The sequence below is a fragment of the Lepisma saccharinum genome, chromosome 6, assembly GCF_977018435.1.
Source record: "Lepisma saccharinum chromosome 6, izLepSacc3.1, whole genome shotgun sequence".
NCBI classification, from domain to species: domain Eukaryota; kingdom Metazoa; phylum Arthropoda; class Insecta; order Zygentoma; family Lepismatidae; genus Lepisma; species Lepisma saccharinum.
In genome coordinates, this window is record NC_139234.1 from 471,347 (window position 1) to 1,031,471 (window position 560,125).

Here is a 560,125-nt window from a genome sequence, read left to right on the forward strand (position 1 = left end):
GACTGTATTTGCCACTTCACGCCTTTCTAATATTTCCGTTACATACTCAACAAATTGACCTATAGTCGTATTTACTGATTTATTCTTTTGGAATCCATGTTGAGAATTGTTTATTATGTCATATTTATTACAGAATTTTATTATATTATTTGAGACAATTTTCTCTATAATTTTTTAAAATGTCGATGTCAAGGTTATAGGTCTATAATTTTTTCATCTGTTTTTGAGTCTTCTTTATGTATGGGTATTATCAAACTATTTTTAAGTACATTTGGAAATATTCCAGTTCTAATAAATGTATTTACTGCGTGCAATAACGGTTCAACTATGTATGGGGCACAGTATTTTACTAACTGTGGTGACCATTCACCAGGCCCAGCAGATTTTTTGCTCTTTATGCTTTTTATGACATACTGTAGTTCACTTATGTATACTTCTGGTAAATATGTACTGTTTGCAATATATTTACACAATGTTTTTGAAACATTATTTGAGAATTGATTTATATTAGGCTCTGTTTTAGTTGAGTTTATGAAGTAGTTATTGAATATATTACAGATATCCACTGGATTTGATACTTCCACTCCTTCTTTTTCTAGTATTATATTTACATTATTATTTTTTGTGTTTGCATTCCTCTGTTGGTTCACAATATTCCATATTGTTTTCTGTTTGTTTTCTGCATTTACAATCTGCTTACAAGGAATATTTGTTTTGTTTTGTACATTTTTGTACTTTTTATTTAATTCTTTATATTTCTGTGAATGAATTTTGTTTTCTTAAATTTATCATGGTTTTGTTTCATTTTTACTATTGGGCAAGTTATATAAAGGTAGTGTGTCAGGGTACTAATGAAAGAATTCCAGATGCTATCCGGATCATTATATTGATATAATTCCACCCACTCTTCTCTCTGTAATAAAAACATTAAATGCTGTAGATTTTGTTCCGTCATTTGTCTTTTTTCGCTTACAATGCTATAATTGTCCTTCATTACGTTTGCATTAATTTGGACTATCTGGCCAGCATGATCTGAGATTAATAAGGTGTGTAATACTTCAGCTTTAATACTATTACATGAGACATTTGTAACTACATGGTCCAAGGATGTTTCTGATGCTGAACGTGTTGCTATTATATGAAATTACAAGTTTAATTTCATCTTTACCTCAGAAATTATGTCGGAACATGATAGATAAATAATCAGTGCTGCGAAACTAAGCATTTAAATAAGACGATCGTCAACAACAGAAAAGATATCGGAACTCAAAAAAGCCTTAAAATTTGCACAGCACTTGTTTACGTCACTTGCAATTTTCACGATTAGGTGCTTTTATTTTACTTTTGGCTAATTTGCGAAGATGGGGATGAGTGATGATATGATGAAATTGATGAATGGACATTCACGTACATCCATGTCCAGATTCGAACACTTGACGCCTGGCGTCGTAGCGCGATGTGCTGCTAACTAGGGGTGTGCGGGACAGAATTTTTCGGGTCGGGACGGAAAATTTATTAAATCCCGATATTCAAGACAGGAAAATTCTTACTTTCCCGACAAAGTCGGTAAATGTTCGAAGTTTTCCGAAGCTCTTGTAATCTCGAATTCTACACATCATTTTCACCTTAAGTAGTTGTTTTTGCATTTTTGGTACAAAAACAAACTATTTCCGATACGTTTCGAGACATTTACAATGCAGAAAACGTCGAGAATTAACAACTTTTTAAAATGATCATTCGGTATTTCCCGACTGCTCGGGATCCCGAAAGTCATTTCCCGAAGTCGGGATCGGGACGGGAATTTCTTTTCCCGATCCCGGTTCCGACTTTTCGGGATCCCTCACACCCCATCCACTCCGCCACGGGGAGTTGATATGTCAACGAATTATTTTAGGCCGAGTCTGCTGCCACGCACGTTTCAGCAGTAAAAATAAGCTTCAAATTTGCTCCTGCCACGTAATTTGTCTGCTAAGAGGATGTTACAAATATTAAGAACAGATTGAGACGAGAGAAATGTAAGTTTATGATTAATGGGAATGAATGTGCAGGTAATTTAGACCCTTTTTCTTTAGAAAGCATTTAGCGATATTATTTTAATGCTAACAGAACCTAACCTAACTACGAGAGCATTTATGTTTATATTAGAAGAATGCTAAGGGATATAATCTTAATTTTTTTTTTGTGAAAGTATTCGCTACAACTTCACAGTGGGCCCGTTCCGTAAGTCGCACGAGTTTAACGCGTTAAACGAGTTATGATAACTGGCTGTCCCATAAGTGCTTCCGTGCGTTTCGTGAGTTTCATTATGCTGTCCCAAAAGTCGCATTCCGTGCGTATCATGCAAGAACTAGATTCACGAAACGCACGTGCCAGGAGGCTGGTTTGTTCCGTGAGAATCGTCTGCTCCTTGCAGACAAAGCGCGTGCTGATGGATTCAAACTGTACTGTTCGGAAAATGTATTATGATTTTAAAAGAGACCGATATGAAGCAACATGCACAAGATGAGTATTCCTTGACCGTTCTTAGAATGTGATTAAAATTAGTAACAGTGTCCACAGTAGAGTTTATTTTTGCCATAAGGACATTCCTTCCGCTGACGCCATGCGGAAATATTTCTCTAAACAAAACGCTGCGCTTTCGCCTTTCGCCTTTCGCCTAGAGTGTCCCATAAGTCTGTAAAATAACTGGTTTCACCAGATTCACGAGCCCAGTTACTTTCGTTGAATGCGTTCGTTTCGTTAAGACTTTCGGAACGCACCCATTATGTGTTACATACGTAATTGCATACATAGCATGATGAAATCACGATAAGACAAAGACCGAATCTGCTGCCACGCGCATCTTTTTTGAGGTTCCAGCAGAAAAAGAACGTGGCAGCAGACACTGCCATTATTTTTTAGGTTTTCCAGGTTGGCAACACTTATGAGTGTGAAGTTTTTTGTGCACGTCGTGTTTGGTTTGTTTGGCCCTTCCCCTTCTATACTCTAAGGTTTGTCACTGGGTGTGTATACGTAATTTAAGCATAATATTAATATTTAGTCTTCTAATTTATCTGGAGACCAAGATTCTCCAAAATCTTACCATAATCTTACAGACCATTTTCTGTCTCCTGTGTATCAATATGTTCATTCATCATAAACCATTACAGTAATGCAATGGATATCGTCATCAGTACAAATATAAAACATAATACAAGAATAGTATAAACATACAAATATAAAACATAATGCAAAAATAGTATAAACATACAAATATAAAACATAATACAAGAATAGCATAAACATATAAATAGGTATATGGGGTGGTGTGTATCAGTGGCATAGCATGGACATTTCGGGTGGGAACGCCAAGTCCGAAGAAAGGGTCGGCTCTTTCTTGCTTAATAATTTACTTATGGTATTCGTCGTGGTAAAAATCTGATAGTCCCCGGACACCTATAACTTTTTTTCGTTTTGTGAATTTTTGACATTCATACTTACCCATCTGCTTCGCGGAACATTCTTGAAGGTGCATTAGTTTTTTTGATGAAAGTAATTGCATTTTTTTTTTGGTACTAGTTTACTATCCTTCGGACAGATTTCTTCATTTCTACAGAAGAAACTACTTACCGTAATACGTTCCTGTAGTATTGTCTAACATCTGGAAGGTGTGATGTGGGAATGTTTCATAGCGGAAATTCAACCACTGACGCATAGCCCCACGAACCATTCATACATAGCCCCACGAACCATTTCCGGTAAGGTTAGGTTAGGTAGGGTCACAATAGGTTACAATATTTAAAAATTGGTTTCGAAAATATATGCGTAGCCCCACACACCATTCTCGCATAGCCCCACGAACCATTGACACATAGCCCCACAAACCATTTGCGGTACGTTCTTCAGTTACAGAAACACTTTTTTTTTTAAAAAAAATGATAAAAAAAACGTGAATACACGTTAAAAAATGATCCGCGAAGCAGATAGGTAAGTAGAAATGTCAAAAATTGACGAAACTCAGAAGTTATAGGTGTCCGAAGGATAGGAAACATTTACCGGAATTGAACTAATGGAACCTAAGCTAACAGGCCTAACCTAACCTCGTAGGCATACCTCGTCCCCGTGATGGTTCTTGGGGCTATCGTGAATTTTTGGGCTAACGTCAATGGTTTTTGGAGCTACCTGTGGATGGTTTGTGGGAAATAACGAACAACAGTAAGTACTCGTTAATGTAAGAATTAGACATTATTTTCGTTAGAAATTCATTATTTCACCTAAAGAAATGTTCCGCAATGCAGAATAGTACGTTAGCAATGTAAAAAATTGCGAAATAAATCATTGATAGGTGTCTCTGGTATAGTAAAGTAGTACCCATTATTTTTAACATTATAATTATTTATTGGTCGTTGCTAATTTAGGCGGGCAAATCTTCACTCACGTTGTCTATCGTCAGCTGATATGCAGTATCGTCAGCTGATGTGCAGTGTTTCCAAAATTATGAACCAATAAATGCCGCACAAACTATTCACAAAAGGTTTTTAAGCGAAAATTGATCCACAAACCATTCATGGAAGGTTAGGTTAGGTTCAGAAAGATTAGGCAAACATAGAAAATTGAATTGAAAAAAAAAAAACGCTCACACGTCATCTTGTAAAGCTACCGTGTGGTTGTTACACTAACACTTATGAACCGAAAAATGATTGTTTTTAATCCACAAACCATTCACGGAAGGTTAGGTTAGGTTCAGTTAGGTTAGGCAAACAGAAAATTAAATTGGGAAAAAAAATCCCGCTCACACGTCATCTTGTAAAACTACCGCATGGTTGCTACACTGACAGGGGGTTACGTAATCGAATGCACGGAACATTTGATTCACGTAGTCGACGGTAATGGTGGCACGAGCTATCGTGCAACGGAGATACATGAATGTCGGAAAATACCTTATTTACAGGCCGAATAAGTTGCACGATTCGAGAAAACACTTTCCCCAGCTTCAGAAAGTCCAGAAGAACTAAATTCCGTAAGTACTTTCTCATCTTTTCTCCTGTAAATTTCAAGAAATGTGTTTCCGGTTTATTTAATCGTTACCGACAATGCTACAGGAACTTATTACCGTAAGTAGTTTCTTCTGTAAAAATGAAGAAATCTGTCCGGGGAATATCAGATTAGTACCTTAGTGGCCACAGGTATTGTTTATTTGCCTGAAATCAACTGGATTTTCAATAAAACATCATTGATGCATGTTTTAGCTAGAAAATTAGATGGTGGGGCTATAGTGAAGTTTAGATGCCCCAAAGCACTACAGTTTGCACTATTTCCTTTAGATGCACTGGGCCACAGGTATCGCTTTTCCTTAGCGATTTTGAGCTTTTCCCATTTTTGTTTGGCATAGGAGGTGGCGCTATATCCATATTTGTCGCCCCTGAATCCATTGGAGCTTTGGTTCAGTCCTCGATGCCGAAGAAAAGAGGGAAGTGAGTACCGAGTTCGCGAGTATGTGATGGAACATAGGCGATGAGAGGGAGGAGAAACTATACAACCGCCCGTAGTTAGCAATGACCCTCCGGGATTGAAACACGATATTTCTCGAATAGAGAAAGATTTCAGACCAATTCCAATCGACATACCAGATCAGAAGAAGGAAAAATATGCTGAGATTCAAGGGAGTAATGAGGACGATCCAAGAGGAAAGGGAAAGAAGTAGTTGATCCATTTCTTCAAAGATAGAAGAATGATGTAAATAAAAGAAAGATATGATTGATGTAGATAGAAGAAATATATGATCGATGTAAATAGGAGAAATAGATGATCCATGTTTGCCCATGTGGGAAAGAAGAAATCCAAATAAGATGTATATAGAGGAAAGAAGAAGAAGCCTATCCTTTTCCCACAGAAGAAATTCATATTAGGAGAAGAAAGAAGAAGAAGGCCAGGGTCATAGAAGAAAAGGAAGAAGCAGCTAAATTTATTCCATTCCAAAAGAAGATAATTTATGTACATATATATATATGTGTGTATATATATTACTTTGAACATATAATCTCTGTAAACTGTGAAGTTTCTTAGAATATAGACTCACATTTTTCTCATATCCTTCTATTTCTGCTTTCTGATTGGCATTCTTAAAATAAGAACCTATTACCCTGAAGAATTGTAGCCGTGGTATAATAATATAAATAGTGCACCTAAGGGGCTTTATTTTACCCACGAAAGGGCGTAGCAACTTTCAAACTTTGGATATGTATGCATTTTTATACATACGAGATTGTGTTAAAGTATAAAATTATGTAAGTGCAATTTTTTAATATCTTTGGCAACCATGTTGCAATGTTAAACCCAATGCATCTGTTTTGACCATCCTTACCCAGACTTAATTTTTCATTGTGTGTAGGATTCACAATGGCTGAAGCAAGCGAAGAATGTGAGCTGCAACAGCTAGTGACTCAGGATGATTCAAAGGAAGATAAATCAGACGAAACTCCGCCAGCTGCGACATCTGGAATAAGCAAAATCACACAGACATCTCCACCAACCCCAATGAGTAATAAACTGTCGGGCTCCAGTGTCAGGGCCAGCCAGAGTTCTAGCGTAAAGATGAATAAAGCAGGGACGCAGCCAAGTTCTACCAAATTACTTTACGTGAACGAGAAGCTAAACCAAGGCCAGTCGGTCAGATCGGACAGCAGTAGCAGATTGGGCCGGGAGAGACCGTCAGCATCAAGGGTTCATCATCCAAAGCGAGGTACTAATTCTTCATGTCTCCTTCCCCAGCAAGCAAATAGTAAGAATTCTAATTCAGAGTTTCAGAAATAAGCCATGAGCTTTTGGTGCTAGGAGAGTGGTTAGCACAACCTCCGATAAAGCAAGGGGGGTCTTGATTGGAATCCTGGGCATGTGTAATTTAGTTTGTCATTTGTTTTCCTCCTCATGATCCCAGCATGCAGTAACCCAATAGATTTGGATTGTAGGTTTCTAAAGGAACAAATGTTCACATTTATAATAATAATTACATTATTATTAAAGTATAATAATTAATTTAGTACTTACTATCTTACACTTAATATAAAGTGAACAACAATTGCTTCTATTAACAACTCACATCAGAAGTGGGTAAGGTAATGATCATTTTGTGCTGGTTTACAGCATAAAAATAAATACATCAGAAAAGGTCTTGTGTACAATAGATCTTCGAAAAATGTTTAAAATAGAAAAGGTTATTAAATGTTTATCTTTTTCTGTCTGTTGTGGAACTACTGTATAGAAACTTCAAATGTTGCATGGAGTACACTGGGACAAAATAGAGGCAAGGTTTAGGTAAATGAAATCTACATTTTCATGGAAGTATTCAGTATCAAAATGTTCTTTACTTCATAATGTTAATTGTCTACTTTCACACATATCATAATTTACTTTGAGAATTATAGTTTTAAGTTCATGGACTGAAGTTCCTTTTTTCTTTAGTAACCACATGTTTTTGTGTATATTTTCTTTGAATTTTATTGCACTTTTCTTGCATTTTATTTTAATAACTTTCCAATTTTTTTGAGTTTTTACATGCACTTTTTTAGTTTTTAATTTAATTTCCTTTTCTGCCTTTTTTGTTGAGTTTTATTTTTTTGCCATAGCATTCTTCCACTTTGAAAGAGCAGATCGTCCAGGTACACATCATTCTTTTCTCTCAGATGTGACAGACGTGCGACGCATGGAACAGGCTTTGCTGCAGCTGCTAGAAGACTTCCACTCGGGAAAGCTACGGGCGTTTGGTATGTACTTGCCTTAAGGGTGTAATAAGTGTTTCAACTGCATGCCATGCAAGGACTGTGCAAGGCTTTCAAAGCAGGAATCGCTAGAATTTCTAGTATGCATGGACCACACTAATTTTGAGTTAAAAAGTAAGGATGCCTGCTATAATTTGCATATACCATTTAACTATACTCTGTCCCAACTATCTCTGGAGCAAGGCTGCACATAGTGTCAGAGAAGGGGAGGAAATTGAATGGGCAGGGTGAAGCTATACATGCTGCTGTGCAGGCTGGTAACTGCAGCCACTCTACCTCCTGCACATAATTCCGTTCCCTCTCACCTGTTCATTGGTGGAGCCTTCTGACGTCATTACTTGTGCAGAGACTTGTTTTCTTTGGCTTGCTCCAGATACACAAGGAACAGCGTATAACTAACTTTTGGCATTCCTAAACCCAAAGGTTTAATGGTTCAGCAACATAAATATTCCATGTGTCTCTCCCCTGGGCAAGATCTGTCCACTCTAGGCCATCCTTACCAATTTCCTTCAGGCCCAGCTTTGGTCTTGCTTTCAGGGTTTACAAAAAAGAATCCTGTAGACTTTTCCACCCACTCCCGTGCATGAACCAAAGTCATCTTGATTAACTCTTCTGATATGTGGAGATTAATATAAATTATGCAGTTAAGTAGTACGTAACCTTCTTCTTTCACCTGGTGTTGCATCTCTTTTAGATCTGTATTTCTAAAGATTTCATTTTAAAATGAACATGTCTTCCCGATGTGGTAGCATCGTCGCTTTGCAATCAAGGGATCTCAGGTTCGATTCCCAGAGGAGGCACATAGTGGTTCGGATCCCACTTTAAACTGTAGGTCCAGTCCCAATTAGCCTTGCTGTGCATAAATTGGACACCAAATCAATCAATCAATGTTTTTTTTTTTTATAATCTAAAAGTTATAACTAGTTGGGACAAATTTAAGTGGTTACAGTGTTCAAGTGTCGCCAGGAGTTAGTAAGCAGTAGAGTGCTGGCATATGCAAATTTGCTAATAAAGAGTGACTTTTACGAACACATTATTTTAAAATTACATGAATTATATCTTTATATTGATAGAACTATGCATGCAATTACAAAATTATTAGTTTTTTATTGGTGTTACCAGAGCCACATATTTATGTTGAATAAAAGATCGAGATTTCGGTACAAAAACTTTGCATACTTTGGGATAGAAAGTGGTATATAAAATGGCACTTCGGTGTTAAAATGGTGAATAAAAACCTCAGTTTGATTTTAAAGCTATAGTTATTACACAAAATTAACATTTCACTTCTAATAGTACATTTATGTAGTTATCAGAGTATTAAGTTTATTCCTGCGTAAAGGAATCCATTTTTGCAGCAGAATTTATCAATTTTTTGTGATTTGCTTAACTTGCAGGATAATTCAGACCTCACAAGGTGTTATGTCAGTAAATAAACCCTACATTTTGTGTTCACAGGTTTATTTCGCATTATTTTGTGACAAAACATGGCAGCAAAATGACCTCGCACTTTTCAAAAACATTGAAAAAAATAACACTACGATGTATTATTTCACATTTTGTTTTCGTCAAAAATGAAATATGCATGCCCCTGTGTTTACCGATAAGAGTGGCAATGGATCAATAAGTATATTCTGGTTATACATCGTACAGTTTTAGAAGCGATATCCGGTAGGGCGATGCAGAGCGTGTCCATGGCAACCAGACAATGGCAGGAGTGCAACGTTGTACAGTTAGGAAACTTTGGCGTGCAAGTTAAATGCCATGTTCTGTAAATTTTTTTTGCACGCAAGAAGTTTTCATAAAATTCGTCACTAAGTTTCATCATAAGATTAGGCAAGACATTTTGAACCTGACTGTCCAAGTTCAATAAATTTCCATCGCCTACAGCCGGAGTATAATTTCTCAAAGAAATACTGGGAAGCAACATGTCTCAACACACACATAATGACCCTTTCATTTTCCTTCCATCTGTTTTTTTAGTTGCCACCGTGTTGACAGCTGAGTTGTTGTGTCTTGGGAAAACAATGTGTGTTAAACTCATCTCAATATACACAATAACCCTTCATTGTTGTGGGCGTTCTTTCTGCAGTGATAGGATATTGTTATCCTATGCAGAAATATTCACTATATTATTTTACTGTACTCATATATACTATGTATCTATTATATACAGTCTGCGTGGAAAGTATTGACGTCAATTATTTTTGCGTTTTTACATAGGACCACCTATCTCCTAAAGGACACCGTGAAAAGAGTTGTCGTTCATGGGCAGTAAACTACCACCTGCGATCTTACTTTGTTCGTAGCTGCAAGTTTCAACTCGCTCAGTTTCGAGTGGGAGACGTTGTTGTACATGCGCACGTGCGTGTGGTATTTCCTGTGAATTTTGGGCTGTTGTGTTGGTGTTCTGAGTTGATTTTGTGTGTGAAACGATACCTTACAACATATTGAAGCCTGGTGATACTGAGCAGGTGATTGCCTTGTTTAGAGCAGGCATAAAAAGCACAGAAATCGCGACACAAACAGGCGTGAACCTGAGAACAGTGCAACGTTTGGTGAAACGCTTCAAGGGCGAAGGTGGGGTCAAAATGCCTTGCCCAAAACCCAAGTCTGGTCAGCCTAGGAAAGTGTCTGAAAAAACACTGCACATCATGAAAAGGCAGCTAAGGAACCAACCTTCGTTAACAGCTCGGGAACTGAAAGAAAAAAAATCCTCTGTTGCTTGATAATGTGTCCCTCCAGACAATTCAGGAGAAGATCCATGATGACTTAGGGCTACGCAGTTACAGAGCTCGCCCAAAACCTCACCTTACAGAGAAGCATCATAAGAAAAGATGGGATTTCTGTAAGAAATACAGTACCTGGACTGTTCATGACTGGAAAGAAGTGTTGTGGAGTGATGAAGCCACTTTCTTTGTTACTGGTAGTGGTTCCAAGCGAGTGTACCGTTCTCCCGGTGATGATCCCACCCTTCCTCAGTACACACATCCAACTATAAAACACCCTCCCAGTATTATGGTCTGGGGTTCCTTTAGTTATGGTGGTGTAGGAGAGTTAGTTATTCTTCCTAAAAACCAGACCATGAATCAGTACTCCTATTTTGAGCTCTTAACTCTTTCGCTGCGGAATTCTCTGGCACACAATATCCCTAAGCTGCGTAATTAAATTTGAAAATTTATTTTTTTATATAAAAAAATAGTTTTCACAAATACATTGCATTATATATGAGAGAGAACTTACAAAAGTCATTCCTTGCACTGGAAAACCATTCTGTAGTCCCTGGTGGTATGATATTTTGAAAAATTTTGAAATTTTGAAAAAAAAAAAAAAACACATTTTTTTAGAAACAATAATTTTACACAATTACATTGCAAGATATGTTATAGAGAACTTACAAAAGTCATTCCTTGTACTCGAAAACCATTCTGTAGTCCCTGGTGGTATAATATTTTAAAAAATTTTGAAATTTTGAAAAAAAACAAATTTTTTTAGAAAGAATAATTTTACAAAATAAAAGGTAAAGTGCTCCCCTGTGTATAGCACCATGCCATGAAGGCGTATAGGGGGTGTGGGGGTAACGCCCCACACTTTCTTGATCCGGTCGTGACTAGGGGTGATGTGATCAGCATCACGCCCCTGACCGCCTTTACCCCCCAGGGTTTCCCCCAGGTACCCAAGTTATTCGATGCTGGGTGGGCGCCGGGGCCGCTTTCCATCGTTAGAAAAGTTCCCGGATGTGAACCGGCCGGGGATCGAACCTGGAACCTTGAGCATGGTAGTCAGACGCGTTACCGACTGAGCCACCGTGGCCAAATTTTACAAAATTACATTGCAAAATATGTTATAGACAACTTACAAAAGTCATTCCTTGCACTGGCAAGCCATTCTGTAGTCCCTGGTGGTATGATATTTTGAAAAATTTTGAAATTCCCGCACCTAGATCAATGCTGTTTTGCACTCTGCTCCATGATGTTACAGACGGCGGTACAAATTCTTCATCAGACACTACACAATCACTGTCACCACTTGAAGTCTCATAAAAACTGTCGCTATTATCGTCACAACTTAATTCACCTTCTAATTCTGAGTCGGCAAATAACAGTTGAGTAACATCATTATCAGACAAGTGTTGACGACTTGACGAAGCCATGTTGTTTACATTCGAACATGCATTTGAAAGTGACATGTCAGAGCACTCAACATTCGTACGTCAAAGAATTCTAAACGGAGGCGTAATTAGCGACATCATATGGATAAAAACAAAACTATAAGTTCAAATAGTTCAAAATACTATCAACAGATGTCAGAAGGCTACTAAAAGCGACGTACTTCGGAAATGCGACACCCGCAGCGAGTGGAAGTATGAACTCGCAATAATGCGACTTCCACGGGGCAAGGCACCTGGCGTGCTGTGCATAAAAGCGACGACCGCAGCGAAAGAGTTAAATGATGTTTTGGAAGTGTCCTTTGAAAAAAAGTGGAGCATCTTTTTTTATGCAGGATGGGGCTCCTTGTCACACAGCCAAAAGTGTGGTTTCATGGCTCAAAGATGCTTGTGTCCCTTATTTTGATGATTGGCCAGGACAAAGCCCAGACCTCAACCTGATTGAAAACCTGTGGTCTATCATGAAGCGACGTTTAAGGAACAGGGACACATCTACACTCCTTAAGCTAGAAGCTGCCATAAGGGACATTTGGGTCAATCTTCCAGTTAATCTCCTCCAAAACCTGGCTTCGAGAGTTCCAAAACGACTGACAGAATGCCGGAAGCATAAAGGAGGGTCGACAAAATACTGACTACAAGGTGAGTAGTACAACATTGATTTTGTTGTTTGTTTGGTGTATACATCTGTTGTGGTTCTTGCTTTCACTGGTGTGGCATCAATACTTTCCACGCAGACTGTATATAAAAAAGTTGGGCATTGGACACTGTGAATTCCCTGTCTTTGCCTTCTGCTAGCAATTAGTTTGGCAACAGCGCAATAGCAATGGCTGCGTATTTGCTGAACTCATGTTCCTTCTAAAAGCGTACACCGTATAGTTATTAAAAAAGAAACTGTGTGTTTGTGATGACATTTGAATTCCTTGCCAATCACTGTGCATACTTTGCAGGAAAAGACTGCAGCATGGAGCAGATGGAAGCCATCCGAGAGCAGCAGGAGAGGTTGGCCAAACTCCACTTTGACCTCGGAGCGCAGCAGGAACTCTACCCACCCCTTAGCGACGAGGGTCTCCGTGCAGGCCAGGATAATATGCAGAGTCTGATGGAATGCCTGGAGCAGCTCAGCCTCTCCATCGAGCGGCTGCACTCATTCTCCAGCGACAGCAGAGAGAGCAGCATTCTCGGTCTCATTGGAGACTCGTGAAACTTCATTCTTCTTGACCAAAAAATGTCAAAATGGTTTTTAGATTTCAGAGGGCCTCGTGATAAAACTTCTAATTGTATAGGTGATATGTTATTGAATACAAGTTAATTTATTTTATGTTGTACATATTTTTATTAATGTATGCTGATGTTTTAATATAAAGTTGCCTAATTTAATACTGGCATTGTGATAAATATGACATTTTTTGACAGTTTTTAATAGAATGATAAAGTCAAACTTGTTTTTGTTCATTTGCTTCCTGCCTCAAAAAAATACATACATTTTTTTTTTTTTTTAAAAAAAGCAAAAGTAAACACACAACCTCTGGGTGGCCGCGGTGGCTCAGTCGGTAACACGTCTGACTACCATGCTCAAGGTCCCGGGTTCGATCCCCGGCCGGTTCAAATCCGGGAACTTTTCTAACGGTGAAAGCAGCCCCGGCGCCCACCCAGCGTCGAATAACATGGGTACCTGGGGGAAACCCTGGGGGGGTAAAGGTGGTCAGGGGCATGATGCTGATCACATCACACCCACTCACGACCGGATCAAGGAAGTGTGGGGCGTTACCCCCACACCCCCTATACACCTTCATGGCATGGTGCTATGCACAGGGGAACACTTTACTTTTTTTTTACAACCTCTGTCTAATGGTAATGATGCAATTCTCATTGATGGAGTGTTTTTCAATCATTCTAATGGCAATGAGCATTTTTCGCTCTAGCAGCAAATAGTTTGCATGGGTAAAGCTAAATGGCATACAGAATTGATAGGTCTTACACTCGAGTGAAAAATGCTCGAACGAGGAATTCACCCAAAGTCTCGAACCCTATCAGTACACGTATTTGTCATTTGTTTACAGTAGTGGGTCCTCAAATATGGATCGTGAAGAAAAAAAAGTGAAATTGAAAATTAAGTGACCATACTCATCATCATCATGTTAAAGTGCAGTTTTGTTTATCTTAGAGATATATGAAAGTGAAATAGGCTGACATTTTACATTTCTGTGATCATTGTCACATTAAAATGATGTTCGATTGAATGTTATAACTGCATTTTATTATTTCGCAGAATATGATTATCCCAAGGATTATCTATTATCCTTTTCGGTAAGTGAACAATGATGCACAGGTAAAGTGGGTTCCATGAGAATTACCATGCAAATTGTCCAAGACTTATTTTTATTAATTTTTCTCTTACATCCTGTGTTTTAAGCTATTGATTTTTATGGATTCTGGTGCAGAAGTTGTCAACAGCTTGTTTTGAGTTTTCTTTTAATTCTTGAAGCTCTTTCTTATTGGGTCAAATAAAGTGCACGTACATGGTGATGGACAATTGGCACGGTAATTCTCATGGATCTCACTGTACTTGTAATAAGATATTTGTAATTGCTTAGGCAGGTCTGTCAGCATGTGTATCCATTTAATGTTTTGGTTTGTAGATATTGCATACTTTCAAATATATTGTATTTGAGTCTTGCATAACAATATATGAAATTATGATTTAGAATTATAATTGCATAGAGTGGTTTTCTGCCATATATGGGTTTTAGGTTGACAATACTGCTTATTAGGCTCTGAAATACAGACGTCAATTATTCCACTACGAGTGCATTAAGCTTGAGCATGCGAGACTTGAACGGGTTTGAGTGAGTGATAGTGGTCTCATGCAGTACAGAAATATTTTTACTAAATATCGTGGCACCACAGTGTCTTGAGGTAAAAGCTCTGATGAGAAGCATTTCATTGGGAGGCCTGTTGTCAGTCTATCGGACCCAAATCCTGCTGGTATTTTGTTTTTTTAGATTGGATTCGACTCGTACTATTCACATAGCTTCCCAAGTATCCTCATGCTGCTGAGCCAACACAAACATTTTTGAAGCTCTCATTTAAAGGCAAAGGTCACAATAAAAAAAAACCTCCATGCAAGAAGATTAAGTTCATTTTGTCACACTATAACTTTTGAAAGTATTGTATTATTGGACGTGTGATTATTCTGTTTTGATTTCTATTCTCATGGGTTGTTAGTCCAGGGCAAATTGTAGTTTCGATAAGATTTCACATTAATTTTGATCGTGGTAGGGTATTAGTGGTGGCAGGAAGAAAGAAAATCAACTTGTTGCAATTTTTTCATACACCTATTATAGCTGCCATCTTGGACAAAAGGAAGCCAAAAATGGCTTTAACACTCTTACCTTTTAATTGGTCAATTTTATATACAGAAAAAGTTTCAAACAAATTTTAAAGAAATTTCAGGGAAAAATGCAGGTTCAACCAGGACTCGAACACAGGTCTGTGGCATATCATGCCAATGCTCTACCGAGCCGGCCTGGCTTTGCCTGATTTTTCGCTGTTGCTGTTTTACCTCTTCTAGTGCTACCAGAACTGGATCATCTACGTAGTACATCTCCTGTGTGTGCCTAATATAATGAATTGACATCTCTACGCTGGGGGGACCAGGCAACGTCTACAGTGTTTCAAATGCAAGAGATCCCATTACAGTAGCATTAGCAAAGATGATTCCACACAGGTAAAACAGCAACAGTGAAAAACAGGTGAAGCCAAACAGTCTCAGTAGCTCAGTGGTAGAGCAATGGCACGGAATGCCAGAAACCCAGGTTTGAGTCCTGAATGAGCCTGCATTTTTTGCTGAAAATTATACGTAGTACATCTCCTGTGTGTGCCTAATCATGAAATGTTAGAGTATGAAAATTCTGAACAAAAAGATTTCTTATCAATGTCATGATAACGGACTGTGTAGCTGAAAAGAACATTTTTTAATCAATTTTTTTTAAACTTTTTCTGATACAATTTGACATGTCTGTGTTCTTGTGTCTATTTACTGCAAATCTTAATGTTTTCCCGTGCCCTGGGAGGTATCACGCATATACCAATATATAGTCTCATGTTGCTCATTCTCAATTTGTATTGAGATAAATATATTCTTATGACTATTAATAATATCATATGGTTCACTCTGGCACGACCGTGTCAATAATTTGGCGCACAGAACGTGGGGCCACGAACACATTGTGCATTAGCTACGTTAATCTTTGGTAACGTGTTTTAGATTTGCAGTTGACTCAGAACTTTTGATGCGCAACAATGGAAAAGAAAATATTAAGAAGTGGAAGCAAAGCTTCATATGTTGATGAAAGCACAGTTCATGTGTATTGCTGTGAGACTACATCAAGGCTTGATGATACGTTTGTTTGCACTGAGTGTTGCAATACTTTTCATTTGAATTGTGTAAAGTTAAAGTCACCAAAGGAAAGTAATTCTCCTGGTGAATTAACATGTCTAGCATACAAAGAAAAACTTTCAGTTCCTGTTGTTCCTCTTACTGCTGATTTGCTCGCGTCATTGCAGCGAATGCTGGAGGCAAATTCCAGCAACCTGGAAACTAGAATCCAGAAAAAAATGACAGAAAATGCTAGCAGTCTGGAAGCTAAAATGGCAGAAAATTCTAGTAATCTAGAACTTAAAATCCAGGAAAATTCTAGTAATCTAGAACTTAAAATCCAGGAAAAGATTACTGAAAATGCTAATAACCTAGAATCTAGAAAGCGGGAACATTCTGATAGCTTGGAGGCTAAGTTACATGAGAACTCTAGGAGGTTAGAGGATAAACTCCAGGAAAATATGAATATCTTGGACCACAGTTTACAACTAAAATTGGAAGAAAGTAGTAGAACTCTTGAGTACCGGCTAGAAGCAAGGATGGAGGAGAAACTGTCCCAGAGTTGTTCACAACTCGCTGCGTCCAATTCAGAGATGGGACGGAGGATCGAACAACTGACTCTGCAAATGTCTGAGGGACAGCAGAAATTGAACGAAAGCCTTGAAATTGAGATGATGAGCTTACGTCAAGCGTGTCAGTCAAATTCTCAGCAGCTGGAATCTAAACTCCATGAAACAGTTGTTCTGTTGAGGGAAGAAGCTGAGCAGACCAAGGAGGACTTCGGAAAGGAAATCACTGAAACGCAGAGCGGCTTCAGGGAAGAAATGTCCAGAGAGTTGGACAACCAGGTGACCAGTATGGCATATCAGCTGAGAGAAAACCTGAATTTGCGAGTTGTAGAGATGGTGGCGGAAAACCTTAAAAGCAGCACGGAGGGTCCTAGAGAGAATGCTGAAGAGTGGAAAAATGATATGGAATCCAAACAAGGGAAGCTTTCTTCAGACATGCGTAATCTTTGTGACGAAGTGGCTCAAATTTCAACCACTTTAAGCAAGTTACCACTCTTCAGTGAATCAGACTTACCGCGGGTGGACCAGCTGGGCATGCCTTTTCGACGGTTACTTTCTCCTAGTCGTTCTGAGGTCTCTTCGGGCCAACGAAACCGTACAGATGTAAAAAAAAAGATGCCAGAGAGAGGTCGTTTCCAGTTCTTCAGGCAGCGAGTCGACTTTCTCGGAAAAGAGAAAAGAAAGAAAATCTCGAACCAATGCTACGCATGGTGGGATGACTCCCCGGATGGCTGACCTGAATTCCATGCGGAAATTCGACGGAAATATTATAGCCACTTCGGCTGAGATTTATCTGAATTAGATACCAACCTTGAGATCCTTCAGATCCCGCATAGATACAGGCTGGAGATTATTCCTCATTTGCTAATGGGCATGGCTTATCATTAGTTCTACTCCCATAAGAATGATTTCCACACATATTCAGATTTCCGTAGGATGTTTGAGGCGTTTTGCATCTTCAGAGGCAAAAGAAAGGGAGTTGGCATCTGTTAGGGCCAAACTGTACAACAAAAACAATGACAATAGTTTGGAAGAATATGTTTGGTCTGTATACTCTGCTTACAGAAACCTGAGTAGCCACTACACAGAGCAGGAGGTGGTAAACCTCATAATCGGCCAATTGCCTTATAGAGTGAAGCAATTGTGTATGGCCCATGCTCCCGTAACTGTTGTGATTTGCTTGCAGATTTTGTTAAGAGATACGAGCAAGCGGAAGAGCAGGATGCTTGGCGAACTGCGTGGAAGAAGGAGAATCCTACTCACCAGAACAACCGAGATATTCCAGGCAACTCGGTAAACAGAAACCCGAGGGTTTGTATGGTCCAGAGGCAGAATAATTACCGTGAACATCGCTCTGCAGGTCCATATAGAAATGGCAATCGTTATTGTCAACAAAGCCAAAATAGGCAGAGACATGAGTATGCTGCTGCCAGATACGAACCTTGTGAGAGACCACGAACTGAGAACAGTTTATCTTCACCGGAGCACAGTGAACCTTTGAGGGAAGGTCGTAGCTCTCCAGGATTGCAAGTGGCGAGCAGTGGCTTACAAACAGATGCTGCAGTGTCGTACCCTAGTAACGAGCAGCAACAGAGCATCGAGCTGACCAGAAATTTTTGCTGGGAGAATGGAGCAAATCTCGACCAGGTGCGGGATTTTACCCCACGCCTGGCATAGAAACGTCCCCTTTTGATGTCGGGTGGTCTCGGATAGAATTGGGGCCTGCTGAAAATATTTCCCAGTTTGTAAATAATGATCTGAAGCTGGTGTTTCTTATCAATCATGAAGAGAGCGAGTTTCTTTACAATTTGTGTCAGGCTAGTCAGTCTAAAAACTTTGGAAGAGTGCCTGAGTTCAGGGCACGTGTAGCAAATGTTGATATAGCTTGTACAGTGGACACTGCAGCTGAAATATCTGTTCTGAGTCTAGACATTTGGAAGAAAATAAAGCAAAATTTGCCAGGGGTCATGTTACAAGCTACTCCAGAGGTTTGACTTATTGATTTTGCTGGAAAAAGTCGAACTCGAGTTGTGGGAAAGCGCAGAATCGTGCTGGAAATTGCTGAGAGCACCATACCTTTAGAAATTTTTGTTGTGAAGGATTTGCTTTCAGACTTATTGGGTTATTCGTTCCTGCAGAAATATGAAGCAAAGATCAATCTCAAGCATAAAAAGTTGTATCTAATGGTGGATGGAGAGCCAATTGAGCAAAAGCTAGATGATGATTCCGTTGATAAGCAAATGAGCGTCCGGAGGATTGAAGCTAGATATTTATTGCACATAGTAAGGTGTTTTCAGAGAGGCCTGGCACTGCCAAGAACTTAGTTTGTGATATTCACTTGTCCAGTGACGTTCCAGTGAGTCAAAGACTTTATCCAGTTGAGTTGCAGAAATTCTTAAGTTTTCTTCACGTGTATTGCCAATGTGTCTATCTGATTTGTTCAAAAGGCTCTTCAACATTGCCTCATTGGTTGATAACAATAAAATTGTTTTGTACGTGCAGTTCTATCCAAGATTGTTCAAGTGCAGTTAAGGGAACGATATGCTGTGCAGAGGCGGAAACTGAAGCAGAAGTGCCATGCTTTGCAGTTGAAGGAGGATGACCTGGTGGTGCTAAGAAGTCATCGTCCAAGTTCAGCTGTTAACCGAACCATTTCCAAGTTGTTTTATTTGTGGATAGGACCGTTCATAGCTACCCAAGTGAAATTCAACACGGCAGTGTTATTGGATACAAAAACTCGCAAGGTGAATTTCGACAATCTGAAGATTTTTAATTGTTCTCCAGACATGAGGAAGATACTTTTAGAAGGTTGAATCCAAAATCTCCTAGACTGTGAGTGCTTCCACGAGTCGTCGATTTTGTTTCTCAATGGAGGGGGCGATTGACATGTCCTTCCCGGACGTATGAACAGACTGTTGAAGTACACCATCCCGCCTGGTATATATGAATCTTGTAGCTGGAGGTTACGAGATTAATGGAAGTGCATGACAGAGAGATTGTGCTGTTACTGTGATTTCTTTTTGTGAGTTTCATTATGATGTACAACTTTGGTTCTTTTTAAATTGTATAATCAAGATAAATAGATTCTGAATTCATATGTTAAAACGTAAGTTCTGTGTTTTTGTGTCTATTTACTGCAAATCTTAATGTTTTCCCGTGCCCTGGGAGGTATCACGCATATACCAATATATAGTCTCATGTTGCTCATTCTCAATTTGTATTGAGATAAATATATTCTTATGACTATTAATAATATCATATGGTTCACTCTGGCACGACCGTGTCAAATTACCTGTTTAAAATACAGAGCGTTGAAACTGATTTTGGCAATTTGATTTTCTTTTCTTCTTCCTATCACCAACAGATCAAAATTAACATCAAATTTTAGCAAAAGATATTTTTTGAACAATTCCAACTGTACTATGTAATGATATATATATGAATTGGACATGGGAATACACACTCTTCATCATTCGAATTAAGGTGTAATAAAGATTTGCCAACAAGCCAAAACACTGCACAATGTTTCGGATAATGATTTAAAGAACCTGGAAAAATCATGGAATTCCTGATAATGTTGCTTTTATTATTTTTATAATCTCCATAACGTTCTGAGCCTTGAGTTTAATAAGAAAAACACACTGTTACTATTGAATTTGAAACAATATATATTTATACATAAATCAACAACAAATTGTTTAGTACAAATGAAGAAACGAACAAATGGTTTGAGTAAATACAAAAATATATCAGAAATATGTTCACCAATAAATCAGTTTCCTCATAAGGTCAGCATATCATTCATAAAAATTTGCAGCCAAAAGTACTTGCAAACTACCTTACAAAACATAATACTGGTGCATCTGCTCATTCAAGAAAGAAAATCATGATTATGTAGGGTCTTCAGTGTTTTTAGGGCATAACTGTGCTTGCGTAACACGCATTCTAGAGATCTACGGAGGAAGCTTTTTTCCTTGTACTACAGATTGTCTTGCATTTGTGAGGAGCGTCGGAGCAAAGCCTTTTTTTAATGAAGATAGGAAAGGAGGCATGTCGGTTGTAACGAAAATCTGTTGATAAAAACAAAAAACTTTCCTTGGTGCAGACATGCCTTCCTTTGGTGCACTGGCCAATTATATCCACATTCATTGCTTTTAATGGTGATATTTCTCATCACTTTTAGGTCTACTGCTACTGGGCTCCTTATATGTAATAGCAGTTCACATATTTAATATCACTATTCATCTATTACCAGTAACATATTAAGAATTTAATCCAGCATATTAGTAAAGTGTGCCTAACAATTTATTTCCTTCATTCTGGAAGAAATAGACAAAGTAAGTCCTTGAGAAGCTCCTGACAAAAGTCTTGTCATTTGAGATGCACAGCCTATTCAAGACCATTTGGACTTGCACAATTTCAACAAAATGTGTATAGTGCTATTAGAACATTTCTCTTAGTGTCATATTTCTAGGTGGAATAATAAATATATATTTATCTACTATTTTTCCTACCTGCTGATACACAATATTAAACAATGCAACAATTAATGTTGTGCTTACAATGACATTATCAAGCTTACATTCTTCTTAATGCATACAATTGTTACAGTAAGCACTGGGTATTTTCCGTAATTAGTACACATACACTTCACAAACAGATAATACTACTTTCCTTGCTTAAGGGGCGTAATTCAAATAATCAGGCTGCAGGTTTAAAAATAATTAGCCCAAGTTTCTGTATCAAATCTGATCAAAAAGCATCTGACTAGGAGGGGAGAAAAGAGCCTAGGTTGCAGTCAAACAGTCTGTGTTTAATAGGGATGGACGATATCAGAAATTGATATTGCGATATATCATCACAGACAATAACGATATTTTTTCCATATCATGAAATTGGTAATATATCATCTCCATGATATATATCACCAACTATTGTGACTATATCACTGACCAACACAATATATATCACCAAAATATCTCGATGATATATCATCCAGTTGATATCACCTGGATGATATTTTTTCAATATCACGATATATCGCTCAACACTAGTGTTTACTGCTGTATGTCAAGTACCTGTCCCATTTCCATCTCCTGACACAATGACTGAACATGTTGAGCAATTCTACTTCATCAGCTTAATCGGAAACTCCTTTAAGCAATCATGATTTATTAGAGATTTTTCATGGTTCCTCTGTTGTGTAAATTCCTCATAAGAAACTGATACTTGTGAAGATGCAATCACCATTTTAAGGATGTTATTTTGGCATTGTGGAACTCTTCATACACTAGCGTTGGAGGGAATCCATGTGGATTTGAATATTGTAGTGAAAGAATATGTTTCCGATAGGAATTCGGTTAATCTTCAAGACATACACATAATTTCTTATGAAGGGTTGAGGTCAGATATACATGAGCCAGCAGTGAAGTTGTGTGGTATGTTCAAAGCTGTATCAGATTTATGAAAATTAATTATTCCATCTGTTACTTATACAAATGATTCTGACCTTGAGCTACAGCCGATAATTACCTTGTCGCGAAGTTAAATGGATGTCACTTGACAGGTACATTCTTCAGTAAACTAAATATTTGTCAGAAATTAGAAACCATCAAATTTAGAGATTACCAAAAAGTAACAGATCCGAAGGTCCCTACTGCAGGAACTTGACCTTTCAAGTCATTATCTCTTGGCAATTTGAACATTGCACCATCATGGATGTGTACTCTATTGATGAAAAGCATTTAGCAAAACTGCAAATGTATGTCACTAAATGACTCTGTTGCAGTGAGAATTTCTAAATTAACTATGTCCAGCTGCAGAAACTCTCATTGAGTAATTGCCAAAATGTTACTGGTTGCCAAGGTTTAAAATGTCTTCGTTATATGGAAATGGAATCACTGACGAACAACTTTCTGTGTGCCACGCATATTGTAGAATTGGACCTTTTCTCATGCCCTTCAGTAAATGGTCACGTTGCCAAAAGCACTTCCATTAATTGCAATTCTCTTGAGCAACTTTCTCTCCATTGGTGTGGTGTGAAAACAATCATGAAGAGTTGCCAACATTTAAAAAAATTGAGCCTTGCCAATGTGAGATCCTTGATTGGTGAGTTTTTAATATTTATCCCTGAATATGCAAAATCTCTGGAATACTTGTGTGCAGACAGTTGCCTGGATAATGTGCAATCAGTTGACAAAGGATGGCAGGAAAAACTGCAGGTAATATGGACTCCAAACATGTACTGAAATTGTTCATGAACATGCACAAAATATCACTTTTGTATATGATTGTATAACAAGTGAATTTGGAAAACTTCATACGTATCCCAATGTTTAATAATCATACGTACAGCATGTACGCAGAAATTTACCTCTCCAAACAATTGTACTATTGTGTAATTCCGTCTCAAATCACCCAATTCATAAACCTTTCATGTCATGGATTTGATTAATGTTTTATTTGTTCTTTATCTGGGATATCGAGGATTTTTTAAATATTTTTCCTGGTGCTGAATTTTGAAAAATTTATAAAGTTGCTCCCCCAAAATTGAAATGCAATTTGCAAAAGACCTGTTCCAAATTAAGGGCTTGTTTTGAAGGTTATGAAAAGGGCTTTCATGTGATACATTACTCATAAAACCAAGCATAACAACATTTTTTCGAAGTTTTATTATACAATATCCCAAAAATTAAATTTTCAAAAAATGTTCAAAACTTTACACATATTGGTATACATCTTGTCCACTGAGAATGTAAATGTTCTAAGTCCATATTGCATATCTGAGTGTGAGTGTGCGCATCTTATTATTTGTTAGTTTCATTTCCTGCATTAATATCCTGACGTAAAATGGATTTTTATGTATTCAGGATCTTTCACATATTAAATAAATACGTCCAAAGTTCCTTACCCCAGGCAACTTCTTTCTGCTCCTCAATGCAAAAGAGATGGTATAAAAAGTCACAAAGAGTAACTGTTAGTAAAAAAAAAAAGTGGATACTGAAAAGTGTGAAGAAAGAACCGTTGGCCTTAGTGCATATGCAGTCTCACGGATACTAGTCTTACTAAGTAACTACCTTTTCTCCCAGTCTTCTGTCAAGATACTTTTTGATTAGACCTCGTACACATAAGAGCTGACAGGTACATACATGAAGCAAGTGAAACGGGAATGTAACAAAGCAAAAGTCCCGAGATAATACTATAGATAATAGCTTTAGTAACAAAAACAATAACCTATCAGTACTTTTAAACTACAACAAATTATTTCCAGAGATGGTCCAAAGCATTTCCTCAACACTAAACTACTGAACGCTTAACAGCACCACCCAATGCAATATGAAATAAATATAACATATAGTTTGTTCTTGTCAAATGGCAGGTTACCTAATGTAACCTTTTAATACTTATGAACAAAGTGTAGGAACTATCTAATTTACTTGTTTCGGTCTTTTTTTTCCATGAAATGATGACATGAGAGATAAATAAATGATGTAGACACGTCTATTTTAATGCGTTGAGTATGGAGACTGCCATTACTTTTGTAAGCTACACCTAAAATTACCTGCAACGAATTCTCTTGGGATCTACTGAACAATGCAACAAAATGAATTAACAACAGGCAGATTGCAATCTATCGTAACATTGGTAAACTAGCCTGCTAACAAAATACATCACATAATCAGGTACATAATTCTCATGTCGAATCAAACAACTGAAAGTCAAGTTTAATCAGCACTTCCCCCGATTCCACCTCGTGGAGGGGGAGTTTCTTCAGCACAGGCCCAGGGTGCTTGTGGGCAATCCGCAGGATGTCTGACACTCGGACTTCTGTTCTTCCCAGGAACCCTGGGAACAAGATACAAGCGACATTTGGTCATACAACTTTGTTCAAACAATTAGTACTTAAAAACGTGCTTCCCTTTCGTTGAATGATATTTGAGCAGCTTGGGAGTAAAACTTTATTATAACCCACAAAAATATGAAACTGAGAAAAACACAGGTGAAAGTTCGTCCATTACATTGTGGCATCGCTTGTTATCAATGGGTCCCGAGGGGGATTTTGGTGGGTTGCAAAATCAGGCTCGAAAATGTATTTACTGTGTCTTAGAAACCTATTACATCTTTGAGCTCCTACATAAATGGGATTAGTTTGGCAATGGACGCAAAATAAAATCCAATTGGATTTGAGACCCATTCTCGTATTTTGAAAGTTAAAACATGTTGTCAGTAAAACTAAGAGAACAACTGTGTGATATCAGTTGTGATTCTGGCATTAAAACTAAATTTTTAGATTCACAGTTAACAAAGTTTTGGATATCTTTAAGAGGCGAGTATCGTGAGATTTTGGATAAGGCATAAAAGTTGCTCATGCCGTTATCCACCTCATATTTGTGTGAGAAGGGATTTGCATCTGTAATTCAAATGAAAAGCAAGTACAGACATAGACTTGTGCACTCAGATACCAACATACCCCGGCATATGAGGAAATGGCAGCCCCAACCTCACATTAGTTGGGTGACTATTTTTTTTTTTTTTTTTCAATTTCAGGATGTGTGTTTAGTTAGATGTTAGATTTGAGTAAACTAGTCTTTTTAATTACATTTCTAGAAGGAAGTATGAGTAATTTGTTTAAGTAAGCGTAAAAAAGAGGGCTTCTCAAATTACTAGACATTAGCAAAAATATGATTATAAACTTGGTGCATATCCTTACAAGTAATTCTGCCGGCGCCCATGCTTATGAGTTTTGTGAAGCAGGTTGAGAACCACTGCATTGTGGGAACCCAGATGTTCCTGTCTGTTTCTGATCATCACCAGCTACTGAAGGAACTTCATTTCACTATTATACAGCAAATGCAACTAATGTTAACTCAATTTTGAACAGACTGTTGGTTATCGAGTTTTACTCATGAGCTGCTCATTTGAAATGCTTTGAATTCCAGACAAGACATACGTGGGCGTACCCAAAAGAAACCAAACTAATTTTTTTGTGAACTTATTTATTCACAATTTAAGTCCAAACCTTCAATTCCCTTCAAAGTACTCTCCACTTGCATTAAGACACTCGTCCAATCTTTGATTCCATTTTTCAAACATTTTTTTTAAAGTCATCTTTTGTGATGTGTGACAGCGCCTCCGTCTTTTTTCTTCACTTCAGCAACATCAGCAAAATGCTTTCCTTTCATGTCTCCTTTCATTCTAGGAAACAAAAAAAAGGTCGAACGAGGCAAGGTCGGGTGAGTATGGGGGGTGAGGAACAGGGGTCATACCATTTTTGGTCAAGAATTGTCGTACAGACAGGGCTGTGCGAGCCGGGGCATTGTCATGATGGAAAAACCAGTCACCCGACTGCCACAAATCGGGCCGCTTCCGCCGCACACTGTTGCGCTTTCGTTGCGCAATCTGTCAAAATTCGCTTCACTGAACTCCAAGTCACTCCCGACAGCTCCACAATTTGTTCAATGGTCCGTCGTCGATCTTCGTTGACGATTTCACAATTTTTTCCAACATTGTCATGTTTTCGGGCCGTGGAAGGACAACCAGAACGAGGTTTGTCATCAATTGACATTTCACCATTTTTGAAACGAGAAAAGCACTCAAACACTCGAGTTTTCCCCATAGCATCATCCTTGCATGACGTTTTTAACATTTCAAGTTTCTGTTCCACTCTTTCCAAGCAAAAAGCAGAATTTCACCGCCGCACGCTGTTCCCGAAAATCAGCCATTGCAAAAACAACGATCACACAAAACAGCTGTCACTCTAAACTCCACCGAAACGTGTCCTGACCTGCTTCAGCGATGGCACTCTGCTTACGGACTCCTAGCGGCAAAACACGGTACTACAAAAGCTCTGCCCACCACAAAATTAGTTCGGTTTCTCTTGGGTCCGCCCATGTATTTCTCTCCGATTAATTTCACATGAATAGAAACTAGTCAAAGGGTCCAAATTACTCATTTAAAAAAGAAAAAAATCCTTCCCTAATCTGGACCAATTTAATTACAGTATCTTCAAGTTAGCATTTTAAAAGTGAAACAGATTCTATTTACAAAAATTATTACCTTGTATCCAACATTGCCATAGCTAATCGTGTCACACCTTTTTATTGAACACCAAGATACATTTTTATGAATACAATGTTTTCATTATTGTACAGTACATTTCATTTTGAACTAAGAAAACTTATGAACTGTAAACAAATGTAACTTGGTAACATAAAGTGGTGAATAAGGTACAAAGCAGAGAAGAAAACCTAGCTTTCAAACTATATACGTATACATTTTTCAGCAATTATGGAGTTGATGTTCCAGGGAAGTTTTCATAACTGCGCTACTTTGTCTTCAATAATGTTATTACTAGGTTAGGAAAAATTATGTAAAGAACGCATTTTTAAAGGAACTGAAAACAAGCGCCAATGTAGTCACCAGTGCAAAATACTGACTTCAGTGACCAATAAAAAAAAAAAAACTGACAAATTACACAACGAAGACTTTTACGGACCATTTTACACCCCTCATTTCATGATTCACTGTTGAAGTTGACAGTAAAGAAGAGGAAAATTTGTATTTTACCCACCGCTCTTTTGTCCCTTCGATCTCTTTTCCCGATCAGCCGACAATTGGTGGCTGTTAAAACAATAACTTTTCTAGCTTTTCTGTAGACTACTTCAACATGCATGCATCACAACTTCCATGCTTTGTTAGCCACGGATTCCATGACAAGTATTTTGAATACTTTACTGCTTAATTAGTGCTACAACACTGAAAACATTATATTCCTACCTTCACAGGATTCCAATTACCATTACAACATTAGTGGAGTGTTTCTTCAAAATGAAGACATTTGAACAAGTCACTGATGGGAACTAAACAGATAATGTTGTGCTTATGCCAAGTAAAGTAGCATCTATTATGTCCTTCACATTAATTGTTCAATGTAAGTAACAGATTGAATTTTCTATATGCAATCCATGTTATGCTACAAATTTAATATTTAATGGATTGCCATGCCATGCAACCTGCCAATATACAGTGTGTTTTAAAAGTCCTGCAGAATTCTAAAAACCTATACCTTTTAAAGTAATAGCTTTATTACAATGAAATATTGTTTGTGACACAGAGCGAACTGTAACATTAATGCTTGATGTGGTTTGGTCCACCGCCAGATCTCCAGCCAGGCACCATTCACATCCAAATACTCTTGCAATCTTCCGTTTGAATCCGAGAATTGCATTCTGACTGTGCTCATCCAGAATGTTGTGATTCACATCACGCATCTTGAACTTTACGTTGTCAAGGTCTGCTGGTTTCTGTGCATACAGCTGGGTCTTGACATGTCTCCACAGCCAGAAATTGCAAGGTGTAAGGTCGGGAGTGTGGGTCCTCTGCAGCCAATCTATCTCTTCCCAAATTGACCATCAAGAAACTTACGAACTTCAAGGGCAAAGTGTCGGGGGGCACCATCTTGCTGGAAGTGGACCTCATTGATGATGCCTAACCTTTGAAGTTCCAGGACAAGTAATGTCTGTAACATGTTCAGGTAACACCATTCACCGTGTCCCCCTAGCAGAAGAATGGACCAATGAGGTGATCCATGGAAACTGACCTTAGGGCTGGGCTATCCCTCTTATGTGTCTCAAACTCATGTAAATTCTCAATCCCCGAAATTTGGCAATTGTGTCTATTCACTTTTCCCAAAACATGGAGCGTGGCCTCATCAGAGAAAAGAATGAGGGACTAAAGTGCATCACCACCATCACCATTTAATTGGGTTAACGTTAAATTCACAAAATTCCTTCCTCTTCTATCAGATCGTGCACAAATCTCAACCTGTAGAGCCTTGCTTTTACTTTCTTACATACAATACTGTGTAACGTAGACCTTGCCACTCTCAGTTTGTGACATTTTTCTACGCAGATTAGTAATAAAAGTATTACGTAGAAAAGTCTCACAGTTTTCCTCATCACTTCGGTACGCCTTGTTGTGTCAGTCTTTTGTTAAGGCTAGTTAGTTGAAATCCCGCTAGAGGCCCTCAGTTGTATCACTTGGTTTCCGCAATTATGCATAGACGGAAGTTGGCAGTGTTTGGTGGAACAGTCTCGACTCGAAGGAACGTTGGACACGTGGCCAAGATATACCTCCTCCTCCTCCGGTTCAACCTTCGAGAGCAGCGCCTGCCTTTAATTCTCGGAACACGGCAAGAAGTTCTTTCCAGACTGTATGGTGAACAATACCCAAAAGAGTCGTTGCTGGAGAGAGGGAAGCACGTAGTGGTGGCACTATATGAAGTGTTTTTGCCTGTTGCCCATTTGATTCCTGTTTTTTCTTGGTCGAAGTTGGGTATGCGCGAGGAGAACATAACTGAGAATGTTCGAGGAAAAGATACAAGCCGCCGTCCAGGAAGCTTGGACGTGTTTGGATAACGGCGTTTAGGAAGACAACATTTGACTTTGGATGTTACCATAATCAAGAAAAAAGGCAGCCGAATCAATTCGTCGCTGAGGTATGTACTTTTGTGCCAGTTAATAGTGAATAACGAAGTGTCATCGGGGAATGTACATAGTTATGGTGGATTATATTGCAAGGGCGAATTATCAAGAAATATTGTAAAGAGTGCAAACGAAAGGGCTACTTTTCCCTCGCAACTGTCCAGACGAACGTCACGATTGACCCAGAGCAACGTAGCGTGACGTTTTGTTCCCTTTCTTGTTTACGTACGGCTAATTTGGAGAAGTACGCGTATACAGCATTATTGCAGTGTTGCGCTTTATGATTATCAAGGAACTTGTTCGTTACGAGTTTGTAAAAAAAGGATTTAAAAATGGACTTACGTAATTTCACGTTGACATAGTGGGGATAAATTGATACGCTACGTACCTTAGAAAAAAAACATGTAAGAGCACCAAGGAATTGAGGTTTCTGTAATGTCATGTGTAGGCCAAAGATCCATGATTAGGTATTTCGAGCTTATAAGAAGAAACACTTTTATAGCAATTGTCGATAATCTAATTTGTCAAAAATAGCATTGGTTTAATGGGGAATACTTTGATGTTATTTCATTTGGGTGTAGCTTTAAGAGGTTGATTTAATCATTTGTGATAGTTCAGTGAAGAGTTGGACTATTTGAATTGACGCTGGTTCGCCAAATTGTTATGTTGATGTATTTGACTTTAAAAAAAAAAAAAAATAGTCATTTCTACGCTGCGGGGACTATTATAATAAATTTGACCACGTGTCGCAAATTATAAATTGCATTACCTATTTATCCTAAGAAAAAATATACTTTAGATCAACTTGAGTAAACAAGATTGTAATTATTTGGACACGGATCGCACTCTCAACTTCCATTCTAGATTAAGGTGCCTTTTGGTGTAAAAATAGCTTCTCTTGACATTAATACAAGTGGTATCCCATTTCGTTTAATCGATCGGGTTATCCCTATTAGTGGTTCTCTCACGAGACTGAGGCGACGGTACAAAAATACACGTCATTAGCCTCAAACAAAACGACTTTTGTAATTTGTTGGGTTTGGGTACATTTAACTTGATTCCACGGCCTCAGTTCACGTCTTCCCTTTTTACTCATTATTTAACAACCCACCTAATCAGTTCCAAGTTCCAAGGATCTTCGTTTAAGAAACTTCAATGGACTCCACTACACACACTCCTGCAGTGCATCCACCACATCGTCAGTCATTCTTGGCCTCCCACTACATGGCAATTCTGCTATGCTTCTCCTAGCCTTCAACTTTTTGTACCATCTCTGGATACTTGTCTCCGCTGGAGGTGTTTTTCAAACCTTCTCCACAACAAAACACAAGATTTTAACTCGGCAAGACACAACACGCCCTGAGCTTTTTCCTGCATCGACACCATCTTGGAATCACCTGATCACCTGCACGCACATCATCAGCAGCGTGGGCACATCAAAATCTTAAATTTTCCTCTGTGTAAGAAAACAATATTTGATTGTAATAAACCTATTACTTTGAAGTTGTAGCTTTTAAGAATCCTGCAGGACTTTTAAAACACACTGTATAATATCGTAAGATTAGAAAGATTTATGCAAACACGCCATGTTCAATAAGAGCATGAGCATTTTAAAATGCCACATTCCCACTAACAAAAAAAGTTGAGTGATACACACGTGCATGAAAATTGCAGAGTATACTATGGCAATGAGTCGAACTTACACAAATCACTTGTGCCCCATCAGATATGACTTCACATGCTTTATTTGCAATTGTCATCACCTGCAAAATCTATGCTGTAAATGCATCCGCAGTATTTGCAACATGCTATCTGTTATTCATGCTGCTCTTGCAATAGTGTCATTTTCACATACTTTAAATTGGATTTTAAAATGTATGCTAGAAGTCTTTCTGTCCATTTAGCTTTGGTGGTTGCTAAGATACAAAAACTAAATGGGTTCAGTAAAGACACATGCAACAAAAAATATTTACAGCCACAAGCTGAGCATCTGTTGCATTTGAGCCTTTCTCACCTTTAATAACCTTGGAATTTTAGCAGAATGCCTTTTCTAATTTTAGATCGATTTTTTTTACTCTTATGGCAATGAGGATGCTTGGTGATTTAAATAAATTAACAAAAGAACACCCATGTCAGGACTCGAACCTGGGACCATCATCAGCGGGATTGTGAGTCCTGCACTCAACAGATTCACTTAACAAAACATGCTATCTTCATCAATGCTTACCATTTGGACAAAAGTATCCTTTGTCATAGACAGTGATGCAGAGAACGTCTTCCTTCAAATTCTTGACAACAAACTGCATGGAAGAGTTCCACTGAGGGCTCCCCGACCCTTGCACCACGGGCGTCTGTTCCTCCTGAGGACCCATGCTGATCTCGCAGAAGGGATCACACTTCCCTGCAAAAATTAAAGCTTCATAAGTGCTGATGTTTTAAATTTTAGTGGCGATACCTTAAATACAGAAATAGCAGCAGTAGCTCAGTTGGTGAAGCATCTGGCTACCATACGGAACACCTGGATTCGAATCCCGGGGCAGATGATCTGGACCAGGAATTTTTCCAGCCATCTCCCCGTTTCTGCATGGCTCCGAGGCCCACCCAGCCTCGTACCTGGGGGGAGGGGGGGGGTAAAGGCAGCCAGGCATGATGCTGATCACATCATCCCAACTATGGCCGAGATCAAGAATATGTGAGTTTTGCAAATTAATAATGTTTTCAAATTTATTCTATTCGCTCATACCAGAACCATTGGACAGCCACGAAGGATCGTAGCAGGCTTTGGTTAACCCAGAGAAAAAATTAATAAAGAGAGAGAGAGAGAGAGAGACATTTTCACCTGGTGATTGGGTACTGAAACTGGGGACAATTCACTTTCTCTTAGTAGACAAGTTTGAGTTTGAGTTTTTGTTTTTGGTCCACTTTTATGCACAGATAGAGTAATTGGGACTGGACCTACAGTTTAATGTGGGATCCGAATCACTATGTGCCTCCACCGGGTCTGGGTAGACAAGGCTTAGCATTAAGGGGCTTATTTTCCTGTAGTTTACGGTTATTACAAGCATAAGAAAACAGTTTTTCATTGTGACGTTTCAGGAGAACACACGCTCCCTTCATCAGACATTTATTTTCATTGTGACTAAAGATACAACGGAAAACTGTTTTCTTATGCTTGTAATAACCGTAAACTACAGGAAAATAATGCTACAATGCAAGCAATGCGTACATACAAGAAAAACTATTAAGGGGCTATAGTGCAGGAGCAAAAGTGGAAATAGTGAAGGGTAACCCCCCCTCCCCAAATCATTTTCCAATCGCCGCCACTGCTGGTACCCTTGCATCAATGGTTATAAACCTAAAAGTACCCAATATCACAGACTGCAGACTTCTGGAGACTGCCTCTCTACACAACAAACACATTCATTTATGCAAGAACAAAATTGAAATTTTTACAAGATTAAAAAATCGTCTATGATATTTTCGTAGCTTCTTATAGGTTCACACTAAAAAAATTCATGGTTCGAGGGGTGGGGGGGGCATGGCCCACATGGCCCCTCCCTTGGGTACGGGCCTGTCAAGTATAGTACACAGATGCTAAGGTAAAAGTGACCAGTACATAGAAATGTAAATGCTAAATAATACATCTCTATATTGGCATGTTTCATTTTTTTAATGCAAATATTACTAATAATTTAATTTTCTCTATCTAAAAGAAATGCAAGAAGTATTGAACAAAATTTATTAATACTAAATATTTTTCTTCACCATGGATGCCAAAGATACCCATTTATTACTGTTGGCACTTGGCTTTCTCTTACTGTGGTTTCTGGTGGTAAAGTATATTTTTTTTATTTACTGCTATTGTGCACTTAATAAATAGCAGTAGAAGCATTTTGCAGTTTCCACTCACCTGTTGCATTGCAGGACTTAAGGTTGTATCCCTCCATCACTACAACAAGAATCCGTCCTTTGGCACCATACTGGGATTTTTCTGAAATAGACAAGAGAGAAAAACAAGTAAGTTTGTGATACAAGGCAATAATAATAATTTTGAACTTTTATTTATAAGACAAATCGACACATTCTCCTTTACCTTATAGGTCCGATCAACAAGTAGGGTAAGTGATTTATTTTTTACCGAACTAACTGCATAACATTTTCTTCCCAGCAAGTGTGTGTTCCTAATGATATTATAACATTTTAAGGTACCTTTACAGTGAATATTTCTCAGGAAAGATAGCATGTGTTTAGCATCTTACTTTGACTACTTTGCACTAATATGCTTTCCTGTATGAAGGACCAGGAATAAAATAGAAAACACTAAAATAACACTTCCTTGGAAATGGAGGTGAGAAACCCATGAAACTTTGGATTTTTTAAAGCTCAAAATTCTATTGTGTACAATTTCCCCTTATTCTAGGAAAATATTTCTTAAAAATACCAATCCGTATTCAATCACTAACAAAGAAAATCCTTATTCTTAACAAAATACTGCTACATTTCTAGTCTTTACATTACATTTAAAATTCATAGTACACTGCATGGATGTGATCACATTATGCCTTGCTTGAAAACAGCATGATGTAATTATAGTCTCTTTAGAAACTTAGTAATTCCTGAACATGAGCCAATTGCTCCCAGAGCACAAAAGACTAGTTTCATTTGCTAAGTTCACTCATAAACATGCCGTTGGATTTAATATTTCCACACTGGCATTGAAACATGTATTAAACAACTATGATAAAGATACCTTACAAGTATAATTACATATGCTATTTTGGGGATAATTTTTTTTAATTGGCAAATTCTGGTGTTTTATGTAACGTAAAATTGGTTCCAGCACACGGAAAACACAAATATTTGATCCCAAAGGAAAACCCTCGTAATTAAAAACCTGCCATTTTGGAGCACTTTCACTGCTTTTTATTAGTAAAGATCGTTTGTATGCACACAAAAATAGTGAAACAACATGTCGAAAATTGCTATCAGCTCCAAACCTAACGACGTAAAATTATAACTGGTGTTGTGGAATGTCATGTTGGGTGCTATATTCAAGTCCGTGAAGCCTTCGAGCACACTAAGGTAAGAAACGTACTTTACTTCACAATAACACATCTCCACAAGCTAAAAACAACTGAAAACATTCATGAACAACATAATCTTCATAAACCATGCAAAATATTTCACTTTCTCAAGGGCTTACAGAAGGTCAAGGGCACCCTATTTTGTACCATTGCTTGCTAAAAGTAATTTCTTGCATTTTGTGAAAATTAATGTACATTTTATTCCTGGCATGGACACTCTCTTCCTAAACACATTAGTTATAAAACAAATGCTGAGGAAATGTTTACAATAAAACAAGGGCATCTCTGGCAGTGCAAAAATTAAGCACTTGAGAGAGTACTTACTAATTGACTTCTGTTTCTGGAGGAACTTGACGTACAACTTCTCCTTTGCGTCTTCCAAATTCTTCAACCAAAGGTTTCTTTCTGTAGTTGTTGATGCAATGAAGACGTACGTGTGCTTTGCATCTTGAATTTTCAAGTGGTTGTCTCCTTCCTCGTTCTGGCCCCCTTCTTTTGACACAGTAATTTCATTCAAGAAAAATGGCTAAAAAAAAATATCTTGGTTATTGAGATTTGTGAACACAAGCAGAAGCTTTCACTAGAAAGAAGCAAAAGAAGCAGATGACATGCAGTGGTCAGTAACCTGAGAGAACTGCTTCATTCCAGGCATTGGCTACACAAGATATATATATCCCTGCTCCGAACAAAATAGATTAATTTGTAGTGTTATAGTTTAAGCACAATATGGAGGCTGCACTCCCTGCCTCAACACACACACATACACAGGGGGAGGCGAGAGAGAGATAGTTAGTTAGTTTTTCATAAAATATGCATAAATTATATTAAATTTATATCTCAGAAGTACTGTTCTGACATAAAAAATTTAAAATACACAAGAAAATGCAACATGCTGAATGATATACTTACTTCCAGTATCAATTTATTTAATCACAAATAAAAAAAATCTGAAAGGGCTTTAACTTTAAGAAAGATAGTACTGTATGTATTCGAAATATTATATACCTAACAATATAAAACATTAAATTGCTGACCAAGGCAAAATTTATTGTATAAAATATTATACACTAAAACGTAATTTTGCCACCCTCTAACAGGCTCTTCTTCAGACTAAGATTCACAATAAAAATAAAAATATATAAAAAATTTCATTCATTCATTCAAAATACTTTTTTTATTATAATTTTAATCTTCGTCTGAAGAAGACCCTGTTATAGGGTGGAAACATTACGTTTTAGTGTATAATATTTTATACAATAAATTTTGCCTTAGTCAGCATTTTAATGCTTTATTAACATGGAAACAAGGCTCAACAGTGTTACCTAACAATATACAGGGTGGCACATACTGTATCTACCAACTTCAAGTGACAACGGAAAGACGGCAAGTGCTTGTAGCAACTTTATATGGTTATGAAATAAGAATATACACACAGGTATTTAATAGTGTATAATATGAACAATACAGACATCAGTGGTCCTTGAAAATAGTGTCCTCTAAATGCCCTCCTCCTGCTTGGATGCACTGTTCGAGGCGATGCGGTAAGCTTTCATGACACGCATCTCAACCTGTCCTGTGGAATAGCATGTCTTTCATGGTGACTGACGGTTCACAACATTACCCGTGGCACTCCACTGTCTAACCCACCTCAGAATGCTGTGTCTCTCTGTAACAGGTGCACAGTGATCTTCATTGTTCCGCCACAGTGCCCGTTTGGATAAAGGCTTCCACCACCGCAATCTGCGTCTGCACTGGCTAACGCTCCATGGTATACAAATTGCCCGACTCCCAACTCTTCATGAATGTTGATATGTCACACATGCACATGTGCATTCAAATTGGTAGATACACCCTGTATAACCACCAATTCCACCTTCAAACCAATATGAGCCTCTGGAATCTAAATCAAAATCTCTTAACTAGTGGAGACATGAGAGAGTCATCTTCTTATTGCCTTGTACGATACACTTCTATGCAAACAAGATATTATTTTGCAGTACTGTGGATTCTATTTCATGCTGTACTACTAAAGTGTACTATCAAAACTAACCTTTTTGTACATCCGAAATTTTATGTTTTTGCTTCGTTCAAAGGAGAACTGGTTGAGGTTCCCTAATGGTTTACTTGGTTGAGCCAAAAGCAGGAAGTCACTCAGCAGAAAGCCAATCAATTCTTTATTGCTCTTTGTCTGGAATGGAAAGACATATTTACATATAAGAGTGGCTCTCGAGGCTCAAACACACCCACTCTAGTAAAGACAATTTTATTATTATCATATAGTCTACTGCAGTTTGGCAACACTCTTAACCATGGCCAGTCCAGGGACTCTGTTCATTCAGCTGTTATTTCAAATTTATACATTGTTGACTTGCTTATGTTTCAGTGGAGCACAACAGTGATCCACACGACCATTGACGGGAGTGTTTTAGGAAACGTGGTATTTCTACACATATATAAGTACATGTGTTTCTAAAAGAAAGATTCTAAAATATGTTTTTTTGTTTGTAGTTTTTTCCACATGATCACTGCAGTGTTAACATAAAATAAGAAGAAGACAACAATGCAGAAGAAGACAAAGATGATGAAGAAGAAGAACACAAAGATGATGACGACGAACAACACAACGATGATGATGAACACAATGATGAAGAAGAAGGCAGAGATGACAAAGATGATGAAGAAGAAGACAAAGATGAAAAAAGTTGAAGACAAAGAAGAAGAACAAGAAGACAAAGATGATGAAGAAGAAAATGTCAAAGATGGCAACAAGGAGGAGGAGGATTAAGTGGTTTATTTGGATCTTTTTGTTGTAATTTCATGTCATTTTTCTGCTAAGCTCTGGATGAAGGGACATTCACAATCAACATTCATGGCCAGGCTGAGTCTTTAAACTACGAACTTCAGTGGAGATCAAAAGTCAACTACTTAATACGCTCAGCCACCAAACCAGCAATAAATTTTATGTTTCTATTACATACTATTACAAATTAAGTCTTATTCTATAATCAAATTAAACAAAGTACATCTTCTAGTTAAGAGAACAAAATATACGTTCTTACCTTTGATTAGAATAACAGAAACAAATAAAGAAGTGGTAGCTTTTTGCACAATTTGACATAGAAAAATTTCTGTGCACCACCAAAGCATATCGACACAAATGTCATGAACATGATCATCACCTTCACCTGCGTCAAGTAGATTCTTTGGCGTTCTTTTAGACTGCACAAGCTAAGGATGAAAATCTTTGAAAGTGCAAACCTTGTGGAGAAGTCCATGATGGAGGAACTTGCGAGGGCCCAGGCAATTGGTCAGAGAATTGAACACCAACGGCTCTTCCAGACCTTCACAGTCAATGTGGTTCTGCAGCCACTCCAAGCGGTCAGAGTTCTCCTTCTCCCGAACTCCCTCATTCACCTACAACAAAACATCTTCCTTCAACTAAATGGAACCAGTGCATGGGAAAGAATTCAAACAGATACATTACACTACTGTTTTTGCTATTCCATTATGTGAACACCAATATTCATATTCAATTTGAAAGATGAAAAGTACAAAACAACAAAATAAAGTCACCAGATAAAGATGATTTACATATTTAAGACTGTTTTACATCACTTTCTATATCAAATAATATAATCCTGTGTGAAAAGTTCACATATGTTTCAGACATAGTAATGGGTTTACTCTCATAGAAAGGGTCCTCATATCATGGAGTAAGTGAAATATAGTATGAAAAATCACAAGAAACAATGCTAAGATATATATTTTCATGAAATATCAATTCAGAACAAATTCCTGGATGTGGAGGCTGGTTGTCATGCACAGTGTACTTGATTGCCATATTTGCCATGTCAACATGCAAAAGTACGAATCCCTTAATTATTATTATATGCTACACAGAGGAAGAGTGTAAAAATTGAAGCCGGAGACTACAATGACAAATACGATGTGGTATTAAAAAGTTTCAAGACTAGTTATGTAACACGACAACAGTTGGCAGCAGAAAGCTGCACACACAGTAGCACCTACCTTCGTAAGTCAGTGTTCCAAGAGACATTGTCCGGTGTACATCGGGAGCTCTGCAACTGATGCTATTCTGACCTGCATTACCACGTCTGCGATTTCATAATGGACAGCAAGTTAGAACATAGAGTGTAAAGTTCTGTGTGAAACTGGGCAAATCTGCCACAGAGACACTTCACATGATTTGGCAAGTTTACGGTGATGCTGCAATGAGTCATTTGAGGTGTTTTGAGTGGCAAGTGTGCTTCAAGAGCAGAAGAACATCACTGGAAGAGGACGAAAGATCAGGAAGACCCTCAATGAGCACAACTCCCAAAAATTTGTCTCCAGGGGCCAGACCATCAATAGCGAATTCTACTGCCAGGTTTTAAGGTGTCTGAGGGAGGATATTTGGTGAAAACGATTGGATCTATGGCAGGCGAAAAACTGGATGCTCCATGATAACAATGCACCCTGTCACCGAGCTCTCCTCACATGCGAGTTTCTCGCCACGGAAACATTATCTCACATTCTGCACCCAACTTTATTCACCAGATTTGACTCCTGCAGACTTTGCCCTCTTCCCGAAGATGAAGGCTGCCGTTTTGACTCCAGGGCAAAGATCCAGCGTGAATCGCAGAAGGAGCGACATGCTTTGCAAAGAAGACTTCCAGGACACATTCCAGAAGTGGCAGGAGCGCGGTATTGCTATGCAAGAGGACTATTTTGAAGGTGAAGTGTGTAAATGTAGATAAATAAAGTACTTTCTTGTAAACAGAGCTAGTCTCAAAATGTTTCGATACCACCTTGTACACTGTTTTTAAGCAAGAAAAGCTGGGATTTTGAGGGATAATTGAGGATTACAACTAACTGCAATAAAAAAATAAGATCCCAGCAAATGCAGCTTACCTGGTTACAGAATAATTCAGCAACATGCAGGGCATCTTGAAGGTTCTGGTGATCAGGGTGATCTTCAGGCGTGTACTCCAGCATCTGAAATTATGGCAGCTTATTTTTTCTTCTGTTCCAAAATATATTGCACAATATATCATAAGGCTGGAGAGGCAAAAGCACACGTCAGTGAACTGAGAAAACATTGACATAAAAACATTGGAAGATCTTGTCTTGGCATCATCAAATCTTTGCAGGTGCATTTTGGGGTTTAAAAAAAGATTGAATTATATGGAAACATGGTAGTGTTGATGTGTTGCTGTAGTACGTGCAAGCATGCAATTGTAATGTGTGATGTGTGAAATATCATCAAAAGAAATGACAGCCTCCGTCAAACCCCAATCTGATGTGATCATTCCACGTAACTTGTATTTTTGTTACATCACTTTTCTGCCACTTTTGGCTAATCACGATGAGGATGAGCGATGATTAGATGAAACTGATGAAAGGACACTCACAAATAACACCAATGTCCAGGCTGGGATTTGAACCTGGAAACTTCAGTCGTGAAATCAAAAGTCAACCACTGCCCACAGAGCTGGCCCATATAACTTTTGTTAAGATGAGATCTTTCACTGTCTTATATCATATATGGGAATCTCGTGTTAATACCAGTGCATTTAGAGAATATTGCCATGCAGTGCAATCAGAAATGTAACATTACATAAATATTTGACAAACCATACAATAAAAACAATAACAGCATTGCTCTCTTGCTCATCTGATCTACCACACAGTGTTGAATACAAAGAAATTCCAAAATGGAATTACATCTTGAATCAGATTTAAAATTGTCACCCAAAAACAATAATATAATTTGGGGATTGATTAATATGAAATTGTAATGTTCCTAACCTCTTCAATCAATGGGTTGTGCTTTGAAAAAGGCTGCATATTGAGACATTTACTTTACGTAACTAGGGTATATGATTTACATGTTTATGTTAATAACAATTGCAGCAAAACAGCATAATTTTGCACCACAACAGGCTATTTATAGATATATCTGATGGGTAAAAATATCTGTAATTTTACCAATCAACCAATATGCTTGTTATCGACCAATACATATCCCTACTAGAATTACTGTTCATGTGTGTTCACTGATCAGAACTCTGCTACAATGGGTTTGTAGAACATTAAATTGGACAGGAAATTAAGAAGCAACCAAAGTTGTTGCCCAACACTCACTTTCTTGACGATCAGGGGATACTTGGTAATCCTCTGCATGGGCTTCACCAGGAAGCTGCTGAGCGGCATCCCTTGCGTCCGAGGATCCCCCTGGCACTCCCTCACCATCTGACGGAACACCATGGACTCCTCCGTGAACTTCTGCAACAGAGCGGCAGCATTCAGCTGGCAACTGCAGAAGCGAATGTACGCCGTCATGCGGGGAAGCTGGAAGGAAGAGAGTTCGTCCATTACGCAAGTCAAAAGCTTCAACTCTGAATAACCTCTATTTAATTTACTAGCAATTTGATACTCATTTTTTACTACTTAAGGACAAAAGGTGGACATTTATTTCAATTGTGTCAAAATGCTCTGAACAAATTGAACGGTCTCTCCGATGTATCCTGGATTAATTATTTCCCTTTGAATGGCAGTTGAAAGTGATTTGTTAAGTCAAATTTTAGCTTAAATAAACTTTAATAAAAATATGATCTTATGAACAATGAAAACACACCCCCTTAACATTTTTATTAATTAAAAGTTACTTTCTACAATTTTAGTCTGAACCCTTCCTCTATCTGCTCATATCAAGTAACACAAGCCTAATTCTTATACTGTAAAATGAATACTTTCGTAAATGCTTGTGTAAAATTATCAACTGACACCACTCATGTAGATCTATCCCCCTTCTGAATTGGTTCTTTGATCTCTGTGAAGGAAATTGTACCCCCTGTACTTACAGTTGAGTTTTTGGTTGCCAAGAAATTAGTAAACTTTTTAACATGTACATACTAAAACTTACATTCTCACACAGAATGTCTCCTATAATCCGTATCACTCCATTTTCACTCATTTCTCTTCGTACACGGAGTGCTCTGTAATGGAAGAAATTTACATGTTCAGAAGAAATCCCCATGTACAACTAAAGCTAATAGACTTAAATAAATAATAAAATATTTTATTCTATAATACACATATGCATACACAACAGACACTGTCTAGAATTAATTCATCATGAAAATAATAAAACAGAAACCAAAATATTGTATATTATCAACAAAGGTATTGGTTGGTATCGGTAAATAAATTCCATCCGATGCTTTCAATACCAATTCTACTGACATCGGCCGATACCAATGTATTGAAACCTATGCACAAATTACTGTAAAACTGATTACAAAAATCCTGATATAATTTGTACACGCTAAACTGTGAATCACACCTCCCAATTAAAAACTGTGGATGTTAATGGTTTCCACGTTATTCTCATCTCAAAAGTCCAGACAAGCTCTTTACCTTTACAGCACTTAACTTACCTAAGAAACATAGTATTGCAATTGATAATTTCTTCCATGTTCACAAATATCTTTTGTACATCATCATATCCTATTACTCCACTACTCTTCAGAGGTTTTTGGAATGCCTGCAAAGAAGAACATTGTCGTGAGAGGAAGAATCTTACCTACCAACCAAAACCTTTTTTTTTTCGGGGGGGGGGGGGGGAGACACCTCCATTTTTTCAAACTTAATTGCACAATAAGCAAAGAAACAATCCTCTTTGATCACTAGCATTTGGCTTTACCACATGCAGCTAGGGCCATTATTCTTCCCACTAGATATAAAGCTGGCAAGCAATGACAAATAGTTCTATTTCTGTGTTCATGTCGACATGCTGACCCCAACGTGGGAAAAAATCTATCATCATCTAAACATTCTCCGTGTGACAAAAGCTGCATATAGAAGTGTACTGATACAGGACATAAAACCTTTTTTGATTTATTTTTATCTTCATTAGTTCCTGATTTATTAAGAATTGAAATGTGTCAGACACTGTGTGTACACCCTGTACTTCATAATGACTTCAGATAAGGTCACGTGAAACTTCCAAAAAGACAAGTTGAGTGAAAGTGGCAATGACCTACTGTTTCACAATGGCAATAGTGTTGAAATGACCTTGCTACATGTCTGCAGGGTCTGTAGTGAACATAAGTTCCTGTGGAAAGCAAGTTGCAGTGGTTTGAACATAGATCTGCACTGAAATGAATGCTCCAACAGAAGCATTATGGACTTAATTTTGATAATGAAAGGTGTATTGCAACCTAATACTCAAGTTCAAAAGTGTGACAGTCTTGCACACCCTCCCGGCAGTCTGAACCTTTTACCCTGCAAGTTTCACATTTGTAAGAAGATAAAGCAGCAGCGTAAGGTTACAGATTTGCACAAGATACTGATGTGCAGGAGGTCACACAAACTAAATCAGCAACCCGGGAATTTTATGATTTTAGAATTGCCAAATGAACCAATTACCTTGAATGCAGTGTTTTGTTTATTTTAAGATAATACTAAATGGTGGTCCATATTGATGACGCACATTTTATTTTGTATTTTCAGACAGTAGGAATATTCTAACATTTTTCAACTGCATGGTATTTGGAAGCCCAAGCATGGGAGTTTATATTAATTCCATTTTCATTTTATTGTTCTAATGAATTATGGTGCTGTGGACTCCAGTTGAAATTGCTTATGTTGTGGAAGCGTTCCTCACTAGTGGAAGCTTCATCATTACATGACAAAGGCAATTCAGAAAACATTTCACGAAATACCATCTCTGAAGGTAATCCTGCATGCTGTGAAAAACATCCGCGAGGCAACTAGTGCTGACAAGAAATCTTCACCTGGGCAACCTCGAACGTCTCCTAGTGTAGAGAACATTAAATGCCTGGCGAATACAGTCGAGAAATATCCCTACCGTAACAGTCACTGCGGAGTGCTATAATGTCATGTTAATCACATTTTTAGTTTCGTAAATGAGGCGGCTTGGTTTTACATAAATGTGGAAGAAACACGATGGTGCCACTCATCATACAGGATTAATGCCAATGGGAACCCTTCAAGACCATTTCCCTGGTTGTCTTATTTCCAGATTAGGTGATGTCAATTGGCCATCCAGATCACCCGACGTAGACCCACAGGACTACTTCCTGTAGGGTTACCTGAAGAAAGGGTGTGCACCACAAGACCCCAAACAAATGCGGAACTCGATGAAATAATCCATAGGGAGACAGATGCCATTCCGGCCGATTTGCTGCATCCGTATGACTATGAACAGTGCTGTAAACTCCTGTATCTTGGTTATGTATTACACATAATGCAGAATAAATGTGCTTGTTCCATGTCTAGAAATGTGTCCCATCAATATGGACCACCCTGTACTTCCCAACATAATTACCTATGAAGACCCTCACAATATGAACACACTCGTATTTCATTAGAAAACACTAAAATACACTTTATGGAAGATAATCAAAATAATTTGTGAAAGAAGAATCAACGTAAAATCTGACTGCACAAAACACATTAACAACTTCCACTGTTTCCTTCCTCTCTCAATCTTGTCCTCCCTGATGACGACCCCAAGAGAGGGTTGAAAGTTAGGACCAAAGTTTTTAATGTCCTGCACCATGGCCATGCAATATAAGGCATCATGCATTGAGCTCCGATTACCGGACACATGCAGGTTCGGGTCTCCTGCGGGAAGTGTAACAACTTTTCTCCCGAGATTTCAGCGTGTGTATGGGACCGGTGGCCACCCACCATCGTGAGGAAATTGGGGAGCTACGAATGAGTAGCGTAGCCCAGTCATGGAAACCTACAACTACTGAGAGTTCGTCGTGCTGACTACACGTCACCCAGCAACTGGTTGGATGGTCTCTCAATTCGGCAGGTGAGGCCGGCAGTCGTATGTTTTCAATGTGTTTTGTGCCTTTTATTTTACTACTCCCGTTACAAGGTTGGTCACATTTTGCTATGGTTGTTCCAGCTCATGGTGCAAGAAGGTTTTTTTAATAAAATGGAAGACTATTCAGAGCAGTAAAGGTGATGTGTGAGAAAGTAGAAGGAGTCTTTCGACTGAATGGGAAAACATCGCAAGCCTTTATGATGATAGAGGAGCAAAACAAGGGAACAATTTGAGCGCATTACTCTTTACGACAGTAATGGATGAAGCGATAAAAATAGGCAAACAAAGAACAGAAAAAAACAAGGTAGGAATGTGGGGAATGAGGCCAGTTCATTGTCAAACTTTGGTGTACACGGACAATATGGTGCACATCGCAAATACAGAGGGTATGCTGCAATAATGGACAGAAACATTCAGGGAAAAAGGGATGGTGGTAAATGAAAGTAACAGCAAAGTAATGAAGATGAGCACAACAGAAGCTAAAGTACGAAAATTAAACATAAACTGTAATGGAAAACAACTTGAGCAGGTCCCAAGCTATGAATACCTTGTAACAACACTTCCATCAAAATGGAAAAATAGAGCCAGAAGTTTCAAATCCTGCCCAAAAAGCAAATATGCATACTATCAATTGAACCAGACAATATTTGGAAAATTAGAATATGAACAAGGGTCAAACTATAAATATGTAAAGCAGTGATAGAACCACTACTACAATAGGGAATTGAAAGCTGGCCAAGGTAACGAAGTTAGCAAGATAACAACAGCAGATATCAACTGATACCGAAAAATACTAGAAAAAACAAGAAGAGACAGAGTAAGAAATGAAAGGATAAGGCAAGAACTGGAGCAAGTATCAACTGAAAACAGTGTCGTGAAAAGACAAATCAAATGGTTTGGCCATGTAACCAGAAGGAAGAAGGCTCAGGGGCAGACCAAAGAAGTCATACGAGAACACGGTAGAAGAAATAGGAAAAAAAAAAAAGAGGGAAGGCATTCCAAGAAATGAAGAAGATGGCCAATAATAGAGAAGAATGGAAAAAATGGTTGAGGCATCCCTGATGCCTTAAAGGCACAAGGGGCAGAGAAAGAAGAGAAATCTGCATGCAAAATTAAGGATAATAAATAATAAAGATAATTTTTTAAAAAAAATAGACAAAAAATTCTTACTGTCATAAAAATGTTGCTTGACTGTTTTCACGCACAATCAAGTATGATCCAGTTACTGATCACACACTCAATTAATCACTCCACCTTAAACTATCTTGTGGGACTATATATTCCCCTATATTCTACAGGGTGTTTCACCTGCTCTCGGCCACTGATTTTTGCTTATAAAAAATCAAACTATTGGTCATAAGGTAATGATGTTTGCTACAGACATACCTTGGTGCATGAGAATCATGGTGACATCATTGGAGATGGCGCCACAGTCTCTCTAGTCCTTGCGTGGACATGCACGTGCATCTGAGCGATTCTGCCATTAAATGCCAATCGTACTGATGTGTGCTTTAAGCCTGAGTTCTTGGTCCACTTGTATGACGAGGAACTCCATAATGGCTGTCATTTCCAAAAGACTTTGGCCACCTAGATCGCCTGACCTTACCCAACAAGATTTCATCCTATGGGGTATGCTGAAAGGAAAGGTCTATCACTTGAATTGGTGTTTTAAGTCCACTTTATGCACAGAAAGGCTAATTGGGACTGGACCTACAGTTTAAAGTGGGATCCAAACCACTATGTCCCTCCACTCGGTATCGAACACAGGACCTCTTGATTACAGGGCAACAACGATACCACTGTGCCATCAGGGAGGCCAAAAGGTCTATCACAACAAGCCACAGACTATCATGTAACTGCAAGACAGCATTCGGTGAGAAATTGATGCTGTGACTCCTGATGTGTTGGTGTATTTCTTCCGTAACATGGAAGCAGGTGCAGGCATCCATTGATGCTAATGGCAACCACTTCCAACACTCTTGCTGTGATGTCACCATGCTTCTCATGCACCAAGGTATGTGCGCAGCAAATTTCATTACATTATGACCAATAGTTTGATTTTTATAAGCAAAAATCAGTGCACAAAAGCGAGTGAAACATCCTGTATTTCAAAGTTTAAAAATAATGCAGCAAGGCATAGAACTTAATCCATGGGTACTCAAAGAAAAGGGCTAACATAATTGTATTCTCTAACATCAATACTTACATCATTCACAATGGACATGTCCTCTATGTATTTCTGTTCCGTTGAGATAAGTTCCTGAATGTAATCTTGTCTTTTCCTCTCCGTAGCTGACAACGCTTCAGAGGAAGGAAGAATTAATTATTCAAACTCAAAATTTATGACAAGCAAATTCTATAAATTACGTAAATTTGAACAGAAAAAAATTAGTACAAAACATGACATGCACAACATGCTGATAAATTCACTTGTTCGAGATACTAAATGTTTCTGCGCACTTTAAAAAGCACAATGCACACTTTCAGGCATTTCACCACCTCCAGGAAGAAGAGTGCTACGGAACTGTGAGATGATGTTAACAATGCTGATATTGTAGTGTTCCTTTTCATAATCCCATGCTGTTTAAAGTACGGAGAAATGTTTAGTGCCTGCTGGATAAGAACATAGAAAAGCACTTTTAAAAAAAGTATTGAAAGAGAAACAGACAATTCACAGTGCTTGATTTGGAGAATCTACAGGTTGATGTGAATTTTGTAACACACATTAATAGTACAAACTATAGTGCAAGTCATCAACATCATAAGGGAAGCAGTCTGCTATAAAAAGTCAATACTAATGACATGCACTAAGCAAATACCCTAGAAAACATGGAAATTACTTCTATTAACTTGTGAAGGAAACAGGTATTGGGCAAGGACACACAATCACTTCTGCATAGGTGGTTGAAAAGCATCATTCCACCTTCAACATACAAACCAGTGACCAGTGGAAATTCCCTACGTGACTTGACCAATAAGTTTGATTTCTCTTGCATTCACCTATTCCTTACTTACGTTTAATGCCAATTCCAAAAACAAGTGTGTATCTCAATCATCATAACCGCAATGATTGAGTATTCAAGGAGAAATTTGACAATTAGGCTATTTGTGTGGCCACGATGGTCTAGTCGGTAGGGGATCTGACTGCCATGTGGGAGACCCGGGTTCGATTCCTGGAGTGGGTGATCTAAAGTCTGAATGTTACCAGCCTTGTTCGCCTAAAGCAGCTCTGGGGCTCATTCAGCTTCAAATCAATGGGTACCTGGGGGGAGGGGGGGTTAAACGTGGTCTGAGCATGGTGCTGATCACATCACCTCCAAAATGGCAAAGCTCGAGAATGTTTGCAGCCCACCACCACATACCCTAAGTGTGCCTTCATGGCACAGTGTTACATGCATGGGAAACTTTACTTTTACCTTAAAAATGAATATGGTATCTAATAAAATGAACCACGTATGCAACCTTCAGCAATGGCATCCTAAAAGGAACTACCAGGTGCAATACATCTCATCCCTAATTGTTGCTCAATGATGTACAGTCAACGGCAAAGATGATGGTAAGCAAATTGTCCACCGCTATTTTCATTACCTTTTTATTCTACATGCGGTGTTGTTTTAAGGAATGAAACTATGTTGGTTAGAAGCAGGCATTGTTCTCTGCTTATTGACGTCTTCATTTCAATTCACTGTCATTACATTGTGTAATTCAGACCGAATGAAAATGGTGGTAGACAATTCGCCTACTGTTTCTTTCGCCGTTGTGTGTACCACTCTGCAATCTCATGTTCATGGGGACACATTGGAAGATTCAGAGGGTACACAAGTACACAGCATGGTAGAAATTAACTAATCTACAGCCTACATGTGGTTTGTACCTCAAGTGTGTGAGGTAATTGCTTTAGTTTCACCATGTCATTACTTCACATACAAATAATGCATGATAGCCCAAAGGGAGGCATAAAAGGCACACACAAATCTAGGGGGACATTATGATGAAAACTAACAATCTACTACTGTTAATATTCGAATTCGCTTCTTACCTGTGAATCCTTTAGTTGCGCAAAGATCAATTAACATTTTCTTCTTTTAGCACTTATATGTACTACATGTTGGCAATTTAGACTAGCACTTTCCACGCTACAAATCAGTGTGTTCGACCAATGTTAAATATGCAATTAGAGGTTGATACTGAACTTAATCTGGTGAAGAACACCCATTACATTTGCCAAGGAAATACAATAAAGACACAGTCCTAAGGTACAAATCATTAAATCACATGAATTGGTCTCCATGTAGAAACAATGAGGAATAACAAAAACTACAGTGGAAAACATTAAATAAATATCTTTTATTGTAGTTGTAAGTTGAAAGAAAACAGTTTTCTGTTCTAGCTAATGTAAATTATACAACACATCTCATAAGATTTTCATCACATACAGGTCTTGATAACAACAGAGTAATGGTTTGAGTAAGTACAACTATGCCTTCAAGCAAGCAAGCATTTTCTATAATGAGCTATTCCTCTCTTGTGTCCTATACACGATTACGACTAATATCTCCCACGTGACTTCTTTAATATCACGATGTACCACAAATAGTGACAGATCAAACATTTGAGCAACGATAAAACAAAGTATACATGAATATTGATAACCTAGTTGTAAAACCAGTTGCTTTCATTTCATCTTGAAAAACATGACAAGTCAATTGATAATGGGAAAAAATTATTTGTCTTTAATAGCATACAGTATGCAATTTAGAAAAAATAGTGGTGCCAGGAGGAATGGTACTGAAAATGCACAACCAGGGTTTCATTTCTATTCTTAGCATGCATAGTGTCTATTTTTGAATATAATTTCCATTCATATGGACTTGTACAGTCATGGACACTGCTGGGTTGTAACAAATCCATCGACTTTCAATGGAATCATTACAACCCAGAAGTGTCCATGACCGTACACTCAACGGCAAAAGAAACACTAGGCAAATTGTCCATCACCATGTTTGTTTTCCACACTGTGATTCAAATTAAAATTTTCTTTATTGAAGAGCGAGGTTCAGCCTGTGACTGTACTTCCACCTAACCTGCGATAATGAATTGAAATAAAAACGTCAGTAAGGGGAGGCCAATACCTGCTTTGAATCAACCAAATTCCATTCCTTCAAACAATGCAGGTTGTGGAATAAAAAATAATGAAAATAGCGATGGACAATTTGCTTACTATTATCTTCACTGTTCAAAACACGTTTCAGATGAATATTGTGATGGGTTTCACAAGTTGCTTACAATTTTCAGTGTGCAAGAAGCATTCTCTGACACAAAGTACTGTCTTATGGCTTGTGCTGGAAAGTACACTATTATTATATAGCAACAGGCAATGTTTTACAAACTTCTCCTTTCCATCACCAAATCTAATGGATTTGAAGCTTCTCAGGAAACTACACACACTACAGGTTTCTTCTTTCAATTTCATTGAGTCTGGCAATGCACGTAAGTGTGAGAAAGCTACCTGTTTTACAGAAGCAAGGAATTTGCTTTCAATATTCAATAGTAAAAGTAAAGTCAAAGTTTGTGTTAAGTTCACTTAGTGCTCAGATAGGCTTAATCAAGACTGGATCTACATCTTAAAGTGCAATCTGAACAATTGCACAATGTGCCTCCACCAGCGATTGACTCTAGGACCCATTGATTCCAAGGCGGCAGTGTTACATCAGCACTATCAGAGAGGCACAATAGCGAAAACATGTACGTGAATGCAATGAATGGAATTCGAGAAACAACAAAGCATTTCGAACAATTTTTTTTTAGCAAATATCTATGAACAAACATGTGTGTTTGTTTTTCTTTACATTCATTGAAGCTTATAAACCACTTTCAGTACAGTTTATTTTGGAGCATACTGTAGTCACAAAATGGTGAAATTGGAGAATATTACCATAAATGTAATCTATCCAAGATTTGTTTTATAATATCCATATTCATTGCTAAGAATATTCAAGTAATTGTCATTTAAGCATGCAATGTACTTTTGATGTAAAATTAATGCGAGTGCACCAATTAAATTGGCATAATTCTTTGGGGAGGGGGAGGGTATTTTGGCAATAGGAAAAGCATCAGCTGGTTTGGTTGACTAAAGACTAAGCAATATTTTCTAAAACTGACATAAGGATCAGCTGAGCACTTGCCTGTTTCTCCTCTGACTTTGGAATGAGAATGAGGCAGAAGCAAAATAGAACTGGTTGACAAGTTCTTCCTTTCCCACCAAAAATCAAGCAAACACTGGTGCACACACACCAGATAATGGAATGATAATAGCACAGCAAACGGATGAATGAGAGGAAAGGTCTAACTTCATTTCCGCAAGTTCTTTAGATACAATTAGGAGTAATGTCTAGTGGCATACCTTAATTTATCAAAACGCACATTTTTACGAAAGAAGTAACATGCTTTTACAGAATTCATTTTCTTTTAAAAAGAAGTTTCCATTGCTTCATTTCACACTAATGAACAGTCCAAATCCTCTCCAACCATAGCTCTTGCTTGACACTAAAGCCTAAGAACGTGGTTCTATCACTTTGCACGTGTACCTCAAAATACGCAAAACAATACGTTTGTTTTGAAGCAGACAATGAGAGTCAGCCATGATAGCCAACACTTATGGTTTACTACTTGGCAACCAGCATCAGAGCTCCTTGTCCTTGGTAAGGACATTTTACATTTAACCCTAGTTTACCCAAGGGGATAAGGCCCACCACCTTAATTTATTCCAATTTTCAACTGCAAACATTTTTATAAAAAAAGGAAAAATTGTTCTTCAATATTCCGCTATTACTTTTATTCAAATGTAAATATGAGTCAAAACGCACTTGGTGGGCCTATCAGGCACTCTCTTTGAATGCATGTTGAGGCACTCATACCAGTGACAGTGTGTAATTGACTGGTAACGATGGTAATTTTTGTAATTCTTATAATTAACAAACAACTGCACTAGTATAAAAAAAGCATTAATGAAAAATTATCATTCTTGTGAATTTTAGTGAATGGTAAAATATGTGTGCAACACTCACGCAATAATGGTTTATTATTTTTTATGATTGTAATTTTTTTTAATTATTACAATTAATAAATAACTGCACATATATAACCAACAAAAGCAGCAATGATTCAATAACAAAGTGGTTTCTTGAATCTTAGTGATAAATGTAAGTGTAGGTCTGTGAGCTCTCCCCTCATGTAAGTTAAGTTTCTCTGCACGGGGTTAACATGGATGCCAAACTTATTCCCTACCTAGAACATAACACAAATTTTGAGGTGTTAGCTTAGCATCTATATCCAACCACAAGATAAAGAATGTGGTGCAATGAAATCCTCTGTACTGTTATAAAAACACCCTACTCTGACTAGTCCCGGTCATAATGTTCTTGTGTTTAGTGAATTTTATGTCTTGATCCATGAAGATGGAACAAGATCTTAGTGATCATTTTGTAAGCACCAGTCCCTCATGGGAAGAAATGCTACACTCCTTGTTTATAGAAAATATGAATATACTTCAAATGTCAATAGATAATGGTTATAAAAGTAGCGAACACATTATTAAAAAATAAGGAAGACATAACAATAATGTTACTCTTCAATTCCGAGACAAAATAGAACATTCTAATGTAATCAAAATTCAATAAGATGTAAACAATAAATTGGTAAGAGAAAAGTTTCTAAAATCAGATCTCTAAATCATTATAAATTTTAGTTCTGCTAGTTATTTAGATCTAATGTAACATACAAAGCTTCTTTCTTTATCACTGGCCACTCGGGCCTCTCGTCTGCTTTGTTCATTTATTTGGACACATCAAGCATTTTGCAGTTTGGTGTTCTTAGAACTCTGGAAGGGAGGAATCCAGGCAAACTGGTGGTACACATATTATTAAAAAATTATTCTATTTTGTTACAATACTTTTTCATTGTGGGACACACGCTAGTATATAATATTTGATCATTAGTATGTATTTTTTTTTCATGGGGAAAATGTTCATACATTTCTTGACTTCCAGTAAGAGATGCCCTAGGTTAGGTGTGGTATCTTTATACCCAAACACTTTAAGCTCCAACAATGCTTTCAGACTAATGCATGGCTAGGAGCCTTGACCATTCTACATTATTTTCATTTCTGAAACTTATATTTTCTTGAACATAAAAAATAATGTAAATATAAATTATACTCTAGTTGCATTCTAGAAACAATCAATTCTTCTTAAATTAACAAAATCATCTGACAATCTTCAAAGAGAACAAAATCTGGGATCAAATATAATGACATATTGCACTCTTAATCTGGAACATCAATGATAATGCCTGCATACAGGAAAGGTACAGCCACATTACAGGGATAATAATGACCAAGAGTGACTTGGGAAATGAACTTCTGTATGAATGATGGAAAAAAGTAACAATAGAAGCACTTGCAAAGTAATAATGGCCAACTGGGCTCCAGTCTGAAATGTGTGAGTTATTGGCAGGCCATGGAGTTCAAGGGGAAAAATTAAAGGAAACAGCAATTTGTGAAATATCAAACAGATACGCAGCTGGCCAAATAATGCACATGAAAACTATGGAAGTTTTTTACATTCTTGGATGCAAATATTGCTAACCTAAAATTGCACACAGGCTTCAGCCTAGGTGGACTCGTGTAACTCCTTACATATGTCAAAATGTACAACCTTTGTCATAAAAGTTGCAGGACAGACAAACGCTTACGTTACAGTTCTTCTGGTGACTTATATTCAGTCATGGGTTGTGTGTTCTGCACATAATGTGGCCATGAAAGTTGTTACACAAAGTTCCACTAGCTGCCAGGCCAGTGCATAGCAGCAGAGGCATTTGTTATGGGGATCAATGTGAGCACCGAACACTGAGTTTTGTGTGAAGTTGGGGAAGACAGACATAGAAATATGGAAATACTTCTATAAAGGGACCACAAACAAAAGAGGCTTGTTATTCTTTCCCTCCATCTGCTCAGCTCGGGCACTCACTAACCCTATCAAGAGGCTGTGTGTTTGAGTGGCATGCGAGGATTTTAATGGTAGGATGCCTGTCTGGGTGTCACCAGAGGCATTGTCCTCCATGACACACTTTACGTCCGTGGTCTAAAGCATTTGTGGCATGCAATTAGAACCCATTTCTGAGCACCTGGACAGTGGTTCTTACTGCATGACAATGCAAGACCACACACTGCTCTGTCGGTCCAGGAATTTCTTCATAACACTAAATGACAGGTATTCTACATCCTCTATATTCTGCTATGTCAGCATGCAATTTCCTCTTGTTTCCCTGGCTGGAAAAAAAATATGGAGAAAAATACGACATAAAACTGCTGTAGTGATACAGAAGACAGCAACGGATGAGGTAAACATATTGCTTCCAAAACCTTCAGAAACGTTGGTAGCGGTGTATCAATCGCATACGAGACTACTTTAAAGGACTATTAGTTGGTAAGTTGGATATTTTATTTCTTGCAGTGCCACTCCTGGAACTTTTTATGACAAAGGTTGTATGTACATTGGATTCTCTCCTCCCCTCCCTCAACTTCTTTGTTAGAGCTCTGTCCACCTCCATATTTCCTTACCATTCACAATTTCCACCTGAAATTATTGCTCACTGAGGAGGAAATTGAAACAGTACCAAATAACTTGTGTTCACATCATAAGACATGTGGATGGACATTGTCACCACTGGCTCGTGCACATGTATTGGTCTGCCAGCATTTCTTATATAACTGCACAAGAACGTAAAGATAAGTTTCATTGTGACAGTACCTTGCTTTGAAAACAGTCCTCTACTGAAACGAGGAACTTGTATATAAAAGATAACATAATATGCATACATAATGATGACAATGCAACTTTAAGCAATGCCAATTTATTGCTAACTGATTCACAATTAATATAAGAAAAAAAATACAAAAATAAAAACACTCCAAAGCAAGTGTCTCCATACTTAATATTTTAGCACCTCTCCAATGACTAAAGTTGCTTCCCCAATACACAATTCTTGATGACGGGGAGTCACATTTGAAACTGACTCAAGAGATATCTCATTGGGTTTAGCCTTCCATTAGGAATACCTCACAAACTTTCATTTTAATTTTCTTCTGGATATTCTGATTGAAGTTCATGGTATGATTTTTCAACAATGAAAACTGTGCAACAAATCAACAAATACAGAATTAAAATATCAAACCTTGATAGTTTACCTAGCGACATACTCTGAAATAATAAATTGATTGAGAAAACAAATAAATTGATTGAGAAAACAAAGCTATCTAGCATTATCACTCTTCAACAAATACAAGGAATTTACACCACTGGGTACTGTAATGTTTCATTTCAGCAAATGATTCAACATGCATTAAATTAATGTTTAATGTATACTTGAGTGTAGCATCCGCCACAGATCTATCTTAAAATATATTCTACATGTTCATAAATTCAGATCTACAAAGTTAACATGAACTATATATGTATACATATACATAAATAAATATACAAGGATAACAACACATAACCCTGTTATAAACTCTGTAGCCTTCAGCCGTAAGGGGGAATACAAGGTTAATGGTAAATAGGAACATACATAAAAAACAGGGCAAGAGTAAAACAAAAATCTGCAAAGAAATTGAGCTGTTAGTTGGTACTGAGAAAAATTAATTCATAAATTATTAAATTATATTGCAAATTATTAAGCACTATATTATCAGACAATGTTTTCGTATCACATTTGATTCCAACCTTCCTCAGTCCTGGAAGGTACTTACATTCATCACCAGCATTGGGGAGGGATGGGGGCATTCTTCTTATATTAACTTTACTTTAAGTGTGTAATGTATTTGCAGTATTAATAATAATTGAAACACTACAATGCCACAACATTATATGATAATTACCAAGCAACATAAGGAGCTGCACGTATCTTTTTACTCAGAACAAATATTATTTAAAATGGAACATTTAGAAGCACAAACACTGAATAATGTTCTTCAACTTGACTGTCCCATTTCTTTCTGGATTTTATAACTCATTGGTTTCTGTGAACACTAAAAAAAGCACTAAATACGATTACAGGAGAAAAGTTCACAAAGAAACAGCATTATGCAATCTATATAAATATGTATGTGCACTGAATTTTAGCATATCTGTAATTTACTCCAAATATTTTTTTTCTGAGGGGGGTGGTACGTAGCTTTATACAAATCCCATTTGATCTTTCTTTTTAAAAAATAAAATCAACCACCGACTTTCCTTGAGGACAATGCAAAAAGCCTGTAACTGAGAGCGGGAGTGGATAACGGAGTCCATTTTCCAACAACTTATTGCAAGCAGTCACTCGAGTTCATCAACTACATATATACTATATATATATATATATCCATATACGATCTTATCTGGCCTAAGTTTCAGATCTTGCAGACAGACCTCACTCATACAACTCTACAACATGACTACATAAATAACAACAAATTCACAAAAAAAAAGTCATGGATTTCAATGTTAAAGCTATTTCACTGAATTACTCTAGCACATGTTTACAGTTAACTTCTACTGCAATATTTTAACATTTATCCTTCAAGTAATTTTACATCCATTGCCGTCTCGATGTTGGGGGAATTGTGCTAGCACACCAACAAAAGAAAAATATAAAACTCTCACGACACTACCATAACTACTTGTTAATTCACATATACTTCTTACACAAGTTACCATTTATACTTTTTGAAACAATGCAAACAACATGGTAGTGGTATTGATGCTATAGATCACAACAAATACATCACCAACCTCTGAAAGAAACTCGTGTAAATGCAAGAGAAGATTTTATCAATTATGCTCATGAAGTGCATCAGCACAGAGACCCTCTACCATGATGCTTTAGATTTCACAGACTGTTTTTTGTCATTAAATTAACAGAGGAGCAAATACACATACATACATACACACATTTGTTATTGTGTCACGTACGATGCAAAGGTGGGAGCCTTTCAACTATTTCAGGTAATACAAAATATTTCAAGTGCTAGGATCATACAATATTTAAAGTTTTAACATTGCATGCATGTTCAAGTTTTACTGAAATATTTGGTAGTTTTTCCACTACAACACATGACAAAAAGCACAATTCTGATTCTTCTTATTGCAAAGTTGGTGCTCTGTTACTTGAGTCCAAACATAAATATGTGCAATACCAACTGAACTATAAAGAAGTTGACTGAACACCATCCGAGAAAATACAACTAATTCTGCTGTTCCAAGTGCTAAGGCTTGGTTCAGTGCACCATGACGTGACGGGAGCAGCAGCATTCATGAATAGTGGGTCTCTGGTGTTGGCACCATGAACGATGTATTGCATCCTACAATTAAAGAAATCCACTTGTCAGATTGGTTTCCTTTCAGTCATTGTAAACTATCAACTACGAGGGTCATCCAGAAAAAAAGGGAACGTTTTGGTGTAAAACAAAAAGGACAAATGTTGTATGCAACAAATTTATGGTACAGAAACAACATACCTTACTCTACTTTCCACATATTCGCCGTACCCATTCAAGCACTTAACATAGCGTGATACCAGCTTGTTGATACCATCATTGTACTCGGTTCTCACCAATGTATTCAACCGTGTAGTGACAGCATATTTTAGTTCATCAGCCGTGGCCAAGTGCTTTCCGGAAAGAAGAAACATTCGACTGTAGCATGCTCCACCTACGCCCCCTCAGTTTGAGCCAAGCAGTGAGATGGTGCAGAAGTGACCCACGCTTATGCCAGAGGCCTTGAAAACAAAGATCGATGAAGCAATTCAGGCTGACTGACGTTTCACGTTAGACATTCTGCATGAACCTTTTCCTGCAATTTCAATCTCTCTTTTTCACAAAATCGTTACAGTACACCTTCTCAAAAATCCTGTCACTACATGGTTGAATACATTGGGGGCAACCAAGTACAATGATGGTATCAACAAGCTTGTATCACGCTATGTTAAGTGCTTGAATGGGTGTGGTGAATATGTGGGAAAGTAGAGCAAGGTATGTAGTTTCTGTACCATAAATGTTCTCCACACATCATTTGTCGTTTGGATTTTACACCAAAAAATTCATTTTTTTCTGGATGACCCTTGTACAAATACTAAAAATGACACTCATACATCTAACACATACTAAGTATGGGCTGTTACAAGAATTTTGCAGGAGTGCCAATATAAAAGTGTGCACCAATCTGAATCCCATTGTTAAGTATTATAACGATTAACAAAAGTCTCAGCATGCATGACATTTTCTTCTCTCCTTATTCAATGCTTTAGTCACGAACACAGGAACTTCACAAAGTGCAAGTTCAAAAAATGGGGGTGTGAGATATAAAAATGGGTTAAAATTTTAAATCCAGACCTGCATGGTTCAGAGTATATCCAGCCAGCAGCATGGAATGGTTGATGCGAGACGCGAGTCAGGGTTTTCAATTTTAATCTATTTCTATCTTCCACTTTTTAACCTTAATGTTTTAAAAATCACACTTGTATGATGTTATTCAGGTTGATGACCTAAATATTGAAGAAGGAAAGAAGAAAATACTTCACATAAGTACTTTTATTTTTATTAATCTTATTACAGAAGTAATCTGATATAAATGAAACATGTTTCATGAAAAGAACTTGCCTGCAACATTTGGTAAACTGAGTTTTGTCTTTCTCTGTAGGTTACCTTATGTGGCTATTCTACCTCTTGAATTAAACACATCAGTGGGATTTGTCTTAGGAAAGTCACAAATAAACATGTATTTTACTACAACAGAATACAAACCATAACTGTGCACTCACTTATGGGTTATTATGGAAATCTGAAACTGGAAGATGTTACCGACAATTTGATTATTTTCTTCCACAATTTTTATTAATAATTTCTGATAAAGCAAACTATTACGTGTCTCCAATTTGAAGAATCCCCCGACACACACACTTTTCCTCTGGCAAAGCCAAAGATGAAATCCACATTTATTTACGTGCAACTGCTTTTATTGTAAAGGCATGTTTTAAAAGGTGCACTAGTTAATTTATTGAGGCCAAATTTGTGTATGACTAATGAAGCTATCTGGTATAGCAATAAGGATATTATGTACTATTGTTAGTTCTTATTCGTTATACAGTATACTCTCTTCAGCATTTGCTATCAGCTATCACTGTCTCTCTAACAAACAAATATGTTTTATATAACTGCCACCAGGAGCCAGTTTATAAACTCTGCCCCTCTAATAGATCTGAAGTTTGAACACAGCTCATGATGAGACTCGCAGTTTATCCCATCTTACCATCTCCAAAGAACTTGTTGGTATCCAGATGGTATAGCCTGTAGAGGTGCAGGATCCATGCTAACTCCAGCAGTACTTGGAATTGCTACTTCATCATGCAAACATCTGAGAATGTATTCGTTAACATTTGTAACAACTACAAAGATGATTTCTTCATATGACAGTAAAAAACTTATGTCACATGCCGGCACCATGATTGTTAAAAAAACACAAAACACATAAACAAAACGATAAAAAACACTTTAAGCTTTTGTCCAAGCTTTCGATTTGATCTCTGAATCATCATCAGGACTGCTCGAGAGATGGCGAAGGGGACGTGTTGAGATTCTGCTGCGCTACTCGCTGTGCCAGATGTCATTGCGGTCTTGCAGTGTTGGTAAGTTCTTGTTTGCCGAGTTTGATGGCTGAAGGAGATTGTTTTTTAAGTTTAACGATGTTATACCATGATAAATAAAGATTTCCATATAAATTGTCGAGATTATCTTCTTTTTAATCATGTGCACACCTTTCTTAACATCCCATTCTATTTTTCCTTTAGCATACACCAAAAAGGAGATGCAATCCTGTGGTAACTGGCGATTGATTTATATTACATGTTTGGCCAACCCAGAAGAACTTTCTTTCCTGCTTACGTATCCTACGTGGTCCGTGAATCTGTCTTTGATAGGTCTTTTGCCTTGGCCTACATATTTCCTGTTGCATTTGCATTCAACACCGTAGATGCCGGAGTTTGTTTAAAAATCCTTGTCGCAAGTTTTGAAGCCTGCTAAGCTTTGCACTATGGATCTTCCAGGTTTGTATGCTGCTTTGTACTTCCGTTTATGTAGGATGCATCGGAGCTTGGTGGATAGACCTGGTACAAGTGGCCATAAGCCTATAGACTATTTTAAACTGTCGCTTACACTACGGAACTGGCTGTTTGATTACCAGCTACAAAGGACTAGTTGGAGCCTGCCTAATTCGACAAGTACGAAGCGGTAATATGGGACAAAGCCCTGGTGTTCCAAAATCTGGTTGTGGGATAACAAAAGCTGCCACTCATCTCTATTCATCATCCATGGTGTGCTCTGAATAGTTTTCATGTGTGGCACATTACAAAACATTTTTGGAGACACTTTAGGTTGCTGTTCCATCAAAGGTAAAGTGTTTTAATCTGTTTGTAACAAAACATTCTGCATCAAAGAGACAAATTGTTTGGACCACAAAGTTGATATTTTGAACATGCAACCATTAACTTTTTTTTGTTTGGTCTAGATATCATCTTTATACTATACTCGGTAACATAAAAATTGGCTAAGAACAATGAGTACAGGGTGAAAGCAGTTGGTGTCCACATCCTCACAAAAGCTGTATTTTTCTCGCATAGCAGGCATCACATCTTAGTGCAAGCAGCTCAGTGTGGACTTTACTATCATGCTGAAGTAAACTCAGCAGAACAACAGAGCTTTGAGCGACATTTGGTCAGCACATTGCTGCTGATTTGACTTTATGGACTGCATCACCACCACCCTGATGGATGTATTTCCGTCAATGAAACACATAAATCATTTGCATAAATTGTTCCTTTCTACAGAGCTTTTCACGGTCAAGCTGTTCGTGCAGCAGCAGCTAGCGCAGTGAGAGCACATCTGCCAGCAAACTGGATGCATCATCCACGTAACTGGAACTGCTAGCAATGTAACGAAATAACCTCGTACAATTACATTGACGAAATGACGCCAGGATAATGTCTTTCTTGTGCAAGGCGCCAGAGGGATTTTGAGGAGTATGTTCCAATCGTGCTCCAATGTCGTCTACTTTCTCCTCTGTAAGCACCATTCGCTTCTTATCAAGAACAGACCCAGTTTCCCTAAATTTGTTGACAAGTTTTCGAACACTATCTGTGTGTGGAACAGGAACATCTGGGAATTCTGTTGAAAAACACATTCTAACTTCCCTACAAGAATTCGTAATGACGTAAGAGTCGTACATAAAAATTTGTTGTTTTAAATTGTATGGATAGCGTGGCATTATTTATTAGACTGCAGAAAAACACCAGTAATATGGAAACTAAAATAAAACAATCTAAAACACTTGTTAACACCTTAACACTTCCCAACCACGTTCAAACCAGACACCAGCTACCTGGATACTGAAGCAATGATGCGTCCGGTTCCAAGATCGATATACAGAAGTGGGTCTAAATGCCGGTAGATGCACTCTCACTGCCCAGCTTGCTAGCCACCGCTCCATGGACAACTCGACCATTGCTGCTCAATTCACCTAGTTGGATATGCATAATACTCACCCAATTCAACATGTAACAAAATCAGTTAGGTATAATAGTTGACTTATGCTAGTATGTGACATGCACTTAGTACTTACATTGCGCAGCTGAAACAGGCTCCACATAATTGCTTGGGAAGAGCCCCATCTTCCCATTCAGCTCCCCTCTCCACCACGAAGGCTCTTCGTGGGCTACAATGGTGATAACATCGTCTTTCTCAAAACTCAGTTCATCTTCGTTCTGAGCTACGTATGAGTATAATGCAATAACTTTCTCCTCTGCAAAAGGAACACAATCAATTACTAATAGTTAAGTACCTTGCAAACGCGATAACATCGAAAAATACTAATTGTTGTGTAAAAGTGTTTATGTATGGAGTGCCATATTCTAAACACGTTTTTCATGCATTCGAAATTATATCCATATCATACAATGATATCGATATGAAAGACACAGTTTTGCCATATTTCAATAAAAGACAGTCACATATATTTTTCTCTATAGCAATTAGAAAACTAACTTTATTATCTTCTTACAAGTGCCTGCCTTCTCAGTTTCAGTGAAAAATCCTGACTTCTGTAAAAAAGATAAAGATACTGACACTTCCACAATAGCAAAACATTCAGGAAAAATCAAGCAATCTGACAGGAAAATACTAATAAGTCCAGTGCCATCTATTGTTGATCACAGCAAACCATGGCTTTACGTAGTAGCAACTTTTTATTTTAATCTATTTTGCTTTCAAATTATTGAAGAATGAGACAAATCCATTCAATATTGTCAAAAAAACTATTTAATTGTTGTAACAAAATGTGTTAGCTTGTGTTTTGGTTCTGAAAGGGGAAAAAATCCATAAAGAAGGAAGTGAAATCTATATCACTCTCACTACTAAAAACATATGGTGGTGGATGATAGCAAGAAATGCTATCACAAGGCAAAAAGTCCAAAACGTGCTATTTTTGGCCTCTGTGCTGTAATATAATGAAGAAAAATAATGCTGAAAGATTCCAAGAACCTGGGAGAATGGAACATCAGGATTCAACCAGATAAGTGTGAAACTGACTTTTTTGTTGCGAATGTTTGGTCACATGTTTTGTGTTAAAAGTAGAGTACTTAGGTCTTAAAATAAGGTAGAATCTTCAACATCTGTGCGTTTAACTCAGAACGGATAAACAGTACGTGTTATTAAAGGTTCAATTGTCAAATGGAAAAGGGTATTTTGTGAAAAAACTTGTAAGAAAGAATTACGAAATTCAGTAGCAGTGCAAAGCATATGTAATCCACTATCAATTCTCATGTAACTAGGTGCTAAGAACAAATTAAAATACAGTTTCTATTTGAAAAATTACTGCTATTAATATTTTGACATTTGTGTAAGTTCAATTAGTGGATTTTCTCAACCTCTTCTTCCCAAAGGAACAAGGCCAATTTGAAAATTACTAGGAGGAAAAGGTAAAGCATAGCTGGTATCTTGTGTCAACATTATTAAGAATAAATAAATATTTTAAAATACAAATATGCAAGAACCCATAATACAATTAGTGGAAACTAATCACAAATATTAGAGTATTTTCAAAGTTAAGAATAGAGAAACATAGATGTAGATTCAAACCATACCTGATTCCGAAGTTGGCTGAGTTGGTTCAGGAGTAACAGAATACGAAGGGATGGGGCTGGGACTGGGACTCTCGTTGCGCTTCAGGCTTCCCCGTGAGCCAGAGGGCCCCAGAAGCTTCACGTAAGAGGCAGGGAACCAACCCAGTTGACGCTTCTTGCCCTTCGCCTGAGGAAAGAAAGAATGGGGCCTTTAAAAGCACTTTTCAGCTTAAAATCAAGGATGTTGTCCGAGATGATCTTGTGTTGTTTAACTCACTTTAACATAAGAAGCATTTCCCTATCACTTGGCTGATATCCTGAGAAAACTTCCTCATCATCAAACATATTTCCACACTATATTTTGCTTTATTTTATTTTATATTACAACGTATTGTTCACATCCATACCTATTGCTGTATTGCAAGACTAATCAGATGCGACCAACCTGCTGATCACTGTTTTGATATGGATTGATTACAAGCAATGGCCATAACCATGGTCTTTTCAGTACAGCACCACGTAATTATTTTTTAAAAAAAACAATTAAAAACTTGAAAACTACAGTATAATTTTTATTAAGCTTCATTGTTAAGTAAACATCAATTCCATTTTTCTTCCATCCCCATAGGTTGAGAATCTGGCTACCACATGGAAGACCTGGGTTCAAATCCCGGGGCAGGTGAACTGCACCAGGAATTTCTCGTTTCTGTGTGGCTCTGAGACCCACCCAGCCTCGTATAGTGAGTACGTGGGGGCAACCCTGGGGGGGGGGGCAAAGGCAGCCGGGCATGATGCTGATCACAACTATGGCTGGAATCAAGAATATGTGGAGCTCTATACCTCCACATCACCCCATATGCCTTCATGGGATGTGTGCACATGCACAGGGGTAGCTTTACCATTGTTAAACACAACTCACTAATTTATAAAGCTGGAAAATATCTGGGGCTCAGGAAATTTTTCAAATTCAAATTCGGGTTATATTTCGTAAATGAGAGATGTGGTAGTAGACTAATACTGGTAATCACTTTTTCTGCGAAAATGCTTTTGTCATAGTTCTATTAATTTCAATGGCCACTGCCACCATCCTCGTTGAAATTTGTTGCACCAAAGCAACAGTTAATCATTATTTTATCACATGGCCTCCCGATGGCGCAGTGGAGGCACATAGTAGTTCGGATCCCGATTAGCCTTACTGTGCACAAACTATTTCAACATTGATAGAGGCATATCACTGTATAGGTTTATCTATAAACAACCTATAATTTCTGCAAAACTCTGCCATCGTTATTATTTTTATGTTCATAAACTTACAATTCAAATTTCCTAGTTTTGTAAAATAAATGCTTAATATGCAAACACAAAAAGCAAACCCAATGCTGTCTGTATATGTATTTTTGGTATTTAGCATTGCTTTTCTGCCACATTTGACTGATCAAAATGATGAGGATGTGTGATAATTACATAAAATTGATGAAGGGACACTCACAAAGAATAACATACCCAGGCTGAGACTCAAGCCTGGGAACTCCAATGGCGAGATCAAAATTCAGCCACTTAGCATGCTGAATCATTGAACTGACTCTCCAATGCAATCACCTGGTTACATACATTAATTAAGAAGTTTAATCATTCATACATGTTCTTCAAGGAAACTTTGTAATTTTATATCAGATAAGAAAAATATGGGTATTAGTAAATTTTATACATGTACACATGTGTTCACATAAACTAGCATTTTATGCTGTTGGACAGTTGAAATACATACCACTTCATCTGAACAGGAGAGTACTTTATCAGTATTGGCCCAATTTTGTATCTCTTTATTAGTACTTAGGATAACCAGATTACTATAAAGGAAAAATAGGACTTCCTATTCCAAAATGTAGGACTTTAAGTCAAAATGTATGACACAAATAATTCGCAGTAAAAAATACAGTCCTAGAACATGTTAGCAAAAAGTAAAATAAAGTGCTCCCCTGTGCTTTGCACCATGACATGAAGATGTATAGGGGGGTGTGGAGTTAGAGCCCCACACTTTCTTGAGCACAGGTAGGGGTGATGTGATCAGCACCATCCCACTGGCCGCCTTTATCCCCCAGAGTTTCCTCCAGGTACCCACTTTATACAACGCTGGGTGGGCACTGGAGCTGCTTGAACAGGTGGAAAAAATCCCAGTTTTCCCCCGCCGGGGATCGAACCTGGGTCTCCTGCATGGTAGCTCTAATGACTGAGCTACTGAGGAACATGTTAGCAAATAATGTAAAAATTGACACATTTTCAAATTTTCTCAGATACAAAATTCCTGAACTTGTAATCAATAATAAACAATACATTTCTTACCACACATGTTTTCAGTCATACGAGGGCTAGTCAAAAAAGATTGAGAATGATTTTTTTACTTACGAAATACATTACGCAGGGTCCAGGTTGATATGGTCCTTTTCGAAGTAGTCCCCATCAAGTTGTATACACTTTGCCCAACATGTCTGCCAGTGCTGGAAGACGTGCTGGAACTCGTCTTTTGACATCGTCTTCAGAACCACCTTCAAAACACAGCTCCGATTTTAGACGAGGGAACAAAAAAAGTCACACGGAGCAAGATCCAGGCTGTATGGAGGGTGCAGGGAACATTCAATGTTTTGTCGAGCTAGATATTGGGCAACAACGTTGGAAACGTGAGGGCGTGCATTATCCTGGTGTAGGCGCCAACCAGATGGATGCAGATCAGGGCATTTTCGACGGATGTGTTCAGCCAGGGTCTTCAAAACTGTCACGTAATACTGCCCAGTAACCGTGGAAAGCGGGGCGAGGCCACTTCATGTTGGTAGAACATTCGACGGTAGTCGAAGACGGAAATCACCATTAACTCATTCGCCGAAGGAACAGCTTTGGCTTTCATTGGTGTCGGAGAACTGGGTGATTTCAAGACTGTGCTCGCCTGTTTGCTTTCGGGATCATAGTGGTTAAGCCAACTCTCGTCAAAAGTTATGATGGAATTCGGTAGGGCTCGCCATGCTCCGCTACCAGATGCTGAAGCTCCCGACACACCTCCACTCTCACCTGCTTCTGTTCAGGCATTAGCAATCTCGGCACCCATCTTGCACATGCACGTCTCATGTGCAAGCGATCATGCAGAATGGTGAACGCACTACCATGGAAAATATGTAACATGACCGCCAGTTAATCTTTATGTATTTCATAATATATAAAAAACAGTTTACTTACGTTATGTTACGTTTGTAAAAGCAACATTTCGGGGGTTTATTGCTCCCTTCTTCAGGCTTCTTCTTTGACACGTATTATTGCTACATGCCGCATCAATTTACGTTGAACAAGGAATAAGGTACAAGGTTTCAATTGGTAATAGAATTGTTAAAAAGTTGCCTATGCCTCAATAAAACTTTCCATACCCATTTTATCCTTCATAAAAGCCTCCGTAAACGTATAAAGGTTGAAACTTAAAACTGTAAAAATGCACTCTCCTCAGTCACCTGTGTTGGTACCCGATTGTCTTTCTTGTGGAATGCAGGAAGTTCTTCGAGGCTATTCCCCTCCTACGTAGCTCCCCTCCCCTCTGCTGTATCCTTACATCATTTCCAATTCGAAATCCCGTGTTTCCTGGACTGCGCGGATTACTTCCGGCATGACATGAAATCCTATTTTGTTTTTCTTACCTACCTCTCACCTTTTAAACATCTTAATCCATATTTCATCTATGTTCCCGTTATCCCTGTTTAGTTTAATATTCCTTTCCTTGCATATATTAGTGGCCTCATATACGTTTCTATTTATTTGTTTATTTTCTCTTCTAATGACCTCCCCTTTCTTAATTTTATGTTGTTTTTCTATAATGTGTTCGGATAAACCTGTTCTGGGTATTTCCTCTCTGATGTCTTTATAGTGTTCCTTCCACCTTACCTCCATGCTTCTTCCCGTTTGCCCAATGTATTCTTTATCACAATCACATCTAATCCTATATACACCCTTCACTCCCTCATTTTTCTTTACCATTACTAAAGTGAGTAATTCACATCTGTACAAATATGAATACAGCTCATCTATGTTATTCGGCAAACTTCCCAAACAATGATGGCAGCTGCGTTACCCATGATCTCATTCACTGAGGTGGCCAGAGTGGCCGGACCACCCTGCTTTGTGGTCGAAACACGGCCCTCCTTAAACTGTTTGAACCACCAAAATGCGGTTGATTGTGGAAGGACATCTTCGTGGTATGCCTACTGCAACAGTTCGTATGCTTTTTAATGCATATCCCAGTTCGTATGCGGATTTCTGCACACGACGCAAAATATCAAAGCCGCGTACTGCTCCTCACAAACTGACTCCATTTTGCGTATGCGACTTCTAACCATTCGTATTTTGTTTGTGCAGTGTTGCCAGATGCATGTGCATACATGCTTGCAATTTTATCTGCTGATTCCACAAGACACGTTCTTCTCACCTAAATTTGTTTCACCGCTGCATATTCACTGTGTGATATAAAAAAAATAATTCTTACTCTTTTTTGACTAGCCTTTATATTTCTCGTAGGAGCAAATTTTTCTTAAAATTTCAGATTTAGTCAAAGTATACTTACGGAAGTCTGAATTTATTGAAATTATACTGAACCAATAACAAAATCTTTTACAGAAATTTCTCTTTCATCATTACATTGTGCTGACATTGCATTACTAGCTGGAATGATAAATATTCAGCAATTAACATAACCTGAAATAATATGAAACATAATGTCCTTAAAATTACCCATTAGAGTCGTTAATGATTTAATAACTTTGTTCTGGCAGGTTTTTTTTTTCTCTCCAGTGTCTGAATCAAAATTATTTTCCCTATTGGATGTGCGAGTACAGTCGATAGATGTTTCTATTGACTACTCTTTTTTTGACCAAAGTACATATTTTCTTAATTCAAATTATGTGATGCTCAGAATGTACAACATTTGTGATTTTTTTTTTCAAATTCCTCCTGGATGCTGGATATTAGGCTAAAATGTAGGACACGTCTGGGGAAAAAGAGGACGTCTGGTAACACTTCAGTACTATAAATCATGTTTATGGACAAATAAACAGGCATATCTTCTAATATCTCAAGTGAATCCAACTCCTCTTACAATGAAGGTCTACATTACCTGCAATTCTCCTTCCCACCAGCCTGTGGTGGTCTTCTTCCTGATCATTATAAGCTGTCCACGCTGCAAGTTCAGTTGCTCAGGACTCGTGGCTTGGTAAGGAGCAATGACCGTGGCTATCTCTGGCTTCTTCCCCTTCGGCTGGAACACAAAGAAACAGTCTTCTAAGCATTCTCTATTTGCTGTCTATATTCACTGGGAAAGAGGTGGGTGAAAGCCAGTACTACATGATTATATGACTTTTTACAATTTCTTCATCACAAAAATTAGTCAAATGAAAACCTTAATTTCTTTTTGTTTATTATCTAGTAGATTTCTCTATGTAGGGCTGCATGAGTCTGTTGCATTTTAACACAGACCTTGGCTGATCTTAATATATTTTGAACTTTGAGTTAGTGCTTATATACCTTAAGAAGAATAAGTCTTTGGGGCTCAAGTGCAGTCACTTATCGAAGACCTTTCCACCCATCTGCCTGTGAACTGAGGCCATTGTCAAACTTTCTCCTCCATTAGAAAACTTGCTGATGTGGTAAGCATGCACAGATATTGAATTTTCATTTGCCGAGAAATTTCTGTAATTTGTAGGCTGACAGAGGGCAACAATCCACTCCTCTTCACTGGTGCGAGAGTGTATATAAAATAACAAAAATGGAATTTTGAAGCTCACTTGATTGGTGCTGCAGCCTTGAGGTTGTTTTGTAAATAACAGTTGATACCACCTCGTGTAACTTTCAGCTGGATACAGTATGTCCTACAATTGTTATTGTACTGTTAAGGTTTTCATTTGACTCTTGTAATATTTTCTTCCTAATTCCCTCGCATTCAGAAAAGTACGATTTGCATTTCTGTTGCATTACATTAGGAATTTACTACTAACAGCTAGAGAATAGATTAGAAATTATGCTTCTGTTTCAAGTTTTTCTGGATTAATTGTGAAGATTCAAGATGAATGATGATGCACCTAACTCTGCATTATATTAACCTAACCATTTTGCCACAACGGCTGGCCAATATCTTAAACAGAACACAGCGGAAGTAGTACTGACTGTCAGTTATGGGATGCATGCATCAGTGTGATTAAATAAAAACAAGTAATATTTACAATCATCATATTTTGATCTGTCCCAAATTGGAAGAGCATCCAATCCTGCAAATGAGATTGAAATTATGTCTACAAAGGCAGATACTATTGAGGCAAAATGTTCTACAGAATGATGCCATGTGGTAGTCTTCATACAGAGATTAGAAAAATTAATAAAATGCATTGAATACATCCGAACAGAAAAAATTCAAAATAACCAATTTTCATAAACAATGAAAAACAAAACACAGATCTAACTGTAAGCAAGGAAAGTATTAACTAATGAGGATCATAGAAAATTGAATTATTGGCCCATTACATACTACATGACCTCTACACTGCAAGGTGGAAGAGGATTAAGTAAGTACATACTACATAACATACATGAAATTTCTAATACAAAACCTGCAACTTGTTTAGCTGATTGAGATATTCTGGTATCTTCATGTTAAATGTGTGCATCACAGGGCAATAAGATCTTGATATGAAACAACATGGTTACAAAATAAAGAATTTGCAAGTAAGAGGAAAACTACTGCAAACAGAAGGGGCTTCAACAGGATGAGTCGCACGATACAGCAGAAGTAGAGTTACTTGTTCAATGCTAAATTGAAGACCGAGGTCTTCAACTTTATATTCACTAACATGTGTTGATTCCGATGCAAGACAATGCACACCACAGCGAGTTTCAAATTGTGTAGCAGAATATACATTTTTTGTTGTCTAACCGGAATTTCAGCTATCCCTGTTGCAGGAAATTTACACAAGTTTGCAATTGCTATTCCTGTACACACAAGGAACAAATGTGAAGAACATCATGCAAGAAACATGAAGACGAAACAGCCACAAAGATTCGGCAAGTACTTTTGCGACATGCACATAAATTTACAGCCCCAACATGGCAAAGAATCACAATTTGGTTCATATTTTTCACAAATTTGACAAAATGTCATTCCACTCTGTAAAAATGATCATGCCAAGCAATAGACAAAAAAGTACAATAACTTTTGTGTACTCAAATTTCATTCCATTTCTATACAAATACATTGAATTTCTAGCACACAAATGTATTTTTATGGAAAATACAATAGAAGTTAAGTTTTATTAGCCAAATGGTAAATTCAAGGAACACACCAAATGAACAAAAAGGGTACTGAATTCAACATGAAAAATGAACTGGGCAATATAATACATAGCAGCAATGTAAAAAAACAGCCAGAATTCAAATGAGCATGCGTTTGTTTATTTCTCATGCTTCTTCAGAAATAGATCCACAAATACCTTGGGTGACTTAGACTTTTCGGCTTTGTCCATCTAAACACATCCCAGGAAGCACAGAGAGTGGATAACAACATTAGTATCACACACGCGCACACACACACAACATTCACGTACACATTTTGGGTTCAATACGTCATCTGTAAATCACACTTCTGCAAAAGATTTATAATTTACCTAACACACGAGTTTAATGAATTAATTGAACCATTAATGTGAATTAAAACTAAACTTAATACCTTTATTTGTAATTTGAATCAATTAGGACAAAGTTCTTTTCAGTATCCCAATTTAGTTTTTTAATACTGTTTCCTGTAATATATTGATTTAATTAAATGCTTTTCATTATATATCGTTCATTAGTAAGCTCAGTGAACAAAAATATTAGGAAGCACTTATATTGAATTCTATTTTTAAACACAAATCATATTTAGAATGAAAGGTAAAATATTTTAGGTGTCATTATTAATATGTAGATTCCACTTTAATTACAAACACACATTACAAGTACCTGAAATATGTTGACACATGAAAATTTTGCAAAATCATGTTCACATACATACATGCACCAAATACTTTCTGCAAAGCAAAGTCAACATTTTATTTACACGTATCACAGACGAAATTCTGAAGACAAATAAAATTACGATACATACTCCTGTGGACCACCCACTCACTGTATTTGAATCTGTACGCTTCTACAAAACAGGCATGAACCGATATGAACAGAGTATCAACATGAAACCTTTGAACATGTGTGGTACCTATGATGGGTTCTGCTGCCCCCCCCCCCACCCACCCCACCTGCCCAAATCAACAATGTTTAGAAATGTATTTACAAAAACAATGTAGGAGAATTATATGGAATAGCTTATGAGAAAATTGTGTCACAACAAAGGACTGAACCTGGGTCTCTTGCATTCTACGCCAATCTCTGCATTTCAAAAACCTTCACATCCTGTGTAAATGTCTATTCCGAGGGAACATAGGATGGCTTGGTAGAACAGTGGCTGAGCACTGTAGTGGGATGCAAAAAGGCCCAGGTTCAATCCCTGGTTGAGACAAGTAATAGCGTACAAGAATATCGCTTTTTATAGTCTGATGAACATTACATATTAAACAATAAGTGTTACATAAAATATAAAAAATGTAAAACCCTTTACTTACGTTATGTGAGTATGTTCCGTTTGTAAAAGCAACGTTTCGAGGGTCTACTGCTCCCTTCTTCAGGCTCCTTCTTTGGCACGTATCATTGCAACATGCCGTGTCAATTTAAGTTGAACAAGGAATAAGGTAAAAGGTTTTAATTGGTAAAAAGACTTGTTAAAAAACTTGGCCATGCCTCAATGAAACTTTCCATATCCATTTCATCCTTCATAAAAACTTCTGAAAAATGTATAAAGGTTGAATCTTAAAACTGTGAGAACACACTCTCCTCAGTCACCTGTGTTGGTAGAATGCAGGAAGTTCTTCGAGGCTCTTTCCCCTCCCCTCTGCCGTATCCTTACGTCATTTCCAACTCGAAATCTTGTGTTTCCTGGGCTGCGCGGATTACCCCCGGTGAGACATGAAATCCTATTTCGTTTTTCTTCCCTACCCCCCACCTTTTAAACATCTATATCCATATTTCATTTAGCTTCCAGTCATCTCTATTTAGTTTATTATTCCTTTCCTTGCATATATTAGTAGCCTCATATACGTTTCTATTTATTTGTTTATTTTCCCTTCTAATGACCTCCCTTTTCTTAATATTATGTTGCTTTTCTGTGACGTGTTCGGATAAACCTGTTCTGGGTATCTCCTCTCCAATGTCTTTATCAGGTTCCTTCCACCTTACCTCCATGCTTCTTCCCGTTTGACCAGTGTATTCTTTATCACATCACATCTAATCCTATATACACCCTTCACTCTCTCCTCATTTTTCTTTACCAATTCTTCCTTCTTGTATTCTGTGAAACGTTTTTCAATGTTGCGTGGAGCCCTCATTCCGCATTTTATGCCATATTCCTTTACTGTTTTCTTCAATCTTTTCAGAATCCCCTTTAAAATACGGAATCCCCGTAAACGTATATTTCCTTTTCTCTTCTCCTATATCCTCCCCATTCTTTTCTTCCCCCTCTATATATCTCCCTGTCCTCTTTCTCGCAAATTTTGCATGCTCAACTTTGTATCCTCCTCATTTCGTTCTCCTTACACCCATTCTTTTTTCCTAGCCCCCATGATCCATTTTTCCTCTTATCAATTCCTCCTTTTTCACCCTAATATAGAAGTTTAAAAATACATTGATTTTTGTTCTCCTCGCATGCTCCGATTCTTTACTAACGTATAGATCCCCTGCCAATGCCTTATGATAAACTCCTGTTCAAATTTCCTTTTTTGTACTTATAATCTTAAGGTAAAAAAAAATTAATTTCACCATTTTTAATTTTCTCCTTTGTACACTTAATGCGGAGAGTGTGTTCTCACAGTTTTAAGGTTCAACCTTTATATGTTTTCAGAGGTTTTTATGAAGGATTAAATGGGTATGGAAAGTTTCATTGAGGCATGATCAAGTTTTTTTTTAACAATTCTTCTACTAATTGAAACCTTTTACCTTATTCCTTGTTCAATTTAAATTGACACGGCATGTTGCAAAGATACGTGCCAAAGGAGCCAGAAGAAAGGAGCAGTAGACCCTCGAAATGTTGCTTTTACAAACGGAACATACTCACATAACGTAAGTAAACGGTTTTATATTTTATGAAACACTTATTGTTTTCTAAAGTGAGTAATTCGCACATATGCAAGCATGAATATTACATATAACATTTACAGAATTACCACAAAAGATACTAATATACCATTATCAGATTCAGTTCCATTTCTACTAGGAAAGCTTCATCGTTCTTGTTTCATGGTCCTTTGTACTGAATTACACTTTCCATGAGCCACGAACACTTAATTGGTTTGAGACCCCACAGATTTTTAATTGATGTAAAATAGTATAGGTGTAGCACCACGTGAGAAAAAAACAATTTAGAAGAAATAAACACGAATTTTATTAACAATCTTGACTTCATCTTTCTTATGACATTACTGCAGATTACTATTCGTAAGATTTCTAACCACCTCTGAGTTTCCAAAGTGATTTTATTAAGCAAATAACATAGCTTGTTGGCAGATGAGGATCTCATTCAAAATCTTTCTTTATGTGATGCAAAGTTCCCTTGGTGGGACTAGATGTGTGGATTTACTGCAAACTGAATGTTTGGGACGATTTCTAATGGAAACATTCATTATCAAAAATAGGAAAAAACTTCTAACTTCTTCTAAGTTTAAGCTTTATAGTTTTTAATTGAATTGGTGTATGCACAATAAGGTTAATTGGGACTGGACCTACAGTTTTTAAACTGGGATCTGAACCACTATGTGCCTCCACCGGGTATCGAACTTGGGGTCCCTTGATTACAAGGTGGCAACGCTACCACCTCGCCATCGGGGAGGCCTCTTTAAGCTTTATGGAAATGTGAGGAAATTTTGCATGGAGATAAGTGAATTTATAATTCAAGAAATGCTAAAAATCTGCATCACTTATTTGAGAGCCAATTAAAAGAGTAACTATTTTTCTTAATCTTTCTTCTTCTATTTGATACAGTAAAATATGTTTCTATGACTGTAGGGTTATAACCTCATCTGCACTGCACAAAATGAGGCATTCACAGTTTTCAAGATGTGAATTTTGAACTTCCCGTTGCACCTCCGAGAATTGATGGAAAATAGCATGGGCATCTGAGGGTTTCTGAAATGTCCAAATCCAATAACAAAACTTCAATGAGCCTAGCAGGTGGCAGGAACAAAAGATCATCTGCCCCCACAACATAATGTTGTTCATCCGCAACTGATTAGCATTGCAATCACTTCAAATTAGCAGTGAGTCAGTGTTAACTGTAGATATCAACAGAGCACCGTCTAAAACATTGGGTCTTGATTTTTAATTTCAAAACTTTTAAAGATCTGACAAAGGAGATCAACAAAATAAACACTACCAAGTAAGTGTTTATGAACCTTCTTGTACAGAGAAGTTATTTAACGCAAGCAACACGTACATACAACAGAACTGCACCATGTCAACCCAAATCATAGTTCCAAACATTCATGCAAACCTGCGGAAGCGTTACACCTATGCTAAACGTAACAATGCAACTATGACATCCACACATGATGCACAAGAAACTCCACCTTACCTTGCACCCAGGCAAGTACAGAGGGGGAAAAGAATGAATTACATAATCATGACATTCTATGGCACTGTTAATGATTACCTGCGCAGGTTCTGCTAGGTTTTCCTCACTAGGTTTCTCCTCTGGCTGCGTGTGGTGTGAGAAAAGAAGGAATAAATCTTCACACACGAAGTAAAAGTTGATGAAAACAACAAGCATTACAGTTAATTAAAAAAAAAAAAAACATGCCAGTTTTTCAATAGGCAATGTTGATAGAAGTAGATTTACAAGTGTTTCAGATCAAAAGCAAGTTCCTTTAGCATTTATGCAAGCACAAATGGTACATAACGGTTTCTGAAAATATTTAATAATCTCTAAAGGACTATACACAAGGTAACCTTTGTCATGTGGAACAGAAAAAAATAATATGGTACATAATATTTTGTGGACTACAAATATCCTAGAAATCATGTAAAATATACAGTTGACATAAATTGTGTGTCAAATGTTTGGCACATGACAGGTGTTTCCTGATTAACGATACTATGGTATTATGATTAGTAAAAAGGGGCACTAGCAAAGTTTTGCAATGCACCTTTAATTTTCACAATCTTTCAAAATACTTTTATAACCGATGTACCAATTACCAATTAATATTACCATCGGTCTTCCTACGCATTCCCCCCAAGATTTCATTTTTCTGCTCTCTGAGAAAAGACAGCCGTCTCAAGTAACCAGCAGTTCTTTCCCATGAAGCCTCGCATATATCACCGCACCTACTTCGAGATAAAGAAACCAGAATGTTCCCACAATAAACTCTCATATCCATCCAGTCCACATTCAGCTCACGTCAACATAAATTCAAGCTCAGCATGATGGTTGAAATTTAGAGAAGCAGCTAATCACGGAACTTCAGGCATTTTAAAATTTAAAACCCCGACAAATACCCTCGCCCTCGTCCCAAACAAGGAACCTCTGTTTTCAAGGGAGTTCGTGGCTGGCCAGGCTCAGAATCGAGACAATTGCTCTACACATGGCAGGCTCGAAGAGACGTCATAACTTCTACGATCGCGCCCGCCAGTCTGGCTCCGTGACAAGGGTAAATAGTATGGAATCTTGAACTACAACCCTGCCCGAAAATATCTCTTCTTATCTCTTCGCCTCAGTGAAGTTTAGACAGCCACGGAACGCATAACTTTAACAAAGTGTCGGAGTTGTGAGCTATAAAAATTAATTAGAACGAGATACTTTTCGTTCTCGAGATCAGCTCTCAAACAAGGTGTTATTGTGTTTTGTGCTACGCGATTATCACCCTTCACGCCCTTCAGTGTATGCGATTCTCACCCCTTCAGTGTAAACATGACCACATGTGGGAGGAGTTAAAAGTTCGACGACCAATAGAGAAAAAGGACAATTGCTCTCAGAGCGAGGGAAGGAACTCTGGGGAAATAGAAAAAGTAGGAACTTGAGTGCAAGATCCCCAGTGCAAACCAGACAGTTTAGAACATTCACAGTTGAGAGACACACAGTGCAACATTCACAGTTCAACATTGAGATTCAGACTCTCGTTTCAGCATCTTTGCAGGTCAGAGAGGAAATTGTTTTTCTCCAATCTTGAAAAGTCTAGATTCTTAGCTTTGAGATTTCAACCTTAACTTTTAACTTGATAGACAATGGTGCTCAAGTAAAGTTTTTACGTGCAACGTCGACCATCAGCGGTCTGCGCTGCTAACTTGTTCCGACCCAGAGACTTATGGGTCGGCGATAGTGTTTTGTCTATAATGGTGCTTGTGTAGGCGAGCGACAAGGTGTTGTAAGTATGTCAACAGCAGTGCATTAAATACTATGTCATAACATGTTTCAGTGTTCAGCGTCTTGATTTCTGATTTCTGATTCCTTCTTGTAGTATTCATTTTGACTCGTAAATGAGGACCAATGTACAAGGAACCTGTGCGTCCTTATCCATCGGCCGAACTCTCGGACTGTCTACACAATGTATAATACAGTGTCTAATTCTAATCATTGTGGTACATTTATTTTTATTTACATAACTGAACATCCATGCCTAATAATTAACGTAAGACCGGATTCGAACCGTTAAATGCCCCATTATTTTTACATTCTAATATACTTTAAACCACACAATATACACTTCTTCATCCTTTGAAACCAGTCGTCGAACCAACTAATCCCACGCCCTAGAAGGTCCTCTTCGTTGGAAAACCGTATGGCCTTTAGCGTGTTCTTGACATGAAGGCACAGTGCAATTTTGCATGGAGTGAGGTCTGGACTTCACTACCTTCAGCCGGTACATGCCAAATACTCGGTGTAAACTTTGGAATGGTGGACAGGAGCTTTGTCATGGTGGAAAAACCAAGTGTCTGGTCTTGAGCATGGACTAATATTTTTGAGAGGTTGAACAGCTCTGGGCAGGCACTCCTCAGTGTACCACTTCGTGGTGACTGTCTTCTGTTTCCTGCACCACACTCTCCACAACTCCCCTTGCAGTAAAGAAGATTGCCACCATTCTCTTCTTCACGGATCAGGATTTTCGCACAGACACAGGCATGTTTTTATCTTCGTAGACTCAGACTTTGTTCCAGGCTTTAGTGGGCATGTCATATTATTAAAGCCTGGTTTCCTCACTTGTTAAGATGCTGTTGACGTAGCGACATGTTTCATTTGCAAACTTTCAAACTTCTTGCGCATCTTGCGGTACCATGGAATTCATCGTACCATCTGCTTGTTGGTTAAGGCTTGGGGTATCCAAAGGGAACAAACCTTTGTCATTTTAAGGTGGTTGTGCAGAATGGTATGAATTGATGGTGCAGGAACTCCAAATTATCCTCTATTTGGTGATAGGTCACATGCCTATCACACTCTAGAATCTTCCTGACAGCAGCAATGTTCTCCTCTGTGACAGACGAGGCTGGGCATCCTAACCTCGGAGGACCTTCTAGGCTCTCTGAAACCCTCATTACCACCTGAATGTGGTCGTACGATGGGGACAATCTCCTCCCAGCACAGGAGCCATTTCCTCCAAACACTGCTCAATACTCGAATCGCATGCAAAGTTGAAGCGCAAATTGCCCAGTATTCAGTTTTTGACCAACATGATACGGCAAGTTCTTTTCACTGCCCCAGTTCATGAGCAACTAGATCGTCCTGCTGGATACAATGCAGGTTTCAACATGTCTCAACAAGATTCAACTTGTCACAAAGTTCGACCTTCGGTTGCACCATATTGCAAAACTTTCCTACTACCCTTTGTAGATGTGGAAATAGTTTAAGCAAAACCCCGGTAGATTGATACGTAGTAGTTGGGAAATGTAGAAATTATAGTCTAACTATTGAGAACAATTTGTAAATGCTATAAGATCACAATCTTTTTAAGAGAAATAGAGAACTCTCCAGTTTGTTGCCAATGTGGTTACTTGCTCTATACACACCAGAATCAATACAAAATGAGAAAGGCCTCATCTACGAGGGCCATTTTTCTTGTAGTGGCAACACTGTTGGTATACGCTTGTCAGTTGTCGCTGGGACAAAAGATGATCAGGTCTTGTTTAGTCTTGTACTACGGATCGTGTGTAGGTGTTTGGTGCTGAACATTAATGTTGTGTGGTAGTTAGAAGATGTTTAAGTGAAGTGTGTGCATAATACGGCCCTGAACAATGTTCACACGTGAAGAACAGTGAATGTTCATCAAATCTCAGGTTGCACGTGGAAGGAATGCACGGCAAATTCACAAGGGCTTACGCGAGGCATGTGGGGACCATGCTTTACCGTATCGTACCATTGCCAGATGGGCCAAGGCATTTGAAAGTGGTCGTGAATCAGCTGCAAAAGAACATGGTTGTGGGCATCCTCGCACGGCAACAGATCCACACCACCTTGATGCACTTCACAGATTGCTGCAGAACGACTGGCGTATTTTTGTATGTATGTACAAGGTATTGGAGCACCCACCTTATTCTCTTTGATATGTTTCGCAAGATGAACGAACTGCTGCGGGGGAAACGCTTTCCAGACGACTCAAGATTCATTTCGGCCACAGGGCAGTCTGCGCACACTGGCACGAACGGGAGCTATCAATGGCATCCAACGACTGCCAGATGTTTGGAAAAGTGTTCACGCAGCAGCAGGAGATTACATTGAAGGATTGTAAATGATTCCAGGTGTGTGTGTTCTTTCACATCTCTTTCTCATACATGTTGCCACTACAAGAAAAATGGCTTTCGTACATTGCTACTTTCACAACCCTTCCTGAACAGAACCAAGAAAAAGTGAAGGTAAAAAGAGAAGAAACGACATACCTGTGCTTCGGTGACGGCTGCCACCACCTCCTGCTCAACAACCGGCTGAACTATAGTTTCCAGAGGTGCTGGCTACAACACACAAAGGAGAAAACAGTCAAGTATGCAGCAAAAGAAAACCCCATTCAAGAGAAAATTAGTATTAGTTGCTGAACAGAGGAAGGAATGTTAGTGTGGCAGAATTCTTCCAGTGTGCATGCAAATACACAAAGGGCCTGTATGCACTAGTTACATTCTTACTCTAAAAATGCATGCATTCACACTGATGCCAGTTTGCACCAACGTCGATTTACTTGCGAGTAAGAGTAAACTCACAGTTAACCCACGAATCGGCTGAATATCTGTTGCACCAACAGAAACGCAGGGTAAGCTGGGAGTAAAAGGAGGGTCAACTTTATCCTTGGAGATCGGCGAGTAAAAGTGGAGTTAATGTACGCACATCGCAGTAATGGCTGCCATCTGCAACCGGTAATGTATTACTTCAGAATTTCAAAACTAAATAAATGTAAAATGGGAAGTAATAGACTCAAACTATATATATATAGCCCGTGTGGCCCTCCTTCCTTTTATCCTACATATATATAAATAAATAATGTATAAAAACAAGGAGGGCCAAAAGGGCTAAATAAAAATCAAAGAAGGAGGGAGGAAACACTCACTGGACAGTGAAAAAATTCTAAATATTCGCTAACTTAGTAGCATCCTCGGTGTGAGAAGAAAGAGACAGAACCGGTATATAAAGTGAGAAATATATAGTATGTTATTGAATATATACTTTGGTAGATGTTTACTGTGCACATTCTGCGGTACTAATACATGCAATACAAACATAAACATACACCCAGTAACCAGATTGATTTGCCTTATTTTACTTCACTTTTTGTGCCACTTTTGGCTAATTTGCGAAGATGGGGATGAGGGATGGTATGATGAAATTGATGAATGGACACTCACAAACATCCATGCACAGGTTGGGATTCGAACCCGGGACCCCTGGCGTCATAGCATGATGTGCTAACCGCTCTGCCACAGGGGCAGGCTCCAGTAACCAGAGAAAGTGGAACAGTCCTAGCCATAAAACAATCATCAATACTACGTAGAGATAAGATTTATGTTTAGAAATCTACTACAAACATCACTGTAAAACTATTACTATGATTGCAAGCTTCAATAACGCAGGTCTACAAAGAAATATTTTTTTTTAGTTGCGAAAGATTTTAGAACGAATTTATGGTATTTTGGTTATGCTGAATCTAAAATGAAAAACAGTTTTGCCAAGTTGGCTCTAGTTCTTGAGATACTCGATATCCTTCCATTTTAAGTTTATCTCAATAAGAGCTGTTAGGTGTTGACATGAAATGGGACATGGCTTTTATTTTAGAATATAAAAATATTTTTGTAGTTCATCCATTGCACAGAATATATTTATTAAAAGTTACTTTTTCTTTATTTGTTTTATTTTTGAGTTTTATTTCTATTGTTGAGGGGAATAATCAAACATGAGTCCTTCACGAGCAGGCCGTGTAAATTATTCTGATGGATTGTGCTGCAATTCTGTGCAGAAACAAAGAAAAACATCACTGACTTTGTAAAGGAAGTAGTTTGTTAAGTCTTGGATAAAGGTAGAGAGTGTTTAATTACATCCATAGATCCTTTCATGGACTGAGTATTGAGAAACTAAAAACGGGGAACTTTGATGAGCTTCAAACTCATTATTGATTCAAATATCTCCAATTTTAAGAATGATATTGAAGCTTCAACATGATTCAGTTATGTCTCAGTTGTCAAGAACTATTTTGGCAACACGAACACGAAACTATGAAGAACTGGTGTAAAACTTGCTCACAAACTTCATACATTTTCATTCACACTATGGGAATGAGGGACACGGTAATAGATAATACAGGTACTCACGTTTTCCGTGAAGCTGGTTTAAGTAAAATTTCTATTAATTTCGGTAGCCACTGCCACCATCCTCCTCAGAATTCGTTGTGACGCACACAACAAGGATAGTGGCAGTGGCTACCAAAATTAATAGAAATTTTACTTAAAACGGCTTCGCGGAAAACGTGAGTACCTGTATTATTCATATATTTTGTAATTAATATGAGCATAAAGATAAATTTCCTCCAAATCAACAACGTTCTAGATAATCTTGGTGATTTTAATGGAAAACAAGGAAAGAGGCCCAACCAAGATATAAAGGAGATGATGGAGGAAATATTTCAAAGCAGATGGGACAGATACAAGATGGCAGTGGTGGCGATTAGGAGGGGTGTGGAGGAGTTTCACACCCACTTTTTGCATCTGCACTATGGTCTCTTAATGATAAGCCGTGTCTACTAAGGGAAACTAAACTGTCCTTGCACCTGGTCCCTCTCCCTTCCCCATTTTGGTACCCAATCTTCGCCAGTGTTACAGATTAATGATGCAATCTTCAACGTGATTGTGCAGACACCCTACACACAAGAAAATACTAGAAACAACGTTTGTCTGATCATTAAGAGTGATTAACAATGAGATTCATGCTGTTTTATGTTTTTAAAGGACAGCCATTACTCAAAAACTAGAGCCAATGTAGAAAAACTGTTATCATATTCAAAATCATATGGCAAAGATACCATAAAATTATTAATTTCGTTGGCAATAAAATGTGTGTTTACCAGTGCAATATATCAATATTTATTCACGTAAATATTTTTCATCTTTATCACGTGCTTCAAATTTTCTCGTGGCAGTCGCTCATCACTGTTTACAGAAGATAGCAATGTCCCGTTACCTCCATCCTCTCTCTTTTTTTCTGTCATTTAGCCACACTACGAGTAGTACCAAACCTTCTCGAAATAGGTAACCAATCACGTGCTTCCACCTGTATGGCATTTAGGCACTTGCTTCGAGGCTAGCTACCATCCTAGAGTATTCGTGATTTACGTGGCCTGCCATGCATTTAAGATTGGTGCAATTTAAAAATGATCCTGATCCAAGGGTTACCCTAACCCATGGATTCTCAAACTACCGAGTTTGTGCAACGTTGGTGCAAACGGGCATGAATGCCTTCGCTCTCATCACACTTGCTCTAAATATTAGCATTCAAAATTTGTCACTGTCATTTCATGACAAGAGACATTTAATGTCATGAAGACGATTAGAAGATTCAGTGCTTGTGAGACTGGAGCTGTGCACATTCCACACCAGCAAATGAAACCTTTGCATCACATTACCTAATATGTACATCAAAATCACTTATCTACCTTTCTCCTTTACATTTGTAGATGTTGCTATTTTGACAGATGTGCAGGCAGCAACATATAACTATCTCTTACCAGAATAGGACAGGAAGAAATTGTTATAAAATTACACAGAACAGAAATAACAAATCCATAACAAATCAGAATCTACCAAAAAAAAAAGTTTTTCTGGCAGTATTTTTTCAAAGTAATGCAAAAAGTCAGATAAAGTTATTCTGAAAGCTTACTTTGGTGCTTCAAGTTATTTTATACTTCTAATGTCCTGTGATAACATGCAATATCTCAGACTTTGATTAATTACAGAACAAAATTGTGTGGCAATAGTGAACATTTAGATAAAATAGTTGAAAATATGTTATTTTCCCTCTCTTTTGTGATGATGATGAAAAGTTGAATGCAACACACATGCTCTGATCAGGACTTTCAACAAACACTTCAGTAACAAGATTGTAAGTTGGCTGGCCTCTTGAACGAGCTTGGAGAGGAGGAGGCTATTTACACTCTCACATGAGTAACTATTTACAGCAGTTTCCAGCTGGTGAATTATCCAAGTGTCACCAAGTATGTGATCATCACTACCGACTGGTATAAACAATGCATTGTGGCAATGTGATAGAAATCTACCATTCACTGATATCCTAATTTTCTCTTGGATTCACTCGCTATAGGAACTGTGTACAGTGTATGAGCATACGACATGCTGTAATAGACGATCAGAGGGGGGTGGGGGTGTATATTCCACGTGGGCCTCCGTAATGCAGATAAAATATCCCTTACCTCAGTTTCAGCTTTCTGAACGTAATTGGATGGAAAGATCCCGCTGCGCTCCCCGATGACCCCTGTCCACCAGTCGCCATCCTTCTTCACAATCAGGACCACCTCACCCTGCTGGAAGCTCAGATCACCAGCTTCCATTGACTGATATGGATACAAGGCCACGTAGTACTCTGGAAAAAAGAATATTTCATTTTTGTGAAGGAATAGTTAGGGATAAACTGGGACAAAATTTACCTAATGACATGCATATATTGCTTTTGAAAAAACACGAAATTGAAATTTCATACTATTGGTCACATTTTGAGTTTTTGAGCTGAGGTACATTTTCTACCATATTTTGTAGTTAAATAATGCAAAATCAACTCTCATAAATATGAAAGTAATGTTTAATTACCTACACAACACTTCCAGCAGTTTGAATTATCCTGTAAGTTATGTGAAATTGCAGAACGTGTGTTCATTCTGCCACAAAATTTGGAACAAAAAAAATCGACTTTTTGCAAGAATAAACTTAATAAAACTTCAATAACTATGTAAATGACTTTTTAAAAATTTATACAAAAAAAAAGTTCTGTATTGACACAATGAGTACCATTTTCTAACATATTCAGCTTGATCGTTGTTGAGGCATATACGAGAGAGATAGATAGATTCAGTTTGATCATTGCTGAGGCATGTACATAAAAGAGAGAAAGAGAGAGTGTGTGAGTGTGTGGGTGGGTGAGTGAGTGTGTGGGTGAGTGAGTGTGTGGGTAAGTGAGTGAGTGAGTGAGTGAGCGAGTGAGTGAGTGATTTGCTTTATCTTACTTAGCTTTTTGTGCCACTTTTGGCTAATTAGCGAAGATGGGTATGAGTGATGATTAGAGGCATGCACATTTCCTTTTTGACGAAAACACGAAATGTGAAATAACACATTGCAATGTTAATTTTTTATGTTACTGAAAGGTGTGAGGTGCATTTTCCTGCCCTGTTTCTTCACGAAATGATGCTAAATGAACTACAAAATTTGAAATAGACGAAATAAACACGACATTTGGAGTCTACTTACCAATGCGACACTGTCAGAGTTATGCAATTCACGGAAAATTGATTAATTCTGCTACAAATATTTTCTAAGCAAAAATGGACTGCTTTATATAGGAATAAACTTAATATTCTGGTAACTACATAAATGTGCTACTTGAAGGGATATGTTTATTTTGTGTAATAAGTGCAGTTCTTAAATCAAATTAAGTCAATTTTAAAACCAAAATGTCATATTATATGCCGCTTTTTAATCCAATTTTTCACCGCTTTAACAACGATATTTTATTTTATTTACTGCTTTTGAACCTCAAATTGACTCTGCTTTGTACCGAAAATTTGATTTCTTACTTACCAAAAATATATGCCTGAAGTGATGATATGATGAAATTGATGAATGGACACTCATAAACATCCATGCCCTTGTCAGGATTATGAACCAAGGATCCCTGGCATTAAAGCACTATGTGTTAACCACTCCACCATGGGGGCCAGCGAGAGTGAGTGATAGTGGGCGAGTGAGAGTGTGAGTCAGTGAGAGAGAGAGGGGGAGATGCTCTTTTTCAGTTTAGCTCCAGAAAAGTAATTTTCATTAAAAAGAGCGTTTCTCCTTTGGTCATCACTGTACTTGCAGAGAATTACATTATCAGAGCTCTCTGCATCCCTATACCCAAACATTTACTTTAAAAATAAAGTTTGTAGTATAAATCTCTGTAGTCACACCAAAAAATCTGAGTATTTTCATGTTTTAATTATCTACATTTCATATTAGTAAAGTTAGGAACAGAAAGTTTTCTGAAATGAACACTGTCTTTACAACAAACCTGAGATTTGTTCACCATTTTAACATCAAAATTTAGTCTTAGTTGGCCCTTTTGGACCTGAAAGGCATTTGGTTTTTGTGCCAAAATTTTGATATTTTTTCATCGCAAATGTGTCCCTACTGATTCAACATAACGTAACAAATATTCCAACGACGCTTCGTATGTAAATGAACTGTATAGTTTATAAGACCTTTGGAATTGTCAATATGTTTGTAAGAACAGATTGTGTTTTGTCTTTTAGACATGGAGTTCGTTATAAATTGTTAAGTGGCACTTTAAAAATGCTAAATAAAAAAATGTTGGATTATGCAGTGCATATATTTTAAAATCAACTCTACACCTTGAGTGCAATCTGCGTGTGTTTGAATACACAACATCTTTATATTCAATAAAAAATATGAGAAGAGGCAGAATTTGACAGGCTACTTATATATATATAATGGTACTTTGACTGAAACCAATATGTCTACATTAACAGATAGCAACAAGAAACTGATTAACCTGTCCCATCCCTATACACAATCTGAATAATCACAATGACAATAGTAACATAGCCCCAGAATATTTTGTTACATATTAACACCTTTAATTGAAATAGAAATAGTCTGTGTTGAAACAGATAGTGCAGCTTTCGTTGGCGATCGATCTTGCCACCTGTCTTGCCGCAGATGGCATGTATCCTTTTTCTCCCATTCGCATTTGTGGCAGTGCTAGTTGACGTGGGCCTTTCCCGTGACCACTCCCAGTAATACCTGGCTTCCTGCCATCAGAAATATGCAATCCCGGCCAAACCCATTCTCCCCGCACACCAACTGCAAAAAAACCAAACATGCACCATAAGCGCCTGTGAAAAAGCCTGCCTGGACATCCGAGTGAAAACGAGTGCCTTCTCACCGATGCAGATGACGAGACCAGGAACCGGCAGCGACAACATCCCGATGCATAGCAAAAGAAGGAAGTACCACGGCCACGCTGAAGGAGCAGAAATTAAAAGGTCTGCGTCAACTGGCGCCACCACGAATGTGAGCGGGAGAAAAAGGTACCATGTCACCCGTGGCAAGACAGTATATGCCTGACGAAGCTAACAGACAGGTGGCAAAATCAATCGCGAACCGAAACTGCATGGAAAAATGAAACGAACTTATTAGCCTGAATTACATCTCTCTACATAACTGCCAAACGGATATCTTTAAATACAATACAGATAGTTTTGTTCATAAAACAGAGATGTGTGTAGAAATGTAGGTAATATTAATTTTTGTTCAAATATTACTATTGTGGCATGTGAAGGCTTCACATGGAAGCTAAAGAGATGAATGTAATGATGTCACTCGGCAACATGCAATTACCTTGTGCTGTCACTTCCACAACTTCCTGCTTCTTAGCCACTCCAATCAACTTCACGTACGACTTGGGGAACCAGCCTTCGTTGCTGTCCACGCTGCCAAACCACCACATTTCCTGGGAAGCAGAAAAATTACTCTTCTAAGGCACAAATACATTGGATGTTCTATATTCTTGTCCATGGTTTAGTGCACAAATAGCTGACACATGGCAGTTACACCTTTTTTACATCTGCTAGCACCGGAAACACAGATTCTCTAAATGAAGGTGCATTGCAGTATGTCCCAAAAATCAATAAAAATCAAGCTTCCTGACTCTTCATGGTTTTACAGGCAATTTCAAATTACAGGATGATTCAAAAGTCCAAGGACACCATTTTTTCTCTGAAAAGGATGCGGTAATGACAGATCCAACTTCACCTGGGTACATCGGGGTAAGGGGGGCATGTGTGAGGGTGCTTCCAGGATGTGGCTGCCATCTTGGAAGTCTGCCATATTGGGTCGAGGTCAATTTTTTACAAATGGCAAGGGTATCAAAACACATTAGAATTTTCCAAGAAATGCAGTGCGACGCACACCACCTTCGCTACCACATCATGCAGGCCCGTGATCAAATACCCCAAAAGATGCTAATGCGGGTCTATGCAGAGTGAATCTCACGCCTCGAAGAGTGTGTTCGGTGCGATGGAAACCACACTGAGCACATTCTCTAGAACATACCAGTAGGTACTGCAGCATGTGGTTGCCGTCCTTCAGTATCAATAACTTTTGTACAACTATCTCAAAACTAATTACAGTATCGCATTTCTTGGAAAATTCTAATGTGATTTGATACCCCACACAAGCCCCTTGCCACTTGAAAAATTTGACCTCGATCCAAAATGCCAGACTTTAAAATGGCGGTCATGTCCAGGAAACACCCTCACACATGGAACCCTTAACCCAATGTAAAAAAAAAAGGGTGTCCTGGGACTTTTGAATCACTCTGTATATTTCCAACCAACACCACCTAAATTTATATAATAATAATTTAGACAAAACTATGGTAAATTTTGTGTATAGTTACAATAGTATTTTTTTAAAAAATTTGTTAATTATATCAGCATCAGTATCACAAAGAATTTGTAAATATGGAATCCAAATCTAGAACCCTAGAATTCATTTCTTCCAAATATGTCAACTATTTGTGTACTACCTAAATATAAAAACTGTATATCTGAAACCGAATACAACACAACGTTTTTGTTATTCTCATTAAATCCCTTTTCCATCAAATAAATAACACAAATAAGAGTTTTGTCCAAATTGTTACATTGCAATTTGTGGTATAAAACAATAACTTAGAACTGAATCATTTGTGTTCATGTCCAGATAATATTAGATTAATTAAATCAAGTAGACTTAGATGGGCAGGCCATGTAGGACAAATGGGAGGGGAAAGAAGAGTTTACAGGATTCTTGTTGGGTAACCTGATGGTAAGAGACCTGTAGGATGGTCAAGACAAAGATGGAGCAATAATGTTGAGATGGACATAACAGAAAACGCTAAGGATGGAAGCCATAAACCTTTGGGTTTAAGAAGGCTAGAAAGTTAGTTAGTCTATGGGTTTAAGAAGGCTAGAGAGTTAGTTAGTTAGTTTATGAGTTTAAGAAGGCTAGACAGTTAGTTAGTAATTTTATATCATATCATACATATATATGTGTGATTATGGATATATTAATGGATTATGCCTCATTTAGCGGACACTATTCCACAGACTATCCTGCTCACACAATAATCTAACAAATCAAACACACATTTGTGAAAAGTCAGGAACAGCAGAGAAGGCTGTTGTGTAAAAATGAGTAAGTTACTTAACCATGTGTAATTTTACATTATGTTATTTTCTCTTGTTAGTACATTGGAAAATGACTAATAATGACTAATGTTGTATTTGGAATCATTTGTTAAATAAATAATTAAAATAGCTCTTTTTCATGAGCTTCTCATGAATATTTAAGCAACTGTTTCCATTCATGTTATACGAGGGTCACTATTTATATTTTGAGCCTAACAATGAAAAGACAGGAATTTGTCATTGAAAACTGCTTTATTGTTTTTCGAAGTATTCTCCTTTATGGTCAATACACTTTTGCATTCGTTCGAACCATTTGTCAAAGCAGTTTTTCCAATCTTCTTGAGACACCTCCATAATAAGGTTTTTGAACGCATCAACAGTGTGTTCCGCCGACGAAAATCGTTGTCCACGCAATTTATTCTTGACATTCGGGAACAAGAAGAAGTCATTGTGTGCCAAATCAGGACTGTACGGCAGATGACCCATCGATTCGATTTTTTGACTGTTCATAAAGTCGGTTGTTAGACGAGATGTGTGACAGTTGGCATTGTCTTGATGAAGAATGATGCGACGGCGTTTGTTTGTTTTCCGTAATCGACCGAAGACCTCTGGCAAACAAATTGTTGTGTACCATTCAAAGCTGACCGTTCTACGTTCCTCTAAAGGCACAGTTGCCACATCACCAGTTTTCCCAAAAAAACAGGCGACCATTTGTTTCGATGTGCTTCGAGCGCCAACAACTTTTGTTGGATTGGGTTCATTGAAACACCCATACAGTCGACTGCTGTTTACCTTCCGGCTCATATGCATATATCCATGATTCGTCACCTGTTACAATCTTATATGCGTCTTTTGAAGCACCACGATTGTATTTATTGAGCATTTGTTTGCACCAATTGATCCGAGCGTCTTTTTGAGTTTTTGTCAAATTGTGTGGGATCCAACGAGAACATACCTTTCTCACAGCTAAATGATCATGTAATATTTTATATATGCTGGTGGAACTAATGCCTATGGTTGCCTCAATCTCACAGAATGTCACATGACGATCTTGCAGTATTAGGTTTCGCACAGCATCAATGTTTCCTTGAACAACAACTGATTTTGGACGACCATCGTGAATCTCGTTGGTGAGCGAATGGCGGCCACGATTAAATTCGTTATACCAGCGTTTCACAGTGGCAAAGGATGGGGCTTCATCGCCAAATGTGGAAGTAAGTTGATTGATGCACTCTTGTCTTGATAATCCACGTCGAAAATCGTAAAAAATCATCGCACGAAAATGTTCACGAGTTAATTCCATTTTATTGTTGTCGCGCAATCTCCAAGGCAACATAAACAACACAAATGAAGCTATTGACAAAACATTTGAAGTACGTTATGGTCAATAATGCCAGACGATTCCGTGCAAACGTCAAATTGCACCTAACTTCAATCAGTGTTGCCAAGGCTCAAAATATAAATAGTGACCCTCGTAGGACTTTAGACGTAGTGAGATATTTACATATGAATTTGGTTAAATATGGTGAAAACCCACATTAATAACCAGGGAACGCATTTACCGGGTGATCCGTTTGAGATGTTAGAAAAGTAAACCTTTATACACAAGAGGTTAATGTACATATCTGTGAGCAGTTTGTTGTAATATAAGTACAGAGGATGCAAGTTTTCGAGTGAGTGGAGGTTTACAGTCTTCAGCTGTGTGGCGGCAGTAGCATGCATGTAATACTCGAAAATTTTGCGTACCATATACGACATACTGTGCGTGTTGTTGTGACGTGATCACCACCCTTGTTACCATGCACGTTAGTGCCGCCATGTGGCTGAAGTCTGTATAAACCTCCACTCATTTGAAACTCACATCCTTCTGCTTATATTACAACAAACTGCTCACAGATATGTACATTAATCTCTTGTGTATAAAGGTTTACTTTTCTGACATCTCAAACAGATCACCCGGTATAATAAACACACATCTTCATATTATGCTAAAATAAAGGTTATTTTGAATTATCTTTACGAGAAATGCTATTTTCATTTTCCATATCTTTACATATATTAGATTTAAGCACATATATTACACATTTTGTTTATTTTTACATATAATTTCAATTCTTTCAAACATTTTCAGACATATACTCCATATTCATGTTACTCAAATGTCTCCCTCCTTGTATTAAATACCCAAGATTTTCCATTCATTTGTCTTCCATTCATTTTGTACTCTGTTTATTTTAAATCTTGATAATAGGCAAAGAGACTGCAAGCTGAAGCTTTAGTGGTCAAATACATTCCATACTTTAAATATACTTCACATGATAAAGAATGCACTTTCAGAGAATATAAATCTGTCTTTATAGACAACAGGAGGAAATTCACGTTTCAGCACTTAAGAGAAAGTTTGGAAATCCATTATTTAGGCAACAAAAAATAAAGCACATTTTGTATTTTAATTTTGCATTACAATTAATGTCATGTAAGTGTAATGCATTTAATTTAACTAAGTGAGGCGCTTGCTTAATGAAAATTAACATTTCTCACAATTGTATGTCCATATTTAATTCCATATTTCAATTAAAATAACTAAATATATATTTACATATCTAACCCATTTTTGGTACAGTGGGATCCATGAGTATTACCGTGAAAAATTGTCCATGACTATTTTCATTAATTTCTCTATGACTATTTTCATTAATTTCTCTCTTACATCTTTTGTGTTTTTAGGCGATGAATTTTTATGTATGCAGGTGCAGAAGTTGTCAACAGCTTGTTTTGAGTTCTCTCTTTATTCTTGAAGCTCTTATTGGTCAAATGAAGTGCACAAACATGGCGATGGACAATTTGCAAGGTAATACTCATGGATTCCCACTGTATATATAAATCCATTCCTGTTAATAACTATTTGAAGTTAAAACCAACTTCCAGATCTTATCTTTTAGCTACAGAAGAAAAGTAAGATTAATATTAAAATGTTACCTGCTGTTCCTTAACAGTGATGATGTCTCCTTTGTTGAACGACAAGTGATTGTCCTTCTTTGCCCTCCAGGGATACAAAGCCTGGGCCTGCAGATTCTCCACTGTTTCTCCCTAGAAAACACAAGTGTCTTGTTAATGCAGTTTGTTGCTTCTATTTCTCTTAATGACGATAATAAATACTAATGATATGAAATAAGTGCAATGAAACACCAAGATTTGAAACCATAATTCAGTTACCATGTGCTTAGCAATCAAGGCAATAGGAGATAAATTATTGAATAGCACATTATGATGCTCACACATCCCAAATTACTTAACATTTCTGTAGAGAAAGAAGTAGTAACATGCCAAAGATAATTATTAGAAAAGTAATTTTAAAATATCAGGTATTTCAGAAATAATTCAGGGGTTACAAAATGTATTACAAGTGAACTATTGAACTAACGTTAATGAAATCAGTCCAGAACGAATGAGGAAAGCAAACAGTTTGTGCGTGTATGTATTGTTAAGCTGAGAGTTCACATTCTACCTAAGGGAACGTGCGTATCATTGCAGTGATAGACACTATCAACAGGCTCATGTTGATGCGAATGTGTCAAGAACTAGACTATCGGGTCAATTTGTGCTGTGTTACCGTGGTGCACACATTGAATATCTGAAGGTGTCAAAAATAAAATGCGTTCCTCGATTGTTCTGGACTGGTTTCATTAATGTAACTTCAATACTTTCCTTGCAATAAATTTTTGTAATCCCTCAATTATTTCTGAAACACCCGGCACATATTTTAAAACAGAAGTAGTACACTCCTAAGGGCACAAGTTTTTAGAGTGAAAACATTTAGCATTCCACTCTCTTGCTGCATATTTCCACATGCCAGCAATATGTTGCAGATAATATATTGATTCCCTTATTAATAATAAATTCTCACTTGCTCAATTTTTAAGTTGTGGAAGACTAGAAGGGATAAAATGAGGAATCAGGAGATATGACAGACAGTGGGGGTGGTGAAGCTTCGGGACAGATGAGATGGTTTGGGCGCATAAAGAGGATGGGTGCAGAAAGACTGCCAGTAAGAGCTTACAATGTACAAGGATTGGGAGTAACCCCAAAGGGAAGACGAAGATGTCGGTGGAAAGAGCAGATAGTGGAGAATGTTAGGAGAAGAGAACAAGATTGGAACAGAGTGGAAAGGAGTGGTAGAAGACCAGAAGAAAATGGCGAGGCTTGACTTCTATCAACGGTGAAGGATGATGATGTCACTTGCTGAGTGATACAATACTCACCTCACCCAAAACTGGGCTTTCCAATTCATTCACCTGTGGAGCAACTCCATTTTCTACAGCTGCTTCCACAATTGAACCATTGTCACTCACGTTTTCTGGAACCTCCTGGATTTCTCTGAAAACAGTAGATAATTAACATCAAGTGCTACAACGAATTTAATTTTATATGAACTGGAGTATGAATAACACTTTGGACCCTTTGTTTACAAGGCGATAGCATTACCATTACACCATTGGGGAAGCCCTGTATCAAATCATCATAAAAGTGATTTAACACATTGAATCCCATGCTTGTGCTATGCACGAGCATCCTGAATTACAATGCTGGGCTATGCACATGCAGAATGTTCCTGGGAGTTCTTTTGGTATGCCTCTGCATTGTGCTGTACCCTGGTGGTGAAATTTTGAACCATCTTCTCATTACTTATGTGAAATATTGAACCATCTTCTCATTACTTACGTGAAATTTTGAACCAACCATCTTCTCATTACTTACATGAAATTTTGAAAATTTCGCACTTCCGCAATGCACAATTTAATGGTTAAATCCTATTAAATTGTGCAAAGCGTAAGTGCAAAATTTTCAAAATTTCACTAAGTAATTTTAAAGTACGCTCCCCTTCCTGGCAAATGGAATTTAGTATGCTAACATTACTTTTTATGTTGATGACAGGATCCATTTCAGTACACCTTACATATGGAATCTTGAAGAGCCCCCCCCCCCCCCCCGAGAAAACTCCTATGGGTGCCCATGCACTTGACCAATGTGTTTACTTGAAATATCGAAAGAAATGGAACACTTATTTATTTACTTGTAATGAGATATTTACTTGCACACTGCCTGTGTTTCATACTAAGGGTAGATATGTTTAGTATTAGAAGTACGGACTTTTTCATTATATGAAAAACAAGGACTATGTTGAACATCTCTAGAACACACAAGAATACACAGATTCTAATTGTTTCTTTTTTATTGTATAGGCATATAAATTGCTTTATTTTGATGTATAATACATGTATAGTAAGACCAAAAAATAAATTGTTTCAGATTGTTGAAAATTACATAAAATGCACAGGTTTCTGAGTTATTGCCAATTTAAATACCCTGGGATTCAATGTGTTAAAGGAGAATAAGCTACAATTATAAATACAGCATGTATCATAATAGAGTAAACAACTTATTAGGTGTATTGTTAAAAATATGAGGTTTGTTGTATAACAATGAGAAAATCTTCAAGTTTTGTTTCCATACACAAGACTTTTGTAAACACAGTCATTGTGGTGCTGGTGTAGTGTAAAAGAAAATGTTGACTTTCGCAGGTGCAGAAAAAGCAGGCTGTTTCTAAAAGTTCCCAGACCTTACACCCCTAGACTTAGGCATTTGGGGCTTTGTTAAAGACAAAGTCTATATGCCATCTATGCCACATAATGTGCAACAGCTATAGGAGAGAATACAAAACACCCTTGCTGTGGTGGACGACGAGTTATTGGGTAAACTGTGGCAAGAACTAGAATTTCGATGGGATGTAGGTCACATTACTGGTTGAAGCCACGTTGAACATTGTAGCCATTTGCAGAAATTCATAGAAACTGGAAGTGTTACTGATTGATACATAACAAATATCATTGTTGTATTCCACATAGTTTAGTCTAAATAAATTCTTAAAGTTGTTTACTCTATTATGATACACCCTATATTATAGATGGACTTACATAACATATTTAATGATCTTTATCAAGAATCTATAGAAATTTACTGAAAAAAGGAGGTTCAACAGAAACTGGAGAATATATGACAAGCATTCCTTAATCATTGTGAGGCTGATGAGTTTTGCCTTACACAAAGAAACTGTGTACTTAAAACCTATATTTGAAAAAAAGGAGAGGAATATGATTTATGGCTTTACATTCATAACAACATTAACAAAATGTATGGATTGTCCCCTCAGCTACATACTACTTTCAGAATTGATCGATTTGTATATTATGGGTACTTCAGCACAGAGGCTACTTTGATCCGTGATGTTAAATGGGAATACACCCCTTAACTAAAACTTCACTTGTGATGGATGCAGTAAACTCAGTTTAAGTTTTACGTACGTGAAGTTTCGTGTTTTCATGTTGCACAATTGGATGTTTTTTGATTGCTTCTTTCAGATTAATTTTGAAGGCTCACTATCTTTATTCACTAAGGGTACGGCATCTGGAGTGGAGATAGTACTGTGTCACTTCTTTGTTCACTACTTCACTACCACCACCCAGGAATGAACAAAGAAATGATACACTACCATATCCGCTCCAGATGCCGTACCCTTAGTGAATGAAGGTAGTGAACCTTCAAAATTAATCTTCAAAAGAGCATCCAATTGTGCAACGTGGAAACACGAAACTTCATGTAAGTAAAACTTTGCTGTCTGCGAGGATTAAATATCCTTACCTACGTTAATAGCTGAGGCTGTAAAGGGGCACTCAGCACACACAAGGACAACGCAAAGTCCTACAGAGGATTATACTGGCCGTAGGTCCAGACTCCCGAGCCTCGTTGGCCTGCAAGAAGCAGTTGCTGGGATGTACTACGTGCAAGTGAGGTTGACATCTGGGTGCCTTACCAGAAGGCCACCCCTTACATGCCCGCACTACTTTCAGAAATATCAGGGGTAACATTATTAGCAATCTTTCCCTCAAATGAACATTATCTGCCAATACCAATAGAGTTCTGTTCCACCCTACAGTAATAGAGAGCAATTGTTACTTACTCCAACTGACGCTTGACCTGCAGAGTATCACATATGACTTCGTCAGGTTCTACCTCCACGACGGGGATACTTTCCACTGGGCTCTCCACTTTCTCCACGTAAGACTCTGGGAACCAGCCGGTGTGGCCCTGCAGCTCACCAGCCAACCAGCCAGGTTCTGCGTTGTGGTCCACTGGCACCTGCGGTTCAAGGGTCACAATTCAGTTGCGGTACTCCAGTTGAGACGAACCAGAAACTTGCATTCCTTCACACATTTTTAAAAGACAGCATGTGCTGTGAGGAATGTACGCAATTGTTTTTTTTTCAAGTATACAGGCCCAAAAGCTCTGTGAACATTTTTTAATATCATATTTGCATTTTCAGAGACTACAAGGATTCAAATGAAATTGAACAGAAGTTTACATTACTCGAATATTACTTGAAAAACAACTATGTTACAAGTCATCTTTTCCTGACATAATTTTCCACCTAAATTCCCTTATGAGATAGAAATGAAAGATTGGAGGCAGTGAAATTATATTTGATTGTGCTGCTTTCAAAATAGGAATATCACAGCAAAGTAAAACACTTATTGCCTATCTCCTTGCAATATTAGATATACTCATGTGTCCAAATACTTCAACTAATGACATAGCTTGTAACAGAACTACAATTTTATGGTGACTAAAATTTCAAGCATGAATATCTCAACATTAATTCAAAAGATCACACTTTAGGAGTATTGGAACTGACATAGACTGGTACATTCATTTAGATAACACAAAAAGTGAGTATGTAGTTTCTTTTTAAATGCTAACTAATGCCATTCTACAGGGAGTACCAAAAGAAGTAAACCCTTTTGAAACACGAAATATTACTAGTGTACAAATTATGTCCCTTCTTTCTGCTGCAGGTTAGAGAAACATGTAGACTACCGCAGAACGTGCTTCCATCGAGGAACTTTACTTTTCGAATGGATGAAGCATTGTTCAAGCTTAGTAAGCATAGAGACGAAAATTTAATGTTCGCAATACCTTCTGAAAACATGTCATACGGTGGTGTTGATCAGTTCCGTGCAACAGGTAATATTGCTGACAAGCCCCGATTCAGACTTCCGAAATAATCTCGCACTACAGAGAAGATCGAGACTGTCCATATGTCAGCGTTAAACAGCCCCTGGAAATCACAGGAGCTGAGTATACCCAAAACGTACTTGTGCAGAATCTTACATGCTGACTTACACACTTATCCCTATAAACTTCAAATTATTCAGAAAGTAATGCCTAGACACATGCAACAAAGGTTACAGTTTGCACATAAGTTCCTTGTGCTGGCAGAACAAATAAATGGAAACATTAGCTGGCCTCCAAGATCACCAAATCTCACAGTTCTTAATTTTTTCCTCTGGGGGTTCCTCAAGGATAATGTTTACCAGAATAAACCAGCAACGATTGCTACGATTGCTGCTCTCAAGGACAACATTCATGGTCTCTCCTAAGAAACTTTGGTGAAGGTTATGAAAAATGTGGTGCCTCGAATAATTCAATGTCAGGATGTGAATGGTGGTCATATGTCCAATGTTATTTTTCGCACATGATCTCCAAACTGTACGCTTCCCATAGATATATCTATTTTTGTTGTACCTCATTAGGTTGTTTCGTAATACATACAACAAATGGGTTTACTTCTTTTTGTACACCCTGTACTAACTGAGTTTTTGTAGTAGGTCCACTTTATGCAGAGGTAGGCTAATTGATATTGGGCCTACAGTTAAGTGGGATGTGTGTCACTTTGTGCCTCCACCGGGTATCGAATCTGAACATCTTGATTACAAGGTGAAGACGTTACCACTATGCCATTGAGGAGGCAGTTACACTCTATTACCTCACTCACATAATTGTAATAATGAGGATGGATGATGAATTAACAAGAAAAGAGCAGCAACACAGACCTTAATATCCCTTTGCTATGAAGTAAACAATCAAAAAAGCTGCCACAAAGCATTTATTAAATTGGATTTAGTTTTCCTACTCTTTTCAATATTCTCAAAGAGTAAAACAATGATGCAAAAGAAATACTAGTCTCTCTAGCAACCTCACTTACCAAAATAATATCACCTGGTTGAAATGATAATTCATCAGCATTCCTGGCAACAAATTCATACAAGGCCCGGTACTTCATGAAATTTCCAGCTGCTGAAATTAAATATTATTTGTCTCAGTCTCGACAATTTTCTCAGATATCAATACAGCAATTGAAATATTAAAATGACATCAAAAAGTATTGTGAACCATCTACCAAGATTTCATTCAAGCCAACTTTAGTCAGAGACAGCAACTAGCCCTTCGACTGCCCATGAAGCAAAAGGCATTGTACAGGGTGACTATGAAGTATTGGCCAAATTGGAAACAAACATGAAATATTGGATGTAAAAGTTTACATTATGTAAATTGTCATTAATGGTATCCACACTGCAATTTATAATTCAACGTGACTTAGTTTCTACTTCGAAGTATTGTTGCCATCATTTTCTAGTAGTTTCAAAAACATTTTCCACATACACTACGTTGCCATTCGTCACCAGACACCCCACACCAGTACGTTAATCCGATCGCAGCACCACATCAGTATCATGTAGGGCCACCTTTCGCCGCAATGACGTACGCAACCCTTCAAGGAAGACTTTCCACCAATTTGCGATACGTGTCGACGGGAATCTTGTCCCACTCCTCCGGCAAAGCGGCAAACAGCTCAGTGGTGTTTTTTCGGCAGCATGGCCTGGCTATCAAGCGGCGCTCCAACTCATCCCAAAGGTGTTCAATGGGGTTGATATCTGGACTTTGGGCTGGCCAATCAAGTTTTTGCACACCCATGTCCTCAAACCACGTGTTGATAATGGATGCCGTATGACATGGAGCATTGTCGTGCTGAAACAGATGTGGGCCAATACCGAATTGTTCCCACAATGTCGGTAGCGAAAAATTGTCCAGAACTTTTTGGTACGCATCGGCATTCATATTTCCTCGAACTAAAACAAGAGGACCAAGATCATAACACGAAAAACAGGACCACACCATGATGCCACCTCCACCGAATTTCACTGTGGGTACGATACAGTCCTGTAAACAGCATTCACTGGGCATACGCCATACCCACACATGTCCATCAGACCGCCACATCTGGTAGCACGATTCATCACTCCATAGGATGGATTTCCATTGTTCGAGAGTCCAATGGCGGCGTTCCTTGCACCACTGTAACCGACGGATCACATTGCGGGCTGTGATATGCAGCTTGTGAACTGCTGCGCGACCATGAAAACCAAGTGTGACGATCTCCCGGCGGACAGTACGATCACTTGCAGCACTACTGGAAACCGATCGAAACTCCTGTGCCACCAACTGTAACGATGCCTTCCAGTTTGACTTCACCTCACGTTTCACGCATCGAAGGTCACAATCTGTTAATATTTTCGGTTTACTGGGTCCGAGTCGGAATGTCATGACCCCCTCTCGCTTCCACTTTACGATAACATCACTCACTGTCGACCGAGGTATCTGATATTTGTTGGAAATCTCACGGGTCGAATGTGTGGGCTCCAATGATCGATCATCCCTCTTTCCGCCTCACTCAGTTTGCGTCGTCTGTCCATATTGACTGCTGTAGCTGGTATGAGTGTATTCTCAACCGGCAACGCCTTTTATAGGTTGTATGACATGTATAGACGATCCCGAGCACTTTTTGAGGGTTGTCCGGTGACGAATGGCAACATAGTGTATATCTGCCATAATACTACCAACACTAGTATGACTTGTTTTTTTTCTTCTTTAAGAATCAAATATAAGATGTGAAAAAATTGCAATTCAGAATTCAGTTGAACGCATGACAGTAGATATGCTGTGAAATAATTTTCAAGTTACGCCAGAAACTTAAAAATAATTCTTCAAATAGTCATGTTGGAATGCAATAAATTGCAATGTAAACTTCAAGACAATGCACACTAACATTTTTTAATTAAAAAATTCACGTTTTTCACCATAATGGATTGACTTAAAAATCAACACTGTAAAATAAGAAAGATTGATTGACTATTGGTCTTGCAGATAAAGTACTTCGTTCCAATATATTAACAGTAATGTAATTTCTAATAACTAGACATTTATTTCTACAATATAGCAAAACATTCAGATGCCACTTTTCGAGAGAAAGCACAAATGATTCATGATCTGTATGTTGCTTGAGGGGAAAAATACACAATTCTAATCATAACTTTAGGGACGACTACCTTCAAACAAGATTGTTACACAAACTCACATATAGTTGATTAGAATAATTATAAATATATCTTAGGGTATACTAAAATTGCATGACATAAAGTTTGAGAACTTCCCCAATGATTACCTGGAGCTGCACCCGTGTCCACCGGCCAACTTTCAGCCGTGCCCCAAGAGTCCTGCACGGCCGTGTTATCCCAGGCAGCATTGAAATCTCCAGCCACTCTCCCACCTCTCATGTCAAGAATCTGCAGGGAATAAATAATTATAAATATTCCACTGTCATGTTTTATCACAAAAACATGATGGGAACATTCACATGTTTGTCCCCACCTCAGACAAGGTGGATTGATTTAAATCAGGTTGATTTAAATCACTTTAAATAAATAATTTATAGAAGAATGTACATAAGGAATTTGTAGATATCAGAATCACTTTTGGTGAAAGTACATTAATCTCGTAATTATTTAATGGTGTTCATTAGGCTCTAAGATAGGAAAATAAAGGAAATAACATATATGTACTGATGAGGTGAAGCTCATTCGAAAGAAAATGTAAACACACATCTCTCTTGATTTTAAATTCAATATTTTTTTATAAGCAAAAATAGCAAACATTTTGTGTAAAAAAATATACAAAATACTAATCATGTTAACCATAAATAGTGCCATTATCATTAAACTGTAAATAAACATGGTAGCTGATATTTTTCACACTATCATCAAAAGAATCTCCAAAATTCAGCTACAAAGACTATAAAAAAAATTAAGTTAATATTTTAAGTTACAATTATGGAGTACATCCACAATGTTTTATTTTCACTGGAAGAAAAAGTTATTGAAATTATTATAGTTTCGGTTAGCACATTCAAAAAACATTTCCACAATAGGTACATTATCAGTAACAGAAAAAAGTATATTTACGTATATTTATTATTTGCTTTAATCAAACTGTTCAAATATTTTACAGGGCCGTTTACTAGAAAAAGCCTTTCTATATTTTTTTTTAAAAAAAAACTATTTAAATAAAAAATTAACAAAAATAATATTTTTAAATAAAAATCATGATCTTTATCCACCCTGACCTTACATAATGTATATCCGTTTATCTTTCACCTCTTTGAATTTTTCCTAGGTTATTACATAATGTCAGACTTTTTTTTTGTACTTTAAGATTGTCTCAGTTCTGTCCACCTTGAATTATTGGCACTCTACTTAGGTGTTTCACATATGTCAAAAACTGTTGCATTGTGGCTTTGAGCAGCCATGATTGAGGGCAGTTCTTGTAAGCATATGGAATTCAGGCGGGCAGGTGGGAGATACTAACACAGACATTCATGATTTAAAACAAACATGCAGTTGGTGCAGATGTAACAAATGCTACATGGCGGATATTTCTGTGCAAATTGCAAATAAAATTGGTGGCAAACATGGCAGCTCTGCGCATCCTGACATCACTTGAAACCCACCTACATAGAATAATTATACAACTTGCACATGTACTTTATGTGGAAATCTACATCTGAAGTATGTTAAAAATTGCACCCATCTTGGGCTGCTGATGTTAGCTCTAATTTTAAAATGGCACAGAAAAGTGAGAAAGCTACCTTCTCCCTCTTCTCCTCGTAAACCGAGAATATCTTCTCACACTCCTGCACCAGGTCGCCCAACTGCTGCTTCAGGTCGTTCAACTGACTGTTGTTGTTCTCAATGTCCTGCATCTTCTGCTCGATCTGCAAGGTACAAAGCTCCAGTCAGATATTTTTAGAGCAAATAAAAAAATATGAACGGAGACAAATATCACAAATAGAGCCATATATTTATGGTGCAAAAACTGGACACATTTTGGTATCAAAAATGGTACAAAAATGGAACATCGGTGCAAAATTGGTGAATAAGACCATAAATTTGATTTAAAAACTACACTTATTACACAAAAGAAACATTTCCCTTCTAAACATTTTACAATGGTGCGTTTTACTCACTATCAATACAGATAAAAATATATAAATGACTTACGTGAGTGAGTAGAAATGGTTCAAAACGACGTTTCGGAAGTCTGTACTACTTCCATCATCAGGTAAATAAAATAAAAAACTTTAGGTGCCAAACATGGTACCGCGTTGTCAAATCGTAAGTTGTGGATAAAAAAGGTAAAAAACTTACTGTGATGGCATAAAAACTTAAATGAAAACCTTCACTGGTTAAAAAAGTTAAAAACAAAAACCACACAACTAAAACAAAAAAAAATCGACGACCTATGTGTTCTACCCAACACTGACAGGAGTTTTGCAGTTCATTTCACATCATTTTGTGGCAAAACATGGTAAGAAAATGCAACACACATCTTTCAAAAAACATGAAAAATGTTCTCGGGGAAAAACGAAATTTGCACGGCTCTAATCATAAAGCTCATAAAACACACACATGATCATTTATAACATTTAAAGAAATTAGTGAAAACCGGATTTGATCAGCAACTTTAATCTGAGACCCTGAGCAGTGTTGACAAGCATTAACGTCTCATGGAGTTCTCTTGTATGTACAGTTTTATTTACACTTCTACCCTTCACCGTATATACATCTTTTCATTACAGATCCAATTGCAAATGCTCTAAGTTCCCTCTTGCCCAATCACAGAGAGAAATGCACTTCACAGGGCTTCACTCTACGAGCATGCTATTTAGCATAGCGCTAATCCGCTCTCGCAGTTTATCACGCAAGAGTCCCTACGCCGTCCTCTCATCAGTGCAGTACATTGTATTTGCGCTACGAGCGCACTATCTAGCATAGCGCTAACCTGCCGCTGTTGTTTATCATGCAGAGGTCCCTAAACATACGGCGCTCCCTCTCTGTCTCTCTCTATGCATCCATAAAAACTGGCTCAATCCATCGGACCTTGTATCGGAGTATCTGAGAGCCGGCAACTTCCTGCGTATATCTGAGAGCTCGTAACAAGTCGGAACCCAGTATTTATACCTCCGACAAATGCTCCACCCCCAACCACCTATTGTTACCTTTCAAACAGGGAAGCTGTCGAGGGAAAGCAACCGTTGGCTTCCCAGGCTACAGGCCAAAAGGCAATCTAGGCAAGAGCATTTACAAAAATCCAAACTTTTACACATATACTTTCCATTTTGCAGCTGTGTGCATAAAAACCACACAGCAGCAGCGTGTAGGTAGTTCATGAAGGAAGATCTTGCCCTCTCCCCAAAAACTGGGGTGCAATTCATAAAACTTATTCTACATGTTATTAAATAGTACGTGACAATTCTCAGTCTCCAAAATGAAGTGTGCATCTTTAAAACTACTGGTATTTGAATTTAGTAAAAAATAAAAACATATGTGCTCACATATCAAGTGCATTGATGACAAATATTTCTGATGGACAAGGGAAATAATATTCCAATGCCATTCCTGAATTTTACAATTTGCATACTGACTTTCTGGTCCCAATAAGGTGGCGCAAGTAACATTTGAAGTCTCTTGGCCACACCACACACACAAATAGCGTAATTGAGAATCCACTGTGTCCAATTTTGATGTTCTGCTTTAAGTGAGGGTACAGTAAAATGTCCTCTCTGCATAAAGAAATGAAATGTTCAAAGCTTCTACAAGCCACAACTTTTAACAAGATCAGTTTACATTAATAGTTAATCCTGTTATTTTGCCTCGTTCTTCTACCACTTGTGACTAATTGCAATAACACAGTTGAACTACGATTGGATGCAACTGATGAAACAACACTGTCAAAAGAAAGAACAATGCAAAGGCCTGGAATATGAACCTGAAACATTTGTTTAATTGCTGAACGTGATCTGTGACCAAAACAAATGCTGGTTCCAAGTGTAACAATAAAGTAATTCTCAATTCCTTTTGTATTGTTTGTGAATACCTAGAGTCGTTTTCACGTTCAGAAGACACAATGGGCTCTTATGGGCAATGCTTTTCTCATGGGAAATACGAGCACGCTGTTGCCAAATTTCTGGATTTACAAATTTAGCTTAAGTAAAATCGGTACCTGCAGTTTTGCAGGAAATTTTGTAGAGAATACGATGGTGAACACAAAAAACTGGTAACTTGCTTACATAATTTTAGATAAATTAAAAACGCAAATTTTCTGTGAAAACAGAATTTTTACATTGTTTTCATTCCTAACGTTGAAACATGCCGTAAAATTGAAGCTTTCATTATGAAAAAAATTGACACTGTTTTTTAATTGTCATAGGTGACGGTGGTACTCAGAATTTATCAATACTTTAAAGCATATTTGCATTAAAAAATATTCAAATAAAGTATGTGGAGATTTTTTATATTCGTGCAGTAGAAAATGTCGTCGCTGGCCATTTTTTGTTCTGTAATTCCAAGTAAAAACTTCCAGCGACAAAGTTGTGGAGAAAATAATGAAATTATTTTTTATAACCACTCAAAGGTTCCCAGAAATATTACTTCCATGCATTTGGAGTTTCTTTTTAACCCGAACCGCGCGCGAAGTAAGGAGACGTTGCCTGGCCATCTTGAGCTGACTCACCGCAGCATTCCGGCTAATCACCACCAAGTTTTCGAGTTATTTTATTTCCATTCAGTAAAAATATGAACTTCATGCTGTTTGTTATAATAGAATTGAAATTACTTAAATTTAATAATTGACAATTATTTCCAATGCTGTTGTTGTAATCAACATTAGTGCTGTCGCAAATACAGGTTGTTTTCGTTTACATTACTGTCGACATTAATACTGAAATGAAGATCACCTTTCAGTTTCCAACGTACACAAAAATTCATAGACACCATATTAACCCTTGAAAGGCTTTCCAACACGTGACAAAATATGGGGCTTCAAGATAGAAATATGACATGCCTTGCTTGAGTCATTCACGTCTTATCAGTTCACGTGGGCCATAACTCATTTGTTTGTTTGGGTTGCAACTTAATCTAACCCATGTGCCAGGTTCCCCTTACTTGAGTGAGAGATCTGCTTTGGTCTGTTTAGACTTTTTCCCTCTCCCGAAAAAGTGTTTTCAGTTGTGTGAGCTCTCGGTGATTTTTACTTTTTTAAGTGATTTCTGAAGTGTCATATTTGTGCATTACACTCGCATGTGTAGTGATCGCAATGGATCATAGTAAAAAGGGTAACTGTAATGTTCACAGTATAATATTAATATTAATAATTACATATAATTATCATTATATATACAAAATATGTAACACCTTCATTGTGAAGGAAGGTCATCATTTCCCGGCGACATGAGCTAGCGCTGTATTGGCAACACTGTGCGGTTTCTCCATAAGCGCCGTTGTCTCTTCTGAACGTGAAAACGACTCTAATAATAAGTATTTGGAAGTTGATGACCTAAAAAATCTCAAACAATGACCTATAGAATGGTAAAAAATGACCTAAAAATAATTTTCGCTCTTAAAATGAAAGCTTGTTTCTTTCATAATTACAAGAGAGTAATTGAATAACTACACAAAAACCTGCTGCTTGGTGGTTTAAACTACTGAAGCAAAAGGAAAAAAGCAGTTAAGTGCTAATGTGGTTTTCTTTATTTTTACTTCAAGGATTTTCTGTACAAGTCATTCGCCTCCTTTCAGAGTGGCCTTGCATGATACTCAGTCAGCATTTGAAAATACAGTTGTGTTTTGTGAACATCACTTTGTAATTTTTTAATATTGTGACAAACCACAGATTAAAGTGATTATAGTGCCAGCAAGAGAACTTCAAAGTAGGCTTCACACAAAGTATTTTAAGTGCTGGAGGAAAAATAAATGTACCACAATTAATTATTTATCCATTGCCGAACACTTCAGTTAAAAATAATACTGTGCATTTCCATTGACCGTATATTTTATTAATGGCGAACTTGCTAAAAAGAGCATGTCAGGAAATTTAAATACATAAATTATGCTAGCAAATGCATTTGAAATTCATGAAACAACAGGGGAGAAAAATAAACCTCATAAATGAAGAAAAATGCAATAAAAACAGCAAAAACTACTGAAAAATGACCTAAAAAAAAAGGGCCGAAAAATGCAAAATAAAACCACTGTTTTCTGGTTCTGAAGGGAAACGGACTGATATCAGGTTTAACATTGTTTTCAAAGCTCAGAAAAAAACAAAATATGACTTCTCATCAACTTCCGAAGCCTACTAATAATGTAACAAACAATCACCTCTTTCTGCAAGTCGTCCAATCTGTCTTTCAGTTGTTTCAGGGTGATCTGCTTGTTCGTGAAAGTCTGCATGACAACATCTGCTGCACCCTGCTTGTTTGCCAGATTCATCTTGTTCTTAGCCTCCAACTTGGCCTTCTCCTGCGTGAGACTCAGCAGCCGCTGATTCTGCTCCTTCAGTTGGTTCTTCAGGGAATTCATCTCAGTCAGCTTCGTGTCGCGGGTCGCTCTCATCCCGTCGATCGTAGACTTCACGGTCGAGACACCCGTTCGGGTTTCGCTGATCTTCTGAGATAGTTCCTTCACTTTGTCATTCTGCAACAGACAACATAATACTTCAGAATAGAAGCATTCATCTTCTTCTTACGCACGTGATTGACTGAATTGTTGTTTTAAGTTTATGCACAGAAAGGCTAATCGGGACTGGATCTACATTTTACAATGGGATTCAAACCACTGTGCCATGTGTCTCCACCAGGTATCGAACCCAAGACCCCTTGACTACAAGGTGACGACGTTACCATATGGGAGGCCCTGACTTCTTGCACATGTTAGAAAAAACAACAAATTTCTGCTCCAGTATTGTGTTTCTTATGATCAGTAAATATTCCGGTTTACTTTAGCATGTACACTTATCTTCAGATAAAGTGGCACACTTGATAAAATGAGCAGGGTAGCTACTCTAAGAGAGATAACATTTACGTATAATTCCCAGTTCTAAAGCAAAATTTCCAAAAATCGAAAGATAAAAATGACTTCTTTCTAACAATATAATTAATTCATAATTGGGAAAAGAGACATGCGGTACAGAGAAACTAGTACTCACTTATCCGCGAAACTGTTTTTTCTTTGTTCTATCAGTGGCCACTGCCGCCATACTCATTGGAACTTGCTGCACTGTTGCTTGGTGTGCACAAACAAAAGACACACACCAAGCAACAGTACAGCAAGTTCAAACGAGGATGTTTTCAGTGGCCACTGAAATTGATAGAACAAAGAGAAAAAAGTTTCACGGATAAGTGAGTACTAGTTTCTCTGTATTTAATATAATTTAGTTTGTGGACATGAAAACACTGCATCAACGAATTTAATGGGGAGATCAATATTATTCACGATAACAAAGTAGAAACTTGAAAATGTTAATGCTCATGCAAATATATTTAAGAAAATCAGAACACTTTTCAATAACCTTCTGACCATAACAAGACCTACATCTAGAGCAATGTAACACCCAGTTGAATTTCAGTTAAAAAGCACTTCGTAGCTTATAAGATCGAAATGTTTGATTTGGTGACATCACAGGTTTTTCTCTGTCTGCTAGTTTGTACGCTAACTGCTCTGCAAGTGACACTGAAAATAAAGTTTAGCCAAGAGTTCTGCTACATTTTTCATGACAAAAAGCATGAATCTGACTTTTTTGGAGTAAAAATCACTAATAAATACACATAAGAATCTTTCTCAATGTCTAGATTTCATAAGACTTGGATAAGTAGTTGCTGCATTTTTTTAACATTTGTTAAGGAAATTTACAAGGAATTAACAAAGATATCCCATTATCATTAATTGCTAAATAATGAAGACACTTCAGACCAGATAAATAAATAGCAACAGTGCTCCAAGAATTAATATATAAAATCATAGGGAAATGGAAAAGAAGTGGCTTACCAGCTGAGAGAGCTCGATGGACAAGTTCTGGTTCTTGGCTTTCAGCTGCAGAACTTTCTCCTGTTCCCGCTGTCGCTGCTGCTGCAGTTCCTGGCTCCTCTGCGTCTCCCACTCCAACTGGCGCTGCCTCTCCATTTCCCTGCAGGGAGGAATCTCGGTAGAAACTACACCCGTTAGCATGGCCAACTCATCTCAAATTCAATTACAGTAACTTAAAGGAATGTGACTGAAAAAATATGGTCCGATTAACTAGGGTTAAGACTTTTCCGCAATGTGTAACTACTTGAATGTTCTGTTGAGGTAGTTTGCACAACATGTTCAAATCTGGGGTCTTCCATACCAATTGTGAGGTGTTTCATTATCATGATGGAGGACTGTCAAGTCAACCATCATGGTCAAATTAATCTCAAATTACAAAAGACACTCTACTTTCAGACTGTCTCCTATCAGGTGGCTCTGTTCCATGGCAATTTGCATCCATGTTTTACTTCTCAGTTATGCTACCCTACAATGCCTAAACACTAAAAGCAACCTGCATGCCAGAACATGTGTTGTCAACATAGTAACATCAGAAACCGTGTTTAGTCTACTGTGTTGATGACACATTGTGTGAAATATGAACTTATTTTTATGTCTTACTTTCATACTTGGTCCATTTTCTGCTTATAAAGAATACACTGTTAAAAGTGAATAAAAATGTCTTCATTCAAAAGAATAATAAACATATATCCCAAGTTGTTTATAAAACATGAAGAGAGGATACATTTTGTCCGTTGAGAATGTAAATGTTCTATCTCCAAATTGTAACAAAATCAAGATATTTGGGCTGTGGCTATTTAGAATGCAATTGTTTCGTTTCTGCCATCTGATGCATACATAGAACCAATCTTGATACAATGAAGTGTTTTTGGTTCATCTACAAAATTTGGAAGCAGCCACGACCTTATGGCGATTTCCCTCAACCAATTACAAATGCCATCTGAGTACGAGATAAACCACTTGCATTCTAACCTCAGTCACTTGTGGGAGCTGCTTAGAAGTAGTAGTGGAATTTGGTGCTTACCTTTGTTGTACCCTGTGCTTTGCACCATGTCATGAAGGGATATAGGGGGTGCGGAGTTAGGGCCACACACTTTCTTGATCATGGCCAAAGGTGGAGAGTGATGTGATCAGCAGTATTCCCTTGCCACCTTTACCTCCTAGTTTCCTCCAAATACCCACTTAATATGATGCTGGGTGGGCAGCGCAGCAGCTTGAACACGTGGAAAAAAAATCCCCGTTCTATCCCCTTGGATCTCTCGTATGGTAGTCAGCCCCCCTAACGACTGAGCTAGCGTGGCTCTTACTTTTGTCGTTAACAGGCAAAAAAAATTAATATTAATGGGATCAAAGTAGCTGATTGATTGAACTTATTTATTTTACTTTACTACCGAATGGCAAATCTGCAATGAATTTGTTTTCATCTCCATTACAGAACAATTACCTAATATCATTTCTAAAATTCAGTGTTCTATCCGAAATTTCAATAATTAATTACAGCATAAACACGTAACCAAACAACTAATAGTTTTTAAAGAAGCTTCAATATATCAGCATTTGCAATGATGCAAACTTTCAGTGCAATGGTGACAAAGATTTAATTATATCACATTAAAATTTAAGTCTCTTTTGGGAAAAAAAAAAATTGGGACATAAAACATTCACTCTCTCAGTGGACGATTTGACACAAACTTGATTGAACTTCTGGGCATACCCATTTTCTTCACGCCTGGGGAGTGTTCAGACCAAAGAAACCTTTTGTATCAAACTGACATAAGCTGCACATGTCACTTGGACCGATCAATTTTCTCACTACGACGCACCATGCAACCTCAGTTGGTAGTGCATGTACAGTGAATCTTTTTCTACACACTGTTGCTTTTCTCTTGGGTGTGAAGCTCCTCGTTGCTTTGGTCGGAAAGCTCCCCTCGGCTTGCACTCGTCTCACCTTCTGGCAGACTCCCTCTGCTCCTGCACCCTCCTCCGCTGCTCCTCCCTCTCCTGCTCCACTTCCCTCTGCCTCTGCAGCTGCCTCTCCAGCTCCATCTGCCGCCTCCGCTCCTGCTCTTGTCTGTGCACAAAGAACATCCAGATGCAGAAATTCTCTCACAGAGAATGGTACAAGCAAAATCGTCGAGGTCATTATGTATGATTTAACAGTACTTCACTTACGAGTATGATTTGTGTATTTTGCCAACATCATTTATTCTAAAATAAAATATAATTTTATTCCTGTTTGACACACATTTTAGACAATATTTTGACTGTTTCAGTCATCATAAAGTTAGTACAAAATGCATGCCAAGTTAAGCATTAGGCTGCTCACAGATCAGTTTTTCCAATATTCTTTAATTCTCTTTCTTATGTTGCTTCTGTTGCATTGTAATATATTGAGCATTCTAGATGAAATGATTCTACATGTTTGTTTTGATTGTGTGTTGTTACTGAAATACTGAAAGACACTTTATATCTTTAATTTAACACTTCCTTTTGTATTTATTATTTTTCATTTGTCTAATTTGAGAGGTTACATTTCTTCTTTCAATTTAGCATTCATTTGCAAAGTCCACAATATAACAACATGAATCATATGCAACACATGTTTACATTAAGTTCTATGACTGGTTGATTTGGTTAATTTTACTTTGCTTCTCGGCCACTTTTGGCTAATTGCGAAGAAGATGAGGATCAGTGATGGTACGCTGAAATTGCTGAAGGGACCCTCACAAAGAACACCCATGCTCAGGCTGGGATTCGAACCCGAGACTCCTGGCATCGTAGCGTGATGTCACATTACGTTCTAGATTGATTGGAATTGATTAAGTTCAGGGAAGCATTAGTATTACACATGCCTATAATATGGTTTCAAGAGTAGTTAAAATGTTCCTCTCAATTTAAACTTATCAAGCCAAAAAAAAAAAACATTCTGAAAACAGTCTGAGGAGAGTTTCACAACTTTCCATTTGACAATCAATACAGATATTTAATGAGAAATTGTGAACAGAAAACAAAAACATTTTGAATTAATTACCTTATCTTCTCTCTCTTTTCTTGTTCTTCCCTCTCCTTCCGCTCCCTCTCTTCCTGCTCTTTCCTCTGAATCTCCAAGAGAGCCTTCCTCCGCCTCTCCAGCTCTGCCTGGCCCTTCTCAAAGTTCTCTTTCCGTTTGTCTTCAAATGTCACTAGATAAAGAAACAAAAGGTCACAGTTATACTTACCCAATGAAACCCACGTCATGAAGCACCATGCTTTTCTAGGGATGGGACAGATTAATCGGTACTTTATCGGTATCATATCGGTGTATCACTAAAATTACCGATCCGATATATCTAAAAATATACTATAATTTAGTGTAAAATTTTGCAATTTTGTTATACATTTTATGGACAATCTCAATGCCATACTTTTTAAAAAAGTAAATGTCTAAATATGCAACTTCTTTTGTACTGCAGTCACCTGGAAAGAAATATTTATTAAGGAGGTCAATGAACCATTCAAGGTTCTTCAAGTACCATTTGGGATTTTATATCGGATCGGTAGAATATCGGTTATTGGTATCGGTAAATTTCATATTGGTACTTTATCGGCCAAAATTTCATATCAGTCCATCCCTACTTCTTTGTAAGTTTCTGAGGAATACTCCAACTGCACATGATGCAGTTATTGCAATGACCTTCACCATTTTGCATGCTTGGCAGTTGAAAATCACACATTTTAAACACAAGATGGGAGTTTAGATTTGCAAAGGAGAACCTCCATGCGACAAAAAGTTAGTTTAATTTAAGCCAATTTGGATGCATCATGAATGTTCATGTTTGTGACAAATATTCAAACATTTCACTACCGATGCTAATTGTGAAATTACATTATGACTACATAGACAATTCAGCAAAAAAATGCATGCTCGACCAGGACTTGAACACAGGTCGTTTGCATACAGCACCATTGCTCTACAAACTGAGCTACCGAGCCAGTCCTGGTTTTGCCTGATTTTTTACTCTTGCTGTTATACCTGTGTGGGACTGTCAGTGTTACTGCAACAGAATATTTTGCCTAAGGTAGGGTCCATATTGATTTTAAATCTACATTCTTGTGTTGTACAGATTAAGAGCTCCCATGCAGCAGAATTGTTAGTGCTCTCACCTTTGGTGAAAGCAGTCCTCTGTTCAACCTGGGTCAGAGTTCCATTTCAGTGTTAGCAAAGAATCATGAGGACAATTGGGGAGCTACTTGAATGCAACATTAGCAGATTCCAGTCTTGAAAGCCAGGAAACTGTTATTCCAAGAGACACTCCTTTATGAAAAGCTTACCCTGGAAATTAAATGCATCCTTCATTTCGCCTGGTTCCACAAAGCTGGCAGACCCTGGAGTGCCGGGTTTCAAACTCCCTGTCCGCTGGCGACGGAATGTCGGAGGCATGAGCTCGGGTGTCAACGTGGCTGGCAGCTTCTCCCCGTTCTTTGCCATGTCACACAGATGCATGGCCAAGACAAATTCTTCACATGTCAAGCGACCATCTGAATCAACATCTGACAAGGCCCTGTGTGTATGGAAATAAATCTCGGTAATTACTCTATTGCTGTGTGATTTGTATATAGTACCTTATAGTTGCCATGTGCTTAACATTAACACAATAAACACAAACATTAAAGCATGTGGCAACCAACACCTTCCAACTTTGAATATTCTATGAATTATGTAAAATAATGGAAAATACATTAACTATAATTCAATGGTTCAAACAATTTTCCAGTGCTCATTTTTAAAATTTTTATTAATCGGAAATCAATCTACGAGAAAAATTATTGTAAAATGGCAAGAAGCCAAATGCCCAAGAATTAGAATAAATCTTTTTCTTTTAACTATGCAGTACAATAATTTTGCTCACTTTGGTTATTTTTGCAAGTCTGAATCTTTTTCAAAACTAAAACAATAGGCAAGATAACATTTGCAAGATGCTGATTGATTGAGTCCACTTTATGGACAGATAGTCTAATTGGGATTTGACCTGCCCAAACATCTCTGTTCTTCCACATCCTCCATATTCACCTGATCTCCGTAATAGATGAATAATAGTTTTTCTTGTGTATGCATTGCTTGCATTGTAGAATTATTTTCCTGGCTTGTAATAAAACAGTTTTTCTTTGTGACTTTTCAGGATGACTAAAGATACAGTTATAACAATGGTTAGTAATTTTTTAAACAAAAAGAATCCATTATATAATGGATGTTGTCAATGTTACATTGTTGTAATATAGCAACTTAACTGTGAAAAGAAGCAGTCTGTTTTATTTTTATTTAAAATTATGAATTCCAAATATCATCAGGTAATTCAAATTCATCATTGCTTTCACAAAGTCTCTTGATGTTTTCTGTTACATTAAATTTTACAGATGGTGGCTTACTCCATTTGTGAAAAAGAAAACTCCATATTGGATCTATGTTACCATTTTCATTATTTAATTTATTCCAGTGTTCTTCTGCAATGAACGAAGCTTCCCAGACATTCAACTCTGTGTTTCCCGTTAATCTTTTTAATCAAATGCTTCTCTTCGATGATATGAGTTGACAAACCTGTTCTTGGGTTTAGATTTATAATGTCCAAATCGTGTTCATGCCATCTTATTGCCATTTTCCTTGCTGTTTGTCCCACATAATCCTTTGAACATGAACAACGTATATTATATATTCCTGTGGTTTCCACATCTGGTAGAGAGTTTCTCATTTTGAATTCATTAAATGTACATTCCAAACTTCTTGGTGATTTAAAAACAATTTTGAAATTAAAACTTCTACAAATTTTTGCAATTTTATGTGAGAATCCCTTGTGGAATGAAATGCATACAAATTTCTTTTGAACAGATTTTTCATTTCTTTAGTTTTTTTGCGACTTGTTTTTTGATTTGGTTTATTCTGTTAGTGTGAAAGCCATTTTCTTTTGCTATATTAAAAAGCCTTTCTTTTTCATTTTTGATATCCTTATTATTAGAACATAGTCTTTGTGCTCTCAGGAAAAAAAATAAAAATTTGTTATCCATTGTTGTACGCGAATGTTCTGAATTGGCATGGATGTATTTTTCCCCTGCTAATTTTTTTTTCTATGGTCTGATGTTTGAATTGTCGAGTCAGTTGTCTTACAATGAAAGAAATTACATTGTTATTCATGGGTTCGCAAGTGAATTTTATGTGACGATGTGATTCATTTAACAATTTAAATACATCCATGATGGTGCTCTCATTTTTAGCAATAATTAGCACATCATCTACATATCTGATGTAGAGTTTGAAATCCACACCTATCTCATTAACAATTGGAGATTCTATGTAATGAAGGAAAATGCTGGAGATGATTCCAGATACTGGGTTTCCCATCGATAGACCATTACTTTGCTGATAGATTTTGCCATCTAATATAAAGTAATTGTAATTTGCACATACAGTAAACCATCAAACCATTTCCCATGATTCTACTGGGTTAACCTTCATCTCAATAACCCATCTGTGTAATGCATCTGTGGCACCTTCTATTGGGACACTAGGATATAAATTTTCAACATCAAAACTTGCAATACGATACTCATTATTCCAAACAATTTTTTTTTTTTATTTCTGTTTCACTTCATATGCATTTTTAACACTGAATGGTGTTTGTTGTTTAATTATAGCAAGCCTTTCAACTAAATATTTGGATAGTTTGTATGCAGTATGTGTGAAAGTTGCAATGATGGGTCGTATTGGAGTTCCCGGTTTGTGAGTTTTTGGTAGTCCAAAGGCAATCGGCAGGGTTGAATGATAACAATGATGAATTTGAATTACCTGATGATATTTGGGATTCATAATTTTAAATAAAAATAAAACAGACTGCTTCTTTTCACAGTTAAGTTGCTATATTACAACAATGTAACATTAACAACATCCATTATATAATGGATTCTTTTTGTTTAAAAAATTACTAACCATTGTTATAACTGTATCTTTAGTCACAATGAAAATAAATGTCTGATGAAGGGAGCGTGTGTTCTCCTGAAACATCACAAAGAAATTTGTTTTCTTATGCTTGTAATAACCGTAAACTACAGGAAAATAATTCACCTGATCTGTCATTGCGTAGTTTCTTTCTGTTTACCCATCTGAAAATGCTGCTGAAAGGGAACCAACATCAATATATTCTATCAATCCAAAAGGCTGTGGCAGATAAGCTGAGAAGCATCTCAGAAAAGGCTTTCTCTGCAACTACTTTGACAGGACCAAAGACCATTAGTTGTTCAGTTAAATATATTATTATTCACAACATGAGATCTGGAACTTTTCTGACAAAGGTTACATATATAATGTGTGTAATACAAATTGTGTCCAAGCTCTTGAGGAAGTCGCATAAACTTGACGTAAAGGTACATTTTTAAAAGAAGTGAACATCACCTTTCTGAAAATTCGCAAACAATTGGCAGGAAATTCCTGGAATCTTTCCATACAACTTATCTTCTAGGGAAATGATTCAAATTGTAGAACAGAATGACAACACAGATCTGTGTTACAGATTAAACTAACGATTAGTAAAGATTTAGGACTCAAAATGCACAACTGCACTCTATACTTACCACACCTGGGCTAATATCTTCTGAGGCAGTTGAGTTTGTACCATAATATTGCGTGCCTGTGGACCGGAAAGGTAACTGGTTCGGGCTCTGTCATTTGTATTGAACAGTTGGGTATACTTCAACTTCGACTGGTGAGGCACAGCCCATTCCTGCAGTGGAGAGCTCATAGACCCACTGGAATTCACAGAAATACTACATTCATTACAAATATTTATGATGGTGGAATTTTACATTGCCACATTATAATTTTCTAGTATAATCAGGGTGGCTACTCTAGAACCATGATAAAATTCAAGTACAATTCCCGGTTTTCAAGGTGAACTTTCCAAAAATTCAAGCAGATGTATTCTCTATTTCAACTTTACGTATTACAGCCTCTCAACATCCACACACAAATATCTTCATAATATAAAGGGTCTATGTGATTCCAACATCCAAAAATTATAATTTAATTAAATGGTATACGTAATGTAATTAAAATATTTAATTTAAGGTGCTGGGTTTCTTTTACACTCAGAGGCGCAACCACGAATTTTTGTCTGAGCGGGCGGAGAGAAAGTGCCAGGATAAACGTACTAATACTAATAATAATAATAGTCTTAATAATAATATTACTCTAACATTATTATTATTATTATTATTGATTTGTTTTATTTTACTTCGCTTCTTGTGCCACGTTTGGCTAATTTGCAAAGATGGGGATGAGTGATATGATGAAATTCATTTTTCATTTAGATAGTTCGGCACCCAGGGCTGACTCCCGCCTCCTCCTAGCTATGTTTATAAACTTGATAAGACTAAGAAAAGCAGGAATTGCGAGTGAAGCGATGAAGAAAATTTTACAAAAATAATTTTTATTTGCATTCTCTTTTTCTCTTCTTCTTCCTTCTTTTCCTTTGTCTCTCTCTCTCTCTCTCCCTCTCTTCCTTCTTTCTCTCCTTACTTCCCAGAGAGAGAGAGAGAGAGAAAGAGAGAGCTATTTTCACGTCTACGGAGAAAAATTCAAGTAGAATTCACGCATAATTCCCGGAATTCCCAGTAAGTAGCCACCCTGATAATATGCAATCATTGCGACACTAATAAAGCACTGATGTAAAATTCCTTACACCTACAGTTGTTCCAGCCAAAGAATGGACTTGGAAATTCTATTTTTATCTTTTGTCGAAAGCCAAGGAGGGTCTTATGAGTCGCTGAACCAATTGGCTTTGTCCAGTTGCCGTGGTGAGGTTTTGCCAAATTTTTCGTTTCAAGCCATTTTCAAAACAGGTGGCATCTCAACAAGGCAAAGCACGGCAAAGTCTAATGGTTGCTGCAGCACATCAGGCGAATGGGTCTCAGATTCCTCTCCCTGAAATGCGAGCGATGGAAGCAACACCGCTTTTGCCCCCTTGAACTGGAGTCGGAAAGTCTGGGTTTCCTGAAGTCCATTCTTTGGCCGGGTGGACTTTACATTCATTCTACTGTAGCATGTCATGAAGGCACATAAGGAGTGTGGAGGTATCTTGGATATAGAGAATGTGATATGATCAGTACTCTGTTTCAGGTGCTTTTTGTCTCCAGATTGCCTTCAAATACTCACTGATTGGAGGCTGGGTGAGCTCCAGAGCAAGGATATTTTCAGAAATTTCCTCACCCGAGATGTGGCATGGTAGCCAGACACCCCAATCTCTTTGCCACAATATTGTGTCCTTCGTTTTCCCAATCGGGAGAAAACCACACTCATAAATCTAGGGGTGTAGTGAACATAGGCACAGGAAGGCTAGTTCGGAAGCATCTTGCCACTATGCCTCTCTCTAAAACAGGATAGAGAGAGGGTGGCTCAGGTGGAGGTTCTTCCCTTGCTCCCTTGAGCGTTTCTCAAGAGTAGCGAAACATTTGGTTCAGTTCCTTTCTTTTTTCAACCTTCCTGTCTTCATCCTTCCCTCATATACGTGCCGCTGGGCGATGCAGTGATCATACCCAGAGGAGGGCTGGTTGCCGATAAGACGAAAAGAGGGAAAAGATATGGTAACGCTTTGGACTGTCAACTTTGACACACGTTGTGGTTTCGGCAAGATGAGGGATGGGGTAAGGGCACTATTCTGTGGCAAACACAATACAAACTGGGCCATCACAATTATGATACTCGACTGATACAGAAACAAATTGCAAAAGTTTCCTAACAACTTAGATGATTAGTTCCAATAGTTCATTCATCCTTAATCAAAGTGAATTGATTTAAATCAAGATTTAAATCAGGTGATTTTTTTAAAAAAAATCATTCATTTAACCCTTAATACACCGCACGGTCTGACGAAAGTAAGCCCAGTGTCGCCAAGGCTTTGAGCGGGAAATTTGAATTCGTATACATAATGGAGAAAAATCGTAATAACTCTGGCACTATGGGACCAATCTACTTCGGATAACTTTTGTTTTGCAGGCAGAACATCAGTGCATGCAACCATGTAAAATTTGGATGCCCCAACCGCGGGAGGCTTACGGGCGGGGGCTGCATCCCAATGAAAAAATCATAAAAATATGAAGTTTGCCCCCTCTTCTCCAGCTATTTTGGGGAGAAAACCGGAACTTTTGCTTTTTTTTTTTTTTTCAAACAATGGACCTTCCGCAACAGAATGAAACTTGATTCATGTTCGTGGGTGCAATACAATTTGAATAATAAGGCAAAACGTAAAACTCTAGCGAATTTTAGCCAATTTGCATATTATTCATAAAATTGTTATAACTGACACTATGGGACCAATCTACTTCGGATAACTTTTGTTTTGCAGGCAGAACATCAGTGCATGCAACCATGTAAAATTTGGATGCCCCAACCGTGGGGAGCTTACGGGCCGGGGCTGCATCCCCCCAATTTCAATGAAAAAATCATAAAAATTTGGAGTTTGCCCCCTCTTCTCCAGCTACTTTGGGGAGAAAACCCGAACTTTTGTTTTTTTCATTCGCACTTGCATCTTGTGTAGCTACTGTGAATCTATTTCTCCCTTTTGACTCGGCTCTTTGTGGAAATATGTCCGGAAGGAAACGTTTGTGCGTTAGGGAAATCGATGAGCTGTTATATGATACGAAGTGTTTATGGTGAGGCCATTGTTAGTCCTAACAGAGGAGGGAGGGAGTCTTTGCAATCCTTTCTTTTGTCTATACTTCTGGATAGACGCATGCTTTAGACTCATGCTTTTGGCCTCTGGCTATCGTCAAGCTTCATTGCATTTCTAACATAGAGGCGACAGAAAGCTGACACTGCCAAACCTCATCCAATCCCCTCTCTCCTTGCCCTACCCCCCACCCCTGCCACTACTTCAGCTCGATCACCAGGTCTAAACAAAAAGAAGAATGTGTGCCTTATCAGTACTAAATCACAGCGTTGGAAGCTTGGAGGAAAACAGCATCGTAAATACCAAGCATTTATTGTGTCTGTCAACTGAAGAGCGAACACGTGTTTGGGTGAGCCCAAACACGTGACATATTCCGAGAAAGGAGGGGGTGGGGGGATTTGGAATTTTCGAAACACAATTGCAAAACATGTTCCCGAACGAACTGTCAGTGCTTCAACCTCAATATACAAATATAAGTGTGGCAAACCCTCGATAATTGTACCTAAAGCTGTTTGTAACATATGTGTTACAGCGGCTACAAGGGACATACTTTTTTTGTAACATATGTGTTACGGCAGCGAACTAAGGGTTAAATCACATTAAATAAATAATTTACATAATAATGTACATATGAATTTTGTAGATATCAGAATCACTTTGGGTGAAAGCACATTAACCTCGTAATCACTGAATGGCATCTACTACGCTCAAAGGGAAAAAAAGGAAACAGAATAAATGCACTGTTGGAGTGAAGCTCATGGGAAAGGAAATGTAATATGTAAACTGTAAACACAGTTAAATCTCTCTTGATTTAAAATTCAATGATTTTTATAGGCAAAAAATAGCAAACATTTTGTGTAGAAAAATATGCAACGTACTAATCATGGTAAACCGTAAATAATGTCATTATCATTAAACTGTAAATATACATGGCATCTGATATTTTGCACATTATCATTAAAAAATTGCTAAAATTCAGCTACAAAGACTGTAAACGTATTCTAAGTTACAATTATAGAGTACATCCAGAATGTTTCATTTTCACTGGAAGAAACGCTCCTGAAAATATTATAGTTTTAATAATATACTCAACAAACATTTCCATGGTAGTTACAGTATCAGAAATAGAAAAATGTATATTTACACGTAATTTTAATTTACTTTAATCAAACTGTTAAAATATTTTACAGGACCGTTTACTAGAAAAAGCCCTTCTATAGAAAACATATATCTATACATATGGTGCCAAAAACATGCAAGCAATATTAAGCATTTTTTTTAAATAAAAGAATCTGATTTAAATAAAAAAATAATAATCAAAAATGATCTTTACCCACCCTGTCCCTAATGGATGTTTGAAATTTTTCAGTTGAAGATTATGCACACACAAGTTCATTGGGACTGAGACAACACTCCGAACCACTAAGTACCTATACTGGGTACTGAACCTGGGACCATTTGATTTCAAGACAATGATGTTAGCACTAGCACACACATTAGGCCCCTTAATGTGTGTAACCAGGTGACTCCAAAAGGTTCTGCCTTAGAAAAATAAACTATGTATTTAGACATTTACGTCACCTACACAGATATATGAATTACACTTTCATATCCACAAGAATAGAAAAATTGCCAGAATTTTGCACCAAATTACATGCCACGTACATAAATATTTCTGCAAAATTATTGGTATTGTGACAACATTTCTGACTATCATGGATTTGTGCAGGAAACACAGTATATATTGGCCTGCATTAATGAGACTGTCAATTAACCTATTGGAGCCCAAGGCCATTTTCACAGGTAAATCTCCTTGCTGCCCTAGCTGATTTTAAGCAAAATGCAGAGTTTCAATTAAATGAGTGTAGATCAGAGGCTAATTACCCTAGAGAAATGAATGATATAACATTGTAGGCGGAATGAACCAGAGATTCAGACTATATAAAATTTATGCAAATTCGGCGTATATGTGGTGGGGGAAGGGGAGAACCCCCAAAATTCCAAAATTTCAGGAAAAAATGGGGATTTCCCCCCTCCCCCAAAGAAAAAAATTCCATGACAGTGTCGACATGCACATGGAAATTATCGCTGGCATGTAAGGAACACAAAAATATTTGCATTATTATCGTATGACCAATGTAACGCGAGTTGTACCCCAAAAGGAATGGTCAGCACGCCACTGATTCAAGCTTCAAAATGCAGCTTTACCCTGAAATGACTGTAGCTCACAGGCTAATTGCCCTACAGAGATGAATGATACACTGTTGTACGCGGAATGAATCACAGACTCAGACGATATAAAATTTATGCACATTCGGCATATATATGAAGGGGGGAGGAGAAACCTGCCAATTTTTTTTTAAAAAATGGGGTTTCCCCCTCCCCCACCAAAAAAAATGACATGAAAAGGTCAACATGCACATAGAAATAATCCCTGGCATGTAAGAAACAGAAAAATATTTGCATCATTATCATATGACCAATGTAATGCGAGTTGTACCCCCAAAACGAAAGGCCTGCGTGCCACTGTCTCAAGTTTCAGATTTCAGCGAAATGAAGGGTTACATTGAAATGACTATGGCTTAGAGGTTAATTGCCCTAGAGAGATGAATGATATACTGTTGTATGCGGAATGAATCACAGATTCAGACGATATAAAATTTATGCACATTCGGCGTATATTTGGAGGGGGAGGGGGCAATCCCCACAAAAATATTTTTTTTAAAAAAATTAGGATTTTTGTTATGAATTCTCAGTGATGAATTTCGTGAAGGTCGTCCATCCACGTCTGTTGTTGCCAGTAATGTTGATGCTGTGCTTGAAATGATTGAGAGAGATCAGCATGTGACATACCATGAGATTCAGGCATTCTTGAACATTGACATGAAAGCAATACATACGATTTTGCATGGTCATCTGAATTTACGGAAACATTCAAGCTGTTGGATCCCACACAACTTGACCGAGGCTCAAAAACAGGCTCGTGTAAATTGGTGTAAAGAATTGCTCAAAAATTCAACCGAGGCATGTCAAATTTGGTGTACTACATTGTTACAGGGGACGAAACTTGGGTCTATTCATATGAACCTGAAACTAAACAGCAATCCACTGTTTGGGTGTTTCAAAGTGAGTCGAAACAAAAAAAAAGTAGTTTGTTCGAGGAGTGCTGCCAACCAAATGATTGCTTGTTTCTTCGGTTATACCAGACATGTGGCAACAATAGATTTAGAAGATCGAAGGACTGTAAATGCTGAGTGGTTTACAACAATTTGTTTGCCAGAGGTCATCAATGAATTGCATAAAACAAACTCAAATCGTCGCATTATTCTTCACCACGATGCCAGTTCCCACTCAGGACACCAAACTTTTGATTTTTGTCCAATAAAAATGTCGAATTAATGACTCATTGTCTGTACTCACCTGATTTATCACCTAATGACTCCTTTTTGTTCCAACACATGAAAAATAAGATGTGTGGTGAGCGATTTGTGTCACCTGAATCAGCTGTTGACGTATTCCGAACAGCGGTTTCTGAGGTATCAGCTTCAGAGTGGAAAAAATGCTTTCAAAATTGGTTTGAGTGTATGCAAAAGTGTATCAATCTTAAGGGTGAATACTTTGAAAAACAATAAAGCCATTCCCAGAATATCACATGTCTTTTTTCATATTCATTGCAGAAACTTTTCCAGCAGCCCTCGTACAATAGCCAGCTTGAGTACGTTGCCATGGACATCGCAGAAATTTCCCTCAGCTGGTGACTGATGTATGTTCGTCAACACGTACACCTCTCTCTCGTCTTTCCAACATATCACATCCATCTCCTCCAGCTCATCTCGGATTTCATCAGAACAGAGATCACTCAGGGCAGCCAACATCGACTATAAGCCTTTTGGGGACACAGCAGGCACAGACGACACTATCACACTTCACACATAACACGAAGGAAGCAAAGATGATAAGAAAGTCTTGGAAAGTGTCACACTTCACTCAAAAAATCTTTGACACTTGGGCACAAAACGAGTCTCACAAATGCACAACCTTCCTGGAGGAAAAGCTAGAATGTAGTGAAAAAAGTGCATCAATTCTTGCAGTTACTTCCAAATTCTATATTTAGACAATGCAGGGTAACCTTTGTAGCCACTTGTGAAACACTTGTGCTCAAGAACAAAGGCTTTTCCTCAGCGTGCCTCGAACTTCCATTCAAACGACGCAGTTTCAACAACCTCTCTTCCCCCTCCATCAAGCCCCAACCCCCTCTTGCATCCGCATGGAAAACATTCCTCTTGACCTCGGGCACCGATAAACAAACTTCCTTCGAATGCAGTTTCCAGGGGTGAGGGAAAGGCATTGCTTTAGAACAACAAAGCCGGCCTTCCTTTGTCGGCAAAAATTTTCCCTTGAAAAAAGATGCAAAAAAGAAGTCGCCTTTTCCTGCCATTTTCATGAAAAAAAACGTGTAACAATCATTTCTGTTAAATACATGTGTTAACAATATGAAGAAAAAAATCAGATTGTAACAAAAAATAGCGAAGTTATAACGTAAAAACTACGACCTTGACAAAGCAGCTCAACCGACATGATTGAGCACTCGAGGGTTACCTAAGAGCATCTCGATCGAGATGATCGGGCACCAAAAGGTTAATCTCTCCCATCTCTGACATACAATTTACTCAGAGAAAGGCTTTGAATTGCCAAAGGGAAGTTGAACATACGTTAATTGAAGGACTCGAGAGTAAACATGGTCAGTGACATTTTGGTCATTATTGAGTTTCTTAAGCAGAAAGGTCTTTAGAAACTATATTGTAGATATATTGTTTTCGTGTTGTGTTTACCAATTTCAGAAGGGTTCAATGAATGCAATGCAAATTGCACATGACATTACATGCAAAAATTGCATGCTTTACTTTGTAAATCAATAATGAGCAAAATGTCACTTACCCTGTTTTACTCCCGAGCCCTTTAATTAACAACATGCTACTTACGGGGATTCCAAGCTTGTGATCGAGGCTGATCTCTGTGACTTGGCATCAACTGCTGGTGGCACAGGAGGAACAGTTCCTGGCACTGAAGTTGCCATTGGCCCCATCGCACCCGAAACAGGGGCCGCAGAACCAGGTATGCTGGCACCTGTATTGAAAAACATAAATCTTAGATGGAATAAACCGTAAGCCATTTGAAACAGTTTTCTCTACGATAACTTTTCCAAGTCTTAAAATACATATATATTATTTTTGGTATTGAGAAAATTTGTTTTGAAAAATCATAAAGAACAGCTGGTCTAAGCAGGTTCTTACTCTTCAAACATAGAAATTTAAATTCAGTGTTGCCACTGTTTCATGTTTGAGCCTAAATAGTATTATTTCAAAATTAAAATACAGTGTTATATTTCTTGAAAAGAGTGCTTAGAAGGCTTCAAATCTATTTTTTTTAAAAAAAATCAAGATATGCAAAAGACAATTTAATAAGAAATATCACAAATATATAATAATCACTCAATATCAGTAATTAAATTTTAGCCACGGATTGTAAATTCTAAATTTGTATAGTGGAACCACGCCACGTTAGCTTCACTTGTGAACAAAACTTTCTACGATTTCATGTAATAATTTTTTTTTCGCGAAAATACAGGCATTGCAAATGACTGCCCCTTGTGTCAGTGCTGAGAAAGTGCAAAATTGAGGGTGTTTCGCTCCCACCCTCTTACATTTTACCACAAGATGATGTGGAAGAGATGAAAGACATAGGTCGGGTCCCTCGGATGGTTTACTTTCTCTTGTTTGAAATATGTCTACTCCTGAAATTGAGATGTTCTGTTTCCTTTCAACAAAATCAGGGTGCTGTGCTGGGTTTAGTACTATTGTTAGCATCGGTGATGTTTACACCGTGATGTTTACTTTTTAAGTCTGACCTGGCAACACTGCCCCGAGCCCCGACAACGGGTGGGAAGATGCGCATGCGCAAATGCTTTTCGCCGAAGGATCTTTTCCTTGTGGTCGATCTATACACAAAACAATGTTTGATATTTAGTTATGAAGCGTTTGTTTTATTTTGTAACATACAACAGGGTTTATGTGAACTGCCTTCATTTAAAATGGAACATTTCTACATAAAATATTTTCTCCTTGCCTTGCATATATTGACTCTCATACTACCAAAATAGCAATTCATCCCACCTTTCCCCCCCACCAATTTTTCCTTAATTTCTTTGTCTTCCACTTGCCTGGCATCATTGGCAGTTGCGGAGCAGGAGCCACTTGGCCGATCACGCCTCCATTGGTCAACGAAGGAGCACTCTCAAACATGCTGTTCAGGGGCAGCATACCGGCTGTAGCTACCGGAACGGTAGGTGGTGGCCCGGTGCTCATGGGGAATCCGACGGGAGGTGGGGGCACCATGGGAGGCCCCGTGCTCACGGGGAATCCAACGGGAGGTGGAGGCACCATGGGAGGCACCACGTTCGGCATCATGCCCCCTGCAGATGACACCGGCATGCGGGGTTGAGTGACGGTCATCGGGGGGACCATGCTCATGGGTCGCATGGGCATCGGTGGAATGACGTTTGTCGGGGCCACGGTGGGGATGACGGCGCTGGACATCATGCTCCCTGCGGCCATGGAGGAGGCAGCCATGTTGACCGGAGCCACCACCCTGGTTGGAATGCCAGGGGGCGGCTGAATGATGCCACCTGCAGGGAACTGCTGCGGAGGCACTGAAAGAAACAATGCAGATATTAGAGAATGATCGGAAATTACATGTCTTCAAAATTTGAAAAAGAAGGTAATAATAGGTTACATCTGAAGCAGTTTTCTTTGTTGTACACCTCAATGATGAAGCTGGTTTCGGCATGAAGTTTCAAAACTGTGGAAAGGTCGGGGCCATCTCCCACAACATGATAGCAATCAAATTACTTGTGATAAACTTTATTGCATCAATATAAGCATTAATCTCTAAATTCACTGACCAAAAAAAAGTACTGCCCATCTGTGCTTTGCACCATACCATGAAGGCGTATAAAGGGTGTAGTATTAGGGCCCCCACGCATTTTAAAAACAAAATGCAAAGAGCTTAAAAACAAGACCAAGATTGTACTTGTAGGACTACCAAATATCAAGAAAAAGTTGTTTGGCAAAATTGAAAATAACGTTTTTTTGAGAAATTTCGAAAACCTGAAAATTAATAATTGTGCTTAAAACCTTACTGCCTGCACCCTACTAAAATTTCATGACGATCGGACAACCAGTTTTTGATTTACAGAATTTCAAAGATAGCGATCTTTGCAAAACTAAAAAAAAGGCCCCTTTCTTGTTCTCACGATGATAAAAAAATAGAAGGCATACTCGAAAAAAAAAAATTGGCTAGCATAGATTAACACAGAATTGTATAAGATAAATTTTGATGTAAATCATTTGTATGTAGGTCTACTGGTTAATTTTCAATTGGGAGTCCAAACTCTAGTATCCATAATTTTTAATTCAATAGTAGTCTGAAGAAGGCCCTGATACAGGGTCAAAATGTTATGTGTATAGTGTTTTTTTGTTACGTAAATAAAACTGCTTTGGTCAGCGGATTTAGCAATTTTGTAACATGGAAGCAAGGCTTAATTGTGTTAAGTATTAATCTATGCAACATTAACTGAGCCACAGTATGTTACCAAAATTGCATATTACACTACATCACCTACTGACACAAAGTGTCCCAGCTAGAAGTTTAAGGGTTAAACTTGTGTTGATCTTCCATGCAGTTACGTGGGTTGTTCAATATATAAGTTTCCGTATGCTGTAAAAAAAATTATTTTTGAGATACATTAGAAAACTATACATACATGTATAGGAGAATCCTTCCTCACTTCTCCACATAATCCCCATAGAGATTCAGGCATTCGTCCCACCGTTGCACCAATTTGTCCATACCACTTGCAAGAAAATCAAGGCTCTGGCTATTGAGCACTATTGTCACATTCCGCTTCACTTCTTCATCTGTTTCTAAACGGACTTTGTTCAGACTTTAACACCGGAAAAAGATGGAAATCACTCTGTGCTAAATCGAGGCTGTATGGAGGGTGGGGCAGCCGTTCCCACCTCAATTCTTCAATTTTGTGTTGTGTTTGCACTAGTGAGTTGGGGCGAGCGTTATCGTCAAGAAGAATGACACCAGCTGACAGGAGACCCGGTCGCTTATGTCGAATTGCGTTTTTCAGTTTATCCAATGTTTGACAATAACGGTCAGCATTAATTGTTCTTCCTCGCTCCAAAAAGTCCATCAGCAGAACACCCTTAGCACCCATGCTTCTGAACTCCTTATGACGCGAGCCCATGTTTTCCGAACAAGCATTTACTTTTAGCCCTTGAGCGCATGCGCCTTCACGTCTGATGATAAATCGATTGTTGTTCCTTGTAGATGAAGAATGGCGCTTGTCAACCATGTGCTTCTTTTTAATGGCATTGCTTTATACAATATTTTATAGCACAGGGAAACTTATATATTGAACGTCCCTAGTATATTACAGCAAATTTGCATATAACTCAAATATAATTAACAACTAATTAGTCAACTCTTTCGCCTAACCAAAACATTGTTATATTTTCCCTGATCCTGTAGTAGTGGACCCCACTTTAAATTGTAGGCTCAGTACAAATTATCCTAATAGGACTTTCACCAAAACTCTAAAGATAGTTCTCTGAATCCACATATATTTTTTATCAGACACATATTTAGCAATTCACACAAACTAGTGTCTTGTATTTTGTATGTTTATTATTTGGTGTTGCTCTACTTGCACTTTTTGATTAAGTGCAATGATGAGGATGAGAGACGATTACGACTGAGCAAATACCACTTTGATAAATTAAGGATACCAGTGCCAATAGTCTGATTCTCACCAATACCGATGCTGATACTTTGAAAATGAAGCAAATTTAAAGTACTGAAGAATATTTATAAATGTAAATATACTGTTTTTCATTAAAACTATAGTTCGCTTTACAATATTCATAATATCACATGACATAATTATTTATTGAGAATGCCATCTCTCTACAACAATATAATGAAAATTCCAGAAAAATCTTAAAAAATACTTTCCAATATCAATATATCGGCATAGGTGACAACTAGATAAAAACAGAAGAATGCACTCTGACAAAAACACCCATGCCAAGCCTAGGGCTCCAACCCAGGAACTTTGGTGGTGAAAACAAATAATCAACCGCTAAATGCATCACTGACCCATATGAAACTAGCATCTTTTTACTAATTCTTGCAATCAATATCAAGGTTCAACATCCTTCGGTTCCAAAACTTCAACAATATTTGACAATTTTGTCTTACTTAAAGAACTTTTGATTGTAGGTAAAATTCTACCTTTTTATTTAAGAAAAAACATCACACAATTTAATAATTTATTTTACATCTCAATTCTCAAAATCTACATCACATGCCAAATGGTTGCTTGTGCGTAACTACGACTCCCGACACATACGTACCAGAGGCAATAGCTGGAGGTCGCAGGAGGCTTGGGGGAAGAGTTTTTGGAATTTCAAATCCTCTTAATTTGAGGTTGATTAATTTGCACGCAATGCTGAATTCATATATGTCCATCTTCCCGTCAGCATCCGTGTCGGCAAGGCCCCTGCAGAAATACACCATTGTCAAAGGAACATTAGCACAGTATTTCGCACAGTAAAGCCTGGTGTGACAATACTCATTACAATAAAATAAAAAGCATCACCTTCTGTATATGGTGGACGTTACATTATATGTAACTAGCACCATGCCAACATTTTTACATAATTAATGATGGTAACTTTTGTCATGTACTTATTACTGCTTCTCCCAAGTTTTACCATACCAAGTGACTTCAGCATATTTTATGTCAAAAGATAAAAAAGGTGTAACAATGAACATCATGATAGGGAAACTTCTATCATGTCTTGCCTTGTCTCAACTCCTGAAGAAGTCATGTGATGTCATGGAAGCTGGAGAGAAAAAGCAATAGGTATGTTCCAATGTTGAACTTCATGACATGGAAGTTTAATATATTACGAATATTTAGCCAGAATTTTCACGACAGGTGCTGCCATCTGGTCAGCAGTTGTAGTAGCTCTAAGCAACTGTAGATGGTAGTACTACCGTATCTCGGGAGTTTATGTTCAAAAATTTCATGCAAGATTTGAAAAAGTAACAGCAAGTGTGAATCAAATTTTGTGCAAATTTCTGGAAAATTGCACCAAAGACCCCGGCAATGATTCCACAAGTGCTTAGGGAAGGAAGTAAGGTGTTTGAATGATATACTCAGTTCAGGGGCAGTTTGACATCCATTGGGGACAACTAACTCTCAGTGAGGTGGCTGAGCTGCTTAATGCCTGACAAGTTGCCAAAATTCAACAGCTCATCTGTGAGGATCGCCATCGAGCCATTCATTACTTTGCTGATGACGTGGGAATTGGTTAGGGACATGCCAACAGATTCTTATTGCTGAATTGGGAATGCATCGTGTCGGCACCAAATTTGTGTGGAGGATCCCAACAGCTTATCACAAGCAGCATCGTGTTGACGTCTGTGCCTTCGATGATGCAACCTTCTGTCCAGGGTTATCACTGGTAATGAGAGCTTGGTTTATGGTTGGACCCTGATTCAAAGCAACAATCCTCCCAATGGAAAGGTTCAAAGTCATGACATGCTCATCATTTTCTGTGACATCAAAGGAATTCAGTCATCCCAGCATGGCAAGTGGACAATTCCACTTACTACTGTGACCTCTTGCGGTGGCTGCGTGAAAATGTGCAAAGATGTTGATCCCAACTTTGGCAACAAAAGAACTGGCTTTTGCATCACAACAATGCACCATCTCACGCATCCTTGATCACCAGAAACTTCGTTACAAAAATAACAATACTTGCCTGAATTGGGCTCATGCGACTGAAGATCAAGTTGAATGGCTCCTGGTTTCAAACTTTTGAGATGATACAAGCAGAAATGCAGACAGTGATACACTCCCTAACAGAACATGGCTTCCAGGATGCATTTTTAAAATGGCAGTCACTGGAATCAGTGTGTACATGCAGAAGGGGATTAGTTTGAGGATGATGGCGGCTAATAGGACCAAGGTGAGCTTTTGACCAGACGGTAGCACCAGTCTTGAAAATTTTGGATACCACCTCGTAAAAATAGAATAACATGGTTTTCTGATATCAAATACAACAATGACATTTAACCTTTAATCTTGCAAAACTACTAGAAATTTGACAAAATGAAAAACTTTCTGTACATGAAGATATAATCCTGCTTCTGTAATATTAAATAATCAACGTGACTACACTATATGAAGGTAAAATACAAATTTAATTCAAGAAGTATTTTCAAAAGCTGAAGACTTCTTTCCTTTATTCTCATAAACTTATTACAGTAATTTGAAAACTATTGTATTTCTGGTTCTAACAAATTGATGCATTATTTTCTTAATGTTTTTCTATCACTAACACTTTTACTTTAATAAAAGTGAACAAGCATAAGTTTCTTGTTATGCCATTTCTGCTCTACAAAGCTTGCATCAGGATACATGATTTTACAGAGTAACAATAATGTTAGACTGTGTTACATGTTGAATTGAGAAGAAATCTAAAGTATTAGTGGATACACAGTAGAAAGAATTAAGAATTTAGGTAATTCTCCATCACTGAATAGTATTCTCATTGTGAAGATGCGTTATAGATTCTCTCTCTCTCTCTCTCTCTCTCTCTCTCTCTCTCTTGAATTATTGATTGATTTGATTATTTTTACCTTGCTTTTCTGCCACTTTTGGCTAATCATGAAGATCTCTCTCTAATATTATTGACAAGCAGTAGTGATATGAAATCCCCAAATTGTTACATTTACAGGTGTTTCTATTCCAAAAACAATTCTAATTATATAGTATCATGATGTTATGCACAGTGGTCACAGACTGAGTACATATTACATTAAGATTTGGTGCACACACAGGAAATTTACTACTACAATTTTCAGCGAAAAATGCAGGTTCGACCAGGACTCAAGCCTGGGTTTATGGCATACCATGACATTGCTCTACTGCTGAGCCAGCCTGGCTTCAATTGACTTTTCGCTGTTGCTGTTTTACCTGTGTGGAATCATGTGGGTACATATTAGTGATGATTAGAGATTTTGTTTTTTATGACAACACGAAATATGGAATAACACTGTAATGTTAATTTTTCATGTTTCTGAAAGGTGTGAGGTTCATTTTTCTACCCAGTTTTGTCACAAAATGATGCGAATGAACTGCAAAATGTGAAATTGACTCTTAAACACGAAATTTAGAGTTTAATTACCGACGTGACACTTTCTGAAGTTTGAATTATCCTGAGAGTTATGCAATTCACGGAAAATTGATTAATTCTGCTGTAAATATTTGAGAAGCAAAAATGGACCCCTTTACACAGGACTAAACTTAATATTCTGGTAACGACATAAATGTGCTATGAGAAGGAATGTGTTTATTTTGTGTAGTAACTGGTTTTAAAATCAAATTTTGGATTATATTCACATTTCTAAAACCAAAATGTCATTTTATATACAACTTTTTCACTGCTATAACAGCAAAATTTTATTTCATTTACCGCTTTTGAACCCGAAATTGACTCTGTCTTTATACTGAAATTTTGCTTTTTTATTTACAAAAAATATGTCTCTAAGGATGATAGTTGAGTCAGTTCTTTCATTCTTTTATTATTCATGACTGAAATATGGAAAATAATCTGTGGCCACTGTATTTTAACACAATTGAAGAAATCTCTTTGTATCTCTTGTAAACTTATGCGTACTCACCATATTTGCCCCAGCACAGGTGGCGGCAGCTGGGACTGGAGGAAGAAGCCCTTCGCCTGATCCCCAGTGACGATGCCATTCACAGGCTTCAGGCTCCTGAACTGTTCCTCGTAGCGAGCTCTCTCCCTGGGTGCTATTGCCCACATGTCACCTCCTGCCAGGAAAGAGGCAACAGAATAATCACACATACACACACATCAGAACCAGGGCAGAGACAATACCGACCGATACTTTTCGGGCATTTTGACCTTTTACGGACTCCTCAAAAATGCAGCAGGATACTTTCGCGGAGTCTATTATCCTGAAAATTATGCAAAATTCAAAGATTCTTTTAATTTTGCAGCAGTTTTGTGTGAAACAATAAATTTTTAGGTAACATAACATGTAATTTAATATTCTGGTGTAATTATTGAATGTTTTCAAGCAAAACTCTTGGTAAATTGATTCAAATAATTCGAGTGGAAAACTTACACGCAAATGTTCATCAATAATTTAAACAACTTTTAATTATTACAATTTCCAAGTATCTGTATCAGCGGGAATCAGTGAGAATATCGTTATCGGTTCAGCCCTAATTAGAACTCATTGGTCAAAACCCAAAACGATCGCATCTTCATTTTCCACAAGAAAAGCTTCACAACACTTAAAATTATCTGCGACAATTTTTTTCAAATTGCATGCTTTTCAGAATTACTTTGTTAAAACCGGGAACATTTAATATTGTCATGTGCCAATAATATTTTAATCCATGTGTGATTTATCATGAATTTGTATTCCTGCTCAGATATTATTAGAATGATTAAAACAAGAAGACTTACGTGGGCAGGCCATGTGGCACAAATGGGAGAGGAAAGAAGAGTTTACAGGACTGTTGTTGGGAAACTTGATGGTAAGAGACCTGTAGGAAAGCCAAGACCCAGGGATAATGTTGAGATGGACCTAAAGGAAATCTGTAAGGGTGGAAAAGATTGGATTGATCTCGCCCAGGATAGGGACAGATAAAAGGCTTGAACCCTCGAGTTTAGACGGCTGGAGAGTTGGTTAGTTAAACCAACAAGAATCATAAACATCAACAGCATTTTTGGCACCTCATAAATGAATGGACCTTCCGTTAATACCACAGGGTTGGGCATGAAAAACCTCTACTCACTTAATCTGAAACTAAACTTTGTCTTAAATTAATGTGTTTCAAAAACAAGAACAGGTGCAGATAAGAGGAGAAGTGACATCACATGGCCAGATGGGGAGAAGAAATAATATTTTTAAACTTAAGACTGAGAATGACAAGATGAGGGTGAGTGTTTTACATGCACAAGCATGTATACAGGGTGAGTAAAAATTGAGCGACTGTACCAGGACACCAAGGCTTCTGTGCATTGATTTGAGTAGCCCCTGATGTTGATCAGAACAAGGAGAATAGTGGAAAAGAAATAAAATAACAGCCAGAAGACCAATGAAGCAAATGTGCTGACCATGACTGAAGTGATGAAAAGTCACTTTCAAGGCCCTGGCCCTCAGTGGGAGGGAGATACTATGTCACACAGCTCAGTTGTCTTCGGTTTACTGACTTAAACAATCTTAAGGTGGGCATCCACTATCTATTATTGTTCCTTTGTTTTTAAAAAAGGTGATAAACCGAACTGCAATAATTACTGTGGAATTTCTCTACTTTCAACATGATATAAAATATTATCTAACATTCTTTTAACAAGACTTACTCCATATGCTAATGAAATTATAGGTGATTATAAGTGTAGATTTAAACATAAAAAATATGAACTGTAGATCATTTTTTTTCATATCAGACAGACACTTGAGAAAAAGTGGGAATTTAATCAAAATGTCCATCAGTTATTCATTGATTTTAGAAAAGTGTATGATCCAGTTAAAAGACATAAATTATATAATATACAGCATGTCTGAAAAGTCATGCAACCTGGTGCTTACGACCGTATGACGGAATAGCGAAACGCTTTCTGCCAAGAGAATGCCCTGTATATTGGGAAAATTTAGAGACACAAACATATGTAAAAACATGCATGTTTTAATAACAAATAAGCAAAGTGTTGCCAAAGGCGGAAATTTTTTTTTGCAAATCGTGTGTATTGATGCACAGAACTCACAGGTAAATTATTGCAACATTTCACAATAACAACAAACAATTTGGATGGCTATCTATTGAATTTGACAGAAAAAGCACTTTGACGTAGTTTCAAAAACATTGCACAAGGGAATAAATGGGCTGTTCCAAAAATCTATGTTTTCACAATATTACGAGGGACACTGGCAACACTGTTGCTGTCACGTATCACAACAGATGTGTTTCACCTCAGGCTATCACACTAAGGCACATTTAACGACAAAGGAGAAAGTTGGTTATTCTCGAACATATGCAATAAATTACACACACCTTGCAACCCTGAAATGTGGGTACAGAAGAACTTGTATCAATTGTTATGTTTTCTGTGTCTTAGGTGGTTGCTGTCTGCCGCGAAAGGCATTCCAAATTGTGTCTACTTATGCTGACGTCGTGTGTGTGTTTTCAAAATGCCATATTCTACACAGGAAAGAGTGTTTATTGTTGAAGAATATATCCGAACATCGTCAATTTTTCGTATTGTGCAAAGGTTTCGCCAAACTGGGTCTGTACATGACAGGCAACGTTCAGGGTGCCCTTCTGAGTTAGGAGCTGATGTTCTGCAGCGTGCTGAACAAAGAATGGTGACGTCGCCACAAAAGTCTGTTTGGAAGCTCGCCTCAGAATTGGACTTACGCAAGTCAACTGCTCACAAGGCTATATGGAAATTGAAATTCTACCCATACAGAGTTCGTGTTGTTCATGAATTGAAAGCGGTGGATGTCCCGGCACGATTACGTTACTTTAATTGGTTTCAATCATTTGTTCGACAAAATGGTCAGAAAAGCGTCAAGATTTACTTCAGTGAAGACTACGTTGCATTAAGATTTTGGTTGCAAAATCAATGACAGGAATCCCATGTACTTCATAGTAATGAAAATCTTTAACAATTAAGTGTTCAAACACCATAACACTCAATCAGCAGATGTTCCCATCTGCTGCATCCATCTTTGCTACGTATTTTTCCAGCATAGCAGGGAGACAAAATTTCTTACCTTCCATACACCTCTGCCACTACGTACGGCATACCAATGGTTTGCCATTGATTACAACCATCTAGAGCGGAACTGCCATTTACATTACAACAAGCCTTCGAAAATGTGCAAATGCTATTTTCAATGATTTTTTTCAATTTTATGGAACTTGTATGAAATAATGTGTTGCAAAGGAAAACTTACCTAGCCCAGGTGCAGCCATGGTCAAATGATTACGGTGTGACAACCTGTAAAAAAGAAAGAAGCAGAGTAATTAATCATCCAGACCTTTCCGGAGGCAAGGTAAGGTAAAGTTCCCCTGCATATTGCACCGTATCATGAAGGCCCACACATTCTCCTTCCCGGCCATTTTGAAGGTGATGTGATCCCCCGGTACCTATTGATTTCAGGCTACGTGAGCCACTTTATGCAGGGACAAAGCTGGAAAAATTCTGTCCTTAGACAACCCAACCTGGAAATCGAATGCCTAACCCAATTAACTCCCAGCAGTGCATGACCAGGATTTTTCTAAAGGGGTGTATGACCTCCACCAACCTCGGAATGCCAATGGGCATCGACAGTTCCTTCGCCACATCCATACAATGTCCTCATAGAAAGAATTACATATAAACTAAAATCTATATCCAATACATATTTGAAATTCCTGAAGTAAGAATTTAATCCAAGAGTACATACAAAGTCTCTAACCAAGAATAAACTCTATGAGTCAGAAGAATCATGTAATGACTGACAGTATTATTAGTAATAACAGATTGCAGTTTTGGGCAGAGAGGAAGATACACCTGGGGATCAAGTTAGTGAACCAAGGCTCACTAAGAAAATTAGAATAAGTAAAGTGCAACCTAACCTACAAAGAAATAAGAATAAAAAAATGGGTAGGATCCAGATACACTCTGATAGTCATGGGCGTGGTTTAACTTCAATGCTAAGAACTTCTTCAAAATGTGCTGATAACCTAAAAATTGAAAGAGTTATATTCAGAATTATCATCTGATGACTTTGCCGTATTCATTGGTGGTGCAAATGACGTAAGAAAAGATCAAACATTTGATGCTGTAGCTACACTGTGAAAGACCTTGGTGAGGCTGACTCACACAAATGTGATTGTGGTAAATGTTCCACACCACCATGATCTCAGAAGCTGATCTATTGTCAATAAAGAAGTACATGCAATGGATGTAAAATTTTGAAAATGTAACGGTTATTGATTGTTCTATACCTGCTACACAAATGAATACCAGGCATGGCCAACATTTGAATTCAACTGGAAAATTGGTTATCCTAGTACAGGAGAAGGCTTGGAGAATAAGTTCCTCATATACTTTGGCAAACAGAATCGCAAAGTTGGTACTGAATATGCGATGGGAAAAAAAATAGAAATCCTAAAGGAAGAAGAGTTTACATCACAACCGGGGGGGGGGGGGGGGGCACATGAAAGGAGGTACCCTCCCCCCACATTGGTCATCCAGGCTATTAAAAATAAGTCAATGGTTGTCCTCTCATTTAACCTTAAGAATAAATGGAATTTTTGTAAAATAAAAATCGTCGGGCTTCACTTTTTTTTTACACGTGCACATTGGTTTCGTAATGGAGAACAAAAATAGCATTGTGACTCTCGTAAAATTCTTACCAAATGAATGAATGTCTCCGTAGATTCCAGAATAATGACTCATTTTGAAAAAAATAGTTTAAAATAATACATTATGTAGCACCCATTTGGTACGAAAAAATATTTTGGAGACACTGGGATTCGAACCTAGGATTTCAGCTTACAAATAATAACCCACAGCGCGACAGCCATTGAGAGCCTTGGCTTACCTACCGACTGCTGGTCTCCCTCCCACACTGTTCCTCCATCACCTGTTATTTGAGCTTACAAAGCTGGCCTTTAACTGACATGGCCACAAGCCACGACCAAGCTATTCAAGTAATTTATCCATAAGATTGCATCTTTTCCTGTCCAGCTCGAAACTTTTGATGTCGCTTCTCGCTAATTACATTCATTTGAAAGCAATATGCTTCATCAGATAGGGTTCATATGTTGTACACATTGCTGACAAGATACAAGAGACGCTTGTGCATGAAAATTAATGAAGACGTTGGGAAGTCATGCTTTTGTGGAAGCATAGCGATTCAAACCCTAAATGATTGCCGTTCTCTAGTTCCAGTCAATATAGCGGATTCTGCTATGTGACGACGAATCTCATTAACCAACAGCACATAAATTATATTATTTTAAACTATTTATTTCAAAATGAGTCATTCATTCATTCGGTTAGAATTTTACAAGAGTCACAATTCTATTTTTGTGCTCCATTACGAAACCAATGTGCACGTGTCAAAAAGTAAAGCCTGACAATTTTTATTTTACAAAAATTCAATTTATTCTTAAGGTTAAATGAGAGGACAACCATTGACTTATTTTTAATAGCCTGGATGACCAATGTGGGGGGAGGGTACCTCCTTTCATGTGCCCCCCTGGCTGTGACATAAACTCTTCTTCCTTTAGGATTTCTATTTTTTCCCCAACGCATATTCAGTACCAACTTTGCGATTCTGTTTGCCAAAGTGTATGGGTAAGATTTTTTTTGCATCATTTTCAGGAACTGCAACAGCACTATTTCAGTCACGCTTATTGGTATTGAGTTTTTTTTCCTATCGTTATTTAGTGTTGCTTGTCTTCCATTTTCGGCTACTTGCGATGATGAAGAGAGACTCAAAAAGAACACCCATGCTCTGGCCAAATTCAAACCCAGGGTCCTCGCATTCTAAAGAATTGTGATAACTACTTCATCACAAACGTCAAAAACGAGTTTCTTTTTAAAATAAATTTCAGGAAATTAATATTTACGCTGCAATCTTTCCGTTAGTCCTTTTCTTTGAGTCTGAGAGACACAACATTCCCTGCACATGGTTAAATTGATTGATAGTAAGCAACACTGCTGCTTTCCGAACACTTACTTCGGCTGTACTTCCGGCCACGAAGCTGGATGCCTGGTTAGTAGCTACACCATTGTACTCAACTCAAGAATTTCTTGAAATTGAAAATATTGTATTTTAGTGCAACTTAAAAGGGGTTATAATTTTATATTATTTTACAATATATTTCACATGTACTTTTTTCTTGACGTTGTCTATTGCTGTACAAGCTTAATGACAATAAAATATTATTATTATTATTATATGAATCCTAAGTCATATTGCACAACAGAATTTTTCAAAAGATAGGGAATTAATTACTTCAGCCACCTTCTGATACTTTGTCGAGTAATATACTGCAGCAGATATCCAAGTACCCCATTTAGCTAGTATTGGCTGTGGAGGCAAAGCAAGTTCAGGAGATGTTTCTTTAAACAAAAAAAAAACCAGGATGGTGCTTTGAGGAATATTTTCTTAGCATTGGAAATTAAAGAGTCAACTTTGGGAAATGAAAAACGAATTTCCTCTGCCACTCGATGGAGAGCATGTGCGATACATGTTATGTGCAGCATAGCAGGGAAAATAACTTTAAGGGAAGTTGCTGCTTTTTTCATACATGGCGCTGCATCTGTTACAAACAAAAGCACATCTTCATGCTTAACACCATCCAGCGAAAGCAAATTTAGTGCGGAAGTGAACAACTGAGCAATTGCTGTACTACTAGTTTCTTCCAGTTGCTCACATGCAAGAAGAAATATTTTGGGCTCTACATTGTGTTCCATTGTACCAATTACAACATTAGCAAGAAACCTTCCCATAGCATCGGTTGTTTCATCAATAGACACCCAAATTTCTTCCTCCCTAATTCTTTCAATGACACCCGTGTAACACCCTTCGACGTAATTTTTACGCAGTGTTGACTCACTCGGTACATGTTCACATGTGTACTTCGATAGGAATCCCCTAAAAGAGGCAGTCTGCAATTTCCTCAAAGGAATGTCAGCCTCTATGAATGCCTTCCACAAATCTGCAGAAAACTAAGACTGCCTAGGAGAAATAGCGTATGATGTAATTAGTGACGGTTTTAGCTCACATGACTTTTGCTTCTCAATAGAAACCGATTTGTGTTTAGCAGTTTCTAAGTGTTGGTTAACGTAATATTTTTTCGTGCAATTCACAGACTCTTCACATAACTTACAATATAACACCGACCCAACAGTTGTAAACACACTGGACCGGAATTCTTTCACATAGTTGCTCAATTTGGTTCTCAGAGAAGATGCTTCCTTGAGCATTTCTAAGAGTACAATGGACAAATACACACAAAATTTCCACCACAAACCACAAGAGAGAAAACTACAATGATCCTTTGAAGAGTTTTGCAACTCAGATAGCCATCCCAGGGAAGTGCGAGGGAGAGAGGCCAATCACCCCCTTGGCGACATTCTTCCGATGAATCGGGGTGAAGGTTGACCTTGAGCAATTTCTTGGAAGCATCGGAATCTAATCCTCGGAACAGGAAATTGTAAGCACCAAGTTCAGTCATGTCCCAATTTTAAAGAAAATGCCTAAAATAGGCAATATCTGGCATTTATGAAATAATATAGGCAATATCGTATGAAATAGAAAAAAATAAATTGCCTTTAAATAAATCTAATCCCTCCCCCCTGGCCTTCCCAACATTTGTTTTCATCATATCTCTAAAAGGAAAGAATAGGCATTTTGCCTAACATCCAGTCTCTACTTATTAGTTTCTCCACGATTTGAAATAACTTCTACATAGCTCCAGTTCCCCAATTCATTAAATGTTAAGTATCCCCTAAATTCCTTTATTTTCTTCTTTTTCACATTGGAACTTACGTATTCTGCATTCCTAAGGATTCTTGAAGGTGCCATTTCGTTTTTTTTATGGAAATAATCTATATTTTTGACGTATGAAGTAAGATTTGTTACTTCCCCCGCCCCCCTTCAGTAACACGCTAAATGGCAGTCACAGTTCCACTACCGTAGTCGGTATGCAGAGTTTCCACCCCACTCCACCAAAAAATACCTATGTAGTCCCACAAACCATTGACGCATAGCCCCATGAACATTTCATACATAGCCCCACGAACCATTTCCGGTAAGGTTAGGTTAGGTAGGGTCATATATAGGTTACAATAGTTAAAAAATTGTTTTCGAAAAAAATATGCGTAGCCCCACATAGCCCCACGAACCATTGACACATAGCCCCCACAAACCATTTGCGGAAACGTACCTTCTTCAGTTACAAAAACACGTGTTTGGAAACACTGACCAGCATTACGTCATCACACACAGGCTACATCCACCTGGAAGTAAATGGATGCAAGAGCTTTCGTGCATTGGCTAAACATTAATATCGACAAATAGATTATTTACCGGCAAAATTGAATGAACGATGCAAGAAAACACTTCCTCGAACTTCCACAATTCTAAAGAAACTGCATTCAGTAAGTAATTTCTCCTGTAAATTTGAAGAAATGGATTTCGGGGATACTTAAATTTTACCCCCAATTCTACAGCACTTGCTAATATTCCTATAAAACTCATAAAAATCATTAGACATTCTGAATCGTTACCCCAAATCTATAGTTATTTGCAAGAACAATAACTTATAATCAATAGACAATCCATTACAAAAATTCATACGGTAACAGTTTGTTATATCGGAGACACATTTCCTCTTTTTAACAGAAGAAACTACTTACGGAAATGAGTTTCTATAAGGTTTCCAATGTTTGACGAGGTATTTTCTCTCATCGTTGAATCTATTTGACCAGAAAATCATGTATTTTTCAAGAGAAATAACTCACCAACGCACAAGTGCCATTGCTTTCGCTATGTGAACCGGATGCATTTGATGATGTAACCCCCCTTTTTTTAACTATGCTTGCCTAACCTAACATTACCGGAAATTGTTTGTGCGGCTATCCATCAGCAACCCGTGCATAATGTACAATTTGCACACGTGATTAACACGATAGAAGGTACTTTTAGGTGAAGAAGGTTGGAAATACTGCATACCTACAACCCTAGTCAAGCTCAGCCCGTCTAGGTGAAGGAGGTTGGAAATACTGCATATCTACAACGCTAGTCAACCTATGCCCGTCATATTGTGTGTTAGGGAAGCAAAAAAAGGAATAACAAAAACTAATCTCTATGTGAAAAATTGTGTTTTCGTGTAAAAAGCATAATGGCACCTTCTACTATGTTCCACAATTTCACAATTGGTAAGTACGAACCATACAAAACGCAAAATATCCTATTTTAATGTGTACCCGATATAACGAACTGTTACCATTCATACATTTTGTAGTTCCTTCTTTAAAATGTAAATTTCTTTGTTGCATGCTGATGGTAACCCAATGTGTGTAAAATATTAATGCTTTTTTCGAAATATTTGTTAAATTCTGAATCAGACCATGATGCAAATATATAAAGAGGGTTACCAAGTAAAAACCTTTGACCCAATTTTGTCCGACAACTGGGAAACTATGAAACTCTGTAAAGAATTGCACCATTAATAAATACGGGCCAATGCCCTGCATGTTGTTCAGGAGGTGCAATATTTTCTTAAAAAAATATATTCACTCACTTCCTACTAGGAAGTTGTTACTTCGATGCATTACCATACTACCCCACAATCAATATCAATTTAATTAACACGTTAAAGTATTATAAATGGGCTTATATTTATTTTCAAAAATGTTATATTATCGAACTACTTTCATACATACCCAATTGGCTTTTATTCGGTCATATTATCAAAAAAATAATCATACATCACTAGATTTCACCGTCACGTCAAACTCGACCACTTTGACTACAACACCCCTTTTTGGAGAGTAATCTGTGGCACCACCAGTCCAGCAAGAAATCAATTGGGTGTAATCTAGATACACACACATGGAACTCAAGTCAGCTTTTCGGTGTCCAACCTCAAATTCCAAATTTGACCAACTTCTCCTTCCGTTGGAAGTAACTTATCACATGGATAATAAAAATGTAATTGTGAATAATTTTTGCACTTCAACGTTTGTTGTTACAGTTTGATTGCGAGCGAGCTTGTTGAGATATTTCCCGAAAATAACCCTGCCCGATCCCGAACCACGGTCTGGTTTAAGAAATGAACTTCCGGTTCCTCTTCTTCTTCCTCTTTTCCCATCAGTATCACCACGCACATTCTTTTCTGTATGCTGTGCAATTGCAAGAGGAAGCTGAGGCAAATTAACCAAGATGAAGTAAGTTTTATGTTAACGTAAGATTTTCGAATCTAATTAAATCGACGGAATCTTGCTTGATATTTGCCTGATAATTAAATATATTTTGTTATTCATTGTCTTTTTATTTTTATTTTAGGATTGGGTTATGTACGTTCAGCGGGTACAAGATATATCCAGGACATGGAAAAACTATGGTTAAGGCTGATGGCAAGGTATGGCTAAAGCATGTAATTTACTCTGTTAGAATATAAATTGCATTAATATACGACTTGATAACTATACCGTACTTTGAAATTTATTATGGTATGACTAAACTTCAGAAGAAATTGTTGCCCCCTGTATCGTATATATTTTATATGCAACCATGTAATGATCAATATGCTTCACGTATGCAATGCTATAGCCCGTCTAGTTGGCTGCACTTTTTGACACTCTGTGCAGTGTCATAGTTCTGCAAGATAATTACGTTCAACCAACTAGACTGAAAGCGGTGTTCAAGTTCAGAATATTCAACAAATTCCTGTCTGCTGCTTTATACGGTCATTTGATTAGTTATCACACACAACGTGAGCCCACCGGGGTACTAGTTTACTATCCTTCGGGCACATTTATTTATTTGTACAGAAGAGACTACTTACCGTAATAAGTTCCTGTAGCATTGTCGAACATCGGGAAGGTGTTTTGTGTGATGTTGCACTGTTTCATAGCTGAAATTCATGTTGTTCGTTGAAAATTAATTCTCCGACGGAGATAGCGTTTGGTGCGTACATCTGCGTATACCATGAAGTTCGTACACCTTCATACACCGTCGTGACTATCATGACGTGTCGTGATTGTGTTTTGTTGGTATCCAGTGTTTCGAACTCCCTGCGTTTGCGATGAGAGTTAGAACTGTGGATCGAGGGTTTGGAGAATGACGTGTGGTGGGTGTGTTGTAAAGTTTGTGCCGGGTGTGGACAAACCATTGGCGCTAGCCCCACGAACCATTGGCGCGTGGATAGGTTAGTAGGGCCACGCAAAGGTTTCAATAGTTAAAAAGATAGCCCCACGAACCATTGGCGCGTGGATAGGTTAGTAGGCCACGCAAAGGTTTCAATAGTGAAAAAGATAGCCCCACAAACCATTGGCGCGTGGATAGGTTAGTAGGCCACGCAAAGGTTTCAATAGTGAAAAAGATAGCCCCACAAACCGTTGGCGCGTGGATAGGTTAGTAGGCCACGCAAAGGTTTCAATAGTTAAAAAGATAGCCCCACAAACCATTGGCGCGTGGATAGGTTAGTAGGCCACGCAAAGGTTTCAATAGTTAAAAAGATAGCCCCACGAACCATTGGCGCTAGCCCCACGAACCATTGACGCGTGGATAGGTTAGTAGGCCACGCAAAGGTTTCAATAGTGAAAAAGATAGCCCCACGAACCATTGGCGCTAGCCCCACAAACCATTGACACGTGGATAGGTTAGTAGGCCTCGCAAAGGTTTCAATAGTTAAAAAGATAGCCCCACGAACCATTGGCGCTAGCCCCACAAACCATTGACGCGTGGATAGGTTAGTAGGCCATGCTAAGGTTTCAATAGTTAAAAAGATAGCCCCACGAACCATTGGCGCGTGTATAGGTTAGTAGGCCACGCAAAGGTTTCAATAGTTAAAAAGATAGCCCCACGAACCATTGGCGCTAGCCCCACAAACCATTGGCACGTGGATAGGTTAGTAGGCCACGCAAAGGTTTCAATAGTGAAAAAGATAGCCCCACGAACCATTTGGCGCGTGGATAGGTTAGTAGGCCACGCAAAGGTTTCAATAGTGAAAAAGATAGCCCCACGAACCATTGGCGCGTGGATAGGTTAGTAGGCCACGCAAAGGTTTCAATAGTTAAAAAGATAGCCCACGAACCATTGGCGTTAGCCCCACAAACCATTGGCGCGTGGATAGGTTAGTAGGCCACGCAAAGGTTTCAATAGTGAAAAAGATAGCCCCACGAACCATTGGCACGTGGATAGGTTAGTAGGCCACGCAAAGGTTTCAATAGTGAAAAAGATAGCCCCACGAACCATTGGTGCGTGGATAGGTTAGTTGATTAGGTTGAGATACATAGTTAAAATTTTGTGTCAGAACGCGAAAAATAAAGTTAAAAAGAAATAGATCTGATTAAGTTTGTCGACGGGCTTTTCTTGGTTCCGAAGGTTGAAACACTGTATAACAGTTGAAAATCGACAAGAACAACGCCGATGCGTCATTCCTGCGCGTTATTATTTACGAAGGTGTGCGCGCCATGTTGTGTGTGAGGCAAACGGAAAGGTAGGAGGAAGAAGAAGTCGTAAGGTGAAAAATTGCTCTTACTTTCATCAAACCAACGTCAATACACGTTCAGGAATGTTCCGCGAAGCAGATACGTAAGTTTGAATGTCAAAAATTTGCAAAAGAGAAGCCGGACGTGCAATTATGTAGGAAGGTGTACTCGCGATATTGTGTCTCGGGCAAGGGAAAACACCTACCAGAAAGACATTCTGGTAATGTGAAAAATTGCAATTAATTTCATCAAAACAACGTTAATACACCTTCAGGAATGTTCCGCGAAGCAGATACGTAAGTATCAATGTCAAAAATTGACGAAACCAAAAAAATAGAGGTGTCCGAAGGATAGTAAATTTTTACCATCCTGATACTAACACGACACCAAATTTTAACTATGTTTCCTAACCTAACAGAACTAACCTAACCATGTGCCAATGGTTTGTGGAGCTAGCGCCAATGGTTCGCAATTATTTCCAATTTCTAGATCTTGATACTAACACGACACCAAATTTTAACCATGTTTCCTAACCTATCCACGTGCCAATGGTTCATGGGGCTAGCTATTCTCCGTCGGAGAATTAATTTTCAACAAACAACATGAATTTCAGCTATGAAACATTCCCACATCACACAAAACACCTTCCCGATGTTCGACAATGCTACAGGAACTTATTACGGTAAGTAGTTTCTTCTGTAAAAATAAATAAATGTGTCGGAAGGATAGTAAACAAGTACCTTCTCTTTTTCTCCAGAAAAGGGGATAAGAGGCAGGAAGAATGAGAGAGAGAGAGAGAGCGAGAGAGGAATTCTCTCTTCCAGAGAGATGCGAGAGGGATTGAGAGAGAGAGACAGCTTTCCTTCCTTTTTCTTTCTTTCTTCCTTTTCTTTTTTCTTCCTCATTGTCAACCCCTCCTCCCCCTCCCAGGAGAAAGAGAGAGAAAATATCTCTCACAGGGAGAGAGAAGAAGAAAGATGAGAAAGAATTCTTTCCTATCTCTCTCTTTCTTTCTTTCACCTCTCTTTCTCGAGAGAGAGAGAGGCCCTCCCCCTTTCACCAACCCCCACTCAAAGAAAGAAGGAAGGTAAGAAAAAGAGAGCTCTCTCTCTTTCTTTCTCTTGCCCTCTCCCTCTGAGAGAGAGAGAGAGCGAGCTCTGTTTCTTCCCCCGTCCCTCACTCCTCTGGAAGAGAGAGGAAAGAGGATTTCCTTCTTTCTTTCGTCACTCTTTCTCATCTCTCTAACCTTTCTTCTGGATATAATTGTGGATATAGGTTTGAAGAAATTACTTTGTTCTTATGATCCAGAAAGACTTGTGTAATTCATTGCTGTTGCATTCTGTGTATGTGCTTGTCCAGATGATACACATTTTAAACTGTGCAGGAGATGAAGGAAAGTGTTTAATACTAAGGTGATGAAACCTGCCAATCGTAACATACATAAAATGTACAAATACAGAGCATTCCCTAACATTCGCTACGAGACTTGGTGGCAAGCTGCCCGGCATCATCGCTTGTCTTTCCTGGTGAACGGGTCAGCGACAGTCGCTAGAGTCGGCTATTAAAATTAGTTTTCATATTGTGTACTAACCTTAACTACAGAAGGTGTTGAAAATTATGTCCGTCTGCTGCAACACATTCCTGGCATCTCCGAAGGAAATTGGCATTTACACATGCAAGTTGTTACTAGTCTGACCCCCCACACTTTACCTCCGCACTCGAGGTTTGGTGCACTTCGTACTCGGCTGAGATTTGTCTAGGGGTATCTTTCTTTGTACGACAATGCACGTGGGTTGCTACAAGTCAACATATTTATATAATTAACTACAAGAGACAATGGATAACCTTTGCGAAACCTTATTGCTATAGGGGGATAAATTACCCTGTCTAGCATCTGTGAAATTAGAAACAGAAATTTAGGATATTTTCTATAGTTTAATTAAAGTAAAATTTGAAGTATATACATTTCGTATCTGAACGTTCATTTCTCTAATAATGGGGACAAAACTCTAATTTTGATGTTGGAAATCTCTATTGTTTGTACCTGGATGCTTTACATTTCATGAATTACATCAGGAGTATGCTTGTCACAAGGTAGACTCTCGTTACTCCAAGAAACGTCTTAACAGGCACGAGGTTGCCCGACGTGTACATTTCTCAACCTCCACAGTGACAAGGCACTAGGCTGCCCAGCGCACCGTAATTACTTCAATATAACATCCAGTACAAACTACCTTTTTACCTGTAAACTGGATATCAAGGCACTAGCTTGTCCAGCAATCCAATCTCTTACAGCATCCGTTTCGGGAGACCTGTCCTCCGATCCTTGCTGACCGAAGCAAAAGCAGCCTCTCCCCTCCAAGTCTCAGTTCCAAGAGCCGACCTCCCCCACTCTCATCTGGGGGTTTATATACGTTTTGGTGGCGTCTGTTGCCAATGGCCCTTCTTTCAAGATTTTTAAGCCCGCCTTTCTTTTGAACGTTCGGAACTCGAAGCAAGAACAGAGAGCTACATGGAATAATACGAACCTAAAAATACATAATATATTGATTTACACTAATCACACATATATATATATTAATAAAATATTTAAATAAGGAAAAAAAAACACTGTTGCCCTGACACGGGGGCAGGGTAACAAAGTTCATCTACTGTAATTCTCCCGATTTTTCGTACAATACTCTCTTTTTAACTCATGGATGGTGTGTGGATTGTTTTGTATACTTTATTTCCCCATTTTTCTTTCCACTTTTATTCAGAACCGACCCTGTTACTCGAAACTTTTTTACGAGGTTTAATATAAACGACTGTTGTGGACCCGTTCACTGGGAAAGACAAGCTTTGATGGCGGGCCGCTTGCTTCTGAGTCTCATAGGGAATGCTCTGTAGTAACACTGTAAACATGTATGATCATAATTATAATGTAAAAGCACTCATTCTGACCTGCCTAACCTACTCACGGAACCATATATAAGCAGAATTGGAAGATATCGTTCTGCACAAGAATTGGTATTATAATATCTGAATTATATATTCAGAACATGACCCATTTATGAGAGTGATATGTGACATGTGGATCACACTTTAAACTAGTTGCATGGTTGCTGCAAGTGTGATGCAAAATGCATTTCGATGAGCTTTGTCGACACCCTGCACAATTTTCCAAGTTTGCATGTGCTATATATGCACATGTATGGAGTGATTGTTTTGCGACGTGAACCCACAACGTATCGATCTCCCACCTGGCATGCTTGTTGAACCCTCCAGCACTCAATCTGCCCACTGCTGTTCACCCCTCCAGATGCCACAATATTACCGTTAGGTTATCCTTACACCGACATTCTTAACCTTTTTTCCTTGCAGGATAAAATAAGGGTTTCAGTGGCTCAGTGATTAGCTATTCAGGTTAACTAAACAAGCTTCTGCGACGTGGCTTCTCTTCCTGCAAGAATTGAAGGTTAAGAACTTCGAAGCAAGGATAACCTGATAGTAGCAATGTAGCTTCCGTAGGGGCTACAAAATTTGGTTATATCTGTAGGATGTACAGTGGAATCCATGAGTATTACCGTGCAAATTTTCCATCACCATGTTCATGCACTTTATTTGACCTTGTAAGAGCTTCAAGAATTAAAAGAAAACTCGAAACAAGTTTTTGACAACTTCTGCACCACCACACAAAAAATCCATCGCTTAAAAGCGCACAGGGTGTAAGAGAAAAAATAATGAAAATAGTCATGGACAATTTGCTGAGCAATACTAGTGGATCTGACTGTACGCTTGATGCTTGTCCATATGCAAATATGTTGTTGGCCATATATTCCACTTTTTATACTCTAAGTTTGGAGAAAAATTATAAATGTAACATAGTGTGTAGGCTACCTAAGTTAAAAGGGGCTAATTTTAAATTGTTTCAGCTGATTTGTGTGAAAGTATTACCACTCTTTCAATTTAATTTTATTGTTTTCCAGGTTTTCACCTTTTTAAGTGGCAGATGTGAAGCTGCATTTCGGTTGAAAAAGAATCCTAGGAAAGTGAGATGGACAATTTTGTATAGGTGAGTACCTCGCGGAAAAATGTGGAAGGAAGCGTGTTCTGTGATTTGCCTATTGAATATAATCACCTCATGTAATTTTACAGACTGGCTACTCACTGGGAATTCCTTGAATCCCAGGAATTCTGTGTGAAATGTTTGTTCCGTGTAATTTGCATGAATTTTTCTCTAGACGTGAAAAATTGCAACTTTGCTTATTCAAATTCCATTGAATTTTACATATTTATAAATGCCCGGAGGCAAGTTTTTCACGGTTCAGCTCTTATTTTTATCGAGGAAGGAAAAGTGCAAAATATAACAGAATTAGTGTCCTTTGCAGAACAGTCTATCTGACAGATGAAAGTGTTGCAAAAAGTTGATTAGGTACATTGTTTGAGTTTGAAGGTCTTACTAGGTAAATTTTTTGAGTTTGAAAGTCTTATGCAATTAACAAGTTTTTGTAGATTATTATTTCCCATATCGTTTGTATATGTATTTTGAGTCTGAGTATGTGAAATAGCAAATTACTTTATATGGTTAATATATTTGTGTCTGTGGCTGGTGAGAGGTGAAATGTACAAAGTTGAAATAGAGAAAACATCTGCTTGTACTTTTGAATTTTTGGCAAGTTTGCCTTGAAAACTGGGAATTATAGTTGAATTTTATCATGGTCCTTAAGTGGCTACCCTGTTTTGGGGTATACATCATTGCGCCTCGCATCATTTGAAAGAAGGAAAGAGAGAATTACCTTCTCCTTTCTTTTTTCTTTCTTTCCTTCTTTCGCTGTCTCTCTCTCACTCACTCATATATATATATGGCAACTTGACTGTTGAGGAAGATGTCATAGTAATTTCTATTTTCAACCTCCATAGCATATTGTAACAGAATATTCTAGGTTTGAGCCTCTTGGGCATGACTGTTCTCATGTGAGTGCCTCCATATCAGTTCCATCGATTCACTCTTATATTCAGTGTCGAAATTGGCAGAAAAGTGATGTAAATGTTTTTAAATTAAATTACAGGTGTGTAACTGTATTTTCATTTTATATCTGCAATTGGGTGCACACTTACACCAGTGGTTCCCTGATGGAGTTTGTCACCCAGACATGATCATCCTTGGCTGTTTCCTGCCTCTGGCTGGGTCGGCATAGAAATCAAGCTTCTCCATTTTTCCTGGTCTACCACCACTCCTCTCTTTCCTGTTCCAATCGTGTCATCTTCTCCTAACACTCTCCACTATCTGCTCTTTACACCGACATCTTGGTCTCTCCCTTAGCCTTATTCCCACTCCTTGTGCATGGTAAGCTCTTACTGGTAGTGATATAATAAATTATTTATGATGTATTAAATGCCTAAGAAACATATTTAAATCCCATTCTTTCTCCATTTTGGAAATTTAAAAATCTATAAATCATTTATAACTACATGCATCATATGGCTCTCCTATAAACTTCCACATTCTTTAAATATGTTGAGGAAAGTTGAGTCTCCTGCAGCGAGCAATGGACACAAGACAGCCGACGTTTGAACGTCTTCCGTGTTTTACATTCATGTCAATTGTAAGTCCACTTTTTGCATAGTAAGCCTAATCAGGACTGGAGCTACAGTTTAAAGTGGGGTCTGAACTACTGTGTGCCTCCACCGGATATCGAACCTGTGATCCCTCGATTACAAGGCAACGACGCTACCACTCTGCCATCAGAGAGACCTCACACAATCATGCCAAAGTGGAAGAAAGGAATGCTTGTAGTAGTGGTAAGCCGTACCTCACTCAGCCATGCTGAGGTCACTTGCCCAGAAGGGGAAGGCTGCATTGTTTGTTGAGAGAGGAATGAAGTGTTGGCCTGGCCGCTGTGGCAAGGGAGCCCAGGTTCGAATCCTGGCCTGTGCTTTGGTGTTTGTGCGTGTCCATTCATCACAGCCAAAAGTGGCACAAAAAGAGAAGTAAAGTAAAGCAAATCAATCAATCAATCATTCCAGCTTCAACTTGTGCAGCGACCTGTTGTGTGACAGTGTTCATTGCTCAGTGGTAGACTTTGCAAATTTTTTCCACTGTAATGGAAAACATATCAGGCAATATGCAGTTAGTTTTGTACCATCAAGTACTGGCATTGCCTGCGTGGGGGTCCAATGAATTTTTTCTTTCTTCTAACCAATTATGGGAAAATTTGTTTTCTCTACTTCGAATGTGTACTGAACAGAAAGAAATATAATTTGTAACTGTAGGTGTACTTAGTACTAGAGATATAACATTTTATTTTAAAGCATGCGGAAGCTTAAATATCCCATGAAAACTCGTCCATAGTCCGTGAGTTCACTGGCAAACGTGCTTTGTTGTTTAAGGATTAAAAGCATTAGTACACTTTGAACTATGCATATAGCTGTTCACAGTGTATATTGTCTTGTAGGTTATGTAATGTGTCAGCCAATATCCATGATAATGTTCAGTGAACCGAAGTGATGTTTTTGTGTTATTAGGCGGAAGCACAAGAAGGGTCAGGAGGAGGAGCAGGCAAGGAAGAGGACGCGGAGGACTCAAAAATTCCAGAGGGCAATCGTGGGAGCCACTCTCTCGGACATCATGGCTAAGAGGAACATGAAGCCTGAGGTCAGGAAAGCTCAGAGGGAGCAGGCAATCAGGTGAGTTCCTCTCCGGATATTATTGGAAGTGTCTTCTTTGCGTGCGTTTAATCTCATTTGAATGCTGTTGCTCAGCAAGTATGTTCGGGAAATGTTTTTCTTAGAGACAGGGTGCGGTTGTGAATGAGGTGGTTTTTGCAACACTGGATATAGCTAATTATTAGGTCAGAGGTATACTGATCACATTCCCAACTGGTAGCTAGGAAACAACAAATCAGCGATCAGTTGAATTCTGTTCGACTGACATCGGGCATTTTCAAGTCACAAAACACCAAAAGTTACTGGCAGGACGAGCAAATGAGCGTCCGATGCACAGCTTGTGGCCAAGCATACTGTAAAACGGGAGAGAGAGTTGATCAGCACCTTTACTGGATAAAAGTTGTACAATAGTACACAAAGGCTGCAAAATTAGTACAACTGACAAAAACTGGGCAATACTGCTTGGGGAGAGAGGTAACCCCAACAGCTTTTGCTTTGCAACTGAGTTCGTTGAAACTCGTGGAGCCGCACTCCCCCGAAAGGATTGGTGAGCAGATAGAGATATGTAGCAAAAAGTAGATCAGCTGCCAGTTGGGTCTGCAATCAGTATAACACATCACTACCTCTACCTTGCAGCCCCTGCTTTGCCATTCAGTTATGATGGTGTTGTGAAAAGGGCACAGTGTGCTTTCAATGTAAAACCATATTACAAAAAAAATTATAGTTATGTGTCCACTAGGAATACATTTTAATATACCATGTCATAATTTGGTGCTTTCTGCCCATGTCGTCAAAACTTCAAGGAAACTGGTTCTAATGATTGGATTTGGAAAAAGGTGGCTCAAATTCCTGTGGCCATGTTTTGCAATGTTGTGTGTAACCGGCCTAAGAGACTGCGCAGACATTTGACTATTGTTTTTGTAATACACTTTTACAGCGAATGGGAGCTGTGCCCCATTCCACAACTCCATAACTGAATGCTAAAGCAGGGGCTTAAAGATAGCATAGTCACCTGTTACCTCTTACATAGCAATTCAATGCTGCATAATCGCCCAATTCTTTGCTGCACCCTGTATATATTGTGCATGTGCATTTTATGCTTTGTTTTAGATTAAGTGACGTGAAATGATCAAATGTTTTGGGTGGACAGTGGTCAACAAGACAAACAGTGCACATAATTATTTTAGCATTGGAAACAACTAGTATAACAGCATGGACCATGCAAACATGCTTGGCGACCTCTGTGGTGAAGTTCCTATCAGTGTGCTTCGATGCCAATGTCCCAGGTTGAAATTCCAGCCCGGTCATTGGCGTTTTTTGTCTCTCTTCATCAATTTCATCAAACCATCACTAAACCGCATCTTCGCAATTAACCAAAAGTGGCAGAAAGAGTGTGAAGTAAAGTAAAGCAAAGCAATCGATCCAATCAAGCCATATATTTTGAATTGAAGGGAACTTGTCACAAAAACTGCTGCTGTGCACAATGGCTGGGAGAGAGAGAATGAGTCTTCATCTGTTTTCCCTGTAGAAGAGCTTTACTATTGTTGTTTCTATTTTTTTGTTACGCAAGTTGAAATAGTGTTCCTGACTTATTATGGAACTTAAGAACAGTATACAGTATGTACTATGAGAATACCCCATAGGAAGTAAAAGTGATAAGCAGATACCATTTTTGTGTGAAAAAAATTAATGTGTATTTATACATAAAAACTCCCCAGGAGGAAAATAGTATTTTCACAGCCGAGATTTACTTATTGAGTGGTTATCCTTCCTATCCTGCTATGAAGTATGTATAGTAGAACTACAGGCAAAAGAGCTTGCACAGACACGTGAGTACGAGGGCTGCTGGAGGAGTTTCTGCAGTCAATATGAAAAAAGACATGAAATTCTGGGAATGGTTTTATTGTTTTTCAAAGTATTCACCCTTAAGGTCAATACACTTTTGCATATGCTCAAACCAATTTTGAAAGCATTTTTTTCCACTGAAACTCTGTTCGGAATGCGTCAACAGCTGTTTCAGGCGACACAAATCGCTCACCATGCATCTTATTTTTCATGTGTGGGAACAAAAAGAAGTCATTAGGTGATAAATCAGGTGAGTATGGTAAATGAGTCATTAATTCGACATTTTTACTGGACAAAAATCAACAGTTTAGTGTGCTGAGTGGGAACTGGCATTGTCGTGAAGAATAATGCTGCAATTTGAGTTTGTTTTATGCCATTCATTGATGACCTCTGGCAAACAAATTGTTGTATACCACTCAGCATTTACAGTCCTTTGATCTTCTAAAGCTATTGTTGCCACATATCCGGTATAACTGAAGAAACAAGCAATCATTTACTTGGCAGCACTCCTCGAACGAACAACTTTTGTTGGTTTCGGCTCACTTTGAACACCCAAACAGTGGATTGCTGTTTAGTTTCGGGTTCGTATGAATAGATCCACATTTCGTCCCCTGTAACAATGTAGTACACCAAATTTGACTTGCCTTGGTTGAATTTTTTGAGCATTTCTTTACACCAATTTACACGAGCCTGTTTTTGAGCTTCGGTCAAGTTGTGTAGGATCCAACGGCTTGAAAGTTTCCATACGTTCAAATGACCATGCAAAATCGTATGTGTTTCTTTCATGTCAATGTTCAAGGATGCCTGGATCTCACGGTATGTCACATGTTGATCTCTCTCAATCATTTCACACACAGCATCAACATTACTGGCAACAACAGACGTGGATGGATGACCTTCACGAAATTCATCACTGAGAAATGTGCGACCACACTGGAATTCGGAAAACCAATTGTACACAGTCCTATTGGAAGGTGCTTCATCCCCAAAAGCCAAATGAAGTTGCTCGATGCATTGTTTCGGTGTTAAACTACATTTGAAATCATAAAATATCATTGCCCGAAAGTGTTCACGAGAAATTTCCATTTAACTACTTCTTCAAACTGCTGTGAAAAATAAACGAATAGGCTTAAACAAAGAAAGATAATTTAGACAGAAAAAAGGTCTATTCTTCAGATTTTTATAATAGCTGAACACTAGCGCTGCTGTTGGAGGTAGTTTGCAGAAACTTTTCCATCAACCCTCGTACTTCAAACTCCTGCATGGAGGGGAAGGTGCATGAAGGATTTTGACCAAAGGTTCTTTTCCTTTTGGCCGCTCTATACGAGATGTATGTATATGGTTTTCAATTTCTAATTTCTATTCTTGCAAATGGATGTAAGAGCAGTGGATTTAGAATGTAACGTTCGTCCTTTGCATCCATTGCAGGGCTGCTAAAGAACAGAAGAAGGCTCAGAAGGCAACCAAGAAGGCTCAGGCTCCTCCTCCAAAGGTAAGTAGTTCAGAAAACCAGAATAATGTTCAGTACATTGTAGGTTAAAATCCCAGTATCCTAACACTTGTCTCTCATTCCTTTTGTCTGATTTTTTCTTTGATCATTGTCTCAACTTCCCTCTTGAGTAGATAACATAGGATATTCAGCGGAACCCAACATTGAGTTCCTGCATTTCATGTTTTCCTAATTAAGGGAAAGAGTGACAGTTGATTATTAACCTAGATGCAGTGTTTGAAAAATATGATTTACAGAATCCTATGTATTGTATGACTTTTCCTTCTGGATAGTCCTGTTTCAGAAATGCACAACTCATGAACACAATTGTTTTTGTAATATGTTTTTACAGGAGTGTGCACTGTACCCTATTCCATGAGTCCATCACAACTGAATGGTAAAGCAGGTGCTGCAAGATGGCACTAGTCACATGTTACCTCTGATGAAAGAACTTATAATACGGAAAGTGTAAAATTGAGGAAAATTTTATAGTATTTTGCTTGATTGGGACCATCAAGATTGAATGTAAAATGGCGGGAAAATATAAAATTGGGGTTCCTCTGTAACTATATCCAAAATTGCCCAATTCATTGCTGCACCCTGTATATGGGACAGTGGTCAGTGCAACAGACCTATCAAGGACAGATTTTTAGACCACTGAAGTTATGTGAATTTGGAGAAAAGAACGTACAGTCCGGCCAAGGGAAACGAAACTAGTTGGAAAGTACGATTCCAAACGCGAGAGGGGAAGCAGGTAGAACACTCACCAAACCACCATGTGGCATTTTGCTTGCATGTGTTCGTTTGTTATGTTTATTACTGCTTGCTGTGTTGTGTTTGTGATGTCTCTTACAATTCGTAACAAACTGTTTCGAAGGGAACAAAGAAAACTGTGTCGTTTTGGTCCCTGTTGCAGATTCTACAAAACACCCTCGATATAATACACAATCTCGCAAACCATTCAGTTACTACATTTTCTTTATTATATTTATAAAACTATATAAAATAATACCATTAATAGTGAATACTATCCTGATTGCTGCTGGGTACATTTGTGCTAATTCCTATAATATTTACTAAGGAGATCAATTTAATTGAATGATCCAGAATAAAATTACTGGTTTACAAACAAATTTGTCTACTAATGTGACGTGATGAAAACTTTCCTGATATATTCTGTTTGCTTATATAGTATATGGATGGCTATTCTTTTTATTCTGTACCATTACATAATTCGTAAACATCTGTAGGTCTTTTGGCGACGATGTTACTACGTTTGAAACTTCATTGGTGTTTCCACAGCAGACCATTTTCACGGAACCCGCTTCCTGACTAAAGTGCCGTCACCCCTATTTTGCCAGTGAACACGTCCAGATGACGCATGTGCATTTCCATCCATGGTCTCAGCCAAGGCAGCCACACAGTAGTTCTGGGTTGTCCCAACACATCATTAAAAACAATCAACACTAGCCATCATATTTTGTTTCCTTTTTAGCACATACCAAAAGAGTAAGGCAGGTGTACACATTTTTAAAGGCCGAATCACATGGAACTGGATTTCCATTCCAGTAGGAATGCCCGAGTTGGTGCTGGACTGACTACCCATCTGCTAGTTTTCACCTCACACTATACCCGTTACTGTGCTTATCGTAGGAGACTTAATGCTATTATTAAAAATTAAAAGAGATAAGTATGGACTAGAAATTGGCTTGAAAGAAAATACGGTAATCAATGCATGCTGAACAAGCTTTTTAATGAACTCTGGTATGCATATTTATTCATGAGATTCGCAGGATTCATTCATAAGAAGAAACATTTAATACACTTGTAATAATAAGAGTTTTTATTATCCGCTAATCATAGTTGTTATGTACAAATCTCATCACTTTGCATAAATACCTAAATATTAATGAACTGAACACGAATGCATATCATCTCTGTTACTTTTTCTTTTATCAAGAAGCTAACAAAAACCAGACAAATCTATTATAAATTTGACTGTGCAAAAACAACCAACACTCAGAAACCACAGACATAAACTTTAGTTTGGCAAACTCAGATTATCTTCACATGACCAAATTTCGCTCTGTGTGGCTGTTCCACAGAATCCAGTCGAGGATAGCTAGTTGCAATTAGAACATAGTCTGTTCCTCAAAAGCTAACAAAAACCAGACAAATCTATTATAAATTTGACTGTGCAAAAACAACCAACACTCAGAAACCACAGACATAAACTTTAGTTTGGCAAACTCAGATTATCTTCACATGACCAAATTTCGCTCTGTGTGGCTGTTCCACAGAATCCAGTCGAGGATAGCTAGTTGCAATTAGAACATAGTCTGTTCCTCAAAACCAATCAAGGCCATGATTCCGACCCAGGTAGTCAGTTCAGCACCAACTAGGGCATTCGTACTGGAAACAAAGTTCTTTGTGATTCGGTCTTAAGAGCCTAATATCCTCTTTGATATTTTATGTGGTAATCTTTACAACACAATCAAATTGAAAATCCTATCCTCTTCTGACATGAACCGGTACATTAAAACTTCTACTGCTTCTCTTAAGCAGGAATAGATCGATGACTCATGTAGGCATTTTGCTGCAAGACACTTCAAATTCCATTTTGGGTATCTTATTCTTACATACCGTATATTTCTGAATCCAAGATGAGCTTTTTTGCTGCAATTTCATGCCCTGAAGTACGGGTTCGTCTTGCTTTCTCGGCATATGGAGTTTTTCTGTTCTTTACTGAACAGAACCAAGAGCTTCCATTAAACTTTAACTCTACCCTCTGCCACGCCTACTGCTTTAGCCTTGAACGTTCGCATGCTTAGTATCTAAGGGATGTCTGTATCTGATTTTATTTTGTGTATACTGGTACTTTTATCGTCTCCTTCAGTTACTTGTAATAAGGTGTTACTCACCTGGCCCCCCAACACTTTACCTCCGCACTCGAGGTTCTGTGCACTTCGTACTCGGCTCAGATTTGTCTAGGGGTATCTTTCTTTGTACGACAATGCACAACAAAGGTAACCATTTGCAAGTTTTGAAAATAGTTCTTCTTTTTTTTTCTTTAAATCCCTTGTTGAAAAATGGGGTGGTCGTCTTGGATTCGGAGATGTATTGCATACAGAGATATACAGTATATATATTATTCTCTTATTGTGAACAAACTTTTTACTTGGAAATACATCCAGTCTTTATGGCAGTGACCCTCTGTTGCCACGTTTTCCTATGAAGAAACTTGCTGTCAAACAACCAATTAGGCCTAGTGCTTAGGCAAGATCAGACAACGTTAAATATCCCCCCTTACATGATGTGGATGTCATTGGTCTGTGCAATTTGTATCTAAATAAAGAAGAAGTTAAATGAACATAGTGGAACCTCGTTTAATTCCTTTTTCAGGGACTTCTAAGAAATGTAAATCTGGGAAATATTTAATATTTTGCTGAAAAAGTAAATATATAATGCGGTAAAATGTGTAATCCAGTAATCTAAAATTAAAATTGGGTCTGCTGTATCATCGCATGATGCTATTTAGTGGGTGTTAAAAATCTACAGTTGACTTGCTATTCATCCTGCTGAACAAATGTGCATTCTGAAAAAAAGAAAGAAAAACTACCAGGCCAATCTTGGTTCAGCCTCAAAATTTTCACTAACTTTTCAATAAGTTGGAATTCTAAATCAAGGTTCAACAAATGACCAAATGGAATATATCAATATATGGATGTACTACAGATGGTTCTTCGCTTTATATCCGACCATCCATGGAGCACGGCCGACGATGTTGAAGACGTCATTTCAACAGTCCAAATGTGCAAAAATCCATTGGACTGGCATCTGGGCTTTTCACAGGAATGTCTTAAAACGGAATTACGCGAATTCCTAATTCCTCTGCCATTTCCTGATAAAAACATAGTGATGTTCTGGCGGTATGACTCGAAGCCTTGTCCATATGGATCATCACCTGTTTCTTGTCCATTCCATACAATTTTGGGATATGTCTCTGATAGATAGGTGTCAGAATGGATTCTTGGAAGTATCTGGCATTCACCTTCACGTTTTTTCCACCTTGCATATCAACTTACCCTCATATCCGAATCCCGACACAACCATAAAGCCAGGAGGGAAACTTTCCCTGCACTGATGAACAAAGTTGCTGCACCCCTTGCCTTCAATGTCACGGTATGTGATCGTCCGAATGTGACCACCAGCAGTGAGATGGACATACGATTCTCCATTGTGACAACTTTCTTCCATTTGGAATATGCCAGGTACTTTTCATACAATTTCCTTCAGTTCGGCAATGTGACGCAGTAGAAGGTGGTGTACACGGGCCTTCCGCACACACTTCAACCTGAGGTGCTTGCGAATTGTTTTGTTCACAGTTGACGGTGCGAGGTGAAATATGTGGGCCATATCACGTTGAGTTGGGGGGATTTTCTTGGTGGCATGCCAAGCACTACGGGTGACACTTTGCTTGCAACCCTTATCCTGCTGGTTTTCGTGGGTGAATGTTATGCAAGAAGAGCCTGTTGTGTGTAACGGGCCACAATCGCTTTCGCAGTAGTCACCCCGAGTGTTAACCCATTATCTCGACACTGTTTCACAATGCGTATGTATGAAAACTTAGCATGGAAAAGGGCCATTACGTAACCCTCCCAATACCGGTTGATTTTCGGCGCCATTTGATAACATTCACTACCAACACTCACGCACCTACAAGGTCAGACAAAACACTGCTTCTGCCAGCAGACCCATAGTTCCAGCTTGATACGCCAGGTGGCAGCACCGAATCGACAATGGTCGGATATAAAGCGAACAACCTCTGTAATAGCAGCCAATAGTTTAATACACTAATTAATTATGATGTCCGTAGTTTTTGCTTTTCCTCTCTCAACAACTCCTTTTACTTTCAGGCAAAACCTGCATCGAAGCAGAAGGCAACAAAGGTTACCCAGAAGAGTGCCCCTCGCGTTGGAGGCAAACGATAAGTGAGCTTGTACATGGTTGGTAATAAATATTTGTGATCAAGTATTTGTATTATTATTATTCATGTTCAGTGATGTATGGGGAGAGTGTTTTGTGTTATAATTGGAGGCACATATTTTTGGTAAAAGCAAGATTTCGGTATATAAACAGAGTCAATTTCAGGTTAGAAAGCGATATATAAAGTGACATTTTGGTTTTAAAATTGACTAAATTTGATTTAAAAACTGCACTTATTATACAAAATAAACATATCCCTTAAAGTAGCACATTTAAGTATTTACCATAGTATTAAGTTTATTTCTGTATAAAGGTCAATTTTTGCTTCTCAAATATTTATAGCAGAATTCATCAATTTTCCGTGGATTGCATAACTTTCAGGATAATTCAATCTCCAGAAAGTGTCGTGTGTGTAACTAAACTTTAAATTTCGTGTTTAAGAGTCTATTACACATTTTGCAGTTCATTTCACATCATTTTGTGGCAAAACTCACCTCACATCTTTCATTACAATGAGTTATTTCATATTTCGTGTTTTTGTCAAAAACTAAATATGCATGCCTCTAGTTATAATTCTTAGAAACGTGCCACTTCTTCGGGTACAGGCATCCATTCTTTTGGTGGTTTTATTTAATTTCACAGAACTTCAAGACAACCCTACCAAGATATGTATATATACATAACCTTCTGGGAAACCAGACCAGAATGTTGCCTGTAATCGAGGGATCCCATGTTCGATATCCAATGGAGGCACATTAAACTGTAGGTCCAGTCATGATTAGTCTTTCTGTGCATAAAAAAATCTCAAACCTCAGAATATTGCCAATAGAATTAAAGCCAATTGAAAATAAGAATTATTTTATTTTTTACCACTTTCTCGTTTCAACCATCTTTTCTCCAAGACTGATTGAAATTTTTTCTTATTTGAACCGTAATATCTGATATGGAGTTACCATAAATAATATCAGAATGCTACATTTTAAAAGTAGCTTTTCTACAACTAGTCCAGTGCGCTACTTTTACATTAAAATTAAACAACCATATGGATATACGAGGGCCCTTAGCACTTGTACTTGGTATTGGGTAAGATCAAGTTCCCAGTGCACATAGCACCGTTCCATGAAGGCACATTTAGGGAATGTGGGGTGTAGGCCACCACATTCTTGATCTCTGCCATTTTTGTGGTGCTGTTATAAGCACGACCCTCTGGTCGCCTTTAATCCTCAAGGACCCATTGATTTGAGGCTGGCTGAGCCCCAGAACTGCTTTATGTGTGGACAGGGCCAGAAAAAACTGATGACAGATCACCCACCCTAGTTTCCCACCAGCAGTTAGACACCCCACCGACTAGACCACCACAACTTCTTAACATAAAACATCAAAATGCTGACCAAGGCAAACTTTTATAGTATAAAAATATACGTAACGTTTCCACCCTCTAACGGGGTCTTCTTCAGACGAATATTCACAATAAAAAAAGAATTTTAGAGCACCTATTAGATGCTTGAGCAAAAAGCCCTCGATGCAGCACACTTATATTTATGTAATTATCAGATCATTAAGTGTATTCCTGTGTAAAGAGATCCATTTTTGTTTCTCAAATATTTACAGCAGAGTTTATCTTTTGTCCCAGATTTGCATAAGACTCGGGAAGTATTGCGACTAAATAAACTGCAATGTTTGTTTTTAAGGTTTTATTTTTCATTTTGTGACAAAATATGGTAGGAAAATGTACCTCACACCTGAAAAAACCTGAAAAATAAACATTTCATGTTTCCGTCAAAAACTAAATATGCATGCTTCTATTGTGTGCAGCTGGATTTGAACAGGAGATACAATATAGAAAATGGTAGATATTGTGTGTTTGTAAAGAAGGTGACACAAATTGTGAATAAAACATGCATGGAAGTATTTTGATTTTGTTGTTGAATACATGGGAAGGATTTTTAGGTCTTCCCTGGCTTTTGCTTTGACACTTTTTTCTTTAGTTGTGACAGAGCTATCAGACAGCTGTCCCTCCATGACCTCGTGTCCTGCAGTTTTTCCAGAGGAGTCATTTCACAGAGGTCTTTCGCAATTCTGTCAACCTGCGTTCCTTCAAATTTTACAGATGGCCCAGAAATCTTTGTTACATTTTGAATGGCCTCAGAATAACGTTGACAATAACTGCTCCAACCTGAAAAAAGATTTTGCATAATTAACGACTAACAAATTGCAGAAGATATTGGAGATTCAAAGCCTCTTCATATTTCTATTTCTTCCATTTTTCTCACTCTTTTTACAAGTTATTCCCAGTAGTCTGACATGGAGCAGGAAGAAAGAACCTGCACACCTTTTTTGAAATTTTGAATTATTTTCCTTACCAGCACAATAATGGTCTGGACAGCACTAGGTCACTTATGTACACTACACCCACGAAAACATAGAGGTGTTCGCGCCTTTTGTACAGCGTTCCTTCAGTTGTATACATGTCTTTGAAGTGACAGGGTCCCCCTTTGGCAGCACTCACAACTGCGTGCAGGAACGTTTCCTATCTTAAATCATAGCATGCCAGCCAAGAATGTGCCGGAAATAAGAAGAATGAAACGATAGTACGTGATTCAGAATGAAAATTATTAGTATGCAAAAATCATTGCAGTACCCACACGAAAGGTTGGTTGTCAAAATAACGATATTGAAAAGTGGCAACATTCGGTTCCTTTTATTTGAGTCAGTATGGCTTTTTTATATCTCGTAAGAGTAAAAGAAACGTATTGAGATTTAAAAATTATATAAACATTTCTTCGAGTTGTATGTTACACATTTGATTGATTTTTCTGCATGTCATTAAGATTTTGACTTGAGAATTTTGGAACAAATAGTTCCATTCTAAGTCCTCATAAGTTGTACGATTTCAGTTCGTTTTGAAAAATAAGTTTATTTTTTTAAAAAAATACATTGAAAATATTGTGAATGGTGAGTTTTATTTTTTAGTTCCTGCATTATATGGCAAATTTTTATTTTCAGAATAATGTTTTAGTGTATTGGCTTCAAGATTCTAAGCTTTGTAATTCTATCAAACACTTTCATTTTTTTATTTTATTTCTTTTAATTGCTAATAAAAATGTCCGAAATGGACATGTTTGCATTTATGTATATTTGGCTTGATTTCCAGTAAGTGCTAGCGTAATTCAACATCGATTATCATCAATAATTCATGAAAATAACCTTGGTTTTGCTAGGGCGGCACTGAGTACCGCGCACAGGACATTCGTGCTGATATGAGGTCGCAGATGACGGAGGGTTAATGAGTGTGAATCTTGGATTTTTAAGGTGATGGATGTATTGTGCATGTACTGAATTTATAGCCACCTTGTTTTTCTGCTCTCGCCCTTAAGAACTTTATTTTCTCTTTCCCGGGTTTGCCGCTTCCGGGTTTGCCGCTTCATTTTGTGATCTTCCTTCATTGTCTCCATTTCTAACGTATGAGATAGTGTTGTGATTTAATTTTTACTCCATATTACAGTCTTCCTTTTTTAATTTGAAACTTTGAGCCTACAATGGAACCCTGATTTTATGTTCTCAGATTTTTCATTTCCTGTATTATACAGGGTGAGTCATAAACATGGCTACACGTTTTAAGTAAATGCGTTACTGTTCAATGCAGATGGAAATGTTAAACTTGAAACCTCATTTCAGATAAGAGTCACACGGCCGAGCTTACGTCATTAGCCAAGATGACAATAAATATGCTGCAACAAGTTATAGTTGCAGCATGGTTGAGTCCATACCAGATTAATCGTGAGATGTGATTTTAACGAATAATCATAAAGGCTGGTTGAGACAGCAAAGGTGGCATGGCTGAGGTTCTGCTGGCGCTACTCGCTGTGTATGCCAGATGTCATTGCTGTTGTTAAGTTCTTATCAACACTGCAAGACCGCAACTACATCTTCCAGCAGTTACAGTGAGTAGCACATGCGGAACCTCGACCACGTGCCCATCGCCATATCTTGACCAGCCCTGATGATGATTCGGGCATGGAATCGAAAGCTTGGACAAACTCTTAGTGTCTTTTACATTGCTGCTTGTGTGTTTTGTGTTGTTTTTAACAAGTAGTAATGAGAATAATTGATTAAAATTGCTAGTCCATTTAATTAAAACAGCCATCATTACCTTCAGCATTTAAATGAGCCGTTTCAAATGGTCCCAGAAAGGCATACCTCATGCCCAAGCCTTCAGACATCACAGCATCTATACCTTTGACAGATACTACACCATCAGCTACCAGATGCCAGGCTTCAGTCATCATGGAGTATCTGAAACAGTATATCAATTATGGTTTATAATGAAATATCCAGTAGTTTTGTGTATTGCTACCCGATTGTAAATATTTTTTTTCCAGGAAATTTCATTCTTAGACCTTACGTGTTGCCTGAATAAAGTAAGCTTATAAAACGTATAATTTTACTAATGAAGGGAACATATCTGGCCAAATACAATCAATCAACATACTGTAACGTAATGGAAGTTACTTTCCATTAGCTTGAATAAAATTGACAAAAAAGATGTTTTTCTTGGAGCAAATTATTTAAAAGTGCCTTATTGGGCAAATCACTATCTTGTTAAAAGAAATGGGCAACAAAAGCTGCTGTAGCTCAGTCATAGGGCATCTAACTACCATCCAAGAGACCTGGGTTCGATCACTGGTGAGGGAGAACAGGAATTATTTCCCATCTGTTCAAGCAGCGACGCCACCCACCCAGCAGCGTATAAAGTAGGTACCTGGAGGAAACTTGGGGGTGATGAAGAAAGGGTGTGGCCCTAACTCTACACCCCCTATACATCTTTATGGTGTGGTGCAAAGCACAGGGGATCACTTTTTTTTTTTTTTACATGGCTTTTCTTTTTTACTGAATGATCAACAGTGTTTCTATGCAAATCTTTTCATGAAACCATCTTTAATCACCAGTCTTGTAATTAGCCCAAAGAGAGGAAATAAGTGCAAAATGGTAGAAAGCAACTTGTACATACTGCAGGCGATTCAAAATGAATCCTTCAATTTCCTTGTTGAGCGTTACTGGTGTCTGGCCAATTTCCTCCATCAGCTTTGTTGTGGCCTGCACAACTGACGGATCTGTCCAGGGGGCAGGAATGATTTCCACAAGTGGCACATAGTAGGGTGGATTCACCTGTTTTGAGAATAGAGAAGTATCAACCATGATAAAACATATGTTTGTTCAAGTTTGTACATTGCTCTTCAAAAGTCTAGCAACCTTAACTTGGATCTCTTCTAACACGAGAGTCTGGGACTCTACCTCCATGGCATATAAGTTGGCTTTAACTTTTTAATATATACTTTTCCAATTGTATCTATTAATCGGGATATGTTTCATAACTAGAAGTGAAATTTGAAACAGTTCGTCCATTGAAAATGTAAATGTTCTGTCTCCAAATTGTAAACAAATAAAGATATTTTAACTGTGGTCTCTTTAGGATGCAATTGTTTCACCTCTGCTATCGTGTGATGGCTACGTGCAACCAATATTGATATATTGGGAGACTTTTTGGTCCATGTACAGAATTTGAAAGCAGCCACGAGAATGCAAACTCCAACAACCAATGAAACAGGACAATTTCCTCAACCAACCACAAGTGCCATCCGAGTATGAGATGAACCATTTCCATCCTAACCTCAGTCACTTGTGGGAGCTGCTTAGCAATAGTAGTGGTCTTTGGTTCATACTTTTGTTGTTAACAGACAACAATTTTGAATAATTGTGGAATTGATTTCCCAGTGACAAATTGTAATGAAATTGTTTCATCTCTATCTCGTTTCCGGAATGCGGTGTTCTATCTGGTATATAGAACACTGGCACTCTTAAATCGAAGCTAGTTTTGCATGCAATTGTTCTATCTGAAATTTCAATAATTAATTACAGCATAATTACCTAACCAAAAAACTTCTTTTTATAGAGGCTTCAATATATCAGCCTTTGCAATGATACAAACTTTATAGGATGCTCATGAAAAATTGGACATAGAATACTTACATTCTCAGTGGACGAGTTGTTCATATTAATGCTTACTATGCTATTAAACAAGGACTCAAGTGTTTCAAAATATGGCTGTCAATTGGCACGTCTTCTAGAGTTCATATATAGCTGATTGGAATGAAGATGTAACTTTAGTATAAAATATTGTATTGTTCCTTGGAGTTCATTTTCAAGCTAAATCCGACTTAAGTATGAAATTAATTGACCCTGTAGGTTCACTTGCATTTGCAAACATTTAGTTAAAATCCTGTATACGTTTGATGCTTCAACACTATTGGTTTGTTTTTCAACAAAATATGGCTCGAATATCAATGGAATTAAACACCGAACTACAAGAGCCCTTGCAGTGTAAGAATGTGACACTAAATAATTCGAATTAATGGAAAACATAGTTGTAGTCCTTGGTGGTGCCTTACTTACAGGATGTCCCACTATGATCTGTTTTCTGTGTTTCAAGTTCTCCGTGAATTTAGATGGAACGAAAGTGCTCGTGGAGCTGCATAAAATGACAGATGCATCTGCAACTTTGTCCATTTGCTGGAAAATTTTTCTTTTGAGGTCCAGGTCCTCGGGAACACATTCCTGCACATGTTTTGATCCCTTAACAACATCATCTAAGGTAGAACAACCTGTGAAAAAAGCATTGATCCTATTTTGTACGTTCTTAAAAATGTTACATAAAGTCTTGATTGTAAATAGCAATTGAACAAATATGTGTTATGGTTTACATTTGAAACATATTTCAAAGTGACAGACAGCACTGAGATGCGTATTTGAGATAATATGGCATGGATGGATCGTATTTTCTGTTAAAAACATTATTAAATGTTTGCCTTATTTTGTGTTTGAACAAAACATCATATGCAATCTTGGTAAAAAAAAAAAAAAGGATTAACGTTTAATGTACAGTGTGTCCCAAAATAATGTTTACACTCTTTGAATGTTAATGACAGCGAAACTATTAAAGTTAACTTGACTGGGATTGTTTAATTTTAATCTGCAATATCTATGTTGAGTGTGTGTGACAGCATGTAGGCATTCTGTTCCTTTTCGTTGTCACAGCCTGCCATGCAATAGACATTAGTGTAGACAAAATGACAGAACATCAATTTTTCATTTTAAAAATTGTCTGTTTTTTCTGCCCCACCCTGGATTACAAGTTAGTGTTACATGCGTTTAAAAATTTTTAATGTTTGTTATGCTATTTTTCTAAAATATAATTGCCTGTTTGACATTTTAGTGTTAGAAATCCATGCTCTAGTTATTATCAAAGGAATCAATAGAATTTTTTGATGGAAAAAATCTAAATGTTTGATTAAATAAAGAGCATTCCAGATGTAATCTTGGTCAAAAGTGCTTTAACCTTTAATGAGTTTAAATTGATCTTCTGCACTAAGATCTCCTCGTAACATCCCAGTGTCTTGCAAGACTCCCAGCTGTTTAGCCACATCTTCCAATGCTCTCTTCACCTGTTCCTTGTCCACATCATACATGTGCACATTATATCCAGCAGCAGCAAATAGCATGGCCCAGCTCCTGCCAATGAGCCCACTGAAAGTAAAAATTGTTCATTCAGAGAGCAACAGGAGAAGACATTCATCCATACTAAACTAAACACATGGCCATGATATTAGGCAGGTAGCAGAAGTTTGCGCTGTTTCCACTTCGGAGCACAACCACGTGTGTTCGGAGGTTTAAGAGAATGGAAGATCTCCTTTTAGAGTTGGACTTTGTAATCCATGTGATACAAACTGACGGTATTTGCTCGAAAGGACAGGGATGACACAAAAGTGTCCTGGAGAGAGGTCATTCTGATGCTTGAACTAGGCAACACAGCCCAGTCGACGTTGCTACACAGTGCATGAAACCAGCAACTTTTGTCCCTCTCACGCTTTGCTTTTTCCATATGTGGCACCAGCGCAATTCTTCCCAGCTGCCTATTTTCATGGCCATATGTAGCCTTGGTGCTGACTGCCATGTAGGAGATCTAGGTTTCATTCTCAGCATAGTTGATCTCTGGTGGAATTTTTCTTTAGACCATATTCCAGCATGAGGTAGGTGCCTGTGGAGTTTGCCCAGCCTCTCATATAATGCATACTTTGTGGTAAAGGTATTTGTAGCATGGTGCTAATCACATCACATCCAGAATAACTGATGAGCAATTTCTGCAAAATATTTTTCTAAAGACCCCCCCCCCCATTTTAATTTCAAACCTACAGTTGCTGGTAATTCAGTTTATATTATACTATCAAATGTATATATAGGGTGAGGCAAATAACAGGTAACAGAAGAAAACAAATATGTGGATTGACACACACACACACAATTGATATGTAATAGTTGCAGTCAGTGATTTATCCACACACCCCTAACACCCCTCCAACACCCTCCCAAATTTTGAGGAACACCCCCCCAAGCAGAAAAGTGGAACACCCCCCTGCAGGGGGGTGTAAATATGGATTTTTATAGGAACAATAGAATGACAATACTTCAACATAAAGGAACCATTTATAGAGCTACAAGAAGCAAAGTCCAATTCAAAGAAGGAGGGTGGAATGTTCAGCATGGTCATTTCCTGGAAACACCAGGCTCCCTTGACAAGGCTTCGGTCAGCTCTGGGGAAGGAACACTGCCATCTGGAAAATGTTAACCTGACCTCTCGCCCTCCTTCCAGGGAGACATACCGCACACAGTGTTGACAGTTCAGCGTTTGAATACCTAAATAAATATTTGTTAAATACGTTACAGATTTGTAAATTCAACCCCCGAGTAAATGAAATTTAGATTTCGTTGCATTTTCCTTTTGATTCCATCATGTGAAAATTGTACGCTAAAAGTAAGGGAAGAAATTCAAAGATACAGGTTTGACGCCGTGTAGTGAATTGTGTTACTATGGTTAGCAACACTATTTTCTGTAACTTGGGCGAGATGAATGATTTTGGAGTGGTAAGGAAGAGAACAGTCAAATGCCTTAGAAGTGTAAGTTCGTGTGTTGTCGTTCTGCTTAGTGTAACAATATCTGAAACTTTACTACAAAACTGGCTGAAGAAGATAGAGAAAAAGAAACCGAAAGTGGTGAGTATAAAACCAGTTACACTATATGTAGGTACAGTATCTTTCAACGGATATTCATAAAGTACCAATATAAAATTTACTGACCGAGTATTCGGTATAAAACGGCAAGTATTTCATGAAGAACCTAAGTGATTCATTCACGTCTACAGTTGATGTATGTAACCATTTTTGTGGCTCTTACCTTTGGAAAAGAAATTATATATTAGAAAGAGAGTTGTAAAGGGGGGGGGGGGGTCGCACAAGGTTTGCCTGGTCGCAAAGGACAAATGGGCTGCCGAACAAGCAAAACAGATATAAATAGAAAAGCGTAGTGCCCTGTGAAATTACTGGCACCCTATAGAATTAAAGTTATTGTCAGTTTGCAAAGATATTGTAAAAATTGTCTTCCTCTTTTTATCTGGTCTGTTCCCTGACATAATGACATATTTAATTTTTTTCAACTTTGCAGAAGAACAAAGGAAGTATAAGTAATTAAATATAAAAATAAATTTTATTTACATTAAGTCCCAAATTTGTATTAGACCACAGGCGCACGAGTGGGAGCACGACGGTGCTTCCCACTGCCTGCTGGAAAACGTGGAGAGATAAAATTTGCTTGTTTCATTGTGCTCTTTGTGTTGCAAAGTGAAATAAATGCTATTCAGTTTTTAAATAATTGAAAATACAAGCATTACATCAAATTAGAAGTGAAAATTCCTTGTCTTCCCTTTGCAGCTAACATGCAACATGCCATGCGTTTATTTGCACATGTTATTTCGTTTTCTTTTAAGGCAAAGAGGGCACAATTCCCTACAGTCTCTCGTTCAGTAGTTTGAAAGATAAACTCTCAACAGCGCCAAACGTAGTTTCCAAAGTTTTGTTAGGTATATAAGACTTCAATATCAATTTCCTTGACCGATTCCATTCAAAAGCTATACTAGGTATCTATCAAACGTGCATCCAAACTTCCCACTATATTTTAAAGTCTTCATGGCCATGCTAGAGTTTCATTACTTTATTTTAGTTTTGTGAATCATTGTTTAAACAGAGATTTGAAAACACGAACAGAATCTGGAACACACTCGCAACATAGAATTATTATTATTTTTATTTTCTAACTGAAGCTGGCCTTGTAATCAAGGGGTCCCGGGTTTGATACCCGGTAGAGGCACATAGTGGTTCGAATCCCACTTTAAACTGTAAGTCCAGTCTCGATTAGCCTTATTGTGCATAAAGTGGACTTAAAACACCAACTCAATCCCTCAATCAATCTAACTGAAGCTAGAACAAGAGGGGGCAGGGGCATGTGCTGAGGTAAAGAGGACACCGAACGAGCAAAGCAAGATTCTAAAGAGTAAACATACTGTGAAATGAAAGTATTGTCGCTATGCTTAATTAATAATATGCATTATCAGTTTACAAATAAATAGTTCTAAAAATTTTCTTGCTTGCTTCGCTCGCAGTATGGTCATATATTTAAGAGTCATATTATATGACCGCGGTGGCTCAGTCTGTAACGCATCTGACTACCATGTTAAAGGGGCCGGGTTCAATCCGGGAACTTTTCTAACGTTGGAAACGGCCCCGGCGCCCACCCAGCGTCGAATGACATAGGTACCTGGGGAAGCCCTGGGGGGTAAAGGTGGTCAGGGGGGCATAATGCTGATCACATCACCCCCACTCTCGACCGGATCAAGAAAGTATGGGGCGTTACTCCCACACCCCCTTCATGGCATGGTGTTAAGCACAGGGGAGCACTTTACCTTTTTCATATTATATCTGCAGAAACATGCACTTATTACTACTACTTCAGACAGGCAAGAGCGCACGCACCCATGCAATGCTTGATTGATTGATTGATTTAGTTTATTTTACTTCGCGTTTTGTGCCTCTTGGCTAATTTGCGAAGATGGGGATGAGTGATGAAATGATGAAATTGATGAATGGACATTCACAAACAACCAAGCCAGAGCGGGATTAGAACCCGGGACCCTTGGCGTCGCAGCGCGATGTGCTAACTACTCGGCCACAGGGTCCGACACCATGCAATGCATTCTCACCGATATTTCATCAATGAATTGGGCACCCCAAAGATAATATCTGAGTTACACCTACGATAAGAACCATACAAATAGGCTACAGTAAAAAAATATTGCGCAAGTGTTCCTAATTTCGTTATAACCAGCTTAAGAATTGCATGAAATAATCCCTGGTAATAATATGTTTAAATGTTGTATTTGTCAATGTCGTGACTTGTATTTGTCTAACGATTGATTAAATCAAGTGCATTATTGAACATTCTTGGAAAGCAATACTGGAAAAGTTAGACTGAAATGTTAACATTACCACAAAAATCTATTTTCCATCTTTTCCAGCACTTGGCATATTTTTTTCTTCTGAAATGTTACGTGAAGGGAAGGGGGGGTTAATCTCTGGAAACATCTATGAACAAATTGAATTAGGGCGAACATTTTAATAACAGTCCAAAATATGCATTTAACATCCCCAAACTTACACCCCCCCCAAGGGAAAAATCCTGGATAAACTCCTGGTTGCAGTTACAGTTCATGTTCTATATCTGCACCATCTGCTTAATTGATTTGGTTTTATCTTACTGCAATAATTATTGTGGAATTTCTCTACTCTCAACAACATATAAAATATTATCTAACATTCTTTTAACAAGACTAACCCCATATGCTAATGAAATTATAGGTGATTATCAATGTGGATTTAAACGTAACAAATCAACTACAGATCAAATTTTTCACATCAGACAGACACTTGAAAAAAAGTGGGAATATAATCAAAATGTCCATCAGCTATTCATTGATTTCAAAAAAGCATATGATTCGGTCAAAAGGGATAAATTATATAATATATTAGTAGAGTTTGGAATACCTAAGAAGCTTGTCAGTATGATAAAAATATGCACCAGTGAAACAGAAAGTAAAATTCGTGTGGGTATTAATATGTCTGACAAATTTACAATTCATGATGGGTTAAAACAAGGAGATGCATTATCTCCATTGCTCTTTAATTTTGCCTTAGAATATGCTGTAAGGAAGGTAAAAGAAACTAAAGAAGGACTAAAATTAAATGGTGTGACTCAGTTGTTAGCATATGCAGATGATGTAGACTTACTGGGGGATGATGTGAATACAATTAAGAATAATGCTAAAATATTTTTCAAAACTTCTAAAGAGATAGGTTTGGAAGTTAACGAAGAGAAAACTAAATATATGCTTACAGGCCGAAACCAAGTGTTAGGTAATAATCAACATCTAATTATTGATAACAACTCGTTTGAACCAGTTTCCAAATTCAAATACTTAGGAGTAATATTAACAAATGAAAATTATATTAAAGAGGAAATAAAAAGTAGGCTTAATTCAGGAAATGCATGTTACTTCTCTCTTCATAAACTTTTGTCTTCTCGTTTAATATCTAAGAAACTAAAAGTTAAAATATACAAAACAGTAATTTTGCCTGTAGTATTATATGGATGTGAAACTTGGTCCCTTACATTGAAAGAGGAACATAAATTGAGAGTATTTGAAAATAAGATCCTTAGGAAAATCTTTGGACCTAAAACGGATGAGGAGACAGGTGAGTGGAGAAGGTTACATAATTTGTACTCATGTCCAGATATTCTTAGAATAATTAAATCAAGAAGACTTAGGTGGGCAGGCCATGTGGCACGAATGGGAGAGGAAAGAGGAGTTTACAGGATTCTTGTTGGGAAACCTGATGGTAAGAGACCTGTTGGAAGGCCAAGACGAAGGTGGAGGGATAACGTTGAGATGGACCTAAGGGAAATCGGTAGGGATGGAAAAGAGTATATAGAACTTGCTCAAGATAGGGAAAGATGGAAGACCTGTGTTGCTGCAGCCATGAACCTTCGGGTTTAAGAAGGCTAGGGAGTTAGTTAGTTAGTTTATCTTACTTCACTTTTCTGCCACTTTGGCTAGTTGTGAAGATGAGGATGAGTGATGATATGATGAAATTGATGAAGCGACACACACAGAACGCCCATGCCCAGGCCAGGATTCAAACCCGGGACCTCTGGCATCGTAGTATGGTGTGCTAACCACCACTCCACCACAGAGGCTGGCACCATCTGCTTGAATGCACACTTCAGTTCGACACTCCCAGTTGCATAAGACATCCACCAGGTGGATTAAAATCATGATTTTTATTTTATCTTTTTTTTTTTAATGCTTAAAATTGCTTTTTTTATATATATATGTAGAAAGGCTTATAAAATATTTAAACACACTGATTAAAGCAAATAAAAAAAATATATGTAAATATACATTTTTCTGTTTCTGATACTGTATATCTACACGAATCTACTACTATGGAAATGTTTGTTGAATGTGTTCATAACTATAATACTTTCAGTAACTTTTTTTCAAGTGAAAATAAAACATTCTGAATGTATTATATAATTGTAACTTAATTTTTTTTTAAAGTATTTACAGCTGAATTTTAGAATTTTTTTTAATGATAGTTTTCAAAATATGAGCTGCCATGTTTGTTTACAGTTTAATGATAATGATACTGTTTTACAGTTTAACATCATTAGTGTTTTGTATATATGTCTACACAAAATGTTTCCTATTTTACCTGTATAAAGTATTGAATTTTTAATCAAGAGAAATTTTAGTATATTTACAGTTTACATATTACATTTTCTTTTGTATGAGCTTCACCCCATCAGTACATATATTTTGTTTCCTTTCTTTTCCCTTCTTAGAGCCTAATAAACACCATTAAATGATTACGAGATTAATGTACTTTCACCAAAAGTGATTCTGATATCTACAAAATCCTTATGTACATTATTCTATAAATTATTTATTTAAAGTGATTTAAATAAAAAGATCACATGATTTAAGTCAATCCACCTTGACGTCCACTAGTACCGTGGGAGTGTTATGACTATGTAATCCGACTTGCCTTACCCTGTACTTTTTTTTAATTATTATTTCTCGAGTAACTAAATCCTGAATTAAACAAACCTCCCTATGACTCCTATCTTCTCATTCTTCATCTTGCTCTCAACACTTCACAAGAGATATAATGTACCAAGCTAAGGAAAGTTGAACGAAATGAGAAAGATCTTGTATGTGTCTTATGTAGTGTTGACTTTTGGCACTTGTGTTGCAAAGCAAAGGTTAAGCAGATTACACTACAAGTGTACAGTCAATCATTGCAGATATGTGCAGGTTGAAAGCATTTGAAAATTGTGTGGTTATGTAATTGGCTGACACTTGACCTTGTGTGTGATATGAGCATGTTTACTTTTTCAAGATAAAGTTCAAAGAATCTGTGCTCTGACCTTGAGAAAATTACTTCTTGAATAAGTTCTTATCATTGAAAAAGAATGTTCAACTTCTCAGCCATAAATTTAACTTTTTTTATCTGATTTGAAGTAGATGCTGCAATAAAAAAAGGTTATTACACCTTTACAGTCCTTCCAACCTTATCTGACATGTCACATTAAGAAAAGTGGTTTGTTGACTTCTTAAATTTTACAAGTTTCAAAATTTTGATTTCCACATGAGACAGATATCTCAAAAGAGTTTTCATCCATACTGAGTAGTGGAGGAAACTGAGAGCAACATATTTAGTTCATTTTAGGGCATATTTTTTTGGAGAGGCCCTTGTGGGGCCCAACTTGATTCCAGAATAACCAATAATGCATCTTCATCGTGACAATGTTCTTCAGAGCGAAGGGTTATAATGCTTTACTTTTTCTAGAAGTTCCATGAAACCACTATTGTACAGTTAACTGAAGTTGAAAGCTACAAAAAATAACATAACTTGCTCTTTTGTGGAAGTAAGTGACAGAGGTTATCTTGGGATATCGACCAAGTCAGTTCCGTATAGGCTTCCAAGCTTTCAAGAGCTATTATCACTCTAATCTAAAGGGATTGAAGTCACTGTGAGGAGGTTTGCGAGTGGACATCTGGCCTTTGTTTCCATAAGCGCATAGGAGGGAGGTTGTGTGTGAAGAAATGTTAATAATTGTCATGTCATCAAAGAAGAGACTGTCGTCCACTGTAGCATGAGCTGCGGTCTCTTCAGAAAAGGAGATGGGTCAGAGTCGAGGGGTTTGTCAAGAATTTTCCATCCAGGAGTATAAGGATACATCATCTTCTTCTATGCACTCTGGTCTGTATTCGGTCCATGGCCGCCTCAATCTTCCTCTTCCATCCCATCCTATCCAAGGCTGCTCTCTTCCAGTTCCTAGTTCTCAGCAGTTGTACTGCATCTGCTCCAACAGCTTCTTCCCATCTGTTTCTGGGTCTCCCCACTGATCGTTTCCTTCCAAAACTTCCTTGCATCACCTTCTTGGGGATTCGGCTTTCATCCATCCTGATTCCACTTCCTGCCAACTCTAGCCTTTTAGCTCTTATATAAGTTGAGATGGGGACATATTCGTAAAATTCAAATAAATCCTGATTGGTTCTTATTCTCTAAATATCTTGCATTTTTATTGGTCCAAATATTTTCCTCAATATTTTCCGCTGAAACAAGTCCACCATTTCATCTGCACTTTGATTATAGGTCCATGTTTCACTCCTGCATATCATTATGCTACAAATAAGGGTTTTATACAAAGTAACTTTGGCTGTATGGTTTACTCCACGATATTTAATCAATGGCAGCAATGAGAAGTATGCTCTATTGGCTCTATTATCTCATCATTTTGTCTGTGTTGAATATTCCTAGATAAGGAAACTTGATACCACTTCCAATTTATGTTCTCCAATCTATATATGATTTTCCTTTGACTTTGCTTTCTTCGTTTGGACTAATATTTTTGTTTTATTTGTGTTAATTTGTAATCCAATTTCCCTCCCTTTCTCGTCTAGTGTTTCAACCACTCCTTTATAATTGATCTTATTGATCTTCGTATGATATTTATGTCATCTGCATACCCAACTATTTGCATCCACTTATATTCTAATGTTTTTCTGGTTTCTATCATTAGTTTCCTTAACACATATTCAAGAGATGGATTGAACAAGAGTGGTGCCAAGCCATCTCCTTGTTTGAGACTTTGTTTAACTTGAAAGCACATTTGCCTGTATCTTCACACATGCTTTGGTGATCTGCATCGTCATTTCTACCAATCAAATTAATTTTGCGGGTATTCTCAATATGTTTCCAATTTTAGTTCTATCAATGAAGTCATATGCTTGTTTAAAATCGACAAAGGCTTGTGTTATTTCTATGCTCCCTTCCCAATACTTCTCCAGTATCTATCTGACTGTGTGTACTTGATCTCTTGTAGACCTGCCTTTTCTGAAGCTGGCTTGGTACTCTCCTAATGCTTCTTCTGCATATGGTATATCCCTGCTGAAAATTTTGTCTACTGTTTCCAGTAGATCTATAGGTGTTTTGAAACATCTACTGTGTTCAGATTTTCCAACAGATATAAATAATAATTGTTAATAAGAATGAATGAAATGTAATACTTACAGCCACCCAGTGCCGGATCTACAAGTCTTGGGTCCCCCCGCAAAATATTATTAAAGGCCCCCTCTACCCCCACCGAACTCAAAATTTTTTAACTGGGAAGGGGGTTATGTGATATATATAGTATACTGTTTTCTTACACCTGGAAAATGATACATTTGTTACAATCATGCAGTCGTAACCTTTTCCTGATGAAAGATAGGTTGAAGAAACCTTCACCACTGCATTTCTCGTGAAATTATAGCCTGATTTGATTCTAGTCGGACTGCCATGCGGGAAATCTGGGGTGTGTGACTAAGATCGGAATTTTTCCAGCTTTGTCTCCACATAAAGTGGAGGGCTCACCCAGCCTCAAATCAAATGGAATCTGGTGGGGGGAAAGGTGGCTGCAGCATGGTGCTGATCACATCACATCCAAGATGACCTACATTGAAAATATGTGGAGCCGTACCCCAACATTCCCTAAATGTGCCTTCATGGCACCGGGGACGGTGCTATGTGCACATGGAATTTAACTTTTCATTTACCTGTATATATTGTATTCGTTCCTGTACCCCGAGTAACTAAGTTTGTTTCTACTACTACTATGTCAATGGCGTAGGGCCCCCTAAAGGTTTACTTATCTCTGCCCCCCTCCCCTGCACTGCGGGGTTTTGCGGCTCTCCAGCCACCATATTAAGCTAAAGACACTACATAAATATTAAATATACTAAAGAAGTTATTTTCACTTGTAGTTTCTCTACTGTCCTGTTTTCAGTAGATCTATAGGTGTTTTGAAACATCTACTGTGTTTAGATTTTCAAGTAGATTAAACAAATTGTAAATCAGGAGGAATCAGAAGTTATATGTACAGGGAACATCTTGAATTACATACACTGTATACAATATTACATGTAATACTGAAGAGAATATTTCACTTGTATTTCTGCTACTGTACATGTACAGTATGCCTACTAAACTTGACAAAATTTCCATAAATTAATCATACTTTGTGAAACATTTTAGGGGTTTCCAGAGGTGTTACAAAATGCTGCGTCCAAACTTTTATTTGCATCATGAGTGGCCCGAACAGTGTGGAGTGTGGAGGAGATGCCATATTGTCATGTCAAAACTTCATTTGAATACAATCATAATTGTCTAAGAGTATCTTTCACCAAAATATAAAATAAATTATATGTGCACAGACTTCGTCATCTTTGACGGGTGACAGGGGAATGCTTCATAACATCAATTTCTTACATAAAAATATTTTTCTGGATTATTGTGGGTACATCCTCCCTGCTAATGACAATCACGGATATGGGTTGTATGGACGTTTCAGCAGCCATCACTTTCTCTGATGTTTCCCTCTCATTGAATGAAGGAAAAGTGTGTGCTCTCAACTGGATGTGACAAACATGATATTTCCCTTCCAGTCTCACTTACAATAATCTCTACCAGCTTGACTGTCAAAATTTAAGTTCACTTTATTCACAGGTAGACTAGCTGTGAATTGAGCTAAATTTTATATGGGGTCCGAATAACAAAGATCCATGCCTCCAAACGTGGGTGCCCCTGATTATGAGAAGAGAAGGATAGCACCATGCCATTGGTGGTATGTACAGTGTTTCTTGTAATTGATTCAATTTGTTGTGATTAAAATGAAGTTACATGTGTGAAATACATAAATTTTGAATAATATTCCTTTTTCAAGGGTCAAGACACGCTTCGCCCCTCTCCAAATGTCCATGCCATAGATTTATTTCATGCAAATGTCAAAGGAACAAAAAAAAAAGTAAATGCTATTGACAAAGAAATATCCCATTAAAAAAAAATCTCGCGTCGATCAAGATACATTGGTCGCGTTGCTTAGAGAGAGTAGACTAGTGGCACGCGTGCGGGATCCGAAAAGTCGGCATTGTGAAAAAAATCCAAAAAAGTGGAAGTGGTTATTTTTATAATTTGTTAATTAAACGAAATGCCACCTTCAAGAATCCTTAAGTATCAATGTGAAAAATAAGAAAATTAAGAGAATTAGAGACGTTTGGTAGTCATGGACGTCCGCAGGATTTTTTCCAGGGAGGGTCAAGGAAGATATTTTTTTCCAGGGGGGCCAACATGGCATTTTTCCCCAATAATGGTGTTCATCCCTCAAAAAACATTGCTTAAATATCATGTTCGTGCAACAATTAACACACATTATTGTGGCTGAAATTAAATTATATGTGTGAAATATGTAATGTTTGGTTGACTTTCGTTTTCCAGGGGGGCACGGCCCCCCTTCCGGACGCCCATGTTGGTAGTTACTGAAAAATACCGTCCCGCACACCCCTTGTAGTAATTTTGGAGAAGAAATATCTGAAAGGAGTAAAGATTACATTTATTTACTTCACAGTCAGTTTTGCAATTTTATCTGTTCCTTCAATTAGACCACAAGTTCACGCAACTTTAATTAATAGTGAGGTAACAACTTCAATTTTTCGTTATTGTGGCATTATATATTTTGCAATTTATATTAGACGGTAAAATAAATTATATTCAATCTTTATTTAAGATTAGTATTTTTTACATTGCTCCTACGGTTTGTTTTGGGCGCTATTGGATAATTTGTAAAACCTCAAATATGAAACAGGTCTGTAATCTGTGCGGCTTCACTTTATAAACGTGCTGCAAGAAGAAGAAGCAAAGCATGATTTTTCTCGTGTTTTATGTTGTGACATCACATATTTAAGAGGATACATTTTATTCGTAATTGTTATATTTGTACCGTTGACGGTAATTTTCACATTGTGAGTAATAACATGAAGATTTATTATTGGCCGTTTAAATGAAATGTATCGTACGATTCTCAACATTACAATGAAATACTTTTCTTTACTTGTTTATTAATGTGTTTTTGTAGGCTTGCACTTTACATTTAAAAAAATCGTTTTCTATACTAGTTATATGTATAAGTAAGGAGTAACCATAATTTATTTGACGCGCCTGTTCCCTGTTCTATACAGTGCGTGGAGGTTTTATCTTTACATAAAGATTACCTCATAAGAAATTTTGGTAACATTATCGCATAGGGTAGACGGATTTCTTCAAATTTACAGGAGAAAATACGTACGGAAATAATTTCCTGTAGCGTTGTGGAAGTTCGTGAATGTAGTTTTGATCCATTTTAATGCGAATGTATGTTGTTTTCTGCGAAAATCTATCCGACACGCTGTTTCTGCTGCCGCCATTTGCTTTCTGCACGACATCACAATGTTCAGTGTGTTAAGATGACGTAACCCCATAGTCAGTGTTTCAAACTCTCCGTGTTTTCACTAGAACGTGACGTGTGGAGTATTTTTAAATTATTTTTTTTAACTATGCTTGCCTAACTTAACCTAACCTTACGGAAAATGGTTTTTGGGTCTAACGTGAATGGTTTTTGGTGCTAACGTCAATGTGTTTTTGGGTTAATGTCAACGGTTTGTGGGGTACTACTTTACAGTACCGGAGACACCTATCAATGATTTATTTCACAATTTTTTACATTGCTAACGTACTATTCTGCATTGCGAAAAATTTCTTTAGGTGAAATAATGAATTTCTAATGAAAATAATGTCTTTTTTTTTTACATTAATGAACTACTGTAGTTACTTATTTCCCAAAAACCATTGATGTTAGCCCAAAAATTCACGACAGCCCCACGAACCATCACGGGGACGAGGTGTGCCTACTATGTTATGTTAGGTTCCATTAGCACTCCTTTCGTTCAATTTAGCATATACGAACAACATTGGTTTTTCTCGATGAAAGAAAATACACTGAATTCTTTTAATTTTAACCTTCCACTTCTTTCTTGAAGATTCCATGTTGAATTACAAATTCCACAGCATCTTCCACACCCGGCAACAACTTCATGGCGCATCCTCAACACATCATCTTGTAAAAGCAGCAATAGCACGTATTGGGCTCTCGTGCAGAAAGCAAATGGCGGCAGCAGCAATAGCACGTCGGAAATAGATTTTCTTAGAAAACCACATGCATTCGCATTAAAATGGATCAAAACTACATTCCCAAACATCAACAACGCTGCAGAAAATGATTTGCGTAAGTACTTTCTCCTGTAAATTTGAAGAAATCAGTCTCCGGTATAGTAAAGTGTTACCGTTTGTGGGGCTAACGTCAATGATTTGCTAGGTATGAGCATAATTTCAAATCCTGGCACGAAAGTGGGCATTTTCAGATGAATGAGGTTGCAACACTACATAAATCGACTAAACACTCGCACAACGTGCCCTGAAACAGTACGCTATGGCCCGCCATAATGTGTTACAGAATCGAAATAACAAGTAACAGTAAGTACTCGTAAATGTAAGAAATAGACATTATCTTAGTTAGAAAGGCATTATTTCACCTTAGGAAATGTTCCACATTCCAAAATAGTACATTAGCAATGTAAAAAAGTGTGAAATATATGATTTATAGGTGTCTCCCCATACTATAATAGTACCATAATTTTTATTGTAGAAACATATGAGTACATCATATGTATTACAATAGTCAGAAATATAACCTAGCCTTATACTATTAAAGTATATATAATTCTTACAAATGAAACATCCCAACAGCATTTTAGAAACGTAACACCACTTACATAAATTTAGTAGTTAACATTATTATTTTACACAAGCATAACTATTTTACCTAACAAAATTAATTTCAAAGAATTCTTCTACCTTATATATACAATTATTTGACCATGTTTTTTGGAGTTGTCTTTTGAATTTTAAAAAGGGCAGTTGCCTTAAAGACAGAGGGAGAGCATTGTGAAACAACTGACATGTAGTAAAAGGTTTTTTGTGTCTTGTTGTAATTACATCTAAACAATCCGGGACCTCCCCGATGGCGCAGTGGTAGCGTTGTTGCCTTGTAATCAAGGGGTCCTGGGTTCGATACCCGGTGGAGGCACATAGTGTTCGGATTCCACTTTAAATTGTAGGTCCAGTCCCGATTAGCCTTACTGTGCACAAAGTGGACTTAAAACATCAACTCAAACCAATCCTAAACAATCCCTATTTCTGGTATCTGTGCATAATAAACAGTTTTTAGAATATTCAGAAACCACACGTTTTAAGTGAAAAGAGCACGGTAAATATTTACTATCCTTCGGACACCTCTAATGTTTTTGTTTCGTCAATTTTTATCATTCGTACTTACATATCTGCTTCGCGGAACATTCCTGAAGGTGTATCACCGTTGTTTTGATGAAATTTGAACTATGTTTCCTAACCTAACAGAACTAACCTAACCACGTGCCAATGGTTCGTGTAGCTAGCGCCAATAGTTCGCAATTATTTCCAATATCTAGATCCTGATACTAACACGACACCAAATTTTAACTATGTTTCCTAACCTAACAGAACTAATCTATCCATGTGCCAATGGTTCGTGGGGCTAGCTATTCTCCGTCGGAGAATTAATTTTCAACGAACAACATGAATTTCAGCTATGAAACATTCCCACATCACACAAAACACCTTCCCGATGTTCGACAATGCTACAGGAACTTATTACGGTAAGTAGTTTCTTCTGTAAAAATAAATAAATGTGTGCGAAGGATAGTAAACAAGTACCAAGAGCACAAATGAGGGAGTAGGCCAGGAAGACTGCATCAATTGCTGCTGCAACACTACAATGCAAGCTCATACTCCGCTAACATGAAAAAAATCTGCTATCCAGGAGCTTGGTTGGAGGTTCATCCTTCTCACTTCCCCGATCTTGCACCCTCAGATTTCCACCTTTTTAGCTCCCAATCCACAGATCTTCAAGGGAAGTCCTTAGGTAATGAAAGTCCTCCTCAAACTTGGCTTGAAGATGTCTTTAACCCCAAATCAGCTTATTTCTTCTGGGATGGAATCGAAAAACTGCCCAGGATTGGTAGACAGTCATAGACAATGAAGGAGTGCACTGTTTGTCGTGAGAAAAGCTTGAAACTATTGTTCCGGTGAACGTGGTCCATGCACGAGGGCAGCGGATGCTATTATTAAGAAAAATTGATTTTTCTTGTAATATGAATGTAAAACAAGTTGAAATCATAATATGGAAAGGTAGAATTTGGGAATAGTTGTGAACGGATGTTATTCATATCCCAGATTTGTATTGTGGGAAGGTATATTTAGTATATTTTAAATCTCGTCAAGGTCATATGTCCAATGCTCAAAAAAATTTCTTCAAAGCTAGGCGCCATCTCTGAAAATCATGCGCCAGGAAACCACCTACTAGCAATTGTGCATACTACAGTATGTTTCAATAGTCGTGCAACTCAAACTTTGAAAATGTATATCATGAAAACTGTAAGAGAAATTTACACCTAGTTTTCTGCACTAAACTGATCATGTAGGCTATCACTGGGTTAATAAATTTATGTTAGCATTTATCCAAATAAAAGCAATTACGTTATTTGAAAAAAAAAAACATTGTTAATTTGCTGAGAACATCTGAGAATTTATTTTTAACAATAAATACCAACTCTTAACAATTTGTTAGGTCATTTGTTGGTGTTTTTAACACAGTTGCTTTGTGAGGTACAGCAGAAGCAGGGTATTTTTGTTTGAAAACATCTTGCACATGACTGTAAGAAGGAGTAGTAAAATACTCTTCAGCAAAGCACACGCGATGCTCCAATGTATACGCCATGCTGATTCAATAATAATAATATAAAAAAACAGGCATAGTAGCGGCAAAGAGAATTCAGGATAACCAGGGGCAGTCTAGGATTCTCTCAAGAGTTCAATTTCGGCACAAAATCTTGATTTATGATTTTTCATGTAAATGAAAAATGCCAATACTTAGGCCCATGTTGTGTGCGTGTGTTGATAATATTTCGACCTGCTTGTGTCACTTGTTCACTCAAACCATAAAATCGTCAGTCAAAAATCCATCAAATGTTGCACATGACCAATATTGGTCGTAAATGGCAGATTGACATGTCATCAGTCATCAGGCATCTAATTATGACCCTTTGATAATTTCTTAGATATATTTCTCACTCAAAAGTGCATTTGTGGAAAAAATTTAACGCAGTTATTAATTTATCTAATTTTTTGTATGGCGTAAACTGATAATTTTATGCAGTGAAAAATATCTCAATGGATGAGGCTTTATAATGCAGAAAAAACGGTGGAAATATCTCTTACGGTTTTCATGATATACATTTTCAAAATTTGGGTTGTGCGACTTTTGAAACATTCTGTATAAGAAGCTGAGCATCACGGTATTCAAAAGATCGCTAAATCATTTGAGAAAGCAGGGAATGGGGGGACAAAGAGTAAGAAATTGTTACTGATTCTATGGAATGTTCACAACGTTGATATAAAAAAAAAAATTCGCAACTTACGATGTACTGCAATTTGAACTTAGAATCTTCAAAATTTCATACATATTACAGCAAAAGATCACAGTCGCCAGGCTGAAATTTTTAGTCGCCCAGGCGACCGGAATTTTTCGAGTCCTGCATATGTCCATATATGGAAGTGTTCATGATTGGCATAGACATTTTGTACTGGAAGGATTTGCGGGGTGCATACATATTCATCAAAAGACCTTGACCTTTGCATTTGGTTAATTTGTAATACTGTCATAATTAGACATGTATAATAAGCTGATAAGATAATTTTGATGTGTGTCCTGCTTTTATCATAGGAATATGGCAGTTTGAAAGATCACCTGCATTTATTGTATAACACATTTGAGCATATTGTGATTGTGATACATCTCCAGGCACAAATAGTGAGATAAACTTTCGAAACCAAAATAACAGCTGTTCTAACAAGATAGGACAAGCTTTACATCTTTTGTATTGACATAAATATAAGTAAACATACGTTGCACGTTGGTGGCAAATATGTAACTTTTACAGCATAATAGATGTGTTCATTAGTTCACAGAGTACCTTTTAGTTCTATGAACATACTCAAAAGTACGTATTATTGTTGCATGTATCAGTGTAGTAATGATTGTCTTTCCTTCCACAAAAGGGTGAATTTTGGGGTGTTCAGGTCATATGAAATAATGTCCTTAAACTCATGGAACCAACTATCCCAACAGCTGAAGTAACCAGACAATATTGATAACATTTGTGACCTACTTTTGACCTAAAATAAAATCAGCATTATAAAGTGTAATTATATTTAACACAGATTAGTAAATAAAATCAGATCACCTTGTTAAGGTACATGCATGAAGGGTATGTTCTTGAAAAATTAAGAACAAGTCGTAGTTTTAAAAGTTTGAGTCGTGTGTCTATATACGAGGGTGGCACAAGAAGTGTACCATAGTACTACTGGATGACCATAATAGACTCTTAATGTGTATTCTTCTACACTTGGAATTCTAGTTAAAGTTGGGTGGGAATATAAATAAGTACATATCCTAAGTCTAAACATATTTCACTTTATTTCGTATTTTGTTTTGTACATATAATATAATCTCTTTTTCTGGGGTCAATAAATTCCTCTTCTGTATCCCCATTTTGAAAGTAAAGTTTGAAGTTGTTGAATTTTTGGGGGAAATTTGGTGCTAGGGCTGGGACTTTAGTGACGTCATTGAGTAAGGGTCATCCTCACCTCTGATGTACCGTCTCAAAACCATCTAGACTATGGAAATCAAACCACTTAAATATTTAATCCTGATGTCTGTATCTAAATAAATTATTTTTAGAAATGCACAAGTTTTAATCGTAGCATGGTATGTTGTGACCGATTACTTTGGGTCACGTAAAATAACGCACACGTAGGACGAAAGGGTGATTTGAAGGAACAGGAATAGTGCGTAGGAAGAGTGTTGGATTACAGTGAACGTGTTTAGCATAGTGGCGCAATAGAAGCTGTCGCTAGGCAGTTAAGAGCTTGAATGCTATTGGCATAACATTGCATGGTGTGATTATGCAAAGACCAATCACAGACTTAGAGTTGCAATGGGGTGAGTGGTGCAAAATGAAGGAGAACAGTGCGGTGGGTAACAGAAAAGGAGTAACATTAACTTTCTCGGCGCGAAAAGATTTCCTCGGTTTGGAGTAGTGCCGTCGGACTTCGCGTTGCGAGTTTCCCGCGATTGTTAAAACTTGATACGAGCGTCGCTAAAATATTTTTTTTAATCCCTCATCACATTCTCTGGCACAAGAACAGCATTAGAAGAAAAGTTGATATCACGGTTTTGTAAAATGTAGTGACTATTGGATTTTAAGGTGTATTTTTCCAATACAAGGTAAAATTAGATATCAGTGGTTTATTTCTTGTTTCACAAATTAGCTAACTTAAGACTTACGAGTGACTGGTCGGTCTGGTACCATAAACCCAGAGCTCGCAAGCCGAAGCAGGGTACTATATTCAAAGCAGAAGTAAAATCAGAAAACAAGTAAGTAACAAAAAAAAGAAAACGGTTGAAATGTGAACCCAGGATATTTGTTTTGGGAGCATATGTGTCATGGAGATGTGCTATTTCTGCATCTGACTCATTGAAACTTGTCACAAATGTGATGTAGCAACACTGTTTCATTTGAACATGTTCTGTGTTCCGCATGAGAGTGAGTGAAATAACGAACAAATACATGAAGAAAATATAATTTGATGTTTAAAATAGCTTTTTCTGCTTTTCTCACCATGTGGTGGAAGTAGTCATGTCCCGTGTTTAAATTAGAGCATAGATAACAAAAATACTTCACATGAAATCAGACCTGTACTTTCTGTAACAATTCTTTTTTGAGTATAATTTTATTGATGAAAAGGTTTTCTCTGGATATCAACCGGGCCTTCCCGATGGCGCAGTGGTAGCATCGTCGCCTTGTAATCAAGGGGTCCCGGTTTCGATACCCAGTGGAGGCACAAGTGGTTCGGATCCCACTTTAAACTGTGGGTCCAGTCCCGATTAGCCTTGCTGTGCATAAAGTGGACTTAAAACACCAACTCAACTCAACTCTGGATATCAACCAGGTGATTTCCTGAGCTTTCGGGAGCTAACGCCACTCTCATCTTCAGGGATTGATTCACTTCAAATATGAAATGAGAGATGTTAACGCTTGGAAGCCTAACTGGGAATCACCTGGTTGATATCCTGAGAAAACCTCTTCATCATTCACAACTAGGTAAGCTTCAAGAATTATTTTATAATTTTATTGTTTTTTACTGCTTGTAGGTCCAACACAATGAGGCCTAAGATGCAGAATCGAAACAACAAAAAACAGCCCAAGAAAAATAAACATAGGAACATTAAATCCAAATCAGGCATACCCCAACAATCGGAGAGCGATGATCAGGAGGAGGATGTTAGCGAGGAGGGTGACCTGGATGCAGAGGACGATGAATTGGAGAGTGAAGATAATGAACATAGTTCAGAGGATGACGAAACAAGTGTTTCAGGTAAAACACTCATTTGTGGGATGCTCTTAACTCTAGCTTACCCGAGCTGTACGAGAAACTGACCTGAGGGGCTGCCTCACAGGACCACAATGTCTTTTATCACTAAAATTCAAGAAACCATTTTGTTATTGCATCACTGCTTCCTTTGTTGATTACATATGTGCAGTTACTTATTAATTATAATAATTACAAAAAATACAATCATTAATAATAAATAATAACCAATTATTGCATGAATGTCAACACACATATTTTACGATTCACTAGAACTGGCAGAAACCATAATAATTTTTCATTAGTGCCTTTTTGGTTATACATGTGCAATTGTTTACAAAAGTAATACAGAAATACTGGGAACCCCTTAGGAAATAATGTAATTTATTTTCAATTTCTTATAAGAATTTTCAGCTGAAAAAATTGAGATTGTGACAGCCCCTGCCACCTCCTCCCGGTAAACAAGGGTTATCTATCTATGTAGGTGCAGCCTTTAGGTAACGGTGTCACTTATCTTGTTGTACGTATATATCATGCATTCTGTTAGTTTGACAGTAAACCAAGCCTTGAGCAGACCTTCTGGCTCAATGTGTTTTAACTCCCAACAATCAGGCATCATCCAGAGGTGTTCGGATGAAATTTTCCGAATGATGGCTCTGATTGGACTCCATCCCCATATTTTGGAAGCAGGCCAGTTTTGGTGCCATCCCGATGCCAGGTAAAGATCACACCACAGTTTTGTTTGTTTTAATGAGCTATATGTGAAAAATGATGTAACACATGTCAACAAGCCCCTCTCATGGTTCTTGGAGGAGCAAACTCCTTGGTAATTAATTTTGAACGTTGGATTTTCCCCAACTGTTTCATGCTTGATCATATTTCTTGAACAAGAAACACTTATTGTAGTCTTCTTTAATCTCCAAAAGGCCCATGACACAAAACGTAGTTCGTAGCCACCTAATATGTTTAATTTATAATTTTGTGTGTGACAGATACTTCTGCGTACACGTTGGGAAATCCCATGACATTGCGTGGTCATCATACATGAAATAACTCAGTACAGCATAGTTAAGCATACTAGAAACTAAAGAAACAGCCAATCATGTAGGTTTGAATGAATAATGAATACATGTAATTTTTTTTAAAATGTTTATGGGGTATGCTTTTGTGACAAGCTGCTGAGAACAGCACTAATTATAGCATTTCCTTATGGATTTTTTTATTATTTTTTGCCATATCAAAAAATTGCTCCATCAACATTACTTAGATATGTAATTGACAATTTAAATATAATTTTAATTGTCACCACAGTAGCACTGATCTTTTATTACCAATATAGTTGGTCTAATTAGAAAATAGCTGAGGATTCCTGATAGCCGAATGGTGTAGCTTCCTTGATGTAGGAATGGACAAAGTTTTACCAGCATCTTCTGCTATGGCACAGTATTTGTTGTGCAGGGTGTTCCGCTTGCTCTCGGCCCCTGATTTTCACTTATAAAAGTCAAACTATTGGTCATAATATGATGAAATTTGTTGGGCATACCTTTGGTGTATGAGAAGCATGGTGATGTCACGGCGACTGTCAACACATCAGGAGTCACAGCATCAATTTCCCGTGAGTGCTGTGTTGCAGTTCCTTGATAGTCTGTGTGTGGCTTGTTGCAATAGATCTTTCCTTTCAGCATGCCCCATAGGAAGAAATCACACGCTGTTCCACGGAGTACCGACTCATTCTGTACTGTAATAACGAACCACTGAGTGTAAGCCCGAACTTTCAACCGAACCCAAACAGAACGAACCACTATTAGGCGCATCACAACAGTAGGGCCAAGAACTCAGACTGAAAGCACACGTTCGTACGATTGGCATTTAACGTCCGAAACAGCCAGACACACACACACACACACATGCCCACGCAAATATTGGAGACACCAGAGCCAGCTGCAATGACGTCACCATACTTCTTACACACCTAGGTATGTCTGTCCCAAATTTGATTATATTATGACCAATAGTTTGATTTTTATAAGCGAAAATCAGGGGCTGATAGTGTGTGAAACGCACTGTATTTGCTCAGTGCTTCTCTCTCCAGACAGTATGCTTCAATCAAATTTCAAAACCCTTCAGTTCTACCCCCTGAAGAGAGGTAGTCAGCCTTAGGTAATGTAAATATTTATGCACAGAAAATCTTTAAATTCTGACCACCACTCATATATTGCCAACTAATGCATCGGAAATATCCAAGTGCTGCTGTTGTAATGTTTGCTTTGTCTTTCCAGAATTTGATGATGAAGTTGAAAACAATGAGAAATCAAAGAAGATAAAGAAATCAGGCAAATTTTCTGAGGAGGCACAACACAAACAATCTCTGTTAAAGTTGAAGGAAACCGACCCTGATTTCTACAAGTTTCTGCAGAAAAATGACAAAAATTTGCTTCGATTTGAAGCCTCGGATAGTGAATCTGAAGGGGAGGAAGATGATGATGAGAAGGTTCACAAACCACCAGACCGCTTAGAAGTAAGTATTCCTGAGTATAGTGGAATTCATGCATAAGTTGATGGTTGTTTCTCAGTAGACTGCCAAAATACAGGGTGGTGCATATTGTATCTACCAATTTGAGTTGGCAACCCTGCCTGAAAGTGCATGCGCAGCATACCTACATGCGTGCAGAGTTGGGAGTCAGGCAATTAGTGTACCATGGAGCGTTGGCGGATGCACAAGTATCTTCCGGCGGTGGAAGCTTTCATCCAAACAGGCCCCGGGCACTGCCACGGAACAATGAAGATCGCCATGCACTTGTTCCAGAGACAACAGCATGCTGAGTTGGGTTGGACAGTGGAAAGCACGGGTAATGTTGTGTATTGTCAGTCGCCATGAAGTATGCGCTATTCCACAGGACATGTCTAGGCATGCATCATGAAAGCCATCCCCCCTCGCATCCAAACAGAAGGAGGATGTTTAGGGACGTCATTTTCAAGGTGCACTGATGTCTGTATTGTCCATATCATACCCTACTAAATACCTGTGTGTATATTCTTATTTCATAACCATATAAAGTTACTACAAGCACTTGCCGTCTTTCCGTTGTCACTTGAAGTTGGTAGATACAGTATGTGCCACCCTGTACTTTAAAGTATGCAAAATGGAAATTTTCTTGGAAACTTGTAAACACAATGCAATCTCTTATCCTACAAAATTGCAATGTTTGTAAATCTAACTTACTTATTCTGATCCTCTTCTACCAATTGGTGTCGAGGTTTTACAGAGAGCTCGCCATCTGTCACGATCTGCCAACTTCCTTCCTTCACTCCACAAGATGTTCCTCCTGCTCAGGATATCCTTCATTCCCTCATTCCGTGTCCTAAGTGGTTTTCTTTCGGTCTCTTCACATCCAATCCTCCCCTATCTGTTTGGGAATTCTGGTGAGGTGTCCAAGCCATCTGAGTTGTGCTTGCTCAACATCCTGATATATTGGTTTTGTGTTTAATGTTATTGTGATCCTTTGATTTCTGATATTGTCCCTTCTGGTCTTTCCCACAGTTCTCCTCAAATATTTCATTTCTACTGTTTGTAAGGTTTTGTTTTGTTTTGTTTTTCATTAATTATTCATGATTCACTTCCATATATCAGTGTTGGTACATCATTTTTTTTGTTTTTTGGCTTATTTCCTTTTCCCCTAAAAATCCTTTGTTTATGGCATAATATAATCTGTTTGTATTCTTTATTCAAGTGTTTAATTCTTCATCTATTTTTCCATTACTACTGATTGTAAGACCTAGATACTTGAAACTTTGTACTTGTTTTAGCTCTGAATCTTCAACGCTTATTATGCAGAGTTTTTCTATTCTCCCTATCCGTATCATAGTTGTTTTATCTTTGTTTATTTTCATACATACATTTCTTTGACATATTACCATTTATTATTTCTAAATTTCTTTGTAGGTTGCTTGTGAATTTGCAAACACTACAATATCATCATCATATAAAAGTTCAGATACAGTTGAATTTTCTCATCTTTGGTTTTATTTCTTTCAGAACGTCATCCATCAGAATGATAAACAAGTATGGAAGTGAAATATCACCTTGTCGTACTCCTGTTGTTATTATGAATTCCTCTGATCTGTTATTGCCAGTTCTGACATAGCATCTGTTTGTTTTGTAGAAACATTGTGTTGCTTCTATTAATTCTTTGTTTACCTTGTTTTTCTTTAGTGTTTTCCATAGCTCTTGCCATGACACCGTATCGAAAGCCTTTTCCAAGTCTATAAAGCATAGGTACAATTCTCTATTGTATTCTGTAACTTTCTCTATTGTTTGCTTTATTGTAAATATGTGATCTTGGACACCTCTTCCTGGTCTGAATCCTCTCTGTCTCTCCTCTAATTTATCCTCTATTTCTTGTCTTAGTCTGCCAGGCACACTTAGTAGTGAAATACCTCTGTGATTTTCACATTCCCTGTTGTCTCCTTTCTTATATATGGTATTAGTATTGATACTTCCCGATCCTTCACTATCTTCTTTTACTTCCATGCCACAAATACTACTCTGAGCAACAGATCTCCTTCTTCCTTTCCCATATACTTGATCATTTCTGGTGCAATGACATCATGACCAGCTGCCTTTCCTAGTTTCATTCTACCAATAGCTTTCTTTAACTCTTCCTGTGTAATTGCTTCTTGTTCTACATCTGGGATATCTTGTTCTTCAGGCCTTCTATCTTCCGCCTCCTCTTCATTTGGTATGTTTCTTCTTTCATTTTCAAATATTTGGAAGTATTTTATCCATCTTTTCATTATTTCTTCAGAATTTGTTAATATTTTCTTATTTTCATCATATATAGATTTTAAAGTGCAATCTTTTTGTTTCCTCATGTTCTTCGGAACTTTGTAGAAAAGTTTCTGATTTTCTTTACGATTTTGCTCCACATTTCTTCCAAATTGCTCCCACATTTTTTCTTTGCCTCTTGAACCACTTTCTTCACTTTATATCTCTGCGTTCTATATTCTTCAAATGCCTCCAGAGTACCCAATGACAGATATTTCTTCAATTTTTCTTTCTATTCTTTTACCTCTCCTATTTCTGGATTCCACCAATTCGTTATCTTCTTCTTGCTTGTTACAGTTTCCTAACTGTACAACGTTGCACTCTTGACATTGGTTGTTCACCACGGACAAGCTCTGCCTGGCCGTGCCTGATATCGCTTCTAAACCAAACGCCGTATAGTAACAGTTGACACGAATGACTGACTGACTATCTTAAGGTGGGAAAGTGCTTGCAGCACGATGCATTCCTCTCTCCTGTGGGGGTCACTTATTGATGTCAACATTCGGGTGGTGGTGGCTGGAGGTTAATGTGGGATAAGTAACCTTGGAAAATATTGAGAACAAGTTTGCAATCTGGAAAATCTTACATTTGGCTGAAAAGACATAACATTCCTGACAAATGCTGTAAAATATGAAAATAAAATAAACTATGCATTTCTGACCATAATATGAAACATAAACATGCCTCCATTTCCTTACATTTTTGTCAAAAAATCAATTATTTTTGAAATATGGCCTTCCAATAACTTGCTTGTTTGATTGATTTGCTTTATTTTACTTCGCTCTTTGTGCCACTTTCGGCTAATTTGCGAAGATAGGGACGAGTGGTGACATGATGAAATTGATGTATGGACACTCGCAAACATCCATTCCCAGGCCGGGAATCAAACCCAAAACCACTGCCATCGTAGCACGATGTACTAACCACTCCGCCAGAAGGGCCGGCAAATAATAGAAACATGCATTTCCATAGAAATCCCCAGTCTAGGTATCAGTTAATTCCTGGTGAGACAGCTTGCCAACGTGATAGAACTTACAGAACAGAATCTCTCAGATGGGCCAATCCACATCAGATAGTTCAAAAATAAATTGGTTGCCTGACCATTGTTTTATTTGACTTAGTTTTAAAATGGTGAACATCTTTATTTCATGGGTTCCTGCATTTTTGACCTTAGCAAACACTTGCTACATTTATAACAGGCAAGAAAAATTATAGAAGGCTGGTGTAAAAAATATTGTTTTCAGTACATTTCAAGCTACATTTTATGTTATGTACCTTTTTTTTACCAACTCTAATGCAAATGGCTGGAATTTAGGGCCAAACCTGATTTTCGCTTTTGAACAAAAATGAAAGATGGTGTTTTTACCACTGCTTTCGATCATTTTTCTTAGCTGAATTATCAAATTTATCGCAACAGCCTGCAAAGGCCAAAAATGCCAGAAACCATGAAATAAAACAGGTGTTATTTTTAAACAAACTCAAATTTAAAAAGTATTTCCTGTTTCGAACTACCCTTGCAGAGGGGTTACAAGAATAAAAATCTGAAAATATTAAAAATATTTTCAATATTTCACCAGTGCTGGACTATTTGGTATGGATTGATGCAGATTCTGTGTGACAAGAGGTTGTAATCATTAGAGGCACATATTTTTGGTAAATAAAGAAGCAAAATTTTGGTACAAAAACAGTCAATTTTGGGTTCAAAAGCAGTGAATACAATAAAATTCCATTGTTCCAGTGGAAGATCGGATCAAAATTGGTATGTAAAATTACATTTTGATTTTAAAATTGCAAATATAATCCTAAATTTGATTTAGAAACTGCACTTATCAGTAGGGAACGGAAGTTTAGGTAAATAAATGTTTTTTCTGCGATAAGATAGAGATCCTCATTTTTGCCAAAATTCTGATCATAGCCTTATATGTCAACACTGCAAATTTTATTTTACATAAAAACACATATTTTCCAGTTTTCCGTATGTAAATACATATTTTGCGAATTTTCATTTTAAGTACATAAAATCGCTCATTGTCTTCAGCTACCTCGAAATCCTCGAAGGAAAAAAGGTTTATTCTCCGCACCTGTTTCAAATCGAGAGTGTTAGGTTTATTTTGTCTTTAAACACGCTCGCTGGCAGACTTCTAGGGCCTCGGCTACGATCCTATTGGGGGAAAATATTACCCCCACTGGATCAAACGCACAAGTGCTAATGTCTAAATGTACAGATATTTTTGGGAAAAAAACAAGGTTTTCAAACATTGTGCCAAGTTGCATGTGTTTTGGAAGGAGGTGAAGTAGAGGAAGAGGAAGCTTTGGAAAACTTCAGCGTTAGTGACATTTCGTGCTTCAAATATGCAAGAATTGTTTCTTGATACGTGGAGCGATCTTTCTCACAATATAAGATCCTTTTTAGAGATAATCGTCACAGATTTACAATGGAGAATTTGGAAAAAACTATGGTAATCCACTCCAACTCTTCCAAAAAATAGCTCACTACGAGGTAAGCATTTAGAAACTGATTTCAGGTGTTTAAAATGCATGTAATACTTTGTTTTTGTTACCAAATGTTTTTTTTTATTTTTGTCACATATTTTCCTGTTTTTATAACATATTTTCAACATTTATGAGACATAAAAAAATAAATATTTCTGATTTTTTTAGCACATAAAGTTCCGTTCCCTACTTATCAGTGTCACACAAAATAAACATATCCCTTCTAATAGTACATTTATGTGGTTACCAGATTATTAAGTTTATTCCTGCATAAAGGGGTTAATTTTTGCTTCTCAAAGATTTACAGCAGAATTAATCAATTTTCTACGAAGTGCATAACTCAGGATAATTCTGACTTCAGAAAGTGTTGCATCTGTAAATAAACTCTAAATTTCGGGTTTAAGGGCATATTTGTCATTATTTAGTGACAACAGGGTAGGAAAATGCACCTCACACTTTTCAGAAACTTAAAAAATGAACATTACAGCATGTTATTTCAAGTTTCGTGTTTCTGTCAAAAACGAAATATGCATGCCTCTAGTAATCATCGTCATCACAACCTGGAAAGACAGAGATGTGATGTTGAACAACCAAGTAAGATTATATGCAGTGTGTTCATTATGAGATATTTCAAGTTTATTTTCACACTCCATTTCTTTATTGCATATACCCTAAGGTTCATATTTTCTTATTTGCATTGTTCTGACTAAAACGTTTTGTTGACCAAATCGCAATAAATATATTTTTTTTGCAGGTGGCAAGTGATGAGAGCGATGTTGAGACTGAAGGAACTGTTAATCAAATCCGTGAAGGTTCCGTGGGCAATGTGGTCACAGCAAAAATGGTGGAGTCTTGGCGAGAAGGTCTCAAGGCACAGAAGTAAGTTTTACACGGGGAATCATAATATCTTGTCTATCTAGAAGAATCAATGGGGCAAATGATCTTTTAATATCAGTATCTGCAAATTATAGCCCACAAGAATGCGTTGCTAACATTGCATAACATCAAGCCTGAAGCTGATTGGCTGACTTCCGTGGAGCCTCGAGGAGGAAATGAGCATGATTTTTGTCTTGAGGCAACATTCAAGGGGGAAAGAGCAGTCTAGCTAAGCTCTGACTAACAATGAGTGTGGTATGTGTTGTGATATCACGTCTAATTTGCATAGATTGGTGTTCCTTTAAATTCTTTTTTTCTTCTTCTTCTTAATTTTATATTCGTTTAGGGATTGATGTACCCTTTCTTAGAATTCTTGGTCATATGGCCGCACTCACTATGCACATTGCCCATAGTAATTTATCAATTTAATATACTTGGAATTCAATTGTGTGATGAATGATTTATACGGAACAAGTTTTTACATGAGTAAAATGGAAAAGGAATTTAGAAAATTATTTGCATGTTGGTTGTTAATTTCTATGAAAGTACAATTAAAATAAAATGAAAAGATCAGATTTTCTGATTTTGAATTTGAAATTAATTTCGTGCAATAATGGACTCGGACAACAGCCTGCTTTCACTGTCCCTTTGTATGGTAGATCCTGCTTTAAGCAGTTGAGGTAGAACGTCTCAACGTCTGAGATATGCTCCCTTTTTACAGCTAAGTTACAAGATATACAATTGTATTTCTTATATTCTGTCACATAAGCATGTTGCCTACCTCTTTTCTTGACTGCAACTTTGTCCTTCCAATTTCTCAGCCTTATGCCTCGTAATTCCATTGGATCCACTACTCAATTTATTATCATCTTTCACCATGTTAAGGACAGGAGGAACAGTTTGTGTCCAGCCAGATGCATGGACCCTAAACTGCTCCTCTCCCACTGACCTTTCCCCGTGGCGATCTGGGGAAAGAGAGGTCGGTCGTAGAAGGGGGAGAAAACTTATCATTACTCGTATGAGAGTATTATTTCACTTGTTCTCTTCGGAATGCAAAACTTCCAATGGTGAAGAAAAACATATGGACGGAAAGAGAACAGGCTGAAGATTTCATTTGGTGTTGGAAAAGTTGAAATGTCCATTTGATTAGACGGAACTGGAGTTGCCTCTCCATAAGATGTATATGGGATCCTGTAAATAGTTATTCATTATATTTTTCACAGATCGTATCTGGCTTAGTAATCAACTAAAGAACTGCTTCCACTTCCAACATGGGGATAAATACCTTTTTGAGCACAAGGACTATTCAAAGATAGGGAATGTATACAGAATGTATGTGGGTGAAGCTGGAGTTTCCAAACTCTAAATAGCTCTATTTCTTGCTTGTTTTCAGACCAATTAGTGTAATTGCTGAAGTTGTTAAGGCATTCCATGCGGCAGTGCAGCAGGCAGCAAATGAAGAAGATCCTGAACCTTGCAAATACAGAGTGAAGGGAACAACCAGTAAGTGCCACGATTCAGAGTATCTTTAAGCTTAAGCAGATGGCCTCCATGGCATGTTACGATGCCAGAGGTTCCGGGTTTGAATCTCAGTGAGTGTCCCTTCATCAGTTTCATTGTATCATAACTAGGTCTGAACTGATGCTGATGTATCAGTATCAGCCAGTACCAGTGATATTGGTATCGGAAAGTATCGGTTGGAATGTATTTACCAATACCGGCCAAAACTTTTCCGGCATTTTGGTATTTTGATGGACTCCACAAAAATGCTCCACGCGACACTTTTGTGGAGTCTAATTATCCTGGAAAATTCGAAGTTTCTCTTCATTTTGCACCAGTTTTATGTTAAAAAAAAACAAAAAAAAACTGAATTTTGTAATAACGTAACATTTCATTTCATTCATACTTCAGGTTTGTGCAACTTACTCACTTTTATACATATTCTTTCGTATTTCTAAAAATTAAAAATACAAAATTATTTATTACTGTACTTGTAAAATTAGTATCTATTTTGTACACCGACGTTAATAGAATTTAACCTAATCCTGGACTTCTGAAACTCTCGCACTTTTCTTCCCGTTCTTAATTTTTAGAAATATGAAAGAATCGCGGTGGCTCAGTCGGTAACGCGTCTGACTACCATGCTCAAGGTCCCGGGTTCGATCCCCGGCCGGTTCAAATCCGGGAACTTTTCTAACGGTGGAAGCGGCCCCGGCGCCTACCCAGCGTCGAATAACATGGGTACCTGGGGGAAACCCTGGGGGGTAAAGGCGGTCAGGGGCGTGATGCTGATCACATCACCCACACTCACGACCGGATCAAGAAAGTGTGGGGCGTTACCCCCACACCCCCTATACGCCTTCATGGCGTGGTGCTATGCACAGGGGAACACTTTACCTTTTTTTACTCACTTTACCTTTATATGTAAAAGTGAGTAAGTCGCACAAACCTGAAGTATGAATTCAATAGGTTAAATTCTACTATTAACGTTTGGTGTACAAAATAGATACAGTCAACTCTCGATTTAACGACCTTTCACAGTTCCCGGGAAAGGGGTCGTTATTGGAATTTGCACCAATTTTCAGCTTAAAGGGAGCTCAAACGGACACAAAGATGCCTAGGAGATGGTAACACCATTTATCCTGGTAGTTATACAACCTGTTATGCACAGGATACGTGTTGTGAGAAGGAAAATAGAACATGAAAAAGTTTTCACAAAAGAGAATTTAAAATAATGTTACTTTGTTTCAATTGTGCACAGTCGTTGCTTTTCCAGGAAATTCTTACAATTCTAGTTCATGAGAAACCCGTTTGCACTGAGACCTATGGAAAGGAAAACAATCTCTCGCTTATTGCAAGCGAAACTCGAAGAATCTTGACACCAGTCAGACTGGTGCCAGCAAAAGTCGGGAGATAATCGGGCAGAATGAATGTTGGGATTTTATACGGGTTTACTGGAGCATTGTCTGTTACAAGATTAACTGGTAAGATTAGATCTCTCGGGAGAGACAACACAACCTCTCTAGATACCAGACAAAACAAATAAAGGCAGGGCTGTAATTTTCGTTCTGGTTTGGCTGTGTAAAATACATCGTAAAAAAAAGTCACTTTTCTTTGCTTCAACCAACTTCATTCACCCTCCTTCCCCATTTAAGGGAGCAGTCCAAACACCTTCCTTGACTTGCATTGTAATCCAGCGTGAAAAAGGAAATGCGCAACTTGCGATCTATTTTCACCCAGTGTGTATTGTAGGACAGGTCATTAAACAACGTGGCAGTTGATAATCATTCGGGTTTGGAATTGAATTTCACTTTAAACTGTATATTTAGTCCCGATTAGCCCATCAGCATAAAATGAACTGAAAACAAGCTTTATGAAACTGTGCATTTTCACATACCAAAATGGTAGATCGTTATTTACTCTCACGTTAATCGACAATTTAATGTTGGATTTAGGAGTATTCTCGATGTCAAACACCCACCCCTCCAAACGCTTTCCGCTTGAATAATGTCTTTTTAATCGGTCTCAGCGACCATTCCTACATTGAACACACTTTTTTTTTCCTCCACATGAATGGTTCTGAAGAAAAGTAAATTAAATTTACGTTTTGCTTATGAAGTTATTTTAACTCTTGTTTTGCTTTCTGGAGATCGAATTTCGTTATCGTCAAATCAAAACAGCTTTGCGAGATTCAAAACAATAACTTTTTCTTCGTCATCGCTGTTATCGGCAAGCAAGAGCTTTGCAGACGCTAGACAAAACACTGGCGCCAGCTGCATCGTAAAAACAAGGAGACCGGCTGGAAGTTCGAGCAACAGGTGGCGGAAGAGAAAAGTCCCAGCATTTTAAAGATAACGCAACTGTCGAAGACGGAACTTTTAACAGCAGTGTAAAGAAGAAAGAAATGACCCTTGCTTTACGTTTTACCACGCAACAGACAATAATACGGGCAATATTACCTATGCAGACAACAGCATTAAAAAAAAATATAATAAATAAATTTTAAAAAACAACTGAATTCTGCAATTATCAACATTGCCGTGCACACCAGTGGCGGAGAATGAGCTGGGGAAAGGGTAGAGGGTCACCTTTTTTTTTTACTTGTTCTATGGTTCTTGTTCGTTTTCAAGAATATATCCAGAACTGGTTACCCCATTTTAGACGTCAAAGGAAAGGAAGAGGGTGGGTCCTTTTCCACCCTCACCTGTAATCAGCCCGCATCAGCAAGAAAATCGTGGCTGAAACAATCTGCCTCCCCCCCCCTCCCCCCTACGTTTGCTGAAGGGAGAAGTCAGTCAGCCAACGGAACACTTTTTTGGCAGATATTACGACATCGACACAATTAGGAAAACGTATGAAGTGGGAAACGGGAGTTATGATGCACGTAAGAGCGAAGTAAACTTTTGTGGAAACCTGGATGACAACGCATTAAGCGGGTTGACGATCTTTAGTTCACCTATGTGGTTTTGATTATCTCTAACAGTTTGGTTTTTTTATGAAGTGTTGCAGGGAACAAAGAACACGTTTTGAATGAAAGCGGTTTACCGGAAGTTGTCGGCTACAAGGCCGAGAGTTGCTCACTCAGGGGAACCTGCTGAACTCTAGGTCAGAGCTGGACAGATGGGCCAGACTTCCAGGCGCCACACATCTGTATTTTCGAACATTCCTGCGATCTTCTCTCAAGGTGGTGTATTTATCGATGAAAGAGCTTGGCCTGCCATACACATTGGCAAAGACTGCAAGTCCAGCAGTCATATCAGGCTGCTCCCACCCTTCCCCGTGAGTTTTCAGCAGCTCTTAGGACAAGGAAACAAGTCAAGTCGATTTAAAATAACATCCAAGCACATTCGATATTCTCTTCTCACGTATCCAAGAGCAAGCATGGCAAAACAAGCCTGGCACGTTGGGTAGCGGCAGTCGGGTGCGGGGTAACATTGGTGCACTTGAGGGAGGGGAGGGCAGAGGTAAAGTGCTATTGGATATCACTCAAGCATGGTGTGGTGGTGTCTATTTTTAGTTTCGACCTAATTGTGAGCGGTAGAGCGTTCGTAAAGGGAATGAGTGGAGGAAAAAACAACGCATTTTTCGGCCGATTTCCTTCAATTTTTCAACTTTTTTTTAAAAAATTTTCTATCTTTTTCTAAATTTGTCACTGTTCCCGGGTAAAGGGTCGTTACTTCGAGAGGGTCGTTATACCCCGGGTCGTAGAATCGAGAGTTGACTGTACTCATTTTACGTAAGTAATAAATAATTTTGTATTTTTAATTTTTAGAAATACGAAAGAATATATTTTATTTAATAATCTGATGTAATTCCTTAATATTTTAAGCAAAAGTGTTGGTAAATCTATGCAAATATTTATAGTGGAATACTTGCACACAAATACCAGGTGTTCCGGTTAATAATTCTTAATTGATCCGAAAGGAAACAAGTTATCTGAGGAGAAAGGTAACAAATGCTTTATTCAAAGTATGCGCCATCGCTAGCTATACATTGTGCCCATCTGTCCATCAAATTGTGGATGCCCTACCAGAAAAATCGTTCACATTTTGAGGTGATCGACATCTTTGTAATTGTCCCCTTATCCATAACCTACCTGTGAAGACAATCCACGGATTTATCTGGAGGGATGATAGGATACAAATTAATTACATCAAAACTACGAATTTTATCCTCCTCGTTTATATTTATCCCCTCTAATCCTTTCTTCACTTCCCAAGAGTTCTCAACGCTGTATTCAGTCTTCCCCCAACCTCTCTTAACCTCTTTACTAATGTTTTCGCTAGTTTATATCCCGGGTCAGAATACATGGGTATAATCGGTCTCATCGGGATCACTTCCTTATGCGTTTTCGGAATACCGAAAGCGATAGAAATTTCACCCCTCTTACAGTCTTCAATAAGAACGGATTAAAATACAATATAAACGAGGAGGATGAAATTCGTAGTTTTGATATCATTAATTTGTATCCTAGCGTCCCTCGAGATAAAGCCGCGTATTGTCTTCAGAGGTGGGTTATGGATAAGGGAACTGATGTTGTGACAGCCTGGGAGTTCGTTCGGTGGTTCCATTTAGTATCAGGATATAATTATTAATGTTTTAATGGGAAAATTTATAGACAGAACGAAGGACTTGCTATGGGCAACCCTGTGTCGGGAATAGTTTCCAACATTTTCCTACATTTCATTGAGAAGGATTCGTTGAGTTAGGTTAACAATGATATTAAATATTTTTGTAGATATGTAGATGACATCCTGGTTATCGGGAAAAAAGAAATATTAGATTGTATTTTCGAAATCCTGGGAGAACAAGATGATAGATAGAATAAAATTCACTTGTGAGATAGTAAAGGAAGGAGTAATTAACTATTTGTACATGAGGATTGAACGGGTTAATGGCAGGTTTCGGACAGGGGTTTACCAAAAGAAGTTTTCAGGGGACATATATATCCACCAAATATTCTGAACACTCAAACAGAATTAAGAATAATCTATACATGAACTTCTACATTCGGGCCGGGATGCTCTGTAATTGTAGGGAGGAAATAGAGAGAAAGAAGAAAATTGGATAATGAAGGTGGAGTTAAGAAATGGTTATATAGTAGAGGAAATGAGGTAAAAAAAAAAAAAGGTAAAGTGCTCCCCTGTGCTTAGCACAATGCCATGAAGGTGTATAGGAGGTGGGGGGGGGGGGGAAATGCCCCACACTTTCTTGATCCGGTCGTGAGTGGGGATGATGTGATCAGCATCATGCCCCTGACTGCCTTTACCCCCCAGGGTTTCCCCCAGGTACCCATGTTATTCGATGCTGGGTGGGCGCCGGAGCCGCTTCCATCGTTAGAAAAGTTCCCGGATTTGAACTGGCCGGGGATCGAACCTGGGACATTTAGCATGGTAGTCAGACGCGTTACCGCCTGAGCCACCGTGGCCACCTTAGAGGAAATGAGGGGACACTTAAAGTTAAGGAAGGTGGAAGGAATGAGATAAGTAAGAATAACGAGGTAGGGGAAATAGAATACAAATACGACAGCATCCCATATGTAAAAGGAGTGTTCGAAAAATTTGATAAGATTCTAAAAGACTTCAGGTTAAAAGGGGGAATGAGAGCTCCCGGAAATATAGAGAGGTAGTTTACTGAATACAAAAAGGATGGAAAGGGGCGAGAAGAGGTCAGAGATGAGAAGGGCGTGTATAAGATAACTTGTTGTTGTAGTAAAGCATATATTGGACAAACCAGAAGAAGCATGGGAACTCGCTGGGGCGAGAATGACAATGATATAAAATGAACAATCACCGAAGACCGGGCTTTTCGAGCATGTTCTAGAATTAAAACATAAGGTTAGAAAAAGGGAAGTGGTAAGAAGAGTTCATAAACAACCTGATAGGAACGTTCACGAGGCAACAAATATTTTTGTTGATGGGGGAAAAAACTAAATAGGGATGACGGTAACTTGGGTGAGGCATGGATCAAAATGTCTAAACGATGGGAAAAAACAGTGAAGAGTCTGTGAAATTCCTTGTCATGCCGGAAGTGATTCGCGCTGCTTCGGAATCTGTGGAGTTCACATTGGAAGGGATGTAGCACTCGTACGCTACAGTAGTCATTCATTCTGTATGGTAGTATGGGTACACCGTTCTTTTAGAATTATCTTTTAGCCTACATGGCACTTTTAACGTCATGTAATTTTAAATTCTATATCCCAATACCCTTTTTTACCTAATCCTGGATTTATTTTTACATATATGACGAACTATTTTATATTCTGAAAAGAAATACCTGAAGAAGCGAAGTGTAGCTTCACGAAACATCGTCTGCAAGGAGTTTTACGACTATTATACTCACTCACGTATAGTGAGTAAACGCACAAATTTCCAAAATGTACAATGTATTAATTTTATTGTCATAGTTCACAGTGAGTTGATTTCAGATTGAAATGGCATTCTGCATACAACAAGCATCTCTTAGAAATAAATGACATCAAGACTTCTGCTGTTATGGATTTGTTAAAACACATCCTGAAATTAGTGTATTGTAGATTCCTCTTTTGCAGACAAACCAGGTAATAGTGAAAATCAGAGACGCTGCAAGGCTGCTCTTCAGGATAGTACAGGGGTCCCCAAACCTTTTCATATCACGGCACCCTTAGTGTTTCAAGATTTTTCCCTGCACCCAAGTCAGCATGTAGGCTTCAGTTAGTATCATTGTTACGTTGCTTGCCTTAAGTTAAATGAAAGCATATTTCAAATTCATAAACATTTTATGTGTAATAAGTACTAAATAAGCACATATTTGGAGTAAGTGTAATTTCAGTGAATATATTGGGACATTTCTCGGCACCCCTGTTAAGCCAATCACGGTGCCCCAAGGTGCTGCGGCACACACTTGGAGAAACACTGGACTAGGGTATATGAATTCCAACATGTTTTTTCAAGAAATCTGTAACCACAGCAGTTTTACCCTGATGACCAAGGCAGGCTGCATTTGCCTGGTTCATTCCCAATACATGCATTGGGTGCAACATGCCGCTTCAGTGTGAAATCTCCATGCAATAATCTTTTCTCTATTGTTGTTTATTTCAAATTGATCTCTCTCCTTAGTGTTCAACTCAGTCGTGAGGCTGTGCATTGTGGACCTCCAAGAAGCTATGAGGAAGCTTCTCAAGATCCCACAGAAAGCAAGAGAGTTTGACCCAACCAAGAGCAAGAAATGGGTGAAAGTGCAGTCATTTATCAAATGTTACCTCACCGACCTATTAAAGGTAAAAAAAAAAACAAAAAAACAATCACTTTGGTCAAGTTCTGTGTTTGTATGGTTTTTTTGATTATGTATCGTAAAACTGACTTATAGCATAATCATTTTCCAGTTGCATCTCTGTCAATATAGACTTCCTTGGTGACTGCACACTTGAGTACTGCATGGGACCGATTTCGCTCGCTCATAGCCGATCGAATCTCCCACGCTTGAGCGTGCTATGGTCGAGTGTATAGAATCAAATATCATTTCAATGTGACAATAATCTTAGAAATATGTAATATGTTAGTTTCAGCCCATAATCATCTATTTCATTATCATATATTGCTATTCATGATGGTTGCGGTAAACGCGGTTTAAAATTACTTACGCCATACCCTTTTGTGAATGAAGACAGTGGATCTTCGAAATTAATAGGATTTAACCATTAAATTGTGCAATGCGGAAGTGCGAAATTTTCTAAATTTCAGGTAAGTAATATATTGCTATGTATTGGTAATATAGACTAAACTAGATTTTAACATGGAGATGACGACTATGTTCACTTAAGTTTCAATTTCACTGTGTTTTCACTCCATCTTTGAGAGCCCACTACTACAGACAAATTACGGTTATACGTGTACTACTGGCCTTCGAGCGTATACTGATTGTTTTGCATGTTTATGCAAAGAAGCTGTCAATTCTGTGTTGTATCTAGCATCGTTAGGGTCATGCATATTTTGTTTTTAACGAAAGAAACGAAATGTCAAAAAAAACATTGTAGTGTTAATTTTTCATATTTTTGAAAGGTGTGAGATGCATTTTGTTACCATGTTTTGTCACAAAGTAATGTGAAATAAACTTTTAAGCACGAAATTCAGTTTTTTTACCAACGCAAATTATCTTGAGTTATGCAATTCATGGAAAATTGATTAAATCTGCTGTTAATATTGGAAAATCAAAAATGGACCAAGAAATAAACTTAATGCTCTGATAACTACATAAATGTGCTATTAGAAGTGAAATGTTAATTTTGTGTAATAAGTGTAGTTTTTAAATCAAATTTAGGATTACACTCAAAATTTTAAAACCAAAATGTCTTTTTATATACCACTTTTCAGCCGATTTTTCACTGCTATAACACCAAAATTTAGTTTTAGTTAACGCTTTTGAACTTCGAAATTGACTCCATTCCGAAATTTTACTTTTTTATTTACCAAAATTATGTGCCTCTAAGCATCTTCCATGCAAACTATTAGACGCTCGAGTGAAAAACCCTTTCTGCAGCAATCTACTACACACCTGGGTGATCTTCAGTCTCTGTCCATGTGATTTGTCAGATACATTTATAACTGCAGCCACAGTGTCTGGTTTACTCAGCTTAAGATGAACTTCACTTCTTGTACCCAATAAGTTTCACCAAACCCTAAAGGGGTAAGAATCTGCAGGAGATAAACCTGGGAAAACCTGAGTTAGAGTGATTTTCTACTGAATAGTCCTCTAATCCTCACGGTCAGTGTTTGCAGTGATAATGCAGTAAAGTGCTAGATTTTCCTTTGAATAATTTTCAAGACACAAATTCTCATATGATTTTTTTTTATATGTGGTTGGTTCACTGTTCCAAAGTATTTTTGAGACAATTTTAGAAGAAGTAAAGGGTGACTTGTGTGATTTGTGAAAAATTTGAGGAAGGAAGAATGTTAATTGTTGCTGTTCCAACAATGATAAATAATTTTTACGGTAAAAAGCTTCTTACGTCATGTGCTGGCAACATACTAGTTAAAAACAACACAAAGTACATGAGCAGCATGATAAAGGACACTAAAAGTTTGTCGAAGCTTTTGATTCCATCTCGGAATCATCATCAGGGCTGGCCAAGAGACTCCTAGGAAGACATGGTTGTAGCTTGACTGACGCTACTTGCTGTGTCTGCCAGAAGATGTCCTTGCAGTCTTGCAGTGTTTGTAAGTTCTTGTTTGGTGAGTCTGAAGGCTAGGGGAGATGGGTCTTAAGTTGGACTCCGTTATACAACAATTTCCACATAAATTGTCATTGACATTATTTGTGTTTTTAATCATGTGTACACCTTTCTTAACATCCCGTTCTATTTTTCCTGTACCCTGCTCCAAAAAGGAAATGCAATCCTGTGCTAATTGGTTTGTTTCTATTACATGTTTGTGTCCAACCCGGAAGAACTTTCTATCCTGCGTATGTATCCTATGTGGTCTGTGAATCTGTCTTTGATAGGTATTTTACATTGGCCTATATGTTTCCTGTTGCATTCACATTTAATACTGTAGATCCTAAGCTTAGCTGGCTTCAAAACTACGACAAAGATCCTTTAATGAACTCCGGCATCTCAGCTTGGACAAACTTTTAAAGTGTCTTTTTATGTGCTTTTTGAGTGTTTCGTGTAGTATAAATATTTTTCTTACAACTCATTTACTTTTTATAATGTGCAGTGCTTTGTGTGAAAATAGATTGTGAACATTGATTATTGTAATTGTTCTTGCAGCTGATGTCAGTTGTGGCTTCTTCAGACATATTGTCTGTCCTCCTGAAGCATCTTCATCAAATGGTCTCCTTCTGCGGGTCGTTCCTCAGGCTCCGAAGGCATCTCATAAACAAGCTTGTGGAGCTGTGGAGCACAGACGAGGAGACCGTCAGGATCCTCTCCTTTCTCTGCCTTGTGCGCCTGACATGTGCCAGAAAGGAATTGCTGGATTTGGTGCTAAAGGTGAGAGCGTAAATAACTACTACTACTTTGTATATTCGATTGATTTTGCAGTATTCATATCAATACATAATTATTATACGAGGGAGGGTGAAATGAAAACCTTAGAAGTCCAACAAAAATTGTACAAGACGTAAGCAAGTTACTAAAGATATATCTGCAAAACTTACTTGTAAATGTTCTATTAATTTCGGTGGCCTCTGCCACCATCCACTTGGGGATCAATGCTTTACTGTTAGGTTGACTTCCGGTTCCTGTTGTTGTTTCCTCGACTACCGCTAGGGGTGCTGGTGTAGCCATTTCGTCTGCTGCACGTGATGGGTTTGAGCTGTTGTAATAGTGGGAGCCAAACATGATGAGCCTGGCCGCTGTCGATATTCAGCTTGTGCGAAAAGTGCATAATAGCATGCGTCTCTTTGATTTTGGTGTCGATTAGGGTGTGTGATGTGTGCCTAACTGAAACTTTTTGGATCCTGTGTTTGTTGAACTTGAGGTGTCTTGCTAGTCCGGTAGTGGGTTGGGATTTTTTTGCGTCCGCTAAGTGCTGTTGTATATGCTTGTTGACAGTTCTGATGGATCTGCCAATGTAGTGTGAGTGCATCATATACACCTGGGTTGCCTAGTGGGGAAAGAAATGATCTCTTGTGGCAGAAAACATCCAAATCCCACCCGACCCACCAAAAAATCAGGTCAGTGCTAACCGAATTCAAATCTCGGCTGGAACTGTTGGTGCATGGAATCAGATAAAACAAACCAGTATGTGATCATGTATAAAGGTGACTACTCCAGTAAAATGCATGAAAAACTAAAATAGTGATTCATACAAGAGCATCGACGGACCCAACGGAAAAGTGCAAACGCATAATCAAGCGTGCAGTTGAAAGTTGTGTAATGCTGAACCAAGAAGACTGCAAACGTCTCCTCAACACACACCCATCTCCCGCCATAGCTTATGGCATTTCAAAAATGCACAAACAGGGGATTCCGATGCTCCTCATCGTCGCAGGGTTCAACCAACCAATGGTCCACCTCACAAAGTGTCTAAAAAAGAAAATCTCTGAGCACAATCACAAACTGACCTACATTTTCCGGAACAGCACAGATGCCAAAGAACTAATAACATCAACAGTACAAGCCAACCATGCCAAAATTGCCAGCATAGATAAAGTTGACATGTATAATTCCATCCCAATCGACCTAGCCCTCACCTCTGTGGAAAGATGGCTTTCTGCCAATAAAGTCTCACGAGTGAAAGTGTCTGAGGTATCCAAGTTATTGGATATCTGCCTCGGGCACAACTATTTTCAATTTCAAGACAAGTATTTCATAGAAGCAGAAGGTTTGGCCTTGGACCCCCTGTCCTCTCCCATAGCAGACATTGTTATGCACCTAGCTGAAAAAGATATTCTTCGCTCACCAGAACTCCGATACATACGATATGCAGATGACACCTTGGTCGTTTACAAAACGGAAGAGGAAATAGATCTACTCATGGAAAAACTCAGCAACATTCACCCCAGGTTGAAATTTACAATAGAACGGGAAAACCAAGGTATCATTAACTTCCTAGATCTAACCATCAAAAGGAGGGCAACAAATTCACCACCACGGTCTATAGATAACCAGGGGCGGCAGGGAACCAGTATATCCACTCCCTTTCCAACCACCCACCCCAACATAAAGCCAATGTGTGGCTTAACTTCTACAGAAGAGCTTTCTCACACTGTTCAAGTGAAGAAGATTTGAAGGAGGAAGTTACCATAGTGACGGACATAGGACTTCAAAATGGATTCACAGTACATCAACTCTCTACATGGTGCAGCAAAGCAGAAATGCAAGTACGACAACCTAACCTACTCCGTCCAGCCAGCAGTGATAAAGCTAAATGAATCGCCTTCCCTTAACACCAGACTACATCCAACCGCCTAGCCAAGTCCTTGAAATAATATGACATAGAAAGTTGGACACAAACCAGTGAACAAAATAGCCAGTGCCCTAAGCAAACACAAGAGATCATTCCTTTCTCCACTAGACAACCCAGGTGTACATCACACCCAGTGTGAGTGCAATTATGCACTTTCCGCACGAGCTGAATATCGACAGCGGTCAGGCTCATCATGTTTGGCTCCTGCTATTACAACAGCTCAAACCAATCGTGCGCAGCAGACGCAATGGCTACACCAGCACCCCTAGCTGTAGTCGAGGAAACAACAACAGGAACCGGAAGTCAACCTAACAGTAAAGCATCGAGTTCCCAAGTGGATGGTTGCAGAGGCCACCGAAATTAATAGAACATTTCCAAGTATGTTTTGCGGATATATCTTTAGTAACTCGCTTACATCTTATATTATCAACCGCATTGTTTATTCCCCTCAACATGAAAAATTGTATGATAGAATGTCATCATCATCATCCTTCTCCGTTTTCCTGCCTCTGGCTGGGTCGACATTGAAGCCAATCCTGTCCATTTTTTCCTGGTCTCCCACCACTACTGTCTTACATGTATATCGTTCAAATTTATACAACGCATCAACTATTATATACAAAACAACCTGATGGCTGCAACACTAATCACATGAACTTCAAAATGCCATTTTTGTTATTTTAAAGATTACGCCATCTATACACACTTGCACCAGTCAAGAGGAGTGGTTTCTTGCTCTCTGGAAGTCTAAAACTTACGGAAATTCTCCCATTAATGAAAATTCAATATCTCTGTGCATGCTTACCACCAGCAAGTTCACAAAAGGGGCCTCCCAAATGGTGCAGTGGCTGCATCATTGCCTTGTAATCAAAGTGTCCTGGGTTCGATACCTGCTGGAGGCTCACAGTGGTTTGGATCCCACTTTAAACTGAAGGTCCAGTCCCGATTAGCCTTACTGTGCATAAAGTGAACTTAAAATACCAACTCAATCAATCAATCAAAAGTTCACAAATGAAGAAGGAAGTTCGACAATGTCCTCAGTTCGCAGGCAGATGGGTGGAAACTCCTTTGCAGTGGTTCAAAAGTGACTGCACTTGCATCCCAAAGATTATTGTTCTGAAGTACAAAGGAACTAACTCAAACTTGAAATTATGTGTAGATTAGCTGTGGGTCTCTGCTAAAATGCAACCCTACTAGATGAAAAAGTGAAGACAAATTAAGGTTTTAATTTGACTCTCCCTTGTATTAATTTGTGTAGTAATTCACTTGCCACATCACATTTTCACCGAGTGTAATTATCCTGCAAAGTTTGAAGTTTCCACCAAAATTGTGTACAGAAAACTCTATTTTGTGATTATGTAACTGGTATTTTAATATTCTGATGTACTTCTTGAATATATCGAAGCAAGGCTGGTAAATTGAACTTATAATTGGAGTGGAGTACTCACCCACTAATATTAATCCATATTTGAATGACCCTTAATAGTTCCAATTTTCAAGCTTTGGTATTGGTGGAAATCAATAAGAGTATCAGCGTCAGTCTAAGTATTGGTTCAAAATTATATCGGCTTGTCTCTACTTTTGACTTTTGTACGTACTAGACTTGACTTCATGAACAAGTTTACATGTGGTAAGTATTTGAGTAGCAAATGTGACTGTAATATTGTTATGGTGTCATAAAATCATCTCTGGCAGGAATGAAAACACCCCTGGTGCCAAGGTCCTTATCAACTGATTTTAGTAGAATACTGAGTGCAAAGCCTGTTCAAAAATAAACTAAACTCTTTTTGACAAGTTTGTGTACAAATTCGTTGAAGAGAAACAACAGTGGTGGTGACTATTGTTATTAACTGGGCCCAGTTTCAAAGCTGTTCCTAACCACGTTGAACACAGGTGTGTTGAGTGCTGCATCAATTTTCAGTCATGAAGAAACTGGAAGAGCCGCAAGCATGTGTGAAAATGCAGAAAACTTTCAGGGACGTACGACATGTCAAATGAAGCCTATGCCAAGGAATATTTCAGTTGAACACAAAAAAATGAATGGTACAGATGTTTCAGATCAGATTGAACCTCCATCGAGGATGACACAAAATCTAGATGCAGATCCACCTCTACTAACATCAATCATGTGGAAAGGATGGGGGAAGTATACGTGCAAACCGTAGTCTCACTGTATGTGAAGTTGGAGCATTCTACGTTAACGTCAAGCAACAATTAGGAGAAAAGGTGCGGTGTAATAGGCCACAGATGTGGCAGAAGGAGTCCTGGATGGTTCGTCACGATAATGAACGTGCCCATTCCTCACTTGTTGTCCGGGAGATTGTGGCAAAGCAACAGCCACCTGTTGGCCTGCAACTGGCCTACTCCCCTGACTTGGCACCAGCAAACATTTTCCTCTTCCCCAAGTTGAAATCAACCCTCAAAGGTCACAGATTCCAGACAATAGAAGAGAGAAAGGAGAATTCTGTATGGGACTTAAAGGGCATTCCGCAACTGCAGACATTTCAGGACTTGAAGGCAACTGCTGGGAGTGGTGTGTGCACAATTGAGGGTAGTACTTTGAAGGAGATAGGTCCATACAGTCCTTGTAATTAGTCCCGTTCCTAACATTAAAATGTCCTTTACAGTAAATTTTAAATAATGTTCTTCAGAGTACAGTGGAACCATAATTTTACGTTTTCCTGCATTTCAAGTATTTTCACATCATTCAAAATCAAAGTTCCACTGTAATTATATATACAACTATACAGTATCGGTATGATCTTACCTCTCATCAATCTGTCGCTATTTCCTCAATGCAGAAAATGTACATGGGTTATGTAAAGAACTCAAAATTCGTGTCTCCAAACGTGCTGCCATCGATCAACTTCATGAGGCGGTCGTTGGTGGAAATCTACTCTCTGGATGCAGCCGTGTCCTACAAGCTGGTGTTCCTCTACATTCGGCAGCTGGCAATCCACTTGCGGAATGCGATAGTAGTGCAGAAAAAGGTAAGATTGCATATTCCCTCAAAGACTTTTCTTTTTCTCAATGAACAGTAACAGGGTGGCTACTCACTGGGAATTCCTTGAACTCTGGAAATTATGCTTAATAATTTGCCGAACTCTACCGACAAGCCTTCACAGGTTGGTCAGGAATGTTGGCCGAGTTTTGATGTAAGGAATCTATGGTGTTTACAGAGTAATATGATGTTGATGGGTTCTGATAAGATTACAAAGGAAAATTAATGAACTACTCATCACCATCTGTAATATGATGAATAACATTAAAGTGATACAAAAAAATATGTAACAAATCTAGGACAAAACTCATGCTTGTTTGTACAGTACACTGTGTACTCTTCAATATGTACAGTTTCTTGAAAGCAGCTGTTCGAAATGTTGACAAACTGGACAGCGATGCAGCATGGACTGTCGCGCACGTCTCGCATCCCAGCAGATGGATGCACATATTCAGTGGCTGCAATAATCATAGCAACCAGTCCATGGGAGTGTCGACTGGAATCTCGTGCACTAAGCGAATACCGTGACAATCAGTCAAATGGTACTGTGCCAAGTAAACAAACACAAAGGTAGTAAGAGTTTGAACAAACTAAGGAAACTCAAATACTCTGTAATAAGTAGAGGCACATATTTTTGGTAAATAAAAAAGCAAAATTTTGGTACAATAACAGAGTCAATTTTGGGTTGAAAAGTGGTAAAGAAAATGAAATTTCGCTCTTTTAGCTGTGAAAAAGCGGTATATAAAATGATATTTTGGTTTTAAATATCCTAAATTTGATTTAAGAACTGCACTATTACACAAAATAAACATATCCCTTGTAATAGCACATTAAATCATTACCAGAATATTAAGTTTATTCCTGTATAATGGAGTCTATTTTTGCTTCTCAAATGTTTGTAGCAAAATTAATTAATTTTCTGTGAATTGCATAACTCTCAGGATAATTCAGACTTCAGAAAGTGTCGCATGGCTTATTAGCTTTGGCGTTTTGATTTCTGTATGGGTGCATGCCCTGATGTTTTAGCTGCAATACAAAAGTTACCCAAAGTACCCTTTTTTTTTTTACACGCATCTTGCCTTGTAAGTGTACGAATTTAAAATTCGCGCAAAAGGCCTTGGCGAAAATGAAAAAATGTTATAACTCGTATACTATTTGACCAACCTACTTCAGGTAACTTTTGTTTTGCAGCTAGAACATCAGGGCATTCAACCGTGCATAAATCAAAATGCCAAAGCCAATAAGAGGAGTTGGTTTGGCCGCAGCCCCCAACTTTCAATAAAAAATTATAAAAATTGGAAGTTTGCCCCCTCTTCCCCCATTATTTTGGGAAGGGGAGGCAAACTTTAGCCTTATTTTCAAAGAATGGTCCTTTCTCAACCGAATGAAAGTCATTTCATGTTCCTGGGTGCATTACATTATCGAATATGTGAAAGAACTCCCCATTTTTATGATTTTTTCATTGAAATTTGGGAGCCGCTGCCCACCCAACCCCTCTTATTAGCTTTGGCATTTTGATTTCTGCACAGTTGCGACCCTTTGACTAGTTTGCATCCATGGGAACCCTAATTTAATACTATTTTGAATGATGATATCCAGTCATATTTTCAAGGGTAATGAAAGCCATGGAAATTAATAAGAAAATGACAATCATTGTTGATTAAGATAAGACACACTCCATTTTGGATCATGAGAATGCATGAAATATTGATTTTATTGTATAACAGTATTTTGTATATTTTCAGGGCTCAATTGAAGCAGTATTCAATTGGCAGTACACGCTCTCCATGCAATTCTGGAGTGATTTGTTGGGAGCAATGTACAATAAGCCACAAATGAAATCTCTTCTTTACCCCCTTGTACAGGTTAGTATGCAATAATCTCCACAGAGTTTCTTTTACCAGAGGCACTAATACTGAGGGTAGTGTGCATGCATGTTGCTCATTTATAAATAATGAATTTTGGAATGGAATAACGTCAACATTTACAATGACAACATTTTGTATTGCATGGTATTGAGAGAATGTACAAGTTCCTGCATATTTTCTAAAAAGTCTTTCACAGTTCTTCTTTCATCCAATGTAACATTTGTTCTCCTACCCGTCGCTGCAAGAAAAAATGTTGAAACTGGTATATTATTTTATGTACACCCTGTATATATTCTTTGTTTTGGACTTTTAACCACTGTTATTTTTAAAAAAAATTACCAACGTTTCGGAGGCTGAATCTGCCTCCGTCTTCAGGGTAGTGTGTAGTCTGTTAAATCATATGGTGTCTATAAATGGTTGCCTAGGCCACCAAGAATAATCCTCCAAGGCAACCATTTATAGACACCATATGATTTAACAGACTACATGCTACCCTGAAAACGGAAACAGATTCAGCCTCCGAAACGTTGGTAATTTTTTTAAAAATAACAGTGGTTAAAAGTCCAAAACCAAGAATGAATAAATCACCACAGATTAGCTACAAGGAACTTGTGTATATATATATTTTTCTAAAGTTATAATTCTGGCCAGAATAGTAGTAGATAATGTGGTTCATGCACTGCATTGTGACGAGGTATTTTGATTTTTTGTCCTTTCTCTTTCAGATTATCATTGGTGTCATGCAATTGCGTTCAGCAGCTCAGTATTTCCCTATGAGGTTTCACTGTGTGAAAATGCTGATCGACCTTTCAGTGAAGACAGGAGTGTTCATACCAGTGATGCCTTTTCTCTTAGAGGTACGTATTCTGGTCAAGCATGAGTGTGCGTTTTGATCAATGTGCTTCACTCCTGAAGGTAGATGGAGGACTAAAGCATGTACATATTAAGGTACCAATATTAATCAATTGATTGTAATTGTTGGTAATTTACGGGTCATTCCACATGAAATGAGAGCAAAAAACGAAGATTTTACCACCCAACATCTCAGATTTCAATGAAATTTGGTGTACATCCTTCCCTTATGGTTGAAAGAACCCCCTAGAATTATTTCACTCTTATCTCAAACAAAACAAATGGCACTTTGAAATGCCATTAAATTTGTGTTATCTGTCACCTCTTGAGAACCTTGACACAAGATATCCTTGCTTACATTTTATTTTATTCTTCTTAACCAATTAATATGATAACTGCCAGTGAAATTATTGAAGACTGAGAGTAAATAGAGAGAAGACAGCGTGATCAACCAATTCTGTTAATCTGTCTCACTAATCACCTTGGAAAATGCCCCGGTTAAATTTGATGTCCTGACCAGCACCTCATTTTACATATATACCTGTCTGGTGTGTAATAGTAACGAATCAGAATTCAAAATTAATGTGTTAACACAGTAGGAAGCTACGGATATATGAAGAAAAGGAAATCCAAGCTTACATTTGCTAAGGGTAAGCATTTATGCTGATACAGTTATAAGTATTTGTATGCAAAATATGTTGATAAAACAAGAAAAACAAAAGTTACATCATCATCAAATTATGCATTGGTTATCAAGACCATTTATAACATATATATGTAATTTAAATAAAGAAAATGTTTCTTTGAAATTCCTTCTTCAAGAAGAGTAAGTCTTTTTCTTATATTTTAGCATGCTTCAGTTCTAATTTGAGTATACAGGAAAACCTCGTTAATACGAAGTTCAAGGGACCAAAAAATGTCAACTTCGTATTAAACGACTTCGAGTTATCTCTTGGGAGAGAACACAATCTTTCCCTGGCACAAAACAAAACAATACAAAAAAATCGGGGCTGTAAATTTCGTTCTGGTTCGGCTGTCTAAAACACATCGTAAAAAAAAAGTCACGTATTCTTTGCTTCAGTTAACTTCATATTTGCCCCTCCCCCTTTACAGGGATCAGTTCAAACTCTTCCTCAACTTGCATTGTAATCCATTCTGAAAAAGTAAACACACAACTTGCGATCTGTTTGCACCAAATGTGTATCCTAGGACACATGAAACAGTGCCGCACTGTTCTGGAGGTGAAACACTCGCTCCGCCAAAACTTTTCCTCTCGTATTCCTACATTGAGCATTGCGGGTTTTTTTTGTTTTTTTTTAACAGCAGCACGCTTGGTTCTGAAGAAAAGTGGGGATTATATGGCTTTGCAAGATTCAAAACAATGTCGCACTGGATGAGTCATTGCAGTTATCGGCAAGCGAGAGCTTTCCAAACGCTAGACTAAACACTGGTGCCAGCTGCAGCATAAACACAACAAGACTGGCTGGAAGTTGGAGCAGCAGGTGGCAGAAGGGAAATAATTGGCATTTTAAAGATAAGACAGTTGTCGAAGACCGAACTTTTGTCAGCAGTGTGAAAAAAAAAAAAATGATCCTTGCATTACCTTTTACCATGCAACAGACAATAATACGGGCAATATTTCCTATCCAGACAGCTGCATTCAAACATGAAAAAGGGACCTGAATTCTGCAATTATCACATTACCATGCACACCAGTGGCGGATAATGAGCTGTTGTAGGAGAAGGAAGGGTGTCGCTTTTCTTTTACTTATCGTGCGGTTTTTGTTCGTTTTGAAGAAAGTATTCACAACTGTTTGCTTTTTTTAGACTCCAAAGGAAAGGAACCCGTGTGCGCACACGAGCAAGAAAATCCTGGCCGAACAATTAGCAACCGACCCCCCCCCCCTCCTCCTCCTCCTTTGCTGATAGATAAAGGGGAGAAATCACTCAGACAACAAAACACTGTTTTGGCAAATTTTATAACCGGCACAGTTGGGAAACGTATGAAGCTGGAAACTGAAGTTGCAACATATGTAAGATCGACGTCAACTTTTGCGGGAAACCTAGATGACAACGCATTAAGTGGGTTGACGATCTTTAGTTGGCCTATGCGGCTTTGATTATCTGTAACAGTTTCCTTTTTTTTTTTTTTTATGAAATTCTACAGGGCACAAAGAACACGCTTTTAATGAAAGTGGTTACCGGAAGTTGTCGGCTACCAGGCCAAAAGTTGCTCGCTCACGGGAAATTGCTGTATCTCGAGCTCAGAGCTAGACAGATGGGCGAGACTTCCAGATGCCACGCGTCTTGTATTTTGGAACATTCGTGGGATCTTATCTCGCATTTCTCATCTAGCACTGGTGAATATTTCCAAGGTGGCGCATTCAGCGGGGAAAGAGCTTGACCTCCCATGCACATTGACAAAGAATGTCAATGTCCAGCGGGCATTTCGGGCTGCTTCCCTCGAGTTGTCAGCAGCTCTTAGGACAAGGAAACATGTCAAGGTCAAGTTAAAATAATGTCCAAGCTCTCTCCACATTCGATCTTCTGTTGTTGACTTATGCAGGTGTCTACTTCGAATTAAGCGAAACCAGTTTTGCGGAAGGGTCTTGTAAACAACTTTGTATTAAAAATTATTCGTATTTCAATTTATCCGTACTGAAATACATTATAAATCCTATCTTATCGGCTGGGGAATGGGAAGAACTTTGGATTAAAGGGTACTTCGTATTAACCAATATCGTATTAACGAGGTTTTCCTGTACTCAATATCTCAATTTGTTCATACGTTTTCTACAAGATGGCTTCCATTCTTCAATTTTTAAAACTCCATATTTGGTTAAATCAATTTTTAAAACTCCACATTTGGTTAAATCACATCCAAAATGTAGAAGATATTTGTGTCACTTTAAGTTTTATTTCTCAAATCATCCATTTGAGGCATTCCATTATTCATTATACTTGCTTGATAATGCAGATGAAAGCAGATAACAATTTCCTGCTTCAAATTAAACTTTTCTCTTTTCACACATTTTTGGTATATTTCACAAGTTGCAAATCTTTTTTAAAGATTATGCCATTATCAAAGTACTTTCAAGATTCAGAAATATGAAAAAACTGCCTCTATATAGTTTAAACAAACTATTTAAGATTAACTTGTAAAGTATAATCTTTTAAAATTATCAATAATTATACAAATATGAATGCATCACAAATTGCTAGATTTGTACTTATCCTTGTTCCATCATAGAGATATTTCAATGTCACAGACAACTAGTATCAGAGAAACTAGTTTCAGAAGTTTTTAGCATGTGTCATCTTCAATTGTTTTGTTTTTTTATATTTTTGTCACTAAGTGCTTAACAGTCTGAATGTTTGTGAAGTAAATGTACATATTTGCTCTGTTACAGCTATTTAGCAATGTATATAAGAATATACTTATCTAGTGATTACAATTACCTTTTTTTGAATGTTGATACAAAATACCAAGAATGACCATATTATACACTGAACAATTTTAAAGAGTTGACCTATGTATTTAAACCTTGATGCTAATGCAAATGTACAGAATTTCAATAAATTTAATTATAGATCTGAATGTTTCTTATCTTGCTTCTTTGAAAGAATACATAAGATTGAAGATATTGTTTTTTCATATTATCAGTCAAAAATAACTGTTATAAATATGAATTCAAAATATTGCACAATTTGATAATTTTGCCATGATATACAAATTGGCTTTTATAAACATCATATTTAATAAAATTAGTTCAATAAAATAATGGAGATTTCTGAAAAAAAATACATCAGCACAAAAAAAATTATAAAAGCCTGAAAAATAATAATAATAATGGACTTGAAGCCTAATTTTTGTGGTGGAATGTTTTCAGTAGTATCTGTGTTTCCAGTAAGAGCTCTGTGTATCCAAAATATCTTTCAGATACTGACTGCCTTCAACTTCAACAAGAAAAGCCCAAAGCTGTCGCTGAAGCCACTGAACATAAACTGCGTCCTGAGGCTGTCCCGTGCACAACTCGAGGAGAAGGCTTTCAAGGATGCCGTCATAGATAAGATCCATGAACTTCTCATTGAGGCGGCCACTGCACAGGCCCATTTCGTCAGCTTTCCTGATTCTGTTGTACCTGCTCTCATTCAGGTTTGTATTCAAGCCTTTCACTTAGTAGCATTTACTATTAATTATTATTATTTGGGATTTATTGATCTTGTTCGGCTACGAACACCAATGAAACTGGTCCCAGGAACTTTGTGTGGTGATTTTTGGTTAAGCAAGGTGTCCACCAGTCAAGAAAAAGTCTAGAAATTATACTTGTGGTGAAGAATTTTTGCTATGACAATGGTCGGTTGATTGAGGGGATGGACGATATCGGAAATTTGATATCGTGATATATATCGTCTCCTCAATATATATCACCAAATTTCATGATGATACATTGCTGCCATGATATAAATTGCTAAAATGTCATGATATATCACCAACATGATTTATACCGCCAAATATCGTGATGATATTTTGCCAACACGATATAAATCAACAATATGATATGTGTCACCAAATATTTTGATGATGTATCACCAACATGATATATATAACCAAAATATCTTAACGATATATCACCAATGTGATATATATTGCCAAAATATCATGATGGTATGTCGTCTAGTTATCGTCTGAATGACATTTTTCAATATCGTGATATATCGTCTGGATGATATATCGCCCAACACTAATATTTAACTTTGCTGTTCTGCCACTTTTGGCTAATCGCCAAGATGGTAAGACAAGATGGATTTGGTGTGGTTTGAGTTACTGTTTTAGTCCACTTTATGCACAGTAAGTATGCACGGGACTGGACCTACGGTTTGAAGTGGGATCCGAACCACTTGTGCCTACACCAGGTATCGAACCCGGGACCCCTTGATTACAAGGCAATGACGCTACCACTGCACCATGCGGGAGGCCAAGAGGAGATGGATGAACATATTTGGGTGCCACAACACGAGCCCCACAGAGGATTGAGATGAGCCCAGATGCGAGAGCCTTGCTAGTCTGCAAAATGAAAATGAAGATAATCTGATCAGTCAACTGAGTGATAGCTGCTTTGCTTTATTATTTTTCAGGTCTACACCTATCGTATTAAATGCAAGCTTTCCCTGGCAGTTGTTTATGAATACAGGGGAATCTCGATTTTACGTTTTTGACGGTCAAAACCTTGTATAGCATTTTTCTTTATTGGGACAATGAAGAATCAATGTATAATGTGGAAAAATGGGGATTCCACTGTATTTGGAAATCTGTAATTGTATTGAGTTGCTGTTAAGATGTGTTCAACTTTGCTTCTTAAGAATTACATTCTTGTGTGTTTCAAGTTTGTAAAAATATTAAATAAAGCAGTGGCCATTCCCCATCCAGGATGAAGTCTGAAGCATTAATAGATATAGCCAGTATAATTCTCTTGTTAAAGCACAGCTTCAGTTTTCATCTTATTATTATTCATTTCATTAAATAAAAAAATATTTTCTTAGTTGCTAATTTATAACTTTATCCAACTAGGAGTGATTAAATAAAGGTTTAGAAAAACTAGAAAAAGTTGAAGAAAGGTAAAAAAATATGGATTTGTTATCTTCAGAGTGGTGACAGACCTGGAAAACCGGGAAAATTCAGGAAATTTCAGATGTCAAAAAAGTCTGGGAAATGTCAGGGAATTTTGCCTTTATCGACAAATGTTACATTGAACTGTAGATGCGATGCAGTGAACCTGCCAGGCAGGACTGGCACATTTAATGAATCTCTAATTATCACATTTAAAAATGTACTGAATTATCATTTTCTCTTGTTTGTATGGGAGTAATGAGGGAGTGTACTTGTCAACCAGAGAAGTTCCAGAGGTGGAGGTGCACCCACTAAGGCCCCATCCGACAACAGATGTCCAACACCAAAGTATGGCATTTTGTCAAAACATTCTGAAGGAACATGGAAACCAATGAGGGCTTGTAATGCAACCTATTTTTTTCAGATTTCGTGGTACAACATTTTGTCGGATGAACATTATTAGGCTCCATTGATGTACGCGATTTTTGTCGGATATTGCCATCCAACTAATGTCGAATTGCAACAAAATGTCTCGCTATGACATCCAACAGAAAATGAATGCATGGCACTCTCCTGCCTCTGATTTTTTGTTTCATGTGATATGACATTTCATCGGAGAATCTTTAGGCTCCGTTTATGTGTGCGAATTTTGTTGGACGTACCTGTCAACATAAAATATTGACAAATTTCTGTTTTCTGCTACACTCACTTTGCAAATCACCCTCCTCTTCCCCATTCTGTTAACCTCACGATAGATGTTTTAATCTACTACTGGGGTAGTTTATGTCCAATGTTATGGAATAAAGTAATAATGAATAGCTAAACAATTTTAATATACTAATAATCACTTTAATCATTCAATCACTTTCCTCAATAGTCGATGTTCCTCTGCAGCTCTACTGAAGTTTCACTTTTTATCTATTTTGATTGAATTTACTAGGCTGGAACTTTATATGAGGGACATCCAGAGAGTAAGTTCCGATCAGCCATAAATTAAAACAAGAACATTGGTAGTAATTGACATTTATTGTATTACTTGTAGCGACCCATAACTTACTTTTTGACTTATTCATAATCGTTGTTCAGGCATTTCTTGTAGCGTGGCACTAAATTTTGTATGCCCATGTCATGTTTCTGCCTCCAAAAAGTGGAACCTTCTGTACAACAGTGTCACTATCATAAGTCATAACATATCTCCTGCCAGAAATCGCTTTAGCTGAAGGAAGAGATTGATGTCGGCATGGTACGTGTGAGGTTGGACCTCCCACTTGAAATAATGCAAAAGAGTGCAAGTGTGCTCAGCTGTAGTCATGCACGGTGTGTCAGCCTTTCCACATACTCTCTCTTATGAAGTCCAGTCCTTACACCTCACAGGACTGTCGGTGGAGCTCTGCCGGCATCCGCTTCGGAGTGTGCAGACATCTGATTCCGGCACTTAGTTCAGTAGGCAGAAGACAGTACGAGAGCTGCCATCTTTCTTCTAGCGCTGTTATAAGTCTATTCCATTTATAGCACTGTAACTGCACCCAATTACAGCCACATACCACCTCTTCATATCTGTATACATGTGTTGTTCACCAACCACCAAGGCAAGCAGAACTTACTTTCTGGATACCCCTCGTATATAAACTGTGATCAACCGCAAGTTTCTATTTTAATAAGCTAAATCAGATGCCTGTACGGTGCGTTTTTTTGGGCCAGCAATAATGCTAACTGCATGTTGTTAGTTACACGGTACTCGGATATTGTGAAGGTTTGTACTGAAGAAGTTCCATTGATAATGTAAGGAAATATGGCTTTGTTTTGCATGGTCCCATTGCTTCACTTTCAGAAAATATACATAGTTCCAAGAAGCAGTTTTATGCAGGTTAGCATGTTTAAAACAACCTGTTTTAAACATTTAAAACACATGACTTTGTTCTTTTTTACAGATGTTCAAAGCATTTAAAGCACAGTGTTTTAACGTTTTTAAAACTTGTTAAAACTTGATATTTGACAGTCTGTGATTATTTGCGTGTTTTCTGACTTGGTTTTTTCATTCAGCCCGTAAGCCTATAGGCCTATACATATCAACATATGTATAATAAAGTGAAAGGCTAAGAAGAATTCGAAATAACTTCCGTAAAAATAACTAATTCACTCTTGTCTCATTTAGTCGTAACTCAAAAAATAATCAAATATATTATTTAAACCTGTTTCCATATGATAAAATCTCTCCTCAGATTATGAATTGCAATATTTTTCCAAATTCATTATTTGCCAGTTTGAATATAAATCATACAGAAATTAAGTAAATTTTTGTAAGCTAATATGAGAACAAACCATCCATGGAAGCTGTACATCCATGTACAAATACATGGATTTCGGTTAAAATTGTCAGGTATAAAATGCTAAATTTGTCCTGGAAAACCTGGAAATGTCGGGGAATTTCATTTCTACTTGTCTGTAGCCACCCTGTATTTTGCAAGACACCCTGTTAAGTCCGAAGAGTTCAATGTAGTCTGTGTTTGGAACCCCGGGATCATTCATGATACAAGAAGAGAGAGTTGTGTGCAAAAAATCAGGAAGCTACTGCACTTTCCTCATCCCCAGAAGAAGCAATTCCCTATTGAGTCGTCCCAAGGCAAAAGATTCTGTATGTTCAGGAGGAGAGGTTCAGTGGTCCGAGAGGGTTACACTGTGGCCCGAAGATGGCAGTGAGAGGCACTCTGCATAGAACAATGAATGAACATGTTAGTTAGAGCTGAGCCGATACCGACGCTTGAATATTGTAGTAATTAAAAATTGTTCAAAATATTGATTAATATCAGTGTGTAAGGAGAATTCTACCCTATCCATATGCATCAGTTTACCAAGATTTTTGCTTTAAAACATTTAGTCATGATATCAGAATATTAAAGTCCATGTTATTCATAATTGGGAAAAGAGTGATGCGGTAGTATATAAATACGGAGAAACTAGTACTCACTTTTATCTGCAAAGCTGTTTTTTGGAACAGCAAGTTCCAACGAGGATGGCGGCAGTGGCCACTGAAATTAATAGAAAAGGAAAAAACAGCTTCGTGGATAAAAGTGAGTACTAGTTTCTCATTATTTGTCCATGTTATGTTATACGAAATTCAGTTTTCCACCCAAAACTGGTGCAGAATAAGAAAAACTTGGAGTTTTGCATAAACAGGATAATTACACTCCCCTAAAGTGTCACGTGGTGTTTTTGCCAGATCTGTGAAATACCAAAATTACAGAAACGTATCGGCTTGTAACAGAAAATAAATCCCAACCAATGCATCGGTATCAGCTCAGCCCGAATGTTAACTTATAACAAATAAAAATAATATGAAGTTGAGATTTATTTTAAAGATTTCTTACTATTCATGTGACAATGTTTCCAGTGAAATGTATGTTCTAACACAATTTAAAGTTGCTCTTAAACAGTTACCTCAAAACAAGTTCTGTATGTTACTGTATGAAAACTGATGCAAAATTGCAACACGTTAATGGTGAGATGTGATCAAAATATATGTTTATAAAGAGAAAATTACACAGCACAGCTTCCCACGGTCATAGTTTTAAACACGGAGATTCAGAAGCAACCTTCGATCACACATTTCAGTGTGGTGGAGTTGTCGCAACAGGTAATTCCAGCTTGAAGGAAAGATGCCACTTGGCTTGGAAAAGTGCTACAGTGCTGACAGGGTTTGACGATTACCAAAATTAGCAAAGTAACTGCCAAACAATAGATGCTAGTTGCAACCGATTCATTCTGTTCCTGGGGTATAAGGAGTGACCTTTTCTCAAATACCCAAATTCCAAACTCACTTCCGCACAGTACACCTTGGACTGCACTTTGCAGAGTCACGAGGCTCTGGCATCTGGACCCATGATCAGCATAATCCTCCATGGGACTTGTGTTGCATGCTGTTCATTTGTGTTTGTCCTTTCATCCATTTCACAGGGTGTCTACCAGTGTGGGAAACCTGGAAATCCTGAAAAAGTCAGTAAATTTACTTTTTTCTGGAGAGGTAATGGAAGTTTCGGGAAAATCCGAACTTTTCTTGTGCACTAATTTATTTATTTATTTTAGTCAATACTTGGTTCCCTCCCCCTATCCAACAGCCATTTAGTGTAGAGTTTACCTTCTCGTTACCTTCGTATGTGAAGTTAATATTTTAAAACATGCTTAAGTGGGATTCTAAGTGTTAGTGTTTGGCTTCTTCCAGACATGTCCATCACGTACTTTAATTGCTGTAATGATTTGGTGTGGAAAAGTCAGGGATTTAGTTTTTGAGAAATTGTAGACAACACCCTGATCCTCATCTTTGCAATTAGCTAAAAGTGGCAGAAAGCTAAGCAAAATAAATCAAACATTCTCTTCCTTTTGCAGTTAAAGACTTTTTTGAAGATCTGTAAAGTTCCCAATTATTCCAAGAAGATGAAGCAGGTGGTGGATAAGATAGAGGAAAACGGCAAGTTCATTGAAAGTGAGCGGAAGAAGGCCACTTTCCAGCTGCACGACACTGGTGCCATTGAGGCATGGGAAACCAACATGAAGGTGAAAGGAACACCTCTCGAAATATTCTACAAGAAGTGGAGCAAGCTTCATAGGGAACAGGTCGAGAAGAAAATGATAGATAGTTTGAAGGTATGTGTGTCTCTATCTTCCTTATTGAAGGCAGTCACCTTTGTGCATCTAGATAAGTTATGGAATCAGCCTGCAGGCATAGTTGAACCGCAAGGAAAAGATCTTGTGCAGAACTGTATGTAGGGAAGGGCAGAGGGGAGGAGGTTTCAGCATGGTCCGAGCCAGTGTTGCCTATTGATTTCTCAGGAGTTTTCGTTAATATACTGTTGCCATGGAACTATAAGCAAGTGAGAGTGTTAATAACAAGAAATTTGCTGAGAACGAAACAGGATAGTTCAATTACAAATGAAATAGTGCACCCTCCTTCCCCATAGTTGCTTGGTATTTTCATCGGCTTGAAAATACTTGATTTTCTTTAAAAATATGTAGGGGCATGGACATCCAGAAGGGTGTGCAAGGATGAATGCCACACCTCCCCCCCTGTAAAATGACTATCAACCTGAAAGCATATATTATTTCAGACATAATTCGATTTCAGTCACAGTGATTTACATTAATTATTATAATGTGGATGCAGAAATGTGATAAATTTCAAACTCAAGTAGTGTTTTTATGGGGTAATATGCCTCATTTAGCGCCTTGAAAAAAATCTCTGGACGTCCATGATTAGACCCCCCCCCCCCCGGTGTGCATGCCTATCCCACCCCCAGAGAACATCCTTCATCCGCTACTATAAGATCATCTGATATTTTAGCAGATCTTTTGGTTTCCCAAGGATCAATCTCCCTAATTTTTCAAGTCTGACCTGGCAACACTGCCCCAAGCCCCAAGAATGGTGGGGAAGAAGATATGCGAACGCTTTTGGCCGAAGGTTCTTTTCCTTGTCGTTGCTCCATAGCAACTGTTTGAAAGGGGCAGGGGGGGGGGGTAAAAATTCCCACAATTTTACAAACTTTTCATGGTGGAAAATGAATAAAAAAGGTCATTTGATTTAACTAGCCGGAGTGGAAACCATGCTTTCCGTCAATATAATTGAAATGTTCAGAAACAGATGGTGTCAATACTACCATGTCTTCAGCTATTGTACGGCTGTGATAGGCACAAAATGCACACAGAGCACGGTGGTGGCATTTTAATGTAAAGTTGCGTATTATTTTTAAGCTTCACTACTACTTTTCTTTCCCTGCACACAATATGGTGTTACAAATTATCTCTACTTTTTCTTTCATATTTTGCTGTATTTTATGATTGGGGTAGAAATAATAAAGTCTATCATTGGCAATTGAAGGTCCAGTCTGTGCTCCAGACTGGAATGCTTCCCTCCCCCTATTTCCCTCCTTGTGAGGTGCAAAGTAGCGTTGCCAGAATTTATCATCTTCTTGGTTGGATTTATGCAATACTGAATGGAGCAGTGTAGCTCTGATGATTTTATAAACAAACCCGATTTATTGCTGCAGCAACACAAGCCCTATTCTGGGCAAGATCAATCCATTCTTTTCCATCCCTACCAATTTCCTTTAGGTCCATCTCAACATTATCCCTCCATCTTCGTCTTGGCCTTCCAACAGATCTCTTACCATCAGGTTTCCCAAACAAGAATCCTGTAAACTCTTCTTTCCTCACCCATCCGTGCTACATGGCCTGCCCACCTAAGTCTTCTTGATTTAATTATTGTAATAATATCTGGATTATAGAAGTTACGAGATTAATGGAAGTTCATGTGATAATTTTTGTGCTGCTGTTACTATGATTTTTAGTGCATTTCGTTATGATGTAAAATGTTGCATAATTATTGATTAATTGCATAATCAAGATAAATATATTCTGAACCTAGATGTTAACACGTAAATCCTGAGTTTGTTAATTTACTGCAAATCTTAATGTTTTCCCGTGCCCTGGGAGGTATCACGTGTACAGTCTCATGTTACTCATGCTCAATTTGTATTGAGATAAATTTATTCTTATGGATATTAATATGCTATAGTTGAACCTGGCACGACCGTGTCACAATCAGGGCTATCATGAACGAAAGACAATCTCTTGAGATGTCAGAAGGCCCCTCCACATCATTCCACACTCCCGGGAAATAACGACAAAGACAAGCGATCAAATCGTCAGTGGACGCTTTCGATGAAAACGTTATCCGTAGGCGCATATAAGACTACGCTCTGCGTGAAAATGAAGTGCCGACATTGAAAAAATTGCATGTCAAATTACAGGCGGACATAATTTTTTTTTCTTGTAGAAATTGCATAGAGGAGGCTGTCATTTTTGCTGCTTAATGCGATGCATATTGTTTTCTGTGTTAAAATTTCCATGCTTTGATGAGTGACCAAGTTCATACCAGGGCCAGCGGAAGGGGAGGGCGAACCGTGCCACCGCCCAGAGCGGCAAAATTTGAAGAGAAGAAAAAAATAAGACTATTGAAAACTGTGGTCGGGCGAGATATTCTTTTGCGCTTAATAGTATTGAAATAAGAAGTCTCATTATTTATTTTATATTTTGATGTTTTACTTAAAAATATATTGGTTTTCAATTTCCCGTTCCTGCGTAATGACGGGGGGTGGGGTGGGGTTCAAAATGGAGCGGCGTTTGCCGCCACCGCCCAAGGAGGCAAGATGACTAGCGCCGGCCCTGGTTCATAGCAAATGTAAAAGCTGCGCAGCTTATCGTCTAGTGGCAGTATATGTACTTGTTATTGTTGTGGAAGCCGGCATCGTTTGTAAATGTACAACAAAGGCATCCAACTGTCGCCGATCACAAGAGAGGAAATAATAATACTGCTTGAGGAGGACAGTTGTGTTGTAGTTGTGCTGTCTAGTATGTTTGTTTTGTCTTGCGTAGTAGTTGTTCTGTCTAATTTGTTTGTGTTTGTCTTGTGTAGTAGTTGTGGTGTGTAGTTTGTTTATACTGTGTAGTAGTTGTGGTGTCTTTGTGTTTATATTGTGTTATAGTTGTGATGTGTTTGTGTGTGTCTTGTGTAGTAGTTGTGCTGTCTAATGTGTTTGTGTTAGTCTTGTGTAGTAATTGTGCTGTCTAATGTGTTTGTGTTTGTCTTGTGTAGTAGTTCCTCCATTCATATTGGGGGTTAGGCGTAGAGCTGACAACTCTGCACTGTAAAAAAAAATGTCAAGAAACAGCAATATAAGGCCATGGATGTTCCCAAGGTAAAATATTCCGGAGGTAAAATAGTCCCCCGTTCGGATCTCCGGGTGGGGACTACTTTGGGAGGTCCCTGGACTAAGGATATTAAATTAGGCTCCTGGAATGTTCTGAGCCTTTACCGGCCTGGGGCATTTCAGTGTACAGTTAATGAGATAGTTAAGTATAAATTAGATGTAGTAGCTGTCCAGGAAGTTAGGTGGCCAGGAGAAGGGAATTGTAAAACTAAAAATTATACTTTTTTCTATGGTGGTACTGAAAATCATAATTTTGGAACAGGCTTTTTCATAAATAATAGAATTATCTCGGCTCTTAAAACGGTAGAATTTATTAATGATAGGATATCATATGCAGTTTTACAGGGTAGGTGGTGTAAAATTATTTTAATAAACATACATGCACCAACGGAAGATAAAGATGATAATACTAAAGATGATTTTTATACAGAGTTAGAACAGGTCTTTGATAAATTTTCTCAGTATGATATGAAAATTCTGTTAGGTGACTGTAATGCACAGATTGGCAAAGAAGAGACATTTAAACCCACAATTGGTAAAGAAAGTCTTCATGAATTAAGTAATAATAATGGTATAAGATTGATTACTTTTGCAACCTCAAAGAATTTAATTGTGAAAAGTACCACTTTTAAACATAAAGATATCCATAAATATACCTGGTCTTCTCCAGATGGTAAAACTCATAATCAGATAGATCATATTCTCATTGACAAGAGAAGGCATACTAGTATAATTGACGTTCGTACACATAGAGGTGCTGACTGTGCCAGTGACCATTATTTAGTAATTGCTAAATTAAGAGAAAGACTCTCAGTGATAAATCATAAGCAACAAAATCTAAAAGTTCTAAAATTTGATACAGGAAAGTTTACTGATGAAAGAATTAAGAAAGATTACCAAATTAAACTGTCAAATAGATTTGATGTTTTGCAGGATTTAAATGATGATGAAAATATAAATGAAACAGACATAAATAAAAATTGGGAGCACATACGTAATGCAATAGAATCAGCAACTAAAGAAAGTATAGGATACCATAAACCGAGAAAAAGTAAGCCATGGTTTGATAATGAATGTCATAATCTAATAGAAATAAGAAATCATGCTAGACTTAGGTGGTTAAATAACTCTGATGATACAAATCTAAACAATTATAATAGAATAAAGCGAGAAGTTAACCGCACATTTAGAAGTAAAAAAAGAGATTACTTGAAAAGCAAAATTAACGAAATTGAAACAAACAGCAAAAATAAAAATATCAGAGATTTATATAAAGGTGTAAATGAGTTTAGAAAGGGGTGGCAACCTAAAGTAAACTTGATAAAAGATAAAGACGGTGATTTTCTAGCTGACCCAAGCGATATTCTAAATAGATGGAAGAACTACTTTAATGACCTTTTAAATGTTCATGTAAGAGATAAATCAGAAGTAAATGAAGTCCACACAGCAGAACCTTTAGTTCCAGAACCTAACTTGACTGAAGTTAAAGATGCTATTAAAAGGCTAAAGAATAACAAAGCACCTGTCATTGATTTAATACCAGCTGAGTTAATTAAATATGGTGGAAATTCATTAATATGTCAAATTCATAAATTAATTTGTTTAATATGGAATAAAGAAGAAATCCCTCAACAGTGGAAAGAATCCATAATTGTTCCTGTGTTTAAGAAAGGTGATAAAATGAACTGCAATAATTACCGTGGAATTTCTCTACTCTCAATAACATATAAAATATTATCTAACATTCTTTTAACAAGACTAACCCCATATGCTAATGAAATTATAGGTGATTATCAATGTGGATTTAAACGTAACAGATCAACTACAGATCAAATTTTTCACATCAGACAGACACTTGAAAAAAAGTGGGAATATAATCAAAATGTCCATCAGCTATTCATTGATTTCAAAAAAGCATATGATTCTGTCAAAAGAGATAAATTATATAATATATTAGTAGAGTTTGGAATACCTAAGAAGCTTGTTAGTATGATAAAAATATGCACCAGTGAAACAGAAAGTAAAATTCGTGTGGGTATTAATATGTCTGACAAATTTACAATTCATGATGGGTTAAAACAAGGAGATGCATTATCTCCATTGCTCTTTAATTTTGCCTTAGAATATGCTGTTAGGAAGGTAAAAGAAACTAAAGAAGGACTAAAATTAAATGGTGTGACTCAGTTGTTAGCATATGCAGATGATGTAGACTTACTGGGGGATGATGTGAATACAATTAAGAATAATGCTAAAATATTTTTCAAAACTGCTAAAGAGATAGGTTTGGAAGTTAACAAAGAGAAAACTCAATATATGCTTACAGGCCGAAACCAAGTGTTAGGTAATAATCAAAATCTAATTATTGATAACAACTCATTTGAACCAGTTTCCAAATTCAAATATTTAGGAGTAATATTAACAAATGAAAATTATATTAAAGAGGAAATAAAAAGTAGGCTTAATTCAGGAAATGCATGTTACTTCTCTCTTCATAAACTTTTGTCTTCTCGTTTAATATCTAAGAAACTAAAAGTTAAAATATACAAAACCGTAATTTTGCCTGTAGTATTATATGGATGTGAAACTTGGTCTCTTACATTGAAAGAGGAACATAAATTGAGAGTATTTGAAAATAAGATCCTTAGGAAAATCTTTGGACCTAAAAGGGATGAGGAGACAGGTGAGTGGAGAAGGTTACATAATTTAGAACTACATAATTTGTACCCATGTCCAGATATTCTTAGAATAATTAAATCAAGAAGACTTAGGTGGGCAGGCCATGTGGCACAAATGGGAGAGGAAAGAGGAGTTTACAGGATTCTTGTTGGGAAACCTGATGGTAAGAGACCTGTGGGAAGGCCAAGACGAAGATGGAGGGACAACGTTGAGATGGACCTAAGGGAAATCGGTAGGGATGGAAAAGAGTATATAGATCTTGCTCAAGATAGGGAAAGATGGAAGGCCTGTGTTGCTGCAGCCATGAACCTTCGGGTTTAAGAAGGCTAGAGAGTTAGTTAGTTAGTTAGTAATAATATCTGGACAGGAATACAAATTGTGCAGTACTCTGTTGTATGCATGTATTAATTCCAGCAACTTCCACTAGTGAATTACATGTGTCTGTTTTATTTGTGAGAAATCATGTGATTGGCAACATTAAGACATGGGGGGGGGGGGGTTATAATGAAATAGATTAATTAATTTAATACTCTATCGGTATCAGCCTATGTAGGCATAAATGTATGATATTTGCCCGTAAAATTACTGATTATTTTACCAATCTCTAATTATCATATATTTTTATGTAATATTCTTCCATTTTGTTATAATTTTTATGGATATAATCATATCTCCACTCCAAAAGTGAATGTCCAAACATGCAGCTCCTTTTTCATTGCAGTCAGCTGGTAACATACATTTATTAAAGAGATCAATGAACCATTTACAATTTTATATCAGATCAGTAGAATATCAGTTATCGGTGGAGCCCCATATTTATGATGAATAAAGATCAATATTTTGGTACATAAACTGGGCATATCCCTGCGTTGGGCCAATCCCCCACGCAAGGGTATTAACGGATTCAGAGAAAAAACAGGAGCCTCGGAATGGACAGATCAACACAGCAACGACCTGACTGGAAAAGGAAAACGAGAATGGGAACATGGAACATTAAAACTATATTAGGAAAAGAAGTTGAATTAGTACAGGAAATGAAGATACGTAAGATAGACGTAATGGGAATTAGTGAAGTAAGAAAGAAAGGAAATGGCATACAAAGGCTTGAGGAGGGATATACCTTGAGATATTCAGGTGTTGGACAGGGAAGAAGAGCAAAAGAAGGGGTAGGAATTGTAACAAGTCAGGAATATGAAACAAAGGTCAGTGGCTGGGAACCAGTTAACTCAAGAATAATTGTAGTTAAATTTGATATAGAATATAAAATATCATATATCCAAGTATATGCACCAACAGAAGATGCCTCTGTGCTTGATAAGGAAGAATTTTATGTACAACTCCAGAGGACAGTAGATAAAGAAGTAATGGAGGGACGGTATGTAATGATAGTGGGAGACTTAAATGCAAGAACAGGTAGAGATAAGAAGGTAGCCCATGGTAGTATGGGAAGCTACGGGGGAGAAAAGACATTGAATGAGAATGGCAAAAGATTACTGGAGTTTTGTGTAGAAAATCAGTTGCTTCTTGGAAACTCCTTCTTCCCACATAAGGAAGTACATAAAATAACCTTCCAGGCTGAAGGAAGAAATGCTAAAAGCATAATAGACTACATAATATATACCAGTAGTATTAGGAGAAACATAATGGATGTTAAAGTTATAAGAGGTGCTGAACTGGGTACAGACCATAGATTATTAATAGTGGACACACGCTTCACGAGACCACCAAAGCCCAGAATGAAAAAATACCAAACAATTAAGATAAATGAGTTACAGAAAAAAGAGAAGAAGGAAGAGTATAAAGAACAGGTAACAGCCAGACTGACAGAAGGACCAGATGTAGAACAACTAGAGATAGAAGAAATATGGAAGAGAATTAAAAAGGCACTCATAAAATCTGCAGAAGAAGTATGCGGAAAGAAAATAGTAGATACAAGAAAAAAGAAAACATCTTGGTGGAATGAAGAAGTGAAACAAAAAGTAAAAAACAAAAAGGAAGCATGGAAAAAATATATTATGTCTCAGACAGAAGAACATAGAAGGAAATACATTGAAAAAAGAAATGAAGTCAAGGAAATAGTGAAGGAAGCTAAAATAACATCCTGGGAAAAATTTGGAAATATGGTTGAAGAAAAAGCTAGAGAAAAGAATACAAGGCAATTTTGGAAAGTTGTAAAGAACTTGAGAGGAAAATATGGAAAAACAATAAGAACCATTAAAAATGGAGATAAATTGATCACAGAAAAAAAGGATGTGTTGGATGTATGGCGGAAACACTATGGTGAAAAATTCCAGAAAGAAAATAATAACCCAGAGGAGGTAGGGGTGACATATGGACCATACATGGAGGTACAAGACTCAGATATAGAAGGGGAAATAAAGGAAGATGAAGTACAAATAGCAATAGAACTGATGAATACAGGAAAAGCAGCAGGATCAGATGGAATAAATCCAGAATTAATAAAATATGGAGGTATGGAAGTAGTTAAGAATTTAACCAAGATGTTTCAAAGAATATGGAAGGAAAACAAAATACCAAATGAATGGAGGAAAAATATCATTATCCCACTACATAAGAAGGGCAGTAGCTATGACTGTAATAACTACAGAGCAATATGCCTCTCATCAGTCGCTTATAAATTATACACAAGGATACTAGAAAGACGTCTCAGAAAAGTGGTGGAGGAAGATATGGAGGAGGAGCAGGCAGCATTCCGCCCTAAAAGGCAAACACAAGATCATATATATACTATAAGAACGATTATGGAAAAAAGAATTGCCAAGAACAAGGACACATATCTAGCTTTTATAGACCTAAAAGCTGCTTTTGATTCAGTCCCTAGGCAATATGTATGGGAAGCATTGGAGGCAAAGAAAGTACCAGTAAGATTATTGAATGCAATAAAAATTGTATATAATAATCCTGTAGGAATAATTAGAGTAGATGGCGAATACTCAGGTGAATTTGACATTGAGAAAGGCATAAAACAAGGAGATAGCCTCAGTCCAATCCTATTTAACGTCTTTTTAGACGAAATTGCTAAAATATGCAAACGACGAACACACAGAACGAAGATAGGTATGTGGAGATTAAGGCCAGTATATATCCAAGCACTATTATATGCCGATGATATCGTACTGATATCAGATACACCTGAGAGACTTCAGCAAGCAGTGGAAGAATGGTATGAAGAACTTAAAAGGAAAGGCATGAAGATTAATATAGAAAAGAGTAAGATCATGCGGGTGACTAAAGAGGACAAGGAAAATGAAGCCCTGAATATAATATGCGAAGGGAAACAACTAGAGAAAGTAGAAACATATGAATACTTAGGAACTATCATAAGTAACAGTGGGAAAATTGATCAAGAGATAATGAATAGGACAAAGAAGGCAGCATCAGCATATTATCAAATGAGTAATACTTTGGTGGGAAAAAGAGAGATCAGTATAAAAACAAAAATGCAACTCTACAACTCAATTGTAGTTCCCATCATGGGCTATGGCACAGAAAGCTTAGCACTCCAAGACAAACATCTAAGTAAATTTCAAGCAATAGAGATGAAATATCTTAGAAGAACAGTGGGGAAAACTCGAAGAGACAGAATAAGAAATGAAAGAATAAGAGAAGAGGTAAAACAAAAGAAGACAATGACTGACGTAGTAGAGGAACGCCAGCTGAAGTGGTATGGACATGTAAATAGAATGAATGAAGATAGGAAAGCCAAGCAAGTGATGGAGATGAGGGTTGAGGGTAGAGTAGGAAGAGGCAGGCCAAGAAATACATGGGAAGATAGAATAGAAAAGATAGGATTAAAATATGGAAAAACTAAGAACGAAATGAGAAGAATGAGTCGAGACCGGACGGAGTGGATGAGATGGACAGAACGAGGTACCTGACGCTTAACGGCATAAGGGAATGGAAGAGAAGAAGAAACTGGGCATATTTCGGGATCAAAAGTGTTACATAAAATGGCATATCGGTGTTAAAATGGTGAACAAAAACCTAAATTTGATTTAAAAACTATACTTATTACACAAAATTAACATTCCACTTCTAATAGTACATTTATACAGGGTTAGTCAAAAGTATCGGGACAGGCCAGTAATAACGAGATGCGTGGACGGAGCAAAATCACATGTTGCAAGTGGGTATTGGTGCGGAAACTGCATTGAATAGGGGTGTGGCCATCATGGCAGCCATCTTGGATTCCGCCATATTGGATAGCACACAATATTTTCAAATGGAAAGGGGTATGTATGACACATCAATTTAGGCTAGAATTGTCCCACAAACGACAATCCGAACTCATTTTTGACCTATCGCCATTCCTGGAAGAGACAGGGTGTGCTACGTTTGACTGCAAAAAATTAGATTTGTCTGAGAGAGACGTTTGGACGGAGGAAAATCACATGTTGCAAATTAATATTGGTGTGGAAACTGCAATGAATGGGGGTGTGGTCATCATGGCAGCCATCTTGGATTCCGCCATATTGGATATCACACAATATTTTCAAATGGAAAGGGGTATGTATGACACATCAATTTAGGCTAGAATTGTCCCACAAACGACAATCCAAACTCATTTTTGACCTATCGCCATTCCTGGAAGAGACAGGGTGTGCTACGTTTGACTGCAAAAAATTAGATTTGTCAGAGAGAGACGTTTGGACGAAATCGTGTAGCAACGAGGCAGTTTCTTTAGATGTGTTACAATCTTTTGTGGAAAATCCGCATACATCGACAATCAGCGTTGCCAACAAGCTGAACATTTCCCAGAGTTCAGTGCAACGAATTTTAGTGCGCAGTAAGTTTAAACCCTACAAAGTGAGTTTAGTGCACGAACTGACGGAAGATGATTTTGATCACCGTATTGAATTTTGCGAAGTAATGATGCGAAATGTAGATAACGATAGTATTCACGTCAATGACATTGTATTCTCTGATGAAGCGACATTATGTTAAACGGGCAGGTGAACCGACATAACTGTCACTATTGGAGCGATGAAAACCCTCATTGGATGATGGAACATCATACGCAGTATCCACATAAACTGAATGTTTGGGTAGGAATGATGGGAGGCATCATTCTTGGCCCTTTCTTCATTGACGGCAATCTGATAGGTGAGAAGTATTTGACAATGCTTCGTGAACAGATTGTCCCTGCCATCCAAGTGTCCACACAGGACTTTAATCGTGTTTGGTTCCAACAGGACGGAGCGCCGCCACACTATGGACGGGATGTTCGACAATACTTACATGAAACCTTTCCACAACGATGGATTGGAAGACGAGGTATGATCGAATGGCCTGCAAGATCTCCCGATCTATCACCCCTGGATTACTTTCTATGGGGGCACACGAAGGACAAAATGTATCGCACCAAACCACACTCCCTGAATGATCTACGGAATCGCATTGTGGACGAAACAAGAGGACTTTCTCGTGATATGCTGCAACGTGCACTTTGCAGTTTTTACAATCGGTTGGCATATTGTCAGACGGTCGACGGGAAGCAGTTTGAGCCCTTGCATTGATGCATTCTGTAACTCAATGTCATGTTTTCTTGTTCATGCTCTCTGTAACTTCCAGTGTACAGTTACCCACAGGAATACAGTAAACAATAATTTCAGACCAATCTCATTTTTTTGGTAGTCAGACGCGTTACCGACTGAGCCACCGCGGCTCAGGTCCCGGGTTCGATCCCCGGCCGGTTCAAATCCGGGAACTTTTCTAACGGTGGAAGCGGCCCCGGTGCCCACCCAGCGTCGAATAACATGGGTACCTGGGGGAAACCCTGGGGGGTAAAGGCGGTCAGGGGCGTGATGCTGATCACATCACCCCCACTCACGACCGGATAAAGAAAGTGTGGGGCGTTACCCCCACACCCCCTATATGCCTTCATGGCATGGTGCTATGCACAGGGGAACACTTTACCTTTACCTTTTTATCTCATTTTTTTGCAGTCAAACGTAGCACACCATCCCTATCTCTTCCATGTATGGCGATAGGTCCAAACTGAGTTCGGATTGTCGTTTGTGGGACAATTCTAGCCTAAATTGATGTGTCATACATACCCCTTTCCATTTGAAAATATTGTGTGATATCCAATATGGCGGAATCCAAGATGGCTGCCATGATGACCACACCCCCATTCATTGCAGTTTCCACACCAATATTAATTTGCAACATGTGATTTTCCTCCGTCCAAACGTCTCTCTCAGACAAATCTAATTTTTTGCAGTCAAACGTAGCACACCCTGTCTCTTCCAGGAATGGCGATAGGTCAAAAATGAGTTCGGATTGTCGTTTGTGGGACAATTCTAGCCTAAATTGATGTGTCATACATACCCCTTTCCATTTGAAAATATTGTGTGCTATCCAATATGGCGGAATCCAAGATGGCTGCCATGATGACCACACCCCCATTCATTGCAGTTTCCACACCAATATTAATTTGCAACATGTGATTTTCCTCCGTCCAAACGTCTCTCTCAGACAAATCTAATTTTTTGCAGTCAAACGTAGCACACCCTGTCTCTTCCAGGAATGGCGATAGGTCAAAAATGAGTTCGGATTGTCGTTTGTGGGACAATTCTAGCCTAAATTGATGTCATACATACCCCTTTCCATTTGAAAATATTGTGTGCTATCCAATATGGCGGAATCCAAGATGGCTGCCATGATGACCAAACCCCCATTCATTGCAGTTTCCACACCAATATTAATTTGCAACATGTGATTTTCCTCCGTCCAAACGTCTCTCTCAGACAAATCTAATTTTTTGCAGTCAAACGTAGCACACCCTGTCTCTTCCAGGAATGGTGATAGGTCAAAAATGAGTTCGGATTGTCGTTTGTGGGACAATTCTAGCCTAAATTGATGTTTCATACATACCCCTTTCCATTTGAAAATATTGTGTGCTATCCAATATGGCGGAATCCAAGATGGCTGCCATGATGGCCACACCCCTATTCAATGCAGTTTCCGCACCAATACCCACTTGCAACATGTGATTTTGCTCCGTCCACGCATCTCGTTATTACTGGCCTGTCCCGATACTTTTGACTAACCCTGTATAGTTATCAGAGTATTAAGATTATTCCTGTGGAAATATGTCTATTTTTGCTTCTAAAATATATACAGCAGAATTAATTGTTTTTCTGTGTTTGCATAATTCTCAGAATAATTCAGACCTCGGAAGGTGTCGCGTCTGTAAATAAACTCTAAATTTTGTGTTTAAAGAGTTTTATTTTGCATTTTGCAGTTCATTTCGCATCATTTTGTGACAAAATATGGTAGCAAAATGAACCTCACACCTTTAAAAAACATGAAAAATTAACATTACAATGTGTTATTTCACATTCTGTGTTTTCGTCAAAAACTAAATATGCATGTCTCTAGTTATCGGTAAATTTTATGCCTGCACTTTATCGGTATTTGCCAAAATTTCATATCAGTCCATCTCTGGCAGAGGAAGAGGGGGAATTCTGATTCATGACTGTCAGTTGCTGATTGAAAAGCTTACAGTTTCAAATTGTTTGCGTGTGCATCATTCCATTTCATATGTATTGTAAGTAATTGAAATCCTTGGACATTCCAGCTTGATGATTACAACTTCCCCAGTGTGAAGAGGGTGATGAGGAATCTTGATTCTAGTGAACCAGGAGAAGTGGAATTGTTCCCATCTGACGATGAAAATGACAATGACTTTTTCAAGTAAGTACAGTATTTCCGTTACTCAATTTACAATAATTTTCTGAGCTGGTAGAATTCTTGCCAAGGAAAATGGTATACCGTATTTAGTAGCATATAAGATGCAGCCCTTTTTTTATTTGAGGAAAAAGCTTTATCACTTCTATGACCAATCAGCATTGGGCATACATGCCCACACCCAAATAACCACAGGCCAACCTAAGTACAAGGGCCATTAGGTTGGCATCAGGGAAAGCTTGTGAGAGCTATTTTCCCAGAAACTTATACCCCCCACCCCCAATTAGAATCATGGGTCATGTTTACCAACCAGTTGTCACTCATGGGAGGGGTAGAAATGCTTTATTTATAAAGAACCAACCATTGTTAGGCTAACAGTAGCCATTTTGGAGAACAAAAACCATGTGCTCCAAATCACATGTTTACTAAATCTTTTATTCTTTACTGAAAATCAGAGATAACACTCACCCATAGGTAAAATAATGCCTAATTTATTAAAAGTAAACTCATTTGCAATTATCTGGCATAATTAAGCCAGAAAAGCTGAAAAAACACTTTTGTTTATACTTTTTAAGCAATTGATAACTCTGCCATCTGGTGGGAGAAAGTGGCAATTCTCCCAAAGACAAGGAAAGATCTGAAAGGACTCCAGCTGGCCAATGAGAAGCCGTCAAGGCTGTGACGTCACAGAGGAGACTTTCAGATGGCCTATTGTGTTCTGAGCTTGCTGGTCAAGCTCACTTGTATTACAGACCCACCTGAGAGCAGGTCAGCTTGGAAGTTGCTGGTAAAATCCAGTGTGAGAATGGCCACCTGTGCCAGCAACAAAGGATACATAAAGGGAAAAGGAATCTAAGGTCCTGTTACAGTAAACACAGGCCTAAGTGTGTGTGACCAAGTGGGATATTGTGTCCACAAGTGCATTTAAAGATCCCAGTGAAAATTCAGCAAAATAGCGAGTTTTGTGTCCCTCATCCCATGTGGAAATCCAGACCACATGGTCGGCAGAACTGACGCCATAGAAGCATCCATAGGATATCAAAGAATATCCAAGTTGTTCTTAGCCATCCATCCAAGAAAAGCCAGGAAAACTCATTTATCACCCCCCCCAAAGCCTTTGTTACACCAAGGAAGCACATAATATTAATTTTTTAGTGTGGTGTACCACAAATTTGTCCATGTGTCGGGATGTGGCGATAAAGAGTGAAATAGCATGTGTAAGGCCCCAGGTATGAGTGATATAGTGTGAAAACGGCTGATATGTAAGTACAAAATCTTTTGTATATCTTTTTTGTGTCTTGTACAGTGAAGTGCTCATGTTTGGTGGCAGCTATGCCACAAGCAATGTTCTTTTCAATGAATAAATATGTCGTTTAAAGGTGTCTGACCTTCTATCATTTTAGTGAATCATAAGCCTATTAAGCCCTCCTCTAGTTACCGATTATTAAAGTTAGGCTAAAGTTCGTCTGTTGCTTAACAGATGTTAAGGGGATATCTGTTACTATACGGAACACCACACGTGGAATAGGGTAAAGCGTGGTTCTCTTTTGTTTTTGCTGTTTTTGATATATTATATATTTAAAGTTAACCTTTTGTAAAACCAACTTTAAAGCAACGTAATATAGACAAAGCAAGCCCCCATAAAAACCAACCCCCTTATACTTCATATTAAAATTAACATACCGTATTTCAAATATAAAGTAATGTATACGTGTACTTTCAAAAAATAACTTACCTAATCTAACTAGGAAAGAATACAATTTAATCTTCTTCTTCACACACTGCAAGTAAATTGTTTAACTTAGAACAGAGAACATTTTCAGAAATGGAGGTAATTAAAAACTTAATATCGGCATATAAGATGCACTCTGTTTTTCAGACCTATTTTTAAGGAAAAAAGTGTCTCTTTTACGCTGGCAAATACGGTATGTCTCATATACAGCGTGTTTATAAATGAATGGTGCTGTTATAAAAATTAATAATAAATCTATTTATTACCTTACACGGGTAAAACCTACACCGTAAGCAGTGGCAACTGTCCAAGTTTTTGATGCGGGGCCGCATCGTCAATTCCGAGTCAGTCAGTTTCCGCAGCAAGCGTTAGTTCCGAGATGGCGTCGCAACAGGAAAAGGCTTTCTGTGTGCTCCGTTTTGAGGTGTCCAGATCTGTGGTAACAGTGCAACGTGAGTTTCGTGCACGGTTTAGGAAAGACCCACCACACAAGAATAACATAAATTGGTGGTACCGACAGTTCGTGGAAACTGGATGCTTGTGTAAAGGGAAGAGTTCTGGTCGACCTCGTGTGTCCGATGAAAACGTTGAAAGAGTGCACCAGGCGTTTCAGCGAAGTCCTCGGAAGTCACTTAATAAAGCAAGCAGGGAATTGGACTTGCCAAAGAATACAGTGTGGAAGGTGTTGCATAAGCGTCTATGTTTTAAACCGTACAAACTGTGAATAGTGCAGGCCCTTAAACCAACAGACAAAGTTAAAAGGCGTGAATTCTGTGAAGAGATGCAGTTGAAAATGGAAGAAGAAGATGGTTTTGTAGAAAGACTCATCTTCAGTGATGAGGCCACTTTCCATGTAAGTGGCAAGGTGAACAAACACAATGTCCGTATCTGGGGAAGCGAGAAACCACATACGCAGATAGAGCATCAGCGTGACTCTCCAAAAGTGGACGTTTTCTGTGCGGTTTCCCGGGAGCAAGTGCACGGCCCATTTTTCTTCGAAGAAGCAACAGTCACCGGTGAATCATTTCTAGACATGTTAGAAACCTGGTTGTTACCCCAGCTTAACACCAATTATGATGATTACATTTTGCAACTTGACGGTGCTCCGTCCCATTTTCACAGGAATGTGAGAGAGGTTCTTAATCGTATTCTTCACCATCGCTGGATTGGACGTGCTGCAAAAAGAAGACCAACCTTCTACCCTGGCCACCCCGTTCGCCGGATTTAACACCATGCGATTTCTTTCTTTGGGGGTTTGTTAAAGACGAAGTTTCTGTACCGCCAATGCCTTTGTCCCTGGAGGAAGTTTGTGAACGGATAACTAATGCACTGCAAACCATCACGGTGGACGATCTACAGTGAGTATGGAATGAATTTGATTACCGCGTCGATGTGTGTCGTTTTGACCAATGGTGCGCATATTGAAGGATTGTGAATAATGAATCAGAAACTTGGACAGTTGCCACTGCTTACGGTGTAGGTTTTACCCGTGTAAGGTAATAGATTTATTATTAATTTTTATAACAGCACCATTCATTTATAAACATGCTGTATAATGCACAGTACAAATCAAGTTCAAGAAATGGCTTTCTTAGTTATAGGTAGGTCTTAAACCTGTTGGTATGCTGATCAAGAGTGAATGACATCATAACTAATCAATGAGTCACCTGTTGCTATGTGGACCAAGAGGAGAATCTGGGGTTGTAAAACGTTCTCTTATAAAGTGAAAAATCGTGGGAAATGACAATTTCACTTTCATAGTGTTTTATTAACTATTATTATTACTAAAGAAATCCAACCTGGTAATTTGTATTTGTACCTCCTGATATATTCAAGAAGGGTGACAGGAAGGAATGTAAAAACTACGAGGGCAAATTGAAAAGTCTTTGCGCCTAATTTTTTTCTAGCTTGTTATAAGTGTTATTACAAAAGCGAGATATACGAGTGATGCAGTAGGCTTTTCTTGGAATGGCCCTATTGTAACTTCCGATTTCTTCCATGGTGCTGTTATCAGTTGGCAAAGATGGCCGGAGTGCTCAGGAAATCCACGCCATATGAGCTACGAAGTGTTGTTCGTTTTTTATGGTGCAAAGGACAAACAGCCACAAATATCTACAGGGAAATGGAGCCAGTGTGTGGGGACACGTGTTTATCAGTGCAAAGTGTGCAGGGATGGTGCAAGGGGTTTGAAAATGGACAGGAAAATGTGGAGGACAATGAGCGATCGGGCAAACCTCATTCCTTGCTGACACCAGACAACATTAAACCGTGTTGATGAAATGGTGAAAGCTGATCGAAGTGTTCATCTGAAAGGCATCGCCACTGAACTTGGCATTTCCTATGTTAGTGGATTCGTTGGGATACCGCAAGGTGTCATGTCGGTGGGTTCCTAAGCTTCTTGATGATGTCCACAAGGGCAAGTGAATGGTCATGTCACTGAACCATTTGCAACGTTAGGTCAACGAGGGTGACAGTTTCCTGGACCTCATTGTCACTTGCAATGAAACGTGGATACTGCATTACACTCCCGAGTCAAAACAGCAGAGCATGGTGCGGTGTGTCCTTCAGATGAACACGTCGATCAGCGTTCACCATTTCATCAACACGGGTAATGTTGTCTGGTGTCAGCGAGGAACGAGGTTGGCCCGGTGCTCATTGTCCTCCACATTTTCCCGTCCATTTTCAAACTCCTTGCACCACCACTGCACACTTCGCACTGATAAACACTTGTCCTCATACACTGGCTCCATTTCCCTGTGGATATCTATGGCTGTTTGTTCTTTGCACCATGAAAAACGAATAACACTTTGCTGCTCATATGGCTTGGACTTCCCGAGCACTCCGGCCATCTTTGCCAACCGATAAGAGCACCGTGGAAGAAATCGGAAGTTACAATAGGGCCGTTTCAAGAAAAGCCCACTGTATCGCTCGTATATCTCGCTTTTGTAATAACACTTATAACAAGCCAGAAAAAAACAGGGAAGTGCTCTTTCCCCACTGCTCTTCATAATTACAATGGATGCAATTAATAAAGAGGTGGAGAAGAAGATAGGAGAGGAAGAGATGAAGGTCTGGCTGTGAAGTGATCCATGCATATTCAAATAATCTACAAGGTCACAGTTTATGTGCAAATTATTGAAAAATCACTTCTAAGAAGTAAAGGACCATATTAGGGTGATGTCATGGTTGAAGACTGAGTCCAAATAAACCAGACATGTGATTTTAGACTATTTAAAACCATTCAGTTTATCTTTGCAAAGGGTAACTTCAAGAATCTTGACAGCAGTTATACACTATGTGGAAGAAAGTCATTGGACACCACATGTCAGCGGATACCATCAATTTTCTTGCAATCAATAGGAGGTCGGTCCACCTTTGGCAGGGATAACAGCAGCTACACATCGTGGTAAACTGGGCACAAGGTCGTGTAGTACACAGAGTGGGATATTCCGCCATTCCTCCTGCAGTACAGTCACCAACCCTGCAAGTGTAGAAGGGTGACGCGATCGCAACCTCAATCAGTGCTCCAGTTCGTTTCATAGGGTTGAGGTCAGGGCTCTGAGCAGGCCAATCCAGTTGGGTGACGTTATTTTCTGCATACCACTCCATGGTAGCTCTGGAAACATGACAAGTCACATTATCGTCCTGGAACACACATTCTTCGTTTCCATAGAAACGCCACAACGTGGGGACCATGGAGTTGTCAAGAATATGTCGGTAGGATGCAGATGTCACGTGGCCATACACCGGTACCAGTGGACCCACTCCATGCCAGATGAAACAACCCCAGAACATGATGCCGCCACCACCATATTTCACTGGGCAGTACACACTTGGATAACAGATGTTCTCCGGGTAATCGCCATACCCACACTCTCCCATCTGATCGAAACAGTGTGAAGCGTGATTCATCGCTCCATAGGACCTTCCGCCATTGCTCCACCGTCCAGTTTCTCTGCTCTTCACACCAGCGTAGTCTCTGCCGTTTATTGTTTTTTTGTTATCAGGGGTTTGTGGGCAGCGGCTCGTCCATGATAACCGAGCGAATGGGCCTCCTTGCAAAGTGTCTTGGTCGAAACAGTCAAATTGGTCACACTTTGAAACTCTTCTGCAATCGAATGCATCGGACGGGTCCTGTTTTTCTGAATCTCCCTTTTCAGCACACTCCTGTCCTGGTCGTCCAATTTCGTGGGTCTTCCACTTCGTGGTACATTGCTGCAGTGTCCCTTTTCCTTCCACTTCTTGATGACAAAGGCTACAGTTGATTTAGGAACCTGTCGGGCATCAGCTATGCTACGTATACTCATGCCTCCTATGGAGCAGCCTACTATGATCCCTCTTTCAAACATGCTGAGCCCTTTCCTGTCCATCATTTTATCAGCGAATGTTCTGAGAAGCCTCCTGCTGCCGTATATATACCCATCTGTACTCTCTTTTCCATTAGGAGTTAGTTTCAGAGTTGAAGCCGGGGTGTCCAATGACTTTCTTCCACATACTGTATAACAAAATTGTTATGTGTATCTTACGTCAATGTAAAAAGATTTCGGAGAGTATATTGCAAATACCTTACAGAGGAGAAGGTAAAGAATAAATGAATCAGGAGATAGATTAAAGCGAAAGCTCCTACCGGCGTCGGATCCAAAATGGCAGCCAATAGTAGTCGTCGCTGCAGTCACGTGTGCGACTCCTGAACCCCCATCATCCCTTGCAGCAGCATCACTCTCGTTGGCTACAAGTCAAGCTCTGCTGTGTTCAAAGTGATTCGGAAGCAGAATGGCTGGAATTTCTTTTAAAATGCATGATTTCCTTACTCCAGTTATTCTTACCTTATACTCTGTAAGGTATGTATAATATATCGATGTATTCTCCAAAATCTCATCTTTACATGGATGTACTATATACATCACAATTTTCTTTCATAAGTGCTGTCACAATCATTAAAGCTACCCCTTCCAATGGAAAATTCAATGCTTTTGAATAAAAGAAAACCACATGCCACATTTGTTTGGACTGAAATCGTGCTCAGTCATCTGCTGTGACATCACCACTAATATGGTCCATTCACTTTGAGATAACCTAAGCTCTTTTCTGTCGATTAACATTTCAGTTCACAAATATCAGAGATAGGTGAATGACTTATTATTTGTGTCCTGTCTTTGCCAGGGATTTAGAGAAAGTTACTGAGGAGACACCAACCAAGAGGAAGCAGAATGACGACGACGAACAGAAGAGTCCGAAGAGGAAGAAGAAGGCTGCATCAAAGAAGGAAGAAGGAGATATTCCAGATCGGGTAGAAGATATAAGCCTGGCAGATTTTGAGTAAAAACTAACAAATGTACATTTTGTAATAAATATGAGAGAATAACTTGAATTTTCATTGTCAAGATGCCTCAATTGCATACTCATAATCTAGACAGGATTTCCAAAACTTTTTTCTTTCAGGGCGCTCTTCGTGTTTCAATATTTTTCCGTGGCTCCCAAGTCAGAATGTACGCCTATCTAACACTTGCAACACTCAGTTAGTGTGGTTGCTTGCCTGAAGTTAAAAAATAAACATATTTCAAATTCAGAAACATTTTATGTGTAAAAAGTACTAAATAAGCACACATTTGGAACAATCATATCATTTCAGTGAAACTATTGGAACATTTGGCATGCACGCACCTTTGGGAACCACTGGTCTGTCTAGGATATAATCACTCAACATTTGGAAATGAAATAAATAGTGCTACATATTACATCAATTTTTTGTGCTACCCAACTGGTTGAAAATGGCACACACATGGTGTGCTCCATCCATACAGCCACTAATTACAAAAGTCAGCAGAACCTTATTTAATGTTTCTAAGGGACAGGAAACAAGGCAAAATATATTAATATTCGAGAACATGTAAAATCCTGGATTCCAGTGTATTATGTTGATTACACATGTAGATTTGTAACATCTATCGTTGGATGGTGTTAGTTATCACCTTCATGTAAAGATTTACATGCACATGTGTACAATGACATGCTTAGGGAAGGACAGTAATATCCCTCACTGGTCGAATGTCCTTTTTTTAAAAGTAGCATTGGGTGTGTGAAAAGTTGGCTAGATATTGTATTTAATACAAAAAAAAAGGTACAATGCATTGGTCGCCCCCTTGTCCTAATGGAATTGCTGGCCACATTTTAAGATATTTTGGATCAGTCTTTCAAATATAGATTCAGTCCACTGACCGTGCTAAGAAGGGAACAGGTAAGTTGATAGTGATTTAACCACAGCCCCTTTTCATGCTTCAACATTTTTCATAAAGGCCTATAGGTGCATTAAATTTTCCAATACACCCTTCCAGTTAAAAAAAAACAATTGAATAAACCCCTGATGACATCTCATTTCATCAAATTTCTTTGAATATTTCTCACGAAAAAGGTATTTTGGTTGAATCTCATGGTTTCAAAATAGCAAGAAAACTTGTTTTTTGAGTACAAATACTGATTTTAATTGTTTCATTAGACAAAGAAGAGTGTTAATTTTAAATAAATTCAGTTATAATTTTATAATAGTAAAGAAAAAGTCGAATTCTAAAAAAAAAATAGTTGTAGAGTTGAAAATTGCACATGTTGTTCATCAAATATGTCTAACTTATCAAATTACTAAAGCCCGGATTTTTATGTAATATCAACCCCTAAAATATGTACATAAATATGTAATAAAAATGTCTGAAATATGTAAAATATGTAAATTCATAATGAAATATGTACTATAAATATTTATTCCAAACGTTACTTCCTATTTTTGTTACATTTTTTCCTCACAAAGGGATATGTTTATTTCAAAAAGACTTACAAAAATTGAAGTTACAATATTACAATGCTTACATTAAGTATTTATGTTCTTATAGAGCAAAAATATTAACCACAATTTGAATATATTCAATATTTAATATACAATGTCACCAGGTACCATTCAAAATGTTCAGTAGTAAATTTTCGTTGCCCAAATTTTTCACTCAAAAAGCACTTACAAAAATTCAGGTTACCTTTGATCTTGGGGCAGGCACTGTATTTAATTATTTAACTTACAATATGTTAGCAGGTACATTTCCAAATGTTCAGAAGTAAATGTTTGTCGCCGATCAGATAATATGTTCTTGTACGCAGAGAAACTTCTCTCCACATCACAAGAAGTAACCGGAGCGTACTTCAGGAGGTGAATGTGGTCGGGAGAAATATCATTGGGAAGGTTAACTGTTTCACCATTGAGAATGCGGCTCACTGTAAATAAGCTGACGTAACCTGGGTTTCTTTCAGTCACTGCGTCAAATTTTCTTCGAGCTTTCTCTCCCACATCGCCTCCAACAGCAGACAGTTTCTTTCTTGCATCCTCATATATATCCATGGGTTCCAGGAGAGGAAGCCCAACAGTTTCAAGTTTTTTTATGCTTGTATCAATCCAACCAAAATTGCTGTTTATGTATGCCATATCGCAAGCAAGTTTGGTGTCCTTGAAGAGATTTTGAGCAGTGCGTACCGATACAGCTGAGTCCGCCGAAAATGAGTCAAGCACAGATTTCACTTCTTCAAAATGTTCGTTGTAAAACTTACTTGCCCGGATACAAGTGCCCCATCTAGTAAGAATATGTTCCGGAGGAAGTGGTACACCTGGCAATTGTTCCTTGTAAACTTGCACACGTTGTGGTGCCTTCAGAAACACCTTTTTCGTGGAAGAAATAAGTTGGTTGACTTCCGGGAAATTGCCTCTCACCTCCTCAGCAATGCGTTGGAGAGCATGTGCCAAGCAAGTAAAGTGGATCAAGTTAGGATAAAACACTTTAAGTGCCGTAGCAGCTTTTAACATGTATGACGCACTGTCTGTGAACATGAGAAGAACTCTCTCTTCTTGTACGCCATCCGGATACAACAATTTAAGACTGTCATTCACAAATCGTGCTATGGTGGAATGATTAGTACGCTCTAGAACTTTGCATGCAATGAGATGTGGTGTAGATGGAGAATCAGCAATTACCGTTCCAACAATGAAATTACTTACATACCGTCCCAAAGCATCAGTTGTTTCGTCGATGGAAATCCACACATAGGAACTGCCTACTTCTACCCTAATTGATTCTAAAGTTTCTTTGTAGGAATGTGGAAGATATCGCTTTCGAAGGGTTGACTCGTCAGGAAGTTTACGGCCACAATATTTTTCCAGAAAATCCCGGAACTTCGGTACTTGAATTTTATACCAAGGGATGTTTGCTGCAATCATTGCTTCGCACATTTCCTTGTAAAACACACTGAATGAAGAACCCTCTTGCATCTGGGTTAGTAAAACTTGCTTCTTTTCACTCCGTAGTTGTTTGTTTTTCACATGAAGTGAAGTGCGAACATGTTGATCTAATTGAGACTTCATAGTGCACCCAACTTTATTATCGCACACTCGACAAAAAATAACTTTACCATCCGTAGTAAATGCATCATCGACTGCTATCCAAGATCGCAACTTTTGAGATAACGAGGAGGTAGGCGGAGCCATTCCAGCTTTCTACAGCTAAAACACTGTTTAAATACTGAGGCAAGCTCTTCTTAAAACTCCAATGGTTAAAATGAAAAGGCGACGAAATATATATACGAAATTCTACAGTTGAGTTAACAATACTTCATTCAAGATTTGTCGCCGCCGGCTGCAAAAATCAAAACGATCACAACAATGTAGGGATGAAAGGTAAGTGCCTCTCAGCGTTGTACTTGCCGCCTTCCATTGTTGGTTCTCTTCGTTCGCTGTGTTGCTTGCCGCTCCATGTTACAAACTGGGAACTGAAACACTGTCGAATCTTGATGTAATTGTTACGATGCGGCGAATCAACGAACTGCTATGTACGTACAACGAAGGCAAATTGCACTTTTAAGTTACTATATTTTTTTAGACCTGGAAATGGGGAGGGGATGTGAGAAGATACTTTTTTTAACTATAAAGCCAAAAGTTCATTGGATTTTCCTTTTAAGGACTGTTTTATGTAAATAATATTTCATATCTTAGGAATATGTAACATTTAGTAAAATATGTAATATAAAACTTCACTGTGACATCTCTACTGATGTAATTCGTCAATATATTTTAATTCCACGCTTGTACATATAAAGGAAAAAATATGTAATTACATAGAAATCCGGGCTTTACAAATTACATACAGTGGAACCGCGGTTTTACGTTTTCCGCATTATACATTCAATCTACATGTTCCCAATGGAGTAAAAGGTTATAGAATTTTCCTGGATTTACATTTTCCTGCATTTTAAGTTCTTTCATCTTGGTCCCCTGAAAAAGTGTATTTTGTAATTAGCTTTTAATGTTTCAAGTTGTTCATGCCTGTTGCAGTGGAGAACACTACAGTTTTCTAAATATAACAAAAGCATTAGTGATGAGGGTTCATTGGTGGATCTAGGATTTTTCTCCCAGAGGACCATAGAATATACCGTAACTGTAACATTGGAAAGATAATCTAAATTTGTCTACATACAAACAACAGAGTCCATATGTTTTCAAGCAAGTTCATTCATTGTTCTCTGCCATAGCAGGTTTTTCACTGCAACCTCCAACCTTTAACATCTTTTATTCTATGCTTCATGTCCACGTAGTTTTCATTTATATAATGTTACTGTCATCTGATATCATCTTCATGGATCCTTTCCCCATTAATCTTTCCTTCCAGTGTGTCTTTTAGCACGCAATTCCTTCGTAGCCAGATACCCAGTGGAGGCACAAGTTGTTTGGATCCCACTTTAAACTGTAGGTTGAGTCTCGATTAGCCTTACTGTGCATAAAGTGGAATTAAAACAACAAATCAAATCAAAAATCGAACCTTCTTAGCCAGTGTCCCAGTGAATTTCTTTTTATTTTCTTGATCACTCCAACATTGCTCTTCTTTCTCCAATTCGTTCCAATGCAATTTTATTTCTTATTTTGTTCATTTCAAGTGTTCTGTGTTCTTCTTACACCATGTTAGATTATTTTGCATCATATGTTCTGTTCCTTGCCACATTTCTAAAGCTTCTAGTTGCTTTGAGATGAAAATGCTCATTTCCAAGAACGGACACTTTTAGAGAACACTAAAATTCTGTACATTATACATCATTTTTAATTTTCAGACTGTTTGAGATCCTAGTAAATGGAAACTGTGCACACACCTACTAAAACCAATGTAGTGTGAGTTTTGTTTTATGTCCTCTTTATGCACAGATAGGCTAATAAGGACTGGACCTACAGTTTAAAGTGGGATCCAACAAACTATATGCCTCTACCCAGAACTCTTTGATTGCAAGATGACAAATTTCCCACTACAGCATGAAATAAGCTCTAAACCCAATGTAATAAAAAAAATCATTGGCATATTTAGCAGGAAGGGACTCCAAAAGGGATGGCTAAATATTATGAAAAGTGATTCCATCATTATTTCCCAATAAACAAAATAATATTCGATCAACATAAATAGAATCTTTCAATAGCTCCCTAGAGCAGCCATGTCAAACTCAATTTGTAAGTAGGGCTGTATAACGATAATGTCAAAACTCTCCAGGCAGGACACCTAGAATCTGGACATTTTCACCTTCAAAACTTAGGGATTCATTCGTTCTCAATGGGGTGATTCCAATGATTTCTCTTGAGTCTTCGTCCTCCCCCATATGCCAAAAATTTGCTACCGAAGGGGGTGCAAAAACACAGATGGGGAATTCCCCCTCATCCCTGAATGATTACACGATTACATGTGTGTTGCTTGAAGAAATATTTTAATTATGATCCTTATGTTATATTTTTATTAATGTAAAATGTAACAAATATTTTTTATATGTTTGTTTCAAATATAAGTTTGTTACAACTATGGAAACATTTTGGCATGACACCGTTTATGAACAATTCTACTTTCGTTTCCCAGAGATTTGACATTTTTTCTTCTTTCTGAAACTAGGTTTTTATTTTTTTTATTTGATGTTTTAAGTCCACTTTATGCACAGTAAGGCTAATCTGGACTGGGTCTACAGTTTGAAGTAGGATTCAAACCACTATGTGCATCCACCGGGTATCGAACCAAGGACCCCTTGTTTACAAGGCGACAACACTACCACTGCACCATCGGGGAGGCCTCTCTCAAACTAGTTCTCAGTGTTCGCATTTTGTTTTTGTGAGCAAGGAACTCTTAATGCAGACAACAAATCTTGATTGTTAGGCTATTCTATTCATCTTCATGATGGAGAACAATTGTTCAGTAAGTGCTCCAAAACAACGTGAAAATTCCAGAAGCAAAGTGTGTTATTTCAGGATACTGCAGTGAGAGATATGTGAACAAAGAAAATCTAGGAACAACCAAATTGTGATATTTCTCTTTCAATAGTGACTTGTGTTGTCATTTGAAGTCTTAAAAACATGTTTTCAAATTCATCAAGTAGTATTTTCACTTTGGACGACTATAGGCTTAAATCAAGTTCACACATTGGTATTCCTGAGAAGTTGTGAAATCACTGAAATTATAACATGTACTATATAAATTATACATATTACAAACTAAGATGAAAGAAGACTGTTTTTGCAAAATGTGCTCCATTTCCTTGAAAATATCTTCCTCCGTTTTTCTGTCATGGAGAGGAATCATGTCAAGCAGTTCTTCTGTCACATTGAGATGAGAATCGGATCCACGAATGAATACAGCTATCTGAGCTACCCTACAGACGTCCGTAGTTCCATCTATTGTGAACGAAAATGCAACAAAACCTGCCATTTTTGCTTTCAATTCAATTGTTTGTTAATATTGCCTGCTAAGTAAGTCATCGATCATCTCATCAACTGCTTTTCTGATTCTTATTTTGATTTTTGTTATTTAGCATCACTTTTCTTCCAGTTTTCGCTAATGGTTAAGATGATGATAAGTGATACAATTGATGAAGGGACACACACAAAGAGCACCCATGCCTAAATCAGGTTTCGAACTCTGGATCCTTAGCGTCAAAACACTCCGCCTCGTAAGTCAGCAACTGTATTTCGTGACAAAGAAATATTTCTGAACGAATTCACTTTATCAGGGCACAAAATTTTCACATCCACAACAAAAATAGGCAATGTCTCATTTAACTTAAAAAATTCAACATTCCTCTTCCATAGTTCTTTTCTTATTACCACAAGGCATAGGAAACTAACTTCCTTCAAGGCAAAGCCTTCACAATCAAGAAACTAACTCACTGGCGTTAGAAAGTATGCACGGTCCCTTTCCCCAGCCAGTATGATATTTTTGTTACTCGGACGTAACCTATCAATCAACTTGCTTTCTCGACACCACATAAACCCTTAATGGAATGCAAGAATACACCTGTGTATGGGGCAATAGGCAGGGGCGCCGACTTGTCAAAATTATTGGAGGGGCTCTGTTCACTGAAATAAACTAATGAATGACTCACTCTCTTCCTTTTTTAAGTTTTGGCCTCAGTGTTCGGAATCTCATACAAGCCCATGAATTCCTCAAAAATATCAAAATTTTTATTCACAGTTCAAATGCAGAATATTAATTGTCCATGGATGGATATGTCACAAGTTTCGTCAACCATAATAGCAAAATATTCCCGACTTTTAATATCTGCTCCCACGGAGCGCAAAACAGATCTCCCTAATATATCAATGATCTCTTTCTGAATGTCATGTGAGAGCCATTTGTAGCCCGAACGTCCCATCCATCCACTACCCTAGTTCATGCACATCATATTTTGAAACTTTTTTTTAGTAAAAATTTTAACAATACTCATAATTACATACTTGGTATATAGTAATAAGTCATGTGTTTTGCTGTCTCTGGTCATAGCCCCCCCCCCCCAAAGTTGATGGTCTAGAACATTTCAAATGTGTATTTAAAGTTAAGTTCATGTGGCACAATTCAAAGTAAACTTTACAAGAGAAGCAAAATAATACATTAGATCCTCTGAAGCAAAATTATTTGGGGGGCTCCGCCCCCACATCGTTAACATTAGGGGGCTCGAGCCCCCCCCCAAGCCCCATGGAGTCGGCGACTATGGCAATAGGTGATACTGGTAAAGTGCTCCCCTGTGCATAGCACCACGCCATGAAGGCATATAGGGGGTGTGGGGGTAACGCCCCACACTTTTTGATCCGGTCGTGAGTGGGGGTGATGTGATCAGCATCATGCCCCTGACCGCCTTTACCCCCCAGGGTTTTCCCCAGGTACCCATATTATTCAACGCTGGGTGGGCGCCGGGCCCGCTTCCAAAGTTAGAAAAGTTCCCGGATTTGAACGGCCGGGGATCGAACCCGGGACCTTTAGCATGGTAGTCAGACGTGATACTGGTAAAGTTCTGATGAATCGAGGCTTCTTCATGAGAAAAGGAAAAGTGAGACTATATAAGTATAGATGGATAGTTCTGCATGCATGAAATCTATGTAGGGCCAAGGTGGGTCAGTCACATTGAAGAATGCTGCAGACCGCGATTTTGACATGGTTGCCCCTAGAGTGGTACCCCTTTTCCAGACAGTTAAAGACTGAGAAAGTAAGTTTAGCACAAATATGCTTGTAAGGACTGGATCTCCTGGACACTGAAATGTATAATTGATAGCAGTGATAGAAACAAAGCAAGGTATTGTAGAAGGTCAAATCTTTCTGGTGTTTTTTACTTTTTTAATTGAAGAAGTGAGTTCTCAAGCTTCCTATCTTTTAAATCATTATTAATACAAGTACTGTAGAACACCATTTTCATCTTCATAGAGTCGAGTTGACCGAACCGAACACAAGCTGAAGACAAAGGAGGGTGCCAGATTAGCTTTATTTGTCAATGAAATTTTCTACTAAACATTCCTCGCGAAAATACAGGCACTGCTAATGGCTGACCTCCTTGTGTCGGTGCTAGGAAAGGACAAACTTTTGAGGGTGGGCCGCCCCAACCCCCCTCTTCGATTTTATGGCAGGAAGATGCGGAAGAGATGAAAGGTGTTGGTGGGGGGTGGGATCCCTAGGCCGGTTTACTCTCTTTTGTTGGAAACATGTCCACTCCTGAAATAGAGATGTGCAGTTACTTTTATTTTTACTTCTTCAGAGCACTTTCCTTTGAGTTCAATATCTACCGATGGTTGCCGATTATGCTAGATTTGGGTGTTATGCCAAACACAGGGTGCTAGGTGCTAATGCTAAAGACGGTTAAATTATGCTAAGTTTAGCACCATTATGCTAGGGTTGGCATCGCTGATTAGACTGGTCGACCGGATGAAGCTACTTATCCAAATTAGAAACTAAATATTGTACAAATGAAAGAGTTGTAGAATACGTACATTGCTGGTACTATATGTAAATATTACACGTATTCTACTCACCTTCTCGCAATACAATTTAGTAGAAGAAAAGGTTTGTGAATATGAACACGAATTTGACTTCAGCCAGTTCGCAAGGAACAGTAGAAACACAAAATACTAACTACGGTCAACCAATCTCCCATAAGACTGAAGAGACTGCCACTGGTCGTAAAAAAAGCAGATGGCGCAAGTGCAGTTATCACATTATTCATTAATATTTAAATTTATACCAACCTTTAATAATTTATTCGAGAGTTTAGGTTATATTAAGGTGTGTTGCAAAATGATAAGAACGCTGTGGGAAAGTGTACAAAGTAACGAAAATAAGAGTACGAACATATAATCAATGGTTATATTATTACAGAAAGAGCACACATTTCGATCTGAAAAGTAACAGGCATGTGACAACAAGGGCAATATGTACAGTTTAGAAAAAAAGACAAAACAGGCCACTCCGACCGTTGCAAAATGATAGGAACACTATCACTTATTAGCCAATAAAGGAACCTTGTCGGTGCACAATATGGAAAACTCTATCACACATGTTATCCACGAGTGTTTGCAACAGAGTAACATCGAGATCGTTCCATGCAGCAACAATAGCATGATGTATATCGTGGATGTTGTCATACTGGGTACCATTGGTGTATACAGCTCGGCAAAGAACAAGGGCGCCGACTTTCCAAAATTTCTGTGGGTGCATATCAATGGCGGATAGATCTGTAATTATCAAGTATTGTATACTTTAAACAACTTACATGCACAATGATTGCAAGAGGCAATAATATTATCAACACGTTACTAAAAGAAAATACCACATTCATACAAATTAAAATGAAAAAATCTGCATAAATGCAAATCCTTTTAATTGTATTGCAGAAAGAACTATGCAAGGATTTTGTTGTGAACAGAAACTACAAAATGACTAACTTTATGTACCAAATAATAATAATAATAATAATAATAATCATGACATGTTAACTTTCAATATAAAACACATTCCTTCTTACGTCATTTGCACTTCTGAATTTGTTTGCAATTTTGGTAATGTCAATATTTTTAGTCATTTCTTTATGAACATGCAAAATTGACAAATCATTCAATATTATTTGGGTCATTGTTGACCGCAAAATCGTTTTCAATCGTCTAAGTGCTGAAAATGACCGCTCAGAGGTACAAGAAGTAACAGGTATAGTTAAAATCACCCTTACAAACTTCACAAATTCTGTGAACATTTCACGCATGGAACCACTGTTTTCTCTACTTGAAATATTTGTAATGTCTGACAAGTTGGCTACTTTTTCTTTGTTCGTTCTGCACACATCTAGAAACATGTCCCTGTGCAATGTTAGCTTGTCTTTATCAAATTCTGTCCCATCTCAATGTTTTAATTGCTTATTATTTTTTGATAATGGCAAGTGAGAAATATTTATTTTATTTTGTTTTTATCAAACTAAACATCTTGTGGGTGCGGCGCACCCACAAGATTATTTATGTGGGTGCTCGAGCCCCGGAGCACCCACGTAGTCGCCGCGCATGGCAAAGAATACCCCAAAGGTTCTCCATAGGATTAACATCTGGAGAATTAGCAGGCCAAGCCATTGCAAAGACGTTCTTCTCCAGAAACCACATTACAGTGGATTCAGCCGTGTGTATTGTGGCGTTGCCTTGTTGGAACACCCATGGGGTGTCAGCTATGTGTGCAGCAAAAGGCAATAGGTTGTCCTCCAGTATGGTTTGGTATGCTGGTGCATTCAGACGACCCGTAGGAAATGCTAGGTTGGTGGTGCCATGATATCCGAAGCCCCACACTATTAGAGACTGCCCTCCTTGCTGTCGCTTGGAGAAGATCCGTTCCTCTTTGCGTAGATCGTGCCAATAATACCGCCAGCCATCTGGACCGTCTAAATTGAATTTTTTCTCGTCGCTGAAGATGACACGCCGCCATTCCTCCTTCCACGTCACATAAGTCCTGGCCCAGTCGACTCGCCGATCTTTATGTTGTGCAGTGAGTCGCGGCTGTACCTTGGCTTTGCGATAGAGAAGACGATTGCACCGTTTGACAGTCCTTCATAGCGTGGATTTATGTACACGCATATTCGGATCGCGAGACAACTGTCCAAGTGACGTGTTCCCAGCTGCCAACTTCCTCACAACAGAACGTTCCTGCCGCGGCGTTAATTTTCACGGCCTTCCCGGCGCTTTCTTTATACCATATTGTTCCCTTAATCGCAGATAATTCTTCACCACACACGCACTCCGCCCAAGCCGACGTGCGAGCACATTCGCAGCCACTCCCTCTTCTTTATAAGCCAATATCTGGCCTTTTTCACGTTCTGACAACGCTTTTCCAAGGCCCATTCTACTACACTTGTCCGCACGACTTCCTCGCCTCCTTTCCTGGGCAAATCACTGTTAACAACTGTCTGCCGTTGGTGCGTGCTGAGACGTGTTCATTCGCTGCCTCTGGTGTCACGGGAAAGACGTTACCTGGCTCCGTTCTTATAATTTTGCAACACTCGGCCGACCTCATGTGCCATGTTTTCGTACTTGCTCGTACATATACTTCTAATATCCTTGCATATACCCGTCTGCGCGAACAGTAACTGCTTTCGTATAATACACACGTCTATTTGTGTCCGTGGCCATCGTTTTTATTTTCCGTTTGCTTTTTGTTTTCCCCATTTCGCTATCTGCGGTACCGTTCTTATCATTTTGCAACGCACCTTATCTTAATACTGCAAAACGTATTTTCAATAATAGGAACTTATTCTGGAGCTAGTTAAAAATGTACTTCTACTAATACTGAATTTCCAGCAAGTAGTTATTTGAGAAAAGTGTTTTTCATGGGCTACCGAAAATCTTTCGCTGTTCTTGCAGGGAGAGGTTTGACCCTGTATTTTTGGAAGAACGTGAATGTACTCCTTACCTTGGGTCAGTAACGTTCATATATGAATGTAAACATCTTATGCAATTCTTAAAAGTGTGCCTACTGTTCTATCTACACACAAGGTTATTAAATATGTATACATAATATTTCCAGACACTTTGGAAATCTCGAATTCTACACGTCATTTTCCCGTAAGTTTTCTTTCTTTTTTTAATTAATAACTAAAAATTTACGAGAAGTGGCTGACACTTGCAATGCAGAATACATCGAGAAATAACACATTTTTGAAATGATCACTTGAAATGTCACGACTGTGTTCGGGATCGGGACGCGAATTTTTTTCGGTAAAATTTTCGACAGATAAAATATTTTTTCTCTGTGCTCCTAGACTTCATATCGTCTGCCTGCATTTCGCCCTTTGTAGGGAGATGTATGGCATAATTAGTAAAATGTGTATAGAATAAGCGTTGTGTTTCTGCGGTACAACTCGATGATGACGAATGCGGCAGAAGCCGACTGTCAATCGTGTTGTATAGAAGATGAGAATTATTACAAAAACTTTGGTAATGTTGTTGATGTGTTAGCATCGTAGCATGTTAGCATGGTGTTAGTGTAACGTACATTGGGAATGGGATGCCTTTCAGATAATATAGTAATTTCCTTTACACGGAGTGAATAATTTGGCGAAAAGAAATACTGATAGAATGGATCTTGAAGTATTTCACGTTGTGTGTTATTGGCAATAACATTACAATGCCTTGGAATCGTAATTAAGAATAGACCCCTACATCCAACTATATTGTGCTGCATTATGTCAATTTCAGTTTATTCGTATCAGATAATTTTTCTTGCATGAACTTTTAATGGTAAATATTTCATAAAAATGTTTAATTCTACTTTCTAAAATAATATATATATAGTAATATGTCGTACCCCGTTAACCTCGAGCTGCAATAGTTGCATAACACCAGTATAAATAAAGGATATTTAAAGAAAAAAAATATGTACTTGCATTAATGCAGACTATGGTATCGTGAAAGTATATTAGTTTAAAAAAGTTTTACTGTCGTAATTTAAAAAAGAGCTATTTGTATACTTGTAGTGCATTACATTGTGTGCAATCAGGAGACAAAACGTAAGGTAACAGTTCGGTATATCAGAAACACATTTCTTCAGTTTTACAGAAGACACTACTTATGGAAATGAGTTTCTCCAAGCTATCCAACGTTCGTGGAGGGATTTTCTTTCATCGTGGAATCTATTTAACCGCAAATCATATATTTTTCAAGAGAAATATCCCACCGACACACAATTGCATGGCAATTGCATCAGCTACCGTGCATAATGGTTCGTGGGGCTACCCGTGCATAATGTATAATTTCCACCAGTGACGAACACGATAGTAGGTATTTTTCGGTGAAAAAGGTTGAAACACTGCATACCCACAATGTGAGTCAAGATGTGTTCGCCATATTTTGTGTTCCAGAAGCGAAGAAAGGAATAAAATAAAAATCACTCTGTATGTGAAAAATTGTGTTTGTTTTTGTGTAAAAAGCATAATGGCACCTTGAACTATGTTCCGCAATACACAATTGGTAAGTATGAACCATCCGAAACACAAAATATCCGATATAAGGAACTGTTACCAAACATAATTTCAGTGTGTAATTGAAACTTGTTTTTAGGGTAAAATTTTAGTATCCGCAAAACGTATTTCTTCAATTTTACAGGAGAAAGTACTTACCGAAATGAGTTTCTGTAGACTTTACGAAGTTCTCGGAAGTTTTTTTCCCCTCGCTTAACTTATTTTGCTGGTAAATCATGTATTTTTCAAGATTAATGTCTCTCTGATGCACGAAAGCTGTCTGTGGTTTTGCAACTGAATTTTTCTAATGTTAAATAACAATTTTAACTATGTTTGCCTTACCTTACCTTACCTAACCTTGCCATGCATTGTTCTTGGGGGTTTTCAAACCCGAAAAAATTACGAAATCAGTAACACGAAAGTAGGTAATTTTTGGTGAAGAAGGTTGGAAACACTGCACCCCCAATGATCATCGACAACGCTAGTCAAGATTTGCCCGCCATATTGTGTGTGATGCAACCCAAAAACGAACGAACAATAATTACTCGATATGTGGAAAATTGAAATTATTGTCGGAAAAAAAATGAAATGCCACCTTCAAGAATCCTTAGCAATGCAGAATACGTAAGTACCAATGTGAAAAAGAAGAAAGTAAAGGAATTTCAGACGTTTGGTGGATACTAAAATTTTAATGTTTTTAGAAATTATGATTTTCATTGGAGTAAAAGGTGTAAAATTGTCATAATTTACACAGAGAAAGACATTGAATAGATAAGAAACACATGTAAATGATTGAAAATGTGTTGCGTCTTTCCCTAGATACTGGCAAGGCAGGAACAACAATTTTCGTTAGCATAATCATCAAAACCGTAATATTCAGACCCATTGTTGTTAGGTTAGGTAGCCAGGTTCAGTCTTCCTTCCAGACAAATATTTAATTCTTCTTAAAGTGAAGGAAGTAGATAAGATTTATCCATCAGTATTCTTAAAGGTATGCATATATTACAAAATTGCACACACACAATGGAGTATCTAGTCTCACTTTGTGTGATATTTCTTACTTTACAGTAGGGTGCTTTTCTGAAATGAATAGCAGGACATCCATGGATGCGTACTGAGAGGGGAGTGATGGTTGCATCTATAACTAAAAGAGCACATCAAATGCACCCTCCTCTCTTTTGCAAAGGAAAAATCATGCCCTGACATATTACACAATCTGTTTTCTTCTTAAGTTGATTTGATTGTTTTTTAATGTTAACCTTCCTATCTCTCGCATTCTTACTGGTTTTTTGTGTATGTGTTTCCTTACTATCGTACCATAAAGCATTAATACATTGTGAAATAATATTAAAATAGCAATCGATACTGAGGATATATTTGTCTCTTTCCGCAGCTGTAGTAATCATCTCATCAATGCATGAAACATGCAAATCCCCAGAATTGGATTATTTTCAATTTTGAAAACTCTCCTGCATATACTTTGAGTCACCCCTCGGTACCTTTCATATATCATGCAATAATATCTGCTTCTAGGCAATAAATACAAGCTTTGAAGTAAGATGAACGTCGCAAGCATGACAATTTTTAGGTCAATAATATCAATTTGAAAGACACTAACAGTTTGAAAGAGGTAAACAATTCGTCTGGATGTTTTGCAAGACATTTTGCAGAATGCTGTTGAAAAATAGGACATATTTGGTTTTTTAGAGTAGCATCGCAGACCCTCAAAAAGTCTGGACGTCTGGTCACCCCACTTTACAGAGCACGTGCAAAATGATTTCAGACAGTAACAAAGCGTGGACTGACGAAGGAGGTGAGCATTGTTCAGTACAACAATGCATATAGTACAATGGCATGCCAGAAGGGAGGGGGGGGGGGGTGAGGGTAAAAGTTATGTAGCCTCATTGGCTCAGTTAGTTTCATAAGCAAAACAAAAAAAAATACTAGATTTGTCAAAATGTAATAAGGTAGCGGTAATAAAATCAATCCATAGTCTTCGCAATCATCATATTTCCTTTTAAACGAATGTTCCTTATATGACTAAGGGGGTATGGAATTTCCTATTTATTGATTACCTTTATTTGTGCATTGTTTTTAATATGGGCAAAAGATGACATAACGTTGGCACGCATTTGTTTTTTTTGCGCTTCGTGATTGTAATTGAGAATTTGTAACACTTTTTGCCATTCCCCAAACTCACATAGAGGGACAGCAATTATTATATTTACATATATAATATATTGTTGATTCCAATCTTGCCCCCCCCCCCCCCCCCAATGTATTTTAAGTGGGCACCTCTGACACAGAGGACAAGCATTAAGAGATTTCGATTGAAGCAGAGAGACACATGCATGGACGATTTACTCACCACAATAAATTCCAAACTCCTGGAAGTGTCGGATACTCCCCTCCCCATTTACATTGCAAAATAATACACCCCTGAAGCCTCCCCGATGCCGTAGTGGTAACGGCATCGCCTTGCAGTCGATGGGTGCCACGTTCGATACCCGGTTGAGGCACATTGCATGGTAGTTCGGATCCCACTTTAAACTGTAGGTCCAGTCCTGATCAGCCTATCTCAAACATACAGTAAAACACCCGCACTTCGCCGTATCAACCGTTCCCAAATTTATGTTAGTTTCGATTGATTCACAGCACAAACACCAGCAACAAAGACACACTTCCTTGCAAACTCTTTCCCCAACAGCATCCAAACAAGATGACTTTGAAAAGCTGTGAAACGACAGAAAGTGATATGAAACTATGTCCTTAATTTTATCGCTCACGGGAGAATATATATCAATTTGGAGATAGAAATTACGCTGTGGAATCAAAATGATTACAACAGAAGGAGTATGTTTATAATATTCCAGTAATTAAGTGCCATAATAATACAATTTTGTGCTATTTACAAATATCAGAAGATAGTTCTTTTTTCACCCAAAAGATCTATTCAAAAGTCATTATTTTATTGAATTTACTTGTAAAATTTGTTAAACAGTTCACTTGAATTACCGTGTAAATAATTTAACAGTTGCCAACACTGTAGATGTCAACACTCGTGTGCTCGTGGCCTAATTCAAGCTGGACGTAGGTTGAAGATTGCAGACATTCCTCTTCCCGGAAACACAAACGCTCGCCCTTACCATCTTTGATCCAACCCGTCAAATTTTTGACTCATTTTAAAATTCGCGAAATACAAAATAAGTTGTAATTTAAGTAGCCTATATGGGATTTAGAGCAATGATAATAGTTTCTTTCAGTTATTTTATGATTAATAATTAATATTTTCCTCGCGATCTTCTTTACGCATGCAGGAAGACATGCATTGGTTACTGGCAATCTCTCCTGCTTTCGGTTGCTTTCTGAGAAGCACTGAAGGCTCAGCTTTTCTGTGAGGAGAGGCCCGTTTCTCCAACAAGATTTCATGCTTCGCCATGTGATCCTTTGGGGTGCATTGGTTGTATCGTCCAGCGGATGCAAGCATTGAGTCAGGTGCTTGCTTCAGATCTGCTGAGGGTGTTTGTGGCCATAAAAAGTTGCCAAATTGAGTGCAATGAAAACTAAATAGGGCTAAAACATGAAGTACATTATATAATATTCTAATAGTGCAAGCAGTGCTTGCATTGCTTGTACTATATTTTCGCCACTGATTTCAGAAGTCTAAAATTTGAAACTTGCCATAAAAACGTTTTATAATTCCTGATGAAGAGATATATTCATAAGATCTAGATAGTATTCCTCTGATAATAGTAAATCATGTTGGCTTGAAGATATATTTACACACACAAACAAACATTTTCACTACTATTTCATAGCAAATATTTACCTCCACTGTAATTAGCTAATACAAATATTGCAACCAATTTTTTTTCTTTTCAGCAATGCAGTGCAGGTGAAGAGGCATTTCCATTGCTTTCGTGAAGACACACCTGCAACATGGCTCAAGTAGATCAACAAGCCATAGTCCAGAGCAAGTTGTGCTCAGGAGAGCGTGTCTCCTCGGTATCCTTTCAGATTCTGTTTGCGGAGAATTCTTCCATAGATGACAAGGATGAGGGAAGAATAAAAATTATCTTTATTTGCCTCATGGTTATTTATACAGTCAAGAGGCAAGGCACAATATACAGTGGTTTGGATCCCATGTTAATCTAGATTTTGAACCTAAAGTGGATTTAAAACAAACTTTGGTTATGTCTGAACTCATGCAAGTGCAGCTTCTTTGTAGTTTTATATGTGTTGTTCATTCTTTATATGTTTTCTGCAACTTTTCACCTTACTGGTTCCTCTTTGTTGGACCAGTTTCTTTTCCAGATGCCATCCAGTTGATAATGTTCAAGTATTTGCAGTAGAATGCTGCATGGGACTTTCGCTCGCTCAGACTCATTCACTTCTCCCACGCTCGAGCGTACCGCACTCATAGTGGAATGATTGGCAGCACGCTCAACATAAAACACATGGAAGGAAACTACTCTATGCAATTACAATTCTAAATAATAAGTCCGTATATTACTACATAAGAACTAACTGTGATACATATGAAAGAATGCAATCTCTACAGACCAAAACATAAGATAGAAAACTTGGATATGCATGCCTAAAAAAGTAAGAATACCATAGCACAGTGTAACACATTCCTGTACATCATTGTTCACAAAAGGATAATCATATTCTGGAAAATAATAAGATGCTGTTATAACATTCAATGAAACATCATTTTCATGTGACAATAATCATAGAAACATAAAATGTCAGCCTACGTAGTTTCAGCCCATAATCATCTATTTCATTTTCACATATCACTGGTAAGATAAACAAAACTGCATTTTAACATGGAGATGATGTCTATGTTCAATTAAGTTTCAATTTCATTGCATCTGTTACTTCACAATCCATATTTGAAGAGCTGGGGTGTAAAACATGGTAAGTGACATTTTGGTTATTTCCGAGTTCATTAAGAGAAAAGGTTATTAGAAGCTATACTGGAGATAAATTGTTTTCGTGTTGTGTTTACCAATTTCAGAAGGCTTCACTGAGTCCAATACAAATTGTATGACATGACAATTTCACTCGAAAATTGAAGGATGGCTCATCTTACTTTGTAACTAAAAAAGAGACCAAAATGACACTTACTGTGTTTTACACCCGAGCCCTTGCCTTTTAATCAAGGGGTCCCAGGTTCGATACCCGGTGGAGGCACATAGTTGTTTGGATCCCACTTTAAACTGTAGGTCCAGTCCAGATTAGCCTTGTGCATAACGTGGACTTACAAACACCAACTCAACCAATCAATACCAGAGCCCTTCATTTGAGGACCCTCTAACAGACAAATGACTTAAATACGTGTACTAATAGGCTTAGAGAGTTCTAGCATTTTTCACTCGAACAGGAAACCTATCAATTCTCTATGCCATCTAGCGTCACCCGTTTGAAATATCGAGCGAAAGCCCTCATTGCAGTACTCTAATTTGTAGATTGTAAGATTTCATTGTGCACTTAGTATCAGAAAATGTTCTCCTTAACACATGACAGGTACTTGAAGCAAACCTCGTCCAGGACTGGGTGCGAACATCTCGCCTGTTGGCGTTGGTGGAACATGAAGGAGACAGCGCACTATTTGTCTTCATCACCTCCCGGACACCTGCCCAGCTGTTCTCGGACCTCACGCTGGAAAGGGTCCTCCCAGTGGATGCAGAATTCAGGTGTGAGATAGGTGAGCTTCTCTTTTCGTTTATGCTTCTCAGAAGCCGTGCCAATTATTCTAACATTTCTATTTTGAATATTTAACTTGCTCTTACCAGAATTTTGGCATAATTGGATTGGATTGATTTGTTTTATTTTACTTTGCTTTCCCAGGATGGCTGATCTAAGGTCGGAATTTTTCCAACCTTGTCCCCGCATAAAGTCGCTTTTGGGCTAACCCAGTCTCAAATCGATGGGTACCTAGAGGTAACCCTGGAGGATATATGTGGCCGGAGCATGGTGCTGATCACATCACCTCCAAAATGGCCAAGATAGAAAATGAATACCACCAAATTAAATCCTTAGAATAAAATCCAGCCCTACCCCCACATCCTCCTAAATGTGCCTTTATGGCATGGTGCTGTATGCACGGGGGACTTTACCTTTTATCTTTCCTGGCCCTATTGTCTAATTGCAAAGATGAGAATGAAAGGCAATAAGATGAAATTGGTGACAGGACAATCACAAGCTCGCAACTCATGCCCCACACGGTGGTGTAAAGTGTGACCCTTTGCCAAGGACAGCCTGTTTTTCAACCTCCTTGGCTCCCCGATGGTGCAGTGGTAGTGTTGTCGCCTTGTAATCAAGGGGTGCCAGGTTCGATTCCCGCTGGAGGCTCATAGTGGTTCGGATCCCACTTTAAACTGTAGGTCCAGTCCCGATTAGCCTTACTGTGCATAAAGTGGACTTAAAACAACAATTCAATCCATGTCAAGTCAATTTTCAACCTCTATTACACATAGTACACCCTGGTTTTCATCAATGTTGCAACCATCATTTTTTGTAATTTATTTCCACTAATTGTGTATCAAACCTGAGTGTTTAAGGTTTGATATTTGTTGAGATATTGAGATTTTTAAAAACTGTTTGTTATTTCAACTTATATTAATTGTATCACAGACCGTAAAGCAGTTCATTGAACTAGAAACATTCTGAAATGTGTTGTAATCTGTCAGTGTTGAAGTCACATTTCCAACTTGCCAGAGGGAGTGAATGGTCGTGCCTGAATATTTTCATCTGACGACGGGCTGAGTCGGAAAACAAGAGAAAAGTGAGGAATCGGCAAGAAGACAGTAATGGTAAATGTAAATGGAATCCAAGAATGGTGTATTGGTATGTGTTAATTGTTTCTTTCTGGCGATAAGCAAAATAGTATCCTCGTATAGAAACTTTCATGTATTTTGATTGTCTTGCCCAAAGTTAATTCTGTATGTATTTCTGTTTTTGTGGATCGTGATTTGAAATGCTATGAGAAGTGTTCTTTTTGCCTCTTCAAGCATCAAATGACAAAACTATAGGAACGTGTATAAAGCTGTATGTTGCTTGTAAGTCAGTATACTATAGGAGACAAGTGATTATAAAACTTTGTCTAACTTTGAGAACCATGTTGTGTTTTAAACCCAGCAAGCCCTAGAGAGTTAAATAGTCTCATGTTCCCGACACGGAGTAGCGGACTAGCTTTGTGACAATGGGTGTCCAACTGAAGGACGTTCCAATTGATTGCAGGGTGAAACACCCTGTATATGTGCCTTTTCATTATAATTCTTTCATTTACTAAATTCTTATTGTGGTTATCAGTATTTATTAAAATGTGCTGGATTTTCTTGCTTTGTAGAAAGTAAATTCCAGGAAGGGATTGATGTAAACATTTCATCCCACAAGCTGAAGCTCCTCTTTGAAATGACTCCTGGGAACCAGACAAGTAACTTTGTAGGGGAGATTTTTCGCTGCATTGAAGGTGAGTTTCAGTGTTTCATATCTCCTTATTATTTTGCTTTGTATTTAAGAGCATGAGAAACAGTTTCTGTGAGGCTCTTCCCTCCACGCCACTGTTGCCAACTTAGCTCTTTTGGTGCCAGATCTGCCTTCGGACGACATAGATCAACTTTTGCCATGATTATACCTTTTGCACTTGAGGTGATATCGTTATATTTGCTGTGTCTCCCCACCCCTCTTACCTCCCCATATCCTTTTTTCTAGCACCATGGTTGACGTGAAGATGACATAATATTGTCATCCGGGAATCCTTTATTTTCGATTCCATATGTGTTTTTATGCTTATAATAACCATAGACTACAAGATAAATAATTCTACAAACAATCAATGCGTACATACAAGGAAAATTACTAAGAATAAATTGTCATCACTTTAAAGTTAACGGTAATAGCAGCACCCCTGCCCCTTTGACACCTAAAATTACCCTAGGAGGCACTTTTTCCAGCTTAATGTTTATGTTGTTGAAAATTAAAGAAGGTAATTTTATTAAACATTATTTTTATAAATAAAAGCATTGCCCAGTTTTGAACAAATCAACAGAAATAGCAATTTATTTAACTTTTTCTGAAACTCAATTTTTAATGTCCTTGTAAATGTACAAAGAACTATTTATAAATATTTAGTGCAAAATATTAATGTAATTTAATTCTAATATAAAAAGTGTTATTTTTAGCCTTGAATTTTATTCAAAAAAGATCTCTCTTTTATAGACTTGCCACACAATACAATGATCTGCCCTCAAATATTGATATATTTTCCTCCGAGTTTGCCTTTCGGTCTTCTATCAGAAGAAATACTTGTAATTAATATCACATAGTGCCATCTCTTACTTATTTGTTTGTTCATTTGCTATTCACTTTTATGTTGTTTTGTTACTCTTAATTATTTCTTATTTATTTTTATTTATTTATTTTATTTTATTTTTTATCTTTATGCTTATTATAATTATTGCTTTCTCATTGTTGACAATTTCAGTGTAAAATGGCCACCTGTGCTGTATCTGAAATTTTCTCAAATAAATAAATAAATTTCTCATTCTTAGCCTTGATTTTTTTTGCAGATTTCCCCTTGTACTTCAATTTTATCATGATCTAAGAGTAACATATGCAACCAAAACTGGTTGATTGATATGGTATAGTTTCAATGCACAATCTAATGCCATCATTCCATGTTCATAACTGTTCTGAGAAATTTTAAATTACTGTGGTTTTCAAGTGTATGAGTAGTACCTCAACCAAAGTAAATATAAATATGGCTTGTGTTATTTCGTGTGATTAGTTGTCACGAAGAGGCGTGAACCTTTGCCAGAATTCCAGTGGCTCCAGAAGTACATTCCAGGGAACAGGAACAGTGGAGGGAGCCTGGAGTTTGAAAGCGAATCTCTGAAGGAACTGAGTCCGGGAGAAGTTTGCGCAATCAGTGAAAAGTCTGCAGATGCTTCAAAGGTTAGCAGCCCTTACAGTATAAAAGCTCAGCTTATCTTGATGTTAAGGATGTAAAACATAGCTCAGTTTTCTTGTTCCATAAATTAGTCAAGCAATTTTCTATGAAACATTTCTTTTTGTATTTTAGTCTCATAGATATCCCACAATTTTGACATTTTATTTCTTTTTTTTTTCTTTTTTTACTTTCACTTTATTTTTGTCCTAAAGATATAAGGTTTGTGTTTTCATTAAACAGGGTGGCTACTCGCAGGGAATTCTGCGTGAATTATTGGCTTTGGGAATTTTGTGTGCATTTTTCTCTGTAGACATGTAAAATGTATCTTTTATTTCTATCAAAGAAGGTAAAGAAAGCTGCGTGGAAAATAAAACACAATTCTCTTAATCCGTTTACTCTGTTAGTGTCCTTTGAAGAACAATATGACAGATGGAAAATTTTCGCAAGATAAGATATCTTGAAGTTAATTAGGTAAATTTGAGTTTGAAATTCTTTTACATTTCACAGTTTTTCATAGATAAGTATATCCCATAACATTTGTGACTTGTGTTTGTAGATGCATTTCGAGTCTCAATATGTGAAATGGCAAATGTAAATTCCACACCTTAAATTAAATATTTTAAATATATCTTGCCGTTTAATTGAATTGCATTAGATTTGTTTGATACTTTGGAATCACACAGACCTTTGATATTGTTAATATATTTGTGTGGGTGATGAGAAGTGGTAATAGGTAAGATTGAAATGGGGAAAATATCTGCTTATAGCCTTGAAAACCGGCTATCATCATCCTAGAGTGGCCACCCTATTAAGGTATTCTCTTTATAGCCTTGATTTAATGTTATACAGAGAATGTTGGTCTAACATATTATTTTGGATGGACTATGTTGCATATATTGTATGTAGTGATGCATACAATGTGGGTCTTTCAGCTGTTGGAATTGGACAGCCCTGACATTGTTATACCAAGGCAGAGCATAGCAAAGGGAGCAACACCAATTGCAGCGAGAGAAAGTGTGGTTCGTTACCAGATGGCAATGAAGGAAGATGACTTCACAGACACACAGATATTTAGGTAAGAGACATATGTGTGTGTGTGTGTGTTGGTTTAGTTTCTAGGGATGGGACATTAATCGGTTCTCTCTCGACATATATCGGTGTTTTAGTATATTTATCGGTAAAATTTCCAATTGTTTTACTGATCCGATATATTTATAAATATCTTGCAATTAGTGCAAAATTCTGCCATTTTGTTATAATTTTTATTTATAATCTCCATGCCCTACTTTTTAAAAAGTTAATATCTAAATATGCAACTTCTTTTGCACTGCAAAACGCACACTTATTTCAGAGGTCAAACAAGGCACATTTCCCCCCCCATAATAGTTCCCTCAAAAAAAAACAACATTTCTTCAATTTGTATTTATCATGTTCGTGCAATAATTAACATAGGATGGGGTGGAATGTACGAGAAGCACTATGATTGAACATCATGCACTTTCCCTGTATGTTATAAATATCTATATCATCAAATGTAGTATCGAGTGTGTAGTAAAGGGATAATGTCAGTTAGCAGTCAATTAATCCTTCAAGATATAGAGAAAAACTGTAGTATTTGTATACTTCTAAATTTTATATTAACTTAATGACCCCCTCCCCCACACAAACACACATAATTTACCTTCATTTAATACTGTTAAACTTTTATAAAATGGACCCCCTCTTATAACCTGTGACCCTCCCATGGAGATCAATTCCAGCTGCAGGCCTGGTGATTACATACCTCAAATGGATTTGTCGTCATTGTACATTGTTTATGTGAGTCGGCCTCCTACCTTGCGTAAGTGAGCTTGTGTACTGCAACCATTGGATGCTCCAAGTCAGAATTAGACTTAGTCGTGAGGGCAGAGGATTCAGTAACAAGATCAAAGATGTCTTCGATAGGGTCATTCTTTTATTGTCATTGTATCCTGTTTTCCACCTATAATTTTCTTCAATCCATTTTCAATGATACCAAGCATTGACAGTTTTTCTCCTGATAAAGTAATTAATGTCATATCAAAATCACAAAGTAATCATAAATAATGTACATAATTTCATGTCCATCGTGGTTTCCAGGGTTTTCGTCGGAACGTGGAACGTGAACGGGCAGTCTCCGTCAGTTGGTCTTGCGGACTGGTTGGCCTGTGATCCAGAGCCCCCGGACGTGTACGCTGTGGGCTTCCAAGAACTGGACCTCAGCAAGGAAGCATTTCTTTTTAATGATACTCCGCGAGAAGAAGAGTGGCTGTGAGTCAATGTTTCTTTTACCCTTTCGTGTTCATTTTTAATGACAACAATAAATTATTGTACTTTATGTTCAAATTTGTCTTTTTCCTAGTGGGCATTACCATAGAACTTGAGAAGGGTCGCACCAGTTAATAATTGAGGCTTTCTGATAGAGCCTGGTAAAAGGTAAAGTTCTCCCCTGTGGTTTGCACCATGCTATGAAGGCGTATAGGAGTGTGGAGTTAGGGCCCCACACTTTCTTGATCACGGCTGAAGGTGGGGAATGTGATCAGCACCATGCCCCTGGCTGCCTTTACCCCCAGAGTTTCCTCCAGGTACCCACTTTATACAACGCTGGGTGGGTGCCGGAGCTGCTTGAACAGGTTCCAAAAATCCGAAAATCTGGGTTCTCCGCTGCCAGGGATCTAACCTGGGTCTCTCGCATGATAGCCAGATGCCATGACGACTGAGCTATCGTGGGTATTATCAGTCGCTGGTATCAAGGGATTTATTTCAATTTATCTGAAATTAAATTTACATTATTGTCTATGTTTTAAGAGGGCTTGAAAATAATCTTCCAGAAACCATGTGAAATGAACTTTTATTTTTTTACAATTTGCATTGAAGAAGAGAGGCCTTGAGTTGAGTGCTGACTTGAATGTGCTGAAGTGATATCACAAACAGAAGTGTTGTGCAATAAGCAACTCAATACAACGTGCACTGCTTATACGGATATAGAGGTAGGTCTGCAGTCAGTTGTACTTAGTGTCCAGAGAACTTCCATTGAAATGGAATGGAAAGCAAGAAGCATTTAATAATATGTATTGTTAGAAAGGAAACTTGAGAAACATGTGGATGTATACTGTAATTCACTTACAAACTGAGAAAGTCATTGAAAAGTTATCACTTAAAAAACTCAATTGCAAGTTTCTCTGCAGGATTATTGTTTCTTGACGAGCCTTTCCTCCTCCACCTTCACCTGAAGGCAAAATACAATTCCTGAGAAGCGGGTTTGTATTAACTTCAGACAGGAGACATTCGCCCACTATGCAACAGAAATATGTTTTTGTCTACTCAGCTGAGTCGCTAATCCAAAAGTATGGCGAAAAGGCAGGTGCAAGGTTGTCCTGCCTGCTACACATGTGACATTCTTGTCATGTTCAGACAATATGAGTAATAAAAGAATGAGGTTGTGACCTTTCCGGTGAAAGAAAAATTACTTATTATTAAAGATGTGATGGAAAATGTACCGCAATTATTGGTAAAAAAAAAGAGCTTTTCAAGGACAAGAAGCTAAACTTTCTCTAATTAAGAGAATGACTACATGTGTGAGAAACATGTTACAACCAAATATTTGGTTTTATCATGATATTTGTTTCAAACATGCTTTATCAGATAAATATTTATTACCTAAAGTTTTCAATAAAATTTAATGTGTACAGTAATGGGTGAGAGTTACTTCCATCCTGAGAAATGCTTCTTTATTTCTTACAGGAAGGCCGTGTTGAACGGACTGCACCCAAAGGCAAAGTACAGGAAGGTGAAGCTCGTGAGGCTGGTCGGAATGATGCTCATTGTGTTTGTGCAGGAGCACCTTGCAGCTTACGTCCGGGCAGTAGCAGCGGAAACAGTCGGCACAGGCATTATGGGAAAGATGGTAAGATTAGTTTGTTGTATTGGAGCATGTCAAACACCATTGCAGAAAGTAAAGAACAGTATTACACTTTGACCAAAATATCATTAGGACACTAAAAAGTTCCTACCATTTTTGAATATACAGTGTGTTTTAAAAATCCTGCACGATTCTAAAAACCTATAACTTTTAAACTTTTGTTCAAATCCGAGAATTGTATTCTGATGGTGCTCTAAGTGACACATATGATATGCTTCCCGTAGCCTTAAACTTTTTGTACTTGGATACTTGTCTCCACACCAAAACACAAGATTTTAACCCTGCAAGACATAACATGCACTGAGCTTTTTCCTGCATTGAAATCCTGTGGTCACCTGCACACACGTCATTCAGCATAACAATTTTTTAAATTTTCCTCTTTGTAAAAGAAGAATACTTCGTTGTAATGAACTATTACTTTAAAGTTATGGCTTCTTAGAATACTGCAGGACTTTTAAAACACACTGTACAGTTAATTCTTTATTAAAAATGTGTTTGTCTATTCTGATATAACCATTCTTCTTTTCTTCTGGTATTTAAAATGAGTTGTCTTGTTTTGCAGGGTAATAAGGGAGGAGTGGCAGTTCGCTTCGAACTGCACAGCACCACCATTTGCTTCGTAAACTCCCACCTGGCAGCTCACGTGGAGGAATACGAGAGGCGAAACCAAGATTACCATGACATTTGCTCCCGATTAAGTTTCAGCCAGTTCTTGCCACCAAAGAGTATCAAAGACCATGAGTAGGTATCGAATACAAATTTTTTTCTTTGTGCTTGCTAAACCATTCATGCAGTCCTTTTTTAAAACTGATTTTCAAGTTGGAAATAAGCCTTAAGTTGAGGTCTATTGCAGCTTCATTGGGAAAGTTTCCATTTGAATTTAAGCTTATCGGTGTGTCTATATGTGGGAGAGAACGTTTGCTACATGCAGAGCAACAAACGTGTTTGCTTTGTTTCATTATTAAACTACATTTTGGTATTGATCATTATTCATTTAATGTAATAGTATGGGCATTGGGGGATAAATAAAATTTAAATACAGGGTGTTTCACTCGCTCTCGGCCCCTGATTTTCGGTTATAAAAATCAACTGCTGGTCATAATGTAATGAAATTTGGGACAGACATATCTTGGTGTATAAGAAGCATGTTGACGTTGTTGGAGATGGCATTATAGTCTCTCTAGTCCTTGCGTGGGCATGCATGTGTATCTGGGTGATTATGCTGTTAAGTGCCAAAACAGAGACCACAAAGGTTTACCCAGGACAATTTATTACATAGTTTGGGGTCTGAAAACCACCTGCAAGGTCTTCCATTCAATATTTGGTGAAGAAACTGGAAACAACTAGAACATTGTTGGATGTGGATGAACGAGGACATCCAAAACTGCCAGAAGCAACAGTGCAGGAAGTGAAAAGCAGATTGCTGGCCTCACCAAAGACTGTTTGCAGGAAATAGGAGTTTCCACAAGCACATGTCAACTAGCTGGCAAAAAAAGCAAAGCTGTGTGCATATCTTGTTACTGCTGTGCAACAATTGCAACCTCTTGACATAATGAAAAGAGTCATTAAGAAACCACTTCCAACACTCGCTGTGACCTTACCATGCAACTCATATGCCAAGGTATGTCCATAGCAAATTTCATTACATTATGATGATGATGTGATGAAGCTGAAAATTTACCGATACCAATGCCGATATTTAACCAATTCTGACACACAAGATTATTCAACAGAAATGGAATGTGAAATTCAGCATGACAAAATAAATTTGCAATGTACATTTCTATTGCATATTATACATATATATATATATATATATATATATATATATATATATATTCTCAAGAGATTTAACATCAGTACACAAGCAGTTCTTTAAAATGCAAAATGAATTACTGTTCTTAATATTGTAAATTTTATGCTGGCAGGTGAGTTTTTGAAGCACTTCTGGAAGTAACCTACTTGTTCTCTTATCGTAAATCTGTCCAGCAACACCGAACACTTTTGCTGAATTCTGATCCAGCAGGTATGCTCAAATATTTTCTCACCACTTGCTTCAGGTTTGGATATTCAATTTTGAATTTGCAATACAGCAGTGGACCTGGTCACGTATAATAGTTGGTTCAGCAATGTACTGTTTTATTTCTGATTTTGAGGTAGGTTGATCCTATGAATGAGAGTTTGCAATAATTTTATCACAAGGGTTCCACAGTGATGAATACCCTTAACTTAATTTTCAATAAATCTGAGAAAATTAAAATATAAACCTTATTAGAAAGTAAAACTCTAGTAATATCGGTACCAATTTAAATATCGAATTTTTGCTGATGCCGATATGTCAGTTTGTGCCGATATTCACACATCGGCTTTGGCACATCCCTACATTACGACCAATAGTTTGATTTTTATAAGCAAAAATCTGGGGCCGAGAGCGAATGAAACACACTGTACGTTCCTCCTAGTACTAATTCTTTATATTATATAAATGACTGGGATTTCAGTATTCATATTTCAGAAAATGTTAAGTTTTCAAATTGCAAACAGCAGTGATTGTGATCATCCTCATGAACAAGTCTTCCTTTCAGCCATGTGTACTGGTTGGGGGACCTTAACTATCGCATAACGGAACTAGACCCAACCGTCGTGAAGGGTTTGATAGAGTACAACAATTTCTCTCCAGTCCTTGAATATGATCAGCTTCGACAACAATGTGACTTGAAGCATGTGTTTGTTGGATATCAGGAGGGAGAAATCAATTTCCAGCCTACGTACAAATATGACCCTGGAACGAACAACTGGGATTCAAGGTTAGTAGAATTTTAAGTTTCGGTGCTTGTATTTGCTTTGTGTTCCATAATGTTCCTGTGTAACATAAGTATTGGTGAATTAAGAATTTTTAGTTTGTTTTGTACATTGCCTGTTTTTTTAGGTTTTTTCTAAAAGGTAAATTGGATTTATCATTTATGACAGGTATTGTTATTATTTTCGTAATGTCAATATTTTATAAGTATTAGTGCAGATACATTCTTTAGAAAATGGCCCAAAGTAGAAGAAACATGCTAAAGTTACAGGAATACTTGTCTAATGGAGATTTCACACCAAAATTACAAGCAACATGCAACCTAACCAATCAATAGCAATGTTGCACACCAGAGCAGCATAAGATACTGCACCAGCCTGCATTTGATTGGTGGAATCCTCAAGTGGGGTGTGCAAAGCATGCTGCTTCAATGTGAAATCTCCCTAAGAGGCATCATCACTATCATCCTTTGCCGTTTCCTGCCTCTGGCTGGGCCGGCATAGAAGTCAAGCCTCTCCATTCTTTCCTGGTCTTCCACCACTCCTCTCTTTCCACGGTGTTCCAATCTTGTCCTCTTCTCCTAACACTCTCTGCTATCTGCTCCTCCCACCTACATCTTGGTCTCCACCTTGGCCTTATTCCCACTCCTTGTACATGGTAAGCTCTTACTGGTAGTCTTTCTGCATCCATCCTCTTCATGTGTTCGAACCATCTCATCTGTGTCTGATCTATCCTGTCCTGAAGCTTCACCACACCCACTGTCTGTCGGATCTCATTCTTTTTCTACCCCTTTTAGTCTTCCCCAATATAACCCTAAAAAATTTTTTCTCCACTGCCTGCATCTTTCTTTAGTCTCTCTTAATCTTAATGGTCCTTATTTTTTATGTAAGTCATTCCCTTTCATTGTTCTGTGCAAAATAATGCATAGTAAGGTGCTCAGTCGAAAATGAGGATGACTTTCCTTCAAGTGTGAAATGCTTATTGTACTGTTTCAGTGAGAAGAACCGAGCACCAGCATGGTGCGACAGAATTTTATGGAAGGGAGAAGGGATGAAGCAGTTGGTGTACCGGAGTCACTCTGAACTTATGATAAGTGACCACAAGCCTGTCAGTGCATTATTTGATGCTGGTGTAAGTATAAGCTTGTTAATTTTTGTTTTCATAAGAAGAAAAATAGAGTAGCATGAGTCACTTTGATGTTATCCAGAGTTTATTATCAGGGGTGTAAGTTTGTATTTAGGGGGCCGTGAGGGAAAATTTAGAGACAAAATGATCATAATTTGGTAATTTCTGAATTATTTTAGGATGTGTTGGGGTTGTGTAGATAATATATTGTTTGAACATGCTAGCAGATATAAATGTTAGATAAGAGAATTCCATTGCAACTAAATCATAAGTCTATGACAGATTTGCATAATTGTTTTCATATGAGCTAATTCATATATTAAAAACAAGTGTGATTAATTATTTTCTAGTTTACGGTTATTACAAGCATAAGAAGAACAGTTTTTCTTTGTAATAACCGTAAACTACAGGAAAATAATTCTATAATGCAAGCAATGCGTACATACAAGAAAACTATAAGTGTGATTAAATCATGATGAAATATAGTACTTGATTGATTGATTGAGCTGGTGTTTTAAAGTCCACTTTATGCACAGTGAGGCTAATCGGAACTGGACCTACAGTTTAAAGTGGGATCCGAACCACTATGTGCCGCCACCGGGTATCGAACCCGGGACCTCTTGATTACAAGGCGACGATGCTATCACTGCGCCATCGGGAGGCCAAAAATATAGTACTGTTTGAATGGAATGCAAATAATAATAATAATAATAATGGAAGACTAATGTGCAATGTGTGCTCAGTATCTTCCTAACTTAAGTTGTACAGATTCAGTAACTTAGAAATGACAGTTTTTTTAAAAAAAAAAAAGAAAACATGCAGATACAAGGTGATTGTATGATATAGTCAACTTTTTAACAAATAATTATTTTCATACTTCAAGTAATTAACTTTTGTGAGGGTAACTCCAAGTATTACTACTAAGTTAAATACATTTTTTGAATCAACAGTCTCTAGAACATTTTGTACTTGTCTTCATGATGAGAATGAATATTTTATTCATATTTGTTATTCCTGTGATCCATTTATTTAAATTAGAAAAGTGACATAATATAAATATGATGATAAAAACAAGTTTATGATTTCTTTACATACACTGCTCAAAAGAAAGAAAAAAGAGTCACTATAGTAAATAACTGAAAGAACAATAAGCAAAGAATGTATTGAAATAACAGAAGGAAAGACAATGTTCATGGCAGTGACTTCTCCCTCCTGTTTTTTCTTTGCCATGTACATAGTGCTGATTGCTGATTATGTTTTCTTTTGAGCAGTGCATTATTATTTTTAGCTCTTATTTTCTATATTCCATAAAAATATTGTGTTTGTATTGTGAATACCCTGAGTAATATTTGGATCCGATACCAATTTAGGGGATTAACTTTTCTCTGAAATCAGGCGATTTCTGTTAGATATAAAATGTTTGCTGCAGATGATACGGTGAATTGTTGAAACCTGTTCTATATGATGGAAAGATCTACCCCTTAGTACGCCGTGCGTTCTGACGAAAGTAAGCCCATCGTCGCCGAGGCTTTGAGCACGAAATTTGAATTTGTATACATAATGGAGAAAAATCGTAATAACTTTGGCACTATGGGACCAATCTACTTCGGATAAATTTTGATTCACAGGTAATACATCGGTGCATGCAACCATGTAAAATTTGGATGCCCCAACCGCGGGGGGGGTTACGGGCGGGGGCTGCATCCCCTGAATTTCAATGAAAAAACATAAAAATGTGGAGTTTTCCCCTTCTTCTCCAGCTACTTTGGGGAGAAAACCAGAACTTTTGCTTTTTTTTTTTTAAAGAATGGACCTTCCGCAACAGAATGAAACTTGATACATGTTCGTGGGTTGAATACAATTTGAATAATAAGGCAAAACGTAAAACTCTAGCGAATTTTAGCCAATTTGCATATTATTCATAAAATTGTTATATAACTGACACTATGGGACCAATCTACTTCGGATAACTTTTGTTTTGCAGGTAGAACATCAGTGCATGCAACCATGTAAAATTTGGATGCCCCAACCGTGGGAGGGGTGTTACGGGCGTGGGCTGCATCCGCCGAATTTCAATGAAAAAATCATAAAAATGTGGAGTTTGCCCCCTCTTCTCCAGCTACTTTGGGAAGAAAACCCGACCTTTTGCTTTTTTCGTTCGCACTTGCATCTTGTGTAGCTACTGTGAATCCGCTTCTTCCCTGTTGACTCGGATTTTTGTGGAAATATGTCCGGAAGGAAACGATTGTGCGTTAGGGAAATCTATGAGCTGTTATATGATACGAACTGTTTATGGCAAGGCCTTTTCTAACAGAGGAGGGAAGGGAACCTTTGCAATTGTTTGTTTTGTCTATACTTCTGGATAGACTCACGCTTCTGGCCTCTGGCTATCGTCAAGCTTCATTGCATTTCTAACATAGAGGCGACAGAAAGCTGACACTGCCAAACCTCATCCAATCCCCTCTCTCCTTGACCCCCCCCCCCTGCCCCTACTTCAGCTGGATCATCAGGTCTAAACACAAAGAAAAATGTGTGCCTTATCAGTGCTAAATCACAGCGTTGGAAGCTTGGGAGGAAAACAGCATCGTAAATACCAAGCATTTATTCTGTCTGTCTACTGACGAGCCAACACGTGAGCCCAAACACGTGACATATTCCGAGAAAGGAGGGAGGGGGGATTTGGAATTTTCGTAAACACGATTGCAAAACATGTTCCCGAACGAACTGTTAGTGTTTCAACCTCAATATACAAATATAAGTGTGGCAAACCCTCGATAATTGTATCTAAAGCTGTTTGTTGCATATATGCAACAGGGGCTACAATGGGTATACTTTTTTTGCATATATGCAACGGCGGCAGACTAAGGGTTAAAAAAAATATTGTGTTTGTATTGTGAATACCCTGAGTAATATTTGGATCCGATACCAATTTAGGTAATTAACTTTTCTCTGAAATCAGGTGATTTCTGTTAGATATAAAATGTTTGCTGCAGATGATATGGTGAATTGTTGAAACCTGTTCTATATTATGAAATGATCTACCTGGTACTCATGATATGTTTTTCTCCATACACTTGATTGTAATTTATTCCCCTTTTTCTTTTGTTTTAGATCAAAGTTATAGATGCTGTGCGATACAGAAAAATCTATGAAGAGGTAATGAAGAAATTGGATAAATTGGAAAATGAGTTCCTACCTCAGGTCACAGTAGATAATACAGAGATAATATTTGATGTTGTACACTACATTGAGCCACAGACCAAAGATTTAATCATTGCAAATACAGGCCAGGTACGAAACTTCCACATTCATGTGTGATAATAACATTCTATGAAGAATAATATTTTGACACATTGCAGTAATTATTGTATTCATACAGGGTGTACATTAAGTCCGGTAACACATTTAAAAAAATTATTGTAAAGAAACTACAAGTTGTCCCATAAGTCTGGGACCATAGGAGAAGAACAAAACAAGTTATTGTTATAATTACAAGCATAAGAAATCAGTTATTAGGTAATTATTATTGTACAACACAGTTAAAGAATATGTTCAAAGTCCCCGCCAGCAAGATAACTTGGATTCGCTTAGTCAGGTTACCTGTAACAGAAAAAAGGCTAATGTGAAAAATACCTATTGTTCCAGACTTACGGATACCCTGGTATTAGCATTACTAAGTGACAGTACATTAGTTCAATGAGTAAAGTCATAGTTTTTTGTATTGCAGGTGTTCCCTGTAGTTCCATTTCTCACCGCTAGATGGTGGCAAATTCAAGATGGCACTTTATGGTACTACAATTTGATGAATTAAAAGAGTGCTACTGATGTCCAATGGAAATTTAGGAGCAAATATGAGAAAGAAGCACCATGCACAAAGGCAATCTACGATTGGCATCTGAAATTTGTCAACCGGGGACTTGTGTGCGAAGGAAAGAAGTGGTCAGCCAAGCATCAGTGAAGGTGACATCGAAGGAATGAGGGAAGCTTTCACAAGGAACCTGAGGAAATCTGCATGCAGTGCTTCATATGAGCTGGGTATGCCACCAATGACTGTGTGGAGTGTTTTGCGTAAAGAAAAAAATGTGTATGAAATCATTCCATACGAACTGCTGTTAGTGCAAAAGACAAAGAAAGACCAGTTATACTGTGAATTGCAGTAGAGATAATACGACTGCGTGAATTTGTTAATTTTCAGTGATGAAGCAATATTCTATTGCCTTTCCTGAATTTGCTCCTAAATTTCCGTTGGTCATCTGTAGCACTCTTTGTTTTATCAAAATGTAGCACATCTAGCGACAAGAAATGGAACTCATGGAACACCTGCAATACAAAAAAACCTATGACTTTATTCGTTCAACTATTGTACTGTGTTACTTTGTAATGTTAATAGTTTCTTCACAATAAATTTTTCAAAGTATTGTCAGACTTTATGTACACCCTGTGCAATGTTGAAGAGAACATGAAGCTCTTCTAGAAAAGTTAGTAATTTATTTTATTTCCAATTTAGATTTCTTTGTGAATAAAAAATGATTGCTTATAGATTTCAGTAACCTGTGCTTCTGTAGGCTTAGGACTCTGGTTACAATTTGTCTTGCCTACATTATGGGTTTACTAAAATGAAATATCATGGTTTTGTAATAATTTGTAACTAGCAGTTGGTAACAACTTTATCCATGTGTTTTGTTATTTGTCTCGAAATAACCCATCCGTCTTTCCATTCTGTTACTATATTTTTAGTGTGTATTAAAAGAATATATTTAATTTACTATCAATTTTACATTTTTCTAGGTTCCAGTCCAGTTTGAATTTATCAAGAAATTAAACGATACCAGTTTCTGTAAGGATTGGCTAAATATTGAACCATATGTGGGATTCATAATGCCAGGTAAATTCTGATCTCTATTCTTTAATTGAATAAAATATGGCTTAAAAATTAAATGCATGAAGTTTCAAACTAGTTGCACAGTCATGAACTGAATTTAATTGGAGTCTTCACATTGAAATATGTTACAAACAATATTTGTTTTTTTGTTTCTTTTTTGTGATTGTGTATGATTTTGTATGCTTGGGTTTCTTCCATGGTTCTGTGTAGTTTAAAAGAGCCAATAAGGTGTGAACTTCCAGCCCTCCCCCATGCGACGTGGGAGGAAGTATAGATATGGTCCTCTGACAGAGGACAGGGAGAGTGTGTTTATGAACTGGATAGCAGAAGGGAGAGCGATCTTCGGGCTCCAGTGGCCTCCTTGAGAAAAAGCATCCCGAGGCAGTTCTGCCGATGCTCAGCTTCCACTTGGCAGTTCTGCCGTGGGGCTCAAGTTAGAGGAATGTAAATAATGTAAATTAGAGAATTATTGGAAGAATCCGAGCCTTGTTTTGTTAAATTGTAAATAAATGTGTAAAGCCCATTTCTGCGAGTTTTCAGCAATCACCCTGCAACATTAATTCAGTAAGTTCTTGCCTGTGATTGATTCTTTGGTTCCGAGCGCTCTGGTGAGGAATGGGATGGGAACCCAGGACTAACGAGCCTATTTAGTTGTTTATTGGGGTTTTCCTGCCAGAAGCGGCCCGGTAAGGGTGGAGTGTTGCGGAACAAATAGCATGTCTCTCTCAGAATATCTTAGTTCGACTGTCACTTTTGGTTGCTACTCTAGGCCGTTACTATTGCCAGTTACTCTTGGCAGTAAGCTGTTACTTTTGGAAGCTCATTTTGGCACTTACTTTTGGCCATTACTTTCTGTCGTTAGTTTCGGTCTTTTCTCGGCCGTTACTTTTGACACTAAGCTGTAATTTTGGGTGTTACTTTCAGTTGTGACTTTTGGCCGTTACTTTTGGATGTTATTTTCGGCTGTTACTTTAGGTCATTACAATCGGCAGCTACTTTTGCCGGTTACTGACGGTCGTTACTTTTGGCCTTTACTTTCAGTCATTACTTTTGGCTGTTAGTTTCGACCAATATTTTCAACCGTCACTATTGGCCATTTCTTTCGGCCACTAATTTCGACCGTCACTTTTGGCCGTTACTTTCGGCCACTAATTTCAACAGTCACTTTTGACCGTTACTTTCGGTTACTAATTTCGACAGTCACTTTTGATCGTTAATTTTGGCTATTTTTTTCGGTCGTTAATTTTTGCCGTTACTTTCGGCCACTAATTTCGACTGTCACGTTTGGCCGTTACTTTTGACCGCTCCTTTCGGTCTTAGTTTTGGCCATTACTTTCAGCGATTAATTTCTACCATCACTTTTGGCAGTTACTTTCGGCCACTAATTTCGACGGTCACTTTTGGCCGTTCCTTTCGGTCATTAATTTTGTCCGTTTCTTTCGGTCGTTAATTTTGTCAGTTTCTTTCAGTTGTTAATTTTGTTCGTTTCCTTCGGTCGTTAAGTTTGGCTGTTACTTTCGGTCATTATTTTTGACCGTTCCTTTCGATCGTTACTTTTGACCGTTCCTTTCGATCGTTACTTTCGACCGTTCCTTTCGATCGTTATTTTTGACCGGTACTTTCGGTCGTTAATTTTGGCTGTTACTTTCGGTCATTAATTTTGGCTGTTACTTTCGGTCGTTAATTTTGGCCGTTACTTTCGGTCACTAATTTCGACAGTTACTTTCGGCCACTAATTTTGACAGTTACTTTCAGCCACTAATTTTGACCGTCACTTTTGACTGCTCCTTTCAGATGTTAATTTTGGCCGTTACTTTCCGCCATTAATTTCGACCGTCACTTTTGTCCTTTACTTTCGGCCACTAATTTCGACCGTCACTTTTGGCCGTTACTTTCTGCCACTAATTTAGACCTTTTCTTTTGGCTGTTACTTTTGGCCACCAACTCCTGAAATGCCTTTTTGTCTTCTCACTGAAATGAACAATTTTATGCACATTTTCCAATCGATTTTTCTTCTCTTCTGAGCCAGGGCTTCAGAGATAGCCTAGAATATACACCTCTGGTGTTTTGTGATTTGCGATTGTTTACGAATTACTTATCTAAAACTAATGGAGGACCATATGTCATAATATTTCAAATGTATCTCTGGTATTTGGACTGTAATCACTGTTCAATCACTCGAATGTATGACACGTTTGAAGGCTGTCTTGATTCTTAGAAAGAACACACATAACATTTCACTTGCTGTGTTTAGACACATACGTAATCTAATTACACGCAAGTTGCACGATTGCAGTAAGAATGTTTGTTTTTAGGACCAGTAGCAAACATCCAAGATGCACACCGGTGCTCAACACAGCACCTTCACTCCGAGTGTCTTACCCCTTTCCCTCCAGTGAACGTTCTCCCAGTTGACGCACACGCTGTTTGTTGTTAACCACCAGAATTGTTGTTTAACATTAGTTGCAACACTGGGTGACTCCAAATTGACACTTAAGTCCTGATGAGAAAGGAAGGTGCTGCATCTTTGATTCTAATTGAATTTAAGGTGTAGTGGGTGACTCTGAACGCACCTAAGTGTCAAGTTATCTCCACTTAGTTCACCCTGGACTACGTTTTGCAACTAGTGAGGCTCTGGCATTTAGAACACAACCAGGATAATTCTCTGTGGGACTTTTGTTGTTTGCTGTTGTTGTTGTTGTTTGCTCATCATATCACTATTCATTCCCTGGGGCCTCCCCGATGGTGCAGTGGTAGCATCGTTGCCTTGTAATCGAGAGGTTCTGGGTTCAGTACCTGGTGGAGGCACATAGTGGTTCGGATCCCACTTAAACTGTAGGTCCAGTCCCGATTAGCCTTACTCGCAATAAAGTGGCCTTAAAACGTTAAGTCAGTTAATCACTATTCATTCCCATGATTGCAATTAGCCAAAAGTGGAAGAAAAGCAACATAAAATAACATTATTCAATCACTCGATCCAATTAAATATAACAAGTGTAACTAATAGTTACCAGACAGGTGACAAAATTGATTGTGAACAAAAACTGCATGGCGTAAGTTTATTAGTGAATTACCTCTGTGTGTGTAACCACCAAACGGATATATTTCAATACAATCTACTTAGTTGAATAAGATTTCCTTTCACCAACCTGACACTGGGACGCACCTGCACTACACCTGGAGTGAAAAAAGTGCAGTGACCTAGATGGAGCTAATAGAGATACCACAAATTAACCTTAGAAAACTAAAGTGAATTGAATTGAATTGACTTTATTTCTGAGCGAGGTTCATCAGTTGCTGGTCTACCATCTAACCCCAAAAAGTACAGATTAAAATAAAAATAAAATAAAATTCAAGATTACAAAGAAATTAAACAAGAAAGTACAATAAAATACAATAGGAAGAAAATCACATTCAATAGAACAATTTGAGCAGTGAATTAGAATATAAGAGTAATTAAGTTGAAGAAAGTTGAAAGTGAGATAAAAATTATTTCTGGCAACTCACAGTATTTGTCATTATTCATACGTTGACTTATCCTGCTTTTGATTGTTAATCAGTGATGATTCACTGAGCATATGGGGAAAACGTTTGAAGATTTGATGTTTTGTGAAATTTGCTACTTATTTGTTTTACAATATTGTGATTTCCATCATTACCTGTGTAGCATTTTGACTTACAAATATAATTACATCAGTATGTTTTTGTAGAGTTTGAAAGATTATAAATTAAGGCAATTTTTGCACTTGGGAATAATTTTTGCCTAAAGAAGCTGTGAAAGTCAAAATTTCTGTTTTATTTCATTATTATGAATAAACAAAGATAAAAAAGAATGGAAAAAAGAAACAAGTTTCTTGAGAATGGTGATGTGTTTATCATAAAATTCACATGGATTGAAACATGGGAACATAGGCATCTTGGACTAGTGTGGCATAGCCTGCTGTGCGTAATGGTGAATGGAACCATTCAGGGTTTGAGACTACCGGTGCATCCCCACAGCTTCCAAGTTCTGTATCAATACAATATTGTTTGAAAACTGTGTTTGCATAGGGTACAGAGTTGTTGAGATTAAGCATACTTTTTTCATCTTTCCAGGGGAGAAATGTGATGTCAAAATAGAAATCTATGTCGATAAAAAATCAGCATGTAAACTCAACTCAAGCCAGGACAAATTATATGACATACTGGTGCTTCATCTGGATGGGGGCAAGGATATTTTCATCACTGTTACAGGTAATGCATCTTTCATTTTATGCCTTTTTTTTACGTTTCAAAACTTGCATTTGCTTTGCTGTTTAACCTTTATCGCCTGGAGCCTGTATTCTCATTGCCACCTTTGTCTTTTCAAATGTGCACTTTTCAAACTTGCTGCAAAGTACAAATAAAAATCCTAGCTCAAGAACTAGTTGTTGTCGACAGATGAAATTGGTTTTGTTTTCTATCTTAAAGACAGGGCTTTTAGCAGAGGTAAAATTTATACATTGTGCCTCCCAATAATTGGTGTTAAAGGAAGAAGAAGTAGAAGAAAGTGGAATTAAAAAAATGGCATATGGCACTGGCAAGCCCCTGTGCCACCCCCCCCCCCCAATAGACAGAAGTGATAGATAAAAATATAGTATGTAGCGGTGGTACATTCCTTCAACCGTGCAAAGTTTAGTTGATATCAGACTGATACTTCTTGAGTAATATAAATAACAACATTATTATAAAGTGTCAGTATTGCCAGCTTCAGCACAATTTCTGTAATTTTGCTTCTAGTGTCAGTCCTATAGATGCTGGATGGACCAAATTTGGAAGGAAGCACGACAAGAGCAAGATACTATTCTATGAGGATATGTAATGCATGTGCCGCAACTTTGAAAAAAAAAATAACTGAAACTACGGCATTCGGGAATTTTGCGTAATTATGAAATTTGGTCCTTTGCCCCCACTTGCCCTTTTGACCCTCAATTGTCATACATCGCTTAAAATGTTGCTTTTTACCTATTCTTGCTTGTAGAATTTAAATTTTTCAAGAAGGTGCACTTTTATAAATCTATCCCATGATAATACAGGGTAAGGAAAGGAAAATAAGGGCTTTTTCAAACATGGGTTGTTAATAATAGTAACAATGAATATATTATTTTGTAATTCGAGTGTGTCATACCTTCATATGTATACTAAAGATCAAAAAGACAAAGTGAAATATCATGCGAAGTTTTCAAGACACGTTAATTGCTGCTGGTTAAAATATCGACCATCTGGCTGTGGAAGGTTAATTTTGTGCATATTATGTAACTGCATAATTTGAGGGCTTGTAAAGTAAAGCTCACTCTTCTTCTTTGTACAGGCACCTACGAAAGAAGTTGTTTTGGGTGCTCCATAGAAGCACTAGTACATATCAGTGTACCTATCAGGTACATACCAGTCGGGAAGCTATGTGATCTCGTAAGTTCCATAATTTAGTTGCACTTTATATGTAAAATGAAACAGACGTACTGCAAATCTTAAAGCAAAATGATTAACAGTTAGTGTTTACCTTGCACGTGTACATAATTTAAAAATTTAAAGTATCCTAGTTATGTAAAGATTATGGTTTAAATATGTCATTGTTAGGTCTAAGTGCATGTAACACTGATCATAATTTACCGTATTTGCCGGCGTATAATACGCACCTCCTTTTTATGTATTTATCACTGATTATTAAAATAAAGTATTTCAAATATAAAGTAATGTATATGTCTACTTTCAACAAATAACTTGCCTAATCTAGCTAGGAAAGAATACATTTAAATCTTCTTTTGTCACGCACTGCAAGGATCCAAGAGAGAAATGTCTAACTCAGAACAGAGAAAATTTCCAGAAATGTAGGTAATCAAAAGCTGAGTATCTTCGTATAAGACAAACTCTGTTTTCCAGGTCAATTTTTAAAGGGGAAAAGTGCATCTTATACACCGGCAAATACGGTATATATTTATTGCGCCTTCTTCAGATAAATTGTATTTAGTATTTCTTACAATGTACAAGGGAGAGTCCAATTAAAACCCTAGCAGATTTCTGTCTGTAGGGCTGCACACGTTTGCGCAATTTAGCGTAGACCTATTGCTGATCTATATATATTTCCAACTTTGCTTGAATACCTCAAGAGTCCACCCATGTGCAGTCACTTATGAGCTACAGCCAAGCCCTTTCCACTCAGCCTGCCAACTAAGGCCATTGTCGAACTTTCCCCTCCATTAGTAAACTTGCTGGTGTGGTAAGCATGCACAGAGATATTGAATTTTCATTTGCCGAGAAATTTCTGTAAGTTTTAGGTTGACAGAGAACGATAAAACACTCCTCTTCACTGGTCAAGAGCCGGACCCTGTGGCCTAGTGGTTAGCACATCGCGCTGCGATGCTTAGGGTCCCGGGTTCGAATCCTGCTTGGGCTTGGTTGTTTGTGAATGTCCATTCATCAATTTCATCCCCATCTTCGCAAATTAGCCAAGAGGCACAAAACGGGAAGTAAAATAAACTAAATCAATCAATCAATTCACTGGTCAAGTGTGTGGAGAAGGTGACATCTGTAAGGGACTTCTAAAGTTTTCATTTGACTCTTCTGATACTTTTCTATATTTAGGATCCCAGCTTAAACTGTAGGTCCAGTGTGCACAAACTGGACTTAAAGCAGCTACCCAAATACATTTTATCTTTACCAGTGGTGACAGTATTGGAATGCATTTTTGTGCTTTATGACTATTTCAGGTGTTCTGAGATCAGAGGTTAGCTTGGTAATTCAGTGGTAGAGCATTTGGAGAAGGTTGCCATAAAGAACCAGGTTCCTTCTCTATTTCAGCCACACAACTTTTCCGTATAATGTGAATATATTTTCGAAACCTACTTTTTTTGGTACGTCAATATCTTTTCAGGGTCTATGTAGTTTGAGATTAGAGAGCCATGTTGGTCTTGTCGGTAGGGTGTCTGACTGCCACGTGGAAAGCCCGGGTTCGATTTCCAGTTTGGAATTTTTCCACACTTGTCCTCACATAAAGCAGCTCTGGGGCTCACGGCCTCAAATCAATGGGTACCTGGGGACTAAAGGTGACCAGAGCGTCATGCTGATCACTGCTCCTCCAAAATGGCTGAGATCGAGAATGTGTATGGCCCTACTCCCTCTTCCCCTAAAATATGCCTTCACGGCACAGTGTTTTATGCACGGGGTACTTCGCCTCATGTTCTTTGAGATTGGCAGTAGCTACTGAAATTAATGAGAACACTAGATATATTATGATGAAAAACAAATGCATCCTCTCATTTATGAGTGATATTTGATGTTCAGCTCTTCACAATATCTTAAAATTGCATAAATGTACAAGAATGGGAGAGATGATGTCTATGGTGTTTTTATAATTTAATAAGCTATTTTCATGATGCAGGAGAACAAGTCTCCCAAAGATCTTCCAAACTCCCAGGAGCCATATCCAATCCCGAAGGAAATTTGGTTCCTGGTGGACCACCTCTACAGATATGGCCTGAAGCAGGAGCATCTCTTCGAGCACCCGGGAATGCACAACGAACTGATCCAAATCCGGAATTGGCTGGACAACGGCTCACCTGAACCATTGCGTATCCTTTCTAACATAAACAAGAAATTCAAATGTTTCTTTCTTTAGTTGAAACCTCATGCATAGTTGTGTAATAGAAATGATCAATTTGATTCTTATCTAATTAAAATGAAGCAGCTGAATAATTCGTTCACCACCTCAATGTACGTGGTCTGTTAGGAAAGTAATGAGACTGATTTTCTGTAAACGATGAATTTTATTATTTTTACAAATCAAGGTTCAAAATAGTTCCCTTAGGCAGCTACACAGCGATGGAGGTGTTGTTTCCACTGTTCGTAGCAGTGCTGGAAGGCTTCTGCTGGAATACCTTTTAGCTCGTCGGTTACGCTCTTCTAGATATTGTCCAAAGTATCAAAATGGCATCCTTTCAAGTGGTTTTTGAGCAAGGGGAATAAAAAAAGTCACAGGGACTGAGATCCAGCGAATAAGGGGGCTGAGAAACCACAGGAATGCTTTTTTTTTTTTTGCCAAAAATTCATTGATGGAGACTGCCGTGTGACATGCTGCATTGTCGTGGTGCAGCATCCAAGTGCGTGCAATGTCTGGTGGCACACGTGCAACCCTTTTCCTGGGTCTTGCAAGGACTTCATTCGGTACACATGTTCAAATTTAACTCACTACTGATCACCATTCCATTCTTCCATTCTCACCGTCAATCGACGATCTGACCTCACAAGAGACCTCACTCTTTCTACATTGTCATCCGTTTTTGAGGTTGAAGTTCTTCCTGCACGAGGTTCGTCTTCCACTTGTTCTCGGCCTTCTAAAAAGGACTTCTGTCATCTGAACACTTGTGCCCTAGATAGTGCATGTTCTCCGTAAGCCCTTTGTAACTTTTCATGTCGCAGTGGCGGATTCGCCAAGCTTAACACAAAATTTGATGGCACAACGTTGTTCAAACTTTTGCCAGTCCATTTTCGTAACGCACCTCACAAACACAACTTCACGTCAGATGCTCTCAACAATTGTGTAGCAACTGTAGCAAGTTGAAACTTGTACTGAGTCAACGGCAAGCATTCACCTACTTGCCGTGTGAAGGTGGGGGCAGCAGCGTTGCCGGTTCATGCACAGTGTTGCCAGTCTCATTACTTTCCTAACAGACCTCGTATGTGGCCCATAAACTCAGATTATGCTTTTACATTCATCAAGAGTAATATTTACAGAAATATCAAATTCACGCAATAATCAGTAATTTTACTGATATGCTTGTATTGATTGATACCAATAAAATGGCAATTAATCTCTCCGAACCCTGCTATCTCGGTGGCTGAGCACGTTAAGTGGTCAACTTTGATCATGCCACCGAAGTTCCTGGGTTTGAATCGTGGCCAGGGCATGGATGTTCTTTCGGAATGTCACTTCATCAGTTCTGTACCAAATCATAATTTATCTTCATCATTGCAATTAGCCAAAAGTGGCAGAAGAGCAATATAAGATAACCAAATCAATCAATCAATCTTAGAAACCTACTATCTAGGCTGCATCTGAATGAGCAGCTGATTTCGCGTAGAGCACCGTTCCACCTGCGGAATCTGCCTGTCGATATTGTCTGAATTGATGGTGAGAGGCAAAATGTTTCAACTTGCTGTTACCCTACACTTAGCAGCCATATTGCAAGTTTCATTTTGCAGAGGCAACGTTTACTCAATAGAGGATGTAAAACTGTGTTACTTGGACATTTTATCGGTAACACTGTATGTTGATTGTACTCGTTTTTAATATGAGTACTAAGAAGGTGGACATTATTGCGATGCTTGGTTGTTGTCTTCCTTGTGGGTGACGTTCGAGCTGACATCTGGTAGGAAATGTGGCAACTGTACTGCAAGGTGGCATGTAGATTCAGACAGTTTCGACAGCACAAAAGAACAATGGAGAGATCAGAACAGATCACTTACCAATTTGAACACAGCCCTACTAATAATGGAAGTGAATGTGTATCTATCATACACAGAGAATAATGTTAGTACATCCAGTAGCTGTTGATTGCGAATCAGTATTGTAGAGTGGTTAATTTTAGAATGTTGAGCGTTTTTTAGTTCTCTTTCCTTAACACTGGAAGCTGGTGGCGTTCATTCTGTAGCAGAGGCCCTGCTGCTCCTGATGGAATCCACTGCGGAACCCATCATTCCATACAACATCCACAACATCTGTTTGCGGGCATCCAGCAACTATTTGCAGTGCAAACAGGTAACGATCTTTGAAATGTGTGTCTTGATTTAACAGAAATTACATTTTCAGTGTGCATACTCAATCAAGGGTGTACTGGTTCAAATTCTTTTCTCAGCAGTTCTTGAAACATATTATTGTTATTAAATGGGTGTGTCGGTAGAATAACTACACAAGAATGGGTGCTTGTTGGCTGAAATAGTATGCAAGGCAAGAAATATACTAACCAAAGTATCCTTGTTGATACAGTGAAAGAATTATAGATTATAGGGAATGCCAGAAATACAATAAAACACTGCAAGTGAATTTATATAATGTTATTTTCATTGTGACGACATTCCCATAGAGCAACAGTCATAACCTGCCAAGTAGAATGTGTGGTCAGTCCCGTCACTTTCAAGAACACAGCCTCTTGTTTATTTCTTACAGTTGCCCTCCCGGCAGGGATCAAAGCTTGACCACTCGTAACAAATTAACACGTGGCGCAAAAGCCTGTGAAGGCCAGGGCCTACCTGCTGAGGTGGGAGGCAGATCATCCAACCAGTTGTGGTCAGCACAACAAATCCCCTGTCGTTGTTGTAGGTTTCCAAGACCAGGTTACGCTACTCTTTCGTAGCTCTCAAATTTCCTCACCGGTCCCATACACTGGCCGAAATCTCAGGAGAAAAGTTGTTACGCTTCCCCCAGGAGACTCCAACCTGCACACTTCCTGTAACTGGAGCCCGAAGCATGATGCCTTAGACTGCCCGGCCTCAGTGTGGGACTTAACCACTCATACAATTGACTACACAAGCCCATTTTTTTTACCAAAAATTATCTATTTGAATCTCTCAAGTTCTATAGTATATTTTTAACAAAAGTGTTAATGAAGCAAAAAACAAATTGTTTTGCAAATACTACATATTAAGCACTTAAATTTTGTGTAAATTATCTCAGTATCGTACGTCTGGAGGAGTACAAGAAACAAGCAGGCGCATTCCTATGATTTTGGTTATGTGTTTTTGTCAGTACTGATTCACGCTCTGTGGCCAAGTGCATTAAGCAGTCAACTTTCAATCCTACCTCCGAAATTCCTGGGTCCTAATCCCATCCTGGGCATGGGTGTTGTTTGTGAATAGCCAAAAGAGGCAGAAATCTCATGCAATATTACAAAAATTCAAATGCTATGTCAATGTGTCCCAGGTTTGATCTTTGATGGAAGCACATTGACACTTTCAAAACTGTAGGTCCTGTCTCGATCAGCTTATGTGGATAATTTTTGTGAACTTCCAGCATACAAAGAAACAAAACTGTTAAAATAATAAATCGTGTTTTTAATTTCAGATTGTGATGCAGCTGCCAGAGCATCGTAAAAATGTGTTCCTTTATTTGTGCTCCTTCCTGCAGGAAGTGTTGTGCCACATGAATGAGAATGGGCTGGATGCAAGGACGCTAGGTAAGGGATTTACAGGTTCTGTTCCTTTACTAAGTTTTTACAGTGTCTTGCAGGATTCTAAAAACCTATAACTTTTAAAGTAATAAGTTTATTACAATAAAATATTGTTTGTTTCACAGAGGAAACTTTAAAATTATTTTTTTATGTGGTTCGGTTCATCGCCAGATCTCCAGCTGGGCACCATTCACGTCCAAACATTCTTGCAATCTTCGTTTGAATCCGAGAATTGCATTCTGACAGTGCTCATCCAGAATGTTGTGAATCACATCACCTATCTTGAACTTCAGGTTGTCGTCACGATCTGTCTGTTTCTGTACATACACTGGGTAAGTTCTGGTGACCTTACGGGCCAAGGTGTGAGTCCTCTGCAGCCAATCCATCTCTTCCCAATTTATCATTAAGAAACTCACGAACTTCAAGGGCAAAGTGTGCGAGGGACACCATCTTGCTGGAAGTGGACCTCATTGATGATGCCTAACCTCTAAAGTTCCGGGACAAGGAATGTCGGTAACATGTTCAGGTAGCTGGTGCCGTTCACAGGGTCCTCCTCGTAGAAGAATGGACCAATGAGGTGATCCATGGAAACTGACCTTAGGGCTGGGCTATCCCTCTTATGTGTCTCAAACTCATATAAATTCTCAATCCCCGAAATTTGGCAATTGTGTCTATTCACTTTTCCCAAAACATGGAGCGTGGCCTCATCAGAGAAAAGAATGAAGGACTAAAGTGCATCACCACCATCACCATTTAATTGGGTTAACGTTAAATTCACAAAATTCCTTCCTCTTCTATCAGATCGTGCACAAATCTCAGCCTGTAGAGCCTTGCTTTCTTTTTCTTGCATACGATACTGTGTAACGTAGACCTTGCCACTCTCAGTTCCAAGGATCTTCGTTTAAGAAACTTCATTGGACTCCATTACATGGCAATTCTGCTATGCTTCTTGTAGCCTTGAACTTTTTGTACCATCTCTGGATACTTGTCTCCGCTGGAGGTGTTTTTCCAAACATTGCTTGCAACCTTCTCCTCACCAAAACACATGATTTTAACTCTGCAAGCCATAACATGCACTGAGCTTTTCCCCTGCATCAACGCCATCTTGGAATCATGTGATCACCTGCACACATGTCATTCAGGCAAATTTTTCTCTTTGTAAGAAAACAATATTTAATTGTAATAAACCTATTACTTTGAGGTTATGGGTCATTCCATGCCAAATCAACCACGGTCTGAACCTTGACATCTCAGTTGATAATTTTTTTTGGTACAGTGATAGTACCAGTAAAGTTGACGAAAACTGCCAAATTTCAGATTTTTTCGTCTCTTAGTTTTTGAGTTATTGACTTTCAAAAAAGCAAAAATCCCAATATTTGACGACATTTTGAAATCTTTTTTAAAATTACAAAATTCAAATACCACAGTCATGTTGCATTTCAAATTAAAGCTCATTAAAAGCAGAAGAGAATGACACCAGTTTGAGCTCTCTAGGTCAAATAGTTTTTGATCTACAGCTGTTTAAAGATTTCAAAATATCGTCAAATTTTGGGATATTTGCTTTTTTGAAAGTCAATAACTCAAAAACTAAGAGCCGCAAAAATCTGAAATTTGGCAGTTTTTGTCATCTTGATAGGTACAATGTATAAACAAAAAATCTAAAAAATCTGAATCCTAAAGGTTCAAAAATATTTTTTATCGGTTGATTTGACATGGCTTTTTATAATCCTGCAGGACTTTTAAAACACACTGTAGATAGTGGAAATTCACAAGCTCAAAGTTTGAATTGAATTTTTATTGGAATGTGATAATTTTGTAAGGTTGTTCATGTTGTCATCGAATGATCTTTGCGTGGTGTTGTTGATTACTTTTGGTTCCTACAGTCTAACCTACAGAACATGTTGGTTCTTCCTCCTATTCTTTCCACGTGGGTTCGTTACAACATAAGTGCCACTAATGGCAATAGGACTCACATGAGCTGCGTGGTGGCAAATTTGAAGTTGTGTATTGTCTGTGGAGAGTACATAGAAATGTTTAGTTTTTTTTTTATTGCCCAGCCTATTGTAAATTATAGGGATATCGTGTTTTTATATATAAAATAAAAGTTCCAAGTAATTCTAAATGGATTATAATTTATCAAAACATATAATAAGTAATGAATTATCATAAACACACATTAACATTTTTATCCAGGTTGTCTACCAGTCAAAAAAGTCAAGAAATTATGCTTTTGGTCAAGAATTTTTGCTATTTTTTACTGTATATTGAATTTACATTGTTATATACCTGTACTGGGATTTGATAAAATTGAATATTTGGAAATGTAAAGTGGTATTATTGAGTTGTGGTTAAGATTTTTTTGCTTTGTTTCTTAAGAATTACATTCTTATATGTATGGTGTTTCGTAAAAATATTAAAAGTAATGTGGCCAATTTTCATCACAAGCATTGTGGTAGGGGTTTTTCATTAAATGAAAAATCTATATTTTCTTAATTTCCAACTATACCTAAGTAAGGGGTTATTAAATAAATGTTAAGATAAAGGGAAAATAGGTCAAGAAAAAGTCATGAAAAAAATAATTTTCAATTTGTTATTTTGGTAGACACCCTGTTATCACATGTAAAATTTGTAACTTATCTTGCTTTGTATTTTTACTCTTGGGTATACTTTTAGCAAATACTGGTGTTTGTATATTGTATAACTAAATAAATAGACAATAACAGGAAAGTAATAAATTTTAGTGAACATTGAAAATAAGCTATAATAGTTTGTCTTCTAAAACTGGAATTTAACCATTGTTCACTTAGTTTCTTTATTTCAGTCATGAGAATCACATTTCATAGAATGATTTCTAATATTTCACATTTAAATTTATTATTGTAGTTTGCTGCTTTGTCATTTTGTCCAGGGCTTAGATCTTAAGTGTAAAAACTTGAACAATTCCTCTCAAATCAAGATAATTTGTCGTCTTCAAATGTTAATTTCATAACTCATTCCTTCATGTTCAGAGATTAGCTTTGTGCATGTGAAGGAGTGACCTGGACATTGACCTCGCAACGTGGAATGGTTAGAGCTTGTGAATGCACCAGGCTCCAGAGTTACGTTATTTATAGACATTGCTTTTGAATCTGTCACCTTTCTTGCTTATGCACGGATCTAGATAGTTGAGTACTTGCGTGCATTGAGGACAGGTGCTTGAATGACCTCTTGTAGCTGCTTCAGTTCAAATGCTTTCTTGTCTGTTTTAGAAACCATGAGTTTTCTGTTTGCTTTCAGCTACCCTTTTTGGAGGCATCTTCCTCCGTGACCCCCCAAGGAGCAGAGGGGACAATTCTGCAAGAGGGGGAACAAACCAGCAGGCAATTGACCGCAAGAAAGGGAACTTTGTCTACCATTTTCTAGTTAACGATCAAAGTGACTTCATTCTTGGCCGCTAATATAGTCTTAGTCGTTCATCACATTTGTATAATTTTCTTCGTTATGTACATATATCTTCTCTTCCTTGTCATAATTCAATGATCACGTATTAGGTATACATAAGTAACGGTTGTTTATGCATAAATGATAGATCATAATGGATTCATAAGAGAGACACACTCTGAAAGTACAAGATTAGCCACTTCCACTTGGAGTGAGCACGGAAGGAAGTTTTAGTAATACACAATTTGGAAGTTTCATATTTATGTATTTATTGTTTATTTAAGAATATGTTTGCATTAAATATTGTCTTGTAAATACTATATGTGAAACACATATTTGTGGAATTCTATGTCAATAGTGAAATTGGAAATCATGGAACTAGTTCATCCTTTGTTATAGCAATAATGAATATATAGAATATGCGAATCCATTGTGCAGTGCATAATATGATACTATTCACTTGTCTTAGACTACTTGTTACTCTCTAAATTTTAATGTTCTTATTGTTTTATCATGTTTTCTGTTAGTGCTATGCATCTTGCCTGTTTCCATGGACTAATTTATCTTCATAGAAGTAGCATGTAAGAGAATCATTTATTATATATACATATTTTAGACTTACATCAATGACACTGTAATGTTTGATCAGATGTAACACCATTGGAAACAGACTGTGTTTCTAAAGCAATAGACTTATTGGTGTAACATTGTTTCCTATAGCACTAAATGGCAACTTATTATAGACATGCATACCAGTGCTCAAAGTGGAGGGAAGGGACGCTATCCTCCAGGTTAAGAAAATTTGTGTGAACCCCACCCCCAGGTAGGAATTTCCACTTTGAGCACCAATTCACACACATAAAACCACCTGGATGATATCACTTATACATAATTCCACAAAACCTTTTTTTTATGTACCTGTCATTGGTTTGTTATTTACATTGTATGGAACAACCATGGCAGGGTGGCTACTCACAGACTTGAATTGTTCTTTGTAGACTTGAAAAATTGCAACTGTCATTAATCCAAATCCTATTTTATTTATACATATTTTTAGATGCCCTGAGGCAAGTTGTTTACAGTTTACCTTTTACTTTTATCGATAAAGAAAAAGAAAAGAAAGCTGCATGGAAAATGAAACAGAATTCTCTCAATGCGTTTGCTTTGTTAGTGACCTTTGCAGAACAATGTATCTGACAGATGGAAGATTATTGCAAGATATCTTGAAGTTGATTATGTAAATTTGAAATTCTTATACAATTAACAATTTTTCGTAGATTAATATATCCTGTAACATTTGTGACTTGGGTTTGTAGATGTATTTCGAGTCTGAGTATGTAAAATGCCAAATGTAAACTCTGTAATTTAAATTAAGTATTGCATACACACACCATTTAATTGAATTGAATTAGAATTTTTTGATAAATTGGAATCACACAGACCCTTTATATATTTATTGATTTGTGTGTGTGTGAGTTGGGGGAGGGTAATAAGTAAAGTTGAAATAGGGAAAACATCTGTTTGTACCCTTGAATTATTGGGAAGTTTGCCTTGAAAACCGGGAATTATTCTTGAATTTTATCAAGGTCCTAGAGTAGCCACCCTGTATGATGAGTTTGTTGATTTGATTCAGAACCTCTGCCTTCAGACTTAGCAGTGTTCAGTCAGTACAGAGAGTTGTTGTTCCCAATTGCCTTTCCATATCAAGGGAGTTCCTTGAGATCTCAAATTTGTTGGTGCCAGAAATTTTCAACATGGATTCTGTTCATTTTGTTCTGCAATGAATCGTCATAGTCATTTTGCACCTGTTCACAGAAGAACTATGAGCTGCTGTGGTTTAGTCAGTATGGTGTCTGACTGCCACGTGGGAGACCCAGGTTTGATTTCCGTTGTGGGTGATCTAAAGTTGGAATTTTTCCTCTCTTGTCCTTGCATAAAATAGCTCTGGAGCTCACCCATCCTCAAATCAATCTGGGGCATCCATGGTGGGGTAGAGGCAGCCCAAGCATGGGGCTGATCACAACACCTCCACAATGGCCGTACCCTACATTCCCTAAATGTGCCTTCATGGCATGGTGGTATATGCACGGGAACTTTACCTGTTTTTTACCTTTTACAGTGGAAGGGGAGATATTGTACCTAAAGTGCTCCAATGTTTTGAGATTGTCTTTTTGAATTGTCATATGGAGCAACAAGCGCAGAAATAACATCACACGTGGAAAGATTTGATCTTTATTGTCACTGGACTAGTATGGCATATGCAGTTAAATTCTGAAGTGATACATTTCAGTGTAAGAAGTGTCAAATTTAGTTTCGGTAGTTATGATCAGACAAAGTCCAGAGGGGAATTTTTTTACACCAAAATAAAATTAGCTATGAAATTTGGTAAATTTAGCCTGGAAAAACCTAGAATTTTCTCTTGCCATTCTTTTACTGTGCAAAATGTGGCATTAGCAATGCCTAAGTCTGCAGCTATTTCAGATTTTAGTTTTATGTGGATTAGCGTCCACTTCCTGGTCAAACGTCCTCTTTCTGTTCTCCATGGCCGGCTAGTAGCAACTGAAAACTGCCACTTCTGCGACATTGTTGTAGCTTGGTTACGTACAAACCAACTGTATTTTATGAAAATTAGTATGTATAACACGTAATACCGAATTAGGAATTACATATGAATGCATTACTTACAAATAAGGTTTAATTAACAAGTTTTTAAATTATATTTAGCCGTGATCTACAGTCATTTACGTATAAAACAGAATTACGCAGTATTGAGTTACATGTAAAGCAGTCTCAACTGTAACTTACGTTAGAAGAATTAAAAGAGCACAATTTAACTTCTTAAAGTATTATTTCTCTTTAATTAATCTGACACAAATTAGTTTACAACTTATTGACAACACATTTTAAATAAATCTTCCTGCATAACAAACCTGAATTGAAGTCCAACAACTTTAAAAATATAGACATTCATACAGCATCCTTAATCTCAATGGCTTCCTGTTAATTTACACACATATTTACAATAGAAAGAAAGAGAATACTTGTAATTTTTGAGTGTAGAAAACAGTCACATACCCTGTTTAAATTTAGATGGTATGCAACCATGTATATTTGAGTGTAATTTTAACAGTCTGCCTATTATGAAGTACGACTACCCCACCCCCCTTTCCCTTCCATGCTTTTTTTGTCGATACTAGAGATTAGAATGTGAAGATCAGTGCAACTGGCTTTCACTATTTAACAATTTTAATAACATCACATTTTTGAGTATTCAATCTTGATTTCCCTGCTGTTGTAGCTATGTGATTCATTCATGCGTACTTCTCCTTCATCCTTGTTCATCACATTAATAGTAGTAGTAACATCGTTGTCTTGTAATTAAGAGGTCCTGGGTTCAATACCCAGTGTAGGTGGTGTTTCGGATCACACTTTAAACTGTAAGTCCCATCCCGATTAGCGTATCTGTGCATAAAGTGGAATTAAACACTCAAAGAACTAAAGGGTGCTGTTTGAACTATGGAAATGCTTGGGTTCTTTTTGTGCTTTTGTTTTTATGACTCCAATAACTTTGTAGTTACTTATTCATTTGTACCCAGTGGAAGTACATAGTGGTTCGGATCCCACTTTAAGCTGTAGATCCAATCCCGATTAGCCTACTGTGCATAAAAGTGGACTTTAAACACCAACTCAATTAATCAATCAACTTATTTCATTTCATTTGATGACTGAAATCTACTTTTTGTCTTTTACAAATTTTCATTTAGAACACTGCTTTATTGTAAACGTAAAATATATTTTGTACTACACAATTTAAGTAGAAGAAACATAGTAACTTAATGGAGCAAAATTCTGTCAAAACCTTGACTAATTGATGATAATCTGGTTCCAGCAAAAGCAACACACTTGTTCATCAAGTCGACCAGGGAAACAAGTATTTATACTAGGTGGCGGTGACACACATGCATATCTATGTAAAATGTGAATGAAAATTGCAGCTTTACAATATTTTAGGTGCAACAATGCATGTCATGCTACTACTAACCAGAATAAAGAACCAATAACAACAAATCCCTGGCATCAATATGAATTTTCAGCTGGCATCAACATTTTAGACTAGAAACAACAAAATATATTTTTCCATCTCATATCTGAGGTGGGTGAACTCGGGTGCAAAATTTTTCAACAATGTCCCTGCGTAAAGCAACTCTGGTGCTCATGTAGACACTAAATTCATGGGTTCCTGGGGAGGTAAAGGTGGTTACAGCATGGTGCTGATCGCCTCACTATGGCCATGATCAAGAATGTGTACGACCCTACTTTCACAGGGAGAGAAGACCTCATTCATATTCCTATTGTGAGGTATTATGAAACATCGTGAGATGGAGTGTATTTTTGTGTCCTGTTAGTGCTTTTATAATAGTAATGTATTTGTCAGCTCATGGTAGACGTAGGTAAAGTTCCCCGTACATATAGCACCATGACATGAAGACACATTTAGGGGAAGGTGGGATAGGGCCCCACACATTCTCGATCTAGGCCATCTTGGAGGAGATTAGATCAGCACCATTCTCCGGCTACCTTTACCTCCGAGGTACCCATTGATTTGAGACTGGGTGAGACCCAGAGCTTTTTTATGCGGGACAAGGCAGGAAAAATTCTAACCTTTGATCACCCACCCTGGGAATCGGACCTGGTGTGTGTGTATCTCCAGTAAATCTTGTACAAATTAATTTGATATTCCTATGAGTGAGAGCATTAGAAGAAAAAAACCTAGTGCTCTCTTTCTAAGAGGCCAAAACAGGTGTTGTCCATTACCCAATACAGTAAGCCAACCTCTGTGGCAGAGTGGTTAGCACTGCATGATTTAAAATGCCAGGAATCCAGGGTTTGAATCCCAGTTCTTTTGTGACTGTCCCTTCATCAGTTTTGTCATATCATCACAATTAGCCAAAAGTGCCAGAAAAGCCATGCTAAATAACAAAAATTAAGTCACATAAATAGCCTGTCTAAACCTAGAATTATGTCCCACCAAATATTTTAGTTCTGTGCAGATTTGATCCCTGGTCGAGCCGCAATTTTTACTTAACATTTCAACTCTACATGTTTTTCATGATGAAGTGTTCAGATTTTTTACCATTGTACTTGATTTTTGTGTATACCACTGGGGGAGATTGCATAAATACTTTTAACTTTGACATGGTGGAGCTTTGGCACCACAAAACCATCTTCCCTGGCATTCTATTTCCTTTATTAATTCTTTTCAATTTGCCTCCATGCCACCCGAGTAGGTCTGCCTGTCCAGACTACTAAATGGTGTGGAGCTTTGACGACTGCAAAATAATCCTCTTAGATCAAGCACTTCTTTAGTTTGGGAACATCTGCAAGACATACAATTATGGACTTTTTTCTCAACATAGTTGTATTTTTCTTTTATTATGGATATGTGTGTGAATGTGGTTTGATTTTTTTGCGTGTGCGATGGTAATGGTAATAAGAATTTGTGGACACTTTGATTAGTATTCAGTGTGCATAATTGCTAAGAAATACACAGTCCGACAATTAAGTAATGAGGCTAATTCTGTATTGTCCCACGTGTGCATTCTATCTGTGAAGTAATATGTTCATGATGTAGTGTGGTCCATAATCCACAACCTGGAAACAACTCATGAACTTGCGATGGGCATGCTAGGAATTATACTGCCATGTTGTGAAGGAGGTGTAAGGGTGTAGTCACGTAATAGCTACGGAGCAGCGAGTGAACATCAAATTTCATGAAAGACATTCTGAAAACTGCTTGCGGGAATAAACATTTCTTGAATTCTATTGTGGAGGACAAAACAGAGCATTTTCACTACGGTTCTTGTACAAACTCGCAAATCGCTGAATGGAAGTCAATAAATTTACCAAGAGGCAAGAAAATGCAGTTCCAAAATCCAAGGGTGAAGACAATGTTGTGTTTTCTAGCGACAGCAAAGTCATTATTCATCATGTAATTGTTCCAGAGGGTGAAAGTGTAATTGGTTGTTACTATCGTAGTGCTCTGAATGATTATGGAAGGAAACTGACTGTATCAGACCTCAGTATCCTGAACCAGGCAGTTGGTTCCTCCTCCACGATAATACACGGTCCCATAGAGCAGTGGTTGTCTGTATTTCTAGTCCAAAAACAAGCGAGAGTATTGAATCATTGTCTCTACTCCCCAGATTTATCCCTCTGAGATTATTTCCCGTTCTCGAAAGTGAAGCTTAAATTATGCAGTTTTGATGAACACAGGACCATCCAACAGGTTGTGACGTCCAATCTTCCAAGTCATACCACATGAATACTTGCAGATGTCGTATCGATCATTGGCCAATCGTGCCAATTGCTGTATTGATGCTGGAGGGATGTACTTTGAGTACATTTTTCATCTAATGATGACTGTCTTATTACTTAATTGTCGGACTGTGTATGTTGGAGATATTAAATAAATGTAAGGCTTATATTTACTTTCCATTCTTGTTTAAGGATTTTTTCTAGTCACTTAGAGAATAGAGCGAGTAAGAAGACAGGTGAAAGTGAGTGTTTTTACATATGTTTGCCACCTTCGTGGCTGGCTCACTATTTTGCCACTGGAAATTCTGTGTTTGAGTTATTTGTTATTTGTTTGTTATGGGTGTTGCATTAGTCTCCAAGCATCAGTTTAATATTATAATTCGTCTGACTCATCCTGATTAACGTAAAATAAGGAAAATACAAATGTATGCATGTTGCAGGAACCTGTTCCCTCAGTGATGCCCCTCATTCCAGTTTTTACAATCTTCCTCACTTACTTGTAACACTAGCCATGTTGTCTTGTCTTCCAGTTCACTGCACCAAATCCTAACTTCACGTTAACTGCCATATGAGTTGTATTTAACTCATGCTGATTTTACACATGGGGCCTTGTGAATCATATTTAACTCCCATGTCTCTTTACCTTGGGAGCCTCGTAGTGCATAGGCAAGTCATGCTACCATGCTATAATACACATGTTACATCAAGAATGGCCCCGTGAACAAAATTTTGCAGATGGTTTGTGAAAAATCTTATTTAGTGATGCTGTTATTGTTACAATTAATGCAAACAATGTAAGAAGCATGGATCAAATGAATAGATGTACTGCCTTTAAATTTCACTTAAATCTGAGAAGTAATCAAAGAAACATTTTCCCTCATGAACTGTTTTCAAGTTTTTCCGATTGTGTGTTTTGGCGTTGAATTATTGCTGGCCAGCTCCTCATATTGATAAGATAGTGTACAACAGAGTCATGTTTGAACTAACAAAAGACTCAATGCTCGGAAAAAAAACAATAACAATACTCAGAAAGAACAATAACAATGCTTGAAAAAAACAATAAATATACTGTGAGCCAAATATAACTTGTGCAGCATGCAGCATATTAATTGATTCTAGCACCACATGAGTTGCATATGACTTACGCACATAAAAATAATTAAAAATAACATTCATGTAATCATCAAGAAACATATTGCTTTCAACGTTTATATTATATTCTTGTAATAAACATTCTGGCCCCAGGGATTTTTTTTTCTATTATGGCAGTCAACGTGTTAGAGTGGAAGAATACACGGACATCATGACAACAAAAATTAAATGATACTGTCTGGCCAAGACAACTCTCTTTGCTCTCTCGGTACCGTTCATTCACAAGCCCAACTTCCTTCTTGGTCTTCACTCTAGTGTTCATTAAATTTGTCATTACAAATTTTAGGACATCATGCTGACCCAGACAGAGGCAGGAAATGGTGAAGGATGATGATGAATTGTTAGGATAACGTACATAATTTTAAAAAATAGAAGTTTTGATATCAATGAGTCAATAGGCAGACACACACAAATGTTTTATAATGTCTTTGTAATGGTGTGAACAAAAATTAAGTTTATATATGTATAACATTTTTCACACCCTTCACATATGTGGGAAATTGAATAGATAACAAGCATCACACACATGAAATCTGAGAAGTTGTAATTTGGTGAAGCTCAAATTGAATGAATATCTTGACGAATGAAGAAAATCCTACTGTGCCACAAAATTTCAGCTATATCCCAGTAACTACACTGTTCATTTGCTGCCTAGTTTCTAGCAAACTGTTAATGATAGTTTTGACAAATATTTTACGTTAATAGCTGAAAGACGCAGTGCTTTGTAAAAGTGCACTTATTGGTAAAAAAAAAAAAAAGAGCTATGTATATTATTTTAGAAATATATGTATCTTATGGTGCATGTGTATTAAGAAATGTGTGTAAATAGTGTATTCATTATTTTCATTGACGTGTTTTAATAAATCCTACCACATTTGTACTTTGTGGAGTTTTACACATGAAAGGTTGCAATTTTATGCATGAAAGATGTTCAAAAGTAGCTCCATTTGCATATTATATGCTTGTTTTTCATTTAATTAATTTACGTTGTACTGTACAAAGAAAATACCATTCCAAAAAAGTATATTCTTATATTATTTTTTCAAGATGAGAAATAATATACATCAGTGGTTCTTTACTAAAGTCAGGAAATGGGATTTCCTACATCTTTCATACATTCCTAATCAAGGGTATATGAAGAGAAGTGAATGTAATTTACTTGTACAATTTTTTTTTCACATCTAAAAAATTGTCCTTTCTTTTTATATATCTCTCAAAGTATGGGCACGTATTCCTCTCTATTTTGGTACAAAAATGAAAATATATTGTATATTATTAAATAGAATATATTTAAGATTGAGCCGATCTGTTTCTGTATTCTTACCAAAACAGCAATAAATATAATTGGAGATTCATACATGAGAAAACCAGAATATATAGCTGATATTATCAAGGAACCCCTCCTCCTTTTTTGCAATCCATTGAAGAACTCATGAAAATTGCCTTGTTATTTGATACACACAGGAAATGTGCTATGTAGAAATTTCAGCAAAAAATGCATGCTTAATCAGGACTCAAGACCAGATCTCTGGCATACTGTGCCATTTCTCTACCAACTAAGCTACCGAGCCAACCCTGGTTTCACCTGCTTTTTCACTGTTGCCTTTTTATGTACGTGTAATTTTCTCTCAATACTACCACAGCAGGATCTGTTACCTAATAACTCTGCCCTAGGAGAAATTAGGCAAGCTCGACCTCCTCAACAGTATTTCAAAGGCAACAGATCCATGTGCAGTAGTACAACAGCCCATGAGGTTCAGGGCCTACCCACAGACTGCGAGCCTCTCTCCCACCTGCCGACTCATTCATAGCTCCCCAACTTCCTGCACCGTCCCATACACAGGCCGAAATCACAGGAGGAAAGTTGTTACACTTTCCCCTGGAGACTCAAACGTGCATGCACCCTCTAGCAGGAGCCCAAAGCATGATGCCTTAGACCAGCAGTGGCCAAACTTTCGTGGTTTGAGGGCTAATTTACATTTCAAGGATCAATGGCGGTCTACTTACCTTGTTAGACCTAAGAAGGAGAGCCTAAAATAGGAAGCAAAGGGTCAATACCATAAAATTGACATTGATTATTTTAGTTTAGTTTATATATGTATTTATTTACTTATTTTTGGCTTCAGTACTGTGGACCTGGTACCTGTTTTAGGTCATATCTCCCCAGTTCATCGTTAGCATCTTTTCATCCTTTTAATGAGAAGGTAAATTTGTAAATTTTTTTTTACGTAAACATAATTACTACAATTTTATTCTTTCGTAAACACTCATTCTGTCAAAAGTATTTCACTTGTTGCTGGGCATCAGTAAAGAAATTACACAAGAATTTTGTACATTTTAGCAGTCAGTTCACTTGCTTCCAGACAGTTGACACTGAGAGTTTATCATGTTGCAAGTCATATGACGTTACTGCTACTATCAAGCAGGAAATCAAGTAGTCATCAGTTAATCGATTCCTCTCCTTTGATTTTATCGCATTCATTGTAGAGAACGCTGACTCACATAGATATGTAGATCCGAAAAATGCAGTCAAATATAATCTGTATAATATGACGAGCACCGCGGGCTACATCTCACGGCTTGCTGGTCGATTGGTAGACCGTGGTCGACACATTGGCCACCCCTGCCTTAGACTTCACAGCCATGGTGTTGAACTTTGCAGTAGTACTGACAGAGGCAATTTGACTCGGGGGGGAGGAAAAAAACCCAGCAAGATCAAAAGTTTGGCAAAATCAGGGTTGGCTCGGTAGCTCAAAATATCAGGGCTGGCTCGGTAGTTCAGTGAGTAGAGCAATGACACAGTATGCCAGAAACCCAGGTTCGAGCCTGCATTATTTGCTGAAATTGCTAATGATTTTTTTTTCTAATTCCACAGATATTTCACACTTCTAGGGTAAAGTTTATCTCAATCATGAAACCAGTGTACATATCGGCTCAGCCCTGTATATCATACAGGGAGTCTGAGATTAAACTTGTTGATGTGAACTCTTATTATCCCCCGTTTAATAAAGCACAGACAAACAACCCTTTGAGGGACAAGGCCTCCCAAGTGAGTTTTCATATTGTGATCTGTGGTCAGTGCATAGAGTCCCATTCGTGATGCATCTGGTTTTTGGACTGAAATCTCCTCAAATGCTTTTAACACTGCAGTGGTCACGTGGAAAAAACTCACGTCACTGATCATGTGGATCACTATCGTGATCCATAGAATATCATGGTTTTTACCCATTATTTGTCAAAATTTCTCTGGTTTTATAACGAGAATGTCCTTTTTGAAGTATTCTGGTTCACTTAACAGAAAATCATAACTTTTTTCACTCAACACGTTACAGTAGGGAGGAAATTCTAAATCTAGTGCATTACATTTGGATGTGATGAAACCAAACAAAAATACATATCTTAAAATCTTACTTTTGTTATTTTCTTTCCCAAGAAATTCAAAAATAGGTTTTTGGTTGTCTGGACACACTCACGTTAATGGTTGTATGGATCACTATTGTGCTCCACTGAAATATTAGCTCTAATAAAAAGCCCACAATTGATATATTTCAAATCATGGCTGAATGAACGTAGTTCCTGGACTGTTCCAGAAAGGTAGACTGGCAGCCAAGGTCAAGAGTGTTGCCAAACTGCAGTAGCATGTGAAAATATACAAGCAGATCACTATAGTGAACCCGCAACCACTGCAATGTTAAGTAACTTCCAAATTATCCTCACGATGCCAAGTCAACATCAAAATTTTTGGTGTTCCCATGAAGAAGTATTTGCTGTTCCCTATCACCAAATTTTCTCTCTGACTATTTATTTTATTGCTTGTGTCCGTGATACTAGAATATTGCAAATAAGAATGTAGGTTGGTTTATTGATTGCATGTAGATGCAGGTGCTTTCTATATATAAAAAAATGAAAAGAATCAGTTATGGTTGGACCTTTCTCCTTTTAAAATAAATATTTGTGTTGTGGTATGAACAATTGTTACTATCGAGGAAGATAGTGAGGTCACAGCAGTAACTGTGTTTGACTTGATGTGAATGATATTTAGGCTGTGCTTAAAAGTCAGTAGTTACATTGTACATATAGATGTGTGGTTGTAAAAATTCTTAACTATCATTTTGTAAAAAGTATATTTGCCATTTATTTCTAAATTGACCTTTTTTTAAAATAAAGAATTGATTGTGTGTTGATTTTGATTGTCTTTGTTACATAACCACCTGTCATCTCAAAGCTTCATCTCCGTAGATGTAGTTGTATTAACATCATACAACGTTTTCTCCGTTACTAAAATTGGACGAATCATGATATGACAGTGTAACATTTCTTACAGTGCCATACCTTTTTTAGTAAAAAATGTTGCCTATTAATTGAATCTGTTGAAAGCTGGTGATTCTGGGACCAAAAGTACATTGTGAAGCCAGATGTTAGAACATGACATTTCACTAATGTCCAGTTCTGATTATGTTTTTCAGGGCAAAATTTCTGACAATACTTTAATTAAATTCTTTAACAGAGGTTAAGATTATGAAATGGCAGAAAGTGATTATATTTATCAGTTAGCTAGATGAGAATTGGAAGTTCTTATCACTGTGTCAAGACACTGCCAGGATAATGATATTATCCAAGAGTAACTGTCACTATATCCATTTGTCTTACACAAGAGAAAAACATTGTATTCATTAAAAGCCTAAAATGGACCATGCAATTTTACAGAGGAATTTTGAAATAATGTTTGACCATGAACTCCAACTTGGAATAAAACTGTAAGTGCCAATTGCAGTTGCCACATTTCATCTCTCATGATGTATTGTTACCACATGTGAGACATTAGTTTAAAGTGTGACGACTCCTCCAGAAATGTATATCTTGATACGTGCATTGGTATGATTTGCATTATATGTAGATAAACTGTGTCATATTCATTACGAGATTTCAATGCTATGAAATATACTGATAATGCATGCATTTGTATAGCTGAACGTTCTTGCTTTATCTTCATGTCAAGCTTAACTTCATAATTCTGCTTCCCTTCTAAGTAACATAATATTATAAAGTTAGCATCAGTTGCATACTTTAAAGCAGGCACGGAGCGTCCATGTAAGTCGTGTAAGCCGGGCTTACACTTTATTAGTTCTAGTAAAATGTATTTAATTATATGGCAAAATTCGTAAAAACTTCAAAGTTCATCTCGGCCTGATACCAGTCTTCGAGATCCTGTTTGTTAGATTGCAACACTTCAGCACCAGATGGCACATGAGAACTCCCACCTTCTGCTTGGGGAAAGTTGTAAGCCGTCTGAATGTTGCCTTACAAATTTCTGACCGCGAAGGAGCAGTGCCTACCATCGCCCACCGTATCTGGATGGAGAAGAGCCAAGGAATATAGGAGAAGAGCAAGGAACATAGGAAGAAGAGTGCGTCAAAACCGTAGGTGCATAAACCTACGGACAGAGGCTTACAGCATGTTTAGAAAAAGTGTTGTTCATGGACGTCAGCAGTATTTCTTTCCATCGGGGAGGATTAAGCAAAGTATTTTTTTTTTCAGGGGTTGGGGTAAATAGGTATATTTCCCTTCTCAAAATATACTAATTCAATTTCAAGTTAACATTTTTCTGCAACGCCCTTACAATAATTAACAATTTTATGTGACTGAAATGAAATTATATGTGTGAAAATGGTTGTCATTCATTTTTCAGGAAGTGCCTCCTCCCCTTGCCCCTTCTGGACATCCATGGTGTCGTTTAAACTCCGAAATTATGCTACATACTACTAAATTGTTCTGGGATTTTCATATTATGAATATTAATTTATAACAAAAACAAATATAAATTCGAATGGTTCAACCAACGGCATGGGTTCGACGTTCTGTGAAAAGTTTGAGAAAATTCAACCACAACGAAAAGTGGCCCTGTTGTTTTATTTATATCCCCAACTTAAAAACAACTTTTTTAACTTGTTTGAGATTTAGCACCATTATGCTTGGGTTGGCTTCACTGAATACGCGACAGCGAGACACAGGTCCTGCAAGAGGAGGGGCTCTACCGTTGTCGGGTATGAATGGTTGACTGGAAAGGAAATTTGAGCCTGTGGTGCTTCAAGGAGTTTTTATTCCAGGAACAGGGAATTCTGAAGCAAAAAACTAACGAAGGGGAAAAAGGAGAAACCTAGAAATGAGCGGGATACAGGAAAACTAGATACACATTGATATGCTATATTCTTGTTTCTGTTTTTCGCTTGGAGAGCATAAACATTAGAAATATTAAGATCTCTGTTTTCCGTTTATGTATGAACTCCGCTGGTAATAATTGAGCTAAAAAGTTAAATAAATAAATAAATGTTAATTAAAACTGAAGATTGAACCAATTTTACAAATTTCATGTCAAATGTGAACCAAATATTATTAATTACATAGTCCGTGATTCAAACACACTTCGAACAACGTATGAAAAGTCTGTTTATGATCTTTTTGGTGCTAGATTTGCTTTTACGCTATCCTAAGAAATCACTTGTACATGTCCTTTGATAGAAATATCTGGATATATCCCTACAATTTGTGAGCATTTCTTTTATATTTTATATTGTTTTTTTTCTTTTTTAATAAATATAGGGCAAGAGAGGGAATTTATTTATATCAGAAAGGGATATTCCCCTCACAGTCCGAATGATCACTGCTTTGAGCAGTGGTAGATTTTGGAACCGGTTTTTTTTTTTGTTTCCCTTTTCTTGTTGTGTGTTTGTTAAAGTCTCGAGGCTTTTGCGAATTCCATCTATTGAAAAGCGGACTGTAGTCCCTGTGCTGTGGTGTGATAGCGAAGTGCATTATGGAATAAAATGAGTGTGATTGTGCGGTGGGGTGGAGAACTTGTTGAAGACGCCATTGTCCAGCAAGGATTTTGCTGCCAAGAAGAAACTTGTGGATATAGGTAGTAGTAACAGAAACGAAAAATAAAGTGCGCCGATTTTGTGATTCATGGTACGAAGTTGATACTTAGTTATGCGGTTGTAAAAATATTCAGCACTTTTCTGTTTCCTTCTGTTTTCGTTTGTTTATTATTATTCATTTTATCTAACTTTGCGTATTTTTTATCGATACGTTACTCATTGTGATAGGAATAACACTGACTTAATTATCAGTTGAAATGTAGGAGATACACAGCCTAGCAAAGAAAACACCAATCCCAGGGATATATTCAGAATTTTTAATTTGGTGAAAAATTCCAGGGAAGTGTTCTGAAAAAAAGGGGGGCCGATATGTGTGGATAAATCACTAACCATGTCAGCCCAAAAATAAGCACAACGAGAAATAGCCTTTGTCATGCTAGGCTTACACTGTTGGAAAGGTCACGCTCCGCCACTGCATTAAAGGCAATGAAAGTGTTGGGAGACAGGTGTCATCCATGAGCTTTAAAATGTTAAAGAAAATTGTGCTCCTAATGCAGTGTTAACTAAAACATATTGTTCTGACATTACATGCAGGGGAGATAGCATTTTAACTTGAAGTGCATAAGGCATTCTTCTAATTCATGTTCTTATAAATGAAGTACTTCAAGGTTTGTGACACTCAAGGATAGACTAATCTGGATGTGAATTGGGCCCATAGTTTAAAGGGTCATCTGAACCACTGTACAGTGAGGCTCAGGCTCCACCCGAGATTCATTCCTTTGCGATTTGCATTTGGCACACACACTAGTGATGGGTCGTTCGTGAACGAGTCGTTCCTTTTGAACGACTCCCTCTTGGGAACTGTGAACTGCTCGCTCCTTCGGAGTGAACGAGCAGTTCCTCTGTGGTCGTTCCTCGGAGTCGTGAGCTTTGAGTCGCTCCTGCAGTTCCAGCTCCGTCGATGACTCATGACTGCGAGAGAGAGCGACGGTGTTTTGTTTTGTTTCTGCTGTGTGCTCACTTCAGCTGCACGAAACCAACATCGAGAGGAGTTGATCGTTCCTTTGAACGGCTGCTTGAGTGAGCGAGCTCCGGTGAACTGCCTCCCGAAAAGGAACTGCCATGACAAGTGGTAGTTCCTCAGGAGTCGTGAGCTTTGCTTGTATGCTGCCAACGCTCCCAGTCGATGACTCACTCCTACGAACCTGCGCGAGAGAGGGAGAGGGGGAGAGAAAGTGAGAGCGAGCGAGGTCCCGTCTTTTGTTGCTGGTTGTTGATAGTGGCGGTTTTCTGCATAGTTATGTGTGCAACTCTGTTTACAACAGCAATGCTGCAGTAGCTCAACAATGAGGGAGGGATGATGATTTAAGAGGTTCTTCAGTTACCAATTTGGTTTTCCTGATTTTTTTAAAAAATACTTTTAGTTGAAACTTTTGAATTTCTCAAAATTTCGGGAGGGAACTGCAGCCCCATGAGTCCCCCTCGACCCAATCACCCATTCAATATTACATAAATTCTGAATTCAACCTAAATTTTAGGATCTTACTAAACATTCTGTAGATACTCTTGTGAGGATATCAGTCAAACACATAATGTTCGTTCACTTCCAATCAATATATAATTCACTATTTGATATCGCTAACCTAAGAAGCTTGTTAGTATGATAAAAATATGCACCAGTGAAACAGAAAGTAAAATTCGTGTGGGTATTAATATGTCTGACAAATTTACAATTCATGATGGGTTAAAACAAGGAGATGCATTATCTCCATTGCTCTTTAATTTAGCCTTAGAATATGCTGTAAGGAAGGTAAAAGAAACTAAAGGAGGACTAAAATTAAATGGTGTGACTCAGTTGTTAGCATATGCAGATGATGTAGACTTACTGGGGGATGATGTGAATACAATTAAGAATAATGCTAAAATATTTTTCAAAACTGCTAAAGAGATAGGTTTGGAAGTTAACAAAGAGAAAACTAAATATATGCTTACAGGCCGAAACCAAGTGTTAGGTAATAATCAAAATCTAATTATTGATAACAACTCGTTTGAACCAGTTTCCAAATTCAAATACTTAGGAGTAATATTAACAAATGAAAATTATATTAAAGAGGAAATAAAAAGTAGGCTTAATTCAGGAAATGCATGTTACTTCTCTCTTCATAAACTTTTATCTTCTCGTTTAATATCTAAGAAACTAAAAGTTAAAATATACAAAACAGTAATTTTGCCTGTAGTATTATATGGGTGTGAAACTTGGTCCCTTACATTGAAAGAGGAAGATAAATTGAGAGTATTTGAAAATAAGGTCCTTAGGAAAATCTTTGGACCTAAAAGGGATGAGGAGACAGGTGAGTGGAGAAGGTTACATAATTTAGAACTACATAATTTGTATTCATGTCCAGATATTATTAGAATAATTAAATCAAGAAGAGTTAGGTGGGCAGGCCATGTGGCACGAATGGGAGAGGAAAGAGGAGTTTACAAGATTCTTGTTGGGAAACCTGATGGTAAGAGACCTGTAGGAAGGCCAAGACGAAGATGGAGGGACAACGTTGAGATGGACCTAAAGGAAATCGGTAGGGATGGAAAAGAGTATATAGATCTTGCTCAAGATAGGGAAACATGGAAGGCCTGTGTTGCTGCAGCCATGAACCTTCGGGTTTAAGAAGGCTAGAGAGAGAGAGAGATATATCGCTGTGTAGACCAGGCCCGTAGCTAGAGGGGGGCAGGGGGGCAACTGCCCCCCTGAGAGCCTGCTCTGCCCCCCCCTGTGAGAAATACAGAACACATTCCTACCTGGAATTCTCACTAATCTTTACAATTATATCATGTGTTACTCTAGCAACATTGCAAAGACACTTATTGATTTTGTGATTTATTAGAGTGTATGGGATTCCGTATAATGTCGTATCAGGATTGGGGGGAAAAATTCCTTTCCAGATTAGACTTCGGGAAATGATTTCACAATTTTCAGTATCTAGAACAGTTGTAACATTTTGAGTAGTATTGTATTAAAGGTGCCTAATGTGTTTGGATGTTTATCTTGGATGTGTTGCTATGAACTTTGAATTGCTTAAATTTTTGTTTCCCAAGTCCTATCTTTTGGTAATAGTGTGGTAGAGAGAGGGAGTGGATAATTTTTGTTACTTTGCGTTGCTTTTCTGCTACTTCTAGCTAATCGCAACAATGAAGGATGACGTGAAATTGATGAAGAGACACTCATAAACAGTGCCGCAACTACAGGGGGCAGACAGAAGTCCATTCTAGGCGAAGCAAACATTGAAGTAAAACGAACAAGACTAGGAGAAACTAAGAATAGCAGGACAATTGGATACTCATGTTGGAATTAGTTTTTACATGTTCCTTGCACTTTTCTATAAGACTGCAAGGGGCACAGAGGGGCAATTGACCCCCTCGATTCCAAATTTTATACAAATAAAGAAACATTTCGTACAATTTTATTACTCTCTTCGCTCGCAATCTCTGGTGTTCTTATAGTACAAGTTCAGAGCCAGCTATGGGTCGGCAGGGGTCGGACCTGGGAGCCAAAGATCTATATGAAAAAAAAAATGTTAAAGAGAATGCCATGGCGCCCCGTGAAATTATTGCACCCTATTAAAACAATTTGTCCTCCTCTGTAGCCGAGCAGGTTAAGGCGTTCACTCGTCTTGAGATCGTTCGCTGCGGGACGGCGTAGGTTCGAATCCGGCTCTGGTCGGAATTTATTCGGCCTACGTATAGAGCCGGTGGCAACCCACCATCGTGAGGAAATTGGGGAGCTCCGAATGAGTGAGCGTAATCCGGTCGCGAAGTCCTACAACGGCTGGGGGTCGGTCGGGCTGACCACCCGTCCCCCTAGTCTGGCTGCAGATCTCCACGCCCCCTTGGTGGCTCGCGTGGGAGGGAGGCCAGCAGTCGGTAGGTAAGCCTTGGCCCGATATTGGGCTGTTGCGCTATTGGATTATTATTATTATATTATTAAAACAATTTATTTCTATGACACTTAATATGAAATATTAATGATGATACTGTAATCCGAGAAGTCATTGATCAATCAAGGGATTCCTATTGGTTTGTCAGGTTTCAAAAAATGTATTTCAACTATAATATAATACAATTCACACAATATTTTGCAAAATGGTTAACGTAACCAGTAGGCAAACGTTGTCTGTAGTGATGCAAGTCTCTCCCCTTTGAAAGAAATAGAGTCCGTGGTGGACTAAGGGACCCCTATTTTAATGTTTTAGCAAGTACAAAAAAAATGTATTAGCTACAAATTTTTACACAATTCATCAAAGTGTAGGTAATATGTAACCATTATTATTTAATTAATTCTATTTTTCTTGCATAACACAACACAATGGTGTTGTTGGATTCTCGTTAGATTCCTTTGTGCGTAAAAATCTTGCATACTGGAAACTAGAGCGAATCATTATGAAGCATGATTTATAAAGGGCTCCCTTAATCAGTTCTGCAGAGAGGCCCAAAGTTGTTGGTGCATCTTAATCATCTATTAACATTATCGACCTGTAAATATCAAGCAGATACAGTCCCTATTAGCCTATTTATGTTAAACTTTATATTCTTTGGCAATCTGGAAAGGTCATTATCGAAATATTGTAATTTCATGTTGCTCGAAGTTCTTTTGTTCGCTGCAGTTTCAAGATATCATCCCTTTTCTGTTACTTATCTCTTTTTGGGGGAAGGGGCAAGTGCCTCTGTGTACCCTGTTATATGTGCCAATCCGACATAATATATTAAAAAATTGCCCCCTCTAGGATTGACTTCGCCCCCCCTACAAAGAATTCTTGGCTACGAGCCTGGTGTAGACAACAATGAAATTAATATAAACTATAAAGGATGGATAATATTGAGTAATCGGAAGTCGACGTAGCTCATCGTCCCCCCCCCCCCCGAGAGAATCCACTCCCAAAAAGGCCAAGCACGGCGAAGCCGGTTGCCTAGGGGTAGCAAGCGAAAGCGTGGGTCTCCGCCTCCCTGCCTCTGCCTGAAATGCGAGCGAGCGAAGGGTGCATGTTGACAGGAAAAGATGTCCTGTACGACTGGACAAAAAAAAAAAAAAAAATCAGACTCTCAGACGTTTGGCAACACCGCTTCCGCCCCCCCCCCTTTTCACACTAGCACAAGTGGAGACGAAAAGTCTGGGGTTCCTCAAGTCCAAACTCTAGCCGGAGTGACTTTAGTAGCTGTTTATGTTTTCTTCCATTCTTGCGCGAAGGCGGATTCCTCCCCTCTAATTCGTTCCATCTTCTCCCCCGCCCAACGAAACCAACTTGGAGCTGTGTTGGTATGGTAGCTCCTGTGAACGACTCTTTCAACGAGCAAGCTCCAATGAACTGCCTTTCTAAAAGGAACTGCCTCGTCCGAGAGCATGCTCCGTGGCCTCGTCGTTCCTTCGAACGACTCCTTTCGGTGAGCGAGCTCCGGTGAACTGCCTCCCGAAAAGGAACTGCCATGACCCATCACTAACACACACACACACACACAAAATAAAAAAAAAGTGCTTCCCTGTGCTTATCACCACGCCATGAAGATTTGGCACAAACAGGAGATATAATAAGCAGGTTTTAGTGTTATAGTTAATTTTAGTTTTATTATGTTTTAAGGGACGGCGCGAACGCAGTCCCTACTACCAAAAATTACGCGCCCGAGATATCCACGTTTGGGATATTCGCGGGGGTCAGCCCAACCGAAGTGCAATGGAAGAGCCTCACCCCGGGGGAACCGCCTTGCTGATCACGGTAGCCCCTACGCCAGGTAAGTATGATTTGTTAGACCAACTGCTTAACCCTACCAAATCATCTCAATAAACTACTATCGGTTTTTAGTATTATGTCAACTCTTGTGTTCTCAGTGTAGAACATAGTGAACTTCTTACATATCTACCTTTATTATTTTATTTAAGTACATTTTATTTTTTATGAATATTGTCAAAATAATTAACTTTTCTAGCCTTGTCGGGAATTTAGGAATAGGACTAGAAGTCCTGCCATCTATCGGTAGATTTTACATTATTATTCCTACACTACATTTTCTGGAAAAGAACTTATATAGCCTCGCTACAGTGGTTCCAGAGTAGGAAAAATAAACATATTTGAATTATGGGAATTTGTGTACCGAAAATTGAGCATTTATATATTTTTAATAAAGAAAATTGAGCATTTATATATTTTTAATAAAGAATAGCAAAACCACATTAGTTATCAACAGACAATATAGACATTTCTTCAACATTACAATTTCTGCTCTGCAGGCTTATTTGTGATGCTATACATGTATTATATTGCTAATAAAACTAAATATCTTCAAATTGGTATATTTTCGTATTTTCTTTTATTTCTCCCGTGTTCTTTTCATGTTCAAACAACACGTTGTATAAATAATAAAACAACGAAACTTCTAGACTAACATGGTGTAAGAATGAAAACTTTGTAATGACGTCATCTACTTGTTGCACTTGTGATCACGGTTGAAAGTTTCCTGGGATGTACTATGTTGTTAACTTGTGTTTATTAACCACTCATTTTTACTTTAAGTTCATGGAAAACAGGTAATACTTTGCTTTGTAAAGGTATGCTTCTGTTAAATTTATTTTAAGACACTTTCAAGAAACTATTATGCGAGTCGTTGATGATTTTCTTACGTCAAAAAACTGCTGTACTGTACATACATGGTTATCTATGTATATTGCCGCTGTTAAAAAATATACATTGCAGGCGCGGCTCGTGCATTATTTACCCGAGGGTTCACTGAAGTCATGTGACATATATTCAGTTTCCGCAAAATAGACTTCCTTCGCCTAACAAAAGTATGGGGGGAGGGCTTAAAAGTTTTGTCCAGAATTTTTTGTATCTGGGAGTATAAGGTTTTGTAGTAGGGGTGTGCGAATAAATTTAGGGCTGAAACTACAATAAATTGTGCCTTTATGAAAAAAAGTTGAGTTTTGTTGGAATGTCAAGGACGTCCTCAAGTAGGGACAAGTATTTTTTAGGTTTGGTAGTAGGGGTGTGCGAATAAATTTAGGGCTGAAACTACAATAAATTGTGCCTTTATGAAAAAAAGTTGAGTTTTGTTGGAATGTCAAGGACGTCCTCAAGTAGGGGCAAGTATTTTTTTTCCCCGGAAGAGCAAAAATCACGGTAACAGTAGTATAAGCCGGAGACGGATTTCTTAAAATTTACAGAAGAAAAGAAGAGAAAATACTTACGGAATTGTGTTCTTGGGGACTTTCTGAAGCCGGGGAAATTGTTTTTTAGAATCGTGCAACGTATTTTGCCTGTAAATAAAGTATTTTTCGTCAATCATGCATCTCCGTTGTACAATAGCTCGTGCCGCCATTACCGTCGACTACGTGAATCAAATGTTCCATGCGTTCGGTTATGTAACCCCCTCACAGTGTAGCAACCATGCGGAAGTTTGACAAGATGACGTGTGAGCGGGAATACGTGTCATATATCGTTGGAAAGCTTATTTTATAAGGAATTCAACAACGTAAATCCCAAAGCGAGGAAAAATTTCCTGAAGGAGTAAATCGAGAAAAACCGATGTTGTCCGGATATGCGCAATTGAACGTACTGAGGAATTTTTTAGATGATGAAGCACATATTTAAGGGTGAAATGAGTGCTAATGGAACCTAACCTAACAGGCCTAACCTAACCTCGTAGGCATACCTCGACCCCGTGAATGGATAGTGGGGCTTTCGTGAACAGAAAGTGTAAAAATAAAAAGGTACTCACCCGAAGAGATGCTGGGTGCCGCACCACGATCGCGCACCGCGAACGCAAAGAAGCAATCACCATGGAGATAAGGACGTAAAGTAGAGTCTAGCCCCAATTTTAGCTTAAAAACCTTTTGTGAATAGTTTGTGCGGCATTTATCCGTTCATAAGTTTGGAAACACTGCACATCAGCTGACGATAGACAACGTGAGTCAAAATTTGCACGCCGAATTAGCAACGACCAATAAATGATTATAATGTTAAAAATAACGCTATTTTCATGGGAAAAAAAGTGATCCGCAGCTTGAAAAATCTTCCGCTATGCATATGAGGTAAGTAGCAATGATTTTTATTTGAAAACAAACGAGTTTAATGTGTCTCCAGCTTATACTACTGGTACCAAAATCACTCCTTCAATCTGAAGTTACTGCAATGCTTTTATAATAATTACCAAAAATTACTGTGACTGAAATTAAATTATATGCATGTAATATATAATTTTTGGTTGACATTCAATTTCCATGGGGGCGGCCCCTTTTCCCTTCCGGACGTCCATGCCGACTAATCAGAACTGGTCCTACATTTATTAAAGGGAAATGGCATACTATAAATCGAACCTGAGACCCTTTCATTGATACGCGACAGCTTTGTTCAAATTTGGGGCTGGTCGACCAGCACACGCTTTTTTTCAGTGTACAGGGAAGTTTGTTTATGTTAATTATGTGCATTTCTATCGGTCATTTCTTACGTGCGCATTACGGTCATTTCTTACAGCAATGCCTACACTGCATCAAATACATAACCTAGGTAAAGTCCATCCTTCGCTTCACTCGCAACATCACTTAATTCTTTCCAACAAGTATCAAAGCACTAACTAACTAACTCCCTAGCCTTCTTAAACCCGAAGGTTCATGGCTGCAGCAACACAGGCCTTCCATCTTTCCCTATCTTGAGCAAGTTCTATATACTCTTTTCCATCCCTACCGATTTCCCTTAGGTCCATCTCAACGTTGTCCCTCCATCTTCGTCTTGGCCTTCCTACAGGTCTCTTACCTTCAGGTTTCCCAACAAGAATCCTGTAAACTCCTCTTTCCTCTCCCATTCGTGCCACATGGCCTGCCCACCTAAGTCTTCTTGATTTAATTATTCTAATAATATCTGGACATGAATACAAATTATGTAGTTCTAAATTATGTAACCTTCTCCACTCACCTGTCTCCTCATCCCTTTTAGGTCCAAAGATTTTCCGAAGGATCTTATTTTCAAATACTCTCAATTTATGTTCCTCTTTCAATGTAAGGGACCAAGTTTCACACCCATATAATACTACAGGCAAAATTACTGTTTTGTATATTTTAACTTTTAGTTTCTTAGATATTAAACGAGAAGACAAAAGTTTATGGAGAGAGAAGTAACATGCATTTCCTGAATTAAGCCTACTTTTTATTTCCTCTTTAATATAATTTTCATTTGTTAATATTACTCCTAAGCATTTGAATTTGGAAACTGGTTCAAATGAGTTGTTATCAATAATTAGATTTTGATTATTACCTAACACTTGGTTTCGGCCTATAAGCATATATTTAGTTTTCTCTTTGTTAACTTCCAAACCTATCTCTTCAGCAGTTTTGAAAAATATTTTAGCATTATTCTTAATTGTATTCACATCATCCCCCAGTAAGTCTACATCATCTGCATATGCTAACAACTGAGTCACACCATCACACAACTGAGTCACCCATCATGAATTGTAAATTTGTCAGACATATTAATACCCACACGAATTTTACTTTCTGTTTCACTGGTGCATACTTTTATCATACTAACAAGCTTCTTAGGTATTCCAAACTCTACTAATATATTATATAATTTATCTCTTTTGACAGAATCATATGCTTTTTTGAAATCAATGAATAGCTGATGGACATTTTGATTATATTCCCACTTTTTTTCAACTGTCTGTCTGATGTGAAAAATTTGATCTGTAGTTGATCTGTTACGTTTAAATCCACATTGATAATCACCTATAATTTCATTAGCATATGGTGTTAGTCTTGTTAAAAGAATGTTAAACAATATTTTGTATGTTGTTGAGAGTAGAGAAATTCCACGGTAATTATTGCAGTTCATTTTATCACCTTTCTTAAACACAGGAACAATTATGGATTCTTTCCACTGTTGAGGGATTTCTTCTTTATTCCATATTAAACAAATTAATTTATGAATTTGACATATTAATGAATTTCCACCGTATTTAATTAACTCAGCTGGTATTAAATCAATGCCAGGTGCTTTGTTATTCTTTAGCCTTTTAATAGCATCTTTAACTTCAGTCAAGTTAGGTTCTGGAACTAAAGGTTCTGCTGTGTGGACTTCATTTACTTCTGATTTATCTCCTACATGAACATTTAAAAGGTCATTAAAGTACAGTATGCGGCAAAACAAACAGTACCGAAAGTCACGGACAGAGTGCGCGCAGGTGCAAAGTGGTTTCAGCCAGCAGCGGTGCTTGCGTGTCCAGTTGGGTGTGGACTAGCGTTGTGTGCAGTTCGCGCGAGGAGAATGGAACTCACAACAGAGGAGAAGGTGTTTATTGTCGAGCACTACTTCCGCTCATACGGTGTTGGGCATCAGAATGGACCGAGCATGAAGGTTGTGAAAACTCGGTTCGTGGAACGATTCAACAAGGCGGCTCCAAGCAACACAATAATCTTGTCCGTCATCGAGAAGTTCCGTCGTACTGGATCAGTGTTGTGTGCACCTTGATGGGTGCATCAACCGACAAACAACTCGTTTTCTCAGATGTAATCATTGAGAAATCATTGCATAGTACGCGGGTTACGATTTGGTGTGCAGTGTCGGGACATGGAATATTGGGCCCGTATTTCGTGGAGGATGAACACGTGAATCCACAAACTGTGAACCAGGGACGATACAGACACTTGATTATTGAGCCATTCTTGCGTGATTTGCGCGCATTTTGCCGCGCAAGAAATCTGCCACTACAACAACAATGAATGCAACAAGACGGAGCTAATGCGCACACTGGGGGACCTCAATTGCTCTTCTGCGATAAGAGTTTAGAAATCGCCTCATTTCCCGTGGAACGGACTTCCCCTATCCTTCCCACTGCCCTGATCTCACGGCTCCCGATGCCTACATATGGAGTATGCTGAAAGAGGACGTTTTCCGATCACATGACCCCCCCCCCCCCCCCCCGTCCACTATACCAGAGTTGCGAGAGAAGATTCGGTCATTGTTTGTGTCGTTGCAGCAACCCATGTTCACTAACATGTTCCTCAATCTACAAGCACGCTATGAGGAATGTGTGCGCAGTGGGGGGGGGGACATTTCGAACACATTATGTACAGACGTAAATCTCTAACTCTCATTGCATTTCATTTCACATTTCACATCATTTTTTATGTCTCATTATGTTGTACAATAAACCATTGTCAATGATGTGATTTCAGTACTGTTTGTTTTGCCGCATACTGTAGTTCTTCCATCTATTTAGAATATCACTTGGGTCAGCTAGAAAATCACCGTCTTTATCTTTTATCAAGTTTACTTTAGGTTGCCACCCCTTTCTAATCTCATTTACACCTTTATATAAATCTCTGATATTTTTATTTTTGCTGTTTGTTTCAATTTCGTTAATTTTGGTTTTCTAGTAATCTCTTTTTTTACTTCTAAACGTGCAGTTAACTTCTCGCTTTATTCTATTATAATTGTTTAGATTTGTATCATCAGAGTTATTTAACCACCTAAGTCTAGCCTGATTTCTTATTTCTATTAGATTATGACATTCATTATCAAACCATGGCTTACTTTTTCTCGGTTTATGGTATCCTATACTTTCTTTAGCTGCTGATTCTATTGCATTACGTATGTGCTCCCAATTCTTATTTACGTCTGTTTCATTTATATTTTCATCATCATTTAAATCCTGCAAAACATCAAATCTATTTGACAGTTTAATTTGGTAATCTTTCTTAATTCTTTCATCAGTAAACTTTCCTGTATCAAATTTTAGAACTTTTAGATTTTGTTGCTTATGATTTATCACTGAGAGTCTTTCTCTTAATTTAGCAATTACTAAATAATGGTCACTGGCACAGTCAGCACCTCTATGTGTACGAACGTCAATTATACTAGTATGCCTTCTCTTATGAATGAGAATATGATCTATCTGATTATGAGTTTTACCATCTGGAGAAGACCAGGTATATTTATGGATATCTTTATGTTTAAAAGTGGTACTTTTCACAATTAAATTCTTTGAGGTTGCAAAAGTAATCAATCTTATACCATTATCATTACTTAATTCATGAAGACTTTCTTTACCAATCGTGGGTTTAAATGTCTCTTCTTTGCCAATCTGTGCATTAGTCACCTAACAGAATTTTCATATCATACTGAGAAAATTTATCAAAGACCTGTTCTAACTCTGTATAAAAATCATCTTTAGTATTATCATCTTTATCTTCCGTTGGTGCATGTATGTTTATTAAAATAATTTTACACCACCTACCCTGTAAAACTGCATATGATATCCTATCATTAATAAATTCTACTGTTTTTAAGAGCCGATATAATTCTATTATTTATGAAAAAGCCTGTTCCAAAATTATGATTTTCAGTACCACCATAGAAAAAAGTATAATTTTTAATTTTACAATTCCCTTCTCCTGGCCACCTAACTTCCTGGACAGCTACTACATCTAATTTATACTTAACTATCTCATTAACTGTACACTGAAATGCCCCAGGCCGGTAAAGGCTCAGAACATTCCAGGAGCCTAATTTAATATCCTTAGTCCAGGGACCTCCCAAAGTAGTCCCCACCCGGAGATCCGAACGGGGGACTATTTTACCTCCGGAATATTTTACCTTGGGAACATCCATGGCCTTATATTGCTGTTTCTTGACATTTTTTTTTTACAGTGCAGAGTTGTCAGCTCTACGCCTAACCCCCAATATGAATGGAGGAACTACTACACAAGACAAACACAAACACATTAGACAGCACAATTACTACACAAGACGAACACAAACACATTAGACAGCACAGATACTACACAAGACACACACAAACGCATCACAACTATAACACAATATAAACACAACCACACCACAACTACTACACAATATAAATATAAACAAACTACACACCACAACTACTACACAAGACAAACACAAACAAATTAGACATCAAAACTACTGCACAAGACAGAACAAACATACTAGACAGCACAACTACAACACAAGACACATACATACACATCACCGATACTACACAAGACAAACAGAAATACATTAGACAGCATAACTACTACATAAGATAAACACAAACACATTATACAGCACACCTACTACACAAGACAAACCCACATACAAGCACAGCACAACTACTACACAAGACAAACACAAACCCACTAGACACCACAGCTACTACACAAGACAAACTCACACACCAACACATAACAACCACTACACAAGGAAATAACAAACGCACAACTACTACTACACAAGATTATGAAAAAAAAGTGATGCTTCACAGACAATAAATGAAATATGATCTCCCGTTGTCAAAAACATAATATAAAACTGGTTCCAGCATTAGAAAAGAACATCAACGGAGATATCTGATCCCAAAGTATGGCTCACGTTAAGTTAAAATCTGCAATTTCGGGGTACTTTCACCAATTTTTTGTTAGTAAAAATTGTTTGTATGCACACTAAAATTTCAAAAGAACATATCTAAAATAACTATCATCACCAAACCTAACAATCCTAAACTAACTACATAAAATTATAGCTGCTGTGTTATATTCACTTGTGTGAAGCATTCAGGCTGTTCTGTTACATGGTAAAGTAACATTCTAAGATAACAGACTTACTTTACTTCACAATAATACATTTCCGCGAGCAAAAAATCAACTGAAAGCATTCACAAACAACAAAATCTTCATACACCATGCAAAATATTTCACTTTCTCCAGGGAGTACCAAAAAAAAGATAGGTAGCCTATATACTTTTCTAACTTCAAAAACATGTAAAATTTATAAGCAAGCCATAAAACGAGGTTTGTGACAGAATTAACAATATAAGTATGCATTTCTGTAATGTTCTGGAGAGGACAGTGGAACTTAGTTGAATTATTGGTCAAGGTTAAGTTCACAGAATACAAAGAACGTATATAACATTCGTTCATCTGATTTGCGAGTCAAATTAGAATATTTTCTCTCGGCTTCAGCTATGAGTGGGAAGAAGGGGTCTGTGCAAGATATTGAAAATAAACTGTAAGTATTTGAAATATATTTCTAGATTTTTCTGTGTTATTTATTATCCTAATTAACACATAATTTACATTCATATAATATTGTTAAACTTCTTAAAATGGACTTGGTTCATAAAGCCCCTCTCCCCCACAATCCATGAGCTCCCCCCCCCCCCCTTCTTGGACATCAATTCTGGATACGGGCCTGAGCTGACTTCAGATTGAATATTTCAAACGCTCATGCTCCAGTACAACAGTGAAAACAGAAGCAAGCATGAGTCAGATGTTGGACCAGCATCATGAGGAGCTATTTTTTTTTTTTTGTTTGGTTCTCATGACGCCAGGTGGAGCGCAAGTTGCATGTTCTCCCCTTCAGACGATGCTGGCTACTTCCCTGGCTGCCACGTTCAATTTCCCTTAACTAAAAAATAGACAATCGACTCTTTTGTTCTCACACCAAAACGATACGTGCCATTTTGAAAAAAAAAGTTGGAATTTACTTACATTAGAATACTTCTCGTCAGGACACCATGGGTTTGGTTACATAAATAAGTGTTCTAACCAACTACTTTTATGAGATTGAAATAAATTTGATTTAGGAAAAAATATACAGAGAACAGACGATACGTTTTTCAGCTGCTGCTCGTTGGATTTGCGTAGACGAGTCACAACCTGGGGCAGACAAAACTAAAAATAATCCACGCACCAGCCCTTTACTCTCAAGAGCCAGCCAGTACTTTAAAAAAAATATATTTATTTATTTTTCAAATACTGTCTGAGAATCCAACTAAGAAAAAGCTACACACTTTGAAATGTGACGTTGAAACTTCTAATGCATTAATTAACACAAGATTGGATTAAAAGTAATTCATTCTTGCGCCAGAGCGGCCTTTCAAAAGAAGGCTCAACTGGTAACAGCACGAACAAAACTATACTGTACATTCTAATACATGGCCGAGTCTACCATATTGCCACAATTTTAAAATTCGGCTACCAAGAGTACAAACATTTGTAATGATATACTATTAGAAAACACATAAGGTAATGAACATTTCCTAAACGAACTCGAAGTATCAAAAAAAATTCGAGCTGAATTTGAAAATTCAGAATCCATAGTCACAACCTTTTCTTGAAAAGGAAGTTACACATTTAACTGCGTCAATTGGTGCCTCATTTATATTTAATGCATCAAAATGCATCGATTTAGATTTTATTCATAAAAATGCATCAAATTATATTTCATCCATAAAAATGAATCAATTATATTTTATCCATAAAAATGCATCGGACTATAATTTCTTCTCAAAATGCATCAAATTATAGTTTATCCTTAAAAATTATCCAGATGTTATATTGTGTATAAAAATGCCTTGATCTATGTATGATCAATCAAAAATGCATAAAATTTCGGCAAAGCACTTCAAAAACTAACAAACTTCAGACAATTGACACCGAGCGACAACGAGTCACGTCTTCGTGCCATTCTTTCTCTTTCACGAACCCGAAGTGTTTTCACCTTTAAGGGAAAACCTCTGAATGCATGCACGAGCTATTTTGGTAATGTGTATTCTTTATTTTAATTCATCGCATCTAATTCCAGCTTTTATTTGTTTCCACTCATCCATCTCTGCTGCAATCTTGCATTTATTCCAAGAAGTTCGGTGCAAAAATGATACAAGAGAAGATTGAATATGTAATGTGTGCGCTTCAAACTTAAACCGCACACAGCAACACTGGAAGGGAGGAAGCAGCGAGAACGGAGCCTTGTCCCGCGGCTTCTGGAGAGAACGAACTGCGCATGACTGTTGGGTGGAGACATAGGTTCTGCAATACCCTGTTCCATGTATTTTGTCCTATACCCTCCTCGAGCTTCTGCTCCCACACGAAGCTTTCACAATGGCACGAGCTGTCCTTTGGGGGTTCAACTGAGGGTCTGTATCAGGGTGGCCGATTTGCAAAAGCAAAAGAGTTCGCCGTATTACGGACACAAATACATGACTTATTGTGTAGAATTTTAGCGAAATAATGTGAAAATGTAAAGACATTGTTTATTGTTCATTCTCGAGGTGATTATCATATATTACTGGGGGTTCACTGATCCTATGCGCTATAGGGCCAACCGCGCCTGATACATTGTGAACTATTGGAGTGCTTCCTACAAAAAAAAAAAGTATTACCTATGTAAACAATTAGATTTATAAATCAGAATTGCAGAGAACAGCGAAAACCTATAGCAGTAACTACAACAAGATAATACTTGGTCCTATCATGTAGTAGATACACCCATTTCAGTCAGTCTGTATTCCACAATTGAAAGGTCATTAATTGACATACAAAGGTCGCTAAGTAGAGGATAACGTTTGCTTCGCATCAAAAGAATTTCATATTTTAAAATAACACAGGAAGTAAAATAAAAAGAATGAAAATGGTGATGGACAATTTGCATACTATTATCTTTGCCGTTGGTTGTACACGTAAATTAATAAGTTTTATTCTTACGTTTGATATCTTGACATGTTACCAATGCTCAACATCTATATGAAATCAAAATTAATGTATTTGCATGGAAATTCTGAGAACGTAAATCACATTTTCTTAAATCATTCTAACCAATGTGCTGAATAACAAAATGATTCAATCTGAAAAAGACTTAATTCTCTGTAAATGCATATAATTTGCCTAACAAAAATTATTGGCATCTTTAGCCTATATGCTTCACAGACAAGTAAGGTCAAACTTTCGTACATTTTTAAAGCATCATAACCGTAACACATTTTTGTTAATGCTTCTCATGCATTGAAGCTGTCATCATACTCAAGTCTTGGTAAATTTCTTGTATCGGACAAACTGCTGAAATTTGTTAGTTCATTTAATTTGAATATTCGTACTTACGTATTCTGCATTGAGAAACATTGCTGTAGGTGGCATTTCGCTTATTTCATGGAAATAAGCTCTATTTGAGACATATCGAGTAAGTTTTCTTAGTTTCTTTTTGCCTTCGGTAACACGCAAAATGGCGGTCACAGTTTCATTACCGTACTCTGCATGCAGTGTTTCCACCCCACTGCACCCAAAAATACCTACGTAACCCCACAAACCATTGACGCATATCCCCACGAACCATTCATACATAGCCCCATGAACCATTTCCAGTTAGGTTAGGTAGGGTCACGTATAGGTTACAATAGTTAAAAATTGGTTTCGACAAAAATATGCGTAGCCCCACACACCATTCTCGCATAGCCCCACGAACCATTGACACAGCAGCACAAATCATTTGCGAAAACTTACCTCTGCAGTTACAAAGACATGTGTTGGGAAACACTGACCGGGATTACGTCATCACACACAGGCTACATCCACCTGGAAGTAAATGGATTCAAGAGCTTTCGTTTATCGGTCACACATTTATATCGAAAAATAGATGATTTACCGGCAAAATGCAATGAACGATGCGAAAAAACACTTCCTCGAACTTCCACAAGTATAAAGAAACTGCATTCGGTAAGTAATTTCTCCTGTAAATTTGAAGAAATCCATTTGTCCGATACAAGAAATTTACCCAAGTTTTTTTTTCAATTGTTATCAGACATCACAAAGTACTTTATAATTCTATGAAATCAGTTCATTATGAACATTTCATTTATGTGTGAAATGTAGCACTTTAATGCCCCATAGTTAAATTCAATTGCCTTAACATTTAGATAATTTAGTGTATGATCCTAATATCCAAAGTGGCTATATGTCTGTTTTGAAGGAATTTGGAAAAACTTTGTAAATTAATTTAATTTCATGAAATACATAAGTGATTATTCATAAATGAAATTTTTTATTCATTTCACATTTTAAGTTTCATTTTTGTTAAATTGATAATTCTAGTTGATAATTTTTCCTCCTTTTGTTTACAAAAACTAATGGTATGACTGAAGATGACCAGACCCATCTCCGATTTTCTTCATATTTGGCATACTTACTAATTGAGGCCTGTTAATGACTAATCTGAAGTTAAAATTTGTCGGAAACTTCTAGAAATTGCAAAATAATTGCGAACCATTGACATGTGGTTAGGTTAGGCAAACATAGTTAAAATTTCGTGTCGTGGTAGTATCAGGAATATATATATTTGCTTGTAAAACAAAAAAATTCTCAAAATTGACTGTTTCCATTCTGAAAACTAATGCCTTATTTTCGCTTATTTTGCAATTTCTAGACGTTTCCGACAACTTTTAACTTAAGGTTCGTGATTAGGAGGCCTCAATTAGTGAGTATGCCAAATATGAAGAAAATCGGAGAGGGGTCCGGTCATCTTCAGTCGTTCCAAACTATGAAATGAAGTGCCTACTTGCTGTAGCCTTAACCTTAATAAATAAATTAAGTAAAAACCACTAACGTGAGAATGGGTGAATTATGATGTAGACAATGGTGCAAACACATTTATGTAATTTTGTAGCTTCAAACCCAGAAACATTGATTTCTCACCACACTGGATTTTTTCCACACCACAATAGAGTTCATGTAAATGTGTAATTTTGAACATGGCATTTCATTTTAGTTTACTTATATTTACATATTTGATTTTTTATTCTTGAGAACTACAAAGAAGGTACATGAACAAGTGGACAATCATTGGTGACAAGAAGAAAATTTGACATAAATAGCTATTATTATATCTCGGGCCATGTTTTGCATGTTTACTGGCATCATTGCATTCCAAAGCCATCTTTTCTTGAAAATTATTTATAAGTATGTATATGTATGTAACTGTAACTTAATCTGTATGCTCAGTGCCATCTTGGCTAATAACGTAAGCTTGGGTGCGTGACACTTATCAGAAAAGATAAAATGAAGTTTCAAGTTTAATATACTATTCACCATTTCCCTTTACATTGTACAGTAACACACTACATTTACTTGAAACGTGTAGACATATTTATGACTCACTCTGTATATCCGATATTTTTTTTTTAAACTGGAGTAAGTTTTTCTTTCTGTCTTTCTAGGTTTGCAGCGATATAATTCTACAATTACGTTCTTAGAACTAGTTATTCTTCGGTGTAGATCATAGTTCTGCAATTAGAGAATGGATAAATTAAGGAGAGCACTTAGTGGGAATGAAGAAGTCGATGAAGAGAGTGGAATTATTACTCAGGTGAGACTATAGCATATCGCCCGGGACTGAGACATGGGAAAATGCAGCAACAGAACTTCTGTTGTCTGCTTCTATTGAAATCAAATGGTGTAACGCCCACTACAGCGAAACATGCAGAACCGAAGCATGGATTTTCCATGCCAGAAGTCTAGGTTTCTAGGGTGGAAATTTTCCTTTGGCAGTGTCTCTTTGTTTAGTTCCGGCAAGCATCATGCTCGACCCTGCTGTAGCCGATCATGGAAAACGTTCCACTTGGCGGCGTGGTACATGAGCGGACTACCTCAGAAAGGCACATCCAATTTTTACTCTTTGACTTCGGGGTGTCTCGTTTCCGGCGTCTAAGTGGATGTTAAGCTTATATCATAGTGCATGACTTTTAGAGGTGGAAGATTTCAATTGATCACTGTGCAATTGTACTGATATGTCGCATGATAGTTCACATACAGATGTTTCCAAGGAGTGTTGTTTGAGAGAGGAGTGAGCATTTGCCATAGATATATTTAAAAAGAAATAGAAAAAACAGTGTGAATGTACACATTGAAGTAGATTAGCAGACATTGTGTAATGATATAGTGGGGGTCAAGTTGTGATTGCACGCGATATTTAATCTGGAAGCGGCTGTGCGGCAATCGCAACTTCACGATAAGATTGAATACCCACACTATATATCACAAATTACAATTTGTGTCGCACTTCTCGCACGACAATGCAGGAGTCAACAGGCAAAATCGACGAGAAGCGCGAGACAAGCCCTGTAAGAAAATGCACACACAAATATATGTAAATGTACATGTAAAGTCAAAGGGTCCAGCAATGAATAACACGCCGTGCCTTCTTCATTGCGTTAGTTTGTCCTCGTAAATCCATATCTTATTCACCCTCCTTATCGTATATGTATACGATTATCAAAATGGTACTTTCGACTTCAAATTATAATTGCCTCGTAACGTGTATTTCATATATATATTGACTTGCTTACTATAGATTCTAGGTAAGGTAAAACTACAACTTATGTTTGTCAATTATCAACAATAAAATGCATTACTCAATTAACATATATGTATTTCATAAACAACAAGCAACTCGTAAAAGAGTCCAGCATTAACAAGGTCGGTATAAGTCAAATTGCAAATTCACAAAGACGACGTGCGTCCACGTCAAAAATTCCTAACACGTCCTGCGGTATATTTAAATTCATATCAGTTAATCAAACACCATTAACAATACGTAACAAGTACGCGTACGTGTCTTTAACCCTACCCAATTAAACAATACGCATTAGACAATACCTTTCAACTATCTTCCAGACGTGTTAAATACACTGCAAGTCTTCATTTATATTGTCACGCTAATTTACTTTATGATAGTCGTTTTTCCCATTCATTAATATTATCCCAATTCTCCCGACTTTTAATGCTACCATTTAAAAATGAAAGGTGTAAATGGAACAATGGTCCCAAATTGACTAAAGGAGGGGTGGAGGTTCGTAGATTTCTTTTTGTAAGCAATGAACTTTAACCACTAACCACAAGCCTTGGGCGATCAGACTAAAACGTCAAACGTGGGTCGAAGAATTACATTACAAGATCGACGAAATGCAATTAATACGTTCGTCCACTCAAAAGGGGAGTACACAATTGTTAAGAGATCATTTACGTCCACAATAAATCTTGAGCGACCAAAATAGTATTTTGAATCCATGTTCAAGCAAAAGTTATGCAATTCAGTTCTCGCTAATTTGGTCAATAGTTTTTGTTAGTTCACTTAGTACATTCACTGCACCCAAAAAAGGCGACACAAACAAAGGGGGGAAGAGGAATAAGAGTACAAAAAAAATAGTTTTTTTTTGAACGGCACCTTGTGCGTGACAAAAAGGCAAAGGGGGGGGGGGTGACTTTGAACGTTGGCACGATGTTATTAAGTCCCTATAGCACAGCAGAGAGTTTTACGTACCTAAACCATATAAGCCTCTATAGCCATGTAATGAAGCACTCCGATTATTGTCCTATTCTCTTAGTAGTGGCCCATTTCACGAGTGACACACAAGGAAGGCTTCCGTCCACCAAGGCAGCATGCTAGGTACGCCTCTCGCCGGCCAAGTAGAGCCAAAGGGTTGTTGCCGTTCCGTTCCAGTCGATAGAAGCGACTCTGAAGCACTGCTGAGGTTTTACGCACAACCCGCTTGTACCGAGTCTGCCGCTACAGGCAGCACCGGTAGAGCTATCGAGGACAACGGCCTCTGATGGCCGAAAATTGAACTACGGATATTTACGTCGAAATTTTCAGTTTATGTAATGTTTATAATATGTGGATATTAAAAACGTTACAATTGCCTGATACCAAACACGACTGACTAACTCTCTAGCCTTCTTAAACCCAAAGGTTTATGGCTGCAGCAACACAAGCCTTCCATCTGCCCCTATCCTCGTCAAGATCAATCAATTTTTTTTCCATCATTCCTGATTTCCTTTAGGTCCCATCTTTGTCTTGGCCTTCCTTCAGGTCTCTTACCATCAGGTTTCCCAACAAGAATTCTGTAAACTCTTATTTCCTCACCAATTCATGCCACATGGCCTGCTAATTTAATTTCCTTCTTCCTACTGTACATCCTCAAGGTTCATCGATCGCTAGTTTCCTCCGCTCTTGAAGGTCTGGTCATAACATGGCTTTTTGTTCAGCCCCCATGCTTACAACCCCGTCAGGGTTTCTGTAACATCATCATGATGAAACTTCTCAGAGTGTCTAGTATTTCCATGCTCTTGTCTTTAACCTTTAGTCCCCCGCCGTTGCACCTGTGCAACGAAAAAAGTATGTCCCTTGTAGCCGCTGTTGCACATATGCAACTAACAGCTTTAGATACAATTATCGAGGGTTTGCCACACTTATATTTGTATATTGAGGTTGAAACACTGGCAGTTCGGTCGGGAACAAGTTCTGCAATCGTGTTTACGAAAATTCCAAATCCCCCCCCCCCCCTATGTCACGTGTTTGGTCTTTGGGCTCACGTGTTCACTGTTCAGTTGACAGACACAATGAATGCTTGGTATTTACGATGCTGTTTTCCTCCAAGCTTCCAACGCTGTGATTTAGTACTGATAAGGCATACATTCTTCTTTGTGTTTAGACCTGGTGATCCAGCTGAAGTAGTGCCGGGGGGGGGGGGTCAAGGAGAGGGGGGATATGATGAGGTTTGGCGGTGTTAGCTTTCTGTTGCCTCTATGTTAGAAATGCAATGAAGCTTGACGATAGCCAGAGGCGCCAGAAGCGTGAGTCTATCCAGAAGAAGAGACAAAACAAACCAATGCAAAGGCTTCCTTCCCTCCTCTGTTAGGAAAAACAGTTCGTATCATATAACAGCTCATAGATTTCCCTAACGTCAATCGTTTCCTTCCAGACATATTTCCACAAAGAGCCGAGTCAACAGGGAAGAAATAGATTGACAGTAGCTACACAAGATGAAAGTGCGAACGAAAAAAAGCAAAAGTTCGGGTTTTCTCTCCAAAGTAGCTGGAGAAGAGGGGGCAAACTCCACATTTTTATGATTTTTTCATTGAAATTCGGGGGATGCAGCCCCCGCCTGTAAGCCCCCCACGTTTGGGGCATCCAAATTTTACTTGGTTGCATGCACTGATGTTCTAGCTGCAAAACAAAAGTTATCCGAAGTAGATTGGTCCCATAGTGTCAGTTATATAACAATTTTATGAATAATATGCAAATTCGCTGTTTTGAGGGAAAAAAACAGAGTTTTACGTTTTGCCTTATTATTCAAATTGTATTGTACCCACGAACATGAATCAAGTTTCATTCTGTTGCGGAAGGTCCATTCTTTGAAAAAAAAAAAGCAAAAGTTCCGGTTTTCTCCCCAAAGTAGCTGGAGAAGAGGGGGAAAACTCCACATTTTTATGTTTTTTTCATTGAAATTCGGGGGATGCAGCCCCCGCCTGTAACCCCTCCGTGGTTGGGGCATCCAAATTTTACATGGTTGCATGCACCGATGTATTACCTTCCAATCAAAATTTATCCGAAGTAGATTGGTCCCATAATGCCAGAGTTATTACGATTTTTCTCCATTATGTATACGAATTCAAATTTCGCGCTCAAAGCCTCAGCGACACTGGGCTTACTTTCGTCAGACCGCGTGGCGTACTAAGGGTTAAGGGGAAATATTCATATTAAAGAGCATGGCAACACAACTTGCATAGAATACATGAATGTAATTGTGCATAGAGAAAATTTAAGTAAGCAAAAAGCATAAGTTTTCCAATGGTTAATGCTGGAAAAACAGTAAGAAGGGCAGCTCTGGAGCCATTGCATTTCCTTTATGGTATTTCTCCTTTCATTTTTTGAATCCTGCCGTTTAAATCGCATTCAGAAAAAAATGTGGTGGTGATTAGGAGGTGATGTGGGAAGAAGATCCTGCCCCCAATTTTTGCTATACTTTTGCCCCTACAGGATGGTCTCTTAATACAAAGCATTGTCTAACGAGAAAATAATTGTCCTTGCCCCCCCCCCCCCCTCCCTCAGTTTGGCACCCAATCCCCGCTATTTTTTTCTTTACAAAATATGAAGTGCTTTCTGTTGTTTCATTTTGTGAACAAACAAATGACAAGAATGATCAAGATTTTTGTTTCGAGGTTACAGACACACTTACTTAGAGCAGACACAACCTTCTTCCTAACACATCTTGCTGTGACACTACGGATGGCCAACAATATCCGGATTCAAGAAAATTTAAAATCTTAATTCAAAAATGTTACTACCGAATTTCTGACGCAATCAGAATTTTGGAGAGAGGGAACATTTTACCTTGGGAACATGCATGGCCTCATGTTGTTGTTTCTTGGCATAGCCAAGCATGACATAAGATATTCACAAATGCATCTTAAAGTGATAATCGAAAGAATTTTACCAGCATGTGAAACTGGTGTAATTACAGTTCATTTTGTACAATATCCAAAACTTAAATAAAAATTGCAGTTTTCCTGTTGTGTTGGGTGAGCGTAATACAGTAATGAAGTCAAGTATAGTTTGTTAATCAGAAGCGCACACAGAGTACAAATGAGAACTCGTTAACAGGTTTTGGAAATGAATGTCGTTCATTTTTTAATTTTTTTAATTTCAGATTTCTGATGCGACATCACTTAGCTGGTCAACAAGAATCAAAGGTTTTGTAATCTGCTTTGTGGTTGGCATCTTGTTCTCAGTGTTAGGATCAGCATTTCTGTTCTTGCCACATGGGAGAGTCCTGTTTGCAGTCTTTTATACGTTTGGGAATGTAACAGCACTTGCAAGGTAAAGAATAGACCTAACTACATGTTTATTTTCTTAAGTATCGAGTAATGGACCATATTAGTGGTGACATCACCTCAGAGGTGGTGTCACATGTGGTGTCACAAAGTGGTCACATGTTTTTCTCCTATTCAAAGCATTGAATTTTCCATCAAAAGTGGTAGCTTTAATAATTGTGACAGCAGTTTGAAACAAAATTGTGATGTGTATGGTACATGTAGAGATGAGATTTTGGAGAATACGTCTGTATAACACACATCTTACAGAGAACAAGGTAATGATTTACCAGGGTAAGAAAATTAGGCATTTTTAAAGAAAATCTAGATATTTCAGTTTCGAGCACAGCTGAAGCCGGTCCGAAGCTCAGCCAATCTCAAGGCGCTCACGTGACTGCAGCTGCACTGCCCAGTGGATGCCATTCCGGAGCAGATGCTGTTAGGAACATTTGCTTCAGTCGATTTCAAACTCAATTTATTCTTTACATTCTCATCTGTAAGGTATGTGTTATATATCGACATGTTCTCCGAAATCTCATATTTACATTTGCAGGCCCCCGTGGCGCTACAATGCCAGGGATCCCAGGTTCGAATCCCGACCTGGGCATGGATGTGTGTGTGTGTGTGTCCATTCATCAATTTCATCATATCATCACTCATCCCCATCTTCGCAATTAGCCAAAAGTGGCATAGAAGCGATGTTAAATAAAGCAAATCAATCAATCATATTTACATTGATGTACAATACACATGATAATTTGGTAAAAACAAAAAAAATACACTAATTAAATTATTAATGAATAAAAAAAAACACCCTCGAAGAAGGTGATATCAGTTCATATCAGCTCAAGAAATTTCCTGAGTTTTCAATCCCCTTCTTGCCCTCCAACTTCTTGAGAATAGTGTCTGCGCCTGTTGACACAACAGAGATAGAAATAACTTTAGATTGATCACAATGTAATCCCGTACAAATCTTTTTTTTGTAACAGAAATACGTTTGAAGACTCCATAATATTTTAGAGTTCAAGATCTGCTTGGGACCATCAAGTGCAGTGGTTCTGTTGCTTCAACAATTGTGGCCATACCATCTTCCATCACCCAATCAACTTTGAACCTTCTCTTTTCTTCGCTATATACTTCAGAATTTGTCTTCAATTTTTCAATGTTCCCTGCAAAAGCAAAGAGAACTGCCTTGAATTCATCATGATTTTCTGGCATATTTTCTGAAATTAGCTTTCCTGTGGAATTTGCAAGTTTTTGATATGATTCTTCCTTGTTTCCATCCAAGGAAATCATTGCGTTGTAATACTCATCAATAGAGTTACTGCTGTATTTGTATTTCTTATCGAAGTATGAGACACTATAAAATATTATATTAATTTCATGCAGAATTTCACAATTTGGTATTTGCAGTACACAATAATAATTTTCCTTCTCAATTACAAGGAGTATCCATGGTCCTTTACATACAAAGGATCGAACCAACTTCATCTTCACTAGGGTGCTTGAAAGCTTCTGTTAACCGTGATTTTAGTTCTATGACATGTTTAGGTCCCATTTTGTACACAGGCTTCTTTAATTTAACTGAGTCATTAGTTTGAAGTGCATATTTTTTTTTTTGGATCTCTTCATTTGCGAACAGTTCCTCCAGTGTTTCTATGCCATGATTGGCAACCCAGTAGTTCTTTGGTCTGTGCATCTTGTTATGTGGAATTGTGCTCATTCTTCCTTTTCTCCCTCCAATCTTTACAAAAGAGAACACACTGTACATTTTAGTGCCTCTCTCCAAAACTTGGTATCCATTGCTGTAATCAAGAACTTCCTTTTCATCAAAGCATCTAAACTGAGACTTGCCGAGCTATGTTTTTACCTCATCTGTAAAACCACAGAATTCAGAAAAGTGGTGACTTTCCAGAAACTGGCACACTTCAATGTTGTTTGCATATGGTGACAAGGTGGAAATGGGCTTCGTCTGAGATCCACAAATTGTTAAGGAAATTGGCATCCTCTTTAACCTTAGCCAACAGCAGTTCGCAAAAACCCTTACGCAACACAGGATCGTGAGGATGTAATTGCTGCACAATCTGTAACTTATAGGGGTGGAACTGTAACTCGTGCATTATTGTGTACTGATGCATGTTGTCAAACGGAGCAGCGAGGGCTCAATGGCAGCTTGAAGTGATTCCATATTCTCTGGGGTACGTATCATTCAAATGCCACCTGGGAGCTATTCTTCAAGGCCGAACCAGTTTCTTCGAAATTACGCACCCAGGTTGTAATTGCGTGAGCTGATGGGACACGAACATGACGTCCTAGCTGGTAATGCTGCCGAAATACCCTTTGCACTGCAGTCACACTATCACCGTTTTTTAAAACCCTTTCACAGCGAACATACGTTCCGTGCCACTCCAATGACCCATCATTACTAAATGCACAGCTTTTTCAATGATGTTGCATCAGTCCCGAACAAATGCCGGCACTACAGTGTTGCTAATCCTAGATTCAAAATTTCCCATTTCCCGGACCACCTTGTACTTTACTAAGGTTTCTAAGCCATCACGTAACTGTTGCTCACTTGTAACCTTGCTTTCATGAACATAATTTTAAAAAATCTACCTTTATCCCCTCTCAGGTTTTTAGAAACTCCTAAATACATGTGCTGTTCAAACGCATCCCTCAAAATATCCCTAAATGAACTAATGAATTTCTCCCACGTATTACACACCAATTTCTGAAAATCGCAAATAAATGTTCACCATAATGCTCCTGTCTACTAGCACATAGTTCACTATTCATCTGTATGATTTGCATTACAGTGACACTGATATATCTTCAAGTTGTCCTGGTGTTTTCCCATCATCTTCTATCCAGCCATTTGCCAGCTTCATTCTTCTTTACGCAGTTCTTAAGCTCCCCTTTTTCATCCACCTCTATTTAAAAAAAAACTCTTGAGCATATCCATGTTCACTAATTTTCCGAATATGTTGGGTGCTGTATTGAGAACTCTCTCCATAGTTGGAAACTCATCTTCTGTCTAAAGAAAAAACTCTGGTAAGAAAAGTTTTGTCAATAAATGCACCAGAATGCACTATGTCACAAAAAATTTCTGAGTTTACTTCAATCTTCCTCGATTTTGGTATTACAGGTTTATTGGTGCTAGATGAGCCTTGTACAGCAGATACAACATCTACATGTTCACTGGTGGTAGATGAGTCTTCTGCAACACGTTTGGTATTTTCCATCTTTGGTCACTTATTTGGAGGACTATCAATCACAATGTTTATTTTCAGTATTAATCCAAAGCGGAGTTGCCACCATATACTTTGTGTAATTTATGAACCTGAAACTACAGAACGAACTTTCACTTTTAATAAAATCGATAAGATAATAACGACCACAATCAAAGAACTTGCTTGCTCATAACGGATTCATGACTGCTGTCACGGTTTTTACCCCTTGCAATGGAAAATCAAATGTTATCGCATGAGGCAAAACCATGCGAGAGGATTGTTTGGACTCAATCTTGCAATGTGGCGTCACACTAATATGGTCCATTCTACACACTAGTGAATCAAATAGCAAATATGACATTAATTTGTCAGAAGTTTAGTAAGTATTTAGGATTGAAGAAAGGAATAGAAAGTTTATTTGTGTGTGATACATTGACAGTTATGACAGTTACAAATTTTGTCAGGAGCCTGATGTAAAAACACTTAAAATGCAGGAAATTGTAAAATCTTGGAAATAATTCTAATTGTTGTATTACAAAATGCATTATGCTAGGAATGATCAGAATAAATATTTGCTAACAATGGGAAACAAAATGCACAAGAGGAAATAATTAATTTTATTACTGTTGAATGTAACTTTATGCTGTAATCCTGTTTACAGTACCTGCTTCTTGATGGGACCCATTAACCAAATCAAAAAGATGTTTGCCCCAACCAGAGCAATTGCTACTACTGTGATGATTGTTACTCTTGGACTGACACTTTTTGCTGCATTATGGGTAAGTATGCTACTTTAATAATGTCCAGTATTTTATCCTCTTATTGTGGATTTTGTTAATGTATAGATTAAACTTAGTTGATGAACAACTTTTGCAGCATGACAAAATGTTTGATGGGCTACACCAAATTTAATATCATTGGCACTGGGTGTATGGCTGGAATTTTATAATTATTTTAATGGGTACTCCATCCAACCATGGTGGTCTAGTGGGTAGGGCATGCAGGAGACCTGGGTTCATTTCCCAGGGTGAGTGATCTAAGGTCAGAATATTTCCAGCCTTGTCCCTGCATAAAGTGGCTTTGAGGTTCACCCAGCCTCAAATCAATGGGTACCTGTGGGCAATCCTGGGGAGTAAAGGTGGCTGGAGTATGGTGCTGAAAACATCACTCCAAAATGGCTGAGGTTGAGAATGTGTGAGGCCCTACCCGTTGCTGTATGCATGGGGAACTTTACCTTACCTTACCTTACCCTACCCTGGAGCAGTGTACAGTGTGGTGCAAACGAATAAATGTTGAGAGCTGCAGGTAGGCATTTGTTGAATCTTCTGGTCTTGAGCACTGCTATTCTTGCATGCAGCATGTACGTGGTCGAACATGATTTTCTTGCACCAGGCTGACACTAGGATGCCCTACATGTAGTGTCAAAAAGTACTGGGAACTGGATGGGCTAAAGATACTTTTAGCATTACATTTGTTTTAAAACCTGGTGATTCATTGCTTTGCAGCTGTAGAAAGTCATAAGAAGGTTGGCAAAAGTGATGGGGAAAATGTGGATGTGCGAGTAAAGTTGTGAGATTTTATGTTTTTTTCTCTTTCCCACACAACCACTGGGAATATTTACCTATTTACAAATAGTACAGCTTCATGTAAGTGCAACACCATTTTTCTGCATTTTGTTGCCAGCTAGTAATAATGGGATGAATTAGTGACATGTTCATGATTCTGTATAGCGTTGCAGAATAACACTAATTTCATGAACTTGACATGAAAATATATATATATATAAGGGGCATTCCATGTCAAAGTACCTCTGAATGTCAGTTTTTAAAATTGAATGCAAAATTATCATTTGGATAAAATTTCCAAGTACTATAGATAATTAAGTTAGAATGTAGAAGGTATTTTATATATTGTTCGTTTATATTAACTTTTTGATCTACCTTTGATTTTTGTTGTGTCACACCTCAGACACCAAAAAACAAACGATTTCTCCTTTAACTGTTACATTTTCCCTTCAACTCCACTAGAATATACAAAGGTCAATTACCTTCTCTCTTTTTTATCTTAAACAATTTATTTTTCATCATTTGAAAATTCACAGAAATTAAAATAAATTTCGTATTAAGTAACATATTACAATGTTGCGTTTTACTTTACTCACTATCAATTCAAATAAAAATATATAAATAACTTACGTGAGTGAGTAGGAATGTATCAGAACGACGTTTCGGAAGTCTATCCTACTTCCTTCATCAGGTAATAGAATAAAAAAACTTTAGGTGCTAAACATGGTACCGCGTTGTAAAATCGTAAGTTGAGGATTCAGGTTGAGGATAAAAAAAGGGTAAAATACTTACGCTGACAGCATAAAAACTACGATGGAAGTCTTCACTGGTTAAATATTCCCTATGTTAAAAACAAAAACCACAACTAAAACAATTAAAAATCGAAGTATTTACTTACTCACGTAATTTATTTATGTATTTTTATTCTTATTAAGTAAAGAGGCAGTGTTTAATCTGTCCCACCCATGACAGAAAATCGTTCACTTACACAGGGTTCCCATGCAAACTCCAAATCCATTTTCCCTGAGATTTCCCCGAGTTTTCCAGAAGCCTCATATTTTTTCCAGAGTATTGAATGCACAGTAAATGACTACTAAAATTTTACAATGGCCTCCTCCATTTCCCCTCATAGCCATACCATGCTCACCTTCTTTTGTTATTTGCATCAGAAGCAACAGTAATAAACTAGTTCAATAATAAAATACAATTACACTTCTTTGCATGTAATTAAGAACAAAGATGACCAGTTTTCTAGAACTTTAAACAACTCTCAAACAATTTCTAACATATCTGATATAGAACATTGAAATATTTTCACACTTTTCATACATGTTTATAAATGGATACAATATCAATTAATCTGTAATGCGTACAATAATAGTTAAGACAAACAAATTATTGGAATTTTTAAAACATAAAAATGAAGTGGCAATTATTAATACCAATTTAAAAAGGAATAATAAGTTACTGAGACTGAAATATAAAACAAGAAATGTACTTAAGGTCTGATACAGCAAATTAAGAAACTTTACTTCTCAGAAGCTTCACCTTTTTTTAATTGTTCTGAAATAGCCTTTTCTTCTTCTTGCATCTTTTGTTGTTTGGCTTCTAAAGCACGGATCTCACTTGCTTTACGTTTCATTTATTTCCTTTTGTCGTCTTTGTGATCACATTTCTTTCTCATCTTCTGCAATGCTTCTTCGTATCTAATACGTGCACCTTTAACACTCTGGATCATATCTTTGCTTACTTCTACATTTGACACTCCTCCTACCACTTTCACTGCATCATAAACTTGCCGAATAGCCACAACAGACTCTTCTTTCAAGTTTTCTATTAAAACCTGCTTATTTACAGAAAACCCACTTTCCACATATGCATTGCCATGTGATAAAATCAAAACCAACTTAACAGTGCTCCAAAAAATCCTAATCTAAGATGAAGAAGTGAGGAATGCTAGTACGTAATGGTAAGTTAGTGACAGTTGCAAGTGCAAGTGTGATGGGGGGTTAAGTATACACCATTCGACTGGCCTTCACCTCATGATATTCAATTTCTGGCATATCTGTTGAGAAAACTATTTCACTACATGATATTAATGTAGATCTGCTGGTCCTACAAGTAATTCCATTTTACACATATGTGAGCTTTTGAGGCATGTAAAAATGCACATGTCATGTCATGACTATAACAATAGTTGAACATGATCAAAAACTTAAAATATGAACAAGTATTTATGAACAGTACATAATTCATATATGGCACTAGTAAGTAAATATTTAAAATTCTGTTCTAAATGCAGTAAATACACAATCAACAATATTGTACACAAAATATGGCAGAAAATAAATATTTCCCTAAACAGGACACTCCATTTTTTTTAATATTTTGTAAAAAAAGAAGGAAGAAAAAACTTAAAACTACTCCCTAATAAGGGAAATCAGATCAACACTGGTTAACTTTGGACATCAGGTTATCTTTATTATGCGTTTTCCACATCTTGAAATATACTTTACGTCATGTAAAAGATCGAAATCGGCTAATTAAATTTTATAAAGCACAAAATTTATGAGGGTATACATTTGGTCAGCAGCCCTGGAATCACATTTAAAAACAAGAAACAGACAAACAAATAGATACGAGTTCCTTGCTGAAAGAGAAATGCTACAACAGCCTAAATTATCCACAGACAGGAGCATATTATAATCCCTCAGTTTTGCTTCATTGGGAACCATTAATCAATTACAAGATTTTCCCTGAGATTTGTATTTTTTTCAATTTCCCTGAGATTTCCAGGTTTTCCAGGTGTGTGGGAACCCTGCTTACAGCTATAAATCTGGGAAAGTATACTGAGGGTAGTTATGTTAATTTTCATAATTCATTGCACAGAAGGTGTAAGAAAACTCTTGCTTAACTATCAGTAGAATACTTGCTTTAATATAAAAATATAGTAACTCCATTAAGCCTTGTTTCCATGATTATGAAAAACTAAATATGCTGACCAAGGCAGTAATTTATTTTTATTATAAAACATAAACTAACGTAACGTTTCAACCTTCTAGCAAGGTCTTCTTCAGACTCTGTATCAAGTACAAAAGTTTGTACTTGATACAGAGTCTGAAGAAGACCTTGCTAGAAGGTTGAAACGTTACGTTAGTTTATGTTTTATAATAAAATAAATTACTGCCTTGGTCAGCATATTTAGTTTTTCATAAAAATATAGTGTGTGTGTCTCACCCGTGACAAAGGAATGCCCCATATCCATAAATTTTAATTTCTAAAATTCAAACTTATTGAGCTATTTTTATTTTTCAGTGGAACAAACCAGGACTCGCGATATTGTTTTGCATCATTCAGTTTCTGGCAATGACCTGGTATTCTCTGTCGTACATTCCTTTCGCAAGAGATGCCGTGAAGAAGACTATGTCAACCTGTATTGGGTAACTTCCTTCAGCCAGGAAATGAAAATATGATGGTGTGATTTCACCTAATTGTAATGTATAAGCAATTGATAATTAACAATAATGAGCGAAATCGTGTAATGAACTTGTAGGAACAACAGAAGGTAAAGGTTTCTTGCTAAATGGTCAAGCTGTATGTACATATTTTTCAAGTAATTTCATCACTTATGCTTGTTCCAGTTCATTTCTACAGACACATTGAAATGCTTTTGTAAATAGATATATAAACTTTCCAACTTCAGTTCCTCCAATTTACTGTATTAAGGTGCTGCAACAGTGGAATTTCCACGAAAATGTCCAGTATTGAGCTTTTGGAGAGACTTGATGAGTTTCCGTACTTGTTGATGTAGAACACTAAATGTCTTCCTCTTGTCAGGTTTTTTTCTACATGGTGTGAATGTTCTTTGAGCACGACTGGGCCAGGAAACTTTCAGATGGCCTACTTAACACAAATAAACTGCTTTTGAGGTTCTGAAGCTAAAATATAAGCACGATGGAAAGGCTGGTAGCTGGGCGGGTATTACCCTTCCCCCTCTTCATGTAAGGTGCACTAAAAGGCTATACTGTGAATGCATGCTTCAAACATGTCTTTATCTAATTGACAGTACCTGTACACAGATACACAGAACGTTCAATTGAAGATTGCTCTTGCACGATTCTACATTGAGAAATTGACTGATGCATAAAGAGCATATATATATATATGATTCCTATTTTTATGAAATATTTTATAAATATTTAAGATTATCCTCTAAAGTCCTTTCCATAAATAACTTCCATTTACTATTACCACAAATTGTCAATTATGTAGTATTTGAGACATTTGTATGAATCATACTTTTCCTATTAGTATCAATGAAATAATAATATAATTGATGTTGAAAATAAGATTTTGCCTTTTCTGATGGCCTCTCTCCAGAAATGTTCTTCCAAACAGGGTTTGTTGAACTTTGTCCATCCACTGTGATTGCAGCTTAAAACTGCATCACATATTTTTTCCTTTTGATTCTTCAACTCGTGAAGTGTAATTGTACAAAGATTGTTATTTTTGTAAGAAATTGTAGTATAATGTATTGTCATGATTATTTTTATTTATTATATCAATAAATGTGATAAAATGTTACGTCTTTTCTATCAAACTGCATGTTGTCTCTCCCCTCCCCCTTTCTTTTTATTTGTCAATGGTTGTTCCAATTCGTGAAAGCAAAAGGGCAAGGAAGGTAGGAAAAATACATAATTTTTTTTTTGTAAAATAGTCGCAGGATCAATAAGGTATGAAATCAGTATATGTTTGTAGTTTTTGTTATTTTATATTGCTCCCAGTTTTTTCCAGGAATGAGGATGAATTGATTACAAAGAGATGGGGCAAATGATGAAATGTTCATACCTTTCCCAGGATTCAAACCTAGGACCCTTGCTTTGTAATATGTGCTTATAATTATTTTTAATATTTTTGGTTCCTTTGTTATGATATTCTTTGAAGTTGTCCAAAATTTACATTGCTCATTCCACATAATATTAGGGTGTCCTATAAATGTCAGATTCGGGCATTTTTTTTTTTGTTGCTCATACTAATCACTCTACTCCTTCATTTTTAACTGCGTAGAACTTTATATCACACTTTTGCAACTTTTGGAGGTCAATAAAAATGGATGAAAATTTTGCAGTATGCATCTTGATTCATTTATGGGAGATGAGCCTTTGTGCACATACAGTTAAACTTTGTGCTGTGCAGGAGCACAGTGACCAACGAAAGAGTGGCACTAAATGGTCGAAACATTTTAGGGAAGGCACCAGTTTCAAAGTGGAGCCTTGGTCTGGAAGGCTCGCAACGCGGATGCAGTATTCACATTTCTTCTTCTTTCTCAGAAAAGGAGAAAAAAGATGAAAACGAGGGAGAGCATATTTCTCTCTTCTCTCAAGAAAGCAGAGAGAGAGCTTTTCTTTCTTCCTTTCCAATAACCACTTTGGTGCAAGAGGCAAAATTGGTGAAACCACCCTGACAGTTAACTAATATCTACTAAAATACCTAAACAGGATATTTAAAGGTAGGGAACTTTTTCTGAGCAAATAATTAATAGTAGTATACTTCCCTCCACCGCAGATCCTTAAAAACACTATTACATGTTAAAGTTTTGCTTTAAGTTCACTTGATTCTCAGATAGTTGAACGGGACCTATAGTTTAAAGTGGGATCTGAGGTCACTGTTCGTGGACCTCCACTGAGGATTCAACTCCAGGACTCCTTGATTACAAGGCAACAGATTTACCACTAGGTCATTGGGGAGACTTCGGAGTTCTTTTAGGTATGTAACAATTAATTGTATTGTTCTGATGAAAAAATGTATTTTTATTTAGATGTATAATTAGTTTCAGACTAGTTGTCGTGCATCATGTCATGTCAAACTCATTTAAATGATAGGAGATTTATAAAGAAGGAACTGAGGAAAAAAGTAAAGTACAAAAAATGAAATAATAAATCCTGTTTATTTCTAAAAATAAAGATTTTTACAATGTGTATATATTATATATTGCATACGTAAAAAAAATGTTAATTTTTTAAGAGTATTATTTACATGCATATGCAGGCAAGAAATGCATTCAGTTGCCTTATTGCATTACATATCCTTTATCTCTGAACACTATTGTGTAACTCTATGATGTTTTGTGCTTGCAGTAACAGTGGCATATCGATCATACTCCCTTTGTATGTAAAGGCACCCTGGAATGAAATAATTTACAAATCAATTGTGCAAAGTATATGTCGTAAAAGTAAAGTGCTCCCCTGTGCTTTGCACCATGCCATGAAGGTGTATAGGGGTGTGGAGCTAGGGTTCCACACTTTCCTGATCACAGCCGAAGGTCAGGGTGATGTGATCAGCACCATGCCCCTGGCTGGCTTTACCCCGTACCTGCTTTATAAGATGCTGGGTCGGAGCCACTTGAACAGGTGAAAAAAATTCCGGTTCTCCCCCATCAGGGATCGAACCCTGGTCTCTATATGCCTTCATGGCATGGTGCAAAGCACAGGGGAGCACTTTACTTTTTTTTACTTTTAATCAGATAGATTTTGGTTAGGTTTCTGAAGAATGAGAGAACAATTGTGATGTGTCAATTTCTAAGCTCCGTGTCAGGTTAAGTTTGCAGCAGGTTTTATGTATTAATCTGCGCGAGAACGGATCTCGGAATCATCCGTGCCAGTCTTGCCTGAACCACAGAGCTCTTCGTATCGCAGACAATGAGAGAATCGGCAGTATTGACATTGTACATGCATATCAAGGGGAATGCATTTTTGCTTCTTTTTGTCTCCTGAACCATACAATTTTTAAAGTACTTTCTGCACATAGATTATGTAATAAATGTGTCCCTACTTAATATAAATTGCGAAATATGTTCGAAACATGAGCGCATGTGTGTATGTGTCGAGCACGCGCAAAAGAAAAAAAAACAAAGGTAAAAGTAAACAACAGGCCCCTCTTGAATTTAATGAGTTATTGTTTCTCGTTTAGAAAGAAATAAATTTATGAAAATCTTGGTTGCTTCGTTCGCAATACATACGTTACTATAAGATACACGCCCTTCAAGTTTATACTACCAAAAAAAGCATGATTTGTTATTGGTGATATATACAATGTAGTGAATTGTCTGCTACTATTTCTCAGTTTGGTTTCAATTTATGAATCACTTCACTAAAGCAGGAGCCAAATGTTGATCTGTCCATTTCTTGGTGATAATCACCCTTCCCTTTCTTTGCACGGAACAGTAAACATGCATCTTCAACAAAGCCTTCATTGTCGCCAGTGCGTGAAACAATAAGCCTCCCCCGTTGCTTCAGCCCCACAGTTGAATCAATGTACAAGATACGGTGAAGCATGCCTTGTCCAAATAATTAACATGTTCTTTTTTTTCATTGCGATATCTTTTAATACAGCGGAGATTCTTTTGTCGTCAAACAACAAACAATCGTTTTCTACTCCTAAACTCAACCGCAAATCATTCAATATCCGATACAGTTCATGTGTTCATTGACGGCAAATCACCTCGCGCCCTGTTTTATTTTGGTCTTGTTGCCGTAAGGAGGAATATGTACGAAAACAACTTGTTTAACTTTGAAGAGCTTTTTCCTTTGGATGATGATCAAAATAACACTCGGGGCAAAGCCGGCCACTGAACAGGAGACCTCGATTCAGTCATTCTCGCCACTGTACAGCACAAATAGCAATGAATCACGACAAAAATAGGGTTAAAATAGTGGGATGTGCAACACTGATTCCATGCACTTTGCAACATATTCAGTCTCACTCGACTTGCTCTTGAGCTTTTGTGTTCCTTCAGCACTACCGACTGCCCAGTTGGCGAATCTGCGAATTCATGTCCGTCTACAGTGATTGCAACCGATCAAGTCCATACCTGCTAATGGATGTATATTACACATTAAATAACTGTTTTGTTGCATTTGTGTCGGAATGGAACCCGTGTCAGCGGAACTATATTCTGCGTGCACATTTGGATCTACATATGCAAACAACCTGACGCGAGGCTTGGTCTTGATTCCTTTTCCTCCCCCTAGTGCGTCTGAAAGTCCTGAATATCCCAGAGCATGGTGTTCATTTACCTTTCCAAGCTTCTGGTGCTCCTCAAAGGCCTTGACAAGCCCTTTTGCCCATTCAACAGCCAAAGGGCTGGGTAGGAAGGCCTCTTGCACCACAGGCACTTGGCTGGGGTGAATCACCTGTTTCCCTGTGTAGCCCATCCGAGCTCCTAACTCGGACTGCTCCCTCAGTCCTTCCAGATCTGTAAGATAAGATGTATATTATGCAACGGCAATTACAAATATACAAGGGTCGTTCAAGGTTGACTGGGATTTTCGTACGTAAAAAATCAATGAATAGCCGGATCATGATGAAACGTGCGGGTGACGTAATGTATTCCTTCGCGAGTAACTAGCGCCCGGCATGATGTATTTCGCGCATGCGCAGCAGTTGCAGCGAACATGGCGGCAAGCAGTGTGTCTGTGGCTGTGGAGCAGCGGTGTGTAATCAAATTTCTCGTGAAGGAGAAAGTGAAACCAGCTGAGATTTTCAGACGATTGCAAGCACAGTATGGTGAACAAACGATGTCGAGGACAAGAGTGTACGAATGGTGTGAGCAGTTTCGCGAAGGACAGGAGCTGGTGACAAATGAAGCGCATGGACACATTCGCCCGACTGCAGTCACACCAGTGAATATCGCATGTGTTGAGCAAATGATTCTTGAGAACCGGCGAGTAACAGTGCGGGATATTGCTGCCGAGGTGAATATCAGTGTCGGGATTGTTGAGACAATCATTCACGACCACTTACGCTTCCGCAAAATCTGTGCAAGGTGGGTTCCCCGCCAGCTGACATTCGATCAGAAGTGGACACGCAGGACGGTCTGTGAACAGCTTCTGAATTGGTTTCGAGCAGAAGGTGATGAATTGTTGCAATCCATCATCACGTGTGATGAAACATGGTTGCACAATTCAACCCCAGAGACCAAAAGACGCAGCATGGAGTGGCGGCATAAAGGTTCCCCCCCCCCCCCCCCAAGAAAAGCAAAACGCAGCCGTCCGCTGGAAAGATCATGGCAAGTGTCTTCTGGGACATGAAGGGCGTTATCCATGTGGATTTTCTGGACAAAGGGAGCACGATTAATGCCCAGTATTACTCCACATTGTTGAGTGGTGCTGTACAAAAGTCCATTCGCAAGAAAAGACCTGGGATGTTGTCTGGAAATGTCATTCATCTCCATAACAATGCCCGCCCTCACACGGCCAATGTGACAACAACAACTCTGGCCGACATGCGCTGGGAAGTTCTGCCCCATCCCACCTATAGTCTGGATTTAGCCCCCAGTGATTATCATTTGTTTGCACCCCTTAAAGACCATCTGGGAGGGAAGAAATTCACGACAGACGAAGCACTGCGGAGCGATGTCCTCCAGTGGCTACGACAACAACCAAGTTCTTTCTACGCCAAAGGAATTCGGGGGCTGCGAGAACGGTGCCTCGGCGCGCCCGGAGAATACTTTGAAAAACTGACATAGTTTGGTGTTTCTTCTGCTACCGCGGTGGCTCAGTCGGTAACGTGTCTGACTACCATGCTAAAGGTCCCGGGTTCGATCCCCGGCCGGTTCAAATCCGGGAACTTTTCTAACGGTGGAAGCGGCCCCGGCACCTACCCAGCGTCGAATAACATGGGTACCTGGAGGAAACCCTGGGGGGTAAAGGCGGTCAGGGGCGTGATGCTGATCACATCACCCCCACTCACGACCGGATCAAGAAAGTGTGAGGCGTTACCCCCACACCCCCTATACGCCTTCATGGCGTGGTGCTATGCACAGGGGAACACTTTTTTTCTGCTACCTATTTCCTCTGCAGAAATAAAAGTCCCGGTCAACCTTGAACGACCCTTGTATATACCTCAATAATGTGGCATGAGACCCTAGCAGGGACATTTGTGAATGCTCATGATTGTGATTGATTGAGCTGGTGTTTTAAAGTCCACCTTATGCACAGTAAGGCTAATAGGGATTGGACCTACAGTTTAAAGTGGGATCCAAATCATTATGTGCCTCCACTGGGTATCGAACCTGGGACCCTTGATTGCAAGGCGACTACACTACCACTATGCCATCGTAGAGGCCCATGAATAGAGCCACATATTTATGGTGAATAAAAGATCAATATTTCGGTACAAACACTGGGCATATTTCAGCATCACAAGCAGTATATAAAATGCCATTTCGGCGTTAAAATGGTGAATAATAACCAAAATTTGATTTAAAAACTATACTTATTATACAAAATTAACATTTCACTTCTAATAATACTCTGATAACTATTTAAATGTACTAAGTTTATTCCTGTGTAAAGGAGTCCATTTTTGCTTTTCAAATATTTACACCGGAATTAATCAATTTTCCATGATTTGCATAACGAGCAGGATAATTCAGACCTCAGAAGGTGTCATGTCGGTAAATAAACTCCAAATTTTGTGTTTAAGAGTTTGTTTTGAATTTTGCAGTTCATTTCGTGACAAAACAAGGTAGCAAAATGCACCTCGTGCCTTTCAAAAACATGATTTTTTTTTGTTATCATTTTATGGCTTACCTGTCGTAGAGGTGTAAGCTCAAGTACCTAACTGACTCTAGGCTTCTTAAACCCAAAGGTTTATGGCTGCAGCAACACAAGCCTGTCCCTATCCTGGGCAAGATCAATCCAATCTTTTCCATCCTTACCGATTTCCTTTAGGTCCATCTCAACATTTTCCCCTCCATCTTTGTCTTGGCCTTCCTACAAGTCTCTTACCATCAGGTTTACCAACAAGAATCCTGCAAACTCTTCTTTCCTTTCCCATTCGTGCCAAGTAAGAAATGCTGATTCTTTACATGTGAATATTAGAAGTTTCGTGACACATGAGAGAGTTTCATGTCAGTCTATAATGCTCGACACACAGTTCAAACTAAAAAAAGCCATTGGTGCTTGCTTCCCTATGTCGGATAAGCAACAGTATGCATTGAACTTAGTAAAATCATGGTAAATCATTGCGTGAAAAGTTATTGTTCTCTTTTTTTTCACTCACCTTTATAGTCTATGTACACCACGTCTATTGCTTGCAGGCGAAAGGCCTTTGCAGTTAACACCAATCTCTGCCTCGCATACAAAATTTCTTCAGATGATTTTGATCTTGTAGCACCTAAATCAATGGAGAATTACATTACACACGTGCACAGAGAAAATAAATGTCGTTGCCAGAACAAGTAAGAGAATGGAGGTTTAGGATACTTATTTTAAGCTGTCTGTATTTGGATAAATAAACCTACTATCTAACTCCTGATAGGGGCAATAATGAAGAATGATCATTAAGAGAGACAGATGGAAGAACAAACACACTGAAATACCCATACCACGGCTGAGGCTGAGACGTGAACAATGCCATTAACTGAGCACTCAGTTAGGTGCCTATAGCAATGTAGAACTACAAGGGACAGTCAAATAAAAACCTTCATTTGTTTCCAGTTTTTATCTAGTAGATTTTTGCATGTAAAGTTGAACAAGTTTTGCTGTATTTTAGCATAAGCCCATTTCTGACCCACATATATGTATTTTCAAGTCTGAGTTAATGCCTGTATAAGTCGATAGGAAGTATATTTGGAATGCGGGTGCAGTCACTTATGAGCCACCGTGAAGTTCTTTCCACCCATCTGCATGTGGACTCAGGCCATTGTCGAACTTCCTCCTCTGTAAACTTGCTGGCGTGGCATGGTAAGCATGCATAGACACATTGAATGTTCTTTGCCGTAACATGTCTATAAATTTTAGGCTTCCAGAGGGCAAGAAAGCACTGCTCTTCGCTAGTGCATGTGTATGCAGGAGGTGCCATCTATAAAGTAACAAAATGGCATTGTGAAGCTCACTTGATCAGTGTTGCAGCCTTAAAGTCATTCTGTAAGTAACAGTCGATACCTCACGTAAATTTGACCTGTTTACAGCTCTCCCTCGTACATAGTATATTTATAATCTACTCAAATTTATCCCATATTTATTGTTCTGAATCTCACCATTGTAATACACTATGTGTATGATTTGATTTACAAACTATCGTACCTATATCAGCACATAAATCATCTGATCCAAACACCAGAGCAACGGGGGAAAAGTGACACTCTGGCTTTGCAGCCAATTCAACAGCCTTTCTGCAGATGCTTGGAAGGTCCATGACGGCCCTGGCTGATTCTATGAAGATTATGAGGTTGAACTTCGGCGAATCATCCCTTTTCTGTACTTCACTTCCCAACTTATCTGAAAACTATGGATTGATTATTCAAAACATTACACAAAATCAGCATCACACTATGTAAACAGACACTCTTCCGAAATCTGCAAGTCTGCTCAGTCTGAATATCCTTGGGCAAATGTTGTGTGAATTTGCAAATATAGCATGTCCCATAATGATTATCGGGGTTTCATAGTCGTTTAATTTCTCTTATGTGTGAGGTACAAAGGCAAAGCTTATCTCTTGCGACATGGCACACATTCATCCAGTAGTCAAAGGCTTCTCAACACTTTCGTTCGACACACCTGGACGTGCAGAACTCTTCCCTTTGCAGACACTTACAGTTGTTTGAAACTTATTAAACCATCGACGAATGTTGTTATCAGATGCTCACTTCCAAATCGCTGTACTGAAACAGCAGAACCATACCTTGCAAATTCAATAACACAAAAGGACTTCCGCATGGGAGCCGCCATCTTGTAATACACCTACGCTGCAGTGACTGATGGGAAACAATGATAAGCGCTCAGGGTTGCAATGTACCAAATACTTGAAACCCCGATAATCATTTTGGTACACGTTGGATCTTAAAAGCTATCTTAGGATTTGGCATCGCTGGAGTGCAATAACTAATTCAAACTAGTAGAGGTTCATTCACAACATTTTGGTTGATTTTAATGCATAAAAATTTGTACATAAACTATGGGTTGTATGAGATCCCAAAAATGTCTGCACCAGTACTGAAAGAAAGGGAAAAGAAATACCCACCATCCACATGTATTTCCAAATGCTCAATCCCAACCTCAAGGAATGTTTTCCCAGTTTTCAGGATCCCAAACGGTTTGGGGAGAAATCTTCAACATTTTCCATATCAAAATAAAATTATGAACACTGATATTTATAAATTTTTTTAAAAAAAATCCTCTCCTGCGCACCCTGTGTGTCATTATACATATTTCATGAACTAAAGACGCAGAAACATTTTATTATGCTTTGCATTATTTGGACCAGAAAGGTAAAATCAGGACTCCACAGTAAACAAATTTTGTAACTCGTAATAAAGCATACACATTCATAACAATGGACCATATTAGTGTGATGTCATGCTGCAAGACTGAGTCCAAACAAAGCGGTCATATGGTTTTAGCCTCTTCAAAAGCATTCAGTTTTCCATTGGAGGGTAGCTTAAAGTATTGTGACAGCAGTTATGACACAAAATTGTGATATGTATCGTACATCCATCAATGTAAAGATGAGATTTCGGAGAATGCGTCGATATATTACACATACCTAACAGAGGAGAATGAAAAGAATACATGAATTAGGAAATCAAGTAAAGTGAATGCTTCTAATAGCTTCCATTCTAACATGGCAATAGGTGGTGGCACTGCAGTCACGTGAGTATATGCTGAACTCCCAGAATTCATATCGACAGCATCACTGAAGGTGAAATCGGTCTGGCTCGGCTGAGCTTTAGCTGTGTTCGGAAACTGAATAGCTCGATATTTCTTTAAAAATGCATGATTTCCTTATTCCAGTTATTCTTTACCTTAAGCTTGGTAAGGCATGTATAATATATTGACGTATTCTTCGAAGTCTTACCTGTAGATGGATGTACGATACACATCAAATTTTGATGAAAAGATTATCTCGGGCTATCGACCAGGTGAGTTGTGGAAAAGATTCCAAGCTTTCGAGAGCTAACGTCACTCTCTCTTCTCACTTCTTCCCTGAAGATGAGAGTGACATTCATGGGCATCCAGAAGGGGGGGGGGGGGGGTGCCCCCTTCCCCCCTGGAAAATGAAAGTCAACCAAAAATTATGTATTTCACACATATAATTTCATTTTAGCCACAATAATATGTGTTAATTATTGCATTAACACCATAAATTCAAATTTAAGCAATGTTTTTTTTAGGGAACTACACTCTTTTGGGGGAAAATGTGACTTCTTTGCCCCCCCCCCTGTTAAAAAATACCTTCCTTGCCCCTTCCTGGGAAAAATCCTATGAACGTCCATGGTGACGTTAGCTCTCGAAAGCTTGGAATCTTTTCCACAACGCACCTGGTTGATAGCCTCAGAGAATCTTTTCATCTATTCATCGACTGGGAAAGCTTCAATACTTACATCAAATTTTCTTTCATAACTGCTGTCATAATTTTCCTGTCGATGGAAAATTCGATGCTTTTGAATAGGAGAAAACCATGTGTCACATTTGTTTGGACTCAAATCATGCTCAGTCGTCTGCTGTGGCATCATCACTAATATGGTCCATTGATACACAAACATGGAAACTTTAATTTTAACAGGAACATAGTAATGACTAACTTACCCACTCCAAATGCTCGACTGAGTCAACCTTTGGGAGGTGCAGCGTAGGAGGCACGTTCTTCGCTCCAACAATAGCTGCCAAGTCTTCTTCGCACAAGCCACTTTCTACAGAATTTAGCCTCACTGACCACTCTGGACATTTGGTTGAGGACTTGCCTGTATTCAGCAACTTCCTGATTGTATCCCGTGCTACAGCCTGTGGGAATTATAAATATTGCACACAAATAAGCAAATAAATTCGGTATAAATATTAGGACTGGCTTGTAATTTTTCCTGATACTGATAATGCATTTGCCAATACTGATCTGGTATAAAACTTCTAAGGTTGTGAATGTTTTGTTCACTTCCATAATTGGTAAAGGTAAGGTAAAGTTCCCCATACACATGGCACCATGCCATGAAGGCACATTTAGGGATGTGGGGGTAGGGCACCACACATTCTTGATTTCAGTCATTTTGGAGGTCATGTGATCAGCACCATGCTCTGGCCACTTTACCCCACAGGTACCCATTGATTTGAGAGCTCTTTATGTGGTTCACAAAACTGCATATTTAAATATTTGCTCAAGTACATATTAAATAAAAATACTGATAAAGAGTACTTGAAGTGAGGGGTGAGACAAGGGTAGCTCCCCGAGTTAATCACTACCTTTTCTGCCTGTAGGTAAAACCTCCTACCTTTTTGTTTATTGCTACTCCATCTTCACAATCCATGGCAATGCAGTCAACATTAAGTGAAATTCCTTTTTTTAATTTCCGTTCATCATCACCAGGGATATACATCATGGCTCGTCGAGGAGTGTACTTCCTAACCTTCAGAGAAAAAAAAAACAGCTGTTAAAACAGACATACATTGCAACATCAGGTTATGAACATGATGAGTTCCAATATGATATGGTTGCAAGCTTTCAAGCAGGCACGTATCCAGAGGTGGGGCTTAGGGGGCTCGAGCCCCCCCCCCCCCCCCCCGAAAGTTTTAGGTTTACACTAGATAAAATGAGTTTTTCTTGTTTATTGTGGTGTGAAATAAAATAAAGTGACAATAATTTAAGGAGAGAAATAATTATCTAGGCAAGACGGAGAATGTTCCGTAACCCTGTTATTGATAATAGCACATATCCAAGATGGGGCTCGACCCTCCCCCCAGAAAATTTTTCAGTTAACGTTTGATTAAATTAGGTTTTTGGCTTCTTGAATAATGTGAAAATAATTTAAGGAGAGAAATAATTATCGAGGCAAGACGGAGAATGTTTTATACCCCTGTTATTGTTAATAGCATTTATCCAAGGTGGGGATGACGTGGCTCGAGCCCCCCCCCCCCCTCCTCAGGAAATTTTTCAATTTACACTAGATAAAATTAGATTTTTGGCATCTTGAATAATGTGAAGATAATTTATAAATCTGAGAGAAATAATTATCGAGACAAGACGGAGAGTGTTCTATAACCCTATTATTGTCAATAGCACGTATCCAAGGTGGGAATCAGGGGACTCGAGCCCCCCTTCAGGAAATTTTTATGTTTACACTATATAAAATTAGGATTTTGGCTTCATGAATAATGTGATGATAATTTGGGAGAAATAATTATTGAGACAAGACAGAGAATGTTCCCTGTTATTGTTAATAGCAAGTATCCAAGGTGGGGTTGAGCTGGCTCGAGCCCCCCCCCCCCAGGATTTTTTTTTTACACTAGATAAAATTAGGTTTTTGGCTTTTGGAATAATGTGACGATGATTTAAGGAGATAGATAATTATCGAGGCAAGACGGAGAATGTTCTAACCCTGTTGTTGATAATATTGCACGTAAGCTTTTCTTGCGCTTTCGGTGTTGTCGCAGCGCACTTAAGCACTATGTAGACTTATCAGTATTTGGAAGCTGCACAGCAAAGGTAGCGCCACACGTAGGGCGATTTGTTGTAATTTCTAATCTCTGGAAGGCGGGAGAGGGCACATTCTTGAATGAGAGAAGGAGTCAACTACTGGCAATATTAACGAATCGTTTTATCTGCGGAACGTTCTAGAATATAATGAGGATATAAATACGCGGATTCAATTTTTTGGTTGATCTGTACAAAGAATCGGTTAATGAGATTTCAGAGGTAAAGTGTCATACAGTCGATTAGTGATCAGTCAGCGTCCTCTGGTTGCTTTATATAGTGATTCGAAAATTAAGACATTGACAACAGGAGAACTTCCGGGGCCTCAGTGTAGTGCTAGTTCGGGCCGAGGGCCGAAGAGCAAGGCCTCTCTCTCTCTGTCTCTCTCTCTCTCTCTCTCTCTCTTTCTCTCTTGTGAATATTTCAGCAGTACCGGATATTGGGGTGGTTTATTAAAACAGAAATAAGCTCCATAGATCAACTGAAAATCAAAGTTTTGAGTGATGATTTAGTTTTGCCAGAACTAAATTTCGTATATGCAGTCCGAGAATTTCGTAGTATAAAAAAAAAAAAATACTTTGTTTAAGCTTACTGGGTTCGAAACACATTCAAACACTTAACTACCATAAAGAGACAGCCGAAATTTTTATGAATGTCGAGAAGAGAAAGCAAGATGATGTTGCATATGTAGACATTTTAGGCGGAAATTGCAGGCTCTACCAGAACCCAAATCAGGGCTCTACCAACTGAGCCACCTAGCCATCCTTGACTTCAACCGATTTTTCGTTAAAATGTCTACATAGTACATGTCCTGTGCATATCAAATCGTAAGGTGTTGCCTGTATAGTGAACAAGCACAGAAAATATAGGAGAGAGAAGAAAACTGAGGAGCATTCCCACCGGTTGAGGAGAAGTTTTTTCTTCTGTGGTCAACAAGAGCTACTACTTCGAGGTAGCAATGACAGTGGCCTACTAAGGAGATTTCACACCGTGTCACCTGAGGATTTCACAAGTCGAAATTAGGTTTGTGCGGCCTTTTGTGTCGCTACGGTGTGAAATATTGCTGTTGATTGGCCCATTCCAATCGACATGTATCGCGTGTCCTTCGGTCTGAAACCTTCCTAAGTCTTGAAAATCCAAGTCACAAGGATGGAAAATTAGGGTCTTGTTAAGGTTAGGTGTAAAGGCAGGCAAACGACAGCACCCTAAAGGATCATATCCAAACCTGCAGGAAGAACGCATCTTACTTTAATCTCCAATACAGAATGATAAAAACTTCCTGTGAGTTGATTTTTAAAAATGTGTCCAAGATAAAGAGTGGCGTGCCCAGGGTTTTCGGAAGGGAGAGGGGTTACGCATACCTACTATTTTTGGTGGTCAGTCCTGATTTTGTCATTTTTTCGTGTCTTTGACGTTCTTCTTTTATGTTTTAAAAAAAAGGAATACTGGGTCAAATGGGGTTATGACCTCACCAACCCTCCCTTGGGCACGTCACTGGAGATAAATGAGTAAGCATTTGATCATACTGGGTGACGAAATATTAGATGTGTTGGGAACGGAAGGGTTTTCACTGTGCATTAATTGTTTCGTGATCCAGTCGTATTTGAGATGATTTCCTTTGTTTCGTGCCGATATATGACAAGACAGCGGAAGCTGTGACAGGCATTTTTGAACACTTGTGAGTGCTAAGGCCTGAATCTGAACAATTTGGTGGGTTTCGGCTTTTATAAGAGCTGCAAACATGGAAGGACAAGACACGTTAGTGGTATTCAGGCTCAAATCAGAGAGAAATATTCGAGAGCTGTCTGCATCCAGTTCGCAGCCACAATTTGAATCTCGCGTTGTCGAGTGGATTGTACATTCCGTGCATGTGTAACAGCTTTGTAAAAACACGCAAAACATCATAGATGTTTTTATGCCTGATGAGAAGAAATTAACAAACACACATACTGAGTTGGTTCCGGCACACAATGTTAATGCATGGAAACAGGGGAGTCGAGTGGTAAAAAATGTTCCGATTTCACGTTCTGATTAAAATGACAGCCTTACAGTGGCGACGATTTAAGGGATAGTTGCTCCCCATTTTTTTGCCTCAACATTATGGCCTCTAAATGTTAAGCCTTGTCTACCAAGAGAAAGTAAACTTTCCTTGCACCGCCCCCCCCCCCCTGTTTTGGAACCCAATGGCCACCACTGGTCTAAAATATACAATTGTGAGGTTCTTACTATACCCCTTAAAAAATGGTGTTGAGCCCCCCCCCCCCCTGAAAGGAATTCCTGGATACGTGCCTGCTTTCAAGAATGAACGTCACTCACAAAAGCATCTGTAACTTATCTGGCTGAATTACCTGAGAGAGTTACTTCATCATTTCTTACCAGTAAGGCATGGTTTCGGCTAAGCTATGGGTTTGGGTTTTAAGGCCACATTAATAATATAATAATATAATTTTTATTGTAGAAACATATGAGAACATCACATGTATTACAATCGTCAGAAATATAACCTAGCCTTATACTAATAAAGTATATATACATCTTACAAACAAACATCCCAACAGCAGCTTAGACACGTAACACAACTTACATAAATTTAGTAGTTAACATTATTATCTTACAAGCATAACTACGAGGGCAAATCAATAAGTCGGTTTTTTACAGCAATTTTTTGGTCAAACAAGACGACAATAGATGTGCAGGAGTAGCAGTTGATTACTTATTTTTCTACATATCCACCACCGACGGCAATGTATTTTTTCCACCATGACACCAATTTGGATATGCCAGTGGCATAGAACGTCGGCTGCTGCTGCAACCACTGCCGCACAGCATGTTGCACTTCAAAATCAGACGAGAAGTGCTGGCCAGACAATGCCTTCTTCATAGGGCCGAAGAGGTGATAATCAGAGGGCACCAGATCTGGACTGTATGGCGGATGTCCCTTGATTTACCAGCCATACTGAGCGATTTTTTTGACACGTTCACTGGTCGTCCGGACCTCTCCTCGTCCGTGACACTGGTGCGACCTGCGTTGAACTGCTGACACCAATTCCCAATGGCTTTGCGGCACAGGACGTCATCCCCACACACCAGCTTCATCCTCGCGTGAATCTCCATCGGTGTCTTGCCTTTGGCCCAGAAGAACCGCACCACGGAACACTGCTCCTCAACCGTCGACGATGTCGCATCTGTGGCAGAGACCAAGGAACATTACAAAATCACTCATTATGACCTCGGGTCTGATGACATTTTCAGTACCCAAAAGTTCACCTTGGTGTAATTATCCAATCCTCTGCAAAAAAAATCATGGAACCGACTTACTGATTTGCTCACATATTTTGCCTACCAAAATTAATTTCAAAGAATTCATCTGCCTTATATATTTCGTCAAAAAAGTACCGGGAATTGTTAAATAAAATGCACAATTTTCATTTATTCATCAACATTTATTTTGTCACCTTCAAAGTAGGCCCCATTTGATGCAACACACATATGCCAGCATTTTTTCCAGTCTTCGAAACACTTTTTATAGGTGCTTTCCGGTATGCCCTTCAGCTCCTTCCACGAATTTTGCTTTATGGCTTCAATCGAGTCAAAACGGCTAATCCGGATCGGCAATTTTAGTTTTGGGAACATAAAGAAGTCACACAGGGCCAGATCTGGTGAATACGATGGTATATATTGTGTTTTTGGCCTTAACTTTGGTCACAACTGTCGCTCTATGAGATGGCGCATTATCGCGTAAAATCCACACATTGTTCTTCTACAAATCTGGCCGTTTCTGACGGATTATCTCACGCAAATGCTTCAATACGGAAGTAGTGGTATTTGTGGTACTATAAACCCGAGAAAGTATGAGCCCCCCTCAAGCAGATTTGGCTACACTTAAAACTAGCTCAACATGCCCATATGAGCTTTTTGCTCAAGTGTGGAACCCCGCCTAATCCAAGATTTTTGTAAAAAAGCCCTCATGGATTCCATGAGAAAGTATGACCCCCCTCAGATTGATTTGTCTACACTTACAGAAGGCACTTCTGTGAGATTGTTGTCCATAATCCTGTCAAAAATATATCCCTCCTCATATTTTTTTTGACCACACCTGAAACTATGCCAAACGTATTAACACCCACCTACACCCACCCACGCATATTTACTTCCGGTCCACTTCCGGTCCACTTCCGGTCTACTTCCGGTCCACTTCCGGTCCACTTCCGGTCTACTTCCGGTCCACTTCCGGTTTGAGTTCAATTGGCCACCAGGCTCATCTTGCATATCTAGTACTAAGACAATGCAATATGCAGAGACCCTCTAGAATTGCTCCGTGACTCTCTCATTTCTTACATCATAAACATATGATTTTTCACCTATGAGAATGACACTACAAATGGTGTCATCAGGTAATGCCTCGTGGAATTCACAGATAATTTTAATGTTTGTCCTGTCATTCACCACAACTTGTTTTCTTTTTGAAGTGTTGATTACAAACATGGGTCTCCGTGCCTTGAATTCATCTGGTGTGTAATACATGTCAGTATTGCCAGTAGTGACACGTTTGAAAGCCGAAAAAGCCTCATATAATTTGAGGAAATCATCCTTGGACATGTCTAAATTGTAATTTTCTCTAGGAAATACCTCATTTCTGCCATTTTTAAGATATATATTCTTGATGTTGCAGTTATCAAATTTACTCGAATTTTTTTCCTGATTGTTGTGTCTCCCAGTCTGAAACAGTACCACCACAAAATCAGGCATGTCGTATTGTATGCTGGAGAATGAATTTGTGGCATCAAACTCATAATATGTGCCAGATGCGGGCTTCTGTACACATTGATATGTATAAAATTGCAGAGGAACCTGTGGATTTTTTACTATATCAGCTTTGTATTTAAGAGCGTAACTGGCCTCATATTCAACAACTGGGATTCTTAGCTCCATAGTCTGAATAATGCATTTGCCTTCATCAGGTAAGGTATTGGGCAGAGCTTCCCCTGTAGGGTTTAATGTGCTGTACCTCATCAAAGCATTATTATCATTTGCAGCTCTTCTAAATGTAATTCTTAAACCACCCTTCCACATAATATCTTTGTAATCCGAGAAGAATCCTGGCAACAGGCGCATGGGGAACAGCACTGTATGGTTCTTGGATAATATCTTATCACCAGCTTCAAATCCACCTATTTTGTAGTAAGATGCTTCGGTTTTGGATAATTTTAGTGTGGCCAAAGCTGTGGAGGTAATGCCGGGATAATCCACTCTGTTTATAACAACGCCATGCTTTCTGACCTCAATTTCAGAGAATAGATGCGGCACAAAATTGTCCACCAATCTTATATTTGAATTTGCCGGATAATCTGTTCCATCGAGCTTTACAACATCAAATTTGATGTATAGATCTGCTCTGTGAGGGTGTATAAAGCCATCCCCTACATCAAGATCAACCTCGATCTCTGTGTTGGGTTGATTTAAATTTGCAAATGTCCTCCTGTTTGGGGGGAATGATTGTAGCTCATAACTCTCAATATTTTCCATTGTATGTATTTTTATTTAAATATTAATTTCTATGATAGCAGTTGTTGTGGCTCCAGCAAAATCAACTAATTCTTCTTTTTCATTAGTGACCATCAATTCAATGTAATCTATTCTATTATGGCACACGGGAAAATATAATGTTGGGGATGGATTGTAGATGATGGGTTCCATGAATTCGGAATTAGGTTTGAATGTTGCAATGATGCCAGTTTGTTTGTGAGTGCCTATGCCATTTGATTTGGTGATCATACCCTCAGCCACATTACAGTGAATATTCAGAGTCTCTATGGCTAAGAATTTAGGTATATTCATAGCAGTGTGTTTGATGGCTGGTTCAAGTTTTGTGTTGTTCTCAAAGCCTAACAGCTCTCCTATAGTACCCAGATGCACTGTTTCTGTAGCAGATACAATCTCTACTCTGTGAGTGACAGAATTTTGACTTAACACTACACCTCTGGGTAATTGAGCATTTAGAGTGGACAGATTATACTGCCCTGGAGTGATGACAATTTTTTGATCCCCTACTGCAATTTTGTTGTTGTGGTGCGTAATATTAGGTATCAAGTACATGCCGTAAAATGCTCTGAGAGCTATTGTTTTGGGATACACTATGTCATCATGCAATTTGAGTTTCAATATTGAATTTTGGCTGGTGAGATGGAATACCCCCATGATGTTTCAGATACCACAAGGCCTTTTGAAAATTTTCAATTGATGGTTTATTTATTTGAGACATATATCTGAGAACAGATAAACACAAATGTCCGCAATTAACATCTTTGAAGTTTTGAACACGGGCATTATTGTAATAAAGATTAGGTGATTTTAGATATTTTATTAAATTTTCAGGTGGAACACCTCCAAATGAATCAAACACAAATGCCTCATTTTTTAAATATTTAAGATAACAAATCCAGTGAGTGCCCTGATTTTTGTACTCATCCAAATTAACAATGCCACACTCTTTGTTGAGTGGTTGCTCTGGTAAAGAATCAGACATGTACACACCTCTAAAATGTTTGATGCCCAGTGGCTTGATTAAAGCTTCAATATCTTGGTTTGTAAGTGGCTCTTGTTTTTTTTAAACTTATTCATGGCTCTCTTAACACCTTTGCCTTTTTTCTCCATGGCCAGGTTATGGCGCTTCTGCTCATCTAATTCTGCCCTATTTTTCTTGGCATCTATTACTGTTTTTGCTATGGCGGCTGATCCCCCAGCCAAGCTCCCAACAGCCCCGAGAGCAGCTAAGATGGCAGGGATAGTAAATATAAATCCCCCCACATGTGATTTTTTTCTTGATTGCTGTAATTTTTTTAATTGGGGGGTACTAAGCAACAATTTCATACCATGCCCCTTTGCAAGACAAGAGTTTTTTTTCTTGCGCTGCTTTTTGGTTAAAAGACTATCAATAGTTTTAAGAGATTTGAGACCTGCATAAGGTATTTGATACATAACACCCTTTGCCTTCATTGTAGGTTTATTATATACATATTCACAACCCCCACCCCAGTTTTTGTTTGGTGCTCATAGCTATGGTGGTTCCTAATGCTGCTATTTTTTCACTCAAAGAAGCATCTTTGCTTACAAATCTACCAAATGCAGCCTCTTCTAATTTCTTGTCTGCAACATGTCTCTTGTCAAGATCAGAATGTGTGTTGTACGCTATGTCATGGTCTCTACAAGCAGCATCTAGGGGATTAACACCAGGATCACCTCTGTTTAATCTATGGTCCAATTTTGTGCCTGGACCGCAATACTGATAGCCTGGAATGTGTAGTTCAAATGGCAGTTTGTTTATAATGTCATTAACCAGCCCCCGACCCTCAGAAACATTCCAAAATTTAGGTGGTAGAGTATTAATAATTTTTATGAGATATCCAATCCCCTTAGGGTCATTCACTATAAAATTAGACAATTTTGTGCTTATCATGTCCATAATTCCAACCTTTTCATTGTAAAAATTGTTGTTGCCAGCATTTTCCTCCCCAGCTATCACCAGCAACCTATCTACAAGTTTCCTGACATCATCAACCCACACAAATTCTTTAGGCAGGGTGTTGTAATGTTTGATTCCACTGCCTGTCTTGATCTGTGACCATATGGGCTTGATTAAATTGTTGTATTTTGCTCCACTGCTAGACTTGACTCTTTTTTGTGTGGGATCATTGTTCTGGTATAGAGCATCTGATTTTATTAATATTTCTTTGTAATGTTCATAATCTTGATCTGTATAGCTGCCAGGCCTTTTCCTAGTCATCAGTTCCCACAACCCAGGTGTGCCGGGGTACTTAACAAAAGCACCTTTTTCTCCGAGACGAGATTCTGAATATACAATTATATCATCCCCCATAAATGTTACTCTGAAATTGCCAATTCTATGAATGATGCTCCCGTCAAGCTCTGTGTCAGCATATAAGCCAAACACCTCATCTTTGTTGTCTTTAGGTGTGGTTAAATATTTTTGAGCAAGAAGACCCAATTCAATAGGATCCTGACTAGCTTCAATTCTTCGAGGAGCAACAGGACTAGGTGTATGAATACTGGAAAGTGGGGTGAATGGATAATCTAATATGTTCCTAGCAGCTACAGGTACAAGCTCTGTGATCAAATTTTGATTTTGCTCTGTAACAGTTTTGATATTCTTACCTAAATTATTAATAGCATCAATTACAGGCTGTTCAGTTTGTTTGTGTTTTTCATAAATTCCTCGGTTCTCTGATTTCCATCCCTTAAATCTTTTTACAAGATAATCTCTTAATTTAAGATCGTCAATAATTGGCCTTTTCATGGTTATTTATATACGTCTCAACGTCTAGAAAATTGTTGATTTTATTTCTGTATTTGCCAGTATTAGGTGTTCTTGTCATATCAATTGTGACAAACCCATAACTATCCTGGTTCCAGCACTTGCTGCAAAACTTGGAAAAATCATTGTAGCTCAAGTCCCCACCTACATATTCATCGTGTATGTGTTTGAGGTTGGTATGATCTTGATGAAACACACATATAAAATTGCTGTTGTCTCGGATCAGTTGCTTCGGTATTTTAGAAAAAGTCTGTGCCAGGTAGAAGCAATCAATGTTTTTGTGTCGGCCCTGTGTAAAGAAATTTCTAACCTTGTTTTGATTATCCAGTATAATGTCATCAAACACAACAACAGAATTATCGAGACATTCATCAAGTGGCTTAACATCTGATTCAAAAGTGGCAATATCCAATCCATCATATAGCTTCATCAGCTGCTGATATTTTAATTGTTCCAAGCTCTTTGAGAAAACATACAAGTGCCTGTTTTTCCAGTCTAACCAGTTGGGTGCCAATAAAAAATTATCAACCATTAGTGTAGTTTTACCACAAGCAGATGGCCCAACAATAAGACACCTAATATTATCAGGCAGCAAGTTGCCATTTCTCTTATTCTGCTGTTCAGGTTCTGGCAGCCTCTTTATAACATCCCAGGTGCTCATATTATTATTTTGTCTGCATCGATCCAGCTGTGTTCTGGGAGTCCTAGCCATTTGACAAATAACTTGTTGCCTTTTCTGCGGATGATTTTTTCTATGAGATATGTGTCAGGCTGTTTAGTTTTGCTGAGCTCTTGTTCATAGAATCGGCCTTTGAGAATTTCTCCTCGGTGGTCTTTTATTATATATGTATTAAGGGTCCCAGGTTTAACTTGAACCACTGTAAATAATTCAGTGCTCCAGTTTCTTGTAAAGCCTCTTTTGAATAAGTGCTTATATTTGCTGATTCTTACTTGATCACCCACCCTGTATTTGGCCCTTCTTGTTGTTGGCTGGTATCTAGGATAATAAACAGTCCTGATCAATTTTTGCTCATCGGATGGAGTTACTTCAGAGGGTTTCATGTTGATTGTGGAATGGACCGAGTTGTTATATTTATGTAGACGTTCTGGAAGAATATTAATCCATTTATAATTACCTTGGAGTGTAAATTGTTTATACATAAGATTTTTTAAGGTTCTGTTGAATCTCTCTACAATTGAGGCTTTGAGATCACTGTAACTCGAATAATGTTGTATTGACTGGCTTTTAATAAATTGTTGAAACACTGAATTATAAAATTCTTTGCCATTATCTGTTTGCAAATAGCGTGGTGATCTTCCTGAATGATTGATGATTGTCCTGATGGCTTCTGTAACACATTTTCCAGTCTTGGATTTGAGTGGCACAGCCCAGGCAAATTTTGAAAATGTGTCTATGACAGTGAGTAGATACTTGTAGCCCTTGTTGATTTTGTCTAAGTTTTTCAGCTGTCCACTTGCCATTTCAATCAAGTCGCTCTGCCATAAATCATCTATGCCCTTTGTGACTACTGGCAGTCTCTTATAATTATGTCTGGCTTGTCTGTGTAATTCATCAACAACTAGACATAATATGTAAACAAGAATATTGCAACTATGGGGTGTTCAGCAGCTGAGACTGCAGGATTTTCTAAATATAATTTGTCTCCTATTTGTATTTTAAATTCCAGAGTGCCATCATCTTCAGTATATGCTGTTTCTAATGTATTGGGGTCTGTAAAATCCTCTAACTCTACACTTGTGATTTTCACTTTGTTGTCAGCATTTGTTATTGATAAGGTGGGGTAGTGGTGTGCCTGTGGCTGATGCCAATATTTGATCTTGATTGGTCTCAATGTGCCTCCAACAAAAAACTGGTAATAAAATTGTGCAGGGGACAGCATATATATTTTGCCACCTGGCGTAAACGGTGAATCATATTCTTTGTTGGGGATGCTGTACAATTCAAGAATTACTGTATGTTTTGGATTCTCGATTATGCCTGTTATTTCTTTTTCTGCTGTAAGCAATCTGCTTGTTACAGATTCAAGGTGCTCATTGATGGTCCTAACAACATCATCATGGCCTGGCTTTATTTTTATGTCCACAGCAAGTCTCTTGTATTGTTGCACAATCTCTTGAAGCTGGGTGGCAAAAACAGACAGAGCATTTGCTTGATTGGATTCCATGGTCCCTAGCTGTTGCTTGATATTAGCTACAATTTGTTGCAAATTTTCAACAACTGCCAATTTTGAATTTTGAGCAGTAAGATCATGGACCTGTCTTCTGATATCCTCAAACAGGGCATGCAGTTCATTAATATGTTGATTTGTTGGTAGAGTGCCCACTGTCTGAGTGAGTTGTTTGATCTCTGCCTGGATATTCTTGATATCTTCTGATTTCAATATCCTATTCACTGCTCTCTTAATATTTTTAAGTTCCTGCGATGTAGGAAGATTTGATACTGTATTCTGCAAAAATTCAAGTGCCAATTTTACATTGTTTAATTCAGAAGCATCAGCCACATTTTGCATAGCATTTTGGAGCAGGGCTATATCTGCCTGAGAGGGTGTGGATTGTTGTAAAATTTCAAGCTTTGTTTGGATATCATCGATCAAGTGATGAAAATGAGATAGCTCAGATTCGGTGTTGAGGTTTTCAAGCTTTGTGATTTGTTGCTGGACACTGACAAGAGTATCTACAATCCCAGGCAATCTGGATTCTAGTACATTTGCCAAATCACTTTGCACTGCTGCTATTGTACCTTCAAGATGGGTTATGGAACTTTGAATTTTTCCAAAATCTTCATATGTTTCAAGTTGCAGCTTAATATTTGCAACACTCCGAGTTATTGCATTCAAAGCATCAGAAGATGGCAAATTGTTCATAAAATTTTCAAGTGTCTCAATTTTATTTTTAACCTCGGCTATGGCATTGTTCAGAGGGTCCAGATTAGGTATCTCCAGTGACTGAATCTGTTCTTTTAGAGTAGAAATGACTAGATCAAAATCTTCTTGTGATTTTATGCTTTTGACAATTGTTTGGAGCTGTGTCTGGACATTATTTATCTGCTCTTCCAATTGTTGTTTCAATTGCTCGGAGTTGGTAGCCTGGGTCTTAAATTTGGCTTGAAGAGCTGCTACAGCTTCTTCTAAACTTTGAAAATTATCTAATGTTGCCAAATCAGTATATTTCTGAAGCAGCACTTTGAGTTCAGAATCAATTTTAAGAAGAGGGTCCATGCATTGTGATTGTAAATTTGTAATTTCTAATTGAAGACTGGCATTGAGTGTGGTCTGTAAAGCTTGTAAATCACTTCTTAATTTCTTGACTCTGACATCAAGCATCAGAATTTCATCACTGTGATCTTCATGTCTTGTATGGCCAAATATATCGTTAGGCATTTTTGTTTTACTGGTTATTTATTATAGAGTATCTGATTCTTAATTCTATAAAAAAGGGTATAAGCTTGTCATATGATCCCGGGACTTCAATATATAAGCAGTCACCAGCAGAAACAGTATATACAGTGCCAGAAACCATGTTTGAGTGCTTGATTCTATAAATATTTCTCCCTATTGAAATTTTAACATCGCCCTCAGGGGTTGTAATAAATTGCAATTGCCCACCTACAGGTAATTGGTAATGATTTAAATTATTGTTAAATATGTACAATGTTTTACCTGTTTCTTCATCATTATCTGTAAGTATGCTGTTCAGATGAATAATTAACAAGCCACTCAGTTTAGACAGCATATCAGGAGAGGGTTGTGGTGTTGGCAGCTCCATAATAGCCTGTTTTTTGAACCCAAATAAGTTCATAGGCATGTTTATTTATTTCAAATCATGCTCTGTAATTGGGCATTGATTCCCATTTTTCAAATCACAATGCCCCCAAGGTAAAGTATGTATGTCACATGATAAAATGTATCTCTTATCATCATGTGGGTCCAGGGCCACTTTTCTTACAACATTTGAAGTCAACAAGTGATCCTCACTCTGAATTCTATTTTCTGATGTTTTGATTAAACTCTGAGATTTGATGCAATTTTTATAATCTTCAAATTCAAGATCTTTTTCAACAGCTACTTTGCCAATGCCCTTGGCCTTTTTGACAACAGCACTACATGTTTTAAAACTGTACACCTTGGCACTTAACCCAGCAAATTCCACAATAACATCACCACATGTCTCGTCTTTTAACTTGCCAGGCACCTTTTTGTTGTGGGGTTGAATTCTTGTATGTTCACTGGTATCAAAGTATTGAAACAATTCAGGCTGTGCAATATCTTGATAAACATCTTCTGTTTTAATATCAAGAATAAAACTATCCGTGTCCATGTACAATAATTTTACACGATCACCATAAAAAGGTTTCAGCACGTCATAATACAATGTTAACATATGTAATTTGGACAATTCCAATATCACAGCCCCTACATAAATAGGTTTATCAAATTTGATCTTTGTTTTCTTCATGTTGAAAAGTGCCATGTGCTCATCATAAATTCTTCTATAATTGAAGTTGGGCTTTGCAACCAATTTTTTGCTCAGGCTGGGGTCAGTAATTATTTTAACATCGGTATGTTTTCTGACATTTTCAATAGTTTTGCCATACACTGAATTCACCATCAATTTAAACAAGCCCTTATCAAATTGGCTCTTTGCCGATGTTCGAAGCTCTGTGTTTGTATCAATGTATGGCTTCAACCATTCTGAGTGCCTGAACCTCAAGACTTTTATAACTTTAGTCACTTGAACACCATGTTTCATCAGGAACTGGAGGTTTTTGTAATATATGACATAATCCTGTTTCGGCTCTAGAGTCATCATGAGCTTCTTCTGTTTAGAGCCAGGTGAGCACTGAACCTCGGGAATTGGGGGCAGATCAGAAAATTTATTGTGCAAATGATCTGGAATTATCAGATCAACCTCTAAGAAGAGGCCACAGTTACTGTCATCAAAATCCTGAAGATCCTCAATATTGAAATCTTCAACCCATTCAAGCCCTGCATATGGCAGTTTTTGCATCATAGCGTGACCATAGAGGTTGTTTGCATCTACATACAGTATATAATTTGATGGCCGTGCTGGATCATAATCAGGCATATGCTTGTTATTTGCTCTGGCATATCTCTGGGAACATTGCACCATCCCACCTCTTATACATTTCTCCATAAACAGATACATATCTTGATCGTGGATCAGATCCAATTGCTTTTTGGTGTTGAAAAACGTTGCGGCCCATGCTAGGCCCGGGGCACTGTAAAAATACACTGGGTCCAGTCCATAATTTTGCATAGAAGATTTTCTGAATGCCTGCAATACATCAGCTAAGAGGGTGACATCAAGTTTCAAATATGCCATGTGATAATCACCAAATGTCTGGCAATTTAAATTGTTCCACATCAAGTGGGCATGGTGATAATCTTCATCAGTGATTCCAGATCCTCTGATTCTGCTGTAAAACTCATGTTGTGGTGGCAGGGAACACTCATCAAATTTAGAAAAATCTGTGACATAGTCATATGGATATACACCCTTCCGCCTAATTAATTTCAGGTCCTGATTTGGAAACAATGCACGTGTGATTTTGAATTGATCATCAGATAATTGAGTGGCCAGTGTATCCAGGCTAGCTGATAAAAATCTGTAAGAATCAAGAAATCTTATGTGAATAGGAACACCATCAACTTTAATTATCTTGCTAATAGATATATATTTCTCATCATTTTCAGCTAAAATATTTAAATTCTGCTTCTCAAACCCCTCGTACCTGATCAGATGATGGAAATCATAATTGGATGCTCCATGGCAAAATATGGGGACAAATCTTGGTCTCTTGATCTTAATATTACAGCTATTACACAGGGCCTGTTTATATCGACCATCTGTATGAGAATGGTGTTTCACCTTGATATTTGTATCTGAAAATTCAGAATCACATACCGGGCATTTTTCTGCTTTGTTGAAATCTTCAATCTGTTTCTCTGTTAAAGGCAACATGGGTTTTGATTTTAATAAGATGTTATATGCTATGTCACGGCACTCATTTTCTATTCTATGTGCAAATATTTTGATGGCATCTGGTCCCATGTATGAAAATTCTTTACTAACAACACCATCCTGTACAACCACATAACAAAAGCTGGAAGGTTCATGCAGCTGGTATGGTGTAATTGAAGATTCTTCGGGATCTGGATTGCAGAATGCAAGAGATTTGAGATTTGATTCAGAATCCCAGACAATATATGCTGGGTGTTCCAACAAGGCTTCATACTTTTTGAATTTGCAATTTTCACTTGGATTGGGCATCACCATATGAACAGGTTTATGGTTCCCACAGTATTTCAGATGCTCAATTAACTTGTTTTTAGCAATTTCTGCATTCTCTTCCCGAACCCCCTTCACCATTTTTCTACCATCAAATTCAGTTAAACATCTTCTGCACAACTTGAATATTGTATGAGTTTTGTCTAGTTGTATTCTCACTAAAGCTTCAAGACTGTGTATCAGAGTATAATGATATGTGCCATCCTTTTCAATTAAGAGCAGATCAATCGGAATTGCAGATTCATCATCAAGTGTACTGATTCTGAGAGGTGCTATCAAGCAATTGCCAGTGGAACAAGTAAATACATTAATAGATAATTGTTTGCCATTGATGTGCCTGGCCCTTTTTTCAAATTTATCAATATTCTGAACAGACATTGGATATTCCAAACCCTCCATTGCATCGTCAAAAAGATGTTCATGCTGTTTGTAATAACTTATTCTCTCAGGATGCCTTGAAACTGGAAACAAAGCAGCTAATATACACCACAGAAAACATTTCTGGTCGGTATTTTCTATATTAACCACGGCTCTTCTGTTTTTAATATTAGCAGGTAATGGCAGATATGTAGAACCTTTTAATGGGCTGAATTCAGAAATATTAACATATAACTTGTGTGGGGATCCGCATAGGCTCCATCCGGACTCTTTTGCCGCAAATTCAGAGTGTTTGATATTCAGTTGATCCATCCATCTGCTTATTATTTTGTCCGAATTTGAATTTGAATATACCGGTACAGTTTCTGTTACGTGGGGGTGTATAAATTTTGTGCCATTTGGTTTCTTATATTGTGTATACAATTTGAGGGAGAGCTTATAAGAGCCAAGATGTGCATTTAGAATTGCCTGGAGATTAGAATTTATACTCTTCAAGAAATTCTCAATGCCACATCTTGGCTCTGATACAAACCGGTAATCCCTAAGTTGGGCATTAAAACTGCTATGGATGGGTGCATGGCGTGGCTGCTTTGCTGCTTTAGCATTAACAGGTGCTTCATGCTTCCTTTTCAGACCAGATGTAGATGGTTGTGGGGGCAATGTTGATGACTGTGCAGAGCAAGTACCTTTATGTTTATAAGTGAAGTATTCCAGATTATATTTTCTATGGCATTTAGGGCATATTTTTGTGGGAGTTCTGCATTTGTCTGGGTTACAAATCTTTTGGTGCTTGGCCCAATTGGGGCTGGATATATTCTTATTGCATTGATTACAATATTTTTGATTCGGCATTTTTGTTGTTGTTTATTATATACAATTTCTTGGGATTCAGATCAAAACTTTATGCTGGATAAAAATATCAGTTGGGTTCAACACTGTCCTTTGTGTGTGTGTGTGTAAGTGTATGTGTGTATACACTTAATATTTTTGGCTTTGGTATTTATATACAATTTCTTGGGATTCAGATCAAAACTTTATGCTGGATAAAAATATCAGTTGGGTTCAACACTGTCCTTTGTGTGTGTGTGTGTAAGTGTATGTGTGTATACACTTAATATTTTTGGCTTTGGTATTTATATACAATTTCTTGGGATTCAGATCAAAACTTTATGCTGGAAAAAAATATCAGTTGGGTTCAACACTGTCCTTTGTGTGTGTGTGTGTAAGTGTATGTGTGTATACACTTAATATTTTTGGCTTTGGTATTTATATACAATTTCTTGGGATTCAGATCAAAACTTTATGCTGGATAAAAATATCAGTTGGGTTCAACACTGTCCTTTGTGTGTGTGTGTGTAAGTGTATGTGTGTATACACTTAATATTTTTGGCTTTGGTATTTATATACAATTTCTTGGGATTCAGATCAAAACTTTATGCTGGATAAAAATATCAGAAATAGACCACAACTTGGCCACAAGTGGACCGGAAGTAGGCAAACCGGAAGTGGACCGGAAGTAGACCGGAAGTGGACCGGAAGTGGACCGGAAGTAGACCGGAAGTAGACCGGAAGTAAACCGGAAGTGGACCGGAAGTGGACCGGAAGTGGACCGGAAGTAAATATGTGTGGGTGGGTGTGGGTGGGTGTAGGTGTGTGTTAATACGTATGGCCTAGTTTTAAGTGTGGTCAAAAAAAATATGAGGAGGGATATATTTTTGACAGGATTATGGACAACAATCTCACAGAAGTGCCTTCTGTAAGTGTAGACAAATCAATCTGAGGGGGGTCATACTTTCTCATGGAATCCATGAGGGCTTTTTTACAAAAATCTTGGATTAGGCGAGGTTCCACACTTGAGCAAAAAGCTCATATGGGCATGTTGAGCTAGTTTTAAGTGTAGCCAAATCTGCTTGAGGGGGGCTCATACTTTCTCGGGTTTATAGTACCACAAATACCACTACTTACGGACAAATAGTATTCTTTATTGACCGTCTGCCCCTCTGGAATGAATTCATGACGCACCAAACCACGAATATCGAAGAAAATAATGAGCATCACCTTGACTTTTGAGTAACTTTCACGTGTTTTTCTCGTTTTCAGCTCGTCTTTTGTCCTCCATTCTCATGGCTGTTGACTTGTTTGCATGTCAAACTTGTAGACCTATGTCTCGTCACCAGTTATGATGCATTCCATGAATGTGGGATCAGAATTGGCATGATCCAGCATATCTAAAGAGACCTGTTCACGGTACTGTTTTTGAAGAAAATTCAGCTCTTTTGGAACAAGCAGTGCGGCGATGCGTCTCATGCCCAAAATATCCACCAAAATCGAACGAACAGACTCGTGATAGGTATTAAGGTCACTAGCTATCTCTCTTAAGCTGGAATTGCGATTATCGACACAATTTCTTCACTTTTTCGATGTTTTCATCGGTTGAAGAGGTCGAAGGTCATCAGAATGAGGCATGTCTTCGACGATCTCTCGGCCCTCCTTGAACGCTTTGTACCACTCGTAAGCCCGTCTTTTTGATAAAACTGATTCACCATAAGTCTTTTCTAACATTTAGCAAGTCAGCACACGAAATTCAGTTCGCAACACAAAATTTAAGGCAAACTCTTTGTTCAATAATTTCGTTCATTGTAAAAATCGTGATGCACTACTGATGTGGACTGATTCAACCAGCTGCTGTAAACAAACTGGTTGACAGATCACGCTCATGTTTGGCATAGTAATTAAGGACAGTGCTACCAACATACGGAAAAAAAGAATTTTAAAAAATCATTAGTGCGGGGCTTTTAAATTACAAATTCCCGGTACTTTTTTGACAGAAGGTATAGACAATTTTTGCACTTTTCTTTTGAATTATAAAAAGGGCAGTTACCTTAAGACAGAGGGAGAGCATTGTGAAACTTAACCGACATGTAGTAAAAGGTTTTTTGTGTCTTGTTGTAATTACATCTAAACAATCCCTATTTCTGGTTTGATAGGTATGTGAACACCCTAACTCCTCATAAATGTGAATGTTTTCTTTTATATAGAGCAGGCATTGGAATACAAAGATAGCAGGAGCTGTCATAATACCTAGTCTAACAAAACTTAACTTACAGTGGCCACGGCTTGGAAGACCACACATTAATCTTACACATATCTTTTGCAATTTTAATAACCTTTTTATTGAAGGCTGATGACCCCAAAGTAAGGTACCATAGCTTAGGTGACTGTGTATCTGTGCATAATAAACAGTTTTTAGAATATTCAAGCTTGCACACAATCTTAACCTATGCATTAAATAAACCCCTTTGCTAACTCTGGATTCAACTCTACTGATATGATCCTCCCATTCCAAATGATTATCTATTAAAAATCCCAAAAAGGTGACAGAATTCTTTTCATGCTCTGTATTATGATTATTACTATTATATGTAAGATCCAAGTTTTTGATCTTATCAGTGTTTATACAAAGCAAGTTTGCAGTACACCAGTCCTGAACAATATCAGAAGTAGATTTTAACAAGGACCTTAAAAGATTATTAGAATCTGAGTTCAAACAAATATTGATATCATCAGCAAATAGGTAACTACTGACCAAGTGTGTTGAAATGTTATCTGGCAAATCATTTATGTAAATAATAAAAAGAATAGGGTCCAGAATAGATCCTTGAAGTACTCCATGTTTAGCAGGTAACAAATTTGACTCTTCTTCAAAAACTAATCTCCGAGATCTCCCACTTAGATATGATTGCAAAAGTGACAGCGCTCCATCCTGAAAACCATAAAATCTTAACTTTTTAGCAGAAGAGAATGAGATACAGTATCGAATGCTTTGGACAAATCATAGAGTTTCACATTAACAACTTTCTTAATGTCTAAACTTATTATACAATTTTTCAAGAATGAGACAGCAGCCTTAACAGTACCAAGTCCAGTTCTATAGCCAAATTGAGAGTTGCTAAATAACTTATTTTGTTAGGAATAATCAACAATCTGATTATTTAGGACAATCTCAAATACTTTTGAGACGACTGGAACCAATGAAATAGGTCTGTAACTATCAGGAAAGGACTTATTACCCTTTTTAAATATGGGTATCACTTTTACTAACTTGAAATCTTCAGGGAAAACACACCCAATAATACATGAATTTATAATATGAGTTACAGGTTCCTTTATAAAATTTACTCCATATTTCAATATGATGCAGCTTAAGTTATAAATATCCTCACATCTACAGAGCATTCCCTGACATTCTCTATGAGACTCGGGGGCAAGCCGCCCGGCGTCAGCGATTGTCTCCAAAACTACAGCATTTAGAGCTGCTAAAATTCTTAAATTTAAGCCCTACAGAGTGACAATATTGCATGAATTACAGCCTAGAGATAATGCGAGTCGGGTGAATTCTTATTTATGGGGAAATCTACAAAATAAAGTATACAAAGTATACACACCATCCATGAGTTAAAAGAGGGTATTGTACAAGAAATCGGGAGAATTACAGTAGACGAACTTGCACGTGTAAATGCCAAATTTCCTTCAGAGATACCTGGAATGTGTTGCAGCAGAGGGACATCATTTTCAACACCTTCTGTAGTCAAGGTTAGTACACAATATGAAAACTGTAATTTTAATAGGTGACTCTAGCGACTGTCATGGACCCCATTCACCGAGAAAGACAAGAGCTGACGCCGGGCCGCTTGCCGCTGAGTCTTGTAGTGAATGCTCTGTACTATTACTCATTTTAATGTTTATTCTTTCAATGTCTTTTACTTCAACAAGATGGAAATTAAAAGTAGTGGTAGGTTTTAATAATCCATTTAAATAAAAACTTGTCATTTTTACTTGGGCAAGATGAAACTTTACTCAGGATTTCTTAAACTTTATTAATAAAAAAAATTGTTCAGTTCAGACACGCTAAGTTGGTTATTAAAATATTTTCTATTCACATGTATGGAATTACTCTTTTCTTTACAGTATCCCACATTGCTTTTGACCTATTACTAGAGTTGTTTATAAAATTATCATTAACCTTAATCCTAGTTTCCCTAACTAATCTATATAATTTCATCTTATGAACCAGTACTAATATAATACTCATAATAACGTTCACATTCTCCTTTGAGTTTGTCAATTTCTTTACTTCTAACCCTTGTAGGTTACAACATACTTTAGAGGAAATGCTCTTTCAGCTGAATTAGACATTTCAGATATTAAAAATGTCACTTTGTCATTTATCTTATTTACAGAACGATACATAATTTTCCAGTTAATAAGTGATAATTAGGCGTGAAATTTTAAAATATTTTCCTCTCTCATTAGTCCCCTTAACTTGCAGTTTTTGGTATCAATTTTAGATGTGACTTTAAAAAAGTTATGCACAGGAAGGCTAATTTTGAATGGACCTACAGTTTAAAGTGGGATCCGAACCACTGTGCAATGTGCATCCACCGAGTATCGAACCTGGTACCCCTTGATTACACTACAAACTCTGAGACTTGTAGGTTAAACTGTATATTGTAAAACTAGAATTAGTAAGTTTATAAAGAGAATGACAATATACTTACAACCTGGTTAAATACAGCTCCACTGCTCTTATTTACATGACAGAACATTGCCGATGTCCCACACAAGTGCCTAATGATTTTCCTTGACATCATGTTTATCTATAATAATAATAATAATAACAATAACAAACCTCGTGACAGTTATGTCTGTATCATTAATATTGTTAATAATACAATAAAATATACTTCTACATTGCTTTAAATAATATATCTGTTTCAAATAATATGCTAGATCATTGATTTGATTTAGTTTATTTTACTTCGCGTTTTGTGCCTCTTGGCTAATTTGCGAAGATGGGGATAAGTGATGAAATGATGAAATTGATGAATGGACATTCACAAACAACCAAGCCCGACCGGGATTCGAACCCGGGACCCTTGGCGTTGCAGCGTGATGTGCTAACCACTCGGCCACAGGGTCGGGCGCTAGATCATTGGAATGGCTATTAAGCAGTTAGATGTCCTGCCAGTTTCCAAAAATTTAAATATTTATTTTTCTATTGCCCAATGCTTTTCGAATCCTGGACGAGTGAAATAACGTGATAATTGTGCAAAACAAAAAAAAAAAATCACAATTCATGACTAACCACATTGAGAAAAAAACTAGGTAAAAATGTCATAGCTGGGAAATGGATTTCTTCAAATTTACAGGAGAAAGTACTTACGGAATTGAGTTTCTGTGTAATTTAGGAAGGTCGTAGAAGTGTTTTCTCGCATTTTTCAATGTATTTGGCCGGTAAATCATGTATTTTTCTATAATAATGTCCGTCCGATGCACGAAAGCTGTTGCTTGCATTTCCATCCCCATACTTCAACCAGATGTTGCGAGCATCTGATGACGTAATCCCCGGTAAGTGTTTCCAAACACACAGTTTTTTTCACTACATTGCCCAACCTAAAGCAACCTAACCTAACCTTACCGTGATAGTGGGTGGGATTATCGTGAATGGTTTTTGGGGCTATTCGTGGATGGTCATACTATCCCCAATGGTTTTTGGGGCTATGCGTGAATGGTTTTTGGGGCTATGAGAATGGTTTTTGGGGCTATGAGTGAATGGTTTTCGGGGTTATGCGGGAATTTTTCTGTTAAGAAGGTTGAAACACTGCTTTGCCGATCGAAACACAACGCTAGTCAAGATTTGCTCGCCATTTTGCATGTTCAGGTAGCGAGAAAAGAACAAACAATAATTACTCGATATGTCAACAATAGATAATAATTTCGTTAAAAAAAGCAAAATCCCTTGTTAAACAATCTCTCGCAATGCAGAATAGGTAAGTACGAATGTCAACAATTACAGAATAAACGAGTTACAGACATTTCTCCGTTTTGATAGTTTGGTAACAGTTTCATACATCGGTGACACATTTCTTCAATTTTACACAAGAAACTACTTATGGAAATGAGTTTCTACAAAGCTTACAACGTTCGTCGAGGCATTTTCCTTCATCGTGGAATATATCTGACCGGAAAATCAAGTCTTTTTCAAGGAATATTTTGACCAGAAAATCATATATTTTTCAAGAGAAATATCTCACCAACGCACAATTGCCATTGCTTTCATTTGCTTGCCCTACGACAACCGGATGCTGCATATGTCTGATGACGTAATCCCCTGTCAGTGTTTCAACCCTCCCCTTTTTTTTACTATGCTTGCCTAATGAAACCAAACCTAACCTTATCAGAAATGGTTCGTGGGGCTATCCATGAATGGTTTGTGGGGCTATACGTGTATGGTTTGTGGGGCTATCCGTCAGCTAGCCGTGCATAATGTATAATTTCCACCAGTGACGAACACGATAGTAGGTATTTTTTCCGGTGAAGAAGGTTGAAACACTGCATACCCACAACGTGAGTCAAGATGTGCCCGCCATATTGTGTGTTCCGGTAGCGAAGAAAGGAATAAAAAAAGTACTCAGAATGTGACTGACTACCATGCTAAAGGTCCCGGGTTCGATCCCAGATTGGTTCAAATCTGGGAACTTTTCTAACGTTGGAAGCGACCCCAGCGCCCACCCAGCATCGCCCACCCAGCATCAAATGACATGGGTACCTGGGGGAAACCCTGGGGGGTAAAGGCGGTCAGGGGCGTGATGCTGATCACATCAGCCCCCCTCATGACCGGATCAAGAAAGTGTGGGGCGTTACCCCCATACGCCTTCATGGCATGGTGCTAATCACAGGGGAGCACTTTACCTTTTTTTAACTCAGAATGTGAAAAATTGTTTTCGTTTTCGTGTAAAAAGCATAATGGCATCTTGAACTATGTTCCGCAATACACAATTGGTACGAACCATGCGAAACACAAAATATGCAATTTCAATATCTCCGATTTATGAAACTGGTACCAATAGTTTTACCAAAAACTAATTTTGGAATCCTAACATGAGCCTGACCTGTACACCAGATAAATAATTCAATTTTTCTTTTTAAAAAAAGTATATCAGGCATACATCAATATGAAGAAAAAAAAATCGGTAACGATTAGATAAACCGGAAACACATTTCTTGAAATTTACAGGAGAAAAGACGAGAAAGTACTTACGGAATTTAGTTCTTGTGGACTTTCTGAAGCTGGGGAAAGTGTTTTTTCGAATCGTGCAACTTATTTGGCCTGTAAATAAGGAATTTTTCGACATTCATGTATCTCCATTGGGTAAATTTCTCGTATCGGACAAACAGCTGAAATTTGCTAGTTCATTTAATTTGAATATTCGTACTTACGTATTCTGCATTGAGAAACATTGCTGAAAGTGGCATTTCGCTTATTTCACGGCAATAAGCTCTATTTGCGACATATCGAGTAAGTTTTCTTCGTTTCTTTTTGCCTTCGGTAACACGCAAAATGGCGGTCACAGTTTCACTACCGTACTCGGCATGCAGTGTTTCCACCCCACTGCACCTAAAAATACCTACGTAGCCCCACAAACCATTCACGCATAGCCCCACGAACCATTCATACATAGCCCCACGAACCATTTCCGGTAAGGTTAGGTTAGGTAGGGTCACTATAGGTTACAATAGTTAAAAATTGGTTATTAAAAAAATATGCATAGCCCCACACACCATTCTCGCATAGCCCCACGAACCATTGACGCATAGCCCCACAAACCATTGACACATAGCCCCATGAACCATTGACACATAGCCCCACAAACCATTTGCGGAAACGTACCTTTTTCAGTTACAAAAACACGTGTTTGGAAACAATCGAGGGGTCCCGGGTTCGATACCCGGTGGAGGCACAAGTGGTTCGGATCCCACTTTAAACTGTAGGTCCAGTCCCGATTAGCCTTACTGTGCATAAAGTGGACTTAAAACAACAACTCAAACCAAACGTGTTTGGAAACACTGACCGGGATTACGTCATCAGACACAGGCTACATCCACCTGGAAGTAAATGGATGCAAGAGCTTTCGTGCATCGGTCACACATTTATATCGAATTTACCAGCAAAATTCAATGAACGATGCGAGAAAACACTTCTCCGAACTTCCACAAGTCTAAAGAAACTGCATTCGGTAAGTAATTTCTCCTGTAAATTTGAAGAAATCCGCTTGTCCGATACGAGAAATTTACCCTCCATTGCACCAAAGCTCGTGCCACCATTACTGTCGACTATGTGAATCAAATGTTCCATGCATTTGATTATGTAACCCCCGGTCAGTGTAGTAACTACGCGGTAGTTTTACAAGATGCCGTGTGAGTGGGATTTTTTTTCCAATTTAATTTTCTATGTTTGCCTAACCTACCTGAACCTAGCCTAACCTTCCGTGAATGGTTTGTGGATTAATAACAATCATTTTTCGGTTAATAAGTGTTAGTGTAACAACCACGCGGTAGTTTTACAAGATAACGTGTGAGCTTTTTTTTTTTTCCAATTCAATTTTCTGTTTGCCGAACCTAACCTAACCTTCCGTGAATGGTTTGTGGATCAATTTTACCTTAAAAACCTTTTGTGAATAGTATGTGCGGCATTTATCGGTTCATAAGTTTGGAAACACTACACATTAGCTGACGATACTGCATATCAGCTGATGATAGACAACGTGAGTCAAGATTTGCCCGACAAATTAGCAACGACAAATAAATAATTATAATGTTAAAAATAACGCTTTTTTCATGGGGAAAAAAAGTGATCCAAAGTTGAAAAATGTTCCGCTATGCATATGAGGTAAGTAGAAATGAATTTTATTTGAAAATAAACGAGTTAAATGTGTCTCCGGTATATCTAACTGGTACCAAAAATTCTTTTGTTCATCATAGGTTTACCTGTGGGTTTACTCTTAGTAGTTCTAAACGGAGTACCATAAATGACTTGTGTTGTAATTCAACGTTCTTTTTTTTTTGTTTGTCTTTGTCATCTTTAACTATTATTGTTTGGAGTTTCCATCCTCGTCGTTTCCACCGAATAACAGACAAACGAGTAGAATGCAATATTGAACTATATCTTTTCAATTTCCTTTTAACTCTTTAATAAGAGTGCCTTACGAAAGTTGAATCATAGAGTACCTACTATTTGGTTTCAGCAAAACCATGGAGTAGGAAGTAGCAAGCAAAGAAAGTTATACCTCTCCAGGCGGCGGAACCATTAATATGTTCTGTTTAGAAATGCAAAGTCTCTGTTCGTATCTGTTCTGTTTGATGTACGTAACTGATTGCAAGAATTTTTCATTACATTACAAAGAGCCATGGACGTCTGCAGGATTTTTTTTCCATGGAGGGGTAAGGAAGGTATTTTTTTTCCAGGGGGGCAAACAAGGTACATGTTCCGCAAAAATAGTGTTGTTCCCTAAAAAACATTGCGTAATTTTGAATTTTTGGTGTTCATGCAATAAGTAACACATATTATTGTGGCTAGAATGCAATTATATGTGTGAGATACAATTTTTTTTTTTACTTTCATTTTCCAGGGGTGGGCTCGGACCAACCCTTCCGGACGGCCATGCAAAGAGCAAAGATATATATTTCACTCGTTATCGTTATTATGCGTACAAAATTATTTCGACACGCTTGTTTGTACAGTGGGATCCATGAGTATTACCGTGCAAATTGTCCATGACTATTTTCATTAATTTTTCTCTTACATCCTATGTGTTTTTAAGCTATGGATTTTTAGGTATGTTGGTGCAGAAGTTGTCAACAGCCTGTTTTGGGTTTTCTTTTAATTCTTGAAGCTCTTATTGGATCAAATATAGTGCACGAACATGGTGATGAACAATTTGCACGGTAATACTCGTGGATCCCACTGTACGTACAGTGGGATCCATGAGTATTATCGTTCAAATTGTCCATGACTATTTTCATTCAAATTTCTCTTACATCCTATATGTTTTTAAGCGATGGATTTTTATGTATGATGTTGCAGAAGTTGTCAACAGCTTGTTTTGAGTTTTCTTTTAATTCTTGAAGCTCTTATTAGGTCAAATAAAGTGCGTGAACATAGTGATGGACAATTTGCAGGGTAATACTCATGGATCCCACTGTACATCTGGATGTATGACCAAAAAATAAGCGTCAGGATCGTGTTAAACAAACGAGAAAAAATGTTGCATGAACTTTCGCTACCCTCATATTATCAATCAAAGGGAATCAATCAATGTCATTTAAATTTCAAATATATTTTTAAAAAGGCAGAGTCTGCTGCCACGCACGTGTCAGCAGTAAGAATAAGCGTCAAATTTGCTGCTGCCACGTAATTCGTCTACTAAGATGATGTTACAAATCTTAAGAACAGATTGAGACGAGAGAAATGCAAGTTTATGATTAGTGGGAATGAATGTACAGGTAATTTAGAACCTTTATCTTTAGAAAGCATTTAGCGATATTATTTTAATGCTAACAGAACTTAACCTAACAACGAGAACATTTAGGTTTATTATTAGAAGAATGCTGAGGGACCTAATCTTAAAACATTTTTGTGAAAGTAATCGCTACAACTTCACAGTATGTGTTACAGACGTAATTGCATACATAGCATGATGAAATCACGATAAAACAAAGACCGAGTCTACTGCCACGTGCATCTTTTTTGAGGTTCCAGCAGAAAAAAGAACGTGGCAGCAGACACTGCCTTTAAAAAATGAGAAAAAAATGAAAGAGTGAAACATTTTGAAAAGCCGGAAAAGGGTTGTCTGAGAATAAAAAAGAATAATATCAGCACAGATATCTCTTTTAAAATGGCATATTTATGTACAATATATTAAACACATTGATATAATCGATATAATCCTGTTAATATTAATTTTCATAGTAGAGTTAAAAAATAGAAGTCTTCCTGTTGCTTCTACTTTGTTGTTACGTCTTTGGGCAATACGACTAATCATCAACAACTTTTGGATTTCATTTGAACCAATAGGAAGTCAGCTGACAACATTTAAATATACTGGTTCTTTTCTATTGGGAGACTGGTTGTGGTTGTGAATCTCGAGAGAAACAGAAAAGAATAAGTGTTTGCTTTAATCAGTTGTCCGAGAATTGCTGGAATTTTAGAACTGCCTGTTGCCTGACAGAAATCTCAAGAACTAACGGTAAATACTTGAATTTCGCTATCGTTGAAAAACTGTTATATGTTCTCAAGTAATTTGATAATTCGAATTTTACGAATTTGCTTGGACGCTAGTCCGATCTTGTCATGTGCCGAAGTCCAAGAATATTGGACAGACAGATAAATTTGGCACATAGTTTTATTGTAATTGGTTCTATTGCAGCTTTAGGGTTTGGATAACTATAGGTTCTATTACCTCGGAAAGTCTTAATGTCGAATTTTCCAATTTTTTGTTCGTACTTCTGCACGTGACATACGGTAAAGATACCGTTGAGTATAACGAACACAACTAAATTCGTACTGGATATATTTCATTCAGTCTCATTCTTGTACTTTTTTTGTTTGCCCTTGAAGGTTTTTGTCCTAATTAGGCAGTTTGTGAATATGTGTGTTAAAAAGGATCGGTTAGGGTTCATTATAACACAGATAATGTTAGAAAATGATCGGTAGCATGATATATCAGAACACACTTGTTTTGCACGAAATTGTGTAATTTTTTTAATGTGAAACAGAATGGGACCCGACTGTGCAGTTGTCCGATTAGGTTGCCTTTTCTACAGTTTCAATTTTGTGAGTATTAATTTCCCACTGCAGTTTACATTTTGTGTGGGTACATTTTCCAGAAGAAAACTTACGACAGCAGTATATTTTAATATACATATTAACCTGTATAATAACATGGTTCTCAATCATCTAGGAATTGTACTGCTCATAAATAAGCTTATATATTCCTAGATCTAAAAACATTGCAAAGAAGCTCCAAACTGCATATTTAACCCTGGAACCACACTGTCCCCCACATATCCCATTCTTTTCTTAAGAAATAAACTTGGAAACTACTTCGGCATTGAACGTCAGGATACATTCCAAAAGTCCCTTCCTCGCTGGTTTGTAACTGTCCAGTTTAGTTGCTGTCACGCTTTATCTTGTTACTTCTCAAGTAGTGTCATCCTGCCAAAACTTGCCACAAAGTTGAAAAATATTTTAATGCTGTTATTGGTGTTGGGTACAATATTTTCCAGCTAGAACATTCGGTAACTGTTCTGATTGATTTATGATTCTCCTAGCACAAAGACTAATTATTGTAGAATTTTGGAAATCATTGTCACGCGAAATTTGAACCTTCCTTAAAGTAATGAGCACTGTTTGGACTTGAAGAAAAGTTATTTATGTTGAAAAAACAACTTTAAAATTACCTTATGCACTTATCATGGACAAGATATTCTCAGTCGACAAGCGACAGTAAATACCGTAGAAGCATGGGAATGAATGTAGAAGTAAATCGGAACATTTGTATAATGCATTTAGGGACTTTATGTTAATGCTAAGGGAACCAAACCTAACCACGAAAGCATATATTGAACAAAATCTTGAGTAATCGCCAAAACTCCGCAGTATGTGTTAACAGACATACATCGAAATCGAACCATGTAAAAATTGCATTCGTAGCATGATGGAATTGCAATAAAGCAAAAGGAACTTGGGCTGAATATTCATTCAAGAGTGTGAGACATGAAGGAAATCTAACATTACAAAATCATATATTCAATATGGGCTTTGGTGTAATACACTAATAACTAGGGACTGGATAGTTATGCACATGGAGCCAACAACTGCCACAAAAATATTTTAAGTCTGTGCATTGAGCATATTGTCAAGTTAATAAAATTACTTCAGATTTCTTTTTGTCACTGCTCCTTATTCTGTGCTTTCTTTCACAAAATAAAACTTCTTTTTGTCATCCTCTCTTGAACACTGACTACCATTTTTGAGAGAGAAATCACAATGCAATGCCTATAGAGATCTTGAACAATACAGTTGCCTTGAAATATTGTCCAGTTGTGTGAAGTAGAATTTATTTGTAATAATAAAATATTCTTGCTGAAAATGGAAGTTTCAATAGAGAAAATTTGTCGTGTTCTAATAAAGTAGGTAACAGTTCGTTATATCGGAGACACATTTCTTAATTTTTACAGAAGAAACTACTTAAGGAAACTACTTTGTTTTTGTTGCACATCGATAGGATAATTAGGGGCTGAGATATTTCAGATTCGGTAACCCCATACGACACCACCAAATGGCGGATCTTTGAAAACAAATATGGCTGCCACTCGAAACCTACAGCCACTAAAATTAAAATAGTGACGGTTTTCAACTAACAACATGGTAAAGTAACTGCACAGAAAAAATTAGATGTTATAAAAATTGTGGAGCAACAAGGATTGGCCCACTTGACATGTATTGTCGCTTATGGAAATGGTTCGTGAGGCTATCCGTCAGCTACCTGTGCATAATGTATATTTTCCACCGGTGACTAACATGATAGTAGGTATTTTTAGGTGAAGTTTGAAACACTGTATACCCATGATATGAGTCAAGATGTGCTTGCCATATTGTGTGTTCTGGAAACAAAGAGAGGAATAAAACAAAATCACTGAAAAATTGTTTTCGTGTAAAAAGCATAATGGCACCTTGGACTATGTTCCACAATACACAATTGGTAAGTACGAATCATGCGAAACACAAAGTATCAGATTAAATGTGTCTTCGATATAACGAACTGTTACCATGAATTGGAATGAATGTAATTTTCTTCCATTTATAAAACAGTGTAAAGTAAGGAGTGGAAGAATTCAGAAGTGCAATTTGTACATTTAGTACATTCTAAACTATGAGCTGAAAATGGAACAAATACTATTTTACAAGTAAGTTTTAGCAGCAACTGCAATGAAAAGTTAAAAATTTACTATCCTTCGGACACCTATAACTTCTTAGTTTCATCAATTTTTGACATTCGTACTTACCTATCTGCTTCGTGGAACATTCCTTAAGGTGTATTGACGTTTTTTTCATCAAAGTAATTGCATTTTTCACATTACGAGTACTTCTTTCTCGTAGTCTTTTCACTTGCCTGAGACACGATATGGCGTGTACACCTTTACCACATAATCTCGTGTCGTGCTTGTGTTTTGTCGATTTTAATTCATTTCAACCTTTGGAACCCACGATATACCAGTGAACAAAGCTCACAAGTCCTTTTTTTTTTTTCCAGAGGAAAATTGTAATGTTTCGTGGTGATCTCTGTGAATGGCTTTTGGGGCTGTCCATCCCGGATTCGGTGGGAAATTTAAACTAAAATGTTATTTTAGTTTGCAATTTTTGAGTCCAAATTTCCCACCGATTCCGGGCTCCACCCCTGGGGTAATTGACCTGCTGCACCCAACCGCCTCCACTCAGGCTCCACGGCTTTCTCTATAGAGTCCCTGTTAAAGGCATGTTAGAAATTGGCTGGAATCACGTGCCCCAAAATGAGCCCCAAACTTTTAAATTTAAAGAAATCCGTTCCCAGGATACGGAAAACTTACCTGAATTTCACCATGCATCCACGACACGTCATATTAGGCATATACCCACGGCCCATTCCTTCTAACTAGAAGCTTACATTCAGTGCCACATTTTCGACTTTCCTTTCTTCACAATCCCATGTTCAATTAAATTTAAAAAATCCACTGGGTGTTCCACACCCGGTACGAATTTCACCACGCATCCACGACACGTAATGTGTCTAACTTTCGTTGCAAACACACAGTTCGAAACACTGAATACCCAATGAACATGAACAAAACACAATCACGACACATGATGATGTATGAAGGTGTAAACGCCAAAGGCTATTGTCCGTCGGAGAATTAATTTTCAACAATGAACATGAATTTTCCGTATCATACATTCCCACATCACACAAAAAACCTTCCCGATGTTAGACAATACTACAGGAACTTATTATGGTAAGTAGTTTCTTCTGTAGAAATGAAGAAATCTGTCCGAACAATAGTAAACTAGTACCTTTAAAAATGGGAATGTGTTTTTGTAAAGTGCATATTTTTTTATATTTCACACCTTTTTAGTGCATATTTTAAGTATTTTGAGTGCTTAACTATCTGGTCGCTTCTATAAACTAAACAGTCAAAAAAGTTTTGCATCAGGATGGAAAATGACAAAATATAGATGAAGCACAAAGTTTATTGACAATGACAGTGGGAATACAAAAGAAAAGATGAAGAACAAGACACGTTGAATGGAAAGGGAATAAAAAATGTACAATTTTCTCAGAAATGTTTTTAAAACCAAAATGGCACAATTCATGATGGAGGCGAAAAACAAAACTGCCACATGAAGACTGTTCGTCATAGTGGATCCATCAGAAACATTGCCTACCACTTGGTGTGTCCTCCCCTGGCTGCAAGAAGGTCTTGAACACACTGTGGCATACTGAGGATGAGAGGATCAAGGTGATCTTGCGGTAAGCGATCCCATTCGTCCTGTGCCGCAAGAAGAACTTCACGAAGATTGGTGGGAGCCACAGGACGGTTTGCAATGGCATTTTTTAGCATTGCTCATGCATGTTCGATGCAATTTATGTTGGGACTTTGCGCTGGCCAGAGCATGTGACTGATATTCGCTGCCTGCAGATAATCTTGCACCATCTGTGTGCTGTGTGGATGGGCATTGTCATCCACCAAGACAAATACGTCACCAATTTCCTGATGAAATGGTTTGACAGTCGTCCGGAGAATGTCCCTGACATAACGATCAGCTGTTGGAGTCCCTCTAAATGGAATTAGGGGCGTTCGACGTCCGAGGATGAGTCCTGGACACCACGAAACCCCTCTTGCAGTCCAGGGCCTTGCCACACCCGTTCTCTTCGTGAATCTGGCCTTAGACAGAGCCTACATTCATCGGTGAAGAGCACATGAGCCCAATGATCGGGTCCCTAATTTCGATGTGTGTGGGGCCCAATGCACACAGTCGCGCCGATGTCGTGGCAATAGGTACTGGTGCCGGAGAGGTCTTCCGAAACTTAAACCACTTCCTCGGAGTGTGTTGCAGACAGTTTGGTTTGGCACACACACAGCAGAGGCTGCCTGGAGAGCATGGTATTCTGTCGCCGAGCTGAGAGTTGTACATAATGGTCTCGTGCTGGTGGTGTGACCCATGGACGACCTGTCCCTTGACGATCTGCTACTGTTCCTGTCTCTGTATACTGCCTCCAGGTCCTACAGACATCGCTTTGTGCCACTCCAACAGCCCTAGTTACAACCCATTGTGACATGCCAGTCTGCAGTAGCGTGATGATCCTGGCCGGATCAAACTTCACTATTGTACGCCTAGGCATGCCTTGCACGCGGCTGCACTCGCTCGCCTTCGCTAACTGGACACAAGGAACACCTAACCAACCTTCGCAGACTAATGTGGTGCTGCACTCCAACACACGCATGCACTTGCAGACTCGGGTAGTCGTCTGTGGTGATCAGTATTGCACGTTGACCACGTTACTACGCACAATGAGCTCTGCTTCATTGGTTCTTGTCTGCTTCGCATTTTGCGGATGATATTTTCATCACTTCTCCGGAGATGGAAAACTTTTTTGACTGTTTATAATTTGGAGACTGAAATGGGCCCTTCAAGCAATACAACTAATATGTTGTAATAATTACTTAGTAACTCGCTTAACACAGGCACCTTCGAAAATGCGTTAGGTTAAGTGATAATGTGCCAATTTGTAGTCATTTTTGTCAGTGTTCTATATATGTGCGTTTCAAATTTTATTTTTAAGAAATCTTTAAATTTAGCCCACTTGTAAGGATTATTCATGTAAATTACAGATTTGTTCCACATTCATGCACATTTGCATGTGGAATTAGCTACCGGCAAATTGAAATGATAAACTCAAGGAAATGTGTTATTTTGAAAATAGGTACGTCTGTTTTCTTGGCGTGGTAACTTACCATGAAGCAAACTGCGCAAGGGCTTCATGTAAGTGAAGATAGCACTCAACATGACATTCGACAGTAGCTGTAAATTCATTAGATTTTGAAAACTTAAAAATAAAATAGCGAAAGAACACATTGGAAAATGCTGTCAGCTCCAAATGTATGCATCTATTTTAGTGAACATTCAACCACCTTTTACTGATAAAAGCAGCAAAAGTCTGGTGAAATATAAATTGCTTTGTTTTTTAATGTTTGTCTGTTTTTTTAGCAGTACCAAATCTCTGGCAATTCTAAAATAGCCTTTGCCTGTGTTAACAATATTTAGCATTGAATGAAGTTCTTGGTTGCTAAGTATTTTTTAAATTGCACTGTTTTTTTCCTTGCAGATGGAAGGAGTACCTGCTCAGGAAAACCTTGTGCCAAATAGGCTAAAAAATTTCAAAAATAAAGGCAGGGATGTAGAGGTTAGTGTCTGTAATTAGTTGTTGGTTGTGCATTAACCTCTCAGACACAGAGGCTGATTTTCCAGGTATTTTCACTAACACACCACATGTTTTCAATGGGAAATTTGAAATTCTGCATGCTTCTAAATAAAATTTTATATTTCTGGGACTAAGAATGTTAGAGGTACAAATGATACCTAGTTTTGTTCAGTATTTTGAGCTAAAATCAGTTTTCCATAATCAGTTAGAAGAAACAAAAAAGGGAAAGTAACTATTTTTGAAGCGAATTTACAATACTGGAAGTATCTTCAATTGCTTTCAAATTCAGTACTCACTAATTTTGGCCTCATAATCACGAATCCGCAGTTAAATTTGGCGGAAAAAAATTACGAAATAAGTCTAAAAAAAGTGGTTCCGTGAACAGTCGTCACCCTTGATTTATGAAGAAAACTATTTTTTGCAATGATTAGTTTTAAAACTGTTTATGATGACTCTTAATTTTGACTATGCTTGCCTAACCTTACAGTGAATGGTTCGTGGGGCAAACATATTTTCCACCTTAATGCAAGATGCCATTTTCTCACATGCAAATCAATGCTCACTTATTGCACAACACTTGAGCAACATTGGTAGCAAGACGTGCGGAAAGGAAGAAGTCTTCATATCGTTTCTGTTAGGTATGGAGAATCATAACTGTAATTCACAAGGTTATTTTGCAATTTCTAGACGTGACCGCAAATTTTTAATTGCAGATTTTTAATTACAAGGCCAAAATTAGTGAGTATGCCGAATTTGAAAGCAATTGGAGATACTTCCGGTATTGTAAATTCATACCCTATTTTTTTACATTAAATTTGAAATTAATCAGACCTCCACGCAGGCTACGACAGGGTGTGATTCTCCAATAGGTACCCTCATAATGCCTGGTATGTTTGCCATAAGTGTGAAAAAATTTACGCACTTGCTAATACTTTCGTAGCAATTTTTTTTTTCCAATAGACTAACCAGTGTGTTTGCAGCAGGAAGTCTGAAAGGCTGCATGCTTTCGCCCAACTCGCTTTGTTAGTCTGTCATACCCTCCATGGCAACTTAACCTAAGTAAACAAGTGATGCAACAGGCTAAAAATAGCACGACCGACAGAAACAAGGCAAATCATTGAACAATTCTTCCTTTGTAATCCTACGGTGCAGTTTTGTGAAGCTGCAAAGAGCAGACTGCTGTTTTCCAAACCTTTGTTGGCGACTGGAGGCTTTTGACTTTCTTTCCCCACCCATGCTTTTGGCACCAGGAGTTTCGAAAGGTCGCGCTATTGCCAAAAGTGTGTTTTGAAACACCTAAATTGAGAAATAAGTGATATTTTCAAAACCAGTGAAAATATATCTCAAAATAAAAATATTTTTTTCAGGCGTAACCCACCTCCCCCTAAATAGTAACAATGAAATTATACTTGATCAATTGTTAATAACATACCTCTAGACTCATGCAGAACTCAAAACATGTACCTCAGATTATTTTCCAAGTTACAGTATGTTAAAAAGTAAAATGTCACTGCCCGTCCTTTAAAGGGTAATATTGATGAGTTACTGGCTTCCCTGGATAATAGTATAATTAGTGTGGCAGTTGGGATTTCCTCCATTGCCATGATGTTTGCAGTGTACATTTTTTCTTTTTTCTATTGGTGATGTCATTAGTGGAAGGTGCCTACTGTCAAAATATGATTAAGATTTATTATGCGTGAATTATTGGCTCTGGAAATTGTGTGAATTTCTCTCTGTAGATGTGAAATTTTTATCGATCCAAATGCCACTGAATTTATATTTCTTTATAAATGCCCCGAGGCAAGTTTTTCAGTTTAGCTTTTTTTTTATCGAGGAAGGAAGAGAAAGCTCCGTGGAAAATAAAACAGAAATCTCTCGATCTGTTTACTTTGTTAGTGTCCATTGCAGAACAATCCGACAGACTGAAGTTTAATGCAAGATTTCTTGAAGTTGATTATATAAATTTGAGCTTGAAATTGTTATACAATTGATACTCTTGAGTATGTGGAATGACAAATGTAAATTCTACACCTTCGATTAAATATTTTAAATATGTATAAACTATTTAATTGAATTTGAATTTTTGGATACATTGGAAACTCATGGACACTATATTGTTAATATATTTGTATGTGTGTGTGTATATGTGGATGGGTGATGGGAGGTGGTAATATGTAAGGTTGAAATAGAGAACATCTTGCTACGTCCCACGTAGCGGTGCACTTCACAAGTACACTTACCTTATAAGCTCAGCAGAGCATGCTGGATAATCCCAGGGATCGGGTTGAGATACTGCGTTCCTTCCCCTTGGATCCACAGGTGAAGTCCAATGACAACCCACGAGGTTGTCCTCCTGATGCAGGTATCCACAAGTATGAAATACACTTTCGAAATAAAGAAAAACCGGAATATGTTCAACTTTACGTTTATTATAGACACGCACGTATATCATGTAATACTAAAATTACAAATCAAATACTTTTGAACGGTACAGCACGAGATGCGTAAGCCTATCTTTCCCGTAACGCGAAGCATCTCTTGCTACTTCAAATCTCTCCGCGCAACTCCTAACAGTTTTCCTGGAAGACGAAAACACCACCTCAGTTACAGTGTTACCAGACACAATAACCTTTTAATACTAGGAAGTTCGATAAAAGCCAACAGTAATATATTAGAAATGTACAGTAATCTGGCACAGTGAATTTAGGTATGTGGTGGCAACAATGCAATGAAAAGCACGTGATCTTCTCACACCACACGAGTTTAAATAAATCAACAATGGCTTTCAAAATATAAGAGAAACGAACGGTGTTTGCCAGAAACATGAAACAACAAATAGATATAAGGAATTTAACTCGGAAATTATTAACTTCGGCTTCAATTCACTGATCAAAATGAAACTTATAACACTCCTTAGAACATTTAAAAGCAAATGAAACGATTAATGTTGAAACTATGTAAATTGCTTAAATTTGCCGCTATTCATACTTGTAGATATGTGTATAATTTTGATTATAAAGGTGGCCATATTAGAAAATTTGTTGAAGGCATTAATATATTATGAATATATATATGAATCATCAACTGTATAATACTAATAATAATAATATAAAACCACGAAGTAATGGCAAATTCGGGGTCATTACAATCTGCTTGCATCCTTGAATTTTTTGAAAGTTTGCCTTGAAAACTGGAAATTATGCTTGAAGTTTATGAAGATCCTAGAGTGGCCACCCTGAGATGAAACCAGACAGTGACGTGCGGTGACGTCGACACTTGGGGTAGCAGTCAGTGGCGTGCTCAAGGGGGGGGGGGTGGTGTGGGTCACACCCTTTCCCCCTTTAGGGCCCAGTATTCCTAAAAAAAAAGAATGTCAATAACAGGAAAAGATTACAAAATGATGAATGAGTACTAAAAAAAAGTACACGTAACCCCCACCCACATTCGAAAATAAAAAAACGATTTGATTTTACTACTAAGCCAGAGATCCTGGGTTAGAATCTCAGCTTGGCCATGGGTATTCCTTGTGTCCTTCATCAATTTTATCGTATCATTTTCGCGATTAGCCAAAAGTGGCGGAAAAACGAAGTAAAATAAACCAAATCGAGCAATCAATCAATGATTTCATTTCATTTATGTTACTTAGCGTCACTTTTTTTGTCACATTTGGTTAATTGCGAAAATGATACGATAAAATTAATGAAGGTACAAACACAAAGAACACCCATGGCCAAGACGGGGTTCGAACCCGGAACTCCTGGTGTCGTAGCACGATGTGAAAACCACTTTCGCACAGGTGGTTGATTTGGTGTTTTAAGTCCACTTGATGCACAGAAACAAAACAGGTAACAAAACACACTTTTTTGTAGTTTCTTCAATAATAATCATTTGGCTTTTTGAGTTCTGAGATACATTTTTCATTCCAAATTATTTCATTATTCACTGCAGAGTACAACACATAGGACAAGAATGCGCACTCATCACGGGTTCGAATCCTGGCTTGGATTGTTCATATGAGGTCCCTTCATCAATTTCATCATATCATCACTCATCCTCATTTTCGCAATAACCAAATGTGGCAGAAAAGCGAAGTAAAATAAACCAATCCAACAACAATATGAACGCGCGTTCTCTTGCCCAAGTAAATACATCCGTATTTATGACTGTTAGAGGCCAAGATATTAGTATATTTAAATAAAACACTACTAATACGAGAGTGAGAGAGAGCCCGTGCACATATTTGTAATTTAATCATTATATATTCCATATTTGAAAGAGAAAGAAAGCATAACATTATTGTCTGCACATAACACGTTCCTATTTTATAAATAATAAAACTACATCCCATATTATACATACATATGGTACGTACAACGTGTAAATACAGAGAACTGCAGAAAATTTTACCCTGAGTCCTTTAGAGGATTTACAAAAAAATCTATGAGAAACCAATCCCCTATCTGTCCTATAGGAGATAGACTGGGGGACCTGAAAGCACGGGCTTTCAACCATTGCAGCGGGGAGAGGGGGCAAGGGAGGTAGAGGTAGATATGTTCCTATTCTTTCAAGCAGCTGCTTCTACCTGGAAACTGGTCTGGCTAAAGAAGAGCGCGCTAGGGTATCCAGCCAGCTTTACCCGCGAGGAACACCCATGGACGAGAAGAGCGTGGAAAAAAAGGTGTTGCATATGAGCTGTGGTGGCTTTAACAAGACAATAAATATTGTGACTTGAATATAATTCGAGATGTGAGATTGATTGATCTATCTCTGCTAGACTAGCTACTCCTCAGTGCACGTCACTGAAACCAGAACTGCCATATCTCGTCAGTACTTTGTCTGCTGACCACTAGGTTTCAGTACAGATGTGAGTAGTGCAGCAATGGGCTTTATTCAGTTTGATGTCAGCAGTGCAGTATAGCATGTGAAGGGATTTGACAGTTAAGGATCTTGATAGTTAACATATGTGGTTGCTGTTTGATCTTGTCTAACTTATGTAACAATAGTTTTTTAGGATCAAAGAATTTTCATGCATAACGAAAAAAATCAGCTTTTATCTGTGTATGCAGTCACATCACATATTTCATATATATCTGAATATCATACTAGAAATTGATATTTAGGCTAAAGTAGGATTTGTTTATCTATTTCTTGTTGAAGGGAAAGCTGGATTGACCTGTCTACTTTCTAGTGCAATGAGAGATATCTTGTTTTTCTAATATTCAAATCATTTTGAAAAATTGAATATTAATGTTCACCTTATGTGAATTGTACTAGGTTAACGAAGTTAGTAATAAGGTGTTTCATACAGCACATATTGATGCACTTGTAGGTTTAATTGTATTTTCTGCAAATATGATGTATAAAAAAAAACTGCCAAAGTACATGGTGAGGTGAGTGCACCTAATCCCCTTCTTAATATGTGCTTTGATTGACTAATTTAGAATTGTCTTCCATTTTGGATTCAGATGTGAAATTTTACTGGCCTCTTATTTAAAATACTTTTGTCTTAATGTGCTCTTGTATAGTACAGTCTCTTCTAACATCTTAATCTTAATGATGTCATGTTCTGGATGGTAATTTTTGTCTGTGAATGCCACTTTAGGAAATGAGGCGGCGACGGAATGAAGTCAATGTGGAATTGCGCAAAGCAAGAAAAGATGACCAGTTGCTGAAACGCAGGAACATTGCATCTGATGATGAACCTGTCTCACCTCTTCAAGAAAGTAACAAAAAATCTCCAGTTTCAATGTCTATAGAGGAAATAGTTGAAGGTAAGGATTCTAATTTGTATTCGTCAGATTTCTTTATTTTAATATGGGCCAATAAAACTTGTTTATATGTAGACCTCCTTGTGTAATATATTGAAGCAGTGCAGTTGTACGGCGTAAGTTTTTAGAAGGAATGTGAGTTCAGCCAATACAAAGCCAACATTATTGCGCTGTTGCCAAACTAACTGCTAGCAGAAGGAGAAGACAGAATTTGCTAAGTGACCAATATTGAACTATGTCCATAATCCTCGCAACTGTTCTTTGTGGCACAAGTAAACTGTAAGCGAATAATTTTACAATGCCCTTGCTACAAAAATACTGAACTCGACTGACTTAGATTTGCAATGAAAAGTCGTTGAGATGAATTTAACATCCACTGTTTTTCACAAAGACAAAACTACTCTGCTGTGGCAACGTAAAAAAAACACTGAAGGAAATTGAAAGGGCCATTTTGTGAGAGATGAGTTGTTTCCCAGTGTTTCTTCAAGAAAAGATCACTCCGGCTGTAAGACTGAAATTTATGGGACTTGGACAGTAGAGTACTGCATTGGGCCACTTTCGTTCACTCTAACTCGTTCAAATTTCCCATGCTCAAGCATGCTCAGCTCAAACTTAACCACACCCGTAGTGGAATGATTGGCATCGTCCTGTATTTCAGAGGCTAGTAAGCAGCACTTTCACAAACCACTCTATGCAATAACAATTCTAAATAATAATTTTGTATATTAAGCAAGACTCAAATACAGCGCATAGAAGGTATGCAATATCTGCAGACCGAAACTTAAAATGGATACACATGACAGTCCTGCCTAAGCAATTACAAATATTCTACCACAGTGCAAGAAGTACGTGTACATCATTGTTCGCTTACCGAAAAGAATTATCATATTCTGCGAAATAATAAAATGCAGTTATGACATTCAATCGAACATCATTTCAATGTGAAAATAATCGTAGAAACATAAAATGTCAAGTGTAGGTAGTTTCAGCCCATAATTATCTTATTTCATTTTCACATATCTCGGTAAGATATACAAAACTGCAATTTAACATGGAGACTATTATGTTCACTTATTTTTCAATTTCATGTTGTCTTTTACTTCATGATCCAAATTTTAGGGCCCATTACCATAGACAAATTCTGTGTGCCATATAGCTTTGTCCGCGTGAACTATTTCCCGCTCGAGCTAGAAACTCATTGCAGCACACTATTGGACAGTCAGGTTCAAAATGTCTTGCCCCATCTTACGATCAACCCAAATGTGGTGAGCTTTATGAAAAATTAGATTTTTCAAACAAAAAACATGTAATTTTTTAGAAACTTCAATTTGAATGAGTTATTAAGTTTCTCTTTTTCAATGTCTTACTTATTGTAGAATGACAAAAATGTTAAAGAATTGTTCAGAATACATTCATTTTTCAACTACCATTCCTAATGTAATATTCTAATTCAAATTTTGTCATCTAAAAATACATTTTCATTTTAGTGTGCTAGGGAGGGCTATTGGAAGAACTACAGGTCAGTCAGCTTGTCTTTCAAGGAGCTGGTATCTATCCAACAGCTGTCCCATCTTTTGAGAAGACATGCTGCCCATTAGCAACCCTAGACTAAAACAGAAGTGGGGAATCCCTAAGATCAAGGACAGGGGAAGGCTTGTTGGAGCCTAAGATGACAAGTTGCAGGTGCAATGCATTGTCCACTCTGCACTCCAGTTGGTTACAAAGTGCAACACTGGGTCTTCTACTTTGTTGATTTCATGTCACGTAGTACATTCTAACCAATCAAAAACAGCAGTCAGGCATTTGTTTCAGCTTTTTGACCAGAACACCGCTGTTCTTGTGTACAGAATTTCTTCTTAATTGAACACTGTTTCTTTGCACCTGCACTACACCTTGTCAAAGTGTAGGAAACTAGTAGGGGTTTGTTTTGTTGCAGAGCTTCAAGGAATGACACATCCAGTGATCCCAAGCATCCCTCCCTCCAACCAAAACCAAGAGGACACCTCCAGTATTGCTAGCAAAAAGAAATTCTAACTTTTGCCGTGATAAACATTTTTTAAATTGCAGTTTTTTTTTTCTTACCAAAAAGTTGGGAACAGGAATGGGATGGTGAAGTGTGGTCTTCTGTTCTGGTCCCTGCAAATTTCAAAACAATTGCCCATAGGGCTTGATTCTTTAAATGTATTCAATGGCATTCATTACTGCTTTTCTCATTGGTACATTATACATTGTCTTTTCTCCAAAAAGTGTCGAACAACTTTCAACATGACTTTGCATTGTACAGTGCTCAAAAAAGTTTTGCATATTATGATTGCATGCGGTTTGTCGCAATATTCACAAAAGGTATACAATGTTCATTATGTGAGCAATGCCAGAGACAGATACCGACATAATGCGCCAAGTGAGTTCGGTATTCAGCAGATGCCACATGATCCCTGAGCAGATTTGAAAGCAGCCCGATGGGAGGCATTGTCCGTGTCTTAACCGCACTTGTGGGTTGGAAACTGCAGAGAGAGCGGGTGGAAAACAAAGGGGAACATGCCTCGAGCAATTATTTCTGCTACGGACCGCATTCGAATTGTAACGCTGTTGCAAGAGTGATATTGCCAAGTGGAGGTCATTGCCCATGTTGGAGTGAGGGAAAGTGATGTCTCTAGAGTGTGGAAAAAGTTAAGGGAGACACAATTAGTTGCTGATCGACCAAGGACAGGGTGGCCATGCAAAACAACACGCAGGGAAGATCGGTACGTGGTGATTTCGGCACGTCGTAGACCCATTGCAACTGTACCACTTTGTGCCAAGATCTGCGGATAGCCTCAGGAGCGAATGTTTCCAATCGGACACTGCGGAATCTACTTCATGAGGAAGGATTGACGTCAAGACGACCCATACCCAAGGTTCCTCTTAATCCACACCATAAGAGAGACCGTGTAAGGTAGGCAACAATGCAGTGAATGAAGTCAGGAACAGTGGGAGCACACACTCTCTACAGACGAGGTCACTTCAGTTTGCACCAGTTAAGCAAAAGCATAAGGGTTTGGCGACGATCAGATGAGAGATTGAACGAGCCCTTCATCCAGGAATGTCACCAACAGCAGGGGGGCTCCATCATGTTTTGGGGCGGAATCATGTTTGGTCGACGTACGCCCCAAATTTCTCTCCAGGGTCACCTGACTGGTCTGATGTACAGAAATGCTATTCTCGAACCCGTGGTAGCAGGTTTCTCTACAACTGTGGGGGATGGCTTCACGCTTGTGGATGATAATGCTCGAACCACTCTGGCTCGATGTGGTCAAGAGTTCCTTGATGTGCATGGCATTCGACGCATGGTGTTGCCGGCGTATTCACCAGACATGAACTGTGTGGAACATGCATGGGGACACCTGAAGCCAGCAATTGTCAGCTGCGAAAATCCTCCTGTGAACAAGGTGCAATTGCGGGAGGCTCCCATTCAAGAGTGGGACAGTCTTCCTCAGGAGAAATTGAATGATCTTATCCTTAGCATGCCCCGTCGTGTTCAAGCATGCCTTCGGGCTCGAGGTGACTATACACGGTACTGAACTCCCATCTGTTGATCCCAAGCATGCCTGAGAGCCGTAGGTACACGGTATTACACTGCCTTTCTTTTGTGTTTTGCATCCCACACTTTCAATCTTGTGCTTCTCGTGTGATTTTGTTTCTTCTGCATGGCTGCACTGTTTTCTTTCTGTTTGTGTGTCTCCCCTGTACTCTTAAATATGATTCCATATATCTAGTACAATAAAATGATCACAAACCCTAAATATGCAAAACTTCTTTTGAGCACTGTAGAAACGCAACATTGCTACTAAGTTTTGCCATTCTCTTTAGTTGATTGTGGTGGCCAAAGTGAGCTGCCAAAAATGAATGTTTGTGTAATGTTCAATTGGGAGGGTAAATGTATAGGTTTTATTTCCTAGGAGAGGTCTCTCATTCAGAAGAGGAAAGTCTCTTTACAACCAATATTTGTTTCTGCTTCATGGCACATCTGAAATTTTCCCATACTTGGAGGCTTACAGGCACGAGTGACTATGGCAGGGTTCCCACACACCTGGAAAACCTGGAATTCTCAGGGAATTTGAAGAAAAGTAAAAACTCAGGGAAATCTCAGGGAAAATCATCTAATTACCATTGAGCCCCAATGAAGCACATCTGAAGGACTAAAATATGCTTGTTCTTGTACTAATAATTCCAACTTCACTAACTTGCTTTATATGAACTACGTATTTTGAAGAAGTAGGCTTTAGGTATGTGTTTATTTTGCATCACAGATTAATTGATATTATAACAGGGTGTCAACCAGTAAAATCAACGGATTGGTCAAGAAAGGCAAGAAATTATGCTTTAGGTCAAGAACCTTTGCTATTTTTTACAGTATAGTGAACTTAACATTGCTATATACCTGTACAGTGATGTGATAAAGTTGAATATTTGGAAATCTAAAATTATATATTTTCTTAATTTCCAACTATACCTAAGTATAGATTAAATAAATGTTAGAAATAAAGAAAAAATAGGTCAAGAAAGGAAAGATAGGTCAGAAAAAGTCAAGAATTTTGGATTTGTTATTTTGGTAGACACTCTGTACAATCTGAAAGTATTCTACATATACACACCCAGTCTTACCATATAAATATTTCAAAGCTCTGAATGAAATAACAGAATATACTTTTAAGATATCATATCCTATGGATGTGTGTTAGGTGGATATATTGTACACACAAAGCACAAAATGACCGTCCTTGACCTGCACATAAGACCTAAGTGTCTGTGGCCATCATCAATTGCATTATGCCTATATCGGGGGGGAAATCTTCCACTGCCTTTACAAGACAAGTGGTTCAAAGTGACAATACTGCATTATATCTTCTTTCAAATCATGTCTTGTAGTACAGACCACAATTTCTAGTCCAGAGAGCAGAGGCCTGTACTGCCAGATGATCCACCTGAAGGGGAAATAAAGTTGAGCACATTTGTCCCAAGCCACTGCTGGGTTGTTTGAGCTGTATGAGCTGGTGCACAATCCTGCTGAAAACTCCACTCCCGGCAATGGAATAATATTGCTTAGATCCTTGACCATTGTCTCCTGGTACACTCGGGCTGATGTTTTAACCCCTTTCTTGCAGAAAAGGAGCTCAGTGATGCTTTCATAATGCCCCATTTCCCACCACACCGTGATTGAAGCAGAATGTGCCCCCTACTAACTTCTTGTGGCATACAACGTGTCATTCTGCAAGTTGAAAGCTGCCTCCATGATAATTCTTCTGTGCCAATTTATGCTTCATGATCCAATAGGCACTTTGCCTTTATTGCTTTCTGAGGCTAGAAAGTAGTCTGTATATTGTTTGTAAGCTATCAGTCTCAGATCACTTTGCAACATATGAGACATGGACATTTTGGAACTGGCCAGTTCACAGACTATCACTGATGTTTCCATACACTGATTGTTCCACTGTCACTGAAATGCTGGATAGTACAATACTTGAACAAAATGTTCTATGACTTCTGTAGATCAATTAGCAATGACTTTGAATACCACATGATGAACCACCTCCCAATGTTTGTGACTGTGTTTGAAATTTATTTTGTGTCCTGTGAAGAAAGTGTGAAAGTTCCCAAAAAAAAACATACTCCTTGATTAAGTGCATAAAGATATCATTTTTATTTTTTTCATTTGTTTTGTTATTGACTGATACTCATAAAGTACTATATATACACAAAATTTACAAATAGGCCTACTGATCTGATGTAAATTTGCAAGTGCTCCTTGAATGTTAGATGAACGGTTCATTCATCTCCTTAATTAATGTACATAATCGGCTTATTGTGGTGAGTTTTACCTTTGAAAAGGAACTACCTATTTAGACATTTACTTTGCAAAACTATAACATTAATTACATGGTAACACATTTTAATGTTTTATTAATTACATGTTCTTAATCATAAAATAAATAACAAGATGGCAAAATATTGCACTATATTACAGATTGTTTAAAAATATATCAGATCGGTAAAATTACTGATGAAACAGATGCACCGTAGGCCATTGTAAAATATATTTAAAATCGTAATGCACTGGGTATTGAGTACTCTGGAAAAAATGTGCTGATTCTGGAAAACTCAGGGAAAATGCAGTTAGTTTACGTGGGAACCCTGCTATGGTGACATGTGGCAAATTCATATATGTACTTCAGACTTGTAGACATGTTTTTTCAAATAGAAAATGCATACTGTATTGCTAAATTCCCTTGGTATGAATGGCCATGGTTTCCATCTGCATTCTCTCAGGTTTGCCACCGATGTAATAGTTTATTATGAAACAATCGTTGATATAAATTTATTTGCAGGTATGAGGAGCGATGATCCAAATGTCCAACTAATTGCTACGCAGGCTGCTAGGAAAACCCTTAGCCGTGAACGTAACCCACCGATTGATGATATGATCAATTCAGGAATTGTGCCTAGATGTGTGGAGTTCCTCACTCACTTTCATCAGTGAGTATATATAGTACAATGCTACCATAGGCTATTAGTATTAAGTGGCATGGGTTCGGATTTATAAAAAATTACAAGTACGGGTCGTTGCAGTTTGTTTCTAAATGCATCTGTATTTTATTCCTTTTATGGTATTAATGGTTTTTATTTTAAAATTTCTATTATTGAATTTTCTATTTGTATTTTTCATTATTTCATGTTTTTCTATCTGTTAACCTCCAAAGTCAGATGTATGTGGTGCTCTCCTGATCTATACTCCCCCGGCCCCAATTTTGGTATCCATTGTGTTGATCCATTCAGTACCTGTATCCTATAAATAGGATAAGGTATTTTCGTATAGCCAAGCTATTAACAATGTCTATGTATGAGTATCACATATACACCAATATCAACCATTAATTTGTGGAGTTTGGGTATTTCATAGGGTCATGCAGTGCTTTAACCCACTTGGTGCCCTGGAATTCTTAGTCCCATTTAGTCTGCACTTGCAAGTCTAGTTAGGGGATGATGTATTAGTAGAGGAACCTATTTTTCGTAAATAAAAAGCAAAATTTCAGTATAAGAACAGTCAATTTCGGTTTCAAAAGCAGTATAAAATGACATTTTGGCTTTAAAAAGTTAATATAATCCCCAATTTGACTTAAAAACTGCTCTTACTACACAAAATAAACATAGCCCTTCCAATATAACCTTTATGTAGTTACCAGAGTGTATTAAGTTTATTCCTGTATAATGGGCTCCATTTTTGCTTCTCAAATATTTACAGCAGAATTAATCAATTCTCCGTGAATTGCATAACTTGCAGGATAATTCTGATAATTCAGGAAGGGTAGCGTCTGTAAATAAACTCTAAATTTCGTGTTTTAAGTCTTATTTTGCAGTTCATTCCAAGTTATTTCGTGACAAAACAGGGTAGGAAAATGCACCTCACACCTTTCAGAAACATGAAAAATTAACATTACAATGTGTTATTTCATATTTAGTGTTTGTCAAAAAGTAAATATGCATGTCTTTATGTATTAGGTGTCTGCACCATGTGCATTCCATTCTGGAGTGGCAGGTAGGCATTTATTGAATCTTCTGAACTTGGTCACCAACACTACCATTCTTGCACTACAGTGTGTCAACACAATTTCCTTGCTGTAGCCAGACACTTGTGCACATTTTAAGTTTTATGTTGCACCAGGATTGTTATACAGAATAATTAAAATTGAATGTTGCAACTTTACAGAGTTGTTACTATTTATGATAGAAAATCAGAAAAGGCATCAATATAAAGAACAACTGGAAGTTTTACTCACACGACACACTTTATAAAGATTCAACATGGGAACCACGTGTAACACTGAAAAGGTCCAAACGATAATAAAGTACTTGCTATGAACGAGACAGCAAGTCGTTGTCAACAGTTTCGAAGGCACTAACATTTTGCAGTTGTAACTTCGGCAAATCTTTCAGAAGGGTGAAACATGTGTATTACTACCGAAAATGCAAGCGGAAATGTCTTTGCAGCATCGTGATTGAATCAGTTCCCAATAGCTCCAACACACAATGTACCTTACTGGTCTTTTGGTGGAGCATCGGCTAAGTGGAAATAAGACTTCCAGAGTTTTTCTTTATATTGATGCCTTGTCAGACTTTCTATCATAAATAGTAACGTCATAATAACTGTGAAGTTGCACCATTGATTTTGAATTCCCCTGCATACGGATTTTTAGATATTTTAAAGGAAAATTCTGGTAAGTACTCACTCACTTTGATTTTTATAAACTTGTGTTAATTTTTGATGACAATGCTGCTGTATAGCCTAGTGAAGGATCATTCTGTTATTTGAGTACAAAATAATAAGACAAACTAAGGGACTAATGATCAGATGATAAAAATTTGCATTATGAGCATATTTTATTAAATTAGACATAATAAATATACAATAACTTCTTGCGATTGTCTGCCGATGGATAACAGCTAAATATTCAAACGACATACTGGTGGACTAAACATGATTTTTGGGTGATTTTCTTCACGAAAGTACTAGTGATTTGAAGTGATAATTTTACTATTAAAATAATTGGAAGGAGAAAGATGGCAGTCTATAGAAACTGAGATAGCGTCCGTGGGATTTGTGTACTTATTGATATATTTAATGCAGTCTATATGAAAAATCTATAAATGTCTAGTGTATTGAAATGCTAATGTAAAACAATAAGATATTGATCAATGCAACGAAAAGAGCATAGTGTTTCCAACAAGATACGTATATTATTATAATTGCAATAATACTGTTTTTAGAGCAAGCCTCCAAAGAATAGTAATATAATCAGTTCGTTACATGAGACTAAGAACATTTATAAATTAGTATATTTTGGTTTTCCTAAATAGCACAATTTATCACACTTTCATTTCTATAATTGCGTTCAGTGTATTACTGATACATTTACTTTGCATGTAAGGCATACAGAACTTTAAATTAGGTTGTTTTGAAAAAATTTAGTGCTTATTTTGGCTTTCTTTATAATGCATATAAATTCGCCCCCTAATCATGACTATAAATAATAGAGGGCATACGAAGAAAAAAAATGGTTAGCCTCAGAATTGAATAAGATAAATTTTGATGTAACTTGTTTTTATGTAGGTCTACTGGTTAATTTCAGGGTTGCTATGTGTGGAAATCAGGGAAATGTCAGTGAATTTTGCAGATTGTCTGGAATTTACGTGCATTTTTGGAGTCTGCAAGAGAAAAAGTTGCAAAATGGACAAGCAGTTCACTTCCACTTCTGGATTCGGTTCTTGTGATTCCACTCCCAAAAAAGATTCAGTTTAGAAACTTATTTCTTTCGTTCTTATGATTGTCTTGTGCAAAATTATGGTTCCTTGGAATTTCTGTAATAAATTTTCACTTTTATAATACTAGATATTAGAAAGAATATCAAAGTAAAACTTGTAGTCCAGATATCTGATTGATAACTAAAGTACATTGACAATATGATCATAATTATCGGGAAGGTTGGTGAAGATGAGGTTATAGTCTATTATTTTATAGATATTAGTCTTGTTGGCATTTCCTATAGAATTCCTATATGCAACAAAAATTTCTCCGGATGGTGTACACGTATAAATATAAGCAAAAACCCAACATTTTCTAAGACACTATAAATATGCTAGAAAAGTGCATGATTGTAGCATGCAGATTGTAATTTTATATTTTATTCTTTGAATTTTCTAGTTTTGTGCATGTAGAATGAAATTTGCTTAAAAAAAATTGAGTGTACAGCTCACCGCTCACGAAGATCCCTAAATGAGGGGTGAGGATGAGCTGAGGGTCAGGGGAAGACCGGTCTATTTGCAGATTCTAGGGGTAGCAGGAAGTCTTCCGCTGCGGTCATTGTTGTTGTGGAAGTGCTTTTGCGTGGGTGTTTCATTGTGATTTTTCGTGGTGTTGTAAGAGTTATGGCAGGTGTAAGGAGGAAAGGTGCTACTGTGCATAGTGAAGCACGTAATATTGTCAGCAAAGTAATTGACTTTTGCGATCGTGAATCTGAAGAAAAGCAATATTTGCTGCCAATTACACAGAGCACCAAGCGTGCGTCTGCAGCAACAGGTTTATCGGAGCCGACAATAAAGAGGATTCGGAAAGAATCGCGTGAACGAAATGAGCGGTCACCGATGAGAAAACAAGTTTCCCCTGGAAAGATTAGGAAAAGGCCACCTCACCGTAATGTGACTCTCGATGATTTTGACATGAATGTAATCAGGAATTCAATTCGTGACATGTACATAAGTGAAAAACGTGTTCTGACCTGTGGTAAACTTTTATCTGTCATACGACAAAAAATTAATTTCCTGTGGAAGGAGGATTCTTTGCGTTGTTTGATGAGAAGATCCGGCTTTGAATGGAAGACCTGCAGGAACAACAGGACAATTTTAATGGAGAGACCGGACATTGTGACATGGCGGAGCAGATATTTACGTGCCATAAAACTATTTCGGGAAGAGAATCGCACGCTTGTGTATGTTGACAAAACGGCTGTGGACACCAATCTAATATCAAACAAATGTTGGCAGTCAAATGATATTTCGGGTGTGATATCTAACAAGTTCTGCACATCGATTCATTGTTGTCCACGCAGGTTGCAGTAATGGGTTCATTCCCAATGCAAGCCTGATCTATAAAGCAGGCTGCTCCACAGGAGACTACCATGGGCAAATGAACAGCTCAAACTTTGAGAAGTGGTTGACAGAGAAGCTGGTCCCGAATATACCCCATCGGTCCGTTGTCATCATAGATAATGCTCCTTATCATACTGTGCAGGTGGATAAGGTTCCCTCGAGCTACAGCCTTAAGTCAGACATGGTAACGTGGCTGACAAATCATAACATCCCGTTCGACGCAAGCATGAGGAAAGTCGAATTGCATGAACTAATACAGGCTAATAAGCCACAAGAGAGAACCTTCCGTGTGGACAAGACACTGCAGCAGTATGGCCATACAGTACTCCGTTTACCACCTTATGCATGCGATTTGAACGCCATCGAATTAGCTTGGGCGAAAGTTAAAAAATATGTGCGGGATCATAATATATCGGGATTGCTGTCGGTATCCCAACTACATGATCTCACTATACAGGGAATTGCATCTTGCAACCAAGAGGACTGGAAGGGGTACTGCGTGCACGTGGAAAAACTTGAGAAAGAGTAGTGGGAAAAGGACGGACTGATGGAAGATGAGGTCGAACGAATAATTATTTCTTTTGGAGGAGCAGAGGACAGCGACAGTTCTTCAGAAAGCACCACAAGCTGCAATGAAGAGGATGATGATCTGGCACAACCTCTTTCATAAATGCAGTAAGTTTGGCCAATTTTGATTTTCTTTATTAAGTTTTGAGTTATGAATTTGTTTATTTCTCATTGGTTGTTTTTTTTTTTCTATCTTCAGTGTACAGCATATTTTTGTACTGCTTATCCTGTACATTATTGAGCCGTGTAGTGTCGGAAACGTTCGAATAAAAGAAATGATCAACAATGTCGATATGAAACAATCGGCCCGAAAATTTTCATGGCCAACCTAGACCGACAAAGTAATGTTTACCATTGTTGCATTTGTAACTTTGCACATTGTAAGTGCAAATAAACATTCTCGCTTTCTCAATTCTTTTTTTCTTTACCATTTTCTTCGAACGCCAGTGCTGTAATAGCCAATTCCGTCGTTGAAAATATCTTAAACATTGTAGTTAGTACAATCGGCAGGCTCTTTATAAAAAAAAATAATTAGAAAATCAGAGTACTCTGTCAAGAAATCAACACCAGATTGACGATGATTATACCTTGACCGCTAATGTGGATACCCCCTGACCGAGCTTGGACAGTGATTTGAGCCTTGCTTGAGAGTAGATGAGATTCAAGCCTTACAGCTTACAGCGAGACAGCGCTTGTTTCTGAACCAGGGTGCACTCCCCCAACCCTAATAGTGGAGTCGCCTGCCGCTACGTCACTAGACTTCCGGCAGGGATCTTCTCCTGAGCGGTGGACTGTATATTCATAATTAACGGATTATATATTTAATTGAAAAATACAAGGTTCAAAAGCAAAAATCATGATGATAAACAAGTCTGGAAAACTGAAGAGGTTTTCTCGGGCAATTAGTCAGGTGATTTCTGGATAGGCTTCCAAGCTTTCGAGAGCTGACGTCACTAATCTTCAGGGATTAAAGTGCAGAGATAAGTCAGGGTGAAGTTATATGTATTTGGTGTGGGAGGGGTTCAGTGTAGGTGGCGGGCCAATCAGGTGGCGTTTATCAGACATCCACTCTCCCAGTCTATCGCTAACCAAGCTGGGTCCAGTTAGTGTCCCTGCTGAGGTTTTCCTTTTCCCCGTGGATGGCTATTGCTTCTTTGATGATACGGTCTCAGTAATTTGATGATTTATTGATCTGTGGTTGTAAAGTCAATTCTATGGCCCTCCTGTTCTGCTGACCCTGATTTTTCAGGATGAAAATGCTTGATGTAGCTGGCATGTTCTTTGCAATGCTGTTCTATTGTCCTCCCCGTTTGTCCAATGTAGGCTTTACCGCAGGAACAGATGATATGCTAAACCCTGGGTGTCTTCCGTCCTAGGTCGTCTTTAGGGTTTTGAAGTTGGCTTCAGACTTTCGATGGTAGTTTGTGGATAGTCTTGATTAAGTGTTTTGAAAGAATGCAGCTGATAACTGCAGAGATTGGCCCACCACCTACACCAGACCCCTCCCGAACCAAATACATATAACTTCACCCTGACTTATCTTTGCACTTTAATCCCTGAAGATGAGTGACGTTAGCTCTCGAAAGCTCGGAGGCCTATCCGGAAATCACCTGGCTGATTGATTGCCCGAGGAAACCTCTTCAGTATTTAGCCAGGAAAGCTTCAAAAATTATTTAATTTTTGGACTGGAAAACCTGGAAATGTCTGGGAATTTCATAATCGAAAAACTGTAGCTACCCTGAATTTTTAATTGGCAACCAAACTCTATCTATAATTTAAGTATCTATAATTTTTAATCAGACAGTAGTCGCTGCTTATAGCTTTATCTTCAGTACACTGCAAAGTGTGTGTGTGATTTCATTTTACTGCTGAAAAACAGCGAACATGCCTAATACATCAGTTTGTGATGAGATATACACAATATTACAATTTAAAATAAATAAAAAAAATGTGTGCTACATGAAAAATATAGTGAGAAGACAAATTTCGTTAAAATAAAGAAATACAAATTAAAAAGGTACAATGTAATCACATATGTTAAAAAACCTGTTAAAAGTAAAATTACACACGTTATTATCACAATAAAAGGTTACTAGGCTCCAGTGGATTATGACCATATTGGGATATAAGAAAATTAAAATACCTATTATGTCTAAAATAAGAAATGACAGAAATTGCAGAGCAGTTGTTTCGGAATACATAATGACATGTCTTTAATGTAATTTTAGATAATAAATATGGAACATCAAGTTTACCATTAATTAATTTGGAAATGTAATCGTTGATATTTCTTCTTTCAAGGAGAGACAAATATTTTCTGTACATTTTCCAGTGTCATATGTTTAGCCACGGTGGCTCAGTCCGTAATGCGGCTGACTACCATGCTAAAGGTCCCGGGTTCGATCCCCGGCCAGGTCAAATCCATGAACCTTTCTAACGTTGGAAGCGGCACCGGTGCCCACCCAGCATCGAATGACATGGGTACCTGGGGGAAACCGGGGGGGGGGGGGTAAAGGTGGTCAGGGGCTGATGCTGATCACATTGCTGCCACTCATGACCGGATCAAGAAAGTGTGGTGCATTGCCCCCACAACCCCTATACGCCTTCATGGCATGGTGCTAAGCACAGGGGAGCACTTTACTTCTTTTTTTTTTACATATTATTATTCCATGCAAAATTCCATTTTGTACTGTATTCCAAAATAGGCCTTACATACAAAGTGAATATGTAAAAAGCAAAGTGTGGATGTACTAAGACTTCCTGTATTTCAGGAACTAGCAATTTGGTTACTTTTTATAAGAACACAACAGGTAGGATTCCTTTGCCTTTCCAGACATCAATGAAGGAGGTTTTCAGCATGGAATGATGTAGTTGTGTTTAAAATAGTATATTGAAAGTAACTTGGGAATCCCGATGGTAAGATACCTATAGGAAGGCCAAGACGAAGATCGAGGGATATCGTTGAGATGGACCTAAAGGAAATCTGTAAGGATGGAAAAGATTGGATAGGGACAGATGAATGGCTTGTGTTGCTGCAGCCATAAACCTTTGGGTTTAAGAAAGCTAGAGTGTGAGTGAGTTAGTATTGAAAGTAACTAGAAAATGATATGAAGGGCGCTGGTGTTATACGTGGTGACATTTTGGTAATTTCTGAGTTCATTAAGAAAGGTTATTAGAAGCTATACTGTAGATAAATTGTTTGTGTTGTGTTAACCAATTTCAGAAGGCTTCAGAGTCCAATGCAAATTGTATGATGTGCCAATTTCACTTGAAAATTGAAGGATGGCACATTTTTACTTTGTAACTCCAAAATGTCACAATGTTTTACACCAGAGCCCCAATGTTTGGAGGCATTAATGTTTAGGAAAAGTTTTCTGCATGTACAATTGCTCATTTTACTCCTTGAATCTTTCAGCCCTGCCTTGCAGTTTGAATCTTCGTGGGCCCTGACAAACGTTGCCTCTGGAACTTCAGAGCAAACTGGTGCAGTGATCAAGGCTGGAGCTGTCACAAAGCTTGTACAGTTGTTGAATTCTCCATACCCACACGTTGCAGAACAAGCCGTTTGGGCCTTGGGAAATATTGCAGGAGACGGCCCTGTCGCCAGGGACCTTGTACTGCAGGCAGGAGCACTGCCAGAATTGTTGGAATTGATCAAACCAGATACCCAGGTAATTGTCCTTTCTGTATAGCAAGAAGTAAGGTTATTTTCTTGGATTTCTTAGCAAGGTGTCATCTTTGGAAAAACGTTCTTAAATTTCATAATTTCACTCTCGTTAGACAGGTAGTTGTTGGAGTTACTGATAGCAGACCCAACTGGTGGCTGAACTAGTTTTTGGTGAGTGTCAACAATTTCAGTAGCAAAGTAGAAGCTGTAGGGGTAACATCGTTCTCCCGTTCCCACATTGCCAAGCGTGCTTCTGTTTTTGTCAGTTGTTTTTATTGACTTGTTTTGTTTGGGTGATTTTTGTACTATTGTACAACTTTTATCAAGTTCATTTATATCGTCCTGCCAGGAACTTTCAGTGCCTTGTGACTCGAAAATGCGCAATGTCAGTCGAAGAGAATTAAACTGATCGCTGATTCATTGTTTCCTAGCTAGCAGTTGGAAATGCGATCAGTATAGTGTGCACAGATTTTGTCGGCTGGTGTTGTAAAGGTGGATATTATGTACCTGCATTCTAGGGAGTGGGAGGAATACACAATACATTATTTTGTAATTACCATTTTTATGGTTAGGTTTTGTAATGATGCGATCATTACTGGATCCTTTTTTTTATGTTATAAATTGTGTATGCCTATGTCTATGTCCTGTACGTTTGAGTTCTTGGCCGTTGGGGAGCGGTAAGTTTCCAGTAACGGTTTAGGTCATTAGCGGGGCCTATAAAAGGAAGGGAAGGCAGCAGTCGGCCTCAGATGTTTTGGTGCGATACGGCGAGGTAAAGAGGTGTCTCTTCTCTATGGGGCGAAACGAAGACTTCTCTTGATAATATGAATAGGCGGATACTTTAACTTTCTTTCTTTCTTTTAATACACACACTTGCTCTTTTCACATTATTTCAATAGTTTATTTCATGTGGGAAACCGGGTACACAACACACATACCTTCAGCCACCTTTTTTGGTACTGAGGGTTATATTTTTTTTTACTCGTGGAGCCAGTGGCTACGCGAGTCTACACACTCTCTTCGGGAAGGGGGGACAGGGTACACCGGAATGTAATGTTGTGAATAACGGCCAAGAATTAACTTCTGTAAATATATTATGAATAAACCTATATATATCTAAAAGGAAATGGGCGTTAAGTTGTAATTTGAAGAGGTACGTGTCTATTGCCTAAACTAGCATCCACAGAACTTCAGGTACTGCAAGTTTTGAACCTCGGGACAAGGATTCAAAAATGTATGGTTGTGTATATTGTGTATGTTGCTGAGAATCAGCTTAAAAACACAAAATATAACGTTACATACTGGGGGCTCAGAGTCGGGATATTTTCTGTGAAAAGTACTGAAGGCATTAGTTATTGTGAAGTGGAAAGAAAATAATAGAAGACAAAATGGCAATTCAAATAGACAGGGAGCTCATTAGCAAGTTGCTAGGCAATGCGAACTTGGAAGGAAGCCCTGAGGAAGATATTGTGGGGGAACTTGAGAGACTTTCTCTAAATGTTACACAAGGAACTTCGATAAGGACCGGCGAGGAAAAAATGAGCAAAATCTTGGAAAAAAGCAACATTAACATTCCGATCTTTAAGGGAAACGTCGGCGATGTAAGTCCACACGATTATTTGTATGAATTACGCAATTATCAGGAAATCATGGAAATTGGGGATACTTTTCTCTTAGATAGAATCTTGCCGCTTTCGTTGAAGGAAATCGCTGCAGATTGGTTCAGATTTTCGAGACCTTTCGGCACTTTTAGGGAATTCGAGAAGGTTTTTCTTGAGGAATTCTTTAGTGTCGATTACGACTCGGAAATAGCAAGGATCATTCAGAACAATTACCAGTCACCAGACCAGTCTCTTCTTGCATTTATTCGACACACCAGGAAGCTTTTCGCAATGAGGGAGAAACGGGGGACAGAAGACGAGGTCATCCAGCACGTTTTGAAATTTTCCCATCCTAAATTCAGAACACACTTGTACAACAGAACATTCGCAACAATCAAAGATTTGGAAACCCATTCTATGGACATTCAAAAGAGATTGTATTCAGAAGCCCTGTACTATTGTCCAGAACTGAGGGACAACAGTTCGCCGCATCTGTCTGCCATGCCGACTTCAGCGAGTGGCACAAGGCAATTAGCAGCCGCGGGGACAATGAACACTTTCGGCCGCGTGGGAACAGAAGTATCAATGAGCGCCATAAATCCTGGACTGGTCAACCGGCTAAGCTTTTCCGGGAATGTTGGGACCCCGTCGAGAGCAGAAGAACCGACGAAGAGAAGGGGGATCCGTTGTTTTCGGTGTGACGGTCTTGACCACAAAGCCGCCATGTGTACTGCTCCAAAAAACTCGTTAGGCCCGAACAGAGCGACACCGCCATCGTAGCAGGCGCTGCGTGGAAGAAAAACAAAGGGGGGAGTAGGAAGATACGCAACTGCAGGAATTTCACTTCTGGCGACAAAGAGCCGTTAGTCCCCTGTAAAATCAATGGAAAGGACTTCTCCTTATTCGTAGACACAGGGGCCTCTGTGAGCACTGTAAATTTAGAGATCGCAAAACAACTGGAAAAACAAGGAAATAAGATTAACAATAAACGTATCAATATTTCTTTGGCAGTAGGCTCTGTACAATCATGTGGGGAAATGTATCTTACTGTACATTTGAATGGGGTGAAACTTAGGCATAAATTCGTCGTTTTGCGCGATTGTTTCAAGGGATTCATCGCAGGTCGTGGGTTCATAAGGCAAGCCGGATTATCTCTGCACTTGAAAGAGGGAGGCTACAGCTTTGCAGACAGTGACGTCATCTATTTGTTTTCTGCGGAGAAGAGGGAAGCGGGGATGAGTCTTCCGATTCTGCAGGGGATAACGTCGACTGTGGAGGCTGGAGCTGGGGCAACCGCGACGGTAACCGCGACGATGGGAAAAAGTGAAACATCTGATGCAACAACCGCGACGATGGGATATTGCCAAAGACGTCCCGAAATAGCAGAATTGATTGAGCGTGCAGAATGTTCACCAGAAGTAAAGAAGAAATTAGCAGATATTTTAAACATCTACAGTAACGTCTTTTCTGAAAAACCCGGCGTTACACACATCTTACAGCACAAAATAGAACTAACCGATAGGACACCATTCTATTCTAAGCTTCGTATTTTGACTCCAGAAAAGCAAGAAATAATGGATAACTGTATCGATGAGCTGTTAGCTGGGGGTTTCATTGAGCCCTGCAAATCTAATTACATTAATTCACCGTTGTTAATCAGGAAAGGGGATAAATACAAGGTGATCCTGGATCCTCGAAAGACAAACGCAGTAACAAAGAAATCTAGGAATGAAGTCCCGGATATGTTTGAATCTTTGAGTAAATTAGGCAAGGCTAGATATTTCTGTAAATTAGATTTGGTAAACGCTTTTGGCCAGCTTTTATTGGAAGAAAACTCACGCCAATACACGGCATTCAACACTTCACGAGGAATCTTTCGCTATTTGAGATGTCCCTATGGATTGAGCATGATTCCTAACACACTGGCGAAACTGATGAATATTGTCCTTGGAGAGCTGCAGGGTGTCTCATGCATTGCTTTTTACGATGACATTTTGGTTTATGGAGAAACGGAGGGAGAATTGTTGCTCGCGCTGAAAGAAGTTTTGGAGAGAATGCACAAGGCGAACTTAACACTTTCACCATCGAAGTCCCAACTTTTTACTTCGGAAGTGGATTACCTGGGTTTCAGAATTTCTCACAAGCAAGTGATGTGCCACCCATCCAAGATTGAGTATTTGGACCAGATAAGGGCTCCGAAGAATGTGAAGCAACTCCAGAGCATTTTAGGATTCTTCGGATTTCTGAAAGGTCACATTAGCCACATGTCAGAGTTGACGAGTCCTCTCACTGACATGTTACGTAAGGGAATTCGCTTTCGGTGGACGGATGTTCACGAAGAGTGCCTGACCAAACTGAAGGAAGCTGTAAAGAATAACGTTTCTTTGTACATTCCCGTACTGAATGAGCCGTTCGTCATCTACAGCGACGCGAGCGATAACTGCGCCGGTTTCTTACTAGGACAGAGGGACCAAGGGGGGAAACTGCATGTTGTATCCTTTGGAAGTAAAAAGTTCTCACAAGCCCAGAAGAACTACAGCACAACGCACAAAGAATTCCTCGCTTTGCTCCTTGCAGTCGAGACTTTCGACAAGTACATCTGCCACGCTCCGGCAGTGGAAGTTTTCACTGACCACAGTGCTCTGACCACGATATTCAGTACTGAAAACAAGAGCGCAAAGATGTCAAGGTGGACAGCTCGTCTCTCGCGCTACCCTCTGCTCATCAAATACGTGAAAGGAGAGCTAAATCTGGTAGACTTTCTATCGAGAAATGAAGTATGCAACACCCATCCGTCTGAGTACGACGGGTTACCCGCAGCGCAGGAAACATTCCCCCTGGAAGATGAAAATGATGAAGGCTACGTAAAATTCGAGATGGAAGACGGAGTTGTGATCGATTCGTCAGATATTGCACAGAAACCAGTTGCTGACCTCAGTGCTTTGTGCACTATACAAAGCGCGAAGCAAATAAAGAAGAAACGACGAGAAAATTTGCTTCGAGGGATCAAACTACCCAAGGTTCGTCTCTCTAAAAGTGAAAAGATGCAGGGCTTTTCATTGTTGCCTTTCTCCGTGGCCGAGGGGAATGAAGAACACGAACCGCTGGATCCGAGCAGGCTTCTGGACACCACTTCAATCATTTCAGAGCAAATGAAAGATAATTTTCTTGCAGACTTAGCGAAGACTGTTAGGAACGAGGAGGTGGAAGGGACGAAGATGTACAAGGAAAAGTTGAAGACACTGGCCAAATCTTCGTATTTCGACGATGATGGAATCCTTAGGAGAAATTTGCCTGCAGAAAAGTACAAAGAGAAAGGAACTGGCAAAATATGGGCACCTCTTTCTCTACGTGCGCAAATTCTTATGTCCTTGCATGATAGTGCATTCGCTTCTCATCCTGGAAGATTAAAAACTTTAGCAAAGGTCAGAGAACAATACACGTGGTTAGGCCTAACAAAAGACGTTATTCAATACTGTAAGTCGTGCCAACCATGCTGTGTATTTAAAGGGGACACGACTAAGAAGCAAGGCTTCATGGCAAGTAATAAGGAAACAGAAGTTGGCAAGAACTTATACTGTGACATTCTGGGACCAGTCGTTCGTTCGAAAAAGGGAAATTTCCAATACGTTCTAGTATGCGTTGATAGTTTTAGCAGATTTACTATCTTGCGCCCTCTTCGCGTTGTGACTGCGAAATCTGTGCTAGAACAATTACTGGATATATTCTCGATCCATGGATTCTACCCGAGAATCTCCACTGATAATCAAAGCATTTTCAATTCCAGAATGTGGAAACAGATGATGAAGATGTTTGATTCCAAGCAGATCAGAATTTCTCCATATCGCCCGCAGGGCAATCTCGCAGAATGCTACGTAAAGGCAACTAAACGTGCTCTTTCCACACTAATTTCGTCGCACAACGAGTGGGCGTCATCGCTACCGTACGTGCAGTTTGCATTGAATTCACAAGTTTGCAACACGACCACATTCAGTCCAGCATATTTGCATTTTGGACGTTCTGTGAGGGGTCCTTTCGAGAAGGCCAGGGACGCTTTGCCTCAAGGACCTGAAATCAGACAGGAGGACATCTTGGAATTCGTGGAAGAAACGAAATTCAGGATAGAAGAGGCCAAGAAGATAGCTTGCAACAATCAAGAGCGCATGCATAATGCACAGAAGAAAGTATATGATAAGAAACGCCGCAAGTGCACGTTTAAGGTGGGGGAAAAAGCTTGGCTTAAGGAACATCCTCTCTCTGATAAGGCCCGTGGAGTAACTAGTAAACTCTCGGGGAAGTTCTCTGGACCGCACGCAATTGTTGAGCAAACTTCGGCAAATACTTTCAAACTAAAACACAGCGAGGACGGAAGAATATTGAGAGCCAACAGCGATCAGTTAAAACCTTATTCTTCGCCGCCTGAGTTCGCGAAGAAAGTAGCCGGGCAAAATTCAGCGAAGGGAGCGCACGTATCTTCTCCAGAAGACGAGAATGAAGATGTACCCCAGATGCGTTACAAGCTGAGAAACAGATTCTGATCTAATTTCAAAAGGGGATTTTTGTAAATATTGTATATAGGGATTTATCTATCTTTTCTTTATTTTTTATCTTTCATTTATTTTCTCTCTCTGATACCTCACACACTACTCCTGCAAACGTTTCGTTCCGCAGTCAACAAAAGTAACGCAAAGTTAGTGCGTATTTTTTTACCGCGTATTTTCGTCGAGAAGCCGCAGTTCGGTGGTGAGAAAATCCAGTGAATAGCAGTGACATCTCTGGATGTAGAGCCATTTAGACCCATTCATGTGGAAGCCGGTCGAAGCGGTGTCTTCCGATCTCGGCAGGAGCGCAGAGCAGTGGCGTTGCCGGGAGTCGAACCAGCAGCCTTGGTGACTTGGATGGATTTCCAGGAGACTGTCCCTAATTGGTCCAGGAGGAAGGATGGAAGAGATGCTGAGTGGGTAAGAATCGACGTGGGTTAACCAGCTCCAGTGCTGAGGGAAGAACGCAGATCTCGAAGTACACTTGTGGACAAAATTAGAGTGAACATTGACTGTCAGTGTCGTGTGACCTAATGAAAGTGTGTTTGTAGTGAACAGAAACTGCGGACAAGTGTATTGTGTATATTATTATTATTTTTCTAGGTTACAGAACTTTGATTTTTCTCTCTTCAGGAAGGGAGGACTATGTAATGATGCGATCATTACTGGATCCTTTTTTTTATGTTATAAATTGTGTATGCCTATGTCTATGTCCTGTACGTTTGAGTTCTTGGCCGTTGGGGAGCGGTAAGTTTCCAGTAACGGTTTAGGTCATTAGCGGGGCCTATAAAAGGAAGGGAAGGCAGCAGTCGGCCTCAGATGTTTTGGTGCGATACGGCGAGGTAAAGAGGTGTCTCTTCTCTATGGGGCGAAACGAAGACTTCTCTTGATAATATGAATAGGCGGATACTTTAACTTTCTTTCTTTCTTTTAATACACACACTTGCTCTTTTCACATTATTTCAATAGTTTATTTCATGTGGGAAACCGGGTACACAACACACATACCTTCAGCCACCTTTTTTGGTACTGAGGGTTATATTTTTTTTTACTCGTGGAGCCAGTGGCTACGCGAGTCTACACACTCTCTTCGGGAAGGGGGGACAGGGTACACCGGAATGTAATGTTGTGAATAACGGCCAAGAATTAACTTCTGTAAATATATTATGAATAAACCTATATATATCTAAAAGGAAATGGGCGTTAAGTTGTAATTTGAAGAGGTACGTGTCTATTGCCTAAACTAGCATCCACAGAACTTCAGGTACTGCAAGTTTTGAACCTCGGGACAAGGATTCAAAAATGTATGGTTGTGTATATTGTGTATGTTGCTGAGAATCAGCTTAAAAACACAAAATATAACGTTACAGTTTAAAAGTTGTTCAGACAAAACTGGAATCTGATCATTTTAGGAGAGTTTATTCAACACTTTGGTTTTACTAAACTTCAGTAGCCTTTTATTATAGGTGGGACAGCTTAATCAGTACTGTATCTGTATCTGTCATTATAAGCATAGCTGCTGAATTTCTGAATAAGTTCTATCAAAGCAAAAGCCATTTGCATACATTAGGTGGGTTCATGTTCTTTAAAGGATTCTTTCAATTTTTTGCAGATTGGTAGAACATCTGTGTCATAAAAATTTAATTATTTGTTGATCCCTACTTTTTGATATAATATAATACAGTTTGTTTTGCATTTTTATTTTCTCTTATGTATGTATTCTTGGCATTATTTTAATTTACAGCTGTTGCAATCAGGTGGAATCCTGTAATGTTTCTGGAGAACACATGCTTGGTTCATCAGATATAGTGGAACCTAGATTTTTAGTTTTTCAGGGGACCAAGCTGTAAAAACTTAAAAATGCAGGAAAATTTAAAATTGGGGGAAAACTTTTTAAGAATTTGCTATGTTGGGACCAATACTGAATGTGGAATGTGGGAAAATGTAAATCGATTTTCCAATGTTACATAAAGAAAATGTGTTTTTGACAAATGTAAGTTAAAATAATGCTTCTGTCAAGTAATATGCAAATTTTTGAAGATTGAAATTTTTATTTAAAAAAAAATTAATGGGAAGTTCTCTCATTTTACTATTTATGGACATAAGAGTATTCATGTTAAGGGGAATAAACAATAATATAAGACATAAGTGAGTTACTAAAGATATATCCGCAAAACTTACTTGTAAATGTTCTATTAATTTCGGTGTCCTCTGCCACCATCCACTTGGGAGCTCAATGCTTTACTGTTAGGTTGACTTCTGGTTCCTGTTTCCTAGACTACCGCTAGGGGTGCTGGTGTAGCAATTTCGTCTGCTGTGTGCGATGGGTTTGAGTTCCCAAGTGGTTGGTGGTGGCAGAGGCCACCGAAATTAATAGAACATTTACAAGTAAGTTTCGCGGATATAACTTTAGTAACTTGCTTACGTCTCATATAAAAGTGTAATGGACTGATTTTGTAAAGTAAAGTATAAGGTTTGTTTTTGCAATACATGACCTGTTGCAGTCCCCTGGTTACATACATGAAGTCTGATGAAGATGGAGCACTTACAATGACTTTTGATTAGTAGAATACTTGTTATTGGTATCACTATCTACAACAAGTACCAGACACGCATCAATTCAGTATTAAATTACCATCTTAATTTCAGGTGGCCATTTTGAGGAATGTTGTGTGGACGCTGTCTAATCTGTGCCGTAATAAGAATCCATCGCCTCCCTTTGAGACAATAAAGCAATGCCTTCCAACATTGTCTAAGCTGCTCTACTTCCACGATACTGAAGTTCTAGGTAAGTTCATGTTGCGTTTGAGCTCAGCAGAGTAAGAGGGACAAGTTCACGTATTTTGCATAAACTGAAATCTCAGATTAAGAATGAGACCATACAAAAAAAAAAATCAGACTTGTAATTTAAAAAATGTTAAGCAGGAAATCATAAGGGAGGGGTGAAACTCTGTGCAAGAAAGAAACTAGACTCTTTAGGGTGGGTAAAATGTTAAAAATAATATAACAAGAAATAAGTAGAGGCACATTTTTGGTAAATTAAAAAGCAAAATTTCTGTACAAAAAGTAAATTTCAGGTTTAAAAGTGGTAAATTAAAAAATAATTTTGCAGTTATGGCAGTGAAAAAGTGGTATGCAAAATAACATTTTTGTTTTAAAAATTAATATAATCCCAAATTCATAATTGGGAAAAGAGACGTGGTAGTATATAAATATGGAGAAAATTTTCACTTTATCCGCGAAACTGTTTTCTTGTTTGTTCTAGTAATTTCAGTGGCCACTGCCACCATCCTCGTTGGAACTTGCTGTACTGTTGCTTGGCATGCGTCTTTTGTTTGTAGTTCTCCGGCCACCGCTAGGAGCGCTGTTAGCTGCACGTCTGGGCCCGTGTTGTCTGCTGCTATTTCCCGGTGTTAAGCCTCGGCTGGATGTTTCTCAACAGCTGAAAACTGCTTCTCAATCTATTGACAAAATCTAACATATGCTTCCAATTTCGGTGATACTCTGCAAGGCTTTTCTGGAAGGATACACAAAGTGATGTAATTTCTAAACAATCAATTTGGGGTTCTAGTTTGGCATACAAAACATAGTAAAGCAGCATTAATGGGATGTGAAAAGCAGCTTTAAATGGGGCATTTGAAGAGTTTTAATACAGGAAAACCTCGTTAATACGAAGTTCAAGGGACCAAAAAATGTCAACTTTGTATTAAACGACTTCGAGTTATCCAAGCTTTTCAAGATGGCGCCTTTTTTTCAGGTGTAAATAAAGTAGAGTATAAATTACCCCCACAAAGGATGTTTTATACTTGGTGGTAGCTCAGAAAATAAGCTTTATATGTACTATATAATAATATTGTACGTTTTAAAGAAAGTGTAAAAAATGTTACACAAAATGAGAACATGGAGCTTAACGTGGACACAAAGATTCCAAGGAGACGGTTAACACCGTTTATCCTGCCTAGTTATACAACCGGTTATGCATGGGATGCATGTTGTGGCAAAAAGTCTTTTAAAAAACTGTATTTTCTTTTAATTGTGCAAAGTTGTTGCTCTTCCACGAAATTCTTACAATTTTAGTTCATAAGAAACCTGTTTGCACGGAGACCTACGGAAAGGAAAACAATCTCGTTTTTGCAAGAAGTGAAACTCGGAAGAATCTTGACAGTAGTCACACTGGTGCGAGCAAGAGACGGGAGATAATGGGACAGAATGAATATTGGATTTTATGTGCATTCACTAGAACATTGTCCGTTACAGGATTAACTGGTAAGAGAAGATTCTCTTGGGAGAGAACACAACCTTTCCCTGGCACAAAACAAAACAAAAAAAAATGGGGCTGTAAATTTCGTTCTGGTTTGGCTACATATTCTTTGCTTCAGTTAACTTCATATTCGCCCCCCTTTCCCCTTTGCAGGGATCAGTTCACTCTTCCTCAACTTGCATTGTAATCCACTCTGAAAAAGTAAACACACAACGTGCGATCTGTTTGCAGAGTGTATCTTAGGACACATTAAACAGTGCCGCACTCAATAATCACTCTGGTTTGGATCTCTTTAAACTGTATACTTAGTCCTGCTTAGCTCATCAGCATAAAATAAACTAAAAACAAGCTTTACGAAACTTGCGTATATATTCAGATTAATCGACAATTTATTGTAGGTTTCAGGAGTATTCTGGAGGTCACTCGCTCCGCCAAAACTTTTCCTCTCGTATTCCTACATTGATCATTGCATTTTTTTTTTATAACAGCAGCATGCTAATGGTTTTGAAGAAAAGCGGGGATTATATGGCTTTGCAAGATTCAAAACAATGTCGCACTGGATGAGTCATTGCAGTTATCGGCAAGCGAGAGCTTTCCAAACGCTAGACTAAACACTGGCGCCAGCTGCAGCATAAACACAACAAGACTGGCTGGAAGTTAGAGCCGCAGGTGGCAGAAGGGAAATAATTGGCATTTTAAAGATAAGACAGTTGTCGAAGACCGAACTTTTGTCAGCAGTGTGAAAAAAAAAAAATGATCCTTGCATTACCTTTTACCATGCAACAGACAATAATACGGGCAATATTTCCTATCCAGACAGCTGCATTCAAACAAGAAAGAGGGACCTGAATTCTGCAATTATCACATTACCATGCACACCAGTGGCGGATAATGAGCTGTTGTAGGAGAAGGAAGGGTGTCACTTTTACTTATCGTGCGGTTTTTGTTCGTTTTGAAGAAAGTATTCACAACTGTTTGCTTTTTTTTGACTCCAAAGGAAAGGAACCCGTGTGCGCACACGAGCAAGAAAATCCTGGCCGAACAATTAGCAACCGACCCCCCCCCTCCTCCTTTGCTGATAAAGGGGAGAAGTCACGGCTTTCATTATCTGTAACAGTTTACGATGGTCCAGAACCCAATTAATATCTCCGTAATCAGAGGCGAGGGCCACCTGCACCAATCACGTCATGAGAGCATCCAAACAATCCTCTCAACACCAAAATTACAGCAACTTCAAATTTATGTTTCAGATAGCTCCCACGAGTCTTACCTAGTAACGCCGGCAGCGCTGATTTGTTATATACTGTGGAGGACAACTGACCTCGAAAGGGATTCCTTTTATGTGAACAATATAAGTTTACTCAATAAGATCAATATTCAAATAAGAGTATGCCCGTCAGCCACCATATAACTGTCTTGGATATCAAATTCAGAGCTAGTACAAATGTATATGATGCAGTTTACATGTTTTATCCAGCCTACTTCCATACCGTTCAAACCTGTCTAACGGAATACCAAATTTTGTAGTAACCCAACAACCTGACCTTTCCCTAGCTGATTGCCATACCAATTACAAGCATGAAATAATATGAGTTACTTCGGCAAGACACACAAAGTTCTTCCCTCTGAAAGAAAACACACACTATTAAAATATGTTAACATGCAATTATCACATACCGATTTTTGTAAGCATATATAGAATGAAATAGAAGTTTCGAAATAATTAAACATTTATTCACATGAGAAATTACACCTCTCCCTGATCATTAACAGGAGCTGTTTATATATTCACTTGCACTCAGCTCGTAACTTAATTTAGTACGAACAGCTGAATTAGAATTAAATATCTTCACCGTGTGTCTGATTTGGCAACATTGCCTCATTCATGGTTATAATTCAAGTTTATATAATTAACTCAGATAATTATACACAGACAACTCCATGCGATTGCACATCTCTTACTAACCATGCAAAATTTTCACTAATTCGTCTTTCTGCCGACGACATGCCTGCATTACGACATGTGACCTTCAAATATTAAGACGCAATAAAATACCTTTTGTCTCTGATTATTACCCAGATTTAAAATTATAAGGATAAGCACTTATTCAAGGTTCTCTGGATGTATTGTATCAGATTATGTTCAAATTATTGGAGAAAACTCCATTTTTACATGTAACAGCATCGCCCGCCATTAGCTGTCAACCACGAGATACGGAACGCTAAATTTTCGATTTATTTTCCACACTAGATACACACGCTAGCATGCTTTATTCGAAACGTACTTTAGGTAGATCTACCTTTGAAGTATATAAACATGAGCTCATTAAAGTGATTAAACTGCTGCAGCTTACCTCCTGAAACTGTGGGTCACGTGATCCTTTTCACACCCTACCTTTGTCATGGAACTGCCTAATCGCATCACCTTACTTCCATCAATTGCTCGATCCAACGGCTGATCTCCTGTTGTACAAAGTGCAGTACATTCCTTCACTGTCGGACACTTATCTTTCGTAAGTTAGTGAGGATTCCTTCCCACATGGTTCCGTTATTTCTCTCCTTCATTCTTTCTTCTTCACTCCATCCTTCCACGTCCCGTCCTCATCCTTTTTTTTCTTCTTTATACATCACGTTTTCCGCGTGACACAAGAAGTTTTACTGAACATAATATTAAGTACAAATATTCATATATGTATGTATTAATAATCTTAATGTAATAAAGACTTAATTGATTATAGTTATTTTATTCAAGCACAATAATGGAGAATATTACGCTGTAAATTTTATAGGCTTTCGCCATCACGGCAAATTATCCTTGCGTGCAGCGAAAGCAAACTGTTTTTGGCGGTAAATTTTATGACAATAAGATCTTCAACAACCATAGATTAAAACTTGTTATAAAGGCACTTGCAATACCATCACTTTGAATTTAACTTCGAAATACCATTCACGTACAATGTGATTTAAGAATTTTGCAATTTATAATGAATTACAAATAGTGCCATCTAGCGTTATTTTCTGAACTTCGTAATATACCGGTTTACGGACGTAAGTAAAATATTTAAATGTTCTCAGCATTCATTACATTCTTGTAATATTATGATACCATATGAAAATAACCGTCATAAGTTTCCCTCTTTCTTTTTTTATGAAGTTCTACAGGGCACAAAGAACATGCTTTTATTGAAAGTGGTTACCGGAAGTTGTCGGCTACCAGGCCAAAAGTTGCTCGCTCACGGGAAATTGCTGTATCTCGAGCTCAGAGCTAGACAGATGGGCGAGACTTCCAGACGCCACGCGTCTTGTATTTTGGAACATTCGTGCGATCTTATCTCGCATTTCTCATGTAGCACTGGTGAATATTTCCAAGGTGGCGCATTCAGCGGGGAAAGAGCTTGACCTCCCATGCACATTGACAAAGAATGTCAATGTCCAGCGGGCATTTCGGGCTGCTTCCCTCGAGTTGTCAGCAGCTCTTAGGACAAGGAAACATGTCAAGGTCAAGTTAAAATAATGTCCAAGCTCTCTCCACATTCGATCTTCTGTTGTCGACTTATGCAGGTGTCTACTTCGAATTAAGCGAAACCAGTTTTGCGGAAGGGTCTTGTAAACAACTTCGTATTAAAAATTATCCGTATTTCGATTTATCCGTACTGAAATACATTATAAATCCTATCTTATCGGCTGGGGAATGGAAGAACTTCGGATTAAAGGGTACTTCGTATTAACGAGGTATTCCTGTATACTGTTTAGGTTCAATATTGTGGATCTTAGTGTCGTGAATTTATATAGATAATTCCAACCTTTTGCACAATATTTTCAACAGAAATTACATAATTTTAGTACAAAAAAGAAAGAGTATTTAATTCTCATGCCTTTTGAAAGTTCGAGGATTTTCGAATTGAATTGAATAAAATGTAGAAGAGAAGGGACAGATATTCCTATTTTGACATTTTATTTTCTTTGCTTCATATAGTTATAAATACTTCAAAAGTCCAGAGCTCATGGAATATCTTCAGGCGGGAAGGTTTCAAACATTCGTACAGATTTATATTAATTTATTGAGACTCGAATAATAAAATATTTTCGTTGTATAAAACTTTCTCGAAGACAATCAATGCACACACACACACACACACACACACACACCTCTTAGTCCTGTGTTCATCCCAGCAAAAAATATTCCTGCCGTATTAAGACAGCAATGCTTTCAAGTATGCACATGGTGTGGAGCAGGGAAATTATTCTAAATTTCTTTGCACCCCATGAATTCAAAACAACATTTAGTATAAAAACATGTGATTTGGGGCTGGGCCGTTTTGTGCCGACAAGTACGGAAAAATTCAGACTTTAGATCAACCACTTGTTAATAACCGGATCTCCGTGTGACAGGCGCCCTACCGACTAGACCACCACGGCTCCCTATATTACAAGGGTACAATCAAATTTACAAAACTCCCCCTCTAATAAAGCACAAAAAATTAGGCTTTCCATTACCATTTGTTATATACCGCAACATAAACATATATATATATACAGGCTGCTTCAAAATGATGTGAACGATTACAACTTCTTCTATTTTTTTTTATTTTTTGTCCAAATTGCTTTAAATTTTACATGTAATTCCTAAAACTGTCCCAAGTTTTTTTGATGAAATTTTGAACACAGTATCTCACAAATGTTCTGTGAGGCCCCTTTGTTACCCTGCATAAATCAATTCGATAATCCAATTCCGCCCAGACCCGTTTCAACATGTCTGCATCAACAGTTTGCACTGCAGCAGTAATGCGCTCTTTCAGTTCATTGACATCTGCATAGAGGTGGTTTGTACACAATGTCTTTTAGATGTCCCCACAGAAAAAAACACAGGGGGTTAAAGCTGGGGATCTTGGTGGCCAACGTAGTAACTGTTGATCATTTTGAGTAGATCGCCCAATCCAGCGATCTGGCAGTCTGTTATTAAGGTAATTTTGAACATGGCGATGAAAGTGGCATGGGGCTCCAACCAGTTGATAGATGAAGTTTGCACTGTCATGTTCAAGCTGCGGCATAAGCCATGTAGTAAGCATGTGTAGGAATGTTTGTCCAGTCAGTTTCTTCGTGAAAGAAGTACGGACCGTACACCTTGGTTGATGAAATGGTGCAAAACAAATTAGTCTTCGGTGAATCACGCACAACTTCAACGATTTGATGCGGATTCTCAGTCCCCCAGATGCGAACATTTTTCTTGTTCACTCTTCCTGTCACATGCAACGTAGCCTCATCACTGAAACAAATTTTGTCAATAAAATCATCACCACCACTGCATAACTCTAGAAATGACACAATAATTTTTGCGGGACTTGTGATCATTAGGTGTTAAATGTTTTAACAACTGCACTCGATAGGGATACATCTTTAAACACCTACGCACTAAGCACCAAACAGTTGCTCGAGGCATTGTTAGCTCTTGACTCACTTTCCTTGTAGAATTTTGGGGGCTACGTTGAAAACTAGCTCGAACTCTCTCGACATCTGCCTCAGACATGGATGGTCTACTGGACGATTTTCCTTTCAAATGCATCCCGTTGTCTTGAATTTATCATACCACTTACGTATGGAGTTCTTGGATGGTGGTTCTTTACGAAATTTTGTATGAAACTCACGCTGAACACTAACAACAGGCCGACAAACGTGAAACTGTAGGACTCAAAAAGCTTTCTCTGCACCACAGGCAACCATCTTGGAACTTATTACACTGCCACCTAGTGGAGAAATTTGGAACTACTACGACCGTTGCAAACAAAACTTGAGGATATGGTTGAAAGTATTTACATAGAACTTTAATTGTTGATAAAGTTTTATCGCTCCTGGAACGGTTTATCGTTCAAACCATTTTGAAGCACGCTGTGTGTGTATATATATATATATATATATATATATATATATATATATATATATATATATATATATATATAAATCAGATAAGGTAAAAGGAAACGCTCGCCGGTGAGCGTTTCCTTTTACCTTATCTGATTTTTACTTAGCCCTTTTGGCCATCCTTGCTTTTATCCATATATATATATATATATATATAATAAATATTATAATCATGTTCCAATTAAGAATGGGCAAATCCGGATAAAATTTTGTTTCCGAATATAGTTTGTTCACTGTGTCCTGCATTCGCACTGCAGGTGAAAACCTATGCACGTTGACTCTTGACACCTCTGTAGAATAGATTTCGTTGCCTTTCACTGTGGTGGCCTACATTAAATGTTTGCTGATGGAAGCAGATTGGCCAGTGACATCTTTAACATTTTCACATTAAAATAAATTTGTTTCTTATCAAATATTGGATAACAGAATTTGGCAAATTTGTCATTGGCATCTTTTTTTCTGTAGTGGACAACACTATAAACAAGGCATAAAATTTTTCCGCAAACAAGCTTCGCCTGCCCCCTCTTCTGTTAATTTATCACATGAATTTTCGTTGAGTGGGGAAGGGTCAACAGACACCCCATTAACATTCTTGGATTGTGTTTATACCTTAGGGAAACAACATTTAGCAACTATCGGTTTGTCAACAGTGCACTTGTTCCCAGATCGTGAGACAAAGCTCACTTCAAGGCATGTGAAGTTTTTTCCTTGTCTGTCAAGGGAGGTTTGAGGAATGCAACCTGAAGCCTCCCCCACCCCTCCACATGCTTGCACACTTGTGCCTCCTTATACCTCCCCTAACATGGAAAGTACCTGCCGGAAGTCCAAATTTTCCTTGGTGAATGAAACTCACAAACAGAGGAAAAATGGAGGGGCTAGTCATATCAACAGAATAGCCTTCTGGAAAATTTTATGACATTGGTACAGCTGGGAAAACTTAAGGAGAAATGGGAGTCAATAGTTTTACAGGTACTGGAGGAAGATGATCCACAAGGAACAATGAGTAAATAGTTTAGAATACATTGGATTTTTGAAAAGTTAATTTTTCATCTCTGCAAGCTAATGTATAGAATTAAATATTGTAGTGGGTCTCTTGTATCAAAAATTGCTGACTGGAGTCCTTCCTCTCTAGCGGACACATGCTGGGCTCTTTCATACCTCACTGATGGCACAAACGATAAGATCCAAGAAGTAATAGATTCAGGAGTCGTTCCCAGATTAGTCGAATTGCTCACCAGCGACGAGGTGACTGTCCTAACTCCTGCGCTCAGAGCAGTCGGGAACATCGTGACTGGAAATGATGCACAGGTAGGTTTCCTTCCATGGTAATTAACAGGTAGTTGGCAAGATAGTCTTCACCTTCAAATATTATACAGTTTGTACTCTTGAAGAAAGTGCTAAGCCACATAAGCACAGACTAGGGCATTGCACATTAACTTTATAATACTAATAAATTGTTGAACCCATTAATTGGTTCTTGTATTGCAGTCATTTTTATACACACCACATTTTCGTGCTATTATTAGTCTGTGGGCTATTGGCAATTAAAATATCAATTATTCATGCTTTGTCAGTTCCTGAAAAATATTTTTTTGCAATATGGAATTAGAGCCTTGGTGGTCTAGTTGGTAGGGTCTCAGACTGCCATGCGGGAGACCCGGAGTTGGAACTTGACCGGCCTAGTCCCTGCATAAAGTGGCTCTGGGGCAACCCTGGAGGGTTAAAGCAGCGAGAGCATGGTGCTGATCACGATCGAGAATATGTAGTGGGGCCTCACATGCCCTAAATGTGCCTTCATGGCATGATGCTGTAGGCAGGTGGAACTTTACCTTTGACCTTACCTAATATGGAATATTTATATGTGGCAGTCTATATATAGATTGTTTCCTTAGCTTCATTTTGTGGCAAGTCTTTTTATAGTTTGTTTTTGCATTATTTACAATGACACTAATTTGAGGTTACATCTATATATAGGTTTTTTTTTCTTACTTCCCTTCAAAGTCGCCGCAGGGAAGGGGTTAACACTACCTAGTAAACCTTTCACATAAGGCTCAATTGAAATGAAAGATATTGACAATTTTTGATTGGGCATTCTGTGCAAAATATGTGCACTAGAAAGTACTGAGTCTCATTTAAAAAAAATCATATTACCAGGGTTACTCCTCACTGGGAATTCTTTGAATTCCGCTTGAATTTTTCTCCGTAGACGTGAAAAATTACAACTGTTTAAAATCCCAATTCCATTGAATTTATACATATTTTTTAATGACCCAAGACAAGTTTCTCACTGTTTAGATTTTATTTTTATCAAGGAAGGAAAAGAAAAGAAAGCTGCATGGAAAATAAAACAGAATTCTCTCGATTAATTTGCTATGTTAGTGTCCTTTGCAGAACAATCTATCTGATGGACAGAAGATTATTGCAAGATAAAATATCTTGAAGTTTATTAGGTAAATTTGGATTTCTTATAGAATTAACAATTTTTCGTAGATTACTATTTCCCGTAACATTTGTGACTTGTGTTTGTAAAGTCTATTGCTAAAACTCATTTGTTTTCCAGACTGACGTAGTGATTGCAGCAGGCTGCTTGCCACATCTGGCAAAGCTGCTGAAGCATCAGCGTGCCAACATCACAAAGGAAGCTGCATGGACAATCTCAAATATAACTGCAGGAAATGCGGATCAAATCCAGGCAGTGATTGGTTCTGGAGTGCTGAAACCTTTGGTGGAAGTTCTAGAAAATGTAAGCTCGACTTTACTTTGCGTTAGAATGTAATAGAATGTTCCTCTTAGGGCTGTGCGATATTTTGATATCATACGCAACATATAAAAATAACAAGGTTCCTACTTTATAGAACTTGCTGGTTACCCTTGTGTGCCCAAGTATAGTATCGATATGATAAGAGACTATACTTGGCAGAGACTCTGTCTCAAGTTGTAAATGATTGTCTCGTTCTTGATCTCTCGTCGATATACAGCATAAAATATTTTGTAATAACATTTTTCTGTTTCATGCCTAGTTTCAGCGCTACGAGCAGGGACAGCTCGAGAAGAGTGCCGGGACGATACTTCAAATTGAAAGATACATAGATGTTGTCTGGGTCGTCGATAGTGGTATTTTCAACTAGATATCGAAAAATTTCACGTGCAGAGCACCTGGCAAACAAAGTTAGAATGCAATGTTATTTGGACATTATCCATTGTATACTTATTCTAATAAGACACATTCTCGAAATGTGTTAGAATAAGTATAGGTAAAAGCACTAGAAAACTGATATCAAATTAAGATTCCATGCTTAGAAATAACATTGCAGTGTTACCAGGTATCTGGAAATGTCATGAAAGTTAGTTTGTTAGGCCTATTGTGTAATAACAGGGTGGCTACTCACCGGGAATTCCTTGAATTCCGGGTGAATTATTGGCTCCAGGAATTATGCGTGAATTTTTCTCCATAAACGTGAAAATTGCAATTTTTTATTAATCCAAATCTCATTGAAGCTATACATATTTATAAATTTCTGAGGCAAGTTTTCACAGTTCAGCAGTTTATTTTTATCGAGGAAGGAAAAGAAAGCTACGTTGAAAATAAGATTCTCTCAATCTGTTTACTTTGTTAGTGTCCTTTGTAGAACAATCTGACAGACAAGATTATGGCAAGATAAGATATCTTGAAGTTGATTAGGTAAATTAGAGTTTGAGATTCTCATACAATTAGCAATTTTTCGTAGATTAATGTATCCAGTAACATTTGTGGCTCATTTTTGTAGATGCATTTTAGTCTGAGTATGTGAAGTGGCAAATGTAAACTCCGCACCTTAAATTAAATATTGTATATATACTATTTAATTGAATGAAATTGGAATTTTTTGGTACATTGGAATCTGACCCTTTTTGTTAATATACCTGTGTCTGTCTGGTTGGTGACAGGCACTAATGCGTAAGGTCAAAATAGAGAAAATATCTGCTTGTAGCCTTGATTTTTTGGAAAGTTCACCTTGAAAACCGGGAATTATACTTGAATTTTATCATGGTCCTAGAGTGGCCACCCTGAATAAGAACTGTGTACAAATTATATTTTTGCAATCTGAGAGTTTCTTTTGTATAGTAATTAGCTGACACTTGTTTTCAGTCTGAAATTAGTTGTGGTGAGTAAAGGGGAAAAGAAAGAAGCAAAGTTGACACAAAATTACAAAAACTAGTGAACAAGAGATCTTATTACCTGAAATCTACTTTCCATTATAGTTAAAATGAATAATTAGAATTTTGTCAAATGTAAATGTTTGAATAGAAGAATCTTATTTAAAAAATGATATTAAAAAAATGCAGTGTATAATGAGCAAGTAGCAAAAGGGTGCCTCCAGGAATGCTCAACGGAGCAAATTGCACTTTCTAAGTTGGGTATTTTATGGCATTTTCTGGATGCAGAGTTGAGTAGCAAGGAGCAACAGCAGATAACAATTGACAATCATCTTGCAAATTCATGCTTTTCACACTGCATATCAAACTTTACTGAAAGAACAGAAATGTTAAGAGAGATCTACATCAATAACTACGAACAGTGTTGTATAGCATACAATTATATAAACATTGATGATTTTAATCAGAATCCATCTCTTCGTGCATTGTACCTTTTGAAGCTATTCTGCTGGTGGTCCCTGTCTGCCATCTTGCCACTAGCAGACAACTATGTTGACCGCAGGTAGCGCTTGAAATCCTTGGTGCCTGAAGTAGCAATTGCTCGGTTTGCTCCAACGTTGAGCATTCCTGGATGTGCCCAATGTATGTGATTATAATCTAAATGCACGGCCATGAAATTAGGTGGGTGGTAGAAGTTCGTGCTGTTGCCACGTTGGAGCACAGCCCAGTGTGTTTGGAGGTTTAAGAGAATGAGATATGTCAGTGTCTTTTTAATCAGTGATACAAACTCAGGGTTGCTACGCGACTGGAAAACCTGGAAAACAGGGAATAGTCAGGGAATTTTGCATATTTTCTGGAATTTACGTGCATTTTGGAGTTGCAGGAGAACCCGTTACAAAATGAACGAACGGTTCATTTCCAGTTCCGAATTCGGTTCTTGTGATTCCAGTCCCCCCAAAAGATTCAGTTCAGAAACTTGTTCCTCTCGTCATTATGACTTCTAGTCTGTTACGTACAAAATTATGGTTCCTTCGCATTTCAATTCTATAGTTATTCACTCTCGGATCTAGGTTCTTGGATCCGTTCATTTTGCGACTCGTTCTTGTGAACCTGTTGAAGACCGGAATTTGGAAAGGCGTGAGATTTTTCTTTAGGGAACAATTTACTCAAGACGAAACCTACGCACCAGCCATCCTCAGAATTTCTTGCGGAAAAAATGTTGCTTTAGCTTTGTGTGTACTGAGGAAATTTTCTTTCTTCAAGAACACACCCGTTCGGAACCCGTTCTCTTTTGATGCGTGAAGCGGAGCAGGTTGGTGTTCGGACAGTTCATTGGTTTTGCATCTGCAATAAAGCTTGAAGAGCAGAATTTCACGTAACTGGCTGTGGTTGACGTCACACCGAGTAAAAACAAAGGGACTCACTACCAGTGACGTGCGGTGACATCGACACTTGAGGTAGCAATCAGTGGAGTGCCAAAGGAGGGTTGGTGGTGTCATACCCCCCCCCCCCCCCTTAGGACAAGTATAGCTAAATATAAAGAGCTTGACTTGCAACAATATGTAGTATTGAAGATTGATCATAATCGTCACAACCTCATCATCAAAATTATGGATAAAGCGAGATATGAGAATACACAAACTTTAGGTATATGCTTAGGTATTCTGAAAATCTCACATTGTAGTCAAACAATTTGGTTAGTCGATATGTGTATAGCACGAAGACGATAATACAAGCGACAAATCAAATTATATTGTGAGACTACATCGATCTGTACTTTCTAGTATGTTCATGGACGTACCCAGAGATTTTTCCAGGGAAACAAACTTTCTCCCGCGGGGGAAAACAACATTAAGATATTTTTTAATATTTACAAATTTGAAAATGTATATTTTATTCAGGCAGATGAACAACTACAATTTTAATGTTTGAGCAATATCGCTGAACCAATATTAAAACGTTTGCCATCACAAAATTTTGGACAATTTTTGGGGAGAGGGTGCTAACGCTCCTCGTTGTCCTCTCTGGATGCGCCCGTAATTATGTTCTTAGTCTCAAATAAACAACGAAAAATAAGAGATATAACAACATCAAATCCATTCAAAACATAGTCACGGACACTTCTGGAATGTAACGATTACATTGAGAGTTAATGGGGTTCTTACAGCCCAGAAGTGTCTGTGACTGTACAACATAGAATGCAGGACAAATCCAAAGACTTATCTATTTGTATGTGAAGTCCATTCGACGCTCTGCTGTAGCGAAGTGGTCAATTACAGACTCAAAAAATGTATCTTGTTCCTTTAGTTCACTCAGCAGTCTTGATTCAATTGATATAAGCGCAAGATCAGAAAGACGAATTTGTCCGCATCTGTTTCTCGCGTAGTTCTTAATCCTTTTCATTGCTGAAAACGATCGTTCCACGGTGGTTGTCGTTACCGGTATTGTAGAGATCAAGGAGGCTAGTATGAGAAGCTGTGGCATTGCCTTCCCAACAGGCGTTGCAAGTAGCAGCTGGTGAGGAGATTTGTCTGCAAATTCAGCAGAAGAATAGGCTACGACCAACTCATTTTTCAACAGAACTTCATCAAAGAAACGACCGTAACTTGCAATTAGGTTCTTGAAGTGTTCCGAAGGAAATTGATGTTTATATGTCTGAAATTTGGATGTGTCCAAAAGACTCAAAAAATGAAATGCTATTGTAGTCCTGAAATCTGGTCTGAATCTGTTGCTGTATATTATCTAATATTTCAATGAACAAACGCTTGAAATTTAACTTCGGATCTAACGAAGCATTGGAACTACGTGGTGGCCCCACATCAGTGACAACTTTCTAACCTGCTCACTAAGTTGAGTCTCGATTCTCACATTGCCAAACGTATATAAGGCAAGAGACGCTTTAATGTGTGTTAGGGATGTTTCGTGAACTTTTACAGCCTTGGTAACCCCCCCCCCCCTAAATTACAGAAACCTAATTTCGTCCAAGATGAATTTCTGTCCGTGCTGAAAAGTAGGCAATTCCAGCAATACAGTTTCTTATTTGTTGTACTACCTGTCAACCAGTAAGTCTTATCGTAATTAGACGGTAAGAAATGGCGCGTGTAATTCTTCTTCTGTTGCGATATTTGAAGAGGTGGAGTTGGTAGACCTTTCTTGATCAGCGCCGCCTTTTCTTCAAATGTCCTGCAAGCAAATGGTCTCTGAAGAATGTTGGCCACAAGATCTTGATTTTCTTCGAACATTTGATTTGTAACGCACACGCACAACCACACAACGAACTTTTCTTTGCTTAAAAACGCACTATGAAAACCTTCGCGAATCGCAATAGCACTCACGTCTACTCACAGCTCGGAACGGAAGCAACTATTTTAACTAACCCCCGTACCCTATTTTCACCAAGGGTCACGAGACATCGTTGCCAATATTTGTCTGATTTCAGTTCTTCTATCCCACTGAAACACGAGAGAAATATGAATATTTTTAAAATCCAATTCAAGTATTGGCGCAAGAAAATTTTCGAATAACATACGTTTACTGGATTGCTAGATGCATTGCGCAGAATTGTATTATGCAAGTTTATACACTATCCGGAGGGTAATTCCATAAATTCTGTAGTTTTGCAAAAAGTCTAATACTTGGCAACCTTTTTTTTATGATACTTGTAAACTGCGGCATCTCTCGCCTCTCTTGTCCAGTGATATCTCCGAGGATCTCCGAGGGACACTTGTTTCTTGGCAGGAAACGAGGAGAAGGGGAGGGGAGTGGTTGCTACCGCTTCGGTGTCTATGCAGCTAGGAAAACAAGGGTCCTTGGAGACCTAATGCCAACCAAGGGCCTTTTTTTAAAAAAAATAAAGTGCGAGGAGAGAGGGGGGGGGGTATCGCGTAGACAACGCATCGAATCCCATCGCGCATTTTTCTGAAACCGGATCCAATACGTATTCTTAAGTAGCTCTCACACACTTTGGGGTGAAACGAGGAGAAGGGAAGGGGAGTGGTTGCTACCGCTTCGGTGTCTATGCAGCTAGGAAAACAAGGGTCCTTGGAGACCTAATGCCAACCAAGGGCCTTTTTTTAAAAAAAATAAAGAAAAAAGTGCGAGGAGAGAGGGGGGGGTATCGCGTAGACAACGCATCGAATCCCATCGCGCATTTTTCTGAAACCGGATCCAATACGTATTCTTAAGTAGCTCTCACACACTTTGGGGTCCCCATTAGGAACCGAATCTATTACAGATGACAACAAAGACGATTTGATTTGACTACGAAGATAGACATACGGGTTCGAATCCCGGCCCGGGCATTGGTGTTCTTTGTGTGTGTCCCTTCATCAATTTTATCGTATCATCTTCGCGATTACCCAAAAGTGGAAGACAAGTGAAATAGAATACAGCATATCAAGCAATCAATCAACGATTTGATTTTTGTTGTTTGGCGTAGCCTTTTTGCCACATTTGGTTAATCTCGGGGTAGAGGATGGGCGATGACATTGATGAAGGGATACTCACAAAGAACACGCATACCCAGGTCGGGGTTTGAAACCAGGACCCTTGGTGTCGTAGTGCGCTGTGATAACCACTTCCCCAGGGAGGTTGGCCAAACAAAAGAAACGGGAGGAAAGCTCTAACTAATCGGATACGGTTGTATCGGAAAAGCAAACTGCACTTTTCCGCTGTTGTATTTTTCAAATGGATTTTTTAAACACAATCTTTGCATATGATTCGTGTTTTTTGAAATAATGTTTATTTCTTGATTTCCCTAATTTCACAATCGCAAGATCTCGTTACTGAAAGATCCAGGCTCGAAGCCTGGCCTGTGCATCAGTGTTTCTTGTAACCACTCTTCACCCGTTTAATTTAATAAACGTTCATCGTCATAGCAAAGATTAGGTGATGAAAGAGCAACGCTAAATAACAAAAATACAAATTATTTCCTTCCAGTGCATTTGCAAGGCACTACGAAATCAGGAGTCAAGAGCTCTCTATTTATGAATGTTCCTCATGACTTCCAAAAGCTCATTAGCTACTTATTATGGCAATGTAATCTATACAGCTAGAAAAAGTGATGGAAGGTGGCAAACATTCAACATAGTAAAAGGCGGATGAACTGGTAATAATAGACACTTTGTGTACTTTCTTCAATAATATTCAGGGCCTCCCCGATGGCGCAGTGGTAGCGTCGTCGCCTTGTAATGAAGATGTCTCGGGTTCGATACCCAGTGGAGGCATATAGCAGTTCGGATCCATACTTCAAACTGTAGTCCCAGTCCGGATTAGCCTTACTGTGCATAAAGCGGAATTAAAACACCAAATCAATCAATCAATACTATTTGGCTCTTTGAGCTCTGGGATACATAATTCATTCCAAATTATTTCATTTTTCACTGCACGACTGCAGGGTACAGCACATCGAACAGGAATGCGCGTTCTTCACGGATTCGAATCCTGGCCTGGGCATGGGTGTTCTTTGTGAAGTTCCTTCATCAATTTCATCACATCGTCAATCATCTTCATCTTCGCGATAACCAAATGTGGCAAAAAATCGAAGTAAAATAAACCAAACCAACAACAATAAGAACGCGCGTTCTTTGGCCCAAATAAATACATTCGTATTTATGACCGTTTAGCTTACCCTTTTTTATTTATTTAAATAAAACACTACTTAGATGAGCGAGAGAGAGAGCGAGTGAGCAAATATTTGTTATTTAATCATTATATCTTCCATATTTGAAAAAATAAAATAAAGCATAACATTTCCAAGTATTTTTGTCTGCACATAATACGTTCCCATTTCATAAGCAATAAAACTATATTTTTACATCCCACATTATACATACATATTATACAACGTGCATAAATACAGAGAACGTATTAAGTACTGCAGACATTTCCCCCCGAGTTCTTTAGAGGATTTACAAAGGAATCGAAGGGAAACCAGTCCCCTATCTGTCCTATAGGAGATAGACTGGGGGACCTGAAACCACGGGCTTTCAACCATTGCAGCGGGGAGCGAGGGGGCAAGGGAGGTAGAGGCAGAAATCTTCCCTTTCCCTTCGAAAACCCGTTTATACCTGAAAGTGCTGCGGCGGAGGAAGAGCGAGCTAGGCCAGTCCTGCTGGCTGATGTCACAGAGGTACGAGAAGCGCGTGAAAAAAAGTATTGCATATGAACTGCGGCTTCAACAAGACAATAAATATTGTGATTTGAAAATAATTAGTGATGTGAGATTGATTGATCTATCTCTGCTAGACTAGCTACTCCTCAGTGCACGTCACTGCTCACTACTTCGTTCCCCCCGTGAACCCGTTCTGTGAATTTGAGTCCTTCGTTTGCGACCCGTTCAGAAGCACCTTGATCAACTAGTTCATTTGATCGTTGTCGTAGTTTTTTTACATTGCAGAGATGTGTTACACCCGAGAAATTAGTGATTTTATGCAGTATCAGTGACGTCATTATTCGAATATGCACGTGTTTTGTGCATGTAGAATGAATTTATTTTAAACTGGTGCGAAATAGAGGAATTAGACTTACGCTGGTCACACGTTGTTGTTAGGTTAGGAATCTTGGTTTCATGCCGATAGTAATTTTACGTATTGTTTGCGTGTAGAATGAAATTATGTTGAAAAGTGGTGAAAATGAGCCTAAGTTCCTTTTGATTTATTACGATTTCATCATGCTACAAATGCAACTTTTACATGCTTCGATTTCGATTTACGTCTGTTAACACATACTGCAGAGTTTTAGCGATTACTTAAGATTTTGTCAATATATGCTTTTGTGGTTAGGTTAGGAATGTCAGGTTTGGTTGTCTTAGAATTAAAATAAAGACCCTGAATGCACTCTACTAAGGTTCCGATTTATTTCTACATTCATTCCCACTAGTTTACGATACTTACTGTCGCTTGTCAACCGGAGAATACCTTGTCCGTGGGAAGCGTGTATGATTGAGTAAGGTCATTTTGAGGTTCTTTTTTTCAACATAAATAACTTTTTTCGAATCCAAATAGTGCTCATTATTTTAAGGAAAGTTCAAATTTCGTGTCACAATGATTGCCAAAATTCTATGATAATTAGTCTTCCTGTTAGGAAAATTTAAAAAAATATCATAAAACATTCGGAACTGTTACCTTTTAAAAGACAGATTTCGATGTTTTCCGTAATATAAAATTTGTTCCAGCATGTGGAAAACTCAAATAATGGAGATATTTGATTCCAAAGTATGGCCCGCGTATATATTTTTTTAGGTGTATGGTTGGTCACCGGCCCCATTCAAGTTCTGAATTTCCGTAATATGTACTATTTTCAATAAATTAAAAAATATAATTATAATTATTTATTTATTGAACTCAACAGGTACATACCTAATTACAGAGCCCATATGAAGGATACATAGTCATTACAATTACATATATTTCTGTAATATAGAGATAGAAATTATATATATATATATATAATAAAATAAATATTTTTAAAATATTTTATATATATATATATATATATATATATATATATATATATATATATATATATATATATATATATATATATAATATATATATATATATATATATAACACACACACACACACACACACACAAAACCCGCCGTCAATTTGGGTGCCATACATTTGAGAATTGCAGTTGAAGTTGCAGCCTTGTGCTTACGGATGCCATATATGGATGCGACTTATATATATATATATATATATATATATATATATATAAAATATTTTAAAAATATTTATTTTATTAATATATACACTTTATCACACAATTTAAATACGAACTTATGTGTTTAAGCTTAAGCCATTGTGTTAATAGTGGCTTTACTGAGGTCCCTTAGGTTCATAGAAAATATGTCAATGGTGTTATTCTTGATTAGCAAGTTATTGTAACTGGTGCACATTCTCCACAATGGAGATTTCTTTTTAATTTCGGATCTAGCCTTTATAAGAAAAACTTCATTCTTTAGTCTAGTTTTCGACAACGGGATTCGAAAATTAATTTGGCAGAGTAGATGTTCAGCATCTATTTCGTGATTTAACAATTTCCACAAGAATACTATTTCATGTAACCTTCTTCTGTGACAGCTTTGTAAACCGACATTCATATATTAGGTTGTCGTAGTGTTCACATGTGGGGTAAACTTTCTGAAATTTGTATTTTAAAAATCTAAGAAATCTCGATTGGACTCTTTCATTTGCTACACTGTACTTTGCTGTGTCTGTATTCCATATAACAGATGCATATTCGAGTTTGGGTCTTACATATGAATAATACAAAACTTTTAGTGTCTCTATACTCTTGAAATCCCTCCCCATTCTAAGAATAAACCCAAGGTTCTTGAACGCTTCACTAATTATTTGTTCAACGTGTTTATTAAAAGTAAGATTTGAATCAAAAATAACCCCTAAATCCTTGACTGTAAAATTTCTTGCTAGAGTATTGTTGTATATTTGATACTGAAATTCAACCGGGTTTTTCTTTCGAGTATATGTTACATAATGGCATTTACTGATATTTAGTGTTAAATCATTGATTTTTGTCCACGTTTCTAACTTTGTAACATCATTTTGAAGCTGCACACTGTCATCTTGTTTGCTTATTTTCCTGTAAAATTTCAGGTCATCTGCAAACAGCAATTTGTGAGAGTTTTCAAATGAATCCGGCAAATCGTTAATAAGTAATGTGAAAAGAAGTGGCCCAAGGTTAGACCCCTGAGGTACTCCTGAGGTGACTCTTATCTCGTCGGATGTGTGGCCTTTATACGTTACGTACTGCTTACGGTTCTGCAAATAGGAAGCGAACAGTTGACGCAGTGGTTCAGAAATATTGAAGCATGCTAATTTACTTAATAGAATATCGTGGTTAACCAAGTCGAACGCTTTGCAAAAGTCTGTATATATTACGTCAACCTGACCTCCTTCGTCCAATGTTGAACTAATAAAATTGGTAATATCGGATAGATTGGTCAACACCGATCTACGTGGTACAAAGCCATGCTGAAACGATGATATTACAGGTTTTACGTGGGTAAATATGTAACAGTGCATGATTTTTTCGAATATTTTTGCTGGGGCTGATAATATACTTATTGGTCGGTAGTTTTGTACGTCATTAGTGTTATTGCTTTTGGGAAGTGGACAAATTGTCGTGGCTTTCCATTTTTCAGGAAATTTGTGTTTTGCAAGAATTAAATTGAAAATGAGATATAACTTATAAACTTGTTGCATATTTTTTAAAGGTACATGACCTAATTTTCTGTTGTTTCTCATTTGTATTGATATAGGCTAATTGAGGTTGTATACAGGTTACATTGTAAAGCTTTGATATATATGCCACATTTTTTTATTTTTTTTACACCACCTTAATTGTAATGACTTAGTGAAAATGGGGAAGTACAATAGTTATTTATTTTTTCATTGAATAGCATTATATTAATCACTTGGTAAATTTTCACCTAATAACTGTGTATATTCATATTCATAATAATTAACGTGCCTGCATATTTAATTGAAAAACATGAGGTTCAGAAGCAAAAATTATGACGACAAACATGTCTGGAAAAATTTTATTTCTAGTCTGGAAAACCTGGAAAAGTCAGGGAATTTCATAATCAAAAAATCGTAGCTACCCTGAAACTGACAGTACAGTGGATCTTCGATTTTACGTTTTTCATGGGACCAAGCTGAAAAAACTTAAAAATGCGGGAATATGTAAAATCCGGGAACGTGAAATCGGGGTTCCACTGCATTTCGTCGAATAGTCAGCAATGAGAGAAAAGTGCTACAGAGAGAGGTCGTTCTGATGCTCACACTAGGCAATGCAGCCCAGTTGACATTGCCACACAGTACACAGGATCCAGCATATTTTGCCCTGCTCTCGATTTGCTCTTTCGGCACCAGTGAAATTCTGCGTAGCCATCTATTTTCATGGTGGTGTTTTTAATAAGGTAATAGTAATTAGCACAGTCAATTTGTTTATGTGGGTTGTGCTTTATGCAGTTAATTGGAGTGGAAATGGTAGGTTTATACCTTACTTAAAATTTATTTTCTTGGGTTGGGACAAGGTTAGGTTAAAATAAAAAGTAGAGCTCATTCTGCTAACTTGATAGAAAACAGGTGATTGGACTCGATGAGGTGTCCATGTGTCGCCCAATGAAAAATCTACTCTGGCAGGCTTTCTTTGTTGATACATAGAACACCTAAAAAAGAAAGGTGCTCTTGTGAAGCGAAGAAATCTCCAGAGTAAAATTTTTAAATATGAAATAATCTCTGCATTTTGTAATGAAGCAGTTCCATTTTTTTTAATGAAAAGCTTAAGTTTTTTGTAATTTAGCTATGTAAGTTGCCTCTGTAGTCTAGGTAGTTTGTCTTTGCAGCGGTAAGGCTCTACCATACAGACAGTTCAATTAATATACTTTTGAAATGCTCAATAAAAATTAACATACTTCCAAATGTTTTTGCAGGGAGACTTTAAATCTCAGAAAGAAGCAGCGTGGGCAGTCACGAACTTCACATCCGGTGGAGACGTTCCTCAGATAGCTGCTCTGTGCCAACACAATGTGATAAAGCCCCTGTGCGAGTTGCTTCATGCAAAGGAGTGGAAGACTGTGATTGTGGTTTTGGATGGCCTTCACAACATACTGCAGGTGGGTGATTAGAATGAAGTTATGATTTGTTCTCCTTTGTCTTGTGTGTGGGAATTTTAGGCACATTTTTTATTCTGACAAGTTAAGGATGCAATAGCAATGGACCTTTCATCAGCTGGATGTGCTTTGTGACTCTCCAATATGAACTACAAGCTCATGTTAAGCTTATAAAAATAAACAAAAGACAAATTAAGTGATTACGCAGGGTGTCGGCAAGTCAAACAATTATGCTTGCAAGGAGTTTTGCTATTTTTTACAGTATAGTGGATGTACATTGTTATATAGCTGTACTGGGATTTGCAAATTTAAATATTTGGAAATCTAAAATTGTATTGATTTCCAACTATACCTAAGTAGGGGGAGATTAAGTAAATGTCTAGAAAAAAGTGAAAAGAAAATGTTAAGAAAAAGGAAAAAATCAAGAATTTTGGTAGACACCCTGTTACAGTGGAATCCAAATTTTATTGTTTTGGTGGGAATGGGGTTATGGTTTTTGTTGCCAACTCAATTAAGCAGTCTCTTCCCCCATTCATGCTAAATTGAGAAAATATAGCTAAATTATAATTCACCTTGCTGTGTTGCCAGTTTTGAATAGGGCTGGTAAAATTAAAGGAGGTGCTGTGCATATAATTTCTGGTTTTACAATGCTGCTTTCAGCCAGTTGTTAATTTAAATTGATATTGTTAAGCATTGAAAAATATCTCAATGGATGATATTTTATAATGCAAAAAAGCCAGTGTAAATATATCTTACGCTTTTCATGATATAAATTTTCAAAGTTTGGGTTGTGCGACTTTTGAAACTACAATGCAAAGGTCAGAAAAAAATTCTCCAAAAAATGAAACTTTCTTACATGACCCAGTGAAGTGAAATTTTCCATTTGATCCCAATATCTTTACAGGCAGCAGAGAAACTAGGACAAGTGGAAGAGGTAGCCGTAATGATTGAAGAATGTGGAGGGCTGGATAAAGTTGAGTTGCTTCAGAATCATGAAAATGAGCAAGTGTATCAAAAAGCCCTAAAGATGATCGATTCATACTTCTCTGAAAATGTAAGTAGACATATTAGTTGTTCATGTTATGGGGAATAAAAAATGTGGTTGATAATTAGATGGGAGTTATTTCAGTGAAAGTTACTTGTAAATGTTCTTTTAATTTCGGCACCTCAAGTTTAACAAACACAGGATCCAAAAAGATTGTCAGGCATACAGCATGCACAGGGATTGACACCAAAATCAAGGAGACCCAACACAATTATATACTTTCCACATGATCTAAATATAGACAGTGGTCAGGCACATCATGTTTGGCTCCTGCTATTGCACCAAGGTAAACCTTTCGCATGCAGCAGACGAACTGGCTACATCAGCGCTCCTAGCGGTAAGCAAGGAAACTCTAACCGAAAGTCAATCAGCAGTGAAGCAACGAGTTCCCAAGTGGATGGTGGCAGAGAATAGAACGTCTTCAAGTAATTAAGGTACTCATGTTTTCGCGAAGCTGTTTTACATTATTTTCTATTAATTTCGGTAGTCACTGCCACCATCCTCATTGGAATTTGTTGTTGCTTGGCATGTTTCTATTGCTTTTTCCTAAATCGCCGCTAGGTGTGCTGCAGTAACTGAAGCCAGGTGTGGTGTGCCTGACCACTATCTATGTTCAGTTCATGGTTGTAGTGCATGATGGCATGTGTTTCTTTGATTTTTTTGTCTGAGAAAGTGCGCTTTGTATTTGACATGTACTTTCTCAATTTTATGGTTGTATAATTTGATATGCTTGGGAAGTCCGGTGGTGGGTTGGGCAGTTTTTGCATTTGATAGGTGCTGCTGAATTCTCTCACTGATGGGCCTGATGGATCTGCTGATGTAATGAGCCTTGCACTCTCATTCAGCATCATAGGCCAACATTTAAACAAAGTCCCTGCCTGCACTGGAAGTAGCCGAAACTGCCAATTTGCTAGAAGTGTGCTTAAGACACAATTATTTTCAATTTGAAAATAATTTCTATAAGCAATCTGAAGGCCTTGCCATGGGAAACCCACTATCGGCTCCCATAGCAATACATTTGACTGAAAAAAGCATACTCCAAACTCCAGAACTCCAATTCATCAGATATGGATGATATGCTGATGACACCATAGTCATATACAAAAAACCAGAAGAGATCAACCTGTTGTTGGAAAAGCTAGATAGCATCCACCCCAGACTAAAATTCACCACATGAAAAGCAGGGCAAAATCAATTTCTTGGATCTCACCATCAGCCGCGGGGGAAACAAATTCACAACCAGTTTTCAGAAAACCAGATGCAGGCAACCAATATATCCATGCACTATCCAACCATCCACCCAAGCAAAAGGCCAACGTATGGCCAAACTTCTTCCGAAGAGCTTTCTCCTACTGTTCCAGAGAAGAAGACCTGAGGGACGAGATACCATCACGGAACTAGCACTAAAACATGGATATACTGAATGTCAACTCTCCACATGGTGCAGCAAAGCTGGAATCCAAGTCAGATAACCTGCACCATCAACACAACCCACGCCACCATCGCAAGCAGATCCCAGTAACAAAACAAAGTGGTTTGCCTTTCCCTACCATCCTACCACATCCACCACCTTACCAAAGCCCTCCGCCCCTACAACATCCAAATAGCACACAAACCAACCTCTAAAATAGCTGACCAACTAAACAAACATAAATGGTACTTCCTCTCCCCCCTCAACAATCCAGGCCAGGCGTCTATGATGCTGAATGAGAGTGCAAGGCTCATTACATCGGCAGATCCATCAGGCCCATCAGTGAGAGAATTCAGCAGCACCTATCAAATGCAAAAACTGCCCAACCCACCACCGAACTTGCCAAGCATATCAAATTCCACAACCATAAAATTGAGAAAGTACATGTCAAATACAAAGCACACACACACACTGATACACAAAAATCAGACACACATGCCATCAGGCACACAATTGCCAAGCAACAACACAACAAAATCCACCGAGGATGGTGGCAGTGGCTACCAAAATTAATAGTAAATAATGTAAAACAGCTTCGCGGAAAACGTGAGTACCTTAATTATCTTACTTTTGTTGTATTGGGGTGAGGTGTTACCTTGATTCCAGATTTATAATTGAGGCTAACATGCCAGTTACAAGCTTGCATATAGAAGAGAAAAGGGTGCACAGATAAATATGACATGGATGACAGAGGAAAAAAATATATTATTGAAAGATAATGAAAGTGGTTAAGGTAGGTACACACAAAGTACAGGAGTACTATATACAATCAGTCTGTTGCATCAATACCTCCCTTTTTCCTATTCCAACATATGTAGCTGTGACATGCATGCTAGATCATGTGACCTACAAATTAAAATATAGTTAAAATGCACAATTAAGATGTAATTTTAGTTAAATTTTCAGGAAATTACTAAATTTTGGAGAGATAAGAAACACCGAATCTCAAGGTTCCTAGTTGTCACTAAAGTTCTTGACTAAGGAATAACATGATTGCCTTCTGCAGAGTTGTTCTTTTTCCAGTTTCAAAGTTTTTTTGTGGATAAGATAATTGTACAAGTCTTGTTAAAATTAGCCAACCTTCAGGAGAGTTTAAACCACAATGAAAGAAGTCTTGTGTGAGGTCTTACTTTTAAGTTACAATGTGTTCTGTGGTGAAGATTGGCTAAGATTTCATAACATAAGAAATGTTGTTTTTTTGTTATATTTTCTAAACCATTGCCAACATATTTCTGCAGGGTGGCTACTCACTGGGAATTCTGTGTGAATTTTTGTGATTTTTTTCTGTGGGTGTGAAAAATTGCAATTTATCCAAATCCTATTAATTTAAGCATATTTTTTAATGCACAGAGGCAAGTATTTCAGTTTAGCTTTTACTTTTATCAAGGAAGGAAGAGCAAAAATAAAATAAATCTAAATCTGTGTGCTTTGTTAGTGTCCAGTTGCTGAACAATTATCTTGCAGGCAGAAGATTAATGCAAAATATCTTTATGTAGATTAGGTAAATTTGTTGGAAATTCTTAATGATTAACAATTTTTCGTAGATTAGCATATACCGTAACATTTGTTACTTTTGACATGTGTTTGTAGATATATTTTTTTAGTATGAGTACATGAAATGGCAAACTCTGTGCCTTGAATTAAAATATTTAAAATATAGAACTGTTTAATTGAATAGAATTTGAACTTTTGGGTACATTGGAATCTCACAGACCCTTTATATCGCCAATATATTTGTGTGTATGTAGCGAGAGGCGGTAATTCGTAAGGTTGAAATTGAGAAAACATCTGCTTGTACCCTTGAATTTTTGGAAAGGGTGCCTTGAAAACCAAGAATTATCTTGAATTTTTTCATGGTCCTAGAGTAGCTATCCTGTTCTGATAAGTTTTGAGAGCTCTGGAAAATTCTACATGAAAATGGTTTTGCAATATAGTTAGTGTCTTGGTGAAATGAGCTCTGAAACAGACACTGATCAATTTATGCAACCATGACAACCTGTTTTTACCTGAAAATGGTAAAGTTTTGACCTTAAATATATTGGGAACCACTAGAGAAAAAAATGTGACATTTTGGATTTTTAGTTACCTTTGGTCAACAAATGGTCAATTTTTATCAACGTTTTTTTTCTACCAGATGAACTGATATGGAATAACCCTACTAAGTCTAAGGTTTTGAACCAAATGCGGGTGTTAATACACTTGTTTATTTTTGATGTAATAACCTAATTTCCAGCACATTGAATGAACATATCGATGCATTTTCTTCCAGGATGCAGAAGACCCCAATTTGGCTCCCCAAGTGGTGGATGGTCAGATAGACTTCACACAAACAAACTCCGTTCCAGATGGCGGATTCTCTTTCTGAAATATTGCTCATGTGAAAATAAGTGAAATTGTTGTAATGTGCCTTCCATTTCATTTTATTCTTTGTACATTTTCTCAAACCCTTGTAAAGTTCCTACTATAAATTATTACAGTTTCGTTAGTTCTGGTGAAAGGTAGAAAATGATTAAACTTGTGTATTTTGTATAATTTTTCACTTTCTCAATAAATATTTGTGAATTTTAAGATTTTTATTTCTTTTGAAAATTGTAAAATTTAACTCTTTCGCTGCGGAATTCTCTGGCACACAGTATCCCTTGGCTGCATAATTAAATTTGAAAATATATTTTTTTTATAAAAATGTTTTCACAATTACATTGCATTATATATGAGAGAGAACTTACAAAAGTCATTCCTTGCACTAAAACCATTCTGTACTCCCTGGTGGTATATTTTGAAAAAATTTGAAATTTTGAAGAAAAAAATTTTTTTTAGAAACAATAATTTTACACAATTACATTGCAAAATATGTTATAGAGAACTTACAAAAGTCATTCCTTGCACTGGAAAACCATTCTGTAGTCCCTGGTATGATATTTTGAAAAATTTTGAAATTCCCACACCTAGATCAATGCTGTTTTGCTCTCTGCTCCATGATGTTACGGAGGGCGGTACAAATTCTTCATCAGACACTACACAATCACTGTCACCACTTGAAGTCTCATCAAAACTGTCGCTATTATCGTCACAACTTAATTCACCTTCTGATTCTGAGTCTGCAAATAACCGTTGAGTAACATCATTATCAGACAAGTGTTGACGACTTGACGAAGCCATGTTGTTTACATTCGAAAATGCATTTGAAACTGACATGTCAGAGCACTCAATGCTCGTATGTCAAAGAATTCTAAACGGAGGCTAAATTAGCGACATCATACGGATAAAAACAAACCTACAAGTTCAAATAGTTCAAAATACTATCAACAGATGTCGGAAGGCTACTAAAAGAGACGTACTTCGAAAATGAGACATCCGCAGCGAGTGGAAGTATGAACTCGCAATAATGCGACTTCCGCGGAGCAAGGAACCTGGCGTGCTGTGCATAAAAGCGACGACCGCAGCGAAAGAGTTAAGATAACTGCAGTATTTGGCAGCTTTTTTCCTCCCACTTGATCAGTTTGCCATGGTAATTTATTTGGATCTGCAAATTCATATTTCCAAATGAAATAAAGGTTATGTGCAAGGTAAATGGGAGTCTGAAATTGAAGTTCATCTGGAATTAACTTAGTGATAAAACATCAGGATCCTTTAAAGAATTCTATGCCAGTATATGGATCTGTATATATTCTGAATATTTTTGTAATGGATATTGTGAAAATGAGTATAAACAATAAAGGGGGGGTTAATGCCCAAAGTCGTACAGTGGGCACTCTAAATTCTCCAACATGGAGAACAGGTGTGTGGCAATCGTGGAAAAGGGATGAAATACGAAGTGAAGTGACTTCCACTTTTCCCTGTTCTGAAGAAGGCACTGGGAGAGAAGAGTTTCCCTGCAACAACATAAGTGGAAGCTGTCATATGAAATTTCATCTGTAAACAGGAAGAGTTTTACGAACAGGGTTTCTTGAAACTTGTGAAGCGGTACAAGTGCCTGAATGTTGCTGGGACTGTGGAAAATTAGTAATGATGCCTCTTTCTGGTCACTAAGTCACTGGCAGACTAAGAAAGCTTTTTTCCAACTGTCCTTCGTATATATGTTAGTAAAGTAGTTTATATTGTAGGTTGTATACTTAAAAGTTTTAATAAACATGCAACAATTTCCTTACTATAAATGTTCACCTGCTCATTCACAAACTATAAAAGATTGATCTGGACACTACAGATAGCATACATAAATTGACTTTCAAACTCAACTATACAGAGTAAATGAACTGTCAAGCCCACCATTCGTGCATGGTGTTCCTCGTAGTGTCCCATCGAGGTAATTTTAACTCTGCTTCAGATTGGACAGAGGTCTCGCCCAACCATTCGCTCCAATGGATGAACCTGCTAATGCAGGGATTCCAAAACTTTTTACGTTCCTGGCACCTTTTGGAATGAGATTAAAAACTTGACACTCTTGTTAGATTTTTTTTTTTTTTTTTCAATTTTTGATCTTTAAGTGGAATATGTTATCGTGGGAGCAAGTTAAATTTGTCAAATGACTACTCCAGTACTAATGTTGTTCATTTATTGAAAGATAAGGGATACATCAGAATAGAATAGTTTATTACAATGGGAATAACTCAAAAGTCTTTGTTTATTAGTGTGAGACTCGCGATTGATCCTTGGAGCAGAAATATTTGATATTAGGCTTTACAGTTAACAAAACACTTACCTCAATATTATGCAATCTATTTCTTGCTTCGGATTTTGTCATAGCAGAGAAGGCTTGCTTGCACAAATATGAAGTCCATTGTTTTCTTCACTAGGTTAGGATACTCCTCTGCCAGAAACAAGAAACAGCCAGTAATGCCTCACTCTTGGGGAACTTTGAGTGTGGAATCAGCGTAGAGATCAATGAATTCATCTCCTTCGGAAGCTGTGAAATGTATTTTCTCTGCACTGTCTGCTAAATGAAAAGGTGACATAATTCTGACAAGATTCTCTGTTGAAAGAGTTGCATCTTGCAATCTTGATAAGTGATCAACAATGAGTCGCTCAGCTTTAATACGTATTTCTTCTGCCTACTTGCTAATATTTTTTTTCGATTATCCCTAAAATATCTTGCAGCACCCTGGTTGGGAATCACTATTCTAATGTGTCCTGTATGTAATGTTTAAATTTTCTCAACTGTTTATCATTCATGTTGGGAGATGTTTTGAGAAGAGTGGGCTGCTTACTGTTTTCTCTTACTGTATCCTTACTTTTAAATGTTATACAGGTTCCTTTCCAACCTTTCTCAGGGCAGGCCTGTAGCCAGAATTGTTCTCCGGGGGGGCTCACGGGTTATCAGGGGCGGCTTTGTAGATAGTCAATTTTTCAAAAGTTTAACAGTGTTAAATGAAGGTAAATTATGTGTGTGTGTGGGGGGGGGTCATTAAGTTACATAAATTTTAGAAATATCACACACATACTACATTTTTCTATATCATTTAAAATATCACGAAGTGTTAATTGGCTGCTACTGAAATCATCCCTTACTATACCCTCCATACTACATTTGATGATCTCAATCATAGTGCCTACCGAACATTCCAGTCCCCGTCCAAAACAATAAAACTCCCCTTCGTTCCCAAAACTTGGGTGCTGTTAACCTTTGATGCAGATGCGTAGGGAATTTGCATAATGACGTCAAAGTCACAGATTTTTGCATAGATGGGGGGTCGCAACAGGGGCAACGAAGTTACAGATAAAGAAGCTCCCCTGTGAAAAAACTTTCTGAAGTCTAGAGAAGAGAATCTCCTAAATACTTGCTGCTACTTAAGACTTCTTCTTATAAACAAGATGAACAAACGTAATAGCTGCTGTTCATGCTCTCTGAATTTATCCTTCATCAAAGTTGTGAGCAAAATAATATCTGCTGTCTACATTTTCACTGCAAACAAATTACACAAAATAGTTTTACCTAATGTCAAGGGGGCTGACCTCAGTGCCAGGGGGGGGGGGACTGACAGTAGTTCCAGGGGGGCTCAGCCCGCCCCTGCCTGGCTACGGGCCTGTCTCAGGGGCTCTTTACACCTCGTAACTGTTTTAGATCGGATGATTTTTGTTACTTTAAAGGGTGCAAAATGGCCATATGTGCACACACTCAGCAGTTTTCACAATGGGAAACCTGGGGGATTCAATCTTCTAGTTAAGAAAATTCTCAGATTTACCCACTAGGATAATATGCCTAAGCATTTTCCGCAGGATCCATACAAGCCCTTCAACTTTCACCAAAGTGGACAAAGCACTCACCAGCTAGAAATTTTCACTTGGAGCAGAGTTCATGCCCTTCAGTCATAAAAACTCACATTTTACCTTTTTTAAAAAAAAATCATTTAAATTCAATTAAAAATACCTTTACGTTGTTCTAAAGTTCAGATTTGAGTCTATAATATAAATGTAAACTAGATTCAACTTGCTTCCTTTACATAAACATCTATCACTTTGTTGACGAACAGTTCTTTGTTTTATTTTTTTCTTCATTTATTTAGGTAGTGTCTGCTGCTACGTTCTTTTTCTGCTGTAACCTCAAAAGAGACATATGCGTGGCAGCAGACTCTGACTTCGTTTTATCGTGATTTCATCATGCTATATATGCAATTATGTCTGTAACACACAGTGTGAAGTTTTAGCGATTACTTGCACAAAAGTGTTTTAAGATTAGGTCCCTTAGTATTCATCTAATAATAAACCTAAATGCTCTCGTAGTTAGGTTAGGTTCTGTTAGCATTAAAATAATATCACTAAATGCTAATCGCTATAAAAAAAAGTCCTAAATTAACTACATTCATTCCTTTTAGTCATAAACTTGCATTTTTCTAGTCTTCATCTGTTCTTAAGATTTGTAACATCCTCTTAGCAGACGAATTACGTGGCAGGAGCAAATTTGACGCTTATTCTTACTGCTGACACGCCGCAGCATACTCTGTCATTTATTTATTTATTTAAATATATATGATGCACAGATACCACTTATTTTGCTGTCTTTCTTCACACCCCTGATCCATGTTTTCACTCTGCAACTTTAGCATTCGAATTATATGAATTTTTCTATCCCGAACAAGTGTCCCCTCTGTGGGTGCAGGGGATGGAGGAGTGCATTTTCAAAGTCCGACTACTCTGAATGGGACTGGCAACGACAGCTCTTGCTGTTGCACAGTCACAGACACTTCTGGGTTGTAACAATCCCATTAAAGTAGTGTAAAAGTATATAATACTGGGACAACAAATGAAGAGCTCATATGATTAAACAGATCGATTTGTCTATACTTAAAACTATGTCAAGATGCCCATATGGGTCAATTGCCCAAGTGTGCTATGCTGTCAAAACCCAAGAATTTTGAATTCTAGTGTACAAATGAAGAACCCTCAGTAGATTAATTTGGCTACACTTAAAATTATGTCAAGTTGTCCATATGATCCTATTGCTTACAGTGTGCTACTCTGTCAAAATCCCAAGAATCCCGAATTCTAGTGTACAAATGAAGAAGCCTCAACAGATTGATTTGGCCATGTGTGTAAAAGCTACATCTGTGAGATTGTTGTCCATAAGTTTGTCAAAAATATAGTATTCTTGATATTGTTTTGGCTACACTTAAAACTAAGCCAAAAATGCTCATAAGAGCCACACCTACCCACACATATTTACTTCCGGTCCACTTCCGGTTTACTTCCGGTCCACTTCCGGTTTACTTGACAGACACCTGTGTTTTTTTAGGTTTATTAAGTATAGAGTTTTGATTTGGACCCCAAGAAATTTTATATAATAAACCAACAAAAAATGCCAAAGCCAAACATATTAACACACACACACTAAGTATACAAAGCACACTGCTGAACCCAACTGATATTTTTTATTAAGTATAGAGTTTTGATTTGAACCCCAAGAAATTTTATATAAATAAACAATAAAAATGCCAAACTTGAAATATCGCAATCAGTGTAAAAAAAATATATCTAGTTCTAATTGGGCTAGGCACCGGCATAATTGTGATCCAGAAAAATGCAGAACACCCACAAAAATATGCTCAAGATGCCATAAAATATTAAGCAAAGCATATTACAATAGGCATAAGTGTACTTGTTATGTACAGCCTTCTACTTCATCACAGCCATCTACATCTGGTCTAAAAAGGAAGCTTGAAACACCTGTTCATGCTAGAGCAGCAAAGCAGCCACGCTATGCACCCATCCATAGCAGTTTTGCTGGCCAACTAAGGGATTACAGTTTTGTATCAGAGCCAAGATGTGATATTAAGAATTTTTTGAACAGTATAAATTCTGATGTGCAGGCTATTCTAAATGCAGAAAATGGCTCTTATAAGCTGTCCCTCAAAATTGTTTACACAATATAAGAAATCAAATGGCACAAAATTTACACAGCCCCACATAACAGAAACTGTACCTATATATTCAAATACAAATTTAGACGAAATAATAAGCAGTTTGATAGATCAATTGAATATTAAACATTCTGAATTTGCTGCAAAAGAATCAGGATGGAGTTTATGCGGAACTCCACACAAGTTATATATTAATATTTCTAAATTTAACCCGCTACAAGGTTCCACATATTTGCCATTACCTGCCAATATTAAAAACAAAAGAGCCGTGGTTAACATAGAAAATAATGATGAGAAATGCTTTCTGTGGTGTATTTTAGCTGCTTTGTTTCCAGTTTTAAGGCATCCTGAGAGAATAACATGAACATGATTTTGATGATGCTATGGAGGGCTTAGAATATCCAATGTCTGTTCAGAATATTGATAAATTTCAAAAAAAAGGCCAGGGATATCAATGGTAAACAATTATCTATTAATGTTTTTATTTGTTCTACTGGCCGTGGCAATTGCTTGATAGAACCTCTCAGAATCAGTACACTCGATGATGATTCTGCTGTTCCGATTGATCTGCTCTTAATTGAAGAGGATGGCACATATCATTACACTCTGATACACAGTCTTGAAGCTTTAGTCAGAAAACAACTAGACAAATCTAAGACAATATTCAAGTTGTGTAGAAGATGTTTGACTGTATTTGATGGTAAAAAAATAATTAATGGAGTTTGTGAAGTGAATACAGAAATTGCTAAAAAGAAGTTAGTTGAGCATCTGAAATACTGTGGCAACCATAAACCTGTTCATATGGTTATGCCTAAGCCAAATGAAAATGCCAAATTCAAAAAATTTGAAGCCTTGTTGGAACATCCAGCATATATAGTCTGTGATTTTGAATCAAACCTCAAACCCCTTGCATTATGCAGCCCAGATCCTGATGAATTTTCAATTACATCATACCAGTTACATGAGCCTTCTAGTTTTTATTATGTGGTTGTACAGGATGGTGTTGTTAGTGAAGAATATTTATACATGAGACCAGATGCCATCAAAGAATTTGCACATAGAATAGAAAATGAGTGCCATTACATAGCATCTAATGTCTTATTAAAATCAAAACCTATGTTGCCTTTAACAGAAGAACAGATTCAAAATTTCAACAATGCAGAAAAATGCCCGGTATGTGATTCTGAATTTTCAGATACAAATATCAAGGTGAAACACCATTCTCATACAGATGGTCGATATAAACAGGCCCTGTGTAATAGCTGTAATATTGAGATCCAGAGACCAAAATTTGTCCCGATATTTTGTCACGGGGCATCCAATTATGATTTTCATCATCTGATCAGGTACGAGGGGTTTGACAAGCAGAATTTAAATATTTTAGCAGAAAATGATGAGAAATATATTGCTATTAGCAAGATAATTAAAGTTAATGGTGTTCCCATTCACTTAAGATTTCTTGATTCATACAGAATTCTGTCCGCTAGCTTGGCTACACTGGCCAATCAATTATCTGATGACCAATTCAAAATCACATGTGCTTTGTTTCCAAATCAGGACCTGAAATTAATTACAGATTTACAGATTTTTCTAAATTTGATAAGTGTGCTCTGCCACCACAACAAGAGTTCTACAGCAAACTCAGAGCATCTGGAATCACTGATGAAGATTATCACCATGCCCAGTTGATGTGGAACAATTTAAAATGCCAGACATTTGGTGATTATCATAAGGCATACTTGAAACTTGATGTGACTCTCTTAGCCGATATACTTCAGGCATTTAGAAAATCTTCCATGGAAAATTATAAACTGGATCCAATGTATTTCTACAGTGCTCCAGGCCTAGCATGGTCTGCAATGTTTTTGAATACTAAAATGCAGTTGGATCTCATTCAGGATCAGGACATGTATCTGTTTATGGAACAATGTATAAGAGGAGGCATGGTGCAATGCTCTCAAAGATATGCCAGAGCAAATAACAAATATATTCCTGATTATGATCCAGCCCTGCCATCAAATTTTATACTTTATGTGGATGCCAACAGCTTGTATGGTTATGCTATGATGGATAAATTGCCATATGCAGGGCTTGAGTGGGTTGAAGATTTTAGTATTGGGGATCTTCAGGATTTTGATGACAGTAACTATGGCCTGTTCTTAGAAGTTGATCTGACAATTCCTGATGATTTACACAACAAGTTTTCTGATCTGCCCCCAATTCCTGAGGTTGAGTGCTCACCTGGCTCTAAACACTGGCTCTAAACAGAAGAAGCTAATGATGACTCTAGAGCCAAAACAGGGTTATGTCATATATTACAAAAACCTCCAGTTCCTGATGCATCATGGTGTTCAAGTAACTAAGGTTGGCAAAGTCTTAAGGTTCAGGCACTCAAGATGGTTGAAGCAATACATCGATACAAACATTGAGCTTCGAACACATGCTGTAACCCAATTTGATAAGACCTTGTTCAAATTGATGGTCAATACAGTGTATGGCAAAACCATAGAAAATGTCAGAAAACATACTGATGTTAAATTAATTACTGACCCCAGCCGGAGCAAAAAATTAATAGCAAAGCCTAATTTCAACTACAGAAGAATTTATGATGACAATATGGCACTCTTCAACATGAAAAAAACGAAGATTAAGTTTGATAAGCCTATTTATGTAGGGGCTGTGATATTAGAATTGGCCAAATTACACATGCTAAAGCTCTATTATGATGTGCTCAAGCCTTTTTATGGTGATTGTGTAAAACTGGTGTACATGGACACAGATAGCTTTATTCTTGATATTCAGACAGAAGATGTTTATCAAGATATATCACAGCCTGCATTGCTTAAATATTTTGATACTAGTGAACATACAAAAATTCAACCCCACAACAAAAAGGTGCCTGGCAAGTTAAAAGATGAGACACTTGGTGATATTATTGTGGCATTTGCTGGGTTAAGGGCCAAGATGTACAGTTTTGAAACATGTAGTGGTGTTGTTGCCAAAAAAGCCAAGGGCATTGGTAGAGTAACTGTGGACAAAGAGCTCCAATTTAAAGATTATGAAGATTGTCCCAAATCACAGAGTTTAATGAGAACATCAGAATGCAGAATTCAGAGTGTGGATCACTTGTTGACTACAAATGTTGTAAGAAAAATTGCTCTGGACCCACATGATGATAAGAGATGTATTTTGTCATGTGGCATACATACTCTACCATGGGGGCATTGTGATTTGAAAAGTGGTAATCAATGCCCAATTACAGAGCATGATTTGAAATAAATAAACATGCCAATGAACTTATTTGGGTTCAAAAAACAGGCTATTATGGACCTGCCAACACCAGCACCCTCTTCTGATATACAATCTATGATATCTAAACTAAGTGGTTTGTTAATTATTCATCTGAACAGCATACTTACAGATGTTGATGATAAAACAGGTAAAACATTATACATATTTAATAATAATTTAAATCATTACCAATTACCTGTACGTGGTCAATTACAATTTATTACAACTCCCGAGGGTAATGTCAAGGTTTCAATAGGGAGAAATATTTATAGAATTAAGCTCTCAAACATGATTTCTGGCACTGTATATACTGTTTCTGCTGGTGATTGTTTATATATTTAGGTTCCAGGATCCTATGACAAGCTTATACCTTTTTTATAGAATTAAGAATTAGATATTTTAAAATAAATAACCACTAAAACAAAAATGCCTAATGATATATTTGGCCATACAAGGCATGAAGATCACAGTGATGAGATTCTGATGCTTGATGTCAGAGTCAAAAAATTAAGAAGTGATTTACAAGCTTTACAAACCACACTGAATGCCAGTCTTCAACTAGAGATTACAAATTTACAATCACAATGCATGGACCCTCTTCTTAAAATTGACTCAGAACTCAAATTGTTGCTTCAAAAATATACTGACTTGGCTACATTAGATAATTTTCAAAGTTTAGAGGAGGCTGTAGCAGCTCTTCAAGCCAAATTTAAGACTCAGGCTACCAACTCTGAGCAATTGAAACAACAATTAGAAGAACAGATTTATAATGTCCAGACACAGCTCCAAACAATTGTCAAAAGCATAGTCACAGGAAGATTTTGATCTAGTAATTTCCACTCTAAAGGAACAGATTCAATCACTACAGATACCTAATCTGGACCCCTTGAACAATGCCATAGCCGAGGTTAAAGAAAAAATTGAGACACTTTATGAACAACCTACCATCTTCTGATGCTCTGAGTGCTATCACTCGTAGTGTTGCCAACATCAAGCTGCAACTTGAGACATATGAAGATTTTGGAAAAATTCAGAGTATCATAACCCACCTTGAAGGTACCATAGCAGCAGTGCAAAGTGATCTGACAAATGTACAAGAAACTCTAGAATCTCGCTTGCCTGGTATTGTAGATACCCTTGTCAGTGTCCAGCAACAAATCACCAAACTTGAAAACCTCAACACTGAATCTGAGCTATCTCATTTTCATCACTTGATCGATGATATCCAAACAAAGCTTGAAATTTTACAACAATCCACACCTACTCAGGCAGACATAACTCTGCTTCAAGATGCTATGCGTTGTGTGGCTGATGCTTCTGAATTAAATGATGTGAAATTGGCACTTGAATCTTTGCAGAATACTGTAGCAAATCTGTCTACATCACAGGAACTTAAAAATATTAAGAGAGCTGTGAATCGCATATTGAAATCAGAAGATATCAAGAATATCCAGACAGAGATCAAAGAACTTACTCAGACAGTGGCCACTCTACCAACTAATCAACATATTAATGAACTTTATGCTTTGTTTGAGGATATCAGAAGACAAGTCCATGATCTTACAGCTCAAAATTCAAAATTGGCAGTTGTTGAAAATCTACAGCAAATTGTAGCCAACATCAAGCAACAGCTAGGGACCATGGAATCTAACCAAGCAAATGCTCTGTCTGTTTTTGCCACACACCTTCAAGAAATTGTGCAACAATATAAGAAACTTGCTGTAGACGTAAGAATCAAACCAGGGCACGATGAGATTGTTAGGACTATCAATGAGCTTCTTGAATCTGTAATGAGTAGATTGCTTACAGCAGAAAAAGAAATAACTGGCCTAATCGAGAATCCTAAACATACAGTAATTCTTGAATTGTACAGTATCCCCAACAAAGAATATGATTCACCATTTACACCAGGTGGCAAAATATATATGCTGTCCCCTGCACAATTTTATTACCAGTTTTTTGTTGGGGGCACACTTAGACCAATCAAGATCAAATATTGGCTACAACCACAGGCATACCACTACCCTACCTTATCAATAACAAATGCTGACAACAAAGCAAAAATCACCAGTGTAGAGTTAGAGGATTTTACAGACCCCAATACATTAGAGACATCTTATGCTGAAGATGATGGTTCTCTTGAATTTAATATACAAATAGGAGACAAATTATATTCAGAAAATCCTGTAGTATCAGCTGCTGAACACCCCATAGTTGCAATATTCTTGTTTACATATTATGTCTAGACAAATTATTGTTGATGAATTACACAGACAAGCCAGACATAATTATAAGAGACTGCCAGTGGTCACAAAAGGCATAGATGATTTATGGCAGTGTGACTTGGTTGAGATGGCAAGTGGACAGCTGAAAAACTTAGACAAGATCAACAAGGGCTACAAGTATCTACTCACTGTCATAGACACATTTTCAAAATATGCCTGGGCTGTGCCACTCAAATCCAAGACTGGAGCATGTGTTACAGAAGCCTTCAGGACAATCATCAATCAGAGTGGAAGATCACCGCGCTATCTACAAACTGATAATGGCAAAGAATTCTATAATTTGGTGTTCCAACAATTTATTAAAAGCCAGTCAATACAACATTACTCGAGTTACAGTGATCTCAAGGCCTCTATTGTAGAAAGATTCAACAAAACCCTAAAAAATCATATGTATAAACAATTTACCCTTCAAGGTAATTATAAATGGCTCAGTATCCTACCAGAACTTTTAGATAGATATAACAACTCAGTTCACACCACAATCAACATGAAACCCTCTGAGGTAACTTCATCTGATGAGCAAAAATTGATCAGTACTGTTTATTATCCTAGATACCAGCCAACAACAAGAAAAGCCAAATACAAGGTAGGTGATCAAGTAAGAATCAGCAAATATAAGCACATATTCAAAAGAGGCTTTACCAGAAACTGGAGCACTGAATTATTTACAGTGGTTCAAGTTAAACCTGGGACCCGTAACACATATATAATAAAAGATCACCAAGGAGAAATTCTCAAAGGCCGGTTCTATGAAGAAGAACTCAGCAAAACTAAACAGCCTGACACATATCTTATAGAAAAAATCATCCGCAGAAAAGGCAACAAGATACTGGTGAAATGGCTAGGACTTCCAGAACACAGCTGGATCGAGGCAGACAAAGTGATACTATGAAACCTGGGATGTTATAAAGAGACTACCAGATCCTGAACAACAGATTAAGAGAAATGGCAAGCTGCTGCCTGATAATATTAGATGTCTTATTGTTGGGCTATCGGCTTGTGGTAAAACTACACTAATGATTGATAATTTTTTATTGGCACCCAACTGGTTAGACTGGAAAAACAGGCACTTGTATGTTTTCTCTAAGAGCTTGGAACAATTAAAATATCAGCAGCTGATGAAGCTATATGATGGACTGGATATAGCCACTTTTGAATCAGATGTTAAGCCACTTCATGAATGTCTTGATACCTCTGTTGTTGTGTTTGATGACATTATACTGGATAATCAAAACAAGGTTAGAAATTTTTTTACACAGGGCCGACACAAAAACATAGATTGCTTCTACCTGGCACAGACTTTTTCTAAAATTCCAAAACAGCTGATAAGAGACAACAGCAATTTTATATGTGTGTTTCATCAAGATCATACCAACCTCAAACACATACATGATGAATATGTAGGTGGGGACTTGAGCTACAATGATTTTTCCAAGTTTTGCAGTAGGTGCTGGAACCAGGACAGCTATGGGTTTGTCACAATTGATATGACAAAGAAACCCAATAGTGGTAAATACAGAAATAAAATCAACAATTTTCTAGACATTGAAACATATATAAATAACCATGAAAAGGCCAATTATTGATGATCTTAAATTAAGAGATTATCTTGTAAAAAGATTTAAGGGATGGAAATCAGAGAACCGAGGAATCTATGAACAACACAAGCAAACAGAACAACCTATTATTGATGCTATTCGTGAATTAGGTAAAAATATCAAAACTGTTACAGAGCAAAATCAAAATTTGATCACAGAGCTTGTACCTGTAGCTGCTAGGAACATATTAGATTATCCAATCACCCCACTTTCTAGTATTCATACACCTAGCCCTGTTCCTCCTCGAAGAATTGAAGCTACTCAGGATCCTATTGAATTGGGTCTTCTTGCTCAAAAAAAATTTAAGCACACCTAAAGACAACAAAGATGAGGTCTTTGGCTTATATGCTGACACAGAGCGTGATGGTAGCATCATACATAGAATTGGCAATTTTAGAGTAACATTTATGGGAGATGATATAATTGTATATTCAGAATCTCATCTTGGAGAAAGAGGTGGTTTTGTTAAGTACCCTGGCACACCTGGATTGTGGGAACTGATGACTAGGAAGAGACCTGGCAACTATACAGATCAAGATTATAATAATAATAATAATAATAATAAATTTTCTTTATTCAGCGGGCGAGGTTCAGCCAAGGGCTGCTCTGCCACCTAACCCTTGTCAATATGAGAATACATATGAGATGATTATAAACTTATGGAGCAGTAAGCTAAACGTAAAATAATAATAATAATAATAATAATAAAAATAAAAATGAAGAAAGAAAAAAAATACATAGGAATTAGTTGCAAAAAAAAGTGTAACTAGGAATAAAAAGACAATAGTAATAATAATACAATAATACAATTCCTTATAGTGAGTGACTTGATACCTTCAGTATGTGCCCCGACTCTGCCATTGTTCCATTAACAGCAGATCTTTTATTTTACCTTTAAAATATAATGGGTTTTTACACTAGCGATATTTGCAGGCAATGCATTCCATTATAAAGAAATATTAATAAAATCAGATGCTCTATACCAGAACAATGATCCCACACAAAAAAGAGTCAAGTCTAGCAGTGGAGCAAAATACAACAACTTAATCAAGCCCATATGGTCACAGACCAAGACAGGTAGTGGAATCAATCAGTACAATACCTTGCCTAAGGGTCATTCCACGTCAAATCATCCAGGCCATGTCACCCACCATCTCCGATTTTGATGAAATTTGGTATACTTATAGAACTTTTGATGCTAATTACAAAAATGACAACTTTTTTGAGATTGGTCAAGGGGTTCAGAAATTACGCGATTTTAAAAATCTCCCTGTACGCCACATGGGGCTCCACTTTGAATGACACGCATTAGGCTATAAATTATAGTATCTTCTCTCAGGTTTGCCGTAGAAACTTCAAGTTTGATTTCTTTTGCTCAGGATAGTGTAAGATTTCATTTAAATAAGGTTTCTGATCAGTGTATCAATAATCATGTATTTTATGTATAGTTTCATGTATTTTTTAGAAAAATAAATGACTAACTTCAAGAGTGAATTTCGTGCAATGCCCCCCCTTCAATTTCACCCAAATTTTATATACAGGTAGCTGAGAGTGGGTACTAATGCTTGATGGAAAAATTGGGATGGGCGGTTTAGAGACAGGGTGATAAAAAATCATTTGCATTAAAAGTTAATCTTATTAAAAATGCTTATGTATTTAGCACAAAGTCTGAAGTACAATATGTTTTGAGGTATAATATTCACAATTTATGTTCACTATGTGAAGGTAAGCATAGGCGTAACCTGGTGGGGGCAAAGGGAATCATTTTCCCTATCAAAAACTTATAGATTAATTAAAACCTACAAATAATAATTGCAGTGGAACCCCGATTTCAAGTTCCTCGATTTTACATTTTCCTGCATTTTACATTCAATATTGGTGGTCCCAACATAGCAAATTTTCCTCAGTTTTACATTTTCTCGCATTCTAAGTTTTTTCAGCTTGGTCCCCTGAACAACGTAAAATCGAAGTTCCACTCTATCTAAGTTAGTTTCAACTGTCTTCATTTTTTTTAAAAAAATATAATCATAGTCATTAGCATTCCCAAGCTTAGAAAATTTTCTTCGAGAACATTCTTCTTTTTGTGCATTTTATCTCAATATGGAATTTTTTTTTATACTCTTCACGGAGATACGTAATATGAAGTAAGAATTAATAATACACATTTGTGCTGATTGAAGTTTTTCCAAAATGGAGCTTTTCTTGCCACATGCCAGAGAAAATCTCCTTGTGATGCACACTTAGAAGACTTGTGTAGACATCAACAGTATGAAGTAACAAGTTCAGCAATGAAGTACCAATTCCGTAAAAATTAGTATTAGAGGCATAAATTTCTTATTAATCACGTTAGGTGAAATGATAACAACCCTCAGTACAATGTGTCAGCGATTGCAAAATTACTATACAACAGGACCAGGAAGATTAAGTATGCACTGTTTTGAACTTAGGCTACAGGTTATTTACAGTGTTCAGTAAGTTACTTTTTACAAGTAACCGAGTTTCAGTTACTCATTTAAAAAGTAACTCTGTTACAGTTACTGGTACTTTGAAAGTAACTAAGTTACTTTACAGTTACTGTGAAAGAAACTTACAGTTAATGATCATTGATTTGTGTAAAAATTACAAATTGTGTTTCTAGTACATAATCCGTATGTCTTCATAAACCTACATTACTACTGCAAATAAATGATGAAACACAGAATCAACTTTGCTTGAACGATTTTAATTAAGAAATCATTTGAATGCTGACCACTGTATTTTGAATATGGTGTCATTGATTCCACTTGCACCTATTTCTTTCTCCTCCATTCCAAGTTCAACAAAATCCAAAGATCCACTCCTTCAACGATGACTGTTTCCTAGCTCAACAGTCCCCATACAAGTAGATATGAATTGAAGTAAAGCGTGGATGAAGTTAGCATGCAACAAAGCATAGCTTAATTGACAGGCCAGCAATTTCAAGAAAATCCTTTTACGTAGCATCCAGAGAAGGTACAGATATATTTTTTTTACAGTTGGGAACAGAAAATGTGAACGGCACAATTTATAGTGCATGAAATTTTGGAAATGCATTGAATACAATCGAGTAAGTATTTTTAGGTAATATCTTCATGGGCGTAACTTGGGAACTTGGGAACTATCTTTGGTTGAGAGAATCAAATTTTTCAGTCCCATAAAAATAGTGTCAAAGATTATTTGCTAAATACATTTGAAAAATCACAATAATTACTCTTTTTTGTTTGTTCCCCAAGTGCCAGGAGGGTCAAAAAATACATTTAACTTGTAGGTTTTAATTAATCTATAAATTGTGGATAGGGAAAATGATTCCCTTTGCCCCCACCAGGTTACGCCTATGCTTACCTTCACACATAGTGAACATAAATTGTGAATATTATACCTCAAAACACATCGTACTTCAGACTTTGTGCTAATACATAAGCATTTTTAATAAGATGAACTTTTAATGCAAATTATTTTTTTATCACCCTGTCTCTGAACCGCCCATCCCAATTTTTCCATCAAGCATTAGTACCCACTCTCAGCTACCTGTATATAAAATTTGGGTGAAATTGAAGGGGGGGCATTGCACGAAATTCGCTCTTGAAGTTAGTCATTTATTTTTCTAAAAAATACATGAAACTATACATAAAATACATGATTATTGATACACTGATCAGAAACCTTATTTAAATGAAAGCTTACACTATCCTGAACAAAAGAAATCAAACTTGAAGTTTCTTCGGCAAACCTGAGAGAAGATACTATAATTTATAGCCTAATGCGTGTCATTCAAAGTGGAGCCGCATGTGGCGTACAGGGAGATTTTTAAAATCGCGTAATTTCTGAACCCCTTGACCAATCTCAAAAAAGTTCTCATTTCTGTAATCAGCATGAAAAGTTCTATAAGTATACTGAATTTCATCAAAATCGGAGATGGTGGGTGACATTTTCACAAAATTCTGGATGATTTGACATGGAATGACCCCTAAAGAATTTGTGTGGGTTGATGATGTCAGGAAACTTGTAGATAGGTTGCTGGTGATAGCTGGGGAAGAAAATGCTGGCAACCACAATTTTTACAATGAAAAAGTTGGAATTATGGACATGATAAGCACCAAATTGTCTAATTTTATAGTTAATGACACTAAGGGCATTGGATATCTTATAAAAATTATTAATACTCTACCCCCCAAATTTTGGAATATCTTTGAGGGTCGGGGGCTGGTTAATGACATCATAAACAAGCTGCCATTTGAACTACACATACCAGGCTATCAGTATTGTGGTCCCGGTACAAAATTGGACCATAGATTAAACAGAGGTGACCCTGGTGTTAATCCTCTAGATGCTGCTTGTAGAGACCATGACATAGCATACAACACACATTCTGATCTTGACAGGCGACATGTGGCAGACAAAAAAATTAGAAGAGGCTGCATTTGGTAGATTTGTAAGCAAAGATGCTTCTTTAAGTGAGAGAATAGCAGCATTGGGGACCACCATACCTATGAACACCAAACAAAAACTGGGGTGGGGTTTGTGATAAATTAAATAAATTTAAGCCACTTAATTAAGCTATGTAAACCCAGAATATGTATATAATAAACCTAGGATGAAGGCCAAGGGTGTTATGTATCAGATACCTTATGCAGGTCTTAAATCTCTTAAAACTATTGATAGTCTTCTAACCAAAAAGCAGCGCAAGAAAAAAAGCTCTTGTCTTGCCAAGGGCCATGGTATGAAATTATTACTTAGTACCCCTCAATTAAAAAAATTACAGCAATCTAGAAAAAAATTGCATACAGGTGGCTTCATATTTAGTATCCCAGCTATTTTAGCAGCACTTGGTGCTGTTGGGAGCTTGGCTGGGGGATCAGCTGCTATAGCAAAAACAGTAATAGATGCCAAAAAAATAAGGCAGAATTAGATGAATTGAAGCGCCATAATCTGGCCATAGAGCAGGCGCGGCTCGTGCATTATTTACCCGGGGGTTCACTGAAGTCATGTGACATATATTCACTTTCCGCAAAATATACTTCCTTCGCCCAACAAAAGGATGGGGGAGGGTTTAAAAGCTTTGTCAAGAATTCTTTTTATCTGGGAGTATAAGGTTTTGTAGTAGGGGTGTGCGAATAAATTTAGGGCTGAAACTACAATAAATTGTGCCTTTATGAAAAAAGTTGAGTTTTGTTGGAATATCATGGACGTCCTCAAGTAGGGGCAAGTAATATATTTTTTCCCCACGAGGAGCAAAAAACACTCCTTCAGTCTGAAGTTACTGCAACGCTTTTATAATAATTACCAAAAATTACTGTGACTGAAATTAAATTATATGCGTGTAATATATAATTTTTGGTTTACATTCAATTTCCATGGGGGGCCGGCCCCCTTTTCCCCTTCCGGACGTCCATGCTGACTAATCAGAACTGGTCCTACATTTGTTAAAGGGAAATGGCAACTAATGGCATGCGCATACTAGAAATCGAACCTGAGACCCTTTCATTTATATGCGACAGGTTTGTTCAAATTTGGGGCTGGTCGACCAGCACACGCTTTTTTTCAGTGGACAAGGAAGTTTGTTTACGTTAATTATGTGCATTTCTATCGGTCATTTCTTACCTGCGCGGACAGCAACGCCTACACTGCATCAAATGACATAACCTAGGTAAAGTCCATCCCTCGTTTCACTCGCAGCATCACTTAATACTTTCCAACAAGTATCCAAGCACTTCAAAAACTAAAAAACTTGAGACTTTGACACCGAGCGACAGCGAGTCACGTCTTCGCGCCATTCTTTCTCTTTCGTGAACCCGAAGTGTTTCCACCTTTAAGGAAAAACCTCTGAATGCATGCACAAGGTATTTTGGTAATGTATCTCATTTATTTTAATTCATCGCATCTAATTCCAGCTTCTATTTGTTTCCACTCATCCATCTCTGACACAATCTTGCATTTATTCCAAGAAGTTCGGTGCAAAAATGATACAAGAGAAGATTGAATATGTAATGTTTGCGCTTCAAACTTGAACCGCACGCAGCAACACTGGAAGGGAGGAAGCGGCGAGAACGGAGCCTTGTCCCGCGGCTTCTGCAAGAGAACGAACTGCGCATGACCGTTGGGTAGAGACATAGGTTCTGGAATCTCATCTCCCATGTATTTTGTCCTATACCCTCCTTGCGCTTCTGCTCCCGCACGAAGCTTTCACAATGGCACGAGCTGTCCTGTGGGGGTTCAACTGAGGGTCTGTATCAGGGCGGCCGATTCGCGGTTTCTTCTTCTCAGCAAGAGAGTTCGCCGTGTTACGGGCACAAATACATGACTTATTGTGTAGAATTTTTAGCGAAATAATGTGAAAATTTAAAGACATTGTTTATTGTTCATTCTCGAGGTGATTATCGTATATTAGTGGGGGTTCACTGATCCTGTGCGCTATAGGGCCAACCGCGCCTGCCATAGAGAAACAAGGCAAAGGTGTTAAGAGAGCCATGAATAAGTTTAAAAAAAACAAGAGCCGCTTACAAACCAAGATATTGAAGCTTTAATCAAACCACTGGGCATCAAAAATTTTAGAGGTGTGTACATGTCTGATTCTTTACCAGAACAACCACTCAACAAAGAGTGTGGCATAGTTAATTTGGATAAGTACAAAAATCAGGGCACTCACTGGATTTGTTATCTTAAATATTTAAAAGATGAGGCATTTGTGTTTGATTCATTTGGAGGTGTTCCACCTGAGAATTTAGTAAAATATCTAAAATCAACTAATCTTTATTACAATAATGCCCGTGTTCAAAACTTCAAAGATGTTAATTGTGGACATCTGTGTTTATCTGTTCTTAGATATCTGTCTCAAATAAATAAATCATCAATTGAAAATTTTCAAAAGGCCCTGTGGTATCTGAAACATCATGGAAGTATTCCATCTCAACAGCCAAAATTCAATATTGAAACTTAGATTACATGATGATATAGTTTATCCCAAAACAATAGCTCTCAGAGCATTTTATGGCATGTACTTCATCCCCAATATTACACACCACAACAACAAGATTGCAGTTGGTGACCAAAACATTGTAATCACTCCAGGGCAATCTGTCTACTTTAAATGCTCAGTTACCCAGAGGTATGGTGTTAACTCAAAATTCTGTCACTCACAGAGTAGAAATTGTGTCTGCTACAGAGACAGTGGATCTGGGTACTATAGGAGAGCTGTTAGGCTTTGAGAACAACACAAAACTTGAACCAGCCATCAAACACACTGCTATTAATATACCTAAATTCTTAGCCATAGAGACTCTAAATATTCATTGTAATGTGGCCGAGGGTATGATCACCAAATCAAATGGCATAGGCACTCACAAACAAACTGGCATCATTGCAACATTCAAACCTAACTCTGAATTTATGGAGCCAATCATCTACACTCCATCACCAACATTATATTTTCCTGTATGCCATAATAGAATAGATTATATTGAGTTGATGGTCACTAATGAAAAAGAAGAATTAGTTGATTTTGCTGGAGCCACAACAACTGCTATCATAGAAATTAATATTTAAATAAAAATACATACAAAAAAAATGGAAAATATTGAGAGTTATGAGCTACAATCATTCCCCCCCAACCGGAGGACCTTTGCAAATTTAAATCAAGCCAACACAGAGATTGAGGTTGATCTTGATGTAAGAGATGGCTTTATACACCCTCACAGAGCAGACCTATACATCAAATTTGATGTTGTAAAGCTCGATGGTACAGATTATCCGGCTAACTCAAATATAAGATTGGTAGACAATTTTGTGCCACATCTGTTCTCTGAAATTGAGATCAGAAAACATGGTGTTGTTATAAACAGAGTAGATTACCCTGGTATTACCTCTACAGCTTTGGCCACACTAAAATTATCAAAAACCGAGGCATCATACTACAAAATAGGTGGATTTGAGGCTGGTGATAAAATAATATCTAAGAGCCACACAGTATTGTTTCCTATGCGCCTGTTGCCAGGATTCTTCTCAGATTACAAAGATATTATGTGGAAGGGTGGTTTAAGAATTACATTTAGAAGAGCTACCAATGATAATAATGCTTTGATGAGGTACAGTTCATTAAACTCTACTGGGGCAGCTCTGCCTAATACTCTACCTGATGAAGGCAAGTGCCTTATTCAGACTATGGAGCTAAGAATTCCAGTTGTTGAATATGAAGCCAGTTATGCTCTTAAGGTGCCTTTACAATTTTATACATATCAATGTGTGCAGAAGCCTGCCACTGGTAGCTATTATGAATTTGATGCTACAAACTCATTCTCCAGTATACAATATGACATGCCAGATTTTGTGGTGGTACTGTTTCAGACTGGAAGACACAATAATCAAGAAAACATTCAAGTAAATTTGATAACTGCAACATCAAAAACATATATCTTAAAAATGGCAGAAATGAGGTGTGCCCCAGAGAAAATTATAATTTAAACATGTCCAAGGATGATTTCCTCAAATTATACGAGGCATATACAGCATACAAAAGGGTTACAACCGGGAATACCGACATGTATTACTCACCAGATGAATTCAAAACACAGAGACCCATGTTTGTCATCAACACCTCAAAAAGAAAACAAGTTGTGGTTAATGACAGGACAAACATTAAAATTATCTGTGAATTCCATGATGCACTCCCTGATGACACTATATGTAGTGTTATTCTTATAGGTGAAAAATCATATGTTTATGATGTAAGAAATGAGAGAGTCACAGAGCAATTCTAGAAAGCCTCTGCATATTACATTGTCTTAGTACTAGATATGCAAGTTTGGCCTGGTGTCCAAATAAAATATTGAGTATAATAATTCTCTGAACTTAAACCGGAAGTAAACCGGAAGTGGACCGGAAGTAGACCGGAAGTGGACCGGAAGTGGACCGGAAGTAAACCGGAAGTGGACCGGAAGTAAATATGTATGTGCATGGGTGGATGTGGGTGATTGTAGGTGGGTGTGGGTGAGTGTGGGTAGCTCTTATAAGCATTTTGGCTTAGTTTTAAGTGTAGCCAAAACAATATCAAGAGGGGCATATTTTTGACAAGCTTATGAACAACAATCTCACAGATGTAGCTTTTGCATACCTGACCAAATCAGTCTGCTGAGGCTTCTTCATTTGTACACTAGAATTCGGGATTCTTGGGATTTTGACAGAGTAGCACACTGTAAGCAATAGGATCATATGGACAACTTGACATAATTTTAAGTGTAGCCAAATTAATCTATTGAGGGTTCTTCATTTGTACACTAGAATTCAGGATTCTTGGGTTTTGACAGCATAGCACACTTGGGCAATTGACCCATATGGGCATCTTGACATAGTTTTAAGTATAGACAAATCGATCTGTTTAATCATATGAGCTCTTCATTTGTTGTCCCAGTATTATATACTTTTACACTACTCATTAACTTTCAATGTGATCGTTGCAACCCAGAAGTGTGTATGACTACCCACAGATGACGAAACTGGGGGGTGCCCAGTGACCCCCAAACTTCCTTGGCCCCCCTTGTAAGATCTACGGACAGAAAAGGATCCTTGAAAGACTGTTGTCAAAGGGCAGCGTTTCCGAAAGGAAGGGTCGCCAAAGGACAAAGTCGTAAAAAGACCGTTGAAAGACACTGTTGCCACGAGACAGCGTTTCCGAATGAAAGACTCGCCAAAACCCCAAGAAAGAGTGTTTTCGAAAGGAGGGATCGCAAAAAGACAAGGTCGACGAAATACATTACCGTAAGAAGCCGGTCGCAAAGGCCAGGCTCACAAAACGACAAGTACGTCGAAGGACTGAATCAGAAAGAATGGGTCCACAAAACAGAGTTGCGAAAACACAGGATCACCGAAATATCGCTAAAAGACAGCATCTCCGAAACAAAGGTTCGTGCTAAATTATCACTTCCGTTGAAATATCTATTATTTTGTCTAGGAGCCACGGTAGCATAAAGTAGTTCCGGGGCTCACCCAGCCTCAAATCAGTGGGTAAGGGGGGGAGGGGGCTAGAGGCGGCCGTAGCGTGCTGCTGAGATCATATCACCTCCACAATGGCAATGGTCGAGAAAGTGTGGGCCCCCACATCCTCTAAATGTGTCTTCATTGCACGGGGAACATTGTACCTTTACCTTGCTTTATTTTTGTTCTCTCTGTGTGTGTGTGTGGAGGGGATTTGAAGCTGGCCATGGATTTACCCATAATCAGTTGTTACCCCAAGTACAAAAGTCACCGCACGTCACTGAATAAAATATAATAAACTATTTAATATAATAATTACACTATAACGTCGCGGAGCATTTTAAAGGTAGATATAGCCCAATCAATAAAGGTTTCATGTAGGGAATAATTCCGTAAAAGCTGAATTTTTGGTCAGTTGTTACGAGGGTCACTATTTATATTTTGAGCCTTGGCAACACTGATTGAAGTTAGGCGCGATTTGACGTTTGCACGGAATCGTCTGGCATTATTGACCATAACGTACTTAAAATGTTTTGTCAATAGCTTCATTTGTGTTGTTTATGTTGCCTTGGAGATTGCGCGACAACAATAAAATGGAATTAACTTGTGAACATTTTCGTGCGATGATTTTTTACGATTTTCGACGTGGATTATCAAGACAAGAGTGCATCGATCAACTTACTTCCACATTTGGCGATGAAGCCCCATCCTTTGCCACTGTGAAACGCTGGTATAACGAATTTAATCGTGGCCGCCATTCGCTCACCGACGAGATTCGCGAAGGTCATCCAAAATCAGTTGTTGTTCAAGAAAACATTGATGCTGTGCAAAACGTAATATTGCAAGATCGTCATGTGACATACTGTGAGATTGAGGCAACCATAGGCATCAGTTCCACCAGCATATATAAAATATTACATGATCATTTAGCTGTGAGAAAGGTAGTATGTTCTCGTTGGATCCCACACAATTTGACAAAAACCCAAAAAGACGCTCGCGTCAATTGGTGCAAACAAATGCTCAATAAATACAATCGTGGTGCTTCAAAAGACGTATATAAGATTGTAACAGGTGACGAATCATGGATATATGCATATGAGCCGGAACGTAAACAGCAGTCGACTGTATGGGTGTTTCAAGATGAACCCAATCCAACAAAAGTTGTTCGCGCTCGAAGCACATCGAAACAAATGGTCGCCTGTTTTTTCGGGAAAACTGGTCATGTGGCAACTGTGCCTTTAGAGGAACGTAGAACGGTCAACTCTGAATGGTACACAACAATTTGTTTGCCAGAGGTCTTCGGTCAAATACGGAAAACAAACAAACGCCGCCGGATCGTTCTTCATCAAGACAATGCCAGCTGTCACACATCTCGTCTAACAACCGACTTTATTAACAGTCAAAAAATCGAATCCGCCGTACAGTCCTGATTTGGCACCCAATGACTTCTTCTTGTTCCCGAATGTCAAGCATAAATTGCGTGGACAACGATTTTCGTCAGCGGAAGACGCCGTTGATACGTTCAAAAACCATATTATGGAGGTGTCTCAAGCAGATTGGAAAAACTGCTTTGACAAATGGTTCGAACTAATGCAAAAGTGTATTGACCATAAAGGAGAATACTTCGAAAAACAATAAAGCAGTTTTCAATGCCAAATTCCTGTTTTTTCATTGTTAGGCTCAAAATATAAATAGTGACCCTCGTAGAACACTACCTCGCGGTGTTTCCCCCCAAACATCAATTTCGCAGACACTCAGTTATTGACCTATATCTCCGTAACCAATCGTCATAGGCAGGGAATCTTTTTTTAGTCTTAATCCTCATTAGATGGGCTACAAACAATATTCTGTTTAATTTTTCGATAATGTCGGCATGGACGTCCGGAAGGGGGGTCCACGGCTCACGGAAAACGAAAGTCAACCAAAAATTACATATTTCACACATATAATTTAATTTCAGCTACAATAATTTGTGTTACTTATTGCACGAACATGATAAATTCAAATTTAAGCAATGTTTTCTGAAGGATGAACATTATTATTGGGGAAAATATGCCATGTTGGCCCCCCTGGAAAAAATACCTTCCTTGCCTTCCTGGAAAAATCCTGCGGACGCCCATGAATGTCGGGGGTTTTGCCGTAATTTAAAAAATAACTTTCAAATACTGAAATTTTTCTAGTACTTTTTAAAGTTTTTGCCTTTTAACTTTTGAACAAATTAAATGACAAGAATTGTTACTTATCTGCAAATAGATCTTCCTGTCACTTACTTGTTGCTGGTACCGAAAACTTGAGTCCATGTTCATTTAACTAGTGCAAGAATATTTTTCCATATTTTTTCAAAACGAAACATAAGTTGGAAAAATATAGCGCGCGACGGGGGGTAGGGGGCAAAAACACTATCTTGACCCCCCGGTTCCGACGTACCTGTGTGCCCCCGTCGGTGGAGGCACATAGTGGTTCGGATCCCACTTCAAACTGTAGGTCCAGTCCCGATTAGCCTTACTGTGCATAAAGTGGACTTAAGCATCAAATCAATTCAATCCAATCCTGTGTGCCCTCATACGAGACCAGTGACGTGCACTGAGGAGTAGCTAGTCTAGCAGAGATAGATCAATCAATCTCACATCTCGAATTATATTCAAATCACAATATTTATTGTCTTGTTAAAGCCACCACAGCTCATACGCAACACTTTCTTTTCCACGCGCTTCTCGTCCATCGGTGTTCTCCGCGGGCAAAGCTGGCTGGATACCCTAGCTCGCTCTTCTTCCGCCAGACCAGTTTTCAGGTAGAAACGGCCGGCCCAAGGAAAAGGAAGATTTCTACCTCTAGTTCCCTTGCCCCCACGCCCCCCGCTGCAATGGTTGAAAGCCCAGGCTTTCAGGTCCCCCAGTCTATCTCCTATAGGACAGATAGGGGATTGGTAAAAAAAAAAAGGTAAAGTGTTCCCCTGTGCTTAGCACCACGCCATGAAGGCGTATAGGGGGTGTGGGGGTAACGCCCCACACTTTCTTGATCCGGTCGTGAGTGGAGGTGATGTGATCAGCATCACGCCCCTGACCGCCTTTACCCCCCAGGGTTTCCCCCAGGTACCCATGTTATTCGACGCTGGGTGGGCGCCGGGACCGCTTCCATCGTTAGAAAAGTTCCCGGATTTGAACCGGCCGGGGATCGAACCCGGGACCTTTAGCATGGTAGTCAGACGCGTTACCGACTGAGCCACCGCGGCCTTTCTCATAATTTTTTTGTAAATCCTCTAAAGAACACAGGGTAAAATTTTCTGCAGTACTTATGTTCTCTGTATTTACACAACCTTTTACACGTTGTACAATATGTGCGTATGTATAATATGGGATGTAGTTTTATTATTTATGAAATGGGAACGTGTTATGTGCAGACAATGATGTTATGCTTTCTTTCTTTTTTTCTTTTACAAATATGGAATATATAATGATTAAATTACAAATATATGCCCAGGCTCTATCTGACTCTCGTTTTAGTAGTGTTTTATTTAAATATACTACTCTTGGTCTCTAACAGTCATAAATACGGATGTATTTATTTGGGCAAGAGAACGCGTGTTCATATTGTTGTTGGTTTCGTTTATTTTACTTCGCTTTTCTGCCACATTTGGTTATCGCGAAAATGAGGATTGAGTGATAATATGATGAAATTGGTTAAGGGACCTCATATGAACAATCCAGGCCAGGATTCGAACCCGTGAGTAGTGTATATTGGTTGTTTCAAAATAGTACTTAGTAGGTATGGTCTTTTTTTACCAATTGAATATCACTTTTTGACATACTTTGACAATTTTTTGTCGATGTTTTAGCGTTTAGCGATGTTTTAGTAGAAATTTTCACTATACTCATTTTTCCCCCACTCGTACTTGGTAGGTATATCATGATGTTACGTGATACAACTTAACCTATCCTTTTTTTACGATTATTTAATTTTTTTACGATCCTAAGTGATATAACTTAACCTATTATTTTTTTTATTTAGGTACTGTTTGAACGTTATTATTTGAGGATCATATTTTGTAGGTATTTTTTTCCATCAATCGAATATAAGTTTTTGACATATTTTGACAATTTTTTGTCGATGTTATAGCGTTTAGCGATGTTTTAGTACAAATTTTCACTGCACTCATTTTTTCCATTTATACTTGGTAGGTATATCACGATGTTACGTGATATAACTTAACCTATCTTTTTTTTTTTACGATTTTTTTAATTTTCTTACGATCCTAAGTGATATAACTTAACCTATCATTTTTTTTATTTACGCACCGAACTAACCTACAAGGGGGACTCCGTTTGTTTTAATATTTCAGTATTATAAGGTTTTCACAAATTTTATATAACCTAAAATGTGTTGGATGTTGATTTTTAGTATGTGGCAATTTTTTATGAATTTAAAACTGCTCTGTGACCCTCTCGTTCTTCACGTCGTAGGCGAAGGACTTCTCTGCAATCAGGATGACACTGCATAGGGTATCCTCGGGCAAGGCATCGTGGAACTCGCAGACGACCTTGATGTTGGTTCGATCGTTGACCACAACCTTCTTTCTCTTAGATGTGTTGATGACGGTCATGGGTCTCCGTGCTTTGAACTCGCTGGGCGTGTAGTACATGTCCACGCTTCCCTCGGTCACGCGTTTGTAAGCCGAGAACGCTTCGTAAAGTTTGAGGTAATCGTTTTTGGTCACGTCGAGGTTGTAATTCTCGCGCGGGAACACTTCGTTGCGTCCGTTCTTCAGATAAACGTTCTTGATCTTGCAGTCGTCGAACTTGCTGGAATCTTTTTCCTGATTCTTGTCCCTCCCGGTCTGAAAAAGCACTACGACGAAATCTGGCATGTCGAACTGTATGTTGTTGAACTGCGTCGTCACGTCGAATTCCATGTGACTTCCCGACGCCATCTTCTGCACGCACTGGTAACCGTGAAAGTGAATCGACACCTGCGGACTTTTCAAGATCTCCGCTTTGTACTTGAGGGCGTAGTTCGTTTCGTATTCCACCACCGGCATTCTCAATTCCATGCTTCGGATGACGCATTTCGCTGCTTCGGGTAAAGTGTTGGCTATCGGCGTGGTGCCGTCCGGACCCAAAGTAGCGTATCGCATCAGTGCGTCGTTGTCGTTGGCTGCTCTTCGAAACGTGATCCTCAGTCCTCCCTTCCACATGATCTCCTTGTAATCCGAGAAGAAACCTGGCAGCAGACGCATGGGAAAGAGCACCGTGTGACTTTTCGTCGATATTTTGGCCCCGGCTTCGAATCCCCCGGCCTGGTAGTACGCTGCGTCCGTTTTGGATAATTTCAAAGTTCCCACTGCCGTCGACGTGATGCCTGGATAATCTATTCTGTCGATGACGGTGTTGTGTTTCCTCACCTCCACCTGCGAGAACAGGTGAGGCACGAAGTTGTCCACGAGTATCAAGTTTGCTGCTGCGGGAAACGCGTCTCCGCTTTCTTTCTTCACCACGTCGAATTGAAGGTAGAGGTCTGCTCTGTGAGGATGAATAAACCCGTCGCCTACGTCCACGTCGTATTCGATCTCCCTGTTCGCCTCGTTCAGATTGGCGAACGTGCGACGGTTGGGAGGGAAAGATTGCAATTCGTAACTTTCGATTTGCTCCATTTTACATGTATGGTTATTTATTATACGTTGATCTCCACGATGGCCGTCGTAGTGGCACCTGCGAAATCCACCACGTCTCCTTTCTCGTTCGTCACCACCAACTCTATGTCGTCTATGCGGTTGCGACATACTGGAAAATAGATCGGCGAAGAGGGCGTGTAGATGATCGGTTCCATGAACTCGGAACTTGGTTTGAAAGTGGCTATGATTCCCGTCTGCTTGTGACTTCCCAGTAAACCGTCCGAGGATTTCGTGATCATACCTTCGGCCACGTTGCAGTGTACGTTCAGAGTCTCTATGGCCAAGAATTTAGGAATGTTGGTTGCTACGTGCTTGATGCCAGCTTCGAGTTTGGTGTTGTTCTCGAAACCTAAAAGTTCTCCCATGGTGCCCAGGTCCACGGTCTCCGTCGCGGATAGGATTTCCACTCTGTGCGTGACCGAATTTTGAGAAAGGTATGTGCCTTTGGGTAATTGAGCTTGCAAAGTGGAAAGATTGTATTGTCCTGGCGTGACGACGATGTGTTCGCTTCCGACGCTAATTTTGTTGTTGTGCTGGGTGACGTTAGGTATGAGGTACATGCTGTAGAATGCACGCAGAGCCACGGATTTAGGATAGACGATGTCGTCGTGCAGCGTGAGTTTCAAGATTGAAGATTCGCTCGTGAGATGGAACACGCCCATCCTAGTGATGCTGTTTGAGGTTCCACAATGCTTTCTGGAAATCCTCGATCGTAGGGTTATTTATTTTAGAGAGAAACGCGAGCACGGAGAGGCAGAGATGACCGCAGTTCACGTCTCCGAAATCTTGAATGCGTTCGTCGTTGTAGTATATGGAGGTTTTGTTCGTTTTCAGATAATAGACTAAATTTGTAGGTGGAACACCTCCGAAAGAATCGAAAACGAATGCTTTATCATCATTTTTGTGGTAACATATCCAATGCGTGCCTGGATTTTCTTGACCGTCCAAGTTGACTACTCCGCATTCTTTTTTTTTCACGGTTGAAGGTAACGAGTCGGACATGAAAACTCCTCTGAAGTGTTTGATTTGTAACGGTTCGATCAGAGATTCAATGTCTCGGTTGGTGAGTGCTTCTGTTTCTTTTTTTAAACTTTCTCATCACGCCCTTCCCCTTTTTCTTCTCCATGGCCAGGTTGTGACGTTTCTGTTCTTCCAACTCGGCCTTGTTCTTCTTCGAGTCGATGACGGTTTTCGCGATGGCGGCACTTCCGCCAGCCAAACTTCCAACGGCCCCCAATGCTGCCAGGATGGCCGGGATGCTGAATATGAAACCTCCGATCTTTTGCTGTTTCCGCGAACGCTGCAATCTTTTCAATTGAGGTGTGCTGAGCAGCAATTTCATTCCATGTCCTTTCGACAAGCAAGAACGTTTCTTCTCGCGTTGTTTCTTGGTGAGTAACCCATCGAGGGCACCTAGATTTTTAAGATTGGAGTATGGTATCTGGTACACGACACCCTTGGGCTTCATGTTGATGCTCTATGTGTTATTTTCGCAGTATGTTATTTATATATATATTCTGAGATTTTTTTTGTGTAGTTTTTTACGGTATGTTATTTATATATTTTCAAGGCCTCGCAGTCGTTACACAAATTCTATTACGTGCTTCGTTTTCTTGCCAAAAAGTTCCTTTGTCCCCTTGTACACGATTCGAGTTTTGTTCTCGATTAAAATAGATAGCTTCTCGTCCGATAACATGTTAGCGTATCGATCTGGTAAAAATAAACTGTATTGTGCGTTGAGCAACAGGCGTACCTTGGGACCATACTGGGTAGAAACGATTGAACCGGAAGTTATCGTGTAAGATTTGTCGACTTCCAATTCCCGAATTTTTACATACTCGACTGACAAATTTAGCATTTGTTTTAATGCTTGGAGATCACTTATTTTTTCAGTTGTCATATCAAGAAAAATTTCAAAGTGTTAGAGAGAAATTTAATTGCTTTTTTTTTCACGATGTGTGTTATTTATATATACCGAAGATTATTTTTTTACGATGTGTGTTATTTATATATCAAGTTTTTTTTTTTACTGCATGTTATTTATATACCCCACCCCAATTTTTGTTTTGTGTTCATGGCGATGGTGGTACCTAGTGCGGCGACCCGTTCACCCAGCGATGCGTCTCTGCTCACGAACCTTTCGAAAGCTGCATGTTCCAATTTTTTGTCTGCTTCGTGACGTGCGTCCAGATCCGTCTGCTTGGTGTTGTAGGCGATGTCGTGATCTTTGCATGCCGCGTCCAACGGATTCACACCCTTGTCTCCTCTCTCCAATCTTTTCTCGAGTTTGGTACCCGGTCCGCAGTACTGGTAGCCAGGTAGATGCATCTCGAAAGGTAACTTGTTGATGATGTCGTTCAAGAGTCCTTTTCCTTCGGCCACGTTCCAGAATTTCGGAGGCAGCGTGTTGATGATTTTGATCAGGTAACCTATGCCCTTGTCGTCGTTCACGATGAAGTTGGAAAGTTTCGTGCTGATCATGTCCACGATGCCAACCTTCTCGTTGTAGAAATTACGGTTACCTGCATTCTCTTCGCCGGCTATCACCAACAATCGATCCACGAGTTTCCTAACGTCGTCCACCCAAACAAATTCTTTGGGTAACGTGTTGTAGCGTTTGACGCCGCTGCCTGTTTTGACCTGGTTCCAAATCGGTTTGATGAGATTCCTGTACTTCTCGCCGCTGCTCGATTTCACCCTATTCTGCGAGGCGTCGTTGTTCTGGTACAAGGCATCCGTCATGATCAGAATTTCCTTGTAACTTTGGTAATCTTCGTCGGTGTAATCTTTCGGCTGCTTTTTGGCGACGAGTTCCCACAGTCCCACCGTACCCGGATACCTGTTCCAACTATCCTTGTCGCCTAAATTGACTTTAATGTCGTTGCCTTCGAAGGTCACCTTCGATTTCCCAATCTTCCACACCACACCACCACCCTCGCTGGTTTCCATGCTGGGATACAATCCGAACACTTCATCCTTGTCGAATTTCCCCGTGCTCAGGTAGTCTCGTGCCAAAGGTCCCAACTCGATTTTATCCGAAGACGAGGACGTGCTACCAATAGCTCGACGTCGTGCCGGTGCATCCTTCAGTTCGAACGGCGTCGAAGGAATGCTCGAAATGGGTGTGGGTACAGCGTAACTTTTAGCTGCGAGCGGTACGAGTTCATTAATCAAATTTTTATTTTGTTCCGTGACACTTTTAATTTCTTTACCTAGACTGCTGATGGCATCGATCACGGGTTGATCCTGACGTTTCTTCTCTTCGTAGAATCCTCGATTCTCGGATTTCCAACCTTTGAAGCGTTTCGCGAGGTAATCGCGAAGCTTGAGATTTTCGTTTTCGATTTTTCGTTTCGTCATGACGTTATTTATATACGTCGTTTCTCACAACGTTGCAACGTTTAGAAAGTCGTTGATTTTGTTTCTGTATTTTCCATCGTTGGGTTTTCTCGTCATGTCGATCGTCGCGAATCCGAAATCGTCACCGTTCCAGCAAGTAGAGCAGCCTTCCGAAAATTGATTGTAGTTCATGTCTCCGCCTACGTAGTCATCGTACGCGTGCTTGAGGTTGGTGTGATCTTGACGAAACAAACATATGAAATTGGCGTTGTCGCGCACTAACTGTTTTGGAATTTTGGAAAACGTTTGAGCTAGGTAAAAACAATCCATTCCTTTGTGACGACCTTGCGTGAAAAAGTTGCGAATTTCATTTTGATTTTCCAGGATGGCGTCGTCGAACACAACAACTGAATTTTCACGACAATCGTCGAGTGGTTTTATTTCCGAGGCGAACGTTGCAATGTCCAGACCATCGTACAGTTTCATCAGTTGCTGGTATTTGGATTGCTAAAAAATTTTCGAGAACACGTACAGGTGCCTGTTCTTCCAATCTAACCAATTCGGTGCGAGGAGAAAATTGTCCACGAGCAGTGTCGTTTTCCCACACCCCGAAGGACCTACGATCAGACAGCGAATGCTGTCGGGAAGTAACTCGCCGTTCTTTTTCTTTCTCGTTTGACTTTCCGGATCCGGTAGACGCTTCACCACGTTCCACGTACTCACAAGATCACTTCGTCCGCGTCGATCCAACTCTTTTCCGGAAGTCCCAGCCATTTGACCAAAAGTTTGTCACCTTTCCTACGCAATACTTTCTCGATGAGGTACGTGTCGGGGTGTTTTGTTTTAGAGAGTTCCTCTTCGTAAAATCTTCCTTTCAAAATCTCGTCGCTACTATCTTTTATTATATACGTGTATCGGTTTCCAGGTAGAACTCGAACCACCGTAAAGAGTTCCGTGCTCCAATTTTTTGTGAATCCCTTCTCGAAGGTGCGTTTGAATTTGCTGATCCTCACCCGGTCTCCAATTTTGTATTTAGCTTTTTTTGTCGTGGGTGTGTACTTTGGACAGTAAACTGTAGAAATTAAACGCTGCTCGTCGGACTTGGTAACGTCGGCTGGCTTCATGCCTATCGTTCTGTGTACCGTATCATTATAGGTGTCGACGAGTTCCGGCAGGATGTCGACCCATTTGTAATTTCCCCGAAGCGTGAATCGTTTCCACATGTGTGTTTTCAAGGTTCGATTGAATCTTTCCACGATGCTGGCTTTGATGTGACTGAAGGTCGAATAATGTCGAATGCCATGTTTTTGAATAAACTTTTGGAATACGGCGTTGTAAAATTCTTTACCATTGTCCGTTTGCAGAAACCGTGGTCGTCTGCCACCGCTTTTGCGAAAAATTAATTTGAATGCTTCCGTGACGCACGTTCCCGTTTTCGCCTTCAAAGGTAGAGCCCATGCGAATTTCGAAAACGTGTCTATGACGGTGAGGAGGTACTTGTTGCCCTTGTTCAATTTATGTACGTTTTTCAAATTGCCGCTACTCATCTCCACGAGGTCACTTTGCCAGAGGTCGTCGATGCCCTTGGTTACCACAGCCAAACGTTCGTAGTTGCGGCGTGCAGGTTTATGCAATTCTTCGACGATGGCTTGCCTAGACATTTTTTGTTTAGAGATTACGTTTCAAGAGAAGCACAAGCGTGATAGGATTCAAAGAAGGTGGCACTTCGCTCGTGTTTTGAATGATCAGCTTATCGCCGGCACTCACGTCGAAAACGGTGAGATCTTCGTCTTCGTGTATTTCATATATGTTGCGCGTTTCGTTCCAACGTGCCAGAGGAATGTTTCCTGCTTTCTGGACACCACGATTCGATATCAAAGTCATGGTGGGAACGCTAGCTTTTCTGCCGTGAGACCAGTACGAAAATTCGTTTATCTGAATCGTGCCATCGAGGAGAAACTTGTAGTACGGATGATAAGGATGCAACATGTACAGTTTGTTACCTTCGACGAACGTGGAGATTCTTTGTTGATTGGGTACGCTGTTGATTTCGATGGCTTGCAGAGAATGCAGTTTAGCGAATTTAGTGTCGACGCTAACGAGGTTACTGTGAACTTGTCCGAGTTTATTTTCGATGGGCAGCAAATGCTCGACTATGGTATCCGTTACGGCAGAAAACGACGGTTTGATTTTCACTTCCACGTTCAACTGCTTGTAGTTTTCGTTGAGTTCTTGCAACTTGGCACCGAAAGAGGCCTGCGTCGATTCCTGCGTGGATTCCAGCACTCCAACTTGATCTCTGATGTTGACGACGATGCTCTGAAGATTCTCGACTTGATTCAATTTCGAGCTCTTCTCGGTAAGATCGTTCACGATGCTTCGCATCTCTGTAAGCTGCGTGTGAAGGTCGGCTACGCTCTGCGAAGTGGGCAGCGTCGACACCAGCGAACTAATTTCGTCTCGAATCTGTTCCACGTTCGCCGTTTCCGTTTCCAGTCGTTTCAGCATTCGAGATATGTTTCTTTTCAAAACGTGCAATTCTTTGGAGGTGGGGAGATTGGCCACTTTACTCTCGAGATCGCTCAATGAACTTTTGATGTCGCCCGAATCGGATAGTGCCGTCACCGCCGTTTTCAATTTTTCCAAATCTTCGCTCGAAGGCACGCTCGTCCGTAACGATTCCAAGTCACCCTGTATGTTGTCGAGTACGTGATGAAAATGAGCGAGATTCGTTTCGACGTTCAAATTTTCTAAATATTCGATCTTCTGCTGAACCGTGCTCAACGTGTCTTGAATGCTCGTCAACGCTCTCGCTTCAGCGTGAATATTTTTAATTTCTTCGTTGATCAATTCCAAGGACGCCTGAAGCGTAGCGATGGTGGTTTGAATGTGTTCGAAATCTCGATAGGCCTCCAATTGAATTTTTATGTTCGCGACGCTTTTACCGATGACCTGCAGTTCGTCCGACGATGGTAGGTTCGTCATGGTATCTTCCAAAGTCTGCAACTTGGATTTAATTTCTTCCAACGTGCCGGTGAATTCTTCTTGTAATTTGGAAACAACGACATGCAAGCGTTCTACATCAATATCGTTCACGACGGTTTGAAGTTCAGAGAAATTCTTTTCTATTGCGGAAGTTCGTTCTTCGATTTCGAGTTTCAATTTTTCCAAATCTTCATTTTTCGATTGAAATTGCTGTAATTTGGCCAAATCATTTTGAAGCGAATCCACGCTCAACTGTATATTTTGAACGTTGTCGTAAGAAGGTACGTCGACATAATTTTTTATGAGCGTTTTCAGTTCGGAATCGATTTTCAGAATGGGGTCGAGACATTGCGTTTGGAGCGTAGCGATTTCCGACTCTAAACTTTTGTTTAAGGTTTCCTGCAAAGCGATCAAATCGGTCCTCAACTTCTTAACTCGAATGTCCAACATGAGAATCTCTTCTGCGTGGTCCACACGCTTGGTGTTGCCGAAAATATCGTTAGGCATTTTTGGTTAACGGTTATTTATAATAGGATAGACGATTCGTAATTCTACGAAGAGAGGAATAAGTTTGTCTTAATCTCCGAGGAGTTCTATGTAAAAATAATCTCCTGCAGACACATCGTACGTAATGTTAGAAAGCATCTTGTCGTGCTTGATTCGAAAAATGTTCTTGCCGGTAGAAATTTTGGTTTCGCCTGCGTTTTCCGGATTCACGGTGATTTGAAGTTTCCCGTCGATCGGAATTTCGTAGAAATGTAAATTGTTATTAAAAACATAAAACATCTTGCCCACATCGTCATTCAGTTTCGTCCAAATGCTGTTGAGGTGAATGATCAACAGACCGTTGAGTTTAGGTAACACGGAAGGTAAGACTTCATGATCTGGTATGGTTTCCATGATGATCTGTTTTTTGAAACCGAACAAGTTCATAGGCATGCTGGTTATTTAAGGATACGAGCATAGTTTTATTTTGTAATGACAGTCAGTGTTTTTTTTACTGAGTAACAAAAGGTTTTTTTTTTTGAGTTAGTAAAAATTGTTGTGTGTGGTGGTGAGTGCTAATTATTTGCACTGTGCGCAATTCTTATTTATTTCTAAACGACGATGTCCCCAAGGCAATGTGTGAATACCACACTCGAGGACGCACCTCTTGTCGTCGTTGGGATCCAGGGCAATTTTCCTAACTTCGTTTGTTGTAATCACATGGTTGACGCTCTGGATTCTTTGTTCTATGCTTAGTATCATCGATTGCGAGTAAAGGCAATCGATGTAATCGTGGAAGGTGAGTTTGTCCTCCACCGTATTTTTGCCCACACCTTTTGCTTTCTTCGTAACACTACTCTCTGTTTTTATGGCATACATCTTCGAACGCAAACCCGCGAACTCGACAATAATATCACCGTTACATTCATCTTTCAGCTTACCTAGGACTTTTTTGTTGAGGGAAGGAATCCCAAATCTGTTGGGTTGAGGATACGCAGAAGTATCGAAATACTCAAGCATGGAAGGATTTTTTATGTCTTCATAGAGGTTAGGTGTTTGTATGCTGTAAATGAAGCTGTCGGTGTCCGTGTACAAAAGTGATATTTTATCATTGTAGAAGGGTTTCATCACGTCATAATGAAATTCGAACATGTAAAGTTTCGACAAGTCGAGAACCGTTGCGCCAACGTAAATTGGTTTTCTGAATTTCATCAATTTTATATGTAGATTGAAAAGTGCTAAATTCTCGTTGTAAATTTTTCTCGACTTGAATCTAGGATCGGCTATCCACTTCCGACATTTATTCTTATCGGAAATTAATTTCACGTCTACGTGCTTTCTAACATTCTCCATGGTCTTTCCGTACACCGCATTGTTCATTAATTTAAAGAAGTCCTTGTCTAAATCGGAAGTGGCAGCTGTTCTATGTTGTGTGTTAGTTTCTATGTAAGATCTTAACCACGTGGAATGTTTAAACTTTAGTATTCGTCTAACATTCACTATCTGAACACCCTTCCCAATCAAAAACCGGAGATTCTTGTAGTGGACGACGTATCTCTGTTTAGGATCCAATGTTAACAAAAGCTTGTCTTGAACCGAGTCGGGTGGACATTTGATTTCGGGAGTCGGAGGCAAATCCGAAAACGTGTCGTGCAGGTGGTCGGAGAATTGGAGATCTACCTCTGCGAAGAAACCACACTCGCTATCGTCGAAATGAATAATATCTATCGAAGTGGGATCTAACCATTCGAATCCCCCGTAAGGAAGTTTCTGAACCATGGCATGTCCGTAGAGATTATTAACGTCAGCGTAGAAGATGTAATTCGATGCTCGATTTGAATCGTAATCTTCTTTCATGTGTACGTTATTAGCTTTTGCATGTCTCTGTACGCATTGCACCATTCCACCTCGTATCCCTCTTTCGATGAATAGCAACATGTCAACGTCCGATATCAGTTCCAGCTTGACCTTTGTCTGGAATAACATTGCCGACCACGCTAATCCCGGTAGACTGTAGAAATACGCTGGATCTAATTTATAAATATTCGTTGCCGTTTTCCTGAACGCTTGAAAAACATCCGCGAGTATCGTCACATCCAATTTTAAGTATGCGTCGTGGTAGTCTCCGAGTGTCCTACATTCTAATTTCTCCCACATGAGTTGCGCGTGTTGGTATTCTTCGTCCGTGATTCCTTTCTCTCTGAGTCTGCTGTAAAATTCTCTTGGAAGTGGAAGAGCGTCGTCGTTAAATTTAGAACCATCACTGACATATTCGTAAGGATAAACCCCTTTACGTCTAACGAGTTCTATGTCTACGTTGGGAAAACTAGCTCTAGTTATTTTAAATTGATCGTCGGTGAGTTTGTTCGCTAAAGCATCCAGACTTGCAGAGAGAAATCTATACGAATCCAGGAAGCGCATCTCGATTGTATTTTTCGTTCCCGGAATCGACACTTGCTTGCTGAGACTAATGTAACGTTCTTCATTCTCGGCCAAGACACCTATACGTTTCGGATCGTAGCCAAGATGTCTCACCAGGTGGTGAAAATCATATCCGCTTCCGTTGTGAAAGAATATGGGGATGAATTTAGGTTTCTGGATTTTAAGATTGCACGTGTTGCAAATTCCACCTATGTAGTTTCCGCTGAAATGATCGTGGTGGAATATTTTTTTGTTCTCATCAGTGAAACTTTGATCACATACCGGACACACCTCAGTGGAATTGTAATTTTGAAGTTCATTTTCAGTTAAAGGTGCCATCGGTTTTGATGTAAGCAGTACGCTACAAATTACCTCAACCTCCTCCACCATTTTTTCCAGGAAGTGTTCGATTACATTTGGCCCGCGATATATATATGCTTCATTTATTTTATCACGTCGCACAACAACATAGCCGAAACTATTAGGTTGATGAAGCTGGTACGGCGTTGTGGAGGAAATTTCAGGATCCGGTTCGCAGTAGGAGAGTGGTTTGAGGAACGCCTCGAAATCTGCGACCATGATTGCGGGATGTTCCAACAATGCCTTGTGCATTTTGAATTCTTCGACTTCGTTCGTTTCGGGCATCAACATTCTAGCCGGTCTGTTGTCGCCGCAATAAATTTTATGTTCGGCAAGTTTCTCCAGAGCAATTTGACGTCCGGTGTAATTTCGATAATCGAGTTGTTTTCGATCGTCGAACGTGGTTAGGCATCTCGGGCAAACTTCGATGTTGTTTGCATGCTTGGTTGATTGACTTCTGACCAAACGTGATAGTGAACGAATTAGCGTATAGTGATGAACATCCTCGTTGGAAATTAGAAGGAGATTTATTACACAGGCATCGTCATCGTCGATATCGCTTATCCTGACAGGGTGCACGAGATATTTATCTGACGTGAAGGAATACACATTAATAGCGATGCGTTTTCCTGTACGATTTTCGAACTTTGTTATATCCGACAATGTCACCGGGTATTCAATGTCAGACATTACACTTTGAAAGTCGGTCTCGTATTGTTTGTAATGTCCAACCCACTGTGGATTATTTTTGCAATGAACAGGATGCAGTGCAGCCAACACACACCAGAGAAAACACTTGTTATCGCTGTTCTGTATATTTAACACAGCCCTCTTGTGTTGAATGTTCGGTGGAAGAGGAACGTAGCTGGAAGCTCGAAGAGGCGAGAATCGGTTCACGTAAACAGTTAACGTGTGAGGACTTCCACATAGAGACCATCCCGACCCTTTAGCCTCGAAATCGTCATGTTTCTTAACCAGCTCGTTGGAAACTTTATAATAGAAGTTGTCCAAATTTTCGACGTCCGCCAAATAAAGAGTCTGGTTTTTTGTACGATGATAAAAAATACTTGTTGTGCCATCAACTTTCTTGTATTCAGAAAACAGAACAACGTATACTTTTATAGAGTTGTTTTCAAGTTTATCTTTTAAAATATTTAGTACAGATGTTTTCGTTTCATCCAAGAAACTAAGGATGTCACGACCTGGTTCTGACTTAATTGAAAAATCCTGGAGTTGGTCGTTAAATGCAGATCTAATTGGTTTGCGTTCATTAGATAATTTAATTTGCTTGGAAGTGGAAGCTTCCGTTTCTGAATTATCGATTTTCCTTTTCGATGTTCCTTGTTCGGTCGATGGTTTGCAAATTTTGAGATGTTTACTTAAATTTGTAATGCTGATTATTTTTCCGCATCGAGCACATGGCTTAGAAGGTAACGAACGATTAATTCTCGAACCTGTTTCGCTACATCTTGCCCTGTGTACCGATAAATTGTTCCTTGAGATTAGCTTCCCACAAGTAACACATTCAGTTTTATCATTTTTACGATTTAAACTGGTGGTGGATGCCATTGCTTTCTCCAAAATCACAGAAATCAAAAAGTCTAGTATATAGCGACACAATTTTCAGGTATGTTATTTTATATAGAATTTCTTGGAGTGATTACAAAACTCAAAAATTCAATCTACTGTAAATAGAATTTCAGGTATGTTATTTATATAGAATTTCTTGTGTGCGAATACAAAAACTCAAGAATTCAATCTACTGTAAATACAATTTTCAGGTATGTTATTTTATATAGAATTTCTTGGGGTAATTACAAAACTCAAAAAATAAATCTACTGTGAATATAATTTTCAGGTATGTTATTTTATATATAATTTTCACGGGGCGTTCAATATTGTCAACGGTATCATATTAGAGCGCGGCGCTTGTCGCCTAAACACTACAGCTCACAGGTTGGGAAAATCTGACATGAAAGCAGATAATACGTTTATGCCTTATTTATATATAATTTTCTCGGGGCGTTCAATATTGTCAACGGTATCATATTAGAGCACGTCGCTTGTCGCCTAAACACTACAGCTCACAGGTCGGGAAAATCTGACATGAAAGCAGATAATACGCTTATGCCTTATTTATATATAATTTTCTCGGGGCGTTCAACATTGTCAACGGTATCATATTAGAGCACGTCGCTTGTCGCCTAAACACTACAGCTCACAGGTCGGGAAAATCTGACATGAAAGCAGATAATACGTTTATGCCTTATTTATATATAATTTTCACGGGGGGCGTTCAATATTGTCAACGGTATAATATTTGAGCGAGCCGCTTGTCGCCTAAACACTACAGCTCACAGGTCGGTAAAATCTGACATGAAAGCAGATAATGCGCTTATGCCTTATTTATATATAATTTTCACGGGGCGTTCAATATTGTCAACGGTATAATATTTGAGCGAGCCGCTTGTCGCCTAAACACTACAGCTCACAGGTCGGTAAAATCTGACATGAAAGCAGATAATGCGCTTATGCCTTATTTATATATAATTTTCACGGGGCGTTCAATATTGTCAACGGTATCATATTAGAGCGCGGCGCTTGTCGCCTAAACACTACAGCTCACAGGTTGGGAAAATCTGACATGAAAGCAGATAATACGTTTATGCCTTATTTATATATAATTTTCTCGGGGCGTTCAATATTGTCAACGGTATCATATTAGAGCACGTCGCTTGTCGCCTAAACACTACAGCTCACAGGTCGGGAAAATCTGACATGAAAGCAGATAATACGTTTATGCCTTATTTATATATAATTTTCACGGGGGGCGTTCAATATTGTTAAGAGCGTTAGTTTTTGTAGAGCTCTCTTTTTCCATCTTTCCTCTATACAGTGAAGACACAATTAGCTAACCTAGCATACAACATACCTTCCTAATTAATATGGATATTGTCACACACTCCTCTTATTTTATACTGTTGTAAATAGAAAAGATTATGTACGGTAAATGTTTTGTACATTATAGGAAAAAAATGCAAAATATCCTCCAATTTTAATTCGAATTTTATCGAATTTTTACATATTTCCACGCCGCCACATATTGTCCTATTTGCTTCTTTTACTTGCCTGGCTTAATTAACTCTCGCTAATTAGCATTTTTTTGGAAGAAGTCAACTAGAACAACATATGGCGGTATGAGAAATATGCAAATCAAAGAACATTTTAGCAATATATGGGCCCTAGCAATTAGCTTTCTCGACTAAGAGTACTCTTTCAAACGTCTTCTGCTGATCGTATTACTAAACGAGGACGTTTAAAATTTTTGGGTGTTGAAAAAGTTTGACCCTACTTTTTATTTCTATTGTTTGCTAATAGATGGCGCTAATAGTACCCCCTCCCCTCCCCTCTCCCCTCTTCTCCTCTGCTGTATGGCAAATAGCACAAACATAGAAATCAAGATTTTGGAGAGCAAAACATAAAATTTGCATGCATCTGATGTCGAACCAGGAACTTTTATCTTTCGGGGAGTCAACATTATTTTTTACTCAGTCGTCATATAACATGAACGCACGCAAAGATTCACATGTGCTTTTATTATTTTGTGTTCGGTAAGTACAAGTATATTCTTACATAAATTATTGTTTAATTTAATAAATTGTAAAACTCGGAGCCTGCTAAACTAACACTCCTTCTGTCTATTGAAAGCGAATGTTGCGTGCACGCGGAAATAGCACAGAAAAAAAAACCGGATGGAAGCAATTTAAAATCACTGGGGCAAGGTCAGTATTACGAGAGCGTAAAAACACGTGCTTCCATTCAACTTCGAAAAATAAGAATAAATGTGTGCATACAGAACACATATGCTTTCTTTTCACAGTTGTAAAAACATATAAATTGTGCATGAAGTAAGTTACGAGAAGGCTCTCTCAATTAGGTACAAGTATTGTACAATTAGGTACAAATTGTTGTACAATTATTTCCCCCAGTTGCCCAGTTGGAGTTGGGGGCATAACACTGGTATTATTTGTAATCACAGTGCTTACTCATGTATTTTGTTTAATATTTTATTTCAAATTCACTGTCAGAAACTAGTGTTGCCAGTTTCTGCATGTAGGTTTACCTACTCTGTTGGTTGTCACTGTCAAGTTTTTAGTATTCGTACAGCATAAAAAGCTATAACCCCTCCCCCTCAAAAATATATACATTGTATACGCCAAGATGCCCAATAGCCTGGCAACACATCATGAAAAAACATGCCAAGAAGACCCAGTGGGTTTATAAGTCAGTGCTGCCAATTCCTATTTGTAGGTTAGCTTAGCCAGTGAAAGATCATATAGTAGAATTTTTGTAGAGTGGGTGTTTGCGAGTTCCACGATGCCTTGCCCGAGGATACCCTATGCAGTGTCATCCTGATTGCAGAGAAGTCCTTCGCCTACGACGTGAAGAACGAGAGGGTCACAGAGCAGTTTTAAATTCATAAAAAATTGCCACATACTAAAAATCAACATCCAACACATTTTAGGTTATATAAAATTTGTGAAAACCTTATAATACTGAAATATTAAAACAAACGGAGTCCCCCTTGTAGGTTAGTTCGGTGCGTAAATAAAAAAAATGATAGGTTAAGTTATATCACTTAGGATCGTAAGAAAATTAAAAAAATCGTAAAAAAAAAAGATAGGTTAAGTTATATCACGTAACATCGTGATATACCTACCAAGTATAAATGGAAAAAATGAGTGCAGTGAAAATTTGTACTAAAACATCGCTAAACGCTATAACATCGACAAAAAATTGTCAAAATATGTCAAAAACTTATATTCGATTGATGAAAAAAATACCTACAAAATATGATCCTCAAATAATAACGTTCAAACAGTACCTAAATAAAAAAAATTATAGGTTAAGTTATATCACTTAGGATCGTAAAAAAATTAAATAATCGTAAAAAAAGGATAGGTTAAGTTGTATCACGTAACATCATGATATACCTACCAAGTACGAGTGGGGGAAAAATGAGTATAGTGAAAATTTGTACTAAAACATCGCTAAACGCTAAAACATCGACAAAAAATTGTCAAAGTATGTCAAAAAGTGATATTCAATTGGTAAAAAAAGACCATACCTACTAAGTACTATTTTGAAACAACCAATATACACTACTCCCGTGATGAGTGCGCATTCTTGTCCTATGTGTTGCAGTGAATAATGAAATAATTTGGAATAAAAAATGTATCTCAGAACTCAAAAAGTCAAATGAATATCATTGAAGAAACTACAAAAAAGTGTGTTGTGTTTTGTTACCTGTCACCAAATCAACCAAGCGTGGGGGACTGGTTATCATAGTGCGCTAGGACACCAGGATTTCCAGGTTCGAACCCCGACCCAGGCATGGGCGTTCCCTGTGCTCGTCCCTTCATCAATTTCATCGTATCTTCGCAATTAACCAAATGTGACAAAAAAGCGACGCTAAGTAACAAAAATGAAATCAAATCATTGATTGATTGCTCAATTTGGTTCATTTTACTTCGCTTTTCCGCCACCTTTGGTACAACAAAATAGATGAAGGAATACACACAAAGAACACAAATCGCCAATCCGAGATTCGAACCCAGGATCTCTGGCTTAGAGTCAAATCAAATAGTTTTTTACTTTCGAATGTGGGTGGGGGTTACGTGTACTTTTTTCTGGTACTCATTCATAATTTTGCAATCTTTTCCTGAGATTCTTCTTTTTTGTAGGAATACTGGCCCTAAAAGGAGGAAAGGTGTGACCCACACCAACCCCCCCCCCTTGAGCACGCCACTGACTGCTACCCCAAGTGTCGACGTCACCGCACGTCACTGTACGAGACCCTGCTTTCAGCCTTTCAGCCTTTCAGCCCCGTCTAGTTGGCTGCACTTTTTGACACTCGGTGCAGTGCAGGTGTATCCAGTGTCACAGTGGTGCAAGGAAATTACATTCAACCAACTAGACGGAAAGCGGTGTTTAAGTTCACAATATTCAACAAATGCCTGTCTGCTGCTTTAAACGGTCATTTGATTAGTTAGCACGCACAACGTGACCATACACCAAACATACACTGGCCCGGAAGGTAGTGCAGACGGTGCAGACACCCCCAAATACACTACTTGACTCCAAATCAAGGAACTATTCAGTGGTATTCAACCTGGGGTACTCGTATCCCTGGGGGAAGGCTACGCGGTGACTTTTTAGGGGGTACGCACAATTTAAAATAATTATAAATAATGAAAACTGTTTCTGACAGAGATACCTTGAAAATGTAATAAAATGTAAACAATTACCAGAACATACAAAAGCAGAGGATATTTTTAAAATTCTTAATAATTTCATAACATTAGAATTAAATTTGTCGACTGGTGTGTAAGTTTTTCCACAGATGGTGCTGCTTCACTGACAACTCAGAAAACCGGTCTTGTTGCTCGTATTCGCCAAATGAACCCTCAAATAATTTAGGAACATTGCATTAGCTACAAACAGAGAATATTTGGTCGCGAAAGAAATAACTCCTGATTTACACGAAACGCTGAACATTGCTGTAAAAGTAGTCAATTTATTAATCCAGTCGCGTGCACTGAACTCCCACATTTTCAAAAAAATGTGCGAGGAGATGGGATCCGCACACACTCAACTGTTTATGCACACCGAAGTGCGGTGTTTATCGCGAGGACGCGTATTGACTCGCCTTTTTGAACTGAAAAATGAGGTAAAAATGTTTCCTTTCAAAATTAAAATCCGATCTGGTGACGTATTTTGAGAATGAACAGTGGCTTTGACAACTAGCTTACTTGCCGGATGTATTCAACAAATTTAACGATCTCAATCTTCAACTCCAAGGCTTCGACAAAAATATTTTTAAAGCCCGTGAGAAAGTGAAGGGATTTTATGTGAAAGTATTACCATAGAAAAGTTATATCTTTGGATTGATTGCGTTAATGAAGGAAATATTGCAGTTTTTCCAACTGTCTTGGAATATTGTGGACAAAATTATGTTAGTATTGCTGGTGAACTTCTGGAAATAATCAAATTCCACCTAGAAAATCTCAGGTTACAGTTTTTGAAATACTTTCCAGAAATTGAGAAAGATGATAACACGCAAGACTGGATTACAAATCTGTTTTCCTGTAAAATTAAAAGAAAGCCTGCTGGAAATGTCCACTGATAGATCACTTGAAATAAAATTCGAAAACGTACGTGTCTATTTGCGAGTTAGGTGTTACGCACGCAAGAATATATTTTAGTGACACTGCCATCACACGCCTTCTTCCCTTCCCCTCCACTTATTTGTGTGAGCAGGGTTTTTCTGCATTCACAGCCATCACAAACGCCTGAATCTAGAATCACCACTGATACTCACACTAACGAAAATTCAGCCACGAATCGAGGAGCTGGTGTGCAGAAAACAAGCTCAGCCATCTCAATAACAGGAAATATTAAAGTTCATAATAGTATATTTTTGCTAGACCCGTAATTTTCCTTTATTTATATTATAATCAGTGGCGATTTCTCTGGGTGTGTAAGTCGTGTGTCAACGGCCAGAGGAAAATGAAATAAAGAAGAAAGTATCTGTACTTTTATAAATTACGATTTTGAGCGTTTTTCTTCAATTGTCAGTCTCGAGGGCCCGGTAGTTTTCGAACGCGGCGCAGCGCGCAGTGGTTGTCAGGCAGGTAGATCGGTCCCGCACCGCCAGGACGTTGGAGAGGAAATGCAACGTCTTACCACTGCCAAAACATAGGATGACCGCGCATGCGCACCCTGTTACCCACCAGCATGGTTACTTTCTCAAGGCGTTGTATTTGTTCCCAACGATTTGGCTTTCATTCGCCCCGCGTTCCGCGTTGTTTTGCTCGTGATTGTTGTGCATTATTTTTTAAACGTGTGGTGTGAAGTGATGTGATTATTTTAAGATGGAGAATAGTGAAAGTGTTGTGCCAAAGTATTTAAATAATTCATTTTCTTCGCTTTCGTATTCAGAGAAGAAACAAGTGATTGACAATGTTCGACCACGTCCGAATCTCACGATGTCAAGATGTGTTAAAGGAAAAAGTGGTGATGGAAAAGGTTTTGAGAGACATTTTCGAAAAGAACTCTATGAAATTTCAGACTGGCTTTGCGGGTGTGATGTGGTGAATAAATTTTACTGTTGGACATGTTTATTATTCTAGACTAAAAAAGGTGTTGGGAATTATCAAGGGTATGCGGATTTGAATCATCTCAATACTGCAGTAAGAAAACACAGTGAGTCTGAATTGCATCTTTATAGTTTCTTTAAATTTAGTAGTTTTGTTGCCACCCCTACTAGAATTGACGTTCTTTTGGATACTCAGCGAAAAGCTGAAATAGAGCTACACAATGAAAAAGTAAAAAAGAACAGGGAAATATTAAAGAGGTTGGTTAACGCCGTCTGCTATTTAGCAAAGCAAGAATTGCCATTCCGAGGCCATGAGGAAAATGCAGCATCTGAAATAAGGGCAATTACATGGAATTCCTTATTGCAAGTGCGAGTTTGATCCCTCATTAAAAGAACATTTATTAGATTCTACAGTTTTTCGCGGTACTTCGGCAGGCATTCAAAATGATTTAATGAATTCAGTTTCGGATGTTCTGAGAGATGAAATCTACAATGAAATTCAAAACACAGACCTTGTGCCTATCATGGTCAATGAAACATCAGACATTTGCAAAAAAATCCCAGGTGTCAACAGTGTTACTTTTTTTTTTCGGCCTCACAGAAAAAAAGTCATGAAAGATTTCTTGGATTTCATGACATGAGCGCCGATAAAACTGCAGGAGCTCTTTTTAGTCACGTGACTGAAATAATGGATAAATATAAGTGTGGGGTTAAATTAATTGCCCAGACACACGATGGATATTCTGTAATGAGTGGTCATTTGAATGGCCTTCAAAGTAAAGTTTTGGAGAATTATCCGAAAGCTTTTTTTACGCATCGTTATGTTCATGTCATGAACTTGGTGCTGCAACAATCGTTAGAATGTAACAAAGAGCTTAAGGTGTTCTTTTGTGGTCTTAAATCACTGTCTACGTTTTTTTCTCATTGTCTAAAGAGGTTTCACGAACTTTCTGCTTTCATGTCCAGAAAGCTCCCGTAATTAGCTCCTACCAGATGGAATTTTACCTCTAGTCTACTGTGGACAGTCAATGACAACAGAGAAGCACTGCTTATGTTTTTTGAACATGTTAGTGAAAGTGGAGACTTCGATCATTTGACTGCAATTGTCACGGGCTGCTAATTTAATAAATAAACTAATTAACTCAACTAACTCAACTGAGCTGCGCCTAGCAACGCAACAACGAAGAATCTCTCGCCTCACCTGCTGGGCGAATTAAACATTACATGAAATATAATACGGTCAGGATAAGTGCCTAACAGTCGGAGTTACCGAGAATAAACCTAGGAGGATTTGATTTTAAATACCTGAAATGACGTTACATAATACTACGGTGTTTCTGAATATACACATATATTAAAGCACAGATAAAAACACAGTACATCTTTCACTCGATCTCACATTCATACTCTCATTCCATGGCATATGGCGACAATATGACAATTACAAAGGTTAGATTAATTACTACTTTGACCATACTCTTGTTATGTCTGGCTACATTGCCTTTTACAATTTATCGTTTAGGATTTTAAGCATAAAGTGAATAATTGTTCCTTGTGCGAACCCCTTCTATCTTTTCTGAAGGTATAAATATATTTCATGAACTGTCGTTTGCGGCTAACATAAACTCTCATCTTTAACATTTGATTACTCCGCCGGAAAACAGATGTCTAGGGTTGCCATAGCACTGATTTAAGTTAAGCAATGATTTGATTTACGCAGATTCGCGGTAGATAGTCGTCATCTTTCTCACACACGCACATGGTTGGATCTTACCTTCGCTGCATTCCCTCTGACCTGGGTTGGGTGAAAGTGGTCCTACAGTTCTGGAAGGCCTCCACACTCCCGTGTTGCACTTCACGGTTATCCTGGTTGGCGAAAGTGGATCAGTCGGCGGCTCCATCTGGCCTCATCGGATCCTGGCTTCACTCGTGCACTTCGCAGGGACGTCCCGGACGGTACACGTTCACTGTCGACTCCATACGACAACTTGCGCAATAATAGGTCAGTTCTTCGCGGTCACTCGTAAGTACAGATTCGTGACTTGGGCGATGAGACGAACATACGCGATGAGCAATTCGCGGTTTCACATGGATATCAAATGTTATTAACTTTCACTACTTTGGACGTTGTTTCGGACGATTGACACAGGTGGACGTGTCTGGCGTTATTCTCACATAACCACACGTATGTGCACGGATGCGTAGACGGCGAGGGGGAGAAGGATCCCCTGGTTCTATTCTGCTCTACTCCATGGCTCTGAAACACTCACTCGAGGAAAAACAAATCCAGACCTCGAGTCTGCTTGCAACTCGCAGCTCGGTCGCGCGTAGCTCACACTCCGGTGGCGATTGTAGGCAAAACTGTGCAAAACTGTCTCTCGCTATTCCAAATCATCCCTTTTATTCCAGATTTGAACGTAGTGACGCTGTACCCTCTATGATCAGGTGCTTGTTTATTGTTTCTGGTGCTTTGACCGTTGTCCTCCTATCCTGGTCAATGCTCACTCCGGTCCTTAACCCCTGGTAGCAGCTCCTCGCGCAGAGATTAGGCTAACTCTTCCTCCATTGTATTCAGTCACGAAAAGCAAGGACAACTCAGTAGGGTAGCTTCTCCCTTTCAATCCAGCGATGAATCTTTAATAATTCATAACTCCCGTATTTCTGTTCTGATTAGGCTCAAATCTTGGAATCAGTACTTTGATGATGTGTTCTTCCGCTGGTTGAAATCTCATCCAATTCGGTCCATTGGTTTAGAAGTTGCATTTTTCTTGTTATTCCCATAAGAATGCATGTAAATCCGAATTCGGGCGAAAAACGGTGGTTGAGCAAGCTAGTGCTGGCTAAGACAGTTCGCTAGACACCTGTATTCGCGACGGATATTAATATTACCAATTGCAATTAATTCCTACTAACGGACAATTAGATTAATTACTTGTCACTCAATATTTGACCGTTATAACATTCCCCTCCTTTTAATTATGAATTTTTTTCAGAACGAACTTGCGAGTGACAGGAAAAAATTCATACCACATATTAATGATATTTGTTAATGATCGCACACTTAGGCGTCTGAATAGGGACTCGAACCCTGGATCGTATAACTTTTAACTCCACATTAGAATGAGGTTATACTTTCTGTAATTGTACTATAATTATGAAAATATAAACAAATATGATAACGTATACAAGAATACAATATAAAGTACCTTTTAACATGGAAATCTCAACGTATATTACCACCTACATACTAACTTTGAGTACACCCTGTAGTTTTATACATAATAAGTGAATGCTGAATAATAAAGTAAATAAGATATAAGTAAATATTTGATTTGCAATTTGTTCCCGCTCACACATATGTTTGCATACTTCTTGCATTAATTATAAGAAAGGTCTACATTTTTTGCCTTTTAATATAAAAAAAATCTCTAATTTTCCTATTGTTTACTTTACAATCGGGGTGGCTCTAGTGCAATATTTTCTTCAGTGTCTCCTTTGACATGAGCCGGACTGACAAAGGAGTCTTCTAGTCTCCCGTCGGGCCTTGAATATCGGTTGTCTGCTCCAGACATCGCTGTTCTTGCCTCAGTCTACTTCGTCCGGGTTGGTAATCCGGGGAGAGTGAGTCCAAGTTACGGCTAGTAGACGGTCTATTCCAATCAAGTAAATTAGCACCAGTCTGTGGGGATACGACTGTTCTAACCGCATTCACAGCACGATTCCTCTCAACTTGACTCGGGTTGTTTTGACCCCGGCAGTGTTGCCATCTCGCGTTTTCTCCATCCCTATCGTCTCGGAAGTGTTGTTGTGGGCGGTGATTGCTGTACTGGCCTCGCTGGGGATAAGCTTCTCTATTGTTCCTCCCAGAGTTCTGTCTCCGACTATTGTTTGTCGCCAAGTTTACTTTTGGGAATCCCCCTTGCCTTCCTTCATCAAAATCTACAAACTTTCTTCTCTGATTCTTGTTTTCCCAGGATGCTCGTTTCTCTTGCTCCAGCGCGTCCAAATCGCAAAGAATCATCGACATCGTGTCCAGGTTGGAAAGTGCGTCTCCGGTTAGCTGACGTTGCACATAATGCGGAAACATTGCGCGTATTGCGGCTAACATTTCAACTGGCTCAATTCCGGGCTTCAGGGCGTGGAAATCACTCACTCGCTGCCAAAAGAATTGTTTATAGGTGATTTTCTGGCTCTCATCAAACCTGCGATTTCTAAGCAAAGTGATTTTGCGTTCTACTAGCTGGCGACCTTGAAATTGTTGCAGAAATGCTTGTTCAAACTCTTCAAAGCTATTAAATAGTGGATTCCGCTGCTCGAGCCAGATCCTTGCACTCCCTTTGAGTAATTTTCGCATTAGCCTCAAGCAGTCTGGGCTATCGACACCGTACAATAAACAATCTTCCTTGAAGTCCCTTATGAACATTGACGGTAAAGTCTCGTCGTGATCGGGGTTGTACGTTTGAAAATGATCTAGGCTGACTTTTGAGAATATTCCGCGAGTATTGGACTCCGGGTTGGAAACACTGCGTGTCTCCTGCTGGGCGAAAGCGTTCAAGCTCGGCGAGCTCCCGCTCCGGCCGATGACGTCACGCGCTGCTTGGCGATCTAAGGAAGTTGGTGCTGATTGACAGGTCAGCTGGTTGGTCACGTCTGCTGCGACGAGCAAAGGAGTTGGGTTCACATCCCTGGACGTTGCCTCCAATCGGCGAATCTCTTCGTCCTCATTTCTTCTCCGTTGCGTGATTTGGAAATCCTTCAATTCACGTGTCTCCGCTTCCAGTCGTTCTAATCGTCTGGTTATGCCCGTCTGATTCTCGGTCGTTCTTGCGTCCAGCGTTCCAATAGTTTCTTGAACCTGACGTAACTCTACACGCAGATCTTTCTCCATTGTGACTACATTAATGTTTGTCTCTTCATGTCTCCTTTCGCATTCCTTCTCTGACTGAAGTACTTTCTCCTTCATTTGGTCAATTTTGGAGAACAGTAATTGGAAACGGCGGTCCCATCTTTCCTCTCTCTCTCTCCTTTCGGCAGCCTCTATCTTCCGCCTTTCTTCTTCTTCTCTCTTCCTCTTCTGTTCTCTTTCTTCATCTCTGGCTTCAATATAGCTGATTAGCTGAGAGAACATGGCCTGTACGTCCATATTTTCTGGAACTGGCAACCCTGTTACCGACTGCTCTTTCCCTAGATCCTTATCAACGTTGCCGGCTGACGAAACGCCTGCATCTGTAGAATGCTCAAACCCTGGGCGGTCCATCGTATTGTTGTTGGCTAATCTCTTGCGGAGCCGAGTAGTTCTTCGCATGCCAATCTTCTTCTTCTTCTTCTTCTCGTGGCTGGCTATCGCCGAAGGGAAAAGATATCAAAATTCTTTTCCTGGTTTCTGGTTTCAGATCCCGGGGATCGCACCCCTCACCTGCTTCCGTGTGTCATAACGCGTGTCCTTTTGTCCTTTATCGTCCGAAGTTAATAACGCCCATTGTTAATAAAATAATAAGATCCTCTAATAATTCTGCTATGGAAAAATGCTATAGTCGCAACAAAGTATTTTCACTATTACACCATAAAAAACACACAAATTGGTTCTAGCTACACATCGATTGCATATTCAGTTAATTAAAATCACCGTACAAATTACACATTAATACTTTAAATGAAAACGTCTTTATAGATTCTTATCAGGATTTTCAGTTACAGGTTGCAATTATTTAATTTACCAAAAAAAAAATCTTAGTTCCCCCTTAGCGTTAAATTCTGGTACCCTGTCGTAGACATTCGTAGGCTGAAAACTTCTCTTTAACAACAAGTATTAAATCCCCTTGGGTAATAGACATAACTGATTGTTAACCATTACAATCAAACTTAATAAAAATTCACATTGAGTAGATAAGCAACTAATTAGAATACTCGTGACCTCCAGGTTCCTTACTAGCCTGCCTGTAACATCGTTCTACGAGCCTAATTCCTATTTGCTTCCTATTTGCCTACTCGTCTATTTGCCTATTCGTCGATTATTCGGGCCTACTTTTTACACCCCTAAATGTCTATTCACATACTCGTCGATTATTCGGCGTACTTTTTTACTTGCCTACTTATTTTATTTGCCTACTCGTCGCTTGTTCGGGCAACCTTTTATATGCCTACATATTTATTTGCCTACTCGTCGCTTGTTCGGGCAACTCTTTACTTGTCTACTTTTTTGCCTACTCGTCGAATGTTCGGGCGCCATATTTTGTCACGGGCTGCTAATTTAATAAATAAACTAATTAACTCAACTAACTCAACTGAGCTGAGCTTAGCAACGCAACAACGAAGAATCTCTCGCCTCACCTGCTGGGCGAATTAAACATTACATGAAATATAATACGGTCAGGATAAGTGCCTAACAGTCGGAGTTACCGAGAATAAACCTAGGAGGATTTGATTTTAAATACCTGAAATGACGTTACATAATACTACGGTGTTTCTGAATATACACATATATTAAAGCACAGATAAAAACACAGTACATCTTTCACTCGATCTCACATTCATACTCTCATTCCATGGCATATGGCGACAATATGACAATTACAAAGGTTAGATTAATTACTACTTTGACCATACTCTTGTTATGTCTGGCTACATTGCCTTTTACAATTTATCGTTTAGGATTTTAAGCATAAAGTGAATAATTGTTCCTTGTGCGAACCCCTTCTATCTTTTCTGAAGGTATAAATATATTTCATGAACTGTCGTTTGCGGCTAACATAAACTCTCATCTTTAACATTTGATTACTCCGCCGGAAAACAGATGTCTAGGGTTGCCATAGCACTGATTTAAATTATGCAATGATTTGATTTACGCAGATTCGCGGTAGATAGTCGTCATCTTTCTTACACACGCACATGGTTGGATCTTACCTTCGCTGCATTCCCTCTGACCTGGGTTGGGTGAAAGTGGTCCTACAGTTCTGGAAGGCCTCCACACTCCCGTGTTGCACTTCACGGTTATCCTGGTTGGCGAAAGTGGATCAGTCGGCGGCTCCATCTGGCCTCATCGGATCCTGGCTTCACTCGTGCACTTCGCAGGGACGTCCCGGACGGTACACGTTCACTGTCGACTCCATACGACAACTTGCGCAATAATAGGTCAGTTCTTCGCGGTCACTCGTAAGTACAGATTCGTGACTTGGGCGATGAGACGAACATACGCGATGAGCAATTCGCGGTTTCACATGGATATCAAATGTTATTAACTTTCACTACTTTGGACGTTGTTTCGGACGATTGACACAGGTGGACGTGTCTGGCGTTATTCTCACATAACCACACGTATGTGCACGGATGCGTAGACGGCGAGGGGGAGAAGGATCCCCTGGTTCTATTCTGCTCTACTCCATGGCTCTGAAACACTCACTCGAGGAAAAACAAATCCAGACCTCGAGTCTGCTTGCAACTCGCAGCTCGGTCGCGCGTAGCTCACACTCCGGTGGCGATTGTAGGCAAAACTGTGCAAAACTGTCTCTCGCTATTCCAAATCATCCCTTTTATTCCAGATTTGAACGTAGTGACGCTGTACCCTCTATGATCAGGTGCTTGTTTATTGTTTCTGGTGCTTTGACCGTTGTCCTCCTATCCTGGTCAATGCTCACTCCGGTCCTTAACCCCTGGTAGCAGCTCCTCGCGCAGAGATTAGGCTAACTCTTCCTCCATTGTATTCAGTCACGAAAAGCAAGGACAACTCAGTAGGGTAGCTTCTCCCTTTCAATCCAGCGATGAATCTTTAATAATTCATAACTCCCGTATTTCTGTTCTGATTAGGCTCAAATCTTGGAATCAGTACTTTGATGATGTGTTCTTCCGCTGGTTGAAATCTCATCCAATTCGGTCCATTGGTTTAGAAGTTGCATTTTTCTTGTTATTCCCATAAGAATGCATGTAAATCCGAATTCGGGCGAAAAACGGTGGTTGAGCAAGCTAGTGCTGGCTAAGACAGTTCGCTAGACACCTGTATTCGCGACGGATATTAATATTACCAATTGCAATTAATTCCTACTAACGGACAATTAGATTAATTACTTGTCACTCAATATTTGACCGTTATACAATGACTTCAAGAGGAATTTCTAGCTTCCTGAAGGATTTCGAAAATATATTTTTAATAAAGGCTTTATCCAACTTGCTTGCCTTTTCAGACGTATTATTCAGTATATTGCAGTCTAAAAATGTTGATATTTTGTATTACAGTAATAATATAACTGAATTTCAAAACAGCTGAAAAAGGAAAGTGAGAATTTCGAAACACTATGGAATTCTATAACTGTTGCAGTATAAGAGGAAGAGGTTGTTGAAATGAAAAGGAGGCGACTGAACAACGAATCACAGAAAGACCACTGCCGGAGTCTTTACTTTGAAATCATTGATGATATCAGCAACCAGATAACAATTAGATTCGCATCATTTGAAAAATTGCAATATTTTGATTTACTAAATCCCACAAAACGGGGCTACTTGAATAAAAGAGAAAACTTTCCTCACCATCTCGTACATAAATTGCAGGAAATTTATGGCAGTCTGTTTAATTTATCCAAACTGCAGAATTAACTTTATGTTTGGTATGCTTCCACTGAAGGATCAGAGAAAACACCAGTTGAGATTGTAAATTTTCTACTGGACAAGAATCTGAGTAGTTGGGGTTTACGGAAATATATAAATTAGCAGTGTTGATCGCAACAATTCCTTCCACGACTTCATCTGTCGAGAGATCGTTCTCATCATTGAAGAGGATCCACACATTGTGCCGCTCTACTCAAACTCAGAACCGGATGACGAATTTAAGTCTTATCTTCATCCAGAAAGAATTACTTTCTATGCTGGGAGAAGGGAATAAATCCAAATTTTATGATTCGGTGATCAGCGCATTTCTCTCTAAAGAAAGAAGAATAGAGCTGGAATTCAAGTAACTGTAAGTAATGAGCAGTTGATTTTTCAAAATTTACTTTTTGGAAGGATAAATGAAGGGTAAGGGGAAAAACCGGGAATGTGCATGTGCGTTTTAGCGATTTTTCAATGAACGGGTCATTCTTATGTCCACGGTGTTTTTTGTAGTGGGGATGGGAGTTCCACCAACCCCTCTGGTTGCAAACTCGTGCTATAAAAATTAATTGTATGGCGAAGTATTGAACATATTAATTTTCTCCTTACCCTTCAAATATATTAATACTTCAAATGAAGTATTTACTTCATTTAAAATAATTTATGTAATTTAATGTTTTTCTAAATATTTATAAAATTACACGAAAAAGGTACGGAGAAAATTTGTAATATTGGTTCACAGAAATCAGGGGGGGGAGGGGTTAACATTTCTTCTTTGCCAACGCCTGAAGTTCAGGGTCAGGAGACGCCACTGATTATAATTCTCCTTTTTATAGTATAGGTAATGATTTGCATAATTTATTTTAGATGTAGTTATGTATAATCTGAATGAAGGATAACTCATACAACGGGGAGGGGGGGGGGAGGTACCCGCTTGAGTAGAAAAGTTTCTTTAGGGGTACGCGGAGAAAAAAGGTTGAATAACACTGAACTAGACGACTCGGTGTTGCACCGTTCAAGCAACCATCGGTGCAAAGAGAGCGAGTCAAAAAGTGCAACCAACTAGACGGGGCTACTGTACAGCGCCTTGAATAACGTAGTGTGGAAAACTACCCAAGAAACTGGTTTCCCAGACGGATGAGAAACATAGATGGCAGTGCGATCAATGTCGGTGCTAATTTCCTTATGAAAGTAATGCGGCTTTGTTAGTTTTTGGAATATATTATGTAGATTTGTTTGTCTTGAAAGGCGGTACGTGAATTGATGGAAACAGTTATATTTGTGGAGTGATTTGCAGTCACGAAATGACATTAATTTGGAAAGAAAAGTAAAGAAAAAAATAATAAATAAATAGCATGCGTAACACAAGAAGAAACATCGCAAAGGGATTCCGGACGTCAGGTGTTGGATTGTGTACTAGAGTTTTATTTTTCTATGTTATTAGAATATAAATAGTATCCTGAGTGATATTTCATACCGAGGCGACAAACCACAAGTGTCGCTTAGAAGCGAGCAGTCCGTAATCAATGCAGCCTTTCGAACCGTAGGGACACAAGCTCTGACTGCACCGTTTCCTCAAGGAGATTTTACGCCAAAGCGACACGCGACAAACGATACGAGGATTTCACACCAAAGCGACAATGGTCCTTCGGTCCAAGGCAACTTTCAAACCGAAGCGACACATGTTGCTTGGAAACGAGCCAATCAAGAGCAACATTTCACATCGTACTGGCATGACGGGAAGCACAGGCCAGCGTTCGGTTGGTGAAATCCTCAAGTGACAACTGTGCCCCCTTGTCGCTTTGGTGCGCAATCTCCCTAAAGCAAGACACTCATTGCATCGCGCATGCGCGAACAACAAACCACGGCAACATATTGCAAGCTATTGAGGAAATGGCCCAGTTTGAGCGACGCACAAGCGACACGTGTGACTTATCGTGCCGCCTAGATCTGTTTAATGTGCGGTTTATCGTGTCGCCTATCTGTTGTTCGCACAATTAGCAGCGACCGCTTGCCAATAGACTGAAGGCACCATGTCGCTTGTCACTTAGTTGGGAACTCCCCCTATAGCGCGTCGCTTCGGTCTGAGCACTTCCTTTAAGGAGCTTTCCGACCGAAGTAACAAGTAGCACGCGAATACGCCATATGAACGTGTCGTTTGCTGTTTGGACCCTCATGTGCAATGAATGCTATTTTACAGTCTGGAAGTGTGTGTCACTAGTGTGACAGTGTGAACATCCCGTGTCGCTTGTCCCATTGGTTTGAAACTTTCCTCACACTCATGTCGATCGCACTAAGAAAGTTTTGTGGGGTTCCCCTTGTCGTTTCATGGAATCATCATTATCATCATCGCCGCGATTAGTTTAAAGCGGAAGAAAAGAGACAGTAAATATCAAAAATACAATTGCTTCAGTGTGTATATCTTTAAAAGAAATGATGATGATGACAATAATAATGAACCTAATTCATACACAAAAATTTAGTTGCCAAGAGCATTCCACGCGTTTTTTTCTCCCGTATTATTAACGAAAGTATGACGATAACAGGATGTGGTAGACTGTCTAGAATGTTCGTTCATATCTTTGCGACCACTGTACCAAATATCATAGCAATTACCACATTCATAGAAATGCTTCATGTAAAAGAATCAGACGTTGCAGCGAAAACTCCATTTACTTACATTATAAGCAGACGAATACCATGCACCGGGTTCAACACCAGCGGCTCTAGCGGATCATTTTCGAGTGGAACCAGCCGAGCCAGAGCACGCAGAACTGTGCCGCAGTGTTGCCATATGAAGGGAAATTTCCCTTTTACAGGGAAATTCGGACCGAAATTTTAGCCAAAAGGGAAAAGGGAATTTCGATTAAAAAGACCACAATTGCAGGGAAATTTTAATGTCATCTGACTACATTATTACAGTTTATGTTAATTTTGAATTTCATATCCACATTTTTATGTTATTTATTTATTTTGCTATTCCTACTTGTTTCTGCTCCTTTATGTTTATTGTACGTTGCTTTTATGCATGTTTGGATGAATAGTAACGATGAGGATTAACGATTCCGGACCAGGATTCAAACCTGGGACATCTGGTCAGTAAGTGATGAAACCGAAATGTGATCTTTTTCAAATATATTTTATTCAAACGAATAGCGAATTCAACGGAATACTTAACTACATACTACTACTGCTTCCACCACCACCACCACTAATAATGCTGCTACTACCACTACTACTACTAATTATTATTATTATTATTATTATTATTATTATTATTATTATTATTATTATTATTATTATTATATTTGTTTAGGTGAAGGGAAAAATTGGTCCAAAAAGGGAAATTTTGCCCCTTGGAAAGGGAAATTGTGCCCTCATATTGTGGCAACACTTCTAAGGCGCTGTAGCTACTGTGCTACTGTCGTGTTAAAAAAGGCAGTCTGTGCCTCTGTATGGAAGTGGAAAAAAATGGCGTTGAGCTTGTGTTCGGCTACGAGGTTTTTCGGATCGTGATTGTGTTATCCGGTTTTTATTTCGTAGTTATTACGTGTTTGACTATAAAATACCTCTTCTGAGGTATTCGAAGTGAAAATTAATTTGGATTTATTAACTTAGTGTGTGTATTTGTGTAAATAAGAGTATAGTAGTGGTAACAAACTGACTCACCTGAACGCTATTAATCAGTGTAATGGGGGAAGAAGCAACCCTATGTGCTGCTGATACCCTATTAGCATTAAGCGGTGGTGAAACTCCCGTCTTTCTACAGACTAATATATCAAGAGTGAATGACGAGGATGCTATCATGAAAGGGGTGGAAGAAAAACAAGAACATCGTGCAAAAAAGAGATCGGCGGATTCAGAATCAACCGCCCAACCAGATAAAATCATCCGATCGAACGAGAATGAAAATTCTCCATCACGACAGTACACATATGACAATGCACAATCAGGTCCATATATAGTACTGTTGGAGGGAACAGGAAAAAATATAGGAAAACTGTCCGGTGGCAGTTTATGGAATAAATTTCGAAAGGAAGGACTAGACATAGAATTGATCGAACAGTGTGGTAAAAATAGAGTCCTTGTGACTTTTTCAAATGCAAAAGCTGCAAATGCTTTCACACAAAACGAAATGTATCATAAGGATTTACAGGTTCGAGCTAGAATTCCTCAAGCTCTTGAACAGCGAGACGGTCTTATTTTCGGAGTTGGCATAGATATCAGTGTACAAGACATTATGGATGGAGTGCAATCGGCGATCCCAGTCATCAGTGCGAGGCGTATGCAGAAGAAAGTATGGAATAATACGGGTTCTTTCGATCTGAGAGACACAAAATTAATATGCCTAACCTTTCAGGGTAATGTCTTACCAGAAAGGATACTAGTAAATAGTGAAATTTTCGAGGTCCGACCTAGAACGAGGTCTGTCTTACAATGTCAAAACTGTTTCCGTTATGCGCATCAAACTAAGAACTGCCGTTCAAAAGCAATCTGCATCACCTGTGGAAAAAAAAACCATGGAGATTCCTGCACAGAAGTTCCTATTTGTGTCATATGTCGAGGTAATCATAGAGCTACATCCCCAGATTGCCCTCAACGACAAATAGAACAGCAAATACAGACGCGGATGGCAGAGGAAAACTTATCTTATTTTGAAGCTAAGGCAAAAATATTGGGGACATATAAACCACCTCTAACCAGAAGAGACATTTTGGCACCTCTATTAACTGCTAAACAATTTCCACCGCTCCCCTCTCACGCTGAGGTCATCCAATGTACAATGGCACGTCCATTAATATCTGTGACAACTAGAGAGTCAATAACTCCTAAAATAGTTACATCCTCGCAACCCTCAATGTGAAAACAGAAAAATCACACGAGTGTGAGCAAAGATGGGCTGCACTCACGTAGAAGTAATATATGGACACGAGAAACTCCAAAACCATCTAAAGAGCTATTTTATGAATCTTCATCACTTGACAGTTTATCCGAAGACGAGGAGAATACGCCATCACCCCCAATTGGACGAAATGCGCAACCCCAGTCTGGATCCAATCACATTGAGCAACATCCACATGAGCATAGATCATCAAATAGACAGATCATTTCAAATCCTCCAGCGGAAAATCTTCAGGCACTGTATAAATCGTTAATGCAAACTTTGCCAGAGCTGTGGTCGGCACTAATAAATATATCAGAACTTAGAAGACAACAACCACTACTTAAACATATTCATGAGCTAACAGGGAATCTCTTGACTGTTTTACAAAACTTAATTTCATAAATCCAGGAATCAAAGGGGAAAAAATTAATAGTATATTGTAGGGAATGGAATTTTTAATTCAGTGGAATATAAATAGTTTTTCCGCACGTAAAATCGAATTAAATAAACTAATTGACGAATCCCATCCTTTAATTCTCTGTTTACAAGAGACTAAAGGAAAGCAATACGAGAATTACAATCTAAAATATTATAATACTATAGGTCCGCCATTTCAACACAATGAAAGAGGTGTGAGCATACACATTCATGAGAGTGTGGCCCACCAAACTCTTTTTTTATACCCAAAAATTAATATAGTAAACAGATATCATGTAGAAATCATAGCAGTGCGCATAAAAATACAAAATTTTTATTTCAGTATCATTAATTTTTACATACCTTCGAATTCATTATCTCAAAAAATACAACTACAAGATTTTCAAGGTATTCTGGACAATATTCCAGGCCCTTACATTTGTGTAGGAGATTTTAACGGGCATCATCCAATGTGGGGCGGTTCACGATCAGATCATTTAGGCCAGATTTTAGTGGACTGGATAGAACATAATAATTTTATCATACTTAATGATGGTTCCATAACACATATTCCTCGATCCGGAAATAATCCTTCTGTGATAGATCTAACCATAGTGTCTGATGAAATTTTCCCCCAACTTACCTGGTTTGTGGATGAGGATATGCGTGGAAGTGATCACTTACCCATACATGTTCAAGGAAGATTTATGTATAATGTACAAATCCCGAGAAATACACCTCTCCTTAGACGCTGGAAAACTAACCTTATTGATTGGTCGTTGTATTCCACAACAATTGACTCCTTGATATTATCAGAAAATTTACGATCTAATACTGATATCTCGTATTCTCAATTTATACAACTAATTTACAAAAACTCTGGATATCGTAGGTGTACGTTCAAAAGGGCAAGATACACATAGATTCCCACAATTATATTGGTGGACACCAGAATGCGAGACTGCTAAACAGAACCGTAAACGTGATGAGAAAACATTTGCTAGCAGACCCACAATTACCCACAAAATTGCCTGGTAGAGAAGTCAGGCTCTTGCTAAAAAAGCTTTCAAAAAAGCCAAAAAAATAGCCTGGATAAATTATTGTAACTCTCTAGGAAATGCTGAACCTATAAAACTCGTCTGGAAAAAATTTAATTACTTAAGACACCCGAAACTAAGCAGGAAACAGACAATTGATGTAACCTGGCAAAATGAATTTCTCTCCATGATTGCGCCTCCTTCAGTAAATATAGAATATCAACCTCCTCTGGTTCCACAACAAATTTTTACAAGAGAGTTTCCAGCTGTGACTGCCATAGAATTACATAATATACTACATAGAGTTAAAAATTCAGCACCAGGAATGGATGGAATTCCATACCAAGCTATAAAGAGCTTACCTAAAAGGGGATTTGATATTTTAGTCGCGATATACAATAAAACATATACCGGGGGTAGTATACCTTCAGAAAGGAAAACACATGTAGTAATTATTATATTAAAGTCGAATAAACCACCATCAAATGCCCGTTCCTACAGACCAATAGTTCTAATTTCAGTATTGGAAAAATTATTCGAACGCACGCTGCAAAAACGTCTTATGTGGACTTTAGAAAAACAACGATTCTTTCCCCCTACGCAAATTGGTTTCAGATTACAACATAGTAGTCAAGATGCCATTGCAATTCTCAACGCTGTAATTCAAAATAACATTGTTATGAATTCCTATTGTTATAGTTTATTTATCGATGTGGAAAAAGCCTATGATGCTGTACCACTGATGCAACTTTGTCAATTACTAGAAAGAATAGATATATCTCCTATGATTCCCAGATTAATTTGGAATTTATATGCTGATCGAAATTTTTTTGTCTGGTTTCAAAATTCTATCCAGGGGCCTAGATTCACAACCACAGGAATTCCACAAGGAGCTCCACTGAGTCCTATACTATTTAATATATATACAGTCTCTACACAATGAACAATTGGAGGATTTTGAACTTATTCAGTATGCAGATGATTTCTGTTTTTACAGAATTACTCCACAAGCAACACAGGGATTAATAGATATGAAACGTTTAATACATAAACTTCAAGCATGGTTTTATGAAGTAGGTTTATCTTTCAACCTTAATAAATCTCAAGTTATGATTTTTAATTCTCGTAGCCATAATGTATTTCCTAATAATATTAATCATATTTCTGACATCCCAGTGGTATCTACATGTAAATATTTAGGAATTCATTTCGATCGTAAAAATAATTGGAAACTGCATATAGATTATTTAATAAATAGAGGGAAATCTGTCCTAAACATTCTTCGTGGATTGGCAACTACTAAGTGGGGTAGTCAACCCACAATTATGTTACTATTTTACAGAAACTGCTTTCGTTCCTTATTTGAGTATGCGGCTTTCAGTTACGGTGGTGCGTCCTCAAAACAGTTACAAAAAATTGATGTACTACAACGCAAAGCATTACGAATTTGCTCTGGATTGATGAATAGTAGTGTATATTGGGGGGTTCAAAATAGTACTTAGTAGGTATGGTCTTTTTTTACCAATTGAATATCACTTTTTGACATATTTTGACAATTTTTTGTCGATGTTTTAGCGTTTAGCGATGTTTTAGTACAAATTTTCACTATACTCATTTTTCCCCCACTCGTACTTGGTAGGTATATCATGATGTTACGTGATACAACTTAACCTATCCTTTTTTTACGATTATTTAATTTTTTTACGATCCTAAGTGATATAACTTAACCTATCATTTTTTTTATTTAGGTACTGTTTGAACGTTATTATTTGAGGATCATATTTTGTAGGTATTTTTTTTTATCAATCGAATATAAGTTTTTGACATATTTTGACAATTTTTTGTCGATGTTTTAGCGTTTAGCGATGTTTTAGTACAAATTTTCACTATACTCATTTTTTTTTCTATTTGTAGTTGGTAGGTATATCACGATGTTACGTGATATAACTTAACCTATCTTTTTTTTTTACGATTTTTTTAATTTTGTTTACGATCCTAAGTGATATAACTTAACCTATCATTTTTTTTATTTACGCACCGAACTAACCTACAAGGGGGACTCTGTTTGTTTTAATGTTTCAGTATTTTAAGGTTTTCACAAATTTTATATAACCTAAAATGTGTTGGATGTTGATTTTTAGTATGTGGCAATTTTTTATGAATTTTAAAACTGTTCCGTCACCCTCTTGTTCTTCACGTCGTGGACGAAGGACTTCTCTGCAATCAGGATGACGCTGCATAGGGTATCCTCGGGCAGCGCGTCGTGGAACTCGCAAACACCCACTCTACAAAAATTCTACTATATGATCTTTCACTGGCTAAGCTAACCTACAAATAGGAATTGGCAGCACTGACTTATAAACCCACTGGGTCTTCTTGGCATGTTTTTTCATGATGTGTTGCCAGGCTATTGCGCATCTTGGCGTATACAATGTATATATTTTGAGAGGGGGGGTTATAGCTTTTTATGCTGTACGAATACTAAAAACTTGACAGTGACAACCAACAGAGTAAATAAACCTACATGCAGAAACTAACAACACTAGTTTCTGACAGTGAATTTGAAATAAAATATTAAACAAAATACATGAGTAAGCACTGTGATTACAAATAATACCAGTGTTATTACACATTCATTCTTATTTTTCGAAGTTGAATGGAAGCACGTGTTTTTTACGCTCTCGTAATACTGACCTTGCCCCAGTGATTTTAAATTGCTTCCATCCGGTTTTTTTTTCTGTGTTATTCCGCGCGCACGCAACATTCGCTTTCAATAGTTTAATGAAACACAGAAGGAGTGTTAGTTTAGCAGGTTTTGAGTTTACAATTTATTAAATTAAACAATAATTTATGTAAGAATATACTTGTACTTACCGAACACAAAATAATAAAAGCACATGTGAATCTTTGCGTGTGTTCAATGTTATATGACGACTGAGTAAAAAAATAATGTTGACTCCCCGAAAGATAAAAGTTCCTGGTTCGACATCAGATGCATGCAAATTTTATGTTTTGCTCTCCAAAATCTTGATTTGTGCTATTTGTCATACAGCAGAGGAGAAGAGGGGAGAGGGGAGGGGAGGAGGTACTATTAGCGCCATCTATTAGCAAACAATAGAAATAAAAAGTAGGGTCAAACTTTTTCAACACCCAAAAATTTTAAACGTCCTCGTTTAGTAATACGATCAGCAGAAGACGTTTGAAGGAGTACTCTTAGTCGAGAAAGCTAATTGCTAGGGCCCATATATTGCTAAAATGTTCTTTAATTTACATATTTCTCATACCGCCATATGTTGTTCTAGTTGACTTCTTCCAAAAAAATGCTAATTAGCGAGAGTTAATTAAGCAAGGCAAGTAAAAGAAGCAAATAGGACAATATGTGGCGGCGTGGAAATATGTAAAAATTCGACTCGATTCGAATTAAAATTGGAGGATATTTTGCATTTTTTTCCTATAATGTACAAAATATTTACCGTACATAATCTTTTCTATTTACAACAGTATAAAATAAGAGAAATGTGTGACAATATCCATATTAATTAGGAAGGTGTGTTGTATGCTAGGTTAGCTAATTGCGTCTTCTACAGCTTCACTGTATAGAGGAAAAATGGAAAAAGAGAGCTCTACAAAAACTAACCTAACAAATTTAAAATGTGATCTATCGTGAATTAAACTAAGCTTTTTCACCCACCCACATATAGCCTTACAGGTGACTCAAAAGCAGAAATTGGTCATAGCGTGACAGGTCGATTTATTGTGAACTAAACTAACCTCCCCCTACTCATACATACACACTATGTCTTACAATAAGTAAAACTGCTATATCACATGTAAGGGCCGACGGTTGGCAAGACATACAAGATCTATTGCAAATTTTATTAACCTACGACATAAGCCATGGACACACACACACCAAGCCTTCCAGATAGGCTATAAGCAACTCACCTCTTGCAATTGTATAACGGGGAAAATTAACCTACAGCTAGCAACACTGTTTGAGCTGCTTTTGACGAGTAGTGTTACCAAACTTATTTTTTGCAAATAGGCTCTACAGCTAGAGGCTTGAAACATATACCCTACCAGAGTATGTCAACTTACCTCATGTAAAAATATTACCTAGTACGGGTTAAGCTGTGACATACAACTAGCGAACGACACGACCACCTGACACACAGACAGAGAGAGTGTGATACAGCTTATACGCAGTTTTTCCTACACACGTACTGGGTTTAAAAGGTAACTTACAACAACTATTTCACTCACCTCCTATCATATAATAAAATTACCACAGGTTTTTGATACTTGCTGCCAGAACATGGTAGTTTTAGACTGGAAATTCAGCCCGATTATTCTATTTGTGCAAGAGAAAAATGATGATGCCTGCATTTGGAATATATAATTCTTCTTACGGTATTTTGCGTGCCCCAGTAACCTTGCTTTCGATTCACGGAAGCTATGACGTGTATTTCCTGTTTCGCGAACATGCGAGAATCTTTCACAATGTCGCATCAGAGTTGGTTGTGTATATAAATCTAGTTTGGGGAATGGACATGAATATAATGTCAAAATTATTGCATAACTTAAAAAGAATATTTATTGCACTGCGTTTTCTAGCAAAGGTAAATGTGGAATGCCCCGGCCCCCTCAGAGATTTGAATACTGTTAGTTAAACAGCAAGCATTGTCATATGGACTGACGATTATTATTTTTAAAAAAACAGACCTCGTAATAAATTATAACCTGAGCTGTCTTGCAAGTCTCTCGAGTTTGATATCTGGTGAAGGAATATGATGCCACTATAAACTGTACACAAGATATATACCCAGTCCCTGGCATGAGATGGGCGAGGATCTATACAGTTGTACAATGGTTGTTTTTTTTATTAAAGCATAGCGCTTATTTACATGTCAGCGCAACATGCATGCAAAGAAGGGAGGGAGACCATAACGGATAATTCTTATTTCGATTTCAATATTTTTGCTAGTCACGCTATCTAGACGAACACTGGAAGATGGGCAAAAGCGAGGGAAAGAGAGAAATGTTATTTTTTGCCCCTCTGCCTGTGTGTGATATACTAGTTTTACATGCATACGGCTGTATCGTGAAGCGAGGCTGAAAATAATTTTTGAAAGCAGTCTCGAGCATCTTCGCGTTCAGCCAACAAGAGAAATAAAATATTACACATGGGTGTGGGGCGCAACAGCCACAGTACGGTAATGTGCATGGATGTTAAAACTTTTGGGTTTTATGAATAGACATACATATCAGTTTTGCAGTCTCCAGATGGGACCGGAGCTTACTCTTTATTTGGACAAGGGGGTTCAGATCAACTATAATTTTTGTTCACATCAAAATGAAACAAAGAATTTTATTTTACTGCTTACTTATTCAATATTTTTATTATTGTAAAGAATGGGGCGCTGTGTCTTATTGTATATAGTCTTCCAACAACCACCTCGGGGGCGTAAATTTATGTTTCTGCATGTATGCAAAATGCACTTAACTTTAGTTGTGAAGTTTGTTTTGCTGTTGTGATTAAATACTAAACCAAAATCTCACTACATAATTTTGAATTATATTTGTTAAAATTGATCTATATTATATTATTGCTATAGGTGGTCCATGTTATGCGCAGGAGAATTTTTAAAAAATGTCTTGTTTCTCGAACCTGTGGCCTGTAGATTTGCTTTGTTGGCAAACAGAAACAGAAAATGGCACCATGTTATTCTATACTGATATACTGATAGTCAACAACTATGTCGAAAAGCAATGATGGGGGGGGGACTTGTCTGTGTTGGGTCTTATTAACAACTTCACGGCTGTACCTGCACAACTCATCGACAACAAATCAACAATGTTAGGAAATGTGTGCATGGCCCCTGAGAATACAATTTAAAATCACTGATGTGATATGAACCCTCTTCACTTGTGTGTATTTGAATATGCGAACATGAGGTATTTTGAATAATCGAGGCGGACAATCACAAAAACAGCTTGCAACGGTATGGAGAGTTCAAACTTCAGACGATTGTTGTTAATCTACGAAAAGCCAAGGGGCGAACGGAGATCACTACGAAAATTGTAACGCGAGGCTATTTTGGCTAATGGCAACGATGAGGATGAATAATAGTTGTTTTGATGAAATTGAAAAAGTGGGGCACGTCTGCTTCGAAGTGCATTACACCAACAACTACAATTGTCCCTCTTCCCCACACGAGGTGATTAACAGAGGTGTATTTTTGCCGGTCTACGACTCTGAGGGCTCAAGTTACAATGTTTACCTATAGCTGTACATATTTAAAAATGACCTGAGCAATTAAATGTTACAATACCGATCCTGATTTTTGTCGGATGACGTAGGTTGCAATCCCACCCCCGATGGCGTATAGACTTAAATGTTTCCATAACATGAAATACTGTTAATGGAAATCTGTCGTTTCTAATGTAAAAATCATATAACAAGAAAAAGAAGAAAATAAATGTTGCGAGCAAATACGGAGCCTCAATCCAAACACATAAATAATCAGACAAGATATCAACGGTGCGTTCATAACTAACAAGTGATTATTCAAAAATTGAAATGGTGCAGGGGGAAACAACCAACTAACTAACTAGGCTTCTTAAACCCGAGGACAGCAAATACAAGCCTATTCTGATCTGAGAAATATCTCCATTTTTTTTCCATCCCAACCGATTTTTTAGGTCTATTCAACCCCTCATGGTACACGAGCTCCCACTGCCCTGATGGTGGAGGAAGCGAATCTATTTGGACATGAAAGAGCATTATGTGTGGGAGACTATAATTTATACATGTGGTTGCTTGGATGCTTACAGAGGATGCCATAGCTCGTGCGATTGAGGCATTTTATTAAGCACATATTTTGATGAGTGTATAGAATTAAATAAGTCACAAGGGGCTGAGGCATGGTTCGAATTTCTCGATCTAGGTATGGATGCAGACAGACACGAAGTTTTGTGTGTGGACACAAATGATAATGGAAAAATGCCGTTCACCCCGATAGCATAGTGGTAATGTTGTTCTTGCCTCGTTTCCATCGACAACATAGTGGTTATACTGTCCAATATTAAGAAGTTCTCAAAATTATTCAATTATTTTTTTCTCTTCTTCTTCTATCATCTCGGTAACAAAAAAAAAGGTTTTCTCAAACGTTTAGACGGCTACGAAAATGTTGAAATGTAAAATATTGTTGCATTGTAATCAAAAAAGAATTTGTTGAATATGCCTAACCTAAAATAAAATTCAAGAATTAATAGAGTTAAATATTTGCTACTCTGAAATGGCGACGGCTATCATAACATTATTTTCAGCAGGATAATAATGACAATATTATATATATTAAGGATTAGGCCCGAGGGATTCTTATTCACTACACTCGTTTCTAACCTGTCCACACTGGAAACCGAAAACACAAGTACGAGACACTAACTTGGGAGAGGACATGCAAAAACTCTGCGGGGGCTCATCTTAAAAACTTCAGTAGATGTTTGTCATGGAACTCCCTCCTTAAATTCGATTCGAAAGGCACAAATATTCCGGTTCTTGAATAAGAAGCGCGTATGCCTTCGGAAAGAGAGAAGAAGAAATAAATAAATCAACTCATGCATATTCTTCATGTACGTATGCTTGGTGACAAGAAACAGTATTTTTTTTTTCTCTTCAAGAAATTGTTTTCAACTTTTTGCTAGGTGACCCAACAGGAGTGGACGAAATAGCTTATTCATTCAAACTGGAAGCTTGCTTTTTTTTCAACAATAGAAAACATATTATTTCCAGTGAAATATCGACTCAACTACCTAGAATGGCTACCACGGGCTTGGTGACTGAATACTAAAAAACTATCGAGCGACTTACTTCACAGCAGTGTCACTTAGTTTCAACAAGAACAGTTCAAGGCTTCCCGGGTGTCCTGCAAGGTTCGGTATTTATTTTTTTAATAGCAAGCAGATGAACTGGCCTTACAATATGAAGACCCCTCTCACTGTGTCGGTTGCAGTTATTTTCTGGTAATTATGTCTTGCCGATGGCGCTGTCGCTTTGTAATCATACTTAGGAGTTATTTTTTTTTATTTTGCCTTTCGCGACATGTTCGACTAATCGTGACAATACGTTTCAACTTTTCTGCATAAACGTTGATCATCGTTTATCTTGTCCGCATCGATTAATCTTCTTATGTTTTTTTTTGTTTTTTCGTCGCGTCCATCTCTTCTGTTATCACAATCGAGACTTCTAGATTATTATTTTTTCTCCCTGCAATTTTAGAAATGTAATTTTTCATGATCATCCAGCGAACGCCTGAGACATTTCAGCAAAATGTCGATTATTCAATGGATGTTGTAAGGTTCCATGTTTTTTTTCACTATCTCTTGTTTGGTCGATTTTGAATTTGGGAGTTATTTTTTTTATTTTGCCTTTCGCGACATGTTCGACTAATCGTGACAATACGTTTCAACCTTTCTACATAAACGTTGAAACGTTTCAACGATCAAACGTTTGATCGTTGAAACGTTTCAACGTTTATGTAGAAAGGTTGAAACGTATTGTCACGATTAGTCGAACATGTCGCGAAAGGCAAAATAAAAAAAATAACTCCCAAATTCAAAATCGACCAAACAAGAGATAGTGAAAAAAAACATGGAACCTTACAACATCCATTGAATAATCGACATTTTGCTGAAATGTCTCAGGCGTTCGCTGGATGATCATGAAAAATTACATTTCTAAAATTGCAGGGAGAAAAAATAATAATCTAGAAGTCTCGATTGTGATAACAGAAGAGATGGACGCGACGAAAAAACAAAAAAAAACATAAGAAGATTAATCGATGCGGACAAGATAAACGATGATCAACGTTTATGCAGAAAAGTTGAAACGTATTGTCACGATTAGTCGAACATGTCGCGAAAGGCAAAATAAAAAAAAATAACTCCTAAGTATGATTACAAAGCGACAGCGCCATCGGCAAGACATAATTACCAGAAAATAACTGCAACCGACACAGTGAGAGGGGTCTTCATATTGTAAGGCCAGTTCATCTGCTTGCTATTAAAAAAATAAATACCGAACCTTGCAGGACACCCGGGAAGCCTTGAACTGTTCTTGTTGAAACTAAGTGACACTGCTGTGAAGTAAGTCGCTCGATAGTTTTTTAGTATTCAGTCACCAAGCCCGTGGTAGCCATTCTAGGTAGTTGAGTCGATATTTCACTGGAAATAATATGTTTTCTATTGTTGAAAAAAAAGCAAGCTTCCAGTTTGAATGAATAAGCTATTTCGTCCACTCCTGTTGGGTCACCTAGCAAAAAGTTGAAAACAATTTCTTGAAGAGAAAAAAAAAATACTGTTTCTTGTCACCAAGCATACGTACATGAAGAATATGCATGAGTTGATTTATTTATTTCTTCTTCTCTCTTTCCGAAGGCATACGCGCTTCTTATTCAAGAACCGGAATATTTGTGCCTTTCGAATCGAATTTAAGGAGGGAGTTCCATGACAAACATCTACTGAAGTTTTTAAGATGAGCCCCCGCAGAGTTTTTGCATGTCCTCTCCCAAGTTAGTGTCTCGTACTTGTGTTTCGGTTTCCAGTGTGGACAGGTTAGAAACGAGTGTAGTGAATAAGAATCCCTCGGGCCTAATCCTTAATATATATAATATTGTCATTATTATCCTGCTGAAAATAATGTTATGATAGCCGTCGCCATTTCAGAGTAGCAAATATTTAACTCTATTAATTCTTGAATTTTATTTTAGGTTAGGCATATTCAACAAATTCTTTTTTGATTACAATGCAACAATATTTTACATTTCAACATTTTCGTAGCCGTCTAAACGTTTGAGAAAACCTTTTTTTTTGTTACCGAGATGATAGAAGAAGAAGAGAAAAAAATAATTGAATAATTTTGAGAACTTCTTAATATTGGACAGTATAACCACTATGTTGTCGATGGAAACGAGGCAAGAACAACATTACCACTATGCTATCGGGGTGAACGGCATTTTTCCATTATCATTTGTGTCCACACACAAAACTTCGTGTCTGTCTGCATCCATACCTAGATCGAGAAATTCGAACCATGCCTCAGCCCCTTGTGACTTATTTAATTCTATACACTCATCAAAATATGTGCTTAATAAAATGCCTCAATCGCACGAGCTATGGCATCCTCTGTAAGCATCCAAGCAACCACATGTATAAATTATAGTCTCCCACACATAATGCTCTTTCATGTCCAAATAGATTCGCTTCCTCCACCATCAGGGCAGTGGGAGCTCGTGTACCATGAGGGGTTGAATAGACCTAAAAAATCGGTTGGGATGGAAAAAAAATGGAGATATTTCTCAGATCAGAATAGGCTTGTATTTGCTGTCCTCGGGTTTAAGAAGCCTAGTTAGTTAGTTGGTTGTTTCCCCCTGCACCATTTCAATTTTTGAATAATCACTTGTTAGTTATGAACGCACCGTTGATATCTTGTCTGATTATTTATGTGTTTGGATTGAGGCTCCGTATTTGCTCGCAACATTTATTTTCTTCTTTTTCTTGTTATATGATTTTTACATTAGAAACGACAGATTTCCATTAACAGTATTTCATGTTATGGAAACATTTAAGTCTATACGCCATCGGGGGTGGGATTGCAACCTACGTCATCCGACAAAAATCAGGATCGGTATTGTAACATTTAATTGCTCAGGTCATTTTTAAATATGTACAGCTATAGGTAAACATTGTAACTTGAGCCCTCAGAGTCGTAGACCGGCAAAAATACACCTCTGTTAATCACCTCGTGTGGGGAAGAGGGACAATTGTAGTTGTTGGTGTAATGCACTTCGAAGCAGACGTGCCCCACTTTTTCAATTTCATCAAAACAACTATTATTCATCCTCATCGTTGCCATTAGCCAAAATAGCCTCGCGTTACAATTTTCGTAGTGATCTCCGTTCGCCCCTTGGCTTTTCGTAGATTAACAACAATCGTCTGAAGTTTGAACTCTCCATACCGTTGCAAGCTGTTTTTGTGATTGTCCGCCTCGATTATTCAAAATACCTCATGTTCGCATATTCAAATACACACAAGTGAAGAGGGTTCATATCACATCAGTGATTTTAAATTGTATTCTCAGGGGCCATGCACACATTTCCTAACATTGTTGATTTGTTGTCGATGAGTTGTGCAGGTACAGCCGTGAAGTTGTTAATAAGACCCAACACAGACAAGTCCCCCCCCCATCATTGCTTTTCGACATAGTTGTTGACTATCAGTATATCAGTATAGAATAACATGGTGCCATTTTCTGTTTCTGTTTGCCAACAAAGCAAATCTACAGGCCACAGGTTCGAGAAACAAGACATTTTTTAAAAATTCTCCTGCGCATAACATGGACCACCTATAGCAATAATATAATATAGATCAATTTTAACAAATATAATTCAAAATTATGTAGTGAGATTTTGGTTTAGTATTTAATCACAACAGCAAAACAAACTTCACAACTAAAGTTAAGTGCATTTTGCATACATGCAGAAACATAAATTTACGCCCCCGAGGTGGTTGTTGGAAGACTATATACAATAAGACACAGCGCCCCATTCTTTACAATAATAAAAATATTGAATAAGTAAGCAGTAAAATAAAATTCTTTGTTTCATTTTGATGTGAACAAAAATTATAGTTGATCTGAACCCCCTTGTCCAAATAAAGAGTAAGCTCCGGTCCCATCTGGAGACTGCAAAACTGATATGTATGTCTATTCATAAAACCCAAAAGTTTTAACATCCATGCACATTACCGTACTGTGGCTGTTGCGCCCCACACCCATGTGTAATATTTTATTTCTCTTGTTGGCTGAACGCGAAGATGCTCGAGACTGCTTTCAAAAATTATTTTCAGCCTCGCTTCACGATACAGCCGTATGCATGTAAAACTAGTATATCACACACAGGCAGAGGGGCAAAAAATAACATTTCTCTCTTTCCCTCGCTTTTGCCCATCTTCCAGTGTTCGTCTAGATAGCGTGACTAGCAAAAATATTGAAATCGAAATAAGAATTATCCGTTATGGTCTCCCTCCCTTCTTTGCATGCATGTTGCGCTGACATGTAAATAAGCGCTATGCTTTAATAAAAAAAACAACCATTGTACAACTGTATAGATCCTCGCCCATCTCATGCCAGGGACTGGGTATATATCTTGTGTACAGTTTATAGTGGCATCATATTCCTTCACCAGATATCAAACTCGAGAGACTTGCAAGACAGCTCAGGTTATAATTTATTACGAGGTCTGTTTTTTTAAAAATAATAATCGTCAGTCCATATGACAATGCTTGCTGTTTAACTAACAGTATTCAAATCTCTGAGGGGGCCGGGGCATTCCACATTTACCTTTGCTAGAAAACGCAGTGCAATAAATATTCTTTTTAAGTTATGCAATAATTTTGACATTATATTCATGTCCATTCCCCAAACTAGATTTATATACACAACCAACTCTGATGCGACATTGTGAAAGATTCTCGCATGTTCGCGAAACAGGAAATACACGTCATAGCTTCCGTGAATCGAAAGCAAGGTTACTGGGGCACGCAAAATACCGTAAGAAGAATTATATATTCCAAATGCAGGCATCATCATTTTTCTCTTGCACAAATAGAATAATCGGGCTGAATTTCCAGTCTAAAACTACCATGTTCTGGCAGCAAGTATCAAAAACCTGTGGTAATTTTATTATATGATAGGAGGTGAGTGAAATAGTTGTTGTAAGTTACCTTTTAAACCCAGTACGTGTGTAGGAAAAACTGCGTATAAGCTGTATCACACTCTCTCTGTCTGTGTGTCAGGTGGTCGTGTCGTTCGCTAGTTGTATGTCACAGCTTAACCCGTACTAGGTAATATTTTTACATGAGGTAAGTTGACATACTCTGGTAGGGTATATGTTTCAAGCCTCTAGCTGTAGAGCCTATTTGCAAAAAATAAGTTTGGTAACACTACTCGTCAAAAGCAGCTCAAACAGTGTTGCTAGCTGTAGGTTAATTTTCCCCGTTATACAATTGCAAGAGGTGAGTTGCTTATAGCCTATCTGGAAGGCTTGGTGTGTGTGTGTCCATGGCTTATGTCGTAGGTTAATAAAATTTGCAATAGATCTTGTATGTCTTGCCAACCGTCGGCCCTTACATGTGATATAGCAGTTTTACTTATTGTAAGACATAGTGTGTATGTATGAGTAGGGGGAGGTTAGTTTAGTTCACAATAAATCGACCTGTCACGCTATGACCAATTTCTGCTTTTGAGTCACCTGTAAGGCTATATGTGGGTGGGTGAAAAAGCTTAGTTTAATTCACGATAGATCACATTTTAAATTTGTTAGGTTAGTTTTTGTAGAGCTCTCTTTTTCCATTTTTCCTCTATACAGTGAAGCTGTAGAAGACGCAATTAGCTAACCTAGCATACAACACACCTTCCTAATTAATATGGATATTGTCACACATTTCTCTTATTTTATACTGTTGTAAATAGAAAAGATTATGTACGGTAAATATTTTGTACATTATAGGAAAAAAATGCAAAATATCCTCCAATTTTAATTCGAATCGAGTCGAATTTTTACATATTTCCACGCCGCCACATATTGTCCTATTTGCTTCTTTTACTTGCCTTGCTTAATTAACTCTCGCTAATTAGCATTTTTTTGGAAGAAGTCAACTAGAACAACATATGGCGGTATGAGAAATATGTAAATTAAAGAACATTTTAGCAATATATGGGCCCTAGCAATTAGCTTTCTCGACTAAGAGTACTCCTTCAAACGTCTTCTGCTGATCGTATTACTAAACGAGGACGTTTAAAATTTTTGGGTGTTGAAAAAGTTTGACCCTACTTTTTATTTCTATTGTTTGCTAATAGATGGCGCTAATAGTACCTCCTCCCCTCCCCTCTCCCCTCTTCTCCTCTGCTGTATGACAAATAGCACAAATCAAGATTTTGGAGAGCAAAACATAAAATTTGCATGCATCTGATGTCGAACCAGGAACTTTTATCTTTCGGGGAGTCAACATTATTTTTTTACTCAGTCGTCATATAACATTGAACACACGCAAAGATTCACATGTGCTTTTATTATTTTGTGTTCGGTAAGTACAAGTATATTCTTACATAAATTATTGTTTAATTTAATAAATTGTAAACTCAAAACCTGCTAAACTAACACTCCTTCTGTGTTTCATTAAACTATTGAAAGCGAATGTTGCGTGCGCGCGGAATAACACAGAAAAAAAAACCGGATGGAAGCAATTTAAAATCACTGGGGCAAGGTCAGTATTACGAGAGCGTAAAAAACACGTGCTTCCATTCAACTTCGAAAAATAAGAATGAATGTGTAATAACACTGGTATTATTTGTAATCACAGTGCTTACTCATGTATTTTGTTTAATATTTTATTTCAAATTCACTGTCAGAAACTAGTGTTGTTAGTTTCTGCATGTAGGTTTATTTACTCTGTTGGTTGTCACTGTCAAGTTTTTAGTATTCGTACAGCATAAAAAGCTATAACCCCCCCTCTCAAAATATATACATTGTATACGCCAAGATGCGCAATAGCCTGGCAACACATCATGAAAAAACATGCCAAGAAGACCCAGTGGGTTTATAAGTCAGTGCTGCCAATTCCTATTTGTAGGTTAGCTTAGCCAGTGAAAGATCATATAGTAGAATTTTTGTAGAGTGGGTGTTTGCGAGTTCCACGACGCGCTGCCCGAGGATACCCTATGCAGCGTCATCCTGATTGCAGAGAAGTCCTTCGTCCACGACGTGAAGAACAAGAGGGTGACGGAACAGTTTTAAAATTCATAAAAAATTGCCACATACTAAAAATCAACATCCAACACATTTTAGGTTATATAAAATTTGTGAAAACCTTAAAATACTGAAACATTAAAACAAACAGAGTCCCCCTTGTAGGTTAGTTCGGTGCGTAAATAAAAAAAATGATAGGTTAAGTTATATCACTTAGGATCGTAAACAAAATTAAAAAAATCGTAAAAAAAAAAGATAGGTTAAGTTATATCACGTAACATCGTGATATACCTACCAACTACAAATAGAAAAAAAAATGAGTATAGTGAAAATTTGTACTAAAACATCGCTAAACGCTAAAACATCGACAAAAAATTGTCAAAATATGTCAAAAACTTATATTCGATTGATAAAAAAAAATACCTACAAAATATGATCCTCAAATAATAACGTTCAAACAGTACCTAAATAAAAAAAATGATAGGTTAAGTTATATCACTTAGGATCGTAAAAAAATTAAATAATCGTAAAAAAAGGATAGGTTAAGTTGTATCACGTAACATCATGATATACCTACCAAGTACGAGTGGGGGAAAAATGAGTATAGTGAAAATTTGTACTAAAACATCGCTAAACGCTAAAACATCGACAAAAAATTGTCAAAATATGTCAAAAAGTGATATTCAATTGGTAAAAAAAGACCATACCTACTAAGTACTATTTTGAACCCCCCAATATACACTACTATGAATTCTAGTCCAAACGTAAGTGTTTATATGGAAAATAGAGAGATGGCTCTATCTCATCGGCGCAAACAATTAACAAATAAATTTCTTTTTCAAACCTGGGAGAATCATAATCACCCATTTAATTTGCTATTTGAAACACAAAAACAGTGGGCAATTATGAATGTTATAGATCCGATCAACCCGAAATTTTATTTTCTTCATTGTTATTGTATGGATCCTGACGCGTACCAAAATTCTTTCACATATCATTCACCTCCAGTATATAAATTAGATTTGCCTCTTTATGCTCAGGCTAACGTCCAATTTTTAGATCATGGTCAGCACGCTCGGTATAGAGAAATATGGCCAGATTTAATTTTCATATATACTGATGGCTCCAAAAAATTTCAGGATGTAGGTTGTGCGTTTTATATTCCTGAAACGAATCAACACCAAATATTTAGGTTACCAGCAGACACTACAATTTTTACAGCAGAATGCTATGCTATTTACCGTGCATTAACTTATTCCATACAAAATAACTATAAAAAAATACTCATTCTAACAGATGCGTTAAGTGTCTTACAGGCACTAACATCATCATATCCTCAACTATGTCGTCAATCTATTTTCATTATATTGATTATACAATTAACTCAACAAGCACAATCCAAAAATATTACTGTTCAGTTTACATATGTCAAGGCACATCACATTAACCAGAGTAATAATATGGCAGATATGTTCGCTAAGAGAGCAAGGGATTTACCTCAAATATCTTTCATCAGACTCCCTTATACAGATCTATTACCTAGAGTTAAAATTAAAATAAAAAATCACTGGAAAATTTGGTGCAAGGAACAATTGACGATGGTAGGTCATACATATAGATGGCTGGCGGAATTTGATGCAAGTCAACCATGGTTCCACAGGTGTCCTCTTCCAAGACAGGTTATAGTTTTTATTAATAGATTGCGAACTGGTCATGTACGTACACCAGCACATTTAGCGAAAATAGGTATTATACATCAACAAAATTGTACATGTGGTAAAGATAATCCAGATGCCCAACATTTATTTTTGGAATGTGATCAATGGACATTTCCACTCAATTTTTTTTACAACAATTTTAAAAACTACACCCTGGAAAAATGACCTCTGCAAGTTCTCGCGTTTCTCTGCGTCCAGTTTAAGGCAGAAACGAGACTTCCAAAGTTGGGAGGCTAGCGTTGCGCTGAAAACACGCCGCCGCCATGTTACTACGTCACTCCTTAGGGAGAGCTCGTTTGTCGTCTGCTTCGAGCGTCCAGTTCCAGATGGGTAGCGGTAGCCCACGGTGAGCGAACACGTGCAGCAGTTTTACAAATCTGTACCGATTTAAATAATGGAAGAAGGAGCGATAGGAGAAAGGAAAGCTAACCTTTGTAATGATCATTCTTCTATGAAATATCCGTGCTGCTCACGTGCAAGATAAATGAAAGAGTTCAGCTGCGTGTGTTCTCAGGCCATGCGAAAAATATTGCTTATAAAATTGGTTGCTGACCAGACACCCAAAATATTTTTTAAACTTATATTTATCGATATTTACCGTAACCTATGTAGTGCAAAATAGGAATTTTCACATTATTAACTTTATTTATAAAGCCTATTTAACTTTCTTTTCCATAAAGCAATTTCAGTTTGTGTTCCATTTCTGTTGCGCAAATTATGATCAAACATTTTTGTGCAGATAAGAGAAAACACACTGAGAAGATTACATTAGTTGCACAGTACATATCTGTACTTAGTTTATGTATAATTATTACAAGGAAATAATGTGTATAACCATGGGCGTATTTAAGGGGGATTCAACGAGTCCAACCCCTCTCTTTTTTGGTTCACTAAAATTACCAGTTTCCTTGTTCTATCCGCTTGTTCATAAAAAATTCCTTCGGACTTATTTCATTCTCTTAAATTAGAGACGTATAGGACGGGATACGGATGGGAAGGAAATTTCGTAATTCCACACACCAGATGGGACTGCAGACCAATATCTGCAATTTCCTGATAGTTTCGGAATTTCTGCGATAAGAAACTGCATTGAGACTATCAAATCAGTTATTTTTTCCCCTCGAATCATATTAGAGAAATTTGGTTCTTAAAAACGTAGTGACAGAAGATGAACAGAAAAGTGTCAATACTTCGTGACTACAAACACACAACTTTGTCGGGTCCAACATCCCCTCCCCCATGCTCCCCAACAAGCTTCCGGCCAGCAGTGTCCTGGATTTTCACTTACGAAATAAAGCAACCCTAATCATACCAAAAGTTGATCCATCCCTCCCCCCGTGAACTATATATACGCCCATAACAATATCCCATACTGAAATGGTACGATATAATTATTTAGAATTTTGTACTGCGAAAAAAGCCGCCTCATCTCGTTACCCCGAATGCATTAATTGGTTGGTTCACAACTTCACCACTAAGGAGCCTATCGAGACGAGACATGGCAGCCTTGGTCTCGTTCTCGTTGAGCGTTGTAAATGTCTGTCTCGTGTTTATTTGTAAATGTCTCATTGACAGTCTCGTCTCAATTTATAAACATCCGTCTCGGTTTGGGAGGGCAATTCTCGTTCTCGTCTCAAGTCTAGAAAAATATAGAATTAACAACGTATGCAGGCTTATCATTATAAATACAAAAAAAAACCTTTCTTAATTTTTTATTATTATCATTATTATTTTTGACTCCTCGTTTCGACGGTACAGCCCTCGAAAACTAAATATTATCCTGCTTATATATGCAAACCAAACTGCTGATTCAGAATTACCAGGAATGAACTGGCGTTGTAATTATTATACACAAAATTCATGATTTATCTCAGGAAGTCGCATGTTCCAGGTTTGACTCTCGACCTGGGCATGACTGTTTCCTTGTGATTGACATTTCATTGAACTGGAAATTGTTACATGGGAGGATGTTTGCTCGAGACTTTGGGGACAGCTAGGAGGATGCTTCTATTGTTAATGTTAGTGTTGCTCACGAGACGAGGCATGTTCCGTCTCGTCTCATAAAAGGAGATGGGACAAGTGAATGTTTTCGAAATGAGATGGGACAGAAGAAAAAGTTCGTCTCTTATCATGGCAGGTTGGGTGATACTTAGATTGTGCAGTTGGTAGTAGTGTGTGTGTGGGGGGGGGGATGTACTCCTGCACCCCGACTTCGAATACAGCTTGTAGTTATTCATCTTCATTGTAGCGATTAGCCAAAAGTGGGAAGAAATGTGATGTTAGAGATGATAATTAATAAATAAATTATAATAAATTAACCATGCGTTCTCATCGTTGCGGTTAAACAAAGTGAACGGAAAAGCGACGTAAAAGTAGGCTAAATACAAAAATTTGCAATATATATATTAACTGAAGAAAACTGTCATTTACTGCAGGAAATTGAAAAACTCACCGTACCTTTTTATACCGTATCACCTCTTATATTGCAGAAATTGGCGGGTAAACCAGTGTGTTCTAAAAGTATTATCTTAAAATTTGTGAAGAAAATATTATGACGAAAATAACTGTAATTCCAGAAAAGGCATTCCTATAATATTAAGTTCTTGCCAGTCAGAACTAACCTATGTATTCGCAATGAACAAGGCTGTTCACGTGTTCAGCCATTGACTGTTACAAGGTTTGCTTTGTCACCCTAATGGGAAAACAACCCTCTACCGAGTGGCTGAATTATAGTAAAGACTGCTAGGGCATAATTCATCTCCAAGAAATGGAGCACAGATTTTTGCACTGGAAGTTTAAGATACTTGTTTTACACGGTAACAAGTGAATTTTCTGTCGCTTCCGCGACTCATGCTCATGGGCGTCCGGAAGGGGGGGCAAGGGGGGGCCATGGCCCTCCCCTGGAAAATGAAAGTCAACCAAAATATATGTATTTCATACATATAATTTCATTTTAGCCACAATAATATGTGTTAATTTTAGCATGAACACCATAAATTCAAATTTAAGCAATGTTTTTTAGGGAACAACATTATTTTTGGGGAAGATTTGCCTTCGTTTGCCCCCCCTGGAAAAAAATACCTTCCTTGCCCCTCCCTGGAAGAAATCCATGCTCATGCTAAGTTGACGGGACGAGCAGAAGCCCCGCCTGCACGCATTTCTAAGTGATGACGTCAGAGGACCTCCTGTCTGTGGAGAGGACGTTTTCAAATCCGTGACGTAGTAGGTGAATTTCAGCGGTGTTTGAAGGCGTGTTTCTCGAGAACCGAAACAAATATCGCCGAGATATTTTGCACATCTCATGTTTGTGTCATTATCTGTAAAATGAATGGATTTAAAACGTTTTTCATGTCAAAGTGGAAATGTCCATTCTCTCACCAACGAAATATATTATATAAAAATCTGATAAGATTAAAAATTACATTTCCTATATCTTTACTTTCTCTTTTATCTGATTTATCAATACCAATTATTTGGATTTTATATAGATACGCTCGAAAATGTCAAATTGAATTATAAACAGAACATAGAATGTAAAAGTGTAAAAATTGAAGATTGTTTAGTGTCATCTGTTGTGTATTGTAAGGAAAAGTTGTGTAACAGAAATCCCATACCACAGACTAATGCTGTCCCATAGTATAAATACAGAAACATTGGCCAAAGTCGACAGTGTTTTGTCTGACAGGGTCAGAAGAAGAAGAAGAAGAAGAAGTGCCTCTGTATTTGACTGCAAGTGGTTTGACTGTTTGATAATTGATTTAAAATGAAGATTGAAGTGCAAATCTATCTACTAGGTAGTGTTTCTCCTCTTCTACTAACGTTAACGTCACCCCCTTTATTCCAAGCAATGCTCATCACCAGGGAACGGATTTATATGTAAATACATATTTATGTGCGAAGCTGAAATAAGTTATATTTTGTATTATATTTGCGCATCATGGCATGTAGACTCGAAGAATTCAGATTTTATTTTCCATATTTGTACATATATTAGGTTTTGGTTCATATTTTATATATTTTTGTTATTTTTACATATTCCCATTATTAAAATTTCAGTAACCACCAAACGTCTCTAATTCCCTTATTTTCGTATTTTTCACATTAATACTTACGTATTCTGCATTCCTAAGGATTCTTCAAGGTGGCGTTTCGTTTTTTCGACGCAAAAATGTCAATTTTAGAAATATCGAGTATTCGCTTTCGCTTGCGTTACATGCGATATGGCGGAGAAATCTTGACTAGCGTTGTCCATGATCAGTGGTTATGCAGTGTTGCAATCTTCGGTACTAGTTTACTATCCTTCGGACACATTTATTTATTTGTACAGAATATTTTATATTATTATTATTATTATTTTATATTATTTTTACCGTAATAAGTTCCTGTAGCATTGTCGAACATCGGGAAAGTGTTTTGTGTGATGTGGGAATGTTTCATAGCTGAAATTCATTGGTGCGTGGATAGGTTAGTTCTGTTAGGTTAGGAAACAAAGTTAAAATTTGGTGTCGTGTTAGTATCAGGATCTAGAAATTGGAAATAATTGCGAACCATTGGCGGGTGGTTAGGTTAGGAAACATAGTTCAAATTTCATCAAAACAACGTTGATACACCTTCAGGAATGTTCCGCGAAGCAGATACGTAAGTACGAATGTCAAAAATTGATGAAACGAAAAAATTAGAGGTGTCCGAAGGATAGTAAATTTTTACCATAGCCCCACGAACCATTCATAAATAGCCCCATGATCCATTCACGGATAGCCCCACGAATCATTCATGAATAGCTGCACGAACCATTCCAATTCCTTCAAAATTCCATGGTGAATTACAAATTGTACAGGATCTTCAATGCCATGCAATGTCACCACGCATCCTGTGCACGTCATGTTGTCGCAATTTCGTAATGACAAATGATGAACAGTAACGCACGTTTATTTACGTTCTACAAGTGTTACACAGTTACAAAACTGCGTATTTGGAAACACTGACCAGTTGTGACGTCATGAAAAGCTCGCAAATATTTGGTTCATGTAGTAGACGGAGAGCAAGGGAACAGCTTTCGTGCATCGGAGTGAAATTAATGTCGATATGTCTAAAATTGAGATTATTTGCGTGGAAAAACCAAAATGCCTTCTTCAAGAATCCTTAGGAATGCAGAATAGGCAAGTGTCATTGTGAAAAATAAGTGAATTAGAGACGTTTGGTGGTTACTGAAATTTTACCGAGAAATTATTTACCAAATGCAGTTTCTTTAGTTGTGGAAGTTCGGGGAAGTGTTTTCTCTCATCGTTCATTGAATTTTGCTGGTAAATCATCTATTTCTCGATATAAATGTGTGACCGATGCACGAAAGCTGTTACATCCATTTCCTTCCAGCTGGATGTTGCCTGTGTGTGATGACGTTTCCGCAAATAGTTTGTGGGGCTATGCGAGAATGGTGTGTGGGGCTACGCATTTTTTTCGAAACCAATTTTTAACTATTCTATCCTAAACGTGACCCAACCTAACCTAACCTTACCAGAAATGGTTTGTGGGGCTACGTAGGTATTTTTGGGTGGAGTGGGGTGGAAACACTTCATGCCAAGTACGGTAGTGAAACTGTGACCACCATTTTGCGTGTTACAGAAGGCAAAAAGAAACTAAGAAAACTTACTCGATATGTTGCAAATAGAGCTTATTTCCGTAAAATAAGCAAAATGCCACCTTCAACAATGTTTCTCAATGCAGAATATGTATGTACGAATGTTGAAATTAAATGAACTAGCAAGTTTCAGCCGTTTTCCATGAGATAAGAAATTTACCTAAATCTGTTCCCTGCTCATCACACATGGGATGCTTGTACAATGAGTGTTTTACAATACTTGACTGTTTCCTATCCAAGGTAACAAGGTTCTTTAGAAGTGAGGATTGAATGAGAAGGATGATGCTGATTATCACATGAATTCCTCAATTAAGGAAATGTGGGGGAACTATGATACACATGTCTATCACTTTCTTTGTTTCTATAGTACTCCATTGGCTGGCATCTATTCTTACCTCTAATCATATCAACATATCTAATTCTCACCATTTCTCTGTTCTATTCATCAATGCTTATTTCATGTAACTGTTCAGATTCTACTATGATAAATTCAGGGTCTTCATCACTAGGATTATCATGATCTAATTTTTGAAAATTATCATTTTTAGTGCATACGTTTGTACATGTTTCTAGTTATCAAAACCAATGTTAAAAAAAAACAACATATATATTGTCTTTAGGACAAAAGTTGTCAATCAGAATAATGGATTTCTTCATTTTTACACAAGAAAGTACTTACTGGAATGAGTTTTTCTAGCATTTGGATACTTCGTGGAGATATTTTCTGTCATCGTAGAATTTGCTGAAGCGGTAAATCATGTGTTTTTCACGAAAAATATCTCTCCGACGCACAATTCCAGTTGCTGTTCCTTCCTTGGTCTACGTTTTTTTAACTATGTTTGCCTAACCAAACCTAACCTAACCTTACCGTGGATGGTTTGTGGGGTATTTGGCTTTTCCACGACAATAATTTCAATTTTTCACATTACGAGTAATTATTGTTCTTCCTTTTTTTGCTTCCATAACACACAATATGGCGGGCGTAGCTTGACCAGCGTAGTGGATCATCAGTGTGTATACAGTGTTTCCAACCTTCGTAACCGGAAAATGCCCCACAAACCATTTCACGCATAGCCCCAAAAACCATTCACGGTAAGATTAGGTTAGACAAACATAGTTAAAATTTTGGGTCCTTGTAATATCAGGAATGTATATTTCTTCATCTTCTTGCAAAACAACGGCGTGGTTGAAAACACTGACAGGGGGTTACGTCATCACAACTTCCAGTTCACAGAAGCAAATAAGAGCAACAGCAATTGTGCATCAGAGAGATATTTTTCTTGAAAAACACATGAATTCCTGGTCAAATACATTCCACGACGAAAGAAAATACCTACACGAACTTTCAAAATGCTACAGAAACTCATTCACGTAAGTAGTTTTTTCTGTAAAAAGGAAGAAATCCGTTGGGACCATATGGAAGTGTTGCCTTATATATCCAAAAAAGAAAAAAGTATCAGAAATTTTCGGTAAAACATTTGCATTTATTGATGCAGCATACTTGAACAAAGCTTATAATTTTGAAATGCGGTAGCACTTTGGTTATCACAGTCACTTCCTTATGTGGGGAAACAATAGTGGCACATCATAGTTTGAACTGTGATGATCAATTGATACAATACATTTTTGCATGTTTAAATATTACAATGGAGAATTGAACATAATTAAATTGGAACACACTTTAAATGATTTTTGTCATTTCTCATCCTAATGGGTTGTTTGCCTATTCAGTAAAATGTTATTTATATCTGGTTAGGAGCTCTATACCCATGCAAGTCGTGCATCTTTATAATTACCACAATTTCAGCTTTGTGCACGAAACTTACAGGAGCATTATGTACTTTCACTATAATTTGACAAAATTATCAAAATATGGTGTATGATTTAAGAGGAGTGTGAGTTAGGGTGGATGGGCAGAGGGGTATAAGTCCAGTGCCGGATCTACAAATCTTGGGCCCCCCTGGAAAATATTACCAAAGCCCCCCCCTCTACCTACATCCCTTTACACACACACCACATTATATATATATATATATATATATATATATACACACACATTGATGCATTCACTGGATCTTTGTTGTTACGTGGGGTCTTACCATGAGTGCGGTAGGACCCAGATGATAGAGCAGGAGGTTTCAGGTTTGAGGTCCCCCTACAATCTCCCTTATCGACCCCTAACCAGTGGCGTGGAAGGAAACAAGGGATGTTGAGTGCTACCCAATTCACCTCCCGGTAAGTCAGTCCGTTGTTGACGTCCTGGTTCGGCTTCGTGCTGTGATGCCCACAATCTTTCGATTTTGTGGCATCCGGGACATAAGGTAGGCTCAACAGTTCTTTCGTGTACTGTGGCGTTGCAGGCTGACTGGGTGCCAGCAGCTGTAACTCTTCGTGGCATATTGGCCTTTCACTTCATGCCCGAAACAACGGCACATCAGGAAACTTGGCGACAGAGACTGGGTCGCGGTGAAGGAAGGCCGTGTGGACTTAGACGTTCCGGGTGCTGTGACGGGGTTCCCTACGGAACTTGCTGCGTTGAAGATGCTCAAAATTTGTTAATGAGAAGAGGGTGATGTGCATAGGTGCCGATTTCTTCAGAGATTTTGGGGGTCTTTTTTTTTTTTTAAGTTGGGACCTAATACACTTGAGATAACCTTTGATTGATCTATTTGCTTTATTTTACTTCACTTTTTGTGCCACTCTTGGCTAATTTGCGAAGACTGATGACATGATGAAATTGATGAATGGACACTCACAAACATCCATGCTCAGGCTGGGATTCAAACCCTAGATTCCTGGCATCGTAGCACGGTGTGCTAACTACTCTGTCATGGGGGCCGGTAAGAAAATTGTAATTACAATAACTAGCTTTTACAACAAAACATGTATATCAGGGTACATCGAACTTTATTATCTGGACAAAATATTCACTGTGCTAATGTGATTATACAACATAATACTTTATATGTAACTTTTGACTGAGAATTTGATTATCATATTCGGTTTATAATACTTATTCCTACAATATTTTATAGGAGTTTAATATCTTCACACATATTTAGACAAACAAGGAAGGCCCAAGATAAAATTTTCATCCAGATGAGGTCGATTTTTTGCACCTCATCTGTCCACTCTGTCAACCCCTGCCTCAACATTCTACTTGATCCCACTACTTTCCACCTTCGGCCAATAAAAACATGACCGTGTTGTACATTTACGGTTTTATCGACAGTAAATAATAGCCTTGTTTTTTCACCTTAATGTCAAAGAATGCATATACTGTAGGTTGATATCAAAATAACGGTAGTCTCTTAGTTAAATTGCTACATGATTTTACAATATAAGCAACCACATTAACTATTACACCCTCCAGGAAGAGTAGAATCAAACTGTTGAACGAATATTTTAAAACAGAATATGTTAACAGAAATGTTAAATAGCTTTTGATTCAGTCAACTATTCCCTGTCACAGTTATCTCTGGAGCTAGTGTGCGCATAGCATCAGAGAAGGGAAGGAAATTGAGTGGGCAGAGCGAAGCAGTACACGCTGCTGTGAAGGCTGGTAACTGCAGTCGCTTACCTCCCTCCAGGCAATCCATTTCTCTCTCCGGTGTTCGTTGGTGGAGCCATCTTGCGTTACTACTTGCACAGAGACTTGTTTTCGTTTGCTTGCTCCAGAAATAGTTGGGACACTGTATAAAGCAATACAAATTGAATGTTACGAAACATTACTACTAGGTGAAAAATGTATTTTATTTTTAAACATAACCTGAAAATTCCAATAAAACCCAGTTTTGCCTGGATTTTATCTGGGGGAAAAAAACCCTCCCAGGTTTTTATATATATAAAAAAAATGGCAAAATTCCAACCCTGGTTAGTCACCACACTGGAGTGTACAATACCCCATACGAATTTCACAACCTTATGCTACTACAGGCAGAAGGACACTGAGGCAAGCCATCATATCCATGCCAAAACAGTGCTGGCAATTAAATTTACACGAGGGAGGAAATCACACCACTTCAATACTTTAAAAATTTGCGCCAAAGGAAAAATTACTGGAATCATACAAACCCCAGTGTGGTGATGGAAAGTTAATATTTGTACAGACTTAACATTACCGTGGTTGCATGGAAAGAAAAAAAACTGCCTCATTGATCGCATGAATCACTGTTGTGATCCATAGATTATTATCGTTTCTACCCATTATTGGTCAAAATTTCTCTGGTTTTATAACGAGAATGTCTTTTTTTTTTTAAGTATTCTGGTTCACTTAACAAAAAAATCATAAGTTATTTCACTCAACATGTTACAGTAGGGAGGAAATTCTAAATCTAGTGCATTACATTTGAAAGTGATAAAACCAAACAAAAATACATATCTTAAAATCTTAATTTTGTTATTTTCTTTCCCCAAAAGTTCAAAAATAGGTTTTTGGTGGTCTGCAAACACCTACTTCATGTATTTATAAGAGAATTTAGAGGTACGTACTTATATTATATAAATACTACATATCTGAAAACACTCCCATTCCGTGGATCACTGCTGTGCTCCACTGAAATGTGAGCTCTAATAAAAATTCAACAATGGATAAATTTTAAATAAGTACCACATGAAAATATACCCACATGACCACTGCAGTTGAGACATGAAAGTGACTTCACAGTTTTTGTTTATTAGAACACATTCAGGTATATTCTTGTAGGGTATAAGAATTACCACTCATACATATCATTAAATGTATTAGAAATTTAATTAGTTGAAATGTGTATATTAATCCTAATTTAATCATATTAATCCTAACTTAATTATTCATATCAATTACAGGCAGTATATATCATTAAGTTCACCAGCTGGGCATGAGAGGGACTGATAATTGCCTTGACTTTTGAAGTATGAGAAGAAAGAAGTTTCTGATGGTTCACCATATTATATAGTCATAGCTGTTGACACAAGAAACACAATGGATTCTGAAGGAGATCTTTCTGTAATTTTGCAGAAAATGCAGAAATCCACAGAAGAATTGTCCAGGTTGGAAGAAGAACTTGCATACGAAGACAGATTACTAAAAGAACTGTCAATTTTGCTGCGGGACAAGAACTTGCGAAATTTATTTCAGATAAACATTTCGGTGCAAGGTGTTGTTGGCTCTGCCATAAATTATCTCTTATGCATAACTGTAACAAACAATTCTTATCAAGAGTTCACCCCTCCTTTCTGGATGCTTTGCATGTCCTTTCGAAGTGAGTCGAAAACTATTTCCAAAACCATCAAGTTGTCGATTCCTTTCACACAAAGTTCGCCTTTATTTTGTGCATTTCCTGTTGAGATTCGCCAGCTAACATTCCCCATGGAAGTTGATTGTTATTTAGCAACTGTTATGACGAGATCAGATTCCAACGGAGAAATTGAAGCTACTGAAAACGGCTCAACGCTACTTCAAGTTCTTTTGGGAAAAGTGGAGTTGGATATGTCGTATTTTATTGAATTACAACCAAGTTCAAAACTTCCATTACGTCACATAACGGAAGACGACAATATAAACAACATGTTGGATAAAGTAGCCACTTTGTATGGTAGGTATCACAGAAAGGATATCACAAGGAATCCATTTCATGTTGGCAGTTTCTCGTATAAATTTTGTTTACCCGAAAATGCCAGTTTGGCAAGCATCTACAAGCATTTTTCTCGAAACGTTCCGGAGAACTGTGGTGAGTTGGGTAAAAGTGTTGTGACTGTGGGAATGAAGAACAAAAGTGCCACATTGGAATTTGACACCTGTAATAAAGCTCTGATTCTCAGAAGCCAAGATCGAGAGTTCCTTAATCATTTGAAGAACTATTTTGTTGGGTCAAGCTGTTTCCGCAGTCCTGAGGATGGACATCTTGTGCTGGTTCAACGATCACATCTTGCAAAAGCTAAGGTAAGGTGGTAATTATTTTATAGCAGTTTTTCTTTTTATATAGCATTATAAATATAAGTATTAAGCTATCGGTGGCTCTCAGCTCCTTCCCGATGGGGCACTGGTAGTGTCGTTGCCTTGTAATCAAGGAGTTCTAGGTTCGATACCTGGTGGAGGCATATAGTGGTTCGGAACCCACTTTAAACTCTAGGTTCAGTCCCGATTAGCCTTTCTGTGCATAAAGTGGGCTTAAAACAACAATTCAGTTCTATCGGTGGTGCTGTGAAGAGCTATTTACCACATTGCAAGATAGTGGTAATGCAAACTTTCATGATTTGTATAGTTTTTTTTTACTGGGGATGGGGCTTCTGATACCACTGATACGTCTGTTAAGAAAATAACTGGAAAAGAACTTTGTATTAGTTATGAGAGCAAATAACTAAGGCAGTTGATAAGATTACAACACTGTCTCTTGGCCATATCAACCCTAAGAACCCACCCAGGATTTAGTTCTAGCAAGGGATTTTTTTTTAATATGGTAGTTCGGCTAGGGTTACCAGATTGCTAAAGGAAAAAGTAGGGCATGCTGTCCTAAAATGTAGGACTTTAAGTAAAAATAGGACACAATCCTCTTTGAATGTCATACTTGTTGTCCTTTTCAAGCAATCCGACCAGGGTTATGTAAAAAAGATGTTTGGTCGAGAATTCATGTTTAAAAGTCTAGCTTTCAGGATAATTAAATCTCTCACCTAAATTGAAAATTTCTATATTCTCCATGTCATTATTTATTAGTGAGTGTTTAGTACAAGTTTGTTCTTTCTTATATTTTGTTTAATTAGACCTTTTTAGTTCTGTATGACACTTCTTTTAATAAAAAAGTTGAATTTATCTTAAACCTACGTAGATACAGAATAATGCGATAACTTACAAGGTTCTCAATTTTGTAATAGTCCATAATTCTTCGTTTTCTTAATTAATTTCTTCAATGGATATTTTCTTAAGATGCAAAAACTTCATAATACTTACAAATCTCCAATACAGTTCAGTTAAGTTTAACACACTATTACGTATATTCCAGGATTCCAGCATTAGGTGTGTGACATTTCACACACAAAATATAAAGTTCTAGACATGAAATTGGATTAAAATGTTCATAATTAATTGATTTCATAGAATCATGAAATACTTTGAGGTGTCTGCTAAATAATGAAAAAACTTGTCTGATGATGCAGCATGAAAAGCATTAACGAAAATGTGTTACACATGTGATGCTTTAAAAATGTAGCAACGTTTGACTTCATTTGTCTGTGAAGCAGATATGGTACCGTACAGATGCAAGAATTTTTTTGTGGGTGCACTATGCAAATTACAGGCATTCACAAATATTTTAACCTTAATGCAATTAAGAGTAATAATTTCCAGATTAATTCAGTTTGTTATTTACATGGAGTAGGACCACGTTTCGTAGAATGCCCCTAAAACACACATTATAGTTTTAAGCAATTTTACTTAGATCCAACGCTGCTCATTAAATGTTGACAAAACTGATAGATTCCTGTTCATTCCTATTTTGTTTCGGTTTGCCAATAGACAGTACTGGACTATAATCTGAAGAAACAAAACTTGGGATGGTGTTAATAATGTTTCAAGAATTTATACAGAAGAGCAAAAAGGAGCACTTCTATTGAAGTTTTTAGATAAGACAATTACGTAATCGGTGTAATATCTTAAAGTTTTGTCACGGATCTATTTGCAAGTGGTTCTCAGTTGTAGTAAAATTAGGAAAATATGAAGTTTCATTGTAGAGAAATGAAAGAAATTTAGATTTGTACTATTACATTACCTATGTAGATAGGGCTTTTAAATGTCTTGCAACATATTAATTTGTTCCTTACCATACACACAGGATTACCCATTAACATAAATATAATCAATATTTTAACATATTCAAATTATACCTTCCTTATTCTAAAGAATGCATTCTTTAATAAATTTGCTCCTATCTATAATAGTGTATTCATTCCTTCCATAAAAGTGACACTCTAAAATCAACATGCTCTACAATGCCAGTGGTCTGGGGCATAAGTGTTCTTTGCAACTGCCCCTTCATCAATTTCATCGTATCATCACTCATTCTCATCAACGTGATTAAGTGGAAGAAAAGCGACGCTAAATAACAAAAATTAAATCAAATCAAATCTACATCAACGCAATTCCATTTCTTTTGGATGTGATGATGTGGGATCACCTATTTCTCGAGGGGAATGCCCGTGATGATTTTCGTAATGGATAAAACCATGAATAATGTTAGACCCAGTTAGTTCCCCCCCAGTGAATGGACGAAACTCTGCATATGTCCGCACGGCCACAGTGTGTAACTGCTTTCAAGAAAATAATCAGTAAGCCTCGGAAGTATGTGTTAACAGACAAATAGAAATCAAACCATGTAAAAATGTGTGTGTGTGTGTGTTTGATTACCTTGGAATTACACAATTAGAATTTGAGTCAAAATAATCATTTATTGGAACTCCCATCATATCCATTCTTTGAAGTTCATAAATGTTTAGTGTAAAATATTAATAATAATCATTTCTAATATAAAATTGTTACTTTTAGCCATGGATTTTTGGAAATTTCATCTTGAAAACTTTGGATTATGCTTGAATTTTATTTTGGCCGTAAAGTAGCCACCCTGTATGTTACAACTGGACTTGATCTGAACAAAAAATGTTTTTGACTACAAAAGGAATTCTTTATGTACCTTCTGTGAGTGTCTTCCTAGGAACTCCATGCAAACATAATAACAGAATACTCATGGCAAATGATGTGATACTGGAAACACTTCACAAGACATGCTTCAATGAACAGTCTAGCATGGCTTGATAAGGGTTTATTTCAGGGTTGTTGAAGGTCCAGGAACTCATAAATTTCTAATTGTTTCATTTCAATACAGAACTTGAACTGTATTTAAATTGATCCAGAAAAAAGATTCCTGGACCATATTTAAATTGATCTGGAAAAAGGTTCCTGGACCATATTTAAATTGATTCAGGAAAAGGTTCCTGGACTGTATTTAAATTGATCCAGAAAAAAGGTTCCTGGACCATATTTAAATTGATTCAGAAAAAGGTTCCTGGACTGTATTTAAATTGATCCAGAAAAAAGGTTCCTGGACCATATTTAAATTGATTTGGAAAAAGGTTCCTGGACCATATTTAAATTGATTCAGAAAAAGGTTCCTGGACTGTATTTAAATTGATCCAGAAAAAAGGTTCCTGGACCATATTTAAATTGATTTGGAAAAAGGTTCCTGGACCATATTTAAATTGATTCAGAAAAAGGTTCCTGGACTGTATTTAAATTGATCCAGAAAAAAGGTTCCTGGACCATGTTTAAATTGATTTGGAAAAAGGTTCCTGGACCATATTTAAATTGATTCAGAAAAAGGTTCCTGGACTGTATTTAAATTGATCCAGAAAAAAGGTTCCTGGACCATATTTAAATTGATTTGGAAAAAGGTTCCTGGACCATATTTAAATTGATTCAGAAAAAGGTTCCTGGACTGTATTTAAATTGATCCAGAAAAAAGGTTCCTGGACCATATTTAAATTGATTTGGGAAAAGGTTCCTGGACCATATTTAAATTGATTCAGAAAAAGGTTCCTGGACTGTATTTAAATTGATCCAGAAAAAAGGTTCCTGGACCATATTTAAATTGATTTGGAAAAAGGTTCCTGGACCATATTTAAATTGATTCAGAAAAAGGTTCCTGGACTGTATTTAAATTGATCCAGAAAAAAGGTTCCTGGACCATATTTAAATTGATTTGGAAAAAGGTTCCTGGACCATATTTAAATTGATTCAGAAAAAGGTTCCTGGACTGTATTTAAATTGATCCAGAAAAAAGGTTCCTGGACCATATTTAAATTGATTTGGAAAAAGGTTCCTGGACCATATTTAAATTGATTCAGAAAAAGGTTCCTGGACTGTATTTAAATTGATCCAGAAAAAAAGGTTCCTGGACCATATTTAAATTGATTCAGAAAAAGGTTCCTGGACTGTATTTAAATTGATCCAGAAAAAAGGTTCCTGGACCATATTTAAATTGATTTGGGAAAAGGTTCCTGGACCGTATTTAAATTGATTCAGAAAAAGGTTCCTGGACTGTATTTAAATTGATCCAGAAAAAAGGTTCCTGGACCATATTTAAATTGATTTGGAAAAAGGTTCCTGGACCATATTTAAATTGATTCAGAAAAAGGTTCCTGGACTGTATTTAAATTGATCCAGAAAAAAAGGTTCCTGGACCATATTTAAATTGATTTGGAAAAAGGTTCCTGGACCATATTTAAATTGATTCAGAAAAAGGTTCCTGGACTGTATTTAAATTGATCCAGAAAAAAGGTTCCTGGACCATATTTAAATTGTTTGGAAAAAGGTTCCTGGTCCATATTTAAATTGATACGGTCCCTGGACCGTATTTAAGTTGATCCAGAAAAAAAGGTTCCTTAACCGTATTTAATTTGATTTGGAAAAAGGTTCCTGGACCTTATTTAAATTGATCTGGAAAAATTGTTTCTGGACCATATTTAAATGGATCCGGAAAAGAGGTTCTTGGACCAAATTGTAATACTTTATAGATAAAGAGATTCTTTACGGTTGCTGATTTTCTCTCCTGGACCGGAATTGAATTTATTTACAATTTCTTTACCTTTAACAACCCTGCTTTATTCCACATGATGAAGTATCCCTGGTTCTTTATAACATATGCATGTCTGTGTGATTATGTTTTATCTATTCTAACATGGACCCCTGAACAGAAAATCGGATGAAGGCAATTATCAGAAGTCGAAATGTCAACAAAAACTGGAAAGCACAGAAGATACGTAAACAACTTCTTTCATATGTGTACATGGTCTGTGGTTATACAAGGTGCAGGAGAAATATTGAGGCGATTTAAATTTGCAAAATTTACATTACACTTCAAAATAACAATGAAAACCATTACATGACTGGAAAGTGCATACAAAAGCATTACATGTGATGCCTATGTCTTGAAAATAATGTCACTAAGGTGAGCACCATTCTCCCTCGACAAACCTCTGCATGTCGACATACAGCAGTTGTAGCATTGTGCAGCATCTCCAGAAGAATTTGCCGTGTACCATTTGAATTTTGTATGGGTGAAAATGTAAGTCCAAGTGTAAAATCCATCACACACTTCTGTCAGACATGCCTAGCGACACCGCACGCTGACTACGCAGCAAAGCTTCCCTGACCTTCCCCACAGCTTCTGGAGTTTGCATGGTTCGTGGACGTCCTTGGCTCTTCTTGTTTGTGGCTGATGCAGTCGTTCTAAAGTTCCTTACCAAATTCAGAATTGTCTGTCGTGTCGACACTTTATCGTTTCTTTCTAATGTTGAACTGGCACCTTAATCTACGTTGTGTTATAGTGGCGGAATCATTATCCTTAATGTAACATTCCGCTGTGAATGCACGATGCTCACTTGACCAATGCTCCATGGCTACTGAAGGCTATGCACTGCTGCATACAATGACACATGAATTTGCTCACCATCTGCCGGGAGATTCTGGTGGTATTATTTTTAAATTGTCTCAATATTTTTGCTGCACCCTGTATGACAATCAGAACTGCAGGTTTTTGATTGAGAATTAATTTAATTTCTAGGTGTTAAGGCTATCTTTAAACCTCTGTGACCTGAACCAATTTAAAGACATACGTCATTTGGAGAACTTGAGACATGAACTTCGAAACAGTCTAACCCAGCTTCTTCCATTGTAGTACAACAAGCTACAGATGACCACATGGTGCAGCAGAAGGAGAAGAAAGAGGTTAGAAAGATAAGAGACTATAATTGGACATCCAAAACCATTAGGAATGTGCTGATACCATGTCATGCAGTCACCTACAAAGATGCACAAACACAAATTAGTCTTTCATGTGCTGTATGTTTATGTAGGATCAATTTGCAGTAAAATTACAAGAAATATAATTTGATTTGTCAGTGATTTTGTTTCAACACATGCCTTAAAACGTAAAGGTAAAGGTATGCCTGTGATCAGCATCACCCCAGCTGCCTTTACTCCCCATGAGGCTGGGTGGGCCTCAGAGCCACACTGAAATGGGGAAATGACTAGAAAATTTCCTGGTCCAGATCACCTGCCCCAGTATTCAAACCCAGGTCTTCAACATGGTAGCCAGGTGCTATACCAACTGAGCTACCACAGCCCCTCATTCCATGAAACATAGTGAACAATTATGGTGTTGGACAATGAAGAGTATATGTATCGATGCACAACTGACAATGCTTGTATTTTTTAACAATTTTAAAACTATCAGAATATGCAGTAAATATAAACAAGGCTAATTTGTAGATGCACATATTTTTGGTATAAAAATAATCTATTTCGGGTTCGAAAGGGGTAAATAAAATAAAATATATGTGTTATAGCAGTGCAAAATTGGATCAAAAATGGTGAATACAATGACATTTTGGTTTAAAAATTGTGAACATAATTGTAAATTTATGTAGTTACCAGAGTATTAAGTGTAAAGGAGTCCATATTTGCTTCTCAAACATTTACAGCAGATTTAATCACTTTACCATGAATTGCATAACTCGCTGGATAATTCAAACTTCAGAAAGTGTCACGTTGGTAAAAAAAACTAAATTTAGTGTTTCAGTATATTTCGCATTTTGCCATTCATTTCACATCATTTCGTTACAAAACAGGGTAGGAAAATTCACCTCATACCTTCCAGGAACATTAAAAATTGACATTACAGTGTGTTATTTCACATTTCGTGTTTTCATCAAAAACTAAATGTGCATGCTTCTACTCATTTGTTGTCCAACACTGCTATTAGTGACCTGTTTATGAAATATGTGACTTTACTGTATTTACAATACTTTATAAAATCATCACTAAAGTTGAAGGGTAGAGAAGCCAGGTAATTTCCCCTCTTGCCTCTGATTTTTTTTTTCCACAGGGTCTGTGTGTCTAAATCTATTTCCTCTGAGAATATGTTGCCATGTCTACTACTACTTGTGGCTAATTCCATGACAAATAAAAATAAAAGAATGTTCCCACCAACATGTTTCAGATTTTGTTTGCCTTGCCTGCAGCAGCATTAAGACATTGAAAGAGAATTCCCAAAGCTTTATATCCCTAACTGGATTGGCTGCTGAGATAGACACCCTTGTCCAAAGGGGGGTCAGTTGTGTTGCACCCATCAAAGAAAAATATGCCATTTTCAGGTTCTGATAAAATTGAGACTACAGTCCTGCCGTCCTTATATCCGGCACGGAGACTGCCTTTACGGCAGTGGCCCTCTCTTGCCATGTTTACCTACGAAGGCACTCGCAGTCAAACAACCAATTAGGCCTAATGCTTGGGCAAGAAGCGGCAACGTTAAAAATCCCCTTCCCCAAAGCAGCCAGCAGGATTTTGAGAAAATAACTGTTCTGCACTGTGAATGGACACTGGTTGCTACGACAGCCAGAATATAGATTAGTTTGAGAGCTAATAGCTGGTAGTCCTATGAACCCTTTTATGCTGATTCGAATCAATTTAGCATAGAAGATTTTGATCAGAATTTAAGGGTTAACCCCTTCCCTGCAGCAATGTTGAAGGCAAGTGCAACCAAAAAAAAATCATCTATATATAGATGCAACCGCAAATTAATTTCATCGTAAATAATGTAAAAAACTAACTATAAAAAGACTTGCTGCAAAATGAAGCTAAGGAAAACAATCTATATATAGACTCTGCCGCATATAAACATTCCATATTAGGTAAGGTCAAAGGTAAAGTTCCCCCTGACTACAGCACCATGCCATGAAGGCACATTTAGGGTATGTGGGGCCCCACTACATATTCTCGATCTCTGACATTTTGGAGATGAAGTGATCAGCACCATGCTTCTTGTTGCCTTTACCCTCTAGGGTTGCCCCCAGGTACACATTGATTTGAGGCTGGCCGAGCCCCATAGCCACTTTATGCAGGGACTAGGCCTGTAAAATTCCAACCTCAGAACACCCACCCCAGGAATCGAACCTACATCTCCCGCATGGCAGTCAAACACCCTACCAACTAGAGCACCACGGCTCTAATTCTATATTGCAAAAAAATATTTATTAGAAAGCGACAAACCTTCAACAATGAATTTTTTGATTGCCAATAGCCCTAATAGACTAATAATAGCACGAGAAAGTGGAGTCTGTAAAAGTGACTTGCCGTAATACAAGAACCGTTAATTTTGAAATACCATATATTAAAGATGCTCCATAAAAAAGGCCCAATTTTAGAGAGAGTATATATAACTCCACCACAGTTAGTGGGTTAACATGTAAAGAAAAAAGCTGTTTGTCTTGATACTGTATTTTAGTATGCATTGTACTTATACGTGATTATTTCTCTTGTAGTCTACAGTTATTACAAGCATAAAAACACAGTTTTTCGTTGTGACGTTTCAGGAGAACACACACTCGCTTCATCAGACATTTATTTTTAGTTTGATTAAAGATACAGTTATAACAATGGTTAATTTTTTTGGAACAAAAAGAATCCGTTATAACCGTTGGGCTGAAAAGTTCGTAGGCTGACTCATAGATGGCGTTACTAGAATTAAATCCATCTGATTTTTACTTAGTACTAACCTTCAAAAGATACGTGTATAAATTTCACAGCTGCCGGATAATTAGTTCGTGAGATATAGCATTGTGAGTGAAGCAGCTTTTGCTATTGTGAAAAAATGGATAAAAAAGAATTTCGTGTGTTAATAAAGCATTGCTTTTTGGCGAAAAAAAATACTGTTGAAGCCAAGGCTTGGCTTGATAAACATTATTCGGACTCTGCACCAGGAAAATCAACCATTGAGAAGTGGTTTGCTAAATTTAAACAAGGCGAAATGAGCATCGAAGACGATGCATGCAGTGGACGCCCCAAAGAGGCTGTTACCGACGAAAACATCAAAAAAGTCCACAAAATAATTTTAGCACTGATGAAGAGGTAATCTCCGAAACTGAGGCCTATTTTGAGGCTAAAGAGAAATCGTACTATAAAAATGGCATCGAAAAATTGTATGACCGCTATAATCGTTGTATCGCCCTCGAAGGCAACTATATTGAATAATAAAATCGAATTTTGTCAAAAAAATATTTTTTACTATGTTAGCCTACGAACTTTTCAGCCCAACTGTTACAATGGATGTTGTCAATGTTACATTGTTGTAATATAGCAACTTAATTGTGAGAAACAAGCAGTCTGTTTTAAAATCCATCCACAAGGGTTTCTCACATAATATTGCAAAATTTTTAGAAGATTTAATTTCAAAATTGTTTTTAGATCACCAAGAAGTCTGGAATGTACATTTAATGAATACAAAATGAGAAAATCTCTACCAGATGCGGAAACCACAGGAATATATAATATAAGTTGTTCATGTTCAAAGAATTATGTAGGACAAACCAAGGAAAATGACAATAAGATCGCACGAACATGATTTGGACATGATACATTTAAACCCAAGAACAGATTTGTCAGCTCACGTCATCGAAGAGAAGCATTTGATTAAAGAGAGAAGGGTTTTAAAATGAGTGATGGGAAACATTGATTTGAATGTCTGGGAAGCTTCGTTCATTGCAGGAGAACACTGGCATAAATTAAATAATGAAAATGGTAACATATACCCACTAAGGAGTTTTCTTTTTCACAAGTGGAGTAAGCCACCATCTTTAAAATTTAATGTAACAGAAAACATCAAGAAAAACTGTGAAAGCAATGATGATTTTGAATTGCCTGATGATATTTGGGATTCATAATTTTTAAATAAAAAATAAAACAGACTGCTTGTTTTTCACAGTTAAGTTGCTATATTACAACAATGTAACATTGACAACCAATTCTTTTTTGTTTAAAAAAATTAACCATTGTTATAACTGTATCTTTAATCAAACTAAAAATAAATGTGATGAAGGGAGTGTGTGTTCTCCTGAAACGTCACAACGAAAAACTGTGTTTTTATGCTTGTAATAACAGTAGGCTACAAGAGAAATAATTCTACAATGTAAGCAATGCGTACATACAAAAATAATTGTATACTGGTAATGTTTTAGCTTTTGAATACACAAACCAGTTCACAACATTTATTCAAAGTTGACATCTTGACTTTAGATGTTGAAACCCCCATTTTTCAAGGTCAAATAACCTTTAGTATATGCTGGTTTTGTATGACACCATGTAACAAATTAAAAAGCCATTTTGTGCCATCTACATATTATATTTCAGTTCTGTCTTTTTTTGTTCATTTACATACATGTGAAGGTTTGACATACTAGAATGATATAACAGTATATTTATTGTTACTATTTTTAACCAGCATAATTTGAAAACGTTGATCTTTTTTCTCAGAACATTGTGGGATATAACTTATGAATTGGGTCATGAATCAACCACTCCATTACCTTTACATGTAATTATGATAGCAAAATAATCTTGTTCACAACCTGCAACAATCCAGCGGGATACGTCCAATTTTAAAAAAAGTTACCCGAAAACAATGATTTTCTTAAATTTTGCATTTTTTTTTTCAAAATTCTGGGACGAGCAGTACATGTCCTCAAAGAGTGATCTTTTGTCATGATTTCAGTGGCGCAACCACAGGGGGGGCAGGGGGGCATTGACGGCCAAGTGTACCTGCAGGGGTCAATTACCGCCCACAACTTCAAATTTTATGCAAATAAAAATACTTTTTCGTAAAATTTTCTTGATCACCTCGCTCGCACTACCTGCTTTTCTTAGTCTTATCAAGTTCAGAATAGTAGCTAGGGGATGGCAGGAGACGGCCCTGGGCACCGAATGATCTAAATGAAAAAAAGTTGTAAAATTGATTGATTGATTTGTGTTTTTGTTTAAAGTCTACTTATGCACAGAAAGGTTAATTGAGACTGGGCCTATGGCTTAAAGTGGGTTCTGAATCACTATGTGCCTCCACCGGGTATCGAACATGGGACCCCTTGATCACAAGGTGACGATGTTACCACTACACCATCGGGAAAGCACAAAAGTGGCATGGCGTTCCGTGAAATTATTTGCACCCTGTTAAGCCTGCAAAAAAATTGGATCAAAAAATTTTCTAGCTCGCTTCGCTCACAGTTTTTCTTTGTTCACTGTAATGCATTGTAAATCACCAGACAGAGAAATAAGACTTGTCTTAATTGATTTTGTTTTAAATGCATGAACAATTGTTTTGAGGAAAGGGAGCGTGTACATTTGAGAGACAATTTATTTTGCGATGCTTGTGATTGAACTAGCAATGTGACATTGCTCGTATTCCTTCTTCCCTCGTGTTTATATTTTTCCTCCTAGCATCATTTTGCCATGGTTCAGAGAGATTGATTTTCGACCATTTAAAACAAGGGTTCCCAAACTACTTTGCTTCATGGCACCCTTAGTGTTTCAAGATTTTTCCACGGCACCCAGAATGTAATCCTCTCTAACACTTGCAATGCAACGCTCAGTTATTTGTAAGATTGCATACCTTAAGTTAAAAATTAAACACATATTTCAAATTCAGAAACATTTCATATGTAAAAATGTACTAAATAAGCACATATTTGAAACATTCATAGCAATGACTAACAATTCAGTGAAAATATTGGAACATTTCGCAGTGCCCCTGTAAGTCAACCACGGTTCCCCAGGGTGCCGCGGCACACACTTTGGGAACCACTGATTTAAAGTGTAGTAACATCTGTTCATCGTAGTCATTAACATTTTTACCCATCGTTGCCTTGTAATTGAGGGGCCCGGGTTTGATACCCGATGGAGGCACATAGTGATTCAGATCCCACTTAAAACTGTAGGTCCAGTCCCGATTAGTCTTACTGTGCTTAAAGTGGACTTAAAACGCCAAATCAATCAATCAAACATATTTAACATCCTTGATTTTACGCTTTGCACAAAACAAATCGTACCAGAAGCAGTCTTTTGGAAGCGAGTCGCTTGTTCAGTATGTAACATTCTTATTCGTACACAAGGATTTTCAAAGAAAATGCTTTAATATCTGAGAGGAAATACACTCTTTTGAAATTGTTTCTTTACAATTCAATAACTAATATCATTAGGAACATAAAATCTTACCCAAATTCTGTATAACCAATGACAATAATAAATTCAATGAAATTGAAAGTGAAACATGCCATTTTTTGTACAACTTTTCTATTCGTACACTTAATAATATAAAAGGAAAAATATATATTCAGAGCAAATTGACTGACAGTTCTAAAACATTGATGCACATCCTTTGGCTTTAATTACTGCTTGACATCTGTTCTTCATAGAATTAACCAGTTTCCGACATGTTTCAGAGCTTATTTTATTCCACTCGGCTTGCACAACAGTTTTCAACTCTTGTTTGGACTTGACGCCTGCTTTATGGACTCGCCTCTTCAAAATTGCCCATAAATGATCATTGGGTTTTAAGTCTGGACTTTGAGCTGGTGTTTGTAGTAGTTTGTGCACATTCCATATTAGCCAATTCATGTTAATTCGCGCCTTATGCTTACTGTCATTGTCTTGTTTGAATCTGTAGATAGGCGGCATGTCCATTTTTGGGGCACTCTGCTTTACATTGTTCTTCAATATGTCCAAATAGACATATGCATCCATGATACCATCAATAAACTGGATGGTACCAACACCTTTGGACGACATACAGCCCCAAATCATTAATGACCCACCACCGTGTTTAACTGTTGGAACTGTGTTAATGTGATCATTGTCTTTATTTGATTTTCTCCAGACCCTATTTATCCCATCTGACCCGTATATATTAATCTTGGACTCGTCTGACCATATGACACTATCCCAAAATTCCTGGTCCTTGTGGATGTGCTCTTTCGCGAATGAAAATCTATTCCTGCGATTCACCTTATTTACATACGGCCTCTTTTGTGGTATTCTGCCATGATATCCATTCTGTGTTGAACCTTCCTCTCTAAATTTGTTTACTATGTATTGAACTGTGGACTGTGATGTATTGACTGTTTGTCCAAATTTTCTTAACGAATAACCTGTAAGGGCCAAATTTATAATAACATCCTTCAGATCGGAACTAAGTTCTTTCACCTTGCCCATTTCGAACACGCTGATAGATAGACAATAGGCCTACAACAATACCTACTCCAGCATTCCGTTTGACGGGGAGCGTGGCTGCATGTTCAAACTTGTTACGAAGTTGCAAATTGCACGAAATCACCCGAATAGCGGTGGCTCTGTATGCGAGGAAGATTGAAACTCTTGCTTGTACGAATAACAATGTTGCATGAAACAGCGTGTTTTTCTCTTTTCACTTCCAACAAACATAAATCATCCACTTCGAGAGTTGATGCAACGACTTATAGCACAAATTATATGCTCTGTTTATACACTTTGAACATAAATTTTTATTGACATTTGTTGGTGAAACCTTCATTAACATTAATTTCCAGGTACATATGAAAATTACTATATTTACTAGTAGATATAACATTTTTTCCTCGGAAATTCTATGTGCACGAATAACAATGTTACAAACTGTATATGTGCAAATGGTAACAAGCGCCCAGGATGTGTCCTTTGCCCATCCATGCATTCGAGTGAATTGATCAATTACATGAACTGTCCGATGAAAAAAGAATAACAGTTCTCTTTTAAATATATTTATATATTTTTTAAATGTATCTATTGCAAACAAGGCTACTTACTTATTTGTCTGAATAAGTGGCTAAAGAAAGTGCATGTTTAGTGTGTGTTCTTTAGCCACTTATTCGGGCAAATCAGTAAGTAAGTAGTCTTGTTTGCAATAGATACATTTGCACGTGAATTCGCTCCTGAAGGATGACCGGCCGAAGCCTATAATTGAGCTCTAGATATTACACAGAAAATAAAATTCTCACTGTGGGTCAAACAATTGAACGCTACACAGTGATGCACAATGCACTTAAAAACGATATCAAGAGAAATAATCAAAATTATATTCTACATTATGCAACTACGTAGTACAGACTGTCTCGAGTCCCCCGAGACATTCCTTGTATATGCTGTGCTCTGGTGCTGAATGCAACAAGTATTGCCACTTGCATCAGTGCTCGCACCACCATGTGTTCGCACAGCGCAGTGAACATTTTCGGGGTATAGTGCCCAACAGCCCCTTAGCTGCCAGTTTGATGCAACACGCACAGCAATTGTGTTGAACGCAATCCGTGGAACACCGTGGGAGTCAGTGTTACCAACTATCTAAAAAAGACGTTAAAGACGACGTGTCAGAGTAAATTGTGTGTATATACTCGAACATCAAAGAAGGATTTTTTTTGAAAAAATATATGTGTGTGTGTGTGTGTCTGTGTGTGCACGGTACGTAATTTAAAACATATACATGAGTGTTCACGTGCTCATGCGAACATTATCAGGTGACACACCTGATTTTTAATGAGTTCTTTTTCAACATATAGGTATAACATTATTATTTCTATGAAGATTCATCTTTTCTGAGAAAATATAACATAAATTATACCAAGTTATACTTTAAATTTATCCAAAGACTTGTTAACTACGGAGGTGTACATTCTAAGTGAATACAAGAAATAGAAAATATGTCAAGTTTCCGATAACTTTACACTAAGAATACAAACAAGAGGCTACTTTAAATTTTATTTCCTTAAAGTTCAGTTTTCACTCCTTAGGTATGTACAAAATATAAACTTTGCAAACTTTCTTTTTACACCCTCCAAAATTTCATTCCTCATGGAAATGCCATAGATACATTATTTAACCCGGGAGAGGTCGCGTGGGTCACCATGACCCACACCTAAGTTTACCTTCTTTACAATTCCGTTAGGGTCCGCAATAAGCGATTGGTGCTTGTAGTAGCTTCCTACCTTCTGTTGTCCTTTAACCCCCTGCAGACGATCTTTAGTTTGCATTCAGGTGTCGGCAGGAAAGGGTGTGTGCGGGTCACAGTGACCCGCAGCGACCGTTAACGTTTGCGCAAATAGTCAACGCTCAGTTTGTTGCAGTAGCGTGGCATTGTTGCCTCGTGCATTGTTTGAATTTCGGTCGGTGTGATGGATCCAAAAGCTATAGATCAAATTCGTCGTATGCTGAGCGAAGTGGTGTCAGAAGACGAAGAAGGCCAAGAGTTAGGAAGTGACGAGAGCGATATTGGAAGTGACGTTGACAGGGAAAAAGAAAACTGAGATAATAAAAAGTATGACAGTGGCACAGAACAAAGTGACACGATGAAGATGGAAGTGGTGATGATGCTACGTTAGAAGACATTCCTTTACTAGAGAGAGGTTACTTCACTGGGAAGGATGGGACCAAGTGGAAGAGGGCTGAGCCTTCTCAATCATTGCGCACAAGATGCCACAACATAGTCACTCACCTTCTAGGATGTAGAGGCGAAGCAAAGGAGGCCAACACACCGGTGAAAGCGTGGCAGTGTTTGTTTACTGATCCAATACTGCAGAAGATAGTGGATTACACAAATAAGTATATTGAAGTTTCAAAAGCTAATTACTCTCGTGAAAGAGATGTAAAATGTACCGATTTGGTTGAGATGAAAGCCCTTCTAGGACTTTTGTATTTGGCTGGCGTGTTGAAGTCATCACACGTGCATATTGATGAGTTGTGGAGTGATGATGGAACAGGAATTCCTAGTTTTCGTACTGCTATGAGTCAAACACGATTTAATTTTTTATTGAGAATGTTGCGTTTTGATGACAAGAGAGGCCGACAGGCAAGACGTGCGCTTGACAAGCTTGCTCCTATACCGGAAATTTTTGAACTGTTTGTGCAAAACTGTAAAACGAATTTTAGTGTTAGCGAGTACACAACAATTGATGAAATGTTGTGGGGCTTTCGTGGCAGGTGCCCGTTTCGTCAGTTTATGAAAAGCAAACCTGCAAAATACGGAATAAAGGTATTTTCACTTGTAGACGCTCGGACATACTACGTGGCCAAAATGGAGATATATTTAGGAAAACAGCCTGATGGTCTATTTTTTGTGAACCAAACTCCTGCTGCCGTTGTAAAACGTCTAATTGAACCAATATCAGGTTCTGGCAGAAATGTTACTTATGATAATTGGTTCACTAGTGTGCCATTGGCTGGAGAACTTTTGCTCCAACACAATCTCACAACAGTTGAACAATTCGGAAAAATAAACGTGAGCTACCTACATGTTTTGTTACCAGCAAGAATAGGGAAGAGCACTCTTCTTTTTTTGGATTTGGGAAAGATCATGCAACACTGGTTTCGTATGTTCCGAAAAAAGGAAAACTTGTTACCTTATTGTCAACTATGCATCCAAGCAAGGCCATTGATCCAGAGACTGGCGACAGTAGAAAACCTGAAGTTATAACATTTTACAATATAACGAAAGGCGGCGTAGACACGGTGGATGAAATGTCAGGCAGGTACTCTGTCGCTAGAAAGAGCAACAGATGGCCACTAACAGTATTTTATAACACGCTAAATATAGCAGCAATAAATGCTTTGGTTATATCTGCATGTAACAGTAAAGATGAAAGCCCGCGTATAGTGAGGAGAAAGTATTTGAAGGAATTGGCCATGTGCCTTGTGAGACCATACATAAGGTCTCGTTTGGAAATTCCAAATCTCAGCAGAAAACTTAGAACTGACATCCTCGAACTTTTGAAAGACCATGTTCAACCATCTCCTAGTGATGACCAGGAGCAAGGAACTTCAAGTAAAAGAAAAAGATGTGGAAAATGTCCGAGAACAGGTAATAAGACTTCCCAATGCTGCCCGCTTTGTCAGGTGCCAATCTGCGGGAAACATGGAAAAATAACCTGCGATGACACTCTCGCAACTTTACTTTATCGTTGTTGTATCCTGTATGCAACTTTTCATTTCCCATATTATGGCACATTTTTACCAATCAAAATAACCACGTGCAGGGGGCGCGAAGGGGTGTTTGCGCACCCCGTATCCAATATTCTACCGAAAACATTTCCTCTTACATTGTCATATTATGCATTTGTTGTCTTATTAAGGGCCGAATGTTAGGTACTGAAGTGAGACTGCTGTTATTTACACAGGCAAGCATTGATCCTACTCAAAGCGATTCCGAATTTATTTTCCTGTACTCTCGGCAGTCTATATAAATCAGCGGCCATTGTCTTTATTTCTTCAGAATTGTTGTTAAGAGTTGTTTCTTCTTGTGTTTGAATTCATTTATTTAAAACTGAAAGGTGTCATTTTTCAACTACTTTCTAACGTGTTCTATAGAAATATGTATTATTTATTGAGAATGTTTTGTGTCCTACATTTTGGGACAACATGTCCTACATTTCTCTTACAGCGATCTGGTAACCCTAGCCATGAATGCATATGGGGTGATGTGGCGAGCCTCCACATATTCTTGATCTCGGCCATAGTTTGGATGATGTGATCAGAATCGTGCCCGACCTCCTTTACCCCCCAGGGTTGTCCCAGGTGCCCATTGATACCAGGCTGGGTGGACCCCAGAGCTGCGCAGAAACAGGGAGAAGACTGGAAAATTTCCTGGTCCAGATCACCTGCCCTGGGATTCGACCCGGATCGTGTGCGTGGTAGCCAGATGCTCTACCAACTGAGGTACCGCGGCTCCAGAATCAGTGCGGGGATTTTTATTTTCCAATCCTGGTACCGACTTTTCGGATTCCGCAGACCCCTAGTAGAGTGGAATGCATAAGTGCAAACAGTGGCGGCGATTATGGGGGCGGCAGTTGTCCCCACACTTTTTGACACTATTGCTCCAGAACTATGCTAAACTTTATCTACCAATGCAAAGTAAACTGTTCTTCCCCCAGTCATGGCACCTTTTTCCCCGAGTTTTGGAACCCAGTCACCACCACTGGGTGCTAATTGTTCATTAACATGTTTATTCTCTTTGTTTTACACAACGAGAACTTTAAGAATTGAGACAAAAAAGCAAAAATCCAGTCCTTAATAAACGCGTAGGATGCACGAGAAAAAGTAATGAAAATAGCCATGAACAATTTGCGGAGCAATACTTGTGCATCCCACTATACAGAGCCTATAGGAAGTCGTGTCACATGCTGCCATCTAGCAGCAAAGATATTGAACTCGCACGTAGATGTAAGTACCCAACATGTAGGTAGCTATACCGCAAGTCGTGTTGCCAAGAATTGAAAGAAATGTACTGCTAATTGTGTGTAATTTGGCTAAGTTAGGGTGTCTGAAAGAATAAATTGAGATAAGATGCGTAGAGCAACTTAAAATCTGTTGAAAATTGAGTTGGTAGCAATGTATGAGAAGTTCGCCATTTGAATGAAATTGTGGTGCTTAACTCTTGTTGCGACCCGCTGCCTGAACTCAAACTGCGTTCCGACAGTGTCACGCCAAGTCGTAAAAAGAGGTGTAAAGTGCTTTGTGCATTCTTGTGCTATAAAGTGGTCGTCGAATGCGTAGATGTATTTTATGGCCAGGGCGAAGGCCGTCTATTTATACTTTGCACGTCATTGAAGAGATTTCGAGGTTGTAGATTTCAATTCCCTCTGGAAAGTGAATTCCCTATTTTCTGTCTAATTCTCAAACGGATTTTAAATTGCAATATATGCCGTGGTTGTTAACTTGATTTTGTAAACCACTACCTGTATGAAGGCCACCCGCAGAATTTTTCTCAGAAGAGCGAGGAGGGAGGGGAGAAGCAGTGCATTGGGGGTGCTATTCTCCAGTTAAAGTTCTCATAAAGTATTCCTCCACTAGGATAATTTGCATAGGCATTCTCCCACGCACTCCATTTTCTCCATGCTGATCCACACAAGCATCCCCCACCTTTCCCCACTTGCCTTTAAGTCATAAAACCTCATATTTTATCTCTCTTATTTTTTTTTGCAAGTCATAAAATTGAACTAAAAATCTTGGCGTTGTACTCAAGTTCAGACTTAATTTGATTTGACTCCTTCCTTTCCATAAACATCTATCACTTTGTCTTTTTCAGAATATAATAAGGTTATTTATCTGAAGCCAGAAACTGTAAATGGGTTTCCGAAACATTACGGGCCTCACACCGGCTTCTATGACGTCACAGGATTGGTCAAGTATAATCAACATTTTCGTGTTAAATAAAGGAATATTAATAGTAATATGATCGACATCTATGTAATGAGCATGTTGAATCATTACATACAACGCACACATTTACTTAGGTATAATCATTTTTAATTTTCGATTATAATTGTTATTTTTATTCTGAAACGAATAAATTTACACGACCTGTTTTGCGAACTACTTACTCATTCAGATAGATGTATTTCCCTAAAACATAGGATTAGTCTTTTGACATCACAAGCATGGGCACCCGCAGGGGAAGGGGGGACTTGCCATCTGAGATTTCTGGAAAGAGTTAGTGTAATTCGAATGGTGAAATTATAGATATTTTATAACAAAAAGTATTGTTTTCTGTGACTTACAGGCCGTAAGATACAGCAACTATTATTGTTATTATTATTATTTGAAATAGGGTTACATTTAAGCTTAGTCTATTTTACACTGATTATCTAATTATAAAAACCAGCGTTTTGTCCTACATGATTTAATGTTAAATATACAGTTATGCAAATTGTATATAGATATACATAAAATGGAAAACAAATGGATGTTATTTTTAAAAAACAAGTAGTAGTAGTAGTAGTAATAGTTATGTAATATAATAATCCTTTGCGCAACAGCCCTGAAGGGCCTTGGCTTACCTACCGACTGCCGGTCTCCCTCCCACGCTTTCCTTCGTCACCTCTAAGCGTGGAGATCTGCAACCAGTATTGGAATAGTAGGTTTCCGGGACCGGATTACGCTTACTCATTCCAAGCTCCCCCACAGCCGTTATAGTAGGTTTCCGGGACCGGATTACGCTTACTCATTAGAAGCTCCCCAATTACTCACGATGGTGGCTGCGGGCGCCCTTGATCACCAGCCTTTTTAGCATCGCAGATTCAGGCCTGTAGTATCTCGAAGGCCCTGGTTTATTGCTTATAAAGAAGAACGCATCTTACATCAGGAAATGTTCATTTGTGTACTCAATTTCGTGTGTGCAGTTTCTGGCATGATTTCCTATCTGCATAGTTCAACACTAAGTCATGGATAAATTCACCTCTTGCCGTCGTTTCGTCATCATGAGGAATCTTTGCTTTTTCACTATGCGCAGAGACGAATTAGTCTGCTGTCTTGGCACTCTTGTTCCATGTTTTCACGCTACACTTTCAGTATCCGAATTCCATAAAGTTTTTCCTGATAACTCAGGGGGCAAGTGCTCTCTCTGGGGGCGCTCTTGACCTGTTTATCTGGTGTGGGCATAGGCGTTCGCAGACCCTTTGATTAAGGGGTGCAAAAGTCTTGATGAAAGTTCAGTCTGGGAAAGAAAAACCTCATTCCTCCTCACTGTTTTATTGTATTGATTGGTACTAAACAGGGGCGTATAAAGTGTATATCCCGACACACCGAAAATCCCATTATTGTAATTTTAGGCGTAATTATATATATTGCAATTAAAGGCGCATACACATATTTACAATCATCCATTGAGAATGCAAAAGTTCTATCACCAAATTGTAAACAAATCGAAATATTTCGGCTGTGGTCTATTTATGATGCAATTGTTTCATCTCTGCTATCGTGTGATGGCTACGTGCAACCAATATTGATATATTGGGAGTCTTTTTGGTCCATATACAGAATTTGAAAGCAGCCACGAGAATACAAACTTCAACAACGAATGAAACCTTACGACAATTTCCGCAACCAACCACAAGCGCCATCCGAGTATGAGATAAACCATTTCCATCCTAACCTCAGTCACTTGTGGGAGCTGCTTAGCAATAGTAGTGGTCTTTGGTTCTTTCTTTTGTTTTTAAGAGACGCAAATTTTGAAAAATAATGGAATCAAAGTAGTTGATTGATTTCCAAAAATATGAATGATTTATGTTATTTTGCTACCGAATGACAAATTTACAGAAATGACATTGTTTCATCTCCATCTCATTTCCAGAATGCAGTGTTCTATATGGTAGATAGAACACTGGCATTCTCAAATCAAAGCTAGTGTTGCATGCAATTAATAATAATAAAATTTCAATTATTAATTACAGCATAAGTACCTAACAAAACAACTACTTTTTAGAGAGGCTTCAACATATCAGTCTTTGCAATTATACAAACTTTCAAACTCTTTCCTCATCCTCCTGTACGTACAAGTTTAAAAAGTTATCTTGCATACAAAATTCTGACACACAAGTTAGTTTTGCGCAACAATTCAATATGCGCTGAGAATTATTTACGAATTTAGAGTAAGTTTCAAATGTTGTATTTGTATGTAATTTATATGTAATATTTTTGTCTATGGCGCTTTTTCCCCTTCTTAATTTGAAAAGTAAAGGTAGGGTATGCAGAATAGTAAATATTGGATTTTCCATTTATAAATATTATTTACGTATTTTCTAATGTTATATGTATTTGTTCTTGGAGGTGAATGCAACGTTCAGATTGAATAAGAAAGAACGATTCAGTCAGAAAACTAAATATTATACTCGTATAATGCACTTCGTTAAATGTTGTAAATGGACTATACTTGACTAATCCTGTGACGTTACGTAAGCTGGTGTGAGGCCCGTAGTATATCTTTGCACCCGGACATCCGAATCACTGTACAATATGTCTCTACCGAAGCTCGAACAATGAAACCTTTTATTACAAGTAAACAGCGTTATCACGACACTTTTATAAATATCGTGTGTTGATTTGATTTCGTTTATGTTATTTAGCGTTGCTTTCCTGACACTTTTGGCTAATCGCCATGAAGAAGTTGAGTGATGACATGATTAATGAAGGGAAACTCGCAAAGAATCCGGTCCCCCTGGAGTTGAGTCTTCGAGTCTATTTATGCACAGCAAGGCTAATGTGGACTGGACGTACAGTTTAAAGTGGGATCCGAACTAATATGTGAATCCACCGGGTATCGAACCCGAGACACCTTGATTAGAAGGCGACGATGTTACCACTAAGCCATCGGGGACGCCCTAGGACTCCTGAATATCGTGTATTGACGAATGCTATACATTTTAAGCTTCCGTGTTCATACGTACACCGATCTATTTTTTAATCAAACGAAAAATGAAACGGAGCTTCTACTATCTGGATGTTGGCAACTTTCTCCCAAGGTCAAAGTCCATCGGAAATAATCTCGGCTATTTGGCTTTGAAGGTGCTGCTACTTCACCTTGGTTTTCGTGCCAAGTCTTTGAATAGGTCACTGGACGGTGACAGTTGTCTGCCGGCTTAGAAAAGCAGCGTCTAGCAAGGAGAACACCTCTTTGGGTTCGCTATGTCAAGCCAGTGCTTAAGATGCTGGGCAGAAGAATGCTTTACGCAAACGGTTCATTACACCTGGCCTTCACCCAAAAATATCTTCTGCTTCCTGACCAGCAAACACCCCTAGTGTATGTAACGTTCCAAATTCCAATGATCGCGTCACAGACCAATATAGATGGTTTGCTGTATTCACTGAAGGCCGTACTTGTTTAACACGGCTGGTTACATATCTAAGTGAAGGCCAAGGTGAGGTGGAAGGAGGAAATTGATATAATTCATTTGATTATAGCTATATATACCTTGGTATTTAGTATAGTATAGAAACTCTTTATTTCAGCCTCATGTGCCGCTCTACAACAAACCCTTGTCACAAAAATGGAAAACGTGAGAAAGAGAACTAATAATACAATGAAAGTATCCAATGAAAAACAATACCATGTAATAAATCAAAAGTAGAAGTACTGTCACGGACACGTCTGGGTTATAATGATCCCATTACAAATCAATGCTCCACGTGCGTTAACTACACATATTATTGATTTGATTTGTTGTTTGAAGTCAACTTTATGCACAGATAGGCTAACCGGGACTGGACCTACAGTTTAAAGTGGGATCCGAACCACTATGCCTTCACCGGGTATCGAACCCGGCACCCCTTGATTACAATACGACGACGTTGGTACTACGCCATCGGGGAGGCCCCAACTAGTTCTACACATATTAGAATGAAGTCTCGGGTTCGAAACCGGGTGGAGGCACATAGTGGTGGTTCGGATCCCACTTTAAATTGTAGGTCCAGCCCCGATTAGCCTATACGCGTATGTGCATAAAGTGAACTTAAAAACACAAACTCACTCACTCACTCATAAAAAAAACTCAGAATGAAGTATTATATTAACATTTAGGGGGAATTCATAAAATAATATCTGTGTGCACTTCAAGTTGTGAATAATAATTAGGGTTTGTTGGGACAGTAGCTAACAATTTCTAAATATTTTGAAGGTATCTGAACAAGCAGGTGCAGGATGTTCTTCTATTCCCTTATTGCTGCAACAGGGAATGATTTTTTGTAAGTGGAGGGTGTATTGGAATTTTTAGGTTGTTTTTATTACAGGACAGATAAAATAAGCCAATTAAACGTTAATTACTGTTCCACCAGAATAGCCGGAGGAGTGTAAAAAGTAAAAGTTCCGTCCGAACTTGACATTTTCACATTCCATCTTTATTTAAAAGAATAAATGGTTTTCCAAATTTCAAACCTCAATTATTATTATTATTATTATTTGTGAGAGGTCGTACAACAAATTTTGTGACTAAACATTCCACAACTTTCAAAGACATTCCTTAATTGAGGCGTGTTCATAGTTCACAGTAATTAACAAAACTGTTGTTGGCTAAAAACGAATAAAAAAAAATAGAAAAAGTAAATTTTCATTTTAAGGTGCATTGGGAATTTTATTTCCCCTGGAATTTTACATTTAGAATACGAATATGGAAATTAAAATCAAATGAAATCAGTGAAAAGACTTCATTTATGAAACGTGTAATGTGAGTTATAGTTTATTTATAGTAAAGTAATTGTAAAAGTAACTTTACTTTTTAAAGTAACCGTAAATATAACTCAAGCAATGGATAACGAATAGCATTAACTTAGTAGGAGCTGTGCTAATTAGAAAAAAATAATTTCAAGGTCAAATTGTGTAACTTCACCTTAAAGTTTCCATTATTTATAAAAACAAAAGAGTAGAAAACATGGCATTAATTTTCCACCTTTGATCATCGTGTAAAGAAAGCGATAACTTAAATTCACATCCCTACGACCAATGTAGATCTGTGAAATGTCCATTGTGCAAATCTATCTTATCTTTGCAGTCACCTTAGTCAGTGCAAACAAAAGAAAACCTGCAAATCATCTCTGTTCGCATTTAACACACAGGTCGTGTGCCTGCTGTCGTTGTTATCTCTTATCTTCCTTACTGGAATTAGGCAGTCACACGGCCAATTTCCCGCTGCGCAGCGTTGATGCAATGGTAGATTTTTATTGGAGTCAAGTTCGCGACTCTCTGAACTTCCCGGACACGCTTGCGTCACGTTAACGTGGACATGCAGTTTGACACTTGCAAACATCAATTTGCTGACCAATTGTCAATCGTGCAATGATCAAGCTTGTTGCGCTGTGGCCTTCGTGAAGAAGGCTACTAGAGTGCGCGTCAAATCTCCTGCATATAGCGATAGCCAATAGCAGCGCACTGCACCGGTGCCATGTCGAAATCTCACACGGAAAAGAGACAGCGTGGTTCAGCGAAACGCCTTGTCAAGGAGAGCACGGCAACGCCGCACGTCTGTGATTCGCTGGTGCCGTTCAAGGCCATATGCAGGAGATTTGACGCGCACTTTAGTGGATTTGCTGCCCTGCCCATTCATTCACTTGGTATGTTTCAGTGGCGTACAGAAAGATGGAAATTTGGGAGCGAGCCAAATAATATTTGAGTTTGTGCAAATACTTGTTTCTAATCACCCTCGGTTGTCGCGGTTACGAAGTCCATGTGTTTGAAAGATCCTTTCTCTCTCTGCTTACCTTTCTTTATTTTCCTGACTTTTTTTACTTTTTGCCACTGTTGAGCCGATACTCTCACCCATACCGATACTTGAAAATTGTAATAATTAAAAGTTATTAGAATATTCATTAACGATAGTGTGTAACTATTCCACTCAAATTATATGCATCAATTGACCAAGATTTGTGCTTTAAATCGAGAGGCATTTTTGCGGAGCCTGCGAAAGACCGGAAATGGCGGAAAAACATGGGATGGTGTCGGTAAACAAATTACAACCGATACCATTGGTACCTGCCGGTACCGATACATCGGTTCAGCCCTACTTTTTGTTCCTCTGTTTCACGTTATATTTCTTACTTTCTTTCTCTATCCCCATTTCCACGTCTCTATTTCTTTTTTTATAACATGCAGATGCACTGTCTGCTAGTAATCGGACCATTAATCAGTTAACAAACATTCAGTGTGAGAACGTATGTATAACTCCCTGAAAAGTAATTCTCATCAAAAGTCGCCAGAAGATAACCACGTATAGGAGGCCAAGAGGCGAGTTTTACTATAGAATGTTATTGCTTATGGATAGGTGTGTGTGCTATTATCGTGATACAGTAGCTTTTCCCGTGAAGCGTGGATTTGATTGTCATGGTCCTGTGGAGGAGATTTGAACAGTGATCAAAATTCCTCATAAGTTCATCATAAAAATATTAAGTGAAGCATTTCACGCGATTTCAACATAGGCGGAGTTCTGGAGGGACCAGGGTGGGCCTGCCCCCCACCTTAAAAAATATTAAAAAAATTACACATGATTAAGTTCAGTTACTACATTTTTGTTATGAAACCATAAAGCAAATCTTGACGTTCTAAAAAGCCTGAAGCCAAACGCCTTCTTTCAGCTATAAAATCGTTGGATTTCATTGTATGTTTATCAGTATTTTCTGAATATCTCCCACTGATACATGTTTTATCCCAGTCCCTTCAGAAAGCTGATACCTCAGTAGCTCAAAGTTCCAGTGTAACCAACGGAGTGATTTAGGAGCTTGAGTCCCAGCGAAACGAAAACACTTGGGACAGAAAATGGATTGGAATAAAGGGCGTTGACAAAGAATTAGGTCTAAACATTTTTGAAGGTGGAGGTGAGACGAGAGAAGGTACAAATTCAAAACGGCCATGACTGATATCAAACAAATTAGATGCTTATCTGGTTTGTTCTTCAGTTGGGCAGAGAACCAAAGAAGACACATCTGCTGAAACACTTTCTACATTTCAAAGTGAAGAAAACTGTAAGAAAAAATACAAGTGTGATTTCTTTTATCCATTGCTGGATATTTTGATTGGGGAACTGAAAAAAAGATTTAGTGGTGAAACTTTGGAAGTTTTTGAAGCCAGTGATAGATTTATTCGTCTGGATGAAGAAGGAGCTGCACGTTTCATTGAGATTTACTCCATTCCTGGTATTGACACAACAATGTTGATGGCAGAAATGACCATTTTAAGAAAGTAATGGAAAGTTCAGGTTTGAATTTGATAAGTGCGCCTTTGAAGAATGTTGTTCCAAAGATAGTGGACACAGTTTTGAGCAAACATACAGAAACATACAAAAATTTTAGCATTCTTCTGAAAATTGCTCTTACCCTGCCATCAAATAGTGCCACTTGTGAGAGGAAATTTTCTGCAATGAGACGAATCCACAACTGGTTGCGTTGCACAATGGGTCAAGAGAGATTGAACAATTTAAGGATGTGATACTCTGAATCAGATGTTGTTTAAAAATAATAATTTAGACGATTTGATTGATGTGTACAGTTTGAAGAAAGAAAAACGTAGAATGAGTTTGTGTTGAGTCAACAGTTATTGTTGAGGCATTAAAAGAACTTTTCAATTTAATTTTTGTAAAATTTCAGAAGCTTACTATTGTACCGTAACTTTTTTAAAGTAATACGAGTATTGTATCAGTAAAAAAATAATGAAATGCAAAATGCAATAATCGTACTGTTTTGCTTCTTTTAAAACTGACATCCAATGTACTAATTAATATTTGTTTACTTAAGCGAGGAAATTTAACATTTTCAAATCTAAAAGGCCTAAAACTCAGTGTTTTTAAGTTGTTGTTTTTTTATTTCCGCGGGAAGGCCTCCGGACCCCTTATAAACTAGGGGATATTCAATAACCCTCAGGTACATCATGTGATTCTCGCAGAGTCTGCCCCCTCCCCAAAGCAAAAGCTCAAACTCCGCACATGGATTTCAAATGGCGAAAATAAACATTATGCAATACATCTTTTCCGGCCAAAGATAAAAACAAGACATTGTTGAAATGTGCCCCATGCATAGGGCAGATTTGAACATATTACAGATGTTTTGCTTAACACATTTAACTTTCAAAATAATTTTGATTTTTGTGTGAAAAATGTGTTTACATGTAATTAATAGAAGACTGTTTTTGTTTATTTTTCTATTCAAAAGTAATATAACAATTTTGACCATGAAATAATACAATAAAATCGGTGGGCCTCCCCTATGGCGCATTGGTAGCGTCATTGCCTTGTTATCAAGGGGTCCCGGGTTCGATACCCGGTGGAGGCACAAGTGGTTCGGATCCCACTTTAAACTGTAGGTCCAGTCCCGATTAGCCTTACTGTGCATAAAGTGGACTTAAAACAACAACTCAAACTCAATAAAATCGGTGAAGTATTCAAATGTGTCCCAGTCTTCCCTACCTATGACACTTTATCTTACTTTTCACACTAACCTTTGACAAAAACGTTCCATACCTGCTGACCACCCACCCCGTAAAAAAGGGTAGCGCATCCTTGGGTATATCGGTGTTCGCCACTAAGCATGACGATGCCCTTGGTGTTTATATTTTTTTTAAAA

At 38.0% G+C, this 560,125-nt stretch overlaps 10 protein-coding genes, 1 non-coding gene and 1 pseudogene across 25 annotated transcripts; 7 read left to right on the forward strand and 5 right to left on the reverse strand.

The window, feature by feature from the left end:
- The first annotated feature begins 2,927 nt into the window (after window positions 1–2,927).
- Window positions 2,928–13,385, forward strand: LOC145989179 (uncharacterized). 3 transcript variants are annotated; one of them, XM_083124474.1, is made up of 4 exons: window positions 2,928–2,990; window positions 6,371–6,721; window positions 7,605–7,742; window positions 12,873–13,383. In XM_083124474.1, the coding sequence occupies exons 2-4, from the start codon at window positions 6,379–6,381 to the stop codon at window positions 13,124–13,126; spliced, it is 735 nt and encodes a 244-aa protein (XP_082980600.1). In that variant the 5' UTR covers window positions 2,928–2,990; window positions 6,371–6,378; the 3' UTR covers window positions 13,127–13,383. The 3 variants fall into 3 exon arrangements, with proteins under 3 accessions (XP_082980600.1, XP_082980601.1, XP_082980599.1); XM_083124475.1 differs by having other exon boundaries at window positions 2,935–3,002; window positions 7,662–7,742; window positions 12,873–13,385; XM_083124473.1 differs by having other exon boundaries at window positions 2,935–3,002.
- Window positions 13,386–20,554: 7,169 nt separating this feature from the next.
- Dap160 (dynamin associated protein 160) lies at window positions 20,555–140,144 on the reverse strand. Of its 6 annotated transcripts, none has more exons than XM_083123348.1 (37): window positions 140,048–140,144; window positions 133,554–133,597; window positions 130,239–130,392; window positions 126,899–127,044; window positions 123,637–124,125; window positions 122,399–122,543; window positions 114,325–114,498; window positions 111,037–111,266; window positions 109,757–109,907; window positions 108,674–108,796; window positions 106,687–106,825; window positions 105,022–105,336; window positions 100,455–100,580; window positions 98,976–99,096; window positions 96,678–96,766; window positions 94,596–94,774; window positions 91,840–91,954; window positions 90,557–90,667; window positions 85,746–85,857; window positions 82,550–82,719; window positions 78,525–78,596; window positions 74,311–74,355; window positions 70,013–70,045; window positions 67,651–67,791; window positions 62,526–62,691; window positions 61,007–61,186; window positions 46,507–46,601; window positions 41,878–41,984; window positions 41,364–41,436; window positions 40,583–40,789; window positions 39,350–39,433; window positions 37,697–37,852; window positions 36,489–36,626; window positions 34,763–34,964; window positions 33,265–33,345; window positions 31,582–31,755; window positions 20,555–24,717 (listed from the first exon to the last, which is right to left on the reverse strand). In XM_083123348.1, the coding sequence occupies exons 2-37, from the start codon at window positions 133,570–133,572 to the stop codon at window positions 24,566–24,568; spliced, it is 5,214 nt and encodes a 1,737-aa protein (XP_082979474.1). In that variant the 5' UTR covers window positions 133,573–133,597; window positions 140,048–140,144; the 3' UTR covers window positions 20,555–24,565. The 6 variants fall into 6 exon arrangements, with proteins under 6 accessions (XP_082979474.1, XP_082979472.1, XP_082979473.1 ...); XM_083123346.1 differs by having other exon boundaries at window positions 96,678–96,769; XM_083123347.1 differs by lacking the exon at window positions 140,048–140,144 and adding an exon at window positions 138,547–138,592 and having other exon boundaries at window positions 96,678–96,769.
- A 329-nt stretch (window positions 140,145–140,473) lies between these two features.
- RpL24 (ribosomal protein L24) lies at window positions 140,474–157,833 on the forward strand. Its single transcript, XM_083124476.1, has 6 exons — window positions 140,474–140,551; window positions 140,670–140,745; window positions 146,788–146,873; window positions 149,327–149,488; window positions 152,741–152,804; window positions 157,718–157,833. The coding sequence occupies exons 1-6, from the start codon at window positions 140,547–140,549 to the stop codon at window positions 157,790–157,792; spliced, it is 468 nt and encodes a 155-aa protein (XP_082980602.1). The 5' UTR covers window positions 140,474–140,546; the 3' UTR covers window positions 157,793–157,833.
- Window positions 157,834–159,466: 1,633 nt separating this feature from the next.
- Window positions 159,467–172,045, reverse strand: LOC145989181 (lambda-crystallin homolog). The gene is made up of 6 exons (XM_083124477.1): window positions 171,899–172,045; window positions 165,184–165,371; window positions 164,241–164,449; window positions 162,799–162,956; window positions 161,941–162,083; window positions 159,467–159,963 (listed from the first exon to the last, which is right to left on the reverse strand). The coding sequence occupies exons 1-6, from the start codon at window positions 171,928–171,930 to the stop codon at window positions 159,734–159,736; spliced, it is 960 nt and encodes a 319-aa protein (XP_082980603.1). The 5' UTR covers window positions 171,931–172,045; the 3' UTR covers window positions 159,467–159,733.
- A 4,954-nt stretch (window positions 172,046–176,999) lies between these two features.
- On the forward strand, window positions 177,000–242,892 carry Noc2 (Nucleolar complex protein 2). The gene is made up of 14 exons (XM_083123352.1): window positions 177,000–177,133; window positions 184,516–184,739; window positions 187,013–187,251; window positions 192,806–192,930; window positions 194,321–194,430; window positions 201,525–201,685; window positions 204,173–204,394; window positions 209,117–209,305; window positions 211,062–211,181; window positions 211,910–212,041; window positions 215,977–216,192; window positions 222,031–222,288; window positions 235,687–235,802; window positions 242,692–242,892. Exons 2-14 carry the CDS (start codon window positions 184,526–184,528, stop codon window positions 242,849–242,851), a joined length of 2,262 nt encoding a protein of 753 aa, XP_082979478.1. The 5' UTR covers window positions 177,000–177,133; window positions 184,516–184,525; the 3' UTR covers window positions 242,852–242,892.
- Window positions 242,893–255,327: 12,435 nt separating this feature from the next.
- On the forward strand, window positions 255,328–300,829 carry Ocrl (Oculocerebrorenal syndrome of Lowe). Its single transcript, XM_083123353.1, has 19 exons — window positions 255,328–255,607; window positions 260,209–260,331; window positions 261,859–262,039; window positions 263,684–263,806; window positions 265,124–265,290; window positions 266,218–266,360; window positions 267,404–267,574; window positions 269,048–269,210; window positions 269,788–269,966; window positions 271,811–272,032; window positions 273,021–273,156; window positions 276,262–276,441; window positions 277,939–278,035; window positions 282,128–282,265; window positions 283,362–283,459; window positions 285,429–285,618; window positions 287,677–287,804; window positions 289,107–289,218; window positions 292,489–300,829. Exons 2-19 carry the CDS (start codon window positions 260,266–260,268, stop codon window positions 292,647–292,649), a joined length of 2,655 nt encoding a protein of 884 aa, XP_082979479.1. The 5' UTR covers window positions 255,328–255,607; window positions 260,209–260,265; the 3' UTR covers window positions 292,650–300,829.
- An 11,772-nt stretch (window positions 300,830–312,601) lies between these two features.
- Window positions 312,602–312,763, reverse strand: LOC145989509 (U1 spliceosomal RNA). The gene has a single exon (XR_014441871.1). It is a non-coding gene; the product is annotated as a U1 spliceosomal RNA (small nuclear RNA).
- Window positions 312,764–313,419: 656 nt separating this feature from the next.
- Window positions 313,420–340,813, forward strand: LOC145989182 (vesicle transport protein SFT2A). The gene is made up of 5 exons (XM_083124479.1): window positions 313,420–313,548; window positions 326,001–326,149; window positions 331,272–331,441; window positions 335,326–335,443; window positions 339,545–340,813. The coding sequence occupies exons 2-5, from the start codon at window positions 326,081–326,083 to the stop codon at window positions 339,671–339,673; spliced, it is 486 nt and encodes a 161-aa protein (XP_082980605.1). The 5' UTR covers window positions 313,420–313,548; window positions 326,001–326,080; the 3' UTR covers window positions 339,674–340,813.
- LOC145989498 (uncharacterized) lies at window positions 332,458–334,676 on the reverse strand (annotated as a pseudogene).
- Window positions 340,814–342,163: 1,350 nt separating the features above from the next.
- LOC145989183 (citramalyl-CoA lyase, mitochondrial-like) lies at window positions 342,164–377,945 on the reverse strand. Of its 5 annotated transcripts, none has more exons than XM_083124481.1 (8): window positions 377,809–377,945; window positions 373,295–373,393; window positions 351,498–351,632; window positions 350,821–351,015; window positions 348,319–348,520; window positions 347,294–347,407; window positions 344,305–344,483; window positions 342,164–342,411 (listed from the first exon to the last, which is right to left on the reverse strand). In XM_083124481.1, exons 2-8 carry the CDS (start codon window positions 373,385–373,387, stop codon window positions 342,319–342,321), a joined length of 1,011 nt encoding a protein of 336 aa, XP_082980607.1. In that variant the 5' UTR covers window positions 373,388–373,393; window positions 377,809–377,945; the 3' UTR covers window positions 342,164–342,318. The 5 variants fall into 5 exon arrangements, with proteins under 5 accessions (XP_082980607.1, XP_082980608.1, XP_082980606.1 ...); XM_083124482.1 differs by having other exon boundaries at window positions 377,805–377,880; XM_083124480.1 differs by lacking the exon at window positions 377,809–377,945 and adding an exon at window positions 377,565–377,791.
- A 1,720-nt stretch (window positions 377,946–379,665) lies between these two features.
- Window positions 379,666–442,964, forward strand: Pen (karyopherin subunit alpha). Its single transcript, XM_083123355.1, has 11 exons — window positions 379,666–379,822; window positions 386,000–386,077; window positions 391,698–391,866; window positions 398,229–398,376; window positions 406,526–406,781; window positions 415,569–415,707; window positions 424,232–424,407; window positions 425,660–425,842; window positions 437,701–437,883; window positions 438,785–438,934; window positions 442,666–442,964. The coding sequence occupies exons 2-11, from the start codon at window positions 386,000–386,002 to the stop codon at window positions 442,759–442,761; spliced, it is 1,578 nt and encodes a 525-aa protein (XP_082979481.1). The 5' UTR covers window positions 379,666–379,822; the 3' UTR covers window positions 442,762–442,964.
- Window positions 442,965–524,485: 81,521 nt separating this feature from the next.
- Window positions 524,486–538,303, forward strand: LOC145989184 (uncharacterized). Of its 4 annotated transcripts, none has more exons than XM_083124485.1 (3): window positions 524,486–524,557; window positions 531,229–532,324; window positions 537,993–538,303. In XM_083124485.1, the coding sequence occupies exons 2-3, from the start codon at window positions 531,365–531,367 to the stop codon at window positions 538,104–538,106; spliced, it is 1,074 nt and encodes a 357-aa protein (XP_082980611.1). In that variant the 5' UTR covers window positions 524,486–524,557; window positions 531,229–531,364; the 3' UTR covers window positions 538,107–538,303. The 4 variants fall into 4 exon arrangements, with proteins under 4 accessions (XP_082980611.1, XP_082980613.1, XP_082980614.1 ...); XM_083124487.1 differs by having other exon boundaries at window positions 538,107–538,303; XM_083124488.1 differs by lacking the exon at window positions 537,993–538,303 and adding an exon at window positions 533,894–534,025.
- The last annotated feature ends 21,822 nt before the right edge of the window (window positions 538,304–560,125 follow it).

Coding starts and splice junctions, on each gene's coding strand:
- LOC145989179 (XM_083124474.1), top strand. CDS start 6,379: ATGGCTGAAGCAAGCGAAGAATGTGAGCTGCAACAGCTAGTGACTCAG. Junction 6,722..7,604: donor GGTTCATCATCCAAAGCGAG/GTACTAATTCTT, acceptor TTTTTGCCATAG/CATTCTTCCACTTTGAAAGA. Junction 7,743..12,872: donor GGGAAAGCTACGGGCGTTTG/GTATGTACTTGC, acceptor CATACTTTGCAG/GAAAAGACTGCAGCATGGAG.
- Dap160 (XM_083123346.1), bottom strand. Junction 124,126..126,898: donor ACCTCCAGCTATTGCCTCTG/GTACGTATGTGT, acceptor TGTTTCTTTCAG/TGCCTCCGCAGCAGTTCCCT. Junction 100,581..105,021: donor TGGACGACTTGCAGAAAGAG/GTGATTGTTTGT, acceptor TGTACCTTGCAG/ATCGAGCAGAAGATGCAGGA.
- RpL24 (XM_083124476.1), top strand. Junction 140,746..146,787: donor TGGTTAAGGCTGATGGCAAG/GTATGGCTAAAG, acceptor ATTGTTTTCCAG/GTTTTCACCTTTTTAAGTGG. Junction 152,805..157,717: donor CTCAGGCTCCTCCTCCAAAG/GTAAGTAGTTCA, acceptor TTTTACTTTCAG/GCAAAACCTGCATCGAAGCA.
- LOC145989181 (XM_083124477.1), bottom strand. CDS start 171,930: ATGAAGAATGAGAAGATAGGAGTCATAGGGAG. Junction 162,957..164,240: donor AGATCATAGTGGGACATCCT/GTAAGTAAGGCA, acceptor TTCTCAAAACAG/GTGAATCCACCCTACTATGT. Junction 162,084..162,798: donor TTCATTTTGAATCGCCTGCA/GTATGTACAAGT, acceptor ATACTGTTTCAG/ATACTCCATGATGACTGAAG.
- Noc2 (XM_083123352.1), top strand. CDS start 184,526: ATGAGGCCTAAGATGCAGAATCGAAACAACAAAAAACAGCCCAAGAAA. Junction 192,931..194,320: donor GAAGGTCTCAAGGCACAGAA/GTAAGTTTTACA, acceptor GCTTGTTTTCAG/ACCAATTAGTGTAATTGCTG. Junction 209,306..211,061: donor CGATAGTAGTGCAGAAAAAG/GTAAGATTGCAT, acceptor GTATATTTTCAG/GGCTCAATTGAAGCAGTATT.
- Ocrl (XM_083123353.1), top strand. CDS start 260,266: ATGGCTCAAGTAGATCAACAAGCCATAGTCCAGAGCAAGTTGTGCTCA. Junction 262,040..263,683: donor AGAATTCAGGTGTGAGATAG/GTGAGCTTCTCT, acceptor CTTGCTTTGTAG/AAAGTAAATTCCAGGAAGGG. Junction 289,219..292,488: donor GCTGGATGCAAGGACGCTAG/GTAAGGGATTTA, acceptor GTTTGCTTTCAG/CTACCCTTTTTGGAGGCATC.
- LOC145989182 (XM_083124479.1), top strand. CDS start 326,081: ATGGATAAATTAAGGAGAGCACTTAGTGGGAATGAAGAAGTCGATGAA. Junction 326,150..331,271: donor AGAGTGGAATTATTACTCAG/GTGAGACTATAG, acceptor TTTTAATTTCAG/ATTTCTGATGCGACATCACT. Junction 331,442..335,325: donor AATGTAACAGCACTTGCAAG/GTAAAGAATAGA, acceptor TCCTGTTTACAG/TACCTGCTTCTTGATGGGAC.
- LOC145989183 (XM_083124480.1), bottom strand. CDS start 377,603: ATGGTACTCCGTTTAGAACTACTAAGAGTAAACCCACAG. Junction 351,633..373,294: donor GAGCTGTATTTAACCAGGTT/GTAAGTATATTG, acceptor TTTTCTCTGAAG/GTTAGGAAGTACACTCCTCG. Junction 348,521..350,820: donor CAGTCGAGCATTTGGAGTGG/GTAAGTTAGTCA, acceptor ATCAATCCATAG/TTTTCAGATAAGTTGGGAAG.
- Pen (XM_083123355.1), top strand. CDS start 386,000: ATGGAAGGAGTACCTGCTCAGGAAAACCTTGTGCCAAATAGGCTAAAA. Junction 406,782..415,568: donor TGATCAAACCAGATACCCAG/GTAATTGTCCTT, acceptor TCTTAATTTCAG/GTGGCCATTTTGAGGAATGT. Junction 424,408..425,659: donor TGACTGGAAATGATGCACAG/GTAGGTTTCCTT, acceptor TTTGTTTTCCAG/ACTGACGTAGTGATTGCAGC.
- LOC145989184 (XM_083124485.1), top strand. CDS start 531,365: ATGGATTCTGAAGGAGATCTTTCTGTAATTTTGCAGAAAATGCAGAAA. Junction 532,325..537,992: donor CACATCTTGCAAAAGCTAAG/GTAAGGTGGTAA, acceptor TTTAATTTCTAG/GTGTTAAGGCTATCTTTAAA.